This window comes from Mauremys mutica, chromosome 1, assembly GCF_020497125.1.
Source record: "Mauremys mutica isolate MM-2020 ecotype Southern chromosome 1, ASM2049712v1, whole genome shotgun sequence".
In the NCBI taxonomy this organism is placed as follows: domain Eukaryota; kingdom Metazoa; phylum Chordata; order Testudines; family Geoemydidae; genus Mauremys; species Mauremys mutica.
Window position 1 is genome coordinate 294,909,887 of NC_059072.1, and position 576,716 is coordinate 295,486,602.

The following is a 576,716-nucleotide window of genomic DNA, read 5'->3' on the forward strand; positions in this document are numbered from 1 at the left end:
TAATGGTACAAACAACATTTGGAAAGATCATAAAGTGATCCGCCGAGACAAGTGGTCCATGAAAATTTGTTTTTGAGAACCACTGCCTTAGAGGTTGGTTGGATCTTTTACACTGGATGATTAGACTTCTTTCTTAGGCCCCAATTTTGAAAGTTACTTACTTTAAGCACATGCTTAAGTACCTTCCTGGAATAGGACACCCCCGCAAAAGCTTATCACCTATGTTAAGGCAAGATACAATATGTGTAACAACCAAGCAGAGAGGGGAGGATAGAGAGATGATAAGATTAACAGTGGCAGGAAGGCATGAATATATGGGCTGACTACATGTATAATTTTCAGGTTTGAGGGAGATTAGGGATTTTTAAGATATAAATAACAAGATGAAACATTTATTTATTGGCATGAGATGTGGAAAGCCCCTTTGATTGGGTATAGTGGAGCTATTTGATGTAAGTCTTGGGACAGTATAATGGGTGAAAACTTTCTTAGAAAAAGACATTGTATTCACAGCCTATTGCTGCAGTAAGGAATAATGGATATAACTCAGAATGTATGTACTTTGTCTATAAGAAATAGGCAAGGGTCCCCCTTTCTGCCCTTACTTTTTGCCTTAACCATAGAACCAAATGTTCAAAAACTTGAGCATAGTGTTGAAGGCATAAAAATACTGGCCATCCAACACAGAATTGCATTATATACTGATGATGTAATTCTTTTCTTATCCTATTCCTAGGCATCTCTTGGGGAAGCAACCAATGAATTCAAAAGTTGTGAGGAAGTATCACTGTAAAATGTTAATCAAAGGAAAATCAAGACCCTACACATCAAACCTACAGCATCAGGAAGACAAGTGCTACCTATTAAATATGGGCTCATTTGAGCGAAAGATTCAATTAGATATTTCTGAGTCCAATCATCAGATAATATAGAACAGCAATATGATCTCATTTTCACTTCACTAATAGAAATAGATCTACAACATTTGAATGACATTACTATATAATGGACAGGTAACTTAGCAGCTATTAACATGAATACTCTTTCCACCTTTGCTTCTCTGTTCCAGACACTACCAATTATATCTAACAAAGTGCTCTAGGAAATGCAAAAAGATATCCCATTTAAAAATATATATAGAGAGAAATGAGCGCGAGAGAGATTCAGCTATGGCTTAGGAATGCCCAGTGCAAACTGGGAGGTGGTGGGGTATAAAGATGGCATTAAGCCACTTTTTTGGTCCCACATTCCTGAGGCTGCTGTTTGCCAGGCCAGTACTAAAGAGTGAGTTCAAGCAGCTTTTAGGCTACTCTGGGATGATCATCACACAAACTGAGCAGTTTCCTTTCCCCATGAACTCCCATAAACTACAACATGTAAGTACAATCTTCAGTAAAAGTTGTGGAATTTAGCAACATACACACATTAGGACTGTGTACCATGGAGGTACAATAATAAGCTCACAAGAAATTAAGGTCACTTGTTTTTAATCAAGATTTGCCCTCTTACAGTATTTACAAATTAGACAGTACGGATGAAATCCTGACTCCACTGAGGTCAATGGCCATTTATTTTAATGGAGGCAAGGATTTCATCGTATGGCCCTAATTCACTATTGTGTTTCTCTAGTTGCATTCCATTTGTAACTTGTAGAAGAACTAGGCAATAAGGTTACAGTTTCACAAGTATGTAAAGAAGTGATAAACCAAGATACAAAGGAGAATGCAATGTTTTTTATAGTGATGAGAGAAAAAAACATATCAATAGAGTATATCCACTAAGGACTGGCATTTAGTATGGTCTGTAAGATATTATATCAGGGGTCGGCAACCTCTGGCAGCTGCTCACCAGGGTAAGCACCCTGGCGGGCCAGGCCAGTTTGTTTACCTGCCGTGTCAGCAGGTTCGGCCAATCGCGGCTCCCACTGGCCATGGTTCACCGTCCCAGGCCAATGGGGGTGGCAGGAAGCCATGGCCAGCACATCCCTTGCCCGCACTGCTTCCCACCATCCCCTTTGGCCTGGGGCGGCGAACCGCGGCCAGTGGGAACCGCGGTCCGCCGAACCTGCCGACGCAGCAGGTTAACAAACTGGCCCGGACCACCAGGGTGCTTACCCTGGCGAGCTGCGTGCCAGAGGTTGCTGACCCCGTATTATATCAATGTTACCTTACTCCAGCAAAGCGCTGAAAAAATTATGAAATGACCAGTCACCTGCAGGATTAGAAGTAGGAAAACAGGAAGCTTATTTTATATCTAGTGGGTGTTGGGATTTTGTGGTTCCCAAATGAGTCAAATGCCTCTTGGCCTTTTCTAGAATGTTCCTAGGGTGGTGAGCCACAGCATGCTTCTTTATGCATAAATACTTTGTAAATCACATTTTATCCAAAATGAAGACAAACATACCCTTCACAGGATAACCCAGAGGAACAAGTTTGCTGAGGCAGGATCATGGATGTGATTAAATGAATGACTGGATATAGACTTCCCAGGGATTTGTTTTGGTTTATTAATTAATTATCTGACCTTGCAGGAAGATAAATCATTAATAACACATTTACTAGAGTGTTATATGTGCTTCATTTTAGTTAGGAAATAAAAAAAAAGACATTTCTTTCCGTTAGTAGTTAATATAACAGACTTTGGGATATAGTGGTAATGAAGAAACTAACATAATTCAACAAGGGAGAGAAAATACCCTCCAATATTTAAATATCTGACTTCTTTATATTGAATGTTTAAAGGTAAGGTAAAGGTAATAATTGGAGATATACCAATCTCCTAGAACTGGAAGGGACCTTAAAAGGTCATCGAGTCCAGCCCCCTGCCTTCACTAGCAGGACCAATTTTTGCCTGGGTTTAGCAGGCCAATGCTCAAACCACTGAGCTATCCCTCCCCACCATATGAGGTATCTTCACTACCTGTAAAACAAACACATCAGCAATATTTTTTTGAATATTGAAAAGGAAGTTGTCAGGACCTGCTGTGAAAGTGAAACATATAGTAGATCTACATTATATGTTTCTCCTTTTAAAAAGAAGACTGTATATAAATAAAACACTGTAATAAATGGCAACAATTATTATTTGTATTGTGATAGTGTCTATGAGGTCTAGTCAAGGACCAGGACCCTGTTGTGCTAGGTGCTGTACAGACACAGAGCCAAAAAAAAATAAAAAGTGCCAGTCCCAAAGAGATTACAAAAGTAATATCTGATAACATCAAGGAAACATAACATAGAAAAAAATAATTATGCCCTCTCTTGAAATGGAAAATATTATATTGACTCGTGTATTGTAGTATTTACTGTAAAAATCTATTTTATTTTCATTCTTTTTTTTTTAATTAATGCATGTTTAAATGATTAGCCATTTGTATTACAGGCATATTGGGAAGGCAAAGTCCCTTACAGTAACTATTTTCTCAATGAGTGATTAACAGGAAAATCTAATGCAAATTTTAAAACAGAATAACCAGGAATCTTCAATTCAAATAAAATCCTACAATGTCCTGTATTTTGTAGTGTGAAACTGGAACATTTTGGCCTACATTTTAAGAAGCATCAGAGGGGTAGCTGTGTTAGTCTGGATCTATAAAAGCAGCAAAGAATCCTGTGGCACCTTATAGACTAACAGACGTTTTGCAGCATGAGCTTTTGTGGGTGAATACCCACGACGAAGTGGGTATTCACCCACGAAAGCTCATGCTGCAAAACGTCTGTTAGTCTATAAGGTGCCACAGGATTCTTTGCTGCATTTTAAGAAGCGAACTTTGATTTTGTACAGACAAAATCAGTATCTGCATTTAGGCCAATTGTGTATCCATTTTGCTTGCACTAAGTTTATGTACACAAATGAGTCCACTGGCAATATTTGTTTGAGAAAAGTAGAGGAATGTCTTAGGCCAGCATTGAATATTACCTTTTGTGATATGTGATTGTACCCACAAAATCACTGTCACAGGTCATTACCAATCCCACCCAAATGTTTAAATGTTATTAATATAAATCTCCTTAAATTGTGGAAAGAAAGAAGTATTCCAGATCATAAATCATTGAACCAAGTGGTTAAAAAAAAAGAATCAGAGGCACCCAAGGGAGAGTTTGCTACTCAGTCTGAAATTGGCCCTATTAACTGTTTTTACTCCCCATGAACATTGCATGCAACCTTAATATAGAATTCCACTATCAATACTTGTATTGTTTCTAAGGCCAGTAAAGAATTACTATCTGAAATTTAAAAAAATCAAAGTTTTTCATCTTGCTCTCATTCCACGTGTCATTAAAATCCCACCATAGGATGTAATATGCACAATCGTTTCAAGATCAGGATCAATTGAATCCTGTTTATCAGGTGGCAAGCCCTCCTTTATTTCTTAAAGTCAGTGTACAAGGTCCTGTTAGCTTTAAGACTCTAATCATTCCATCCTTTCTTTTCTGTCATTCTTCCTGAAAGGTATTGCCCTCAGATAATACAACTATAATCCTAAAATACCCAGTTACTTCTTCCATGAACCACTGGTTTCCCACAAAAAGTACCCATTGGACGCCAGACACAGTCTCATTCCCTTCCCTTCCCAGTTCCTACTATAACTTCCCAGGACTTCACTTTTCGTCAATCATTCTACTTTTTCTTCTTGAGTTTATTTATTTATTCATTTTAATTCAGACTTTCTTTTTAAGACGGATCCTTCATCACTGTTTACTGTCCAACGGGAATTAATTTTTGCTACCCGATTTAGTCCACTGATAAGGAGTAAAAAGGGAGGCTGTGATCTAACCTATCTCAAGGAAAATTTAGATTGAATTGCATCAGGTCAGCAAGACATCCCACCTCTAGGTTCAATTATCCAGACTGTGTATTGTCCAATATCCAGCACTCTGGTAAACATATATCCATACACCTGAAATATAATATAGTCCCCTATTCTCTTTAAAGCAGTGATACTCAGAATGAGGCACAGGGGCCACAAGTGGCTCTTTAATATGCCTCCTGGGGCTCTTTACAGCACATAATATAAGAATAAAATATGGAGATATACCTGTATCTCATAGAACTGGAATGGATGCTGAAGCATCATTGAGTCCAGCCCCCTGCCTTCACTAGCAGGACCAAGTACTGATTTTTGCCCCAGGTCCCTAAGTGGTCCCCTCAATGACTGAACTCACAATGCTGGGTTTAGCAGGCCAATGCTCAAACCACTGAGCTAAGCTATGGCCATACTAGGTTAGACCAAAAGTCCATCCAGCCCAGTATCCTGTCTTATGACAGTGGCCAATGCCAGGTGCCTCAGAGGGAATGAACAGAACAGGTAATCATCACATGATCCATCCCCTGTTATCCATTCCCAGCCTCTGGCAAACAGATGCTAGGGACACCATCCCTGCCCATCATGGTTAATAGCATTCATAGATCTATCCTTCATGAACTTATATAGTCCTTTTTTGAACCCTGTTATAGTCTTGGACTTCACAAAATCCTCTGGCAAAGAGTTCCACAGACTGACTGTGCTGTGTGAAAAAATACTTCCTTTTGTTTGTTTTAAACCTGCTGCCTATTAATTTCATTTGGTGAGCCCTAGTTCTTCTATTATGAGAAGGAGCAAATAACACTTCCTTATTTACTTTCTCCACACTAGTCATGATTTTATAGACCTCTATCATATCCTCCCTTAGTCATCTATCTTTCAAACTGAAAAGTCCCAGTCTTATTAATCACTTCTCATAAGGAAACTGTTCCATACCCTAATAATTTTTGTTGCCCTTTTCTGAACCTTTTCCAATTACAATATATATACAATATTATATATTAATATCCTCATTTAATAGAAGGCACTCTAGTTCACCCATTTTATTATTTAGAATTCTAGCATTTGTATATAAGCACTTTACAAACTTGTCACTTTTTAGCTGTCTGCCATTACATGGAACTCCTTCATTTGTTTCTCATCAGAAACAATTAAACCTTATCAGCAAAACAGGCTCAGATTTTCAATATTTGTCCCTTCCCTATTCTATTAAGTTTAAAACAATTAGCTCTAAATGGTTACTTTGAAGCAGTGATACTGAGACCTCAGTGGTTCAGGAGCCAAATTAGTGATGAATATTATCCAAAAGAGCCACAGTAGTGCAAATTCAGTTTAGCTTACTATTTGTGTGTGTATATATATATATATAGAGAGAGAGAGAGAGAAATTTCTATTGCTCTAATTTTGTGTAACAATAAACAGTCACTTTTACATTACTGTTTAAACTAAGTACTTTTAAAAAATATAAATGCCATTTGCTTTCAATTGCTGTGTTTTAAATTTCAAACTTCAAGGATGGTCTAAAGGTGCACATGCTTTTTGAACCCCTAGTAATTTGTGACCACAATTTTACAAGTGTGATCACTTGAATATCTAAGTGCCTGATTGTAATGGGTTGGACCCACTTCTGGGATGCCACCTGATGTACTGGGATTTCACTGAGACTCCATTGCTCAATCAGCCTGGGTTCCCTCCCCCCTGCTTTGATGAATTAGGCTCTCTGGCCTCCTGCAGCACACAGACACAGGTAGGGCCACACCCTTGTCAGCTCTGTGTGAGAGGACTTCTCCAGCACTCACGTGCACAATCCTTTTTGGGAGATAAACCCAAAATAATACTGTCTTGTGCTGTATAGAAAAATCTGCACAGCGCAAGTTCATAAAAATCCGCCCTCTTCCTCAATGTGAAGAGAGATGTGCACACTTATGCCCCCTCAATTAGAAATTGCATAAACTGGGTTTTATTACAAACAAGAAATAAGTTTATTAACTACCAAAGATGGATTTTAAGTGAATATATGAGATAACAGACAGAACAAAGCAGATTACTAACCAAACATGCAAACTAATCTAGTTTCACTAAAGAAATTGGTTACAAATAGTATTTCTCACCTCAGAGATTGTTGCAGGCCAATTACAGAAAGTCTTGAAAGGCAGCTGTACTGGTATCCCTCTTGAGACTTCGGGTATTATTACTCACAAGCTAGACGTCCTTCCAGCTTGGGATCAACCCTTCTCCCCGAGTTCAGTTCTTCCTTCCTGGTATTTTTCAGTGTCTCTTTGGTAACTTCAGTGATGTCACTGTCTTATACAGCTCTTGTGTAAGGTGGGAACCCTTTGTCTTCTAGTGGAAAACCACTAGCATTACAAAAGGGAAGAGGGGCATCCAGTCCAGGTGACTCAACCATGTCTCTGCATGGCTGTGGCAGCCATTGCTTATAAGCTGTCTCCAGAGTCCACAAGAAGATTAAGCTCTTTCATAGTCCTTTGTCTCTGCTAATGGCCCATTAGCCCTGTCTGGCTTTTCCATTGTCGTACCTGAAGCACTGGTTGGGGGTGACACCCAAATTAACATATTTGAAATTCAGATACATAGTTAATATTCCTAACTTCAAATACAGAAATGATACAGGAATACAAACTGGACAATCACATTCAGTAAATAATAACCTTTGTAATGATATCTCACATGAGCCATCTTGCATGAAGTATATCTCAGTTATATCATATTCATATCATAAGCATGTTTTCATAAAGATTATGGAGTGAAACGTCACACTGATTACCCTAGTAAATTGGTCAGACAGACAGCTGCATTCTACTTCCATTTATACATAATTTGCATTTGCAATGTGACTACCAAATTTCACTTGCATTTATACAGTCAAGGTAAAGCCAACCTGCAAATTTTGCCCTTAGAAAAAAATTGCTTGAGAAATTAAGCCCTAAATCTGAAAACAAAATGTTCCCACATGATTTCATGCACAATTACACAACCATCAGAGAAACAACATGACTGGAGGTGATAGAAATCTTTATAACAAAATGTATTTTTTTCAAAAATGGGCTTTTAAAAAACAGAATATTTTCCATGTAAAAGTATTAATTTTTATCAAAATTTTAAATTGGAATATTATTCAATATAATTCATAAATACTATTGAAATAGTTATAAATATGGTTATCAAAGTTTTCAGTATACTGAAACTTCTGATTTCAGTAAAAAAAACTTTTAGAAATCATTATAATAACTAATTTGATAACATTTTTCATAAACATTTAATTTTAAAAAAGTGAAATATTTAGGAAACCCTAGAAATGGGTTTATGTGGAAACCCGTGAAATGGTTTCAACATCAATTTTTTTTTCACATTTGCTTTTGGGACCAACTCCTGTCATAGCTGCATGTACAATCAAACATGAAAACATGCAAATGTGTACTGTGTGTGCCTGGACCTTTAAATCTTGAAACTTTAACAAGAATGAACAATCTTACCATTTTTCACTTCATCGGGGTTGCTTGGTTCATTTCAAGAACTGTCAATTTGCAATAAAATACAGTTGTGGAGTTGAATTGACTGACACCCAGTAATTTAAACATAAATACACAAATTTTTCCATAATTAGAAGTAAAATAAATATTAGCTAAAGGTTTGTTCAGCACCTCTCCCATATAAGAAATAATGTATCAAATTCCTAAAACATTAGTCAAGGAAGACATATACGCCTGCGTTTTTCTCTTGTCCTTGTAACTCAATAACTGGTTTGATATTTTTCATAATCATTTAGAAAGCTCAATACATTAAACTCAGCTTTATAGAAACATGTTTTAGTCAGAATTCCCCAAGGCAACCCAGTAAAGCTAGATGTTTCATTCACAGCTGCTTTAATAACAAGATGAAAAACTACAGTTTTTTTTCAAAAAAAAATCTTAAAATGCATTATGGTGCCGTAGGGAAAAATAAGATCAGAGTTTTAAGTTCTTCTTAGGCAATTTGAAAAGTCAGTGTCCCACTAGTATAGCTTCCTCTATATTAAGATTATGTTTCATTAGGTCTCATAAGACACAATGAAGACACAACTGGCAATGAGTCAGTTTCTAAAATAACAGTGTACAAGAAAGCAATTGTGTTTGTGACGGGTTTGGTCACAGAGACCCCCTGGGACTGTCTCCTGACGTGATGGAATTACCACTGAGCCTATTTTCACTGCCAGCTTGGGACTCCAGAACCCTACCTTGTTGAGCCAGACACACTAGCCTGGTGCAACACAGACCCAGGTCTGGTCCACGCCCCCAGAGCTGCAGACTTGAACCAAAAACTGCTCAGCAAGTCACTTATCTCCAGCACCCAGACACCGAGTTCCCAATGGGATCCAAACCCCAAATAAATCTGTTTTACTCTGCATAAAGCTTATACAGGGTAAACTCTTAAATTGTCCACCCTCTATAACACTGATAGAGAGATATGCACAGCTGTTTGCTCCCGAAGGTATTAATTACTTAACCTGGGTTAATTAATAAACAAAAGTGATTTTATTAAGCATAAAGAGTAGGATTTAAGTGGTTTCAAGTAATAACGGACTGAACAAAGTAAGCTATCAAGCAAAATAAAACAAAACACGCAAGTCTAAGCCTAATACATTTAGAAACTGAATAAAGATGAAGCTCATCCTCATAGATGTTCCAATAAGCTTGAGCCCAGTCCTTGTCAGCAGACATTTTAGGTGGAAACCCCCTTTTATGGCTTTGGCACAAGGTGGAATCTTTTGTCTCTTGTCCCCATCCCTCCTTCTAAACAGAAAAGCACCAGGTTTAGGATGGATTCCAGTACCAGGTGACATTATCACATGTCACTGTAAGACCTCATTCTCCATTCTATCAGCATATACTCAGGAAGGTTTGTGAGTAAACAGAGCCATTCACAACCAATTGTCCTAGGTGATGGGAGCCATCAAGATCAAAAGCCACCAGTAATGGCCCACACTTTGCATAATTACAGTAAGACCTTAGAGTAACACTTCATATTTCTAGTTTTAGATATAAGAATGATACATTCATACAAATAGGATGAACATAGTAGATTATAAGCTTTTTAATGATACCTTACAAGAGACCTTTTGCATGAAGTATATTCCAGTTACATCATATTCACACTTATAAACATATTTCCATAAAATATATGGAGTGCAATGTCACAGTGTTGATATATTTTCACACACTATTTCAGAGGTTTGGGCAGAGATTCACCAATAAGCTTTGGCTGCTTTGTACCACTCCACTGAAGCAAAGCAAGACATAAGTCTGGTTTAACTAGCCAGCTAAGCCTAGCTTATGGTTGCTTTGCATTGCTAGAGTATCTGAAGGGTACCAGCAAATGTGGCCCTTTTGAGTGTTGCTTTCTAACAACAGCATTACCCTTTCACTTAGCAGAGTCAGAATATAAAAGGCTATTAGGTAAGGTGTTTAAAACATCAATTTACTCAAGCAAGTACAAACAATACAGCATATAAAATACAGAACTGAGGCACATTAGTTGGGTATGTTTTTACTATTGCTACTGTACATTCAATTTTTATTTCGGTAGACTGAGTGCATCAGCGTCTAATGGTCCTGTAAACCTCCCAGCTGCAGTGTAGGGGCAACGGTCCTGTAAACCTCTAGAATTTGAAAGAGGCAGTGGCCTTGTCTGACAGACTCCTGAATATATCAGAAGTGAGAATTAACCAAAGATGCCTGAAGGACACTGGGTTTATTCCATCCAAGGATAACATCAGGTCATAAGGGGTGGTTGAGAGAGGACCTGTTGTAGATTCTTCTAGGTAAGGCATGATTGTATAGTTACCAAAGTAAAGTTGTAAAGTAACTTTGACTTAGTGGGGTCCTCCATAAGTTCAGACAAACCTTTGGACGTTCTTCTACCACAAAATTTGTGTGTTGGGTTGCTATATGTGGTGGCTGACTTACACTCTTACAAATCTCTAACAATGTTGTTTTTTTCCCCTTTTCTCTTTTGCTTCCTACATATTTATATTTGGTTTTTCTCTCAATTAATTTAAAGAACTTTTGTCACACATTTTCTGTCTCAAACACAAGGATTCAAGAGTCTGCAGTTACTAAAAACCCATTGTGTAGGTTCCCATCTCAGATCTTTATTTCAATAAACACTGGCTCTAAAACTAACTTTGTATAGTAATACACACTCCAAATGAACCCAAATCCACTTCTTAAAACTCCAGCCAATTTTCTTTCGACTAAACATTGCTAATTTATTTCACTAATACTAGAGAGAACCAAAGATGCAAAAATTCAGATTCAGATATTTATCTGTACTTCCCCAAGTTTAAAGGGGCTGAGATTAGATCTATTACAGAGATGTGGGTCAGTCACAAGGTCTTGACCTGGATCCAAATCTGAATTTCTTCAGAGTTCAAAGATATTCATATAAGAGGTTTTTGTCCAGGTGAATCTCTAATATCCATGTTGTTGGTTTTTTTTAATTGAAATGTGGCTTTTTATAAGGTTATCTGTATTCACAGCCAATATACTTTCAGTGGTTTAAACTGGGAAACTTATTAAATTCTGACCAAAAGTTCCAGAACTATCTTTTTTTTTAATTGGAGATATACCTAGCTCCTAGAACTGAAAGGGACCTTGAAAGGTTGTTGAGTCCAGCCCCCTGCCTTCACTAGCAGGACCAAGTATTGATTTTTGCCCCAGATCCCTAAGTGACCTTCTCAAAGATTGAACTTACAATGCTGAGTTTAGCAGGCCAATGCTCAAACCACTGAGCTATCCCTCCCCCCAAAATGTTAATTAATTATTATTATTATCCTTAATAATCACTTGGAGAGCCATGCTTCCCTCTGTGGTGTGGATATCTGAGCACTCATTTGTGTTCACGTTCCAGGGAACCTTATTTAGTGCACTGCTCACACTATCCAGGTCACCTATTCTCCACATAGTCATGGAGAGGACCCAGCTCTCTAAAACCAATGGTTTTGGAGTAGAAAAGAGAACTAAAAACAGCATCCTCCAGTGAAAAGGAAATGTTTTTCCCTTAAGTTTTGAGGAAGGCAGTCAAAGTATAAATGTCCATGGACCCCTAGCAGTCAGCTCTGCTGCAGTAAAAATATGATGAAGCCTTGGCTGGGATGATTTAGTTAGGAATTGGTCCTGCTTTGAGCAGGGGTTGGACTAGATGACCTCCTGAGGTCCCTTCTAACCCTGATATTCCAAGATTCTATGATAATATCTACTGAATAGGGCACCCAGTTATTTGAAAATAGCTCTCACTGAACCCAATATCTACCTTTTTGTTAGATATTAAATGTGATCTGAGATTGAAATAAACTGCTGATATTTGAGATGCCTGCCCTGAGAATCAAAAATATTTTTGCTCACAACATGTGGATGAAATCATTTAAACTAACCATTCACTCCTGTTCTCAGTTCTTGTGACCCATGCTGTGCAGATATTCCCCCTTTGGGCTGTTCAAATAAATGGCAGCTGGGGCCAGGACTAAGTCATGGCTGGCCCTGGGTTGCCATGCAGGGATGCGGGGAAGGAAGTAAGAAGCTTCCCACATTGTGCGACCCTACATAAATATTCCCCAGAATTGTAGCCCCTGAGAGTGCAGGGGTAGCTACCAACTTACTCCCCACAGGAGCAGCTCATTGAAAAGAATGCGGTCAGAGAGGAGTGAGGAGTAAGCAGAATAGAGGGGGAGTGTGCAGAGCTGTTTACTCTCTGTTGCAAATTAATCCCTATGTAACCAGGGAGCACTGAAGCAGAAAACCTCGGTGTTCTTTGTGGTTCTGCACCAGCCCCAACACAGGGTGTTAATGACATAGTCCAGAGTACAAGCAGACAGATAATGGCTATCTCCTATATGGTACAGCGTGAGCAAAAGTGTTCCCTCCATCTTGTTTCTTACCACATTCATAAGCATGGCAACTATAAATGGGCCTCTCAGATTGTAATCTCTTCAAGTCAGGGCATTAGCTTTTTTATGTTGACACTAATGAGCCTCTGAGCATCTGAAGAATGAAAAACAGTCATGGGGTTTGTTGCAACAAAGTAAAATGTTATGTAATCAGGCTCTAAAGCTGCAAACATTTGACTAAGGGTTGATCTGTCCACTTATTATACTAATCACAATAGTTTCATTGGTATCTTGTGCTTTCCCAGTCTGTTTGTAGTATCCACCTATTGTCTCGTCTTATAATTATAGTGAAAGTTCTTTGGAAGAGAGGCTGTGTTTTGGTTATATGTATTTACAGTACCTAGCACAAAGGACACCTAATCCCGGATTGAGTTTTCTAAGTGCTTCCATACTATAAATAATTATCATCATCATTAATAATATAACGATAATGAAATGATAATAATAATGATAACCCGACAAAACCAGGAATGGATTTTTACCTGGACTTAGGTTCCCCATTCAACCATCTGAAACACAAGTGAAATGCCATTAAAAAACTTTAGGTTGCAAAACATTTCCGTCTAATTCTATTTTCTTTTCACATATGGCAACATTTTAGAAGTTTCCATTGAGGTAATTAATCAGCTTTCTACTACAAATGCATCTCGGAGAAAACTTCTTTTGTTCCCCATTTTGTAATGAGTCACTGCCAGAGCCTGAATAATTAAATTGCCAAATTTTAAGCTGAAGTGAAACTGGAGCTGTCAGTCAAGTTCAGACATTCTTGTCATTTATCTTGCTTACTGGTCTGTTTGTAAGCAGAACTGACATGTAAAAATAGCACCAGCAGTAAACCATTGGTGCTGAAGTGCCTGCTATTCCCCATGAGTGCCTTCATAATTCCAATTTTCTTTGTAGTGAAGTTGTAATGACAGCTGTCATCAATGGGCTTTCATGAAACATACACTGACCTTTAGATGCTATATATTACAATTACTGTTGTAAAGCCTGTAGGGCCTTGCACTGGGATTTCACACTTCAACATAGCTGCAAATTGTTAACCCTTAATGAATTCTTACAAGCACTGGTGAAACAGAGCTTTGCTTTATGGTATTTCATTCAGGATACCCCTCTCCTGAACATGGGGATCCTCACAAGGGGATGCTTATTTAGAAAGATGCAAAATGTGGGCTCAGAGAGAACTATTTTGTGTACACATTTTAAAGAGAATTTCTTCAGTTATCAAAATGATACAGAAAAAAATAAAAAAAAACCCAGGATATCCCAGGGGTCGGCAACCTCTGGCACGTGGCTCGCCAGGGTAAGCACCCTGGCAGGCCGGGCTAGTTTGTTTACCTGCCGCATCAGCAGGTTCAGCCAATCGCAGCTCCCACTGGCCACTGTTCGCTGTCCCAGTCCTATGGGGGTGGCGGAAAGCGGCGTGGGTGAAGGATATGCTGGCCACGGCTTCCTGCTGCCCCCATTGGCCTTGGACAGTGAACTGCGGGCAGTGGGAGCCGCGATCGGCCAAACCTGCCGACGCCGTAGGTAAACAAACTGGCCCGGCCCGCCAGGATACTTACCCTAGTGAGCTGCGTGCCAGAGGTTGCCGACCCCTGGAATATACCATCTGTTCATCAAAAATAGTGCACAGACGAGACACACATAGTGGACAACTCCTAGAAGACTGGTACATCCCTCTCAGAGACTACATCTTCATAAATGTGAATGAGGACCTGGCAGGACAAATCAAAGTGACCTGAAAAGTGTAACTGAAGGAGCCCCCATAGAGACAAAGAGGGAAAGGGTGACAGGAGAAACCTGATACCAAAGGCTGCATCTTTGACTGACCTGTCAAAAAGATAAGGAAAAGAAATAATGAGTCAGAAGTCTACCTTTAGACACATACTTTTGAAAATGTGGGCTTGGACCTGTTTTCTATGACTATTCTTTTCTGGTTGTTGAAATCAATCAAAGAAAGCTATGTAAACTGTACACTTTTCTTGGAGTTGCTGATAGCTTAATTATTCTCATTTGATGTCTACAGAAAAAACCTAGAAAGTCTAATATTTGAGGAACTAGACTATATAATGTAAATATTTCAGTTATGAAGCAGTTATGCACATGCATGCAGGTTTGCAGGATCAGGACCACAATGTGTAATGAACATAGCAAGCAGTGACGGGGTTCTTGGGGTGCAACCTGAACTGGGCGATCTCTGAGCCCTCTGTCCCACCAACTGGGATATCCCTCTCATGCTGTGATGGTGTTGGCAAGCTACAAACCTCTGGCAGGTACTGCAATTACACAGACCTCCAAAGGCAGGGACACACCCAACAAAGTTACAAGAATGCTTCTCCCATCTACTCATGAACCAACTATAGAAAGGCTCCAGCCAATTCCCCTCAGCTCCCTAGCCTTGAACCCCAGGACTGTACTGTCTTATCCTGGTCAGAAGCCTGACCAGTGTAAATTCATTACTAGAGCCCTACCAAATTCATGGTCCATTTTGATCAATGTCATGGCCAGATGGTTTTAAAATTGGTCAATTTCACAATTTCACATTTTGCATCTGAAATTTCACAGTGTTGTAACTGAGGAGGCCTCAATTCAAAAGGTACCCAGAGGTGGGTCTGATCTCCCCTTGAGAGCAACACTGCAGGGGAAGGAAAAGTTCTGTCCCTCTCCAGACTGGCAAGGACTCATAGCTAGAAGTCCCCAGCTAGGGCACTCCCAGTGGTACGTGGAAGATCAGATTTCACAGGGAAGAGCTTATTTCACAATCTGTGACATGTTTTTCAGGGCCATGAAATTGGTAGAGCCCTATTCATTACCCAATCCACCCCGCCCCCTCGATGGGAAAGGGATGTACACTAGGCTTTGTAAACTGAGCTGAGATTTCCCAAGCACTTCAACCAAAACACACCATTTTAGGTAAAAAACGAAACAGGTTTATTAAGTACAAAAAGGTAGATTTTTAGTGATTATAAGTAGTAAGTGCAGGGATTAAAGTTGGCTACCTGCAAAATAAAAGTAAATATGCAATCTGAGTTCTAAAAACTAAATAGCATTTGAATCATGCAGTGTCTCACCCTGACAGACAATACAAAGAGGTCACAGATCTTCATTACACAGGTTGGAAATTTCCTCCAGCTTGGGACCCCCTTCTCAGTTCAAAGTCTTTGTCCTTCCAGGTGTTGAGTTGTGGGGGAGTGAGGCCAAACCATGCAGTCACTACATCAGGGATTTGGATAATGGCATAGAGAGTACATTTATAAAGTTTACAGACAATACCAAGCTGGGAGGGGTTGCAAGTGCTTTGGAGGATAGGATTAAAATTCAAAATGATCTGGACAAACTGGAGAAATGGTCTGAAGTAAATAGGATGAAATTCAAAAAGGACAAATGCAAAGTATTCCATATAGTAAGGAACAATCAGTTGCACACACAAAAAATGGGAAATGACTGCCTAGGAAGGAGTACTGAGGAAAGGGATCTGGAGGTCATAGTGGACCACAAGCTAAATAAGAGTCAACAGTGTAACACTGTTGCAAATAAAGCGAACATCATTCTGGGATGTAACAAGCAGGAGTGTTGTAAGCAAGACACAAGAAGTAATTCTTCCGATATACTCCACGATAATTAGGCCTCAGCTGGAGCATTGTGTCCAGTTCTGGGTGCCACATTTCAGGAAACCTGGTGACAAATTGGAGAAAGTCCAGAGAAGAGCAACAAAAATGATTAAAGATCCTGAAAACATGACCTATGAGGGAAGATTGAAAAAAATTGGGTTTGTTTAGTCTGGAAAAGAGAAGACTGAGAGGGGATACGATAACAATTTTCAAGTACATAAAAGGTTGTTACAAGGAGGGGGGATAAGAATTGTTCTTCTTAACCTCTGAGGATAGGACAAGAAGCAATGGGCTTAAATTGCAGCAAGGGACGTTTAGATTGGACATTAGGAAAAACTTCTTAACTATCAGGGTGGTTAAGCACTGGACTAAATTGCCTGGGAGGTTGTGGAATCTCCATCACTGGAAAGATCTATGCTTGGGATGTGGGGGGTGGGGGAGCACCCTCATTGGTCAAGCATTCTCCATTGTCTATGTGCTCTCCCTGAGAAATCTTCTGGGATGACAGTTGGGAAATTGGATTTCCTTTAATGGGCTATCAGCACATTTGGCTACTCCATTGTTGTATATGAAAGGCTGGTTGTGGGTGTTCCCTACCTCACAACATATTTCAGTAACACACACATAGCAAAACTTCATAACTTCACATAGAATTATAGCACATACAATCCAACAGGATATCAATGTTCAACAGGTCAAGACTTTTAAAATGTTACTTCACAAGGCATACTTTGTACAAACACATCATAATTATATGGCAGTGGTGAATATGGGAGTTCTTGGGTGTTGCTTTGAGGTACAGAGTGTTACACAAGCATTTAGTCACACTGGGCACTGCATACACTTTAACTATAACATTATTTTCAATATTTATGACATTGGTTTATATTATCTTGCCATTTGATCAGTGAAATTTGTTTAAACGTTGTCAGAAATTGAAGAATCTTAAGAATCTGCTGCAGTATCAGCACTTTGTACCATTAACTATCCCAGCTAGATGGAAAGTGCAGAAAAAAACCATCAAATACCTTGTTCAGTTTCCTGTAGATTGAAAAGTTTCAATATTTTTTTTTCATTTTACTAGAACATACTTTGTATCAGACCACATTCACCTTTACCCATAACATAAGGCTAGTTTGTGATTTTTTAATATATATGATGCTTTGCTTTGGAGTTTCTCTGTAGGTGTCTGAAACATCCTCAGTAGAAGTACAAGTTTATAACAGCATTATACAAAATTGCTATATTATTGAAGGCTTTATTGTGGGTTAAACATATAACTAATAATTAAACATATCATTTGTTTTCTTATAATATATGTATGCGGCTATGTGTGTGTATAAATTCAAAAAATATAGCATCCAGTACTTCTTAGGATATAGAAACATTCTGTATGTCCTTGAATCTTCAAGCCTTTTCCTTTGGGATCTCACTGCTACATCAGCACGCTAACCACTAATGTTGTGGCAATTCTGTCTAGTAAATGTGGTGAGACTAGTCTTGATTTTTTTTCTAACTCTAAAAAGTTATTTCTTTTTACCTGTCAGTGAGATTTCAGTGTTACAAACTCCACAGCAAAGAGAAAATAGCCTTTTAGTATATTCTTTCCACAAAGTAAGCTGTGGTTATTTTATCTTCCAAACTTTGAAGTAAATATTCAGTTGTAATTTTTCACAGGTAGATAATTAATTACCACAGATTAAATACGTTAGTGGGAAATGAATGCAAAACTATAGATGTGCAACATTTGGTATGCAAAATTCTGCAGGGACTACTTTTCAATATTACATAGATGTTTTCAAATCAGGCACATCCAAATGATTCCAATTTATAAAAATCTCTTAAAGATAACAGCTGCATCATTTTTGGAATGAGTCTCCCTAGGCTCATCAGTCTGAATAAAAAATTCAGATGACCATTCTTTATCTTGAACAGAAACCTGGCAGCTCCCATTTTAACTAAGTAAGTGAGGTAGGGAGAGAGAGAAAATGGGTATGATTATGAATAGGCTACTAATCCAAAGTAACTTTGCATAATAGCAAAAACTCTTTTTGTTTGTTTTGGCTTTAATTACATTTCCATATATTTCTTAGCTATTTATACAGCCCTAAATTTTTAAAAAAATTACTAGGGAATTGAGTCACAATTTTTGGCTGTCCAACCTGACAGACATTAAAGGGGCCCGATTTTCGGAATTGGCACTGAGGATCCTGCTTCTGAAAATTAGGTCTCATTACGATCTCTCAAATCTCTCACCCAAATATGAATCACTTAGGCACTTTTGAAAATTAAGACTGCAAAGTCTTGCTCTGCATCACCACTCTACAATGTGAAACTATAGATACTATATTATGTAGTACTATACAAACCACATTACTGATTTCACCTCAAGATGATTTCTCTTTCTTGTGTAGAGCAGGACCAATCACCTAGGTTACAGAGATAATCTCATGCTCTCCACTGGAAGTTCTTAATCTGGCACCCAGCTGTAACTGTTGTCCACTGAAATAGAGACATTTGTGTGGTCATGTGAGTGAGGAATGCTGCAGTGAGTTGTGGATAAGGAAGTCCAGTATGGCGATCAATTGAAGAGGTTGGGAGACGGTTGGGAGAGGTCCAGGTGCTCTCCACGCCAAATTTATACATTGGGAGTGAGAACAACAGGATAACAACAGATATAGCCAGAGGGGGACAGTTAGGTGTAAGGAAGAGGGGGGGGACGGATACTAGATCGACAGGTCATACTGGTAGTACTGTGTCCCTACCAAGTTGGGTGAAAAGGGTGAGAGGAGCCAAACAGCAAAAATTAGGATGTTTGTTCACCAATGCGAGAAGCTTAGGTAACAAAATGGAGGAACTGGAGCTCCTGGTCCAGGAATTGAAACCGGATATCGTAGGAATAACCGAAACATAGTGGAACGGTAGCCATGACTGGAGTACAGGTATGGAAGGGTATGTGCTGTTTAGGAAAGACCGATGCAAAGGTAAAGGTGGGGGAGTAGCATTGTATGTCAATAATGAGGTGAAATGTAACGAAATAACTAGCAATGCAATGAATAATATGGAGTCTGTTTGGGCAATGGTCACATTGGGGAAGAAAACTACTAGAGCCTCCCCTGGGATAGTGATTGGGGTGTGCTATAGACCGCCGGGATCTAGCCTGGATATGGATAGAGAGCTCTTTAATGTTTTTAAGGAGGTAAATACTAATAGGAACTGTTTGATCATGGGGGACTTTAATTTCCCGGATATAGATTGGGAAACAAATGCTAGTAATAATAGTAGGGCTCAGCTATTCCTAGACGTGATAGCTGATGAATTCCTTCATCAAGTAGTTGCTGAACCGACGAGGGGGGATGCCATTTTAGATCTGATTTTGGCAAGTAACGAGGACCTTGTTGAGGAAATAGTTGTAGGGGACAACCTTGGCTCGAGTGATCATGAGCTAATTCATTTCAAAATAAATGGGAGGATAATCAAAATTGCATCTGAGACTAAGGTATACGATTTCAAAAGGGCTAACTTTACTAAATTAAGGCGACTAGTTAGGGAAGTGGATTGGACTAACATATTTAGGGATCTAAAGGCAGATGACGCCTGGGGTTACTTCAGGTTGAAGTTGCAGGAGTTGTCAGAGGCATGTATCCCGAGAAAGGGAAAACGGCTCGTAGGTAGCAGTTTTAGACCGAGCTGGATGAGCAAGCGTCTTAGAGGGGTGATTAAGAAAAAACAGAAAGCGTACAAGGAGTGGAAAATGGGATGGATCAGCAAAGAAACCTACCTTATTGAGGTCAGAGGGTGTAGGGAAGCAGTGAGAAAGGCAAAGAGCCGGATGGAGATGGACCTAGCGAAGGGGATTAAAACCAATAGCAAAAGATTTTTATGCCATATAAATAGGAGGAAAACCAAGAAGGAAGAAGTGGGACCGCTTAAAACTTTAAACGGAGTGGAGATTAGGGATAATCTTGGAATGGCACAATATCTGAACGAATATTTTGCCTCGGTCTTTAATGAGGCTAATGAAGGTCTAAGGAATAGTGATAGAGGGACTGATGGGAATGAAGATATGGGGGTAGACATTACGGTATCTGAGGTGGAAGCCAAACTTGAACAGCTAAACGGAAGTAAATCGGGGGGCCCGGATAATCTTCATCCTAGAATATTAAGGGAATCGGCGAGTGAAATTGCAAGCCCGTTAGCGATGATTTTTAATAAATCTCTAAACTCGGGGGTTGTACCATTTGACTGGAGATTAGCTAATATAGTTCCTATATTCAAGAAGGGGGAAAAAAGTGACCCGGGTAACTACAGGCCTGTTAGATTAACATCTGTAGTATGCAAAATCATGGACAAAATTTTAAAGGAGAGAGTGGTTACGGAGCATGAGGCCGATGGCAACTGGGACAAATTACAGCATGGATTTACAAAAGGTAGATCGTGCCAAACCAACCTGATCTCCTTCTTTGAGAAAATAACAGATTTTTTAGACAAGGGAAATGCAGTGGATCTAATATATCTTGATTTCAGTAAGGCGTTTGATACGGTACCGCATGAGGAATTACTGCTTAAATTGGAAAAGATGGGGATCGAAATGAAAATCCAGAGGTGGATAAGGAGCTGGTTAAAGGGGAGACTGCAGAGGGTCGTATTGAAGGGGGAAATGTCAGGTTGGAGGGGGGTTACCAGTGGAGTTCCTCAAGGTTCGGTTTTGGGTCCGATTTTATTCAATCTATTTATCGCTGACCTGGGAACCAAGAGTAGGAGTGGGCTGATAAAGTTTGCAGATGACACCAAGTTGGGAGGTATTGCAAATTCGGAAAAGGAAAGGGATATCCTCCAGGGAGATTTGGATGACCTTGTAAACTGGAGTATTAGTAACAAGATGAAATTCAATAGTGAGAAGTGTAAGGTTATGCATTTAGGGATGACTAACAAGAATTTTAGCTATAAGCTGGGGACACACCAGTTGGAAGTAACGGAGGAGGAGAAGGACCTAGGAGTCCTGGTTGATCGTAGGATGACTATGAGTAGGCAATGTGATGTGGCCGTTAGAAAAGCTAATGCGGTCTTGGGATGCATTAGGCGAGGTATTTCTAGTAGGGATAAGGAGGTGCTAGTCCCGTTATATAAGGCGTTGGTAAGACCTCATTTGGAGTATTGTGTGCAGTTTTGGTCATCCTCATAAGAAGGATGAATTCAAACTGAAACCGGTACAGAGAAGGGCCACTAGAATGATCCGAGGAATGGAAAGCCTGTCGTATGAAAGGAGACTTGAGGAGCTCGGTTTGTTTTCCTTAACCAAAAGAAGGATAAGAGGAGATATGATTGCACTCTTTAAATATATCAGAGGGATAAATACCAGGGAAGGAGAGGAATTATTTCAGCTCAGTGCTAATGTGGACATGAGGACAAACGGATATAAATTGTCAGTCAGGAAATTTAGGCTTGAAATTAGACGAAGGTTTCTAACCATCAGAGGAGTGCAATTCTGGAACAGCCTACCGAAGGAAACAGTGGGGGCGAAGGACCTCCATGACTTTAAGATTAAGCTAGATAAGTTTATGGAGGAGATGGTATGATAGGATAACGGGCTTAGTCAATAGGTCAATTAAGTGCCACACTGGTAATTAGTACGATGGGTCAATGATAGGATATTGTTAGCCTTTTCCAGAGGGTATGGCTGGAGAGTCTTGCCCGCATGCTCGGGGTTCAGCTGATCGCCATATTTGGGGTCGGGAAGGAATTTTCCTCCAGGGTAGATTGGCAGTGGCCCTGGAGGTTTTTCGCCTTCCTCCGAAGCATGGGGCAGGGGTCGCCTGCTTAAGGAGTGGGTGGATCGGCTTATGTGGCCTGCATCTTGCAGGAGGTCAGACTAGATGATCATAATGGTCCCTTCTGATCTTGAATTCTATGATTCTATGATTCTATGATAGGTTTGATTTCTCCAGTGTGACAGGTAGGATTAGACAAGTTGAAACATTTATCTGAAGTAGACTTATGTTGTGAACTTTGTTCTTTCTCCTAATGGTCTTGTTTGGAGTTCCATTTTAGGAACACAAGACTTTAGCCTATATTTCAATTCATTTATATAGCTGGTCAACAAATAGATATAAGTTATTGTGATTCCTTCCCTTCACCTTTTGAAAAAAAAACCTTACAAAATGTGTTCACCATCTCCATTCATGTAGTTGGGGATTGGTCCTGCTTTGAGCAGGGGGTTGGACTAGATGACCTCCTGAGGTCCCTTCCGACCTTGATATTCTATGATTCTATGATTCTATGATAATTAAGTCACACCTTAATCTTCTCCTTGTTAAACTAAATAGATAGTCGTCCTTGAGTCTGTCATTATAAGGCATATTTTTTAATCATGTAATCATTATTGTGGCTCTTGTCTAAACCCTCTCTAATTTAACGACATCCTTCTTGAATTGTGTGTACCTGAACTGGACACAGTATTCCAGCAGCTGTCACAGGAAATACAAAAGTAAAATAACTTCTTAACTCCTACATGAGATTCCCCTGCTTATACAGCCCAGGATTGCATTAGCTCTTTTGGCCACAGCATCACACTGAGAGCTCATGTTCAGGTGATTATCCACCACAACCCTCAAATTTTTTGAGGAGTCGCTACTTCCCAGAATACATTCCTGCATCCTGTAAATACGACCTATGTTCTTTGTTCATAGATGCATACATTTACATTTAGCCATATTAAAGTACATATTGTTAGCTTGTTCCAAGTTTACCAAGCAATCCAGATCGCTCTGACACAATGATATGTCCTCTTCATTATTTACCATGCCCATAATTTTTGTCATCTTCAAACTTTATTGATGGTGATTTTATGTTTTCTTCCAGATCATTGATAAAAATGTTAAATAGTGTAGGGCCCAGAACCTCACAGAAAACATACCCACGATGATGATACCTCATTTACAGTTACATTCTGAGACCTACTAGTTAGCCAGTTTTTAATGCATTTAATGTGTGCCAAGTTAATTTTCTATTGTTCTAGCTTTGTAATCAAAATATCATGTGGTACCAAGTCAAAGGCCTTACAGATGTCTAGTACAGAGATCGGAAACCTTTGGCACATAGTCCACAGGTTCAGCTGATCACAGCTCCCACTGGCGGCAGTTTGATGTTCCAGGACAATGGGGGCTGCGGGAAGCGACACGGGCAAAGGGATGTGCTGCCTACCACTTCCCGCAGTCCCTATTGGCCTGGAACATCAAACTGCAGCCAGGGGGAGCTGTGATCAGCTGAACCTGCAGATGATGCAGGTAAACAAACCATCCCATCCCACCAGTGGATTTCCCTGACGGACCACGTGCTGATCCCTGGTTTAGTATATTACATAAACACTATTACCTTTATAAACCAACTTGTAAACTCATCAATAATAGGTATCAAGTTAGTCTGACAGGACCTATTTTCAGTAAATCCCAGTTGATATGCATGACTTACATTACTCTCCTTTAATTCTTTATTTATTGAGTCCTAAATCAGCCACTCCATTCTTTTATCTGGAATCAGGGTCAGACTGACAGGCTTATAATGGGTCGTCCCATTTAGCTTTTTAAAAAATTGGCACAACATTATCTTTCTGAAACTTCCTCAGAATTCTCGGACTTATTGAAAATCAACAGTAATGGTCCATCAAGCTCCTCAGACAGCTCTTTAAAAACTTTTAGATGCAAGTTTTCTGGTCCTTCCAATTTATAAATGTCTAACTTTAGTAGTTTCTGTTAAACATCCTCCAGAGGTACTAGTGGAGTTATAAAATCACAAAACACTTTTCCTGGACTATATATTTCTTTCCAATTAAATTAAAGATCCTGGAGGGCCAGAACCCATCTGATAAAATTTGGGGTACAGCTTCATTGAAGTTACAACAATTTACCATCAGGAAGGGAAGATTTGGTGGTAATGTCAGAATTGTTGTTTTTTTCCCCCCAAAAAAGGTTGGGTACTGTTACTCTTAGAGAAAGAAGATGAGAAAACAAAGAATCCCAGGCCTTATCATAACTTACAAAAAAAATTCCCTATTCTGTAATTTGTAATTTAGCTGCATTGAAAATTGCAACACCCCCATGACACACCTTTCAAGATCACTGGGTCCTACACACATGTGGTGTACATCATCCAGTGCACTAACTGCCCCAATAGAAATTTTGTGGGTGTAACCAGACAATCCTCAAATGAACTCCCACAGGAAAATGGTAAAAAATAAAAACACATCATCTGTGGGTGAACACTTTCACAACCTGGATCTATGGCTTATTACAACAATCTATAACCCACTTAACCCCCCACACCCAGCTTCTCTCACCCCCACCCCGCTTCCTTTCCTCCTCATGAGCAGAGGAGTGTTAACCTTGAATGGTCCCTTGAAATATCTGTTAACTACTTATACTAAACAATCAGCACCACCTTGTGGTTAGCAGTGACACCCAGAGTTAGGCTATAACTCGACTGCCAAATGTGATGTGCTGGAGAGATTCGTCAGCATATTCCTCAGCAGTTCAGGCTCCATTCCTGCAGACCAAAAGGGAAGACAGAGCACTCAGTACAAAAAACATTGAAAGATGGTGCCCATTGTGGATGGAGGCAGAGGGATTGCTGGGATGCGAACCAATGCATCACGGGGACAGGACCCAGAATGCCCCGCACTCCCCACCCCCTTCCCACAAGCCACAGTGCCAGAATGGGAAGAGGTGCTCTGTGGGATAGCTGCCCACAATGCACTGCTCCGAATGCCGCTGCAAGTGCCGTAAATGTGGACACACCAGTGTGCTTGCAGCTGTCAGTGTGGACAGACTGCAGCGCTTTCCCTACTGCGCTCTATGAAGACTGGTTTAATTCAAAGCGCTCTACATCTGCAAGTGTAGCCATGCCCATAGTGACTTATCCAATGTAACAAAACCAAATGAGTAATATATCTGGGACTAGGCCCTGGGCAATATCCACCGAACCATAGTGGATGGTCATATAGTCACCATAGACAGTTCCCAAATAAAAATGCAAATAGAACTAGTTCAGAGGAGATTTGAGGAGTATGTTCACCAGCAATAATAACTCAGTTATGAGGAACTGCAGCTAAATCTTCTGGCTGTTCTGACTCCTGCAGCACAAGAAACTACTGAACACTTTAAGGGCCAGCTTTTCAGAAATAAAGGTTTTCAGTTGCATGATCAGAAACAACAAGCAGTTGCACATACAAAATGGAAATCTGCATGTATGTGTATTCCAGATGAGTCAGGAGTTAGTTTTTGGTCAATTGGATAAAATGTTATGAAGCTGCTGTAACTCTTATCACTTTGGCAGCTCCTTTCTATTTAACAACACAAACTAAGCAACAAGCCTGCAAAGTGGAACTGCAAACTCCTCTGTGGCACTTGAGAGTGTCTGCCTTTAATCTGATCTGAAAGATGATGTCCTTGCAAAGTGTTTGTTGATAGTCACTTCTGAAGAGCAAAAGAAAGACAGAATAGCCAAGGATGATTGAGGACTGTCAAACAGAGGAACAAAGGGATTTGCTTCAGGTAAACCTGAAGCAACCAAGTCAAGTAAACATTAATTTAGCTACCAGAGAACTTGAAACTTGAGAGACAGGCTAAGAGAAGCATAACCCTTTTTGTATTGCTTGTTTGCTATAACTGTGGTTTGATCTCTAGTGGTTTGCCAAATAGGTCAACAAAAGCATTTGCAGTAATTGGCAAGGAGTTTCTAGAACTCAGTGTCAGAAAACACAGTGTAACTCTTGAAGAGTAGTTGATCCTGAGGGGGAACATCGAGAGAGAATGTATTACAGTAATTTTGTACTGCTCAGTGAGCCAATGTTTAGATCAGTGGTTAGATCAGTGGTTTGCTTTACTGTGGTTGTATTACTTACTGAATTACCTTACTGCATTTTTACAATGAGTGACATTAGAAACTCTGCTGAGTTGGGGACATATAGAAAATAAATTATAGGTGAATGTTACAATAGCTTGTTATAAAGGGAATATTTTTAATTGTTTTTGTATGCTGAATACAAAATCATAAACTATTTTATATACTATTATTATTAGGAAGCTGCTAGTAATCCCTATATTTATTAGGTTGCCTAACACTTTCTATTATAAAGGATTCTTGACTTTGCAACCTTAATTCAGCTCCTTTGTACATAATTTAGCCCCTGCAGGCTCCTTATCACAATCTACTCTCTCCACCCCCAACCCCCAACTCAAGTCTTGCTTTTGTCCCTTCTGCATTCCAATCAGACTATCTTCCTCCACATGGCCTAGGCACTATCAGGGGACTATTGAGAGTACAGGAGACACAGTCTCCTTCCTCTCAGTTCCTGTGTCTGGTGCCACAGCAGCCTGCAGCACCCAGGAGCAACAATGTCAGGAAAAGTCCTGCTCGTCTCACAGTCCTGGGATGGAACATGTTCAGTGAAGATGGAAGCTCTGGAGAATTTAGCTGCCTATAAGATTTCTATTGAGATTGTACAATCTGAGATTTTTTGGAGGCTTATATCTTGCTAGTGTTTTTCAACAGAATTCAGTCTGAGGCACACACCAGGCATGAAAAATTTCAGCCTGAATGGTTAAAGTTTGGCAAAGTTATAAGAAACAAAAAATAGGGTCTTATAATAGGTAGGGTTACCAACTTTCTAATTGCACAAACCCAAACACCCTTGCCCTGCCTCCTGTCCCGCCCCTTTCCTGGAGGCCACGCCCTTGCCCTGCCATGCCTCCTGCCCCGCACCTTTCTCTGAGGCCACGCCCCCACTCACTCCATCCACCCTCCTACAGTCGCTCACTCCTCCACCCTAACTCACTTTCACCAGGCTGGGGTAGGCAGTTGCGTGGTGGGAGGAGGAGAGGTTTGCAGCTGGGTGTGCAGGCTCTGGGGTGGGGCCAGAAATGAGGGGTTTAGGGTTCTCTGTGCTGGGAAAGGGGGTTGGGGTGTGGGAAGGGGTGAGGGCTCTGGCTGGAGGTGTGGGCTCTGGGGTGGGGCCAGGGATAAGAGGGATGAGAGACCCCCTGGCTACCCCTGCGCCTAGGAGCTGGATGTGCCGGGAGCCATGTGGAGCCAGGGTAGTAAGGGGGCCTGCCTTAGCCCTGCTGCACTGCCAACCAGACATTTCACAACCTATTAAAATCTACTGGATTGCTTTCAAAAGCCACTGGGAGATCAAAGCCAATTCTGGTAGACTCCTGGCCAATCTGGGAGGGTTGGCAACTCTAATAATATGGTGTGTTGGGAAACCTTTTGTAGATCAAGAACAGGTCATCTATGCAATCAACCACTGAAGTCCACGGTACCTGAAATATGTGCATGTAAGCATAAAAAATGCAACCATTTTAACAATGAACATACTGTATATATGTAACCCACACACCTTCTGGGTGTGGTGTTCTGTTCGGTCTAGTGGCAACAAGATCACTTTGGCTTTGGCTACACTTACACTTCAAAGCGCTAAGTGTAGTCAAAGCGCCAGCGCTGGGAGAAAGCTCTCCCAGCGCTGTCCGTACTCCACTTCCCTGTGGGGAATAACGGACAGCGCTGGGAGCCGCGCTCCCAGCGCTGGGGCTTTGACTACACTGGCGCTTTGCAGCGCCGCAATTTGCAGCGCTGGAGAGGGTGTGTTTTCACACCCTGCTGCAGTGCTGCAAATTTGTAAGTGTAGCCAAGCCCTTAGAGACTGATGAGTCTGCAACAGTCTTAGCTAAGGGCCATGTGGCTTTTAGCTAATGCAGTACAGGCTTATATACTAACCACCAGAGGTCCCAGGTTTAAGCCTACCTGGTGATGAGTGGTGTCTGTCAGGGTTACAGATGCATGTGCCAAAACTAAATACAAATGTTCTATTTGAAATCCTTTGGTTCAATAGAAAAGAAAATGTTTTCCAGAAAATCAAGGGTAACTTCAGAACTGAGAGATTGAGGAATAAAGTCTGCTTTCGGTTACAGAGATGTTAATCTGGGATATCTCTGTGGACCAGATTGTGGTAGTTTTGCTCAAAAGTAGTACCCTGCTCTGCAAGTAATCCCATTAACATCATTGAGACTACTCATATAGTAAAGTAGTGTCCAGATGTGAATAGGAGTATCATCAGCTGGCCTGTTTGAAATGAATAGAGTGATAATGAATTTACGTTATTATAACATATGAAAGCCACATCTGGTATTTAATCACATTAGCATCATAATTGTATAATACTTGAAAATGTTTCAGTCAATTTGTTTTAAAACTAGGTCTGAGCCACAACATTTTGATCTAAATTCTTACTCCAACTTCCTCAAAACGTAGGGATGTTTGGAGTATGGGTTTGGATCCCTCCTTATTCTTTTCCTTTTTTATTAGCTTACCACAAAACAAGACAAAATTGCTAATCATAGCTTCCAATAGAAACACTAAAATAAATGGTACAAATTTACAGTTATATAATTTGTTGCACTGAGGCAAGGCTGATGTGTTTTCCTCCACTGGTTGCTGCCGTCTTTATCTTCTTGTCTATGCCAGACAGCTGCTACAGATGGGCCTTACCAAGAATAGTACCAGCCTGATTATATCAAATTGAATTTATGAAAATTTCTCCCTACTTGCAATGCAGTGCATATGAGTATTCTACACTGAACATACTAGCTAGATGTTACTGTTTGGGGATTCTCTTCACACATCTGCCATTGTTCTAAAATGGTGTTTAATATGAAACTAAATCACAGGGTAAAACTAGAAGGTAATTCTATTAGCTATTTATTCTATTAGGCTATTGACATTTCAGTCCTTTGTCACTAATATATAGGAAATTAATTGTCTCCAGAATGCCAGCGCATGTGCATACTCTTTTATTGTTAAAAGTTGTATTTTCAATTACATGACTCACCACTTTTCTATGGTCCTTCTCATCTGCCCAAACCGTGTGATATACATTTATAGTCTGACTTAAATTGCTGATTGCACAGATAACCTAATAGATGGCTCATTCTTGATCCATAAGAGGAGGACATAGTTCAAACTGATTGAAATTTTTTTTTGAATTGCTAGATGCAGAACAATAAAATGAAATGTTTGTTTCTTCTAATAAAATGATAGTAAAATGCCTAATTAGTGCGCACAGGAACCTAAATAGCAGAATGGATTCATGATGCCAACTTCTTATCAACTTCAACTTTTTTAAGGTATAGCTTTATAATTAAAAGAAATATGTATGAGTGTTTATAAAAACACACACACACTGCATAGAGTATGCAGATTGCTGGCATGTAAAATTAAAAAGTCACAGAAGTGTTTTTAAACTAAGCATTGAGAGAAAGGCGACAAGTGCAGAGGAGCACATGGTTTGGACAGAGACATCCTTTAAGGAAGAACAACGAGGAGTCCGGTGGCACCTTAAAGACTAACAGATTTGACTGGGCATAAGCTTTCATGGCACCTTAAAGACTAACAGATTTATTTGGGCCACGAAAGCTTATGTCCAATTAAATCTGTTAGTCTTTAAGGTGTCACTGAACTCCTTGTTGTTTTTGTGGATACAGACTAACATGGCTACCCCTCTGATCCTTTAGGGAAGATCTATGAACAGGATTCTTGATATCCTAGTAAAGATGAGAGGATAGAAGTTAATAAAGTTCAGGTAGGAATTGAAGAGAAATAGTCACATAAAAAGAGTCCCATTTGATTACATCATATGAAGGCAAAGAACTAAATATATTGACAAATTTTATAAGTGCTTGTATACAAATGTTAGAAGTCTAAATACTTCTTCTTCTTCTTTTGTATGACTCAGGTAGATAGCAATGACTACAAATGAATATCTATGTTTGACAGCCAGAACATTGCTGCAGCAGTGAGCTGGTGAATGTCCTTCAATAATAATAGGGGATTTCAACTATCCCATATTAATTGGGTACATGTCACCTCAGAACAAAATGCAGAGATAAAATTTCTAAGTACAATTAATGACTGCATAACCCACACACCTCCTGTGTGTGGTGTTCTGTCCCGTTTAGTGGCACCAAGACCACTTAGAGAGAGAGAGAGAGAGAGAGAAAATGAGTCTGCTCCAGTTGCCTTTTAGCTCATGCAGTAGAGGCTCATGCACTAAGCTCTAGAATTCTCGGTTCGATCCCACCTGCTGACGACCGGGGTCTGTCAGTGTTACAACTGCATCTTGGAACAGCTAGTCCTGGAACCCACAAGGGGAGAGGCAATTCTTGATTTATTCCTAAATTGAGCACAGGATCTGGTCCATGAGGTGAATATAGTTGAACCGCTTGGTAGTAGCAAAAACAATGTAATTAAATTTAACATCCTTGCACGGGGGGGGGGGGGGTTACTAAAGAAACCTATCACAGATGCATTTAACTTCAAAAAGGGGAACTACAAAATAAAAAAAGGAAGCTAGTTAAATGCAAAATAAAAGGAACAGTCAGAAGAATGGCACCATAACAGAAGCTCAAATTTAATGTACACCTCAAATTAAGAAAAAGAAAACAGTAAAAGGACCAAAAAAAAAAAAGAAGTCCAAGAATCTGTTTTTTCCCTTAAACAATCTTTTCCCCTGCCTTAAATAATTTACTTCGATAAAACACTGGCCTTATTGGGAACTGTGAGTTTTCCTCACATCTGAAACTCAGTCAACTTTTTAGGTGTGGTGAACATTTTATATATCAAATGCCATCTACATTTGGATAATTTCCTTTATGATAGTTCAGAGTATATTCATTTGGGGGTAAAAGATGTAAAAGCTTATATTTTATCCACTACTGAGAAGGGTCTTAAAGAAGGCAAAGAATATTTGCTATAGCTACGTAAAGACAGGCTTACATTGTAGTCAATGCCATAATAATGTTTTGTGAGTCTATCAACCAGATCATTGTTCAGTTTTGGTACAATTAAGATGTGTATTTTTTGAGGACAGGATATTCATCTGGGTAAAATCCTAGCCCTACTGAAGTCAGTGGGACCAGGCTTTCCCCTTAGTTTTTGATTGTTACATTTACGGTCATATAAGAATGAGTTAAGGTTGTTTAATGAGAAAGATGCTCAGTAATGAGCATACTATATGGAAAGATACGATAGAATTGTGTATATATGGATTATTGATTATTAATACTAGTAATAGCATAAAGTTAACTTTGAATTTCCATGCTAGTGCTTGTATTCTTTTTGTAAATGGAAGATTTTTTTCAGAAAGATTTTTCCCTTAAGGAGTTAGCATTAACAACCCTAATTCCAGCATCTGTGTGTGTGTGTGTGCGTGTGTGTGTGTGTGTGTGTGTGTGAATTTCCTTAATTAATGTTTTTAGAAAGTCTAAGTGGAAAGCATCATTAGGAGCTATTTTATAAACATAGCCACATTTCCTTTATTTACCAAAAGGCATCTCACTAGGGAAAACTGACTAAATTCCTTTTGTTTAGTCTTTTCTCTACACTATTCTCCAGTCATCAGAGTATACTCCATTTTCTCCTAGATAGGAATCTGTGATAATATATAGAATTTGATAAAATTATATAATGCTTAAACTTTCCGTAGTGTCTTATAACACTTTTATCTAGCATGAAATAAAATAAAATGGATTTCTGTCCAAACAGGTAATAACTTGTCCTTGAAAAGTATGTAGGGTTATACTTGAAAGGACAATAGCTTTAATAGTTGAGAAAATGAAAGCTAGCAAGAGTGATGACGCTTAATGGGCCATGATAGTAGAATAAAGGTTAGCAAGAGAGAGTTTTTCACAGTATCTATCAGTAAATACTTGTTTTAATTCTATAGAATTTGTAGATTGTGCAATGTGCCCTTTTTACATTCTAGTTTCTCGGATTGGCGAAAGATATATGTAACTGAATGCTCTCTATTTCCTAAGGTTATTTTCTGAAAGAAGTAGTAATCACCAAGGAAGTATTCCTGAGAGGTGAGACTAGATCAAGGGATAAATGGGATAAATATTTGCCTCATGTGAAATCCAGGATGATCAATAAATAAAAGTGGAATTTATGTGAACTGGGACTCAGAGAAGCTGGCACCAGGATAAGGCTGGCAATGAGATCACAGTTCATATTTGAGTTTTAGAAATGTCTTGTACATGTTTCTCCTACATAACAAATTTTCTAATAGCAAAACTAAGACCTTATTCCCATGTGTTTCTAAATTGGTTTACTGGAATGTTATTTTACTTTTCTCTTCATCTTTTGTACTGTTTATCTTGGTAATGTTTTATTTTATGCATTTGTGCAGTGCTGGACGTGCTGTATCTTGGGAGTCAGTTTGGGGCAGTTTGTTCTAACTCCATCCAGTGACTGAAGTGGAGCAATGACACTTTTCACCAGTGGAGAATCTGACCCTGTAAGTGCAGATTGGACACAGAAAAAGAGGCAATAGAACCAGAGCATGGGGTGAGATCACAGCACTGCAAGACAGAGCTCTTTTGAGAAAATCAGTCATAAGATAACTAGAAAAATGAGAAGGATTTGAAAGAAAGGCATAGTTACAACTCTTGCACCAGTTCTGTTGAATTTGACCCTATACATTTGGTGACCATTTTGGGTTTCTTTTGATTGCGCTTTGAGTTGGTGGATTTTATTTAATTTTATATTCTTATTTAAAAGATATTTTAAAAGGGCTAGATGGTAACTTTAGGCACAGCCATGAGCCAGGGGTGCTTTTTTTAAGACATATCACTCCATGAGTGGCTGCAGGAAACATTGTGTCTCAGATTGTAGAATTTGCAGACTGAGGCCCCCTATCCTGCGATTGGATTCACATGGGCACAGGGTTCCATCCACATGGATCCAGTTCCTGGAGCAAGGACCAGGAAGACAAGTGACATACAAAAGCATGAGGGAGATAATTAAAGTTGGAAATTCTGCAATTTAGAAATTTGTTTCATTCTGAATCGAAACAATAAAAATAATTTTGAAATTCCCCACCAAAAAAATAAGAAAAAAAATATCGGGTCAATCAAAATGTTGATTATTTTTATAATATAAAATAAAAGTTTATTTAACAAAATGTCATTGTGAAACAAATGTCAAAAAACAGCATGTTTTTACCATATCAAAATTGTTTGGGGTTTTTTCAATCTTTTTTTTCCCCCCTGAAACTAAATTTTGCCAAACCCAATATGTTCCTATACGAAGTTTTGATCGTGACAAAACTGCATTTTTTGATAGAAAAAAGTTTCCATTGAAAAATGTTCAACTACTCTAGATAAAATCGAATATAGATACGATTTATAGTCTCTTGCAATGTTTTAATTTATTTTTTTATTATTATAAATAGATGAAGCAAGTTCCAAATATCCCCACCTGCCCCTCAAAGCAACTATCATTATTAATTAGCTTTTTTTTCCTTATAGGTGTGTCTTTTTTAAATTGAGATAGATGTACACAGATGGGGCTAATGTATCAGTGATGGCACAAATGATAAGTAATTAACCTTAAATTAGAAGGAGGTTTTTAAAAAGTTAATGAGGTGATTGCTAGATTAATTAGGGCTCAACAGAAATTTGTAGCATAGATTATATAAACATCATACATGACAAATGGCACAGCACATGGTCTTTTAATGCACTATTAAATTGCAACTGTCCTGGGTAAAAGAAATATACATAAAGACTATCAGGAGAACTTAAAGTAATATATCATCGTTTCATACATAATAGTTACCTGTCACAACAAAGCTTCATTCACAGCAATAATTCAAATTAAACAGTAGTTTTCAATTGTCTGTGCATCTGTACTGCTTCGACTGTATGTCTTTTATGCGTTCTCTAGAAAGGTTACCTATAATCAAGTTACATGAAATAAACCACGTACAGTAGTACATTTCATGAAGCATGTGGTAAATGTTTTTAAAGCTATTTAACCATAAAAGACAAATAAGGTTGATGAAAATTTAGGTATTTGCAAGTTTAAATGCTTTCATGGAAATTTACCATTACAATTTATGACAGTACAAAGTTGTATATTTTTACAGGAGGCAGAGTAGATCAATAGATAGGGATTTAGATTCCATGGTGTTCCTGATTATATATTGACTGTTTCAATAACTCATTGTATGGCCTTGTGCCAGACATTTGAACACTGCAGTGCCTCAGCTTCTCCATTTGTAAAATGAATAGAGAAACAAATCTCACTCTCATAAAACTCTTTGAAAAGCACTGAATAATCTCTGAACATTAATATTATTGTGCTGTTTTGTGAAAGAAGAAACACAGAACAAATGTAAAGGACAAATCGTGAACAAGATACAAATAAATAAAAAATAAACAGTCCACCACATTCTAAGTCACTAGTTAGAAAGGTATCAGAACAGCTTGATAATATTTAATTAGTGCTTAGGAATTTATGCAAGTTGAAGAGTTCTAATATGTTAACAAGAGACATTTTATTTCCAAGTCTTATCTATATGCATCTTTCATGTTTTGAGAACCCTAAATTATACATCAATGGGAGCTAAAAATGCTTTGCAGCTTGCATTTTGCAGATTGTTCTCTTTCTTCTTATGGCCTAGATGAGAAAATCCATTCGTGTGTGCTAAATTTAATGATATGTGCATCTCTGTCTACCATATACCTGGTTTTTGTTTGTTTGCTTGTTTTTTGGCATTCTAAGATTAAAATGATAAAAGTTATATTTCAATATCTAGGTAAAGTAAAATAAATTAAAAGCAGTTTCTTCCATTCTTTCATCTTATACATCTGTCTTTAAATCTTTCTGAAAGGCAGCAATGATAAAACATATAAAAGGAATTACTTTTAATGCAACACACAACTAGACTCTGGAATTCACTGCTTCAAGATATTAGTGAGGGAGGAGCTTAGCAGGATTCAAAAAAGGACTGGTCATCTCTATGGATATTTAAACCAGGGTTGAAGGCAGGAATACTGAACTAGGAGAAACAATGGTCTGACATAATGTAACAATTTCTGTGTTCCTAAGCTCCATCACAACCTGATTTAGGGTTGGATACAGCAAAATCATGAGGCCCCTCCTGTGCCATGCTGAGTGTCTTCAACTTCCATTAATTTCAATGGGATTGTAGATGCCTAACAACTTGCAAAAAGGTCTTCAGGATCTTACAGGATTGGGCCTAAAGAAGGCAGCTAGCAAATTAAATCCTGGTGACCATTGTATTTAATTTTAGTTGTAGCCTTGGAAAGTTATAGCTTTGTCTGCAGTTAGTGTTTTATTTTATTTTTTTCCCTATAAATAGGCTGGTTCCTGATCACCACTTAGTTGCTGTTGTTATTGTTATTGTTTATTGATTTATTTCTATTAGTGTACTGTCTAGTAACGGATCAGGACTTCATATGCTATGTACTAATCAAACACAGAACAAAAAGGCAGTCTAAGTACAAGCACACTCACATCCTGGCACTGAGTGTAGGTATGGGAATAATTAACTCGTCTCATTTTTCAATACAGTCTTAGCACTCAACCTGCAATGAGCTTCTCATTTTGCACCTGCACAAAGCTTATTACATGATAAAAGCCCTAGACCCCAGATAAGAGGAGACTGGGGACGTTTGCTCTATATCTCTATGACACTTTCACTACTGATCTCCATTCTGATACAGGGTGAATGACAAATTCAGTGAGAGTAACTCTAGATGGAACCTACCAAGGATTCTTTTCCTCTACTAATTCCTTGGACCCCAAGCCAAAGAAGGAGGATCCAAACCCCAAAGCACACTTCCTGTTGCTTGGAGTTCTCCTTGTATAGGTCTACTCTTGACATCATCTAACAGCTCCCATATCTAGAGCCCCTTTAAGTGTCTATTCTGTTAACAGGAGGAAATGTATGTGGCATTAGGTTACTGGGAGAAAACCTTTCATTTGCAAGTGAAACCAAATCAAAACAGAACATGACAGGGTGGAGGAGGGGAGGGAAGGACTCTTAAATTCTTTGGACTTATAAACGTAGTTAGAAGAACTATCAGATACAAAGAGACTTTTAAAAATATATTGAAAAACATAAGCTAGAAAAGAAAAGAGGAGGCAAGTAAAAATTAACCATGAAATGAGTAGTTGGCACAGGATAAGACCATCAACTGTTGGATTCAGAGCAGATTTTGTTTTGAGAACTTTACCAGCTTGCAACTTTCTATTAAACAAATCACTATCTGTATTTTCAATCAATCAGTTCTGAAAAAGTGTCAAGTTTTTACACTATTTTTTTAAATAAAGCTAGATGTTATAGACTATTTTATTTAGAGCTACGAGCACTCAATATAATGGGTCTTGTTTTAACGTTCTTTAGTAATTGCTTGAAATTTCAGTGTTCTGCATTAACTTGTACTTTACTGATCATTTTAGGGGCATATTTTTGGACATGACCTATTCATGAAACTTCTACAGACTTCAAGAAAAATGCTTTCTATAGCCCAACACCAATATGTAGGCTGTGTGGCCATCCCTCCCTGTCAATCTCTGAGGGAAGACATGCCTCCTTGCTGTCATATACCTGTAAAGGTGAGCTCAAAGGGGAGAATTAGCTGCAACTCTGGCCAGTCCTCAGGTGGCAGGCCCAGCATTTCCTCGGCATCTCGATCAGCTGGCAGCCTGGGGAGATCTGGCTAGTCCTCAGCACAGTGGGGTTCCTCTGCAAGTTCCAGTAGTTGCTGGGATGCGTCTGTCTCCCTTGGTGGCTCCAGCCCAACTGAAATGCAGGGCTTGCCTTTTGTACTTCCGCTTCCTATCCCGTGTTTCCACTTCTGGCAGGGTGGGCATGGTTTCCTCGTTCTGCACACCAGGGGGTGTGTTGTGGTCCCTACCTGGCAACCTCTGAGGGAGGCCACGCCTCCTCATTATAATTACTATTATCAATATCATTATTTTGTATTACTGTAGCACCTAGGGGCTCAAGTCATGGACCAGGACCTCACTGTGGTAGAAACTATACAAACAGAACAAAAAAAATGGTTTGTACCCCCAAAGAAATTACAATTTAAGTATAAAACAAGAGAAAACAAATGATTCAGACAGACAGGAAGAAAACAATAGAAGAAAACAATGAGACAATATTGTTCAGTATGTAGGCAGTGGTCTTTGCTATAGAGTAAGTCCTCCAGGGAGTGTAGAGATGCTACATTTCCTATACACTCTTTCTGCAATCTTTGGTTTCCCTTCTTGCTGGGGGCCTAAATAGAGAAGCCCAGGACAGGGCAGTCACAGGCTGCAGCTACACAAAAGAGTTACAAGTTTTGTTACCTCATTGCTATACATAGTTCATAATAAAGGGTTTATCCTGACACCAGTTTGATCATCAATAAGATGCTACATGGTACCAGGAGTGGCAGGTACAGCATGCTGGAAGAGAGAGAAGTAACAATGGAATGGCTGCTGCAGAACCTGAGCAACTGCCCGTAACTTACCCACCAAACCTGAAAATCAGGAGAAATGCTGAATATGCCTGGAAAATGTTCAGACTGAAATTAAAGCTGTACATGAAAGCCATTGGGGCAAATAAACTGGAGGATGAGCAAAACATTGCTCTGTTCTTAACAGTGGCAGGAATAAAAGCCCTAGACGTGTACAGTGCATTCCATGCAGATGGTGATGGAGAGAGAGAAGAAATCTTTGCAGAAATAATGAAAATGTTTGAGGATCATTTTCTGGTATATGTTCAGGATGAGTGAACAGGAGCAGTAAATGGGAGTTTTAAGAGGGAGTTTTCCAGGTAACAGAGGAATGACTACATGACCCTGGGGGTGTGTATGTTGTCTCTTCGTTTGTTGTATGCCTGTTGATTGAGGTTTATAGAATGGTCTGTTTGGGTGGGCTGTGTGCTGAGCCAACTGGCCTTCTAGGCAAGGCTGAGAGCTTCCTGATGAAGCTCTAGCCTGCCACCTTTTCATCTGTCACTCCTCTAGGATACCTTGAAAAGAAGGCAGGGCTAACTCATGGAGAATAGGGGTTCACAATGCCTGCTCATAAATGACTTGAGGAGCTAGCAAACAGGAGCAGCAAACGGGAGTTTTGAGAGCCAAATATACCTAATAAACATTCTCTAAAATTAGGCCAATAAACACACACACACACAAAATAAAATAAAACAAAACACAAAGAAAAAACAGAAAAAAAAAACAAAAACCCTGCAAGAGTAACAATAATGTAGGCAGGAGTCCAGAAGCAGAGTGCGGGCTATCCAGTTTATTTTACTGAATGCAGCAGGTATGATTATCTGCCTTATGGGGAGGTAGCATATGTGTGCATTCGGGGGAAGCAGCTCATGGCCTTCAGAGCCAGAGTAGAGTCTTTTGAGACCAGAGTGGCTGAACTGGGGGAGCTAAGAGAGACAGATAGGTACACAGTTATTAGAAATATAAATATTGGGTTTGTGATGGCCACAGAACCTCATGGTAAATTGCTTGCTGAGTGCAAAGGTTGCAGATCTCTTGAGACATCTAGACAGACATATATACAGTGCTGGGAGGAGCTGATGGCCATGGTATATGCACATTCTAATGACATAGTGAAAGGTACGAGAAAGATCCTGAAGGCGAAATTTAAGCTACTAAAGTCTAGGAAATCCATGATATGGAAATCTCTGAAATGCTTCTAGTTCCACATTCAGAGCCAGTTTGACAGGCAGAACTGCAATGTCTCAATGCATGGATTAGACAATGGCGTAGGGAGGAGGGATTTAGGTTTACGAAGAACTAGGGAACCCTTTGGAAAAGGAGGAGCATATATAAAAAGGATGGGATCCACCTAAACCAAAACAGAACCAGATTGCTGCCATGTAAAACTAAAAGGTCATCGAAGGGTTTTTAAACTAAGGGCTGGTGGAAAGCCAACAGATGTGAAGGATCACAGGGTCCAGACAAGACACATCACTTAGGGGAGGATTTATTAAAGGATATACTCTGTATCCTAATAAAGAGGAGAGGATAGAAGTTGATAAAGTACAGGTAGGAACTGAAGAGAAACAATCAGATAAAAGAGAGACCTGTTCAATTACGACACATGAAGGGAGACAAATTTGACAAATTAAATATTGACAAATTTTATAAGTTCTTGTACAGAAATGCTAGAAGTCTAAACACTAAGATGGGTGAATTTGAATGTCTGGTATTAAATGAGGGTATTGGTACAATAGGCATCACTGAAACTTGGTGAAATTATGATAATCAATGGGACACAGTTATATCAGGGAACAAAATACATAGGACTGATAGAGGTCATGCTGGTGGGGGTGTGGAACTATATGTGAAAGAAAATATACTGCCAAATATAGTAACAATCTGAAATAAAGCAAACAGTACCATGCTGTTTCTATCCATTCCTATGAATAGAAATTCCATGCTTGAATAATAAGAGTATAGCAGTAGGTATATATTATCAACCACCTGACCAGCATGGTGACAGTGATTATAAAAAGCTCACGGAGATTATAACAATGGGGTATTTTAATTATACCAATAGTCACCGGGAGCTTGTCATCTCAGAATGGAATCCAAAGATAAAATTTCTAGACATCATTAATGACTGCTTCTTGGAACAGCTAGTTCTGGAACCCACAATGGGAGAGGCAATTTTTTATTTAGTCCTAAGCAGAACACAGGATCTGGTCCAAAAGGTGAATACAACTGAAAGGTAACAGTAATAGCAAACATAATATAATTAAGTTTAACATTGTTGTAGAGGGGAAAATACCCACCACAGTATGATTTAACTTCAAAAAGGGGAACTACACAAAAATGAGAAGGCTAGTTAAATGGAAATTAAAAAGAACAGTCAGAACAGCCTGTAAGCTGCATGGAAACATTTTCAAAACACCATAATAGACACTCAAATTGTATGTATAACCCCTCCAGCCTCCATCCCCAAAAAGAAACAGTAAGAGAAGCAAATAAATGCCATTGTGTCTAAACAATTAAGTAAAAGAGGTGGTTAGAGAGAAAAATACATCTTTTAAAAATTAGAAGTCAAATCCCACTGAAGAAAATAGAAAGGAACATAAACTCTGACAACTCAAATGTAAAAGTATAATTAGTCAGGGCCAAAAAGAATCTGAAGGGCAACAGCAATTTTTTTAAAGTATCAGAGGGGTAGCCATATTATTCCGGATCTGTAAAAGCAGCAAAGAGTCCTGTGGCACCTTATATATTATAAGGTGCCACAGGACTCTTTGCTTATATATTATAAGGTGTCACAGGACTCTTTGCTTATATATTATAAGGTGTCACAGGACACTTTGCTATTGTTTTTAAAGTACATCAGAAGCAGGAAGCCTGCCAAACAACCAGTGGGGCCACTGGATGATTGAAGTGCTAAAGGAACTCTCAAGGAAAACAAGGCAGTTCAGAGAAGCTATATATATATATATATATATATATTGCATTGGTCTTCACTGCAGAGGAAATGAGGGATGTTCCCAGACCTGAGCCAGTCTTTTTAGATGACCAGTCTGAGAAACTGACTAAGGGGGGATATGATAGAGATCTATAAAAGCATGAATGGTGTGGAGAAAGTGAATAAGGAATTGTTATTAGCCCTTTCACATAATACAAACAAAAAGAAGTACTTCTTCACACAACACACAGTCAACCTGTGGAAATCATTGTCAGGGGAGGTTGTGAAGGCCAAAAATATAACTGGATTCAAAAAAAGAATTAGTAAATTCATGGAAAATTGGTCCATCAATGGCTATTGGCCAAGATAGTCAGGGACACAGCCCCATGCTCTAAGTGTCCCTAAACCTCTAACTGCCAGAAGCTGGGATTAGATGACAAAGGGGGGTTACTTGATAATTGTCCTGTTCTGTTCATTCCCTCTGAAGCATCTGGCACCGGCCACTGTTGGAAGACATAATACAGAACGAGATGGACCATTGGTCTGACCCAGTATGGCCATGGGAGAACACAGAACACAGCATGAAAAGAAAACAACAGAAGAGTTAGTCACAGACTTAAAACTAAAAAGTCAGTCCTGCAATTATAAAATATTAAAAGGCTTTATCATTAAAGACCAGATTGTCCCAGGATGTAACAATAAATAACTATGTGAACGGTTACTAACTCAGATAGATTTGATGCTAGAAAGGGTAATATTTGTGTGCCAATCAGCAGAACAAAGAAAAATACAAATAAAAATCCTAGAGAAAGGCACAGAATATTGCCGCTGAATACCGTAGGTAAACCACCACAGAAAAAGTTCATAGAAATTAAATTGGCCAGGGACAGAAAAAAATGGAAAGCGGGAACCAATGCCAGTGATATGGCAACCAGCATGAGGATAGGAAATGCTCAGCATTCAATCAAATATGTATAAACTATAACCCTAACCCTAAGCCCAACCATTATGTGAAAATGTGCAGAGAAAACAGGCAAATACATATATCAAGTTCAAAAATGGAGTCCTTAGCTAAAGAAGAAGAGTTGTTCTTAAGCACAGTAACTGAGGAGGCTAAAGACTCAAAAGATTAGCTAATTAAAATGAGCACAAATGGCAAGTATCTGCACAAGTAAATGTAAGAACAGAAACTGAAATAGAGAGATGTAAGAAGCACCTAAAATTTGGCAAGTCAAAATTATCTGTTAAAACCTATAAGGGAAGAACAATTCTAATGTTGGAAGAGTGTACACTGACACATAAACAAAGGGAAAATAATAAAATAATTGTGGTGGTAGACAGAGACAAGCAACTAGTCTTGGGCCTATATATGTGTCATTAAGAGGATGTATGCCACAGAGACACAGAAAGATGACATAGAATCAGATGTGGAAGTATTAATAACACCATGGGAAGATGTATTCACAGGAAATGGGTGCTTCACAGTAAGATACAAGATACACTTAAGCAAAGAAGCAGAACCCGTGGTACATGCTACACAGAAAGTCCCATAAACCTTAAGAAGGAGACTAGAAGAAGACCTACAAAACATGATAGCAAATGGTATCATTCAGAGAATAGAAGAACCAACGGATTGGGTTCACCCATTAGTAATAGTAGAGAAAAAAGGAGGCGGAATATAACAGTATACGAATCCTAAGAACCAGAATTAAAACATAAAAAAGAACACTTTCACTGGTCCACAAGAAGTGAACTATTGTCAGTGAAACCAAGAGCCAAATTCTCCAGCAAATTAGATCAATCAGCAGGACTTTGACAGATCCCCTTGAAGACTGAGAGCTCTAAGAGCTTCACTTTCAAGATACTATTAGGCAAATACTGCTTCCTAAGACTGCTTTTCTGAATATGTTTGGCTTCAGAAGTATTTAATTGTATAATGAGCCAGATGCTAGAGGATCTAGAACAGTGGTTCTCAAAGCCAGTCCACTGCTTGTTCAGGGAAAGCCCCTGGCAGGCTGGGGCAGTTTGTTTACCTGCCACATCCACAGGTTTGGCGGATCACGGCTCCCACTGGGGGCTGCAGGAAGGGCGACCAGCACATCCCTTGGCCCGGGCCACTTCCCACAGCCCCCATTGGCCTGGATCGGCCAAACCTGCAGATGTGGCAGGTAAACAAACTGGCCTGGCCTGTCAGGGGCATTCCCTGAACAAGCGGCGGACCGGCTTTGAGAACCACTGGTCTAGAAGGCATGAAAGTGTACATTGATGACATAATAATTTGATAATTATGTCCACAATAATGTTTGGAACTCTTTTTGGTCATTATATCAGCCCAAAATGATGGGTGATAGGATTTATAAGAAAGGCTGAGGAGGTCTGTAAGGGGCCCTGAAGAGGAAGAATGGAGGGATTCTGGCCATGAGAGACTATTCAGAAGGTGGCAGCCCTGGTGTATTTTAAGTGGTGGTAGGCAAAAAGATTTAGAGAGATCCTGGATGTGAGGATATAGAGAGAGGTCCAAGTTGAAGATGATACCTGACTTATGGTCCCAAGTGACAGGCAAGATGGTGGTGTTGCCCACTGTGATTAAGAAAGGAGGTGGGTGGGAAATCTCGAGGAGAAATATGGAGCACTCTCTTTTAGCCATATTGAGCTTGATCTGATGACTAGGCAATCACAAGATTGCAGAGAGAGACCAATATTTTAGTTTGCGCAGAAGGAGAGAGGGCTGGAGTAAGGAAATAGATCTATGAGTCATCAGCCTAGAGGTGGTAGTTGAATTTGTGTTTGTGGATGAGATTACACTCATGTATTCCCTACTCATAATAAACATGTCAAATGTTTTGTTATCTTTTATTATTTATATTCTGGTAGTGCCTAGAAGCCCCAGTCACGGACCAAGACCCCAGTGCGTATGTATTGGTAACACCCACCTAATAAATTGTGGAACCCTGGGATAACTGGCATGCATTTATTTTGCATCATTGACTATACACTGCCCACTAATCCCTCTCAGCTAGGATGGCTTCTGGCATTTTAAACTGAGAGTTATCTGGCTTGTAGGATTGGTAATGAGAGGTTTTCAGTTCTAGGGCACCAGTTCAATGTACAGCCTAAATGAAGGTGTGCTGAAGGTATCAATCCCATTCTACTCAGGTGTCCACATCACCACCATCCTAACTAGCATTTATTGGCACCCTGCTTGACAATCTCTGATGAAAGGTTAAGGACTGCATAGACGTAGCTTTATTCTTTATTAGCTGTACTAATGATGGGCCCTGTGAGCCATATTTGAGCCATGAAAACAGTGTGAGAGCAATTGTTTACACTGTACCTGTTTTGGAGGTGGAGGGCTTTGGGATCCAGGGCTGCCAAGCCTGCACATTCCATGATGGCTAAACTGAATGTTTTATTTTTAACTCTAGGCTTTTACACATAACCTACTATTACACTGTCCTTTTCCTGTACATAATCTTCATTCTTTCCACTGTTTTATTCCCTTTGATGGCAGCATTTCAATATAGTTTACATTTTGATTGCATGAAAAATGGAGATGCTCCTTTCTTTATTCAGCTTTCATGAATGTAAGATGATACACGTTCTTGTTGAGAACACTGTCATCAGCAATATCAGTTACAGAAATGAAGGTAGAAAATGCCTAAAGATATTGTTGTTCTGTAAAGAAAAGTCTTTTGGCTGAGTAGCTTTGCTGGTGAAACTGTGAGGTGGTAGCCAGGGGCCCTGGGATTAATTCCTTTTAAGTAATCTCTATTTCGTTCTTATAGGTTTTATCTGAGTAGTGCAGCTTGCTGACTCCATAGAGTGCTGTCACCTATAAAAAAAGTGTCAGTTAAGAAAGCATTTTAATTATTATTTTTTTTGGTTACTTACACAATATCAAAAACTGTCCTTTAGACAATGGTGATTCTATCACCCATGCATGATCAAAGATCACAACAACTGTTCTATTGCTATAACGCCGACATCTGGAAAATATTTATTTTCTTGTATTTGCAATCAAGAATATTAGGGGTTGTTTTTAAATATTTTAAAAGAAAATATCAATATTTTGAGGTAAGAGAGATAATTATCTGCACAAGTTTATACACCTCTACCTCGATATAATGCTGTCCGTGGGAGCCAAAAAATCTTACCGCGTTATGCGTGAAACCGCATTATATCGAACTTGCTTTGATCCACCGGAGTGCGCAGCCCTCCCCCGCCCCCCCCCGAGCACTGCTTTATGGCGTTATATCCAAATTCATGTTATATCGGGTCGCATTATATTGAGGTAGAAGTGTATTTACTGTCAGGTAAGGATTCCTGTGTGGATGGGCCTACTTCCACCATCTTTACTCATATCAAGGAATATCTTGCTGTGTAAGTAAACTTGCTGTTGAGTAGAGTATTACTCAGTGTGAATAAGGGAGCAGATTCAGGCCCTTTGAAAAATGCTTTGTGATCCTTCTGGGTGAAAGGTGGTATATAAAGGTAAATTATTGTTATTCAGGATCAGAGTTGAAATCCCTTACTCATGATGGGTAGCACCTTAATTCGGAAGTAGCCCCATTGAGTGAAATCATGATCCCTCTGATGTCAGTGGCGATGCCATTTATTTCAATGAGACAATCCATTGAGCAAGGCGCTAACCCAATGTGAGAAACCTGTTGTGATCCTAAAAATACCCCTGTTTATGCATAATAAGTGCAAAAATATATATTCTCAGTGCAAGTGCTATGAGAAGCTACTACCTTATATAACAATATCTTTAGGAAGAACAAAAACTATTAACTTACAAAAATTGTAGCATGCTAGACCTTGGGGGTGGAGGAATGGGGGGTTCCCACATCACCACTACGGTCAGAAAATTCCTTACTGATCACTCCACAGGATGAAGCCTTTCCTAGTATAAGGACCTTGTAAATTTGTGTTACTCATCTAATTGTAAGACTGTCTGAGTCAGATCAGTAACATTAATCAGTGGGAGAAACCACCGGATTTCACAATAACTCTCACAAGGTTTGTCTAATTATCATAAGAACTATAGAATATAAAACACATTGTGTTTATGCTTCTAGGTACATAGAACATTTTGAGTGTCTCCCCACCTTTTATGTGCTTTGGGCCATTCTAATAATTTTACTATTTTTTTTCTAAAGCCATAATGCAGTACAGATGTATTTGTAGTGTTATTATTATTGGCTATTTGTAATATGGTAATACCTAGTGGTCATAGTCAAGGCCCCATTGTGCGCTTTACCAACACAGAGTGTGAGATGTTCCCTGCCCCCCAGAATGTTTTCATTCTAAATTCAGAATTCCCCCCCCTCCCCCTGGCAGCAGCGAAACTGGCAGTGGGCCCCTTGGGGCATCCCCCCCGGTGGCGGCCGGATCAGCAGCAGGCCCGCCAGGGCTTCCCTCCCTCCCAGTGGCAGTCGGAGCAGCAGAGGGGCCCCCAAGACATCCCCCTGGATTCCACCCAGCAACAGGCCCCCCACAGCTGGTGCCGTGGCCCCGGGGCTCCCCCCTCACAGCACCCCTCCCCACCTAAGATTCAATCAGGGGTATTTATAGTATAAGTCATGGACAGGTCACAGGCCCATGATTTTTTGTTTCTTACCCCTGACCAGTCCATGACTTTTACTAAAAATACCCATGATTAAATCATAGCTTTAATTATTATCAACCTCCACCCACCTCTCTCAACAAGTGCTATAGTAAAACTGCACCACTGTTGCTGATCCAAAAGCTTCAACCTGCATATCCTGTCACAGAGAACTACCTGCTTTCCCAGACAAAATGTGCAAAGAAACACCCATATCCTGCAAAAAGTAGAAACAAAACCCTCTTTCAAGAGGTTTGAATCTCCAATGTCCCTACACAACTTAAGTTGCAGCCTGTTGTAAGACCATGCCATCTCAGCTATGAAATAACACATTTTAAGGGCAATTGAACAGCCTGATAAATTCCCCAGTGGATAAACAGCACCAAATTATTTAGAACAGGTGTTTCTTATAATGATGCTACCCTGGGGAAATGCCATGCTCAATAGGCTTCAAAATCACATTGTTTTCTGTTTGCATGTAGATGTGAATGGGAAACGGGTGAAGTGTCTGTATGTTTGAGCAGAGGGAAGTGTGTATTATGTGCATATGTGCGTAATGTGAAGTGTGTGTGTTTGTGCATAGGCTTGCAGAGTTTTGCTGGACAGCTCTTGAGGAAAAATCCTTTCCTTACATCATTTCTGTTCTTTATGTGGATTTTTTTTCTGCATTACAATATATATAAAGTAAAAATGTGTATGCTACAAAAATAATTTGGAGGGCATTTGACAGCTATGCAAAAGATGTGGTAAATGTAGTGATACTAAGGAAATGGGAGCAATTGCCAAAAAAAAGCCTTGATGGACAATTAGCTTCCTAGTTTTAAAGAGAGGCTATGAGGTGATACAAGAAGGGTGGTGAATTGTATTGATCACTTGCTGACAATCTACCTTTCAGACCATTGAAACAGTCATTGGGCATGTGTACACTGAATCTGGGACTGAGTCTCCCAGTCCAGATCCATAGATTTGTGGTAGAGGGGCCCATGAGAGTGCTCTAAAAATAGCTGTGTAGACAGTGCTTTGAAGTTGCAGTTCGGCTGGAGCCTAGGCTCTTAAACCCTCCTACTCTGCCCCCACCCTCACACTTCAGAGCCCAAGCCACAATGTCTACACAGCTATTTTTAGAGTACTAGCATGAGCCCCACTAGCATGAGTATTTGGACCTGGGCTGGGGGGTCTTGTTCCTGGATGCACTGTAGATATGTCCAAAGTGTGTCCAAACTTGCTGCTATTGAAGTCAGTGAGAACTTTCCATTGCAGACCAGTCAAAAGAATGACTATTAAGAGTAACCGATTATTTTCACTGTATGAGTACAAGACATAGAATGTCTTTGAAAAAGACAATTTCCATCAGTTCAAAAAAAAGTTCCTTCAAACTCTAAAGCCCCAGGATAATAAATTACAAGCCATAAACACCAACCAGTTAGAATTATCATCTAGCTATAGTTGTTGAAAAATTCAGGAATAAAACATGTAGAATTTCTCAACATGGCTGTAGGCTGCCTCTTCATAGCACATGGACTGGCAATGGACAATTTATTGGACCAGAGCTGTAGGTGTTCCTCACTCTGCACTCCCATTAAGTGCTTGTTGCTAATCAACCACAAATTCATTTAAAAAAATGTCCTGGACCATAAAACAAGTCAGTCCTAATCCCACTGATCATGCAGAAAAGAATGTTCCATTTGCTGACCATTTTAATCTTGTACACTATTCAAATAATCACTGAGGGTCCAATCCTTCTCCCTTTGATTTTCATGCCTCTCCACTTTTATCCTCTCCCCGCTGTTCTTTTCTGGAAGCAGAAACACTGTCAGAGAGTCTAATCTTGAAGTTATTCCAACCCACCTGGTCCCTGAAAGTGTATCTTGTGATAGCTCATTCTCATAAATTTTTCAGTCCAGTTCTCAGACCATAGTGGAATGGGTATGAGCCATACTAAAGATTCAAATTCTTTGATGTTTTCCAAACTTCAGAGTCCTCTGTGGTTTGCCCAGCAATATTACATCTGGGATTTTCAAAAGCACTCATGCTGATTACACTTTGATCCCACTGAATTAAATGGAAGTTTTACAAATCACTTAACTATGGGCAAAGGTAGGGCAAAGCTGAGCTTTATTGAAGATCCCACCTGTATCTTTTCACCCATGCTTTCCAAGACTTTTGCTTTTGTAACTTAAGACCACTAGATTGTTAAGACTCCCCAAAATACTCCTTGACTGAATAAAGAATAAGCAAGTAGAACATTTTTGCAAACATTTCTTAATTTTTTTGTTATTTTTTTCAGATAATGTTGACTAGTCTATAAACTTGCTGAAGACCACAAGAAAGAAAGAAAGAAAGAAAGAAAGAAAGAAAGAAAGAAAGAAAGTGAAAATCTTTTAAAAAATGTTTACTACAACTTTTTCTCACCATTTTGAAAATTTTTGACTAGCTGTATTTACAAGCTATTCTTCTGATGGGTAAAAGGCTATCTATAAATACAGAGGAAACAAACAAACTTTCATTTAGCCTGGCACCCATTTATTAATTGTTTGTAATGCAAAGGAGTTTAATACATAAGCTTTTTCAATATTCTGTATTGCATGCAGGATCAAGAGTATAACTAACTTTTACTGATGGAAACTAAATATTAATCTTTTTGCAATTTTCACAATGTCATATTTATTTGGATGTACTTGAATATTGTCAGTGGGTAGTTTACTTGTGTGGGCTCATCATTGCACAAGAAGAAGGACGGCTGTATGGTTAAGTCACTGAACTGGGACTCAGGAGTACTCAATTCAATTCCTACCTCTTCTTCCACAGACTGTCCAAGCCATTTCACCTCTAGGACTCAGTTTTCTTCTCCCCAGAATAGACCATTGTCTCACAGGGGTGTACTGAGGATAAACTAAATAATGTGGGGCAATAAAAGGGACGATGGGGGCTATAAGAGAAGATAGACTTATATGTGTTCTTCTATTTTCTTTGTCTTCTATTTAGCCACTCTCCACTTCCTTTCAGTAATTTATCCTGAAATACAGGTATGGTATGACAAAATGTAGTTATTGGCTAATTTAAACTACCATTACAATACCTATACTACTTGGCAACCTGTATATTGCACAATGTATTAGTCTGATTGTAAAAGAGAACATATATAAACATTTGGATATATCTAGCATCAGTCATATGCTGAAATTGTCAGAACTGCTATCTAATTTACCATCCTGTGCCCCATCTTTTACAACTTCTGTTTGGAGGTGGATAATTCCACTGTCATTTCAGTAGCTCAGCAATAACTTGCATTCTGGTTTTTAGACACCAATGCACTGACAAATCGTTCATCACTACCTATCAGATGTACTCATAGATTTCCCACTAGTATCTGAATGCCTCACGATCTTTATGTTTTTTTTATCCTCACAACACTTCTGTGAGGTAGGGAAGTGCTATTATTCCCATTTAGCATGTGTATAGAAGAGAAGGAATTGAATGCAGGTCATTTATAACCAAGGCCATTTATAGTCCTGGCTAGTGCATGAACCACTGGACTATCTTTCCCCTCCCTCTGGAGCATCCTTCCTCATTTATTTACAGAGGGATGAATGGAGAAAAACAACAGGGGAAAAGATAAGGGGAGTGGTAAAACAGAGTTACATCCAACACAAGGACCCATGGGCCCAATGGTACCACAATATAAAGGACAGGCACTGAGCATTGTGTCTAAATCCAGAGTTCAGGAATCCTGGGCTGAGTTCCAGTCCAATAGTGAGTCTTGGGTGCTTCTGGTCATCTTTGGTGCCAGTAAACCTTCCCCAACAAACCCCTCCGATGACTTCTGCCACTCTCTGCAAACCCACACAGAGTGACAACCTCCCCACTTAGCTAGCTACAGCCACCCTCCCTATTCCCAATGCAAACTCACAAGCGCCACTACTCATGGCCCCACACAGCTCTGGTCAACAGGGATACTGGGTCCAGCTGTGGTTTGTCCTTCTCAGGTGATTTCTCCCTGTCACAGTGCTCCTCCTGGCTCCTGTCCTGGGGTGTCCCTGGTCAACTGCTCGGTCCCTTTCAGGCTTTGTGCTGGTTCTCAGCTGCTTACTCTGTGAGGACCTGCTCGCTGTAGCCCTCTGACACACGCACCCTGTCAGTCTCCCTCTCTCCATCCCCCTCTCAAACAACCAGCACTTCCTCTCCCTGGAACCATCAGCACTTCCTCTGCCTCAGGACAAGGTTTTAAAGGGTCCATGCTCTCTAAATCACAAGGCAGTTACATATTCCTCTCTACTATATTCTATCATGAGAGGGGGAGAGAGAGAGAGAGAGAGAGAGAGAGAGAGAGAGTATATTAATCAAAAATACATCCATGAAAGCATACAGAAACATTACTTTGCATTGGAGAACAAAAACTACCACTGGACAGGCAGCAGGAAAATTAACATATGTCTGTCTCTTCTTAATTGTTGTAAAATGGCATTCATGGTAGTGTATCCTAGTTGTGGTGATTTACTGACTCTATGGTATCTAACATAGAGTGGAAATTATTGCTACTCTCCTAAAATGAGAGTGAAATTGTTCCACTCCAAATGGAAGCTGTAGAACATGGGACATCAGATATTAAATCATCTAGCAACACTGAAAATTTTAGGCATATGATTGATGCCAGATTTCTGTTGGGGATCAAAATCCATCAACCAATGTAGCTATTGTTATCAATCACATCTCTGTAATGAACTGCGTTTCTACGATGACTTACCAGTGTGCAACAGTCCCAGTGGCAACAGGACGTAAAAAATTAGCAGGAGGCTTGTAATTCCTTAAATGGTGATCCTGAAAACCTTTCTAGTATTACAACAACTGTGAAATCAAAGTGGGGAAGAATGAGAAGTCCAACTGTGTGATTATGTTTTAATCAAGATTATTCCCAGGCCAGCATGGCCACAGAAGGCAAGGGGGGGAGGGAGGAATAGCTCTGTGGTTTGAGCATTAGCCTGCTTAAACCCAGGGATATAAGTTCAATCCTTGAAGGGGCCACTTAGGGATCTGGGGCAAAAATCAGTACTTGGTCCTGCTAGTGAAGGTAGGGGGCTGGACTCAATAACCTTTCAGGGCCCCTTCCAGTAATAGGTATATCTCCAATTATACTTATACTATACTAAGGAAGCATGCAAGGAGCCATCCCTGCTTTGTACACTTCCATAGTGGCCAGGCATAATATGGTCCTAATAATAAACCCTGAGCCCAAGGACTATGCAGTGCTAGTACAGCTGTTGGATAGTCAGGAAAGGACATGGCTATGCACAAATGGAAACAGATGCCACTCTCTGAACGAATGCTGCCTTTGCCATTCTGCCTCTACACCCTAAGGCCCATTCTGACTTGTGCTGGGAACATGCCTGCTACAGATTGGTTCTAGGATTGCAATGGCGGCTTAAAGCTACCTTTCTACCCTTTCTCCCAGGTCTTGTGCTGGCCCATAGAATACATTAACAGAAATTGTGAATGGTTCAGACAAACAAGAAAACAAAAAAGTCTACATTTGTGAAATGTTTGGTTTGCTTCATTCTATGCATATTTTACATAGATTAGCTCTCCTGGCAAGTGTGGATTGAACAGGAGTAACAGGGTCTTATTAAGATAATGAGAAATAAGAAAGTAAATCAAGAAAGTGCCCACTTGTAAATTAACTGCCCCAAAATTTCATTTGCACAGAGTTAAGGTTGCCCAGTGGTGCTTCATGTCCTTCCAGAGCATTGAGTTCAACTACACTCAAACCTCAGAAACCCAAGAAATACAAAGGTAATACAAGACCCAAGGTAATACAAAATTATACTTCTGAATACCGGGAAATATAAAGTAAAGATCAATGCCAACCTTGCATCATAACTTTTCCCCTGGATTTAGCAATAGCCACTGGGAATGGTTGTGGTGACATAATAAGTAGATATGAAGAACAACTAAGAATATGCCGTTGTTTGTATTATGCACTCACTACAGAGGAACACATGATGGGCAGTGCAGTGCAGAGTATTCTGTCTGGGGTCCCCTCTCCAGCTAGCTGAAACAGGAACACCAAGGAGCTGGCCAACCTTTGGACACTTTCACCCACTCTTCTCTAGATGGACTGCCTGAATTCAGGGCCATGGTGCAGCTACTGGGTCTCTGCAGGTCCTTGCCTAGTACCCATCTGGGAAGGTGATTTTATGCCCACTAAGGAAGTATATGAACTAGAGGTATGGATAAATTACAAATTGGAAAATACACAATTTTAGAATAGTACCAGGTAAAAGAGCGCCCGTTATTGGGTTAAAAGTGTGTCAAGTTCCATGCAGTTTGCTATCAGAGCAACAAGGCAGGAAGATGAATATCGAACAGTCACTAGACATAAGAGGTGAAATCCTGGCCAAATTGAAGCCAATGCTATTTTGGCCATTGATTTCAGTGGGGCCAGGATTTCTCCCGACATAAGAGAAACAAAATATGCCATTCTATTTAACTTTATATTTCTAAAAATTGATTGCCAAGGTTGCCCATAGCTTGAGACCTGTGCTATATTGTGCTAGCTATAGTACAAATCAAAATAAATACATATTTACTCTCTTGGGCTTGATCCTGCCTACTCTAACTCATGAACAATTCTTAAACACACATTTTAACACATTAAAATCAATGGGACCACTTATTTAATAAGGACTATTCATGTAAATTAAATTTTGCCTCATTGAGACCCTAAAACAAAGAGTATTTAAAATTTCTTTTTGCTTTAACAACACATACATTTTAAGGTTGGTTCACATTCGTGTCCGGAACCACTCATTTCAACTCTCATTCTATGTTATGTAGATATGTACCAAAAAAAAAAAAAGAGAGAGAGAGAGACAGAATTTTATCTTCACAATGGAGCTAAAGTTTGCCTTTCATTTTACAAAATGCTAAACAAATAAAACAATTAGTTAGACTTGCCCTCGGTTACATTTTCCCTTTATTTCAAATGTATTTCTAATGAAAACAATGGCAACATATCAGTGGAAATCCATATAGACATAACACACTATCCTTGTTCTCTTTCAGCTGTTGCTTTAATATCAATTATATGTGAGCCAAAGAAGCCTGAAGGTAGCAACTGAGTCAACACTGTTTTATTGATACTGGACTGTCTTTACAACCAAAACATATTTTAACCACATGTCAATCACATGCTAACAGCAGAGTCTTTTATTAGTTTTCTCTAAATTATTACTTTCTTCGCAGTTTAAATGGAATGGAAAATTGAAATACTGTTTTACATTTTTATATTCTTCACCAGAAAATGTAGAACTAATCTAAAATAAAGCAACAAGCAATATATCAGCTTTGTCAATCAATATTGACATACTCTTCAGTTCCATCTGTATGGTAATATCAAGATTCATTTCTGCAAATGTATTCTTCAAATTAAAGACAACCAAAAATGCAATTTTGATTTAATTCCAGTGAATAAATATATATAATTCCCAGCCACATGAAGATGTTCCTTATATTTTGGTAAGATTTTGGATTAAAAAGGAATAGTGACCATATGCTAAAGGCTTGCATTTTTTATAAGCATAGACTGAAGACTGAATTTTGATAGATTTTTATTCTAGTTGAAATTTTAATAATAAAGACAGATGTTGTGTTCAATATTCACCTGAGGTTCAGTAGGTTATTGAGCAGCTACATCCTAATTTTTAAAATTAATTTATAGTAAATATCTGTGTCTAGAACACAGAGATCTGAGGGTGGGGGGAGGAGGGGATTTCTTCATGCTCACCAGGAAGACCAGAACCACAAAGGAAGACAGTCAATCTGTTTAATTTCCCTCCCTCCATTGACTTTCCTAATAAGGGTATGTCTGCACTATAAACCTAAGTCAATCTATATTAGGTTAATTTACAACCATAGCAGTAATTACTGCATATCCACTCTACGGAGCGCTTTCACTGGTCTAAGAGGGGCAATGTGGGGAGCTAAGAGCCTGGTCTTTCAGCTCTGCTGTCAGCTCCCTACACGGCTGGCTGCCCCACAGGCTCCCAGCTGGCTGTCCCACCTCTGCTCCCCATTCCTCCCAGGAGTAAGGGGCTGCTCTAGGCACCAGCACACCAAACGCATGCCTGGGGTGGCAAGCCACAGGGGGCGCTCTGTCAGTCGCTGCGAGGGCGGCTGGCAGGTTGCCTTCGGCGGCATGCCTGCAGAGGATCCGCTGGGCCCGCGGCTTCGGCGGACCTCCCGCAGGTGTGCCGCCGAATCCGCGGGACCAGGGACCTCTCGCAGGCAAGCTGCCGAAGGCAGCCTGCCTGCTGTGCTTGGGGCGGCAAAATACCTAGAGCCACCCCTGCTAGGAGTGGAGGGAAGCTGCCTGTGTCTCCCCCACCCTTCGTTCCCTTCTGGAAGCAGGGGAAGCTGCTTGGGGCTTCTCACCCTGGCTCCCAGCTGGGAGCAGGGTCCAAGCTGGGAGCCTACACAGAGATTGCATAACCCTAACTACACCGACATAAGACTTACACCTCTTGTGGACGTGAAGTTATGTTGGTGTAGTAAAGCACTTACATCGGCAGGAGGAAGGCTGTAGTGTAGACACTAACATAATTAAGTCGACATAAAATGCTTTATGTCGACCTAACTGTGTAGTGTGGACCAGCCCTAAGAAAGCTAATCTCACACAAATACATAAAGGTAGAGAAGCATTATAAGGGATCAAGACCACCCTGCTTAGTCTGTCTAGCTATATATCTGAGGGGTTTGTACCAGGACCCATCAATGCAGTATTTAAGCACTGTCCACATAAAATATATCTGTCATAGTAAAGTCCATAATGGACTTAATGGAATTTCTGGCTTTTCTGTCTTTCTGGTTTATAAAAAGCTCTGCTTGAGGTGGGAGAAAAAGGAGAATGCCATTCTTTTTAGGGTGGGGAAACTTTATCAAATAGAAATGTTTTGCAGTAGATCTAAAGGTGATCCAAATTTAGATTAATCTAATCTCCTCCTTCATTCCATGGCAGGATCTCAATTGAGACTGCTTTGTCCTCAACTTCCATATGCGTAGTTCAGGGATTTGGTGATCTGCATTGTCCGAGAGAACCATAACAGTTTTGTAATGGAGATGTGGTCTTGAATGTAACTGGGACTTGATCCATTAGTCTACCCTGGATTTACCATATAGAAAACAGTAAATCTAAAACAAAATCCTCAGATGTCTTTTACAATATATATAATTTTTACAAATGTTTAAAAGTAAAAAAAAAATACTCTGTGATCTTTAGTTATGTTTGGACTTCTAAAAAGCCTGACTTTGTTTTAGTTTTCATAATGCAGAGTCCAGTTCTGAAAATACTTACAAATACAATATAGATAATTTTACTGACATGAGTAATCTTGTGGCCTGAGGCTAGATATTCAGAGGTGACAAATGACGTTTGAACTCCTCGGTTCTCATTAATGCTTTGGAAGCTGTGTGATTAGATCATCTTTATATTATGCAAAAAAAAAAAGTATCCCTCTGATTTTAGCCACAATGAGTACTATATATGACCTTCATAAAAGGCCTGATCCAATGTCCACCAAAGTCTATCTTTCTTTCTGTTGATATTCGTGGGCATTAGATAAGGCTCAAATTGCTGAAGGTTTCAGTGTTAGCTGCTGTTTACCTTTGCTTATTTACTTCAGCTCTCCATTCAGTGATTGTGAACATACAGAATTTCCACATTCCCTATTGTATGCTCTCCACCACTACACACATGCCATGACTTCCCTTTTCACAAACAAAACTAGAAAAAAGTATACTTTTTTTTTTCTAACAAGCTTGATGTTGTAGTAAATTAAACCTGAGACAATACTCTAAACTTCTCCAGAAGTTGGGCCTTTGAGGGAAGTTTTAGTGTCAGAGTCAGCAAGCTCCAAGAATTGATGAATGTAGTAAATGTTGCTAGTTTTCTAGTTAAAAGTTTATAGAAAGAAAAAATGAGCAACTTCACTTTCACTATCCAGATTAAAAAGGTTACAAAGTCTGGAGTATTCAACAAAGCTAGACCTTATGGCTAATGTCTCCTTTACATTAAAAAAAAAGGTTAATGAAAAAGTTTGTATGTCTTCATTTTGAGTTCATATTGTTTTGTCTCTTTAGTTAGAAACATTTATTACTTCGGAGTAAAGGTGCTGGTGGAAGGGCAGAGGAATAGCATATAGCACTGTCAAACAGATAGTCAGAAAGCACAGAGCAGAACTCTGAACAACAAAAAGAAGATATTTTACAACTCAGTGGTTCTGAAAAGGTTTACACAGGGTTGAGGTGATTATAGAGGCATTAAATGAGCAAGAAACTGATGAACATGATCCAGATCATCAATAAGCAATCCAGATGTGCAGTACAAGTGAATGGCGAGATTGATGAATCCTTTGAATCAGGTAGGAGAAGCAGTAGGAGTTTGACAGGTTATTTACTGGCTGCCATAACCTTTAATGTTGCTCCATGAATCAGCTAGCACAGAGTCACAGCAATGGCATGCTCAGTCTTAGGGCACCTGGCTCCACTGCTCCTACAACGCCCCCATCAGCTTATCACCAGATATGCACTACACTCTCTTTTTTCAATATAGCTATTTGCTGATGCTTCTAGCGACAATAGAGATTCTGTAACTGTAACTAAGTAAAACAAGGGAGAAAAAAGGGTACACACTTGTGTCTAGATAAGGACAAACATCACCAGTGCAGAGAATATTTAAAAGGAATGCAACCATTATGTGTCCTCTGATGGGATGTATACACAGCCTCTGAAAGGGTTAATGTGGGCCAAGGAGGCCAATTAACATACCTGGCAGCACCTGTGAGAGATTAAAATCCAGACTCAATTGATAATGAAGCCCTGATGTGGAGAGGCTGCATGGTGATGATAAAGCTGGAAAGTTTATAGCGAGATTCTGCAGAAAGTTTATAGTGGAAAGGTGCTGTAGGGAGAAATTTGGCAGTTGCATTCGGGGGCACAGGAAAAGGTAGAAAGCAGTCCAGGAAGTCTGAGGAAGTAGACTGTGGCTGCTAGATATAGGGTTCCTTGGCTGGAACTCAGAATAGAGGGAGATCTTGGGTTCTCCTACCAGCTCCTGAGGAAGGTGGGGTGAAACTCTCTGAGGTAAGGGGTGTAAGGACCACAGAACCCAGAGATGGATAGAAGAATTTCTGTAAGGTCATTGGACTCTACAACAATGAAAGGGGTGGACTAATATGCAGCCTGGTTAATGGGCCAAGTTATGGGAAGAGAGAACACTACAGCAACGGAGAGACCATCAGTAAGGGGCACCCATGTGGGAAGACAGATGCCATGCCATGCCTGGCTACAAGAAGGTGATCCTGAAGTCAGTGAACCTCTTTACAGGTCTAAAGAACAGTTACTAAGGGTTTGTCTACACTGCCGCATGGGGTCGATCTAAGATACGCAACTTAAGTCAACATACTAACACACTTACCATGGTGTCTTCACTGAGGTACATCGACAGCTGATGCTCTCCCATCGACTCCACTTGCACTCCTCATTCTGGTGGAGTACCGGAGTCGACAGGAGACCACTCAGCGGTCGATTTATCATGTCCATACTAGACACAATAAATTGACCCCCGCTGGATCGATCGCTGCCCACTGATCTGGTGAGTAGTGTAGACAAGCCCTAAGTTTTGTATCCTAGCAGTACCTCGAGGGCTTAATAAGGATTGGGACTCCATTGTCCTAGGTGGTGTACACTACCCTCACACCAAAGAGCTAACTATCTTAATATGGAGGATAGTTGTAGCCATGTCAGTCCCAGAATACTAGCGAGACAAGGTGAGTGAGGCAATATGTTATTACCTTATCTTAACTTGGTCCAGTAAAAGATATTACCTCACCTATCTTGTCTCTCTAACAATCTAAATAGACCAGACAGACCAATAGCGATAGACAAACAACTTAAATGCAAAAAGTTAAAAGGGCAAATATTGTTAGTCAATTTTTGTTTGAAAATGTCAAAATAAATGTATTGACAATTTCTAAACTTTTTCAATTTTTTTTTCAAGTTTTGGTTTCCTTGAATCCACATTTTCTAACATAAAAATATTTTGTTGAAAAAAGCTTGACCATTTTTAACTACAACATATCTAAAAAAGATAAGAGAAAGGAGCTGAAAAATATTTGGGAAATGGTGTTCATCATGATTATTATTAGTAGTGGAAGCTTGGTTAGGAATAGACAAAAAAATCCTTTAGCAAAACCTGCAAAAGATGAGCAAAGATATCAGAGAGTGATACATGGTCTGGGATCACACCAGAAGTATATAGGCTCAATTCAGTACAGCATTTGGGTATATGCTTTAAGTTAAGTATGTGCTCAAGTGCTTCCTTGTATAAGAATATTGTCTTGAATTGGGGCAATAAACAGCAAATGAGCAGGAGAATGGTTGTTGTTGTTGTTGTTGTTTTTAAATCCAAGTAGAAATTTAAAACAACAACAACAAAAGGTAAAGAAAATATTTTAAAAAGTGGCTGCAGAACATATGCTGTATTTTTAACTAAAATGTTCCTGTGCAATCAATGTGAGCACTTACATATAGCAGAAACTAGAATGTGCCTACAAGGGCCAGTTTCTCCACTGCACCTCCAGTGCTAAGGGTGCTTAACACCAGGATAACTGGCTACAGCAGAGGTGGGCAAACTATGGTCACTGAGCTCCTGCCCTGGGAGGCCAGCCCCCAGCCCCTCCCCTGCTGTTCCCCCTCCCCCACAGCCTCAGCTCACTGCACTGCTGGCACAATGCTCTTCTTGGCGGTGGGGCTGTGAGCTCCTGGGGCAGCGCAGCTGCAGAGCTGCAGCCTGACCCTGTGCTCTGTGCTGTGTGGTGATGTGGCTGGCTCCAGAGGGGTGGTGCGGCTGCCTGTCCTGGTGCTCGGCCATGGTGCTCCAGGCAGCGCGGTAAGGGGGCAGGGAGCGGGGGGATGGATAGAGGGCAGGGGAGTTAGGGGGGCTGGTCGGGGGGCAGGGGTGTGGATAGGGGTTGGGGCGGTCAGAGAGTGGGGGGGTTGGATAGAGGGCAGGGGAGTTAGGGGGGCTGGTCAGGGGGCGGGGGTGTGGATAGTGGTCAAGGCGGTCAGAGGGCGGGGAAAAGGGGAGTTGAATGGGGGCAGGGGTCTCGGGGGGGCAGGAAGGAGAGGGGGGTTGGATGGGGTGGCGGGGGCAGTCAAGGGTGGGGGTTCTGGCGGCAGTCAGGGGACAGGGAGCGGGGGGGGTGGATGGGAGTGGGGGGTGGATGGGTCAGGAGTCCCCGGGGGGCCATCAGGGGGTAAGAACCGGGGGGTGTCAGATAGGGGAAAGGGGCCAAGCCACGCCTGGCTGTTTGGGGAGGCACAGCCTCCCCTAACTGGCCCTCCATACAATTTCCGAAACCCAATGCAGCCCAAGTTTGCCCGCCCCTGGGCTACAGGATGATCATCCTGTTACAGAAGAATCCTCAGGTGTTGCAACTCCTATTCCACTCTCCCTCACTCTGGCTGTGAGATTAGGCCATGGCTGGGATAAAGGGGGCATGAGTGGGCAGAGCCTACCCATGCCCTGATGATCCAAAACTGACTGAAATATCAGTCCTTTGAAGTCACTGGCAGCTGGTACAAGCTGGAGTACTTACTTATTTCAGGAGACCAGGTGAGAACAAAGTGGCCCCAGGACCAGGGGCATGTAAAGATGGTTTTAAGTCTACTTCCTCAATGATGCTGTACCCTCTTTGGCCATAGTCAAGGCTCAGACAAAATTACCATTTAAAAAAAAAAGCAGATATCTGGATAAAATAGTGCTCTCTTCAATAAATGTATGGTTCTTCAGCTACTATTTTAATGGTTACCAGATAAATATACAAATAAATAATGTATCACCAGTAAGTGTGGCTAAAATTCTGCACTAAAGGGACATCCAAGAGTAGGTAACATACATTGCGGTTCATATATTTTCCCAGATTGCAGTGTGAAAGTTTAATGCAGTATAGGCACATTGGACCCTGTCCTACAGTCCATTCCCATTGACTTCAATAGCTCATCCTATATGAGGATTGCAGAAAAATCCCCAATGATTTAGGCTTAGATACTGTCCATCTCTACAATTTAGAGTTAGCAGAAAGAATTAATTCAGGCATAAACATAAACAATGTCTACCTCAACGTTTTGAAGAAAAAAATCTTTGTAAAATTGATCATATAAAGACTTAGAGATAAGCATTTGTAAATGAACAATGGAAACAGCTTCCCATTTTTAAGATTGATGAGAGAATATTAGTATTCAATTACCTTACAAGCTCTCTGAAGCAAATTGTTTCTAGCAAACAAACAAAAAATAAAAAGATTTCATAATCCACCTGATAAAATATAGTGTTAGAATAAAGAGGTAAACACTGCAGGTATCCATAAAAGGAACAACCTCCTGTTTGATCTGTTAACACTGAGCTCTGGAGACACCCCCCACCCCCACAAAAAAAAATCTGATAAAATGCAAGAGAGAATGAGTTTTAGTAATAGTTGATAAAAATGATTAAGTAAAGAAAATAAAGTATGAAATGCATTGAGTGTCAGGGGAAAGTGCAGCTGAGAAAAACATTCTAAAGATGACAAAGAGAGCACTTAAATCCTGGATATTTTGTGTGTTCAAAAGGTTGTACATTAGGGATTATTCTTACATGGTGCTGAGTGCCTTTACCTCTCACTGACTTCAGTTGGAGTTTATGGTGCTGTGCTCCATACCTCACAGGATCAAGCTCGTACAGAAGACCAAAAAAAAAAAAAAGAATATGGAGAGCCTTAAAAGGGATATTTCCCTTTTCAAATAGCTTTAGATGCAGCCCAGTTCTCAAGAGGAGCTACAGGAAAAGAGAAAAGATGAAAATATAGAACAAAGCCTAAGGGTATTGACAAATGGATCACTCCCTTGATCCATGCAAGCACCTGCTGCAATTCCTGACAAGAGCAAAGGACTTGTTTATAATCTATTGAGTTACTTTGCAAAGCGTAGAAGCTGGTTGAACAGCAATGTGACGGCTCTTTGTGGCAGCAAATTGGAATAAGTAGACTGATGTTCCTAACCAAATAAGTGTGCGGAGAGGGAGTGGAGGGAATCAACCTCTCCCATGGGAAGGAGGAGTCCTAGAAAAACAAAATGCTGAGATTTCCCCCACAAAGCTTCCTACAGATCATATATCCAAGGAAGAATTGGGAGAAGGATGTAGAGAGGTTGAAAGATTATACAAAAATTGTAGGTATGGTAAATAATTAAGAGGACAGGTGACCATAGGCTCTGTAACTAGGAGTGTGTTTGGGGGGGGGTGCTGCAGCACCCCCAGGTTTCACTGTGAGAAGTTGGCTGGTACTGGTGCTTTCAGGTGCTGAGTATCAGCTGCAGGACCCGTGCCCAAGGCTCCAGTCCCGGCTGCCACCAAGGTTTTACTTCTGTCCCTGCGCCCGGATCCTGGCTGCAGCCGGTCCAGTGCACAGGGCTCTGCTTCCAGCCCTGCATCCAGAGCGTGGCTGCAGTCAGCCCAGCACCTAGGGTTCCACTCCCAGCCCTGCGCTCAGGCCCACGCTGAGGGACCCATGACCGAGGCTCTACTGCCATCCCCACACATGAAGTCCTGGCTTCTGCTGGCTCCGCTCCCCAGGGCTCTGCTCCCGCTCCCAGCTATGGTCCCAGCCGAGCGCCCCTGTCCACGTCCCTCCCTCCTGGAGCCAAAGTCCCACTCCTGGCCCCAGATCAGGGAGGGCGTGCACAGGGGTAAGGAGGGGGCATGAGGTAATTGGGGACCATTGGCTTTCACCATCCCACTGTAAAAAGTGTTCCAACGCCACTGCAGATGACTGATTCAGAGCAATTTGCATCACTTGTTAAACAGAGCACAGGCAGGCTGAGGCCTTGGGGTGGGAGATGGGACTGGGGTGAGAGGTACTGATGCCCCAGGCTGGTGCCGGGGGGTGGGGTGGCGAGCTGGGCAGCTGCTTGCCGCCCCCAGGTGAGTCTGGGGCACAATGATTAGGTACCATTTAAATCCCTGCATTGGGAACCTGTTCTCTAATGTGTCCTGCATCACAAGCAAACAATATGTCCCTAATATGGCTAGGAGCAAACAATTGGGGGCTTACTTACAGGATGGGGAACACTATCCTGGGAAGCAGTGACTCTGAAGAAGGTATGGTGATCATGGTAGATAATCAACTGAACATGAGCTCCCAGTGTGATGCTGGTTCCAAAAGAGCTAATGAGATCCTGGGATAAATAAACAGGGAAATCTCAAGGAGGAGTAGAGAGGTTATTTTACCTCTATATTGTGACTACTGCTGGAATGCTGTGACCAGTTCTGGTGCCCATGATTCAAGAAGGAAGCTGATAGATAGTTCGGAAAAGAGCCACAAGAATGATTAAAGGGTTAAAAAATATGCCTTATAGTGATAGACTGCTAGAGCTGAATCTATTTAGCTTAACAAAGAAGGTTAAGGGGTGACTTGATTACAACCTACTAGTATCTACATGGGAACAAATATTTAATAAGGGACTCTTCAGTCTAACAGAGGAAAGTTTGACAATCCAATGGCTAGACGCTCAACCTAAACAAATTCAGAATGGAAATAAAGCACATTTTTAACTGTGAGAGCAATTAACCATTGGAACAACTTACCCAGGGTGTCAGCTAGTCAACAGGAGCAGAAAATGTGAGTTTTGTGAGGGAGTTCTCCAGGTGAAGGAGGAGTGACTACATAACCCTTGGGGGTGAGTTTGTTTGTCGAACTGTCTCTCTGTCTCTTTGTTTGGGTGGGTGCTTGCTGCTTAGCTGTAGTACAGGGATCGGCAACCTTTGGCATGCGGCTCACCGGGGTAATCACTTTGTTTACATGCCATATCAGCAAGTTCGGCCGACCGCAGCTCCCACTGGCCGTGGTTCATTGTCCCAGGCTAATGGGGGCTGCGAGAAGTGGCGCGGGCCCAGGGATGTACTGGCCACGGCTTCTCAAAGCCCCCATTGGCCTGGAGCGGCAAACCATGGCCAGTGGGAGCCACGATCAGCCGAACCTGTGGACACGGCAGGTAAACAAACTGGCCCAGCCTGCCAGGGTGCTTACCCTGGTGGGCCGCGTGCCAAAGGTTGCTGATCCCTGCTGTAGTATATAGTGTGGTCTGTTTCGGGGGAGGGGCCGTGTGCTGAGTCTAGCTGCCTTCTAGTCAACATTACAGTTAATTTCATAGTTTGTAGATCAGGACAATAGTAGTGATGTTAAATCTGCCAGTTTGTAATAAGCTTCTCTGGTTCATCCCAAATAATGGGGCCCTCAATCCATTGCTCAAGGCTTCCTTTGTTAGAAATCAGAGTCCAGAGATGTGGAGCAGGAAAGAGGCAAGGAGGTGGTGTCACAGTCTCCAATTTATACCCCCAGTCCATATGTATGGGAAGTTACTGTCTCAAACCTGAAGTCAGGGATCTACGTGCTGCTGAGCCACTGGACATCCATTGTCCATATGTTCTCTGAGGCGTCCTCCGGAGAGATCCATTGGAGGAGCTGATTTTCCTTAATGGCCTGTCAACAAATGGCTGGCTAGTCTTGAAGTAAATCTGTCTTGTGGGTGTTATCCACAAATACAACATGTTTAGTAACAAGCATACAGCAAAAATTCATATCTTCATACACAAAGGTGATACACACATCTAAACAGGATAATAATTCTTAGCAGATAATAACTTCTTCAATGATCTCTAACAAGGCATACTTTGTATAAGCTCTATCTCAACTGGGAAACAGTGGTGATACATTAATGTGAACATGGTCATCTTTCTTTTTTTACAACATCACAATGGAATTTCAGTTTATTAAATGCTCTGGGTATCTGATATGGTCTGGTATTGCTCAGTAGAGGAGACTGTTGTGAGAAGAAGAGACAAAGGTATGGTTTCAGAAGAGGTTCTAGAACAGGGGTCGGCGACCTTTCAGAAGTGGTGTGCCGAGTCTTCATTTATTCACTCTAATTTAAGGTTTCTTGTGCCAGTAATACATTTTAACGTTTTTAGAAGGTGTCTTTCTATAAGTCTATAATATATAACTAAACTATTGTTGTATGTAAAGTAAATAAGGTTTTTAAATGTTTAAGAAGCTTCATTTAAAATTAAGTTAAAATGCAAAGCCCTCTGGCCAAGGACCCAGGCAGTGTGAGTGCTACTGAAATTCAGCTCGCGTGCCACCTTCGGCACACATGCCATAGGTTGCCTACCCCTGTTCTAGAAGGTAAAAGAGAAACCAAACAAATTCAAGTTAATTATGAAAATTGTGTAGGTCACTGGAAAGAGACAATAAAATTGTGAAGTCACTTTGAGTTTGTTGCTGAAATATTTACTAACAAACATGTTACATTTCAGAGGCCATGGCTACATTACAAAGTTTTGCCAACTCAAGTTACAGCAGCATACAGCTGCTGCAGTTAGTATATCTTTTGTGCATGTGCATACTTAGCTGCTTGTGTCAGCACTACTCATATTCACCAGAAGTGCTTGTGTCAATGCACAGTGCAGTGCACCTTGGGTAGTTATCCCAGTATACAATCTGCCACCATTCAGAGCATTGTCTTTTGGATAGTTTTGGCAATGCATGGTGGGGCAGAATTGAGTTGCATAGGGATGACTGGGAGCAAGGGGTCAACTTCCCATATCAGTATTCTCCATCCCATAATATCATCTCTATCCTGTAATTTTTGCACATATTTTCAATTTCCCATGAACTTGTTTGGGACTTGTTGCTTTGACAGAACATGAAGCCTACGCAGCTCTGCACTATTGTCCTGAGTGTTGGACGCATGATCCTCTGGTATTTGCAGACCTGCAAGAAAAACTGTGGGGAATATGATTTCAAGGTGGCCAATTTTCTCTGGAACATAGGAAAACCAATTGTTGCTGGCATTCATGAAGAAGCTACTGACAGTGGATTGCCACTTTTGAGCCTGAGAAACAAGAACTGATTTGAGGGATTGCATAGTAATGCAGGCTTAGGATAACATGCTGTGACTGCAGAACTGGTGTAAGTGCAGACAGGAGAGAGGCCCAGGAAAAGGAGGGGGATATGGACCAGGACATAATGGAGCTTCTCCCTCAGCAAACTTAGATGCTGCAGACTCCTGTGGACCTCCAGGTTCAACAATCCCAGACTTGACTGCAATTGCAGTAGATGGAGAACTGCAGCAAAGCATCTCCCTACACGACCTTTTAGCATTCCACATGGCCTCAGGGCCCACATGCCTACCCCTAGTACTCCACACCAGAGAAAAGTATGGATACACTGACCTGTGAGAGCCATATTTATGTATGTATAGCTACACTGGGACATCAGTGTTCCTTCCTCTTGCGTATTTATTACGGTTCCTATTTTTTTTTAAGTTAACATGTATTTAAAGTTCTTCATACCTTTTGTTTGGAACTGTTTTTGTAAGTGAATCAAACTCTTTTGTTTTGAAAATTATTCATCTTTATTAGTTTACAACACATGATATATAACCCCTGCTGGCAACGAAGGTAGTGATTTTGTACACTCACATCCCATAGGATTAGTGAAAAACAGGGTAGTCATCAGAAATGTACAGCAAGCACCCCAACATTGTTAGCTGCACTGTCAGTGATACTTACACAGATGTGCAGCAAGCACCATACAATTCCTCAGAGGATCCCAAACTGCAGCACCAGGCTGAGCACAATACACCACAAAACATTACTATGGCTTGCTGTTAAATTGCTCTTTCAAAGACTCCCTAAACCCCATAGCTCCTCATTCAGCTTGTTTGATAGCTCCTGTGTGCCTGGCTGTTCAAACTCAGTAGATAGCCGTTCTGCCTCTATCTGTGTGGCAAGTTTTCTTCCTTTCCTTCACAAATATTATTCAGGACAAAACAGGAAGCTATAACCATTGAGATATGTTTTTCCACTGAGATCCAATCTGGTGAGTAAACAATGCCGGTGCCCTTTCAATCTACCAAAAGAACATTCAACTGTCAGTCTGCACCTGTTGAGTCTGTAGTTGAGTAAAGGTGGCCACTGTATGGCTTCATGAGCTGGGGAATAAGTGGTAGGCTGGTTACCCAGGTTCAGGCATTTCAATATCACCTATAGCAGTGATCGGCAACCTTTGGCCCACGGCCCGCCAGGGTAAGCACCCTGGCGGGCCGGTTTGTTTACCTGCCGTGTCCACAGGTTCGGCCGATTGCAGCTCCCACTGGCCGTGATTCGCCGTCCCAGGCCAATGAGGGCTGCGAGAAGTGGTGCGGGACGAGGGATGTACTGTCCGCCACTTCCCGCCACCCCCAGTGGCCGGGAGCGGTGAACCTGCCAACCTGGCAGGTAAACAAACTGGCCCAGCCCGCCAGGGTGCTTACCCTGGCAAGCCGCATGCCGAAGGTTGCCGATCCCTGACCTATAGTAATCCACTGGTCAGGAAAGAAGGTCCCTTCTTGTAGCTTTCTGAACAGTCTTGTGCATCTTCCCTAACCAGCTAACAATGACATCAATAAAGCATCCCCGGTGATCCACCAGAGCTTTCATAATCATGGCAAACTAGCCCTTTCTGTTTATGTACTCTGTGGCAAGTCACTCTGAGGATAAAATAGGGATGTGTGTGTGACGTCTACTGCTCCACTGCAGTTCAGGAACCCCATAGCTGCAAAGACATCCACTGTGTACTGCACATTGCTGAGAGTCACTGTCCTGCATGACAGGAGATGATTAACGGCCCTGCACACTTGCATGGCAACGGCCCCCACAGTGAATTTTCCTATTCCAAAATGACTTCTCACTGTCTGGTAGCAATCTGGTAGTGCAAGTTTCCACACCATGATTACCACTTGCTTCTCTACTGTCAGTGCACCTCTTAGTTTGGTGTCCCTGCGTTGGATGGCTGGGGCAAGCTTGGCACACAGATCCAGAAATATGGCTGTTAGCTTGCAAAAGTTCTCCTAAGGGTAACAAAGGCAGAGAGAGAGCACAGCAGCTGCAGGCATCCCAAAGCCGTCCAGGCCTGTATGCCACTAGCCCATTTAAGGAAATGGTGCCTATCAAATTTATCATCGAATGGTGTGGGAAAGTGTCGTACCAGTGCTTAACCACCCTGACAGTTAGAAAGTTTTCCCTAATGTCCAACCTAAACCTCCTTTGCTACAATTTAAGCCCATTGCTTCTTGTCCTATCCTTAGAGATTAAGAAGAACAATTCTTCTCCCTCCTCCTTGTAACAATGAATTGATGCTTCTCCCTGTCATATACTTTCTCCTGCATCTCCAAGCAGCCTGCACTTGGATGTTGATGTTTCTATTGTTGGTTCAGAGCTGTGCCTCTTCTTCCCACAGTCCAAGCAGATCCAATATCTCCTGTGTACTCCAGGCCAAAGTGTGTCTGGAGGAACATATCTGGCATGATCAGCTGGGCAGTTGAGCACAACAAAGGAGAGCAGAGAGAGGTGTGCTCACAAAGCTGGATAACCAGGAAAAGATATTTCAAACATTTGTGGCGACTTTAAATGGGGATGGGGGCTTCCAATCTACATGTCTGCTGAGCAGTGGAGTTCACAATTGTTACTAGAGCAGTTTGTTTTGAGCATTGTGTGACAGCTGCTGGAGAACTGTTAGAGTCAACATAGGAAATGCAGTGTCTACACTTGCCCTGTGTTGACCTCTGTACATCAGTCTTGGTTCAATGCCACTTGGGGAGCTGGTGGTATTATGTTGGTGTACTGGGGCAGTTACATTTGTGGGAAACAAATTTAAGTGTAGACGTGAACAACTAGGTAAGCACAAGACGGCTTATGTTTCTAACTTTGTAGTCTAGACCAGACCAGGAAAGCTGAATAGTGTGGCAATATCCTTATGCTACAAAAGTCATCATATAATAGAATAAAATGTGGAGTTTTTTTTAATTCAGTCAAATGCACTTTTTCAGGATCATTGTAGTTATTCTTTCAATACATTACCTGAACTATGCCCCTATCTTTTCATTCATACAGTATATAAGAGTAAAGTAGGTTATAAACAAGAAAAAGTACATTCCCAAAAAAGAAGTATGACTTGCAGCAGAGCCTGTCACTACCCCTTCCTCCCTTCCTCCCCCCCCCAACTTGAAGCCACTATCAGGGACTGTTTTTTATTACGTATGTAAGCAGAGTCAGGATGAGCTCTATCCTGACATCTGGTGGTGAATTGTGGTGAGTTGTGGAAAAGAACTTCAGGGGCTGATCTTGTTTGCATAGGCACACCCACCCCACCTAGCATGAGCCCAAATGGTCACTTTGGCTGCTGTGAGATCCCCAGTTTCTCTGTTACTGGGGCAGGAAAAATAAAGTGTTGTTACCCTGATAATGTGAATCAAGGACAATGAAACTGTTTTATGACAGAGGGACTCATCATCAACTAAGTAGCACTCACTGAACAAGGGACATGGGTTCCAAAACACAGTGAATTGAAAGAGGCTGAGGACAAGTATTTGTACTTGATACTATGGGCCCTCTTTTGAGGGCCTGAAATACCAATTGCACCTTCTCCTTCTCTCTCTACTGTGAGCTAATTTTAATTCCATTAGGAGTCTAGTTACAGGCTGCTGATCTGAATTCACCAGCATTGAGGCTCCCCTAATACAAGCTGAAATCACTAAAGAGCTAAAATCACTAAGAGCTGAAATCACTGAGTGCTGTGTGGGGGCCTGAAGATATGAGCAGCCTGGCCAAGCAGTTTGCGGGATGACTGGCTGAGCGGAACAGAGCAGTTTGACGGACAGCTGGTGGAGTGGAGTGGCTGGTGGAGTGGCTCATGGTGAAGGCTGCAGCAGAACCCCATGGAGAGGTGTGGCAGTAGGCCTTGGACCATGTAAGGTGCCCCTTAACACTTCTGTGCCCCCGCTCCCCCAGGCTGGGAGGTAAAACTCTGGGGCTGCACTGACTAGGAACAGAGACTTTTGGGTTGTTGGACTTTTGGGTGATTTTTGGGTTGCTGGACTAAAGAGACTTTTGGGGTGTTGGACTTTTGGGACTTTAAGTGATTTTTTGCGTTGCTGTACTTAAGACCCTGAGGGGAAAAGGATACTGTCAAACTTACTTGGGAGGGGGTGGTCATTTGCTCATAATTTGTGTTATGAATCCTGTTTGTGGTGTTTCCCCAACATAATGCCACATTGTTTCCCTCCTTTATTAAAAGGATTTTGCTACACTCAGACTCCATGCTTGCGAGAGGGGAAGTATTGCCTCTTAGAGGCACCCGGGGGGTGATATGTAATTGTCCCAGGTCACTGGGTGAGGGCTCAAGTCGGTTTTACATTGTATTATTGAAACAGAACCCCTAGATATTGAACCCAGCCCTTGTTGCTGCCAACTCAGATGGGCAGAAGGGTTACATGTATTTGCACAAAAAGAAAAGGAGTACTTGTGGCACCTTAGAGACTAACAAATTTATTTGAGCATAAGCTTTTATGGGCTACAGCCAACTTCATCGGATGCACCCACGAAAGCTTATGCTCAAATAAATTTGTTAGTCTCTAAGGTGCCACAAGTACTCCTGTTCTTTTTGCGGATACAGACTAACATGGCTCCTACTCTGAACCATGTATTTGTACAGTGCCTAGCACCATGGGGACCTGGCACATGACTGAGTCTCCTAGGCACTGCTGCAATTTGAATGCTAAATAATAATAAGAAATTAGACTGAATATCTGGTATAGCAGTAAAAGTGCAATCTAGATACTGTGGTGATGGGAGCCTGCACAGCATAAAAGCCTAAGACAGAGTTTGGATGTATAGAATTTGGCCATTCCACTCATCATGTCAATATTCCTGCCTGAATATTTTATTTAAATTCCTTCTACCTGTATACCTAGGCCGCCAGCAAATTGAAACTTCTATCTCAAGCTTTGGATTGAAATTGCTCCGTACCTTGTAAGATGAGAGCCATTAAGAAGGAATATAATTTTTAACAGAATGAAACATCTAGTGCTATTTGAGTTTAAAAGGTACCAGTCAGGAACTTGACTTCAAAAAAGGGTCTGTGGATAACCACTCATGATGTATTTGTTTTCAAATGCATATAAAATATACACATATATAATTTTTGTATATTTAATACAGAAGGCCATATTCTGCTCTCATTTACACTGATAAAAACATGGATTAACTCCATTCTCTTCAGTGGAGCTCCAGATGTATGCTGGTGTAGCTGAGAGCAAAATTTGGTTCAGAGTGCCTCTTGTTTTTGAATGCACATCCACACTCCAGTATAAAAATGATTCTTCTTACTTACATCTAGTATTTAATAATGAAGTTGCAGACCAACTTTCTGTGGTGCTCAGTTATTTGGAGAAGGGGAGGGGGCTTACTCTTGGGACCATATATTTATTGTCATGTCTGAAGCAGTTCCCCTTAACCAGTGCTGTCAAAACAAATGCATCAGTTCACACAGCAGGTGGATTTATCTCAGTGAAAAGCTTAGGCATTAAAATAGAGAAAGCTGTGGTCTTGGAGATAGACTAGTAATTAGGTATTGATTGCTTTATCTTACACATTGTGTACAATTCTAAACAAATGCAAGATCATTTTTGACTCCTTTCTTTTAAACCCAGAAATTTGTCAGTGCATTCATTTTAAAGATTACAAAATATGAAGTGCAATTTTTACAGCTGATTCACTGATCTCACTTGGACTCAATCAATACTTCTTATAAAAATAGTCCATTCAAAGGGAATGTCAAAGAGATCAGCAGCACCTCAGCTCATGTGTAGAATTGAGACCTTTACTTTAGATTATAGAGAAACATAGGGCCAGACTCTGTTAGCACTGTGGAGGGAAGAAAGAACAAATTCTTACTCATGTTCCAGCCATGGCTAGGAGTCGGCCAAAGTAAAAACTGGATGTATACAGATAGACATCTTGAGTTCTCATCCCAGCTTTGACTCGTATAGCCTAGGACAAGTCATGTTTACCGTCTGCCTCACTTTCCCCATCTGTGGATAATGCTTATGTACCTTCATCATAGGGGTGTTGATGGAGGGTGTTGTTCCTCATCAAATAGGGATGTTGTAATGATTAGTTAGCTAATGTTTGTACATTGCTTTGAACATGTAATGTGCTTTGTAAGTGCTCTACATAGAGTCACAGGCTGTACACATGACACTCAATAAATACTGCTGAGCTGAGGCAGAGCATGGACACCATATGCAACATCTTGGAAGAGAAGGGCAGTGCTCCTACATTTGAGCTCCAGATGAGTCAGTCAGATTGCTCCAGGGGACGATTACAGTGGTGTGGCCCCAGTCCACACACATTGGTCCGAAGAAAGGATGTGGCTTACTATAACCCATACATCGCCAACTATCAGCTTTGATCTCCCTTTTTATAAAAAGAGGCACACAAAATTTTATGTCAGAGTTGTGGACCATGACAAACAAGCCCCTTGAAACTCCTCAGCCATCTGCTTTTCTACCTGGTAGGCTGTCTCCTGATAGTCCAAATGTGCCTATTAGTCCAGCAATGAAGTGTAAGGCTATAAAAAGTGGTGGATATTGGACTATTTTCCACCTCAAGCCCCACCTACTCCCAGCTGGAGGCTGAAACAAGCTTTTGCTAAATGCTGGAGCTAATGAAGCTGGTGGAATGTACGCTAATGTATGTGCACTCTGAGACAAATGGATTTCTTCAAGAATTACATTTAGTGAGCGGGAGATTGAGAGAGATAATGAGAACAGGGGAGGGGAGAAAAAAGCGGCAGAAAATCAGCTTGTAATACTAAAAGCATGAAACAAGCCAAGAGAGGAAGGGTGGAGGGAGAGGGAAGCAGAAACTCAAGTTCCCCTAAATAATTTGAAGCTCAAAACACAAATTTTAGTTATTCATTCACGCAAGGTACTAAGGGTTCAGTGCTGCATGCTGCTGACTGTAGATGAAAGAAGTTAGAGTGTTTGGGTATCATTAAAACTCATTTGGGAGGGCAGAGTTGCCTAGTGGTTAGAGAATGATCCTTGGGTTCTATTCTGAGCTCTGGTAGGGACTGGAAGTTGCTTGGGTGAATGATGCTGCACATGTGCAAAGTATTGTAATTTCAATAAAGGAATTAGACATTTATATGACTAAGAAGAATATCCAGAAATATAATATAATAAAAACTATCCAAGAATTTTGAAAGAGATCCTCATGCTTTAGGTCTTATGACAACTATTGGGCTGTAGGAGGAAATTTTCTCTTGGGACAGATTATCCCATAACTGTCTAGCGCAGAGTTTCTCCCACCTTCCTCTGAAGCTTTTGCTACTGGCCAGGCCAATGGGAGCCACGATCGGCCGGACCTGTGGACGGGGCAGGTAAACACACTGGCCCGGCCCGCCAGGGGCTTTCCCTACAGAAGCAGCGACCCCTGTTTGAGAAACCCTGTGCTGCATATTGTTTCCATGCCTGGCACTGTGATTCCACAGTGCACGGCTGCTCAATACAACTCTTCTCAAAGATGTGGACACCCACCCTTATGGCATGGCATCATCCAATGTGATCAATTGCCAGTCACTCAAAGCTAGAGACAGAAATGTTCCTTTTGCACAGATTGTGTTTCAGTGTGTCTTTGAAGTATTACAGCTCCCCTCCTTATGATTGCTAGATTCTGAATATAATATTTGCTTTGATAAACATGTCTCAGGCATATGAGGCTGTGGATTACATAGCCAGTTCACCTCAATTTGGCACAGATCAAATAAGTCTCAATGTCAACTGAACCAGCTTTTGCCAGGACTTCTGTGTTGGAAACCCTGTCCTGCTAATTCAGGGTTTTTCAAACAGGGATTGCCGCTTCTGTACAGAAAGCCCCTGGTGGGCCGAGCCGATGTGTTTACCTGCCCTGTCTGCAGATCCAGCCAATCGTGGCTCCCATTGGCCGTGGATCGCTGCTCCAGACCAATGGGAGCTGCTGGAAGCAGTGTGAGCCGAGGGACGTACTGGCCGCTGCTTCCAGCAACTAAACATGAGTTAGCAGGTCAAGGTACCTCCTATCCTCCACCCCTAGTTTCTACCACTCTATATCCCACTTCCTTGCCTTTTGAAGTACCATTCCCCCTTGACATGAGGGTGGTAGGGGTGAGGGTTGAAGGAAAATGCTGAAGATCTGTACTTGGACTGGTTAGAGTATACAGAATTGGGACAGAGGAGCCAATAGGAGGAGGGAGGCAGGAAGTAACATTTATTTTATATGTATATTTCTAGTGGAAATGGAGATAGACAGGCACAGAAGGAGCTGATAGAAACATAGCTATCTGCTGTGGAGACTTTCTTGTTCTGGCAGCAAAACTGAAACCAAAACCAAAGTGAGGTTTTTCATTGGGGAAGGGAGACTGCAGAGCACCCAAAAAATGTATAGAGCTACGACATCACATTCCTCCATTCTGGTTTAAAAAAAAATTCCTAAATATATATTATTGTTTACATGGCTAACAAATAACACAACGTAACCTAAAAAGTTGTGGGTGGACAACCACAAATTCTTAAACTGCAAAGTATTATACTGTCATGAATAGCAACTCAATAACTAAATTATTCATAAATTCAGGCATATCACTAGTTTTCACACTCTCTTGGGATAACAAAGTGATGGTGATGGGGCCATGTCCTGAATATGGTAGCAGTCTGTGGTAAGGAATCAACTGAATGTGATACAAAGGTTCTTCCACTAAGTCATCAAAATTAGAAGTTGTAATGGAAGGAGGTTTAATCAGAGGAACAGAAAGTCCTTCTAGAATATCCCTGGACTAATAGGCACTGGAACTACGGGGGTAGAGGGTGCTGCAGCATCCCCTGGCTTGAAGTGATTTCCATTCGATACAGGGTTTACAGTTTTGTTCAGCACCCCCAATATAAAAATGGTGCCAGCACCTCTACCTGAACGCCAGTACTTGATGAGGTTGCAACTGGTCCATATATCATTTCCATAAAATGTTATTAGATTACCATGAATGAAACAAGTCCTCTGTGTTTGACAAGTTTGCCAGATACCCATTTCACTCAGCAAGGTAAAATGTTTACCATGCAGATAGGTGACTTCCAAATTCTGAAGATAATGCTGAGTGTTTTGCTCTATTTGCACATAATTCTTCTTATGAGTGGTGAATGTTTGTCAATCAAAGGCAATTGCACCCACTCCATATGGGAAGAATCGCAAGCTAATCAAAATGATATTGAGGCACCAACATAGGTAAGAACTTTAGCTGAGGTCAACAGTTTCATTGAGGTCAACAGTTTCCTTAAATGCACCCTCACATTCTTTAGTCGATTTCCATTTTTTCTTCACTTGTAACAGTTCATGGTGACAATACTGTCACTAGATTAGGTAGAAGTTTACCATAGTAGTTAAGCAGTCCTAAGAATAACACAACTGTGACCCATTCTCTGGCAGTGGCACTTGAAGAACCATCTTCTCTTTCTCTGGTGATTTCCTTAAGTCCCTGGCATCAATGACATGTCCAAAGTATTCAACTGAAGGTTTGAAAAACTTAAATTTGTCTTGATGAATTCTCATATAGTTCTTAGTGTAGCACAGGAGAAGCGTAAAGGTGCCCTTTGTACTTCCTCTATCCCAGGCCATCTAGGCATTGATTTGGTCCCCTGGTGCATGTTAGAGAAGCCTCAGGGTTTATCTCATTTTTGCTGGTTGTCAATGAACAGAAGGGGCTGTTATGGTGGTTAGGGATGGCTGGGGCACTAGGATACCCTGGCATCTTCTCATGCACCAGCTGCAGGAAGGCAGTTGGCATAAGAGCTTCTACAGAAGCTCTACACCACCTATGGATCCTAACATGCTGTGGTGACCCTCCTGTGGTTGGCTTTAGGGCCACTGTGCACTGGGGGTGCAGTGCAAAGCTGTCCCAATACAGCTGAGGATTGGGGCTTTCATTTTTAATTTTTTGCTTAAAAATTAGTCATATGACCAAAACTCTGTTTGTTCTGTCACTTTCCTAATAGTGCAAAAATCGATGTCTGATGTCTGATACGGGCACCGTTGAAGAGGCAGATCAGTATGGTGACCAGCACTTTTGAAATTCCCATGAGGGGGAAGCATGATGCGTCTCAATGTCACCTGCTAAAAAGAGCAACTGGCTTTCTCCCCAGGGTTGGAAAAAAATCAGAAAACTACCCCAACATCTCATACAAACCAGGGTGCTGCCCAACAAGTCATGATTTGAGGGAATTGTTTTTATGTGCCAAAGTCCTTGCATGTATTAGGGATTCAGTGAATCAGAGATTCTGTACAGAAAACGGTGTGGATGAAATTCAACTATGGTCAGTGAAAGGCCCCCACTGCAGTAGAACTTGGGAGGTCAGCTAGAAATGTATCAATTTCATTACACTTTAAATCAGAAATTATCAAAACACTTCATATCTACTTTATTGTTTCACCTCTTATGTAACAGAATAGAATATAAGTAGTTGAAACAATAAAGCTGAAATGAAACATTTCAATATGTTTGAAACAAAATATTCCTTAATATTTGATTTTGTGATAAATTCTGCAATTTTTGACTGTCTCAATTTGGGACAAAACCAAATATTTGTATTCTCAGATTTTCAAGTGGGATGTAAACTATGGCTTTAGGCCAGACCTAAAAATAGCTTTTGGAAAAGTACTACAGCCGTCCTAGCTTTACTCACTGGTTATATGCTATGCTACTTCCATGGTTCTATGAGCTAATTCATATTTGTAAATATATAAAAAGAGACTAAACCAAATTTTGATTAATCACTGAGGATTTTTTCTTAGCTTCTTGTAAATTGGGGGGCTAGCAATTGGTAGCGTGCAATAATTTCTCCTTGAACTCTTCTGAGTTTTGTAGACTGAAAAGTTGATATAAAAAAGTTTTAGTTTGTGCATCATAAAAATGTATGCTATAAATAGCTCACTTTAAGCAACTTTTGGACAAGATAAAGGCAACCAAAAATACTTTGTGTTGTATAAATACATAGTGATGGATTCATAAAAAGCTCCCTAATTACACCAAATAAAAGTGTTCAAGTTCATGGAAGTTGCATGAGGCCTTTTGCTGGACTCATACTATTACACTCTCACAATGTTTCAGAGGCGTTTAATGAAGCCCTAAAATTCTGCTAGAATTCTGCTGGAATAGGGAACTTTGGAAGCTGTAACTTGAGCCCTGTAACTTCAGGGAGTTTTAAGATGGAGTACAGTAGACCAGAGAGCTTTCTACTAAAGGAGCACTGTATTTCTTTTAGGACTTTTCAGTGCAGAAATATTTTACATCACTGTATATGTGCTTTACAGAATGCTTGGGGCTTTGCAATATGTTTTTGTATTTTGTGTAACTAAAAGGAAATCTTTAATCTGTGGCATCTCAGGAGAGCTGTGTTTACCTACTTAAGGCCAGACAGATAACTCTGTATGAGCTGGGGCAGTGGGGAGAGATTTGTGATTTTTTTTCTCCTTTCTGTAATCTTTCTGCTGCAGAAGTTATTTTTGATTCAATAATGACATTTGGTGGTAATCCCACAGGAGTAATACATTTGCCTGAGGACTTGACTGAAGCAGTGGTGATCTTCCTGCTGTCAATGACCTATAGATGACATTTTGTTCCTAATTAATTAGACGTCTTTTTCTGAAGGAAATGGTGCATCATGCATAATTAGAAGAGGCATCAAAGTTGGAGTTATTGGCTCATTTAATCTAATGAAGCTAGTCTATTGCACTTAAAGACGATTTGTATTGTTCACAATGTGTGTGGTATTTTATGTGCAGTTAATACTACTATATGTAGCACTAATTCTCCAGATAGGTTACATTTTTTTTCTGGAATAAAACTATAGCCACCGTCTCTGATCCTGCCAATCACTGGAGATATTAAGGATGTAGACTGCAGCTTGAAAATCAGGTGGACACTAGCATTGATTTTTTGTTAACTAGAAAACAATAATGGCAGAATCTCAGATAATTACAAAGCTCATCGTCCATACAAACGAAGTGTTGCTACATTAGAAAGAAATGGAAAGCTGTTTGCTGCAGTTTATTGATCTTTTTAACAGAAAAAGGGATGATCATCACAATGTCCTGAACAATGTATATTTGTATGTAAAGGATTGCTCATCTGCAGAGGGGTATTGTGCATATTGGTTTTGCTGCTCCTTTCCCCGGTGATACATTTCTTCTTTGTATTTTATCAAGATTTTCCAATTTACCATGTAGAAAGAAAGAGAGAGAGTAAGCATGAATGAGTGTAAGTAACTCAGGCAGTCGAACATGAAACTCTTAACCTCAAGCCTGGGGGTTTGTGCCCCACATTGGGCACATTGCTTTCCTACCAAACACCTCCGATGAGGTAGCCGATTGGTTGAGGCAATGGACAGCAAATATATTTTGGAATTGAAGCTACACAAATTCAGACTGGAAATATGGTTTTATTCTTCATGATAAAAGTAATTAACCATTGGAACACTTTACTAAGGTCATAGTGGATTCTCCATCACTGGCAATTTTTATATTCAAGTTGGACGTGTTTTTTCTGAAATATGTGCTCCAGGAATTCATTTGGGGAAGTTCTATGGCCTGTGTTATACAGGAAGTCTGAGTAGATCATCACAATGGTTCTTTCTGGCCTTGGAATCTATGAATCTACTGTTTCAATTGTAGTGGAACAAATCATTTATAGAGCATTGATCAGTGATCTCTAGTCAAACAAAAGAAAAAGATCCTATTAATTGAAAAATGAACAATATTTCCAAAAGTTAAACCATATCTAAAATACCTTAAATAACTCCCTAGTGTTTCCATTCCTTGTTATGTTTAAAGTTCACATGCAAAGTGTAGTTGGTATCAGCAATCATCATTTCTACCCTGGATGGTTATGTATACTGTGTAAAAAAGTAGGAATTTTCTTGCCAAAATACTATATGAGCACATCAAATTGCCAACTTTACGTCCTTGTGGTTTTTTCCAACAAAATTTGCCATAATTCTTTTTCAGTAGAAGAATAATCCTAATAAATTTTATTCACTACAATCCCTTTACACAAGTAGATAGACCATTATTTCCTTTTTACAGATGGGGCAATTAAGGTGTACAAGAAGTGAAGTGACTTTCCCCCAGGTCACGCAGTCAGTCATTATGAACCAGTCTCTAATTACACGATCACATATGATTTTTTCCACTGGGTCCCTGCCTCATTCAGTGAACAGGATGGATGGTGATCACTTAATTAGTCATGTGAAAAGTGGGAAATTTTGGTAATACTTTTTTATTAATCCTAAGTGTGCATCAGTTTGCCTCTGTACTTTGCACTGCTACCCAGTGGAGGAAAAAGGGTTAAGATTGCTTCTGGGGACAGCAGGACATGAGGTGTGGGTGTCGCCTTGCTGTCTGGACCTCAATGAATAAAGTCATTAAAGAACTGGTTGAAAGTGATCAACAGAGGGTTCAGAGGTACATAGGAAGCCCCAACAACTGAACAACTGGCACTTAACGGTGGGAATTTCTGGCAGTTGGGATTGTGAACTCAGCATGACCCTGCCTGAAGACAAAGGACTGGGAAGTGACCATCAGGGGATAAAGAGTGGGCTTCTGGAGGATGCTAGCTGCTCTCACCTTGGATTGAGGAAGGAATGAGAGAGAGAGAGATCCTGAAATGGAATTCACTAGAGTTTGGCTGGTGGATTGCTCTGGCTTGGCAACATGGATTACGTTTCACCTTCCTTCCTTTTTGCTGACCTAAGGGCTTCCAGTGCTGTGGTCTAGTTGACTGATAAATCCAGATGTTTTGAAAATGGTGCTTTGTGTCTCTGCAAATACTTGTTGGGGTGCTTTAATCCCCGAAGAGCGTACAAGTCTTCAACCAGGAGTCTGTCTCAATCTGGATCGCTGGGCAGAGCTTACCACCGTGCTGAAGCCCAGAGGCCCAGTATTGGAGGTGGTGGCCTACCCTGAAGGAAGATGAGATCCTTTGGGGGTCTGGCTCACTGAAGGAGTTCCTCCAAGAGACTGTGTAAAGGCTGGGGCACAGCACCGATCCTGTGGATCCATGACAAGCAGTCATTCAATATTTTCTTTTCCCCTCATTGCTAAATATAAAACTCCATGGCTTAGTTAGTACACCCTATTCAAACCCTGCTCTAAAACCAGAATTATGAATCTGATGGAGATTAATGCTCTCCAAAATTTTATTGTGGGGAAGTTCCATGGCCCGTAGTATACAGGAGGTCAGACTAGATGATCCAAGTGGTCCCTTCTGGCCTTGGAATCTATGAGCTTTTCTGTGTCACTCATCACTGCAGTATCTAACTGCTTCACAGACATTAATTAATTTATTTTTACAACACCCATGGCAGGTAAGAAGGTGATATTAACCTCATTTTATATGTGGGGAACTGAGGGACAGATTAAGGACAAAAATATCCATTAACAGGATGCCCAATTTCAGATGCCTACAACCTGATCTTTCAGTGTACTTAGCATTATATAACACTTTATATGGTCAATGTAGAGCTCCCACTGACTTTGATTGCACCTATGAATGCTCAGCACATCCTCAAATCAGATCCCAAGGGTCTTAAGTCTGGCACCCAGAAAATGTGGAACACGTCTGTGTGACCACCTGTGAAATATCAGGTTTAAATGACTTAATTTGTATTGAATAGGAACTCTGTGGCAGTGGCAGGGTAAAATCCAGTTCTCCAGGCCAGCATTCAACTGCCATGACCAAGATTCTGGAACCATCTTTTTCTTTCTACAGTCCCCATGGCTTCTTCCCTGCACACCTGTGACTCTGTGGGTGGGGTTTTCTGCTGCTGCTCCTAGTGAGCTACCCTTGCTTTTCTGTTGCTGCTGCTGGGGAGGGGCCATGTGGCATGGAGCCCTCTCCCCATTCCATCTGTAAGCAGAGTCAGGATGAGCTCTACCCTGACATCTGGTGGTAGATTATGGGGAGTGCAGAAAGAAGTTTCAAGTATTCGCATTAGCATTTCAGTTATTTGCATTGGCACTCCCACCCCACTTAGCATACCACACAGCAGCCTGGGATGGTTATTTTCACAGCTATGGGAGCCCCAATTTCGTTGTTATTGGGGCAGGAGCAATAAAATGTTGTGACCCCAATTAAGTAAATGAGGAACTACAAGACTGTCTTATGATAGAAGGTTTCATTATCAACTAAATAGCGCTTGCTAGACAAGGGACATGGGTTCCAAAACCCAGTCAAGGGAGAGAGGCTGGGGACAGATATCTGTACTTGGTGGTGCAGGCTCCTTGTGTGAGCCAGAAGCACCAGTTCCACCTATGCCTCTCTCCACTGTGGAATGTCAGAGTTAATTTTTTGATTCCCTTAAGAATCTAGATACAAGTTACTGAGCTGAACTCACTTTGGGCTAGTGGGGCACTGGCACTGGGATCCCCTACTGTGAGCTGAAATCACTGAAGAGCTGGACTTGCTGAGCTGAGAGCACTGAGTACTGTGCTAACGAGTGGGGGAGCCTGAAGCAATACCGTGGAGCAGAGCAGCTGGCAGAGCGGAGTGGAGCAGTTTGTGCAGCCACTGGGTGAGTGGAGCCAAGCAGCTCGCGAGGACGGCTGAAGTGGCTCACAGGACAGCTGGTGGACCAGAGCAGCTGGCAGAGCGGAGCAGCCCACAGAGCAAGCGGAGCTGAGCTGTTTGCGGGGACGACTAGTGGAAGCAGAACCCCATGAAGAGGCAGGGCAGTTGGCCCCAAAACCACGTAAGGTGCCCCTTTCTACCCAGGCTGGGGAGGGGGACCTCTGCAGAGAGACTCTTGAACTCTGGGGCTGCACTGACCCAGGACAGAGACTTTTGGATTGTGGGACTTTTGTGGGACTTTTGTGGGTGATTTGGGGGTTGCTGGACTCAAGGGCCCAGAGAGAAGGACACGGCCCAATTTGCTGGGGTGGGTCTTTGCTCACGGTTTGACCTATGAACTCTAGATGAGGTATTTTCCCAATTTAATGCTTGTTGTTTATCATGTAATTAAACCTTTTCTGCTACACCAAGACTCTGTGCTTGCGAGAGGGGACGTATTGCCTCCTCGAGGCGCCCAGGGGTGTGTGTAAGATTTTCCCAGGTCACTGGGTAGGGGCTCGAGCTGGTTTTGAATTATGTTGTGGGGAAGGGACCCCTATGTATTGAACCCGGCCCTTGCTGCTATCGTTTCGGCCCGGCAGAAGGGTTACACAGCTATTCTCCCACAGCTGTTCCTGCAGACTATCTACCTGCTGGACTGCTAGCCAGCCTGCCTGCCTCCACCCACTCACCTTCCCTGGTACCACTGTTGCAGCAGAGATTTTTGTTCCAAGCACACATGTGTATATGTCTCCTCCTTGGACTACCCCCTCCTCACCACTGAGTTTGCATTGGGCTGGTGGGCCTCCTCCTCCACCCGCTCCCCTGCTTGCCTACCAGCCCCTCCCCCGTTTATGGTTTGCAACTCACCCCAGTGTTGCATGGCTGCCCTTTCTTTGCAGTTTGCTACCCCCGCATTTGCTATCTGCCTCCCAGTGTCCCCTTTGCTGTTTGTTTGCCTGCCTCCCATCCCCTGCTCTGCCTAGGGCCCCCCTTGCTATTTTCTTACCTGTCCTGCCCATACATCCCCCTCCCTTTGCTGTTTGATACTTGCCTCACCAGGTAGACCTCCTCCCTTTGTTGTCTGATACCTTCCATGTGCAGATCCTCACAATGTGGTTTGATACTCACCTTCACAGGCCAGAGCTGGCCTCGCTGCTTCACTGTTTGTTCCCTGCCCCAAGCAGGGCCCTTCCTCTTGGTGTCTGGCACCTGCCCTCTCCAGCTTCCCCCCTTCATTGTTCAGTGCTCACTTTCCCAGCCCAGTGCCCCCTTTATCTGTTTATTCCCTGCACTGCCAAGGCACCATTCTACTTGCCAATTGTTTCCCTACTTGTCCTGCTCTGCCCAGCCCTCCTTACCCCATGGACCTGTGTTTCCCCAGTGCCAGTGATTGCCCCCCACCATTTTGTTTTTTTTCCTACTCACTGGTCCCCATAGACTAACCATGCCTGCTGACAGTAGGGAGCACAACCACTGTCAGCCATGCCCCCCCCCTCCTGGCAGCTCTCTCCCCTTCTGGAAAGCAGCCCCCGCTCCAGAAAAGCAGTGGCCCCTCCATGCAGTGCTCAGCTATTCCTTTGCCTCTTCTGGCAGAGTTAAAGCAGCAGAACTTCCAAGTAGCTCCCAACTTGTCTTCTGCTCGTGCTTCCACCTCCCCCTGCTTGGCATAGCTCCCTGGTTCAGCTGCTCTGCAGGGAGGGGGCCCTGCAGGCCACACCATGTGACCAAGCAATCTGGGGGGGGGTCATGTGACCCTGCATGCCCCCCCAGGCATCGCCTTTGCACCCTTCACACAGTTGTCCGTCACTCAATGCAGCCAGAGGAGCCAGTGCCCCTGCTCCAGCACTACCTATGGTGCCCCACACCTTCCTTGCTTTTATTTCATTAATCCCTCCAGGTTTGTGTGCATCTTCATTCCCTACATGTAGCTTGGTGACCTGCTGCCCCATTGCCATCTGCTCCAGCCTCTCCACCCACTGCCGCCTCTACTGCTGCTGCCACCTCCTCTTCAACATCAACAGTGACCAGGGTCACTCTCCCTCCCTGACCAGAAGGCACAGCATCCATTGCCTTCTAACGACTGCCTCACCCCATGTTAAAACCTACCTATGGAAGGTGATCTTCTTCCTGACATCATGTAGGTTTTGACTCCAGGACGCAGTGGAAAAAGCCATCTTGGGGTGTGTGGGGGGAGGGTCTTTGTCCCCTAAGGCCCCTGGAGAACCAGGGCATATGGGTGGACCTCACCTTCATCTCACCCTTCCACTCCAATGCAGCCCTTCTGCTCCCTTTTCAAATGAGGGGAAGCTGATAACTATCATCATTTCCTGCTGGGCTGTAAGGACCCCACCCTCTATCATGTCCAATCGTTCCTCCAGCAAGTTACCATCCAGCTGATAGTCATGTTGCATAGTGGAGAGAAGTTAGTGGGGTCCTTCCTGGTGGGTCCACCCTGTACCAGGTCCATTATTCATCAGGGGATGCTCGGTGCTTCCTCTGCCAGGCTTTGGGGCACATCTAGAGGTACCGTCTTGGCCCAGCAAGGAGGGATTACAGGCACCCCAGTAGTGGCAGGGCTAGCACCCTGCCAAGCACTGGTGAGCCTACCAGCTTGGTTCCCCCTCCTCCTCCTCCTCCACCAGCCAATAATTCCACTTGGATGCCAGGGTGCCCCCCATCACAGCCAGGTGAGTGGACGGGCCCCACTGCTGATAATAGCCATCAGGAGGGGTCCGTGGAGAAGATGGTGGCAGTGATGTCAGAGAGCTTGTGAGAGTCCCATCTCTGGAGACCACCATTACCTGTATTGCTCCATCCCTGCCTAACCAAACCCTGATCCCATCGCCCTTATCCCTTGAACCTACCCCTGCTGCCAGCCCTCTAATCACGCCATAGAGGGAGTATCTATGGGGGAAAGCACAGCAATTCCTTGGGATCGACCATTGGTTGTTGTGTGGTTCCATGGGACTGGGAGCTGCTCCAGGACATGAGGATCTTCAAGCCCTGCAATGAGATCAACCACATTCACCTCTCGTAACACAAGAGGCTGTAGGGGGAATCTCCACAGGTCCCAGGTACTCTTCTTTCTTCAGGCAAGGGGGTACTCTGTGATCTTCCTGCAGGAAACTCACACCAATAGGATTGCTAAAGCCAGCTGGCAGCTGGAGTTGGAGGATGGGGTGTACTGGGGAGAACAGGGTGGCCACCCTACCCAAGAGCACAGTGAGGTGACTAAAGTACATCTGAGTTGCTGGGCGTTGCCAAGGTTGTAATGCTTCCCTCTGGCTCTGTGTGGAGGGTGATTCTCACCCTAGTTAGCATCTATGTCTCGATACCAGGGCCACAGTGGGTGCATTTCTATTGGCAGGTGTCTGCGTTCCTCAGCACCCTGGATCCTCATGAGTGCCTGCTCCCAGCAGGGATTTTAATGCCACCCCGGATGGGCAGGACTATTACAGGGTAAAGAAGTGTCAGGCAGCCAGAGACATCCCCAGGAAAATTGTCAGTCATCACTCCTGCTGGACATCTGGTGCAACCACCACCTGGACAACTCTACCACCTTCACTTTTGCCTGGGAGCAGGACACTCAGTCGTGCCACTCCCAGTTGGATCACATTTACCTGACTCAATTTCACATCTTGCAGGCCTACTCCTCCAGCATCAGGCCAGCCCCATTCTCGGACCACTACCTGGTGGCCATGGTGGCCTCGCTGAGTCTCGCCTACTAACATTTAAATAACAGTCTGCTGGAGGATGTGAGCTTTGCAGAGTCCTTCCAGGAGTTCTGGCTGGCCTGGAGGAGGCAGGGGAACACCTTTCCCACAGCAAAGAGGTGGTGGAATGTGGGGAATGTGGCCACAGCCAGGGAGCCGATCAGAGGAGGAATGCAGTGCTAGAGCAGCTAGAGAAGGAGGTTTTGGAGCTGGAGAGGCATGTGGGCAATCACCCCAGGGATAGGTCCTTCTTCAGAGAGTGTCAGAAGAACCAAGATGAGCTCCAGTCCCTCAATGACCAGTGGGCCCAGGGTGCTTTTGTTAGATCCCACATCCAGCTCCTTTGGGAGATGGATCATTGCTCCCAGTTCTTCTACACCTTGGAGAAAAAGAGAGGTTCCAAAAAGCATATTGCCTATTTCTTGGTGGAGGATGTACCTCCTCATAGATCCTATACAGATTCAGGGAAGGACCAGGGTCTCCTACACCAGTTTCTTCTCTCCAGATCTGACCAATCTCAATGTCTGTGGGATTCTGTGGGATGAACTCTTTACAGTCACTAAGGGTGACTGAGACTGGCTAGAGCATCGTCTCATTCTGGCTGAGTTCCCATAAGCCATCCTTCTGATTCCCACCCACAAATCTCTGGGCACAAACAGGCTGATTATGGAGTTCTATTGTGTGTTCTGGGACATTCTCGGCACAGATCTCACCACCATCTGGGACAAGAACCTAGGGAGTGATGCGCTCCTCACATTAAGCAGGCAAGCCATGCTCGTTCTGCTGTCTAAGAAGGGTGGCCTCCATGACCTAAGTTTCGTTCCTCAGTACAAACTAAAAGGTCATAGTAAAAGCCACCTTGCTCAGCTTGGGTCTGTGCTGGCAGATATTATCCACCTCGACTAGACCTACACCATCCTGGCCAGACCACCTTCGATACCTTCTATCTGGTCCAGAATCTACTCCATCTAGCATGTAGGGATGGTCTCACACTCACTCTCCTGTCCCTGGATCAGGAAAAGGCTTTTGACAAAATGGATCATGGATATCTCATGGGTACTCTGCAGGCATTCGGTTTTGGGCTTTCCTTTGTGGGCTTTCTCCCATTTCTATGGAGTTTCTGGTCAAGCTCAACTGGGCCTTGACCAAACCTATCACCTTTGGTCAAAGGACGCATCACAGTTGCCTGCTGTTCAGCTATCTCTACACCATCACTATTGAGCCCTTCCTCCATCTCCTCCAAAAAAGAATAATGGTGTTGGTGCTTTGAGTGCTGAACTTGTGGGTAGTCCTGTCAGCATGTGCCGATGACATGCTCTTCATGGGCCAGGACCTGGGAGATCTGGTGCAGGTGGAGGCTTGTCAAGCCATCTAGTCAGTGGCCTCCTCTGCCTGGGTCAACTGGGTCAAGAGCTCTGGCCTGATGGTTGAAGATGGGTGGCAGCTGAGCTCCCTCCCACCTGTGCTCCATGCCATCTGGTGGGGCGTGGGTCTGCTGCTCTATCTGGGCATCTAATTTTCTGCCCCAGATCCCTTTGCACTGGAGAATTGAGCATTCTAGAGGCCAGTGTGGCTGACAAATTGCAGAGATGAATGGAGATGCTCTTGTGCCTTTGGGGGAGGACACAGATGATCAGCTAACTGGTCCTGTCTATGCTCTGGCATTGGTTCAACACCCTGAGCGCAATCGTGGTGGATGGAGGGTGGGCTATCCAGTCTCCAGAAAAAGGTCCTGAAGTTGGGGCTGCACTGGGTATCTGCAGGTGTACTGAGACTTGCCTTGGGGGAAGGCAGACAGTCTTGGTCTGTATCTGCAGCCAGGTGCACACCTTCCACCTCTCAAGACTAAGTATGCAGAGTTCTTTTAAACTTTCTTCATAGGTCAGGTTTTCTAAAGCTTTTATCATTTTTATTTCTATCATCTGGAATCTCTCTAATATGGCTTAAAGTGTGGCACCCAATTCTGGACACAGCTGAGGCCTCACCAGTGCTGAAAGAGTAGGACATTTACCTCCCATGTCTTACATATGATACTCCTGTTAATAGATCTCAGAATATTAGCCTTTTTTGCAGCTGCCTCAGTTCTTTTAGTGTAGTTTGTGTGTGTATGATTTCCTAGATTTTTTTTAAAGAAAGCAAACTGAAAAAACAAATTTCAGGATGTCACGTTATATTGACATCCACATGGTTCATCGACGGGGTTGGTACCTTTAAATCAACCACAAAGATCTCTGCCACTTGAACAATGGAATAACTGATGGAGGATAACAAGGCAGAACTGCTATGTCGACCAGCTGTATAAGGGGATGAGACACTTTGCCAGTAGATTTCACAGGGGTTTTGCTGACAGCAGAGGAATGGGGATACTTGGGGATCTTGGGTTCCATTCCAGGCTCTGAAGGGGAGGGAACTCTATTAGGTACAGATTCTCCTGCCTGTTTCCCCCAAGTATATGCCCTTTTGCACAATTCCTGTCCCAGTCCAATTCCTGCCTCTTCCCCACACCTGGTTCCTCATCCTATTCCCATTCTTCTCACCTAGCCATTCCATGTTTCTGTTCCTCAGGCATCTCATCTCAATTCCAGGCCCCTAATCCGGGGGTCTTAGTCTTAGTCTCACTTCTCTAGACTCCCAGTCCCAGTTTCTTTGCCCAGCCCACTCCTGTGCCCACCCTCTCCCTGTTCTTATCTCATCTGTCTCTCTCCCCAATCTGGTCCTTAGTCACCCCCTTCTACTTCCGTATGCATTCCTCATCCCTACTGGCTGCCAATCGTAATCTCCTTCTCTGGGCTTCTCAGCCAATCTCTGCCCCCACAGGCTCCTTTCCCCAGTCTCCTTGTCCAGCAAGGCTCTTTATGACTCCAGTCTTTCCCCTGCCCCCTTTTTCCTACCCTGGCCTGATATTTCAAAAGTACTGAGCATGCAGCAGTACCCATTAACTCTCACTGGTAATGAGTGAGAGGACAACAATCTCAGCTATATATTTGAAGGGTTTTCGAAACAATAGTAAAGTGGAGCTCTCCTAGGTATTTTGTTGACTACCTATTTTGATGTAGTTGTAATATAAATAGGTATATAAATTGCATATGTAGTTACCTGCTGGCACTATCTGTTTCCTTGAGGCTGTAATAACTTATGTATGAATAGTCTTTTCCCAAAGTCTCTCTCTTCAGCTGAATTTGGACCCCTTTGGAGCATCCACTCTCTTGTGAATGTAAATAAATGATGACTCCTTAATGGATTGGTGTGAACAAGTGTAGTTTGCAGTGTTGAAAACTCCAGTCCTCGCTCCTGACATGTACATTTGGCAAGAATATTGTTGAAATAGGCCAAGGTATTTTTGGAATGAATAAATCTTTGTCATTTCATTTTGATTGTATTTATGTTGTAAACTCATGAAATGCACATTCACCAGTGTCTACAGTGACATCTCCTGGAGAAAGGAAACCTCTCATACACTAATTGCTAGTGAACTCTGACAACAATGTTGTTGAAGACTGCACTCCTCCTGCAATTTTGTTCTTGGCTTTCACGGGACAATGGGAGATTTATGCAGCAGTTTTGTTTCCTTTCCAAATCCCTACATTATCAAGGTACTGTTTTGTTTTGTTTTCTCACAATAGTACTAGCTGAGTTGACTCAAAGCCCTTGACTGATGATACAGTAACAGACATAAACACTGTATCCATTCAGCTCTATTATTTCACCTCATTCCTAGATGTCCCATATGAGCTATACAGCCTTATCTATTTCTCAGTGACATTGGTGTAAATCAAGTGAAACTTCACTGAAGCCCATGGATTTAAACCCACATAAAAGTGGTGTAACTGAGAAGAGAATCAGGCCAATACCTTTAAAAATGAACAAATTAATAAAACACAGTGAAGACAGGATACCTTTCCCTTGTTTGTCCCTCAGTACCTCCCTTACAATACTCCCAGAACTATCCTCAGGGTCAATTAACTGTGTCTCAGAATTATTCCCTCATTCAGACCTAAAGGAATGATGTGATAAAGGAAGGCCCATGCTAATAGGTTTGATTCAATCCAAATGTTTTTAATTCTGTTTCACCCACCACTTCCTAACAAAACAAAACAAAATCCACAATCCATCCTACCATCAAAATCATGCTTTCTTTGTTTTATATTTCCCCAAAGCATGTATCTATTACTCCCAGGGCCTTGCTGAGTACAGTACTATATACAGAGTGGAATAAGGTCCAAAACAGAGGTCTTAACAAATGAGCTGTAGCCACAATATCAGATCTGACACGAGGAGAGGAAGGAGAAGATACTACTAGCATACGAGCATAACAGCCTTTAACATGTTCCTGGTGCTTTAACACCTTAGGGTTAGTTTTAGGGCCATCCCATTTATTTTTGGAAGTGGAGGTTTCCTTTCCTGGCTATAGCAAAGAAAGACACAATGGACCTGTGACTTGAAACTTGTGTAGTCATTTACACCTAAGCAAAGCTGGGTGCAAAATGCTCCACATATGAACAGTAGCACAGGTGTAAATGACTGTTCTTGGAATCAAGCCCAATCTGAAACTTGATCCTCTCCCTGCTTCCTTGACTTGTCCCTTAGATATAAAGTTTCAGTTATTATTTAAAATTGTGTTTATCGGGAAACTGCTATAAGTTTTAGAGCTAGTGGAGGACAGTAATTCTGTTTGTGGGAAACTTCTGAAAGTTTGAAATTTATTTTTGCTCTGCATTAGAACAATACCAAAAATGTTTGTGAAAACAAGAGAGTGTATGTATGTTGTCAGTGACTTGAAATATAGGGGACCCAGGGTCAAATCCCTGCTCTGCTTGATTCAGAGCAGAGGTTTTTATTATTTATTTTGGATCACTCTGATTCAGGCAGGAGCAGGGACTTAATTCGGGGACTCCTGCATGCTAGGGTCCTGCTCTCACCACCAGGCCTCCCAGACTCTCTCTTTCTCAACCCAAAAAAGTTTAGATGAAAGAACATAATATAACAACAATGTTCTGATTGGCTCTAATAATTCTACCAAATGGCATCTAATCATTAAAATTATAGTTCTAATTATCCAGACAGCATTACATATAGAAATTGTGGTTGAAAAATGCTCAGGCTGGATTTGTTGATGCAAATGGTAAAAAACAACCTATTTTTATTTTTTGTTGGCTCCATCAGCATTTACAGAAGAACAGTAGCCATTTCAGAAAATGGGACTTGCTCACAGAAACATACTTTTTTTTATATATATAAAATTCTTACCCCTCGTAGTAAAAATTTGTAGAATGCAACATAGGCGATGAACTAGATAATTTTTGCTAATTATTAGGACAATGTCAGCTAAATTTTGTATTTTAAAATAGTATAGGCCTGAGTCACCACTGCAACATGCTTTTTTTTAATTGCAGTGTAACATCAAGCTGCAACAGGCAACTCCACCTGAAGTGTGATGCGTAGGAGTGCTCCTTGGGAGCCCGGGCTGCACTGCTGCTACCTATAAGGGTTCCCCAAGTGGCCAACAGCAGCTGCTCTTGAGAGATCTTTGGAGGGCAAAGAGACCTTTAAGTGTGAAGTATTCTTCTACTGAGGTGTTAGGAGGAAAGGACCAAAGACAGGAGCTCTATTCCCTTGTAAGGGAGGAGAGAAAAACCAAACACCTAGTGAACTGCTGGAGAACCCTCCCCTGCCAAACTCTATGTGGCTGGTGGGCAGTATAGATCCACCCAGATGCCACTGTGCCCTCTTCCTTAAAAAGGTTACTGTGGGGGAGGGAAGCTTCAAAAAGCTGTTTAAAAAAAACAATGTATGCAGCAAACTGTATCCTTCTCCTGAGGCATAGCACTAGTTAAGATTTATCCCAAAGACTGCAATATAGTGCTTGATTTCATTATTATTATTTTTAATTAATTATCACTGAGGACCTTAAATTTTAATTCCAGGCTTTGCCAGTCTAGTTTAGTCTCCTCTTCCCCAGCGTACTGGTCCCACTTTCCAGGCCACTGCAGGCTGGAGAAAACCATTGCCTTCCCTCCTCCCTGACCCCTTTGGGGCACCAGATGCCTCTAGGGAAGAAGAGATGGAGCAGTCCCTGTGTTCCTCTGAATGTAGGGACTGAAATTCAGCCTGGCCCTTTCATATATCACATAAGAGTAAGGAATGTTTCTTGCATTTACCCCTCCAACATTCCACTCATAAGGGCCAAACGTAATTTGGCCTTCAATCTGCTGTTTATGGCCATTTTAGCGACCCAGCCACATCTAAGTCTATGCCAGCAATCAAGCTGTTATTACCGTCCTAGCCCCAGTACATGATGTGATATTTAGGGAATCATGAACCAGTTTGGATAAAAACTGATCCAATATTTTCCCTTAAAACACAAATTGACCTGAATCCAAACCTCTTTTGAAGTTCAATAAAAACTGGTTAACTTATTTGTTTATTTCTTTTCATTTTCATACACCTCTAGATGCGCACTCTGATTTAATGTTCTGAAATACCATGAACACCTCTTTTCTTCCACTATTTCGAGACCAAAGATATCCAGAAAACTCTGGATAAAAGGCCAGCTTGTGTGTGGTTACCTGAACTTTATAGATCCTCTTAACTTTTGATGGTTTAATCATCTTTTAAAGTAGATTCCTTTTTACAAAGAAGTTCTAACAATATTGATGATTCTGCATGAAGGGCACCTATGAGGAAGTTATGTAGTAATCCTCTAATTAGAAGAAGTATCTTCATCGTTGCAACTACATTCACATATAAAATCTAGGAGATTAAACTTTCAAATCATTTCAGGTAGCAGTTTGAATCCTATACCTATTGTGTTTCTTGTTATGTTAAACTTTTTTTCAGAAGATACACTTGTTGCCTGGCAACTTAGATCTTTGAGACTAAACAGTAAGAAGCATATCAGGTTCACATTCACACACACACACACACACACACCCCTCCCCCGGCACATGGGCTACTTGAAATAGCTACAAGTAGCTCATCCAGCCAGCAGTACATCTTTGCAGCCACTGATTGCTCATTATGTTTCAGGGTTGGTTCAGAAAAAATATGTGAAAGATTTCTCCAAGGTGTTAAGGTTTCCAATTTGGAAATCTAGAGTGACAGGGCTTCTGCTGTGATCCATTGTAAGAGCTGAGTAGGAAATATAGCCTGCCACAAAACATCCTGTTATGCTACTTGTTCTAAAGGAATATTTCCCTGCTGTGACAGCAGTTGTACCTTGCATGCATGGATGAACTTTCAGAATGACCATGTTATTATGTGTGCCTAGAGATAAGATAGGTAGGGGGGCTATCATCCAGTATATACTTTAAATATAGACATGTTTCAAGGCCTGTGAATAGATCAAATATTGTGCATATTTGTAGAGGAAAAAGAAGGCACTTTAAAAAAAATAATTGTTCCCCATATAATTGATAAACCCACAGATAAGGAAGTATAACAACAGCCAGCTAAACTGAAGGGAAAATTGAAATTCCAGCTATCTCTGGTGCTAGTAAGACAAAAATCAAAATATGTTTTTTGACAATAAGATAGGATTAAATTGGTAAATTGCTAGACTAGTTGTTTCCAGATAAGACTTCAATCCATTCAATGTATTATGATTAGGAAACATGTTACGAACTGATCTTTAAATAATTTTATATCCAGTGCACAAGGATAATGATAAATCAGATCAACTGAAATTTATCCAAATCTGTTTTCCAAAACTCCCTGTTATCGGAAAGAGGCTCATGATCCCAGTGTTTATAGATATATTAAAAATGCCTCTGATTATAACCAAGCTTAGACAATGACTTTGGGACAATCATGATAGTTAAAGTGCTAATAATGACATTCATGAAGGTTTAAATAGTTTAAGACGAGAATCCCACAGTTACTGTACATGGGTATAGGGATTCACCAGGAACAAGGCATTCAAAATTGTTAACTGACAACTTGACCCCAGCACAATAAACAGACAAATCAGGATTGGTGATATACAAAGCAGTGTGGGATAGCAGTTGGAAAACTGCCAAAAAAGTACAAATGAGCTATGTGCACATAAACATCAGTCCTTACTAACTCCGTATGCAGTGAATTTGCTACATTTCAAAACTCAGTATAGATTACTCTTTAATTGTGGAGTTACTATGCTTTAAGGGTTTGTGTCATGTATACACAGGACTCTTCAGTGTGCACAAACTCTGGTTAGCATGCAGTAGAGACAAGCCCTATGATATTTTGATAAGAGTGAACAGATTGAACTTTATTATCTTTTTTTTTTCCAAAATCCAATATTCTCTCATCTTTGCTAGAGAGTTGTAGCTCTTCTTGATAGCAGACATAGGAAACTCTTATGACGTAAGATTCAAATGTCCTCTCAGACTTTACAAGAAGGAAGTTGTCTCTGTGGCTCCCATTTCCATAGTATCTGACCTGTTAGGAAGGAACAAATAGTAAAAATTTCTTTGGGATTTTTAACTTGCTGATTAGCTTTACATAATTAACTGTCAATACTAAATAATAGTGAAAACGTAACTTTATAAGTCAAATGACACCTACCAACATGATAGGGGGCAACTGGGCCACTTCTGTTGGACTAGGACTTTGAAGAGGGGGCCAGCATGTTGATATTTTGCATGGGGTAGCAGATTGTCTTCCATGGCTTGTGGCAGAAATGAATGGTGCAGAGTCCTTTACAATGGTTTTCTGCTACCCACGAATTACCTTAATACATCAAGAAATCCCCAGTTACTCCAGTACAGCAGCTTTCCAGTTGCTTTGCAGTGCTGAGATGGATGACAGAGGTTGCAGGGAACTTTTTAAAATGTTCGTCAAAGTAATATCTGTGATGACTGGATTGCATAGAAGATGGAGACCTGTGATCTCTTTAGACAAGAAATTTAGTATAATTTCGTAAAATCACCATAAGTGGATAAAAGTAATAGAATTGTTAAATTGTCCAGCATTTATCTGAAAAGTTATAATATATTTTATGCAATTTTTCACATGTCCTATAAGATCTCAAACCTGTCTGATCTGAGTATTTTTCATCATCATAATGAGAATTTGGTCATATGCTTCCAAATGATTTTACATTCCTTGTATGTGATATTCAAATGTTCATCATATTTTCATTCTTGTGTATGTCAATGATTGTTTTGAAAACAATTTTTGCAATGAATTATTCTAAAGGTTTGCTATCAAATGTATGTAAGTATTAAGAAATATGAGACTTTCTATTGATTTGGGCAGGTTCTAGCAAACTGATGTTAGCAACATTTATACGTTAGGTTTGTCTATACCAGGGGTCGGCAACCGGTGGCTCGCGGCTCGCCAGGGTAAGCACCCTGGCGGGCCGGCCCGGTTTGTTTATCTGCCGCATCGGCAAGTTCGGCCGATCGCGGCTCCCACTGGCCACGGTTCGCGGTCCCAGGCCAATGCGGGAGGCAGGAAGCCACAGCCAGAACATCCCTCGGCTCGCGCCGCTTCCTGCCTCCCGCATTGGCCTGGGACCGCGAACCGCGGCCAGTGGGAGCCGCGATCGGCCGAACTTGCCGACGTGGCAGATAAACAAACCGGGCCGGCCCGCCAGGGTGCTTACCCTGGCGAGCCGCGAGCCACCGGTTGCCGACCCCTGGTCTATACCATATTATATGAATGCCTGACAATTATGAGAGCTGAACTGGCCTATGTTTTTCTCAGAGTTTTGCTCATTCATGCTAAGCTATATCCCACAACACTCTGCAATAGTAGAGTTTGGCATTTGACGTAAGCAGGTAGGAAACTTGTAAAAATCAAGATGCCTACATTCTAAGTCTCAGTAGAAACTAGGGAGGTAACATCATGGACCAGTACCTGGAATGCTAGTATCCAAAACAAAGATAAGGACAGTAAAGATAAAGAACAACAAATTAAGGAACTGTCACAAACTGAAGGGCTTTTTTTAGTGATGTGTAAAGAGTTTTGTAACTTGTAAAATCATCTTATGAATTCTTCTAGCTGAAATGTGTAACTTTGGGAGCACCCCTTCTGTCTAAGGTGAATTTAGCACAAGATAGCTTCTCGGAAATTGGTATAATATTGAGCTTTCCTATACTATATTATTATTGACTTTTAGCAATAAACTTGACTGATATGGGTTATTTGGTCTCTTGCGTATATAATGAACCAAAATGTGGTCAAGCAACTGATTATACAATTTATCAACACTGTGGTTTCCTCATACATTTTGTTTACTTACTGCTTGACGCAGCAAGGTTCCCAGACCCCTCTCAGGGCACTAGCACAGAGAAATTCAAAGGAGTCAGGCAAGTTTATGTTCACACACTTCACTGTTAGGCTTTGCATTAATAACTGTGACGATGAGAGAAAATTATAGATCAATACTTCTTATGTGGCAAGACACATGGTGTCAGGTTTCCCATAACCCATGTCTACAGCCTTGCTATACAGAGATAAACAATCAGACATGAATTTTCCCTTAGCCTTTGTGGTTAGCACCCCACAATTACTTTGTGTAAATCTAATAAGAGCAACATATCATTTATTGTACAGGGACCTAGTTTTTTCTAGAAATACTGCTGAATGGCTATGTTGTCCTGTAAGGAGAAATTTAAACATTTTTAAATTTCCCTAATCTTAATCTCTTACCCCCTGTAAACTACTGTCTCTACCTGAGAGATTTAAAGCCTCAATGGCTTCTTCAGCCAACATTCTGATTATGAGAAGAAGAATGGTCTAGCAGTTAGGACATTAGTCTGGAACAGAAAAAAACTTGTTTAATTCCCTATTTTGTGTGATGGGGTGTAGCAGACCTTTGTGGACCCTTATTGGAGGCCCCGATGCTCTGCTGTACCCCACCTCAGGAATCAGCTCTCTGAGGAGAAGAAAAGAGTAGCCATCTTGCTAACTGGTGAGATCTGGACCTCCAGCAGCCAGAAGGGCTAGGGACCAGCAACTGCCAACTAAGGCCCAGCAGACCCAAATAAAAGAAGCTGCCTGCTGTCAGAAAGACAGTTCCTGGGCCAGGGCCCACTGCTGGACACTAGCAGTGGCAGGAGTTCAGAAGGAATTCTGATGATTCAATTCCCTGGAGGGAATTTAGCCCAGAAGGGTTAGGAACTACTTTCTTTACAAATATCTTAGTACTAGATCTAGAAAGGAATTTAAGCATTGCAATGCCTAACTTTTAGGCACTTTGACACCCAGAGTCCTGAGTTAGGCATCCAGAGTCCCTGTGCATTCTATGGAGAGAGTTAGTAGACTCACAGCCATGAACCCTATCCTAGACTGCTCTGAGCATGCCTATTGCATTGGATCCTGCAAGGGAATGCCTACTTTGAGAATCCTGCCAGAGTGTATGCATCAGGGAGGGTACCAAGCAGCTCAGCAACATCCACACTTAGGTGAGTATGCACATGCCTGCCAGAGGAAACTTATATACCTATGGGACTTTGCCAGCTAAAACTAAAGGACCATTAGATGGCAGCTGAGCAGGGGTTTTGAGGATCTCAGTGGCACCTGAATGTTGGATTTACCTGTCTAAAGTGGCAGTTAGGTACTCAATTCCCTTTGTGGATCTAGTCCTTAGGTCTAGATTTGTAGCAAGTTGTAGCCGTGTTGGTCTCAGGATAAAAGAGAGACAAGATAGGTGAGGGTAATATCTTTTATTGGGCCAACTTCTGTTGATGGAAAGGGTCAAACTTCTGGCCAATACAGAGCTCTTCCTCTGGTCCAGGGAAGAAAGCAGAGTGTCTGAGCTAAATACAAGTTAGGACAGATCATTAAGCAGAAAGGGTAATGCATGTTGGAGACTCCCACTTGAAATGAAGCGGGCTTGCCCACTTTATGTGTAACAATCTGGCCCCCAATTATCCACTTCATCTCTCTCAGATTTTTAGATATTTATGTGTCTATAATGGGATTTTTGAACACACCCAGGCATCTAGTTGCCATTGAAATCAATAGGAGATAGGTGTCCAAGTGCTTTTGAAAATGCCACTACAGTCTACTCCCCAATGGGAGACAGGTGCACAGGCCCAGCTCCTTAAAGGAATTTAGGTGTTACTCTGTTCAGCATTGCAATGCCTAACTCTTAGGTGGCCTGCTGCCCAGTGGAATTGTCAGCCCCAAATTATTCACCCAGGCTCCCCACACAATGCATGGGAGAGTTAGGTGTCTAAGGAAAGAATTTTCAGAAGCTGGCAAGCTGAGCAGGGAGCCACTAGCCAGAAGTGAAATTCAGATGAGGGGGGCAGGGAGAAAGGAGAAAGGCTAAGGTGTGTGAGTAGCTGAACTGGTGCTCCTTCCACTCATGGTCCTCAGCCATGAACCTTCTCCTGGAGTAAGGCATCTAAGCCAGGTCAGCAGGGCCGATGAGAGTGGGGGGAAGCCGGTACAAATTACTGGGGCCCAGCGGTCTGGAAGGGGGCCCGGGGCCTGGATTCCCCAGCTTCGTCTGCCCTGTTTAGCTGGTCTGCCCTGGCTGGGGGCCCCGAAAAAAATGTTTCACCCAGGCCCAAACCCGCTCTTGGCAGCCCTGCAGCTCAGCCCCTTAGGTAGCCCATACTCTAGCAGCTGAAACCCTCTCTCTCTCTCTCTGGCCTTGTCTACATGGTGTGGCAGTGTGCACCAGTGGGGTGTGAATTCTAATGCCCACCAACATATTGCTCACTAACTGGCCCATGCAGACACTGCTGGTATGCACCAAAAGCTCCCTAGTGTCCTATGTTACAAGGGAACTTCCAAGTGCATGCCAACAGGGTCTATGCAGGCCAGTTAGTGAGCAACAGATTGATGCGCACTAGAATTTACACCCCACTGATGCTTGCTGCTGCACCATAGAGACACACTGTTTGTGTGCTGATCATGCTTGATGCTACTTATGCACACCCTACATTTCTTTGTGCCCTCAGCTGTCTTATATGTGGGTACTGTGCTGCCCTTTCCATCTATTGGTGGTCTGAATCTCACCCTCCTACTGTAGGGTTTGACAGGTATCCGCTCTTTGGTGTGCTCTATGGAACTGGACCCCACTGATGAAATGATGTTTCTCAGCATTGCCTTGGGCTGGGGCTCAGAGCTTCTCATTAGCTGTGGGGCAGCATCAGCACTTTGGAGGGCTTTGTGAATGCCGGCTGGTGTCTACATTTATGGCAGTGTATAGACTATATGTACTGCATGCCCCTATCATGGGTATAAGTAGCAACACAGATGGTGAGGCACTGCTTAGGGGAGTACAGACATGCCAGAACCTAAGGATATGTACCCTACATGGCTCTCTGCATGCCCAAGCAGTACCTCCCATATCTACTCTGTTTTTTTAGCATCCCTGCTGCGCATCCCCACTGATGAAGTCTTTCCTCGCCACAGAAAACTGCTGGAGCCTCTCCCTGCCACAGTGAAAGACTCCAATAGGGGAGACAAAGCGAAGGAAGGCTCCGTTGCCTCTCCCCAGCCACATGTAGATATACACCAGAGTGTGGACACAGCCTGTTTTCCATTGTGGTGTATAGCTACATGTACCCTACACACCATCACCAGTGTATACAAGCTGTTAGGAATTCACAGGGTTCAGTGGCAAATGAGAAATGGTTTTGAAAAAGGCAGTGCAACCTAAATGGTAGACTTAGTGACTTAACAGGCAGATATGTGCCTAAGTATCTTTGAGGATTTGGTCTTCAGGCCATGCAAAGCTGAGCAGCTCATCAAAGATCAGAAATAATACTTATGTAACCAACAGAGATCAAATTTTGACCATTGTGCATCATATATTTACAGTGAACTGCTCCCAATTACTTTAGTAATTACCCTAGTATAAAGCTTGAGTAATCTGAATAATGAATTAATCTGAGGAAGCAATGATCTTCTCATGGACATTTTGCAAGCAGAAAAAGAGGCTAAATTCATAAAATTATTCACTCAGGTCTGGTTGCTTGGAATTTAGGATTTTTGAATGTGTAACCCAGAGATTCCAACTGAGATTTGGTAAAATATTTTTTAAAAAAAATCATTTTTCTTAAATCAGGTGCAGGTACAAAATAATTTAAAAAATTGTATACTGTATAAATTGTCAGAAGATGTTACATACAATATAAAAGAAATAGGTGTAGGATATTATTACTATTAAAGATAATATGATCAAACAGAAAATAAAAAAAGAAATACCTTATAATTAAACCAGTAAGGTTGGGGGTGTGGGAAAGAGGACTAAATAGCTTATATACAGTTTTATGCCTTCCATGTTGTCATAAATATAAGGGTAACAATCTTTATGTAAGCCATAACATAAAATCCCTCCTGGGCAGAAGTACAGAATCACTTACCTGTAAGGGGTTAATCAGTTCAATTAACCTAGTTAGCACCTGACCAGAAGGACCAATGGGGAAAGAAGATATTTTCAAATCTGTGGGGGGTGGGAAGGTTTTGTTTGTGCTCTTTTTGTTTGTTCCCTCTCAGGACAGAAAGAGAGACCAAGCAGGTAAATCAGCTCCTAAAAAGATACCTGAAATGATACATATAAAATTACAGAAATTGTAAGTAAAGGCAAGAAAATGCGATAGATTATCTTTTGTTTTAGCTTGTGACTTTTCCCTATGCTAAGAGGTAGTTTTATTCCTGTTTTTTGTAACTGTGAATTTGAGTCCAGAGGGGATTCCTCTGTGTTTTAAATATTTTTTTACCCTGTAAAGTTACCTTCCATCCTGATTTTGCAGGTGTGATTCTTTTACTTTCTTCTTTGTAATAAAGTTCTGCTTTTAAGAACCTGAATGATTTTTAGTGTCATAAAAACCAAAGGGTTTGATCTGTGTTCACTTTGTTAACCTATCGGTTAGTATATTATTCTCAAGCCTCCCCAGGAAAGGGGGTGAAGGGGCTTGAGGGATATTTGGGGGAAATAGGGATTCCAAGTGATCCTTTTCCTGAATCTTTGTCTAAATCACTTGGTGGTGGCAGCAACACCATCCAAGGACAAGGAAAGGATTTGTGCCTTGGGGAAGTTTGTAATCTAAGCTTGTACCTACAAGCTTAGGGGGTCTTTCATGCAGGTCACAACATCTGTACCCCAGAGTTCAGAGTGGGGAGAAAACCCTGACACATGTATTAAATGATTAACAATTGTCAAGACATTTTTCAAAATTGAATTTAAAGACTGTGTGTGTGTAAAATAATTAAACACGTGCAAATCTGTTCCTTATGACTAGAGTGCCCCACACATATGCATAAGTGGGACATACAATATATATGAGTCAAGCTTTTACTGATATATCTCATGCAAACTGGTTATTTTCTCTGTTCCCATTAGCAAATAGTTCTTATATAAAGCACAGAGCTAGATAATTTATTATCTACAAACATTTAAATACTCAGGCCATAGTGCTCATTTTCATGCACATAGTCTGATCCAGGCATAATAAAGCCTGAGCATTTGCTATCTGTGAGGATGGTGCATGGATGAGATGGGGAGGTGAAATCCACCACTCTCAACTTGAGAACAAGGTGCAGACTTTTGTGAACTCCTCCCATCTCCCATCTGCTATTACAGCCTCCATGAGCAGGCTCTTTCATATCCCAGATATGGACTGGTTAGAGTTTCCACCCCAGAGATATACATGAGATGTGTTCCCCTTAAAATATCTTTAATCCAATGCTGGTTCACATTATTACCAGTTCAGATAATTTATGTTACACATGGTACCACCTAATGGCTACACATTACAATACAGTTTTACATTACATACCACAGGGGTGGGCAAACTTTTTGGCCTGAAGGCCACATCGGGATTCCAAAACTGTATGGAGGACCGGGTAGGGAAGGCTGTGCCTCCCCAAACAGCCTGTCCCTTGCCTCCTATCCGCCCCCTCTCACTTCCAGCCCCCTGACTGCCCCCCTCAGAACCCCTGACCCATCCAAATCCCCCTGCTCCTTGTCCCCTCGCCAATCTCTCCCAGGACCCACCCTGACCCTAACCGCCCCCCCAGAACCCCACCCTATATCCAACCCACCTTGCTTCCAATCCCCTGACTGCCCCGACCCCTATCCACACCCCTCCACCCTGACTGCCCCCCGGGACCCTTTGCCCCTTATCCAACCCCCCTCTCCCCGCCCCCTTACCATGCCGCTCAGAGCACCAGGACTGGCAGCCACGCCGCCTGGCCAGAGCCAGCCACGTCACCACACAGTCTAGAGCACGGGGGCAGGCTGGCAGCTATCACAGCCATGCTCCTCGCAGGAGCTTGCAGTCCTGCCACCCAGAGCGCAGGCAGCACGGTGAGCTGAGGGTGCAGGGAATGGGGGACAGCAGGGGAGGGCTGGGGGCTCCCTGGCTGCGAGCTCAAGGGCCGGGCAGGATGGTCCCGCAGGATGGATGTGGCCCGTGGCCTGTAGTTTTCCCACCTCTGCCATTACATCTCCCCCTTTTAAGTTTTACATTCCTAACATTTACAAAATTTCACTATCACAATATCTTTAAAATTCAGTATGGATCAATCTGTTATGTGTCTCTGAATAGTACTGTTTTTTCTTATTACACTATCCAAATGCATAACAATGTCATCTAGCTGTCCATTAGTTGCAACGACTGGCTTTCATCTGAAATTTTTCAGTCTTCTTTTTGTTCTTCTTGTTCTGTAGAGTTTGCTTTGTTGATTATTCTTCAAGAGGAACAAACTGCAGATGTCAATGGTTTCTGTCACTCTTGATCACATATGACCTGGCAATGAATTGTTTTTGTTTGACAGCAGCAATTCTCTACTCTTTTTCTCCATCCAGTTTGACACAAACACGGTCACCATGTTCTAGGCCTGGCAGTTCTCTGAGTGACATCTGTTGTCAAAGTGTTCATAAGCTTTCTTTGCCTCTTCATCTAACTTGGCTACTCTCTTCATGTTTGGTCACTTCGGCGATAGGTTCTTTTCCAAAGTTGGAACAGTAGAAGTGTTATCTTCCCATCAGGAGTTGTGCTGGACTATATGCAATAGTTGTTATCGATCTTGATCTGTAACTCAGAAAAGCAAGAAATGGATCTTCCTCTGTAGGATTTTCTTGGTTGTCTGTATAACTCTCTCACCCCCTCCATTTCATTATGGGTAATGTGAACTGCTGGTAACATGATCCAAATCATATTTTATTTGGAAATACTTAAATTCTGCTACTCTGAATTGTGGTCTGTTGTCCATCATCAGTTGTTCTGGATACTGAAAGGAGCAAAAGTGTATTTCATTTTCTCTGTAACACTTCAACAGGTTATGTCTTTTGAGTACCTTATTTCTATATGCATAGAAAAACAGTCCACTATGACCAGGTGAGGATGTTCTTTGAATTCTGATAAATGTGTAGCTAGTCTCTTCCAAGGTCTGTCTGGTAGAGGTGTTGTTCTATATCTGGGGTAAGCAACATCTGGCACGCGGCTCGCCAGGGTAAGCACCCTGGCATGCCGGGCCAGTTTGTTTACCTGCCGTGTCCACAGTTTGGCTGACTCCCACTGGCCGCAGTTCACCGTCCCAGGCCAATGGGGCGGGGGCTGCGGGAAGTGGTGCAGGCCGAGGCATGTGCTGGCCGCAACTTCCTGCCACCCCCATTGGCCTGGGATGGCAAACTGCGGCCAGTGAGAGCTGCGATTGGCTGAACCTGCTGACGCAACAGGTAAACAAACTGGCCTGGCCCACCAGGGTGCCTACCCTGGCAAGCCGCATGCCAGAGATTGCCAACCCCTGTTCTATATGATTCAGCATTGTCGCTTAAGGTTATTTGTACGGTCTCTCATTTCAAAAGTCCAATGTCGTCAAATACTCTGAACTCTTCCACCTTTCTCTCTAGGCCCATTATGGCTGCCACACTGTGGCTGAGAAGGTTATTGGCCTTCAAACGTTTGATCACACGCCCATTTAATGCAAAGCTCTTGTCTTTGTAAGTTATTTCTGTGGGGAACTGTGTGTTCAGAATACCTCCAGAGTTAGTCAGGCTGTGTCAAGTAATTTCAGGTATCAGAGAGGTTGAAGGTGATTATAAGTCTCTTCTGATATTGTCATGTCTGCTCCTGTGTCAATTTTAAATTTTATAGTCTTTCCACTAATATTCAGTTTCACTATCCAGGTAGACTCTGTGTCATCATATACAATAGATCACCAAAACAAAGGCTCTAGATTGTCTGTCTGACTGTAAGACCCTGATTGCTCTGGTATGACAAACAGCTGCAAAATGTCCATATTTTGTGCATTTGATATCTCTTCTAGCTTTTTCAGGACAAACATCACTTGGGCTATGAAATTCCCCATATCTTATGCATATAGTCAGAAATGTTTTGTAGTTAGCCTGGAATTTGTCCCTCTTAGTCTGTGGGATCTCATGATTACTTATAGCACTCGTGTTACATCTGTTTACAGTTTCTAAGCTAGTCTCTTGTTTTTCAAGTTTGGTAAGTTGTTTTGGTTTTTATGTTTCACTAGCTCATACTGCTTTGATATTTGAATAGCTATGAAAGAATATAAGAAAGGCCACCTGGGTCAGACCAATGGTTCATCTAGCCCAGTATCCTGTCTTCCAACTGTGGCCAATGCCAGCTGCATCAGAGAAAATGAACAGAACAGCTAATCATCAAGTGATCGATCCCATGTCACCCATTCCCAGCTTCTGGCAAACAGAGGCTAGGGACACCATCCCTGACCGTCCAGCTAATAACCACTGATCAGGGTTTCTCTCTCAAACAGGGGTCGCCGCTTGTTTGGGGAAAGCCCCTGGTGGGCCAGGCTGGTGTGTTTACCTGCCCCGTCCGCAGGTCCGTCCGATCGCGGCTCTCACTGGCCACGGATCACTGCTCTGGACCATTGGTGATCCACGGCCTGTGGACAGAGCAAGTAAACACACTGGTCCGGCCTGCCAGGGGCTTTCCCTATACAAGTGGCGACACCTGTTTGAGAAACCCTGCCATTGATGGATCTATCCTCCAGGAATTTACCTACTTATGATTTGAGCCCAGTTATAGTCTTGGCCTTCACAACATCCTCTGTCAAAGAGTTCCACAGGTTGACTGTGCATTGTATTAATAAATGCTTCTTTTTGTTTGTTTTAAACCTGCTGCCTATTAATTTCATATGGTGACCCCTAGCTCTTGTGTTATGAGAAGGAGTAAATTAACACTTACTTATTTACTTTCTCCACACCAGTCATGGTTTTATAGACCTCTATCATATTCCTCCCTCTAGTCGTCTCTTTTCCAAGCTGAAAAATCCCAGTCTAATTAATCTCTCTTCATAAGGAAGCTGTTCCAGACCTCTGATAATTTTTTTTGCCCTTCTCTGTATTTTTTTCCAATTCTAATATATCTTTTTTGAGATTGAGCAACCAGATCTGCACGAGTATTCAAGATGTTGGCATACCTTATTATCTTTCACTTTCCTAATGATTCCCAACAATCTGTTTGCTTTTTTGACTGTCGCTGCACATTGAGTAGATGTTTTCGGAGAACTATCCACAATGACGTCAAGATATTTTTTCTTTTTGAGTAGTGACAGCTAATTTAGACCCCTACCATTTTATAAGTATGGTTCGGATTATGTTTTCCAGTGTGCATTACTTTGCATTTATCAACATTGAATTTCATCTGCCATTTTGTTGCCCAGTCACCCAGTTTTGTGAGATCCCTTTGCAACTCTGCAGTCTGCTTTGGACTTAACTATCTTGAGTAGTTTTGTATCATCTGCAAATTTTGCCACCTCACTTTTGACCCCTTTTTCCAGATATTCATTTATGAATATCTTGAACAGTACTGGTGTTGGGATATACAGTAGTATACATTGTAATATGTTACAGGCCAATGAGGTCTAGTATGAATGCAGTGTTCTTGACATGAGTATGTGAGTTGCATGTTGGCAATTGAAGGTTTTGAGTGGTCAAGGACTGTTTGTGCAAAACAACTTAGTTGTGTCCATGGGAAACATAGAGAATCAGCAGAAAAGGGAATAACATTGGTGGTGTTATCATGACAATATATCTATTACTGCTGTGGACAAAAATTGGGGGAATTGGAACATCTGGGATTATGGCAGCCTGTCCAGAGCTGTTTTCCTGAAGTTATGGGTGAAAGGCCTAGCAAACAGAGACAAAGACCCAATGACACGATGGACTGGTCTATAAATAGTTGCCTGACATATCTGAAATTTGGAGTCAGACATCAATCCCGAGCCCTGATTTTGAAGAGGTGTGCAGTGCTGACTCCTCATGCTTATGATTGGAGCCAACCTCGACTGGCCATTGGGACTTTGTTCTAATCTTCAGACTCTGGTGCCGCATGTTTGGGGTGTGAATGTAGAGTGAGTGGGGTTTATATTGTAATCAATAAAAGTATTTGGAGAATTCTATACCAACACTGTGTCCAGTGTCCGGTAGTGAGGCCTCTAGGATTGTCTGTTTTTATTTGAAGATGCTGTGAAAGATATTTGCCTGCAGGTCCTATCTGATATTTTCATATTTTAAAGTCCCAGAATCAGTTTTCCACCAATGTATGTAAAGCTCTGATGAAAGATTCAACAAATTCCCTAGTTTGTTGAATTCCCTAGTGAAAACATGCCCTTTCATAAACCACATTTATTTGAGGTATAAAGTATGCCTCAAACATAGCCAGATTCCTTTTATAATCATCTTTGTGACTGTCTCTAGTAAAGGTAAAATACTTAAAGATATGGTCTGTGTGTTTCCCCATAGTATCAATTAAAGAGCAAACCTGGATGTCTCCAGTTTCCTTGTGGAGTTTGGTTGCAGTGCAAAATTGAGCAAAATGTTGCTTCCCGTATGTTCACTCTGAAAGTCTGTGAAAGCTGAAGTTCTCTGGGACATTGAAAAGTAGCTTGTTGATGAGCTCCTGCAACCCTTGGTGGTTTTTTTGTTTTTGTTTTCCTGCTTACAACCTTTGCTGTTCCTTTCCTTCTGTTTCTGTTCTCCTCTGGCACTAGTTAGGCTGCCTTCACTTCTGACTCCATGACATGTATGAAGTATGCACGGTTTGTGCAGCTTCCACCTCAGAGAGATACATAAGATATGTATGTTTCTTATCCTTAATGCACTGCTGACTCTGGTTACTACCAGAACAAATAAGATATGTTACACCTGGCACCACCTACTGGCTAAATATTATAATATAGTGTTACATTCCCTTACAGGCTCCCTGGCTCTGCCTGCACAGCACCTACGCAGGGATCAATTATTGTGGAGGGCATTGACTGGACCCTACGCACCCTCAGACAGGGAATTGTTAAGGGCAGCAAAGTGTTGTTGGTAAATTTTTATTCTGAGACTTCCCAGTTTAGGGGAGCAAGGGATCAATCAGATGTCCACTGAAGACAGTGGGAGTCTTTCCACTGACTTCTGTGGTTGTTGAATCAAGTGCTATATTCTTCAGAGCTGAGGTTGTAAAGAATGATGAGATTTTATTAATATGCTACTTCATTTTTCTTTACCTTAAAACTCTTTGGAGAACAGAATGTGCAATAAGGCATTGTAGACAGTTTGCTGAAATTAACTACAGATAATATAACCAATCTAATTATTGTGGAGTTGTGCTAGTTAAGAAATGTGACACATTAGGAGATTATATAACCACTAGTAAATAATACAATGTAATTAAACCATGGACTTCCAATAATAGGTAAAAGCAATTTTGAAGATAAACTAGTACAAAAAGATGCATGGTATAAAAAAATCATGAATACATAAGTTAATATTACACTAGAAGATGCAGAGTATTGAATAATTGCCTAATTAGGAGTTGAGAAAATATAGCAAAATGCCATTTGCACTACAGCTTTCACCACAATTTCTTCGGTTTCTTGCTAAATTGAGTTCAAAACTATTTTCCATTAATCCATTTCAACAGCAATTATGAATTATTTTTTCTGTCTTTTTTGTCAAGGAAAGGTCATATTCACATATCAATTGTTGTCCATACTTATCTCCCTTTCTTTCTATTTTAGTATTTATGAAACCCTTTCTGTTTAGTTCATTGCATATATGAGGGACAATTTCATATAATAAATCAGAGGTGTTTGATTTCCCTGACATGCTAGGATTACAAACATTTTACCTGATCTGACAAATGCTGATATTCTTCTGTACTTTCAATAAAGGTGGCCAAAAAAAGAAATAAAAATGTAAATACAATTATTATTTTTAAATGCCAACTTTTGTAAAACGTATTCACAACAAATAATTCAACCAACACTGCCTATTATACCTCATTTTATCAGTCCAGCGTTAATGAGCTAAAACAAATCTAGTTTGGGCCATGTTCCACTTAACTGTAAAGTAATAATTGTAACTCACAAAAAAGAGTATTTGTTACTAATGGATAGCCTTCTCGAAAATGACAAACTGGCTTTGCACTATGGTACTCTATAAAGCATGACAATTTATTATTTTTAATTTGCAAGGCTGATAGAAATTTCTCCAAAATAATGGAATATTCACATTTCTTGAATTTGCACTTCTTGTCATCTATACTTTACTGTAGCATGAATGAGGTCCCAGAGGACTGGAGAAATGTACCATGGTTGCCTATCTTTAAAAAGGGGAACAAAGAGGACACAGAATAATCAATCAGTCAGCCTAATCTTGATACCTGGAAAGATACTGGAACAAATTACTAAACAATCAATTTGTAAACAACTAGAAGATAATAGAGTTATTAGGAATAGCCAGCATAGATTTGTCAAAAAAAATTATGCTAAATCAATCTAACTTCCTCCTTTTACATGGTTACTGGGTTAGTGGGTAGGAGGAAAGCAGAAAACTTGATATATATTCACTTTTAATAAGGCTTTGCCACTGTGATAGAATGTACCTCTTTGTCCACATCCTACACACTACTGTAATAATCTTTATACATAGTACACTTTGTGAGCTATCATTTGAAAACTAATAATTTGCTGGTCAGTATTGTCCTGATAAAATATGTGTGGCAACAGTTTATGTGAAATTATGAGATCCTCTGTATGGTGTTCTTAACACACATTCCAAACTGAGGTTGGCAAACAGATGTCTCAAGCAAAGAAAAGTGTTCTCTGCTTAATTTGCATTTAAGCAGTAAACAGAGTCATCAGACAGGAAGGGAAAAAAGGGCGTTCAAACAGGTGAGGAAAAAGCAGCAGGGAACAGCCTTCCCTATCCACTCTTTGTCTCCTAGATCTCAACTGGCAATGTTTTCAAGAGGGGGACTGACACTATAAAAAGGAGGGGCAAACACCCCACCCCATCCCTCGACCCTCTCCCTGCCCATTGCATTCACAGCACTTGAAGTGACAAGACAAAATAAGCATTCTCTGGATTCCGGGGAAAAGGAGATCTGACCTAAGAAGTTTGGTGAGTTAGACTGCTGAAAGCATATGGTGAGAAATTTGCTGGGTTATGATTTAGTTTGTTAAGTTAGGCAACAGCAGTGTTTTAACTTTATTTTCTTGTAACCATTTCTGAATTTTAAGCCTCATTACTTGTACTCATTTAAAAATCTATCCTTTTGTAGTTCATAAACTTGTTTTACTGTTTTATGTAATCTAGTTTGTTTAAATTGAAGTATCTGGGAAACTCCACGTGGGATAGCAAGTTATGTGCATATTATTTCTATTAAAGCAATAATGTTTTTTTATATAAAACTTGTATTGTCCAGGAAAGGACTGAGCAGTACAGGGCATACATTTCTGGGGGGAAATCTAAGACTGAGAGTGTATTGGAGTCACCCTGCAACATAAACAAGGTTGGTAATAGCCAAGATGTGGCTGGCTGGCTGCAGCGCACACACAAGCATAGCTGGGAGTGACTTACATGCTGGAGGCTGTTTGTGAGTAGTCCAGACTGAAGGTTACAGCAGCAAAGCATTGTAAAGGGCACCCCAGGTTAGAGGGCAGGGGTGACACAGCTGGGTCATTAGTCTGGATTGTACCCGGTATGTCACAGTCAAACATGACATTCTCATAGGCAACCAGGAAAAAGTGCTGTAGATGAAATTACTTTATAAGCTGGATGCACAACTGGTTGAAAGACCATACTCAAAGAGTAGCTATCAATGGTTTCCTGTCAAACTGGGAGGGTTCTCACAGGGATCAGTCCTAGTCTGATAATAGTAAATATTTTCATCGATGATTTGAATAATGGAGAGACCCTGGGGTCCAGTTGATGTAAAGAGATGGCTGTAAAAGTGGCATAATACTCTAGGCAGAGCTTGTCCCTGTGTGCTGGGTTAGAGCAGCATGAAGGCTGCTTTAACTTATACCAGCAGCAAAATTCCCTTCAGCCAAGGATCACCAATGCAGAGGGGGTTGATTCTCAACTCTGTTCACAGTGTGACCCCATGGTACAACAGAAAAGACTTAAGACCTCCCCCTTCCCATATTTTTTCAAGAGCCCCTCCCTGCAATCTAACAAAAGAGTATTTCCAACCCTCCTCCTCCCATGATCATTTTGCCACATCCACAGGGGTCACACCCCCAATCTTGAAAACTCATGGCAAGGGCATCCCAGCTATTTCCCTTTTCTCTGGCTATGCTGCCTTTTCCCAGCAATGTTGTCAACAAGGATGGATGGTGTAAGAGTCTCAGTTCATTGCTACCTCAGGATCACCTCTACAGCGGGTTGACCTTCCTAGGACATTTATATCAACTTCAGGGCTTTTCATCAGCCATCTCAAAGTACTTTCTAAAGGATTATTATCCCTATTTTATAGACAGGGGGAAATGTGGCACTGAGCGTGGAAGTGAGTTGCCAGGGTCATCCAGTGGGCCAGTCGCAGAGTTGGGAATAGAAACCAAATCACTTGAGTCCCAGTCTTTAGCTCTATCTCCTAGATCAGGGGTGGGCAAACCACGGCCCACGGGCCGGATCCGGCCCCTCAGGGCTTTGGATCCGGCCCGTGGGATTGTCCCCCGTGGTGCTGCAGGCCCCACACCAGTCTTAGAAGCGGCCGGCACCACTTCTCTGCAGCCCCCCAGGGGCGGGGGGGCAGAGGGCTCCATGTGTTGCCCTTGCCGCCAGGCACTGCCTCCCGCAGCTCCCATTGGTTGGGAACGGGGAACCATGGCCAATGGGAGCTTTGGAGGAGGTACCTGGAGGCATGGCAAGGGCAGCGCATGCGGAGCCCTCCACCCCCCCTTCCCCCAGGGGCCACAGTGCTTTCCGGAACGGCGCAGCGTGGGGCCAGGGCAGGCATGCAGGGAGCCTGCCCTGGCCCTGGTTCACACCACTGCCATCCCAGAGCCGCTTTAGGTAAGTGGCAGGCGCCGGTGTTCTCTGTCCTCGCAGCTTCTCTCCAGCTTCTCTATTCTCTCTGGATTTATATATTATGTTATATTAAATATGATGTTTTTCATATTATTTAATGTACAAATACAAAATAAGCCTTGAAAAATTGTTGGCGCCCGCCACACTCTTCTGAAAACATGAATGTGCTACTGGCCACAAAAAGGTTGGGGACCACTGGCTTACTGCTTTGCACACTATCCTGGGGATGAATATCTCAATATTTCACACAAAGTGGGACAGTTTCAACAGGAGAAAAACCTAACCCTATAGCCCAGTTGTTGGGTACTCATTTAGGTGATGGGAGACAAGTCCCAGACCCTATTCCATGTCAGGCAAAATTTGAACTTGGGATTCCTACATCCTAGGTAAGTACTCTAACATGGACTACTGACACCACCGCCGCCTCCTCCTCTGGCTCAAGTTTGAATTAGGTGCCCACCAGCTCGACAGTGTCAGAACTTAGGTGGCTTGGTGCATGCCAGCCCACCAACACAAATATAGGTACCTCGGAGACTTAGGTTCCTATGGACTTCAATTGCCTACAGGGTTACGCGGCAGCTGAGTAGGGAATCTTACAAATACCAATGCCATTTAAATGTCAGACTTAGGTGCCTAACTGCCATGCTAGGTACCCAAGTCCCCCTTGTGAATCTAGCCCTATACTGCCATCTTACTCACCAAGAACTCAGACTTCGCTAACCCTGATGAAAGACTTAACATAATAATGATTGGTGATAATTTAAGGAACTTCTGCAAACTGGCTGAAACACTGTTTTTCATATAAACTAGCAATTCTATAATTATTCTCTACTCTGTGTTGTTTAAAATGTACAGTTGAATACTTTGTCCAGGCACTAAATGCACCCCCCACCCCGCCATCTACAGCTGACCTTCGTGTTGTACAGTTTTAGAGAGATAGGGCTCCCTAGAACTCCGGTGCTCCTAGACACTGTGCCTAATTGGAAATCCGGCATGCCTTGTTGAAATCTGTTAATACCTCAAACAGTAAGTAGAACCCATTGCCAAACAAATAAGAGAAATTGTTTATAGATATGGTACAGCATACCTTTAAAAAGAGAACATTTCTCAAAACAGATTACAAACAGGTTATAGACAATGGAAAGCAGAGTTCTCAGCCTGAAGTTCAATATCACAATGTTATATTGATCAGTGTAATTTGAATAGGTACTCAAATTTGTTCAAGCACATACTGTTTAATCCTATGAAAACAAGGTTTTTGGCTCAATCATATACTTATTCTAATAGAAAATATGGTATTGAATCATCCAGTGATCTCAATGTTCACATTAGCATATGAAAGATTTTAAAAAATGGGTAATATAATTTGTGCTGAAAGTTGACAGTAAATGATGTAAAAGCAGCAATTTTCTATCCCACAACTGGGCAATTTGAAAATGAAAATAATAGCCTCATTAACTTATTCTTCAGAGGCATGAAATCTGTGTTAAAGATCTGTGCACTCTGCACTAGTTATCAAAAATCCAAGCTATCAGGAATTACCATTCTGCCTAATTTAAAACCATTGTGTCAAAAGAAGAAATGAAAGATTGGATATGACAGAGGTGAATGAAGCCATCCTTCTTTTAATTGTATTTAACTCACCACAACAATCGTCCTCATCATGTGTTTCTGTGGATCTTTGTTTTCCTTATCCAACAGCACCACCAAGTGGGAGTGAAGGATTTTTTTTATTTTTTTAGCTTATTCAAACTCTTTTTTTAAAAAAAAAATTATAAGGAGAGAACTAAGATTTAAGGCTCATTAAAGGCTTCAAAACTGCCTACTACATCAGTTTGTGATCCATAGAGTTTCAATCAACAAGACTTTGGAAGGATTTTATATTTGTGAGATAAAAATCTAAAACTGGCTTGGTGAATGGTTCTTATTTTCTGATGATTTCATTTGAAAAAGTCCATTGCCTCAGTGTTTGTTACTCAATTTTATATCTGTTTTTTTTCTTGCAAAATGTAATCTTCCATAAACAATACATCTCCTGCAACCTCAAAATCAGGAGAGCTTTATCTGGACTGGTGTGGGGGGAAGGAGAACAGAGTACTGGCTCCATTAGGGGTCCTCTCTTTTGGGTTGATAGTGGGGGTGGCCAGGCAGGAGACAAAGACATTGCCTGAGTTGGGAAGCCTGGTGGGGCTCACATTTGCCTTTAGTCCCTGCACATCTTAGTTATATAAAATCTGTCCCTCCAGCCTGAGCACTCTCATGCCAGGATTAGCAGCTACTATTCTCTGACCGTGGGTTTAGAGTAGGACCAGCTTTGGTGGTGGGGTCCGCTGTGGGCTTATGCTAGTTGCCTGGTTGGGGACTGGGAAGCAATTTTTCCCTCATGAACAGATTAGTGATGAGGGGGTGCATTTTTTTGTATTCCCCACAACAGCTCAGGGATCTGTGGACAGGTCAGGAGGTTAGGTTTGTCATAACTCAGCAGGTGGCAGGTGTCCAGTGCAGGTACTTGTTCCATAAGGGGGTCAGGTTCAGTGATAAACTACAACTGGAAATGGACTTACGGAAAGGCATCTCCTGATGAAACTGGGAATCAGGGCTGGGGCTCCTAATGTCTGGTACAGAGAGGTCACAACTCCCTTTCCCTATCCCTTAGTTAACCCTCATAAAATGGGAGGGTAGTGTGGTCCCAGCAATGGGCTAGGACCAGCAATGAAGAGGTGAGGACTGAAGACAGCACTCCACCAGGTGGAAATAAGTGAGAAAGGAATGATGACCTGCACTGTATGAGTCAGTGATGGAAAATTGCCAGATGAGTTAAGTAAATTACGTGGCCTAATTAAACCAAATCCGTTGTATCTCACCTTTCTTCCCATGTGTCTGGGACACTGAAATCCTGATAGAAGATATAACCACACTGCATGTGATCTGGCCACAGGCAATTACTAATTAGTATTACTAGATATTGTGCCTTTTAAATAACTCAGACTTGTAGAAGAGTTCTGTGAAGCTCAAAAGCTTGTCCCTTCCACCAACAAAAGTTGCTCCAATAAAAGATATTACTTCACCCACTCTGGTCCAAGTGTATGAGAGACAACATTGCTACAACACTGCAAACTCTGAATTCAGTCATCAGTTTATATATTTCATGAAGGAGAATAAAATAGAATCAAATTTATCCGAAGTCTCTGGCCCTAATTCAAAAAAGCATGTAAGCACATGTTTGGGTCTCTTCCTATTCAGCAAAGCACTTAAGCAGATGCTTAAATCCCTTTAAAATCATCAGAATTTAACTAACTGCCTTAAGTTAAGCACATGCTTAAGTGCTTTACTAAATAGAGATAGACTGCTGATTAAGAGCCTCATTCTCTCTTTTTTTTATATGATATCTTGTCCCCATAGTTTGAATTGCTTCCTTCTCCATCCCTTGACCACCTTCTCTGGCCCCTTGCACCTAGGCATTAGGATGGAGCCTTTCAGTGCATGGTCACAAAAACTGGTTAATAGGACTTAGATAGCGGCTTAAAGTCTCAGCTCTCTTCTCTGTATAATAGTAATAATATTACCTTCCTCGTGGTGTGTGCTGAGTCTTTCACTAATTCATATCTGTAAAACATTTTGAAATCCTCTTGGAAGATGATGTTCAGTGACTACTTACAAATCATATATAAATCTGCAGCAATGAGGATTGGTATCTGATTGATTCACAGGTGAAGGTTGTAATATACAGTCCAACTAGCTCTGCCATAAATAACAAAGGGTTTAATGTTCTATCCACTGTGATAATGGGAACCAAACTCTTTCCCTCTCTCCAGTACTGGTAGAGATTATGTCAGGAATGTGTCAAAGAACATTCCTTGTAGGCTTTCTACAGTGTAACAGGAGAAACTTTCTTTTCTTTCTTTGTCCTGGGCATTTGCGTAATCTCTCTTTTTCTTTTTTTTTTCCCTTCTCTACTTCATCTGTCAGAAAGATTGCCATTACCCAGTGTACCTTTAATTTGTTTTCCTTCTTTCTGAGTGGTTCTGCACAGAGGAACTTTATTAAGGAAATGAGTGAATGCCCTTTAAGAATGAAGCATGATAGGATCCCTCTCCAGAGTATAAAATACCAGTTTTTGTTGTTTGGTTACTGTTAACAAATAGATCTTTTAAAAACTGCATAGCTCAGGTCAGTACATTTTGTGTCAAGAACTCTGGGGAACTTGACAGCTCTACCATATCCAGTCTTATTTAACATTTTCATTAGTGATCTTGAGAGGGAATAAACAGCCTACTAATGTAATTTGCAGATGGTATTCATGTGGGAGACCTTGCAAACTCTAGTGAGGGCAGCCAAATAATATAAAGAGATCTACAGAGGTTGGGAATATGAGCAGGCACAATGGAATGAGATTCAGCCTGGGAAAATATAAGCTAGTGCAGCTGAGGAAAAATGAACAGAAATACAGATACTACAATCAAGATGAGGGAGAAAGCAGGAAAGTCAGAAAGAGATCTAAGGGTGATAGCAGACAAAAAGATACACATTAACTTGAATGCCATATGACAGCAAGAAAGCACAATGCAATTTTGGGCTGTGTACATTAGAAGCATCAAGTCACAGATCAGAGAAGTGGCAGTCCGCTTCTGTATGCCACTCTTCCTGGATTGTATTTTGTTTGGGACACCTCAGCACCAATATAGATATAATATAAGATTCTCAGCCCTGCTCCAGCCCCTTTACCCAACTGCTAATGGGCATAAAGAGGTTCTAAGGGTATGTCTACACTTACTCGGGATCGACACTGTGGCAATTGATGCACCAGGGGTTGAATTAAGAACCGCTAAATCAACCACAGATCGCTCTCTTGGTCAACTCTGACTCATTGGAATGAGAAGCATAAGGTAAGTTGATGGGAGAGTTTCTCCCATCGACCCAGTGTGGTGTAGTCACCGCAGTAAGTCGACTTAAGCTACGTCGATTCTAGCTATGTTATTCACATAGGTGGAATTGCGTAACTTAGGTTGACTTAACTCCAAACTGTAGACCTGCCCTAAAAGTCCCAGATCCACTATGGGAGAATTAATCTGGTGCAGGACCCACTAGCAAGTCCTGGTTTAGGGTGGCAGGGGCGGCTCTAGGCACCGGCAAAGCAAGCAGGTGCTTGGGGCAGCCCATTTGCAGGGATGGCAGCCAGCAGGGATCCAGCCTGGGAGCTGAGACCCAATAGGGGGCCCTGGGAGCTGTAGTTCCTTGGTTAGCTCCCTGCCTATAGAGCCAGCCCTGGAGCAGGGAAAGAACTACATTTCCCAGCATTCCCTTGGGAGCTATCAACAGGAAAGGGAGCGGGAGGGAGTATGGTAGCTGAAACCTCATGCTGCAGCTTGCTGTGAATAGAGAGCTCACTGCTAGAGCGGGGTGACTCTGTGAACAGGGGAACAAGTGTGTCCAAGGAGTAGAAGGCTTTGACCCAGATATCTCCTTCAGAAGACATCCCCCGACTGGATTAGGGATACTGGTGTGACCTCACCTTGCAGCCCCCAAAGAAGGAATTGGGTGGACTAAATGGACAGTGCCCCTCTCTATCTGAAACCTAGCAAGGGAGGTATGTGGATCCCACTAGAATTTAAAATGAAAAGTAAGGGAGGGGAGGCTCTACTGGACCTGGGCAGCTTTAGATACAGTATCAGGCACGTAGGAGGATTTCTACTTCTGATCCATGGAAGCAGAAATTGACTTTTCCTTTCCAGATTTAGCTAATATTCAGAAAGGAAATCTAGCACCTGCCTTCCAGATTTGAACACCTCAAAAATCAGGAGTGCTCAAGCTCAATTTGGGCAGCTGTTACTTCATTTCTCCCAAATCAAATATACTGATCCACTGTAATTTGTTGTAGAAAAAGTAGGATAAAATTGAGCAAGAAATGATTCCCAGTGGTTTTTAGGACTGGAATTGCTATTTTCAACAGCCATTGCCCTTTTTTTTTTTTTAGTTTTATTTGTTTAAAAGAAGACAGTGATATTGCATTAGCAAATTCCCCATAGAAACAAAGAGTGGAACAAAAGAATAATAACGGCACCTAAACGTTTCCTCATTTATGCAGGACAGTCTTATAATATGCATTCAGATATCCTCCAATCACACAAGCTGAAAATTGTTCCACTTTACTGCAGTTCTGTAACCATATGGGAACCAATCCTGTCTGTGTTCTGTGCACATCCAACATTCCTGCTGAATGACCCGCCCTGGGAGTGAGTTACCAGTGACCGAGGGCTGGAGCAGAAGGAGGGTGCAGGTGGGTGTGTGGGGGGGAGAGCTCAGGGCTGGGGCAGCAGGGGAGGCGGGTGGAGGGGGCAGAGCCCAGGGCTGGGGCAGCAGTGGGTGTGTGGGGGGGCACTGGTGGGGGGAAGGAGGGAGCCCAGAGCTGGGGCAGCACAGGGTGTGGGATGGGGGAGAGCCCAAAGCTGTGGTGGCAGGGGATGCGGGTGGAGGGGAGAGCTCAGGGCTGGGATGGTGGGGGTGGGTGGGTAGGGGGAGAGCTCAGGGATGGGGCAGCAGGGGGTGCGGGGGGGAGCCCAGGGCTGGGGTGGGGGCAGCCAAAAATTTTTTTGCTTGGGGGGGCAAAAAACCTAGAGCCGGCCCTGGAGGGTGGGAAGGTATGCTGGCTACAGGGCTGCTGCTTATAGCATTGCTGAGATGCCAGCAGTACTGCTGCCCATAGGGTAGCCCAGAAGGCTGCCAGAACTTAGTCAGTTCCCCAGGGCTGTCTAAATTATACCAAGGGCCACTGCAGTCCCTGGCACAGTCCAGAATCAGAGAGTGCTAAGGTGATTTAAAACCATTTTAGCCCTTTCTCCTCCTGGACTGCAAGATCTATGCCAGGGGTCTCAAACATGCGGCCCGCGGGCCGCATGCGGCCCTTGGAGCTCTTCCCTGCGGCCCGCGGAGCTCCCCCAGTTACTTCCTGTCGCCGCCAAACTCCCCTCACCCCCGCCCCCCTCCCCAAGTTATTTTCTGTGCCTAAGCTCCCCGCGCGCTGCTCCCCAATGTTTGGGGCCGGGTCTCTCCCCTGGCCCCACCTGCCGCCCCCACGCGCCTCCCCCCAGTGTCTCCCGGCCCCCACTTGCTGCCCCTTCACCGCCCGGTACCCTGCCCAGGAGCTCACGCTGACTCCACTCCTCCTCCGCTATGCCGGCTTCTGGCATCACCTGCTGCCGCAGGGTCCTAGTGCCCCCCTGCACTAGGGCCAGGGCAGACTGCCCTTCCCCTAGTCCTGAGACTCTCCAATGCCCCGAGCCTCTCCAATGCCTCAAACCCCTCACCCTCAGCCCCACAGCCCTCACCCCTGCACCCCCTCCTATCCCCAAACTCCTTCCCAAAGCCTGCACCCCCACCCCCTGCCGCAGCCTGGAGCCTGCACCGAGCACAGAGCCTGCACTCCAGACCCCTCCCCCACCCAAACTCCCTCCCAGAGCCTTAGGCAGTAAATCTAAGTGCGTGTTTTGTCCTTTGAGTGAGGTGCATTACTGAGTGTATATATTTATTAAAACTGCTTGGAAATGACTTCGTCAAAAAAAAGAACACTCATGGAAGAAAATAGAGTTTTCCAAGACAAATGGGAGAATTTATATTTTTTCACAGAGGTAAAAGATAAAATTCAATGCCTTATTTGTCAGCAAACGATTGCTGTTCCCAAGGAGTATAACGTGCGTCGGCACTATGACACGATGCACCGTGAAAAATATGATGCATTCACCGGAAAAATCCGAGAGGAAAAAGTTCAGCAACTTAAAGCAGCATTTGCCAAGCAAAGAAATTTATTTTCAGGGATTAACAAGTCTAGCGAAGATTCAGTAAAAGCAAGTTTTGTGATAAGCGAAATGATAGCTAAATCATCGCGACCTTTTACAGAAGGCTTATTCATAAAAGAATGTCTTATGAAGGCCAGTGAAATTTTATGTCCTGATAGGAAGAAAGTTTTTGAAGGCATTAGCTTGTCTGCAAATACAGTTGCCTGCAGGATAACGGATTTAGCTGATAATGTGCAAAAACAATTGATTCAAATGGCAAAAGACTTTGAAGTATTTTCAATTGCTCTTGATGAGAGTACAGATGTATCAGATACCGCACAGTGTGCAGTGTTCATTAGAGGTGTGGACTGCAATTTGAATATAACTGAAGAATTGCTAGACTTAATGCCACTGAAGGGTATCACAACGGGACGTGACATATTTCAAGGATTGGAAGAGTGCATTGAAAAAGCTGTTGGTGGCGCTTAGCACTTTCCAGGAGGGAGGGGGGAGGAGCGGGGAGCCGCGCGCTTAGGGGAGGAGGTGGAGAAGAGACAGGGTAGGGGTGGGGCCAGGGGCAGCAAGGGGGCGTGTCAGTGATGCGGCCCTCGGGCCAATGCACTAGTCCTCATGCGGCCCTCGGGGTCATTTGAGTTTGAGACCCCTGATCTATGCTGTACTTCTTAAAGGTACAGCATAGAATCTTATCCCCCCCTCCCACACACACATACACACACCTACCTACCTTCTGTTAGTCTTTATGGGAATTATATCTGTTTATAAGTATTTCAAAGAATCACCAAAGATGGAGAGGAATTATTTACAGTGCTCTGATGGGGTGTAACTAAGAGTAAAAGGATGAAATTTTATGAGAAAATATATAGGCTGTATGTCCCTGACACTGAGACCTATTAAACTGTGAAATAATGGGAAGTGGTAGAAGCTACATAACCTGGGACTTTTAAAAGAGGACTAGCTACAAGAGCCGAATAATATCTTTTTGTTGAACGTTTTTTAAAAATATGAAACGTGGCTTTTTGATCAAGAAATTGTTTAGAGAAGGTTTTCATTTTGGTTGCAATGTTCCAATTTTTCATCAAAAATAAATAAATAAATAAATAAATAAATGCATCATGTTTGTGACTTTTTAAAAATAAAATTGTTTTCAAATTTTTCTGCAAAAAGTAATCTAATTTTTCAATCAGCTCTACTAGAAACAATACTATGAAAATGAACTGTTTGGTTAAGATCTAGCAGAGGGAAGACTATATTAACATAATATTTTTAACTGGAAAGTATAATAAAAATATATCCATAGTAATATTGTTGTAAGATCCTTGGAAACAAAATTAAACAATGGATCGGAATCACATAATGCCTGTATCATCTGTCATTTTTAAAGACAAAACAACTAGATGCTTTCACTAATTTAGCTTTCTTGTATAATTATGGTAGCATTCAAAAATGTGGCAGTGGAAAATTACAAACATGCTAATGAAGCTTTTCATGAACAGGAAAACTACAGCTGAAGATTTCTTTTGTACTACAAACTGTTGTTTTGTGCACAGAATGCTGAATATGGCACTCCATGACTGCTCAGTTTCTAGGTAGGCAACTGCTTTTCTTTTTCTCTGTGCAACTTAACTGCAATTAATGAGTATAATTTTATCTATTATCAAACAGCTGTTTAATTCGCTTGCCATATGGAGATATTTAAGAACCAGTTCTACTACTGAATGTCACCTTTTCTTCCTCAATATAGATAATGTGTAAGTATAATATTTTCTTCCAAGCTTCACATATTGATTACAATATAGTAGTTACATACTGTAGGGAAAGAATCTACGCAATATAAAATGAAAAAGACATGAATAATGTGTTTCAAAAGATGTTGGAAAGAGCAAAAATGCAGTGTTAAAAACACAAAAGGTGTCTGTGAAGTCCCTTTTTGTAAAATGGTTCTTAATTTACTTTTTGCTATTTGTAACAGGTTGGAAATATTTTCCCTACCAACTTTTGCTTTCCATTTGTCTAATGTGTGATTTCAATTCACCGTTAACCCCCACCATTTAAAATTGAGGTGGAAAAAAACAAGGGATTATTTATTTTATGCAGCACCTTGTTATACCAAAACATATTAGGACAAGATGCCAGTAGCAGAAACTGGCATCAGCACAGATCTGAGAATTGTTTATTAGTTAAGTGCCATCACACAGAGCCAGTCTGTTATTGTTTTATTGAGTAGGTCAGAGTAAGCACCCTGGCGAGACGGGCCAGTTTGTTTACCTGCCGCGTCGGTAGGTTCGGCTGATCATGACTCCCACTGGCCGCGGTTCGCCATCACAGGCCAATGGGGGCTGCGGGAAGCGGTGCAGGCGAGGGATATGCTGGCTGCAGCTTCCCGCCTCCCCCATTGGCCTGGGATGGCGAACCGCAGCCAGTGGGAGCCACGATTGGCCAAACCTGCCAACGCGCAGATAAACAAACTGGCCCGGCCCGCCAGGGTGCTTACCCTGGCAAGCCGTGTGCCAGAGGTTGCCAACCCCTGGAGTAGGTGCTAAACAAAGGAAGGGCAGATTTTCTTACAAGAATATTTGCCTTTAGAGAAGTTTATGAGAGTATAACACTTTCAATGTAAGTCTGAATTTTGGCCTAAACACTTCAACATTGATCCCTCTTGTGTGTTCAAACTGTTTTTATTAGAAACTGGGGAAGGTTAAATACATAATAATATTAATAAAATCACACAAATACATGCAAAACAGAGAAACACTTCTGAGACTGAAAAAAACAAACATATAGATTAAAGAGAAATAGTGTAAAAGAGAAGAGAAACAAATAAAGTATAGAGATATAGATATATATCATGCAAGACACTGGCCAAACATATTTTGTCCCCTAAAAATTTTGACCACACAAAAGGATACTAGCCTGTTACTGCTTATAGCTAGTGAAGTCAGTCTTCTAGCTCTGGTGCTAGAGGCCTGAGCTGGAGATCTAAAGTTCATTCTCTACTGATGATCTAGCCAGGTGCTCATTTAATAAGTTCTGCTACAAAAAGGAGAATACCTTATGTCATCTTCCTTTTCACTACGGATATGCAAGATTTTCAGTGTACAGGGATGACCTTGCTTCCTGTGCAACTTACAGGCTGCTCAGAACCCTTTATCTTCCACCCACTCACACTTCATCCAGGACAGTCTTGAAACCATCATCCTTTACCCCACATCACAGCCTTCATTGTCACACTGCCTTCAGTGTGTTGGACAATTGGACCCTTTCCACTTCTGGACTTTTGTGGTGATCCGGTGTGTTCCCTATCCCCAAAAACTCTGAAAATATTTATTTCCCACTAATTGTCCATGGCAAAACTCAATAGATGCTGGTCATCAAAATGCTCCACTTATTTTGCTAAAGCTGCTTGAAAGGAATGTCACCTGTTGTGTCCCAGAATGTGCAACATGCTAACAGGAAATCATGTAATGGGGTTCAGTTAGGGGATTCCTATTACCATCCACTACATTTGAGGTCACATCAAAACAAAACTCCGGATAAACTGCTTTTGGTTTCACTTTGAGCCATCACTGCACAATCACAGAATTTTAAATGGTTGCAACTTGAGACATAAACCGACACAGGTTTCCTCAAAAATGAGCCAAGCTCAGCAAACCTTTCTGTGAATTTGGCTCTCGTGTCAGGTTTGTCATTAAACCCCAAACAGGGATGTTTGGTAAGCAATGAAGACACAGGTAGGTTGGCAGGAGGTACAGCACTTTTATGAACCACATGAACAGCCAGATCAGTGGGAAACTGTTAGCGCTTCTGGAGAACATGAAGTTCACACAGGGCATGTTCTGAGGCTTTATATATAGTATATAAAATTAACAAAGCCAAACCTATATTAGCATTCTGTCATTAATTAAAATAAGCACTCACTGACTGATAATGGGACCCCGACCCTTACAACAAATGGGTGAGTTTTGTTACAAAAACTGTCTGGCCTGGTGCCAAGACAAAGAGCCATGGGAAGGCAGCTACAAATCCCAGAGAGAGGCTGGGTGAAGGCAATGAAAAAGAACTGCTGTGCAAGTGGGGCAGGGGAGAGGACAATCATTCTATAAAAGAGATGGAGAGGTTCAGTTGATGTTGGTGTTGGTCCTGCTTTGAGCAGGGGATTGGACTAGATGACCTCCTGATAGTCTATGATTCTAAAGATAGGGCAGAAATAAACAAATCAAAGGAGAGAAAAGAATAAAGATGGGGGTGGGTCAGAGGGAAAGAAATATATTAAACCCAACTTTAAGATAACTGCAGTTTATTTAATTGAGTCAAATAATTTCCATTATTTGTGTTTCCCTAGCAGAAAAGGGGACTGGAAAGGAGTAGTAAAATCATGGTTGCGGGAAGAGCAGGAGACGGAGAATCTTCCAGCCAATCATTACCATTGAGATGTAGGGGAAAGGAGAGCAAAACAACTTTTGTTTTCCTCCAGTTCATTCACTGCTAGATAATGTGGTAGTTAGAAAATTGGTATAACCCAGTGGTGAACTAAGCACAGAACTCAGGCCTTCTAGATTTACAGCCCAATTTACTGGTACACTCCAGATGTTTTGAGCTATTATTGCAATGCAAAGCAGCTGTAAACCCAGTTTTAGCTGTCTGTTTTGCCAGGTTCACATCAGAAAAGCAGGAGTGTACTGGTGAATCTGGATCTTGATCTTTAGTTCCTGAATTGATTTTGAGGGGCAGAAATAAAACAGCAAACTCTTAGTCTAAAGGTCTTTATTTTTCGGTGAACAGGCCCATTGAAATGGACCACACTGGGAATAAGGCACTACTCAGTGTGCATAAGGGCAACAAAATCTGGCCCTATGAAAACTAAGCAAGAAAATCTGATAGCTGCCCAGATATTTTATCCAGTGAACTGATCCATGTGAACTTGCCGTAGGGAAAACCATGAGGGAATAAGATACAAAAATAAGTCTATTTCTGTAAAGCTTTGATGTTTATTATTAGTAGCATTTATTTATTTATTTATATTATCGTAGTGCCTAGGAACCCTTGTCATGGAACAGGACCCCATAGTGCTAGGTGCTGTACACAGAACCAATCTCAAGCCCCAAACATCATACGCATCAGCCATAACTGTATGGCTGTTGCCATGTGTCAAGCCAGTGTACAGTTAAGGGTGTCTATATCTCCATAAATTAACATTTAGGGAAACCCATTTGTGCAAAGCCATCCACAATGTCCTGCACGTTCCCCAGAGTCACGGTCTTTCTTAGCAGGATGCGATTAATTGCCTTGCAAACTTGCATCAACACGATTCCAACGGTCGACTTTCCCACTCCAAACTGGTTCCCGACCGACCGGTAGCTGTCTGGAGTTGCCAGCTTCCAGATTGCAATAGCCACCTGCTTTTCCACCGTCAGGGCAGCTCTCAATCTTGTGTCCTTGTGCCGCAAAGTGAGGGCGAGCTCAGCACACAGTCCCATGAAAGTGGCTTTTCTCATACGAAAGTTCTGTAGCCACTGCTCGTCATCCCAGACTTCCATGACGATGTGATCCCACCAGTCAGTGCTTGTTTCCCGAGCCCAAAAGCGGCGTTCAACAGTGCTGAGCATTTCTGTGAATGCCACAAGCACTGTAGTGTCACACACGGCAGGCAAATCCATATCGATATCATCGTTGGACTCCTCACTGTCACTTTGGAGCTGAAGGAATAGCTCGACTGCCAAACGTGTTGTGCTGGCGACACTCATCAGCACAGTCCTCAGCAGCTCGGGCTCCATTTCCCACAGAAATCGCGATTCACACACAGAGCAGAAAGACGCTCACAATGGCGCCAAACGTTGCCGGAAAGACAGACTGCTGGGATGTGAAGCGATGCACCACGGGGCGTTGGAACAGGAAGCGGAATGACCCACACACTTCCTTCCCCTTCCCACAATACTCAGCGCCAAAACGGCGCCAAAACGGGACGAGGTGCTCTGTGGGATAGCTGCCCACAATGCACCTCTCAATACAGCGCTGGAAAGTGCTGCAAGTGTGGCCACACTGCAGCGCTGATAGCTGTCAGTGTGGCCACACTCCAGCGCTGGCCCTACACAGCTGCATGACCAGCGCTGTAACTCCCAGCGCTGCAACTTGTAAGTGTAGCCAAGGCCTCAGCTGCTGATTGCAGTGTAGAAGTACCTGTAGGTAGGTTGAGAATTATGAAGTAGCATGGATACACTGTGTAAAGTAGCTGAGACATGTAGGAAATACAGTTAAAATGGACTATAAATTGTATTTATTCAATGGATAAGTCTATTTCCTGGGGATTTTTTTTCTTAAGGCCAACGGCCCTGTGTGGTATTGCAAGATTTACCCTGTTTTACACAAAACAACAGTAGGTAGTCAGAACACACCAGACGGCTATTGTTAGCTCAAATTGATTATATTTCATTTCACAGTAAGTTAGATTTTCAAGGTGCCTACGGTACATTGTTATCACAGCTTGCTGTAAAAGGCTGCCTTTGGTATGTTCCTGGATTTATAACCTCTTCCTAAAGTTAAATGGTATTCGCCAATAGTAACAAAGAGAATGTGACATGAACAGCTGGGAAATTAAGTTTTAGAGAATCAGTAGATAGCTTTTGATATATATTGCTGATACTTTAACCTTTCACAAAACAAGTTTTCATTTTCAGTATAAGTTGAGACTGTCCTTGGGGTACACAGATGGTTCTAAAACCATATGGCACCAAAACCTTTTTACTGTACATAGTTGACATGGAAACAGCCAGTCATCAAAGAATGAGAAGTATTGTGGGTAAATCATCTGTTCCTAACGTTCCACTTAGAACATTTTATTTACATTCGAGGAGCATGTTTAACAAAAATTAGACAACAATTTACAGTATCTCGTTAGACTAATTTGTCCACAGAACTAAACCAAATTAAAATCCTTGGGCTGTTTTTGTACTGGGCTGAATGGCAGTAACTGACAAAGCATTCATGAATAAATAAGCAGTCATCAACATCTGGGTGACATTTTTTTTCATATGTTCAGCTTCATTCTCATTGTATATCATTACATTGTTCTAAATTGTTGAAGTTGAAGGTGAAAACTAATTCAAATTTTAAAAAGTTGACTGAAATGGCAGAATCTGCTTTGCTTCCTTGGAATTAATAAATAAATAAATAAATAAATAAATAAAAATAACAACAAGAAATCAGTGTGAATACCCAGGCCATTTAAAAAAAAATGGGCGTGTATGACGGTAGGTTTCTATTTCTATCAAGCTATTATTCGGGTGCCTAAATATGGATTTAAGAACTTTGTCCCAGGCACACATTTTTGACAAGTTTTGGTCCTAAGCTCTTATTTGGGTACATAAGTAATTGGCTTTAGTTGCAAAAATGCTTATGTCTCACTAAATTCAATACTGGGAAGGTGTGGGGTTCTTGTGGAAAAATAGCTTTTGATAATGTAATTAAAGACTGTATCCTAATGTATTTGGAGGAAGGGGCTGAGGTAAGGTTACATGGCCAATCTCAAATCTGGCATTTTCTAACTTTTGAGTACTTTAAGACTTTATAGTCTTAGTTTTCTTTAACATAGTTTTTTGTATGTAACAAAATAAGAAGAGTAACGAAGCTACTGTAATCTAACCTAGCAGTATTTCAGTCCATGCCAACGGTGTGCGTGCGCGCATGTCTCTCAGCAAGGAAATGTAGCAATGCACAGTGCGCTAAAATGTATAGCAACCTGAAGATTTCCCTTTATCTGACTGGGATAAACTGTAATGACACAATACTTCTGCACAAGCCACAATCAAAACAGTATATATTTGTTCTCATTTTCCATATTATCTGCTCCTCTGACTTTCACATACAGGTCAAATTGACTTCAGTGGAGCCAGGATTTCACCTCAGCTCTCCTCAATATTCTCCATATTTTTGACAGTGGATTTTCTCATTGCAGTGACACAGAAATAACTTTCTCCTTGCTGTAATCAGCATCATTTTCTCAAATAGTTGCAGTTTGCTGTGGTGTATTGAGGGTTGTGTTGGAATTGCAAGTAGGGCTGTCAAGCGGTTAAAAAAATGAATCACAGTTAATCACACTGTTAAACAATAATAGAATACCATATATTTCAATATGTTGGTTGTTTTCTACATTTCCAAATATATTGATTTAAATTACAACACAGAACATGAACGGTACAGTACTCACTTGATATTTATTTTTATTACAAATATTTGCACTGTAAAAAACAAAAGAAATAATATTTTTCAATTCACCTCGTACAAGTGCTGTACTGCAATCCCTTTATCATGAAAGTTAAACTTACAAATGTACAAAAAAATTGCATTAAAAACAAAACAATGTAAAACTTTAGAGCCTACAAGTCCACTCAATCCTACTTTTTGTTCATCCAATCGCTCAGTCAAACAAGTTTTACATTTGCAGGAGATAATGCTGTCCACTTAATTACGTCACCTGAAAGTGAACAGGCATTCGTATGGAACTATTATAGCCAGTGTCACAAGATATTTACATGTCAGATGAGCTAAAGATTCACAGATCACTTCATGCTTCAACCACCATTCAGGACCTGTGTCTATGCTGATGGTTCTGCTCGATAACTACCCAAAGCAGTGCCGACCAACATGTTAATTTTACTCATCTGAGTCAGATGCCACCAGCAAAAGACTGATTTTCTTTTTTGGTGGTTCGGGTTCTATAGTTTCTGCATCAGAGTGTTGTTCTTTTAAGACTTCTGAAAACATGCTCCACACCTCATCCCTCTCAGATTTTGGAAGGCACTTCAGATTCTTAAACCTTGGGTTGAGTGCTGTAGCTATCTTTAGAAATTTCACATTGGTACCTTCTTTGTATTTTGTCAAATCTGCAGTGAACGTGTTCTTAAAACGAACAACATGTGCTGGGTCATCAGACAAGACTGCTATAACATGAAATATATAGCAGAATGCAGGTTAAACAGAGCAGGAGACATATAATTCTTCCCCAAAGAGTTCAGTCACAAATGTAATTAATGCATTATTTTTTAACGAGCGTCATCAACATGGAAGCATGTCCTCTGGAATGGTGGCTGAAGCATGCAGGGGCATATGAATGTTTAGCATACCTGGCACATAAATGCCTTTCAAAGCCAAGTACATAAGTGCCATGCGATAGTCCGTTCTCACTTTCAGCTGACATTTTAAATAAGAAGCGAGCATCATTATCAACTGTAAATGTAAACAAACTTGTTTCTCTTAGCGATTAGCTGAACAAGAAGTAGGACTGAGTGGACTTGTAGACACTAATGTTTTACGTTATTTTGTTTTTGAGTGCAGTTATGTAACAAAAAAAATCTACATTTGTAAGTTGCACTTTCACAATAGAGATCGCACTACAGTATTTATATAAGGTGAATTGAAAAATACTATTTCTTTTGTTTATCATTTTTACAGGGCAAATATTTTGTAATAAAAATAAAGTATAAAGTGAGCACTGTACACTTTATATTCTGTCTTGTAACTGAAATCAACTTATTTGAAAATGTAGAAAAAATCCAAAATATTTAATGTTTCAATTGGTATTCTATTGTTTAATAATAACATTATAACTGTGATTAATCGAGATTAATTTTTGAGTTAATCATATGAGTTAACTGCAATTAATCTACAGCCCTCATTTAAAATATTCTTCTTTTCCAACAAGGGACAATTTCAAAATACCAAACCCTTTGGAAAGTCACACAGTATATATTTTAAAGTTAAATTCATGGCTAAAAAAATAATCTCAATTTCAAGATAAATATTTCTGTAATTGATCAATCTGACTGTGGAAGGGCTCGGCTGAGGCTCATCCCTCCGCAGGGCTGTAGGGTATCCCACCGCCTCGCACTAGTTCGCTCTGGGCCCAAGCCCTGAGTCAGGGTGGGCCAGTAAACAAAAAGTCAGGAGCTCAGGCCCTTAAGCAGTGGCTGAGCCAATAGTCCAATATGAGCCCTGGCCCTAGGTCAGGGCGGGGCAGCAAATACACAGTCAGGAGCTCAGGCGTCTGAGGGCAGGTCTACACTGTGGGGGGGGTGTCGATCTAAGATACGCAACTTCAGATACGTGAATAGCGTAGCTGAAATCGAAGTACCTTAGATCGAATTACTTACCATCCTCACAGCGCGGGATCGACGTCCACGGCTCCCCATGTCGACTCTGCTACCGCCATTCGCGTTGGTGGAGTTCCGGAGTCGACAGGAGCACATTTGGGGATCGATATATCACGTCTAGATGAGATGTGATATATCGGACCCCGAGAAATCGATTGCTACCCGCCGATCCGGCGGGTAGTGAAGACGTACCCTGAGTGTCTGGTGCGAGAGGGAGACTGCCACCCGTGAGTGGGGTGGAAGCGGGGATGCAGGCCCACCCACTCCACTGCATCCCAGCCCAGGGCCCTAGCAGCGGCAGAAGACTCGCTGCTGCGTCAGTGGGGATCCTGACCGCAACACACTGACATTGGTTCTGACCCTGCTGCAGCCAGGCCAGGGTCGACTGCCCCCGGGCTACTTCCAGACTCCCCCTCGTAAGGTACCTGAGTTTGGCCGGTGTCCTCGGCGGTTCCCAGCACCATCAGTTCCTCTGGGTAACTAGCAAAGGATAGGCTCGGCGCCTCCTCGGGGTGGCTGGCGAGGGGTAGGCTCAGCTGCCCCAGCCAGTAATTGGGTCAGCTGTGGCCTGCCGGCGTCCCCCAACCCGGAGCTAGGCCACAGGCATCTGGCCTCTCTGGTGGCTGGCTTCCAACTGAGCTTTGCAGTGGGGCTTTTCTACTTCCTGTCCTGTGCCCTGCCCTCTGGCGGGCGGGCGCAGGATCCACTGGCTCCGCCCATGTTGGTGCTAGGGGAGGCTCGTCCCTCAGCGGGGCTGTGGGGTATCCCATCGCCTTGCTACACTAACCTTAAATAGATTTTAACATCTTCTTTTTCTTAATTGCTGTGTATTCCTAGTCCCACACCTATATCACAGTAGAAAGTCATCTCACCAGATATCATTGCAACTAACAATATATGCCAAGTGGTCTGTCCCCTACTTTAGAAAATTATTTAGGATATTATAGGGGGCATATATGTTTTCCTTTTCCTTTTTTTCTGAATGGCTATTTCCCTCCCTATTTTACATCTGTTGCACCCTATTACATATCAACTACAACTTCAAACAGAATGCAAACCTGCCAAATGAGAGGAAGAATGATACCTCTGAGGTATTATTCTGCAACACTTTGTTATTGGGATCTTGAGGTCAATGGAGCAGAGGAGCAGCTTGCTTGGTCTTGCTCTCTTTTTTTGGTTACTGAGGGTCCTTGTTTTTTTTTTTAATGAATAAAAGTAGTTTTACACTGCAACCTTCCAGCAAGAGTGTTTTATGTATTTTATCTAACTTCTCTGTTATGCTATGAACATAACAGTTGCTCTATCCTATTCCCCAAAGGAGGCAGAGAGTTGTTGGGGATATGCTGCATCCATCCATCTTTCCTTCCTTCCGAGTACACTGGTATGGATTTATGTATCCTGATCCATGGCACTTTGCACCTCCTGAATCTCCATCCGTGCATAACCTATAGTGTATATGGTATGCCACAGATGGTGTACAGCATTACTTGTGTATTGCACATCCCTCCATTTATACTCTAAAAGCCAAGTTTGGTGGAAAAATACTTCTACCTAACTACTGTGAGTGGAATATGGCAGACAATCTCTGTAGAAAAAAAATATTCCAAATGGTGCTAGGGGTGAAGAAAAGTTTTGAGGTGACAAAACTCTAGCTGGTGAAAATTGCCCTATCTCCATTGGCTTGAGATACACACTCAGAAACTATGAAGTTGCAGCACCTCGATAGAAAGTTACCTCGTTAGGTATAAAACCAGAAGTCTGCCTCTGTGTGCAGTATGGAATGCATTTACTTTAATGTCACAATTTGATGTAAATAAACTAAGTGGGAGGTAGGAAACTAGACAAAGCAATTGCAGATGTAAAAATCACTTTATTTTAGGGCTACATTAATAATAGAAGATCACTGCCTCAAACTAAAGCAAAATACCAAATTCATAGACTCCAGAAAATAACAGAATAGCAAATATATTTTCTTCTGATCTCTTCACTCTTGGGTATGAGTGGGTATTAACTTTAATACAGTAGACCTTTTCATCCATGAAAGCCAAATACGTTTCCTCTGTATTTTGGTGATCCACAGCACATATGCTCTACATTCAGAACTGAGACACCAAATAAAGTTCCCACAATCACTAGCTTTAAATTAATACAATACCAAGGAAAGACTACAGCAGAAGTGAAATTTCTATCGAGAAATGGATAGTAATGTATATATGTGGGAGTGGGGAGAGTTCTGGGGGTGTGGGCTCTGGGGTGGGGATGGGGATGAGGGGTTTGGGGCGCAGGAGGGGGCTGGGGCAGAAGATTGGGGTGTTGGGGGGAGTGCAGGCTCCGGGAGGGAGTTTGGGTGTGGGAGGTTACTCCAGGCAGGGGCAGGGGGTTGGGGTGCAGCAAGGAGTTCAGGGTGCAAGGTCCCAGCAGTGCTTACCGCAGCTCCCAGGAAGCAGCTGCCAGGTCCATGCAGCCCCTAGGTCAATGGGAGCAGCGGAGCCTGTCCTTGGGGTGGGGACAGCGCACAGAGCCTTCCTGGCAGCCCAGGCATCTAGGGGCTGCAGGGACCTGGCGGCCGCTTCCGGGAACTGCACAGAGTTAGGGCAGGTAGGGAGCCTGTCTTAGCCCTGGGCCTCCATTGCACTGCTGACTGGACTTTTAAGAGTCCGGTTGGCAGTACCAACCGCAGCTGCCAGGGTCCCTTTTAAATGGGGCATTCCAGTCAAAAACTGGATGCCTACCAACCCTACGTCTGACCCTGCTCTCATACAATTCTATAGCAAATATCTCATTAACTTTACTGATGCAGGATTGAGTCCATGATGCCTTCCTTATATAGGGCTCAGTCCTCCAAGGCCCTGAGCACTATACCTGATTCAGAAAAGCTCTTTAGCAAACTATGTAAGTAGTCCTGTTAAAGTCAATGGGAGTGCTCACATGCTTAACATTAATCACATACTTAAGTGCTTTGCTGGATCAGGGCCAGAAAGTTGAGCACCTTGCAGAATGGGGTCCATAAAGAACAGAGACATGGCTACTTCTGCATAGTCAGCCTTAAATTGATTACTCTGGTGTTCAATTGCCCAAGTTTTTCTTCCTGTATACTGTTCTTCCACCCACTATTGGTTACTGAGACAAAGAAAGAAATTACCTTAATGCAGAGATGGCTGTTCCAACACTTTGCTCATCCAAATAAATTCCATAATACACATATTTTTTCCTCCCATTCCCCCAAAAGAAAACCTTGAATTCTCACAAGTTACTAGACATTGTCATAAACACTTCTGTCATATTCCAGGGTGCAATCCAGACCTGTGAAGGTTTGTGAAACCACCTGCCCCACAACCTTGGGTGCCACAAAATGCTTTGCTGTTGTAGCTCCCAACCAGGGCAATTCACAAACAGCCTAACAACATGCAGGTCATACCCTGAGTGTCTGTGTACTGTTGCAGCCCTGGCCCAGCAATTCTGACCCTCCAGCAGCCTGTCAGCAATGTTCTAGTCAGACTGGCTTCCACTAGCCCTTGTTACTATTTGTAGCGTGACTCCAACACACTTCCAGTCCTGAGTTTTCCCCTAAACTTGTGTTCTGAACTGTTCAGCCTTTTCCTGGACAATTCAGATATTAAACGTTTGTTGCCCCATTAGGGTGGGGTCAGTATTCAGCAGTTTGCTGCTTTAACTGGAGTTACCAAACAGTTCAATTTAAATACAACACTGGATTAGTTTTGATTAAAAAATAAAACAAGTTTACCTTACTACAAAGAGAGATTCTGTGAGTACAAGTATAAAGTATTAAAATCAGAAATTGTTGCAAGCCAAATCTAAAACGCTTTCTAGTAGCTAAGCCAAGCCAGACTTGGTTGAAGTTAAAATTCTTACTGCATGTTCCCAGCAACAAGGCTTACCAAATTTTGAGGTCAGGATCTCCCCCTAAAGTCAAAGGATTGGTTTCTTTGTCTTCTAAGGTGAAAGAGAGAGAGGGAGGGAGATGCCTTGGTGTGTTTTTGTCCCTCATCTTTATACTTCAGTCACTCTTAGAACTGAGGATTACTCCTCAAAGCAAAGTTTATTCAAACAGTAAAGAAGGCCACAGGGAGTCTGATGGTTAAGGTGGCTTCATGCTTTCTCCTGTCCCTCCTCTACCCCCGCTGAAATGCAAATTTGCCTTGTCTCCTGCCATTTCCCCCTCTTGCTGTCTCAAGGACCCTGTCTACTACTTATATGTAAATTGAAGTAAACACACATTCCTTTGTTTAGGATAGACCTAAGTTTAACAACTTTTGCCTAGCCAGTTCTGTGTGGGTTTGAAAATCTGCTAACAACATCATGCAGGGAGAATTCAAAACTTTACATATGTACATTTTACCATGATATTATTGACCAGGAAGTCATTTGTTTTCAAACGATAACTCACAAGGCATATTTTGTACAATGATTATTACAACAATGTGTAGGATGTGAATACAGGGGTATTTTCAGTCACATTAGTTAATGAGACAAAAAAGAAATTACCTTTCCACAGGAATGACTGCTCTTAACGTTTTGTACATTTAAAAAAATCCCATGATACACATCTTCTTCCTTCCCTCTCCCAAAAGAAACCTCTGAAGACCTCCATTCTCACAAATTACTAGACATTGTCATAAACACTTCCATTTTCCACTCTTAAAATAATTGACTTTAATGCTTCTGGAGACCTATTCTGCCACTGTAGATCAAATTACATTGGACCCTTATAACTTCATTTTGGGTTCATTAATCCAGTCTACAAGGTTAATTTCTGTAATTTTGACCTACTCTTATTTCAATTTATTCTAAAATATAGGGTTCCATCAAAATAATCCTCTCCTAGACATTGTATACACATCTTTCCTACATTTCCAAGTATTCAATCAATTTTATTGAGAATAATATAATTTAATTTGATTCTATCTCTTTCATTTCAAGAAATAGTTTGACTAAACGTTTATGAACCAGCTATTACATTACTAACATTATCTAATGGCAAAGTTCTTTCACAACACAATCAGTAAGAAAGTGGTCTGGGAAGTTTTTCCCCTCTCATACAACATTTGCTGTTTAGCCAACTAATCACACTACTCACCTGCATGTTTTTTAAATAAAATGCAAACAAAATAAATGGTAGTGAATTATGCTGAAAATTGATTTCACTTTAAAAATATACAGTTTTTAATTAATAAAAAATAGAGCCTTTCTCTGAAACATAGAAACAGATTCACCTCCTTAATACTTACCTCTCCTTTGAGGCTTACATAAAATTGCCATTTTCAATCCTGCCATCTTCTTGTGGCAAAAAAGTAGACTTTCATTTGCATAAAATTACATATAATTTTGCATAATATCACACAAATGTGCACAAAATGCAGCTTGATGGTGCAGAGGGATTTCAGATTCTCCCAGAATGCCAATTAATTCCATATCCCTCCAAACCCATACTGCCTATTTCCTAGCCCTACATCAATTAATTATACACCCCTCAACCCAATATCAATTAATGTAGTGCTTCCCTCACTCTGATGGGATTATCCCACATGCCCATAGATGGGTCTGAAAACTCATTCTAAGGGAAAACCTGTATAGAGTTGTCAGGCCTGCTTTTGACAACAACTAGACAAGTGGTGAGTTTTGAATACTTAGACTGATTTCTGCTGATTACATCTGTGAATTGTGCATAGGGATAATTTATGCTAAAGCATTCTATTGCTCCTCTTAGACAGTCCCCCCTCCCCATTACCCACTTATTTGCTTCATCTGTAGACTGTAAAATAAGGGCTGTCACTTACTATACTATATGTGGGTACAATGTTGGGGGGGGCAACCTGTTTGAAGTCTCTGGCTGCTACTGCAATGATAATAATAATTTACATTTATATATAAAATGTTTCCTCCCGAAGCACTTTGTAGAGTGTGGGAAACAGTGCAGCTTCTGCATAATAAATAAATAAAAAGTGCCTACTCACAACAGCATGTCTGACTCTTTTTAGTCATTTTCTGTAAACATTCATAAAAGATACATTGATATCTTCCTCAAGGATCTTGACAGAAAGCAAAAATCTTGTAATTTGCTTGGAGGTTTGTATCAGAAAGGTTAGCACGGCCATCTTGAAGTCAATCTGATTCTTCCCAACCCCCCCGCCCCATTTATTTTCCCCCCAATCATTAAGACAACTCCTTGAAATCAATGAGAGCTTCTCTGGATCGGGGAGGGGAGGTAAAAGAAATACCATGGATTTAACAGATGAAGCACACACTATGAATAATGACTAATAAAAGACATAATAGAAGTAACTGCTTTGTGAAGAATCCATAGGGCAAAATATGTGTGCCTATAATGACTGAACAATCTTAAATAAACATTTTCTTAAAGGACAACAAAAAAACCCATCCCCCAAATTTTGATCTCAGATATTTCATTCACAGAGAAAAGGTCTAAATTAATTGAATATATCATTCTCAAGGAATCATAGATTCTAAGGCCAGAGGGGATCATTAATCATCTAGTCCAGGGGTTGGCAATCTCTGGCCCGCGGCCCGCTAGGGTAAGCACCCTGGTGGGCTGGGCCGAGTCCGCAGGTTCGGACGATCGCAGCTCCCACTGGTATTTGCTTCTTTCCCTGGTGCACTGTGATAATATCCGACTTTAAAATCATTACATTAGCTGTGGAAAATTACCATTTTGTCCAAATCACAAATTAAGGGAGTATGAACTTGTATAATAGTGAAGATATTTGAGTGAAAATCTGTGACAACAAATTGTAAATTTCAGAGCTCTCTAGCATTAATGGTAGCTTCAGCAAAAAGAGTTACCTCTAAACTACTCAATGATTGTGTTATTTTGTTCTACTGGCTAAAAAGCTTCCATTTCCTTTTCCAAAAGATCTTCTGGGATTTTGTTGACCAATTGTGAATGTACCTGCTGGATAAGCCAGTGTTTCAGCTTTTAAGATGCAATCTCCAGGCACACTACAGGGTAAAATAAAAAAATAGAGCATGACAAAATACTACTTAGCATCTGTTGAATGTATTTTACACTGATTTTATCTACTATTTTGCTTCTGCAGTTAGCAAACAATACAATGAAAATGAATAAAACTGGTTATTAAAGCAGCCTTTATTTTCATATTGTACTCAGATTATCTGCCAACATCCTGTGCTACAGGTCAACAAGAGAATATATTATTATGATGTGAGTAATATTTGAACATGGTGCAGTAAATTTTCCATCAATACACTCATTCCATGATGCACTTATAAATGCTTATATATTTCTTTCATTTACAATCTAAGGTACACTTAGCTATATTTAATGATTAATGGTTCATTTAATGATTAAATGACCCTGGGAGGAAAAAAAAATTAATGGGCCAAATTCAGACCTGGTATAAGTGGGTACAACTTCACTGATATCAATCCACTCTTGAAGTCAGTGAAATTGGATCCACTTACAAAAGTCCCCAACTTGGTTCAATTAGAGGCAACAAGTGTGATGTTCTCTGGGCCTAAGGGTCCAGCTACACAGACTCAGTTGCAGGATCAGGGCTTTAAGCATTATAATGTGAATGGACAGACTGCTCCTGCTAACAGATGGCTTGCCATGGATTGAATCCATAACTGAAGGACTCTTGTGTCTTCAAAGACCTAGTTGCAGGATCAGAGCTTACCTCTCTCCTACCCTTTTGTAATTTTTTTTTCTTTTACTCACATTTTATATAAGAAAATTGTTCTTCTTCCTTCCACCCCACAAGTGTTTTGGGAACATTTTAACAGCTGTCTAGTAACTATGATCATATTCTTTTTTCCCCATTTATATTAAAGTTTGATGCATAATCATCTAAATAAATGGTTCAACAAATTGTCCCTTTGCAATGCAGACTAGCAAAATAGCTCTCTCTAGTACCATAGAGTTATATTGCGAAACACTATAATCTGACATGTTGTAGATGCATACCTGTAGCGAGTCAGTGTGGCTCCCCTCCTGCCCAGCAGAGGGCGCTCCCTCCCAGAAGCCCAGCTGGGCTGAGCCACCACTTCCTGTCCCCGCCCCCCGGAAGTCAAGGGGCGGGACAGGAAGTAGAAAAGGAGAACGCCAGAGCTCAGTCAGGAGCCAGCCACCGCCGCGAACAGACGTGCCGGCGGGAGCTCCAGACTGGGAACCCTCCAGGACCCGAGGCGGCGATCCGGACTGGCCCCCACTGCCCCGCGCCCGGTACGATGAGGAACCCGCGGAACTTCCCCGGGATCGGAACCCGGAGCAGCCGCTAGGACTTCCTCCCGCCCGGTACGAGGAGGAGCCGCCGCCGCCGCTTCCACCCTGCTGTTATCCGGAGGAGCCATCGGAGGCAGCCGGGCCGGACTTCCGACAGGAGTTGCCGGACCTGCCCCCAAGCCCTGGTCCTGCGGACCCCATGCCGATGGACTGGTCCGAACTCCCGGCGACCGAGGAGCAGGTACCCGTAGAGGGGGACATGGACTGTAGCCCGGGGATAGCCAACCCCTGTCAGGCTATAGGCACCGAGGTGCCCATGTCGGTGTGTTTCGGTCAGGACCCCACTGACCAGCGGCCGTGCTAGCAGCTAATAGGGCCCCGGGCTGGGACACAGTGGAGTGGGTGGGCCTGTGTCCCCCCTGCCACCCCACTCACAGGTGGCAGTCTCCCCCTCACCCCAACGCAGACAGACGCCTGTACTGACCTGAGTGGCTGTCGTTGCTCAGCTCCTGACGTCAGGAGCTGAGCCCTAAACTGAACTGCTGTAGTAAACTGTTGGTATCCCACCCCCTGATCCAGAGGGCCTGGGTTTTATATTGAACTGGTGTTGCCCAGCTCCTGCTGTAAGGATCTGGGCGTAGAACGCTTACCCTGATAGACTGTGTGCCTTGTGTTCGTCCCCTGCCTGAGGGTCTGAACCCGGACCTTATTGGGACTGATTGCTGTTGCCCAGCCCCCTGCTCCAGAGGGCCTGGGCTTATTGGGACTGATTGCTGTTACCCAAGCCCCTGCTCCAGAGGGCCTGGGCTTAGTGGGACTGATTGCTGTTGCCCAGCCCCCTGCTCCAGAGGGCCTGGGCTTATTGGGACTGATTGCTGTTACCCAAGCCCCTGCTCCAGAGGGCCTGGGCTTATTGGGACTGATTGCTGTTACCCAAGCCCCTGCTCCAGAGGGCCTGGGCTTAGTGGGACTGATTGCTGTTGCCCAGCCCCCTGCTCCAGAGGGCCTGGGCTTATTGAGACTGATTGCGGTCACCCAGCCCCCCTGCTCCAGAAGGCCTGGGCTTATATTGAACTATCGTTATTCAGCCCCCCCGATCCAGAGGGCCTGAGTACGTGAGACGGTGCTAACCCTGATTTCGTGCCGTCCCACCAGTTAGAGGGGACAAGAAGCAAGTCGGTGTGGCTCCCCTCCCGCCAGCTGGAGAGTTGAGCCCCGACCAACAGATTACAATACCTCTATTCTGCAAACAAGCCTATAAAACAATTTTACTCTGATAATTTTCACCACACTGAGATCACTTGTTTAAAACGTAAGTCAATGACAAGTTTCAAATGATACTGACCTCCCAAAACAGTATTTCGTATAAAAAAGGAGATCCATCCTGAAAGTGGCATTGTTTATGAGGAAAATAAAAACAAGGGTTGGGTTTGTTTGTATGGTGTTAGAACAGGACTTCTTGCTTATGAGGCACAACACACATGTGAGTCTCAAGTAGCTTCCTTCTGGGATTGACCTCAGGAGCTGAAAAGAAGAAAGCCACCTAATCCCATGGATGGTAGGACCCAAAGGGAGGAAGTGCTGTAGATGAAAAGAAGCAACCCACTCTTTCCCTCCCTCCACTGCTTCTGACTGCTAATTCTTTCCTTCCCAGCACCACCCAGAATCCTCTTCCTGCCACTTCTACCTCCCAACAATATCCTCAGCCATTGACACTCAAAGAGATATGCATTCCTGCCATTATTCCATTCCTGCAATCCTCTTCAGCCATAAGATGGCATGGCATGTGAGTAGGTTGCAACAAGAAATCATAGCTGGCTTTAGGGTGCAGGTGAAAAAGGTTTTAGAGCCATTAACTACAATGATTGTGTTTTGCTTTGTATTAATAACAGGTATTGGGATGTGGATTTTATATTGTACATGATCATGGAAGCAGAATACTATATTACTAATAATGAAACATACAGATTTAACATAGATAAATGAATGGTAATATATTGTCCAGTATAGCTTCACAACAAGTGAATGCTAATTACTGTAGAAAGCAGTATTAGGGAAAATGATAATGGGTTGTAATGAATAAGAAATATTATCTATTATTTGTACTGGAGTAGTATCTAAAAGCCCTTGTCAAGAATGGGGTCCTATTGTGTTAGGGGCTGTACACACACAATAAGATAAGCCCCTTCCCATAGAACTTGCAATCTAAGGGCCTCATTGAAGATAGTGGAGTGACTCATTGATTTCAGTTGGTGTTATATCAGGCCCTGTATCTCAGTCCTGCAAGTAATGCTGTGAGGGCTAAGCTTCATATTGTCAGTGCTACTCCTTCTAGGTACACGTGTCAGTTAAGACATTTGCAGGCACTAATTTAAGACAAGACACAGCAATTGAGAGTAACAAACAATAGGAGGCAATGAGGTAGATATCATAGTGATATCAGCAATAAGAGCTAATGGTTACATAGGAGGCGTTTTGTTTGGTGCTGAAGTATGTGATGTGTAGTTAACCTTGTGGTATGAGAGGATGGAATTTCCTCATACAAGTTTAGTATGTTGGATCAACAAGTATTTATGCATTTGCTTAGGTTATCCAGGTTTTTGTTTAATTAAAATGCCAGCAATATTGTTTATTTTAATTACTCTTTAATGTGATATAAAGAAAGTCTACATCTCCTTAAAAGAGAACTCTTTCACACAGACCTCTTTCTGACACATACCTACATCTTGAAAGATTTGGCCAGATCCTTAATGTGTGTACATTAACAAAGTTCAATTGACTTAAATGGAGCTATGGTGATTTACCCTACTTAAGGATCTGATTCAGTACAAGGGCCAAATTCAGCATTGGCATAAGTGGATGTAACTGCTGAATATTTGAAAAAACACACCAGTACAAAGTGACTTCAGCGGTCACACACACGCATGCTTGAGTTTTGCCAGAATTGGCCATTGCATAGATTATTCATGACTTTATTAATTGGGAAATGCAGTAGAAAAGTTGCAAGCCAAGCTTTTTCTTTATTAAATAAAATCAATTATTATTTAAATGACAATTTCATTTAATCCAAAAGGTGCAAAATGTCCACATTTCCCTGATGCTGTTGCTAAGGTAACAAACTGGGTCACAGACATACAGACACCATGATTGTCAGTGAAGGTTGAATCCATCACCTTTACAACCAAATACCAGCTTGTATCTCCTGAAGTGAATTAGGCTTACTGGGGAAACCCATTAGAGGAAGACAATCACAAGAACTAAGACAGTGTTTTATACTCACACAATTCATTAACACTTCTTGTTTCTCCTTGATCTCTGACTCTAGATTTATCAAATAAGAACCACGGCTGTGGGACATCACTAATCATATTTGCTTAACTAGCAGAATAGGAGAAAAAATATAATCTGATTGCTGTTTGTAGGTAATACCGTCTATGGGCCAGATTCTCCTACACTTACCAATATTGAGTAGCACCTTAATCAAGGGCCAGGTCAGTGAGAGTATTCACAGAGTAAGTGGTTATCAGAGCCCATTCCTTAGAAAGGATTCAACATTGTATTAAATTCTTACTGTGGTATTATTGCAAGAAATCTTAATGTTAGAGAAATAATAAAGTACAAAATTATCTACAATGAAAGGTCTGCAATGATTACACATCAAACTCTATACATCATAATATTGAGTAAAATGACAGCCACTTAATAGAATATTATCACACTAACTGCAGTATACAGCACTGTGACAAACATACATTAATAACAGACACAAAGATTAACATGAAGTCAGTGATTAGAAGTGTTAGTCCTCTTTAGGTTTTCCTTTATAAATCTTTGCTTGAAGAAAAGACAATTACCAGATTAACTGTGAACAACATCTTTAATTTCCAACTAGTGGAGCGTGGATATGTTTATATGAACCTCTCCCTGTTCCATTTAAACTACTGATGTCAGTGTTTTCACAGTAGAAAAAGATTTAATTATAATTCAACTAATTTTCTCTTCCCAAGCTAATCTTAATTATTTGAGTTTCTAAGGGATTTTCAAAAGCCATAGAAATTCACATACTTCAGAAAAATGATAATTTAGTTTTAGAAAGCTATAATCCCAATCCAGATTTTCCTCAGTAAAATTAGTTCAGTAAAACTACTCTTCAATTTTACTCATATTCAGTGAATCGCCACCATTAGCATAGCTTTAGCCCCAATTTAGCAAAGTACTTAAACATGTGGGTAATTTTAAACACAGGAGTAATGCCTCTGAGGTCAAAGGGACTACTTAAGTGCTTACAGTTTCATTCACATTTAAGTGCTTTGCTTGACCTCTATTTCCAACTATGGCAGATTCATTTAGCTCTTACCTTTCAGGGTCCTGTGTTTTTAAAACCCCAAATTTATGTTGACCTCACTGGTGTCTGCAAATAATTTGTGGCTGCAAAAGTGAAAGTAAAAAAGGAAGTTTGACGTTACTCAGGCCCACAATACCTAAATTGTGCCCCTATTTGTGCCTCCACACACACTTCCAGTTTAGGGATGCTGAAGTGTTGAAATCTGCTTACAAATTGGAGGATTTCTTCATTCATGTCATCATGAGTATATTCTTAGCTGGGTTCTTGCATGCTATTCCAAATTCTAAGAAATAAGATAGTGTTATGTTGGAACCTTCCAGCAAGAGTATTTCTGTATTTTGATCTTATTTATCTGTGTATATGCCATGAACATAGCAGAGACATGATTGAGAGACCATGTCTTTTTCTACCTTATTCCACCTCCCTTATTGGCCCTCTAAAGTCCATCCCCTTAAAAGAGAAGAAAGAAACTCTGCAAACTCAACCCTGCTAAAACTTCTGGAGACCCTCTTCCTTTCCTTTGAGTCAATCAATGGGAGGGGACAATTTGGCTTCTGATTCTTTGTTTTTTAAAAGTATAGAAAACACAATAATTGTCAGTTTTCATTTAGAAAAAAATATATCTTTTATCAAGAGGTAAGGCCATTTTGTGCGAAGCTTCCAATATTTTAATGGTCTGAATATTAAAAATTCCTCTACTGTTATTATTTAACATTTATATTTCAGTACCATCTAAAGACCAGCTAGGTTAGGGCCCCATTGTGCCAGGTACTGAACAGACATAGCTAGTCCAATGTATCACTAAAGGTATATTATTAGATGGAATCCCCCCAAAAGCATGACAGAGTTAGGCATAATTTTCTTTTTACTTCATGTGTGATTTGCCTACAGCTTTAAGAAAATCTATTACACAAATGTTTGTGAAAGAGCCAGGCAGAGGGTTGCCAGGCGTCTGGTTTTCGACCGGAATGCCTGGTCAAAAAGGGAGCTCGGTGACTCTGGTTAGCACCGGTGACCGGACCGTTAAAAGTCCAGTCAGCAGCGCAGTGGGGCTAAGGCAGGCTTCCTGCCTGCCCTGGCTCTGTGCAGCTCCCTGGAAGTGGCCGGCATCTCTGGCACCTAGGCACAGGAGCAATCAGGGAAGCTCCATATGCTGCCCATGCCCCCAGTGCCAGCTCCACAGCTCCCATTGGCCAGGAACTGCAACCAATGGGAGTTGCGGTGGTGGCGCATGCCCTGATTCGCCTGGCCATGCCTCCACCTAGGTGCTGGACATGGCGGCTGTTTCCAGGAGCAGTACAGGACCAGGGCAGGCAGGGAACCTACCTTGCACCACTGACTGGGAGCTGCCTGAGGTAAGCACTGCCCAGCCAGACCCTGCACCTCAAAAACCCTGCCCCAGGTCGGAACCCCATCCTGCACCCAGACCCTGCACCCCCACTCGCACTCCAAACCCTGCTCCAGCCCTGAGCCCCTTCCCACACTCCAAACCCCTCAGCTCCAGCCCAGAGCCCCTCCTGCACCTCAAACTCCTCATCACTGTCCCCACCCCAGAGCCCACACCCCCAGCAGGAGCCTGCACCCCCTCCCACACCCCAATCCCTTGCCCCAGCCCACTTACACTGAGTGAGGGTGGGGGAGAATGAGCAACAGAGGGAGCGGGGGCTGGAGTGAGTGAGGGCAGGGCCTCAGAGAAGGAGCGGGGCAGTGTGCTTGGTTTTGTGCCGTTAGAAAGTTGGCAACCCTAGCCAGGCAGTGCCGGCTTTAGGGAAAGTGGCACCCTGGGTAAACTTGTATTTTGGTGCCCCTGGCCCCTGCTGACTCCCTGGACTCCTCCCAACTTTCTCATTACTCCTGGCCTCCACTGCCTCCCCAGGCTCCCCACCCCCATTGTCCCTGGACCTCGCTGTCTCTCCTCACCCCATTGCCCTGAGTTCCCTTCTGTTGCCTCGCACCCCAGGCCCACCCCACTCCTTGTCTCTTGATCACAGAACACCCCTCCCCCCGACCATGGCACCCTGGGCTCACCAGTAAGGCTGGCCCTGGGCCAGGCATGTTCCCTACAGGTTTTGTAGAAATAACGTGCCTTATGATATGCCTCTTCTGATCATAATTTTAAAAAATTGGTGCAAAGTGTGGGAGACGGGGGGAGCAGAATGCAGAGAATTTGGGGAAAAGAACTGAGTTTCATAATTCAGGAATGTAAATCACAGAGCAGTGATATTTTCTCAGAAACTACTTAATGATCACTTACTAAAATAGCTGAACCAAGAATGCCAGCCATACAGCTGCAGTTTCTCAAAACAAAAAAAAATCACAACTAAAGCATGTTTTCCTTTTGTTCAATACTGTACATCCAATGTAATTTCTCCTGGTTCTCTATGCACGGCAGCCTTAGATCATTCACTTAGAAGAGAAATTAAATGTCTCATTTTTATATATTAATATAGTTAAAAAAGCATAAATTCATTTACTATTTCAAATGGGGCAAATTCTGTAGTCCATATTTAAGAAAAATTCTCCGTGGCAACAGATAGCCGTTGAATAATACGAATGTATTTATGTATTTGTAATGCAGTAACACATAGGGTTCCTAATAGTCCCTGCCTCAAATGCTTGAATTTTAATATATTCACATGCATCCTACAGTGCTTTGCACTTTTATTTTCAATTATAGAAGCTGAAACCAGTTGCTGAGAGCCAAATCTTTGTAGTTCTCCCTGCTCGTAAAAGACACTTGAAGTAGGAACTTGAAAATGTCTTTAACTATAGTTCGTCCTTGATACTTTTATCTCTCCGGAGCTTATTTAAACTTCAAAGTCTTGACCCATTCAAATGACTTAAATGGATACTCTGAACTTGAACAAGATATACGACAACTAATAAAATTGCTCATAATATGAGCTCTCTTTGCTGTGATATTTCCTAGATGGCAGCAATAGAGAAAACTTCAAATATCTGAAAGGAGGAAGTAAGTTAGATTAATTATATAAAATACTGTAGTGGACCTTAAACATGAAACACTCTGAGGACATATTCATTCCAGCCTAATAAGCAGACACTTTGTTGACCATTTTTGATGCAGGGAATTGTTCCATATACTTATAAACTGAAATCACAATCTCTCTCCGAGTGTCAAATCTGCACAAACCCACTGAAGAGGAAAATAGTGACAAGATTGATCATGTTTGAATAAATAGATTCTGGTTTATCTCCTCATTTAAGGAAACAGGACCACATTAATCTTTTTAATCAGGTTGAGAACTATTTCATTTAGATTTTTTGTGGGGTTAAATCCACTAATTGATCCTTTTTATTATTTTTTTTTAAAAAACTGTCTAGTGTAAACAAATCCTTTTCCTTGACTCTTCCATGATCACCCCCAAAATTACATCCACCAACCCCAACATACATGAAAAATTGCATGACAGCAATCTAAAAATACTTTGATATAGCCAGGAATAACGTATATTTAGGTTTTATAGTATTCATTAATTTGGTAATGCAAATACTGTAGGCCTGTAAGATAGCTACCTTAGCAAAACAAATCAAGGCCTAACACCTTAATAAGGTTGACACAAGTAACTAACTGATAAGTAACCCTGAAGTCCCCCAATCAAGTGTTGCAGTAAAGAGCTTTGCTAAATGCTGGTGACTATGGAATAAGAAACTGCAAAATGCTAGTTATCGGTATTTTGAGCAATTCCTAAGAAATAAGGGTAAGCAAAACCTGCAGATGTTGAACCCCATTGCTATAGTGACTGATTGGTGTAAATGCTAATGAGTATGAGGTGAATAGCTAATAAGCCTATAGGAGTTAGGAACCACAATATTAGTATGATGGAAAAGCACAGATGACGGAGTTGTACACATTATGAATACTCATAGAATACAGTGGGCATCAACGTATCCCATCATGAAAGGTGCCACTCAGAACAGGGCAATTTATTGAGTGATCCATCCCCAGTTGTCCAGTCCCAGCTTCTGGCAATGACAAGTAATGCAAGTGCTATACATTCTGTATCTTGCTTCTCTCCCTTGTTATAGTACAGTGTTTGTGGGTATGGTTGTGTTTGGTATAAGAATATTAATAAAGAAAAACTTAATTAGTTTAAACTGTGTCTCAAGTGCTCATCAGGTCTCTCACTCTGATATTAATCCTGATACTGTAGCTGACCTGGATGCCAAATCCCCTCAAACCACTGCTGTCTAAATTGTCACTCCATAATTAATCTCTAAACCTATCTATTGGGCAACAGTGATACCATCGGTGTTGCTAACTCCTGCAATTTTATCCCAAGTCTTGTGACTTATGGGGTTTTTCTTAAAGCCCCAGCTCCTGGAGTTATGTGGATGTGAAAATCTCCACTTTCTTTTCTTTTCTTTTCTTTTCAACAAACAATTTACTAGCCTTTATAGCTGGGGTGAAAAGCTTGAAAACCTGGCTCAAAGGCATCCCTAAAAGGTTTTTTTTAATTATATATATATATTTAAATCTCATGATTTTTGGATTCACAGGTTTTAAAAATTGGGGTTGACAATACTGTAACAGAGCTAGACGGTAAGCCCTGCCTCCCACCATTATGTGGCTTCTGAGACTACATGTACACTACTGCCTAGGGGTGTGATTTCCCTGCTCATGTACATATACTTGTGCTAGCTCAATGAGAGATAGCACAGATATAAGTAGCAATAGCACAGGGAGCAGCAGCAGAGGCCTGGCTGAGCCATGCCAAGTACAAACTCACATGAAACTGGTGGGTATGTACTCAACATGGCTCAGCCATGCTTCTGCTGTTGCTACCCATGCTTGCCTGGCTACCAGTACTATTTGTACTTATGCCTGCTTAATGAAAGCTAGTGTGAGTATGTGTACCTGAGAGGGGGACTCACACTCCTAGCTCATAGTATAGACCTAGCCTCTGTGATGGTTGGAAGGAGTAAGAAGCTTCCCCCTTCTTTTCATGGCCTGCATAAGGGCTGTTCAGAATAGTAGCCCATGTATTTGGAGAGTGCAGAGGTTTTTCTGAGTAATTCCCTGAATCCCTGGAGGAACTCACTGGAAAAAACGTACGGTGAGGGATGTGGAGTAGATGGTACCTTACCAGAGACCCTCCCACAAAAACCCACTTCACTATGTACTGGCCAACAGAACTAGCCAATCATGGCATCACTTTTTAAAGTGATGTTGTAAATTACTGTGCCCTTAATATAACTTGGATGCTTCAGGAGACATTATGCCTCTCCTGCAGAACAATATTTTTATGTTGATCCAGCATTTTATTGGAATCAAGAGGTTGATAAAATAAAAATTAAAAAAAAATCTGATTACATATTAAGTCAGATCTGTAACTCCCACATAGTTACCAGAACTTTACAGTTCTTAAAAGAACCTTCCTTAAAAATCTGACAAAAAAAACTTTAAATCACAATTTCCTCTACATCACAGAACTGGAAAGTTGAATCATAGACATGGATATAATAGTTTAAAACTGCGTTCAGCTTTGTTTAAATTTTTCTTCCTCTAATGGCGTACTCATGCTCTCATTAGCTTAAATGGGAGCAAGCTCAACCCCTGTTATTTTATCCGAACCATAACAGGTCAAATTGTGGTATTCCGACTACTGTTGAAAAGTGTGTTACACTGAGAGTAGCTCTATTAGAATCAATAAAAATTTTGTTACAGGCTTCAGTAAAAACAGGATAAGGCTGGAGGATGCAGAGGAATTTCAATAAAATGTATTATCTGTCAGGCTCTTCTGTTTCTCTCTGTGCCACAGTGGTGGAATCAACAGGACTACTCAAGGAGTAAGTACAACTCAATGTGAGTAAGTCTCACTGAATCTAGTCATACGTTTGACAGCATTATCCCCTCAATGGCAGTGCTGCTGCAGTCTTCAATATAACAAAAATAAACTACCAAGGCAAAGATCTGAGGCCATTTTCTCCGCAAACTATATTTCAATCGCCTTTCAACTAATTCATTAGATCAAAAGTGCAATCACAGAACTCCAGCTGTCCTTTGCAGACACCAGTGATGAGATCAGAGAAGCAAACAATCATTTTAGACACAGCCTTCTTCATGAGCATCACTATTTAATACAACGATTTCCACCACTGAAATATTTAGATACTGTAGTCCTGAGAATCTGGGATGAATTTTACAGTTTTATTTTCTAATACTCTGCTGACATCTTCTGGAATACTACCCTTTGGTAACTTTAAAGCAGGCTCGTTTTTCTGATAATGATGGATTCTTGTATTTGTCAACACTGTTCACCATACTGCTGTTTACAATACAAGGAAACATTTTGGTGTTGCTGCATCTCCTGAGCATACTAACTTTAAGCCTCCTGATGTATTTCACATTCTTATTTTCTAATCTTCATTGATTTTACAGTATTAGAATTACAGATCATAAAGATGAATGAGGAACAGAACTGGTGGTAGAGGATCAAGTTTCAGGAGAGTCGAATATTAGAAGCATTGCTGACTCTTGAAAGATTTTTTTTAAAGGCCCATCTTCTGGAGCCAAGTGATTATGTGACAATCTCAGCCTTCATTTTTTAAAAAAAAAGAAACATAAGAACGGCTAAAGGTCTATGTAGCCCAGTAGCCTGTCTTCCGACAGTGGCCAATGCCAGGTCTCCCAGAAGGAATGAAAAGAACAGGTATTTGTCAAGTGATCCATCCCCGTCACCCATTCCCAGCTTCTGGCAAAAAGAGGCTAGGTACTCCATCCCTACCCATCCTGGCTAATAGCCATTGATGGACCTATCCTCCATGAAATTATCTAGTTCTTTTTTTAATCTAGTTCTTTTTTGAAAAAAGTAAGTGTCTGGCCCTTATGAATGCAGAGAAAACCTTGAAAATGTGACTTGAGTGAACTCTAGTGGCTCATAAAACAGAATTCAAAGAAAAATAAGCCAACCTTTATTTATACTATCGTCTTTAAATTTTCCTAAAGATGCAAAAAAAAAAAAAAGTAATTGTAAAAAAAATTAAGTATATCAGAAGTGGGAAGCTTGCCAAAAAAGGTAGTGAGGCTACTAGATGACAAGGTGTTAAAGGAGCACTCAGAGAAGGCATGGCCATGGCAGAAAAGCTAAATGAATTCTTTGTACGGGTCTTCACTTCAGAGGATGTGATAGAGGTACTCACATCAGACCTATTCTTTTTGGGTGACAAATCTGGAGTGCTGTCCCAAATTGATATGTGAATAGAAGAGGTTTTAGAATAAATTGATAAACTAAATAAGACACCAGGACCAGATGGTATTCACCCAACAGTTTATATGCATCTTATCTAGGAAATCACAGAGCTACTAACTGTGGTATGTAACCTATCACTGCAATCAGACTCTTATCAGATGGTTGGAAGGTAGCTTACATGTAACACCAATTTTTTAAAAAGTGTTCCAAAGGAGATCCTGGTGACCCTAACTATTATGGTAGAAATTATATTAAAGAGCAGAATTTTCAGACACTTAGATAAACACAATTTAGTGGAGAAGAGTCAACTTGGCTTTTGAAAAGGAAAATCATGCCACACTAATATATTAGAATTCTTTGAGAAAGTCAATAAGCATGTAGATCAAGCTGATCCAGCCTATATAGTGTGCTTAGATTTTCAGAAAGCCTTTGACAAGGTCCACACCAAAGGGTCTTATGGGAACTAAGTAGCCATGAGATAAGAGGGAAGGTCCGTTCATGGATCAGTAACTAGTTGAAAGAGAGAAAAGAAAGGGTAGTAAAAAATAATCAGTTTTCACAATGGAGGGAGGTGAACAGTGGGCTCCCCTAGGAATATGTACTGGGACCAGTGCTATTCAATATATTCATTAATTATCTGGAAAATGGGGTGAATATTGACGTGGCAAAGTATGGAGAGGGTACAAAATTATTCAAGATTGTTATATCCAAAGCAGACTGCAAGGCATTACAGAGTGATATCACACAATTGGGTGACTGGGCAACAAAATGGCAGATGAAATTCAATGTTGATAAGTATAAAATAATGCACCCTGGAAAAAGTATAAAGTCATACACATTGGAAAAGATAATCCCAACTGTACATATACAATGATGGGTTCTAAATTAGCTGTTGCCACCGAACAAAGAGATCTTGGAGTCACCAAGATAGTTTTATGAAAACTTACACTCAGTGTGCAGCAGCGGTCAAAAGACTAATGGTATTTAGGAACTATTAGGAAATGAATAAAAAAACTGTCAAAATATTATAAGGCCACTATATAAATCCATGGCACATCCACACCCTTAATATTGTCTCCAGTTCTGGTCACCCTTATCTCAAAAAGATGGTAGTGGAATTGGAAAATATTCAGAGAAGGGCAACAGAGATGATCAAGAGTGGCTATAGTGGACCTGGAAAAGGCAAAAAAAGATGATAAAGGGTACATAAAGGCTTCTGTAAGAGGAGATAGTAAAAAGATTAGGCTGGCCATTTAGAAAAAAAAAGACTACTAAAAGGGGATATGATATGGGTCTATAAAATCATGAATGGTATAAAAAAGTAAATAGAGAAGTGTTATTTACCCTTTCACACAATACAAAAACCCGGAGTCACGCAATGAAATTAATAGGTAGCAGTTTTAATACAAATACTTTTTTCACACAACACACAACTAACCTGTGGACCTCATTTCCATGAGATGTTGTGATGGCCAAAAATATAACTGGCTTCTAAAAAAGAACTGGATAGGTTCATGGAGGATAGGTCCATCAGTGGCTATTAGCCAAGATGGTTAGGGACACAACCCCATGCTCAGGGTGAACCTAAACTTCTGACTAACAGAAGCTAGGAGTGGAAGACAGGAGTGGATCACTCCATAATTGCCCTATTCTATACATTCCTCCTGAAGCTCTGGTATGGGCCACTGTTGGAGACAGGGTCCTGGGTAATGTGAACCCAATGTGGCAGCTCTTACATTCTTATAAAACTCATGATTTTAAGCCATTTTCATATTTTGGGAAGGTTTGGACTCAAGATGTTTGAAGACTTGAAGTTGGCAATACTACATTGGTGAGGGATTACAGACTGCTAGTCGTTAACCTTTTGGGTTCTTCCTGATAGTGAGATGGAGAAAAACACTGTGAACAAGTGATACTGACATCACAGAATGTTACTAATACTCAGTTTCTTAAAACTCTGCCTACTTGTTATAGCAAATATTCCTAATTAAACATTGGTAAAATCTTCATAGATAACCTCCTCCATCCCCCTTTCAGTTCAGGATTATTCCCTATTGCACAATTTCTAGAGCTCTTCCAAGACTCCTTGTGATGAGACTTCCTCTACTTTCCTTGAAAATCTGGATCTTTCTTGTACTGAGTTGCCCAGAACTTTTCCAGAAGTGGTCATCTGAGAGCCAGATAGAGAGAGACTTACTCTTTCTCATTGTCATCCCCCCCAACAGAGATGTTAGGACTTAATAAGGTTTTGGTAATTTATTTCAGTTCATTCCACTGAATTAGATGTCAGACAATCTAATGTAACACTTGTTCAATTTATTTCTGAAATGTGTGAATAGTTTTACTAGAGCTGGTTGAAACAATTTTCAGTTGGAAAGTGCTGATTTGACAAAATTGGAAGATTTTGTGGGAACATACAGCTTCTCTGAAATTTTTTATGGAAATTTTCACATTTTTTATTTTTTTTAAGTTGTTACCTGGCAATAATTACATTGCTGCTTGACCTAATGGCTTGTGAGGACCATAATATCCCTACACAGATGTCATGACACATTCAGGCACCTACAAGTGTCCTCATTATAGCTAATTTGTACTGGTAAGACTGAACACTTCCCACTGGTAAGCAGTTACTCACAGGAATAGTCTGCTATTAACTGTGAGTAACTGTTCACCAGTGGGAGTATGGGGCTCACACATCTGACCTTGAATTATACTGATGGAGATCACCACAGTGCTATAATGTTAACCAGAAGTTTTGTTTTTTTTCTTTTCTTTAACACGAAAGGGCAAACAATTAGGTCAGATAGGGGAAAATAAAAAGAAACTTTTAGACCAATCTACTGGGCAAAGTGTGTATCTGAGCAGGGGAGGGGATGGAGGAAGACCACAATCAATGCATGTGGGAAAAGGGGGGTGATCCAGGCAACCAAACATATTGAAATACTTTGGAATTTTCTTAACAGTGTGAAATGAAAAGCCATAAAACTCAATTTATATAATACCATGATAGTGTAGTTTCAAACAGAGTGGGGACATTACATACATACTAACATAAAATTGTCAATAGATATTGCGTGCCTGTACTCCTCTATTTCTAAATCCATTTTAAGAGCATTTCTATTTTTCAGAGACGTCGTAATTTAAACAATGAGATATTCTAGAGGGGATTTGTCTTTTGCTGTTATCGTGATTTTGTGTTTTGTAAACATGTTTTATAGCTTTCCTCTTCCTGGGTGAAGATTTGCTATCTGCTAAAGAACACTTCTGATGGGATTTAGTGACAAAACCACCACAAAAAAGCCTTTAGCCTAAGGTTTCTGCAGGCAGATAAGAACTCCTGTGGGGGGATGGCACTTAAATATAGAACCACTTCTCTTGTAATATTGTTGTGTTTCTTGGAATTGTAATGTGCCTATGTGGTCCAGCAATTTTTAAAATCATATTGTATTGGAGCTTGATCATGCAGTATGCTGAGGGAAGCTAAGAGGAGGACTGAATGCCAAAGTGCTCAATCTTCTTAGCACCTGTTGCAGACAAGCTGCCACAGAGCTAGCTCTGGAGGTATCAGACAGGAGTCACCACAACTGAAGTCAGCAGAACCAGGTATGTGAATACTCCATCTCAAAGAGGAAGCCAGAAGCAGCCAGAGGGCGGCAGATAGAGATTGGATGGCTTGTGCAGCTGCTTTTGAGAGAAGGAGGGCAGGACTTAAAAATTGCCAACAGTTCCTCTCCCCTGGGTTTGGCGTGAGAAAGTGAAGATCCATCCTAGTGGCTCTCCACGCAGCAGCATGGGAGAGAGCCTATGAAGGGGAGCCAGCCAGGAATGTGTAGTGTGTATAGGGAAGAGGTGTGTATGGGGAGGGGTAGGAGTCAATGGTACATGAGAGTGAAATAAGAATATATTATAGGGGGGATGCACAAAATCACAAACACAAAGGAAGTGATGTCTCCTCACACTGAGCAATTCTGAAGTGTCCTAGTTGCTGGACTTGCACAGGATGCAGAGAATTGCTCACAGTGCTTAGGAATAAAAAAGTCTATTCTCACCACTAAGCTGAGCACATGACAATGGAGGTACATGAGTGATAGAGCATGAGTGGGGTATGGGAATTTAGTGTGAGCCAGTGACTGAAAATAATATGGAAACAGCCACTTTCCGCTATTCCTAACAGCAGCCATGGTAGTAGCTACTCCAGTGTGTTTAAGAGCTGCACTAAGTAGCTCCCTGTTTATTCAGGGAAATATGGCTTGGCTGTGGATTCTAAGCAAACAAGATTTCTCACAGCCAGCTTCTCAGGTCCTCAAGTCATATGCCAGGCACAGCTCCCTCCTCTTACCTCAGCTAAGAAAGTACCAAGCCCATCTGCTCCAGAAGAGGCTCAGTATTACTCTCTGCCAATTTGCATCCACAACCCTGTGCAACTGAGCCCTCTGTGCATGATATCTGGCCCTGAGGTGGAAGAGAACAGAACAATGTTTACAGGATATAGCAGCATGCAATGCATTTATCAATAAAGCAGTATGGAAACATTATACAAATATGCCAATTTGAATATGTACTTCCTTGGGTCAAATATTAATGTGCCTTCCTATTATTTATAGGTGCAAATATAACATCCAGCACTAAAAATCACTCCCAAGAAATGTATTGGCCAGTTGGTGGTGGTGGTTTTTTTTACAAGCACACATTTATGTGTTTTATCAATTACCAGGCAAGAGGTTTGTTGAAGTTAATCTGTTCTTGAACTGAACAGCAGCAATAGCTAGCAAAAGCTATTCCACTCAGGGTATGTCTACACTACAAAATTAGGTCAAATTTATAGAAGTTGATTTTTTAGAAATTGATTTCATACAGTCGATTGTGTGTGTCCCCACTTACGACCATTAAGACCATTAACTTGGCGGAGTGCATCCACAGTACTGAGGCTAGCATCGACTTCCGGAGCATTGCACTGTGGGTAGCTATCCCACAGTTCCTGCAGTCTCCACCACCCATTGGAATTCTGGGTTGAGATCCCAATGCCTGATGGGTCAAAAACATTGTCGCGGGTGGTTCTGGGTACATGTTGTCAGCCCCCCCTCCGTGAAAGCAACGGCAAACAATCATTTCTAGCCTTTTTTTCTTGGGTTACCCATGCAGATGACATGCCATGGAGCCCGCTCAGCTCACCATCACCGTACGTCTTCTGGGTGCTGGCAGATGTGGGACTGCATTGCTACACAGCAGCAGCTCATTGCCTTTTGGCAGAAGATGGTGCATTACAATTGGTAGCCATTGTCGTCGTTTCCTGGGTTCTCTTTTAGCTGACCTCGGTGAGGTTTGTCAGGGGCGCCTGGACATAAACGGGAGTGACTTCAGGTCATTCCCTTTTTAAGTTTTGTCTCCTGAAGATAGAGACCTTCTTGCAGTTGTACTGCACCGTCTTCTGTCGAGCAGCCAGGAGACAACGATGGCTAGCAGTCGTACTGCACCGTCTGCTGCCAGCCTAAGATGTATAAGAGAGATGGAGTAGATCAAAACAAGAAAGAGACCAGATTTGTTTTGTATTCATTTGCTCCCCCTCCCTCCCTCCGTGAAATCAACAACCGACAATCACTTCAGTGAGGTCTGTCAGAGGCACCTTGAAACTTTTAATGGAGGTTCAGTCCTACCTGCATTAGCAGGCAGAGGGGTAGCTCAGTGGTTTGAGCATTGGTTTGTTAACCCAAGGGTTTTGAGTTCAATCCTTGAGGGGGCCATTCTGTATGATAGTTGTGTGTTTTTCTCCCTGATGCAACTCCCTCCCCCCTTTGTTGATTTTAATTCCCTGTAAGCCATGTCATCAGTCAACTGCTGCAGGTCCCTGTTATAGCCTTTGTCCTTCATGCCCTTGGAGATTTTTTCAAATGTTTGGGCATTTCGTCTTTTGGAACAGAGTTCTGATAGCACGGATTTGTCTCCCCATACAGCGATCAGATCCCGTACCTCCCGTTCGGTCCATGCTGGAGCTCTTTTGCGATTCTGGGACTCTATCAGGGTCACCTCTGCTGATGAGATCTGCACTCACCTGCAGATTGCCACGCTGGCCAAACAGGAAATGAGATTCAAAAGTTCATGGGCCTTTTCCTGTCTACCTGGCCAGTGCATCTGAGTTGAGAGCGCTGTCCAGAGCGGTCACAATGGAGCACTCTGGGGTAGCTCCCGCAGGCCAATACTGTCGAATTGCAACCACACTACCCCAAATTTGACCTGGCAAGGTCGATTTCAGCACTAATCTCCTCATTGGGGAGGTGTACAGAAATTGATTTTAAGAGCCCTTTAAGTAAAAAAAAAAAAGGCTTCGTCGTGTGAACGGGTGCAGGGTTAAATTGTTATAACGCTGCTAAATTCGACCTAAACTCGTAGTGTAGACGAGGGCTCAGTTTTGGTCATATGACTTGTTTTTCTAGATTTCATGCACAAGTATACTTACAATGAATGCCATTTTTAAGTTGTGTCAGTGTTCTTCAGTGTTTCTTCCCTTCCACTCCATGTCAAATTCAGTTTTCTTAATCTTCTCCTTAGTTAATCCCATCCACATCACCACAGCTGGCCTCCTTAATGATTATGCATTATTTCTCTCTTCCCAGTCATCTTCAGGGGGTTGCTGGCAGAGCTTACTGTTCACCACATATGCCAAGTACTGCTATGAGCCAAGTTGAAGAGCCAATTTCTTTGTTAACAAGTCAGTAAGGGGGTGGGGAAGGAAATGCAGTGAAGCACCAGAGCACTTGATGGAGCCATTATCAAGATGTCAGCTATCCTGCACTTCATACAATCGCAGAAGTGCAGGAATGGAAGGGACCTCAATGGGTCATCTAGTCCAGTGCCCTGCACTCAACATTGATGAGCTGTCATGGGAAGATTGAATCTACTCAATTTTCTAGAAATCCAGTAACTAGTAAATCTGGTTTACTTAATAGTGGGTAACATCAGGCTGTCAGCCTTGTTAATAAATTTTTATTCAACCATCATTGTAAACTACAGTTTAATTCCTTTGCAGTGATGCTTTTGGAACAGCTCCTAACCACTAATGCATTTTATGTCCATTGATCATATTCTGCCTATAACTTAAGGAACCAGATAACTTCTTGTTGGCAGATATCTAACCAAGTGAGATGGGGGACTGGCTGCTTACCATCTTTTCTGGAATCTATAAGGATGTTTAAGAACATATATTCTCCTGGGGAAAACAAAGAAACATGCTAATCTTTATATCAGAACAGTTTGTGAGCTTAGCTGATAGCTCTAAGGGAACCAGCAATGCCTTTGGATGCCCTTGTCAAAAACTCTTATCTTGTTTTTTACAAACTACTTCAACATCTTAAAACTTAGAAATATCCTATTTTTAAATTTAATTTGTAAACAGGATGTTCCAAAGTTTTACCCACTTCCGAGGCTGGATATTTAAAGCAACATCAAATGTTGCACCTCATTTGATTAATATTGCCAGTGTACCAGTACATTCTTAGAAGTCACTTTCAGGAAGGTGACCTAATGGATGTAAAGGGAATATAAGTAATTAAAAATAAATGGAAAATTCCCCAACTGCTTCAGCCTATTCACATACTAATGAATAGGAAAAACATTGAAGGACTCATTGCAATTTTTAGTATGCTTATGAACTTAATTTCTCACCTTCTTCCCTCCAAGGGAATTGCTGATTGAAAGTGCTCCTGTTTGCAGTTGAAAGGTAGTGTGGTGGTTTATCTACTGCTGATGTTAATGGACATTTTAAACAATGCATACTCCTTGAGGAAACGGTTGATCAGTGTATTGATTTTTTTTAGTACTCTGCTGTGCTAAATGTGGGTGGGGGACCGTGAGTTCTGTCTTGCACACTGAGTAATCATTTTATCTAGGCAAAGTGGGTGGGTGGGGAGGACACCAAATCAGAAAAGCTGCCTTTTACATCCACTTCACCTTCTCTTTTCTCAGGTGTAAATGACCACACTGAATGATCAAGGTACTTAAGGAGCACTCAAGGAAGATAAGGACATTGGGGAGAAACTAAATGAATTCTTTGCATCAGGCTTCACTGCAGAAGATATAAAGGAGAATCCCACACTTCTGCCATTCCTTTCAAGTTACAAAGCTGAAGTAAATGTCCCAGATTGAGGTATCATTAGAGGAGGCTTTGGAACACTCACAAAGTAATTGTGTGACTCATGAAAAGAAAGGGTTGAGCAGAATAAATTACTCAAACTTAACCCTTAAAAACATTGGTAGAGGTCAACAATGTCGTCAGACAGTCCCTGTCTATCCTGTATTCTGTTAATTCAGAGATCAAAAGCACATCCTAACATTGAAATGAACTGTAGACATAGGATATTGCTGTATTCATCTCTCTTTGAAATGTATAGCAAATCATCTGCTAAAAAACAGGCAATTGTCTTGTATTAATCTGTGTGAATAATTACCAGTGATGCTTAGGAAATGGGTCCACTTCAACGTCCCCATGAGTGCCTACTGTTTGCCAAGGGACTCCAAGCTGTCACAAGAAGGCCTGAAATTGTATAAAAAATGGCTTGGGTCCTGATCCTGTTTATCTCAGATGTACTTGAGGCCTCATGCAGGGGAAGCCTAAACCACAAGGACTGAGATCCCAGTTCTGACTGGACCTCCCTGAATACAAATATTGGACTATAACCTATGGACTATTTCTGAAAGAACTCTTTACATCTACAAAGCTCACCATCTCGGCCATGAATCTGAATCTCAAGGTTGTACTCAAGTCTGTATCTATACTGATATTTTAACCAATTTTCTCTCTTTTCTTTTAAAATAAATTGTATTTTAGTTAATAAGAATTGGCTTTAAGCATGTACTTGGGTAAGATCTGGAATGTTCATTAACCTGGGATGTAATATGTATGATCCGGGATTGGTAGAACTTTTTTATATGATGAATAAGATTTTCAGTGAACCTCATATTTGACTTGGGTGTCTAGGTGGAGGCCTGGAGCTGTGTTACTTTAAGGGAACTGTGTTGTTGACTTCTGGGTAACCAGTGAGGTATTATAGAAGCTGTTTTGTGCTGGTTTGGTAAATCTAAGTATTGGAATATCCACCAGCTTTGGGGATTGTCTTCTCCATTTTTGATAGTTCACCCTAATTGAATGACCTCAGATGGTTCCCCTGGGACTCTGGTCATACATGCACTCAAAGGCTTGGTCCTCAGCTAGTGTAAATCCATTGACGCCACGTTGACTTACACCGTTGGAGGATGGCAGTATCGAACTGTTGGAGGAGGCTGATTGATTGATGAGTATGTGCTTTATAAAGATCAGTGACATCATTTTTAAAATAGCCTTTTACATATCCTTCCCACTTTCCATTATTTGTAACATCTTAAAAGCTGTTTAGTAGTTAGGGCCTGGTTAGATGAGATCCTGGCCAGCTGTAGTTCCCACTCACTTCAAGAAGATTTGTGAGGGTGACAGACTGACAATTTCCTGAATGAATATTATTGAATTAGGTTAATACCTTTGGGGTACTGTGCATTACCAATGTAATTGGATATATGTTATTGTGGAATTGTATGTATTTCCATGGAAATTGTAAATAGGAGAACAACATGGGGTTATTAGACACATTCACTCAGGTTGTGACATATCCAGAGAAGCCACCCCACAGGAAAGGTGTGTGTATACTGGATTCCTTCGAGGACTTCTTTTCTGTTCCCTTCTGGGATGGGGTGTGGCAGGACTGAAGGGCCTTCTAGAGGGCCTCAAAGAGTCTGGTACACCCTGCCACATTGGTATAGGAATTTCTGTGCAGTACCATAGGCAACCTGTCTGTGCTAGGAATAACATAGTGAAGGCAGGGAACAGTGCAGCCTGGAAATACTCCAGTGAGAGGGGAGCAAAGTTTGCCCAGAAAGGCAATGGCTGGGGAGCTGTGAGCCTGAGAGTGGGTGTCCTTGCTGGACCACTAACTGAAAATATAGGTGCAACCCTAATTGTTTTGGTTTTCAGGAAGGCCTGTAAGGGAAAAGCTATCCCTAAAAGAGAAGATGGGCAAAGAAGAGTAGGAGATACAGGGCCTGGTCCTCTGACATTCTGAGTACCCTTCACTCCCATTGAAGTTAAAGATTGCTGACAGTGCTTGGCCTATCACAGGAGGAGACCCTAATGACAGGAAAGCCCAAGAGAATGGAGACATGGTCATCCTTTCCCTCACCCCAAGAAAGGAGAGGTGCTTCCAGCATACAACACTGGACTGCTGCATAGCCACACTGAAAATTATTGTTATTTGTTTCAATCAGCTCTCACCGTAATAAGTCAGCAACAAAAGTTCCCCTTTTTAAAATATACCGTTCTAAGCCATCAGGATGATACTCTTTCCAGGGCTGCCAGAACTCAAAGTTAATCATACTAGACATCGACATTGAGAGACATTTTGATTTACTCTGTGAGTGTGAGGTCCACGCAGGCCAACCTGAGTTAGACCTTGGTTGGACTATTGATAACTAGGTGAGCTCACTGTGTGAGACACCCACTGGCTCAGGCAAGCCAGTGACAGGCTCCCATTACTATAGTATTTGATCACTTCTCAGTTTTCCTTCCTCAACAACAGAGCCAGGTTAACTGGCTTTATACAGGTGCACAGAGAGTGGAAGAAACCTCTCCCTCTTCAGTTGAGTGCCCTGTGTTAGGGCCAGGGATAACTGTACTTATCAGGGGCTCAGTGCTTGCTCTCTGAGCATGACTACAAGGGCACATGTTGCTTCCTAGACAATTGGCAGACAGCGGGCCATAACCAGTCCCTGACCTCAGCGCACAGGTGAGAAAATTGCAATAACCTAAAACAGGGGTCGGCAACCTCTGGCATGCGGCTCGCCAGGGAAGTGGTGCGGGTGAGGGATGTGCTGGCCACAGCTTCCTGCCACCCCCATTGGCCTGGGAGGGCGAACCCTGGGGAGCCGTGTGCCAGAGGTTGCTGACCCCTGACCTAAAAGATCAATGTGATCAGCAGGCATGAGGGTGCTGTGGGATTCTCGACTGTAACCCCTCTTTTTGTGTGAGGTATCTATTGTTTTAGCAAGAAGCTGGGTTGGGAGAGGGAATGAAGGAGGACAATTTCCCTCAACTTTTATCTCAGTGGCTAGGATACTCACCTGGGATCTGGGAGACTGCTGGTTTAAGTACCCACTCTGCCTGAAGGAGAAACAGGATTTGCCATCTTAGGCAAGTGCCCAAACAGTGAGATACTCTGATTTAGGTGACCCTTCATCTCTCCTGTTCAAGCTGGTTCAATCATTAAAAATCTAATTATTTTTAAAAGTCATTAGAGCAGGGGAACTGGATCTTGGGTCTCTCACCTCTCAGATGAGTGCTCTAACCACCGAGCTACCGAATCATTCTCATTCTTGTGCGAACTTAATCTCTTTTGCTGTCTCTTGTTCCCCCGCCCCCACCCACATGACATCTGGTCACCGTAGTTATGAGAGCAGTTCCTCTCCTCACCCTATGTTTTGTATAACCTCACCTACAGGTGCCCAGGTGAGCTCTGAGCACTCTTCCCGGATTGGGCCCTGCAGGTGAGTCTGGAAGGCAAATGCCTGTCTTTCCTTGGTTCCTGCACCAATCTGAGGTTTAGGCACACAGGTGCCTGGCATGAAGATGCAATGAACATACTTGGAAGCAGAAACATAGGCACCTAGGAAACTTACAGTGAAAATTTAGGCACCTACAGTTTTCAGGGGCAGCTGAGTGGGGTTTTGTGAATTCCAGTGGAGTCTAATTCTGGATTTAGGTGCCTAACATGGCAGTTAGGCACTTTAATTCTTTTGTGAATACAACTCTTTTACACACCAACAAATCAAATAGGCAGCTATATTATGAGATTTTTCAAGTTGCATTGTGAAGCATACAAAAGTCATGAAATGCCAAAAGGCAAGATGGCACGTACACTCTTAACTCTGTCCTTTATACATATGCATTGCAATATAATATTTAGTTACAGGATTGCACACTGCGTCTCATTCAGTATAATGGCATGCCATGTTTTTTTTTCCTCACCATTTTAGAACTGTGCAACTTCTTTATTAGCAACTTCCATTAAAAAAAAAAAAATAAGGGAGAATGTTAAGGTTGCAAGGTTAAGCTGCATAGTCAGTTGCTGTCCCTCTGATGGTTTCATATTCAATCTTCATTCTGCCTTTGGTACAGATGCAGTATACTGATATAAGCTCCAGTCCTGCAGTGTGATATTCATGTGTTGCCCCCTGTACCCTACCTCTGTGGCAGGAATCTGTAAAGATGTAAGGGGCTGAGCTAATGGATCCTGGTGCAGGATCAGTCTATATAGTCCTTCATTACACAATCACATATTTGGCCACATTCTCAGTTGGTGTAAATTTCTGTAGACTTATTCCAGCTGAGGCTCAAGCTGATGTTTTTTTTAAATAATACAGTGCAATAGCACATGGTGTTTTTTGTTTGTTTGTTTTTTTCCAATAACCTGGTCACATGCATCTTGTAAGGTTAGTGGAACCCTTGTTTTGGCTTTATTTGCCCAACACCTGACAACAAGGCAGTTTGTACAGCTTGATTACAGGAGTTCTTCATTGCAATTCTATGATCTTTGCTTTAACCTATGGTATCTTTTGGCTTGGTGGGGTAAAAGGGGAGTGTAGCAGGGTGGTCGCCCCGCTTCCGCCTAAAAGGGCTTAAAACAGCCCAGGAGAGGCCTGTGATTGGGGAAGCAGCCTCAGCTGGGCCACGCCCCAAACAGAACACAGCTGGCCCTTATAAAAGGGCTGTGAGCCAGGTGCTCTGAGGCTCTCTCTCTAGCCTTTGGAGAGGGAGAGACCAGGCTGCCTGAGGAGCTGAGGAAGGTACAGAGGGTAGAGCAGCACTGGGGAAGGGCCAGGGAGCTGGGGAGCTCCAGCCTAGCAGAGCTGCAGGCTGAAGTAAGGGCCCACTAGAGGGTATTAGGGCTACAGAGGGGCAGCTCCGCTATAGGTAGAGGCAGCAGGTCCAAGCCTAACCTTGCTTGTGATGAGTGGCTTATACTGCAGTCTTCCTCAGGGAACAGGGGCTAGTTGGTGACTGGAAGTAGCCTACAACTGAGGTGAGGTGGGAATAGGAGGTGCAGGTTCCTTGGGGTTTACTGCCAGTGCAAGGGGCACCGGGTCTGGGAGGGACATGGGGGCCTGGCGAAAGCGGGGCAGTGGCCTGCAGAGGGCGCTCTGACAGCTGGAGAGCTAATTCCCAGGAGGTGCTGCAGGGGTTAGTCCCGTGCAGTTACAGGGAGGCACAAAGGACAATGAGGATGTCCTCTCCCACTGAAAGTTAATAAGAGTTGGACACCTAATTTTCCTCTGTGCCACTGAAAATCTCCCCAACATGAATCTCCATTCCCATTTTGGCCTTACAATGACTGGATGTATCTTGACTTTCCCCTCCCCCTCTTTATCCTTTGGCAGGCCACAATTTTTCTACCATCTTCCAGAGACATAAGGATCAAACCTAATGAAGGCCAAAGAGTAAATGATGCATCCTCACTACCACTTAACTTGAGTAATTGGCTGCCACTGCTTATTTTGCAGATTTCTGAGTGAAACCTTACAAGCAGAAACGTTAAATGAGGTTGAACAAAAGACTGCTAAGCTTTTCTTGTCATTAGGTGGCAAGTAACCTACACAATATTAACCTTCTGAAGCTAACTATCCCCTCAACATAGAACCAGAGCTAAGGTGTAATTATAATCAGAGCTGTGGATCCACAGTTCTACTGCAATAAAATCCTCCCAATGACTGAAATTTTAGCTGGATAATAATTGCAAATGGAAGTTCTTCTATATAGAGCAACTGTGGTAGCAGATCTTCCTTGAATAACTGCAGAGAGCATAAAGATTTTTGAACTGCCCTGAAAGAAGAGCAGTGCAGAAGTGAGGCTGAAAGCTCTTTTGCAGGGAAACCTGAGACCATAGCTTTTGCATGTTTCTGTAGACTCACCTGGTTTGCAGAGTGAGTAAAAAAAATAAAAATAAAAATCAAATAAAAAATCTAATAAACAAATGCACAAATTTATGGCAAAATTGTTTTCTGTTAATTTTCTGTATATCCTGGTGTAGAAATGTGATAAGTACTGGATTGGCAGGTATAAAGATAAAAGTCCTCTATCTGAAACAAGTGTCACAAAGCTGGTGTCATTGCAAGCCCCCTCACATCTACATTTTTGCACATGCTTCATAATTTGCTGAGGTAAAACCAAGTAATCATTGAAGAACTGCCCTTCTAACTCCCAGATTTTTGGCTACACTCAGGTAGGAAGAAACTGTGGAACTACTCAGATTTGGGTGGCAGCCAAACTGCAGGTGCAAAAATACCAGCATAAGTGTCATTCACTCTGATCCAGGCCACAAAAGATAGGGCTGCAAATATAGGCATTAAGTCACTCTATGGGCATAAATACCCATTAATTTAGCTTTATGACAATGAAAATTTGAGGAGTTGAAATCCAACCTCATAACGCAAGATTAGGGGGCTGCACTGAAGTGCAATCCCACTTCCTATTCCAGTTTATAGGCTGGCATAGTAACCCTGTCTAGGACCTAGGGAATATAGAGTAACCTCTGCATAGTTGCTCCACCAGTGTCATCCTCTGCTCCTCCATCTTACCGCACCTACTGCAAAGAAATGTTAACAAGAGGTACAAGAAGCCCTTCACTCCTACTTGTTGTGTGGCTGTGCACTAGCCCTGAATACATGGGTGGAAGTCACCCTACAAACTTGACCTTTTTATTAAGATACCTAACAAAGTTGGCTTTTAGTACCAGTTGTGATGATGGTTTTTTTATGTGGATACTCTTGGAACTGAATGAAGAACACAAAACTCTTCTAAATCCACAGTAACAAAATGTTATGCTTTCAAGTTGGTGAGATGGTGGTGAAAGAGGATAAGATATTGGACTAGATGACCTCCTGAGATCTCTTCCAACCGTAATCTTCTATGATTAGAAAGAGGAAACAAAGTCTGGGCATTCAGTCTTTTTCCTTTTTAGATTACATCCACAAGTAGCTGGTGTAGCCACATCACAACCCTGAGGAAATCTCCAGTGTTAAACTTTCTTCCTTTCATTCCAACATGTCAACCACCATTTTTCTGACTTAAGAGGGCTACATGGGATGCCTTTTGGATCTCATCAATACTGCTCCTTAATATTCCAGAGGTATTGACGTTGAGGTATATGCAATACATCCTAATCCTCCTTAGGAAGTCATTATGTTGCTGCAATCACTAAGTACTATACTTTAATTTAAACACAAGATTAATACCGTTACAATTTGTAGTTTTGCATAACCTCCTGATCAACTTGTATATGAGTTGACAATGTTAGATATAATTCCTGAAAAGATAAAATAAAAATAATCTGAAACAAAACAACATAGTCACTAATGTCCCAGTATAACAATGAAGCTAATATGTCTGTCTCTTGACAAAGCATAAACAAGACTGCTGCAGCAAATACACCTAGGATTCATAGACTCCAATGCCAGAAGGGACCAGTGTGAATAGCTAGTCTGACTTCTTGTATAAGAACTTCCCCAAAATAATTAGGGTGGAGGCATAGCTCAGTGGTTTGAGCATGGGCCTGCTGAAGCCTAGGTTGTGAGGTCAATCCTTAAGAGGGCCACTTAGGAATCAAGGGCAAAAATCAGTATTTGGTCCTGCTAGTGAAGGCAGGGGCTGGACTTGATGATCTTTCAAGGTCCCTTTGAGTTCTAGGCAATAGGTATATCTCCAATTATTATTATTTTTTTAATTCCTACAATATATGTTTTATTATTTTAATAAGATGAATTTTTCAAAAGCAGTAAATGATATACACCTTTGAAAATGTTACTTCTGGAGAATAATTCCTGAGGCTGAGGGGAAAAAAATCTTAGTCAAAATAATCCAGCCTTACTACCAACCTCAATTGTTCAACAATCATGAGTGATGGCCTAACATTCATGACACTTAAATACATTGTGGGTTCTTTTTATTTGCTTTCTGGCTTTTGAGCCTTTAAAGATCACATTTTCAAACTTTTCTCTGCAACTATGAGGTCTTGAAACTCTCTCTTTTTTTTTAAGATGCTAAGATTCTGACAAAATCACATGACTCCAGAAGATGGGGCTTTAAGAAAAAATGCCAGAAATTATGAGATGTATGAGAGTTGGCACTAATATAGGACTCATCCAGTCAGCTCAGTAAGAGCCTAAACCAGTGAGGTGTTGAACATTTTGATTCTGGCAGTCATCAATGCTTAAATCGGTCTGAAAAAAAGTGAGGTGGAGCTATCATAATCTGGAAACAGCAGCTTTGCAAAGAATGTTCTTAATGTGTGCCCTTGAGGACCTGGCTTGATTTTAATGTTTCCTTGGGATTTTTTGGTCTGTCACCCTCCCACACAAACATACTTTATGCACGGGCATCATGCAGCACTGTGCCCTAAAACACCAATTATCAAGTTTAACCTAAGGGGCAGGGAGTAAACCAGGTTAGTTCAACTGTACATACTGGCACTAAATTATATTTTAAATTAAGTATTTTGAATATTTAATAGAGTCCTCATATTAAAGGGGGACAAATACATGGGGGAAAGAAGGCAGAAAGGAAGGAAGGAAATACACTAGGCCAACTCTTCAAAAGTGACTAATGCTTTTTAGGTGCCCTGTGGCAGGGCAGGGGTAAAACCCTCTTTAAAGCCCTGCCAAAATGCTGGCTGCAGTCTGCTCTCTGGCCAGGAGGCCAGGGTAGAGACACAGGTATTCAGCAGTGGGCCCAGCTGCAAGCCCTAATCAGGGCTGGCTCAGAGGAACATGCTGAGCTGAGTGCTGACAGCTGGGCTGAGGCACAGGAGGGCTATAAAAATCCTGAACAAACCTCAGTGAGGAGGCTAGACTGGGAGGAGATGGGAGGGTAGTATTGCTGTCTCTTTACTAAAGAGGGAAGCCTCAAAGGCAGAAGACCCTAGCGCTGTTGGGAGACCAGGGAACTGCACAAATGCTGTAAATAAAGACACTTGGGTGATCCAGCAAAAGAAGGCATGGAAGACTCTTTATTATACCAGCCTAAACATGGGGTGCAGGTGCAAAAGTGGGAGAGCCTGCACTCACTCTGTGACATGCCCAACTTGAAACACCTTAAAGAGACTTGATTTCCACTAAGAGTGGGGTCCACAAAGAGACTTAGAATTGCAATGCTGAGTGTCACAGCACCTAACTTTTAGTCATAAAAAAATCACAGGAACAACACTGTGATCCACAAAGCTGTGTTAGGCTCCTGTCACAGGGTCTACTCAACACAAGGGATGCCTCCTTCTGGCCGCTCTGGGGATTAGCTCTTGCCAGGCATTGCCCTCCTCTGGCTGTGTCTCTTCCCATTATCTCTTTCACACTATGGTCCCTCTCATTCCCAGAGCTGCAGCTTCCTGTTCGTGGCTTGGCCTGCAGCCAGGTCACTAAGGTCCTCCTCTTCCAGGGAAATCAAACTCCTTCCAGACCAGTTGTCTGGTTGCCATCTCTAATGCCCTGTACCACTTCCCAGTGGCTGTTAGGAGAACCCAGGCCCTCCTGCTACACTGGACCCTACAGACAAAGGGACCCTACAGCCCGGGGACCCTACAGACAAAGTCTGTACGGTCCTACCACTTGCTGCTGTTTCCCTGGGTTTCTACATACTTATCTGGCTTCCTCCTCCGTCTGGATTTGCCAGACCAAGCTCCCTCCTCCCAGGGACTGTAGACTACTTCCTTGCAACCTCTCACTGATCACAGCTTCTGGGCTTTAAACAAGCTCCTAGGGTTACCACCTCTGAAATGCAAAACAAACAGTATCCCAACACACAACTGAAGAAGTGGTTTTTTACCCATGAAAGCTTATGCTTTCTGTTAGTCTTTGAGGTGCACTGGACTCCTTGTTGTTTTTCCAACACACAACAAGGCAAGCCCACCTCAATCCCAACCACAAGGCAATTCCACAGCCCACACCCCTTAAATAGTCACTTACAGTATCTAGAGAGATAACACATATATAAGTAAGATTGATTAAAATCATTGATAAGAAACAGGCATTTGTTTTATCAGCACATTTTGCTAGCCAGCCTTTGTAGTCTGCTTCATTTAGTCACTTGTCATTGAATGTGCAGTTTCTGATGTGAGCTTTTTTTCCCGTGAGTGTATTAGGATCAGTTCCACCATCACCCTGATCTTCCATTATGTAATATGCCTCGCATGTCTTGTCACTCTCGCATGACTCAAACCATCTCTCCCCCCTGCCCCAATACACACATACATGATGCACTTGATTGTTGGTGAGCAGACAGCTACTGTATTTTCAACAGTTTTTATCTGTTATTGCTTAAACTGCAGAAATGGGAACACTGCAGCATCTTGAGCTGGACACAGAAACTTTTAACTTTAGAGATCCCAGTGTATTGTGATAATAATGTAAATCTTTAGACCCACATGAAAAAAACCCAGCAGATTACATTATTTTTCTGGCAACTGGCAAATCCATAAAAAAAACTCAGCCAGGCCAGTGAAACACCGTTAGGTGGTAACCCCACAGGCCGCTCCTCCTCCTCCCTACTGAGCTTATTTCCAATTCATAGCTGGCTCCCTGGCTCCTTCTTCAGGTGCAGCCTGGGCAGCTAATAGGCCTGCCTAGGCACTTCAACCCCTCCAGGCCTTTTGTAGGGTGAGCACCCTGTCACAGTTCCCTATACCATGAATGGAGAAAGACAGCTACCTTCAAATGCAATCTACAAAAGCCAACGAGGTAGGTGGGGAAATGCTGAAGCTAGCTAGTGGAAGCAGCCAGTGAAAAGGGTTCGTGCTAAACCATGCCCCTCTCAGAGAGATTGGTGTCTAAATCTGGGCTGCAGAGAAGTACCTATATCTGCTTAGCAAGCTATGGACAGGAGCCAGCTGTCTGAAATCAGTCAGTATAGGTGCCTAAGGCATTTCTTGAACTAATAAGTTAGACACTTGCCTCATTACACACAAAGTGGCAATACCAGAAGGAGGAAGAGGTGGTGGTGCAGTTGCCTCTGTCTATTTTATAACTTTAAGCCCATTGATTACAGCACTCACATGGTATGTGGGAGACCCAGATTCAATTCCCGTCTCTCTGCCAGAAGGGGAGAAAAGATTTGAAGAGGGGGCCTCCCTCATCTCAGGAGAGTGCTGTAACTATTGGATTATGAGATACTCTGATGATACTCCCTCAGTCTCTCCTGTGGAAGCTGTTGCACTCTGCATAAGAAATGAAAGTGGTGCAGAGAACTGGGGTTTCCCAGGTGAGTACCCTGACCACTGGGCTACAGAGTCATTCTCCTTCTCTGGCTGAATGACTGTTTAAGTATTCATCCACAGTGGAACAGCTTCAACAGGAAAGATTGACAGAGCCATACATCAGAATATCCCATAGTCCAGTGATTAGAGCATTCACCGTCAAATCCTTTCTCCCCCTCCAGCAGAGAGGGTGGAATTGAACCTGGTTCTCCCACATCCCATGTGAGTACTGTAATCACTGGGCTCAAAATTATAAGCAGTACCACCACCTCCACCTATAGCCAGATTATGAATGGAGCCTAATCCCATAGGCAGCCTCTGAGCATGCCTACCATATTGGTCCCCACACATGACTTAGGCAGCCACCTATCTTCCCCTGGTGTGTGAATCACTCTGAGGCTGAGGCAGGAAATAGACATCTGGCTGTCTAGAAGAAGGTAGCAGTGCACATGCCCAGAGACAGAAACATAGGCACCTACGGAACTCTTACCCTGAAAATTTAGGTGCCAAGTGAGTGAAGTCACCTACAGGGCTTGGCAGGAGTTTTGTGCTTCATAATGGAATCAAAACTGAAACTTAAGTGCCAAGTATCCAGTTTAAGAACTTAAATATGGGTTTTAGGCATCTGAGTACCTTTGTGAATCTGGACATTAATACTTTCTGAAAATCAAGTCCCTTTAAGGTACGTCAGGTTGGGCACCCAAAAAACTTGGAATTCAAAATCACCATTCCTCTGTGGTCTTTATATTTTAATGACTTCAGAGTTGATTGATAAACAACTGGTCACAGGATAAGGCTCTTATTAAGTTGACTGGATGAGTGATACTTCCATGTTGTCAACTCTAACGAGTCTCTCAATATTTGCCTATGAACTTTAGAGTCATGTGATTATGTGAGAATCTCAAGTTTCATTTAAAAAGTTTCTAGACCTCATAGTTGCAGAAAAAAAGCTTGGAAATATGACCTTTTAATATAATATACTTTAAAATATTTCAGAGAATCATTACCATATTCTATCTCATATGTAATGATTTAGTATACGATCACCCTTTCTTATTACTATATAAATCATTGCTCTTTCTAATGAGATTTGCAAATGTCTGAAACAGTGACCATTTTGAATGAGATATCTGCAACCTACAGTAGCCATGCATTTCTGATAATTTCCTACAGCTGTCTTTATTTCCCCAATGGAAGAATGTCATATCTCTGTTGCTAAATAATTAAAACTTTGTAATATTGTTATACTTTATTAAAAAAGAGAAAGTAGAAGCATACCCTAATAATTCTGAATTTTGCCACGCAAAAATATGTTTTGTAATTGATGTGCTTTGATAATGACTTGACTTGATCTTTAGCTGATCACAGCTGAGAATAATTTATCTTCCTAATTAAACAGACTTTATTCCTGATAAAACTGCATTAGTAAATTATACTGAGCACTTGAAATGTTGCCTTTGAATGTTGTAAATGACCTAACTCTAATTAGATGTACTTAAGTCTGAATTGATTTGCTTACTATGTCATTCAGAATAAATACTTTTTTTCCAAAGAATCAGGTTTCTAAGCTGAATGCTTTTACTAGAATGAACGCCAATCTCTATTGGAAGCAGTAGACTGGATTTTTGGTTTTCACTTTTGCTTTCTTTAATAATCCCTCAACTTCCTTTTGTTTTTCTGTCAGCTTTTGGTGTGGCAAAAACAATTTGGTTAGAACGGAAGGAAGAAGTAGTAAGGTCCAGATTTTTAAGAGTATTTAAATTCCTAACTTCTATGGGTGTCAATGGATGTTTTAGGATCTGGACCTAAATACTCAGGAATCATAGTGATACACATTATTGCTTCAAACAAGACTATTCATCAGTTTTTCCCTGTCTGAGTAGTCCCATAGAAACATCCTTAACTTAATTATCCCAGAGATAAACTCCTTATTCCCTTATTAATACCATCAGAAATCAACCCAAACCAGTTTTAATAGGATACCAGTTTAACTTCACAAGCTATAATAATAGCTGCAGTTGCCATATTGCTAATATAAGACTACTTTATACTAAAAAGCTTTTGAGGAGTAAATTTATATAAAGGTTTGGGTATAGTCTCTTTTTGCAGGCACAAGAAGGGTAGATAATCAAGTGCAAGGTCTCTGGTACCTGTGACTGAACTGGGAAAATTTGGTTGCAATGCCATAGGGATGATACGAATGATATAGAAATGTTCTCAGATAGGCCCTTATTCAACAAAGCACTTAAGCATATGTTTACGTTTAAGCATGTGAGAATATTTTTATTGTAGTCCTTACTCGGTGCCAAACTCTCATTAACTATTGTTGAAAGTTTAATTCCCTATCAGTTCACCTATTTAGGCATATTTATCCTGTACTCATTATCTTGTTGCTTGAGCTGCTGTTATCTGAGTCCTGAAAAGTCAGTGAAGGATTGGGCCAAGATTTGGTAACAATGTTATTTTGTTTTTATTTGCAGGGTCATTTTGTGTATCACAGTGTTCGTTACTAGAAAAGCTGTTTTACACCAGGAAGAATGGGACAGAAAACATGCACAGTGATTACAATTAAAGAGTTGACATATTCCCACAGTTATCACAGCATGGTAACTGAGCTACTGGACTTTATCACAAATTAAAAAGATTGATCTCTTAAATTACATGATTGTTTTTTGTTTTTTTTTCTATATATATACAGCTTGATAGTGTTACAAAAATGCAGCCTAGGCTGTTAAGTCACTGTTTGTCACACCTGTGATTCATGCAACATTTCTAGTCAAGAGTCCAGACTGAGAAATTGCTGAAGAGGACAGTAATAAGGACTGATTGATAATTAAGGTGCAAGGTACTGGATGCCTCCTGCAGGATGAAGAACACTCTCCATTCCCAATGACTTCAAAAGCTGTGGATGCTTAGTACTGGCAGGTGTTCAGCACCTTCTATATTAGTCCTAAAAGACGAGAAGAGCAGAGATCATAGAATCATGGAATATCAGGGCTGGAAGGGACCTCAGGAGGTCATCTAGTCCAACCCCCTGCTCAAAGCAGGACCAATCCCCAACTAAATCATCCCAGCCAGGGCTTCATCAAGCCTGATCTTAAAAACCTCTAAGGAAGAAGATTGCACCACCTCCCTAGGTAACCCATTCCAGTGCTTCACCACCCTCCTAGTGAAAAAGTTTTTCCTAATATACAACCTAAACCTCCCTCACTGCAACTTGAGACCATTACTTCTTGTTCTGTCATCTGGTACCACTGAGAACAGTCTAGATCCATTCTCTTTGGAACCCCCTTTCAGGTAGTTGAAAGCAACTATCAAATCCCCCCTCATTCTTCTCTTCTGCAGACTAAACAATCCCAGTTCCCTCAGCCTCTCCTCATAAGTCATGTGTTCCAGTCCCCTAATCATTTTTGTTGCTCTCCGCCAGACTCTTTTCTATTTTTTCACATCCTTCTTGTAATGTGGGGCCCAAAACTGGACACAGTACTCCAGATGAGGCCTCACCAATGTTGAATAGAGGGGAATGATCACGTCCCTCGATCTGCTGGCAATGCCCCTACTTATATCGCCCAAAATGCCGTTAGCCTTCTTGGCAAAAAGGGCACACTGTCAACTCATATCCAGCTTCTTATCCACTGTAACCTCTAGGTCCTTTTCTGCAGAACTGCTGCCTAGCCATTCGGTCTCTAGTCTGTAGCAGTGCATGGGGTTCTTCCATCCTAAGTGCAGGACTCTGTGCTTGTCCTTGTTGAACCTCATCAGGTTTCTTTTAGCTCAATCCTCTAATTTGTCTAGGTCCCTCTGTATCCTATCCTTACCCACCAGAGTATCTATCACTCCTCCCAGTTTAGTGTCAGCTGAAAAATTGCTGAGAGTGCAGTCCACGCCATCCTCGAGATCATTAATGAAGATATTGAACAAAACTGGCCCCAGGACTGACCTTTGGGGCACTCTGCTTGATACCGGCTGCCAACTAGACATGGAGCCATTGATCACTACCCGTTGAGCCTGATGATCTAGCCAGCTTTCTATCCACCTTATAGTCCATTCATCCAGCCCATACTTCTTTAACTTGCTGGCAAGAATACTGTGGGAGACCATATCAAAAGCTTTGCTAAAGTCAAGGAATAACACTTCCACTGCTTTTCCCTCATCCACAGACCCAGTTATCTCCTCATAGAAGGCAATTAGATTAGTCAGGCATGACCTGACATTGGTTAATCCATGCTGACTGTTCCTGATCACTTTTCTCTCCTCTAAGTCCTTGTCTACACTACAAGACTATTTCGAATCAACTTAGTTCGAATTTGTGGATTCGACCTTATGAAGTCGAATTTGTGTATCCATACTAAATACACTAATTCGAATTTCTGAGTCCACATTCACGGGGCCAGCGTCGACTTTGGAAGCGGTGCACTGTGGGAAGCTATCCCACAGTTCCCGCAGTCCCCGCTGCCCATTGGAATGCTGGGTAGAGCCCCCAATGCCTGCTGGGGGGAGAAATGTGTCGAGGGTGGTTTTGGGTAAGTGTCGTCATTGAACCGTCAATCACAACCTTCCTCCCTCCCTCCTTGAAAGCGCCTGCGGGCAATCTGTTCGTGCACTTTTCTGGTCAGTGACAGCGCGGACGCCACAGCACTGCAAGCATGGAGCCCGCTGCGATCATCGCCGTTTTCTCCTCCTCGCACTTTATCGTCCACCTCTTCCACAGTCAGCTGATGAGAAATTGGGCTACTTTTCAATGGTGCTGCAAGCACTGGGGGACCATAGGGGACGTTTTGCAAACATCAACGTCGGGTGGCCGGGCAAGGTTCATGATGCGTGTGTTTTCAGGAACTGTGGGCTGCTCAGACGCCTGCAGGAAGGTAGTTTCTTCCCGGACCACGAAATAACTGTTGTGGATGAGCAGATTCCTAAAAAATCATCCTCGGGGACCCAGCCTGCCCGCTAATGCACTTGCTCATGAAGCCCTATACAGGTGCCTGGGACAGCGACAAGGAACTCTTCAAATACCAGCGAGCAGCGTGACCTGTGACTGTTCATTTTCTTTACAGAGAAGCTGAACCTGCCCCTGTTTCTTTACCCACTGACTGTTGACTCTCCTCTTCGGCTACATACCCCGTTCACCCCGTTTCCCCCACTTCCAACACACGTGTAAAAATAAAATACATGTCCCATTGTTACTGAAGAAAGGTTTCTTTATTCATGACTTTGCGTTAAAGGGTTGAAACTGGGAGGCAGACTGTGCTGGGTAGGGTGTGCGGTGATGTAAAGACCGCCTCTAAACTCAACGAATGACAGGCTCCTGCTCCTAGAGCGGTCCGCAGTGCCGGAAGGCTTCTTTCAACGGAACCTGCCATCCCTCTTTTTCGAATTCTGTGTGCGGGGGGATATGTGACCTTGTGGCGGAGGAGTACGGATACAGATTCCTCTGCTGCGTGACTCAGCGGTCCAGGACAAGGACCCCTGTATAAGATCTGTAACTGCCCTCCCCTGCTACAAAGTCATATCCCCCCCGCCCACACAGAACCTGGAAACCACCTCCCATACTGACCATGGTGCCTACTGACTGCACTGTGTGTGTGACCCACTGCTGATCCTGCCCCCGTGTCTGTACCCTGGGAAAGGTGACTGTCCTATGCAATTAACAACCCCCTTCCCCACGCCCCACATTCAAACACAGTCTTCTTTGAAAAAACATGACGGAAACAGTAATTAACAGCAAAGTATTTTTATTACTTAAGTAGACACTTAGGGGATGGAACTGGGATTGGGACTTGTGTGAGTCCGGAAGGGAACAACTTCTGCAAATGTAGGGTATGAGAGCTTTTGGGTACTTGAGCACTCTGCTGGGGTGCAGTGACAGTTTACACGGCCTCTGGCGCCCCTCCTTCTGGTTATTTTGGGTGAGGGGGGTATGGGACTTTGTGGTGGGGGAGGGCGGTTGCAGATACACTGCAGGGGGGCTCTGTCCTCCTGCGGTCCTGCAGAACATCCACAAGGCGCCTGAGCGTGTCCATTTGCTCCCTCACTAGTCCAAACATTGTTTGAGTCGCCTGCTTGTCTTCCTCACGCCACCTCTCCTCCCGTTCGCTGTGTGAGCGCTGGTACAGAGAGATGGTCTCCCTCCACTGGCTCTGCTGGTCCGCCTCAGCTAGGTAGCAGCCCATACGTTCATCGAACATCTTGTCCCTTGTCTTTTTCTTTCTCCGCCCAATCTTTGCCAGCCTCTGCGAGGGGGATGCTGTGGCAGGTCTGGAGACAGTGGAAGCTGTGAGATGGGAAACAGGGAGTGAATTCCTTGCAAAGATACATTTTTGCGAACAATTAACTGAGTCTAGGCTGTCTCTGTGAATTCTGGGTTGAGACCCCTGTGCCTGCTGGGGCACAAATAATTTTCGCGGTGGATTCTGGGTAAATGTCGCCAGTCATTCCTTCCTCCAGGAAAGCAACGGCAGACAATCATTTCAAGCCCGTTTTCCCAGAATTGCCCTGGCATACGCCATAGCGTGGCAACCATGGACACTGTTTTGCCTTTTGTGTATGTCACCGTATGTGTACTAGATGCCGCTGACAGAGGCGGTCCAGCAGCGCTACACAGCAGCATGCTTTTGCTTTTGCATGACAGCAGAGATGGTTACCAGCCATATTGTACCATCTACCATACCATAAATTGGTAATAAGATGGTAATAAGATGGGCATGGTTACCTGTCCTTTTGCACTGCCCCATTTGGTGCTGTCATAAGTGCCCCTGGCCAAGCAGCCAGGGGCGCAAAAGCAAAATTTGGGAATGACTCCCTGAGTCAATCCCTCCTTTTTGGTATCTAAAAATAGAATCAGTCCTGCCTAGATTATGGGCAAGTGTACTAGAGAACCACTGTATCATAGAACCAGAGAGCACAGCTGCTCTGTGTCCGATCCTGCATAAATTTGGAGCTGTATGCTATTCACAGGGGGTGCTCCTGCAACAACACCACCTGTTCATTCCGGCCTTCCCACAGCCTTCCTGGGCTACCATACCATTGTCCCACCACTTGTGTGATGAAGTAATAAAGAATGCAGGAATAAGACACAGTGACTTGTTTGTGAGAAATGAGTGGAAGGAAGCCTCCAGCTGCAATGATAGTCCAGGCAGGACATTAATTACTGTGGATGAAAGAGCCCATCATCCCTCTGCTAGTCCAGGGGCAATTCAATCTTTTCTTTACACAGGAAGGGTGGGGGCTGATGGAGCTCAGCCCCCTGTTGCAATGATGAGGACGGTTACCAGCCATACTGCACCATCTACCATGAAAAATTAGGGCCAGGCGCCCTTGATCGACCTCACAGATGCTAGTACGCATGGTTACCAGTCCTTTTGCACTGCCCCATGTGCCAATAGGCTGATGATGAGGACGGATACCAGCCATATTGCACCATCAGCCATCCATAGCGTGGGGGGAGCAAGGATGTTGGTGTTGAGTGCTGCACCATCGCGTCTATCTGCAGCATTCAGTAAAGATAGGGTGACATGTAAAAGAGTCAAGAGAGGATTGTTTTCCCTTTCACTTCTGGTGGTGGGTGGGGTGTGTGCGCAAATTGCCGAACTATGCCCTGACCCACCGCAGACACTGTGTTTGACCCTAGAAGCATTTGGAGCTCATCCAAGAATGCAAATACTTTTCGGAGACAGCAGGAACTGTGGGATACCTTGCGTCCTCATTCCCCCCTCCCTCCATGAGCGTCCATTATATTCTTTGGCTTTCCGTTACGCTCGTCACACAGCTGCGTGCTGAGTCTGTGCTATGCCGTCTGTCCGTGGATTTATTAAAAATACTTTGGACCAGGCGCACCATAACAGTAATTCCACTACTTAGATGCATGAGTCTCCTAGCGAGATCACCGTGAGGATGGGCACTGAAGGAGATAGAGAGCGCATGCTGCGTGAAATCTATCACGAACCACGGACCGATGCAGCCGTGCTCGGGGAGGCAATGCTCCCTGAATACCGCATGAAAGCCTCGCGCGGAAAAGGGTGCTATCACGGAGCACCCAATAAGGCAGCTCTCCCCAGGAACCTCCTGCTGATGCTTATCGATTAACGGAAGGAGAGCTTCGTGGAGATCTCCCAGGAGGATTTCTGTTCTATCACCATATATAGAGAGACCTCCTTCTCACACACTTCAGATTCCTGTTATATTAAGAATAAAAGTTAACATGGTTAAAGCACTTACCGACTGCTCCTTCCCCTGATTCAGGATCCGGGTTCATGGCCGGGGAGGGTTGGTAGGGGATCTCCGTGACGGTGATGAATAGATCCTGGCTGTCGGGGAAACCAGCGTTGTAAGCGCTCTCGCCTGCCTCGTCCTCCACAAACACTTCCTCATCTTCCCCGTCCGCGAACATCGTCGAGGAACTGTCCGTCGACACTGTCCCATCATCAGAGTCCATGGTCACTGGTGGGGCAGTGGTGGCAGGCTCCGTAGCGTCCGTTTGCCGCTTTGATTTTTTGGTAGCCTTGTCTGGGGTCCTTGGTTTTCATGCGGCGATGCGTTGCATGACGGCTGTATCCTCTGTCTGGATCATGGCTTTGGAGACCTCCTCGTAGGTCTTTGCATTCCGTTTGTTGGAGCGCAGCTCCGAAAGCACAGACTCCTCGCCCCACACACCGATCAGATCCAAGAGTTCCCGGTCAGTCTATGCCGGGTCCCTCTTTCTATTCAGAGATTACATGAACTCCTCTGCTGAAGAGCTCTGCATTGCTGCCGGTGCTGCTGAGCTCGCCCCGATGTCCAACCAGGACGTCAGATTCAAAGTGCCCAGACAGGAAAAGGAATTCAAATTTTCCCGGGTCGTTTCCTGTGTGGCTGCTCAGAGCATCGAAGCTCGGACTGCTGTCCAGAGCGTCAACAGAGTGGTGCACTGTGGGATAGCTCCCGGAGCTAAGTTCGATTTGCATCCACACCTAGCCTAATTCGAGCTAGCCATGTCGAATTTAGCGTTACTCCACCTGTCGGGGTGGAGTACCAAATTCGAACTAAAGAGCCCTCTAGTTCGAATTAAATGGCTTCCTGGTGTGGACGGTTGAACGGTTAGTTCGAATTAATGCTGCTAAATTCGATTTAAAGTCCTAGTGTAGACCAGGCCTTAGTGCTTCAGAATTGATTCCTTGAGGACTTGCTTCATGATTTTTCCAGGGACTGAGGTGAGGCTGACTGACCTGTAGCTCCCTGGATCCTCCTTCTACCCTTTTTTAAAGATGGGCACTACATTAGCCTTTTTCCAGTCATCCGGGACCTCCCCCGATCACCACTTCTAAACTTAATCCAGAGACTCTCAGGTTTTTCTGCAGTTCCATACCGGAGCTCTGAGCAGTAATACTACTCTCTTACATACAATGCAACTCCCCCACCTTTTTGCCCTGCCTGTCCTTCCTGAACAGTTTATATCCATCCATGACAGTACTCCAGTCATGTGAGTTATCCCACCAAATCTCTGTTATTCCAATCACATCATAGTTCCTTGACTGTGCCAGGACTTCCAGTTCTCCCTCCTTGTTTCCCAGGCTTCTTGCATTTGTGTATAGGCACTTAAGATAACTCGCTGATCATCCCGTTTTCTCAGTATGAGACAGGAGTCTTCCTCTCTTGCACTCTCCTGCTCATGCTTCCTCCCGATATCTCATTTCCCAGTTACCTCAGGGCTTTGGTCTCCTTCCCCCGGTGAACCTAGTTTAAAGCCCTTCTCACTAGGTTAGCCAACCTGCTTGCAAAGATGCTCTTCCCTCTCTTCATTAGGTGGAGCCCATCTCTGCGTAGCACTCCTCCTTCCTGGAACACCATCCCATGGTCAAAGAATCCAAAGCCTTCTCTCCGACACCACCTGCATAGCCATTCGTTGACTTCCACGATTCGACGGTCTCTACCCAGGCCTTTTCCTTGCACAGGGAGATAACTGAAGAGCTAGGTCAGGACACTTTGCAGAGGCCCAGAATCACTACATGGGGATGGCAGGGGGGGAGGGAACATAGATTAAAACAAATATAGATATTCTTCTGTAGAGCAAAGGGGATCTTGAGCAATATGAAGATGACATGGAACATAGAGATATTTCTATCAAAAGTTAATTTAGAATTAATTTATGTGAAGCAGCAAAGCCTAAAGAAGAGTTTGCAGGTTTCCAGCATTAGAAAAGGAGGACAATTAACAAAAACTGAAAGGGGGGTAGAGTTGGGACATGATAGTCTGACTGGACAAAAACTAGGGCCTGTTGAATTAAATTTCAACCTGAAAAGATGTTATGTTAAGATAAAAATGGGCAATAACAGCAGAGGGGAACAGTGCTCTCTTTAAAAAACAAGATTTGCATGAAGTTATTGGCATGGACATCTGTAGTCATGTGAAATGAATACAGAGCAGCCTGAAATAGCTCCTTTAACTGTTTGGAAATAGAGTAGGAGCTGATCTGGATCATAAACCAGAAAAGGGAGGCAAGACTCCATCAGAGTCTCCTCAGGCAAGAGCCCAGAAGAAAAACAGCATCCATTGCTGGAAGTGGGATTTTTTTTTTTTTTTGCTTTTATTGCCAATTCATTTTGGCAATAAAATATCTAATTTAGATATTTAGAGTCTGATATCTAAAATATGACTGTAATTCACTAAGCCTGAGTTAGGCACCTAATCTCCTATATAATGAATGGGGAAAGATAGCACCTCCCACCCACCGGCAGCCCTGCCGATCAGTGCCTCCCTCTCCCTCCTCCAGATTAGCTGTTTCTTGGCATGCAGGAAGCTCAGGAGGGTGGGAGGAGCGAGGGCATAGCAAACTCAGGGGAGGGGATGGGAAGGGTTGGAGTGGGGGCAGGGCCTATGGCAGAGCCAGGAGTTGAGCAGTGAGCACCCCCCGGCACATTGGAAAATCGGTGCCTGTAGCTCCAGCCCTGGAGTCGGTGCCTATACAAGGAGCTGCATATTAACTTCTCCAGAGCCACAGGTTGGACACCCCTGGATTACATGTTCATAAGCATGAATACAATTAGTAATATACAGCTTTAAGAAGCATCTAACATCACTGGTGAGTTTCCGCTGCTGCTTGTGGTTTTGTAACAGCATAATAGAAACTATGCAGACTGCACTCAAAAGAGCAAATGGGGGTGGGGGGTTAGAGCACTCACCAGGGAGGTGGAAGACCCAGGATCCTGCTCCCCTGAATTTTTGATTATTTATCCAGGGTGCAACAGCCAGGGGCGGCTCCAGGCCCCAGCACGCCAAGCGCGTGCTTGGGGCAGCAAGTCGCGGGGGGCGCTCTGCCAGCGCCACGAGGGCGGCAGGCAGGCTGCCCTCGGCGGCTTGCCTGTGGAGGGTCCGCTGGTTCCACGGCTTCAGGAGGTCCACCGACGCCGCGGGACCAGCGGACCCTCCACAGGCAAACCGCCGAAGGCAGCCTGGTTGGGGTGGCAAAAACCCTAGAGCCGCCCCTGGCAACAGCATCAACAGGAGAGACAGAGGGAGCCCCACATCAGCATATTAGTTCAGGCACCACTGAGTTTGGCAGAGTTTTATGTGTCACAGTGGTTCCTAAAACTGGGATATTACTGCATTATGCATCTATGCCTCCCCAGCAACCCATGCCCCCATCTTAAATCTCATGAGGTGCCTTATGGTGAAGACAACATCTACAATAAACAAATTGGTAACCACTGCAGGTTTCTCCCCCATGACCTTGAACTAATATCAAATGTAGATCAACAGCGTGTACAGGGTTAATGGTAAGAGAAGAACATTAATTCATTGTGTCTTCTCCTTGGGGAATGCATCAAGAATGACTTAGCTACATAACCAACCTATTTAGAGGACATACCCTACAGCAATGCCTAGAGCAGCATTTTCTTAAGGGAAGTGGGTCCTTGCATTTATCAGAATTCATGGATTAAAAGAATGCAAATAGAAGCTGGAAGGTGAAGGAATGCATTTTTCCTCAAAAGACTAGGTAAGGTGCACTGATGGAAAGTAAATCAAACATGACTATGTGCAATACTTACAAATGTCCTTTTTACATAATCAGATATTAGAAAAGCACAATAAGTCTTTGTACTTGGGTGTAAAATACTTTAAATCTATAGACAATGATTTTAACTACATAAACAGAACTCTTTACTTTGCTGTTTTGTTCGAGAGAAAAAAGGTGCTTTTTGTCCTTCTTTCACTTTTTCACAAAAAGAAAAAAACCCTCTCTTCTCCGAGTTCTCACTATAGAACTTTTTCCAACCTTTGTTCTTACCCTGCCAGCCAACCTGTCACACTTAATTTGCTGTTTCAGTTAAATTTTCAGTACACAAGGAAATGGGCTATTGGTAATAGTTGTGCACTGTTCTGTTCTATTGTTTGAAAGGAACAGCGAACCACAGCTACTGGGAGCTGCGAGTGGACGTACCTATGGACGCTCAGATAAACAAAGCATCTTGCGGCCCACGAGGGGCTTACCCTGAACAAGCCACAAACCAAGTTTGGGAACCTCTGGTTTAGAGGAACCGTTCCTGCTATCTGGGTGGAAGCAATTGAAGACAAGAAACTCATTAACAAGCTCCAGTTTATTCCACTTTTTCTCACTTCCTTTGCTTCAATGGCAGCAGTAGTTTCTAAGCCTTAGGACTGTATTACATCCAGCATGGGGAGAGGAAGGGATCAGGAAAACCAAAATGTTAATGAGGGAAGGGTCTCCCTCCCCTCGGATTGCTTGAGGAGAGTATCATCATCATCATGGTCTCCCCTGTGTCTTCTCCCAGACAGAGCTCCATATTGTAGGTACCATACTATAGGCTTTTGACTAGGTGGCTATTTTCAGTCTCTCCATGGATTCACTCAGTGAGGACAGAGCCTGCCCCCACGAGAATTAACTTAGTACCTGCCGTCTTCTCTGATGTAAGGACCTGGCTGTATTTTATGACAGTTAAACTGGACAGAGTTTTGGACTCAGCCTCAAGGAGGGAGATTTAGATGGCACAGAAATTGTATGCCACTGTCATTCAGGATACCAACTGGTCTGAAGTTCTTGATGATTCTTGGTGTGCCACAGAACTCTTCTATACTGAAGACATATACATACCCGGGATTGTTCTCACTGGAAATATAAGTGGCATTAAAAATAGAGATGGGCCCTAAACAAAACTCTGGATCTGAGCACCTCCACATTTTGTTGAGGTGGGAGAGAAGGGAAGGGATTAAGACATCATCTTGATCCCAACTCTAATAAAAAGAAAGTGAACCCTTACAAAAGGTATTTAGAGAGAAGGAGATGTAAATATTTGTCAAGCAAATATAAAAACAATAGAATAAGTACGTGTGTAGTGGATTCGAGTGGTTCCTTCCTGTTAATGTCAGAGGAAGGCCACTCCACTTCACTATGCCACTCAACAGGGGATTAGCACAGTAAATCAGTAAAGAGTCTAGGGCCCTAGCCCCTCTAGACAGGGCAATTGGCAGTCTTTAACCCAATTCCAGGCTGGGGCAGACAACCACCACAATCAGGCTCAGCCCTCTGGGCAGGGCAGAGCAATAGCAGTCTGTAGCCAGTTCTCTGGCTGGGGCAGACAACATCCAAACACAGGCCATCCCGCCTAAGGTGGGTAAACTCCCGCACAAGGGTGGAGTTGGCAGCAGGGGGTAGGAGGACCCAAGCCCACCCTACTCTACTGGGTCCCAGCCCAGGGCCCTAACAGTGGTGGGGATCCTATCAAAACATGATGACAGTTGTTTCAGCAACACAACCGGACTAATATCTGGTTTCCCTGGGCTACTTCCTACCCATACCTGTTTGTAGGATTTTGTTGCTCATGATCCCTCAGGCTTCTTGGAATACTCAACAGCCAGCAGTTCCTGCACCTCCTTGGGGTATTTGCCAGGCGGCAGCTCCTCTGGGTATTTCTCAAGAGGCAGGGGCTTGGGACAACTCAGTCCCTGGTTCAGCAGCAAGGCAGAGGCATCCAACTCCTTCCATGGCTCTCCCTCAACTGAGCTGGAGGTCCTGCCTCTTATACTTCCTGTTCTGTCTCTCTGCTTCTGGCACAAGGGGCAGGCCAAGCCTGGCTCCACTCACCGGGGGGCGGGGAGTGGTTCCTCCCTGTCAGCATCAAATGGAGGCCACTCCACCTCCTTACAATACAGGAGATAGCTAAGCAACAACTACCACCAAAGGACATTAATTATAAGAAAGAGTAACACTAAACTGAAAAGGCAAAAGCACAGGCACTTCTTTGCTTATAGAGGAGGTACGATTTTTCTTCTAAATGTGAAAACTAAAAAGCCCTTCTCTTGTATGCTATTATTTTACGGTAAAGGTATACCTCTTAGCATATACTGGGCAAGCTAATAGAATTTGGCAGACACTATAGATTCCTGACGTCTTGTGGTGCCTGCTGGCAATGTTCAGACACTCTGCTCAAAGAATGGGCCCATAAAATCAGCCTCTTGACAGTCAACAGTGGAAAGAAGTCAAAAGGCCACATCCTCTCAGCTGTTATCTCTATTGCTCAGTGAGGAGGTTAGGCTAGTTTGATGTGAACCACATATCAGGCATATATTTAAGTAGTGAAGCTTAGCACTGCCTTTCAGCTAAAAAAATACAACCTCTTTAGCACTGTAAGCAGCCAAGAAGGGAGAAAGCAAGGGAGATTGATTTTAGGGCAGATGTTCCCATGAAAGGTTAATAAATCAAGAGTGAAAGTTTTCATTCATTATGGACCCCTTGCAGCTGTAACAGATATACTTAACTCAGCCTCACAGCCCATTACTGCTAGTGTCTTTCTGAATAAAAGAATGGAATAATAAAGGGAAGTTTCGGTATTAAAATGCTACCAATAATTCAGTCTAAAAGTCAGCTACTTATTTCAGGATCTACTGTTCTACCTTTGTATTTTTGTCACCTAACAACAGTAAGCACTCAAGTATTTTCCAAGCTGATGAGTCTACATAAATTCCGCATATTTTCCTATTCCTATATAGGGGAACTACTTCTACAGCTCATTTTCAAAATACTACCCCTCAGTGACTCATCTGTCCTGCTAGCTTGGCCTGGCAGCAAATTGAACAGAACCTCTTTCAACAAATCCCAGAAAGACAGAATAATGCAGGCTTACAATGTTTGATTACAGAGGCTGAGCAATATTTAGGGCTGAATTTCCTGAGGGGAATCAGGCTATGTATTTAACAGAGCCCAGAAGAGATACTTTAAATTTTTAAGGCTACATTTTTAAAACTGGTCCAAATGTAATCTAACTTGTTCTAATAAAATGTGCTTATGCACCCACCCTGGCTTCAAAATAAGCATTTGTGTAAGGAAAATGAGCTATTGTGACATTTGTTAGTTCCCATTGTTTAATTTACAGTTGTGTGTACAACTGCATATTGCACTCGTATAATATTTTAGAAAAAAAGAGCCTTTACTTAAACCCTGAGGAGACAAAAATTGAAACACAAAACAGGTTTTGGACCAGTTTTAAGGTTTCGTGCCCAAAGCTTTGAGAAACTTATAGTAATCTTATATAGCTATACACAGTTGAGCAATATAAAGGTTTCCAAAGAAAAGCCAGCTCATTCCTGTACAGAAACATAGGGTGAAATCTTGGCTGCAATGAAGTCAATGCCAAAACAATAAAAATAAAGTAAACTTCCTTGAATTCAGTGCAGCTAGAATTTCATCCATAGTCTTTGCTGCTTTAAAAAAAAAAAAAAAGTTTATAGTTTTTCAGGGTGAAGTAACACAACAGACCACAAGATGGCGCCAGAGACCCTTGATATAGGCTGTTTATTAATTAATCTGTTTTTCCTGAGAACTCATTTTCAAGAGGCATTTGAGAATAAACTACAAACCCAGCATCTTAAACAAGTAGTTAAAATAATTAGAAGTAGAATCTAGATATTATTGTCTATGCTTTAATCATAAGGAAGCTCATACATTTTAATCACAGAAAAATTAAATGCACTTGGACCATTTTTTTTAAATGGCACATTATCCTTTTATAAAATTGTTTTTTTCTCTAAAGTTCATAGATGAATCAAAATGTAAATTCTCTGCATTCAGTGGATGTCTCTTTAAGTTAAGGGTATTGCTATCGCCATGGTTTCCACAACTTTGCTCCATAGGTGCTCCTGTAGTCTCATACTGCTTTCTAACTTTAGCTTTCTCCTGTATATGCAAGAAACCTGAAATATATTCTGTTTACTCAAACTCAGCTTCCTTGTTGCCACTAAAATTGTTTACAGGACCAAAAAACAAAGAAAAGAAATTAAAGCTCCTTTCACTCCAATGTGAAATGATTGATCTTTAATCCCCTGATTTGGGGTTCATTGGAATTAGTGCAGCAGCATGGTGAAATATACTTTGTTATCTGCACCCTGTGGTTTCAACAGATTACAGGACAAATTAATCTGCATCCCATGCTGCTGTGGGTTCTTGAATAATAAGTTTTTTATCACCTTACATTTCAGGGATAAAATGACTGATAACCTTTCAAGGTGGTTATCTAATTCAACCAAAATGTATTTGTTGTATTAAGAGAAGTATATTATCCATGCAAGGGACTTTAGAAATTCAGATCCTGATCCCAATGGAAATTTGGCCACCAGCTTCAGTAGAAGCAAGATTGGACCATTATTAACCATGCTGGAAATGACACTGATGACATATTTCCTGCCATGGTGTTTGTTATCTTTGCAACAACTTCTGGAATGGTACTGTAAGGAGATGCTGCTGCTCAGAATAACAATCTTATCTAATTAGTTGCAATAGCAATCATGATTAATATTATTAGGAAGAATAACATGAATTAATGTGAATGGTCTATCTTTAAAAAAAATAAATTGCTGTCTGAATATGATTTGTATGTTTGACTAGACAGAGATATTCAGACTTGTGTGGACACATTACAAAACAGACTGTTAAAGAAATGTTGAATTTTTCTATGCTTAAAGAAAGAAAGTGAGACAGAAAGACAGCATGCCCAGGGCAAGCACTGTCAGGGAACAGAATAGTGAAGTCTTCCTTTCTATCACTGCCATTATATACTTGCTCAGTGATGAATGAGAGTGTCTATCTGAGTGTCTGAAAGTGTCTTTGAGCTGCTTAGGAAAATCATGTATAAGTGACAAACAACTTAGAAACAATTACAAAAAAATCTTGTTGCATGCCATTCCATCTTGCTGTTCCAATAATATTTCTATCTCCCTATCATCATCTCTCTAGTCTTAAAAAATATATATTTCAGAGCGTTCTGTTATCCAGAATATTACTATATGCAAATAACAGTGATAGCTGAATATAGAAATGTAAAAGCAACAATATAAATGATGGAAGGAACTGGAAATTTGCATGTCCCCCGCTTTTTTTTAATTTATTTTTAATTTATCAGTGTAAAACTGAACTCCTTGACTGATACAGCTTAAGAGCTGGGCAATAGTTCTAAGCATAAAAAAGAGAACATGCTGAAATATAACCAGCTTAAATAACCTGAACTGGAACATTCAGATTCCAAGCCTGCAAAATATCAAATGTGTTCAGAACTGGCTTTTTTTAAGGGGAGCAACAACATGAAAGCAGAATATTTTGACACACATACATAAAAATGCTGCAACAAATAGTTGGAGAGAAAATAAATGTCTTATTAGCCACATTCAAAGTCAGACTGCTAAGGAATTTTGGAGGGAGCACACAGTCAAGGAACTGCCAAATACAGTAGGCTAAAGCAGATCAAGTGTTATAACCCATTTACAGAGATATGGATACATCCCATCTGCACTACAACTTTAACCTTGTTGTAACTGGATACCTTTATGGGCTAATAAGTTTAATGTAGCAGGTGGCTTAAAATTTGTCAGAGAGCGAGAGAGAGAGTCTTTCTGAAAAAATTTTTTTTTTTTTTGGACCAACAAGAACTGGCAGCAGACAGTTGTCACTGAAGTGGAGTCTGAAAAATAGCTTTGAGTGGGCTTACAATGAGGTGAAAGCAAGCTGGAAATGTAAAATAAGAACTAACCCAATCTTTGGTCATCCCTTATGTCCAACCAGTTTTGGTTAACTATTTTAATGGTACGTTCCATCTTTACTTCCTACTCTAGTTGACACTGGAAGTGGAGATCCACTCAAAATATCACCAGAAACACTGTTCTCACATTACTTCTGAGTCCCATCTAGAACAGGAAATACACAATGTTTTGTGAGAGAGACTAGTCTCCCTTTATCTCTAGCCCAGTTTCACAGGACAACGAGATTGAAGTACATGGGCAGCGCATGACCCCCACATTTGGGGAGGTTGAGGGTGAGTGCCGGAAATTCCCTAGAAGTGTTGGGGGGGCCCCAGCGGCACCCAGACCCTGGTCCTGCCCCTTGCTCCACTCTGAGGCCCACTCTTGCTCAGCCTCCTACCCCCGAGACCCCACCCCACTTCACTCCCACTCTGCCCCGGGCCCTGCTTTCGCAAGGCCCCTTTCCCTGTGGCCATCCCTAGCCCACCACTTGTGCCTCTCTGCCCCCCGGGCCTGCTGCTCACTCAACTTGGACCCCCTCCCCTGAGGCCCCCTGCGACTCATGCTTCTTCCCTCCCTCCACCAAGCTCCTGCCACTCAGTGGAAGACATGGAGCATAGGCGGGACCATGGGGGTAAGAGGACGAGTGGGAGCAGAGGCTTGGGGCAGAACATGGGTGGGACTACAACCCAGGTGCCCTTCCAGCAATGGCACTCCAAAGGTGACAGGCCTGAACGCCTCCAGAGGGAGGTGCACCACTTCCTGTTTGGGAAGGCTTAGCCTCCCCTAGCCTCTTATACCTGCTGCCCATGTTGAAATAGTTAGTATAAGGCTTGAATGTGCATCGCAATGTTCAGATGCTTATCCATCAAAGAAATCCCCAAGCTGCTGAGATTTGCCTTACAATTACAAAATGTAGGGAAGTCAAAACTATCAATCCTTGTAAACACTAAATCAAATTATCCACTGGCTTCTTCTTAAGGGAATATCAGTGAGTGAGATTTTATACCATGTGAGGGCATACCAATTTCTCTCTTTTCCTTCCCAGAAAAATCATAACCACGGTGACACAGAACTGTCTAGGTTCTTATATTGGTACCCATCACCAGAGGAAGCTGAGTGGTGAAGAGTACGTGTGAGATTCAGGCCATTTGTGTAGGTGCCTAAATATGGACTTAGGAACCTAACTTTAGACCCTCATTTTTCAAAATTGTGGCCTTGGTTTTTCTAATGTTTCAATCTCCTGTAGCCAGAACTACAGGGGGAAAAAAACCAACATGTTAAAATCAGAGTCCTCCAGCAAATTGAGACTATAATAACAAGCGTGAGGGCAAGGTGATATTATACATACTCTATGGTTTATTACACCAACAGTAACGGCCTTCTTTTGCTACTAGAAGGACCCCCACCTGAATGCCATTGGTAGCTGAAAAATGATCGATCAGCACTACTGAAAGAACTATTAGCACAGAGCAGCCTTCCATGCAGACCTGGCACTTCATGTAACCTGTGACCCATGATCTGCATTTCTCCATACAAGGGGCACACCTGGCAGCAGCCTTGCACTGATGTGAGTGTGGGCCACAGGAGTAGTAGGTACATAGCCAGTGACTGGCCTAAGGTGTTGGGATGAGAGCATTATGGCTACAGATAAAGCTTACAAGTTGTAACAGCCACAGAAAGGCTACAGCTCCTGTTCCAAGCTCTGCTGCCAAGTTGAAAAGAATCCATCTCCCCAGTCCTCAGGTAGGTCCCCTGGGCAATTTGTTCACTCTGCACAAAGCCAAGACTAGAGACAAACATAAACATACAAATAAGTTTGTATTCAAATTTTATTTCTACTAAAGCAGGAAGGAGTCACAGGACTAATATAGCATCTAACTCTCTAAACACGTTGGCCAGCAGATAAGTCAGCCCTAAAGAGACCGAGGAGAACCTGTGCATACAATGCCAGATGGGAACTTGCAGACAAGCAGTGCTCTGTAGAACTGCTTTATTAAAAAGAGGGTGGGATAAATGAGGAGCACCAGTGGAAACCACAATGAGGAAAAATATCTTAATAGCGTCTTGAGAAAGTGGCTGAGGCAGAGCGAGAGCAGCATTGGAAACCGCAATTCCTGTTTTAGAAGTGCAGGAAGCAGCAAGCAGAGGGTGGCCCAGGGTGTGCTTCAAGGAGGAACTTGAAGGGATAACCAGACCTCATTTGACTATAAAAGTCTGAATAAATCATGGAAACACAGAAAAACAGAGATGCCAAAACGGAAGGTCTAGATTATGGCACTGCACCGCCACAGGAGCTGTGCTGGGAAGCAGGGGCGGCTCTAGGAATTTGGCCGCCCCAAGCAGTCATGCCAGCGGGAGGTGCACCGGAGCCGCGGGACCAGCGAACCGTCCGCAGTCATGCCTGCAGGAGGTCGACTGGAGCCGCGGGACCAGCGGACACTCCGCAGTCATGCCTGTGGGAGCTCCGCTGGATCCGCGGCTCCGGTGGACCTCCCGCAGGCATGACTGCGGAAGGTCCACCGGACCCGCCTGCCGCCCTGCCGGCAAAATGCCGCCCCAAGCGCGCTCTTGGCACGCTGGGGTCTGGAGCCGGCCCTGCTGGGAAGGGTTGTGTCTCAGTGACACCTCTCTGAGGTGCATTTCTCCAGAACTGCTCTTGCCTGAACAGGCAGCTGCAGGGGGTCTGTGTCAGGCCTTTCTAAGACACAGCATGCTCCCTCTGGTCAGCAGAGGGGGAAGAGGGCATGTCTTCCTTACTCCTCTCCCTTCCAACTTCATCCTGGGCTGCACAGGGGCTCTGCAGTGCTGTGGATCCCACCTCAAGCTCTGGGAAGCCTTAAGGTGGCCCTGCTGAGGATGGAGAATCAGCCACGTTAGTGCCAAGCACAATCTAGCCCTAAGTGAATAGCCAAACCTGAAGGGAGCCCATCCCCCCTACAATAGAAAAGAAAAGTTAGGGCCAGAGGGGGCTGATGCTTTGCTGCTTCTCAAGCTTGCTTGACTGAAGCAATTGCCTGAGTGATTTAGAACATCTCACTTGCACCCTGAAAACAAAGTAAATGGATTTTTTATTGGAAAAGAAAAGGGAAATTGTTTCAGTTTCAAAGGAAATGTATGTGCACTCTCACATTCCTCTGCCCCTCCCCCCCCCCCCCCAAAACACTGCCTCTGACTCTGAAGCAAATTGTACATGTGAGCTAAAATACTTCTTTCAACTAATGAAATATGTCTGGTAATTTAGTGAAAATTGACAAGATTCTGATTTGCTTTTTCTGAGAAAGTGTGTGTATCTTAAAGTCCTTGTTCAGGGCCAGGTTTCGGCTGAAAGCCACAGCCCACATGGAGTGGCAGCATTGCACTGAATTCTGACTCATACAGCACTCCTGGGCCCTCAGGGAGCACAGGGTGGAAAAGTAAGTCTCCCATTTGTAAAGGGTGTATATACAGCATGTTCTCACCACCTTCCTATGGTGGCTGATCTCTGCTGGGTGGTGCTGAGGAGTCATGGTTCTACCCTTACCCTCGCCCCTTTTGTGATTGCTAATACCACTGGGGCATAAGCTTTGAGCAGCTCTCACACTCAGGGAACAAAAGGACAGTCCTTTTCATGGCATAGTGAAAGGGGAGGGATCTCTTTGTGTGCCTGTTGTTCATCCCCTGCCCACTTTCATGCCTGTCAAGGGCCAGCAACAAGCAGGACCTCAGTTATTACTTATGCAAACCTCTCTTTGACATCAATTGTCCTTACCCATTTCAATATTCAGGATATTTAAAAAAATAGTAATAATAATAAAAAAATTAAACTCCCAAGCACTTAAAAGGCAGCTTTTCTTGAATAAAGCATATGGACCTGGGGATTTGCCCCTAAGAGAGATGTGTTGGAAGAAGGATAGAGTAAAAAAACTTCAGAATTTTCTTCATTGACTTCAGTGGGAGTTGCAGATGCTGAGTAGTTATCAAGACTTAGTTCAGTACTAAGTCGGAGAGAAGTTTTACAAAATAATTACCGATCTTTGAGTTTTTGACTGACATATAGTGACAAAAATCAGTCTTTGCCTGCCCCTAATTAATTAGCTGGAGTATAGAGGTGTTTAGAGCCAGTATTTTCCTTCAGCACATTGTATAGAAAAGGAACAACCATAACTTTCTGATCTAGATCTGGGTTCAGAGTCCTTTAACATTCAGGCGGTTTCTCATAACCAGGGTTTGGTTTAGGCTCAGGACCAGCATCCCCAAAATGAAAATGAGACATTAGAGAAAGTGTAGTCCATGTAACTCTACAGCCCACCTCTCATTTCTTACTTCTCTTTCTCCCATTGCTTTCCCTTCTCCCCTCTCATGAAAGCTCAGCACAGCACAACTTCTTCAGTGATCTATAAGCAGCAGTTCTGTGTAAATATATACAGAACATTTATACTAGCAGATATCATTTATACTGGGTCTAGTGGACAGGGCACTGAACTGAGAGTGAGGGTCCTATTCCTGGCTATGCCACTGACTTGCTGTGTGATCTTGGGCACCTCCCTTCTCACCCTTTGTCTGTCTTGACTATTTATACAGTAAAAGCTTTAGAGCATGGAAGGTCTCTCACTATGTGTTTGTACAGTGCATAGCACAGAGGGGTCCATTTAAGGTTGTGACCTATAGGTGCCACTGTAGTATGCATCATAATATGTTGTAATATCGGTATAGCTATCTTCCTATAATAAAGATTATCTTTGGCAAAGCCACAAATGGTTAATGAGGATATCTATTTTTAGGGCAGATCAACTCCAACTGTTTGATGTAAAAATTTCACATTCAGTTTGTGTAACTCTTGGCTTTTAAACACTCTTCCTTAAAAGCACTCATTGGACCTGCTTGTCCCCGGTAGGTGTTTTGTTGTGTGGTGCTTTGCTAAATCGTCGGATGGCCCTTTCTGACAGTGAGTGGGAGAAAGTAGATGAGAAAGAAAAAAAAAGAAGACAAGACAAAGGACAAATAAGGGAGATGGACTGCAATTTGTGGAGTCCTAAAATTCTTCCTGTCTTGCAGAACATTTTCTGTCATGCAAGGTGAATTACACTGAAGAATACTGAGTTCCTATTATTAAAAATATTTCCTTTCTGCGGGAAAGTTGGAATGTGAAGACACCAGAACTGTATGTCCCACAATGAACTCTGCTTTCACTGACTAACATTCCCACATTTATCTCTTCCACACTGTGAAAATATACCATTTTTTTTCTACTTCATCAGGGTTAAGCAACTACAGCTTTGACATTTTTTTTTATTATTCATTATTATTGAGCTCCATTATTGTGCTTAGCACAGTATAAAACACAGAGGAAGATTCATGCCTAGGAGCTTATATTCCAAACTTAATAAACAAAATGTTCAGGCACATTTTATTTCTGACATCCAGTTGAAGACAATCTCAACTTGTTGCAATTTTATTTGTAAAGGTTATCCAAGAGGTCATGTTAATAGACAGTATATATAGTTACTTGCAGTATATATAGACAGTGTATATAGAAGGTGGTCAAAATTTTCAGAAATGACGAGTGATTTTGGATGCCACAAATTTGCGTGCCAAATGGAGACATGTTAAAGGAGCCTGATTTTCAGAAGGTGGTGCTCAACACTTCTTGAGAAACAGAGCCCTTTAAGCTGTCTCATGTTGGACATCCAAAAAACTGGGGCACCAAAAATGATTTTGAAAACCCTGGCCTGTGTATACAGATACAGATATAGCTATAGCAACCTCACTTACCTGAATCTTGGCTATCCAATGCTAGGGCCTAACTTGCAAATGCACGCACCTATAAGTAACTTTACTCATGTGAGTAGCTCCTATGGATTTGGAGGACCCTGTTTTTTTATTGTTTGTTTGTTGCTTTGTTTTGTTTATCAGAAATGAGTTAATGTCCTCAATTTTGGATCAATATATCAATAGGTTCCCTTATCTGAAATCTATTTATCAATATTGATTTTATATGTCATCACACCCATCACATCCCATTTTATTTGGATACATGAAGTTACTCTACGTATACTAAGCTCTTGACTTCATTGTATTTTGTGGTGATGAGTTGTAAAAATAGTATTTCTTTTAATTAGTTTTAAACTTGTTCCCTTTCAGTTTCACTTAACAGCCCTCAGTTTTGCATTTCAGGAGAGCAAATAGGAATGCCTAATTTATCTTTTGTACACTTATTTGGTATCCCTCTGTCCTGTTGTTCCTTATTCATTTCCTCTCTAAACTGAACAATATTAACCTATTCAGAGGTTCTTTATAAGGAAGCCTTTCCATGTCTTTAACAATTGTGGTAACTCACCTTGGAACTCCACTATTTCTATCCCACCCTCTTTGAGATAATATTAAGGTAAGTTATAATATGTTGGTCTCTTACTGCAGAATCCCCCAGTAAATTCACAAGTGTTGTTCCTTTAAAACTAGAAGCATTGTGGAAAGTCTTAGAAGCATTATGGAAAGTTAGCAATCATGACACAGCCAATTCTAATGAACTTTCTTAAAGAATGCTGAAAATTCTTCACCCTTCATTAATAAACCAAAGCATTTTCTAGAAGGTACACACAAGAGAGTATTAGTATGCAAAGTGATTCTTCTTTGCTCAGGAAAGAGCATATCAATCACTTTGTTTAGACAATTTAATAGTAATCAACTGGTGGGTAGCACAACATCAAAGAGAATTGGCTTCTTTATTTGTTAGGGCCAGATTGTGAATCCTTTATTGCACTGATGAGCATTTATTCACATAGGGCAGTTCCACTGTAGTCAGCCAGATGAATTACATGAATAATTGCCTACCAGTGTGAGGAAGAAGTTATAATCTGGTCCAAGACAAGAGTCCTCATAACATCCAGTTTCAAAATTCTCATCTCCCCCTGTAACATGGTATGGCCTGCGGAACACAGATTTAAGGCTCTCTTTTTACAGCAGCTGCAGGACATGAGTAGGAGAGAAAATTGCCACACCAACAATAAATTTTATGGAACACCCTTCAGTCAGCTGAACACATGAGCCTGTTGAAAAAGAATATTTGATTAGACATTTGTGAGATTTATGAGTTCATCCCCCAGCCGTTGTCAGTTGCCGCCTTGTCAGATTGCTCATAAATTATAACAAATTAGAAATATCGCATGCGGTGCTAGTCTCATGCAGTGGGCTGGGGCATAAAGACTAAGGGACATATTCTCATCTCAGTTACACTGGTGTAAATTGGAAGTAACTCCACTGACTGCAGTGAGAGTTATGTTTACATGACTGAAACAATGTCTGATCTGTTTACGTTGCCACCTCCTCTGGATGAAACTCCTTTGCATTTTTAATCCATTAATTGCAACTTCAGCTTTCAGAGATAATAGCTAGGTTCTCCTTTAAAGCAGTGACACTGAAAATTGTATACAGGAAAACTTTATTGCCTTTAGAAAATAAATAATATTTTATGAAATTATTGAATTAAGGCATTGGGAAGATAGACTAGCAAGTAACAACTCCTTTTATTGCTTAAATGCATTTATAAAATGGTTTTTATGCAAGGAAAACAAAATAATAATAGCTTTATTTTAAGAGATCATCCTGATTATTCAGCACTCTGCCAACATAATATTGCCTGGGAATTTATTCAAAGGAGCCTAAGGAAGTTGAAATTCAATGGGAATTTTGCCCCCAGTTTCTACAGGCTTCTTTGGAAATAGCAGCCATTATACATATCACACAATAAATATATATACAGAATAATGAAGTCTCAGACAAATGTAGAGCATGTATGTTGTTTCTTCATGTATTTAGCATAAACTATATGAATCTTTGTTATTGTGGAGGTGGGGATTACCCTTGCTGGAATTATGTTCTCCAACATTGTTCCAGTGGTGTCTCCTCTGGAAATGGATTAGAGGATGGACACCTCCTACTCTATCTGCCTTCGACCATATGCCAGCCCACTGGCTCTGTACTTGTGTCTCTTAGATATTGCTTTTTTACATTCTTACCTGTCTTCATTCCTGTGCATTTTTTCTTCCCAATTTTGTTTTTGTTTCCACTTTCATTTTGTGACTCCCCATTCCAGGCCCCAGTCATGAGATGGTAGCTACATGGAATCTGCCCCGTACCCCGTCTCAGAGTCCACTACCAAAACATGAAACACTCTCCTATTGGAACATTCCATCAAAGAGAAACTCTATTCCTCAGACCTCTTGAATACCCAGCATTGTGAAAGCAGCACACGGAGACATGAAGTAAAATAAGATAGCTTCAAACAGGGAAATCATATATGCTGATTGACAGCAGAAACCTGTCATTTCTGTGGAATGCTGGTTACATCTTGGCACACCTTTATCTTCTATGCTTGACTATAGGTGTTGCCAGAGGCAGCAGTCCAATATCCATGCCTAGGAAAAAAAGAATTTCCTTTCCTGAATGGCTGAAACTGGCTCCAGGGATCTTACTTAGCAGAATTCAGAACTGTAGACAAATGGAGTCTGCATTTGTTAATCTGGCTGTGGCAAATCCCAATAATTATATTTTAAATGAACTTTTAAAAGATATTATGACCCAGAACCTTTTGTTCTTACTCAGGCTAAACTCCCACTGACCTTAAACCTTGTCTAGAAAGAATAAAGTCTACCAGTTTATATGGCCACATAAGGGACAGTGTACAGACACATCACCAGACGGGGAGGCCCAGGAGGAATTTGGCTTCCCTGAACAACTCGAGCATGCCAAGGGGATATACCCACTGTTGCATCCTTTTGGGAAGGACATTGTAGTTCTCCTATTGCACATTACCCATCCTCCTTGAGGTGCCAGGGACCCATGCTTAATACTGATGGATCAAAATTCCTCCACTCATTTGAGTGTAGTTCAACTTGGCCTTTACACAGGGCATGCAAAGTGGGGGCAGAAGACTCTTTAAACCCACTCCCACCACTATATGCCTGTGTTAGCAATCTGACCTGTTATTAGTAATGGCCGAATTCTGTTCTCACTGACACTGGTATTAATCTGGAATAATGCCACTGACTTCAGTCAGTTTTCTCCAGATTTACCAGTCTCATTGACAGCAGAAGTTAGCCATAATTTAGTTACTGAAAGCTCAGAGGGAGAAGTTTTGACCATTGGCAGGCAGGTGCCTGGTTCAGTCCTGGAAAAGGGGTGGCTTCTCAGTATAAAAAACTGGGCCTGGAGGCCACGGCCCATTGGCAGGCAGTTGCAGATGGTTGTCCTTTAACCTCTGAGTACTGCAACCTGTGACTCCCTCTGTAGCTACTATGCTGTCAGGCTGCACCTGGTGTTGGAGAAAGTGGCCTGAGCCAAACTGCAGCAGCAGCTGCTTTAAGCTGAAGGAGAGCTAGTGGTGGAGAAGAGATGAGCAGGGTGGCAGGATCAGGCTGGTATTAATAGTGGCTGGAGAGGCAGTTGCAGCAGCAGTGAGTGAAACCTAAGGATTCAGAAGCAGGATGTGAATGGAGGAGCCTTAGAGGTGCTGCTAGAAAAGGAGTCCCTCCCTTCCCATGTCATGCTGCATGATACAGCTGGAGACGAGAGCAAGAGGCAATTCTTCCAGCTGAATTCTGGCTGTTATTAGAAAATTAACCAATGGGGTTAATTTACAAAGGCCAATAAGAGAAGATGCAGGGTCTTGAGACTTAACTGCCATGTGCTGGTAGAGGTGAGCAAGTCATTAGCTGAGCTTGATCTTTGTGTATGTGTGAGACACTCACACATCAGCCTCTAGGCCAGGGATCAGCAACCTTTGGCACGCAGCCAGTCAGGGAAATCCGCTGACGGGCCTGGACGGTTTGTTTACCTGCAGCATCTGCAGGTTCGGCCGATTGCAGCTCCCACTGGCCATGGTTCACCCTTCCAGGCCAATAGGGGCTGAGAGAAGTGGCGGACAGCACATCCCTCCATCGGCCAAACCTGCGGATGCTGCAGGTAAACAATCTGTCCCGACCGGCCAGCGGATTTCCCTGATGGACCGCATGCCAAAGGTTGCCAATCCCTGCTCTAGATAGTGGAGGGTCCCTTTACACTGAGGATAACTTATTGTGAAGTTTCAGGTGCTATTTCTCCCCATCCTGTCCCACCAAACCAACATCATAGTTATTAAAAGTACAAGGACTACACAAAACTCACTTCACTCTGTTAAGGGCTTTTTATTATAATAGTCCCTGATATATTTATGATGTAGCTTGGATTCTAATTTCACTGAATCCTGTGATATAAATGAGTGAATTTTAGTTTATGGTCCCATCAGCATTAGTCACACACAAGCGTTGAGAAGACAAGACTCTGCAGTGCTTAGTTCCCAAGGATGTGCAGTATTATATACATTAAATGCGCTAATATGTATTTATACTGAACATATTTTGAAGTTAATGTTTAGGTATTAACCATGCAGTTTTAGTTCATTAGTATATTAGTTCACTAAACATTACTACTTAATGAGATAGAACAGGGGTTGGCAACCTCTGGCACACGGCTCGCCAGGGTAAGCACCCTGGCGAGCCGGGCCAGTCTGTTTACCTGCCACGTCAGCAGGTTCGGCAGACTGCGGCTCCCACTGGCTGCGGTTCACCATCCCAGGCTAATGGGAGCTGCAGGAAGCGGTGCAGGCAAGCGATGTGCTGGCTGCAGCTTCCCGCCACCCCCATTGGCCTGGGACGGCAAACCACGGCCAGTGGGAGCCAGGATCAGCCAAACCTGCTGATGCGGCAGGTAAACAAACTGGCCCGGCCCACCAGGGTGCTTACTCTGGCGAGCCGCGTGCCAGAAGTTGCCGACCCCTGAGATAGAATATGTTAATTAATATATTAACAAATTACTAACTGTTCATAATGTAAAGCAGATGCACAAATCACAAATGGATAGCTTACAATTTTATAATCTGCCCAGAGCAAAGGCTGACTCATAGCTGCAATGCTCCAAAAGCAGCTCAGACAATGAACTGGGACTCAGAATCACAATTTCTTTCCTTTTCCAGCTTCGATCTGAGGAGAAGCAAAATTATTTCACCCCCTTTTTTGGAACCGCTTGCTGCATGCTCCGTTGGCTATAATGGCTTGGGAATGGCAGGATGGAGCCAGAGCCCTACCAAATTCACCATTGATTTTGGTCAGTTTCACGGTCATAAAATTTTTAAAATCTTCAATGTCATGGTTTCAGATACGTAAATCTGAAATTTCATGGCATTGTAACCTCGGGGTCCCAACCCAAAAGTGGGTCTGTCGGGAGGGGGATCACAAGGCTACTGTGTGTGTTGGGGGGTCAGAGTATTGCCATCCCTACTTCTGCGCTGTTGCTGGCAGCAGTGCTGCCTTCAGAGCTGGATGTCCGGCAAGCTACCGCCACCAGCAGCAGCATAGATGTGAAGGTGGCATTGTATGAAGAGGTCCTCACTTTTTTTGGAAGGGAGCAGGGCCAGCCTTACAGCTGGGCGACGTGGGTGACCACCCAGAGTGCTATGTTTGGGGATGGGGTCCATGGTAATCCTACACACACACACACACACACCAAGGCCCTCTTAACCCCCAAGTACCAGCGTGCTGGGCCTGGAGCTGGTCTGGGGGTGCCATGGCTAAGGGCTCCTACCATATGCCAGGCTCCAGCTGCTGCTCCTTGGTAGGCTGGTGAGGGATGGGACTTCCTCTTTCCCTGCAGGGGCCACTCCTGGGGCCTGGTCAGACCCACCTCCAGGAACCTCTCCTGTCTGCAGGAAGCTCTGCAGCTCCTGTCTGGGAGTCCAGCTCTGAAGGCAGCACTGCCACCAGCAGCAGTGCAGAAATAAGGGTGTCATGGTATGGTATTGCCACGTTTACTTCTGTACTGATGCTGGCTGTGGCACTGCCTTCAAAGCTGGGCTCCCACCAGGATATGTCACTTTCCAGTGCTGAAAGCAGCGCAGAAATAAAGGTGGCAATACCCATCCCCCCTACAATTGCCTTGAACCCCGTCCCCATAACCATCTTTGGGTTGGGACCTCCAGTTTGACAAATGCTGGTCCCCCCCATGAAATCTGGATCGTATAGGATAAAAGTAAACAAAAGACCAGATATCATGGTCTGTGATGTGTTTTTCATGGCCACGGATTTGGTAGGGCCCTACTCATTACCCATCCCCTTTCATCTCCTTCCTATGCAATCGATTGCAGTGTCAAGTACTGGGCAAACAGCCCATACCTTCCCCACATGGCTAGAGTCACATTTTGCAATATTCTTTTTACCTGAGCCTATCTCGGAAAGCCTTTTGGAAACTATAGCCAATGGGAACCTGCCTGTTTAGAGGTGTGAGCTACAGAAAGCATACAGTTCCAAGTGTTCAAAGACTGCTTTGGTTTCATTTGTGCTTCTTTGAACACTTAAGAGTGTTAAGTCTAACGTATAAAGCCCTACACAGTTTAGGATGGCTACATGCTACACTACTTCTTTTCCTCCTTGTAGCAGTGATCCTAGCAGATCGCAGACCTAGCAAAAATCAGGATGTTTTTACTGATAATCCTGAGATTTGAAAGTTTGGAGTTAGGGCCTTTCTGGTGGAGAGTTTAGGAATTTCTCTCTTCTACTGCTTTGATAGCATCCAAGTCTGCTAGCTTTCCTGGCATGGTATAGGACCCCATGGCATGGAATATGAACTCACTGCAGGTGGCACGTCTTCCTGTCTGTTCTGGGATTATCTCTCTTCCAGGTCCAACACCTCCCCTTGCAGTGTCTCCACTCATTGTCCTCTCTCTCACTCGGCAGACTGTCTCACTCCAGGAGCTTCAACTTCCTCTTCGTGATTCAGCCAGGTCGCTATGTGGTTTCCACTTCTAGGGTATAGTGTCTCACTGCATCCGCTGTCCTATCAATGCCACTCCATAAGTAGTTGGTAGGGGAACCTGGGCCCACCCATACTCCAGGTTCCAGCCCAGGGACTCTACTACATGTAGTCAAGGTCTGCTCCATCCTCCCTGGTCTGCTTCCTGCTCCACCTCCCACAGGCTTTCTTCCCCACCCTTCTGTCTTCTGCCGTACCTTTCCCTCAGGGCCTGGCTCCTACTCTTTTGCTCAGTTCCATCCTTCTCTCTCTACTGCATAGAGAGTGACTGCAAACTTCTCACTGCAGCCAATTTTTTGTTGCCAGCTTCCTGGCTTTATATTAGCCCAGACCACACCTGCTCAGCTGGGTTCCATCTACTAATCAAGGGTTGCTTCTCCAGCTTAAACCCCTCCTGTGGCCTATCTCACTAATTGGCCCTTTCCTCAGCTTCCTTAACCCTTTCAGGGCTGGTGTGGGGTGAACGCTGCATCACACCCCATATCCAGGCTTTCATCTGAAGGAATGTTTATAAAGATGATGTCGTTTGATGATGGGTTAGAGTAGGTGAGTCTTCAGATGTTGACATTAGTCAAAAAGTGTTCTACACTCAAAATTTATGTTAAATTGAGTTACATCAGTTATTTGCCTCTGTGTAAGTGAGACCATTGCTTCTTCACAAATTATTTCTTTTTTTCATAAAGTGAACTATGACATTTTCTTCCCAACAGACTTTTCTCTGAAATGAATTACAGTTATTTGTATAGACTATAGCTCATGTTTGCTGGGCTACATTTAAAGGCAGGCATGCAGCTGATAAAGCACTTGGTGGAGTTTTTCATCCATCAATCTTTTCACGGCTTGTGAAGCATATAGTATTATCTGTAAACAGCATAATTTAATGTAAAAAAGTTAGAGAAGGAAGGACTGTGGTGGCTTTTTTTTTTAATGATAGCAGCCTTAGATGTGATTTGTTTTTAGATCAAATAATAATGTTTACAAATGCAATGGGTACCCTTAAACCAATACTTATGTTTTCCCATCTGGTGAAGAAGACTTTCATCCTCCCGAAAGCTGATTTTCATATCTTAATGAGGAAATGAAAATATGTTTGTGTTAATAATGCATCTATTTTTAATATTTTCTTCCTGATCCGCCAATGGCTATGAACACAATTATATGCTAATGCAGATGATCACTTTGAGAGCTTCACTTCTGTATATGCTTAGAGAAGATCCCTCTCTTGAAAGGCAGACTGATTTCAATGCCATGGTAAGAATAGCAAACAATAGTAGCTCTATAGACCTATGAGAGGCACCTTCTCAAGGCATACCTTTATGAAAAATGATATAATACCTTTTATATGATACAAGGGCCTCATTTATTCTATGGCCACATAATTTACCTGCAGAATTTGCTACAGAATTTTGGTACCTTACATTGGTAAATAGCTCTAGCTCAATGTAATAGAAAGAATGCCTGAGACATGAGGCCTTGTATAAGAGGCCCGGTATGAGGCCTGAGGCCTGAACTAAAGTAGTTAAGCCTTGTGTGATGCGTTGGATCACAGAAACCCCCTTGGGAACTGCCAACCGATGTGCCAAGACTATTTCTGCCCCTGCTTTCCTGCCCTGGCAGCTTGGGACTTCAGTGTCCTGTCTGTTTTGAGCCAGACTCACTAGCCTGCTGCAAACCCAGACCAAAGTCTGAACCTGGTCCCCTAACAGCTGTAGGCTTAATTGAAAGCCGCTTAAGAAGTGTTCCTGTCTCGAACACTCAGATGCCCAACTCCCAGTGGGGTCCAAACCCCAAATAAATCCGTTTTACCATGTATAAAGCTTATACAGGGTAAACTCATACATCGTTTGCCCTCTATAACACTGATAGAGAGATATGCACAGCTGCCCCCCCCAGGTATTAATACATACTCTGGGTTAATTAATAAGTAAAAAGTGATTTTATTCAATACAGAAAGCAGGATTTAAGTGGTTCCAAGTAATAACAGACAGAGCAAAGTGAATTACCAAGTAAAATAAAATAAAATATGCAAATCCAAGCCTAATACAGTAATAAAACTGAATACAGATAAAATCTCACCCTGAGAGGAGTTCCAGTAAGCTTCCTTTTACAGACTCGTCTTCTTCTAGTCTTGGTCCAGCAATCACTCACACCCCCTGCAGTCACTGTCCTTTGTTCCACTTTCTTTCAGGTTTCCTTGGGAGTGGAGAGCCAGCTGAAGACCAAATAGAAGGGTCTCACAGGAGTTTAAATAGACTTTCTCTTGTGAGTGAAGACCCCCTCCTCTCTCCTATGCAAAGTCCAGCTCCAAGATGGAGTTTTGGAGTCACATGGGCAAGTCACATGTCCATGCATGACTCAGTTTTTACAAAAAAAACAGGAGTACTTGTGGCACCTTAAAGACTAACAAATTTATTTTAGCATGAGCTTTTGTGAGCTAAGGCTTTGGCTACACTTACACTTCAAAGCGCTGTCCGTACTCCACCTCCCTGTGGGGAATAACAGACAGCGCTGGGAGCCCGGCTCCCAGCGCTGGGGCTTTGACTACACTGGCGCTTTGTAGCGCCGCAATTTGCAGCGCTGCAGAGGGTGTGTTTTCACACCCTGCTGCAGTGCTGCCAATTTGTAAGTGTAGCCAAGCCCTTTAGCTCACTTCTTCGGATGCATAGAATGGAACTCACAGACAGGAGATATTTATACATACAGAGAACATGAAAAGGTGGAAGTATGCATACCAACAGGCAGAGTCTAATCAATTGAGATGAGCTATCATTAGCAGGAGGAAAAAAAACTTTTTGAAGTGATAATTAAGATGGCCCATAGAAGGTGTGAGGAGAACTTAACATAGGGAAATAGATTCAATTGGTGTAATGACCCAACCATTCCCAGTCTTTGTTTAGACCACAGTTAATAGTATCTAGTTTGCATATTAATTCAAGTTCAGCAGTTTCTCTTTGGAGTCTGTTTTTGAAGTTTTTTGTTGCAAAATTGCCACCTTCAAGTCTGTCACTGAGTGGTTAGAGAGGCTGAAGTGTTCTCCCACTGGTTTTTGAATGTTATGATTCCTGATGTCAGATTTGTGTCCATTTATTCTTTTGTGTAGAGACTGTCCGGTTTGGCCAATGTACATGGCAGAGGGGCATTGCTGGCACATGATGGCATATATCAGTTTTACAGGCAGCATGATGGCATATATCAGTTTTTACAGGCAGCAGCCATTGTTTGCATGCTACCCTGAACGTCCTCGGGTAGACTTATGTGATTGGATCCTTCCAAGATTCATTGTCCTTTAAGTGTTTCTTGATTGGGCACTTAATTTGCACATTCCTTTCTCAAGAAGCTGACCAAATGCTTTACTAAGGCTACTTAGAAATCAAGCAAGTACACAGCCAATATTCATAACTTTGAATCCAACAATGACACATGCATACAAATAGGATGAATAGATTCAATAGATCATAACCTTTACAGAGATATGTTACATGGTATATGTAGCATAAAACATATTCCAGTTATGTCAGATATATATATTCATAAGCATATTTCCATAAAGTCTTATGGGATGCACCATAACACCTGGCTAATATAAAGCAAAGATAGCAAACATCAGGCTGTGAGCAGAAGTCAGACCCTGTTATAAAACATGTCTGCTTGATCCCACCAACTGGCAAGAATGGGGCTGGTATTGCAAAAACACACATATTCCTGAGAAGTAGTAGGCAAACACATTCTAGAAGGGTGCTACCAGAACACCCTGATAACAAGTATGGTATGAACACACTCCCCAAAGATGATACAAGGACATACTGACCCCTTCTTAAAGATCAAATTACAGTGTGGTGGACAGAGGTGTTTTGATTGAACCAACACATACAGGGCAAAGGGTGGTAACTAGCCATGTCAGAGAGGCAATACAAAACTTGTTTGTATTGGTGTATAAAGAGGGGTCTCAGAGGGCGTGTCTTTGGCCAGCCAAGGAGGGAATGGAAAGTCCTGCCATTCAATGACCTGAGTCCATTGCAGTAGGCATACATGTGCTATTGTAACCATAGACATTGATCTGGGGAACTAGGACTGTTCTTTGTTGACAATAAACTTGACCTGATGCCTTCACTACTAAACCAAGTCTTGTGTTCTTATTGGGCAGGTCAATTGGAGCCTGCTGAATGGCCTATCTGGCCAGAGCTAGTGCAGCACAGAGAGAGAACACACACGCAGCCAACGACTAACTACACCAGGGGTCGGCAACGTCTGGCACGCGGCTCACCAGGGTAAGCACTCTGGTGGACCGGGCCAGTTTGTTTACCTGCCACGTCAGCCGGTTCGACCAATCGGGGCTCCCACTGGCCGCAGTTCATTGTCCCAGGCCAATGGGGGTGGTGGGAAGCCACGGCCAGCACATCCCTCGCCCATGCCGCTTTCTGCTGCCCCCATTGACCTGGGACGGCGAACCGTGGCCAGTGGGAGCTGCGATCAGCTGAACTTGCCGACGTGGCAGGTAAACAAACTGGCTCAGCCCGCCAGTGTACTTACCCTGGAAAGCCAAGTGCCAGAGGTTGCCAACCTCTGAACTACACCCACATAGCTGTGGAGATACACTGGAAAATGTGGTGCAAGTATAACAGATGAATGCAGAGAGTTCTGCCTGAGTTTGATGACATCTTGAAATAATATCTTAGGGGTGTGAGCAATCTAATGCAGCTTAGTAGATTTTTGACTCTGAAACCCAAATCTGAAAGCTAAAATTATGAAAATAGTGTACAGCAGGGGTCGACAACTTCTGGCACACAGCTCACCAGGGTAAGTACCTTGGCAGGCCGGGTCAGTTTGTTTACCTCCCATGGCCACGGTTCGCCATCCCAGTCCAATGGGGGCGGTAGAAACCGTGACGGGTGAGGGATGTGCTGGCCGTGGCTTCCCGTCACCGCCATTGGCCTGGGACAGGGAACTGTGGCCAGTGGGAGCCGCGATCGGCCAAACCTGCTGACATGGCAGGTAAACAAACTGGCCCAGCCTGCCAGGGTGCTTACCCTGGCGAGCCGCGTGCCAGAGGTTGCCGACCCCTGCTCTACTAGCTGCAATCTACTACTGTTATTACTTATTTTGTAAACCCTACAGATATACTACTAAGAATAACATGAATGTTACTGATATTATTACTGGTTATACTGAATCAGTGGACAATGAAGTAACAATAAGTAATCTGAAGTCTTTGACATTATTACAGCATACTGTACTGTTTTAATGGTTTTGTGCATCTCTATTATTCATCGGCAAATTCATAGAGCAAATAAACTGTGGATAATGAGTCGCCTGATTTTGCCTAAGTGCAGTCCTGGGGTTGATAGTGGTTAGAAAGCCAAATGACCAAAATCCCAAGTGAGCTATTCGATTTCTTAGATCACATCTTTCTTAATAAAATGGACACTTCTTCTTTTTATCCTTTGACTAATTAAACTTCCTATTGTGTATATTTTTGTGAGTGTATTGCTTAAATTTATATTAACACATTTAGTTTCTAGTACCCATAACTACTGTCATAAAAGCAGAATCACTGAAGTGATGATATAAGATTTATTGACTCTGTTATGGAGCAAGCAAACTCTGGTTTGTATGAGCAATCACTACAGTCTGATTAGTATGTGGTGTTACAGCCCCAGTAATGCTTGCTGTGAGAATATTTTATTATTAGGATGAGTTATATACACATAGAACAGTGATAATATGCAGAGGACCATGTCTTATATTCATTTAGTAACATGTAGTTGTTAATACTTATATTCATGCCAGTATATCCAGGACAGAGAGGAAAATTCATCCAGAAAACCATAAAAATCTAGTAGTCTTGTCCAACATTGTCAGAAAAACCTATTAATAAGCAGCAAATACACACTGAAAATGCCTCATATGCAGCACACCCACCATATTTTATTCAATGCAGTACATCCCAATATTATACTGACAATTTAGCAGAGGTTTTGTGCTGAATTCTAGTAGGTTGCTTTAATCCACTAACACACATCACTGTAGCTAGCTAAGCTAAACTGACCCTTTTCACAAAATCAGTCATTCTTGAGTTTGCTCTTCTGTTCTGCTGTATAAATGGGTGCATGACAGTGTGGGGGTGATAATTTTTGCATCATAACTCCGAGAGGATAGTAGAGCAGCTCCACATTCACTTCTAGTGTCCATGCCAATTTCATCTGGAAAAAAATAGCAATGTCCTGCACAGATCAGTTGATAGTTAGAAAAATGAAGAAAGGTTTTGTCCCATAAATTTCAAAATATTATAATTTAGAAGTGGCAATACCGTTTATACACACTTCCCTGCTGTAAGGTATAAGAAGTTCCCATGGGTAAATTAGTCAATCCTTCATGAATTACACTCTATTTCTGTTCCTAGACCTCTTTGTCCTTCTGACCCAAAGTGTGAGTTAGCATCTGAATGCTCATATTCCCTAACTCCACAAGGCATGCTAGGGCCTGATTCAAAGCTCACTGATAACAAAGAGTATTTCTATTCATTTCAAAGGGTTTTGGATCAGGTCCTACTTCTGTTAGCACTGAGAACCGTCAGACTTGCTTTCTTGCAATTATTAAAGTTGTAAATGTAAGAACCACCACATAAGGTATTTAAAGAAATAATTGGCCAGATTTAGAAAAGGCATTAATCAGCATGGTTTAATTGATTTAACTAATTTACACCACCTGAGAATTTGACCCAGTGTATGTTGGTATATAAATACCACAATACAATAACAGTGGTTACCTCAGTTGTCAACTTTACCAACCATTACAACAGACTGATATTTGAGATACTGCAATTATTTCTTATTATAGATATGGCTACCGCTATATGATAACTGTAAATGAATATTCACCTTTTAACGCCACCCACTTTACTTCAGAGGGCTTTGGATCAGACTTATAACCAGGAAAAATGAATTACACTGAAATGTCTTGTATTTATGGTGTTTGTGACTTCCCCATCAGCTACTTTACTGCAGCAATTAGTAAAGTATGCAAAACATGGTTCAGTGAGTAGCGCGCTAGCCATGGACTTGGGAGACCTGGGGTTCAACTCCCTGGTCTGTGACAGACTTCATATGTGGCTTTCGGCAAATCACTCAGTCTCCCTGTGCCTCAATTCCCCATCTGTAAAATAGGAAGAAGAGCACTTCCCTACCTCCCAAGAGGGCTGTGAGGTACATAAATTAAACATTGTGAAGTGCTTTCAGATCTACCGATGAAAAGTACTGTGTAAGAGCTAGGTATTATAAACTTAATATAATTTACATTTTTTCTTTTAAACAGGATGTTGGCCACAATTTGTCACAATGACTATTTAAGTTAGTCTCTTGCTCCAAAAATCAGGTGAATTGTTTATCTTTTAAAGCTAGGTGCTTTGAGCTTGAACTGAGTCAGTGGGCTCCATGTACTGTATTTGTCTTCTGCCACAATGATTTAGAAGGCAACAACCTAACAGTGCAAGATGAGGTATTTCAGTTGTACATCCAGCAAACAGCATTGCAGTTTCTTGTGGTTTATGTAAGTCTGTGATTCAAGCACTTTCAGCTACGGATTTATTTAATACAGCATATGATTGCTGGATTTCCATGAGATTACATAGGGGATCCAAGTGTTTTAACAAGTCTCTCTCATTAAAATAGCCAAGATTTACTTTCTGACTAAGCCAGAGTGCATTACGTAGTGATAAGCTAACTGTACTGGCAAACTGGAAAGTAGGAAATATCCTAGGTATAGAATGGGGAATGAACAATAACGAGAGAGAAGAGAGAAAGCAAGCTGATGATTCAGTGGGCATGCTGTTAACTTTAAACTAGACCTGCTTCAAATACAGCCCATGTCCAAGTGATTAAACAGGGCACCAGGACCTACATGGTACCCCTTCACTTCCAGTGCAATCCACAAAAAAACAGCATGCTGGTGGGGAGCTGCCTAAACTATCTAATGGGAGATGCTGATGACAAAGGTGTGGCCTAAGCCCCACCTGCTCTCGGATATAGGCCTTTCTGATCTGGCTTCATGGAGGCACCTATCTCTGCATGTGTTCCATGAACAGGAACCAGCTGCCTACAGTCAGGTGTCTCAGATGCCTTAGGAATTTCTTGTAGAATTGAATTATGTGCCTTCCTCTGTCCATGCCAAATAGGTGGAAGAGGGGTGGTGGTGGTGATAGTGATTTTCACTTTATAATTTTAAGTCTAGTGGTTAGAATACTCACTTGGCATGTGGGAGATCCAGGTTCGATTCTCACCTCTTCCAGAGGTAGGGGGAAAGATATTAATAGGGGTCTCTCACCTCTCAGAAATGCTCTAACCACTTAGCTATGGGATGTGGGACTCCTTCAATCTCTCCTGTTGAAGCTATTGCTTTGAGGCTATGTCTATACTTGGAGTTAGGGATGTGGTTCCCAGGTCACTCAGACATACTCATGCTAGCTCTCAAGAAGCTAGTATGCTAAAAATAATAGTGTAACTGCCACAGCACAGGCAGTGGTGAGTGGCAGCATGGGTTAACTGCTTGAGTACATACCCATGAGGCCCAGTAGAGTTTCTACCAGGTCAGCTAGTCCATGCCACCACTGCCTGTGCTACTGCGGCTACACGACCATTTATGGTGAGCTAGCTCAAGAAGTGCTAGTGTGAGTATGTGTACGTGAGCTGGGAATCACACACCCCAGCTCTAAATGTACACATAGCCACAGAGCAACCACTTCAATAAGAGAGATTGAGGGATTCTACCCATCAGTATATCACATAGCTCATTCTTCTCTCTGTTGTGTAATAAAAGAGCTGATTAAGACTCAGCAGAGTATCTAGTTGCAGACCAACAGAGCTGAAATCACTGAGAGCTGTGTAAAGTGGTGAGACCTCAAGCCATCCCAGATGGTGCAGAGTGGTGCGTGGCTGGTGGAGCTGTGCACAGCACGGCCGATGTCAAAACAAGCTACTGGACAGTGGAGTGAACAAGGTGCCTTTCTTCCTCTCCCTCCCTCCTGCAGACGGATTGGGATGTGAACTCATCAAATAAATCTCTGAACTCTTGGTCTTCACTGACCAAGGACAACTACTGTGAGTGGGGTGTGGTAGAGGGAGAAGGGAAGGGCACATTAAAGAAACTTTTGGTTGCTGGACTTAAAAACTTGAGGCAAAAGGACACTCTCCAAAGTATGTTTATGAATCCTGCTTGTGGTGTTTTCCCAAGTTAATGCTGGGTAACTTTCTCCCTTTTTATTAAAAATGTATTTTTACACATTGACTCTGTGCTTGTGAGAATGGAAGTATTGCCTCTTACAGACGCCCAAGGGATGGTGTATAATTATTCCAGGTTACTGGGTGGGAGCTCTAGCCTGTTCTGTGTTGTAGTGTTGAAAAGGAACCCGACTCTTGTTGCTGCCAACTCCAGCTGGCAGAAGGGTTATATGCAGCGCACAAAACAATGGCTGTAGAGCCTCCAGGCACCAAATACTATCCTATTTAGAGTCTGGGAAGGGAGGAGAACAAAAGGACTGGAAACTCCTGCTGAAACTAATACTGAGGTTTCTGATGGAGATGGGGTGATTTATATCAACAGTATGCGAGGCCAATGAAGAGCCAGGATTGCTCAATCCCTCAGTGGGATGAAAAAGCCTGACTCGGAGACAAAAGGACTAGTTTTAGTTTCATTTTTAGAGCTTTTGAGTTTGGAGCTGTGAGAAAAGGAAGGCAGCTCAGGAAGTCTCTGCTTAACTCCCACTCCCCACAGAGGGAGATTTCAAACTGCTGTGGTATCTAATGCATGGTTAGACAATTCCAGTCCTTCAGAGAGCAGTGTCCAGAGTGGCAGAGATCTAACCCAACACTAGCTACCAAGAGCCACCTGAGACCACCACAGGGCTTCAGGGAGCCAAGGGAGAACTCTACCCCACTCAGGGGTGAAAATGCTGCAAGAGGGCCCTTTTGTTTTCTTTAACCGGCCAAATTTTGCAGCACTGCTACACCCATCCCCAGGCTCATCCTAGGTATTCCATCTGCCTGGGAAGGTGCCAGGGAGGGAGCTGGGGTTTATGGTATTGTTATGAATGTCGGGAGGTGGGGAATCTGTTACATCTGTCTTTTAGTTAATCTTGTCCCTTTCCTTCCCTAAAGTTAGAGCCTCTCTTTTTTCCTGACCCCAATAAAGTTATACAGATATGTTATACAGATATATTTTTATATATATTTCTGTTATTGGGGTTTGTATTAATGTATGTTGTTGTTTATATACTGGGTTATACTCCTTGTTAAGAGTAATAACATTAGTTATCTTCCTGAGGGATAGCACCCCTTGTGTCCCAGGCACAATGAGGGGGGTTACCTTGGGTGGAGGCATAAAGCATCAGAACAAAGAACCCAAGACCCAGCCCCCTATAAGGAGAAGAGAAGTCTCTGACATTAACAGACACCAGGGAGTAAGCTTGTGTTAACCCTCAGGGAAGGGATTACATAAACATGACCCAAACCTCGCTCTACTTGCACCAGGAAGTACATATGTTGAAACCCATGATAAGATTATTGTGATTTACAATTTTGTTATTTAATAGTCCCAGTGGGGGGGGAAATCAGCTATCCAAAAGAAATTCTAGTTATGAATGAAGGTGACAGTAAAAAATAAAATGTCTGATGGCTGTCAGTTCATTTAAAAAAGAAAAATAAGCTGATTTAGACATCTAAATCTTGCCTTGTAATTATCCACACTAGACTGCTCCTGTATCCATTTTACTTAGGTTAGGGTTACCATCTGTTATACTACCTTAAGTGAATGGATTGGGGAGAACCAGGAAAATGTCTGTCATTGTGAATATAGTTTCCTACAGCATTTTCGATGTTTGTTTCCCTGTGATAGCAGGGCAAGGTCTATGGATTTTTCAGTGTCCAGGAAAAGATCTCCACTAACATGCTTACACTGAGCTTAGATTGGAGAGTTTGTATTCAGGAATTCTGTCACACAGTAGAGACAGTAAGACTGGCAAGTAGTCCTGAATGGGGAAATCCTATTAATCATCTTTACTCCACAACCTGAGAATAAAATCATTCAAAGGAGTATTGTTTTTTCCTTCTTTTTTTGCAATGTATTACACTAAGACATCATGAAACTGATAGCACACAGGTAATGTATTAGTGTAATATAAGCATCAGATCAACCAAACTCTACTGACATCTGACTCACAGCATAGTCCAGGGATAATGGATCCAGGGCTGGGCGCTTTTTTTCTTGTTGTGTATTTTTTTTAGTTAGAAGTCATCTGATATTTCCTGATGCCAGTCTGATGGATTAACACTTAATAGGCTCTCTGGCATTATTTTTGGCACAATAGTGCTGGATTTATTACTCTGCAGTTCAACCACACTAAGGGCCTGCCAACTGCAAAGCCACATTTCACAGTCAAGCTCGGATTAGCCCATGTGATGAGAAAAACATTAATAATGTGTGACTGGGGCTTGAAATACTACTTTATTTTTTCTAGGTAAGGAAAGGATGAAACTCCAGGATTTAAGAGACACAATCTGTTGTCTATGTAATACAGTGATATTTTACTATATATATATATTTAATATAAGACAATGAGTTTTCAAGTTCATGTTAGAGGAAATTGCTTTCTAATTTCCACTTCAAATAAAAAATCCAAAACAAGTTATAACAAGTTCTCCCAGTCTTGCCAGTGCTCCTGCATAGTCTACCTAGACTTACCTTGAGGCAATCAGGGGTACTGCATGGCCACTTATACTTTCCACCTCTTCAAGCAAGTGGCCAGGCCAGGGAGTGGCAAGGAATGGGCAGAGATTTAGTTCCATTCCCAGCTCAACATAGCAGTTCCCAGAGCTGAGTTGGTTCAGAGGAGGTAATAATTTAACGTTTATTTAAGCCAACAACAAATTATTTTCCCTGGAGTAAAGAGGAAATTATGTCTCTGGATTCCTTCCCTGGGAGACTCCTGTGGTGACACAGCAGTGCAACACAGCACTCTCGGCCCAATGGAAATGGGCAGCTAAGGTGGCTTTGCTTCCTTCTCCTATGCTGCTCTAGAGTGGCCCCTCAAGTAACTTAGACAGTTTTGGGGCCTAAATTATAGCAGCTTGTTGTAGCTGCCCGATGGGACACCGTGCTGCCCAGAATCTCTACAGCACTCCATGTTTCAGCCCCTCCCACAGCACATCCTCTACACAAGGGCTGATGGAGGGGTCATCAAAGACAGGCTTACAGCTGTCTTCTACCATGCCTTTGCCAAGGGAGCCCTCCCTCTACTAATACCAGGAAATTTAGAGCTCCTTATTTTAATTCCCAGCCCTTTTATGCAGCCAAAAGGGCCAGAGTAGGGGTGAGGGTCTCACTCTTAATTTAAATAAGTATGAAGTTATAAAGTATTTCATCTCAGGCATACAATAAGTACTGGTCTAGTGACAGACTTGTTCCTACTGAGTTCAGAAACTTTACATTCAACTCCTTAATAATTGCCTTGTTTTTATATTTAATGCTGATTGCTTGATGGAAATCACAACTTTCTTGTTAGTCTTGGAATCAGTTCAGATTGGAATTCTTTTGCATGCTTATGAGAAGTTAGACAAAGAACCTAGTGTAACTTTAGTGCTTAAAGCCTTTAAAGTAAATAAAACCCTTTAGTTGTTGGATATCTGTGCAGTGTAAATATATTGGAAACAGGTCAATGAATTAGCACACAGTTCCAGAGTCAGTAGATTTTTTTTCCCATTAACCAGCTAAAATTGAGACCTATTTTCACTCAATAGTTATACACACACAGGCTGAAAGAAACCCTTAATATGGACTATTCCATTATCACATGGACTGATTCCATTCCTCACATGGACTTGCTTCTTTATATGGACCGAACTCTCTTTATTGACACCACACCATTATCTACTAGACATCCATTAGAGAGGAATTGTCACACAGTCTGTAATAATGCAATCATACAAGTTAAAGGGTCAAAATTGTACTGATGATGCCATTATAGTTAAAGAGAAAGAGCACTCAATTTGGGTACTGCTATTTTTTTAATGAAATATATTTTAATAGCTTTGAAATTTAGGTCTAGGAGAACCAAAAAAGAATTGATATTAGAACACATTCATATAAAACATGACACGTGTATTTTCTGAAATGAATTAAATATATGCCAATGTGGAGGAGTGGGGGTAATTGTTGTTTGTTTATTTTGCCTTTGACTTCCTTTATATCCACATGTGAGGTTTGGATGAACATGTTTTATCATAAAAATTAATCAGTCTAAGGGTTAAATGTTAATGCTCATGCTTATCACGAATATCATCTTCCTCCACAAATGGACCACCCGGGGAGTATTCAGTGGGATTAAGGGTGCCAGAATCTGGCTTTGAGTGAATCAAATAGACACTCAGATCTGAAAATGATTGGAAATAATCTTGTGCTTAATGTTAACATCCTTATAAGTAATGCTTGAAAAGGTGATATTAAATTAAAAGCTTGTACCTAAAGTCTATGGCACAATTCCCCTTTGCAACTATAGGGGCCAAATCAAGAAAGCAATTAAGCACATCCTAACATTTGGATCTGAACTGGGATGCTTTCCTAGATCAGGGCCTAAAAATGGCCACTCTTGTGACTTAATGAAAAAGAATAAGTTATCTGATGTGGTTTTGTAATGTGAATTTAGGTACCCAACATTAGGTACCTACATCTGAAAATGTTAATCTGAAGCCTTCACTGAAAACCCAGCTGTGGCAGTTACAAACTACCTAGATTATGATCTTGTTAGCTGTTGCCTTGTGTCACATTGCATTGCAGTGCCTTATAACCAGCTTATCAGGTGACAGAATGTAATAACACAGTGTGTGATACTATGATACAACAGCTATAATGAAAGGTGAAAAGATGTTCCTTTGCTACCAAAACCTGAATGCAGAGCTCCATGTATCTGCATCAACTGATGACAGCACTGATTTAGCACAATGTTAGGCGCTGCATCCTCTATATCCTTTACTACAATTTCAGTTGCAGTCATATTACATCATCAACTGCAGCACAAAAAAAAAAGGCAAACCAAAAAAAATACAGAGAATCCTGAACTTGGATCCTGGAAGATAAATGATAATTATAGAAATCATCATAATGTCATGTCATTCCCATCTTTGATTTTCTACATGCACGTCGCCTATTCTGTTAGGGACTGTGTATTTTACACCGTGTGCAGAATCAAGTACATTGCTGGCACTTCATCTTCATCAAAGTTGATTTTCAAGTATTTTCATTTTTAAAGTGTGTTTATTTGAGATAAAATATATGCATTCTGATAATGGATTTGTATATGGAATAATTTTATATTCACTTATTTAAAAAGAAATCATAGCAGCTCAGCTTTGGACAAGTGAATTAGTACATTTGAATGAAAAGGAGAAAGCTACTATCAGTTTGGCTATACAGTGGATACCTGATAAGAATATTTACTAATGGACAGCAGCAAAATGGATGACGTGTTCACAGAGAGGCAAGAAATACTAGGTCAAATTTGGGTCTGTATTGTGCATGTTATACACTGTATTAGCACTATATCTTTACTTACAATATTTATATTCTTCCTGCAGTCCTCATGGTAAAAAAGCTGCTGCCAACTTTTGCCTCCATTTTTAGAGTGACTTTAAGATAGCTCATTCCATTTGTACTATATCATTTGCTAACTGTCCACATTGGAAATGCTGGATTCACTCATGCAAATCTGTAACGTTATAATTATTTACAGACATAGACCCTAAATTTAAGCACATTGAGTGAACACTAAAAATAGAATGTCTTTGTTCTAATGGGATATGCAATTAGAGCTAGATCAGAAACTCACTACTTATGATGGATTTAATGATATTTGTACTAAACCTTAAGAAAGTATTTGGTGTATTTTAAGATACCATATCTTAGGGCTCAATTCTTTTAGATGTTGAGAGTCTCTCTTCAATAAGAGATTTGATTTCAGTGGGACTTTAGGTTACTCAGCACCTTCCAAGGGGCATACAGCACCTCACAAGCTGATGTCTTGAATTTCTTAAAAGAAACTATAGGCAAATTCTATTGTTTTCTAATGGTAATTAACCCAAAGCTGCTCTGAGGAAGTTTCAGAACAACTTTCCAATAGATGACATCAATAAACATGCTTTTATAAAAGATAATTTACATTGTCACATACTTAGCAGTTCCATGTTGCTCCTGGCAAGAGGTAATGATACTTACCACCGTGACATGACCTTGAAAATTTTCCAAGAAACAAGGCAAAATGGGAGTTGGGTGGCTAAAATCCAGTTCAACTCTCTGCAAATATAAATGTTCAGTGGAACCCAGCTGAATTCTCAACTCTACATTGGTACATGTTCACTTCAGCTGTACTTCTGCCAACATCAGCTTTAGAGACCCGGGGGGGGGGAGGGGTGGTCTGGGGGGAGAAGGGAGAGTATTAGAAAAAAACGCTCCTGTTTTTCTTCTGTGACAAGGCAAAGTGCTTTGTTACCAGGTGAACACTAAAATTTTATTTCTATTGCATGTATTGTATGTTTGGAGAAGCACTAGTTTCATTGATCTGAAAGTGTAACTGTGACTGAGATTCAGTGAGTTAATAAAAACTGTTAGTATGACATATTGGGATATTCTAACTGAAAGTATTCATTTAAATAGGCCCACAGCATAAATAGGGTTGCCATGTGTCCAGTTTTTGACTGGAACACCCGATCGAAAAGGGACTCTGGCAGCTCTGGTGTGGTCAGCAGTAAAGCGGGGGTAAGGCAGGCTTCCTACCTGGCTCCATGCAGTTCCTCGGAAGCAGCGACGTGTTCCTCAGCTCCGAGGCAGAGGTGCCGCCAGGAGAGCTCCACGCACTGTCTCCGCCCCAAGCACAGGCTCTACAGCTCCCATTGGCCAGGAACCATGGCCAATGGGAGCTCTGGAGGCAGTGCCTGTGGGTAGAGGCAGCGCACACCATGCAGAGCTGCCTTGCTTCACCTACACCTCGCAGCCAAGGGACATGTCGCTGCTTCCAGGAGTCGCCCAAGGTAAGCACCACCCAGAGCCCTCACTCCAACCCCCTATCCCATACCATAACATTGAAAAGTTCCGTAAAATCAAACTGCAAGTTCTCAGATGATTTCTTTTTTCTGTCAATGAAAACTGTAAATATAACACTGAATTTGGTGAATAAACAGTATAATGAGATTTAGGTCTGAGATTGTACCTGCTGCCACACACTATATGAAATGTTAACTCCAGCAGTAAACAAGGTAAAATTATGCCCTAACTGGCATCATAGGGCTATTTAAATATTAGTTGCTAAGGTTAAGTTAAAATAGTTAGCATCATTTGATTATAAAAGTAATTTCAGTCAGGCAAGGCATTTAGGATGACAAAGCATTCCTAAAAAGCCCCAGTGGATTATTTAACCACAAATGTGGTAAATCTTTTCTTCATTAATTAAGCTCGTAAGTATTTTAAATGTAATTCCCACTAGTTCAGTTAATCTCTTCTCAGTGAACCAGAATTAAAGCACTTATAAGAGGATCAAGACTTGAACTGTGTATAACAACCTATGTTTCACAATTGATTTTTATCTCTTAACAGGAACTCCTTTTTGATAAGCATTAGTTTGCATTACATAGAGGCAAGATTTCAAAATGTGCATGAGGTACAGGATGTACCATAATACAGACACTGTGCCAGAAATAAATTTGTACTGTACATCTAACAATGAGATTCCAAATGTCAAAAAGTATAGAAATATCTCCTAAGCTAAAAAAAAAGAATATAAAATGTGACCATAGACAGGAAAAGAGAATCAGATCTGTCTGAGGCAAAAGATCTGATTATAATAACTAGTTGTATGTATCTGTCTGTCTGTTTTAGGGTTTTATATTACCACTCATTACCGTAGTATTTGAGTGCCTTCCATGTAAAATGGATTAACAATAGCAAAGTCCCTACCATACGTCTTAGAGTCTCTGGTTCTTGTACTTTTTTGGAGAGAAATAACTGCAAGAACAAACTACATTCAAAATTACATACAAACTAGAGCTGTATAGAACATTTTTGACTATTTTGTTTTGGTCAAAATATGCTGTTTCATCAAAGGTGAAGCAATTCACGGAGGCATATCCAAGAAACTGCTGTGGAAGGGTAGGGGGCTGGCGGGGCAGAGATTGAATCAGTCTAGGGAGTATCTGATGAGCTATCCTAGGCCAGCTTTATTTTGAGACCAGAGGGTTAGTATACTGCTGGAGCACCACTCCCCTCTGTTTACTCCTCTGACAGGCAAGAGGGCCCAATTGCATTTTTCAACCAGGCTGCCCACTAAAATCTGCCACTGCTATAAAACAAACAAGCAATTAAAAAGCAACTGTGGCTTCAAAGTAGCAAATAAAATGTATTGAGAAAAAGCAAAATCATGAAGATGTGTGCAAAAAATGCTAAACAATCACATGATTTTACTGCAGCCTTAAATCCATTTCCTTTTGTCCCCCATTTTCTTCCTATCTTTCTTTTTCTCTTCTCTTTTTGTGAGTTTGTTTGTTGCTTTAAAGTTATTTCTCTGTAAAGCATCATAGGACCATATACTTCATAATGATACTTAATATTGCTCCTACTAATGATATAACTGATCAGCTCTCAAATACCCTTGTGAACTAGGTAAGAATGTGCTATGATTTCCATTTCACAGATGGGGGGACTGAGACAAAAAGAAGTGCAAAAACTGGCTTGAAGCCACACAGAAAGTCAGTGGCTGTGCCATGAGTAGAACTCAGGAGCATCTGGATCCATGCTTAGTCTACTAGATCTCCTGTGACTTCAGCATGTGTCTAATGGACAGAACCTAGAGGTGCTTCTGGCAGTGAAAACATTGTAAACTGTAAAAAACCAACAGCAGAACGCTCCAAAGAAGCTTTAATGTTGGTAAAAGGCCAAGTCACATTGTAACAAATGGAAGCCATCATGAAAACCAAAGATAGGGCATTCCAAATCGCCCAGCTGCATAGGCTTGAAGATTCCAGACTTCAAAATGTAAGTGGGCTCACATCGGTGGTTTCCAGAAAAACTTTAATCACATTCATGGTTGCAGCTAACCCAGTATTCTGTGTTCCTACTCAGTTATTTGTCCCAGCTTTTTATATTGCTGAGCAGCTTTATGTTCGCTTAGGATCACTCTGAGAAACATTTTAATCTGGAAGCTTGGCTCTAAATCTGGTATTATTAGAACAAATGTACTTGTGCATTCAAAGGTTGGGAAAAGCTCAGATATTGATTAATGTAGTGCAGCACTTGCAGTGTGGGTTAGCCCCAATTTTCTGAGAAAATCTGATAGTATGAAATGATAAAGTCGAGAAGTAGTACCGGTAATAATGGCGAGCAGCTACATGGGTGCATTTTACCATTCTTTGCACACTGCTTCATGTCATCCTAACCCAAATGCCTACATGGCTCATTGTAGACGCCCTTCTTCACAGTCAACTATTCAAATTCAATAATTCTTTCACTGCAGTCACCACATGTACAAGCAACAAAACCAAATATATTTGATTATGAAGAAGTTATAATGATGCTTTTTTTTACTATATTATGTCATCATAACACACACACTGCTTTGCAGACATTCTATATGAAAAAAGAAGTAAAATCCTGGCCCCATTAAAGTCAATGAGAATTTTTTCAGTAACTTCAGGGGGCCAGGATTTCACCCAAGAATTTTAAAAGTAAGTGGAACCACATCAAGTAAATCCAACAAACCATAAGGGCTAGGGGAGATAGAGGGTTCACAGAAGAGGAGGATATGCCTTCGGAAGAGTATTATTTACATTTGCAGATTGGAGCTGCCATCATTTGAAGTGACTTGCTCTCTTTTTGTTTTGGTGTTTTAGTTACTTTGCCGTTTGTATTATTTTTTTTTCTACCCAGCCCCATGACTGGGTGCAGGCATGGCAATGGGAGGTGAAGATGAGTGGTGGGATGCTAGCTGTCAAAGGTGGGTTTTAAAGAGGGGTGGTAAGAGCTGTTTGCTCAGTTGGCACAGGAGAGGAGAAAGGCTGAGCCAGCTATAGGGGAAAGGGTAGGCAAAAGCATAGAGTGGTGACTTAGGCCTGGTCTACACTAGGAGGTTATGTCAAATTTAGCAGCGTTAAATTGAATTAACCCTGCACCCGTCCACACAACGAAGCTATTTAGTTCGACATACAGGTCTCTTTAGTTCGATTTCTGTACTCCTCCCCGACGAGGGGAGTAGCGCTAAATTCGACATGGCCATGTCGAATTAGGGTAGGTGTGGATGGAATTCAATGCTAATAGCTCCGGGAGCTATCCCACAGTGCACCACTCTGTTGACGCTCTGGACAGCAGTCCGAGCTCGGATGCTCTGACCAGCCACACAGGAAAAGCCCCGGGAAAATTTGAATTCCTTTTCCTGTCTGGCCAGTTTGAACCTCATTTCCTGTTTGGACATCTTGGCGAGCTCAGCAGCACTGGCAACGATGCAGAGCTCTCCAGCAGAGGTGTCCATGCAATCTCAGAATAGAAAGAGGGCCCCAGCGTGGACTGATTGGGAAGTCTTGTATCTGATCACTGTGTGGGGCGATGAGTCTGTGCTTTCGGAGCTGCGCTCCAAAAAACGGAATGCGAAGATCTACGAGAAGATCTCCAAAGCCATGACAGAGAGAGGATACAGCCGGGATGCAACGCAGTGCCGTGTGAAAATCAAGGAGCTCAGACAAGGCTACCAGAAGACCAAAGCGGCAAACGGACGCTCCGGATCCCAGCCCCAGACATGCCGCTTCTACGAGGCACTGCATTCCATTCTAGGTGCGGCCGCCACCACTACCCCACCACTGACTGTGGACTCTGAGGATGGGATAGTGTCGACGGCCAGTTGCTCGGAGATGTTCGCGGACGGGGAAGATGAGGAAGGAGATGAGGAGGAGAGGCAGTCGACAGCGCTTACAACGCTGATTTCCCCGACAGCCAGGATCTCTTCATCACCTCACGGAGATCCCCTACCAACCCTCCCCAGCCGTTAACCCGGACCCTGAATCAGGGGAAGGATCAGTCGGTAAGTGCTTTAAACATGTAAACATTTATTTTGAACAGAACAGGAATATTAACAATGGAAAAGAAGGTCAATATGAATGGGGATAGAACAGAAATCCTCTTGGGAGATCTCCACGAAGCTCTCCTGGAGGTAATCGAAAAGCCTCCGCATGAGGTTCCTGGGGAGAGCAGCCTTATTGCGTCCTCCGTGGTAGCACACTTTTCCGCGCCAGGCTATCCTCAGGTACTCTGGTATCATTGCCTCGCAGAGCATGGCGGCATAGGGCCCTGGTTTTTGCTGGCTTTCATGCAGCATGCGGTCTTTATCTGTGTCACTGATCCTCAGCAGGGTGATGTCGCTCATGGTGACCTGCTTTGAATTAGGGGAATGTTAGTATTGGGACTGCTTGCCTGTTCCTTTACATAACTGTAACCGGCGGTTTACAGCCACGCGGTGGAGGCGGGACAGGGGCAGAGTTCATGCTTTCCGGATTGCCGCAGCTGGAACTGGCCAATGGTAGGAGCATTGCTTTGACCGTGAAAGGAGGGCACTGCTATAAATTAAGTTTTAAGCAGCCAAAAGTCTACGGCTTACCATGTCTGCCTGCTACACGAATTCTGCTGTCCTGCCCCGCTTGTCTGATCTCCACTGCAAGACCCCAGGCACTGAATGCAAAGGCCGAAAATTCGAACTTGTCCTGAGTGCACATGAGATAGGTGCTGTGCATGGTCTTGTTCACAGAGACAGACTAGGCTATATTCATTGTTCGCAAAAATGTATCTTTGTAAGGAATTCACTCCCTTTTTCCCATCACACAGCTGCGACTGTCTCCCGACCTACCCCGGCATCCCCCTCACAGAGGCTGGCGCAGATTAGGTGGCGAAAGAAAAGGACACGGGACAAGATGTTCTCAGAACTTATGGGCTGCTCCCGAGCCGAGGCGGCCCAGCAGACCCAGTGGAGGGAGAACATGTCGCGGTACCAGTGCTCACACAGCAAACGGGAGGACAGCAGGCGACTCAAATGCTGCTTGGACTAATGAGGGAGCAAACGAACACGCTCCGGCACCTTGTGGATGTTCTGCAGGACCGGAGGCAGGAGGACAGAGCCCCACTGCAGTCTATCTCTAACCGCCCTCCCCCGCCACAAAGTCCCATACCCCCCTCACCCAAAGTATCAAGAAGGAGGGGCGGCAGGGGCCGTGAAAACGGTCACTCCACCCCTGCAGAGTGCTCAAGTACAAGAAGGCTCTCCTTCCCAAAACTTTGATAAGTCCTTTCCTTCCCGCCTCACCCAAGCCCCCATCCCAGTTTCATCCCCTAACTGTCTAGTTGATAATAAAAAATACTTTTCTGTTAATTACTGTTTCCGTCATGTTATTTTAGAGGAGACTGTGTTTGAAGCGGGGGAAAGGGGTTGGTAATTGGACAGGACAGTCACCTTTACCAGGGTAGAGACACGGGGGCAGGTTCAGCAGCACACAGTGCAGTCACTAGGCACCCTGGTCAGTCTGGGAGGTGGTTTTCATGTTCTGTGTTGGGGGGGCTATGTGACTTTGTGGCGGGGGACGGCGGTTAGAGATCTTATGCAGCGGTCCTTATCCTGGATCACAGAGCCACGCAGCAGGGGATCTGTAACTGTCCTCCCCCGCTACAAAGTCACATAGCCCCCACACACAGAGTCCAGCAAAGGAGGGGTGGCAGGCTCCGTTGAAACAACCAGTCCGCCACTGTGGACCGCTCTAGGAGCAGGAGCGTGTCATTCCTCGAGTTTAGAAGCGGTCTTTACATCACTACACACCCTACCCACCACAGTCTGCATCCCAGTTTCAACCCTTTACCGCAAAATCAATAATAAAGAAAATGTTGTTAATTAACAAAGTTCCATGTATTTTATTTTTAAGCATGCGTTGGAAGGAGGGAACGGGGTGAACGGGGTATGTAACTGCGGAGGATAGTCAACATTAGCTGGGTAAAGAAACGGGGGCAGGTTCAGCTTCTCTGTAAACAAACTTAATAGTCACAGGTTACCCTGCTCACTGAGGAACCTAGCTTTCAAAGCCTCCCGGATGCACAGCGCTTCCCGCTGGGCTCTTCTAATCGCACGGCTGTCTGGCTGAGCGTAATCAGCAGCCAGGCTATTTGCCTCAACCTCCCATCCCGCCATAAAGGTCTCCCCCTTGCTCTCACAGAGATTGTGGAGCACACAGCAAGCTGCAATAACAATGGAGATATTGGTTTCGCTGAGATCTGAGCGAGTCAGTAAGCTTCTCCATCTCCCCTTGAGACGTCCGAAAGCACACTCCACCACCATTCTGCACTTGCTCAGACGGTAGTTGAAGAGTTCTTTGTCACTGTCTAGGGCGCCTGTATAGGGCTTCATGAGCCAGGGCATTAGCGGGTAGGCTGGGTATAGCTAGGATCACTATAGGTATCTCCACATCCCCAACAGTTATTTTGTGGTCCGGGAAGAAAATACCTTCCTGCAGGCATCTAAACAGACCAGAGTTCCTGAAAACACGCGCGTCGTGAACCTTGCCCGGCCATCTGACATTGATGTTGGTAAAATGTCCCCTATGGTCCACCAGTGCTTGCAGCACCATTGAAAAGTAGCCCTTTCGGTTAATATACTGGCAGGCCTGGTGGTCCGGTCCCAGGATAGGGATGTGAGTTCCATCTATAGCCCCACCGCAGTTTGGGAATCCCATCGCGGCGAAGCCATCTATGATGACCTGAATGTTTCCCAGGGTCACTACCTTTGAGAGCAGTAGCTCAACGATTGCGTTGGCTACTTGCATCACAGCAACCCCCACGGTAGATTTGCCCACGCCAAAGTGGTTCGCTACTGACCGGTAGCTGTCTGGCGTTGCAAGTTTCCAGATGGCTATGGCCACTCGCTTCTGCACAGTCAGGGCTGCTCGCATCCGGGTGTCCTTGCGCTTCAGGGCAGGGGACAGCAACTCACACAGTTCAAGGAAAGTTCCCTTACACATCCTAAAGTTTCACAGCCACTGTGATTCATCCCAGACCTGCAGCACTATGCGGTCCCACCAGTCCGTGCTTGTTTCCCGGGCCCAGAATCGCCGTTCCACAGCATGAACATGACCCATTGCCACCATGATGTCCACGGCGCGGGGTCCCATGCTTTGTGAGAGGTCTGTGCCACTCTCAGACTTCATGTCCTCACCGCGCTGCCGTAGCCTCCTCGCCCGATTTCTCAGCATCTGACTGTGAAAAAGGTGGACGATAAGGTGCGAGGAGTTGACAACGGCCATAACTGCAGCGATGATCGCAGCGGGCTCCATGCTCGCAGTGCTGTGGCGTCCGCGCTGTCACTCACCAGAAAAGTGCACGAACTGATTGCCTGCCGGCGCTTTCAGGCAGGGAGGGCGGGAGTGACGGTTGAATGAGGACAGTTACCCAAAACCACCCTCAACACATTTTTCCCCCAACAGGCATTGGGGGCTCGACCCAGAATTCCAATGGGCAGCGGGGACTGCGGGAACTGTGGGATAGCTGCCCACAGTGCACCGCTTCCAATGTCGACGCTTGCCCCGTTAGTGTGGACTCACAAAGTCGAATTACTGTCCTTAGTGTGGATACACACGTTTGACTTTGTAATATCGGTTCCACAAATTCGATTTAAGTAGAATCGAACTACTCTGGTAGTGTAGACATACCCTTAGAGAAGGCATCCTTGATCAATTGGTCTAGAAAACACATTATTTGGATACATTTGGCAGTGAATCTAGCATTGAACTCTCTGCTCTACTCATTGAACAGTAGCCAGTGCATTTGATTTCATGATTCCAAAATAGCATACCATAGATCAGTCTGCCCAATACTTTGGAAATGTATACAATTATCCTTACCCAGAAAGTCTGGACAATGTACAGTAGTCGATTAATCTTTTCTTTTATCATTATTTATTTATTTATTTATTTATTTTCCTTACAGTAAAATCTGCTATAATATACAGATTTAGTGAGTAGGAGCATTTTAATGGAACATTAGTCCATTTCCCCCTTTATTTGTGTTATTAAAGGTGTCTCTTGAATAGCTTTTTTGACATATGTAACTAGCAAAATATATTGTAGTTCACAAAAGCTACATAGGAAGAATGAAACTGCTAGCAAATGGTTCTGATTGAAATTGTCAGGACCTTTATTAACTGACTTAACTCTTGGGATTGTGCTTGTTTGGGTTTGTTATATTGCTTTTTAGACAATATGCTAACATTCCCTACCATAGACTTCCTTCAGTTGAAGAGAACTGGAACATTTGGAAAATAATTTTGTATTCTATTTTGAATCATACTACAGCTCAGTTAATTCACTACTGAAAATGTGTAAATCTGTCTTTAACATTTAGGAAAGGTGTTCCCCACATTCCTTTTTCCTTCTTGGGGCTAGCCCACGTGGAGATTAGTGGTAACTCTTGTTGTCCTAATGCTATAGTTCAATGTTTCCCAAACTTGGGACGTTGCTTGTGTAGGGAAAGCCCCTAGCGGACCGGGCCAGTTTGTTTACCTGCCGCGTCCGCAGGTCCAGCTGATTGTGGCTCCCACTGGCCGCGGTTCACTGCTCCAGGCCAATGGGAACTACGGGAAGCGGCGTCCAGTACGTCCCTCGGCTGTGTTGCTTTCAGAAGCTCCCATTGGCCTAGAGTGGCGAACCGCGGCCAGTGTGCACCGTGATCAGCCGAACCTGCGGACGCAGCAGGTAAACAAACCGGCCCAGCCCGCCAGGGGCTTTCCTTACGCAAGCAGCATCCCACGTTTGGGAAACAATGCTATAGTCAATCACTCTAGGCAGGCATGTCACCATATTGCATCTAATCTACTCTCTGTAAACTCTGTTCTTGTTTCTGTTCTGATCTAATAAATGTCTTTAAGATTATACTTCATTTTTATGGCATATGTGTATCCTCAGTGACACTCTTCCACTGACCTAGCTACTGCATGAGTGCAAGACTAAGTAACTCCTTCCCTCTCTTACATTGTCCTTATATAATGCTAATCATGCCAGCTTTGATGTCCCAGTGGCCCTCTTCTCTGAAACCTCTACTTGTTGAATACCTTTCCTCAAGCAGGTCTGCGAAGCCACTACTCTCTCTTCCTCTGAATCCCTACTCAGGCTATTTTCTCTCTGCAATTCCTACTACAAGTTAGTTGGCTATGTCATCGACTTATTTATTCCCTTTCTCTATCCAGGGTCATATTCTGCCAGGTTTATTCATGTTGAGTCATCCCATTGAAATGAATATAACTTCTTGCAGAGTCAGTTTTGATTCAACTTGAGAAAACAATAACAGAATAATACCCCTCTGTGAATTACGTTCTCATTTATGTAGAGAGAAGGGTTGAATGTCATGAGGGAAGGGTACAAGGAGACTGATATTAACCATCCATCTGTCAATTTATAATGCAACTTTACCATGGTATCTGACCAGTAGGACATGAGCTAGAAAAGGGATATGAATTCAGTAAAATGTAAGGCAGTTTCGGATTGTATAAACAAAATGCATTAAAAAATATAAGCATGGAACAGGAATAGATGCGAAAGTAGCATTTCCTAGCATCAGCTCCCATATGTATGGGGGGAGGGATAGCTCAGTGGTTTGAGCATTGGCCTGCTAAACCCAGGGTTGTGAGTTTTTTTTTTATCTACAAACCTTTCTCATTTGTTAAACATAGAAATGATCACCTATAATATAGCCAAGTTTTTAAAAAAGACGCAGCACATATGGAAAATATTTTATAAAGGCTTACAGCAAAATTAGTATCTTTTTTATTAAATTAGGCATGGAAGCAAGTTAAAATGAAACACTGATAACAGTTACAGAGTATCACAATTTTATTACTTTCAAATTAAAGAAGAACATAATCCACAGTGGTTTTGTTCTTGTCCTGATTCAGTTTCAATAAAATTCATATTTAATTGATGTTATACAGCAGGATTTTGTAGCATAGAATTTATCTATTTATAATGAAACTTAAACTACATAAGGTAATAATGTGACCTTAGAAAAAAAAACAATCCCAGAAATGCTGTATCTTTGCTTTCGTATAACCCTGTAACAAAACGGCACCGGATTATAGTGACATTGCTTCAATACAATGTGAATGTAGATATGTAGTTCCGATGCCCAACCCAGCATTGCAATGCCAGTGATGAGTCATAGCTTAGTTTATGCCCAAAGTCTATGGCTACCAATTTAACATTCTCCGTTCTGTGCTAGAATCTGAGCTGAATCTCACTGAAGTTAATAGCAAGACTCCCATTGGCTCCAGTGGGCTTTAGATCAGGCCCTTATTGAGTAGGAAGACGTTATCTGTCAGTCAGAACTCTTATGTAATAAACATGCCTTTGTTCAATATAAAGCAATTCATCTATTCCCCAAGGCCTATGTGGCAGCCATCCATCACCATAACTTTGTCTAATTGCAAAAGGAAAATTGGACATTTCTTTTACGGATAGCTACTTTTGGCAAGCATGCAGACAAACAGAAAGATAGATAGGTCCAATGCTGTCACTCACTACCCACTCATTTAGCCTCTCTGTTTCCCCAGTGGCAGAGTGGAGCCAGGGTGAAAGTAACTGAAAGGACTTACTGATACGCCAGAGTCCTGAGTGGGAGCATGACCTCAACTGGAAGAGGTGTGGTCTCAACTGGAAGAGGCGGGGTCTTGGCTGTGGCTGAGGCTGTGGCTGTGGCTGGTCCCTTTAAATCACCCCAGAGCTACTAGCTGCAGAGGCGGCTGGGAGCCCCGGGGCTAAGGGGCAAAATAAAGGTCCTGGGACTTTGGCCGCCGTGGAGCTCCAGGCCCTTTAAAGTGCCACCCGAGCCCTGCTGCTGGAGCTCCGGCAGTGATTTAAAGGGCCTGGGGCTCCCCGCAGCAGCAGGAGCACCGGGCCTTTTAAATCCCTGCTCGAGCCTGGCTGCCAGGCTCCAGTGGTGATTTAAAGGGCCAGAGGCTCCAGCCACTGTGGGGAGCTCCAGGCCTTTTAAAGCGCCACCTGAGCCCCGCTGCCGGAGCTCAGGCGGCGGCGCTTTAAAGGGTCCGGGGCTTCCCGCACTGGCTGGAGCTCCAAGCCCTTTAAATCCCCACCTGAGCACAGCTGCCAGTGCTCCGGCGGTGATTTAAAGGGCCTGGAGCGCCTCGCAGTGGCTGGAGCCCTGGGCCCTTTAAATCACCGCTGGGGAAGCCGGTCCAGTCAGGCACGGCATACCAGCTCTTGCCGGTACGCCATACCAGACCATACCGGCTTACTTTCACCTCTGAGTGGAGCATAACACTGTATCAACTTGCTTTACAAAGGCAAGTTCAGTAAAAAAGTGTTTCTAAACTTCTTGTGATCCTCTTATAAACTCTCCATATCATTATTAATTCTTCTTATTATGTTAATATATTGTTGTTCTTCAAGATCCCTGAATCTACACCCACACTTTTGTTCATGTGGTTAAAACTGAGCTGTGAGGTAATGTATCTAGAACTGCAAGCTGTGTTTGGTCACTATGAGTAAAAAGTAGTGAACATTCTAGGAGCTCTAGAATAGGATAGGTTTGGAACCCGTAGTTACAGGATCTAGGTGCGTGTGTCAATCTTGCAAATACTACATATGGATTTTAAACCAGAGATTTTGAGTTGAGTTCAGCTCCTGCACATCTCTAACTACTTCAGGAGGGATGGATAGTTACAGGGGTGAAGAATTTGCAATTGCACACATATAAGCATACTGGTACAAACTAGCAAATTATGTTTTTGACAAATTAGACATACAAAACATCTGGAATGAAAGTGATAGATACTCATATATGAAAGAGCTATCATCACCTTCCTTGGCAGAGACTTCTCTATTTAGGTAATGGTGTTGACATAATACACTTCTCTAAGGCACTTTACTTGGTACTGCAAGACATTTTGATTAAAATATTAGAACCAGGGGCGGCTCCAGGCACAAGCACGCCAAGCACGTGCCTGGGGCGGCAAGCCATGGGGGGGGCGCTCTGCCAGTCACTACAAGGGCGGCAGGCAGGTTGCCTTTGGCGGGCATGCCTGCGGAGGGTCCGCTGGTCCCGCGGCTTTGGCGGACCTCCTGCAGGCATGCTGCCGTATCCGCGGGACCGGGGACCTCCTGCAGGCAAGCCGCCGAAGGCAGCCTGCCTGCCGTGCTTGGGGCAGCAAAATACCTAGAGCCACCCCTGATTAGAACTATATAAAATTACCATGTCACACATTAAATGGATCCAAAACTAGCTAATTAATAGGACTCAAAATGTAATCGTGAATGAGGAATTGTCACCAAGCAGATGTGTTTTAAGAGAGGTCCTGCAGGAAACAGTTTTGGCCCTAGTCCTATTTAACATTTTTATCAACGATCAGGAAGAAAACAAAATCATCACTGGAAGTTTACAGATGACACAAAAATTGGGAGAGCTGTAACTAATGAAGAGGACAGGTCACTGTTTCAGAGTTGTCTGGATCACTTGGTAAAATGGGCACAAGCAAACAGTATGTGTTTTAATACAACTAAATGTAAATGTGTACATCTAGGAACGAAGAAGGTCGGCCATACTTATAGTGACAAGTGAAAAGTGACAGTGGAAATGGATGCATGGGGCTAAGTGTTTAGTCTCTCAGTGATGCCTATATAAAATATAAAATGATGTTTTTCTTACTTCCAGTCCCACAGATTCATCTCTGCTCATCAAAGTGAGTTCTTTCAGTCTTTTATATTATCACGAGTTCTACCGGGCAAATTTTGCTCTTAGTGAAAACTGTGCAAACCCTCTTGTTTTCAAATTAAGCTCTCAGTAACACCTGTATAAACCAATGGCAGAAAGTGGATTTACACAGGTGACACTGAATGGAAGCTAGCTGATGATGCATAATAAAAGCACTCACTCTCTCAGCTGAGTTGGCTCACCAGGGCTAAAAGGAGTAAAAAGCAGTAACACCTTTTGTCACTAACGTGAACAGTTATGATTCTGAATGCACACAGGGGACAGACTTGTTGAATATGCAGCTACAACTTTCTAGACTAGAAGTACCCATGAGGAGAAAATTGGAATATTGGGTTATGTTATTTTAAAAGTGGCCTTCAGCTGGCCTAGTTACAAGATTCTGCCCCACTATGTGGAGTGAGATGTGATTACAGATCTGGCCCTGAATAGTCTCTACTGTGAGGGAGGAAACTTTACTGTGTGTCAGGGACATGACCAGGATGTGAGCAGTTGGGTCTAATGGTTAGAACCTTGGGGATAGCCAGGCCTAAAGGTTAGAGCAGAGTCAAGGATCATGACCAGAAGACATCTGGAAGTGTAGCTGAGAGCAGGTCAGAGCCAGGAAGCAGAGGCTGAATGCCAGAGCCAATGGGTGAGATGGACACATGGTCAGGAAGCAAAGCCAGGATCACAGCCAGGAATGTTAAGATATAAAAAGGCAGGGGCTAAAGCAGGCATGAGAACAAGCGGGGCAGGAGCCCAAGGCAGGTGCAGGAAGCAGGACCAAACACAGCTGCAAGCATGGAATGTGTTGAGCAGTCAGTGAGCTCTGCCTGTTTCTGAGTTAAGTAGTAGCATGCCCTCAATCAATCCGGAAGTGAAATCAATCAGTAAGCCCATGCTAGGATCAGCTGTTTCCAATGTGTTGTTATGAGACTGGCCCTACTGCAGCTGGCTTTCTGACATTGTGATGTGGTAACAAGTGCCATCCCTGGAGTATCAGTCTTTAGTTGGGTTGGGCCTGTTAACCCCAAATAGGCTCGGAATCCAGGAACAAGCAGACCCAAAGCCTGCAGATGAGACCTATGGAGCAGGAGACTGTCCACTTTCCTCACTAATAGCACACCTTGCTCTTACTATGCTGCTATTGGGTTCTCCACCATGAATGTGCGTTCCTATCCCATGCTGAATCCCATGCATTAACATCCACAACAATTTAATGTCATCTTCATTCCCTTTCCCACTGAATGATGCTGAGTACAGCAATGCTCCTTGGCTCTGTCTGCACCCCAACCAGTTTCTCTCTCAACCACAGTGTTCATACAGAGGGGTTTGCACCATATGCATGATGTGGCTAAACATTTACAAAGCCAACACTCTCCTCCATGTATCCTTCACATATAGTAATGAATATAAATCAGAAGTTTGGAATTATAGGAAAATGATAAGGGAAGCAAAGGAACACAAGGAGAAATCTATGACCAGGAGATTAAGAACAATAAGAAGATTTTTTTTCTTTTTCCCTGGGAAGCAGGGATTCTGAAAAGATTTGGGGTTGTGGTGGATAAGCAGCTGAATATGAACTCTCACTGTGACACAGTGGCCAAAAGAGCTAATGAGATCCTGGAATGCATAAACAGGGGTGTCATAAGTAGTTAGTTAAGGGTTAAGGTCTACCTGTAAAGGGTTAACACAGACCTGGTGAAACACCTGACCAAAGGACCAATCAGGGAAGAGAATTTGAAAATCCCAGAGAGCGGGAACTTGGGTCTCTGTGTTCTTTGTTCTGAGTTCTTAGCCGTCTGAAACTACACCAGCACAGACGCTTAACCAAGTCTGCTCATCTTTCTGAACTAATTTCTTCTATTCAAGCTAGTGAGTATTAGAAGTACTGGGTAATTTCATATAAGAATCCTGTGTCTGCAATTCTGTGTGTTTGCATTGATTATTCGTAATTTTGCCTGTATTGTTTGTACTGAGGAAAAGGGAGAAATTTCTCCAGGGATTAATAAGATTAGACCCTATGAATGTCTATCTTGGATTCATAGAGATTGTGTATTTTTTTTTCTCTTCTTTCTTTTATTCTTTTAATAAACTCTTTTAAGTTCAGGACTTGGTTAAGTTCCTTACCTGTGGATTCAGGGGAAGGAAGCTAGGCGCCACTCGGTGGAGACAAGGGTTGTCTCCAAGCAGAGAGAGAGCAGGAGAGGGAGGGGGGAAGTGGGCTGCTTCCCTGTGTGTAGAGATTCAAGGGGTTTGAATCTGGGTTCCCCAGGGGAAGCTTGGGGGACAGGCAGTGTGTCAGACACTTTAACCTGACTGGTGGCAGCGCAAAGGAGACCTACCCTAAGGGTTAGGGTGGGGGAAGAATACCTGCGGGTCCCCATCTTTGAACCCAAAAGCTCAAAGTGGGGGTGAGATCCCATGACATGGTGGCAGCGGAGTTTCGAACCCATTGTTAGAAGGAGTTTTTTCAGCTGGGCTACGCTGAAGGAAGCTATTCTCTTCTTCTAGAGCAGGAAAGCAACCTGAGAGAAGAGGTAGTTTACTAGTCTTCTGTTTCTAAGTGGTATTGTTAGAAGCAGTTTCAGCAGTTTGGCTGGAGGGAATTAAGTTTCCAGCAGGCTTTGTTGAAAGCAGTTTCTTTCGGGTGGCATAGAAAGCACCTTGGAGGAAAAGAAAGTGTGTGCATTCCTTAGGTGGGGGGAAGTGCCCTCACAGGTTGCAAGGAGGTGTGTCCCTCCTTTGTGTGATCAGGATTCCTTGGGTGGGGGGAGTGCTCCTCCGAGCTCATCCCGTCCAACAGGGAAAACAGGTTTGGTGAGGAGAGAGAGCTCCTGAAGCCAGTTTTTTTGTCCTGTGACTTTTGAAATGCAGAAGCCAGGAAGCCGAGATTTTCACTAGTCTTTTCTCACAGAGAGACAGAGAGTTTTTTAGATTTTCCCTGTTGCTCAGTACAGAACAATAGAGAGTTGCAACACACAATTTGCTATACACAGAATTAATTACCCTTTCTCTACTCAAGTTATCATAAACAGGGAGGGGGTGTCCAGCACCCCAAGGCACAGATATGACGGAAACAAGTGACCAACTAGAGCTTGCTCGATTGCAAATAAAAATCCTGGAAGCCAAAGAGAGAGAACACCAGATGGCCATGGCGGCCATGGAGGCAGACCAGAAAGCCAGAGAGGCAGACCACATCAGACAAATGGAATTAAGAGAGAAAGATCTGGAAATCCAGAGGCAGGCTCTGGAAGTAGAACAGGCTAAGCAGCATAACCCACCACCCCATCCACCTACTGATCACACTTTTCGGAAAAAATTTCCCGCCTACAAGGCAGGGGATGATGTTGAGGCCTTTTTAGAAAACTTTGAGAGGGCCTGTATTGGATACCATCTTCCTAAAGACCAATACATGATGGAGCTGAGGTCACAGCTCAGCGGACAATTATCCCTTGTGGCAGCTGAAATGCCTAAAGACCAGATGGACGACTTTCCACTGTTCCTAACCAAGGCCAGACTCAGAATGGGCATCACCCCTGATCACGCCCGTCAGCGTTTCAGAGCCCATAAATGGAAACCAGATATGTCATTTCCACAGCACGCTGCTTACCTGGAAAGACACTATTTCTCCTGGATATCAGGATCCAAGGTTGAGGAGCTAGACGACCTACACCTCCTGATATTGATGGAGCAGTTCCTAGATGGTGTTCCTGAGAACATTAGACGCTACATCCAAGATGGTAAACCTAAAACTCTCACTGAGGCAGGAGAGATTGGAGCCAGATGGATGGCATCGGTAGACAACACGAAAGCTACTGCCAAAGGGAGCGAATCACACAAGGTACCCACCGAGACTAAACCTTACCATCGAGGGCCAATCAAGCCCACACCTACAACCCAAGCACAGTCACACCCTACCTCTTCTTCTACCTCACCAGTTTCCAGTAAACCAACACAACCCCGTGACCCATCAAGTGGGCGATGTTTTGGATGCAATGAACTGGGGCATATCAAAGCCAAATGCCCAAAGAACCTGAACCGGGTCCAACTCCTTGCACCTGCACACCAAGGAAACCCGGAAGTAGATATCTCTCAAATACCCATATGCTTTAGGGAAACTTTGAGAGTGGACGGAAAGGAAGTTATCGCATGGAGAGACACTGCAGCACATGTGTCAGCTATCCACCGAACCTTCGTGGACCCCAAATTCATCAACCCGAAAACCAAAGTGACAGTTCGCCCCTTCATGTCAAAACCTGTAACATTACCTACAGTGCGTTTACCTGTCCAGTACAAGGGCTGGTCAGGGACGTGGACTTTTGCTGTCTATGACAATTATTCTGTCCCCATGATACTGGGCAACCACTTGGCCCATCACGTTGAGCCGCCAGAAACAGAGGGAGTGGTTACACGCAGCCAAGCCAGACGAGCTGCTGCACCCATACCTGTTCCTGAGCCATCCACCAAGACCCCGTCTGTGTTACCAGAGACCCAGACAGAGGTGGTGGAACCGGATCCCATGCCAACACCTACAGCAGCCATACTACATCCAGTCCCAGAACCGGAACTGGAAGAGCAACCAGCGCCAGCACCGGCGCCAGCGATTACAACTCCACCGCCAGAGGGCGACAACGGGCCTGAACTGGAAAAACCAGCACACAAGCCTACCCTAGAGGCTCAGCCGGAGCCTGAAATAACACCTCGTGGACCAGCGGAGAGCGGTTCACAGTCAACAGAAACAATCTCATCACCTACATCACTTCCACAGGAACTGGTGTCTCCCGCCTCAAGGGAACAGTTCCAGACAGAGCAGGAAGCTGATGACAGCCTCAAGAAAGCATGGGCGGCGGCACGCAGCAACCCACCGCCTCTCAGCTCCACTAACCGATCCCGGTTCGTTGTGGACCAAGGACTTTTATACAAGGAAAGTCTTTCTGGGGGACACCAAGAGGGCTGGCATCCTCAAAAAAGGTTGCTAGTTCCGACAAAGTACCGGGAAAAGCTCTTAAGCTTAGCCCATGATCATCCCAGTGGCCATGCTGGGGTGAACCGAAGCAAAGACAGGTTGGGAAGGTCCTTCGACTGGGAGGGGATGGGCAAGGACGTTGCCAAGTATGTCCGGTCTTGTGAGGTATGCCAAAAGGTAGGAAAACCTCAAGACCAGGTCAAGGCCCCTCTCCAGCCACTTCCCATAATTGAGGTCCCATTCCAGCGAGTAGCTGTGGATATTATGGGTCCTTTCCCAAAAAAGACCCCCAGAGGAAAGCAGTACATACTGACTTTTGTGGACTTTGCTACCAGATGGCCGGAAGCAGTAGCTCTAGGCAACACCAGGGCTCAAACTGTGTGCCAGGCCTTAGCTGACATTTTTACCAGGGTGGGTTGGCCCTCTGAAATTCTTACAGATTCGGGAACAAATTTCCTATCAGGGACCATGAAAGACCTGTGGGAAACTCATGGGGTGCATCATTTGGTTGCCACCCCGTACCACCACCACCTGACCAAAGGACCAATCAGGGAAGAGAATTTGAAAATCCCAGAGAGCGGGAACTTGGGTCTCTGTGTTCTTTGTTCTGAGTTCTTAGCCGTCTGAAACTACACCAGCACAGACGCTTAACCAAGTCTGCTCATCTTTCTGAACTAATTTCTTCTATTCAAGCTAGTGAGTATTAGAAGTACTGGGTAATTTCATATAAGAATCCTGTGTCTGCAATTCTGTGTGTTTGCATTGATTATTCGTAATTTTGCCTGTATTGTTTGTACTGAGGAAAAGGGAGAAATTTCTCCAGGGATTAATAAGATTAGACCCTATGAATGTCTATCTTGGATTCATAGAGATTGTGTATTTTTTTTTCTCTTCTTTCTTTTATTCTTTTAATAAACTCTTTTAAGTTCAGGACTTGGTTAAGTTCCTTACCTGTGGATTCAGGGGAAGGAAGCTAGGCGCCACTCGGTGGAGACAAGGGTTGTCTCCAAGCAGAGAGAGAGCAGGAGAGGGTGGGGGAAGTGGGCTGCTTCCCTGTGTGTAGAGATTCAAGGGGTTTGAATCTGGGTTCCCCAGGGGAAGCTTGGGGGACAGGCAGTGTGTCAGACACTTTAACCTGACTGGTGGCAGCGCAAAGGAGACCTACCCTAAGGGTTAGGGTGGGGGAAGAATACCTGCGGGTCCCCATCTTTGAACCCAAAAGCTCAAAGTGGGGGTGAGATCCCATGACAAGGGGAATCTAGAGTAGAAATAAAAAGGTTATTTTTCTTTTTTACTTGGCACTGGTGTGTCTGCTTCTGGAATACAAGGTCCAGTTGTGGTGCCCACAATTCAAGAAGGAGGTTGATAAATTGGAGAGGGATCAGAGAAGAGCCATGAGGTTTACTAAAGGATTAGAAAACATGCCTTACATTGATAAACTCATGAGCTTAATCTATTTATTTTAACAAAGAGAAGATTAAAGGGTGACTTGATTACAGACTATAAGTATCTACATAGGAAACAAATATTTAATAATGGGCTCTTCAATCTAGCAGAGAAAGGTATGCTATGATCCAATGGCTGGAAGTTGAAACTAGACAAATTCAGACTGATAATAAGGCATATTTTTTTAACTGTGAAAGAATTAACCATTGGAATAATTTACCAAGGGTTGTAGAGGCATATCTATCACTGACAGCTTCTAAATCAAGATTGGATGATTTTCTGGGGAGTTCTACAGTACATGTTGTACGGGAGGTCGGACTAGATGATCGCAATAGTCCCTTTTGGCCTTTGAATCTATGAATGCAGAAGACCTCTGGATTAACAGAAAAGGTCAGAAGCACAATTACTGGTCACTAGCCAAGCATAAAATTATTATGAAACCTCTTATTACCTAGCAAAGAAGTTAAAAACACAATTAATCAGCAACATACTCTAATTATTAAACCTGAGGAAACATATACAATATATTTTAGGTAAATCAGCATTGATTTTAGTATCTAGTGATCTCCCTAAAGCATCTATTCCCAGAAAACAGGGAAAGAGAAATCAAAGCAAATATTTCATTTAGTTCCTTTACCTTCCACCTATTTGTAAATACATTCTTCAAGATTTTGTTCACAATAACTAATTAAAAAAAAAAGGAAATGGCATCCTTCTTTTGAGATGACTTCATTAATTGAGAAGAGGAATAGGTCAATGGATCACTCTTAACTAGAAAGATTTTAAATCTTGTAATGGGATTGTAAAACTGTGATTCTCATACATTCTGCATAGCTAGAATCTCGACCCTTTTCTTATTGGCTTACGCAGGAATATGAGTAGGGATATATATGTTTCTGCAGTAAAGGATGAAGGTAGATCCAAACTAATTTGTCCTGTGTTATTTGAATAACATGAAATCAACAGGCTCAATCTTTCCTTTTCACATAACATAGATCAGTGTTTCTCAAACTGGGGTCGCCGCTTGTGTAGGGAAAGCCCCTGGCGGGCCAGGCCGGTTTGTTTACCTGCCCCATCTGCAGGTCCGGCTGATTCGCGGTTCGCTGCTCCAGGCCAATGGGAGCTGCTGAAAGCGGTGCGGGCCGAGAGACTTACTGGCCGCCGCTTCCAGCAGCCCTCATTGGCCTGCAGCGGTGAACGCGGCCAGTGGGAGCCGCGATCAGCCGGACCTGTGGACAGGGCAGGTAAACAAATCGGCCCTGCCTGCCAAGGGCTTTCCCTACACAAGTGGTGACCCCAGTTTGAGAAACACTGACAGATAAAATAGACTGCTACTATGGAGGTGAATTAATCCCTTATCTGGAAGCCTAAATTTGGCCTCCGGGACCTCTTTCCTAACTTTCCTTATGTTATTGGTACCTACATATACCATGACCATCTGCTTCTCCCCAGCACTGCGTATAAGTTCTGTCTAGCTGTCTTGGAAGATCTGCAACCTTTACACCAGACAAACAGTTCACTATGCAGTTCTCCCCATTGTCAGAAGCCCGGCTATCTATATTTCTAATGATTTAATCCTGCATTATAATTATCTGTCTCTTCCCAATAACTGGTATCCCCAAGAAAGCAATCCTCAGTGCAAGAGGATACCATGACATCATCTAGAAGAAGGGTCTCAACTACAGGATTGTTTCCCTCAGCTCCAATTTAATCTACTTCCCCAAATCTTTCATCATCCCCAACAGTACAGAGGCTTTCAGACTGGAAGTGTCCCAGAAAGTATCATCTGTGACTGCTCTGTCTCCCTTAGTTTCTCTAGTTCAGCCACTCTGGTCTCAAGAGCCCATACTCAACCTCAGAGGGCCATGAGCTCTTTACACTGAACACATGCCACATGCTCACAAGGCAGGTAATCATACATGCTGCATGCAGTGCAATAAACTAGATAGTTCCCACTCTGCTGATGGACTTCTGCCTGTATTTTTTTACTCTTGCAGCTTTTTGGTGGGGTGAGAAGAATATTGTTTGTTTTTGGGGGTATGGTTATTGACCTAAGTTTAGAGAATGTTAGGTGTATTGTATCAGAGGGGTAGCCGTGTTAGTCTGGATCTGTAAAAGCAGCAAAGAGTCTTGTGGCACCTTATAGACTAACAGACATTTTGGAGCATGAGCTTTCGTGGGTGAATACCCACTTCGTCGGATGCATGTAGTGGAAATCTCCAGGGGCAGGTATATATAAGCAAGCAAGAAGCAGGCTAGAGATAACGAGGTTAGTTCATCTCTAGTCTATAAGGTGCCACAAGATACTTTGCTGCTGTTAGGTGTATTGGCTCTCATGCTTCCTGTCTCAACTCCCTTGCAAGTCTCCCATTTGCTGCTCCTGTTCACTAGCTCAGGTTTTATTTGTTGTCATTATTACCATTAATTTTGCTTTCCTCTGCATTTTCTGGTTCTATATAGGAAAGGAAGCGGAAGTACTAAAATACTATAAGAAAACCCGTTTTCACTCTATTTCTAGTCCATCTGGCACCAGGAAGAAAATCTGCTCTCATAAGCTTTCCAGACCCAATTTTTGCAGACCTCAGGGATTCAAAGTTCAGATAAGCCTGCAAAGATTTGTGTACTTATCAGAATTGAACCAAACTTCTGAACCTTTCAAAGTTTGCCCATTACTAACTGCCATTACTTTTGAGTACCCATATTACATATTCACATACAAGCAAGCAGGTATCTCTCAGATCTTCGTTTAAATGTACTGTAACTGTTATAAAAAAATCAATGACTCTTTTGAAAACATGAAACCAGTTAGCAGCACAGGTCCTGTAGGTAGAGTATGCTAAAAACATAAGTCAACTATAAATTAAATGCTGAACTCAGGTCATAGAAAGAAAGAAAAAATATACTCGCACACACAGGAGCAAATGCAATTTAATTAAGGGATATGGATAAATTAGTAGGATCCCAAACGATCACCCCTTTCAAAGCAAGTAGATGTTAATAAACTAAATCCAGCTTTTTAAAGAGATAAAATATATGAAAATATACACTGATTAATTGATAAAAAGCAATTCATAAATTGTTTGAGAGCCTGCAGCAATTAATAGCAGTAAGCTCACTACCATACTTTTTTTTACCAAACTTTTCAACAGCTGACCTTGTGACTAAAAATGGATCATGCAAGGAGGTTCTCTTGAAGGAAGTAGTGCAATATTAAAATGATATTTAAAGGACTAGTCCAAAAGCCTAACAATTACAATCTAACAACTTTGGAGATGCACTGGTTCAGACCCTGGGCCAAGTATCTCATTCTCTGGTTCGGAAGATCCTGTGCAAATCTTTCAAGTAAATGTACTTCTCTCTTGGAAACCAAGCACAGGAGACAACTGTAATTGCTAAGACTAGATGACAGGTTCAGGTTCAAAATAAGGGCGAGTTAAGACTCCTTTTACTTTAATCTCAGTCCAGGTTGATGTAGGGGATAGGCCTCCAAACTGATGCAAAATGGTTATTAATAAAATTATAATAATTTAGATTTTATGTTATTATAAACCTATCTTTGCCTTTTCTGAATTTTAGGAAATATTTGTAATTATTTGAATACATATGATGACTGCAGAATAATAGATTACATGCTTATATTTTCATTGCTTATTTTATTAAATGAAATGTTCAGACTAGTTAAAGGAATTCCTAGCAAATATCTGTTTTCTCCCAGCAAGTGACAGGCACAAAAAGCTTCAGGGGGAATGCCTCTCCTTGGCCATAAATCTGTACTTATCACCTCTAGGTCTGATTGCACAGGCTGGAATGCAGCTTTAGAATTTCATTTTTGCTTTAATAGTCTATATAGTTTTATGCCATATTAGAAAGATATATTTCAATATTAGTTATTGTGAATGTTGCCTTGCACAGAATGTCTGGGAGAAATTTTAATTGAGAATTGTGAGTGAAGCTCTTATAGATTGTAATCTAGGGAACTGTTTGATTAAAAGTCAAACAGGAGTGTCTTCTCAAAAAGTAGGACACCTCTCTCTTTTTAGAAGTTGTGAAGATAATCAGTTTGGTGTATATCCTGGTCTTGCTCATCAGAGCATATTCTGTGGTATCTGAGTGCCTGGCAGAATATGCTCGGAAGAGAAAGTCTGGGATATACACCTTAACACACACAAAACTCCCTTCATCAAACAATGACACTCCACCAGAGAAACAGATTTCTTCATTGAATGGACCACCCAGATACCCAGAGAGAACCTGCTTCATAGAATCATAGAATCTCAGGGTTGGAAGGGACCTCAGGAGGTCATCTAGTCCAACCCCCTGCTCAAAGCAGGACCAAACCCAACTAAATCATCCCAGCCAGGGCTTTGTCAAGCCTAACCTTAAAAACCTCTAAGGAAGGAGATTCCACTACCTCCCTAGGTAACGCATTCCAGTTCTTCACCACCCTACTAGTGAAAAAGTTTTTCCTAATATCCAGCCTAAACCTCCCCCTCTGCAACTTGAGACCATTACTCCTTGTTCTGTCATCTTCTACCACTGAGAACAGTCTAGATCTATCCTCTTTGGAACCCCCTTTCAGGTAGTTGAAAGCAGCTATCAAATCCCCCCTCATTCTTCTCTTCTGCAGACTAAACAATCCCAGTTCCCTCAGCCTCTCCTCATAAGTCATGTGCTCCAGCCCCCTAATCATTTTTGTTGCCCTCCGCTGGACTCTCTCCAATTTATCCACATCCTTCTTGTAGTGTGGGGCCCAAAACTGGACACAGTACTCCAAATGAGGCCTCACCAGTGCTGAGTAGAGGGGAATGATCACATCCCTTGATCTGCTGGAAATGCCCCTACTTATACAACCCAAAATGCCATTAGCCTTCTTGGCAACAAGGGCACACTGTTGACTCATATTCAGCTTTTCGTCCACCGTAACCCCTAGGTCCTTTTCTGCAGAACTGCTGCCCAGCCATTCGGTCCCTAGTCTGTAGCAGTGCATGGGATTCTTCCGTCCTAAGTGCAGGACTCTGCACTTGTCCTTGTTGAACCTCATCATATTTCTTTTGGCCCAATCCTCTAATTTGTCTAAGTCCCTCTGTATCCTAGCCCTACCCTCCAGCGTATCAACCACTCCTCCCAGTTTAGTGTCATCTGCAAACTTGCTACGGGTGCAGTCCACACCATCCTCGAGATCATTAATGAAGATATTGAATAAAACCGGCCCCAGCACCGACCCTTGGGGCACTCCACTTGATACCGGCTGCCAACTAGACATGGAACCATTGATCACTACCCGTTGAGCCCGACCATCTAGCCAGTTTTCTATCCACCTTACCGTCCATTCATCCAGCCCATACTTCTTTAACTTGCTGGCAAGAATACTGTGGGAGACTGTATCAAAAGCTTTGCTAAAGTCCAGAAATAGTACATCCACTGCTTTCCCCTCATCCTCAGTACAGATATAAAACCCCCTCTTGACTGCACACTTGTAGTTGTTACCTACCATGCCACATTGGAACCCATACAGGGTATCATCAAACAACTACAACCCATTCTTGATGGGGACTGCATCCTGAAAGAAGTGTTTCCTGAATCCCATCTTCTGACCTTCAAAAAAACCCCAACCTCTTCAAGCTCAATGCCAGAAGCAACTTCCCCACAGACAAGAACACACCAACTCAGACCCTGCCACAATAACAGATGCAAAACCTACAGACATATCTCCACTGCTATAATGATCAATCCCTGCACCCCGCCCCATAACACACCTTTCAAGATCCATGGATACTAGACATGCCTATAACAACATGGAGTATACCTCATCCAGTGCACTAAATGTCCCAACGAATAGCAATTATGTGGGTTAAACCAGACAATCTCTATGCCGTTGAACGAACTCACACAGAAAAATGATAAAAGACAAAAAACACCCCATCACCTGTGGGTAAACGCTTTTCACAAAGCTGTCTCTCAATATCTGACCTATCAGTCCTCATCCTCAAAGGAAACGTGTACAACACTTTCAAAAGACAAGACTGGGAGCTTAAATTCATAACTTTTCTACACATTAAAAATCATGCACTGAATAGAGACACTGGATTTATGGCTCTTTACAGCAATCTATAACCCATTAACAAACTCCCCCAACAGCTGACTTTTCCTGCTCTTCCTTCCTCCTCCCGCCCCCCGCCGCCATGAGTGGAAGGATGTTAACGGGTCACTTCATCTTGACTGGTCCCTTGAAATATGTGTTAACTACTTATGCTAAACAATCTGTTCTGCCTTGTAGTTATCTGTGACAGTACATTTCAGCTGTGAAGAAGAACTTTGTAAGCTCATGTCTTTTACCAACAGAAGTTAGTCAAATAAAAGATATTACCTCACCCACCTTGTATCTTTTCTTGTAAAGATTTAAGTCAGAGGTGGGCAAACTATGGCCTGCGGGCCACATCTGGCCCACCGGACCCTCCTTCCCAGCCCCTGAGCTTCTGGCCCGAGAGGCTGGGCCCCATCCCATCCCCTGCTGTCCCCTCTCTCCCGCAGCCTCAGCTCACTGCACCGCCGACACAATGCTCTCGGTGGCAGGGCTGTGAGCTCCTGGGGCAGCGCAGCTGCAGAGCTGCAGCCTGACCCGGTGCTCTGTGCTGCATGGTGCATGGCTGGCTCCAGCTGGGCGGCGCTGTTACAGTGCCACCAGCCACCGGTGCTCCAAGCAGGGTGCAGGGAGCGGGGGGCAGGGGATAGTGGTGGTTGGATAGAGGGCAGGGAAGTTTGGGGTGGTGGTCAGGGGGTGGGGGTGTGGATAGGGGGTCAGGCCAGTCAGAGGGTGGGGAACAGGGGTTGAATGGGGGCAGGGTTCCAGGGGGGGCAGTCAGGAAGAGGGGGGCTTGGATGGGGTGGCGGTGGGCAGTCATGGAAAGGGGTCCCGAGGGAGTCGGGGACAGGGAGCGGGGTGTGTGTGGATGGGGCAGGGGTCCCAGGGGAGCAGTGAGGAATGAGAAGAGGGATTGGATGGGGTGGCGCGAAGTCAGGGGCAGGGGTGCCAGGGGTAGTCAGGAGACAGGGAGAAAAGGTGGTTGGATGGGGCAGGGGTCCTGGGGGGGGCAGTCAGGAAGGAGAGGAGGAGTTGCATGGGGTGGCAGGGGTCAGTCAGGGGCAGGGGTCCCAGCGGGGTTGGGGACTGGGAGCAGGGGGATGGATGGGGCAGGGGTTCCAGGAGGGCCATCAGGGAACAGGGGTGTTTGGATGGGCCAGGAGTCCGGGGGGGGGCAATCAGGGGGCCAGAAGTGTGTGTGGGGATGGATAGGGGGTCAGGCCACACATCCCTCCCCTAACCAGCCCTCCATACAATTTCCAAAACCCAATGCAGCCCTCAGGCTAAAAAGTTTGCCCACCCCTGATTTAAGTCTTCATTCATTTAACTTTAAGGAAAATATTATAGTTGGAAATGTTTACTTCTAACTTCATGCTTCCATTTTAAGGTCAAAATCCGTTTATCTCTTAAATGCTTGAAATGCTAGAAGCTTCTGTGACACTGAGCCAGAGAAGGTTAAACGGCCAGCAGGCTGAATGACCCAAAATCGACCTTTAAGGACATATTCAAGAAGTATTGAAATGGCAAACAATGCCATTTCTTGTAGCTACATATCAAAGCCATGTTAAGTTGACTAAATTCTTTTAAATGTAAACTTGTATTGTTATAGAATTAGAGGTAGATACTAATTGTATTTGTCTGTGTTTACCTATGTCTTGTTAGAAGTTAACAATGTAACCAGATTAGCTGGTAGATACTAATTCACTTTTGTGTCTTAGCTACATTATATTATGCATGCCAATGGTTCAGTTAACCTTAAAATCAAAGATGTAAGATATTGCAGGAAATAGTATTACCTACCGTACTTTGTCTTCATCTTAAAATGTCTGTGCCATAATGGAATACCTCGATCATTTGAATGCATAATTGCCTTGTGTTAAATACCACTAGTTTACCTGTGTATACATAGGAAATAGAAGTTTAGCTTCAAAGCAACAATATACACTCCCTATTCTTCAACCAGGAAGGCCCCTGCTGTGATGTTTGATGTCAAGATGCTCTCAGCTTGCTAGAGAACTGTAAAATGAGCTTTGGACTATCCCTCCAAATTCTCATAGAAGAATTTGAACAAACTCTACACATGGACTGTCTATTGGACTATAACCTATTGAACTGATTCTAGAAGGACTTTTACAAACCAGCACCCTCACCATCTCTGCTGTGATACTGACTGAATAACTTTATTCATATCTGTATGTATATTGATCTTTTAACCAAAGTAACTCTCTTTCTTTTCTTTTCTTTTTTAAATAAATCTTAGATTAGTTAATAAAATTGGCTGTAAGTATGTATTTGGGTAAGATCTGAAATATTCATTGACCCGGTAAGTAATGTGTCTGATCTCTTGGGATTGGAAGAACTTTAAATATGGTGAATAAGGTTTTGAATAACCCTCACCATATAGACTTGGCTGTCTGGATGAGAGCCAAAGGCTGTATTGCTTAGAGGGAACTGTATTTTAGCTTCCTGGTCATCAGTAAGGTATTACAGAAGCTGTTTTGTTACTGGCTTGGTAAATCTAATTAGTAGACTAAACCAGTTTTGGAGATCATCTGCCCTATTCTTTGCAGTTTGCCCAAATTGAGAATTCTCAGTGTGGACTCTCAGTCACAGCTTCTTTTGTGATATTAATTTGCAAATATTTTGCATCTAAGGTAATAACTTACTGATACCATTCCTATGTGAATAGTAAGGTGTTTTATGTACCATTCTGGAATCAAATGATCTTGCTACAATTTTTACTACTATAAGAAGTCATTTGAGTATCAAATATTTATATTAACTGGGGAACTAATTAAATATTTGGCAAAGTTTCAGTAACCTCCTTACCCAGCTCAGAAAGACTAGAATCAAGGATTGTTAAAAAGAGGAGACTGCCTTCTTTGATGACTATTCATGCTTAAAGACTGTCCTTCAAAATCATTTAAGTTTAAAAATACTATTTTGAAAGCTCAAAGACTTTTATATTGAAAATAGGAGTGCTTGGACTCATGTAGAAGAGAATTTCATCTACTAAATCCTGATGGATTTAAAGGGATAGCTCAGAAAATTAACTGAATAAAAGAGAGAGTTAATCTTTAAAGATGTCCTGAGAATGTCCTACCACTAAGACAAAAGCAATATGCAAAAGCGTAAGTTTAAGATTTACAGTCCTCTGCATGAGCATTAGCAGATTCTGTGTTCATGAAATTACTTCCAAGAAAATCCCATGAAGCCAATGAAATGGTGACTGATTTGTATTTGGATTCAGCCAAGTCCCTAAAAGAGGTGTAACTTCCACCTTTAGTAAGAGTATGGACAGAGAAGGGTGTCCAGGTGTGACAGATGATAATTTCCTTCAATATTCTGAATAAATTTTTATTGAATTAAGTTAAACCTTATTGAATTAGGTTTAATACTTTAGAGCGGGGATTGGCAACCTTTGGCACGTGGCTCGCCAGGCGGGCCGGGCCAGTTTGTTTACCTGCCTCATCTGCAGGTTCGGCTGATCACTGCTCCCACTGGCCACGGTTCACTGCTCCAGGCTAATGGGAGCAGCAGGAAGCAGCAGCCAGCACATCCCTCGGCCTGCGCCGCTTCCTGCCCCCCCCCCATTGGCCTGGAGTGGCAAACCGCGACCAGCGGGAGCCACAATCAGCCAAACCTGCAGATGCAGCAGGTAAAAAAACCAGCCCAGCCCACCAGGGTGTTTACCCTGGCGAGCCGCATGCCAAAGTTTTCTGACCCCTGCCTTAGAGATCCATTGTATGGAAAATGAAAGAATGTATTATTGTAGGATTGTATGTAACTTTTCTAGAGGCATGACTAATATAAATGTTAGGAACTTCAAAGAATTGTTTGGAACAATACATGTGAAATGGGTTTCCTAGGAGATACTTGCGAGGCCTTTTGAAGTTAGGACCTGTCTACTGACTACTTGCTCCTGGAAACTCCAAATCAAAGATCCCTTGAACTTAGGGTTGCCAACTTTCCAATTTCTTAAAACCAGACACTACAGGCCCCTCACCCCCATCGCTTGCTCCCTCTCCGCAGTTGCTCACTCGCCCCGTCACTCACTCGCTCCCCTTCCTTCATGACTCACCTGCCACCTGCAGAGCCGGATTGGGAGCTGATGTGGAGTCTACCTGCCTGCCTGCTCACAAGATCCAGGTAGGCGGCAGCCCCGGCTTAGAAGGGGATGGTGCAGATTGATGGCCCACTGCCCCTCCCCCCACATGTTCCTCTGCCCCCTGGTCTGGCCCTTCCTGGTCACCATGTCACCAGCTAGGATGGCAGGAGATCAGGCAGGCTGATGGTGGTGTTTTCAGGCAGCAAGCCCCTTGTTCTGGCAGTTCTGCAGGTGGTAACCAGACTTCTGGTATCCGGTCAGTACTTCTTACTGGACATCCTATAGGCCCCCCTTTAACTGGACTTTCCAGTCAAAAACTGGGCAACCCTACTTAAACTATATGAAGGATGGTCTAAACTTTTCATGAGGATGCTAATTCTGAGCTGAGGCACTTGTGACCATAGACAAGACCCCTTTGTATGGTTTGAAGGATTACTCCTGCCAGAGTCCATGTCGGAGTAGGGGTGATCTCTGGTAAGCTTATTATTATGTATGCAGATTCTTTAATTGTTTTTAATATGTTTTCTCTATGGTGCATTCATTATAAGAATAAATAAGCTTGCGTAAAAAAGAGATGTGTGATAGCTTAACTGCATGTAGTTACACTGTTAGTGTCTCAGAAGGAAGCAAAAAGACTGTATTTTGCTGAGAATAACACAGTGAAGGCAGGAAACTGTTCAACCTGGAGATACCCCGTCAGAAGGGAGAGAGACACATGTCTCCACCTAAGAGAGGTGGGTATGGATGCTCTTGCTGCTCCATAGAGGACTACACATGTATTTTCCCTGAACTCTGACAACAGCTACAGAGCTAGCTGCACCTCTGGCCCCTTTCTGGCATCTCTCGTGCACCCCCTCAAGTGTCAGGTCTCATGATTTTATCTATCTAGAATTAGAATTTAGCTAATCTATTTCTAGACTGGGTGTAAGGCTACGGTATCTGGGTTTTTTTCCCTGAAGGTCCTGAAGTTCTTCTCTTCAGAAGACTGTGACCAGTTGTGTACATTGAACAGACAACCTTCTTAAACCAAAGTAGGATTACCTCAGGGTTTCTCAAACAGGGTTTCTCAAACAGGGGTCACCGCTTCTGTAGGGAAAGCCCCTGACGGGCCGGGTCGGTGTGTTTACCTGCCCCGTCTGCAGGTCCTCCCGATCGTCAATGGATTTTGGATCAAGCTCTTAGATGGAAAATTCAAGAGCTGACTTTGAATATCCAAACAATAAAGCTTTTTTTTTCCCTCTGAAGTGAGACAGTCATTATATATGTGACAACAGTGAGGCCTGACAGTAGCATTGATGACATCTTGGGGTTGGCATCAACTTAATTTGAAATAAAAATAATTGATTTCTCTAATCTTCATTTAGAATAGTGCCTTTCTATTGATTACTTCATTGTTGCTTAATAACAAACTCAGCACTTAGACAATAAAAAGTATATTCAGCTGATTTTAGATAAGTATTGCACCATGTTAGCCTTAATTTCTTTATTCCACAACATCATGGGTAGTCATTTGTAAAAATTATCATTTGCACTGACTGTCATCCTTATAGATAGTCAATTATACTCTGTGGCACAATTTTCTCTGATTAAATCTCCTTGGTATAAAGAATACACTCGTGGCATTTTAGAAAATGGAAAATAACATAGATCAGTGAACTAGTAGCAACCTGCCAACAGAAGAGAAAGTTAACACACTCAGAATGGTAGTAATATTCCAGTCTAATTACACTGAATGGTCCCACTCTCCACTCTCTAGGCATGGTACATTTGTTGTTGTTTGTTTAAGAACTTGATTGTACACTGTTTAATAGGCTTCAGAGGATGGTCAAAGGGGGTTGATTATAAGGAACAAATAACTGAAAAAATAGAGATAATTTTATTACGATGAGATTTCTTAGCCATGAAAAATGTTTCTGAGTGTTCAAATGCTAAAGCATCTGACTACATTGCATCTACGGCTATTTATTGTACCTCTTTTTATTTTTATTTATTTTAACTTCAGCCAAAGTCCATCCTGTGGTGAACACTGTAGAATCTCAACAGCAGATAATTATATCATGAATATGTTTATTTTACTACGTATAAGAGATTATGCTACTTTCATGATTATTTTTGTCCAGAAATAAAAGGACACATTTTACACCCAGTGGGAGGAAGATCAGACCCTAAGTTCTTTAATAGCAATATACCTAAAAAGGAGCTTGAGGATGACACATAAGAGAAAATATTAAAGACAAACTGAACAATAAAAAAGCACTTTACAGTACGCAATAAAAATTGCAATTTTTTTTTTAAATTTACTCTCCCTTTCTTCTCAAATGTACTTGTTTGAATTTATTCAGCATGGTTTTTATTCATTTTTCATAATGAATTAATCAGTTTTCTATGAGCATTCAGTACATTAATTAAAATATTAAGTATAATAATAAGTAATCAGTATTTTGTTAAGTACTGTGCACCTCCATGGTACTTAACAAAATACTACTAATACTAATAACCAAAATGACTAATTTTAGTAATGCATTTTGCCTATTCAATAACCTTGAGAATTGGTTGATGCCTTTGATATCATTGCTCCCAGCAATGTTGTAACCTTCCTGAATGATAATGAAACTTACATGACTGACTCATGCTATGAAACCACTGTTACCAGTCTTTGTGACTCGTGAAACTGGCAGTTTCAAGAATGGCTTAAAAACCCCTTCATAAACATCACTAAAAGGAGAGAGACAGAAAAGGCAACTCCAAAAGGAGAGACAAAATGTTGGGTGAAATTAATCCTTTTAGTACCTGCAGGTATCCCTTACACTGAACTTCACACTGCTTGGCATTATGGGAAATTTTGAGTCATTCCTGAAAGTGCCAGCTCTAGAAGGCACTTGTCTGGTAACAGTGTTGTCATAGCATAAGTCAGACACATTTTCAGGGATAATGCGTTATTTCTGGGATCAACAATATCCAAAATAGCATGGTCACCAGTTAACTAGGGGGTTGGACAGGCAAAAATAAATGAGTGGCCTTTGATCCATCTCTTACAAGATAATTTGACAGTTAACATCAGACCAAGATGAATTTGTAACAAGGGAAGACACAACGTAGGAAATTGCATAGGACCACCATTAGATGCAGATACCACCTGAAATAACAGAGAAATGGACCTAGATCTTGGAATGCCTTCATAAATCAAGAAAATACAATAATACAGGATTAAGATGATGTATATGAATGAGGGGAGGAGGCTTGTGTAGGAGCTGTCAGTTCCCACGGAGATTATTCAATTGTGCTTTGACAGATAAATTATGAAAGCTGATAAATATGCCTGTATTCAGTAGCTCTGAGCATAATCAAATACTTCAGCACTTGCAAATCTTTACCTGTCCCTTTTGTCAGCAAGAGAATACAGAAATGGTGGAGTAACTTTAGAAAATGCTCTCACTTGTGGTTTTGGCTCTCTTTAAACAAGTGTCCCAGCTCTGAAATTTTAAATTTTGTTGCTAAATATGGCCCTGGAATGAGGACGCTGCTTGTAAAACAAAAAAATCAGTTATTATTTTTTGTTTAACACTCTTTAGATTTCACAAAGGGCAAAAGACCCTTTCAAGTTGTTTTTAAGAGTAATTTAGAACTGAGCATTTTGGAGAATGATAGATACAAATGGCCTTGAACAATGTGTGGCTGTTCCTTGTCTGTTTTTCACTGTAACTTCCATTCACAAAGTAGTGAGTCCTCAGGCATCCAAATGCCTTGCAGTAATTATCCCCAAATATTTGGTATTTATGAAAATGCAATTTGCTATGGAACATACTTCCCTAGCTCCACTATAAAGGCATGTTACAACAGCACATTCTAGCACTGCTATAATTATTAGGCTGTCACTGGTTCCATTTTTTCTGGGGCTATTTCTTCTGTTGTAAAAAATTGCTACTGGCTAAAACTTAGCATTAGAACTGATGTGGGAAAAAATCTTCTTGTCTAGGAAACCTGGAACTATTTGAAAATCTGAGGATTGGGTCAGAATTGCCTTTATAAATGGAAATGTGAGGCCAGACTCAAAGCCAAGCAGCCATAAATTGGTTGTCAGGTTTGCTGGCCAAATCGGAGCACTGCTGAAAAGCCAGCTAATGCCAATGCATCTGACCCATGTTGTAGCTGATAACACATTCAGATGGCAATTCAAAATAATGTCCAACAGTAACAGGTAAAGTGGTAGTGCTGCTGCACTAGAAAATAGCACTGGTAGTGAGCCATATTGACAAAGCAGGGTTCAACAGTGGCTAGGCCTTATGTGGTCACACAGAGAAAGAGGGACTCTTCCACCTGACACTCATTACCAAGTCTGCATAAGAGCCACACAAAATTGCACCCCCTGCTCCAGGAGAAGCAAGGAGTATAGGCAGAACCAAGTCTCTGTACCCCTGTGCAACCAGTAATAGTGAGGATAATATGCTATGCTCTTTAAATTGCTATCATCCCATTGCCATCTGGAACTCTAGGAGACATTGTACAGTGTCTTCTGAGGCTTCTTTTGGGAGCCAAAAATGAAGGGCTGCGAATAAATGCCACAATATTTAGATCCCGACAGGCTATTTTACAAAGAAAATTACTCTTAACGACTCTCTTAAGGAGATAATCTATAAACTGTCACCTGTCCTAAGCAATAAGGGTCCAATTCTGCTGTAAAAATGGCAGAATTTGCTCTATAGAGAGCTTGACACTAGAGATTATTTTTTTTTACTGATTGAGGGTTTTTGTTTTGTTTTGTTTTGTTTTGTTTTGTTTCGGAAGGTGGATGTAGGGAGAGTTGTTTTAATGATACCATAGTTAATAATTGTCTTATAGAGTAATTTAGTTTTACACTTTAGAATTTAATGGATAATAGTTGGGTACCAATAGCTGGAATCTAAACATCTAAAGACCTAGAAAAAGTTGCTGCTTTTGAAGAACAATTCCATTTTTTATTTCTTCTTAGCAAGCTATCACGTGGAACCAGAGCCTGAGAGATGCTGAGCATCCATGACTCCAGTACCTCTCACTGGCACTGAAAGGCCTGCACTTCTCAGGCACATAGGCTTGAATAGCAAGTGCACTGTGCATTCCAGGATTACATGCTTAGAATGCACGTAGGTAAATTTCAGCCAAGATATGACTTGCTGCTACAAGGCGTACAGCTGCCATAAGTGAATGCCTTGTGCACTGAAGGGATTCATTTGGAGTTTAGTTATCAAAAACTGTTGGAAAGAAATGTGGCTTATGGGTGGGAGCATGGGACTGGGAGTGACACACTGCTGAATTCTACTTTATAAACACAGGGCTAGAAGTCAGGATATCTGTTCTATTCCTTGTTCTATTACTAACTCACTGGTCGATAGTGGAAAAATTACTTAAGTGAGTATTAAGACAGAGAGAGATTAAGGCCAAATTTTTCAAGATCAGGTACTTAAAATTAGGTACCTACGTCTAACTGTAGGTTCCTAAATGAATAAGCTAGCTTCCAGCAGATCTTTTGAAATCAATATGATCTGCAGTCTTTCTTCACTTTTGAAAATTAGGCCATTTATGCCAAATTGCTAACTAAATGTAGTTAACCATATTTGAACCTTTTATCTTAACCTCTTTCTCTCTCTCTTTTTTTTACCCATTTGTAAAATGGAAATAACATATCCGTACTTTATAGGTCTACTGAGAGGCAAAATTCATTAATGTTTATAAAAAACTTTTGTCAACCTTTGATAGAAGGTGTTATAGAAGTGCAGTGTTATTATATAATCAGGAAGCAGCGTAGAGTGAAAATTGTTAGGGTTTGCTATCCTCTGAACCTTTAATCTGAGAACTGACACACAGTCCTTAACTCACCCCAGTCTTTGCTGTATACTTGAAATGCAGAGTCATATGATGCAGATCCCACCCTAAATGTCTATTCACATTCTATGCCAGGGGTCAGCAACCTCTGGCACGCGGCTCGCCAAGGTAAGCACCCTGGCAGGCCGGGCCAGTTTGTTTACCTACCACGTTGGCAGGTTCGGCAGACCGCGGCTCCCACTGGCCGTGGTTCACCGTCCCAGGCCAATGGGGGCGGCGGGAAGCGGCGTGGGTGAGGGATGTGCTGGACGCAGCTTCCCACCACCCCCATTGGCGTGGGACGGCGAACTGCAGCCAGTGGGAGCCACGGTCCGCCAAACCTGCTGACACGGCAGATAAACAAACTGGCCCGTCCCGTCAGGGTGCTTACCCTGGCGAGCCACGTGCCAGAGGTTGCCGACTCCTGATCTATGCTCTTAGTAAGGTCTCATCTACACTACAGACCTATATTAGTAAAACTACTTTGCTCATGGGTGTGGATTTTTCACACCCCTCAGCAACCTAGTTATACCAACTTAACCCGCCATGTAAGCAACACTATGTCGTCAGGAGAGCAACTCCCATCAACACTGCTACTGCCTTTTGGCAAGGTGATTAATTATGCCAATGGGAGAGTTGTCTCCCATTGGCATTGAGCATCTTCATTAAAGCTCTACAGTTGGGCAGCTGTGCTGATGCAGCATTTTAAGTGTAGACCTGCCCTAAAGAAGAACTTCTCCAGGAAAGATTCATGGATTCTTAGCCCTGCTTTTGACTGAGGTTGTGATCGGCTGAACTTTGTGATTAATTGACAATACTGCAGAAGTGCAAGTGTTTGTGCATTTCCTTCTGTACACTCAATTTCCAATCATTCTATAGCCTGAAGTTGAGCAGAAGGGAATTATGTGATTTTATTTTATTCTTGAATTGCAGCTTCACTGGTATCGGAATATTTTACAACAATTGTGCTGTAGTGTTGACTACATCAATAATATCATGTCTAGGGGCCTGTCTATACTGCAGAAACTGCCATGCTTGACATAATTGTTTCAACGCTAACTAGGGTCAGCAGCAGAGGGGCAGTTCCATATTTGACACCTGGTGCCTATTGAATGGCAAAGCTCCCATTCCCTTCACTGATTTTTGTGGTGCAGGACTAGGACCCTGATGTCAGTAGTGGTCAGTTTCTGTATTATAAACAACACCCACAGTGTTTGAGGTACAACTTGAACATTTAAAAAAAGAGAGTCAAAAACCTGAATCTACTTTCCCTATGTAACAGCTCATGCAGGCAGTGCCTACAAACTAAAAAGTGCTGTAAAAGTAGATGAATGTGGTGGAGATGTGTTCAGTTTTTCTTCTGAAGCCACAAGGAAAGTGAAACTCAAACAAGAATGTGAAAATATCATGAACACTGAGAATCAGAATCAAAATCCCCAATGTGAATGTGACAACAACAGTTTTAATAAGAATGAAGAAAAGCTAAACTTACTCATAACTCATAGCAGTGGTTCTCAACCTTTCCAGACTACTGTACCCTTTTCAGGAGACTGATTTGTCTCACATACCCCAAGTTTCATCTTGCTTTAAAAACTACTTGCTTACAAAATCAGACATAAAAATGCAAAAGCGTCACAGCACACTATTACTGAGTAATTGTATGAAATTTTAGTTTGTACGGACGTCGCTAGTGATTTTTATAAAACTAGGCAAAAATCTAGATGAGTTATTGTATGCCCTGGAAGACCTCTGCATACCAATAGGGGTACAGCGTACCCCTGGTTGAGAACCACTGACTCATGGCATCTAGATATCTGACCTGGCCATTGTAGGACTTCATAAAGTAGCCAGTTATATTTCATCTTAAAATATACCATTGACTGGATAAATTTCCTATTTCTCACAGAAAAAGATTATTTGCAATGTTGTTGTACTTGTGTTGGTCCCAGTATATTAGAGGGACAAGGTAGGTGACATAATATCTTTTATTTGAGCAACTTGTGTTGTTCACCAACAGAAGCTTGTGAATTTACACAGCGCTCTTCTTCATGTCTGGGAAAGGTACCTAGGAAATGTACATTTCCCAGAGCTGTAGACAAGCTCTGTATAGCTCACAAACTTCTCTTTCGCCAACAGAAGTTAATCCAATAAAAGATATTACCTAATTTACCTTGACTCCATGAAAAGATTGCCATTTGTGCAAACCTAGGGGACCTTCCCCATGAGTCAATGGATGGGCTTGTGCATGAGGATCTAGAGTGGGGTGCAGTAAAGCTGGGTTCAATTCTCAGCTCTATCACAGACTTCCTTGGGTGTGTCAATCAGGCTCCCTTAGCACCCGCTGAAATGGGTGTAATGATGGTATGGACTTTATCTATCTTGTTTGTTTAGATTGTTAGTCCTTTGGAGCAAGGTCTTTAAGTTGGTGTGGTTTTGTACAGTGCCCCAAGGAATGGGTCTCCAATCACAGTGAGCCTCTAAGTGCTACTGTAAAACCAATATAAATCATAATGGGACACAGAATAAAGTCTGAGATGCTTCTCACACTTACTAACAAAAGTGGGAGTACCTTGAACTAGGATGTTCAACTCTCACTCAAACGTGACTGCTCCTTTTCTGATCCATTATTGTTGTTTGCTCATTGTAAAAAAAATCATGCTGTGTGGTGTGCTATATGAGACAGGAAGCACTTAATAGAAAATGTAATGTTTGATTAGTGCTTTTTACATGCAACTCTTGTTGTAGGGTCACCGTAATATTGTCCTTTTTTTTCTCCCCAAATGCCAGCTAATATGCTTCAGCTCGTTGTGCTTCATTTATACATCTTTATTTTATTGTATACTGTATGCAATGCTGTATTTACTGCAAGAAGAAACAGAGAGGTGATAAACTGCTAATGAAAAAAACCACCTCATTTTGATATGCTACATGTACATAAATTTAGATGAAACTCTACTTAGAACTCACAAGAGGAGAAACCACTATGAACAATTCTGCTGGAATATCCATGCGGGCTCTTGTATTATGTGAAACTATAGGGATTTATTTTATTTTGAAATCTGGAGAGTACACAACAGGCAACTCAATTCCAAATTATTCTCTGAAATTAATAGCTGTACCAAATGAAGCAAAACTGCTGATTTGTTCTAGGGAGGAAAAACGAGGTAAAAATAGTATTGTCCAAATGGCACAGAAAAGAGAAAAATACCAGAACAAGCAGAGGAGTCAACAAGACTAGTGGCTAAAGTAAATGCTGCAGCCTTGCAAAACTGCCATGATGACTTACCAGCCAAAGCACAAAATCTATTTATCTGGCTTTTTCCATGATCATTGATGACACTGAAAAAATGATATTTTACTTATCCATCAAAAACAATTTCTTGCCCTGTGTAGAATTTTGCAAGGATGAAAGGGAAAAAAAAGTATCTAGAATAAGACAGAGCAAACAAAAATGAGTCAGAAAAAAAAAATCTGGAGAAAGTAGCAAACATCCAATCTTGAAACAGTAAGCGGAAGCTATGAGATGTAAAATGAAAACTAGACTCCAAAATAAAATGTCATGAACAAGTTTTATTTTGTTGTCTCTTCTTTTTAAACTGTTTCACAGGGCTAGTGAGCCTTTAAGCCCCATTTAAGCAAAAATTAGGGTTTTCCATTTCCCCACACCAACAATACCCTGCAGACTCTGTTTGCAGCAAATGGCAGTTGGTGAAGTTTTATAGGTTTGCTTGGAGATTCTAAATCTATAGAACCAAAATCTCCAATAATCACCACCCTCCATCCATAAACTCTCTTGAAGAGAGAGCTGTTAGGCTATGGATTGAAGAGCATCTATGTCCTTGGGTTAAGCGTAGCAGCACTTGCTGTCAGATGCAGGAGCATTTCCCAGCTCTGACTGCTGATTTAGGAGGTGGGGTTTCCTGCTCTGACCCTCCAAAAGGTGCTTTAGGATTTGCTTGCAATTACTGTTCCCTGGTGACCCTCACCAAAGACCCTGAGAAGTACAGCCACCCTGTGCCACCTAAACACTCTGGAAAGAAATCATTCAACCTCAGAAGAGAATGGTCAGGCTTCAGGCCTTTGCCCCAGACTCCTCAGAAGATATTTAAAACAAAGTTGCCTGTCCCTCAGAGCCTGGCATGTTGGCCATTTCATGGGGGAGCCTGTCTGTGGAGAGAGTGAGGGATTAGTGAGCCTAGGAATGTGTAAACATCACTTCATGCCATGAATATTCATAGCCAGAGGCTGTTGTTTTTTTCCCCCACACTTCACAGCAGAATCCAAGTTCACCTGATTTCAGGGATCTTAATTAATTCCTCACACAACCCTGATGAAAATGTCCCCCTACTGTGTGACTTTCAGCAAGTCATTTCAACTGCCTCCGCCTCTGCTTCTCCTCCCACCCTTTGTCTGAATTGTCACTTTAGATCATCAACTCTTTGGGGCTGGGACTGTCTCTCACTATGTTTTGGGCAGTCCTAGCATGAAGAGGGCCTCAATATTGGTTTGGGCCTCTAGATACAAATGTGATACAAATGAAAATGATGGTAATACATTGCAGGTCTGTCTCTTCTTAGGAAATTCACACCAAGAAGTTCTTGGCAAGAACTCAGCCCAACAGGAAGTAGAGGCTGTAATGATTTTAAGCCATTATTGTGGCCTCCCCATAATGGGCTCTGATTTAGGAATGGGGATGGCCCCTGACAAATATCAAACAACCTTGGGGGTATCTTGAAATTACAGCAGTTTCCTGGTTAGCCCTATAGGTCACAGTGCTGTCAAGGATCTCCACAGCAGTGGGTACTGTGGCCCTGTCCCCAATATGCTCTTACTCACACCCTGATTTGCCCCTTACGCTAGGCTTGGTAAGAGGTGTAATAATCTTGGGGTTCATTAAATGACAAACCAGTCAATGAGAAAGGAATAAATTTTTAATAAAACAAACTGGAGAACTTCTGTAGTGAGCCATGCTGTGTCCCCAACCCCCGCCTCCAAATTTCCACACCCACAAAACTATCCCTTATAAGGGAGCTTCTCCAAATCACAATCTTTCATAAATGTATCTTACAAGAGGATCCTCAGAGAAAAGCCTTCCTCAGCTCATGTGATAGGAGAATTCTGCCCCAGACAGATCTTGGGTCTTTAGCAGCCCCCTTAAACAACTCCTACCTTTTTACCTAGTGTAAAAGGGCCAGAGTGGTGGTAAGGATCTCACCCTCTAGCTTTACCAATACATTCAGGTACAGTGTTCAACCTGGCCCTCATTTCACTAGTGTCAATGCAAACTCTGTATTGAATATTTCTCAGTCTTCAGTCTACACCTACTCTCTAATTAGGGATGGGTGAATCAGTTCACTTTAAATATGAAATCTATCCTTATCGCAACTCAAAAGCTTTTAAGAAGTTCAAGTTAGCAAACTTCCCAATTCTTTTTTCCTCTTGGTGCACCACTGCAGCTTTAGGATGTGTTGGAACTAGAACTGGAAGTGCTGAAATAGGAAAGCAGAACCTATTCCGACAAGAGTTCCAATGCAACTTTGCAGACCACAGAGAGCATTGGATAGTTCAGATGGAGTTTGGAGAAATGGTCAAATTCTGGGGTGTTTCTGCAAAATGAATCTGAAGTCTGAACCTTCTGAAGTTTCCCCTTATCCCCAGTGCTATGTTTACTGTATTGTGTATGGGATTGTTCTCTTTATTGCACCGTTTACATTTATTTTTCCTTTGGGACATTTAACATAAGCCACTCCCTTTTAGTCTCTGACTCATACTGTGTCCTCTGGGTATCCATGCTGAAAAGTATGATTATATTCAAAACAAACTTGCAAACTGAGGGCACTATCCTTTAGAACAAGGGCAGGAAAACTTTTTGGCCTGAGGGCTGCATCGGGTTTTGGAAATTGTATGGAGGGCCAGTTGGGGAGGGGGGCGTGGCCTGACCCCCACCCCCTATCCACCCGCCCCCCGCTTCTGGCTCCCTGACGGCCCCCCCGGACTCCGGGCCCATCCAACCCTCCCTGTTCCCTGATGGCCCCCTGGAGACAGCCACACACCGCGCAGCAAAGAGCACTGGGTCAGACCGGGCTCTGCAGCTGCGCTGCCCCAGGAGCTCGCTGCCCAGAGCATTGCGCTTGAAGCGCAGTGAGCTGAGGCTGTGGGGGAGGGGAAGCAGTGGGGGAGGGGTCAAGCCTCCTGGGCCAGGAGTTCAGGGGCTGGGCAGGAATGTCATAGTTAAGCAAACTCTCAATGTTCTTTCCAGACTCTTATTCATGTATCTTAAGTCTAACTACTCTATATTATTTCAAGAGTTATTCTTGAGTTTACTAGTATCTTTTTTGAAGATTCCCCCAATGGCACTGTACAGTGTACATTGAAATTAACTGTACAGGAATGGCCACGAGAGGTAATATTGTGTTTGAATATCCACAGGTAGAGCTGTGTGAATAACTGATGTTTCAGTTTGGTGGTAGTTCTGAAAAATTGAAAGAAAATTTCTGTTTGGGTTATACTAAATGTGAAAATGTGGTGAAATAAGAAAGTCAATTTTGAATTTGCTACAGAGAGGGGATTCAAACATTGGTTTTGTATATGTTAGATGACTACCCAAACCACTAGATTAAACACTAGCAGGGTAAAAGGTAACACTAGCAGCCCCACCTATTCTCCTCTAGCCATTTTGTGACTGGCCAAAACTATTTGTGTCAAATTAATGAGTCAACCAAAATTTCAATTTTGGGTCAAAATAAATTATTTCTCTAAAAAAAATATAATTGCAGCTCTAGTCACACCCCCTCAGTATCTCTCAGCTTTGCTCTGTGGTGCAGCAGTCTGTCAGGAGTGTAATTCATTTTTTAGTGACTGTTACTTGTCCCTTGCTGTGCTTGATTCAAGCTGACATTATACCGTTGCCAGCTAAAGGACTTAGTAGGTGATAGAAACACACAAAGATTTCCAAAGAAGAGTGTAGGCTCACTGATATCGGAACTTATCATGAATTATATATATCTGTATTGCGCACAGATGCATCTTTACAGGTCACTCTATAATTTGGAGTTGGGTGAATAATTCTAAGAAAACCAGAACACAATGCATTTGACTACAAAACTAAACCTATGGAAGAATATTCAGTGTTCTAGTATTGTAAGGCTGCATTTCTTAATAGTCATGCAAACTGCTTGAAATGTAACCCTACGGACTGTATCCTGCTCTTAATACTTTACATGGAGCTCACATTTACTTCAAAGTCTTCACGTGCACAACCCTGGGCAGAATTTAGGCTTTGGTTTGTCTGCCTGCTTGCCTGTCCTTCCTCATTGTCTTCCCTGACTGTTCTGCTTCTACACAGAAAAAGAGTGATCATATAGTTTCAGTTTGAATTACTTTTTCCTTTAGAGAAAGCCAGGAAGAATAGAAGTATAGTCCCCATGAAAGAGTGTGGTGTGTGACTTCAGCTTTGCCACATCTAATGGCAACTGTCCCATAAGTCAAACTCTTCAGAAACTTAAATGTGTGGTATAGAGAAACCAAAGGCATAATAGCTCTGTAGCTATATAAACCATCTTTTTGTGCTCCACAGTATAAAGCTGGCTGAGCTATTTAAACGTCTCTCAAATTCATCCTTTTAGGGTGAGACGCTAGCTGCTTTGGCTTATCATATGTTCCAAAATCCCTTTCCACACATGTCATATGGATATTCCAATAATCTTCAGGGCTATGGTACATTTTTGAAAGAGGGCCAAATTTACGGTGCACAAGTCCATGTAGTTTTGTAATAGAGAAGTTGGTATACTTTATTTTCTCACGTGTAGATTTTTTTTTCTGGTAAGGTGCTGATTTGACTGGATGCTGTACAGTTTGCTGCGGTGAGGCTGATTCATAATTAGTAATAATAATTAATACCTATCATTTATACAGCACTTTCCATCAGACATGCCAAACCCGTGGGAAAAAACCACAGAAATTAGGCTTGTTTTTGGCTTAATTGGCTTGTGAGTTGCTTGTTTGGCTTGTAGCTTGTTGCTTGTTGTAGCTTGTTGCTTCTTTTTTTTTTGATTGGCTCCCGGCAAGCAGGTGCAAGAGAGAAGGGAGGCAAGCAGGGACAAGAGGCAAGAGCAGGAGAGAGTCGGGTTGCACAACGGGCCCACCACAGTCCCACCACAGTCCCAGACTGCATGCCAGGGGGATCTAATCACATAGAGTGTTGGGATTCTTAAGGATTGGCTTGTTTTGGCCTTGTTTTGAAATGGGATTAGCTTGATTTTTGGCTTATTGTGAAAGTCGGGGTGCTTATTTACTCTGTGAAAGTTGGTAACTGTGCTTTCCATCCATAGAGCTCATGACTGAATTATTACAGTGTGTTCTTTTGTACCATATGGAGGAGTAATTCTGGACCATATTCTCTCATTCTTATTTGGTTGAAATCAGTGGGACAATTTGGACAGTAAGGGCCAAATTTACAAAGGTGTTTAGGTGCCTAATGGTGCAGATAGATACCTAATAAGCTTTACAAATGCACCTAAGCACAGGAGTTACTACCTAATATACTTAGGCCTGCTTGTGAATCCCACTGGGTGCTAATTTACGTTTTTAGTCCCCTAAACACCTTTGTAATCTGGCTCTAGGATTAGAGATGGCTGGGAATTTTCTAGTGAAATATTTTTGTCAGAAAATGGTTATTCATCAAAACCAAATCTTTGCTGGAAAGGTCTGGTTTTGAAGAATCTCCTGATTTGAAAAGTTTCAAAATTGTCAATGTCTTGTGAATATTTTCGAAATGAAAAGTTGTGTTTTCTAGTTCAAAATGACTTTTAGTTTTTGAAACTTCTTTTGTTAATTAATAGTTTTAAAAAAAGGAGGGGTTAAAAAATTTTCAAAGATCAAAATCAAAATGAAACACTGTGAAATTATTGACATGAAACCTTTTGATTGGCCTGATCTGGATTTTCTTTGCTTTTTTTATTTGGATTATTGATTCACAAAAATGTTAAAGATTTTTTTATTATTATTATTTTGTCCTGATTTGGGATAGGGAAAATTTTCTAAATCTTGAAAACCCTTGTGAGACAAGTCAGACAGGAAATCCATTTCCTATCTACCTCTTCTTAATACACTATTCAACATGAGCAAGCATGTGAGGATCTGGCCCCATAGAGTTTGCATGTTTTTTTTAATTTCATAGTGGATTGTTAAAACAGGATAATGTTTATGTAAACTAGGAAAACAGTTTTATTATTATTTTAATTTGGGAAGCAGGAGAATTTTAGCCAATACTGACAAAGCTGGCTTCATGGAGTATCTATGCATCACAAGTATTTGCTCAGATAATGTGTTTATTGAAGCTTGTGACTTTGAGAGAACAGGACAGACTGATTAATGCTTTGGCAAATAGAGTGAGGTAATGAATAAGTTTAAGAATATTTAGGTCCAGTAGTTGAGCATTCCCCCTTTAAAGGCTTAAAAAGGCAAACATGGTTTGACACCTAGTAACATTTTCAAACATCTCCATGTTTCCCTTAGAATTTTTGGAACTACCAGTATATGTATAAATAAGCCATCATGCTGGTATCTTGAGGCTTACAGTAGCTATTTGAACCAAACATATTCTCTGCAGTGTGTTGAGTACCAGTCAATCTATTAGGCATGGACACATTGGATACTTGCAGTTACTAAAGCAGGATACTTACTTCAATACCCATCTATTCCTACTAAAAATTAAAAACAAAAAATAAACAAACAAAACCCCAAATCCTGACAGCCCCAAAGCTACTAAACAGAGGAATAAAGGCTCAATATAATCCTGACTGTGTGCTTTTCACAGCCTGTTGTTGCAGCATCAATAAATATTATAGTCTTAAATTTAAGACTCAAACCATTTATAGCACACTGCAAGCAAGATAAAATATTTAGTGCCACTTTGTTTTGGACTTCATCTTTCTAGAGTGTTTTGTGCCTCATGTCCCGTAAGTAATTTGATTTGTTTTCACCTGTGTCCAGTTGCTTAAATAGATCTCTTTATTAAGATGCAGCCAGATATGGGTCCATTCCATCCGGCTATTCAGCACCACATAATACTGTATATTGCATGGAAGCATTTGCTGATCACAGAAAAAATGAAAAACTATAACATGTCCCTTTAAGTTTAGAGCTGTTCTGTAAAGTAAGATTTCTTAGTGTTTTGCTGGAACACTCCTAATTCATCTTCATAGTTATTCACATCACATCCAGAAAGCAGGTACTTTTAGGTAGGCTATAAAATGTCTGATATTATGTCTGAGGTTCAAACAAGAACTCTGAACACAATTACATTAACAGAAAAACACACACACAAAAGTGACCATATACTATATGCCATTAGACATCCACCCTAGGATAATAAATACCATTTAATCTACATATTTTAATGGTAAGAGTACTTAATAACAGACCTTGACCCAAGGACATAGAAACTTGTGTGATATAGACTGGCATTATATTTTTCTAAGATTAGAACCTATTTTATATCCTAAATGACCTTTTTCCTTCCCTTATGTTAACCATAGTCTGTACAGCATATAAATACATTCCTAATTTTAACAGTACATATTGTATTATTATGATTATTATTAATACCCACTTTGGATATAAGTTCCCATACACTGCAGTGGAAATGTGCTCGCCATAAATCCATCTAACTTTTTATAGCTATGAAAAGTATTTCTAACTGTTACTAATGGGGTTTCAATAATATTTAAATCCCATCCAAAACAACAAATCACAGCCTGACTGCGTAGCTGCAAAAAACCCCAAATGTATTGGAAAAATGAATAGCTAAAGATACATTGTGTCCCTTCCTATCAATTTGCCCTGTCCTGTTATATCATCTTAGTTCTAAATGATGATAATCTGGAGCATTGAGACAAAATATTAGTATCTGCCATACTAGGGGAAAAACACTTTCTGTCAAGAGTTTCTACTTAAAATGTGAAGGTTTGAGCATCACATTTTCCAGAACTGACCTCTGTTCTATTTAAAGGAGAATGTCTATTGAGCTGAAGCAGACAAAGCAATCCCTGGCCCCTTTTTTTGGAGCAGAGGTATTTAATCAACTGCAAAAGTTGTTCCCTGCAACTATACTCCAGTGCCACGCACATTATTGCTACCACAAAGGCAGCTTCAGGCAATGCCACTTTCAAAAAATGCATTTTTTCCTTCTTTTCTGAGGCTTTAGAAGCAATGTGATGTATTTCTGTCACTATCTTCCTGAGACTATTAAATGGTACTGACATCAGGGACATGGTTTTCTTTGGATACAGGAGCATGAGGGCAGTCTAAAACTAACAGCTGTGACGAAGCTTTTCCCCTCTGGTTATTAAGAGCAAGGGGACTTTTGGGGCAGCATGGTACAGAGAACAGGGCACTGGATTAAAACTTGGGAGACATGGATCCTATTCCCAGATCTGCCACTGATCTTCTCGGTGACCTTAAGTGAGTCATTTCCCCTCTCTGTGCCTTTTTTCCCTCATAATGTTGGTCAGCCTTGTCCATTTAGGTTATAAGCTCTTATGTGTATGTTTGTGCAGTGCCTAGCACAATAGGGCCAAAATATGAGGGGTCTCTAGGCACTAGTGCAACCCTAATAATGAATAAGAAGTGGGATTATTATTAATAGTGAGTGGAACTATCCAATATGGTTCAAAGTGGGGAGGATGTCTCCTCCCTGGTCAGGGCCGGCTCTAGGTTTTTTGCCGCCCCAAGCAAAAAAATTTTTGGCTGCCCCCCCTACCCCCAGACATGAGCCCCCCCCGCCCACCAGTACCCCCCACTCACACCCCCTGTTCCCCCAGCACTGGCCTCCCCCCCAAATGTGGGATCCGCTACCAGCACACTGCAGCCGAGCCCTGGCCCAGCTGCGACTCTGTCCCCATGCGGGTGGAGCTGCTGGGCAGCACGGAGCGGGAGTACTTCCAGGTGGCGGCACGGCTACGGGGTGGCGCAAAGAACACGGCCCCCTCCCTGGGCTTCACAGCACTGCTGGTGGCCAAGGTGGATCAGTTCGTGCTCACCGCCCTCACCCTCGACATGCTGGCGGCCAAAGACCTGGAGAGCCCCCTGGACCTGCTGCTCTTCAGCCTCACGGTGCCCTGGCCCAGCCCTGGCAGGAGGGAAGGCGAGGATCTCCGGCTGCGGGGCTACCTGCTCAGCACCGACAAACCCAGTCGGCCGCTCACCTCCTCGCACACTCCAGGAGCCCCTCGCCACCATCGCAGCCCGGGCTCGGCTCCAGGGGACCCCGTTTCCCTCCCTCCCCGGCTCCTCACACACACTGGGTAGGGCTGGCCAGAGGATTCAGGGCAAAGCAATTTTGGGGGCCCTTCCATAAAAAAAAGTTGCAATACTATAGTAACATGTATTTGGAAATGGAAAAAATAACTAGTGAAAATTAATTTGTAATAATTTGAAAATACACCAAATACATTATTTAAAAACATTAAATGCTTTACTGGTCTGTATACATTTGCAATTACAAAATGAGCTGTCGCTGGGTGATGGTGATGGTTGGTGCCAATGGGCTGTCACTGCCTGGAGGTGGTGCTGCTGTTGCCCAGGGCTGGGTGGGGAGCTGGGCTCTGGGGGGTGCCCGGCTCACAGGGGCTGGGCTCAGGACTGTGAGGAGATGGGGTCGGAGGTTGTCTGGCTCAGAGGGGCTCGCCTCAGAGCTGGGGGTCTGGGGTGGGGGGATGGGGTCGGAGGGTGCCCACCTCAGAGCAGCTGGGCTCAGAGCTGGGGGTCAGGGCAGTGGGGGATGGGGTCGGGGGTGTCCGGATCAGAGGGGCTGGGCTCAGAGCTAGGGGTCAGGGCTGTGGGGGGGAATGGGGTCAGGGAGGTGTCCGCATCAGAAGGGCTGGGCTCGGAGCTGGGGGTCAGGGCTGTGGGGGGAATGGGGTGAGGGGGGTGTCTGGATCAGAGGGGCTGGGCTCGGAGCTGGGGGTCAGGGCTGTGGGGGGAATGGGGTGAGGGGGGTGTCTGGATCAGAGGGGCTGGGCTCGGAGCCGGGGGTCAGGGCTGTGGGGGGAATGGGGTCAGGGGGGTGCCCAGCTCAGAGGGGCTGGGCTCAGAGCTGGGGGTCAGGGTAGTGGGGGATGGGGTCGGGGGTGCCCAGCTCAGAGGGGCTGGGCTCAGAGCTGGGGGTCAGGGCTGTGGGGGGAATGGGGTCAGGGAGGAGTCCAGATCAGAAGGGCTGGGCTCGGAGCTGGGGGTCAGGGCTGTGGGGGGAATGGGGTGAGGAGGGTGTCCGGATCAGAGGGGCTGGGCTCAGAGCTGGGGGTCAGGGCTGTGGGGGGAATGGGGTCAGGGGGGTGCCCAGCTCAGAGGGGCTGGGCTCAGAGCTGGGGGTCAGGGCTGTGGGGGGAATGGGGTCAGGGGGATGTCCGGATCAGAGGGCTGGGCTCAGAGCTGGGAGTCAGGGCTGTGGGGGGAATGGGGTGAGGGGGGGTGTCTGGATCAGAGGGGCTGGGCTCGGAGCTGGGGGTCAGGGCTGTGATGGGGATGGGGCCGGGGGGTGTCCACCTCAGAGGGGCTGGGCTTGGAGCTGGGTGTCAGGGCTGGGCCTGGGGGGTAATGGGGTCGGGGGGTGCCTGACAAACACCTCCCTGAGACCCCCCCAATCCAACCCCCCTTCCCTGGCCCCTGACCACCCCCCCACAGAACCTGTGCCCCCCGAGTGTCCCCGGGACTCCCTGCCCCTTAGCCACCCTCCCTGCCCCGGCTGCTTACCCCAGGTTCACCGCGCGGCAGCCGCATGGCTCCGGAGGGGGCTGAGCTCTTCCCCGCTCAGAGCCACGTGGGGAGGGGGTGGGGCCGCAAGCTCCAGGCTGAGCTCAGCTGCCTCTGCTCGGCCCGGAGCTCGCAGCCCCGCCCCCTGACCACACGGCTCTGAGCGGGGCGGAGCTCAGCCCCGCCCCCCCCAGCCAAGCTGCTGCCAGGCTATTTAGGCCCCGGGGAACAAGCGGCGGAGGAGCGGCCCGTCTTCTGCAGCCAGGCGGGGCCGCGCTACCGGTAAGGGGCCCCTCCTCTCCCCCAAGCGGAGCCGGTAGCGCGGCCCTGCCCGGCTGCAGGGGACGGGCCACTCCTCGGCTCGCAGCGGCAGGATGAGCTGGGGCCCCAGCCCCAGCCTTTTGCCGCCCCCTATATTTTGCCGCCCTAGGCAGCAGCTTGTTTTGCTGGTGCCTAGAGCCGCCCCTGTCCCTGGTACTGCACAAAGCCCTTCCTCAATTGCTGCCTGTGGAAAGAACTCTACAAGTTAATGCAGTAGGGCCAGGGGCTGGAGACTCTCCAGGCCATGATCGGGTGCACTTTTTTTTTACTTTATCACAAAATAAAGCATATGTATTGTCTTTGTATGTATTTGTTTCTATGTATAATCATGCGGCAGCAAGAAGTTCCCCTTCAGCATGCTCTGGGCCTCCTTACAATATTCAAAAGCCTTCAAATTGACAAGAATTCCAGGTGGAATTCCCTATTTACTGCCATACTCATAATCCCTATCCCTATACCTGACCCACCTCCTCAAAATCCTCTAGAGGGTCCAGGCCCTGTCTCAGGAGTATCTTCCTATCCCCTTCCTAAATCCCCAGGCTTATGAGTGTGTCTGGAAGGTTAACAGATCCAGGCTCTGGTGGTCCAAAGACAGAAGTAAGTCCTAAAAGTCAAGGAGCCGAAGAATGCCCTGCCAGCAACTCCCTCACATTTAAGCCAAGCTCGGGCAACTTTGTTGATCTTCCCTGTAGCTTAAGCCCCACATTCAAAGAGAATATCTACATGTAATGAGAGATCTTCAGCATGGCTGTGGCTGGCCCAGGTCAGCTCACTTAGACTCAATGAGAGTGGGCTGCTAAAAATTGCTATGTAGAAAGTTGGGCTCAGGCTGGAACTAGGGCTCTCCTCCCTCATGGGGTCCCAGAGCTAAGGCTCCAGCCTGAGCCCAAAGCCCGAGCAATTTTACAGCCCTGCATCCCAAGCCCCATGAGCCCAAATGTGCTGACCCAGCCACAAATATTTAATTGCTCTGTAGATGTACCCAGAGTGAGTTAGGTGCCTAGCTCTGGGTTGGAGGGAAGATCCTATCTTTCCTCAGGATTCACAACCAGTAAGGGCCAAGCCATATTAGTTCTTTTTTTTTGTATTGAACTTAATTCCTTCCCCTTTCAAGTATGCAGTAAGATGCAGACTTTAATTTTATGAACACATCTTATTCCACCTTCCGCCTTACAAGTCTGCTTTTGCATTCTCCTGGAAAAGCTTGAATCTAATAGTCCCTTCTCCCAACACATGTGAGAAGCAATACTGGAAAATCAGAACATATTGGGAATATCAAAATCAAGATCTGACCCTGGAACTGAAAAGGAGAATTTTGCCCTTACTAATCAAGGGTTGATATTTGAAAGGAATAACCAACTGAGGGAGAAACCTGGGTGGAAAAGGACTGATCTGACTGGATTCATGTAATGTCATTTTAATGAGAATTTTAGAGGCAAAATTTCAGTAGTGTGTGTCCCATATAACACAAGGACCATATGTACCTAAATCAAGCACACATCCCTTGGAAAATGTGGCTTTCATTGTTGTTTGTGAGAGGATGTTGTTAGATTTTTATGGCCTCTTAGTGTCTGAAATTATTTTTTTTCATGTATTTCAAAGTGCTTCTTTATTCTGGGCCATTTGAAAATGGATGACAAGTAGTAATTGTTAGGATAGGGAACTGTCTGAGGGGTATGGAGTTCTGTGGTTGTTTCTTTTAAGTTGCTAGACATAGGATGATATACTTTTAAATTATATCATGGGCTCCTATGGCACATGGATAGGTACACTATTAGCACTTTTATAAACTGAAATCAATAAATATATTCAGTCAGAGCAGCTGAATCTCATGTGCCAATGTTTCCCTTGAATACAGTGAAACACAATTGCTTTAGTGGAACAAATTGCTGTGGTTTAATATGGTAAGTATTATTATGTTAATGACCCATGGAGCAGGGTGTTTACTGTAACTTAGAGCAACACGATGCAAGCACAGAAAATGCTTTCAAACTCAGCAAAGGTGAAAGCAACAGAGAATTATATCTTTAATTTACCAAGATACTGTTCCAGGACAATTTTCCATGGGTCGTAAACATATGTTAAATTATGTTCAAGTGGTAGTGAACTTTATTTAGATGAACTACTGGCCTACAACAAGCTTCAGGCACACAAAAGAATCTTCCTATGAGATAAAACCACAACACATACCACACTAAAGGACCTAGGTAGTGGAGATTAGATTTCACTAAATGAAAACATATTTCCTATCCTGAACATTATAATTTGATCATACCTTGATAGGATTTTCAGTATCGGTAAGTATGTTGTGGCATAGCCTAATGATTAGGTTGTAATATTTAGGTTTCTTGTATGTAAGATGTCAACCGAAGCTAGAATTAAAATCTCATTTTAGCAGATCCAGCATCTGTATTAAAGTGTCATTTTTATTGAAGTTTATTGTTGCAGATGGAAGCATCTACTCTCTGTTCAGAATTAGAATTACATGTGCTTTGAAATTAATGAGCTAGAGTGAAACTCACACCTCACAAGGTTAATTTAAGCCTGTCCTACTCCATGTTTTACTGGAGTTTTACATTATGCAAATTGCAGGCAGCGATGTGAAAACGCAGGAAAACCCTCAAGTCACTAAAACAGGTCACAGAGATGGAACAGGAATTAGAATAGCTGGGGATCAAAGGGAATGTCCACACCTTGTCATTCCTTGCAACTCTTCCTTCTTCTGCAAGATTTTTCAGAACTGCTGCTTTATCTCTTCTATGAGATTATCTGAGATGTGAGCTCCTTCAGAGCCAAAAAAAAAGAAAGAAAAAAAAAAGAAAGAAAGAAAACCTTGGAATTTAGACTTCTAAAAATAAATAAGCAAACAAACAAACAAAAAAGAAACTTCATGGTGCTTAAAATTCTTAAACCTGATTCAAATGGACTGAAGTCCCCTAATAGATATTCATTCTTTTCTCTATAGAGTTTTCAGTTCAGAATTGCATTTCACTTAAAAAAATCATAAACAGTAATTATTCTGTCACTTGTCATTAGTATTAGATTTCAGGACAAAAGATCAATATGGAAAAAAAATAATCTAGGCCTGTAGTGGTGTAAATCAGTGTATTTCCATTGACTTCACTGGAGTGACACCTATTTATTACAGATGAGTGTCTGGAGGCATGTTTTCAATGCAGCTGTTATGTATTTCACAGCATATGTTCCAGGTGTATTTACCTTTAAGGTATAGATTTCATGGCATGAATATGATTATTTAAAACATGATTTTAAATGACCACATTCATGATATTTAAAATACAAAACATGCCAATGTCATTTTATACAATGCGCATGTTAAAATATTGTGAAGGGTTTTATTTATATATTTGTCCCTGTCTGGGAAAGATTCTGTATCTCAATTTCAAAAGGAAAAGTAAAGAAAGTAAAGAAAAGCCAACAATTATTTTGACATGTGCAGGCACATGGCAGATTATAATAATGCTGTTTTGGATGCAGATTCTTTGAGTTACTCATAAGGACTAAATTGTGGTTTTTAAGACCCAGACCTGCATAGAGAGCACTGTGGAGCCTCCTGACCCAAGAAGAAGCACCAATGAAAGTGTTTCTCTGGCGGTCTCTCCCAGAGCTGCCCCTTATGCATGGGAAATTCACAGTTTGCATCCTCCATTCAATGGGGAAAGATTGCTCTCTGGGGTGCTGCTCTCACGCCACTGACCCCTGTGGTAGATGGTGGAGGCACTGGTGCATGTCTCGTCTCACACTCTTTTTAACAACCTGCTCCTGGATCCCTGCACTCCCCAGAGCTCAGGGATTGTCCTTGTGTGCTGGAGGAAAGCTGCATGTGTGCCTTTCCACCCTTTTACAGCCACACTAAATGGTGGTCCCGTATGCAGAGACCAGGTAAACAAGCCATATATAAGGGGATAGAGAGAGATGGAATCTACCCCGTCACCCATTGGCAAGTGGTTCAGGATATTGCTAGACACTATAGAAGTCCATGAGCTGTATCATGGCTGCAGTTCTCGCATATACATTGGGACTTTTGACTAGTGGATCAGCATGCTTCAGACCCACAGACTACACCTTCACTCTCCCCTCTGGGCTGGTGCGTCCAATGGCCAAGGTGCATACTCTTTGTGAGTCCCTTCTCTGCAGTCTGGCTTCCTACACAGAGTACATTGAACTTGCACCTCTCCAGCTGAGCCCACGAGCTCAGCTCAGCCTCTGCAGTTGAGAAGCCCAGCTCTCCGCTCTGAATGGATAAAAGCCATTTTCCATTATGACCCCAATTGTGCTTATTGGATGTGCACTAGAAACAAATCCTCTATTCCCTCTCTGGAGCCCTTCCCTGTGCTGGGAACTGCGACTCTGATCATGAGTACAATGCCTGGGGTAGGAGCCATAAAATAGTAAGACTAGACGTGCTCTTGTTTCTCCCACTGGAGTCTCAAGAGGATTGTTACAGTCCTTAGCCCTGTAAAAATGTCTGCAGCTGCCCAGCCACTGGAACACTGAGAGACAGACTCATCATAGGGATCTGTGGAAATGGGAAGGAACACAGCTTTGTTAAATGAACTCCCTGCCTGCCCAGCAACTCTCTGCACTGTCACCCACAGACTGACCTGTGCCTGCAGAAACTACTCGGTGCATAGGTAAAGCATGTGCCCCAAAAGACTCCTCATCCTTTAGCCCTATGTACAGTGCTGTGCTAATTTTTGGTTTTGATGGTTTTCTATTCTCAGCCCACAAGAGATTTTCCCGCCAGGGCATGAGGAGCACTTGGAAACCAGCTCCCATCTCCTTGATAGCTCTGCTACTCGTGCCCATGGAGCAAATGGGTTAATTTTAGGCAGTGACTATTTTGTGGTTGCTGATGTTCCCTGGAGTTCTGCACTGACCTCCTCTTGGATAGGTCACCAGTTGCATAGTGATGACATGGGGCTTCCAAGTCCCTGAAGGCCTCATATCATTTATCTGATTAAGGCCCTTTTGCAGTGCACTGATGTCTGTTGTTTAGTTTTGTATTCCCACAAACACACTAGAGATTTTCTTGCCCAACGCCCTTTGCAAAATGAAATAGGGATTTTTTTTTTCCAGACGGGAACTGTTTTTCATTTTAAAGATGTCATACCAACATAAAATTGATATATTTATGCCAAAAGACATTATACGTCCTGTGAGCAATTATGGAAGCAATAAAACATAAGACAAAGAGCTGTGAGAGCTTGGGAAAACTCACCTGGCAAGCCAGTTTGCTTTTTCAAAAACAAAAATAAATAAAATGATGAAAGCTCCATGAGTTTATGATCCTGGGGTTTAATTAAAATCAACAGAGAAAAATCTCCAAGACAAATAGCACACTTGGCTTGGAATGATCATATCCTGGGCGGACTAAGGGCCAGATCCAACCATGCACTGTGACCACTTTGTACCACACTGCCAGCCAGAATCAGCCTTAAAGGAGATTCTCTTGTGGCAGGTGTCAATGCAGCAGCTCTCACATGCAGCTGCCTGTGTAAGTGGAGCAGTTTGGTAAAGGGAGCAAAGCTGGAGCATGTCTGTATTCTAACATACTCCCCATTCTAGCCCCTTTGAGCCTTTGGCACCTGGCATGTGCCAGAGGAGTAGACCAGAACACAGGCAGTCTGGGATCATGTGAATGCCGTTTTTGAGTGTGGCCCTCAACCACAACTGAAGTCTGGACCCAAGTCTTCCTTATTGACACCCTGACTGACCGAACTATATAAATATTTAGCCAAATTCTGCCCTCACACATTTTCGGAAGCCATGGACAACCATTGGTCCAAAACTGCTTTTGAACCATTTTTTTTTCAGTTGAGTTACTCGTGACTCACCAGAAGTAAATGAAAGGATAATCATGTTTATCATACACATTAATTTTATCTGAAACCATGGACTGGATTCTGCACTGCCCTTCACCTCATGTAGTCACTTATTTCTGTTCAAGGTTCACAGTGTGTGACCTGCTAGAGTTTCACTCTCCTTTGTACAGCTATAAATGTCTACACAAGCTGCAAGGCAGTGAGGAGTTAGATTCCTCATGTGTGCATCTGAAGGTAGAATTTACTACTTACCACGTCTTTTAAAATTCTCCCAGAAATACAGCACTTCTGCTTCTTCTTTGGGCTCTGTCCATGTTTTTCCGTTCTCCTCTTTCTCAGCCATTGTGATTCTACAAAGAACTTCACAAATTGCACTTTTCACTTGTTTTTCATACTGATTCTAATGGACAATTGACTTTGAGCTTGGGCTTATACACCAGCTTTTTAATGCACTGTTTCCGGATTTACTGTTCAGAAGGAATGCATGAAACATTTCAGCATGCTGAATTGTTACAAGCTATATCACACCCAACATGAATTAATTTGTCCCTATTTTTTGTTTTCAACCTTATTTATCTTTTCCTCAAGCTTTATCTCTTTCATTAAGATATTTATGGAAGAGATTGAATAAAAACAGAACTCTTAAAAAGGGAATATTTTAATTTTTCTACTATTTAGGCTTTAGAAACATGATTATTTTAAATTTAATTAATAACACTATGATTTGTTATGGTAGTAACAACAAACAAGCAAACATTTATTTCTAAGGGCCTTCTTTAAATTTGTCATAATAAATAACCATCACAGTGTGTTAGCTTTTATTCTACATTTTTTCATGGTGATTTGTACTTTGCACATTATACAGGGCCCAGGTCTGCTGATCATAATACCCACATTGACTTCATTAGCAGTGTCAGATGAGTGAGTACTACAGAATGTGCAAAGAATGGCTGAATCAGAGAGGGACTCATCTCCATTCACTTTGTGCTCCTTGAGTAGCACAAAAGAAGCTAACGCTTCATTAGGGTGACCAGACGTCCCATTTTTAAATGGACAGTTCCGTATGTAAGCCCTCCTGCAAGTGTTCTGACTTTTTCTTTAAAACGGGCAAGTTGTCCCATATTTTCTGTCTCCCCACCCCGCAACAGTAGGGGCAGTTCCTGCTGCTGGCCAGATCCCTGCTCTCCAGACAAATATGTTTGTGCAGCATATTTCTGATTGATTGCAGTTGAAGTCACTTGAATATGAGTAATTTTACCAGGTGTTCCGTATTCAGCATAGCAAAGTGTGCAAAGTGGATGTCATGCTAGTATTCTCACTTGGTAGCATTTTACATTCACTTTGCACAGGTATGAATTACTATACATGATACAAGGTGAAGGAGAATGGGGCCTGCTGACTTCAGGAGAGTTTTATTCCAGCTATTCAGTAGGAGGGATGTGTGCACCATTCTTTCTTTCTTTCTTTCTTTCTTTCTTTCTTTCTTTCTTTCTTTCTTTCTAAAGCTAATATTTCATTCAGATGCACAGTGATAGGTTCACTGTGAGTTGTTTTAATAAACAAGTTAAAGCATACAATGGCAAGAAAACTATTTCACATCCCCTGGGTACAAGCTGCAGCTAAATTTTCACCCTGCTGCTGAACTCTGGCAAAAAGGCCAAACAGGCTCCTCAGAACTCATAAGCTGACTGCTGTTTGCCTCATAAATTCACTTTCCATTACAAACTTGATTGTGCTCATTAGGCTTGCACAAAAGAATCATCTAAACAAATTTGGAAACATTGCTCCAGAAAACTGATTGAAAATGTAAACTTAATGTCACCGAGGGAGCTATAAGAGCTGCTGAAATGAAGAGTAATATCAGTATTAGAGCACCATGTCCTCCTCATATTCCGAAAGGGTGTATGGAAGTGGGTAAGGAGTGAGGCATGCCTCAATTCATGCTGCGTGAAAGGGAATGTGAGGGAAAAGAACTGAGCAGCAGGCCATACACTAGCTATAATTAAGAGTACCATCCTCTGAAGTGAATCGAGTAGCCCAGAACCCATATTCTAGCAGCTCATGAGTCAGTGCACAAAAAGAACAGTGAGGGCAAAACTTCTTCCTCCCTGAATTCCTGCGACGGAGAGGATAGTCTAAGCCCCTCGCCCCCTTCACATGATGGGGAGTACGTAACCCACTAGAGCAGGCAGTGAAGGAGTTAATTCCTTACAGTGGAGGTCAGTGTACTGATTGGAACATTCACCTGGGTTCAGCAAAGCAGGTATTTAAATAAAAAGAGGTCTCTTGAAGGGAAAGATTCTTTTTCCAGTCCAAGGTAGAGTTGAGACAACCCGTCTGAGCAGCCAGGAGAATGGACTGCAGTCAGCTGGGGGAGGCTCTTAGGATAGACTGTGATTTTTTATTTCTGTTTTGATTTATAATGAGTGAAAGGCAGCTGTAAAAAGTTCAGTGGTAGTAATGGCCTCCATAAGCCAAACACTGAGTGAAAACAAGGTCTATTTCTCTGAAAATTGGCTGGAGCAGGGTTGGGTGGGCACTGTGAACTGAAGCCAGAGTCTTAGAAATATAGTATTAACAATAAGGCCAAAGCCTTAAAAAGAGAATGTGAAACTCTTCTTATGTCATGTTTTCCTGTATTTTTGGAGCAGTTTAGTGCTAGCCTTGCACGCTCACTCTACAAAAGGAAGATCCACACAGATGCCAGTGGCACAAGACACCAGGCTCTTGGTCCCCTTCATCAATGGTTGGCTGGTCAAGGTGGATGTTAAAAGGCAGATTTGCTGTGCCCTGTGGAAGGCAGCACTGCAACCCTAAACTGTCAAAAATCATGAGATTGCCTTTAAAAATCATAACTTTAAAAAACAAAGTTTGGTTCTTTCTACTTTGTCTTCTGACATTTGAACCTTCAGGATACACTTGGGTCACATTTTCCAGTTTTTTCTCTGCAGCTATGATGGATAGAAACTTCTGATTTGGGGATTTTTTATAATTAAAAAAATGGAGGAGGGAAGTGCTGAGGTTTTCATGTAATCACTTGCCTCCAGGAACTGGGAGTTTGAGTCAATCATCAAATATCATGAGATCTGTGATAAAATCACAAACAGTTGGTGTGACAGTTAATGGGTAAATCACACCTCTGACTTCTCCTGGTCTTGTCAAGTGCACCCTCGCCCAGGTCTCAGACCTTTACCATAACCTGCGTAGGGTGACCATCCATCCTGAATTGGGTGGGACAGTCCCAAAATGCAGAGTACAAGTCCCAGAATAAATGACTCCGAGACAGCATTTGTCCCAGATTTCCTGCAGCACCACTCCACACCTGCCTGAAGCTCAAGGGTGGTGCCCAGACTCTTCCCGGTAGGAGGGGGGCTGAGGTGGGCATTAGCCCCTGGCGTTGCCACGAAGCCTGGTCCCCTGCTCTTCCTCTTCCCCCTGAGGCCTGGTCCCTTGGCCAGGCCAGAAGGTGGATTTAGGGAGTAGTAACATCTACTCAGGGTGCCCGGGCCACTGTGGGGAGCCCTGGACTCAGGCACCCCGGTTTCCTGCCCAGGGCAGCTGAAGTGTCCAGGGCTCCCCACAGCACCCTGGGCTCTCTGGGCAGCCCTTACCATGGCCCATCTCCAGTTTCCAGCCTGGCCAGGTGGTGGGGCCTCAGGGGGAAGAGGAGGAGTAGGAGATGGGGGCTCAGCGGGAAAGGGGGGGTAGGGGGTGGGGGATCAGGGGAAGAGGAGGAACAGAGGTTGGGCCATGGAGGTGAGCAGGTCTCCTGCATGTGTCCTGCTTTTGCCTTTTGAAAAGGTGGTCACCCTACACCTGAGTTTGTATGGAATCACATGATTCTCTCACTCTCAGATCAGCCCTGGGTTACAGTTCCCCAGTATTAACCATGGTTTACCTTAGTTTGTCTGACTTAGGCTATTCTACACTACAGCTTATATCAGCATAATTTATGTCCCTTGGGGAAGGGTGAATAATCCAGAGCCATGAGTGACATAAATTACATAGACATAAGTGCCAGTGCAGACAGCACCATGTTGGCGGAATAGCTTCTCCCACCAACATGGCTGCTGCCTCTCGAGGAGGTGGCTTTATTATGCCGGCAAGAGAGCTCTCTCTTGTCAGCATAGAGCATCTTCACCAGACAGACTCTGCAGCTCTGTTCTCTCTGGGGCAATGGCAGTGGTAAGAGGTAACCAGACAGCCTCCTTTAAACAAAGTATCATTTACTTAGAACAACAGCATTGCAGAGAAAACATATCTTGAAATCAATAAACGGCTGTCTGCATGCCTGCTTACCATGTACCTAGCTGTCTGCCACATGGGGACCCTGGCAAGGCTAGTTCCTTTATAGACTCCCTCTGCAGAGTCTGTCTCCGTGCTGGCTTGTCTCCCTGCCAGCACTCACTGACAACACCTTGGACCTCCCTGCAACTCACCTCCATTCTCTTCCTCAGAAGGCTTTTTAATATTTTAGTGGCTGGTCTGGTTACATTTTTGTTTTAATCCTTAGCCTCACAGCCTGGCAGAATAGCTGCGTCACTTTGGCCCAGAGCACAGAAGCATTGTCTTGTAATTGGTCTCAATGTTTCCTAGGCACCCTTACCTGGTTCCTTACCAGGGACAATTATGCTGCTTTCCTCTTTGTTCTTTCCTGCGCCCCCTGTTGAACTAGATCAATGCACTCACATGGGGAAGTATTATAATCCCAATATACAGTAACTTCCCCTCACTGACCAGGTCACATATCATGTTCATTAAATGGTTACACCTCAGTGTTCATATTATTACGTAACAGTTCCATGTCTGTCCCAGGTGTTACTCCATATGTGAACTTGCAGAAACCTCAGTCATTCCACCTTCCAGTCCCCAGCAGATAGAATGCCTCCAGCTATATACTGCCATACATCCTAGCATAGCAGTGGTTACAAAACAGAATCCAGTCCTAAGAGAAGAAAAAGGGATGTGTCAAATAAAAGACCCCGAAGAGCACATCTAAATGTTTTCTGCATTTTGTAAAAAACATGAGATTGATCAAGGAAGAGAATGGGAAGCCGCATACATTTAGGATTGTGGGAAATGGCTTGACAGCCTGAGAGGAGGCAAAACTATCACTTTTACAGTGCTTTCAAAAGGTTATCTATGTTGCTATTTAATTTAACAGGCACTGGTTTCCCAAGAAGAAAATGCAAAGATCCACAAGTGTATTCAGCGATGGGGAACATGATAAGTTGACAAATAGATCCATGGGTCAAAACTTTCAGAAGTGGCTAGAGATTTGGGTGCCTCCATTTCTGGGCACCCACACTGAGACAATATAAAAGGGAATAACTTTCAGAAAGTGTTGTATCTATGCTCTGCTGCAGAGCAAAGTCCACTATGATGCCTTCACTTAGGCACCTCAAATCACTAGTCACACTAGAAAATCTTTGGCATATTATGCAGTCTTACTTAAACTGTAAACTTTGTAGGACTGGAACTATTAGTTTGTCTGTATGATACTCTGAACAATGGGATTCCTGTCTGAGGTCTCAGTGTTTCTGCAGTACAAAGAATGAATAATGAGAGGTGGTGAGAGAGCTTATAAATACAAAAGAATATTTGTTGTGCACACTTATTTTGGTTCTAGGGAAGTAGGGGTTTACCTTGGGGACCAAAAGACTTGTGGTATAGAAGAAAAAGGTCAAGAGTGGAATCCCTGCCCCACTGAAGTCAATGACAAAACTCCCAGGATTTCACCTCAACAGTTTAAATATATATATACATGGTTTAACCTGAAGACTTATTTTCTGGTTTGATCTCTGTCAAACAGAGCATACTATCAGGAGAGTGTCTATTATAATGCAGTACAGCTTAGAATTTTTTTGTTGTTGGGTTGTTGTTTTTTTGTGTTTTTTGTGGGGTTATTTTGTATGCTTGTGTGGGTTTAATGTGTGTGTGTGTGTTTTATTTTATTTTTTTTACCATCTCAAAGCTTGAACTTGGCCAAGAAAAGGAAGCTCTTGTGACCTGACTAAGGGCTCAGTTTGCATCTCTAGGAAGAGCTATGTCATTAGTGGAGAGTTTTGAGTGTTTGTTCTTTTTGTGTTATTGATTTTTCTTTCAGCCACTCTGCTGTGAATCTAGCTCTGACTGAGTCATAACCAGACCAAACATAATATAAAAGAACAAACTGCAAACCAGTAAGTCAGGCAAAAAGCCATTGCTCTCTCCAAATGCCCAAACCCCAATTCTTGACAATCTCCCCAGGTTATTTTGGTTCATTAACCAACTTTTGTTAGCAGAGCATAAAATCATGTCAAATTGGATTCCACTAGAACTTCTGTTCTAGCCAGTGGCAGCACTTTTCATCTAAGGAAAAGAGCTGCTATAAAAATAACAGGAACAGAATGTGCAAGCTAAAGTTCCACAACTGTCATTTTAAAGGTGTTTGCAGTGTTGTAAGAGTTGTTTTGGTTCCAGGATATTAGGTAGACAAGGTAGGTCAAGTAACATTTTTTTATTGAACCAACTTCTGTTGGTGAAAGAGACAAGCTTTTGAGCTTAAACAGAGATCTTCACAAGCCCACAGCTTGACTCTTGGAAGCTGCAAAACCTTCTTGGAGTTCTTAAATATTCAATCAAAAATAAATCTTCAAAAGCAGCAACTGTAGAGACTTGCTCACAACTGCCATCTTTTCTCCATTCCATCCAATAAAGGAGTCCCTGGGGTTGAATGTAATTTTTTTATTTTTTTAAAATAAAAACCACCTCTTATTTGAATTGATTTTGGCCTATTGTCAAACGTGGCATGTTTGTGGTGTGTATGCTTTTTCAGTAAAGGATTACATTGCCAAAGGAAACTGCAGGGACTTAGTCTACACTAGTGATACCCCAAAGTAGACAGATTTCAGAAATAACTCATGTGCTCGTAAGGTTGTGGGGGATAAGGGGCCATTTTGTAACTTCCTCTGGAAAGTTCTAGAGGAAAGGATACAGAGGGCCCTAGAAATTTTGAGATTGACTCCGGAGTTTCCTCCACATGGTCTCCTTAGAAAAGTGGCCATTAAGAGATGATAGTTGAGGCAAGGGATTTAGGGAACTCTGGCCTTACCCCCCCCCATGCATCCTATGGGCTCCATGCATCTCTTGACAATCCACACTGCCCCAATTACTTCTCTTCCCTACTGGCAGAAGAGTATTTGTCATTATCATGTTCTTGGTCAGATATCCACAGGAATTTTAATGGAGTAGTGATGCACACTGCAGTCAAGATCCATCCCATCCTAACCCTATACCAGCTCCCAAACGCCAATGGAGATCATTCACCTGTGTTGCTGTGGGATTTCAGAGAGGAATCCATAGGACATGGTGATAGGACTACCCTGCTTCTGAACTCCAATAGCAAATTCTGCTGGGTGTGGTTACTCTCCACTTGCCGTAATAAGAAGGGAAATGTGACCCTCAGAATCTGAAAAAGAAGAGTTAATATGCTGTACTGTTAATAGGCATTCAAAAACATTGTTTATTGCTTTCTATGTACTTAAAAATGAAGAGTTGATGGCTTATATACATTTAAATATCATGTACGTTGATTGAAGATGGTATTATTTATAGCCCAGTAGAGAATTAAAAAAAAAATAGAAAATAAAGATACCAAAAGAAGAACGTCTGGTTAAATAAAGTCTAAAGATGGTGTGCTAATTATGTTTGTTATGGGAGGGGTGGGGAATTGCTTGAGAAAGTTCTTTGCTAGCTTCACAAAATAAAGAACACCTCAGACATAAAAGAATAACTAACAAAATGGAACAAATCTTTAAATTGGAATATAATTAACTCACATTATTCTAAGATTATAAACTAACTGCTGAATGTAACAATATCAGAAACTCTCTAAATAAAATGTCTGCTGCTCAAGTTTAAGAAAGCCTTTAAGAATCCCTTTATAAATTAGATTTGGATTCTTAGATTCCAATCATATTCATGCGCTCATGTCCATGTGCTCCTTTGACTCTCTATTCATGGCCAACCTGAGATGAACTATTAATTTTATCAGGAAGCATAGGCATAAAAAATTATATGTGTGAGACTGAACCAGTGGAAAATTCCAGCTGCTCCAAGCCTGGTATCAGTGGAGCTCCTGAAATGTAGGATAACATTCACATCAAGACAATGAAGTCATGAACTCATTTTTAAATTGAATAACAATTTTCTTTTTGTCTTTGTTTGGGTTTTGATTAGAGACTGTGCTGGAAAGTGGTCAAAGTAGAAGTAGGAAGAATACAGAGATTGCTTTAAATGATTGGGGCCCAGTTAGTTTTATGTACTCTTTATTTAGTTCAGTCATAAATGGCACTTATACATAGAGGCACTGTCCCTGCCCAAAAGTTTAATAAATAATAAATAATATAATAAAAATAAGGAAAACATATTGGATAATATTTCACTGAGGATGAAACAAAATGAACTGGAATTGCTTGAAAATTAGGGTTTAAGGAGGAGTTTGAAGGACAGAGGTGTTGTGTGATGGCCAAAAATCGACCCTTCCAGGAATAAGGGAAGCATGGAAGTAGTCATGAAGCTGAAAGAGGTGAAAGGATATGAAAACAGCAATAAAGAAGAAGGGCAAGTTGATGAGAGAAATAGTGGAGGGCAGGTGGCAATTTAAGGAGATGCGGATAGTCAAGGAAGTGAAGTGGCAAATGCCTGGCTAGCTTCAGAGGTATGGGCTGTAATGACAGGAGCAGACAATTATGTCTGTTAGCGGGAGCAATTTAAGTGAAACAGAATACTTTACTGCCAAAAATAGATAAATAAATAAATCATGCAGGGGAAAGAAGCTGATCAGGCACAATAGCTCTTACTAGTGCCTTATTGTAAGATAGGATAGCAAATGCAGGCCAAATTCATCTCTAGTATGACTCCATTGTTTTCAATGAAATTCCATCTGTGATTAATGTTATTAGCTCCTAAAAATTTTAGAGGCTGGCTTTCTTACCCTTGTTCACATTGATTAATATCTTACTGCATGAGTTAGTCTTAATGATCTCAGTGGGATACCTGTGGAGTAATGAACTATTCTACACAAGTAAGAGTGGCAAAATTGGGCTTTCATTTAAGCTGTTAATTACCATGGACTGCATGACATGAAAGCACAAGTTCTATGTTGTTTTTAAAGAATATTTATGTATTTTAATGTTCACTTTTATTGATCTCTTTGCCTGCTTTACTCATGAATAAAGCTACCATTTGACCTACATGTCTTCTCTGATGTTCTTGATTACTGCAATTTGGAGATTTTATTGCAGGAATTGAGACATTTTGCTGCTATTATAACACAGCACAGAATTCAATTTACTCAGCTCACATTTTGTTGCTAAGGAATCTGTTTGTTTTTACTCCCTTGGGGACCCTTATAGGAAGATGGATAAACTATCAGATATAATTAAGGAAAAAGGTTCTGCATCATGCAGTGTATGAAATATAGTTCTCCCTGCTAAACTAAGCCCACTGAAAGTTAATCAGACAAGATGCTTAGGATATGAAAATGCAGGAGGACTTTTTTATTTTGCGTGTACTTGTGGGGATCCTCCAAATGCACTAAAAAGCTTTTTCGGTAGCTCTTTTTAGATCCACCTGCTGAATAACTCTGCCTGAAAGTTTAAGAGGAACTTACAAAGTGTGTAGGCCTTTTGCTGGCTCTCTGTACAGGAGTGAAATTTACCCTTAATCTCTGGAAAAATACATATAGGGTAAGATTCATTCCTAGAGTAACCCTATTGACTTCAGCAAACCCCTATGGCTCTAAATCAGGGTTTCTCAAACAGGGGTCATCGCTTGTGTAGGGAAAGCCCCTGGAGGGCTGGGTCGATGTGTTTACCTGCCCCGTCCACAGGTCCAGCCGATCGTGACTCCCACTGGTCACGGATCGCAGCTCCGGGCCAATGGGAGCTGCTGGAAGCGGCATGGGCACACCGACCCAGCCCACCAGGGGCTTTTCCTACACAAGCCGTGACCCCTGTTTGAGAAACCCTGCTCTAAATAAAGGTGTTAAACACATAATTATAATGGAGGGAGGTTGTTTATACCATGAGTGAATTTTGTGCATGGCATACTAAAATTGGTGGAAACTCCATACTGCCAGCTTAATATATTTGTGTTAAGAGAGAGCTCTTAATCATTTGCAAATGTTTAAATAATGTTGTGCAAAACCTCCAGATGATACTAACATTTGGCAGACAGACAAATGTTAGTACCGTTCCTGTTTGAGCCTATAGTAGGATAAATCCAAAGTTCTGTGGCTGCAGAGGCCTCGAGAGCTCCTATTTCCATATAACCCTCTTTCTGGAACTGAAATATTCTTTTTTCCATGCCCCTTTGAAAATATGTACATGTGCAGTTGGCTACATTCTCTGAAGCTGTCATGGAAGAAGAAAGAGGAGGAAAAGAGTTACCCTCATATTTTGTTTTTTTCTGAGATATTGTGGTCACATGTCTTCTTTTCCTTCCTCTTATAACTTACTAGAGACCCAAGGTCTGTAGGCCTACTACAATTGGGCCAGAAGAAATGAAAAAGTTGACTCTGATGCTGGAACTGGTTTTTAAGCCTTGGCTGGGATGATTTAATTGGTGTTGGTCCTGCTTTGAATAGGGAATTGGACTAGATGACATCCTGAGGTCTCTTCCAACCCTAATATTCTATGATTCCATAATTCTATGACTCCCATATTACTCCAGTGATTCTAATAGGGTTTCACTGGGTATAGTACCTAATGTGATGAAAAAACAGGTTGAGGCTATGAAAAGTATTATTTTTCCATGAGGAAACATCGTGAGCATTTTTTAAATTAAAAATGTGACACAATAAAACATGCCCCACTATAAAATTGATACCAGAGCTGGGCAAATGACTGATTTGGGGATTACTGGCAGTTTTGAAAAATTGCAAATAAAAGATTTAGTTCAGGTTGAACCAAACTTCAAAACTTCATCAAATCAAAAAAGTCAGTTTGGGATAAAAAAAAATGTTGTTCAATCAGAACCATTTTGTTTCTGTAAAAAGCAACAAAGAGTCCGGTGGCACCTTATAGACTAACAGACGTATTGGAGCATAAGCTTTCATGGGTGAATACTCACTTCACCAGACGCATTTTGTTTCTGGGCATCTTTAAAGGTCTAGAGTCACAAAAGACCTGGAGAAAGAAGAGGTGGTGGTGGTGCTCCTCTTATAGCTTTTCACCCATTGGTTGGGGCACTCACTTGGGATGGGGGATACTGGGTTCATATCCCTGCTTCACAGTGGGAATTTGAACTGGGTTTGCCACATCTCAGGTGAATGCTTTAATCACTGGGCTAAAAGTTATAAGCCCGAGGGAAGGGTGGACAAGGGGGACAGGCACCATCATTACCTGCGGCTCTGGCTGTTTTGTGAATCTAGCCAGATTTCTATTTATGTTTATTTTTATTGTTACTGAAACTATAAGGAAAATTCATGTCAAATTTGCACATAGTTTGTGTTGACCAAACATGCATTTTTCAGCAAACAAACTATTTGTCAAAAAATAATTGCCTCGCTCTCATTGATTCTAGTCAGCCTTCAGAAACAGTTCTCATAGTAACACCCAAGGAACCAGTCAGCCTGGAAGAGGAACACAAAGTCTACAACACATTTCTATCAGGTCCCTGCTAGGCAAAATGCTCAGGCTGCCTCTGCCATATAAACCCATAGTCCAGGGTTTTTCAAACAGGGGCCGCCGCTTGTGTAGGGAAAGCCCCTGGCGGGCCAGGCCAGTGTGTTTACCTGCCCCGTCCGCAGATTAAGCTAGAATACACAATATGACCCTGGGAAAGCTGGGGTAGAAAACTATATAAATTGTGTTTGGAAAACAACCACCAAACACACCCTAAGTCTTTAAAGACTCTCTCAGAGCTAATGTGGAAAAAAATAATAATCTGAGAGTTATCTGCCAGATGGTTTTATTATATTCAATAAAAGGGCTCAAAATAGTTCCCACACCTGTGATGTTCAGCAGGTCAGTATGAATGAGCAAGCTAATTTAAAGGCTCTTCCTGTATTATTCTGTAGTTTTTTCAGCAGAAATGTCAAGAATTTTCATTTCTACTGAATAAAACAATGGAAGCTCTTTAATATTCATATTTAACTGATTTCTATTGTCTCTAATTCTTTATTTCAAGTCAATGAAACATCAATAAAGGCTTCATGTAAATGAATTCTTTCTGTTAGAGCTCCCATCAAGCAAGGAATTTAATAGTCCCATTTTCCAGGAACATTTTATTTCTTCATCATTTGATGTTGCCTTGGAGGTAGAAAAAAAAATGATTTTATATATGAACAGATAAAGTTGAAAAATGAAAAGTGCCAACAGTTATGTAAATAGATGAGGACACTATGCTGATCTTGTTTGTTTGTTTTAGCCCTCAGGATATCTTTACCAACAAAATTCAAATCATACTTCTTAAAGCTGTTTTACATAGGAGAGCAGAGAACTACACACTCCATTAATGGTTATCTATCCACTGTGTTTAATGGCTTCAGGATTAGTAAAGAAAAAAAATAGCTAGCAATCAAGTTAGACTACAGGAATTCAAATTTAAAATTCAGCTTATCATGGGTATCAGGAGGCTTGGGAAGAAATTGGCTGGTAATAGTACTGTTAAAGAGATGTTCATCTTTTTTTTTGTGAACTACCAAAAAACGATCAGAAAATGGCATAGAGGGAGAATAAACCCTGGAAATGAGATCCCATCATTGTAGCCACTTTGTCTTTATCTCTCATTAGCACTTAAATACATCAATGCTAGAAATAAAATTAGCTACTAAATTATGATGCAATACCAAGCAGTATTTCCAAGTTACTACATACATGATCATTCCGTTGCACTCAATAAATGCATGGTAGAGATGACACTGAACTAACCAGTGGTGAGCTCCAGCTGGTTCACGCCGGTTCGCAGGAACCGGTTGTTAAATTTAGAAGCCTTTTTAGAACCAGTTGTTCCAGGACAACCGGTTCTAAATTTTTTTTTAAATTTAACAAAGGCTCGGGCAGCTGTCCACCCTGCCCCCGGCTCCAGCTCACCTCCCCCTCTCCCCTGAAGGCTCCGCCCTCCTTCTTCTCCCCATCCCCTGCTTCCTGCGAATCAAATGTTTGTGGGAAGCCTGAAACAAGGAGCAGGCAGGTAAGCCGGGCGGGGGGAGCGGACACGTGGAGGGCTCCAGGGAGGCACGGCGCGTGCAGCCCAGTCCGGCTCCCCCTGGCCCCGGCCGAGCGCTCCCGGATCGGGCTGGTCCCGGCCGCGTGGCTCCAGCCCGGCTCGGGGGGTTGGGCCCTGCGGCGCCGGTCCTGGTGCCGGCCGAGCGGCTCCGGCCCGGCCGGCCCGGCTCGAGGAGTCTGGCCCCGCGGCGCCAGTCATGGTCCCGGCGGAGTGGACCCGGTCCGGGCCCCAGGCAGTGTGGTAAGGGGGCAGGGAGCAGGGAGGGAGTGTTCGGTGGGTTGTGGGGGGTGGATAGGGGTCAGGGCGGTCAGAGGGCAGGGAACAGGGGGATTGAATGGGGGCAAGGGTCCTGGGGGGCAGTCAGGAAGGAGCAGGGGTTGGATGAGGTGGTCGGGGGCAGTCAGGGACAGAGAGAAGGGGTGGTTGGATGGGGCAGGTGTCCCGAGGGGGCATCAGGAATAAGAGGAGGGGCTAGATGGGGCGGCAGGGGGCAGTTAGGGGACAGGGAAGGGGGGTGAATGGGGCAGGGGTCCTGGGGGTGGGGGTGTCAAGAAACATGGGGGGTTGGATGGGGCAGGAGTCCCGGGGGGTGGGAGGGCATGACCCCCTCGTGGGGTGAGGAGGAGGGAACTGGTTGTTAATATTTTGGCAGCTCATCACTGGAACTAACCCCCCAGATTAGCACATCCTGAACACTGGCATAATACAGATCTGGAGCCATGATTTGTGTCTCTGATCTGTCTTTGTGCTTGATAACACATGGTGTCAGAAACCGATCCCCTGAGTCATGCAGAGAAGTACCTTTCTTCACAGGTAGTCTCAGTGAAATCAGTGGATAAGGTGCTAGTCAGTGTGACCAAGGAACTCAGATTCCAGTCTTTGGTGATCTTGTATTATTATAAGTGTGAATATTTTGCAACAGCATTGGAGAAATTCAGTTATTACATTTCACTACACATGTGTTTGAAATTACACTTTTTAAATGTAAATATACACCTCTACCCCAATATAATGCGACCCGATATAACACAGGTTCGCATACAATGTAGTAACACTCTGACATGCTGCTCAGAGCAGCGTGTTACGGGTGCCAGGCCAGGCCAGGGCCGAGGGGTTCGATAAGGGGCAGAGGGTCTCGGGGGCAGTCAGAGGCTCCCCCCCCCAAGGCCTGGGGGACAGAAGCTGAGGGAGGGCACTTTTGGGGGCCCCGCAGTCCCAGAGTGGCGCTGGGGATTAGCTGGGGGCCAGGAGCAGCCCGCTCTGCTTCCCTCTCCCCAGCCCCAGCCATGTAGCTCTGGGGAGGGAGCTTGGGGGAAGGGATCCCCCTGCACTCACCAGCAGCGGTGGAAGTGGAGCAGCCTGGCCCCAGCTCCACTTCCCATCACCGGTGAGTACAGGGGGCATCCTTTCCTCAACCTCCCCACACTCATAGACGGCAGGAAGCGGAGCGCTGCGACCGGGAGCTGGCAGAGTGGAGTGGACTGGGGCCAGGCTGCTCCGCTTCCCGCTGCTGCCGATGAGTGCCTGTCAGGGGGCATGTGTGTGGGGGGGTGGATAGGGGTCGGAGCAGTCAGAGGACGGGGGGGTTGGGTAGGGGGTGGGGTCCTGGGGGTGATTAGGGACAGGGGTCTCTGGAGGGGGCGGTCAGGGAACAAGGAACGGTTGGAGAGGAAGCAAGTTTGATATAACGTGGTCTCACCTATAACGCAGTGAGATTTTTTTGTCTCCCGAGGACCGCGGTATATCGGGGTAGAGTTGTACTCCCATATACTAAATGAGAACCCTTTGAATTTTGGAAAAATATTCTGATTTTTGTCCAGTCTATAGAAAACATTTGTCAAATTCCCAATTGTGTTAACCTGAAATGTCCTTTTTGGCACAAGTAAGGAAAAGAAGAGGCAGAAAAATATATTTCCCTTTCCTTGAATGATCATGATACTCTGACCATCTCATTTCTCAGGACTATCACCTTGGGGCCAATGGAGCTGTGCCAATCTACACTGGCAGATACTATGATCCTTAATCATAACTTTCCCTGAGCCAGCAAAACTGGGTTTATTACTACAAGCAGAAATACAATCAAAGGAACAAAGAGGAGCTGTAAGGATAGTGGTGATGTTAGCAGCAATATTGCTTAAAAGAGTGACTTTTATTGTTAGTTAGCAATGTGAATGTTGTAAGATATCACAGGAGCCCCTCGTGGGATGACATCTTTTCCAGTAACACAGAGGAAAAAATAACCATACATTAGCAGAGTAACAGTGGCATACCATGTAACAGATGAAATCACGGAGGTTCCTTACAGCACACCATTGGTCAAGTAAGGAGACAGTGGTGAAACTAGTGGCACTTCTGGGGATCCATAATAGCAGGGAACTCCACAAAACTCCTTTTCAGCAAATTTTCTCAGCACATATCCCATCTCTGTCACCAGTAAATTCTTCTCTAGATGTGGATCGTCAAACCTGTATGGAGCTTCTCTGTGGGGTTCAGGGAGGGAAGGAACATTACTCTGGGATCAGATGTTACTTTCCAAACATATTGCAAGAACAGAGTGAGGCTTGGTCCTTATTGTCTGCATAAGAGCGAGAAAAGAAGATGTATAATTAGGCTTCTTCTACTGTTTGGTTTTAAGCATGTTGTTCTGTTCTGTTACCCCAATGTAACCTCACTGATGTCATGGGAGTTACTCTGGATTTACACTATGGAAAGTGAGAGCAGAGTCTGGCCTTGTGTTTTCAGGAAGTCAGTGGAAATAAATCCAGAATTGTCCTCACTGGTTTTAAGAGAGCACCTGAATACCCTTGAACCTTGAACAGAAGAAAAGATAGGGTGGTAAAAATTTGGATTCTGAATTTTTCATCTTGGTCTCAGGTACAATATGTGCATAATATGGAGCAAATCACAGAAGTCCATGAATGCATAGCAATTGTTGAAGTTCCAGTATGTTGCCGGGGATAGGACAGAGGATGGGCATAACGTCTGAACCTGCATATAAGTGGTTCACATCACTGGCAAAGACCATGAATCCTGCAATGAGATTTGTGGAAGTGGACTCCCACTTCTGTGCACAGAAATGTTGAAGTCAATGGAGGCACAGAGGACCTCCAGCATGCATTTCATTTCAGAACTAGGACCTAAGTAGGGATCCATCCGCACACATTGGCTAGGGTGGGTGGGAATCACACAGCAATGCCAAGGCAATTAAAACCCTGCAGCTGCTGGTATGATGCAGCTCTTTCCTCAGCCTCACTTACTTCAATATTCAGGCTGTTTGCTGGGTCCAGAGGCCTCTCAAGACAATCTGCTGCCCTAGGTAAAACTTCAGTGTGACACCCAACTCCAACTGTGTAGAACAGAGGTTTTCAATTGGGCAGTAGCAAGCCTTCTGATGGTTCGTGGGTATGGTAGAAGTAGGTGGACCAAGCGCCAGGTCCCAGCACCATTCACTCCGGTTTGAGCCAGCCACCCCTGCTGCTCTTTGCAGAATCTGCTGTGCTATAGCTGGAGCAATCTCTGGCTGGATCTAGGATTTTGGACTTTGGGACAGTTAATCTAGAGATGTGTTTAAATGTACAACTTGAATGTCGCATCAATGTAGCCTTTTGCTCTGAATTTCTATGTTTTGTTGCAGGTTAGTTAAAGTGGGGGCGAGGGATGGCAGGAATCTAACTGCAGTGCTATGAAGTTACACAGCTCATATTTGGGCAATGCTATAGAAATTAAATTCCATAGATAACACAAATAGTGTAGCTAGTTCCAACTCTACTCAGTTCTGCAACTTATTTCACAGTTCTTACAATGCTGGAACCAGTAGTGCAACTTAAAACTTAATAAAAATATTTAGGCCAAATCTTTTCATCTTAAATGCCAGCTCTCATGATTTTATTCTGTCTCGTGATTATCTGATACTTTGTTACAGCTCCAGCTTCTGGAAACAAGTGATTACCTGATAATCTAGGCTTCCATTTTAAAATAGTAAGTTTCTAGACCCCATGTTTGCAGAGAAAAGCTTGACAATGTTTCCTGAGTGTGACCTAAAGGTTCAAAAACCAGAAGGCAAATGAAAAGAAGCCAAAGTTGTATTTTAGAGCTCATGAATTTTAAGTCAATCTCATAATCTTGTTGGAGATGAACTCCTGTTTTTTAAACATTTAGCACTAGCAATATTGTAGAGTCAATCACCTAAGCTATATTTAGGCCTCTGCATAACAGCAGCCTTATTTTCAGTGTTGCTGAACCCCCACAAGTCCTGTCAACACAAGTGGGAGAGATGAGTTCTTGGGGCATCTGAATGAGCTTATTTTTATGTAAGTGTTTAAAGCTAGGTATTCCATCTGTGAAAGGCAGGCTTTTCAAAAGCACTCAGGGTTGGCCTAATTCTGCTGTTATTGAACTTAACAGGAGTGCTGCTACTAGCTTCTGTGGGAGCCAAGTTAGACCAATGCTGAGCACTTTGAAAATCCCACCCTTACGCCTTACTATACATTTTAAAACAATTATGACCTCATAAGTCAAGGATAAGATTTTGAAAAAAGGAAGCCTAAAGTTAGATTCTTATGCACTGACTTTAATAAGAGGGTCAAAGTCTCATAGGCCATGGAACCAGCGGAGGGGACGGGGGGAGTTACAAACCCACAGGAATCTTGTACCAAAGCAGTATAGCTGTTTCTGGAGTCTTGCTCCAGCTGTGTGGTACAACACTACTGAAATTTGACCCAGCTGCCCAGGGCCGGTGCAACCCATTAGGCGACCTAGGTGGTCGCATAGGGTGCTAGCATTTGGGGGGCAGCATTTCAGGTCCTTCGGTGGCGACCGCGGCGGCCGGATCTTCGGCCACCCCGGTTGTCGTCAGTATTTAGGTGGAGGGAGCTGGGGCAGGGGGGCGTGGGGAGGGCTGCCTGCAGCAAGTAAGGGGAGGTGCAGCACGCAGGGGAACCACTCCCTGCCCCAGCTGACCTCTGCTCCGCCTCCTCTCCTGAGCACGCCACCCTGCTCTGCTTCTCTCCCTCCCAGGCTTGCGGCGCCAAACAGCTGATTGGTGCCGCAAGCCTGGGAGGCGGGAGAAGTGGAACGGCGACAGTGTGCTCGGGGAGGAGGTGGAGCAGAGGTGAGCTGGGGCGGGGAGCTGCCGCATGACTCCCCGGGCTAGGGGGAGCTGCTACGGGGGAGGGGGCACCTCAGAGTGGGGGGGCGCGAAACATCCTTGCGCCTGCCCTGTAGTTGCCCCTCCATACAGACAGAAGGGCAGTGGGCCAATTTTCAGTGAGTGATGTATGTGCAACCTACTGCACAGGGTCACGACACCACTAAAATTTGATCATTTTTATATGGATGGAGAGGTTGCCAGGTCAAATTTCAGTGTGTGGTGCGCAACGTAGTGTGGGGTTACAATGTCTCTGAAATTTGACCCAGCCACCCCTCTCTACACACAGCGGGGCAGCTGGGCCAAATTTCAGTGAGTGGTGTTGTCACCTGGCACACAAGGAGGTTGTTCCTGTACGGTAGAGTGCAGGGTAGTCTGCTGAGAACTCAGCTCTGGGCGGCCCCAGCTCATGGAGAGAAGGAAGTCTCCCTGTCCAAGAGAGACCTGGGGTCCCTGCTGGGGGATAGGTATAATGAGTAGGGACTTGAATGGGATCCCTGCCAGGATGGGGAGCAGAGACTGCCCTGACGCTAAGAAATACGTGAATTGACACTACTGCTCCCATGTCCAGATTTAGACACCTCTATAAGTGGGCTGATTTTCATAGAAGTTGGTGGGTGCTCAGCAGTCTACAAAATCAAGCCACTTTTTACATAATTAGAAACAGACACAGGAGCCTGACTTTCTTTAAAACTCTGGACCTAGATTTTTTTTCCTTCTCCTTAGTGAGAATTATGAGACCTATGAAGTCTGAAGTCTAAAAGCTCAACCATCTTTGATTTATCCAAGTATCAAAAAGCTCTTAGATTTCCTTCTAATGCAAACAAGGTATCTCTTCCACTAGAAAAAAAATCTAAATTTCTTAAAACTTTTAAAACATCATATTTCTGTTGGGACCAAGCATACAAACTTTCTACCCAAAAGCTGAATTTTTCAGAAAGTAATCTGTGGAAACCAAGAGTGGGGGGATTTATAACGAAAGGAATCTTAGCTATACTGTTTGCTTGCTACCACAAATGTGATATTTGCAAATGGATTAAAAACAACTCTAGCAAAAATAAAACTTTTCTACAAATATAAATTGAATTGAAAGAATGAAGCATGAAAACTCAGTAAAGGACCTTGAGGTAAAAATGGATTTCTCTCTAAAGCTGTCTAGACAGTTCCAAGAAGCACTGAAAAAGTCAACAGAATGTTTGGATATATGGCAATAATAACAGAGTATAATTCTAAAGGAACTATAATGAGATTCTACTTTTCTCCAGTGAGCCTCATTCAGAATTTTAAACTCCTGGTCATTACATTATTATAAAGATATAGCACTTGAAACGGTCCAGAGGAAGGGGATGCCAGACTTTTAAAAGATGAGCTATTATTTAAGCCATGCTAAAAAGAGCCTAAATTGGCTTTAAAAGGTTTAAGATATAATAAGAAGTATATTAACATTTGAAACAACCTCAGCCTGAGCCATTTTTATTAGTGCTGTATAGATGATAAGGAAAGGAAGCAGGTAGAAACTCAACAACTTAAACTGTATGAGTCTGGATAAAGAGGTACTGCAGGTTTCCCAAGGTAGTCTAGCAACTATGTAGACTGGCCAATGAAATACCATGGCTGCATGACATGAAATTTGACTTTGGAGGAGAAAGGGAGAGATATAAGAATACCAAAAATCATTTTTAGAAGGTATTTGTTTCCTGGGTTTTTGACTGATACTTCTGGCTTTGGAAGCCACAGAAGTTTTATGCCAGGTAGTAGGCCAGCTCAGAGCAGATCTAGCAATGGCAGGGGCGGCAGCGGGGGGAGATACATAGATGGCTTTTATCTACTTTTGTGCTTCCTCTGGCCCAATAGCTCTAAATGCTCCTTTGTCACAGTTAATGGTCTGCCCCGGCAAATCACATAAAGGCAATGCTTACATTCTATGGAGATGGGCTCTACAAAGAGTCCTAAAATGTATATCATTTGTGTTATAGTACCATCTAAAAGACCAACTAAGATCAGGGATGCATTGTGTGAGATGCTATACATATACATAGTGAAAGACAGTTCCTGCTTTGAAATGCTTACATTCCAAATAGAAAAGACAAAGGGTCTCAGGTTTAAAAAAAAAAATAGATAAAGCCACAACTGAGCCATATGTGAATTATTTTCATATAACAAAAAATAAGCCCAGCCAGACATGGGAGAGTGCAGGGAAAGGGTATGCCTTTGGAGAACCAGCAGAATGCGGAAAATGTTTCTGAATTAGCAGAAGTAATAATTGCTAAAGATACTTCTTAGAGTTGAAATCATGGCTCAAGTTCATTCCTGGTTTAATTGCACTGATGCCAGTTGAAGAAAATGCAATTACACTAGGGATACATCTGGTCCCATGTGTTTCTTGTGATTTTTGGTGATGAAGCAATTGACAACTAAGGGCCAAACTCTGCCCCTGGCTGTGCATGTCAATAAAAATTGTGTATATTCAATGAGAGGTACATATGCACATCTGAGTTCAGTATTTGGCCTTAAAGGAATATGTTGTTGCAGCTGCTCTTCAGAGAAATCATTTAGCTGTAAGTGAATAAAGAAGAAATAAAAGAATGGAAAACAAATAAAAATAATAATAAACAAATGGAAATTAATGTAACAATGCTATGCACTAATTTTCCTTCCCTTTATATAAATCAAAACAAAAACAAACACACTTGGATTTTTTTCCTGATTAACTTGAAAAGGAAGATGCAAATATTTGTCAGACGTGGACAGCTATATAAGTACAACATCTCATCCATTTGCTGAATGTGTCACTTGCCTCTGTTAAAATACACGGAGACTGAGGCCACATGGGTAGTAAGGACACAAAAAGTGAGTCTCACAGATAAAGTGAGTCTCACATAGATGTTGTTTCTTTGTTTTCTGCATATATTTCTTTCCCAGGAGCAAAGGTGCTGAATGCTACCCGGTCAAACTTCAAAAGAGTCCCTGGTTGTAAATTTTTACTGAGTTTGGAGGCATAACTCCCTTTTGTAGGAAAGAGGTGAGGGAAGTTTCCTGGCTATGAGTCTTTCATAAACAAAGGTAAGTTGGGTATTGTAGTAGTTAACCATCTTTTGGAGTCTTTTGAGTATCCATGGGCTTGCTCCAAACCCATAAAAATCAATGGGAGACTTCAATTAGACCTCATACGCCTTAATATGTGCATTATTAATGACAGACATTCTTCAGATCCTTCAATCCCTGAGCACGGGTTACAGTGGGAGTGGTACTTGCATAAAGACTGTAGGATCTGGCCCATAATGCATTTATAAAACAAAATGTCAATCTAAACATTCATAAAGTCAAGAATGCTAGGTGAATTTGTCCCATGGTACTCTGACATTGTACTGTAAGATCAAATATACACAATGCTTCTCAAGCATAAGGATTTTTAAAAAAAAACCCATCTCCCTCCTCATTGAGATACTCATTTCATCACTTACACTCATTATAACATTACTTTCAGCTATTTGGTCTACCAAATGACTGACAGAAGATGAGACTGAATGACAGGGTAGATCACTCGAAAGTGTTCTGTTCTATTCATTCCCTCTGAAGTATCTGGCACTGGCCACTGTCAAAGACAGGATACTGGGCAAGATGTACCATTGGTCTGACCCAGTATGGCCTTTCTTATGTTCTTATGTCTATGGATGAAATGCTGAGAGCAGACCCACTGCAATCACCCTCCTTTAAGACTGTTCTCCTAACTCTTTGGGAAATTCTTTGGCTAATAGAGCCATCTTTAAGAATGAACTGCGCCTTTTCATGATGCTCTGGCTTTTCAAAAAACACTGCATAGAGATTAAAGTAAGGCTCTTTACAACTTTAAAACTATAACATTTTTATTCCTCCCTTGGCATTCTACAATAGCTGCTCTTTGCTGTTTGGCTGATGCTATGTCTTGCCAAGATACTACTGGTTACAAAATCTAACTTTCTTAAAGTGCAGACAACTAAACTTTTGCTAAAAATAATCATTACGATGTCTCTTTTTTGCTTCTTGCATCAGTTCTTTTGGGGATATGGAACTCTTTGGGGAGATTGATATATTCTTCTTTGTATGTAAGAAATAAAAATATTTTATCCTGATTTTTTAATAAGTTTATCTAAATATGGTGTGCCAGCTCAAAAGTTCCTTCAGCAAACAGACTTCTCTGCCAAACAAAGACTCTGGGTAATATGACATAAATAGACTCATTATTCACTCTGCAGTCATTACAATAAACTCCTAAGAACCAATATCTAAGTATCTCATTTTGTGGTTATAAATGGCTCTGTGCTGCTTTAGTCATCAAAGCAATCTTCCCTCCCCTAGCCTTAGCTTTTTTGAACGTGGAGACATTTTTGTTTTGTCGGCACTGCAATTTTCTTATAATAGTCTTTAAAAATGCATGAGAAATTATTCATTGTTCCAAGACTACTGAATCAGGCACTTTTATTGGTAGCTAGTATTCCTTATTCTGGTGACTTCTGAAGTTTTAAGATACATTTTTAGATATTTATTTTTATTTCAAAATCTTTATTTCAAAACCACTTAAGGCTGCTAAGTGACAACAATGTACTTGCCTATCAAATCACATACCACGCCTTCGCATTTATAAGCAAGGAAAAGAAAAATTAAGCCCATCAGAAATCTGACACTTTACACATGATAAACAAATATATTTTTCGTATCAAATACAAAGACTGGCATATTTCATCACAACATATCAACCTTAACTCTGACCTAGTTAAGTATTATCTGGCTTCTGATATCTCAGTGTCTCTTAATTGTTACTGTTAAATATGTGTGTGTGCGCACAAACTGCATTGAAAGGCCATTGTTAAGACTGCAAAGTCAAGCACTTAGGAAATGCCAGCATTAAGGTTGTCCCCATAGTGCACTGAGTTCTCAGCATTTCTGCAAATCAGATCCTAGGGTCTCAAGTTGGACTCCCAATCAATATGTAAAGTTCGGTTTAAGTGACTCGACTAGCAACACACAGGAACTTTTTGGCAGATGCTGGTATAGAATCCTATTCTCCAGGTTCAACTGACTTAACCCTGAAACTATTCTTTCTTTTCCCGCTATCCCCTGCCTCAACCACTGCACGCTATCCAACTTCCTCTATGAATGAGACAGTGTCCTGCAGTCTACAGTCTCCTTCACAACGCTGATTTGTTTCCAGAGCAGCTCCATCATGTGAGCTGAATGAGGCAGGATTCCTGTGGAAAAAATAAATGACCATGCAATTAAAGATTGTATCCTAGTGCGTATGCACAAGGCAAGCAGATTAAAGTTGCACAATCAACCTTCATTCTGGTATTCCGTAAATTGTGAGTGCTTGACTTTGTTAAAAGAATATTATTAAGGCTGTATAGTTTTGTGTGTGTAAATCTTTATGTATTATATATAACACAATCAACTGAGAATAGGACATTCTGTTGATTAAGCACTTGGTGGAGACATCTAGCTGGGACATCCCTGATACATCCCCATAGACAGAATTACATGAGGACACCACTTCCATGGCACTAGGTACAAGAAGTCCCTTCTTCCCAAGCCAGATATGATCGAGGAGGAAGAACAGGGTTCATGGTGGGAAAAGCCAGATACCAAAAGTCACAAACTCCCCTGTGAAGGAATCAGGGCATCAGCACTAGGACTCCTTTCAATCTCTGGCAACTGCAGTACAACTAGAGCTAGTTGGAAAAAATGGAATTTTTTATGCAAAAAAATGATGAAAATGAAAATTTATAGTTTTGTCAACTTTTAGCAGAAAAATAATCTGATTGCCAAACATCTGGAAACTTTTTGGTTTTCAGACCAAATGTTGTGCTTTATGAAAAATTAACATTTTTTGAAGAAAATAGACACTGTCACAGTAATAAACCCCTAATTTAGTAAAATAAACTCCTCATTTATTAAAAAAAAAAAACCTCTCTAATTTTTTATGGAAAATTTTCAACCAGCCTTAATGACAACCCATCAGTGATGGTTGCTAGCCAGGTATATCATCAGATAAAAGAAGGTTAGAGGGGACAGCTTCCACCTGTAAACAGCTAAGATTGCAGAGAAGAAACTGAGACACAGAGGGGTTAGCTGTCTGTCATAAGGACATATAGTCATTGGTAGAGTTAGAAATATAACCTGGATCATGTAATTTCCAGGCCTTTTCTAAATCCACTAGACAATGTTCCTTATAAGTTACTGCATCTTGCTCCATCTCTCTTGCTATTCATTATAAAGTCCCTTTTTGTAACACATAACTAGCTAAAATATTCAAAGTACTTTGCCCAAATAACAACTGAAAGGAGTTAACTTTAAAATGTTCACTTAACACATTTATAAGGACTTGACTGACTGCAAACATTCTTCTGTTTAGCAGAGGCAAAGACTTTGGTTACCAAGCTAGGGATAGAAAAGGATGATAGTATCATGGAGATGATCTGCAGGTTACTCCTGGGGGAATTCTGCACTACTGCATGCATGCATAATTATTGAGCCTCACAGATTTCTAATTTTTTGTGCAGAAAAAAGCTTCTGCCAAAATGTTGCTGCCATTCGCCTTTTGCCCATGAAGAGGGTGCTGTGGGGATAGACCAAAGCTACAGCTTATGGCCAGCAAGGGAAGAGAGAGAGCTGCCTACTTCGCAGAGCTTGTCAGGCCAGGTCAGGAGATGGGCTATGGGGACACAGACAGTGTGAGGTGCTGGGGAGGGGAGTCAGACAGGGACTCATAAGGGCTAGTGGACAGACTGGGGCAGGGGCTGAATGGGTGGAGGCACAGGGCCACGAGGGGAGGGAGGTGCAGAGACACATGGGGACAGAGGGGGGCTTGGTGGGAGCACAGAGACATGAGAACAGGGGGAGGGGAGACAGAGAGACATAAGGACAGGGGCGTGTCTGGGTGAGGGCACAGAGACACATGGGGACATGAGCAGATGTGCCTGACTGAATGGAAGAGGCTAGGGGTCAGGCAGGGTCTGCATGGGGAAAGCTCCCTAACAATCCCTTCCTGCCGCCCCCCCCCCCAAAAAAAAGTTCCATACCTTTCCCACCCATACCCAACAACCCTCCAAGTTCACACTCTTTTTGGTTGTCTGTATTGTTACAGACATAATTGCTGACAGGTATTTTTAAATAAATGACCAAAAATCATTGAAACTGGTGTGATTATATTGTGTTATTTTGACAAATAAAATATGCAGAATTTTGCAGAATTTTAAAATATTGTGTGCAGAATTTTTTATTTTTTTAATGTAGAATTCCACCAGGAGTAGCACATTCTTCTGGAGATATGTTGCCAATGCTTATACTACACCACACATGGCAAATGTATTATTGTGGTGTCATCTTTGACATAACTGTTAATTTGCCATTCTCAATACAATCAAATATCCTCAAGCAGCAAAGGGATATGAAAAAATCAAATGGAGAGAAATTGATTGTATCTCCAGCCCACAAGCTATACTATACATTAATAGGGGACAGGTGGGGTCCCAGCACTTATCTAAATAAATTACCATGAGCTAAAGAGCAAGATATTGATTTGTGGTTTTTTTAACATCAACAGTTAAATCGCTTTCACAAATCATAGGATAAGATTTAGGAGCGTAGAGATGCAATAGACAAACTTCAAAAGGTTTGGCGTTTTGGATTCATGTAAGCTATAAAAAATTCAGATGCTTATTCAAAGTTTATCATGTCTCATCCTTCCTCCTCCTTTCCCTAAACCAGGGGTCGGCAATCTCTGGCACGCGGCTCGCCAGGGTAAGCACCCTGGCAGGCCGGGCCAGTTTGTTTACCTGCTGCGTCGGCAGGTTTGGCCGATCGCGGCTCCCACTAGCCGTGGTTCACCATCCCAGGCCAATGGGGATGGCAGGAAGCCGCGGCTAGCAGGTTGCCAACCCCTGCCCTAAACCAACCTTCTCCCAACCCTCAATTTTTCTTCTTGTCTCATCAACTTTCTTTTCCCACCCCTTAAATTCTCCAAAGAGTCCCTTGTTCATTCCATTCCCCACAGCCCCAATAAGCCTTTTATCCTTGTGGTAAGGGGGTCTTAGGAGCACTATCTTTATATCTGAGATGGATGCTATATTCAAGATCTTGTGTGCTCTGGGCTTCCACATCATGGGTTCCTCAATTAATCTGGCACCTCTGAATTCAGGGAAGGCCTGAATGTTGAGATTGAGGAACTGCAGAAAGCTGACCAGAGGAACCTATGTGATTGGTTCACATGGACTTGTCGGGGTATCAGGAAAGACTTTTGGTTCTTGTATTTAAGAACTGACTCAAAATAAACAACTTAATCTATTACTGGAAATCAAATGAGTATGACACAGTGAATCTTCTTCTGTGGTTTTGACAAGAAGCTATTGATAGTCTTTTTGGAGAAAGATGAGAGAATTTCCAAAATAATCCCAACAATCTTCCACACATCCATACACTTCTAATATTGCAAAAAGTTGTTTGTTCTTCTCCATGCCCAAAATTTCCAGCAGGTGAATCCTGAGTTTCATATTTGACTAAAAGGAATAATTCCCAATGCATTAGTGAGTTACATGAGGTACCCAGCCAGGGAAGAGACACAATGAATCTGACTGATAGAAGTAACCAATACAGCATGAATTGCAAATGGTATTTTGTAACAAGTTGTTATAAACAACCTGCAGACCAAGGATTATTACCTGAAGAAATTCACAAATCATTTCTAAACATGAGCAATTCTGAGAATATTTGTGAATAGGAATAAAGAGAACTCACTGAATAACTTACATGTTATGGATTATTCTCTCAGCTCTGCTTTGGAGCTGATATACTCTAGAGTGCACTGCGGGATTTCTCAATCTCTAATGTTGCTTATTGTTCAACATGACAGCTTGGAAAACCCCAATAAGTTCAGGGAGAGAGACAACTTCAAACTATCTCTCACACTTAAGAGGTGGAGTAATGAGACTTGAAGCATAATGGGTCAGATAGTCTCCCACAGAAACAGTCAAAGGGAGAAGTCAACTTATTTGGATTGGCTAATGGCAAAGGAAACACCACCTCAGTTTCACAGACTTCAGGAGGAGGAAAAGCTGAACATCAAGGTGGAAATTCCATTTTCTGTGACATGTTCTCACCAGGTGAGTTTTAATCTTGTGGTTGGTACTAGTCACAAGTCCAGGAAGAGTTGACAGAGCGAGTGTTCGTATGGGTATTTCAGAACTATTAGCAACCCATGTAAGTGATGCTAATCCTAATATATATCCTTGCTTATTTGTTTACTTAATGACAACATGGTCAAGTATTTTTATCCAATTTCTAGCACCAGGAAAATGGAAACTGGAATTTTAGGGGTTTTTTTTCTTTATAAAAGAAGTAAATATACAATAAAAAGCAGATGAAGGAAGGAATGTGGTGAACATTTTAGGCTTTCTCCTGTGAAAGAAAACAAAAGATAGCCTTTATCAAAGCCAGTGACATGAGAAAAAATGGCACAAACAGCCCTTGCCTATATGTCTTCCTTAGATTTTTATTACTGCTAACAAAAAGCAGCACCATTCTCACAGGGCCTCACCACTCAATGTCCTGGAGTTGGTTTAGATCAGACCATTGTGGGTCTGATACTGGGACATAGGCTCTTTCAAACTAGATGCAAAATTTACGCCTTGGGCTGTGGATAGATGAAAACTGTTTTTGTTTTGTTTTGCAAACAAGCCTATATTCATGAGGGGAAACATGGGCAATAATGAAACCTCGTGATTATGCCAAGAATCACCTGGACACAAAGCAGCATATAGGACAAAGCCAGATTCACAGGCCCTTATTAAAGAAGTGTTACTATACGGCCTGAATTTGTTGCCTACCTACTGTTTGCAATTTCCTGGAAGAATAACAATGCTGAGAAATAATTTAAAGCCCATGGTAACCACACAACAAAGTATTTTGTGCAGCTTTCATGCATGAAACAGCAGAAAATTTCCCCAGTGCCTTTTGTTACAGTTTGTGGAGGATGAATCATGGTAGCTACAGTACATACAGTCTTTCTATATCAGGGATCAGCAACCTTTGGCACGCGGCCCACAAGGGTAAGTACCCTGGTGGGCCAGGCCAGTTTGTTTACCTGCCACATCCGCAGGTTCGGCCGATCGCGGCTCCCACTGGCCGCGGTTCGCCATTACAGTCCAATGGGGGCTGCGGGAAGCCACGGCCAGCACATCCCTCGGTCAGCACCGCTTCCCGCAGCCCCCATTGGCCTGGAGCTGCGAACCATGGCCAGCGGGAGCCGTGATGGCCGAACCTGGGGATGCGGCAGGTAAACAAATCGGCCCGGCCCACCAGGGTGCTTACCCTGGTGGGCCACATTCTGAAGGTTGCCGATCCCTGGTCTATATGTAAGTGGGAATGGAGGATTGAGGACTATAAAGTCTGAGGATTTTAGGCCCATTTCTCCATCACCCTGTCCTTAATGTGGGACTGTTTCATACTTTGATTAGAATCATTCTGCACTGGGCAAAATGACTACACAAGGTATGAGGCTGTGGAGAAGAATCATGTCCAGAATTTTTGTTTCAGATATAGACTCTACCCCTGATATAAACTGACTTAACTGCATTGAAATCAATACAGCTGGGTCGATTTACACTAGCTGAGGGTCTTGCCCTGCGTAGTTTATACTGATGTAAAATGATGTAAGCAAGAGCAAAACCAGCCCCCAAAGGTGAGAATTGTATGTGTAATCTCCTAAATAGGAAATGACCTGCAAGTGAATAATGCCCTCACTACAATCTTAGCCAGCCCCCACTCCCTGATGCAAACAGCTAGGCACTTGCATAACTGTACCCACATATGTTGCCCCATTGAAGCCAATGGGATTTTTGCAAAAGAGTAACGTTATGCATGTGCATATCTGTTTGCAGGACTGGGGCTAAAGAAGTTACAGAAAAGTAACGTCTAAAAAATAAATAAATAAAGATATATCAATCTCCTAGAACTGGAAAGGACCTTGAAAGGTCATCAAGTCCAGCCCCCTGCCTTCACTAGCAGGATCAATTTTTTGCCCCAGATCCCTAAGTGGCCTCCTCAAGAATTGAACTCACAACTCTGGGTTTAGCAGGCCAATGCACAAATGACTGAGCTATCCCTCCCCCCATTAAGCATATCTTCTACAAATGGTGGAACCTAGAGTTTTCCTCCACATTTTCTTTTCTTAGAAGCCCTGGTGGCTTCAGAACAAATCTTTGATTTGTTTCTGCATTCCTAAAAAAGTGTCTGCTGAGAAAGAGTTTGATCTTGCCATTTTGAGAATGTGAGTTTGCCTTCGGCTTGACAGGCACCTCAGTTAAAAGCATTCGGGCAAATCTTACATCTCTGGTGCTGTACATGGTACTCTCGCTGCTGGTGCTGCTTTTCTGTTCCATTAATTGTATGAAAGACAGACTTTGTTTGATGGTAACAGACAATGAAAGGAAAGAAGTAAGGAAACAACCTGACCAGCTGTGCCTGTGTAAGTGGATTATGAAGGGCAGGCAATTTTCTACGAATACCGTTCATTCAAACTGGAACTGATTATTAAACATCCTTATAACTTTACTCTAAAAGTCTGATTATTATTCCAAATGTTCATTCAAACAGTAAATGGTGGTACTGTGACGTGTCATTCCATATTCTTATGAAAATATGCTTAGGATATGAATGTGACATAACTGAGATATACTTCATGCAAGATGGTTCATGTGAGATATAATTGGAAAGGCTAGGATTTACTGAATTTGATTTCTCAGTTTGATGCCTGTATTATTTCTGTATCTGAAGTTAGGAATATTGACTATGGGTATGGCTACACTTGCAGCTGTACAGCGCTGGGAGTTAAACCTGTCTTCGTACAGCTGAGTAGGGAAAGTGCAGCAGTCTGGCCACACTGACAGCTATCAGCGCATTGTCGTGGCCACATTTGCAGCACCTGAAGTGGCATTGGCAGCTATCCCAGCGTTCAAGTGGCTGCAACGTGCTTTTCAAAAGGGGGATGGGGTGGAGTGTGACAGGAAGCGTGGAGGAGAGATAGAGTAGATTTTTGGAGCCGACACTGTGTCAGCAGCTGCCTTGCAAGTTCCGACCCCCTCCCCGACCCGTCTCTCACTCACTGAAAGCAAACAGACCAGATAAGCAGCCGCTCCCCGAAACAGACCCCCCGCCACCCGCTGCGCTGCTTCTCTCCTCAAGCCCGCTCCCTCCTCCTCTCTTCAAGCAAACACTAGCTGTGGGCGTTCCAAAGGGAGCCCCCTGCCTCTGCTCATTCACAGCAAACACTAGCTGTGTTTGTTTTTTTGATAAGCAGCTCCTGGAGCCCGGAGTTCACAACAAAACAAAGAGCGGGACCTTCACTTAAAATGATTATGGGAAGCTTCTGGAGGTCAGTCACAGCGTACTAAGATTATTCCCTGTTTACACTGGCACCCCAGCGCTGCAGCAGCAGCGCTATACTCTTTATTCCTCTCGGGGAGGTGGAGTACAAGCAGCGCTGTAGCCAGGGAGATACAGCGCTGTATGTGCCTTGCCAGTGTAGACGGGGAGTGAGTTACAGCGCTATAAAGCCACCAACAGTGCTGTAATTCTCAAGTGTAGCCAAGGCCTATGTATCTGTATTTCAACTATGCTACTTTGGGTGACGCCCACTGCTAACAATTCAGGTACAACAATGGAAAAGACAGACAGGGCCGATGGCCCATCAGTGAGGACAATGAACTGTGAAAAGCTTGGACTTCCTATGGACACTTTATACTGCCACTGACTCAGGGACGCTGTGATAATACGGTCAGGTGGTCTTGTCACATGATACTAAAACATTACGTGGAACTTCTTGTAACTTTCCACTTTAAGGGCGGGTGGGGGGAGGTGTCAAGTTTAGGAAACAAAGGCTTCCTGCCTTATGTAAATCTTATTTAAGGGCAGGGAGGAAGGCAAACAAGACTCTTCCTCTCCATGACCTGTCTGCCCAAGAAGAAAAACTGAAGGCAAGTGGGGAAGTCCAGGCTGAGACAGGGGTCTAGTCTGAAAAAAGAATAAACTGGAATTCTGAACCACAGAATCTTTGCAAACTGCCTGCAACAATATCTAGGGTGAGAAATACTATTTGTAACCAATTTCTTTAGTGAAACTAGTTTAGTTTGCGTGTTTGATTTCATTTGCTTAGTAATCTGCTTTGTTCTGTTTCCTACCCCTTTTCCCCATTTAAAATCTGCCTTTTGTAGTTAATAAAATTTGTTTTGTTTATAATATAACCCAGATTCTATAATTTTAACGGGGAGGGAGAGAAGTATGCACACCTCTCCCCACATTGAGGGAGGGGGCATATTTCATAATATATCTTTGGGTCTGCACTACAAGGGAGGTGGACATCTGAGTGCTGGAGCAAGTCCTTTAAGATGAGTCTTCCCAGAGCTGATCTGCAGCTGGGTGTGGCCTTGCCTGTGTGTGTGTTAGAGGAGGTTTTAAGAGCCTGGCTCAGCAAGACAGGTTAAAGAGGGCCCATGCTGGCAGAAGAAGTAGACTCAGTGATATCTCAACACATCAGGTGGCTTCCTAGAGGATCCAACCCATCACAGGTATATCTTTTGATACTTCTATAACAGGGGATGGCAACCTCTGGCTCGCGGCTCACCAGGGTAAGCTCCCTGGCAGGCCGGACCAGTTTGTTTATCTGCCATGTCGGCAGATTCAGCCGATTGCGGCTCCCACTGGCCGCGGTTCTCCATCCCAGGCCAATGGGGGCTGTGGGAAGCCATGGCCAGCACATCCCTCAGCCCTCGATGCTTCCCGCTGCCCCCATTGGCCTGGGACCGCAAACCGCGGCCAGTGGGAGCCACAATCGGCCTAACCTGCCGACATAGCAGATAAACAAACTGGCCCGGCCCTCCAGGGTGCTCACCCTGGCAAGCTGCATGCCAGAGGTTGCTGACCTCTGTTCTATAATAATTACGTCTAGCTTTTCAGCTGTAGATCTGTAAGCACTCTATGAAGGAGAGAGGTATACTTCATCCCCATTTTATAGATTAGTAAACTGTGGCAAAGAGACAGAAACCAATGGTAGAGCTGAGAACAGAACCCACATGTCCTGAGTCACAACCAAGTAACCTGACCACATGGCTTCTATACCTTATGTCAACCATGTTATGCAGTATAATGTATTGTATATTTGATTTCCCTCTTTGGTTTTGCCATACTGCTCAGGAGCCCTTCTGAACTGATTCTGAATGAGCCAGGATCAATTTTTAGCCAGCCTTTTCACGTGGGGCCAGCAAGAGGCTCCCTCATGAGGCTTTGGCCAAAGACAGACAATGTCACACATCCCTGAGGCCCACCTTCCAACTAGATTTGATTGTGGACTGAGGACACTTCCCTTCGCTGATGAGGCTGCCGCAAATAGGCTTGGCAAGCTCCGTATCTGAAAAGAAGAAGGTGTATTGTACATGAAAGATTCAAGACCATTGAGAATTTTATTTTTTATGATATTTTTATGTTCAATGTTTAAAAGTCTTTCCAAGTATTTGGAAAAAAATGAGCCATATAAGAGGTGCTTAAAATGAATGGGAACTTAGCTCTCTTAGTTAAAATAATTAATATTAAAAAAAATAAATGAAGGGGAGAAATGTTGACTATAACCAATTCTCAAGGTTGGCCTTCGGCATCTGCCAGTAATATGACCATATAAGAGCCATCACTTCGGGAGGTATTCTGACATAGGCACTCTGTTTTAACACAACCTACAACTTTTCCTTTTCTTCTGTTGTTTTCATTCCCCACACTTTGAGGAGCATCCTAAACCACAAGAGCCTTCAGCTTTTCATGGCCCCCTCCTGCCCCAAACATCTGGTGACAAGTGTCTGATACTAGGCCTGAGTGATAATTTCCCTGTGATAATTTACTCAGAGAATTTACTATTGCTCTGCACCCCCTTTGCCTCAGGAGAGGGGTCTCTATGTTTGGCACAGAGAGCAGAAAAGGAAAGGGGCAGGCCAGGTCAGAGCAAGCATGGGTCAAAACATGAGGGAAGGTAAATCAGAAGGGAGGCAGCATAGCCAGGGGGTCCTGGGCTCTGGCCTGCTTCCAAAAGTTTTAGGGGGTTATAGGAGCAGCCCTTGCACAAGCAAAGGTGCTAGCTGCTTCCCCACTTCTATCATGGGAAAGAATCTGCCCTTATGTACATCTGAGACTCCATATACCTTGCTTCTCACAGGGCCCTGCCAAATGTAGGCTAAGATCTGTCAGTGTTACTGCCATAATCCATTCCGAAGGAGCAGTACACGTCAGTCTTGGAGTTGCCTGCAACTGTTCCAGGTGAAAAATGCTCACTAATAGAGTCTTTACCAGTGAAAGGCACCCAAAGTGCTCCCTCCATCTATTAGTGCTCCAGAAGCAATTTACTAGCTAACTCTTCGTGACTGTGACGGTCCCAGGTGGGAGTTCTTTTCTCCTTCCTTCCACAGCTATAAAAATACAACTAATCAAAGTAAGGTTAGGAAACATTTTTAGGAGGCCTTAAAACATCTTGTGAGGCCCTCCTTACTGCCTGTGTCACCAGCAAACCATACACCTATTAAAATTCCCATTGTCAAACTCAAGCCAAAATTTGACAGTGTAATCTGCTTCTCTAAATGCAAAATCCCAACTATTCTACCATGGCTCTCTGGTACTTACTCTGAATGATAAAATGCTATTTTTATGCTCTCCTCTCACTATTATACTCCCAAGAACTAAGGTCTTGTCAATTTTATGTAGATCTTAAAGCAATTTTAAGAGCCAGTATATTTTAAGCAATAGGGCAAAGAAATACCAACAGATGTGTAGTGTGTTTTCCTCTAGCCTCAGTTATTAAAATGTAGAATAAATGTAGTGCTTCTTCTGCTAATTTAAGGGGAGAGACTATTGAGCATATCCACACTGCAATGAAACACCCACAGCTGGCCCATGTCAGCTGTCTCTGGCTCACAGGGCCTGGCTGCAAGGCTAAAAACTGCAAAATCAACATCCAGGCTCAGGCTGGAGCCCAGGCTCTGAGACCCTGCAAGTGAGGAGGGTCCCAGAGCCCAGGCTGCAGCCCAAGCCCAGATGTCTATATTGCAGTTTTATAGCCGCACAGCCCAAGCCTTGTGAGCTAGAATCAGCTGACACTGACCAGCTGTGACTATTTCATTGCAATGTAGACATTCCTGGTGTGTATTACTACTAGTTGAAGGAGGGACAGAGTCAAAACCCTGAGTCTGAACTCTTTCAAAGTAAAGGCTATATGTGTGCTTCAGAATCAAAATTCCAGATATGAATCCTGCCCCACAGTTTTCATCTCAGACTGGACATAAAATTAGAAGGGACCCAGTCCCAGTTCCTGCTTATGAGATTTTAGCTCAAGCTGGAGGAAATCTTCAAAAAAAGAGTTATGAGTTTTTCACTGGCAGCTTTTTTCTTTTTCTTTTTCAGTGCCATTGAATCAGACCTCAGTTCATAATCTATTACCTGAATCCCCAAATGTGGGCCCAAACTAATCTGGATCTAGACATTGCCTCTTCTACTTATCATTAATATTGGTGAAAAACATCATGTTTATGAAGGATACATTGTAATATCCTAATCAGAACACCATCCTCTGCTGTAAATGAATTCTCAAACCTCTCTTTGAATAAGCACAGTGAGCCAGATGCCAGCTGGTGTTTATCTGTGTCATTCTATAGGAGTCAAAGGATCTGGACTAGCTGTTTCGATTGTCACTATGCTTGTGAATTTGCTCTAAGAACTGATGAAAAAATGTGAAATCTAAAAGGGATATATACAATAGTAATGAATTGTCTTCAGCAGGGCTCTGCATATACCCCAGTGTCTCCCTGCCTGGCTCTGATTAAAAGATTGGGCTCTACAAGGGTCTGATCCTGATCTCACTTGAAATGGTTTTACACTGACATCAAGGAAGTTACTCCTAATTTGCAGCAGTGTATGTGAGAGCAAAATTTGTCCCAGAGAGCCTGGAGGATTGGCCATCTCAGATCTGTTGATGAGAAACAGAGCCTTTTACCTCCAGGTTATTGGTTCAAAACTGTCTGCTTGTGCTAGCATTAGAATCCCAATGTAAATAGTGAGGTTTTTACAATGCTCAATACCTAGAGCAGGAGGCAAATTTTCAAAAGGGCAAATTAAAAATGGACAGCAAAACATCCATACAAAAGGTGCATGTCCAAATGGCCAACTGCATGCGCAAACAAGCACTTGCTGTGCAATTAATCATTTGCACTAGCTAAGGTAGGTTTTTAATTGCAGACACTGACACATTTGTGGGCCCAATTTAAGTAACTTTAAAAAAAAACAGGTTAGTCCTAGTCATCACCCTTCTTAACAAAGAGACCAAGGAATTAAATAAGCATCGAGAACAAAGGACTCTAGCCATCCAGATTAGGAATGAAACATATCAGTGAGGCAGTGTGGAGGATCTTTCACTGCTGTGCTACACCTATTATGTGAATAAAATGAATATGTTAGTTTCTAGTGCTGTCATACTTACACCTTTCTTACACACCAAGTTCACAACAAGATGTATAAGACACCATCCTGCTGAAGTTGGTGCTTCCAGAGAGCTAGACTGCTGAGTATCAGACCACAGGAGAGACTAGACAGCTGTTGAGGTTTGTCATAAAATATGGAAGGGTTAAGTAGTTTTGTCTAAATCTATTCATGTATTCTAACATTAGAAAGAAAACGATTTGACTATATTATAAATATACTGCACGGGTATGATTTTTAAAGCCTTCCATTCAAGCGAGACTTCAGCTTAAATGTAAGTTTTTTTAATAATGGCTTGATGTTTTTTCTTTCCTCTTTCACATTAGTAACCACAATAAAAGCACTTCATATTTTTACACCTAGCTCTTTTCCAGTTTTATTAACAGCTAAAAGTGCTATGTTAAACACAACTAGATTTCAACTCAGTTTCTAGAAAACAGACCTAACAACATGTGAAAGCTTTGCCAGAGAATTTTATGAAGGTCAAGACTATAACAGGGTTCAAAAAAGAGCTAGATAAGTCCATGGAGGGTAGGTCCATCATTGGCTGTTAGTCAGGGTTGGTAGGGATGGTGTCCCTAGCCTCGGTTTGCCAGAAGCTGGGAATGGGTGACAGGACATAGATCACTTGATGGTTACTTGTTCATTCCCTCAGAAGCACCTTGCATTGGCCACTGTGAGAAGATAGGATATTGGGCTAGATTGACCTTTGGTTTGACCCAGTATGGTCATTCTTACAGGGTTGCCAACTTTCTAATCGCACAAAACTAAACACCCTTGCCCTGCCCCCTTCCCCACCCCTTGCCCGAGGCCCCATCCCCCACTCACTCCCTCCTCCCTCCTTCTATCGCTCACTCTCCCCACCCTCACTCACTTGTTCATTTTTACCAGGCTGGAGCAGGTTGGGGTGCAGGAAGTGGGGGGAGGCTCCAGCTGGGGGTGTGGGCTCTGGGATGGAGCCAGAAGTGAGGGGTTCAGGATATGGGAGGAGGTTCCGGGCTGGGGCAGGGTTTTGGCACGTGGGAGGAGTGAAGGCTCTCAGCTGGGGGGTGCAGGCTATCTCTGCAGGTGGGGTCATCAAAGAGGGGTTCAGGGTGCAGGAAGGGGGCTCTGGATTGGGCAGGGGGATGGAGTGCAGGGGGGTGAGGGCTATGGCTGGGGGTGTGGGCTCTGGGGAGGGGCCATGGATGAGGGGTTAAGGGTGCTCCGGGCTGGGGCCAAGGGGTTCAGTGTGCAGGAGGGGGTTCTGACCTGGGGCAGGGGGTTAGGGAACAGGAGGGGGTTTGGGGTGTGTGCTCCGGGTGGCACTTACCTCAGGCATCTCTCCAGAAGTGATGACTTATCCCTTGGCTCCAAACCAGAGGTGCTGCCGGGTTACTCCGCACGGTGCGCGTTTCCTCTGCCCACAGGCACCGACCCAGCAGAACTGGTGCTCGGAGCAGGGGCAGCGTGCGGAGTTGACCAGAGCCACCAGGGTCGCTTTTTGACCAGTTGTTCCAGTTGAAAACCAGACACCTGGCAACCAGGAATCAAAACGCAGCCTCTTAATATGTATTAAATGATTTGTCAATATAGTTACAATAACAGGAAAAGGAAAGAGGGGCACATTCTGCTTTCATTTACACTCAATGTAAATCTGGAGTAACTCCAACCTATGAGATGTAGATCTAGCCACTGTGATCTAGGTTCCGTGACCTCCTTACTCAAATATTGCAACTCATTATATCTGGGAATGAAGCCAAGCAGGCACTTAAAGAAAAGTTTCAAAATGCAGCAGCACAGGTCTCTGGACATGTCACCCAGTAGTCTGCTCTGTGCAATGGCATCCCACTGAATACAGAATCCAATTTATGGTTTCAGTCTTAATATTCAAATCCTTCAGTGGAAAAGGTCCAAGTCTCTCTCTTCACAAATCATGACTTCCTGCAACAGCTATTACAGTCCACTAGAACTAGAAAGCACTCAACCAAAAGGAGGGCTGAGAAGATAACTTGTGTTGTAAAAATGAGTTTCATAGTCTCAATCAAAGCAATAAGAATGAACATGGATTTTATAACTTTTAAATCTAAATTCAAAACCCGTTTCTTCAACTTACCTTTCTTTAAATAATTCCCTTGCACAGTATTGGGTTTTTTTAAATTTTATTTTATTTTTAATTGGGAGGCTAAAGGAGATTGCTGTAAATGAAAGCAAGATCTGGCCCTACCTATCTCCCCCACTCACACATAAGCATCCAGTCTTTGTGAGCTAGTACTCAGAAACTACGGCTACTGTTTTTTCCAGGTTCTCTTGCCTACACTATTAAGCCACTCAATATACAATTCTACTCTGAAAATTGACTGTTAAAAAAGCTATCACAGAGTTTCATGTCTTTTAATGACTCCAGATCAAGGACCAGATCCTTAGCAGTTGTGAACTGGTATAGCTCCATTGCCGACTAACAGCCAAATCCATTCTGTTTATAAGTCAAAATCCTTTTTCTTACTGCCATCCTTAAAAAACTTTAAAAAGGATCTGGAAATTGAGCTTTTCTTCTTTTCATGCAGCTTCTACAGAATCTTAACTACTGATGGTCACATTATGCTCTCAGTTACAACTGTACAACCCCATTGTCTCCAATGGAGTTACACCCAGGAGTAACTGTTTAGAACAGGGGTCAGCAACCTCTGGCATGTGGCTCAACGGGGTAAGCACCATGGCGGGCCCGGCCAGTTTGTTTACCTGCCATGTCGGCAGGTTCAGCCAATCGTGGCTGCCACTGGCCGCGGTTTGCTGTCCCAGGCCAATGGGGACGGCGGGAAGCAGCAGCCAGCACATCCCTCGTCCACGCTGCTTCCCGCCGCCCCCATTGGCCTGGGACGGCGAATCGCAGCCAGTGGGATCCACGATCGGCCAAACCTGCCGATGCAGCAGGTAAACAAACTGGCCTGGCCCGCCAGGGTGCTTACTCTGGTGAGCTGCGTGCCAGAGGTTGCCGACCCCTGGTTTAGAACTTGGTAAACAATTCTGTTGGAGCACAACAAGAAGGAACAGAATCCCACTTACACTCTTTTAGCACTATGAAGTCAAAATGGCTAACAGGAATAGTGAAATAATTTGTTGTTGTCGCTAAAGAAAATAGGATTTTGAATGTGTCCAAGGAATAATTCTGTTGAGCAGGACAGTGATTTTTTTACATAGCTGCTTTTCAGAAGAGAACTGCAGTCTAATAGAACATGACACTAATTTTGAAACTGATGTCACTCCATCAGCTCCTGATTTACCCTGGTGCAAGAGAGGGGATTTTGTATGTACTTGATCTTTGATGTAAGTGAAATATTTTATAATACTTCAGTTTGATTGATGGTGCTTGGAGTGATATAATATTTATAGTTCTTTTAGCGGACAATCTTGCACAACTTCAGACAATGCAAGAAGAAACATACCTTTAATGATCGAGAGTGGCCTGTGAACAGTTTTAAGCCTGATTCCTTTTTATAACATGGAAAGGCACTGGAATACAGATTTTGAAATGTTCTCAATTTTTGTGAGCTAGAATGAGGCATTTTCTTCTTATAATCTGGTACTAAGGGAAGGCTGGCGAAGGCCATTGGGGAATATGGAGGAAAAACCTCAATCCTGAAAACACTTGAGCAGTTGTGTAACTTACTTACATGAAATGGTCTATTAGCCCAGATTCTCATCTGGTGTAAATTGACATATCTACATAGATCCCTATGTGGCGATACTGATTTTACATCAGCTCAGGACCTGGCCCACATAACACAGAGAATCAGTTCGTCTGTGTTAATAAATAACTGACAATATTATTCATACAGCTACTCTGCCAAGGAAGACAAGCTCAAAATAATAGATTTATATTAAAAGTTAGATTGTTCAGAATTGGGAGGACAATAAAATGTTATCTACGTTCCCAAAACAGAGGCAGCAAATCTTATAAAATGATAACCACTGCAAGCGTGGAGCCAACCGAAAACTTAGAGTGGCTCTTATGATCTGCTTGTCTCTTCTGTTCTCATGAGGAAGCAGGATATTGAAAGATATATTAATACTGCTCTCAGAAGCCTTTGTATGTTTGAGTATCATACCTCTTCATACGAATGAAGTAGACTGCAGAGTGAAGGGAAGGTGTTAAGTACATTTGAATAGGTACCTAGTTAGTAAATCTTACTTTGTCTTCCAGTATTGCCAGTCTTCAAGTATGAGGCATTTGTAACTAGCAATTGATCATCTTGGCTAAATTTTGACAAGAGGAATCAGCACAACTGCCTCTCCCTTTCCTCTTTTCCTTAAATGCTGATAAAGGCTTTAATACACTCACTATGGAGTTTAGTTTTAGTTTTAGATACAGAACTAAATTGATTGCATAGAGAAGAGAACTCATTTTTTAGATCATGTTGGTCATCAAACTCAGTTAAATTTCTGTTTTAAAAGGGGGGAGGGCAATATGCTAACCTCATACATACAATGAGCTAATTTATGTCAAGGAAGCTGCTAGTTTAGACAGCTCCCCCGCCCGCGTCCAAAAGTCCTGTATATGGCCTACTGAACCATTTTGTCCCTATGTAAACACTTAATTCAGGAATTAAGTAGTATGGAAGCCCTGTGCAGGTCTATACAATTAGGTGAATTCAACCTTAAGTGACCAGGTACATTTATCTCAATAACTAATTTAATAGTTTACATTTGCATTTATGCCAATAATAAGTAATACCGTCTTCTGTTAAGGCAAAAATCAAGATTTACTTTCCTGTGAGCTAATAGTTAATGAGACAAAGCTGATGTAACTATTTATCTCAAGGGACACTTTTGATGTCCACTAAATTATAAGAGCCTGACTCTCACTTACACTATTAGCATAAGAATGACCATACTGTGTCAGATACCCCAGTATCCAGTTTTCTGACAGTGGAGAGTGCCAGATACTTCAAAGGCAATGAACAAAACAAGGCAATTTTGAATGATCCATCCTCTGTCAAGACTCAGCTTTTGATAGTCAGAGGATTAGGAACACCCAGAGTATGGGGTTGCATCCCTGATCCTCTTGGCTAATAGCCACTGATAGACCTATCTACCACAAACTTATCTAATTCTTTTTTGAAGCCTGTTATACCTTTGGTGTTAACAACATCCCATGGCAACAAGTTCCACAGGTCGACCTAATGGTTCCTAACATTCTGTTAGCTTTTTTTACTGGTGCTTCACATTGATCAGATATTATCAGAGAACTATCCACAATGACTCCAAGATCTTTCATGAGTGATAACAGCTAATTTAGATACCATCATTTTGTGTATAATGGAGATTGTTTTCCAACATGCATAACTTTGCACTTATCTGCATTGAATATCATCTTCCATTTTGTTGCCCAGTCACAGAATGTAGTGAGGTCCTCCTTTAACTCTTCGCAGTAAATAATTTTTATTGTCTGCAAATTTTGCCACCTCACTGTTTCCCTTCCTTTTCCAAATAATTTATTAAATAGATTGAATAGCATAGATCCTTGGGAGACCCTGCTATTTACCTCTCTCCATTGTAAAAACTGACCATTTATTCCTTTCCTTTGTTTCCTATCTTTTAACTAGTTACTGATCCATGAGAGGACCTTCTCTCTTATCCTATGACAGCTTCCTTTGCTTAAGAGTCTTTGGTGAAAGAACTTATCACAGGTTTTCAGAAAGTCCATGTACACTGTATCAACTGCATCATTCTTGTCCACATGCTCGTTGACTCCTTCAAAGAAGTCTAATAAATTGGTGAGGCATGATTTCCCTTTACAAAAAACATGTTGACTCTTCCCCAACAAATCATGTTCATCTATGTGTCTTATAATTCTGTTCTTTACTATAGTTTCAGTCAATTTGCCTGGAACTGAAATTAGGTTTGCTGGCCTATAATTGATAGGACTGGCTCTGAAGCCTTGTTAAAAAATTGGAATTACATTAGCTACCCTCCAGTCATCTGATACAGAAGCTGATTTAAGTAATAAGTTATATATCACAGTTAATAGCCTAGCAATTTCATATCTGAGTTCCTTTGGAACTCTTGGATGAATACCATCTGGTCCTAGTGACTTATTGCTGTTAAATGTATCAGTTTGTTCAAAAACACCTCACTCTGGGACAGTTCCTCAGATTTGTCAGCTAAAAAGAATGGCTTCAGTGTGGGGATCTCCCCCTGCATCCTCTGCAGTAAAGGCTAATGAAAATAATTCATTTAGTTTTCCCACAATGTCTTTGTCTTCCTTTAGCACCTTGGTCATCTAGTAGCCCCACTCACGGTTTGGCAGGCTTCCTGTTTCTGATGTGATTAAATAATTCTCTTAGGCCTGGTCTACACTAGGACTTTAATTCGAATTTAGCAACATTAATTCGAATTAACCACGCACCCGTCCACACCATGAAGCCATTTAATTCGACATAGAGGGCTCTTTAGTTCGAATTCTGTACTCCTCCCCGATGAGGGGAGTAGCGCTAAATTCGACATGGCTATGTCGAATTAGGCTAGGTGTGGATGCAAATCGAACTTAGTAGCTCTGGGAGCTATCCCACAGTGCACCACTCTGTTGACGCTCTGGACAGCAGTCCGAGCTTGGATGCTCTGACCAGCCACACAGGAAACGACCCGGGAAAATTTGAATTCCTTTTCCTGTCTGGGCACTTTGAATCTCATGTCCTGGTTGGATATCGGGGCGAGCTCAGCAGCACCGGCAACGATGAAGAGCTCTCCAGCAGAGGAGTCCAGGCAATCCCAGAATAGAAAGAGGTCCCCAGCATGGACTGACCGGGAAGTCTTGGATCTGATCGGTGTGTGGGGCGATGAGTCTGTGCTTTCGGAGCTGCGCTCCAACAAATGGAATGCGAAGACCTACGAGAAGGTGTCCAAAGCCATGACAGACAGAGGCTACAGCCGGGATGCAATGCAGTGCCGCGTGAAAGTCAAGGAGCTGAAACAAGGCTACCATAAACAAGGCAAATGGACACTCCAGAGCCCAGCCCCAGACATGCCGCTTCTACGAGGCACTGCATGCCATTCTCGGTGGGTCTGCCACCACTGCCCCACCAGTGTGCGTGGACTCTGACGAAGGGATAGTGTTGACGGCCAGTTCCTCGTCGATGTTCGCAGATGGGGAAGATGAGGAAGGAGATGAGGAGGGGGAGGCAGTCGACAGCGCTTACAACGCCGATTTCCCCGACAGCCAGGATCTCTTCATCACCCTCACTGAGATCCCCTACCAACCCTCCCCAGCCGTTACCACGGACCCTGAATCAGGAGAAGGATCAGTGGGTAAGTGCTTTAAACGTGTTAACATTTATTTCTTAAAAGAACAGGAACATAGACTAGGCGAACAGAAGGTCTATATACAGGGGAATGGAACAGGCATCTTCCGCGGAGATCTCCAGGAAGCTCTCCTGGAGGTAGTCGAAAAGCCTATGGAGGAGGTTCCTGGGGAGAGCTGGCTTATTGGGTGCTTCGAGGTAGCACACTTTTCCGCGCCACGCTCTCAGCTGGTACTCCGGGACCATGCCTTGACGAGCATCGCAGCATAGGGCCCTGGCTTGTGCTGGCTTTCATTCAGCATGCGCTCTCTCTCTGTCTGTGACACCCTCCTCAGGGTGATCTCGCACGCAGACTCCTGCATGTAAGTAGAGTAATTTGTGTACTATTAGTATTCGTAGTGCTTCACTGTTCCTTAGAACAACAAGAAGCGTCACTTTAGAGCCACGTGCTGGAGGCTACAGAGTGGCAGCATACAGGGATCTTTTCCAAGGGAAAACCACGAGGTGGTGGAACAGGGGCAGAGTTTATGCTTTCAGGATTGCCTGCAGCAAGAGGACAGAGCTGGACATTGACTTTTAAGCAGCCAAAAGCCTTTGGCTTACCATGCCTGGCTGCTCCACGGATTCAGCTTTCCTGCCCCGCTTGTCTGGTCTGCAGTGCAATACCCCAGGCAATGAAAGTGAATGCAGAGAAATAGAACTTTCCCTGAGTGAGTGCGCATGAGATAGGTGCCGTCCATGGTCTGGTTCACAGACAATGAGTAGACTATGTTTCATTTTTGAGAAAATGTATCTTTGTAAGCAATTCACTCCCTTTTCCCCATCACACAGCTGCAACAGTATCCTGACCTGCTCCACCATGCCCCTCACAGAGGCTGGTGCAGATTAGGCGGCGTAAGAAAAGGACACGGGACAAGATGTTTGCTGAACTTATGGGCTGCTCCAGAGCAGAGGCGGACCAGCAGAGCCAGTGGAGGGAGAACCTCACACAGCAGCAGCGCTCACAAAGCGAACGGGAGGACAGATGGCGTCAGGAGGATCAGCAGGCAACTCAAACACTGCTTGGACTACTGAGGGAGCAAACGGACATGCTCAGGTGCCTTGTCGATGTTCTGCAGGACCGCAGGCAGGAAGACAGAGCCCCCCTGCACTGTGTCTGCAACCGCCCTTCCCCGCCACACCCTCCAATACCCACCTCACCCAGAATAACAAGAAGGAGGGGCACCAAGGGCCGTGGAAACTGTCACTGCACCACAGCGGACTGCTAAATTACCCAAAAGTTCACAGTCCCTAGATTTTGAAAAGTTCTTACCTTTACTGTGTTGTCAAGTATTAAAAGTAGTTTGCTGTTAATTACTGTTTCTGTCATGTTTGTTTGCTGAAGACTTTCTGTGAAGGGGGGAGAGGGGTTTGGTAATTGCATAGGACATTCACCATGAACAGGGTACAGACATGGGGGCAGGATCAACAGCAGGTTACTCACTCATTGCAGTCACTAGGCACCCTGGTCAGTCTGTGAGGTGTTTTTAATGTTCTGTTCATAGGCAGCAGGTGCCCTGCTCCTGGTATACTTGGAGGTGGGTCTCTCCACCGGCCCTGCCTGGATCGGGCCCTGGCCCACGCAGGTCTCCCCCCACCCCGTCAATTCCCTGCCTGGAGCAGGTCCCAGCGCCCACCTGCCACCCCTCCCCAGGCGTGTTGTCCCCCCCCCCCCCGCGCTGCGTCCCTACCTGACAGTAGAGCGGCTACCGGCAGAAATGCTGTCTGCTGCCCCAGGGTCCGAGCGCCTGCCATCCACAAATGGCAAGGCAGGTTGCCCTCACCCTGCCCTTCTACCGTAGCCCTGAGCCTCTACAATGCCCCAAACCCTCAGCCCCAGCCACAGCTCGCAACCCCCTACGCCTCCTCCCCCTTCCCACACACCCCTCACCCCTTCCTACGCCCCCACCCCCAGCCCAGAGGCTGCACCCAAACTCCGTCCCAAAGCCTACACCCCTCACCCCTTCCTGCACACCCACCTGTAACCGTCCTCCCCCCAGAGACCGCTGTAGGAGCAGTAGCCTATCATTCCTAGAGTCTAGAAGCAGTCTCTACATCACTGCACACCCTACCCACCACAGTCCGCGTCCCTGTTTCAACCCTTTAACGCGAAATCATTATTAAAGAAAAGGTTTTTAAATAACAATGCTTCATTAATTTTATTTTTACACGTGTGTTGGAAGGGGGCAAACGGGGTCAGCGGGGTATGAAACTGCAGAGGAGAGTCAACAGTAAGTGGGTAAAGAAACAGGGGCAGGTTCAGCTTCTCTGTAAAGCAACTGGACAGTCATAGGTTACCCTGCTCTCTGAGGAACCTAGCTTTCAAAGCCTCCCGGATGCACAGCGCTTCCCGCTGGGATCTTCTAATGGCACGGGTATCTGGCTGAGCGTAATCAGCAGCCAGGCGATTTGCCTCAACCTCCCATCCCGCCATAAAGGTCTCCCCCTTGCTCTCACAGAGATTGTGGAGCACACAGCAAGCTGCAATAACAATGGGGATATTGTTTTCGCTGAGATCCGAGCGAGTCAGTAAGCTCCGCCATCTCCCCTTGAGACGTCCGAAAGCACACTCCACCACCATTCTGCACTTGCTCAGCCGGTAGTTGAAGAGTTCCTTCTCACTGTCCAAGGCGCCTGTATAGGGCTTCATGAGCCAGGGCATTAGCGGGTAGGCTGGGTCCCCGAGGATCACTGTAGGCATCTGCACATCCCCAACAGTTATTTTGTGGTCCGGGAAGAAAATACCTTCCTGCAGGCATCTAAACAGACCAGAGTTCCTGAAAACACGTGCGTCATGAACCTTGCCCGGCCATCCGACATTGATGTTGGTAAAATGTCCCCTATGGTCCACCAGTGCTTGCAGCACCATTGAAAAGTAGCCCTTTCGGTTAATGTACTGGCTGGCATGGTGGTCCGGTCCCAGGATAGGGATGTGAGTCCCATCTATAGCCCCACCGCAGTTTGGGAATCCCATCGCGGCGAAGCCAGCTATGACGACCTGGACGTTTCCCAGGGTCACTACCTTCGAGAGCAGGAGTTCAACGATTGCGTTGGCTACTTGCATCACAGCAACCCCCACGGTAGATTTGCCCACGCCAAAGTGGTTCGCTACTGACCGGTAGCTGTCTGGCGTGGCAAGTTTCCAGAGGGCTATGGCCACTCGCTTCTGCACAGTCAGGGCTGCTCGCATCCGGGTGTCCTTGCGCTTCAGGGCAGGGGACAACAAGTCACACAGTTCAAGGAAAGTGCCCTTACGCATCCTGAAGTTTAGCAGCCACTGTGATTCATCCCAGACCTGCAGCACTATGCGGTCCCACCAGTCCGTGCTTGTTTCCCGGGCCCAGAATCGCCGTCCCATAGCATGAACATGACCCAGTGCCACCATGATCTCCACGGCGTGGCGTACCATGCTTTCTGAGGTCTGTGCCAGTCTGAGACTTCATGTCCTCACCGCGCTGCCGTTGCCTCCTCGCCCGATTTCTCAGCATCTGACTGTTGAAGAGGTGTACGATAAGGTGCGAGGAGTTGACAATGGCCATAAGTGCAGCGATGATCGCAGCGGGCTCCATGATAGCAGTGGAGTGCTGTGGCGTCCGCGCTGTCACTTATAACAGGAAAAGTGCGCGAACTGATTTCCTGCCGGCGGGAGTGACGGTTGAATGCTGACAGTTACCAAGGACCACCCTCGACACAGTTTTCCCCCCAGCAGGCATTGGGGGCTATACCCAGAATTCCAATGGGCAGCGGGGAGTGCGGGGACTGTGGGATAGCTTCCCACAGTGCACCGCTGCCAAAGTCGACGCTTGCCCCGTTAATGTGGACTCACAAAGTCGAATTAGTGTCCTTAGTGTGGATACACAAATTCGACTTCGTAAGGTCGATTCCACAAATTCGACTTAAGTTGATTCGAAATAGTCTTGTAGTGTAGACATACCCTTAGTCTGTGTCTTTAGCTAGTTGTTCTTCAATTCTTTCTTGGCCTGCCTTATTATACTTTTATTCTTGACTTGCCAGAGTTTATACTCCCTTCTATTTTCCTCAGTAGGATTTGACCTCCAATATTTAAAGGATTCTTTTTTGCCTCAAACCTCCTATTTTACTCTGCAGTTTAGCTATGGTTTTATTTTTTGGTCTTCTTTTACTGTTTCTTTTTACTTGAGGTATACATTTAAATTGAACCTCTATTATGATATATTTAAATAGTTCCCGTGCAATTTCCAGACCTTTCACCCTTGGTTATTACTTTTAATTGCCATTTAACTAGCTTTCTCATTTTTGTGTAGTTCTCCTTTTTGAAGTTAAATGATACTATGGTGGGTTTCTTTGTCATTTTTCCACCAACAAATATGTTACATTTAATTACATCATGATCTCTATTGCCAAGCAGTTCAGTGATATTCACCTGTTGGACCAGATCCTGTGCTTCAGCTAAATCAAGAATTGCCTTTCCCCTGGTAGTTTCCAGGACAAGCTACTCCAAGAAGCAGTCATTTATGAAATCTAGAAATGTTGTCTCTGAATCCTTTCCTGAGGTGTCATACACTCAGTCACTATACAGATAGTTGAAAACCACTGCTATTATTGGGTTTTCTCCCTTTGCAGACTCTCTTATCTCCCTGAGATTTTCACTCTCACCATCCTGATCAGAAAGTCAGTAGTAATGCCAGGCACTCATCCATCTTAGTATTTAGACTTCCAGCATTTGTATATAAGCGCTTGTACATTTTGTCAATATTCAGTTGCTTCCCTTCATGTGTGATATTATATTTCACTGTTCCTCACTAGCTACTATCTGTGCTTTACCAACTTATTTACCATCTTTACCAGGCTATATAGCTCTCCCTTTAATAAATGCATCCCTAAGGGATGTCTCCACCTGAACCTCTGCATCTGTCAGCTTTCCCCTAGCTCTTACTTTAAAAATTCCTCTACAACCATGTTAAGTTTACATGCCAGCAGCCTGGTTCTGTTTTGGTTTAGGTAGAGTCCTCCTTCCTGTATAGGCTCGTCCTTTCCCAAAACATTCTACAGTTTCTAATAAACCTAAAACCTTCCACCCTACACCATCATTGTATCCATCCTTTGAGACACGACAGTTCTGGCTGTATTTCTTGCCCTGCACGTGGAACTGGAGGAATTTCAGAGAATGCTACCATGGAGATCCTGGACTTACCTAGCAGCCTAAATTTGGCATCCATGACTTCTGTCCTACCTTTTCCTATGTCATTGGTACCTACATGTATTGTGACCACTGGTCTCTCCCCATCCCCTCCCCCCCCCCCCGCCCCTCAGCACTGAGTATAAGTCTGTATAGATGTTTCTTGAGAACCTAAATCTTCATACCTGACAGGGAATTTATCATGCAGTTCTTCCAATCATTCCAAATCCAACTCTCTATATTTCTAATAATCAAATCCCCCATTACTATAACCTGTCTCTTCCTAGTAACTGGGTTTCCAGGAGGGGCACAAGAGGATACCATGACTTCATGTGGAGGGAGAGTCTCACCTATGATATTGTTTCGCTCTACTCCAGCTTGATATTCTCCTTCCCCAAGACTTTCATTCTCCTTAACAGGATAGAGTCTGCCAGAGGGGATGTTGGGCCACTCTATTGTGTCCCTGAAAATCTTCTCTATCTGTGTATCTCCCTTACGTCCTCCAGTTCAGCCACTCTGATCTTAAGAGCCCATACTTTGTCTCTGAGGGCCATGAGCTGCTTGTACCAAATGCACACATATGCCACCTGCCCACAAGGCAGGTAATCATACATGCTGCATTCAGTGCAATGAACTGGACAGCCCCCATTCTGCTGCTGTCTGCATTCTTTTTACTCTTTAATTTTTTTTTTTTTTTTGAGGGGCAAGGGAGTGGTTATTGACCTAAATTTAGAGTATGTTTGTTAGGTGCACTGTTTCTCCCCCCTCTTGCTCTCCTCCCCAAGTTTATTTTCTATGGGACTTTTCTGTTGCTAGGTTATAGTTCCTTGGGCTCCTCCACCTGCCACTGAACTCTCACTGCAGCCAAACTCTCCTTACTCACCTTGGTAGCTCATTCTGTCTTGTTCTCTCTCTGTGTCAAGAGCTGGATCTACAAGCAGTGCCTCTTACTCCCTCTCTAAACACCTCTGTTCGCTAACTCCTTTGGTCACCTAGGAGCTGGCTTTTTAAACTTCTGTTCTCCCTCAGTTAGCCCCACCCCTTTGTCATGGGCTCCTAATGGAGTTATGGATCAAGGGATTGCAGGCCACAGTCTCGTTAGTAAGCTCTCAGCCTTGCCTAGTAGGGTGCTTGGCTCAGCAAACAGTCCCCAAAACAGACCACACTATAATCTGTAATCTCACAAAAATCATTTTGAATCACTCTGTGGGTATGCCTATGCTTAAAACTAGGGCTGTGATTTTCACTTCAAGCAGATTTATTCATGCTAGCTCTCATTAAAACTCTCCCAGACCCCATGGGTGCATCCTCAAGGAGGCTAGCACATGCTGCCACTACCACTGCCATTGCCTGTGTGACTGTGACTACACCACTATGTTTCACAAGCTAGCATGATGAGAGCTAGCACAAGTATGTCTATTCAAAGTGGGAATCACATCCCTAGCTCCAAGTGTAGATGTGGACTATCAGTGCAAAGGGGCCACAAAATAAGTGAAAGTATAGTTTACTCCCATTCTGAGAACATCAGAGCAGTGTAAAGTGGCCTTAATGTAAATGAGAATCAGGTATGAAATCTAGAAGGTACTTGCTCCATAGTTACAGCTGCAGCTGAGAGTCCTGCTCCCTTTTCTCTCTCTAATCCAGTAAAAATGTGATAAGAGCATTAAAACTGATAGACTTGATACGTTACCAAAATAGAATTTTTCTACCAAATTTGAAGTAAAATTGTAAATAGGTTTCAAAATGTTGCACCCTAAAACCATAAAATAAAATAAAAAATAAAATGAATGAACCCTCATGACGTTTAGGAGGCTTGTTAGAAGTCACTGCAACTCCTGAGCCCTAGGTTAATTGGGAGCCCACCGTTACCTCGGAGATTCACATGGGGTGGGACTGCAAAGATCTTCGTAAGTTTTAGCTGGCAAGTCTCTTAAAGATGACTGTAGCTCAGGGGTCATCAACCGCTGGCACGCAACTCATCAGGGTAAGCACCCTGGCGGGCCGGGCCAGTTTGTTTACATGCTGTATCGGCAGTTTCAGACGATACCATCTCCTACAGGCCGTGGTTCGCTGTCCTAGGACAATGAGGGTGGCGGGAAGCTGCGGCCAGCACATCTCTTGCCTGCGCCGCTTCCCGACGCCCCCATTGGCCTGGAACGGTGAACCATGGCCAGTGGGAGCCGCTGTCGGCTGAACCTGCCAACATGGCAGATAAACAAACTAGCCCGGCCCGCCAGGGTGCTTACCTTGGCGAGCTGTGCGCCGGAGGTTGCTGACCCCTGCTGTAGCTTTTCCCCTTTTGCAGACCTCAGGACATCCAGATGAAGGGGGTACATTCTCATTCCAACGTGTCCCCTTTACTCATTTGGTCCCCATTCCCTGAAAATCTCCTGACTACAGCTTGTCAGAAAGATTTTGTCCAAACAGTTTTCCATCAGAAAATGCTATTTTGTCAAAACTCATGCAATCATATTGGTTTCAACGAAATTTCATTCAGAAAAAAAAAATTGAAAAAGAAACACTTCAGAAATGTCAGATTTTTTCTCTTGAAATCTTAGAATTTTTCACTGGATAGAAAATGTTTTCTGACCAGCTCTACTCTTGAGATCTCTAGGAAGGGAAAGAGTCCAGCTCCTCCAGCCATTAAGTGATCTGCAAGGTAGAGCAGGCTAAGGAAAGCAAAGGAAACCCCCCCTTTCTACACTGAGATTTTCAAGAAGAGAGAACCCCCAGTGACACTTGAGAGGTCTACGTTAATTTAGGGCTTGTCACCTCAAACCCACACAAACTTTAGTAGGTTTGCTACTCTTCAAAGAGACTGTCTTGGCCAGTGTCAAGAGCCAAGACTTTCTCTATGTATCATCATCATCATCATCATCATCGTGATCTTCCTATTATGCCTCTGGCGTTTAGGGCAGTGACAAAGCACCTCCACTCCTGTCTGTTTCTGTCAAGTCTTTCAATGGTTCCGCATCTGTGCCACAGGTTTTTCAGCTCGGCTTCCATAGTTCTTCACCATGTTGTTTTTGGGTGGCATAATTTTCACTTGCCTTCAGGTGTCCATCTTGTTGCACCTCTGATGATGGAATCAGTTTCCATCTGAAGCACATGACCAATCCATCTCCAACACCTCCTGCAACGATGGTGCTCATATCCTCTTGGCTGCACTGTGTTAATAGATCTTGGTTTGAGATTGTTCTGGGCCAAAAGATAGGGAGGATTTTTCTGAGCAGGGCTGGCTCCAGGAACCAGCATTCCAAGCTGGTGCTTGGGGCGGCAATCTGCAAGGGGCGGCAGTCTGTGTGTTTGTTGCCCCCAAGCAGCGTGCTGAATTGCCACCGCGGACAGCGGGGGCAGTCCCTGTGCCCTTAGGGCGGCATGGGCATTTCCGCGGTGGCAGCAATTCGGCAGCAGCTTCTATGTTTAGCTGTCCGCGGTGGCTTCAGCTAAACATAGAAGCTGCCGCCGAATTGCCGCCGTCACAGAAACGCGCCTGCCGCCCTAAGGGCACATGGACTGCCCCCGCCGCAGCGGCAATTCGGTGCACTGCTTGGGGCGGCGAAAACTGTAGAGCCGGCCCTGTTTCTGAAGTAGGTTGTATGGAATGAAGACAGTTTGTATATGTCATACTTTCTCATTCCCCAGCATTCTTCACTATAAAGTAGTGTTCATAGAATCATAGAATATCAGGGTTGCAAGGGACTTTAGGAGGTCATCTATTCCAACCCCCTGCTCAAAGCAGGACCAATCCCCAACTAAATCATCCCAGCCAGGGCTTTGTCAAGCCTGACCTTAAAAACCTCTAAGGAAGGAGATTCCACCACCTCTCTAGATAACCCATTCCAGTGCTTCACCACCCTCCTAATATCCAACCTAAACTCCCACTGCAACTTGTGACCATTACTCCTTGTTCTGTCACCTGGTATCACTGAGAACAATCTAGATCCATCCTCTTTGGAACTCCTTTTCAGGTAGTTGAAAGCAGCTATCAAATCCCTCCTCATTCTTCTCTTCTGCAGACTAAATAATCCCAGTTCCCTCAGCCTCTCCTCATAAATTATGTGCTCCAGCCCCCTAATCATTTTTGTTGCCCCCCACTGGATTCTTTGTTGAAAGTGTTGAAAGTACGCAGCTCTGATAAATTTTGAGTTTGGTTTTGGTGTTGTATTTTGATGATTTCCAGATTGTATTTAAGCTCCTGAAGGTGTTCCTAGTTTTATTGATTTTGTTCCAGATGTCCTAGCTTATTCCACCATCCTGGCTGATGGTGCTGCCCAAGTATGTGAATGTTTCCATATTGGTGAGAACATAATCCTCTATCCGTACTGGTGATGGTGAGGAAATATTAAAGGTCATGATATCTGTCTTATTGTAGTTGATTTTCAGTCCAATTTGCTGCCTGGATGCATTGAGTCAAGTTATTTTTCTTGTATATGGTGTATATGATAGGAGAGTGATATCCTCTGTGAAGTCCAGGTCTTCAAGGGATGAGAAGAGTGTCCATTTAATGCCTCTTGGCATATTTTCTGTTGTATACTGCATTACCCAGTTGATGGCAATGTTGAAGAGGATTGCAGACATGACACACCCCTGGTGTACTGCTGGTTTGTCTTCAAAACTGAGCTCACTGTGATCAACACTGCATGTAAAGTTGAAATAGAAGCTTTTGATGACGTTGATTATACAGAAAGGAATTTTATATGCCTGCAGAATGTGCCATAGGCTGGTTCTGTGAATTCTATCAAAAGCCTTCTCAAAGTCTGTGAAATTTATGTAGAGTTGCCATTGCCATTCTAAGCACTGTTCTATTATGTTTCATAGAGTGGAGATCTGGTCTGTACATCCATGCCCTTTCTGAAAACCAGCTTGTTCTTTTCTGAGAATGCTTTCAACTGCTTCTGATATACTCTGGACTATGATCTTACACAATACTTTCCTTGGCACAGATAAAATTGTGATACCACGCCAGTTATTTCAATCACTGAGAGTTTCTTTCTTTGATATCTTCACTATAACCACATTGGTCCTCTCTTCTGGCACTTTTTCCCTTTTCCAGACTGATGTAAATAGCGGGGCAAGGATAAATGCTGCTAATTTAGGATTTACCTTGAACTATTCTGCATTCAAGTTAACCTTGCCAGGAGCTTTCCCATTTTTTAAGGATTTGATGGCTTGAATGATCTCTTCCTTAATTGAGGTGTCTGTGTTGATATCAAGATTTTCTTCTGCCTCCTGGATGTTTGCTTCCTGTTTAGGTGGCTCCCTGTTCAGCAATTCTTTGAAATGCTCTGTCCAGTGCATTTCTTGTTCTTTCTCGGTTGTTAGTAGGTGTCCTTGTTTGTTCCTGATGAAAGTGTTTGTTGGTGTCTGCCATTTACCACTGATAAGCCACGTCATTTTGTAAACGGTTCCTTGTTCACCATGATCAGCTGTATCCTCTGCTTGTGTTTCCAGATTATCAATATAATGCTGTTTGTCCGCTCTCACAAGGCATTTGACCTCCCAGTATACCTTGCTATACTGCTCATGGTATTTGTCCTTTAGCTTGTGGGATTTTGTGTCTAAATTTTTTTCTTCAGCGCTCGTCTGGTTTCTATGGCATTCCATGTGCGAGGTATAATCCACTCCTTCCTTCTCTTCTGCCTGTAGCCTAGACAGGCTTCACTGCTCTGTTTATAAATTGCTGTTACTTTGTCCCACTTCTTGTTGATCTCCTCATCGTTCCCCTCCTTTTCATCAAGGTCTGCAAGTGCTTGAAACCTGTTCTTTAACTGCAGAACAAAGGCTTTCTGTATTTCAAGTGACTTTAGATTATCAATATCACAATGTTTATGTCCCTTGTTTGGTGAACCCACTCTTCTCAGTTTTAGTTTGATGGAGGCTGTCACAAGGTGGTGATCACTGCACCCCTTCTCACTTTCACATCTGTCAGTGAGCATCATCATTTGCCATTGATCATTATATGGTCAATCTGGTTCTTACCTCTGTCATTTGGAGAACACAAGGTTATTCATATCACAGAAATCAACAAGCCTTTTTCCATTTTCATTCATGGCACCACACCCATATCTTCCCATTGCTCTGTCATTGTTTGTGTTATCCTTACTGACCTTGGCATTCAGGTCTCCCATGACGATACTTAGGTTGTGGCGTGGTACTCTCTCTAACTCCGCCTGTAGTGTAAGGTAGAATTTGTCCTTTACTTCTTCATCACTATGTATATTATGCCTTAATTCATTAAGACTAGATAATGCAACCCTAATACCTGTTGGTGGGCTACTCATCCAGAGTAGTCATCTCATTGACTTCTGTATACAGATTGTACTTTTTACAGAGACTTGTTATGTTGGTGAAGAGTTGCTAGACAACATCTACTTATTAGCTCATTTCATCTGAGTTGTGTGTTATTCAGGATGCAATAGTAATTACCCTCGATCCTAACCCCTTTATAATGTAAAAGCCTTTCTGATTGTTGAATAGCCAAAGCTGATATTAATCAAAATCAATAATGTCAGCCGGGGTAGGAATATAAAGAAATAATTTTATCATTCCTAATTCTGATTTATAAAATAACAGACTAAACATTTTGGAAATATTTTCCAACACAAGAAACAGGGCAGTGGTAGCTGAATGTATCTAGCAGCACACTATTGCAATGTTTTCCATATGCCCCATAGATAAGAAGGGATGATTGTCCAATGAAGGAGCTCTTTCCAAAGTAAAACAGGGGACAAAAATATATATTCTTATGCACATTAAATTGGCTCAGTTTTAAAATAGTTTTAATTTGATTGATCAGTTCCTGCTTGAAGTACATAATAGTTACAAATTAAAAATGTTCCTTTTGAACTCATATTATTAGAAATCTCTTTTTCTTGTAAGAATTAAAAGTAAGATGGGTTGGTTTTTTTAATGTACAAAGAAGAAAAAAAGATACTGGTTCTCATTGATAATGCAGCTTTATAAGTCCTAAGAAGATCCTCCTTGAAATTCTCTCTTTCACAACCATGGACCAAGAAAAAAAGGAATGTCAGGAGAGAAAACAAACTTGCTCCAATATGTATTGTTCTGGAAATTGCTGCCTCCGAACTGACTGTGGCAATGCACCTCCTTCATCTCGTCGGGCTCAGTGTTTTCCCCTCTTGCACTGAAGGGGCCCTAGAATAAGTTAGTCCCACCCCAGAGAGTTGCTATTCCTCACTTCAGTTTCTTTTTTCAATATTTACAAGATGGACCTCAGGCTAAGGCTCAAGCAGTACTCTTCAGCCAAACCAAAGAAATAAATTCCTAACACAAAAAAAGGAATATTTTTCCATTCCTTCTCTCTGGGGTGTTGCCTTGTTAGGCTAGCTTCATGGTGCCAGTCCTTCTCCAAATGGTCAGTTAGCTTACTTGTGTCCCCTATAAGGAGGAGAGCAGCTTTCCACCCAGGAGAAACCTTGTGTCCTTGGTGCCACTAACCCTGATGCAGCTTGTCTCTCATCTCTTCTTTCGCTCTCTCACCAGATTAAGGGTTATTTTAAAGATATCATGATGGAGGCTCAACTTAAATTTATACCGCAAATTTAAAAAAAGAAAAGTAAGAGAACCAAAAGAGGTGCTACCGTGGCTAAACAACAAAGTAAAAGAAGCAGTGAGAGGCAAAAAGTCATTCTTTAAAAAGTGGAAGTTAAATCCTAGAGAGGAAAATAGAAAGAAGCATAAACTCTGGCAAGTGAGATGAAAAAAATGTAATTAGGAAGGCCAAAAAAGAATATGAAGAATAGGAAACAAAGGGTAGGAATAAATGGTCAGTTTTCAGAATGGAGAGAGGAAAATGGTGGTGTCCCCTAGGGATCTGTACTGAGACCAGTATTATTCATCATATTCATAAATGATCTGGAAAAAGGGGTAAAAAGGGGTAAAATTTGAAGATGATACAAAACTACTCAAGATAGTTAAGTCCAAAGCAGACTGAAAAGAACTACAAAGGGATCTCACAAAACTGGGTGACTGGGCAACAAAATGGCAGATGAACTTCACTGTTAATAAATGCAAAATAATGCACACTGGAAAACATAATCACAACTATATATATAAAATTATGGGGGTCTCAATTAGCTGTTACTACTCAAGAAAGAGATCTTGGAGTCATTGTGGATAGTTCTCTGAAAATTTCCACTCAATGTGCAATGGCAGTCAGAAAAGACAGCAGAATGTTGGTAATAATTAAGAAAGGGATTGATAATAAGACAGAATATATCTTATTGCCTATATAAAAATCCATGGTATGCCCACACCTTGAATATTGTGTGCAGATGTGGTCACCCTATCTCAAAAAAAAGATATATTGGAATTTGAAAAGTTTCAGAAAAGCACGGCAAAAATGATGAGGGATATAGAATAGCTTCCATATGAGGAGACACTAATACAACTGGGACTTTTCAGCTTGGAAAAGTGATGACTAAGGGGGGATAAGATAGAGGTCTATACAATTATGGCCGGTGTGGCGAAAGTAAATAAAGAGTTATTTACTCCTTCTCATAATACAAGAACTAGAGATCACCAAATAAAATGAATAGTCAGCAGGAGTAAAATAAACAAAAGGAAGTATTTCTTCACACAACACACAGTCAACCTGTGGAACTCCTTGCCAGAGGATGTTGTGAAGGCCAAAACTATAACAGGGTTAAAAAAGAACTAGATAAGTTCATGGAGAATAAGTCCATCAATGGCTATTAGACAGGATGGACAGGGATGGTGTCCCTAGCCACTGTTTGCCAGAAGCTGGGAATGGGTGATGGATGGATCACTTGATGATTACCTGTTCTGTTCATTCCCTCTGGGTCCCTGGCATTGGACACTGTCAGAAGACAGGATACTGGGCTAGATGGACCTTTGGTCTGACCCAGTATGGCCCTTGTTATGTTCTTATGAGATCATGTAAAAGTTCTCCTCATACAAAGCCAAGACAGACAATCTGGTAAACAGTATTACTTTGAGATGAAGATAGATATTGTGATAAGGAAGGAATTTGTTATGTTTACAGGGCCAATGACAATTAGACTTCTAGATTCAGGGCCACGTCACTGCTGCTCCAGACTGGATGCCCTGGGCTGGGAAAGTCATACTAGACTCCAGCCTAGTACTCCTGTGCTGGAATTAGCAATATTGGGTATATCTACACTGCAATTAGACACCTGTGGCTGGCCTGTGCCAGCTGACTCAAGCTCACGGGGCTCAGGCTTGTGGGGCTGTTTAAATGCAGTGTAGACTTCTGGGCTTGGGCCAGAGCCCTGGCTCTAGGACCCTGCGATTTGGGGAGGTCCCAGAGCTCGGGCAGCACCCCAAGCCCAGAAGTCTACACTGCAATTAAACTGTCCCACTAGCTCAAGTCAGCTGGCATGAGCCAGCTGTGGGTTTGTATTTGCAGCGTAGTTATACTCATTTTTACAGCAAGCAGTCCCTCAGTGCAGATGGGGATGGTTATTAGCACAATCTGGATATTCAAATAGGCTGGGAGCAGGGCCATTGTCCATTTCCTCTGAGCACTGGCAAGCTGTTGAACTTTCTGTGGCAGGTTGTCAATAGAGCATGTGTCCACCAGAACCCCTGAAGGTCATAAAGATGCTCTGAATCTGTAAAGTTGCAGTGCCCTCAGACACTCTGGTTCAGTCAGTATATTCCCACTACTCTTTGTGCACCTCTTTCTTGGAGGCAGAAAGAAACTCACAGACATCTTTACAATTGTTCTAAGATGTGTATATTTAGTTAAAAAAATCTCTTAAAATAGATCCCTTACAGTTTCTGTAAAAAGAAAACCAAAGCAGAATATTTTAAAGGAGGCTTCACCTGGAAAATGTTGTCATAGGTTTGTTCCTCACTTTGAACTTTAGCCTCCAAAAGTGGGGACCTGCATGTACCCTTCTAAGCTTAAATTCTAGCTTAGATCTGATAGCGCTGCCACCAGCCAGAAATTCCAGTGTCTGGCACACTTCCTGTTCCCCCAAAACTTTCCCTAGGGAACACAGATCCAAACTCCTTGGATCTTAACACAAGGAGAAATTAACCATCCTCCCTCCTTTCCCCCCCCCCCTCCACCAATCCCTGGTGAGTCCAGACCCAATTTCCTGGATCTTAAAACAAAGAAAAATCAATCAGGTTCTTAAAAAGAAAGCTTTTAATTAAAGAAAAAGAAAAGGTAAAAATTATCTCTGTAAAATCAGGATGGAAATGCTTACAGGGTATTCAGTTTATATAGACTAGAGGGACTCCCTCCCCCCTAGCATAAGTACAAGTTACAGCAAACAGAGGTAACATATCCTTCCAGCAAAATACACATTTGCAATAAAGAAAACAAACAAAAGACTAATCTGCCTTCTAGCTAGTACTTACTATCTGGCAAATAAGAAACTGTTTCAGAAAGATTGGAGAAACCTGATTGCATGTCTGGCCCTTCTTAGATCCAAGAGAGAACGGACAACAACACAAAAAGCACAAACAAAGACTTCCCTCCACTGAGATTTGAAAGTATCTTGTCCCCTGATTGGTCCTTTGGTCAGATGTCAGCCAGGTTCACTGAGCTTGTTAACCCTTTACAGGTAAAAGAGATATTAACCCTTAACTATCTGTTTATGACAAATGTTTATCCTCATGTACATGCATGTAACCTTAGTGATGTCAATGGAGTTGTACAAAGGTAAAGGAGATAAAGAATATGCCATGGAATATTTTTTGTCATAAGGACAAAGCCTATACTAAGGGCCAGTGTGTATCTGCACCACCCCATAAAACACAATTCCTTCTCTGCTCACCCCTTGCTCCCAGGGATTAGTAATATACTGTCAGTCTAAACCAAGAGCATATCACAACCCTTCCTTAACACTGGCTGACATGTACAGACCAGGAACTAAGGAAGTGGAGTCAAAACTCCACTCATGAAGTAAATAGGCACAAGGAATCACTCTGCAGGTCCATGTAGAACCACATAATGGTGAGTATGTGTGTGGGGGAAAGAAGTTCTACCCTTTTACTCCCCTATATTCAAAGTCACAATCTAGCCCTAAATAGATTTCTACTACTGTACCTATAGGTAGCATGCTTTTATGTTCTAATTTTGAATTTTAATCTCATAAATATTGGGTTTTTTTAATATTGCAAATGGTTAAATACATTAATAAAGTGGGTAAAATACTGTATGCTCTGTGGTTGGCACTTGGTAATTATTATGGCTTAGCGCACCCAAATAATCATTTCACGTATTAAAAAAAAAACAGTATTACATAATTGCAAACAGACTATTTATACTAGCCACACTGACATTTAGCAGGTTCCTTTGAATAAACGCAACAGAGGCCAGGACCTGAAATAAGAGATTTAATGGCTGCTGACATCATTGTATTTATGTGATTGGCATGATGAGATGAGGCTGAGCTTGGCCAAAAGCGTTTAATCATCTGTGTCTTGGCAATGTATTTGGTCTGCTTTGATAGGAAGAACAAGAAAGGGAGGTGAGGGACAGGTCTTGAATCTCTGTCATTGCAAAGTTGGGGAGTAAATTCCTTACATAGTGTTGCCGCAAAGGTTTTACATTACAGTGGGATGAAATTGAAAAAAATGACTTCTGTACTTAATTAGTGCTTAATATCATATTGTGTTCTGTTATTTATGTGCCAAGCACCGAGATACACCAACATCAATTAACAGTTTAACTGGAATTGTACAGATATTGGGTTTAATTCTCCTCCAGTTTACACAAGTGTAATTCACATGCTAGAGTTACAGCATTGGCATAAATCCAAATCATCAGAGGAAGTGCAGATAGGTAGGAGGGCAAAGTGCTAGGGTATCAAACAGTGGGCCCACGCCCTCTGCACGTTGTATTGCTGTGTCCTGTGAGGTTCTCTGTAAATCTGTTCATTCTAGAGCAGCGTTTCTCAAATGTGGTTTCCAGAGGATTTTTTTTGCAAAAGCAAAAGCATGGGAGGAGATTGGGAGGAACTGGGAGGAACATTGTCCCACATACTGTATATGTTGATAATGGAGGGCACAATTTAAAGGTTCGTCCATCCTCCAAACAGCTCGAGTCACAGCTCCCCCAGGCAGGACAGCCCCCCTTACCCTCAGTCTCCCCTCCCAGAAAGCAGCGGCCCGTCCCTGCAGCGCACAGCTGTTGCTCCTAAATAGTTTTTACCAAGGGCAGCAAGATGCACCACCTTGGTGTTTTTGCTGGCACCTCCAGCAGGGCTTAACACCCTGCACCATGCAGCCTGTTCAGGGGCTCTGGGCAGCACCTCTGGAGAACCGTGGGACCAATGTGCTTAGAGCCGGAGGTGGCTCTTGTCAGTGGAGGCAGCTCTGATGTTCATTCTCCAGGGTGCTCCCCTGGACAGCTCTCGCACTCCTGCTCCCGCTCACACCCAGATGGGGCATGGAGAGCCTGAGACTCCGCAGGAGGCTGGTGAGTTCCCAACACACCTTCCCTAAGTCAGGCTCTTGCTGAAGGGCCATCAGAGGCAGAAACAGAGAGGCGGGCAGGCACTTCAACGTGTGTATGTGCATATTTATTTGTTTTTCCTAAAGTTAAGTACATCCTTTAGGAAAAATTATCAGAGCATCCACCCGCAAGAGTTGGTGGCCACACTCTGAGGCTACCAAAAAATTTGTTGTGAGAACCTCTGTTCTATTGTGCAGGCTGATAAGGGAGGAGCTAGGTTGGGGATCAGGAGGATAGTGGATCCACCAGTACTCAAACCCTACTCCTACCCCCACCCTGGTCTCCCTGATGTAGGGAATCCGGAACCATGCAAGCTACAACAGCTATGGGATTTAGGAGCAGCCTTGGACGAGCTTTGCTGCCACTCTGCAGCTTTAGAATAAAGATTCCTCTTCTCTGACCCTGTAGAGATTCCCAGTGCACAGCCAAGTGAACTGGGCTCTGTTTTCAAACCAGAAGTTAGTCATAAATGTGGAGTTTCACAGTATCAGGAGCAAGCTATGTGCAATTCTGGGGGCCTCTTCTGCAGCCTTGAAAGTGCTACGGAGCTGTCAGCTTCATTCCTCTCAGAGGGGAAGCAGTGAGGAAAACTAAACCCAGCAGTCTTTTTCCGAAGGTCTGATTGTCGACTGCCTTGTACCTTGTGTAGTAATTTCCATTTGTGGAAAGTGGGTGTAAATTGCCACCATTCTGATTCAGTAGAATTTTCCTGTCATTTTGCACAGATGCAATTGACAACTCATGGTAAGACACTATGGAGAATGTGGCTCAGGCTTTTCACAGACAAAACACCTGTTGATTTCCAAGGGAGTTTTGCCTGTGTGATTTTTCACTAACATTTTTACACTAAATCTGAGTTAACTACAAGAGCAAGTTCCAGTGTAGTAAGTCTCCTGACTTTAATGATTTGCCAGAGTTACCAGCTGTTTCCTTCCTTCTGCAGTTTTGGGTGTACTGGCAGTCCTCTCTCTGGCACGAGGAAGAAAGATGGAGTCCTCTTGTATGATATGACACTAAGAGACAATTTATTTCCAAGAGAATTTGGCCAAGTGCAGTGATTTAGTTAGATTTGTTTGGTGTTTAATGATTTTAACTTTGTTTGTTGATAGTTGCCTAACATGCTGTGGCAGATAGGCCAATAAATTAAATTTATTGTTATCATTATGCCAATGACTGGGTGGGGCATCTTGGAACTGAAGCTACTTTCAAACTGCTTCAGTGCCTCTGGCAAAAATAATTAAAAAGTAATAAATAAAAGAAGAATTTAGATTGTAATCTCTGAGGTGCAGAGACCATTTCCTCCTCTGTATTTTATATAACTTCAAAGACATGCTGTTAGAGCCAAATAAGAAGTGCAATAGTTCTTGTAGCTTAGAACATCAGGGGTCTGGTTCTTCTCTCACGTACATGAATGAATAGTGGGAGGAAATCCACAGACTTCACTAGTCATATGTGTGTAGAATTCCTATAAGTAGGGAGTCAGGCTCTAAAGCAAATGCATAACTGACACTTAAACAATGCCAAAAGGGCTGCTGCCATTTTGGCTGCTTATTTGGTTTATTAAGTTACAAATTATTGGTAAAGGTGTGACATCCACATTTGGTGTCAGTCAGCTTTGTTGTCATCATAGTGAAACTGATTCTAGATAAAACCAGAAATTCCTGTTTAAAAGCAGTGTAAAATGATAGCATGGGAAAAATTCTGTGCTGACTTCAGCAGAGCGCCAAAAAGTTGCTCTAATGGTGGCAATTGCCAGATCTGCAGCACCACTTTCCAACCTCCCTTCCCCAACCTCCAGTATTCAGTATATGTCAGTGGTAAGAAGAAGCAAGGCCAGACTGCACTGTCCTCCTATATTATCTGACTGTGAAACAGCCTCTTGAATGCTTGATTGCAAAAAGGCAGAATTTAGAGCAGCCCCGAGGCTGCTCTAAGTTATGTATGGTTCAGAACCTACAGCAGCCTACAGCAGCCCCAGAGTTAGGGGAACACAAAGGTGCTTAAAGTCAACTCTGCCATGTGTCTTTCACAGCTATGCTGAACAGAGGTCTGCTGTAGCTGAGGATCTGCCCAGCATCTGATGCCGCTGAATTCAATGCAGTTGGAGAGGAGAAGCAGAAAGCAGAATCTGGCCCTAGCTCTTTCAGGCATTACCTTTTTCCAGGTCTCTCCTTCCCAGGTACTGTCAAACATAAATCAGGGGTCAGCAACCTCTGGCACGCAGCCTAGTTTGTTTACCTGCCGCATCGGCAGGTTCGGCCGATCGTGGCTCCCACTGGCCGCAGTTCACCGCTCCAGGCCAATGTGGGAGGCAGGAGGCTGTGGCCAGCATATCCCTCAGCCCGCACTGCTTCCCGCCGCCCCCAGTGGGAGCCCTGGTCCACCGAACCTGCCGACGCAGCAGATAAACAAACTGGCCCAGCCTGCCAGGGTGCTTACCCTGGCGAGCCGTGTGCCAGAGGTTGCTGACCCCTGGTCTAAATTATCTTCCATATTAAGCTCCTCTTCACTCTCCCTCAGTGTGTGGGTACCACATAGGGATGAGCCCAAGTCAAAAAAGGCAGAATGCAGATCTCAAACACCCCTAATATAAGGCATTTTTTACCCGTGGAGGAAAAATCTTTTCAACCAGATTTTTATAATAAAGCAAAATAAGAACACCGCATCACACTTTCTTTTTTTATTGTTAGTGAATCAGTGCAGTGCTTTTCACATAGTTTTTCCTATGTCATTATTCTCAAATACAGTACAGACCACACAAGGTCATTCTTGTCAGGAATGAGAGCAAATGGCACAATTCAGAAGACAGTACCAGCTAGTGAGGACTGTTAGTGAACCCTGATCAGGACTGATAAATATCTGATGATTTTGTCAGTCAATTTAGGGAAAAGCTTGTCTGAGGTGTGGGGGAATTTTGTTTCTTTGGAACTTTATGGGTTCTTTAGAGCATTGTATGATTGAGACATTTTTGACAGGATAAGCAGTTTATTATTTATTACTACGAGACTGATGACACTGAAACTTTAAAGCCACCCAGAGAATATGTGGGTATGTGTTGAATTGCCGACACCTCTGATAACTCTATTTAAATAAATAGACCACTCAGACAGAGAGACACTTCCTGTGGTACTAAATTCCCATTAAGTTTTAATCCTTTTATTCATTAGACCCCATTTTGTCTACAATTGTGTCAGTTCTCCCCAACCACAAGCATTTGCCCCCTCATTTGTGGAAAATGTGAAGGATTTTGGGGGTGTTCACTGGACCTTTTGTGATGGGGCCAATGAGAGGTTACCAAAACAATGGGAAAAAACAAGTGGTTTCAGGATGGCAAGACAAGGGATGGAAAGGAAAACAGGCTTGGTACAATCCTAATATTGCCACAAATAGATTAAATAAACGTAATCTAGCTAATCTTCATCAAGCAGCAAGGCACAGATATTATCAAACAGCACAGTTAATTCACCTTCATGATATAGTACAAGTATTTTTCACAGTATAGCAGTTTAATCAATAGAACAGTTACGTAAGACAGCACAAGTGTGTGTGCAGATAATAAACAAGGGAAGACATGAAGTCTTAGAACAGCAATTGCACCAGTGTAAAGAACTAAGGACATAAGTGTACAACAGTAATATACAGGAGAGAGAAGCCAGCACTGAGCTATTTTAATAAAGGCTGTGGAATTAGAGAAACAGAGGGAGGCAGAAATATGCCACTACAACAGCTTGCTACACCTAAAGGATCCAAGAAAAGGTGGGAGAGTATGACCAAGAGGAGGCCAAGGAGTGAATGAGAATAGGGTCAGGTGAGCTAGATGTGGGCATTAAAGATGCCTAGAGGTGAATGAAGCAATTTGGGAATGAAGCATAGCTCTCTGCAGTGAACAGCATCATGTTATTACATACTGGACCAAGTGTGCATCACCAGATAAATAGTCTTTTGAGAAAAATATGCAGTGTTCTTGAGAATCCATATTCGCATATTGTCATTCAGTTGTTATTAGTTTCAAAAGGTAATGTGGCCAACAATGCACTCAAGGTGATATAGTGCTCAGGCAACTGTTTCGATTTTCCTTTTGATGTCTTTAGCATTTTTTCAGTGTATTCTCTGAATTGAATTCATTTAATGACACAAGGAAATTATATATATATATATATATATATTCATATATATAAAAAACAACATCATATAAACCTGTGTATCATTAGCCATGACAGATTGGATACTGTCATTCGGGAAATCATATGTGAAAGGAATGGGGTTACTGAGAAATAAGCGATATTGGAAGATAAGGGCAATTACTTCACAGCAATAATGGGATGAAACTTACCTACCACCTAACAATTAAGCAAGGGATGCCCAGGGCTGTGAGGGTGGGAAAGATGTTGATTTAGGTTAGGGTACAAAAAACTATCTGCACAATAATGGGCCTCTGGGGGAGAAAAAACATTGTGTGGGGAAAGGTGGTTAATTGTATATGCAAGTTCAAAGAATCTTCTGAAACAATATTGAAGTAGCAGATGAATTCACTTCCCAAGATTGTGCACCTGTATAAACATTAATTGTCCCTGTGTGTCCTGGACTCCACCTCTAAAATGCTAATGCAAAGGGCTTGAATGCTGACTTTAAAGGCTCTGAGAAGCACAGATGCCACCCTCACTTTATAAGTGAGGGGGAATTGTGCACATGCATATTCTTCTCACATTTTCTGTTGAGAGAGAGAGAGAGTCAGTCCACAGAAATGGGAGTGGGGAGAAATGGAGCATAAATGAGGAATTAAGATCTCCAATACAAGATAGCAGGAGTGCTGAGATATTGACATTCAAAAAGGCTTGAGAGGTGGAAACCCAGGTTCCCTACATATGTGTCAGCCTTGTGGCCTGAAGCTTTAGAGCAGTGGTTCTCAACCTGCAGCCCATGGGCCACTTGTTGCCCAATCAGCACACAGCTGCGGCCCATGTGACAACCTCAGGGCCACACAGGTAGTATATGTGTTGTGTGGATACGGCCCACGTAACACATAAAGAGCTTCATATGCGGCTCACAATGGTAAATAGGTTAAGAACCATTGCTATAGAGCAGGGGTTCTCAGACTGTGGGTTGGGACCCCAAAGTGGGTTTGAATGGGGTTGAAAAGGCTGGTGTTAGATTTGCTTGGGCCCAGGGCCGAAGCACAAGCCCAAGCCACACCACCTGGGGCTGAAGCTGACGCCCGAGCACCACCACCCAGGTTACATGCCCCCTGCCCAGGGAAGAAGCCCTTAGGCTTGTTTGCCAGCCCAGGGGAGGCAGAGCTTGGGCGGGCTCGGTCTTCGGTCCCCCTCCTGGGCTATGTAGTCATTTTTCTTATCAGAAGGGAGTCACAGTGCAATGAGAACCGCTGCTATAGAGAATAAAAGAGCTCTCTATTGCCACCTGTTGGTGAAAAGAGAGAAGAGCGGCCCAGGGATGATTCAGGACTGCAGCTGGGGCAGGGGCTCCATAGGAGAATGAGCTCGCTGCTGGCATCTGTTGGAGAGTAAAGGGAATTGACTGAATTTTCTTTATGGTTAGATGACAGTTTGGGGCATTTGGGTTAAAAAAGAGTTAAATTTTGAATTTAGGGGAAATAAAATTGATCCTGTTGGGAAATATAAGAACAAGACACTGATATCAAATGCGCCTGAGTTTGCCCTGACATACACTGATGTCAGGCTCCATGGCGCCTGGGAGCCTGGACAGAGTTAAAGGATGGAAAGAGAGGTGGGGCAGAGAGGGGAAGTTTCCTACTGCCTATGAGGAATCCCTCGGTGAGGACTCTGTAAAAGAGTGCTAGATATAACTCTTCCCTTTCCAAAAAGCTGAGCTGTGGCTGCTGCAGAACAGTGGACTCTGCAGAGCAGAGGGGGGCTTTGAGGTAATGGAAGGTGCAGAGTAGCAGTGGCAGCCTTGAGGTGATGGCTGGTCACAGTGCAGGTGGCAGCACCTTCAAGGTGATGGATGGCACAGAGAAAGGCTGTGGTTTTCAGGCAGTGGGTGTTGTAAAGCAGAGGCAGCTTGGGCAGAATGGAGGTGGCTTGGGCTAAAGCCACAGAGAGTAGCAGCCTAATGCAAGGACTCTGGTGTGGGCCTCCCTACCCAGCAATTGAAGCTAAATCACCCCAGCTGGCTCAGGCAGTAAAGCCCCCAGGTAGCACTGCCCTGCCTGTAGATTTCTCCAACCTAGGACAGCTAACTCTGAGTAGGAAGCTGGGGAAGAGGGAAGTGGCTGCAATTCACCACAAGTGCTTGGTGGGACAAGGTTGGGACTATGGTTAATGCACACTGAGGGGTGGAAGTCTTACCTCATAACATTTATTGATCTATTAATTGCTGGTTTTCCCAAAGTCTTTCTGTTCTCTCCACCATCCCTTTTCCACTCCTAATAAAGTTCTCTCTGTTTTAACCCCTGGACGCAGTGTTTGTCAGTGGGGAAGCACTGCCCATCAGGGATGTCCAGAATGGTGTATATAGTTCCCCATGTTTCTGGGAGGGGGTTGAGACAGTTTTAAGGAAACCTGTAAGAAAATTAATCCCAGCCCTTTTTGCTGCCATTGACACCTTGCAGAAGGGTTATATATGTTAGACTTTTCTAATTTGACTTTGTCCGCATAACTAGAGTCTGGCTGCAGGACAAGGTCTAGTGTTTTTTGGGTACCATCTGGTTTGGATTTAATTTGATCTTGACTTAGGGTGACCAGATGTCCCAATTTTATAGGGACAGTCCTGATATTTGGGGCTTTTTCTTATATACGCTCTTATTACCCCGCACCCCCATCCCGATTTTTCACACTTGTTATCTGGTCAGCCAATCTTGACTTTTCTGATGTATTTAAGTGAGTTCTAAGTCACTTTGGGGTTCTTAGATGGTCTCAGATAATTCCTTACAGTCTGTCCTGGGTAGAAATGAGGAATCTTCCACCTCTGAGGGGAGGTAGAAGGAGGATCAACACTTAACCTCAGCTAGGAGCCTCAGTCAAAGGGATGAAACAGGAGTTAGGTGCTTTCAAGCTATGGTTGACCCAAAGTATGAGATAAGTCTAAACACAGCAGCCTAGGGAAGCTTAAGGGGCTAAAGGTGATATTAGTATAAAATACATATCCAAGGATCTAACACATTTCTTAGTCAGAGGGAGTAAATAAAGCACTAAAGGATATGGGACACAACACAGAGTCTCAGGACATCGTGAAAAAAACATGTATTTTCATTATAGCAAAAGCTTGCTCAGTGCAGCTTTTCTAGCACAGGTTGCCCTGTGCATTATTCTTCAGAGAAAAGAGTTATCATGCCACATTATATTCATCCCTCAGGATTACAGTATTCTTCTGTTGGAAGGAGGAAGTCTAGATTAGGTTCGTGACTTGAACTTGGAGGGTGTTCTGCAATTACCTGCTAGATGATTAACAGCAATTTCATGCAACATGCTACATTGGCAAACCTGAGAATATTAAAATCACTGAGGTAAATAAATAAGCCATATGTTTAGTTATCTATCAGCCAGCCTGTATATTGGGGGGAATGTGGTGACAGAGCATTTGCTGTATAAATGTACTGATTTAAGATTAGGACCTCCATGTTTGACTATCACTTGTGCTTAACTTACATGTTCATGGTGAGAGAGAAACTCCTTTTATTTCTTATTCTCTGATATAAATTTCCCCAGTAGAAGATATAAATTTCCTATATCAGTAGAAGTATAGAAAATGTAGCTGGAGAGAAAAAAAATCTCCCTCTTAATATTGGATGGTTTTGTGAAGCTGTGGAAAAGTGCATTCGTGTACTGACTTGTGTGTCATCATGGGTTTCAAGTATATGTTGTAAATTGCAATGAAATGAAATGAAATAAAAGGTTTCCTGTCTGTCTGATTTTTAGACATTTCCATTTGAAACAAGCAGCAACTGAAAAAAACTCATGTTTTCACAGTAGAATATCTGCCTCATGTTGTTCTACAGAATTAGGAAAACAGTTGGAAAAATTATTTCTGTTCATCAAATCTGAGAAGCAATTTGATTTAACAATGATTGTACTGCCGTATTTTGAGGGGTGGGGGGCTGTTTGTTTGTTGTGAACAGGCTTGGGACTGAGCTTTGTCTGCCCAATTGTTTGGAGAGATGCTTTTATTCATGTAAATACAACTATACATGCACAGACATACATACTTTCACATGGATGAGAATTTGTACATGAACAGGCATATTCGTTCTGGAATAGGTCACCCAACCATCAGAAATATACTCATTTCACAGGTTTAAGAATGAGGGTATTTGAAATGTAAGGAATGAATAGGAGAGTTGTAAAATCGCAGCAAGTACAAGCAAAAAGTGAATACAAAATTAGCTTAAGTAGCAGTAAGAAGGATAAAAAAAGATAGAAGGTAGGTGGGGGGATACATTAGTATCAGAAAAGTCTTCTCTCTGGGGACACTTGGCACATATCTCAATCTTGGTATATATATAAAATATTGTTGTATGGGCACTTAATATGGCAGTTCCCTAACCCCACCCACCCTAGCACTGAGCCCTGGTATACACTGGGGGGGGGGCAGAAATCAATCTAAGTTACACAACTTCTAACATCGCTGAAGTCAACGTACTTAGATTGACTTACTGTGGTGTCTTCACCGCGGTAAGTCGACTGCTGCCGCTCCCCCTTCGACTCTGCCTGTGCCTCTCATGGCGATGGAGTACAGGAGTTGAAGGGAGAGTGCTCGGGGCTCGATTTATCGCATCTAGACTAGACATGATAAATCAACCCCCGCTGGATCGATCACTACCCGCCGATCCGGGGAGTAATGTAGACATACCCTGAGTTAATTAATCACGTAAAATGGATAGGGGTAAATGAACACACCCTTCACTAATAACACTACACAAATACATATGATTAACTGTGGTGAATGGTTGATGACACTAGGAAATAAAATTGAGGCAGGTAGATTCAATTAATGCACTTGGCATTTATATAAAACAATGGGTAGTGCTGTGTATATGAAGGCAGAAAACAGCAGTTCTCACTTCTCTGGCCAAAGCCAAAGCAGTCAGGATATTAAATGATCCAGACAAGGAACACCCTACATCCCATTACTTGCATGAATAAGACCAGAAAAAAACTGAATGTAAATTCTTCTATGAAGATGACAAAATAACTTTTTCTAGAAAAAAATATTATGGGAAGCTTAAGATTTCATAGCATAAGAACATAAGAACAGCCACACTGGGTCAGATCAGTGTTCCAGCTAGCTCAGTATCCTGTCTTCTGAAAATGGTCAATACCAGTTGCTTCAGAAGGAATGAACAGAGCAGGTAATTATCAAGTGATCCATCCCCTGTTGCCCATTCCCATCTTCTGGCAAACAGAGGCTAGGGACACTTCAGAGTATGATTTTGCATCCATGCTCATCCTAATGGCTCATCCTCCTTGAATATATCCAGTTCTTTTTTTAACTCTGTTATAGTCTCGGTCTTCACAACATCCTCTGGCAAATGGTTCCACAGGTTGACTGTGTTGTGTGAAGAAATACTTCCTTATCTTTATTTTAAATCTGCTGTATATTAATTTCATTTGGTGACCCCTAGTTCTTGTATTAATAGGAGTAAATATCACTTCCTTATATACTTTCTCCAGACCAGCCATGATTTTATGACCTCTATTTTATCCCATTTTAGTCATCTCTTTTCCAAGTCCCAGTTTTATTAATCTCTCCTCGTATGGAAGCTGTTCTATATCCCTACCCATTTTTTCCCTTTTCTGAACCTTTTCCAATTCCAATATATCTTTTTGAGATGGGGGACCACGTCTGTATGCAGTATTCAAGATATGGGCATACCATGGATTTATATGGAGGCAATATGATATATTCTGTCTTATCTATCCCTTTCCTAATGATTCCCAACCTTCTGTTGGCATTTTTGACTGCTGCTGCATATTGAGTGGATGTTTTCAGAGAATTATCCACAGTGACTCCAAGATCTCTTTCTTGCTAATTTTGACCTATCATTTTATATCTATAGTTGGGATTATGTTTTTTCAGTGTGCATTACTTTGCATTTATCAACATTGAATTTCATTTGCCATTTTGTTGCCCAGTCACCCAGTTTTGTGAGATCTCCTTGTAACTTTTCACAAACTGCTTTGCACATATCCAAACACTAATTATCTGAAAGTTTAAGTTACTTTCAAATACTGTAAATGTCCTTGTGGCATGAAAGGATATCAGGGAAGTCCTTAAGACTTTGTATAATTAAATATCGATGAACAAAGGTTTACTAATTTCTGGTCTGCTTTTCCTTCCATTTGGTTAAGGGACTTGAGAGTGGAGCTCATAGGTTCGATAGGGGAGAGGGCTTGGGGGAGGGGGGTGTTGCTTGTTTTTTTGCAGGGAAGGGTTGTTTTTTTTTACATTTCAGAACATTTGTGATTGTCTTTTTGTTTTCCAGTTGTCTTGCGTACACCTAATTGGATTTTGAATATACAAAAATATTAGAGCTGGATGAATTTTTTCAGACAACCTTTTTTCCCCCCTGAAATATGCAGATTCAGGTTAATGAAAGCATTTTGTGAATTTGTGTTGAATTCCTGGAATTTTGGTAGAAACAAACAAAGAAGCAAAACATTCTGAAAAATGTCAAAACATTTTGTTTTAACACCTTTTTAAAATGAAACATTTTGACTTTTCATTTTGAAGTAACATTTTGTTTTGGATTTTATATCAATTCTATTTTTTTTTAAATTAAAGGTTAAAAAAAAACCTCAGAAATGAAATGTTTAGGTTCAGGTAGAATGAAACATTTCCAAATATGAAAAAGTTCAATATTTTTTCCTGGTTAGGCCAACCAGCTGAAAATCAGTTATTCACACAGCTCTAAAAAGGATGAGAGGTCAGGTATTAGTGGAAAGCAATTCCACCATGATGAAGTCCTTCCCTGTGAATGCTGTATAAGTAAACCATTACATTAGGAAAAGGGAGGGGAGTATTTGAGATGGGTCCTAATGTGGCAAAAGTTCTTTCCTTTCTTCTGTCTGTCCTCCACCTGTCCCTTTATTGTGTTTGTTTCACGACTTTTTTACTTACCTTTTTGGGGAAGTATGAAACAGGAACCCTGAAAAGGATAGTATGCCCCTGTAATGGAAGTGTGTGATTTGATAACTGAAAAAAACCAATGTAGCACTTTGTCAATGTATTTTGATTGTATTGCCGTATTTGTAGTTCATGTTTTGTTGGTTAGTTACAGGTCATACATCACATAGGGTGAAATTCTATGTTGTGCCCCTAAAAGGTGCAGCCCATAGCTCACACTTGAATGTGGTAGGGAGGGCAAAGGCCAGGTGACTGTAAGCCAGCATTGCACCCTTTAATTCTTGTTTTCTCTGCTACCCCTGGTGTAATAATGGGTATATCTACAATGCACACTCCTTATGGCAGTGTGTAGAGTACATACACTGCACACCTCCTAGCAGGGTACATGGTGAGGCACTCCTTAGGTGAGTAGATTACAGACATGGCTCCCCTGTCTACACTATTTTAACAGTGTAGAGTCCCACTGCCTCCCTGCTGCTGAAGTTTTTCTCTGCCTCAGGGAAAGGCTGTGGCAGGTGGAAGGCAGCAGGAAATGGCTCCACTGCTGAAGCTTTTCCCCACTAGAGGGAGCCTTTCACACCATTCTCTGACACAACCATTCCCCCCTGGCATGGCCCCTACATCGAAAGGGTTTCTGGGACAACAGACATATGGCTTCTTGCTGCAGTTCTTGTGCCAGGGAAATCATGTGCTGGCCATTATTGTCCCTTTATGGTCTCTGGCCCTATAGCCACCATAAAGGGAGCACAGGGGAGTTCCCATGGTATTGTTTCTGTTCCATGCCAAAATTTGTCTTAAATAAACCTTTCAAAATTAATATTATGTTTGTTAGTTAAACTCATTATTTAAGTTACAGTGTGAAGTGCATATTTGATAATATTCACATTTCTAAAGACCGTCAGACAAAGAATTATTTGGTAAAGAAATTAATAATGAAAAAAAATTGCATTCTGTTCACAGAGTACATGAGGGAAAGAAAAACGGTGACATTTCGCAAATAAGATATTAAATTTACTTAGTTCTAATCCCTGTTCCTTTTTTTTTTTTTGCACACCGATAATATTCACGATTTTTATGCTTACATATATGATATGTGGCAAAGAGTTCTGTGGCACCTTATAAACTAACAAACGTATTGGAGCATGAGCTTTCATGGGTGAATACCCACTTCGTCAGATGCATATATGATATGATTGCTACCCATGTTGTTTTCAATTCAGATACAGGTAGTACAATTCAGACCATAATGCACTAGCTGATAGCATAAATGTTGAAGTGTTTTGGATGGCTTGGAGACATCATCACTTGGAGGCTTTGTGAAATATGTGCTTTTCAGGAGGGATTTGAGAGAGGAGGGAAACTATTTAGTGAGAGCTGCTGCTCCCATCACACAAATGACCACTGTTTTCTATTGTTTTAATATGAAAAGGAGGCATCTGGTAATTACTTGTGTGTGTATATATTCACACACAGAGAAAATGCCTACATTTTTCTAAAGAATATGAGAGCAGAAAGGCTACACAAGTGTTGTTCCAAGATAAGCTGATTGAGAAAAGTGTAAGGTCCCCTGAGGCACAATGATTGCTTTGGCTTAATATAACTGTGACCTTTGATCTTTAAGGTATTAATTTTGTTTTTACAAATCAGGTGGCCTATACCCATGTCCAGCTCTTTGTCACTCAGCTTCTTGGAACCTCTGCAGGTTTGTGCTCATATACGGTCTCTCTCTTTCTCTCTCTTTCTCTTTCTCTCTCTCATTCCCTAATTATCTCTCCTTAATGTCTAATAGTCCCTTTTAGATGTGTCACAGTGCATTAGAGAATTGCTGCATTTCTGAGAAGCCAATAATGCATTAATAACTCCTACAAGTGAAATGTCCTTTTAGTTATTAGCTCACACACTAATGTAGTTAAATTGTGTATAGTTAAGATTATGTTTGACATTGTTAAGGTTAATGACCTAATGATGAACAACAGTAGACATACTTGCCAATAAATGAAGTAATTATTTTTGTGAGCAATTTTTTCTCTACCTAGATAGATCTACCATCTTCTAGTTGTGTATTCCTAATTCAGTGATTAAGCACCTGTGTTCATAGACTCTGAGCCAATTCCTGCTTAGCTTACTCATGCAAACAGTCCCATTGACATCAGTGGTAGTATTTACAAGAATAAATTGAGCGGGATTTGGCTCTTTAAGTAATTTCAGAGTGTTCTGGATTCAACTGTATGACTTCAATATTTAATTAAACTGAAATTAATACCAATAAAGAAAACCAAACACAAAAATCCAGTGCTAGGTGGTACCACTTACTGGACTCACTAAAAGTAAAATCTGTATGTTTGCAGATGTTCAGCTGCATGCTGTGATCTCATCTGATCTCAGAAGTGACAAAGAGGAGATGCGTGACCTTTAAGGAATACCTACAGTATTTGAGGACACAGCGCTGGGGATTCAGTGGGTAAATCAGAACTGAAACTAAATTGTCAAAAACAAAAGGTCATTTAAAATTCTGACAGAAGAAATCTGCCAGCAAAGCAACATAACAGCAGTGTTCCTCAAAGCCCTCTTACATCCAGCAGCCTCCATTAGCCTGATGACCATCCAAACAAGTCTTTTCCTTCAGTAAGAAAGTTGCATGGAGTTTCAAATTGGCAAAGGTAATAGGCTGTCTATGACAAGGGAATGAATTTCATCCCCTTTCCTTCAAAACCAGACCTGATTAAAAATCTGTTGTGGCCAGCTGTAAGAAGCTAAACTAAAAACAACCTGGCACCAGCCCTTGTCATATTGGCCAGAAATTCTGAAATAGTCTTCAAAAGTTATCTCCATGTGCATTGAAATCACCCAACATAATTGATCTGGGTGAGTTGGATGGAGTCGAGAGGCTCCATAACACTAAGAAGGAGTTAAGGAGGCTGACAGGCTCCCCACTGGCAATGAAAGGGTTAGGGGAAGCCTGTGGACCCAGTTAGCCCTGACCCCAGTCCACCTGCAGCCAATATCAGGGGTGAAGAGGGAAGATAAAAGGAAAGGGACTAGGTCATATCAGAGCTCACCAGGAAGGAGAACAAAGCTCTGTGTATCCTGGTGGGGGAGAAGCTTGGTTGCAGCTCTGAGATGGAGATTGCTTGCCAGTTGCAGGGGCGGCTCTAGAAAATCCGCCACCCCAAGCAGGGCGGCGCGCCGCGCCGCTCGCGTCGCCCTTCCCCGGTCCCGCGGCCGGGGCAGAAGTGCCTGCGGACCGTCCCGTGGTCCCGCGGCTCCGGTGGAGCATCCGCAGGCATGCCTGCGGGAGCTCCGTCCGAGCCGCGGGAGCATGACTGCGGAAGGTCAGCCAGAGCCAAATGCTGCCCTGCCGGCAAAATGCCGCCCCACGCGCCTGCTTGGCGCGCTGGGGTCTGGAGCCGGCCCTGCCAGTTGGATCAACCCTCCTGGAAGAGATGACCGAATCCTGGGAAGAGAATCCACAGAAGCTCACACTGGAAATAAGCCCTGAACACAAAGGTGGAGCCCCACTGAAGGTTTGTGGGATGACCCTAGCTTTGAGTTCTATATTTTCCTTCCTGACTACCTTTGAACTTCAATGCCCCAAGAGAGGTAGAACTGAAGGATGATTTGGATAGAAGACCAAAGCACCACTACCTGGACCTCTAAGGGTATGTCTACACTGCAAATAAAAACCTGTGGCTGGCCTGTGCCAGCTGACTCGAGCTCCTGGGGCTCGGGCTGCGGGGCTGTTTAATTGCGGTGTAGACTTCTGGGCTTGGGCTACAACCAGAGCTCTGGGACCCTCCCACCTCTCATGGTCCTAGAGCCTGGGCTCCAGCCCAAGCCCAGAGGTCTACATTGCAATTAAGCAGCCCTAGAGCCTGAGTCATCTGGCATGGGCCAGCCACAGGTCTTTAAATGCAGTGTTGTTGTACCCTAAGAGACAAAACAGACCAATGGAGACCTGCAGCATAGTGACTTGTGCCCTGGAGGGCCACAAGGGGGCTCTGCCCCAGCAACAAAGTTATAAGAGTCTTATCTCTATGGAGTGCTGCATGTTTGGTTCAGTAGGGATTCTATTTAATACATTAGTACTTGCTATTTAGATCCAAAAAGGGACACATTAAACTTTATGATAATATGGGTAGGATACTTTGCTGCTGTAAATCATACTAGTTCCATATAGTATCTTCATCCTACTATATTTAAATAGCATGGTTCACTTCAGTGGAGCTCCTCTGAAATACACCAGCTGAAGATCTCACCCTGTGCGTACAGTTTTGTGGGTTGTGGGGTTTTTTTTGTTTTGCTTTATAGAACAACACATTTTAAAATAATACCAATTTTTACATAAGCATATAACAAGAAAACAGAATACACGGAGACACTAGCAATTTGCTTACAGTAGCACCATAATGAGATCAGCAGCATGGAGGAGTATACAACTACAATACCATGTGATCAACATTATCAACATAGTGATAAATATTGCCCATATATAAATCCATATTATAATATCTATTGCATTCAAAGGTAATATATCTGTGATTTTTTCATCCTGTTAGAATTCTATATATCTTTTTGTCTTAACTAACATGGAACTTCCCAAATAATAATGGATGGATTGTACCTTCAAGCTGTTTTCATTTAAAGAAAAAGGCCATTAATTGTCCAAGATTTGCTCCTTTTGTCAGAACTAATACAGAGGTGCTGGTACTGGGAGTGCTAGAGCACCCCCGGCTTGAAGTGGTTCCATTATATACAGGGTTTACAATTTGGTTCAATGGTTCTCAGCACCTCCTCTATAAAAATTGTTCCAGCAGCCTTGAAAAAATAATGAAGTCATCATTGGGAAACCCTCCAACAGGTTGGCTGTTCACACAAAGTTATAGGACTGAACTGTTTTCATTTGTACCTGTCTAACCGTAGATATGTTCTGTAGGTTTTAAAGGGGCTGCAGTTAACATTGTTTGCATTTCTGATATAGAGTCAACCCTGATATTCACGATTTCCTAGTGAATTGGGATGACTTTTAAAATGGCTTGTGTAGGAGGGAGATATTTATAGTTTCATTTATTAAAATGATTTAGCCCCTTTAAGTCACACTTGTCTTTTTTCTTCCAAAAAGTCATACACTGGGTTTGTCTTCAGTATTTAATGAAAAGTAGTTTATATATAACTTAACTGATAGACATACCGGGCCAGATTCTACAAAGGTGCTGAAAGTAGTATTTTCAATTTCCACTGAAGTAAATGGAAGCAAAGGGAACTCAGCACATCCCAGGACTGGATTTAAAGTAGAATAAGCCCTTTTGGTATTTTGGAAATAGAAGTGTTGTTTGGAAGTGAATGAGATGTGCACCTATTAAAAAATGCTACTGTCAATGTGCAAGACACTTTTCGTAATGCTTTCTGAAACTGACACTAGTTTGCTATTTACAGCACTTTAACAGGATTCAGTGTCAACATGCAGATCTCAAAATGATGTAAATGCACATATATGGAGATGATTTTGCATGGTCAAATGGAACATGTCAGAATATGCCTGTGGAGAATATTAGTAAATCAAGAGGGGTAAAATTAACCCATGACAGTACAAGTATAGGGAGGCAATGTTACAATGTCAGAATAAAATGAAACAAATGCATGTCTAATGCTAATAATTTTACCATGATGAGTCAATATCAAAATAACCTTTTTCCTGTTTCTGTTATTACCCTTTCATGCCAGACAACGTCCAGTCCAGCATCTCTGGATTAAGCCCACTGACACCTGTGAATATCTGTCTGCCTCTCTTTCAAGTTAGAAGATGGGGAAGGGAAAACAGTTGGACCTTCTACATTTTCCCAAAGGCTTTGAGAGAGGAGGGATAGGTACTAAGCTACCTTCCAGGAAACAGCTCAAACAGAGGGATGGGAAGGGGAAAAAGGGGCATTGGGCAAAGATTGCCTAAGGGTTTTGCTGGACCCGAGCACCTCTCTCTTCCAGCCATACTGCAACATTTGGGATCAGCTGAAGCACTTGTGTTCAGTGTCTCCTGGTTTAAATGAGAGGGGGTGATAGTGACCCAGCAGGCACATTGAAAGATGCATCTGTTTTCACAGGCATCTCTTGGGGGCAGGAGATTGATTTGACAGCAGAGCATATAAAATGTTTTCCATGAATATTCATTTGAATTGTTAATTGAACTTGCTTGTCTACATTTGCATCCCTGAGTTTTCTTTCCTCACGTATTCTGGTTTGCTGGCAAGACTTTCAGACACAATGAATTTTAAGTTAATATCACAGGAATGTTCCTGGAAAGTGAATTTCAGACTTGTAATCTCAAGTATTCAAACAGGAAAGCTGACCCAAAACCAGCCATATGCCTTACGGGTCTAATTAAAACCTCTTGAATTCAGAATATGAAATGCTTGCAATTAAATGCTCATAAATGAGCTACAGCCCAAAGAAATGTTTTGCAATAACTAAAGTTTAAGAAACTTTGACATCTGTTCATGGGCAACTTGCAAACAGAAAAATGCAAAATTACTTAGTATGATCTATTTGCCCAGTTTTCGAGAACCAATTGCCCTTTTAGGCAAGTAATATGTTGTGGGGCTGAGAAACTTCTGTTCTTTATTTGATTTAGAATAAAGTTTTTCCACTGGGTAGATCATTGCAAAGGTAATTACAAAAGGAGAACAAATAAATAATATATTTTAAATGCAGGTAAGTCACACAACAGGATGAGTCGAGGGTGGATCTGCAGCAAATGTATTTGCTTTTGTGGGTTTAATTCATAACAGCAATGGTGAAGATTAATTAATCTTAATGATGAATTTGCTACATATTCAAGCTTTATAATATTTTGATGGTTTCTCCAAAGTACTAAAATGTCTTGGCTCACAATAAGTACAAAATCTTTTATTTGAGCTAGGTATGTTTTTTTGTTTTGTTTTTAATTAAACTGCTCAATATACATCTGAATCTCCAGCATCCAAATGGATTATTTTTCACAACTCTTTAACTTTATAAAATGTAAGCCAATTAAATAAACAGCTATGTCCAAGCATACAACTTGCATGTCAAGACTCAGCTTGCTTTGATATTGTTTCAAATATTGAAAGTACAATACAGAATGGAAATGCTGACATTTTAGATCTAGCTTTATATCCTATAGTACTTTAATAAAGCCTTCAGTTTCTGTAATAGTTTGCTCATTATAATTAAAAATTATTCAAGCAAGAAACCTTTTCCCAAAGAAAGGAAATTAACTGAAGCTGGTTTTTACTACATTGATAAATCGAGCATGAAGAGCTATTGTTTTAATTAGTGTACAGAAAAAAGCAGAAATTAGCCTAGAAGATATGATCAAGTAGACCCTTAGAAATATAATGTGTTTTCTGCTTTTTCAGGCTCAAGAACTCACTGAATGGTGAAAGAGACAAGAGTCACCACTTGCTCCTAAAGGTTGTCACACTTTTTATTAACTTAATGATTTACACTGTTTCCAGGGTGGTAACAATGGTTGGGTTTTGCCAAACACTAAGATAAACTAGTTCACATCGCAACCTGAAAGAGGGAACTGCCATGGGAATAGAAAATCAAATAAAAACAACTATTACTCATAGGGAAGGCCCAAAAAAATGAATCATAGAATCATAGAATCTCAGGGTTGGAAGGGACCTCAGGAGGTCATCTAGTCCAACCCCCTGCTGAAAGCAGGACCAAACCCAACTAAATCATCCCAGCCAGGGCTTTGTCAAGCCTGACCTTAAAAACCTCTAAGGAAGGAGATTCCACCACCTCCCTAGGTAACCCATTCCAGTGCTTCACCACCCTACTAGTGAAAAAGTTTTTCCTAATATCCAACCTAAACCTCCCCCTCTTCAACTTGAGACCATTACTCCTTGTTCTGTCATCTTCTACCACTGAGAACAGTCTAGATCCATCCTCTTTGGAACCCCCTTTCAGGTAGTTGAAAGCAACTATCAAATCCCCCCTCATTCTTCTCTTCTACAGGCTAAATAATCCCAGTTCCCTCAGCCTCTCCTCATAAGTCATGTGTTCCAGCCCCCTAATCATTTTTGTTGCCCTCCGCTGGACTCTCTCCAATTTATCCACATCCTTCTTGTAGTGTGGGGCCCAAAACTGGACACAGTACTCCAAATGAGGCCTCACCAGTGCTGAGTAGAGGGGAATGATCACATCCCTCGATCTGCTGGAAATGCCCCTACTTATACAACCCAAAATACCATTAGCCTTCTTGGCAACAAGGGCACACTGTTGACTCATATTCAGCTTTTCGTCCACCATAACCCCTAGGTCCTTTTCTGTAGAACTGCTGCCCAGCCATTCGGTCTCTAGTCTGTAGCAGTGCATGGGATTCTTCCGTCCTAAGTGCAGGACTCTGTACTTGTCCTTGTTGAACCTCATCATATTTCTTTTGGCCCAATCCTCTAATTTGTCTAGGTCCCTCTGTATCCTATCCTTACCCTCCAGCGTATCAAACACTCATCCCAGTTTAGTGTCATCTGCAAACTTGCTAAGGGTGCAGTCCACACCATCCTCCAGATCGTTAATGAAGATATTGAACAAAACCGGCCCCAGCACTGACCCTTGGGGCACCCCACTTGATACCGGCTGCCAACTAGACATGGAACCATTGATCACTACCCGTTGAGCCCGACCATCTAGCCAGTTTTCTATCCACCTTACCGTCCATTCATCCAGCCCAGACTTCTTTAACTTGCTGGCAAGAATACTGTGGGAGACTGTATCAAAAGCTTTGCTAAAGTCCTGAAATAGCACATCCACTGTTTTCCCCTCATCCACAGAGCCGGTTATCTCGTCATAGAAGGCAATTAGGTTAGTCAGGCATGACTTGCCCTTGGTGAATCAATGCTGACTGTTCCTGATCACTTTCCCCTCCTTTAAGTGGTTCAGAATTGATTCCTTGAGGACCTGTTCCATGATTTTTCCAGGGACTGAGGTGAGACTGACTGGCCTGTAGTTCCCTAGATCTTCCTTCTTCCCTTTTTTAAAGATGGGCACTACATTAGCCTTTTTCCAGTCATCCGGGACCTCCCCCGATCGCTATGATTTTTCAAAGATAATGGCCAATGGCTCTGCAATCTCATCAGCCAACTCCTTTAGCACCCTCGGATGCAGCGCATCCGGCCCCATGGACTTGTGCTCGTCCAGCTTTTCTAAATAGTCCCGAACTACTTCTTTACCCACAGAGAGCTGGTCACCTCCTCCCCATACCGTGCTGCAGAGTGCAGCTGTCTGGGAGCTGACCTTGTCTGTGAAGACAGAGGCAAAAAAAGCATTGAGTACACTAGCTTTCTCCACATCCTCTCTCACTAGGTTCCCTCCCTCATTCAGCAAGGGGCCCACACTTTCCTTGACTTTCTTCTTGTTGCTAACATACCTGAAGAAACCCTTCTTGTTACTCCTAACATCTCCGGCTAGCTGCAACTCCAAGTGTGATTTGGCCTTCCTAATTTCACTCCTGCATGCCTGAGCAATACTTTTATACTCCTCCCTGGTTATTTGTCCAATCTTCCACTTCTTGTAAGCTGTTTTTTTGTGTTTAAGACGAGCAAGGATTTCACTGTTGAGCCAAGCTGGTCGCCTGCCATATTTACTTTTCTTCCTACACATCGGGATGGTTTGTTCCTGCAACCTCAATAAGGATTCTTTAAAATACAGCCAGCTTCCCTCGACTCCTTTCCCCTTCATGTTATTCTCCCAGGGAACCTTGCCTATCAGTTCCCTGAGGGAGTCGAAGTCTGCTTTTCTGAAGTCCAGGGTCTCTGTTCTACTGCTCTCCTTTCTTCCTTGTGTCAGGATCCTGAACTCGGCCATCTCATGGTCACTGCCTCCCAGGTTCCCATCCATTATTGCTTCCTCTACTATTTCTTCCCTGTTTGTGAGCAACAGGTCAAGAAGAGCTTTTCCCCTAGTTGGTTTCTCCAGCACTTGCACCAGGAAATTGTCCCCTACACTTTCCAGAAACTTCCTGGATTGCCTGTGCACTGCTGTATTGGTCTCCCAGCAGATATCGGGGTGATTAAAGTCACCTATGAGAACCAGGGCCTGCGATCTAGCAACTTCTGTTAGTTGCTGGAAGAAAGCCTCGTCCACCTCATCCCCCTGGTCCGGTGGTCTGTAGCAGACTCCAACGACGACATTACCCTTGTTCATACTTCTAAATTTAATCCAGAGACTCTCAGGTTTTTCTGCAGTTTCATACTGGAGCTCTGAGCAGTCATACTGCTCTCTCACATACAACGCAACTCCCCCACCTTTTCTGCCCTGCCTATCCTTCCTGAACAGTTTATATCCAATGGCTTTAAGGGGAGTCTTCCCTGAAAAATCCCTAAAGGATCAGGCATAAGGTACTATTGAGGAGGCACATGTCTAACTAATGCTTTTAATACTCTATATTTTTGCTACAAGGAAAAGAGTTTACAGAACACTACAGTACAATGCACCTAACATATCCCAGTCTGCAAACCCGAGAAGTACTGTCCCTCTGCTCTGGTTGCTTTATGCTGTTCTGGCCAAGGAAAAGTAATTAGGAGAGCTGTATGATGGATCTGCTAAGCAAGGTATCACAATTCCTATCAGCCCCTACCCACTTCACATCCCCTTTCTCCTGACCAGGTAAGGGAGAAGGTCCTGAACCAAGAAGTGGTGAGGTTCTGTTTGGAAGGCAGTGGGGGTGGGTGCATAGCAAGCGAGGAGCTGCAAGGAAGCCAAAGTAGGGCATAGTGCAGGGCAAGCAGGGAACTGGACAGAATCAGAATTCTGAGTGGAATCCCCAAGAACTGAATGCAGAGCTGCAACTGCCAGACATTACAGCAGGATGCAGTGATCTACAGATTTAGGGGGGGAGCAGGAGCGGCTGTCCAGACAGCCAGTGCAACAGGGCCCCAAGGAGAGACAATAACTGTCCTGGAAACCTGCATGTGCCTCTTTGCTTGTAATAGAGACCGGACTGGAGAGGTCAACCAAGGCATTAGGCCTCAAGAGCCATGACTCTTGATTGGACTTCCCCAGGGGCCCAAACAAGAACTATTGCTCTCTTTGAACTGTTTAAGGCTCTGTACCTAGGGTATCTGCAACCTTTCCACAAAAACAACAAGGAGTCCAATGGCACCTTAAAGACTAATAGATTTATTTGGGCATAAGCTTTCATGGGTAAAAAACCTCACTTCTTCAGATGCATGGAGTGAAAGTTACAGATGCAAGCATTATATAATGACACATGAAGAGAAGGGAGTACCTCACAAGTGGAAAACCAGTGTTGACAGGGCCAATTCGATCAGGGTGGATGTAGTCCACTCCCAATAATAGATGAGGAGGTGTCAATTCCAGGAGAGGCAGAGCTGCTTTTGTAATGAGCCAGCCACTCCCAGTCCCTATTCAAGCCCAAATTAATGGTGTTAAATTTGCAAATGAATTTACTGTTTCCCTTTAAGTCTGTTTCTGAAGTTTTTTTGTTCAAAAATTTTTTGTGCAACCTTTCCTGTTCCTGCCAGCCCTAGTAAAATGCCCTGTCACTTAGCTATGTGTCTGAGTGGTTATTGGGACTGACTAGGGTTACAAGGCCTAGCTGCTGAATCACCTACTGTGTTTGACTAGCGTCACGGTACATCTGGCATGCTAATGGAACCCTAGGGTTTGGTGTACTGAGCAGCCCCAATAACTACAGGTGGCTTACTGGACGGGTGAATTTCCCCTACACCAGCTCCTACACCATTTCCCTCCTAAATCCCAACAGAGCTGTATAACCAGGAGGAAAGGGATATGGCTGGAGCAATACAGTTCTTCTTCGAGTGATTGCTCCTATGCATTCCAGTTAGGTGTGCGCGCCGCGCATGCACGGCTCTTCGGAACATTTTTACCCTAGCAACACTCGGTGGGTCGGCTGGGCGCCCCCTGGAGTGGCGCCACTATGGCGCAGGATATATACCCCTGCCGACCCATCCGCTCCTCAGTTCCTCCTGGATTTTTGGCCCATGTTCCATGGAGCCATCTTACTGCACATTCCACCAGGGCTCAGGCTTCTCTGCTGCCTTCCTGGCTCACATACCCTTTCAGGGGATGTGTCGTGCAGCTCCCTGGTCCTCGATCCACACTTTTGACTCATTGGTCCAAGAGTCCATAGCTGATGCAGCCTTTGGCTTAGCAGTTTGCATTCTGCAACATCTAACTCCGACCCCACCGCCTACGTAAGGCTTGGGAATCACCTAACTGGAATGCATAGGAGCAATCACTCGAAGAAGAAAAGACGGTTACTCACCTGTAGTAACTGTTGTTCTTCGAGATGTGTTGCTCCTATCCATTCCAGACCCGCCCTCCTTCCCCACTGTCGGAGTAGCCGGCAAGAAGGAACTGAGGAGCGGATGGGTCGGCAGGGGTATATATCCTGCGCCATAGTGGCGCCACTCCAGGGGGCGCCCAGCCGACCCACCGAGTGTTGCTAGGGTAAAAATGTTCCGAAGAGCCGTGCACGCGCGGCGCGCACACCTAACTGGAATGGATAGGAGCAACACATCTCGAAGAACAACAGTTACTACAGGTGAGTAACCTCTTTTCTCAGAAATTTTCTAGCTGAAATATTGGTCCTTGAGAGCACAGCTAGCTGGTATAGACTAGAGCAGCTCTGAGTCAGCTCTGAACTATGCTGGTGATCAGGCCACCATTGTACGAATCCCAGTATCTGGAAGCTGCAAACAGCTCCTTTGCAGCAACCTTCTCCTCTGTGTCCACCACATACTGGACACAGATGAGAATCTGCACACACATCTATTTAGGAATTATAATATTTTCACCCAGAAGCTTGTCCTGGGCAGTTGTTTCTCTACCTCCACAGCTGTCACCAATAGAATCCAACAAGGCTTAGTCCTCTACTTCAAATTATTGAACGTTTATATGGAGCTGGTGAAACAAGGGGGGTTGAAGTGCCCATAGTATGCAGATAACACTCAGCTCTGCAGTTCCTTTACATCAGACATAAATGGAACTCTCACTCAGCATTCTCAGTGTTTAGTTAAGATAACACCAGATTGAAAAGAGGAACCAGGCAAGACTGAGGTGATGATGGTCAGGAGGGAGAACAATTTACCTGATCTATAATATCCTATTTAGGTTATCTGCTCCTAGACACTTAAGTCTTCCTGCAGTCCACATCCAGCCAATGCATCCAGTACAAATAGACATACAAAGCAAATTTTTCACTTCCATCTGCAACTGGCCAGATGATTTCACTTTGTGCTTTCAGACACATGCCTGTTCATTATGGCTATGTCCACATGGGGATAAAAAACCTGTGGCTGGCGCAGGTCAGCTAACTCAGGCTATGAGGCTAAAAAATAACTATGTAGATATTCGGGCTCAAGCTGAAGCCTAACCTCTGGGACCCTGCAAAGGTGGAGTGTCCCAGAGCTTGGGCTCCAGCTAAAGCCTGAACATCTACACAGCGATTTTAGCCCCTCCAAGCCCTCCCACCCCTACACAGCGCGAGCCCTCCAAGCCCAAGTCAACTGACCCTGTTGAGCACTGGATGTGTTATGGGGCTTTTATCCTCAGGTAGACATACCCTATGTCTCATACAGTCATGACCTCTGGGCATGATTACTGCACCTTATACCTAGGAATGAATTCATGCATCTTGAAAGGGCTCCCACTGATACAAACACTGCCACCCATTTGTGTTGCCAGGGAGACTGGTAGAAGGTAGCTCAGCTGAGTGCTTAATTCTCTGTACTGGCTTGCCATTGAATGCAGTCCAGTTCAAAGTCTCCATCCTAATCTTCAAAGCCATTCCTGGCCCTAATTACCTGAGATTACCTCTCCATCTATAAGTATGGCCTCCCATGACAGCTATTTTTATGTGGAATAATGAAATATTTGACTAATAGTGGAGACACGTACAGGAGACATAACTTTCACAGAAGCTGGAACTAGACGTGAAACTTACTACCTAAATAGATTGGAATGACCAGCTTTCAGAACTAAATGCAAATCTCATCAGCTTGACTTAGCTTACCCTCAATAAATTCTTCACATATAGCTGCCACTCACAGATAAAAACCCCAAACCCATAACTTTTAAACTAATTCTACCACTTCTTCAGGGCTGGGAAGAGCGAGTGAGATTGTTTCTCTTTTCAGAAAGGAGAAAAGGAATAAATTTAATAACATTTATAAGTTCCCATCTTTAGAACACTTAGCTTCTGTCACTTGGAACTGTGTGCCCATTCCACTGCTGTATATTTTTAAATGGACATCTGTAAGTTTTGCTAAACTTATCCCCTTCTTTCCTGCAGAACATGTATTCTCCTCTAGCCTTACCAACCTAGTGTGCTTATTAGTTTTGCACATTAGAAAAGAAACCACAGTATAGGTTTTGTTTTTGTTTTAAGCTCCCATTTATCTCCAACTTCACTCCTCCCACCTTCTTCTTGGGCAATTTGGAAAATGCTAGGTTTCGTGTCTGTCATGCTTCCTCCACTGGTTATTTTGAATCTATCTCAAGTCATTGTTTTTACCCTACAAACTTCCCAGTGTGCTTTCCAGAAGACTTTGGCTTGAGGTAATAAAAGTACTGATTTGTATTTCAACTTCAGTTTATCCAAGCCCTTATCCTATTCAGTCCTTATTCAACTTTCTTGGGCACTCAGAAAAATTTATCCCTTTTTTCTCAACTTCATATGCAGGTTTCCAGTCCCATAAGAAATAATAAAATACAAATCGTAGACCTACTGAACAGCATACTCTCCCCTGCTACTGTTCATCTCTCCACAAATGTTTGACATTTTGTTAAGATGAAAGATCAAGACTTTTTTTACTTGTCTTCCTGTAATCATAGCTGTAGCTTCAACTATTATGAATATTTGTTTCAGATTAAGCAATTCACAGCCAATTCTTTCATCTGTCAAAAAAGACTTTTATTATACTAAGCCAGACTCTCTAGTGAGAAAACTCAAATACTTTTCTACGAGCTGAGTTTTCATTACTTCCATTGGCTCACTTCCTAAACCATTAAAGAAAGATCTAATTTACAATTAAGCACCATTTGTGATGAAATCAAAAGCTTCTTCTGTAATATCCACTAATTCTACTACCTATGGCATGCTTCTATTGCCTAAATGGTCTCAAAAATAATTAAGATGGATGGAAGCTGCTATTCAATCTCAAAAAGTCAGTGATTAAATTGTTCCAGATATGTCCTTTTTCCCCGATTTAACTTCCACTGCAGGCTTTTTTCATATTCAAATAGATCTGATATTATTGCAAAACAGCAATAATATATATGATACTACTCTGCTAAACTCCTGTTTGTTATAAATGGAGATGGACCTGTGCAACAAAATTAGTTCCAGGTTTTGAGGCCATCCCTCCTGCCCCATATAAGTACCTAACACAGAGTAAGCCTGATGCTCAGAGGGCAGGTTGAGTTTGAGGCTGGTTGACAGAAAATGTACTTTTATTTATAAAATAAACAAGTTTGATCATCTGGAGTACATGCCTCACATATGTCTGACATATCCTTCTGATTCCAGTGGAAACAAACAACAGAGAGTTCTGTGGCACCTTTAAGACTAACAGATGTATTGGAACATAAGCTTTCGTGGGTGAATACGTCATGCATCTGATGAAGTAGGTATTCACCCACGAAAGCTTATGCTCTAATACATCTGTTAGTCTTAAAGGTGCCACAGGACTCTCTGTTGCTTTTTACAGATCCAGACTAACATGGCTACCCCTCTGATACTTGACAGTGGAAACAAGTTACTGGTTGGTGATTTCTCATATCACTTCATTGGTGGTAAAGTCTTTTCAACAATGCCCAGAATCTTTAGGAGGAACTTATTTTTGAAGCTGTCTAGTTTTCTGTCTAAAATATTGGTACAGCTCCAACTCTGGCAACAATATGTTATCACTTAGATTATGTTTGAATTTAAAATTGTCAGTTTTGTTCTGGCGCTGTATATCTTTGATTTCCATATGTTAAGTTCAGTAAATGCTGTGAATGCCTTTTTGATCCTTAATGTCAATTCCTTTTTGAGGTCTTTGTTGGCCAATATAGTGCTGCAAATGTAGATGAACTGTTCTATTTTCTTGATATTTTCATCTTCTTATGTGATGTAACTATTTGATGTCTGAATTGCAAAGATATTTGTTTAAGCATAACTAAATCTGACCTGCTTGCCTGCTATTTTTGCCAGGTAGTCTCTTTGTAACTTTTCAGGGGTGCTGCTCAGTAGCATAATATTGTCAGTAAAGTCTAGGTCTTCTAGGCACTTGCCATCTACCTATGTTATACTAGAGTTCATGTTGCTCATACTTCTTCAGTACCCAGTCTATGGCAACACCAAATGACAGTGGAGATAAAATGCAGTCCTGTTTTACGCTGAACCACTATGTCTGGTTGTTCACCTTTACACAGCATTTCACACCTCTGTACAATGCCTTAATGATGTTAACAACTGTAGCTGGGATTCTCTAGGACTGAAGAATATTCCACAATGTATGTCTGTGCAGATTGTCAAAGGCTTTTTGAATATCAATGAAGTTGATGATAAGGGAAGCATGCCATTCTATACAGGCTTCTATGATGGTCCGTGGTGGGAATATCTGATCTACAGAGGATCTGTTGGGCCTGAATCCAGTCTCTTCTTCTCTAAGCTTTGCATCCACTGCTTCACCTTGTGTAGTATCACACAGCAGAAATATTTCTCTACAACATAGAATAAGTTGACTCCTCTTCAGTCAAAATACCCGAAGATCACCTCCTCTTTGGGTATTCTGACAATGAATCCGTGTTTCCACTAGTCTTTTTCCCAAACTTCACTGAATAGCCCTGTCAGTTTCATAAAGATAAATGGTATCAAGTGCTTTTTAGAATTTCTGCTGTAATTTGATGATCTTCCACTGCTTTCTTATTTTTCAGCTTCTTGATTGCAGCCTGTACTTCTGACACCTGTATTGAACTGATGTGACAATCAAATTGATCAGGTTTGCATGTTTATTGACGTCTGGTGCTGAAGTGGGGCTGGTTCTGTTGGGGACTATCTGAGATGCTCTGCCTATCTATTTTTCTGTTCTACCTCAGTTATAAGCATTTTCCCGTCTTTTTTTTTTTATTGATCCACATCCTATTTTGAAATTTCCACACAGGGTTTTAGACACTTAGTAAATCATAGAATCATAGAATATTAGGGTTGGAAGAGATCTCAGGAGGTCATCTAGTCCAATCCCCTGCTCAAAGCAGGACCAATACCAGCTAAATCATCCCAGGCAGGGCTTTGTCAAGCCTGACCTTAAAAACCTCTAAGGATGGCGATTCCACCACCTCCCTAGGTAACCAATTCCAGTGCTTCACCACCTTCCTAGTGAAAAAGTTTTTCCTAATATCCAACCTAGACCTCCCGCACTGCAAATTGAGACCATTGCTTCTTGTTCTGTCATCTGCCACCACTGACAACAGCCTAGCTCCATCCTCTTTGGAAACCTCCTTCAGGTAGTTGAAGGCTGCTATCAAATCCCACCTCACTCTTTTCTTCTGCAGACTAAATAACTGCAGTTCTCTCAGCCTTTCCTTGTAAGTCATGTTCCCCAGTCCCTTAATCATTTTTGTTGCCCTCTGCTGGACTGTCTCCAATTTGTCCACATCCCTTCTGTAGTGAGAGGACCAAAACTGGACACAATACTCCTGGTGTGGCCTCACCAGTGCCAAATAGAGGGGAATAATCACTTCCTTCGATCTGCTGGCAATGTTTTTACTAATACAGCCCAATATACCATTGGCCTTCTTGGCAATGAGGGCACACTGCTGACTCATATCCAGCTTCTCATCCACTGTAATCCAAATAAAACAGGAGTATTTGTGGCACCTTAAAGACTAACAAATTTATTTTAGCATGAGCTTTCGTGAGCTGCAGCTCACTTCTTCGGATGCATAGAATGGAACACACAGACAGGAGAAATTTATACATACAGAGAACATGAAAAGGTGGAAGTATGCATACCAACAGGAAGAGTCTAATCAATTGAGATGAGCTATCATCAGCAGGAGGAAAAAAAACTTTTTGAAGTGATAATTAAGATGGCCCATAGAAGGTGTGAGGAGAGCTTAACATAGGGAAATAGATTCAATTAGTGTAATGACCCAACCATTCCCAGTCTCTGTTTAGGCCACAGTTAATTGTGTCTAGTTTGCATATCAATTCAAGTTCAGCAGTTTCTCTTTGGAGTCTGTTTTTGAATGTTTTTTGTTGCAAAATTGCCACCTTCAAGTCATTTGGTGTTGCACATCTACCAACGTGATATATGCCATCATGTGCCAGCAATGCCCCTCTGCCATGTACATTGGCCAAACCGGACAGTCTCTACGCAAAAGAATAAATGGACACAAATCTGACATCAGGAATCATAACATTCAAAAACCAGTGGGAGAACACTTCAACCTCTCTAACCACTCAGTGACAGACTTGAAGGTGGCAATTTTGCAACAAAAAAACTTCAAAAACAGACTCCAAAGAGAAACTGCTGAACTTGAATTGATATGCAAACTAGACACAATTAACTGTGGCCTAAACAGAGACTGGGAATGGTTGGGTCATTACACTAATTGAATCTATTTCCCTATGTTAAGTTCTCCTCACACCTTCTATGGGCCATCTTAATTATCACTTCAAAAAGTTTTTTTTCCTCCTGCTGACGATAGCTCATCTCAATTGATTAGACTCTTCCTGTTGGTATGCATACTTCCACCTTTTCATGTTCTCTGTATGTATAAATTTCTCCTGTCTGTGTGTTCCATTCTATGCATCCGAAGAAGTGAGCTGCAGCTCACGAAAGCTCATGCTAAAATAAATTTGTTAGTCTTTAAGGTGCCACAAATACTCCTGTTCTTTTTGCGGATACAGACTAACACGGCTGCTACTCTGAAACCTGTAATCCAAATATCTCCAAGGTTTCCTATTGTAGCAGTAGCTTCATCTTCAGATGCTAGAACTTTAAACATAGCTTCATTGATCTTTCCTTGCATTTTTTCCCACTGCTTTGTCTGCTTTCTCATACTCCTCCTTTCCTTTCTCCAATAATTTGTTGATCTTAGATTCAAGAGTTCAGTACCTTTTTCTTTCCTTGGTGAGACATCATGTCTCTTGGCTTACTCAGTTCTTGCTGTGTCTGTGCTGATATCCAGCTGTCACTGCTGCAGCCTGAATCATATTGTCTCTGAGCACTGCTTCAGGTCCAATCATCATCCTCTGCCTCTGGCAGTGCCTCACATCTCTTCCTTAGTTCTAGTTGGAATTTCTCACAGCACTGTTTTGTTTTCAGTTTTATACTGTTGATTTTCTGTACCATTTTCTCTTTAAAAGTGAAAAAAAAAATTTTAATTTCAGTTTAGCAAGGTAAAGATTGTGATCACTGTTGATATCTGTTGCTTGGTATGGCCTTGCGTCTTGGACAGAACACCTAAATCTTGAGCTCATCCAGATATGGCATCTGGCAAATTCCACGTTTCTTTGTGAGGAAATTAGATCAGACACCAAGCAAAATTCAATGACTCTTTCATTATTTTGGTTGATGACCAACACAGGGTTACCCATTGCTCTTTTCATTCCTTTGTTGTTACATCCTACTTCAGCATTAAAGTCACCCATCCCCAGGAGTAAGTCATGTTTTGGTATTCTGTCAGTCACATTCTGGAGGCAATTATAGAACTAATCTTTATTCTTATTGCTGTGTTCCTGTGCCAGAGAATAGCACTGAATGATTGACATCTTTAGGAATCTGGTTTGGAGTCTGACATATATGATAGGCTCCCAATTGATGACTGATTTTATTTCCACACAATTTGTCAGAATGAGGGCAACTTCTTCTGAATATTTGTTGTCACCAGGACCTGAATACATTAGATGTTTTTAATTTAGCTTGAAGACCTTCTTATCCCTATCTGTCAATCTGATCTGAAAACTGATGCCCAGTTTTCAAGTCAATAGTTATGATCTGCCAGATCTTTGATGGTTGAAACATTGATCTGTGTGACATTCTTTCAGGACACCCAAAACTGTAACCTACTCTGTTTCCCCTCTGCCTCAGCAAGAGCAAACTTTGCTGGAGATTAGACTGTGTCAGGTCCCTGCCACACCAGTCTGTCCACTTCACCAGTAAACTCCTTGAGACTCTGCCAGTCTAAACATTGTCTGGCAGGTAACAATCAGTGAACCCAAGTTCCAGAGATGTCTCCTGGCAGTGTCCAGTACCTCGCACTGGACATTCACATAAATTACGTTTGCTGCCTCCAAAGAGACAGAGCACAAACCAGCCTGCCTGAGGACTCACACTTTACTTCAATATAACAGCACTGAGATTCTTTACAGTAAAACTAAGAATAAGTTTATTAACAAAGAACAGAGATTTAAATGACACCAAGCTAGAGAAAAAGATATACATATGGTTAAAAAACAAAACAAAACATGCTTTCTACTGACCAAAACTTAATTTTAGCAAGTTACAATCTTTGCCTAAGCTTTTTTCTCACTTACATCAAATTAATAGCATCTGTAATCCTCTAGGCCAACTTTCACAGGTTCAGAGGGCGCTGTTCCCTATGTCCTCTAAGTGATGAGTAACTAGAATGTCTTTTGCTTCCCCTTGTATTTTCCGAAGACCATTGTCTCTGTTTCTATAGCCAGGAAGATTTCCTGGGGGTGCAGACTTATCCCCTGGTGTGCTCACTAAGCTGCTGCTTTTTAGCTTGGTTGATTTTTTTACCTTATATGTAAATGTACTTGCATTGTCGTCTGCCTATAATCCAGCCAAGTAGACAGGTAATTCCACATTCCTTTGTCTAGAGGAGGCTTGATCCATTCACTGCCTCCAAACCATCTTTTAAGAACATACTTCCAGCACACAAACATAATGCTTTATACACGACCACTGATTTTCAGGACCAGCGTGTCACCAGTTTAAATGATACCTTATATGACACCTTTTTGATACATATTATGACAAACAGTATGCTGGGGGTACTGAGTATGTCAGTAGTGAGTATGTTACAGTAAAGTAGACCCTTTGCTAGCTGGCATTGAGGGGCGCTTAGAGTCACAATCTCCTATTTCAATAACCAACTTTAAAATGTTTTCTTCTTGTCAGCATCAAATATTTTGGGGTGTGTCTTACAGAGACTGCTTTTTACCAGGAACTTTCCCTATTTTATTAGGGTTTGGAACCATCAGCCACACCAAGGTGCAGTTGGTGGTGTTCAATGGAGTTATGTCAGCAGAAAATGTGTCACTAGTTCAACACTTTGGCTGAAATGCCTCCATGGTGTGAAGGATCCACACATGTTCTATGTCCTGCTTAAATCTCACATGAGTCCTATTTGGGGGAGTTAAGTAGGATCCAGGTGATGCTGACCTTCAATACAGGGGTGAATTTCACTCAGTAATAGCAGTAGCATCGTCCAAAAGATGCTTTCAGATCATGTTCAGAATGTGGATAATTATTAGACAATTTAAAGCATTTCAGATAGTTCAGCAGCCTCCTGCCTTTACCTTTTCTTCATCAAGTGGTCTACACCAATGCTTTAACACACCAGTATTGTCAGCATTTAATGGTATGCTCTCCTATAGTATTAGCTTTTGTGACCCTTGATATATCTGTGAGTTTAAGAACTTCTAACTTGTGAATTTTCATTTTCTGAATTGAGCATACTATTCATTTCAGTTGAAATTCTGAGACATTTAAGCACTGTTTTAAAGTTTCCTGGCAGAAATGTCCATTCCAGCCCAACTTTACCAGCAATTTGTTGCTCTACAGAGAGAAATAGAGATGCTGGGTCATTTTCTTTCACAGTATTAATTTCTGCTTGACCTACAATGAGCAAATGTCTTTTTGGACATATTGCAATTAAAGAAATGGGCAAGTGATTTTCATTAGTTTTAATACATTGAACATGTATTTTGTTAACCAAAGCAACTCATGTCCTTCTCTGTATAATTATGTTCTGTCATTTAATGAAAATGTTCAATTCACGCCAGAGCACAGCTAATCACTTTTCAATGTGTCACAAAAAAACATCAAAACACCTGATTCCAAAGTGTAAAGCATGCACCAAATTTTATGTATGGAAGAAGAACTTGATCAGACACATCTAGTCACCAAAATATTCATTCTCTATTATACTGTGCGTTTCCCTGTAAAGTATTTTGTGATACTTCCCAGAACACTAAAAATAAGGTTATATTTTACTATATGTGCCTATATTAAGCCTCATTCTTTTTCCGCTTTACCTTAGTTAATAGTAGAAGTTCTCATCTACTGAAATTTCAGTTGATTTGAGTGCTTGGAGTATCCAAGCCCACTCCTAACTGGTACCCACCTGTAAATCAAAATAGCGTGGATTGGGTGTCTTCCCAAATTACTAGTACGCTTTAATGAATTACTCTTTAAATTACTATCCAACAGCTACAGTCTAGAATCATTATTTTTTTCTTAACATTCAACTCCAGCACCACGAAGAAATCAAGAATTTGCCATCTATGATATGCTCTCCATACAAAGATCATGAGTTGCACACACCTGTCTACATCTGTCTGTTGCAGTGTCTACACCCTCTCTGGAGGTTTTGTGTTTGTATTTACAAGTGAGTTTGCAATCAGTTGCCAGATGTAATGGGAGCAACAAGGCAGGAGATACTTAATTATCCAAATTACTTCACAGAAGGATATCATGTTGTTATGTCCACAGGCACTTACTCTAATAATGCTCCTCCATAAATGGATCAGTATTTGAATCAGAGCCAACTCTCTCAACTTCTCTCCTTTCCCGCTCAAATTATTTGATTCTTCAACCATTGCTATAAATGCTGATAGCTAGTTTTGGTTGAGTGCAGATTACTGGCATACAATATGTTGTACTAGTGGCTGCCAGTTCTTTCATTTATGATGCTATTTCAAATTATATGAGTCTAATCCCTTTCATAGCACATGCCAGCAAAGAGGGAGAAAAAAGCACTTACTGCCCACTGGAAGTTTTCAGTAGCTGAGTAGCTGAGCAAGTTACTAGTAGAATAAGCAATAGAAGAAGAGTGATCAGACAGGAAGTTCATTCACTTTTGGAATGTTTTACCACCTTGAAAGATATCCCCTATACCTAAAATGGGGAGTAATTCTGGGCCAGTACTACCTCCAATGACAGAATGAATATTATCAAAGTTGTGGCTGTACTATGTGTGCCCTACACTAACTGAAAATTGGCAGATGAATCAAAAGAAATGGAAGCATTTGCGAGAAAAAGGTCCACAGATGTGTCTGTCCCAACTTCTTCTTTTGTGGGGGGTTCCTCCCTTTTTTATTTGTTTGGCATTTCAAACATAAACTTTGTTACAGACAATTAGCCTACTTCACGGGGCTCACATGTTAAAGCTTAAACAAGCAATAAGGCAAGTGTAACCCACATACCTCTGGGATGTGGTGTTCTGTCCATCTAGTGGCACCGAGACCACTTAGAGAGAGATAAAATGAGTCTGCTCTACAGCGTTAGCTAACAGATAGTTGCTTTTAGCTCATACAGTAGAGGCTCATGCACTAAGTTGCAGAGGTCCCCAGTTCTATCCCACCTGTCGACCACCTGGTTCTGTCAGCATTATAAGTGGGGGCTCCTCCAGGATTTCAGCTGGGAAGTCTCTGAAGCTCTGGATGCACTTCCTCAGCTAAGGGAAATATCTAACCCACACACCCCCTGGGTGTGGTGTTCTGTCCCAGCTTGTGGCACTGAGACCACTTAGAGAGAGAGATAAAATGAGTCTGCTCTACAGTCTTAGCTAACAAGCAGATGGCTTTTAGCTCATGCACTAAGCTCCAGTGGTCCCCAGTTCAATCCCAACAACCAGGGTCTGTCAGCATTACATAAGCACTACCCGAAAATGTGTGGGGAAAATAAAAATGACAAGCTAATGTGAGGTAACTTTCTTTAAGTTTGGTTACATGCTAAGATATAGCACTTTGCAGAATCTGAATAAAGCATTTTGATATAGTTATTGACCGAAAGGACTCATCATTGGCGAATTGCTTAAAGTCCTGAATTCTACAAAATGCACAACTTTTAAACAAAAACAGATTTGATCTTTTTCTTATTAGCCACCTAAGTATTGCCTCATATATACTGTCAGGTGTATGATGCAAAAGGCCCACCTCATGTGCAGATTAATAGAGCATAGCTCCAATGAAGAATAATCATCTTTTGTGTCAGAACAATGTACTGGTAAGAATCTGGCTTCTGTACTAATGGAAAATCTTGCATGCTCTATTTAACATGCATGTGTTCATTCCTTCGGTACTACTTTGGCAGGTAGTGGTGGAGGTGCTAAGTGCCTCAATGTTCAGAAGCACTTCACATTTTCTGAGCAGTTTATGGCCATCTCTCGTTAAAAGACACTTTTAGGCCAAAATCCTAGATCAAGCCCACTGAGCACAGTGGAGTTCCACTAGATTTGAAATTGGCTCCTGGTATGCTACTGCATCCTGTTATTTTGCACAGAAACATACAGTTTATTACTACTGGTCCAAATCCCAAAGTACCCAAATCCTCCATTTTCATGCAGGCCTGACTCAGGTAAAACCCCCTTTAGCTTACATAGTTTGCTTCTGTAAGAAATCAGTAAAAGACTGAGATTTGACCCATTATTTTTAATAATAACAGTATGGTGTGTATGAAGGAAAAAAGAAAGCAAGAAGAACAGAACGTGTTCCTTGCAATTACAGGGAATTAGGATACCTTTTACAAGAGGTAACAATCCAAATAAATCGGCAGTACTGAAATTGATAACCCTATTCGCTATATCTAGGGAATGATATTTCATTGTTACTGTATCTTTACTATAGCTGGGAATGGAACATGCTGCTCCATTCTTCAATACATTGAGTACGCAACTGAAACAATTTACAGAAACCTGTGACCTCCATACAATTGAAATAAATGTTCCCTCATTGAGAATATGAAAAGTGACCTTTTTTTCCTTTAGGCTGCTGACATTCTTTGGGATTGCACTGTATTGTTCAGCTACTTAAGAAAGGAGACCTTCAGGTACTATTTCAAAGGACAGCAATGGAATCACCCATTTGTCTCACAGCAATGTGTTGCACTTTCCTGTGGGGGACTGAGGTTAGTGCCCTGGCTCTCAGAGTAGGGGACATCCAAAAATGGGTAGGTAAAAAATTACAAATCAGAATGAATTTACAGCAGCAGATCAAAAGCCTCAGAATACATCGGATTAAAAATATGGTAAGCACTGACTGCCCAGTGACTTCATGTGTACAGTAACAGTGCTTTAGTGAGGGATAGCTCAGTGGTTTGAGTAGTGGCCTGCTAAACTCAGGGTTGTGAGCCCAGTCCTCGAGGGGGGCATCTGGGGCAAAATCAGTACTTGTTCCTGCTAGTGAAGGCAGGGGGCTGGACTTGATGACCTTTTGGGGTCCCTTCCAGTTCTAGGAGATAGGAATATCTCCACTTACTATTTAGTGAGAACTTTGCAGTGGATATTAAAACAAGAATTCTTCCTGTTTTAAACACCTTAAGCAAACAAGAAGTATCAATTTCCCCATCTGGAGTCTGAAATTTCCTAAATTTCTCTGAAGGAAGACCTCCAAAATTTAATTTTGTCCAGGACATGGGGATTGGTCCTGCTTTGAGCAGGGGGTTGGACTAGATGACCTCCTGAGGTCCTTTCCAATCCTGATATTCTATGATTCTATGCCTATTAATATTCCTGATTCCCTTGAAGCCAAGTAAGCTTTGATATATTTTGACTGCCTTAACAAGACTCAGGTGAGTACTAGTTGCTCAGACTCAGTCAGTTTGATATTAAACATAACAGTACACGTTTCATTACACCCACTTCAGCTAATCATTATGGCATAATTACAGATATAATAATTTAATTCAATAAAAAATCAAATGTAGGCATTTATTAGTGACTCATCTCTATTCCGTATGAATGGGCCTACTGCAGTAATGTTGAATTACCATTTACTGTGTAGTGACATTGTTATTAGGGGAATGAAAAATAATGCTACATGGCCTTCTGCACTGTAAATTGTCCATGATTGGCACCGATTGATTTTCTGCACTTTTTCCATTAGGATTTCATGCAATGAATTGACTTATATACAATATTTTACATTGTTGTTTCGTATTGAAGATCTCAGAATAATTGGATAATTTCTATTTTAGTTTACCAGTAAGACTGACAAGAGTTTGTAATTGATTTCCTAACTGTCATTAAGCATATTTTCTCTAATGGAAAGAAAAAGCTATTAATCCTTTCTAGATAGAAGACTCTTCCCCTTTCTGAAACTTGAAGAATTAAGTCCCACAAAATAAAAGTATGAACCTTTAATATCTAATATCCTTTAGTATCTAACCTTTGTTAGATTCAGTAAATGCCTACTGTCCCAGTAATGTTATAAGACCATAAAAATGGTTTAGGCAAACTATGCTAAAGAAGACACATTCTTTTCCTACCTATGGAGCAGAAGTGAACCCCTTTATTTCATTTAGAAGTAGCTGCACCTGTCCAAGTCCAACACCTACTCACGCCACTGATTTCATTGGTATTTAATTATGGCTCCATGCCTCAATACTCTGATAGGAAGGAAATGTGGAACTGTTTTATCCTATGATGAATGAGAAAGGGGAAAGATGTTCCACTCAGTAGGTAAAATAAAAATGAGATCTTGTCAAGTATACAGTCACACCCACTTTGACTTGAACATAATTATCACTGGTGCTTGTTCTTTTCCATTTCTATGCCCTGTATGGATGCTGGGATATTTATTTTCTGGTAAAGTTTGAGAGGTCTTAATAATTCTTAAATACTTTGATAACTGGATGTAAGATTTTCAGAAGATTCTAGTAGCTAAATCAGTCTGTTTTGGCATCTGTACTGCATAAGTTATTAAGCAGGAATTCACCCTTGTGCAGAGGGGTCCAGAACAAGTGTCTATACACCATATGAATCCCACATAAGCCCTATTTTGGGACCTTAAAGTGGTGTGCAGGCCCTTGTGCTGGTTCTCTGCACACAGATGAATTTCACCATATATGAATAAAGAAACCAATGATTCATTTTGTCCTGAGCTTCGGCAAGTATCACATGCTTCAGAGGAAGCAACAATATGCCTACATTTCAGATAGTTGTACAAAATTACAAAGACCACATGGAAAAATTTATTCCTGCTCCCTCATTTGTTGATCAGCTTATCATATATATATATGATATGTGTGTGTGTGTGTGTGTGTGTGTGTGTGTGTGTGTGTGTGTGTGTGTAAAAATGAGCTTAAGCTGGAAAATTCAGATATAGATTCTGATTCTTCTTCAGTCTCCTCTCCAAACTGGGATATGCAAATCTGGCTTTTGGGTTTGAACATCTCAAATAACAAATGAGTATTTGGAATGGCTACCTAATGCTGTTGACTGGTGATATGGTAAAGAGCGTTTCCACTCTGTGTCAATGGCTCAAATCAAAGACAGACTGAAAATCATTTCAGTATATATGGTTGGTTTGGTAGCCTACTGTCCACAAAATAAATTAGTGGTCATAGTCCATTCTTTAAAGGATAGATAGATATTTATATTTAAAGACCATCGGGGCCATTGGTATTCATAGGCAAATGTCCTGGCAATCTCCAAAGAGAAAACAGGGACTAAACAGACATGGAGAGAGAATTAATTTCTCGTTCCCAAAGCAGAACTTTTCAGAGCACTTTGGCAGGACAGGGTGAGACACTTGTTTGGTAAATATAAACATAAGTCTATAGTCTTCTGAGCTGTCAAACTGGTACCTTCCCTGACTGCTAAAAATTGATTTAGAACGTAATAAATGTATATTATAATATACAAGAAGGAGAGCTATTACACACATAACTTGATTGCACATTGCTCTGTATGCCAACAGATGCCAGTGCATCCACTAGGATTTCCTGAACAAAGTCCTCATATGCCATCATGTGCCAGCAATGCCACTCTGCCATGTACATTGGCCAAACCGGACAGTCTCTACGCAAAAGAATAAATGGACACAAATCTGACATCAGGAATCATAACATTCAAAAACCAGTGGGAGAACACTTCAACCTTTCTAACCACTCAGTGACAGACTTGAAGGTGGCAATTTTGTAACAAAAAAACTTCAAAAACAGACTCCAAAGAGAGACTGCTGAACTTGAATTAATATGCAAACTAGATACTATTAACTGTGGTCTAAACAAAGACTGGGAATGGTTGTGTCATTACACCAATTAAATCTATTTCCCTATGTTAAGTTCTCCTCACACCTTCTATGGGCCATCTTAATTATCACTTCAAAAAGTTTTTTTTCCTCCTGCTAACGATAGCTCATCTCAATTGATTAGACTCTGCCTGTTGGTATGCATACTTTCACCTTTTCATGTTCTCTGTATGTATAAATATCTCCTGTCTGTGTGTTCCATTCTATGCATCCGAAGAAGTGAGCTTTAGCTCACGAAAGCTCATGCTAAAATAAATTTGTTAGTCTTTAAGGTGCCACAAGTACTCCTGTTTTTTTTGCGGATACAGACTAACACGGCTGCTACTCTGAATCCTCCTAGTTAGTTAAACAAAAAAAAAATGGTTTCCAAGGAGTTCTAGAGATTAAAATAGCAAGCTAATCAGCTTCAAGAGATTTTTCAAGAACAACTTATTTTCAACATTCAGATTCCTTTCAGCATCTCTAAGCTGTTACTAGACTAAATAATAAAAAGTTCTGTAAGATACATCTGCATTCTCATTTACAAAGCCCTGTACATCATTCTGCCAAAGTAAAGATGTCTTAAAGTCAGTATAACTATAATTTATACCCACAGTCTTTTACACTGCCAGAGCAGTGTTAAGGGATCTTAATATGAATGAATAAAACCAGCAAACGATTTACTTCCAAGGAGCAGTTTTTCATGAATGCATAAAGCCTTTATTAACATATACCAGTATCGGCAACCTTTGGCACGCAGCCCATCATTGAAATCCGCTGACAGGCTGGGACAGTTTGTTTATCTGCAGTGTCCAAAGGTTCATCCAATCGCAGCTTCAACTGGCCGTGATTCACTGTTCCAGGCCAATGGTGGCAGTGGGAAGTGGTGCAGACCAAAGGGATGTGCTGACCACCACTTCCTGCAGCCCCCCATTGGCCTGGAATGGCAAAATGCGGCCAGTGGGAGCTGCAATCAGCCAAACCTGCAGACACTGAAGGTAAACAAACCATCTCAGCTCACCAGCGGATTTCCCTGACAGGCCGCTTGCCAAAGGTTGCTGATCCCTGACATATACCATTGCCAGGAATAAAACTATGTCCAGTGTATCATTGTGGGATTACCCATGAAAGTAGGTACCATTCAGCAGGAGTCAGGATGGCAGAATTGGGTCTTATTTAAACAAACATAGGTGCAAACTGCTGCTCAGGTTGCCACCCACTTCTACTTCCCCTACCAATTCTTCCCTGCTTTTGAGCAGCAGGTCAAGAGGAGCACCTGCACCAGGAAGTTGTCCCCAACACTCTCCAAAAACTTCCTTGCTCTCCCAGCAGATGTCAGGGTGATTGAAGTCCCCCATGAGAACCAGGGCCTGTGATCTGGAAACGTCTGTTAATTGTCCGAAGAAAGTCTCATCTACCTCATCTTCCTGGTTTGGTGGTCTATAGCAGACACCCACCACGACATCACCCTTGTTGCTCTCGCCACTAAAGTTAACTCAAAGACTTTCAACAGGCTTTTCTCCAGTTTTATGCTGGAGCTCTGAGCAATCATATTGCTCTCTTACAAATAGTGCAACTCTACCTTTTCTCCCCCACCTGTCCTTCCTGAACAGTTTATATCCATCCATGACAATGTTCCAGTAATGTGAGTTACCCCACCAAGTCTCTGTTATTCCAATCACATCATAGTTCCTTGACTGGGATGGAGTTGGTCCTGCTTTGAGCAGGGGATTGTACTAGATGACCTCCTGAGGTCTCTTCCAACCCTAATCCTCTGTTATTCTATGATTCTATGACTGTCAGGACTTCCAATTCTTTCTGCTTGTTTCCCAGCCTTCATGTACAGGCACCTAAGATAACTAGCTGATTGCCCTACTTTCTCAGTATGAATCAGGAGGCCTCCCCTGTTGCACCCTCCTCCTTGTGTTTCCTCCCAGTATCCCACTTCTTCACTTACCTCAGGGCTTAAGTCTCCATCTGCGGGAAAACCTAGTTTAAAGCCCTCCTCACTAGGTTCGCAAGCCTGCCTACAAAGATGCTTTTCCCTCTCTTTATTAGGTGAATCCCATCTCTTCCTAGCAATCTTTTTTCCGGGAACAACATCCCATGATCAAAGAATCCAAAGCCCTCTCTCTGACACCACCGACGCAACCATGCATTTATTTGCACAATTCGATGGTCCCTACCTTGGCCTTTTCCTTGAACAGCGGGGATGGACAAGAACACAACTTGTGCCTCAAACTCCTTTATCCTTCTTTTCAGAGCTGCATAGTCTGCAGGCCATTAAGGTCATCCTTGGCAGTATCATTGGTGCCCACGTGAAGAAGTAGGAAGGAGTAATGAACCGAGGACTTGATCAGTCTCGGCAGGCACTCCGTCATATCCTGAATTCTAGCTCCAGGCAAGCAGCACACTTCTCAAGTTTCTGAACAGCAGATGGATGACTCTGTCCCCTTTAGGAGGGAGTTCCTGACCACCACCACCCATCTCCTCCTCTTGGGAGTGGTGGTCGTGTAACCCCCATCCCTAGGACAATACATCCCATGCCTTCTTGTTGATGGGGTCTCCTTCTGATTCCTTCCCTCAGATGACTCTTCCAAACCATTCTTCGCTGTAGTACCTAAGCAGAGAGCCTGAAAATGGTATCTACAGTGGGAGTATATGGGTTCTCCTCTTTCTTCTCCTGGAGGTCACATGCTGCCAATTTTCTTCCCCATTCTGAACTGCCCTCTCTGATTCTTCAACATGCTGTGCCTGCAATACCAAATGGTGACTTCTATCCAGAAAGTCTTCATTTTCTCTGATGCAACATAAGGTTGATACATAGGTCTCTAATCTTTTAACCTTCTCTTCCAATATGGAGACCAGCTTGCATTTCATACAGATGAAGAATTGGTAGGGGAAGTAGAAGTGGGTGGCAACCTGGGCAGCAGTGACTATGAGATGGTCGAGTTCAGGAGCCTGACAAAAGGAAGAAAGGAGAGCAGCAGAATATAGACCCTGGACTTCAGAAAAGCAGACTTTGACTCCCTCAGAGAATTGATGGGCAGGATCCCCTGGGAGGCTAATATGAGGGGGAAAGGAGTCCAGGAGAGCTGGCTGTACTTTAAAGAAGCCTTATTGAGGGCACAGGAACAAACCATCCCAGTGTGAAGAAAGAATAGCAAATATGGCAGGCGACTACCTTGGCTTAACAGAGAAATCTTTGGTGAGCTTAAACACAAAAAGGAAGCTTACAAGAAGTGGAAACTTGGACAGATGACTAGGGAGGAGTATAAAAATATTGCTCAAGCATGCAGGGGTTTAATTAGGAGGGCCAAAGCATGAGTGGAGTTGCAGCTAGCAAGGGATTTGAAGGGTAACAAGAAGGGTTTCTACAGGTATGTTGGCAACAAGAAGGTCAAGGAAAGTGTGGGATTCTTACTGAATTGGAGAGGCAACCTTGTGACAGATGATGTGGAAAAAGCTGAAGTTCTCAATGCTTTTTTGCCTCGGTCTTCATAAACAAGGTCAGCTGCCAGACTGCTGCACTCGGCAGCACAGTATGGGGTGGAGGTGAGCATTCCTCAGTGTTGAAAGAACAGATTAAGGACTATTTAGAAAAGCTGGACATGCACAAGTCTAAGGGGCCAGACGCAATGTATCCGAGGGTGCTGAGGGACTGGGGGAAGTCCCAGATGACTGGAAAAAGGCAAATATAGTGCCAATCATTAAAAAGGGAAGAAGGAGAATTCGGGGAACATAGACCTGTCAGTCTCACCTCAGTCCCTGGAAAAATCATGAAGCAGATCCTCAAGGAATCCATTTTGAAGCACTCGGAGGAGAGGAAGGTGTTCGGGAACAGTCAACATGGATTCACCAAGGACAAGTCATGCCTGACCAACATGATTGTCTTCTATGATGAGATAACTGGCTCTGTGGATATGGGGAAAGCAGTGGATGTGATATACCAGGGATTGGCAACCTTTGGCACGTGACCCCGGTTTGTTTATCTGCCGCATCCGCAGGTTCGGCCAATCGCGGCTCCCACTGGCTGCGGTTCGTCACTCCAGGCCAATGGGGGCAGCGGGAAGCAGCGTGGGCTGAGGAATGTGCTGGCCACTGCTTCCTGCTGTCCCCATTGGCCTGGAGTGGTGAACCATAGCCAGTGAGAGCCACGACCAGCCGAACCTGCGGATGAGGCAGGCAAACAAACTGGCCTGGCCCGCCAGGGTGCTTACCCTGGCAGGCCACATGCCAAAGGTTGCCAATCCCTGTGATATACCGTGACTTTAGCAATGCTTTTGATATGGTCTCCTACAGTATTCTTGCCAGCAAGTTAAAGAAATATGTATTGGATGAATGGACTATAAGGTGGATAGAAAGCTGGCTAGATCGTTGGGCTCAAGGAGTAGTGATCAATGGCTCAGTGTGCCGGTTTTGTTCAACATCTTCATTAATGATCTGGAAGATGGGATGGATTGCACTCTTAGCAAATTTGCGGATGACATTAAGCTGGGGTGGGAGAGGTAGATATGCTGCAGGGTAAGGATAGGGTCCAGTGTGACGTAGACAAATTGGAGGATTGGGCCAAAATAAACCTGATAAGGTTCAACAAGGACAAGTGCAGCGTCCTGCACTTAGGATGGAAGAATCCTATGCACTGCTACAGACTAGGGACCAACTGGCTAAGCAGCAGTTCTGCAGAAAAGGACCTGGGGGTTACAGTGGCTGAGAAGCTGGATATCAGTCAATATTGTTCCCCTATTGACAAGAAGACTAATAGCATATTGGGCTGCATTAGTAAGAGCATTGCAAGCAGATTGAGGGAAGTGATTATTCCCCTCTATTCGGCACTGGTGAGGAAACATCTGTAATATTGCATCCAGTTTTGGGCCCCTCCCACTACAGAAAGGATGTGGAAAAGTTGGAGAAAGTCCAGCGGAGGGCAATGAAAATGATTAGGGGGCTGGAGCACATGACTTATGAGGAGAGGCTGAGGGAACTGGGCTTCTTTAGTCTGCAGAAGAGAAGAATGAGGGGGGATTTGATAGCAGCCTTCAACTATCTGAAGGGGTGTTCCAAAGAGGATGGAGCTATGCCATTCTCAGTGGTGGCAGATGACAGAACAAGGAGCAATGGTCTCACGTTGCAGTGAGGGAAGTCTAGGTTGGATATTAGGAAAAACTATTTTACTAGGAGGGTCGTGAAGTACTGGAATAGGTTACCTCCATCATTAGAGGTTTTTAAGGCCCAACTTGACAAAGCCCTGGCTGGGATGATTTAGTTGGGATTGATCCTGCTTTGAGCGGGGGGTTGGACTAGATGACCTCCTGAGGTCTCTTCCAACCCTAATATTCTATGTATATTATGTTACAACATAATATACTATATGTTATTTATTCCCAGACACTTTTATCTTATAGGATTAGCACACACATTTCTGAAACAAGTAGACATTACAAAAGATTTTACTCTTTAATGGGTAACTGATATTTGCAAATGGCTTGCTTTTGGAAAAGGCTAACACACATTTATCTTACGGCACTATGATTGAAAATTAGCTTCTTGTTGTCTTGCACTATTTGGAGCATTGTAATTATGTTCTTTTAACTTGATTATCCTTCCCTTGTTGTTCTTTTCAGATGGCTTCATTTTGTTATTAGCATTCGCTGGCAGTGAAAATTTGCAAGATGTATTCCATTAGAACCTTCTGCTTTCAGGAAATCATAAGTTCCTCAAAATTATCCTTTTCAGTTGCATGCTTGCTTTCATCCCAAATGGTTGATTTGGTCTGAGGGTTTTTTTTGTTTTGTTTTTAAAGAACGGGCACTTTTGTTTTAATAATAGAGGGAAAATATACATATTTGCTATTTAAAAGGAATCTAAACGTGTTTGGTTTTGTTTGTTTTTTGACATAGCTCTGAATGCCATGAAACCTAAAACATTGCACGTAATGTGTAGTATCAGAGAAATTATAGATGGAAAGTGTAGTCCACCAAGACAAGCTTACGCCCCTACCCTATATTTAAAGGGGTTTTGTCAAGTTCAATTTTAACAAAAGAGATGGATGATCTATTTGCAGCAAATAAATGCATCCCTTTTTTCTGTTTTGAATTTTCTGTATACAGGCGTCAATTTGTATAAAGCTGTTCATTAGCTGAGATTGTTGGATGAATGTTTTTATATGTATTATTTGGTTTTATTGTGATAGTCTCTACACGCCACCAAATCAAGGATGAAGAACCCACTGTACAAACATATTACAAAAAGTTAGTTCCTGGCCCACACACCTTGCAATCAAAATGTGAGTCAAGAGACAACAGGTAGTGTCTACAAACAGATGTGGGGAGTACATGGTAAGAGTGAGACAGATATGTGTATAGCCTTTGTCTTGAAGACCTTAATTTTCTGTTACTTGACAGACTTTTGTATTTAGGCATGAATTTGTGATTCATTTTATTGTTCTGCACAACTCTCTCCAAGATTCTGCATATCCACAACACTAAATCTCCTGGAGGTCATGGTTAGCCCTACAAGAAGAGCTCTATCTCTGTCTTGCAGTCTGCGAAGCTCCTGGCATCAGTGGCTGGGGCTGGAAGCATTGTGTCTGCAGAGGACTGAGGGAAGCAGAATGTCTCAGCGCACTGAGAATAGAAGTTTGTGGTGACCTATTTTCCTACATCCTCTGCAGCAAAGGTTGGTGATGTTTGCATTCGTTTTGGTGGTAAGCATTAGGGAAAAGAAGTGCTTACTTTCCATAAGGATTCTTCCCAATATGGTGAGAAGTTGTCAATGGGGATATTCAAAGGATTACTGCACAGTAACCAACAACACTCTGAAATTCTGCTTCTCATTTTTTTTTCTGTGACCTATTTCAACGCTGCATAGAGATTGTCACTTATCTCTTTAGCTTTTCCTGCTTTTCTGCGGGTGTGCAATTCATATGCAAACTTGGACATGGGCTGCTGCTGTCTGTTTCGGTGTGGGAAGTAATGTCGTAGATGATGATAAGATAACTCCATTTTGAAAGAGAGGATTTAAATTACTCTTTTTTTCCCTTTCACATCCCACCTATAGTCTTAAGCAAAGCTGGGGCAAAATCTAGAATGTCAGAAATGTTTACTAAATGGGACAGAGTTTTGGTGTTTCCTAAAACAGAGCCTGCCCTTAAAAAATAATCTGCTTTAAAAGAATCCATTGTCCTGAGTGAAACTCTCTCTACAGAAAACAGGGAACACCAATGGGACCAGTAAAATATATAAAAATGAAATGAACTCTTTCAGTGCAGCCTCCATAGTGAAGGTAATTTTGATCTGTATAGTATGTGAATCTGGATTTATGTTTTGATTAGGGCTATCAATTAATCACAGTTAACACAAGCGATTAACTCAAAACAAATTAACTCGATTAAAGAAATTAACTGTGATTAATCACAGTTTTAATCACATGTCTAAACAATAATAGAATATCAATTTAAATGTATTATAAATATATTTGAATATTTTTCTACATTTTCAAATATCTTTATTTTATTTACAGCACAGAATACAAAGTCTAGAGTGCTCACTTTATATTATTATTTTTATTACAAATATTTGCACTGTAAAAAAGATAAAATAAATAGTATTTTTCAATTCTCCTCATAAAAGTACTGTAGTGCAATTTCTTTATCGTGAAAGTGCAACTTACAAATGTAGAATTCTTTTTTTTTACATAACGGCGCTCAAAACAAAATAATGTAACACCTTAGAGCCTACAAGCCCACTCAGTCCTTCTTCTTGTTCAGCCAGTCACTAAGACAAACAAGTTTGTTTACATTGACAGGAGATAGTGCTGTAAGTGAAAATGAAACCACTTGTTCGTATGGCACAGGTAGCCTGCGGGGCAAGGTATTTACGTGCCAGTTATGCTAAACATCTTTTGTTTATAATTTTTTACAGTGCAAAAATGTGTAATTAAAAATAATAATATAAAGCGAACACTCTACACTTTGTATTCTGCATTATAATTGAAATAAATATATTTGAAAATGTAGAAAAACACCGAGAAATATTTATATTAATTTAAATAATATTCTATTATTGTTTAACAGTGTGGTTAAAACTGCAATTAGTCACAATTAATTTTATTTAGTCTAATGATTAATAGTGATTATTTTTTTTAATCTGTTGACAGTCCTAGTTTTTATATTTATTTGGTGCTGATTTCAGTTGTATAACCGGAAGAACTGTTTTTTCCCACTGCTATCCAAGTTATGTGCGTTATACATGATATATAGTATAATACATGTGAGCTCTCTGATTATGTGTGGAAACCTATGATCTCACTTAGCACCACTATATATCATAAATATAGTATAAAAGAGAACAGACTCAGGCCCAGAGAACACGACTCTCCAACATTTGTTTGGTATCTGGAAAAAAGTTTGTGTTTGATTCTGCTTTTATCCCTCCCCCAAATGAACTGGAAAAGCATGTTCAAAGATTGGAACACGCTTATTTGAAACATCAAGGGTAAGCACTGTATATAATATCATCTTCTGCATATTCCAATGAACGATAACCTATTTTGTGATATCTTGGTAGGACATATATTTTAATGATTCATGCACTAACCACTTGGATTAGTGATAGAAGGGATTTTTGGTTTAAATCTTTATTATATTATTATTGTTGTTATTATTATTGTGTTATTATTTAATATTTATTCTGTTTAAATAGTTTGATGTAGTCTTTCTCAGTTAGATTCTTAATAAAAGTAAACTTAGTATTATTCCAAGACACTAGAAACCCTCTTTACTGCATTTCATGACAGCAAGAGAGAAAATGTTTTCAGACAAAAGTGCCCAATTCTGAAACAAGCTGTTGAAGGGAGAAGATAGAGCCAAAGCGTCTGTCTTCGTAACATTCTGCAAAACCCATCTGTCTACCATAGCTTTCCCATCATAACCAAAGACAAGGGATTTCACTACAATAAGATAAGAATACAGCAGTTGCCATACCAATGTCTCATTCTTAACATTGTCTTGTCTAGTGCCTTGACTCTGACAGTGATCAGTACCAAGTGCTTCATAGGAACAGCAAAAAGACAATAGTGGACAACTCTGGTTTGCTCAACCCATTGGGTAAATTTCTTCATAGTTACCATGAGTTAGTGTTTGTCTTATTCCTGACTTACCATTTTTCCTTGACTAATATAAATGTGAATATTATCATTATCCATTTACATGTTCAATCCTTTTTTGAATTCTATTGAGCTCTTAGCCTCCATGATATTTTGTTGCAATGAGTTCCACAGGTCAATCATATATTATAATTAAAATATACTTCTTTTTATCTTTCTAAATTTATTGCCATCTAGTTTCACCAAGTGTCCCTTCTTTATGTATTTTGTAGAATGATAAATGAAGAAGCCGATCTCTCTCTTGTATATATCTGTTGTGTCCCTCTTATTCATTGCCTCTTCAACAAGACAGTCCCAGGGTTTTCAATCTCTGATCCTACAGCACTCTAATAATTTTCATTGCCTCTTTCTGCAACCCATAGATTGCTAATAAAAAAAAATTCACGCAAATTTAATTTTTGAAACTACACACACCAATTCCCAGTGAAATGTTACCAGAAAATTAGGTAATCTAATCTTCATTCATGGGAAAACATATTTTAAGACCTTTGCTGAGCTCTTCTTCAAATGTGCTAGGAATTGTGCCAAATCAAACTGATACCTTATGGAAGGTTCAGATAATTTCAGATAAGTATTCCATTCTTGTGTAGGTTCCCTTCTGCTTGCCCTTCCCCTCTGCTTGTTTCTAATATTTCACATTCTCCATACTGGGGAGTCACAGCAGGTCTGATAACTTCTTCTGGGCTCATTGCCATCTTGAGAACTTGTGTATTTAGGGCTTCCAGAGGGTCAGAATCATGCAATACATTATTTATCTCCTTTAACCCAGGCAAAACGTGGAGTATGCAAGATGTGAAACTCCAGATGGCCTAGCAGATCATGCCAGACTTGTTGAGTTACCACCAGAGATTTCATAGAATATCAATAAAGACAGCAGCAGAATAAACCTTGCATAAGGAATGGAGAGAGTGAATGCTGGTTAGAATGGGGGAGAAAGAGAAGCAACAGAGTAAGACGAGAATGTTAGTGACTTAGCACCTTTACACTCATCCCTCTGAAATCTGAGTATTGTCTTGACACTGTGTGAACACTTAGGTCCAGGGTAGGGGGATTTTCCAGAGGAAATCTACAGGCTTTCTAAGGTTTGCCAGTCACAAGTAAAAGAGAACAGTAAAAATAACCAGATATCTTTAATATAAAGAAAATAACTTTTAATCAGTCTCTGTTAAAATAGCTGTTTCATGTGTGTTATCACATGTATCAGAGATATGTTTTAATATACATAGGCTCTGGTCCCACAAACACTGTTTTAACTCTAATGGCATTATGCACATTCTTAAAATTACACACATGTGTTAGCAGGTTTTAGGGCATGTTTTGTAGTGTTTGGAACCTAATTTTGTTTCCAATAGAACAAAACAGAAGTACAGTATATTAAGATAAAGCATCACAACAAAATCACTGTGTCTGCACTACAAACTAGGGGTGTGATTTTCCTGCTTGTGAACACATACCTGTGCTAACTCTCATCAAACTAGTGCGAGTATAAATAGCAGTGTAGCTGCGGCAGCATAAGTAGCAGCATCTGAGGAATGGCTAAGCCGTGCTGAGTACGTACTGTTTTCAGAGAGGTTTGTAAGCCACATAGCTCAGCCGAACCTCTGCTGCTGCTACCAATGCTGTTATGGCTACGCAACTATTCATGCTCACACTAGCATGATGACAGCTAGCACAAGTATGTGTACACGAGCAGAGGAATCACACCCCTAACTTGTAATGTAAACATAGCCTAAAAGTGGGGAATGGTGTTCCAGCCTAGATTGTAAAGACAAGTGAAATGTGCTTGAAGGCAAGAGGTGGAGGAGTTAGTGAAAGCAGGCTCTTGCTAGCATGCCAAGAACTGTTTCTTCTGTGCCCTCCTCCTAATGGTATTTCCTCCCAGGGGATATGGGGCAATAGATACAGACAATCTCCAGTACTACGAGGACTGTTTCACTAGGAAACTTGTCACCAGGTGAGGCAAGCAAAAGGAGGCTTTCCCCGAGGGTTGCAACTCTGAAGGTTTCACCACAGTCCTATGACCTGGAACTTCCAGCTTCATCCTGGCGATGGGAAAATAAAAGCAGGCTTCTCCCTACCAGAGCTAGGAACACCTCTTTTGAGGCCTTCATTCTTAGCCTGGTTTAAATCAGGTGAGATGGGAAGACAATGAAATCAGTGTACCCAGCACACACCAAGGTTTGCTTATTTCCACCCAATCCTTTTTAGGTGGATTTGTTGTTCTGAGCCTCATTATGTCCCTTGCATGTAGCCTTGACCAGACTGAGATATTGCCTGAATGTCAAGTCTAGTAGGGATGGGTAACAACTAGTACCCGACTCAGGCAATGCATATTAGAAAAGTTAGTCTGGTTGAGTTGAGTTCCAGAGTTTGGGATCCAAACTGAAAGACTGGGTGAGAAAAGGGCTTTCTTTCTGATGAGAAGGTGGGCATGACCAATTTGGAAGGCAGATTACACAACTGTCCTGTTGTCTGATGGCCTGAACTCTGAGATAGGACAAGAGACAGGGCAATTTCTACATAGGCAGAAATAAGAGATGTTCTGTTTGTGCAGCGCTTGCAGGAGAAGGAATTTATATGAGTCCTCCTTTGGGTTGGAACTGAGGAAGGGAAGGATGGAGAAAGGCCTTTGTAGAAGACTAAACAGAGGGGAATTTGAGTTTTACAAGGAAATGGTTTGGTTTGGTTTTACCTGCCCCAGAATAAGAATTTATCTGATTTCTATCGTCAGATTTTAAGGATTAGTTACGAGGACAGACAATATTGTCACTGACTGATTTCCAGACCAGTGAATGTTTTTTTCTATCACTGACATCAGTGGCAGATGAGCCACAACTCTACCTCAAGCCAGGACAGGTAAGAAGTGTCCCTTCCTGAAGGAGGGATGCTGATGTTTGTGGTGAGAAATCAGATGAGAAGAACCCAGCCCTGCATGTGAGAGGTAACAGATGCCATGCCTAAATCAGTTGCATCTGGAGATATATTTAATTGTGTATAGATTTTACCTTTGGAGTCTAGGTGCAAGGAGAGGGTAGCCAGGATAATACCAACACCAAGTTAATCACAAACATTATCTCAAATATTATTAGGAAATTTAAAAACAACAACCCATTTCCTGTGTTCTATTCATTGGTTCAATATTCAGGATCCTGGTTCCTACAATTTGGGCAGTTTAAGGGCTGCAATACCAGTGCCAGAATAAATATACATAATTTGAATTCCACAACACAAATTCGGAGCTGATCCTCCTTTGCAGTAGGCCTGAGTTTGTCCCTCTCTCTTTATGATTCATCGCAAGCTGCAAAGTGCATTTACTTTCACAGATAGGTAATAAAGGTAATAATTGGAGATATACCAATCTCCTAGAACTGGAAGGGACCTTGAAAGGTCATCGAGTCCAGCCCCCTGCCTTCACTAGCAGGACCAATTTTTGCCCCAGATCACACTGTCAGACAAGTAAACTGAGGATGAAACTGAAACAGAATTTTATAGTGCTTCTAAACATGTCTGGACCATTCAATCAGTATCAAGTACAACAGTATGAAGCTTAAGAGTAATACAGGAAAAACAAACAAAAACCTGTGAAAGGGACTCTCTGAGTTGAAACCAGAACAAATATCAGATGAGAGAATAATGATTAAATAATTAGAAAAAAACTGCATCATGCAAATATTAATGACTTGAAATTTATCACAAGTAGTCATTTATGGTTCTTGTGGCACTCTGCTTGTGACTCTTACAACTTATTTAAGCATAAGAATTCTCAAATAGCAGTGTATATCCAGTGATTTTCCTTCTGCTTTCTTTGGAGCCTATGGTGTTTGAAAACATGTGTGCAAAAAGTGAGACTGGATTATGGCTATTTTAACAATTAACTTTGTTGTTACATATAATTTACATTTTGGTGGTAGTAGAAATATAATTTTATATATTTTACAGGGACCGACAGGATACACTTCATTTTTCATTCACTTCTATTTTATTATTTTATCATAACCAGTGAATATGTACATCATAGCAACAGCAAATACTTTTGGAGTGTATGGAGTTAAATTAATATTACAAAGGGCATCTCAGAAGACGATGGTGTAAACTTCAAAGCAGTTCAGTTACTGAACTGAAGCATCATGAGTCGTAAAACGTCCAGTTCTCCAGTGACAGTTATTGCCACAAATAATGCAGGCATAGAGGCAGGGCCAAAAGATGAAACCAGAATACTACTAGCACTTGAGGCCTTCTGTGCTTTCCTTTTCCCTCTCTTCATTTTCATCTTGCAGTGTCAATTCCCTTTTGCAAACATCCTTAAATCTGAGCCTAGGTTGGCTCACTGGCATTGGAGTTATCCACAAGTTTTCCGTACAGGAGATCCATTGCATGTGTCCATTGTCCATCCGGTGCAGATGACCAACACAGAGATGTCTGTTTTTGAGAATAGTGATTATATTTAGAAATTTTGCTTTCTTGAGTACTTCAGTTTCAGGAAACTGGGGTTTCCCACTTGTTTAGAATATGGCAAAGACAGCAGGTGTGAAAGGAAATTAACCTCTTCTCAGACCTGCTGTTGGTAGTTCAAGACTCACTACCATAAGCAGAATGCTCAAAACTCATGTCTGGTTAAATGTCATTTTCCTGTTATCACACACACACTTGGTCAGTTGGCTGAATCATAGAATCGTAGGACTGGAAAGGACTTTGAGAGGTCATCTAATTCAGTCCCCTGCACTCATGACAGAACTAAGTATTACCTAGACTGTCCCCTACGGGTGTTTATCTAACTTGTTCTTAAAAATCTCAGTGACAGAGTTTCCACAACCTCCCTAGGCAATTTATTCCAGTGCTTAACCAGTTAGGAAGTTTTACCTAATAACCAACCAAATCCACCTTTGCTGCAATTTAAGCCAATTGCTTCTTGCCCTATCCTCAGTGGTTAAGGAAAACAATTTTTCTCCCTCCTCTTTGTTACAACCTTTTGTGAACTTGAAAACTGTCATCATGTCCCCTCTCAAACTCCTCTTCCTCAGACTAAACAAACCCACACTTTTCAGTCTTCCCTCATAGGTCATGTCTTCTAGACCTTTAATCATTTTTGTTTTTCTTCTCTGGATTTCTCCAATTTGTCCACATCTTTCCTGAAATGTGGCACCCAGAACTGGACACAATACTCCAGTTGAGGCCTAATCAGCATGTAGTAGAGTGGAAGAATTACTTCTCGTGTCTTGCTTACAACACTCCTGCTAATACATCCCAGAAGATGTTTGCTTTTTTAGCAAGAGTGTTACACTTGTGAAAGTAGAATAAATTATATTGTAAAAATAAGAATGGATTAAAGAAATGTTGTATGTACCTTTAAGCAGAAATAAGAAATGTTGAAATACAGGTGCCAGGAAAAGAAACATTAGGCATAAACAATGGTGCTAATGGCAAAACATTAACAGAAGATGGGTAGTAGTTAGTAAGGGAATAAAATATGCATGCCTAACCCAGGTAAACTTATCTGATTCTGCTTCCTTTGTTATCTTGTTAAGTTTCTCATCCTTTTATCTGTATAAATAAGATAGTTTGTGTCTTGCATGGGGCTCACATTATCTGGGTGTTATTAGCAGAAGCGCTGTGCTAATAAAACAGAGTGGTCTGACAAACTGTGAGTCCTGAGTCTAACTTTGACAATTTGGAGGTTCCACCGAGATGGCAACCGTCTTCACTGGGGCTGTGTGATTCCTGACTGTTTTTGTAGGACGACCGTGGAAGCCGGCACCTGGGCATTTGGCCCGAGCGGTCCTCCACCAGAATGGAAAGGTGCACGACCACAGTGAAGTCTACGCCATTGAACCTGTTGGTTCCCACTCTGTTCTGGTAGGGATCCCGGGATCTGACATCAGGAATCTGGTCAGGTAATTATTTCTGTGTTTTGTCCGGACTGAGGACTGTTCTGTCTCTGTGTCTATCCGTCTTCCTGTGGAGTGTTTGAGTCTGGGTGCCATCTCCGTCCGGGGATCGGCCAACCAAGGGGTTCCTGTCCCTGCGGTCTGAGTGAGTGGAATCTGCACAATTGCAGCCGCACCACACTTTGGGTAAATCCCTGGGTGTGAAAGCAAGGGCAATTGAGGCAGTAGCCTGTGGGCTCCTTTTGTGTGTTGCACTGGGCATTGCTCTGACAAACCCGAATTTCCTTCTTGTGCGATTGATGTGTGAAGTCCTCCTGTATGGGTAACCAGACGTCTAAGTAGGGACAGTTCCCTAAACGAACGCCGGCTCATTTTATGTATTTAGGATGGGTCCAGACTCCTGTAAGAAGGGTCCGGACTCCTGTAAATTTCTGGAAAAATGGTCTAGGCTAACTCAGGGGGATCCCAAAACTCAGTGGCCACTGTTAAAATCTTGGAACAAAGACCGAGTGGACGTCTTAAAGGACAAACTCGGCCAACCTAAAACTAAATTGGCTAAAGAAGAGGTTAATTGTTTCATTCAGTGGTGGGAAGAGGCAAATCGTAGCTGGACAAAATCAAAAACTCGCCTCTCTCAAATATTCAAATAATAAGTTGAAAGCTTTATTAAAAGCCTCCTCTCCCACCACCAGACCGAGCGCTCCCCTTTACCCCGTTCTCAAAAAACCCACCCCGGATCGATCCAACCCCCTTAATACTCCCATCTCATTGTAAAAAGGACAAAAAGCAGGATCGGGCCCAGAAAAGCAGGCAAGCAACAGATAAAAAAAAAAACTGAAAAACAGGTTGGAAGCCCTAAGGGCATAGTGTAAGGAGTAAGAAAAGCAGTAAGTGCAGGCATGAACCCCTGGAACAATACTTAAAATGGTGAAATCTGAGGTGATAAAGGTGTTATTTTGGGAGATAAACGAGTGATTTAAGGAAAGAGAGTGAAAAGTTAACTCTACAAGGGCTGGAGAGAATTAAGCAGTTAAACTTTGTGAAAATGTTAAAAAGGACCACGTTAAAGAGAGAGAATTCTTGGTTTCTTTGCAGCCATTCTGAAGGGAAAATGGGCCCTTTTCCAAAAGAATGCCTGTAAATAATCCAAATATATATAGAGCTATGTAAAAACAAAGCAGTGCAAAGGAATGTTAAGGAAAAGAAAATGTGTATGTATCTAGTTGTCTGTGAAAATATGTAAAGTTCTAAGAATCTAAACCAGCACATCTGGTTTGTAAAACTCCTGTTTTGTAGGTGTAAGATAAATTAGTTTTGTTTTTGTTTTTAATGCCACTAAAAATTCATTTGACTCTTAATTCAAAGTTGCAAAACCGACAGACCTTTTTGCAAGACACAGGTAATTAGTGTTGTTTGGCTTTGGGATTTAGCATTTAACCCTTAAGGGGTAACTTGATTCTTTATAAAATTTAAAATGTTTTTTAAATAAAAACCAAGTCATGGCTGCAATAGGGCAGTCAAAATCAGGAGAATAGGGAGAGATTCTGGAGTCTTTTTGTTTGGTTGGTTGTTTTTGGGTTTTTTTTGGTAACAATAGCAGATAAGAGCTGTAGTGAAAGAATTAAAAAAAAATATTTTAACAGTGCCCCTCTGAAGCAACAGCAGAGGTGAGGTGCACAAAACAAAAAGAAGCAATGTTAAAAACACTGAGCCTTAAAATGGCTCTGTGTAATCAGACTGTCACTTTTGATAAGGGTACATGAAAACTCTGTAAGAAAAAAAAAACAGTTACATCGTATGTAAAAATTGATATGGCTAATGTTTAAAAAAAAAAAGTTGTAATATAGAAGGAATGTGCTTTTTCCCTAGGACATGTGCAGTGTATATTGTAAAAAGGGGTAAAAGAAATACAAATGAAATATGCTACTGAATTAAAATCCTATTAGGGCTCCAAAAAGAGCCGCAATAGACTGTTTTCTTTTTCAGATCTCTGTGTGTTTTGTAAGCAGGAGTTGAAAGTGGAAAGAAATTAAAACTCTGGTGGAAGTTAATTGTGTCCCTTTTAAGACAAAGTCTCTGAGCTCTGCTAATGGCTTTGAATCCACAAGCCAAGCCTGTGTTAATGCAAATTACCTAACTGATAAAGGAAGGTAAAAACTGCCAGCACAGAAGAAATTGCCTAAATAAAAGACATGGTATAACAAGATCCCTTTAAGAGATTTGATGCTAAATGTTATTGTTAATATTAAACATTGAAATAAATTTAATGTTAGTAAGTACCCCTGTAACAACGTATAGTGTGTATGATTTTTGAAAAAAACCTTGAAGGTAATATGGTAATAATGCTTCTCAGCTATTACCTGTGAATAAACTTAAAGCTTAACACAGCAGGAAAAACATTACAAACTTGGTCTGCTATATAAGAAGAAAAACTTTAGTTATTAAATTCATGAGGTGGTATACCTCAACAGTGGAATAATTTCCCCATAACTCTTAAAAAGTAGAACCCATTAAAACCTGGCCTGCCTATAGAAAAAAAAAACCACAGGAAAATATGGGGGTAATTCCTCTGTTTTGCCTGCAATCAGCAAGGGTATTTGTAAAAGAAAGGAATATTTTAAGCAACAATCAATGCCACCCTGAAAGGGGTAGAAAAATGTTATTTTTGTCTTTCAGAAAATCAGAAAAAGCTAATACCAGCTACAGAACAACCTATTACAAAAACAAATAAGTTAAAAAAAAAAACATACTGCAATAGCTATGAAATGTACTAAAATGCAGATATTTAGAACATAAGATGTTTTGGGTAATATCAGAAAATATTAAGGTTTTGATGCATCTGTTAAATCAAAGGAAAAGATTATTGTTTAATACCTATCAATATAACTGGATGCAGTATGTCTCCAGTACGGTAAGACAAAATTTGTTAAGTGAAGAAATTGTTGTTAAAATTGCACACCAACAGGCTCTGGAAGCAAAAAAAATGAAAAGTTAGCCCACTCCACAGATTGCACCTGGGATCCTTCTGGCTACCTCAAACCTCAAGCCAGTGGGCTGGGGAGGAAGGGAAACTATTGGACACTAGAGGTTGTACCAAGTGAACTCCTCAAAAGTGGGTATGCTTATCCATGCCTGTTGCTCCAAAGCCCTGTAGTAAAGGCATCTCACTAGGATCCTGTATGTGGGATACAATTAATAATTAGGCCAAAGTATTGTATAACGGGCAATGTGTGTGTTAATTCTTGGAAAGAAGTGTTTTAAAAGAATAAAAGTGTTAGCAACCCACCAGTAGACAAATGTACATGTAATGTAAGTACTGTGTTTACCAATAATCACATTTACTATTTGCCACAACCAAAAAGTCTCAGCTTACTGTAAGCACTGATTTAGCTGAGTTCTCTATCAGTCTTGGCATTAAATGGCAAACAGTTACCCATTATCTGTTTAAAAAGGTAACATAGTTCCTAAAAACAAACAAACAAAACAATGTGGGAAACAGAACCATTCATATTATCTGGATGGTCTCCCACAACTACTGGCATACTAATGTTACTACCCCTAATTGTTTTTGGTTTTAAATTGTATGTGTTTAATTAAAATGTTTAAAATATGCTGGTAAATAAAACAAATGTATGCAAAGCTAAAGCCACAGGCCCAAATCACCTCCCAGTATTTTACTACATAAGAAGTGACACTGGCGATTGATAATCTTAGTGTCAAAAGGGGGATATGTAGGAGCTGGACTTTATAATGTATAATTTGATTTCATCCTACCAGCCACCCTTTTTGAATAGCAGAAAGAAATGACCCTCTGGGACTATAAGATTCTGTTTTCCCATATGCATTACAAATTGGGCCCTCTCTAACTCTTTGTTTTAAGATTTAGGTAGTAAGAGACAGGATTCTCTATTGTGTCTATGTTAAGTAAATTAGAGAAACATTGAAGGCCTGGGTCTCAATGTAAATTGTCTTGGTTAATTGTAAAACTTAGCAAGGTTTAATTTGCAATGCCTTTTTGCTCAATATAAAATACTACTGTTTGTATTCTCAATCTGTTTGTGTGAATGAGGAATGAATGCATCAGGAAAAGATAAGGTGTGAAGGCCATTGTTATAGCCAGAGTCAAGAAAAGAAGCAAAAAGACTTAAAGAGTATCAAAGAATCATCAGGCACTGCTTACTACCCAAACTGCTGTTAAACTGTCTGGCATCCGCAGCATGAATACATGCTTTGCCGTGTAAGAATGCACCACCCCAGCGAACCAATCATCACCTCAGGACCACGCAGAGTCAATTTTGACTCCAGAAGATGACGTAGAGGAACAGCCTGCAATACCTTACAATCTACGTTCTCGTAAGGGTTGCCAGAAGCAGACGACTACCTAAAGCAAGGCCCGAGAAAAAGCAGTAGTGAGCCTAGCGCCTGCTGCCTGGTGGACATAAAACTGACTACAGTTCCCTCAGTTGAGGTTGTCAGAACCAGAAGGGCCCTGCCTCCAACATGTGGTGCCTGTTCCTCGGCTGTTGGTGTCTGAAGGTCGGGGGAGTCCACAATGACAATTCTTTTATCCAGCAGCAAGTGTGGATAGCTCAGACCCTTAATATTTCTAAATGCTGGGTCTGCAGCCACATCCCAGCCCACTGTCAAACTGATGTTCCTGTCCTGGCTATCCCACTCAATTCCCCAGACTTCACTGGAGGACCTCGTCCGTTTAATACAATATGGAACAGTAATGACACCTGGGAAGAGACTATTGGCAGTTCCTTTAACCCACTTGGGGGAGTAATACACCGGGCAAAAAGGCTCCTGAGGTTAAAAGAAGTAGTTAAAATAATGGCAAATAAAACTGGAGAAAGTTTTAAGAGCCCTGGCCAAAGAAACAGGGGCGGTCCGACAGGTGGCCCTCCAAAAACGTCAGGCATTGTACATAGTGCTGGCGGCCAAAGGAGGGACCTGTGCTCTCATTAAAAAAAAAAAACAATGTTGTGTGTTTATACCTGACGATACCAATAAGGTAATAGATCACGCTAGCCTCTTAGAACAAATCGCATATATTCCCCATAAAAAGCCAAGTTCTTTATGGAAGTGGCTAAGTATTCTGTGGTATAGGAAACTGGTTGTTTCAGGAAGCCCTAACTATCCTGTTTGAAATCCTAATAATTTTTGTATGTTTTCAGTTAGTCTCCTGTTGTACCCAAAATTGTGTAAGGCATGCTACTCAGGTAACTGCCCCAGAACAGAGTGCTAATACAATAATTTTAAATATTGCTAATGAACAAAGAGATAAAAAAAAAAACGGTTAATATGTAAAACCCAGTAAAATTTTGGTCATGGCGTAAGCTTGACCAAAAGGAGGGATTGTGAAAGTAGAATAAATTATATTGTAAAAATAAGAATGGATTAAAGAAATGTTGTATGTACCTTTAAGCAGAAATAAGAAATGTTGAAATACAGGTGCCAGGAAAAGAAACATTAGGCATAAACAATGGTGCTAATGGCAAAACATTAACAGAAGATGGGTAGTAGTTAGTAAGGGAATAAAATATGCATGCCTAACCCAGGTAAACTTATCTGATTCTGCTTCCTTTGTTATCTTGTTAAGTTTCTCATCCTTTTATCTGTATAAATAAGATAGTTTGTGTCTTGCATGGGGCTCACATTATCTGGGTGTTATTAGCAGAAGCGCTGTGCTAATAAAACAGAGTGGTCTGACAAACTGTGAGTCCTGAGTCTAACTTTGACACACTGTTGACTCATATTTAGCTTGTGATCCACTATGACCCCCAGATCCCTTTCTGCAGTACTCCTTCCTAGGCAGTCATTTCCCATTTTCTCTGTATGCAACTGATTATTCCTTCCTAAGTGGGGTACTTTGTATTTGTACTTATTGAATTTCATCCTATTTATTTCAGACCATTTCTCCAGTTTGTCCAGATCATTTTGAATTTTAATCCTTTCCTCCAAAGCATTTGCAACTGATCTCAGCTTGTTATCATCCACAAACTTTATAATTGTATTCTCTGTGCCAATGTGGTGGTTGTCTTTCCGATGTGAGAATTAAGATTGTCATCCAAAGATAAGCTGTCCGATATATTTGATCCTAGATAGCAGAATTTGTGCACAGTTTCTAGTAAAATGCTTGTTGATAAAACTTCTGGTACAGTCAACACACTCTGAGCCATAATCATTGTCTTCTTTAGGCTGATGGTTAGTCCAAATTGTTCACAAGCTAACACAAAGCTATTGCAAAATTACTGGAGCTTCTTTTCATTGTGTGTGTTGAGCACTGAGTCATCAGTGAAAAGAAGTTGCTTTTTGCTCTTAAATCTGCATTGCTGAAAAGTTTTCCATCTGATCTTGTATGAAGATGCTCAGCCTCAGTGACAGATGAGAAAGCATGATGAGGCAGCAGAGGGAAGAATATAACAAAGAGTGCCAAAACTCCTCCACTGTTTGACAGCACTGTGGTTTTCTAACCTGTCAGATTGATCATAATCATACTAAACTGTAGCCTTCATTCCATCATAGAAGGATCACATCATAGTGAGGAGGATGAGAGGGCAGCCAATTTTCTCTAGCAACTGGAAAAAACTGCGATTTCTGCAGACCAAGTAAAAAGCCTCTGTAAAATCTTTGTAAGCTATGTAGAGAGCTTTTCCTTGTTCTTGACACTTTTCTTGAAGCTGCCTTAGTGCAGAGTCCATATTGATAGTTGATTCAAAAGCATAGAAGTTATGCTGACTCTAATCTGGATATACACATTGTGTCTTGCAGTCTTTTAAGATGACCTATGTGAATGTCTTGCCTGCAGCACTAATACAGAGACCTCTGGAGTTCTCTTTTGCTTTTACAAAACATTATTATGATGACATCCTTCATGTCTTCTGGTATCTCTCCTTCCCTCCAGGAGACCAGCAAGACATTGTGCAGATTCTTAAGCACAACCTGTCCTCCTTGTTTTAGTCCTTCGGCTGGAATTCCATTTTTTTATATAGCTTTTCCTAGTGCTTGGGAGGTGATTGTCTTTGCCTTTTCAAGCTCATTTTATAGACTGGTGTATATCAATCTCTTTGATAGTCTGGAACCTGGGAATCCCATGTAGTGCTGCTTCAGAAACAGTGGTTTCACCTGAACAGAGCTGGTGTTACAATCAGAGTTACATCTGTTTGCTCGTGTTGATGATGTCTCCATTAAGAGATTTGAGGGCAGTCTTCTTGGCTGAAGGTCCTATTGCACTCTTGATTCCATCATACATCTTTTATATCTCCATTCTCAAAGGATATTTGTGTCTTCTCGTACAGATCCAGCCAGTATAATTGGGCACCTTGCCTTGCTGTTCATTGCAATGAACTGTTGGCCAATATGAAGGTAACATACGTCTTAGGAGAAGGTTTCATGATGTGGTGGAGATAGGCCAGGGATCGGCAACCTTTGGCATGTGGCCCACCAAGGTAAGCACCCTGGTGGACCGGGCCAGTTTGTTTACCTGTCACATCCACATGTTCAGCCGATTGCAGTTCCCACTGGCCGCAGTTCGCCGCTCCAGGCCAATGGGGCCTGTGGGAAGTGGCTCGGGCCGAGGGATGTGCTGGCTGCCACTTCCTGCAGCCCCCATTGGCCTGGAATGGCGAACTGCGGCCAGTGGGAACTGCAATCGGCGGAACCTATAGACATGGCAGGTAAACAAACTGGCCCAGCCCACCAGGGTGCTTACCTTGGCGAACCGCGTGCCAGTGGTTGCTGATCCCTGAGATAGGCTGTGTGTTTTGCTGCAATAACTGTAAGCATTTCTTCAGAATATGCTGCAAACCCAGTCTCTCTTGTAGTTATTTTTACCAAAAGCTAAGGTTGCAACTACACTTATATTCATTCTGAGTGTATTCCATGTTGTGTCAGCATTCAGGAGAGATGCAATCAAAAGCATAATTTCCCTGAAAGTCACAGTGAATTGGAGACCGCTTTGTTGGTCTCTGTGTTGTTGATGTTAATTTGTAAGTAACAGCTTTGTTTTATATGATGGAATTTCATAGGGAAAGCCTTATTTTGCAGCATATAAGTGCATGGTCTGTGTCACAGTCTGCACTGTGGAAATGGCCGGCAGGGAGAACATCCTGTAGGTGTTATCTATGTGAGTGTCATGGGGTGCCTTACTCATTCCTGGAGCACCTCCTTCTGGCCACATCTAGCTCTGCCAGGTCTACACCCCTTCCTGCGGTTGCACTCCATCATTCTCTCTATGTCTCACTCCCTTGGAACTCGGTAGCTCTCGTTTCATGGTGTGGCCCTCCAGCCAAGCCATGATAGTCCTCCCCTTCCAGGATATCCAAGTGTCTTGGGACCTATTGTCTTGGCAGTCTTCCCATTCACTACCCCTTAACAGTGTCACTTCCCCAATAGTTGGTGTCTTGAGGCCTGCTCTCCAAACTGGGTTTCAGCCCAGAGACCCAACAATAAGGAGTCACGGTCTGCACAGTCCTGAACCTCAAAGCTGTAACCCTGGGCTATTTCCTACTTTGCCTTCTCTCACCCTGAGAGGGACTGCAGCCTCGCTCTCTGCAGCGCCCAGCAACTGAGCTTTCTACAGTCCCGTCCTGTTCCTGTCCAGCTGAGCCTTGCCGCTAATTAGTCTTTGCTCCCAGGCTCCTTCTTCAGGTGATGGCTAGGTGGCTAATTGGTCCACCTGGCCACCTGAATCAGGCCTTATGTGGGGTGTATGCCTCATCACAAGATGACAGTTAAATGCAGTTGGTGCCAGTGTCCAGATCTGTGTTGTCTTTGGAGATTTTTCAGCGATGATGGCCTTGGAAGTAGGTGTTGATAATACCCAATCTTCAGTGGGTCCAGGGCTTTAGTAGTCTTTGCCCACTACCTTTTATTTCTCCACTCCATGGTGGCCAGTTTGTTTGCTTTTTCTATGCCAGAAAGAGGTGTCATGCAGCTCAGATAGAGAGCCTGTGTCTGGTGCCAGAGACAGTGGCTATGTTGATGTTAACAGCTCTCAGTCAATAATGACAGATTTTCTAGGGGCCTTGACATCCTCCAGATTGTTAGCTATACCAGTGCACATTGTCCTCACATTCCAACAAGCAAGTTTGAAGAGAGCGACTGTGGTACCTGAATCTTTAGCATGTACATCTAGGCAGGAAAAAAAATGGTGGCAGAGGCTTGCCTTAGGACCAAAGCCCCCCTTTCAGCATTATCAATTAGGCCCAAAGGCTTAGTGACCAAGATGATTGGAAATCAGCACAGCAAAGGGGCAGAGCTGAGCAGCAGAGACAACCGCCTACTGTTTCCTTCAAGCAGATTTGGGTTAGGATTTGCTCCCCTAGTCTTTGTTCAGCTGAGAACTAGATGGAAGGGAGCAGTGCCAGATGGAGTCTCTCCTTTGTGGACATTGTTTTTTTCAATCCATTGAGGATCTGGCATACCCCCTTACCACTCCGTGTGTGGTGGGGTTTCCGATTTAGCCACCAAGCACCCAACCTCCACTGGGTTATGTGGTACCAATGGCAGGTCTTACCTGCCTGACCTGACCATAAATTAATATTAATAATAATAAAGATAGATGTAAATAATTTCACAAATGAAAAGTACTAACCAATTAATTCTTATCATCTCCCTATGTGGACAGCACAGTGACTCCTATTGTTTTTAGCTTATAGATAGTGAAATTGAGGCAGACAGGGTATGTGGCCAGAGGGAATCCGTATCAGAGCCAAGACTAGAACTCATGAATTCATTGTTCCCGCTCCAGTATTTGGGGTCTTTAAATTATGCTTTGTGACAATTCTTTAGATGAAGTGACTTTTTGAGTCACAATTTGAAAATAAATGTATAGTGTTTTATCCCATTTAAAATAATTAACCCAAGTTTTACCGTATTGTTCTCTGAGAGCAATTCAAAATGAGAAAATATGTAGAAGGCAATATTCTCCTGAGGCAAACTGTGCAAAATGAAAAGGAGAGTGGATTATAAATTACATTGGTATCATTTTGATAAATGATTTGATTATGAGGAATGATCATTTGAACTAGATTATATATTAGAATGTTAGAACTAGTGACTGCTCTCAGATATATGGATGCAAATGTCACTGCTGTGAGTGGGAAATTTGGCTGCGGGAAGCCAGAGTGTGGCTGGTCTGCTGCTAGGGTCAGAGTTGCTGGACCAGAGCTGTAGCTATACACAGTCACTGGCCAGCTGATTGTGCACGACCCAAGTTGGAAGCTACAACAGCAAAGCATTGTAAGGCATCCAAGGTGGCAGGGCAGGTGGTGACACAGCCCCTTGCTAGTCCAGATTGCACCCTGGAACGTCATAATGGGTCAGGACGGTTTCAGTGAGTTCATGAGTTATGCAGAACCATTGATCAAAACCACTATGTAAAGGCAGGGTGCAGCCACCTCTATAGCCTAAAGGTGACAATAGTGCTTATGGAATGGCTGGGGGAGGATTACATCTGACTAATTGCCATGTAGGTATCCCTTACAAAGCCTGTATACTTGGTGTATACATAGAAAACAATAAATTTTCACCTTCCATCCTGAATTCAATGGGAGTTTTGCTTGAGTAAGGACTGCAGGATTTGGCCTGATATATTTTGAAGCATACTGACTACAAATGTTTAAAATATAAGCTAAAAGGGTAATATTTATCTTTGTGATTTCCATATATTTTTGGTATCCTTTATCATTTGTATTACTGAAGAGCCAAGTGGACCTAACCCAATCAAAGCTCTTGTATGCTGAGCACTGTACAAATTAATGCATACGGTTATTATGATTATAATACTATTCACAACTCCCTTGTACATTATTTTCTAGCTTTGATTTTTTTTATATAATTATCCTTCCATTCTCACTTGTTCTGGGTACACATGCAATTGAGTGATATCAGGATTAGGAGGTAATCACTCCTTCCTTGTCTCTATTATTCTTTTTACTGTGTGTTAGTTTGTTTGGTTGTCTTTTGAATTCATGACACTGTGCATTTTTGCTTAATCTTGTATTCTCTGTTAGGTTGTTAGAGTGGTTATAAATGTCTTTAATGTTGTTTCCCTGTGCTATGGTTCATATCTCCTTGGTATGATGCATGTCTGATATTGCTCTGTGTACCCTTTTTTGTGTTTGTTTCAACAAATTATTTACTGTAACACATAAGTCCTCCATCCTCTCTATAGAAGTAATATTTTTAAATGTCCTTACCAAAATCCTCTCTGCTTTGATTCTGCTTTCTTAGGAGGGAAAGACCTTGAGATCATGAAGGTTAAGGCAAGACATTTTTGGACCTTAAGCCTAGGGAAGAAACTAGGTGGTACGTGACTAATTTTTTTTGCACTTATGAAGCCACAGACAATGATAGTCAATCTCTTCCACTTGCAATTAATATGCCAGCACAAAAATAAGCTGAAAACATCAGTTGCGGTGGACAGTGTTTGTGTTAGCAAACTCAGAAAGATTAAAGACAATATAGACAAGAATGGATTTTACAAGTTTGTAAGTTAGAAAGATACTTTCCCTAAACATCAAATCCACTTTTCAAAATACAAAGTGAAATCCATGAAAACACCTTGATTATTCATTTCTGCCTTTAGGGATCAACAAATATCTCCTGCTGCAAGCGGTGACAATAAATCTTTAAGGCAATAAAAGTGACGAAAATTACTATGAAAATCATATTACGGTTTTACAAAGATAACCAATAGACTCATATTGCTGTATCTGAGCCAAGAAATATGCTACAAAGATAAAGAGTCGTCATCAGTAATAGGTTATTTCTAGGGGACTTGTTAATTCAGGGGATTGGTAATGGGATATCGATTTTCTCATATTGAGGTCATTAGTTTTCCTCCCCCAGATCTCTCTCCTGCAGGTATATCCATGGGAGGGAGAAACCTAGCACCTCCCAACTCCCCAACCTTTTCAAAATTTATTTTTATTGAGAAAAGAAATTCACTAGTGTCTATGTAAGGAAAGAAATAAGAGGTTGATCCTGCACCCACTGAAGACAATGAGATTTTGCTATTTATTTTCAGTGTCTACAAGATGAGACGCTAAATGGTCCCAATTAGGTTATGTGGGTCACACCATAAATCCAGTGGATTTTATTCCCTTGGTTATGGCTGCCTCACATCATCCTCTTTAAATTGGGATCCCTATCATGTGAGGGAGAGGCACAGAAAAATAATGCAGTCTGATCACTTCACATCTCCCTCCAACTCACCCTCTTCTCCCTTAGCCTGCTACTTCACTTGCATAGATGAACTCATGGAGCACAATCCATAGGTTGAGGAGAATGGGACATAGGTTTAAAGGCACCTGAATCTCTTTTCTGCACTGGAGAGGGAGAACCATATATGGAGAGGCACTTCCATGATCAGAACTCCAGGGCCCTTTCACTTCCATTGGAAGAATGGTCCTCTGGTTAGGGCAAGAAGTTGAGAGACCAGGGTTCAATTACCACCTCTGCTAAAGACTTCCAGTGTGGCCTCGGGCAAGTCATTTAGCCTCTCTATTTCTCAGTTCCTAATCTGAAAAAAGAGGGTATTAGTACTCCATTACTTCCCAGGAGTGTTTTGAAGATAAATATGTTAAATATTGTGAGGCATTCCGATATTATGATGATGACGAACATATAAGTACCTTAGAGCAGGGGTTCTCAAACTGGGGGTTGGGACTCCTCAGAGGGTCACGAGGTTATTAAATGGGGGAGGAGTCGCAAGATGTCAGCCTCCACCCTAAACCCCGCTTTGCCTCCAGCATTTATAATGGTGTTAAATATATTAAAAAGTGTTTTTAATTTATAAGGGGGGTCACACTCAGAGGCTTGCTATGTGAAAGGGGTCACCAGTACAAAAGTTTGAGAACCACTGCCTTAGAGTCATCCAAGAACCATTCCTGAAGTTAATGAGGTCACAGTGCAGAGAGTAGAACCATTACCTTTCCCTGACAGGTTTTTTTGGGGGAATGGGGGGTGTACATTCTTCATCTATTTTTAAATTGTTCCATTTGGAATTACTACTATAGCAAATTATAGGATACTTATTATGGTAGTATCTAGAAACACCAGTCAAGGATCAGGGCCAGATTATATTAGATACTGTAGAGCAGAGAAGCCACAGCCAGCACATCCCTCACCCGCGCTGCTTTCCACCACCTCCATTGGCCTGGGACGGCAAGTAAACAAACTGGCCCAGCCTGCCTGGGTACTTACCCTGGCGAGCCGTATGCTAAAGGTTGCCGATCCCTGAACTAAGTATTAAATATATATATATTTTTTAAAAATCAGTATAGAAGTGTTTCTTTGGGATAAAATGTTCCGTAAACCAATTTATATCAAACGAACATGGAGGGAAGTAGGTACCTCATCCCAAATCCTGGTCAGACACTAGGAAAAATAGTTACACATACAACACACAGGAGAAGAGGATAACATTGAGCATGGAAGGAGACACGTTCCATATTATTTCTTCAGGTTATCCCTTTTGCTATAAAATGACATTTCTGCTAGATACCACACCACAGAGACTATATAAACTGGACACAATTAGTGTTATTTAAAAGGACTATGGAGCAGAGGGAGACTTCCTGGGGTATGATTTTAGTCAGACACAGTAGATAAAATTGTTCTGACTGCAATAGAAGCTAGTGTGAAAGCACAGTTTAGATGGCTAATATTCCTCCTTATCATTTTACAGACTTTCTGGGAGAGAATAAATTGGCAAGCAAAATAGCTTTTTGCAATTCAATAGGAAAATGAGGAGAAAATGAGACTTCATTTTGTGCTTTACAAACTGAGATTAACAGGTATATGAGTATTAAGCAATGTACTACTAAATATAAAAATCAATGTATGACTTTTCTGATGCTTCAAATTAGGGAAATTACATGTGACAGTCTGGGGTGAGCATTAATGGTGAATTTCATGAAGGGCAAAGCACTCAGACAAAGTACTTTGCCAGCTGAGAAGGCAGTGGTTGCACTGGAGCTGGGTGCAGCACAGGGGAGCTTACTGCAAGCCAAAGGAAGTTTTTGACGAAGCAGGTGGTCAGCAAGCTGCTGCAGGAACTGGAGAACCTTGTGCAGAGAGCAGGCTATGAATGTCAGATTCTGTAACTAGATTCAGATATGTGAAGAACTCTTGGGGAAGTAGCAGAGAGTGGGCAGGGGCCCTGCAGCCAGAAGGCTGGGCAGAGAGGGCCCCAAAGAGAACTCTTGTGACATAATGCCAGTGACTGGCTCAGAAGCTTAAAGGGATAAAAACCAAGATGAAGGCTATTGCAGCCAAAGTGCCCTAGTCACTGGGGATTATTATGGGAAGTTATCAGTGTGCTCAGACTGGGTGTTGGGCCCACGAGAATGGGCTATGGTCTTTGTAAAGGACACTATATATAGCCAGGGACTATATAGATAGATAGATAGATAGATAGATAGATAGATAGATAGGTATAGCCAGGGAGAGGGGGCTAGTTACCTAGCTACCATTTCAGTTGGAGCAGTGAGCTGGAGCAGCATAGCAAGTGCCATCACAGTAGCAGGGGGAATAGCCTCCAATGAGACAAATCACAGACTGGTCCTGGCCAGGAAACTTCCTATTTGCCTTTAATACAGGACTGGATGGACAGGGCACCGAGCCCTCTGTTGGCTGGCTTTCTGGGGGGCAGGCTAAGAACCACTGTTTTCTCTGGAATTGTAACCTTTTAAGCCATATACTTAGGGTGTTTTCAAACTTTCCTTTAGCCCTGTGACAGACAGCTTATTGGGAGACCCAGCAGGGATAGAGCCTTCGGCCCTTGCCTCTGAGTTGTGGTAATCCTGGCACACTACGGACTATCATTAGGGTCACCATATTTCCGAAAGGGAAAATGGCGCACCCACAGATGCTCCCCCAAGCCCCCTTCTTCCTCCCCCCCTCCCCCGTACACACACACACTCACAAGGCTATTGCCCGGGTGCTGGAACCCAGAGCAGTTTATGCACGTGCACGGGGATGGCATCTCTGATCACCCCCTGCACATTCTTCTGCACCCCACTTTTTTGACAAAAGTGGACATTTGTTCCGTCTGCTCTTGCCAACTGATCAAGTCAGCAAAAAAAATTGCAAAAAACGTTGGGACTGATGGGTCAGGGCATAAAAAGGGGACTGTCCTGGCCAAAACGGGACATATGTCATGCTAACTTTCATAGGATGCTTGGCATACTACAGTAATGTGCAACCATAATATTTATACGTTACGTAGAATACTGAACCACACAGTGCCCATTGAAGTCAATAGAAATACTCCCATTGACTTGGGTCAGGTCGAGTTTCACTAGAGTCTGTGAAAAAAAATAATTTGCCCTTTTGTTTTGGCTTGTACTTGATTCAGAGAGGAAGGTAGTATACATCTGTGATGGGAGATCTGCCAGTAGCATGGCTGTTGAGGGAACCTTGCTGCCAGGTTAGCTGAGAACAGAACAGATGGGCTGATGCACTGCACTGATGACCTGGGACCTTTTCAAACTCTTTTTGACTTTGGATGGTTCGTCTCCATGGAACTTAGGGACCTACATTCTCCTTCTGACCCCAAAATTCCACCCCACCCACCTAAGGGATGGGAGTATCTGTCTTGCTTGTGGAAACTTAAAAGTCTTCTGATTCTTTTTTTCTACAGGGCAAGGAAATAGAGGCCCAGCTTTGTAGAGTTATTTTGTGTTTGTACAGCACCAAGCATAATGTGGTCCTGATCCATTACTAGGGCTACAATAACATTACCATTAATAATAGTAATAAAGATAGGTGCCTAAAGATGCAGTGGAATTTTCGTAAAGCACCTAAGTACCTAATTTCCACTGAAAGCAATGGAAGTCATACATCTACGGTCTTGTCTACGCTACTGGAGTAAGTTGACCTAAGTTACATTACTCCAGCTATGCAAATAATGTAACTGGAGTCGACGTAGCTTAGGTCAACTTACTGCAGTTTTCACACTGTGCTGCATCAACGGGAGACACTCTCCAGTCAACTTACCTTATGCCTCTCATTCCGGTGGAGTACCAGAGTTGACCAGAGAGTGCTCTGTGTTTGATTTAGCAGATCTTCACTAGCCTCGCTGCATCGATCGCAGCAACATCAATTCCCAGTAAGTGTAGACAAGGACTAGATCGGGGTCGGCAACCTCTGGCATGCAGCTCACCAGGGTAAGCACCCTGGCGGGCCGGGCCAGTTTGTTTACCTGCCGTGTCGGCAGGTTCGGCCGATCGCGGCTCCCACTGGCAGCGGTTCACCATCTCAGGCCAACGGGGGTGGCAGGAAGCCCTGGCCAGCACATCCCTCGCCTGTGCCAGAGGTTGCCGACCCCTGGACTAGATTATTCTGAAAATCCCATTAAGCCTTTCTGCATCTTTAGGTGCCAAATACCTTTAAGAATCTGATTGACAGGCTCCAGTATCTGGTTAATATTCATCAAGCACTGGGAAACTAGTATAATGACTAAGGAGCCCCATTGGCTTAGAGCCTGTAAACAGTCCTACATTTCAGTTGCCTTAATTATTTGATCCATCTTTGTTGTTTAAGCAGCAGCACCTCAGGTTTCATAAGTTAGATGGGTAAAGTTATGTGAATGAAAGAAATCACCTTTAACGTCCCTATTTACTGCATGGGCTGCATGAGTTCTCAATTCAGATGCAGAATGTTTCAATGAGTCACTGAGTTCTTTCATTTTCTCTCTCTCTCTCTGAGGCTGTGGGTCAGAGCCTCAGATGGTGTACATTAGTGTTGTCCAACCTTATTACACAGGAGGGCCACATAAACCTAAGCACAAATTGTGTGGGCCAAATAGATTCTACGTATTTTAATAAGATTTAAAGCAGGGGTCAGCAACCTCTGGCACGCTGCTCACTAGGGTAAGCACCCTGGCGGGCCGGACCAGTTTGTTTACCTGCCGTGGCAGCAGGTTCGGCGGATCACGGCTCCCCTGGCTTTGGTTCGCCATCCCAGGCCAATGGGGGCAGCAGGAAGCGCCACGGGACAAGGGATGTGCTGGCCGCTGTTTCCCGCCTCCCACATTGGCCTCGGATGGCGAACCGCAGCCAGTGAGAGCTACGGTCTGCCGAACCTGCCGACGCGGCAGATAAACAAACTGGCCCGGCCCGCCAGGGTGCTTACCCTGGTGAGCCGCATGCCAGAGGTTGCCGACCCCTGATTTAAAGTCACCTGTATTGATTTATATTTTAAGTTCAGCTTTTTTTGTATGATTTAGATAGGTTGTTTCTATGTATAGTATTGTCTATTTACACACTTGTGTAAACTAAAATGATGTAAACATGATGACAAAATACTAATGAATCAGCCATTAGTATATTGTGTTGATGCAGGCATAGGCCTTATGAAATGCTCTGGTGGGCCGTGCATGGACCATAGGTTAGGCACTTAGCTGTATTGATGTCAGCATAACTGTGCTGATGTACAGTGAAGTTACACCAGCTGAGGAACTGGGCTTTTATACTTGTCTTTCCTTATTGTTTTTTCTTAACCTGATATAAATTGCTGACAAAAACAAAAACATTTTTTTTTATATGCAAAGTATTAGTGTCCTATATGCTACCTCTGCATCACATGTAGAGGCACTTCAAGTTCATTTCCTGAGCAAACGACATTAGCTTTAATTAAATATCAACAGCACAAAATATATTATCGCAACGCCTTCACAGAAGATAATAGTAAGCCGTGTTTATTTTCTTTTTAAAGGTACATTTACATTAATCAGATAGCAACAGCGTGTTGCTACCTAAGCACTAATCAACAATGTCTTGGAGTATATGAGGCAAATAATGGCTGCAGTGTTCTCACTAATGTCAAGTACTGCGCTGAGTGTCTCTGATTTTATTGAGTACCAAAGTGCTTGACATTAATTGTCACTATCAGAGTCAGAGTCAGAGGTAATAATTGTTACAATGGATTTGTGTCTTGTTTTGTCTTTTGGCTAAAAATGTTGAAAAGAAGAAAACTTAGTGAAGAAGAACCCAATTATTTTTAGCAGCTCACATTCATGTCTGACAACATTGCATGATGTATGATGTGGATAATGTTCTGGAAAGTGAGCATGCTATGTTGAGCAGAATGAACTCTGATTAACTCAGTAGTTAGTTCCAAAGCTGTATATTTGTTTTTCTAAAAATATTAATACAGGATCATGAGTTTCTTTTGTTATTTTTATTCACTTTTTACTGTAAGATAGAAGACCAACTTATACATATTTCTGGACTGGATCTGATGGCTTTGCCAATGAACTGTTATCCTGTCAGTTTGAAATTCATCAGCACATAATCTCCAAAATTGAAAGCTGAATGCAATAGCAGTTGTGTTGTGACATGTGTTCATTGGCTGAGTCAGTTCATAAAGTGTCTGTTTCATTTGTCACATGTTGATTTTTGCCCTTATCCAATCCAAATACAGCAACACCAAGTAAGTTGCTACAAATCTGTTCACTTAGTCATTCAGACCCTTATGTCTCCCTATCATACCGTTTAGGGTGGAAGTGAAGAAAATCACAGAAAAAGCCATGAAAGGAAAACTCTGAGAGGAATGGCAACTATACTGGATATTCTTCCTAACCCCATTTATACCGCCACTCTGCCACTTCTGCAAAACATGCACATGACAAAAGAGGTGTGACCAGGGGATGGAATCAGGAAATAGCTGTTCTCTGTATTATTATTTCATACAAATAGAGGCTAAAGTCCATGTAAATTTTTCAAATTAATTAGTGCTGTTTGCAACATTCCATGTTCCCTTGTGACTTCTGTCAGGGAGATCACAAAACAGAAGTACTAGACAGCAGCCAATAGCTGTACAGCTGTGCCTGATATTGCTGAAGGACGGAACCTGGAAAGAAGGTAGAGGAAGGGGAGTCTCTCCACATATCTGCCTGGAGTACCAAAAGACTCAGCCAAGGAGCTTCTGCAGATTTCTGGCCTCGACCCTCAGTCCAACCTGCATCTGTGCATAGCAAGAGGGTGAATGTGTCTCAACAGCTGCACTTCAAATTCTGCGTAGCTTTTTGATTAGCTTGTTCCCCACCCCTTGATGTTACAAAATAGAGAAACATATGGCTCTTATTTATGTGAGATGTTGATCAGGCTTATGTAGTTGGGAGCAGTGCACAAACTCACATAGAAAAATAGCTGTTCACCAATGAAATGATTGAACAATGACTGCTGCTTCCTGACAACATTATCTGAGCAGGTGAAATACTTTTGCATATATCTAATCTTAATTCCCTACATCAGTAGCATGCAGTGTGACTTAATTCATGAACATTTGCAAAGTGCTTTGAGATCCTCAGATGGAAATTGCTATAGAAGTGAACAGTCTTATTGTATCTTAATAAAACCTGACATTTACTGTAGGCAACAATTGTTCACTGGCTTGGTCATGAACTTGATGATTTAGTATTAAAGTAGACATGGTGTCTGAATCCTACTCTACACACAGTCTTGCACCAGTTTATATAAAAATATTCAAAACCAATGTGGACTTAACCATTATGGACTTAAACTAATCTATATGAAGCATTTTTATACCAATATTTGTGTGTTTTTACTGCTTTAACTAAATGGTTTAAAACATACCTTAAATTAAACCAGTGCAAATTAGCGTGTAGACAAGATCTGAAATGTTGAATTTTCCCCTATAAGAAGCAACTGAGAATTTTTGCATCTCTGATACCATTGTGTTATAATTTTGATCAAATGTTTCCTTTTTAATGGTGATTACTGTAGCTATTTCCATCTACAACGTATATGATATTCTGAGTCTGTGATAAGTTTTCAGCATATTATGGAAAAACTATTGGAGACCATACTTTAATTTTGTGTGAATGTTTCCGTATATTAAAAGTGGATTTTCATTTATTTTCAGCTTTATTTGGGTATCATTTATTGTAGTAACCTTTTATTATGAACATTAGTCTGAAGACTGTTCTGAACAAAAAAAAATCTGCAACCGTTTTATTAATTGGCTTCTGGGTCTATATTTTGGAACTGTTTTCAGTGAAAAAGGTGGGACTGCTATGGAGTAATTCAGCACATAATCAAAAATCTATAAAGAACTATAAAGGCATAGAATTTAAAATGCATAATTACAGACAGAAAGATTAGCCCAAACAATAAATATTTTAAATATGACACTGCAAAAGCATATGACATAAGGCTCATCAGGACTCAAATCCACAGCTCTAAGGCTACCATATAAACATTTCCCTCACTACCACCTGCTGTAAACTGACTGTTTCCTGCAATCCACACTAACTACACAACAGATGAAGTTCCATCTGAAGTGACACAACTGATAGTTGTCTTAGTGATCCCTGATTGACTCCTTGGTCCTATATGAGCCCATGGGGTGTTCCAGGAAGTATCCAAGCAAAAATATTGGCTCTCTAGCTAGATGTCACTCATGGCTGCCCTGCCTCTGAACTCCTGATATTAACTTTGGATCATGAGCCTCCCTGGAACCCCAACACTGACCCTGATACCTGATGGTGACTAATTCCTGACCTGGCTCAGATTCCTGGTTTGACTTAGGTCTCTGGCTTTGACTGTCCTCATGGCTCTGACCACTGGCTTTGCTGCCTGACTCACTCGCCCACTTTTGCCCAGAATCCTGACGCATCCTGATTTACAAGTAACACCTTATGTTGGACCAATCACCAGCATCCAGAATCTCTGGATAAATAACGATGGTTCTTCCTGGAATCCCAATTCAACAAAACACTCCAGCGTGTGCTTAACCTTAGATACATGAGTATTCCCATTGACTTTAACATTAGCTGTATTTTCTGGACTTCAGTGGGGCTATTCCCTGGGACTTAAGCTAAGCAAGTGTTTAAGCATAACTTTCAGATAAGTTAAACTTATGCAAGCCTTGCAGATTCAGGACCTCATTTTCCAAGTTTTGCCCCACTGTAAATGAGTGACGAAGTGTGATCTGGCAGCATTCTTGGGATGTTTTCCAGAAATTACTACATAAGGTGGAAGATAGTGGTGAAATAGGCCCTCAGAATTTGAGTTTAGTTTAGATTAGAACCCAAAAACGTGGATCCTTAGCCACCTGATCTAAAGCTCTTGAGCCTATACAATTTGACATGAAAATTTGGAAATGCCTCTTAGTATTTAGGGTGCTGCTTCTTTCTGGTTGGGCAGATCTGTAAGTGGCTTTTCCTCTAAGTGGTATTTTTGGGTTTGTTTGTTTGTTAGGTTTCATTTTTTGTCTGTTTTTTGTACTTCCAATTGCAACAAGAAGCTGGAAAAGCAAATGCAACAATCAAAAAATAATTGTGTGAATCATAGAATCATAGAATTCAAGATCAGAAGGGACCATTATGATCATCTAGTCTGACCTCCTGCAAGATGCAGGCCACATAAGCCGATCCACCCACTCCTTTAGCAAGGGACCCCTGCTCCATGCTTCGGAGGAAGGCGAAAAACCTCCAGGGCCACTGCCAATCTGCCCTGGAGGAAAATTCCTTCCCGACCCCAAATATGGCGGTCAGCTGAACCCCGAGCATGCGGGCTAGACTCTCCAGCCATACCCTCTGGAAAAAGATTAAGAATATCATATCATTGACCCATTGTAGTATTTACCAGTGTGGCACCTAATTGACCTATTGACTAAGCCCGTTATCCTATTATACCATCTCCTCCATAAACTTATCTAGCTTAATCTTAAAGTGATGGAGGTCCTTCGCCCCCACTGTTTCCCTCGGTAGGCTGTTCCAGTATTGCAGTGTGGGGGGGTAGCTGTCTATTTGTGAACCTTAAATAGGGATGGCTTGAGTTTGATTCTAGAAATAGATTAAAGTTTGTAGGAGAGAGGATGGCTTATCTTCTCTGAAGCAGTTCGCCATTCTTCATTTTGACAATCTTGGCGCATATCGTCAGATAGAACTCTTGAGCAGCTTTGGTCATTTCAAAACAATAATTTCTAACACAGTTCTTCAGAATATTTGTACTGCTGTGACCCTGTTGCTTGAAATTGGCCAGAGGACAAAACTTGTAGAACTGATTACTCTTTGAATACCTTGATATTAAGTCAAGCCCGGAGGTCCATTAATGAAGCAGTAAAGCAGTTGCAGTACTTTCATCATATTAACCCATTTGTAAATAAGGATTCTGGATGCCAATTTAAAGATTCCTTCTTCCCCATTGAATTTACCAAACTTTCATGTACGCTTTTTCTTTCACAACTGTATTTTAAGATGTATTTTAACCTACAGCCAAGATGTAACTGATGATGTCCTTTAGAAAGGATTATCCTACAGTATCAAAAAAGAATTAGTCAATATTATCTCATTGATACACGTGCACACAAAGTAGAAAGGAACATTTCTTTACCACCTTATTCCTTTTTATAGTTATAGCAATATGTTTTACTCTCAAACTGCAAATAGTTTCATCTGCAGAAGCACACAAAAATGTGAAATAGAGTAATATTATTTTATAGGTCAAGATTTATAAGAAGTATTTTAACAGGAATGCTATAGGAAGAGCAGAAAAATATAGCTGAGGTTGTAAAAAGGAAGTGTTCTCTGAGTCAATGGGGGAAGGGTGAGTTAATACATGTTGTATCTTAGGGCTGGTGTACACTGGGAATGTACACTGGGAATTTCAGCATAACTACGTTTCTCAGGGGTGTTAAAAATCCACGCTCCTAAGAGTCACAGCTACACTGACCTAACCCATGGTGTAGACAGTGCAAGGACCTAGCTACCTCCTCTCAGAGAGGTGGATTATCTACTCCAATGGGAGAACCCCCTCTCATGGGCATAGGTAGTGTCTACACTGAAGTGGTGCTGGGGTGCTGCTGCTGTGTTTCTGTAGTGTTTTAAGTGTAGACAAACCGTCAGAAAAAATCAATCTGTTTGTTTCTGGAGGGCAGGAATGCCCTTAAAGGTCTGAATTCTAATGCAAATGCCACCAGAGAAGACTTACCATGTTCCCTTGAAGTTATTGATAGTCTAATAAACACTATAGTAAATCTTGATGGTTAATGATTATTAACATCAATACTATAAAAGGCTACAGAATACTAATGAGCATGTCTTTCCAATGAGCTGGCAATCTGAGGGAAAATGAGCATCTCTTTTGAGATGTTGTAACATGGAGCCTTTTACAGTACCATTGTAATAAACAGGACATGCTGATTCATTTTTTTTGGCTCATTTTGCCTGAGATTCACTAGTCTTAATATATGGAGATATACCTATCTCATAGAACTGGAAGGGACCCTGAAAGCTCATTGAATCCAGCCCCCTGCCTTCACTAGCAGGACCAAGTACTGTTTTTGCCCCAGATCTGTAAGTGGCCCCCTCAAGGATTAAACTCACAATCCTGAGTTTAGCAGGCCAATGCTCAAACCACTCGAGCTATCCCTGCCCCCTTTAACAGATTGGCATTAATATATATGGAGATATACCTACCTCATAGAACTGGAATAGGAACACTATAGGTATCTTATCACTATAGATACTGTCTGTGTTGAATTGGAGTGGAAAATGATCATGATGAAATTATACAAATAAAAATTAAATTTCCATTACACTTACAATTAATAGTTAGAAAAGGGACATAAATTCATCTTTGGAGATAGAAGATAGATAAATGACCCAAAATTAAGTTTTTTTTTTAAAGGGTGAGATTATATTTCCGATCTCAGAATGCCTTCCATCACTACGAAAAGGTAGGTAATATTATATCCATTTGACTGAAACATAGAATTAGGGCCTGGTTTTCCCATAGTTCTCACTGACTTTGATTGGAGCTGCAATTACTCAGCACCTCTGAAAAATTTAACTTTAGGCCTCTTTAGGGTAAGTGTCCTCAAGTTAAGCAACAAAACTATGAAGTACACAACATTATAGGCCACTCTTGAAAAATTTGCTGTAGGTGAGTTTCCCAAGCTTGTACAGCCAATTGGTGGTAGAGTCAACCGTAGAACCCATGTCCAATGGGCTAGATTTTTCAGTAGGTTCTGATTGGTTTTTTTTGATCTGTTGATGCAAAACAGGCATAAACCTAGTTTAACCAGCTAGTTACACTAGGTTTATGGTTGTTTTGCCTGACTGGAGCAGCACAAAGCAGAAAGAATGAATGGTGAATCTGGTCCATAGATTAGGATTTTTTTAGTTTTTCTGATCAAGAAACTTTCTTTGGGCAGCCAAAAAACCAAGAACATTTTCAAATTTCCTCTCTATCAGAAAACTGGTATCAGATGAGGTGGAATTCTATATTTCATCATATTTCTTCAAATCACTTGAAAAAAAAAGTACAAATATGTCAAAACATACCAATTGATCTAAGTGCTAAGAATTAGACAAATGCCAAAATGTGAATAACCAGCTTTTTTTTTTAAGATGGGCTTTTATTAATAGTATAGCATCATAATACAATATATTAATGACCTTTAATAATGTACTGACCATAAAATTTTATGATTATCCAGTGCCATTTCAGAATAAGAATTTTAAAAAATATATCATATCCAAAAAACCTCAAGAAAAAAAATATTTCTAAACAAAGCTTACATTCATGTAAGCATGAAACTTCACTTCACAGATCAAAAACAAGTAGATCCTTTACAAAAATTAAAGCTCTTTTGACATGATCCACTGATACAAAAAGTATCACACAATGAGAGGGAAGGCCAGACAGCAGATCTAAAACAAATCAAAGATGTGAATGAAAACAGCCCTATGAATCAAATGAGAAGCTATCAAATGGCTAAACTACTAACAGTTGGAATGAAAGGTACACCCAGATTTATACAACTGAGCAAATAGGGCCCAATTTTGTGTGGGGCCAAGCACCTCATAAAAGATGCCGAAGGACCTCAACTCCCATTAAAATCAACGGGAGTGGATGATGCTGAACTCCTTGCAATTTTTGGCCCCAAGTTAAGGGTAGAAAAGGAAGAGAGAATGTAAGACATTGAAAGTCATAATCCTAGTATCACCTTTTTTCTTATCTCTTCCCATAGAATCACACGTCCAGTCCATGTCCACATTTTGCTGCTGTTTTCTGTAGAATATCTGTACAATTCAACCTGTCTTCTGAATTCTCCAACAAAAACTCCTGACTATATGGGTCTTTCATTGGAAAATGCCAATTTGTTGATATCAACTTGTTTTGTGGAAATGTTTCAGGTTCAAAGAACTTTTGAGGAACCACAGAGAGGGTTTTAATGGCAAACCAGCCTGGTTTCCTGCCAGCTTGCTGGGCAGGCTGCTAAGTAGCCTGAGCTTCCACATTCTATGGCTCCAGTCCACGTCTACTACACGAACTTAACCTAGGGTCTGATATTCCAGGGCTTACATCTTCCTCCCACAGACCTAGGAGCCTGGAAGCCCTGGCTTTAGCCTCACAGATCCAAACCAACAAACCTAGAAGCCCTGTGACCCCTAGCTTGAGACAAGGCTTCTATGCTCCCCACTATGCAGAATGGACCCTGGCAGCCATGTAAGTATCCACGTGAGCTGGAGTTCTTTGGGCTTTTAGACTCTCCCTGGGAAAGGTTGTTACAGCCACCATCTTAATGTCCTTCAAATCCTTCCTTAGGAGTCAGGACGGCTGCCAAACCTACAAAGCACCACAAATGGTAATGGGTAGGTGGGTGGTGTGCTGAGGACTCTACTTAATGTAAAAATAACCTGCTTGTCTTCCTGTTACCTCAGCCACCCCCACACATTCACCCCCGCAACACACACACACACATCTTGGCTCTTATCATAAGCCAGATTGTGAGCAATTGGAGCAGCAACTTCCTTTTTATTAGATGTCTGTACAGTGACTAGCACAATAGGGCTCTATTTCTTGATTTGGTCCTGTAGATGTTACTGTAATACAAGTTTTATCAATAATAATAAAGTATGTCAATATAAAGGTTCTGAAGAGGGTGTATTGTTTAAAGACAGACAATTTAATGCTTTCAGTCTAGGAGTCTATGAAAATCTGTAAAGCGGTGACCATCATAGCAGCAGATTACAACCCGCAGATGTCCAATAACAGCAGATGGAGTCCAGCAATGATCTATATCTGCTACTAATCTATAGGCACCAGGCTGCCACTGAAACTAAAGCACATTTTCTGATAGTCTTTTTAAAAATCATATTTTAGAACTCATCAAAACTAGTTGCTATTTCACTTCTGATTGGCTAAAAGTGTTTAAAAAATTCTCTTATTGCCACTCAAGTTACCATTTATTAATTTTCATGGGCATTTAAGTTATTTTATAATTGATTGAAATGTATTATAGAATACAATTCAGAAGCCAGTTCATAAAGCTTTGCCCACTTTTAATAAACACAGAGGCAGACAGCTGAAGCAAAGTTCTGGAATGAATGAACTACTGTAGATTCTCAGCTAGTGTTAATCAGCGTACATCTAGGATCCGGCCCAATATTTCTTATTGTATGTTTGTCTTCAGTAAATGCCATACCTTAACTGAATAGAGACTTTTGTAGACTTTTCCTTCCAATTTATTTGCAAGGGAAAAATAAACTAGCCAGTGAAAAATCATCACTGCCTAAGCTAAGTGGTGGTGGTGGTGGGGGGGTATTTTTCAATCTATGCAAACAGAAGGCAGTACTCATTCTTAATCATTTATATTAAACAACATTTTGTTCCATTTCCCCTAAAAAGAGAGCTTCACTGTATCCAAGACAAAACTGCTGAAATTAAAATGCCAAAAAAAAAAATTAAGAATTGCTTTGTAATTACTTGTACATCAGCATTTTAACAGACATTAATAGGCATCAATTTAAAAAAAAATCACTCTACAACTGAAGAATGTCCCTACATCAAAATAAAAACTGCACGCTGCTGGTGGCTGAAATATTATTTGAACCATAACACTCTCTGATTAAATGTGACATATTTTCACTTACACAAAATTTGACCTGAAAATGAGAGCCACTCTTCTTAAAAGTTAATATATTATAGCACACAATACCCTCTTCATTTATTCAACACAGTTCATTGCCTAAGTGATTGTGACTGTTGATTAAACCTAACTATAGAAAACTGGTAACAGATTCAACACAGTGGCTATAATGACTAATCAAATGTGGTTCTTCAGAAGACCAAACATCTTCCTGATAAAGTTGTCATAAAGAATAGTAAGGGCAAAATCCTGCCCCCACTCAGCAACAGTAAATAAATAAGCTCTACACAAGCAAGGTCTACATGGACTGATAAGGTAAACAATTCCACCCTCAGCCATCCCATACAGTGCCAGCAGAATGACTCCACAGCCACAGAAAGGCTGCAGTGTATTCTGCTGCTGCTGCCACTCTTCTGCAAAGCCGAGGGGTTTTCCAGTACATCTGCAGAGGATCAGATCCACCTGGCTCACTCCCCCCACCATGGTCCCCAAACCTCCATGCTCATCAGGTTGAAAAAAGTGTTTACTTACATTTATTACAACAGTGGCTAGGAGCTCCTGATATAGCCCAGGATATCAATATGCGAGGCACTACCCTAAAGAGCTTACAATCTAAGACAAGAGACAATAGATGGATACAGACAGACTGGGGGAGTATGAGGAAACAATGAATCAGTATCGGTCAGCATGATAGGCAGTGATTCAGCATACCAGTAGCTTAGCTCTTGCTAAGATTATTATAGGCATCATGGCAGAGAAGGTTTCTGAAGGAGAATAATGTGTCAATTTTGCAGAGGTTTATGGAGAGCTATTCCCAGTCATGAGAGTTAGCATGGGAGAAAGCACAAAGATGTTTGTTTGAAAGTGCAACAAGTGCATGATTGAGGCTGGCATCGTGAGCTGATTGGAGTTGGTAGTCAACATCTCTTTAGTGAATGAGAGATGACAGGTAAGGTGAGGATAGGCTGTGAAAGGCCTTGAAGGTGAAGACAGCAGCTTATGTTTGATGTGATAGAAAAGAGGGATCCAGTGGAATGATGCAAAGAGAAAAGTGACATAGTCAAAGCAAAGCACTATCGGGTTTACAGTGTCACCAATGGTGCCAGGGTGCCGAGTCCATTCTCAGAAGGGGCCCCAGCAGGAGGACTGTGGCTCCACCCCATTGCTCCACCCCAAGTCCCCATCCCCGCTTGATTTCTTCCTCCTGAGCCCTCGCTTGCCACTCACTCCTCTTTGCCCCCCTCCGCTCCTTCCCCTGTTCGCTCCTCTCTGCCCACCCACCTCTTTCTCAGTCTCCTCCACTCTCTACACCCTGTACAAGCAGTTGGCAGGGCCTTGGGGGAAAGAGGTTGAGTGGGGGGTGGGGCCTCGGGGAGGAGCATGGGTGAGACCACAGTTTGGGCGCCAGGGCCCACAAAAGATTAATCTGGTCCTGAAGCAAAGAGCTAGGAATATGATCTTTGCAGCAGCATTCTGACTGGATCTGAGCAGGACAAAATTGCATTTTTCATCACCGGAGAAAAGGATGTTGCAGTAATCGTAATGTGAGATGATTAGAGCCTGGACAAGAGTTTTAGCTGTGTGGATGATAAGAAAAGCCATATCTTTGACATGTTATGGAGAAAGAATCGGCAAGATTTAGATATAGCCTGGATGTGAGATATCTGAGTTAAAGATGATGTCCATGTTGTGACACTGCACCCCATATTCTTCATAGCGATATTATTATAATCAGGGGCGGCTCTAGGATTTGCGCCGCCCCAAGCAGGGCGGCACGCCGTGGGGGGCGCTCTGGCGGTCGCCGGTCCCGCGGCTCCGGTGGACCTCCTGCAGACGTGCCTGTGGGGGGTCCGCTGGTCCCGCGGCTCCGGTGGACCTCCTGCAGGCACGCCTGCGGATGCTCCACCAGAGCCGCGGGACCAGCAGACCCTCCGCAAGCACGTCTGCGGGAGGTCCACCGGAGCCGGGACCAGCGGACCCTCCGCAGGCAGGCCTGCAGGAGGTCCACCGGAGCCGCCTGCTGCCCTCCCGTGGGACGCCGCCCCAAGCGCGTGCGTGGCGCACTGGGGTCTGGAGCCGGCCTTCATTATAATACGATTATGACATAGTTATGATCATAGTTGCCAACCACCCCAACTTTCACAATAAGCCAGAAATCAAGCTAATCCCATTTCAAAACAAGGCCAAAACAAGCCAATCCCTAACAACACCAACACTCTAGAGCCCCCCGGCGTGCAGTCTGGGACTGTGGTGGGACCCCTGTGCACCCCTGACTCTCTCCCTCCCTTGCCCCTGCTTGCCTCTTGCCCCTGCTTGCCGGGAGCCAATCAAAAAAAAAAAAAGAAGAAGCAACAAGCTACAACAAGCAACAAGCTACAAGCCAAGCAAGTAACAAGCTGCAAGTAAAAAACTAGCCAACAAGTTAATTAAGCGAAAACCAAGCCCAATTTCTGCATTTTTTCATGGGTTTGGCATGTCTGGTTATGATGTATTTTATGTAAGATAAGTCATGTGAGATGTCATTGGAAAGGTTAGGATTTGCTGAATATGATTATCCTATTTGTATGCATCTATCACTTTTGTATCTGAGGTTGTGAATATTGACTATGTATCTGTATTTCATATGTAGTTATGCCTGGGTAACAAGATGTTTTCATTCAAGACAGTGGGTGTGGAATGGGCCATTAGGAAAATAATAGGCCTTAGAAGCAGCGTATCTCCCACCTGGGGAGCCTTCCTGAGGAGGCTACAGACAGCATCCGAGTAATAGTTGCTATGACTCTACAAAGACATGTGATGTGACCACGTGTCTCTGGACTCCATCTTGGGATGTCAGTGTTTTTCCACAGACCGGTCTGGGAACTACACTTTGAAATAAAGGGTTTCTGCCATATGTAAAATCTATCTAAAGAGGGGAGTGACATCATCTGATGCTCTTCACTCCCCACACAAGAAGACTCCTGGAAACATCTGAGGAACAAAGACAGAACTGGGGGAAGTGCTGGACCCAGGCTAAAGGGATTTTTAGCCTGTGAATGGAACACTTGGGGATTCCAAGCTGTAAGCACATGCAGCTTGCCCCTTAAGAATCTGCAGCCTGCTTGTTTAATCACTTAGGGTGAGAATCTGATATTCATATCCAATCTATTTAGTATATAAAGTTTAGTTTGCATTTTATGTTTATTTGCTAGGTAATCTGCTTTGATCTGTTTTCTATCACTTACAATCACTTAAAATCTATCTTTTTGTAGCTAATAAACTTGTTATGCTTGAGAAGGGAGGTAGCAGGATGGGCTTGGGAAAAGATCAAGAGCTCTGTTTTAGCTATATTCAACTTGACCGGATGGTTAGACATCCATGAGGAGATTCAGAGAGAGGTTGACGTTTACAGTTTGGACAGAAGAATACAGGTCTGAAGTCCCACTCACTCACAGCGAAATACAGAGTGTATAGACTCACTGTGCAGGCTTCCCAAATGCCAAACTGCATTTTCTGGTGCATTGACTGTTTGACTCAAGTACAGATAGAAAGAAAAGGAAGCACTGAGTTTCAGATGATGGATCCTTAATGCAACCATCAGAGAAGTAGGTTTATATGAGAGAACAAGGGATAGATAGATTTGTCCATCCTGCTGCCATTCTGAGATCTGGAGGGAAAGTCCACAGATCTTGGGATACCCATGGAGTGCAATGTAGGAACAGTCTACAACTGTAGAGTGATATATTTTTGTTTTGTTTTTAAAGTGGTGCCTTTCAGTGTCTGTTAAAATGCTGATGTACAAGTGAATACAAAGCAATTCTTAAAAAAAATCATGGCATTTTAATTTCATCAGTTCTTTCTTGGATACAGTGAAGATCTGTTTTTCAGGGGAAGCGGAATGAAACATTGTTTAATATAAATGATTAAGAATGAGTACTGCCTTCAGTTTGCATAGATTGAAAAATACCCCCACCACCACCACTTAGCTTAGGCAGTGATGATTTTTCACTGGCTAGTTTATTTTTCCCTTGCAAATAAATTGGAAGGAAAAGTCTACAAAAGTCTCTGTTCAGTTAAGGTATGGCATTTACTAAAGACAAACATACAATAAGAAATATTGGGCCGGATGCTAGACGTATGCTGAGTAACCCCAGCTGAGAATCTAGTTAATTCATTCCAGAACTTTGTGTCAGCTTTTTACCATTGTGTTTATTAAAAGTGGGCAAAGTTTTGTTAACTGGATTCTGAAATGTATTATATAATACATTTCAATCAATTATTAAAATAACTTAAATGTCCTTGAAAATTAACAAATAGTAATTTGAGTGGCAAAAGGGGATTTTTTTCAAACATTTTTAGCCAATCAGAAGTGAAATAGCAACTAGTTTTGATCAGTTCTAAAATATGATAGAGAAAATGACCATCAGAAAATGTGAAGTGCAAAGGCCCAGTATCTTGCACTACTCCCAGGGGACCGCACTTTCTCTGTGACAGCACAGAATCTCAAGAGGGAATGCTCATACCCCAGTGTGTCTGATTCAACATTCCCTTACAGTGCTATACCCTGTTTGTGGGAGGAACATCTTGCAATGCTGATGTACTAATGTAACATCATTCTCAGAAGTACTACATTGCAGCGCTTTTGTGTTACTTGTGATAGAGACAGAAGCACTGTTTGGGTTGCCTACAGTTATACACCTATTCCAGATGACCTAGAAATACTAGTGGCAAAAGGATTTCTAAATGGTTTAAAACATCTTTATTGTAAAAATAAAGGATAGTTATTTGGCATTTATCCTAATTTCCTGTCCATCTAACATTAATTAAAATATTGTATCCTCTGTGACCCCCGGGATAGTCCTTTCCCTCCCTGCAATGAAGTGCACCCTGCTCTTTGGAAAAATTTGTTTTAGACTTTCCAAGGAGGTATATACCAATGATTGGTACAGCTGCACTCTTTAAGCCTGAAGGAGGCACCAGAAATTGTCTGTGCAGCTAGATGAATTCCTGGCTGGCTGATATGTTGGACCCTGCCTTCTTCTCTGATTCCTTCTTTCCTGACTTGTCCCTGGTATGTATTTCACTGTCTTGCTCCTGGCTCCTGCTCTCTTGACCTATTCTTGATCCCTGCCTATCATCTCCAACTCCAGCTCTGAACCTTGATTTGACTCCCCATGCCAGTTCTGACCCTTGGTTCAACTCCTGACCCGACTCCTGCCCTGATCACTAGATCTGAGTGCCCATGCCCTGGCTGTGATGCTGGCACTAACTAAAAGGTACCTAGTTCATATTAACAAAGATTTCTTTAAAACAGGACCAGGCTATCATAGGTACCTCTTAGAGTTTGTCTTCACTACTGGGGAGATCAACACTGCTGCAATTGATGCAGTGGGTGTCAATTTAGTGGGTCTAGTAAAGACCTGCTAAATCGACGGCAGAGTATCTCTGGTTGACTCTGGTACTCCAGCTCCCCGAGAAGAGTGAGTTAAGTTGACCGGAGAGCATCTCTCATTGATGCAGTGCAGTGAAGACACCGGTAAGTCAACCTAAGCTACGTCGACTTCAGCTATGTTATTCATGTAGCTGGAGTAGCGTAATATTGGTCGACTTACCCCGTTAGTGAAGACAAGTCCTTAGTTTGTGTCAGCAGCATCCACATAGGGGAATTACAGTGCACTTATTGCGTGCTGCAATTTACACCCCAAAAAGTCCAAACTAGTGTCAATTTTTAAAAATCTTAACCTAAGGATAGAATTACTGGACATTTTAGATTCAGCATCCAACAGTTACTGTTTTGCCACTTGTATGTTTGCCTGCCCAAGGTTATTACGAAAGCAAGAAATCTTGCTGTTTAGTTTTAGCTGTAACTAAAAAATATAGTAGTTCACTGTGGTCTTTGGTTATTACAATTCCTGTATCTCAGTTGTTGCTTCAGGGCATTTTGCTATGAAAAACATTGTGTAAGTTGAAGATATCTTGTTACCATGGAATCCCAAAGGTAGACCAGGGATATGCAAGCTAGTCTACCAAAATAGTCTCAAAGCAATTGATTTTAAGTAAAGTAACATGAAAGTAGGACATTTGTCAAACTGTTATAGACTGAATACGGTTAAATCTTCATGCAGTTCTCCTAATTATACTGGTAGGCAAACACAACTTTCAGATGAGGGTGGTATGATGTGAATATGCCTACTATGTTCCAGCAGTGTGTGGGAAATGAAGTATTCAACTCCTACGTTAAATGGAAATTATCCAGATAGAAATCTGAGAATATAACAAATTGTCCCTTAAAACATAGATTGCACAGAAAATACAAGGCAAATATTTTCAAAAATGGGTGCCTACACCTTTATTTACACAGCTATGTAAGTCATCTGCTTTTCAAAAGGTTTGAGCACCCAGCATCTTGCAACAAAGACAAAAATGCAAGCAGCACAATAAGAATTGGATTTTGGATCCAATGCAGCCAGAGGGAGATTTTCAAAGCACAAAGGCCAGTTAGGCACCCAACTCCCATTTAAAGTTGCTATGGACACATAATTCCTGTTTGGTGACTTTGAAAATGTCCCCTCCTTCCCCCCCAGCCACGGCCCACAGTGACTTTATTAGAAGCTCCTGGGTGTTCAGCACTTTTGAAAGTAAATACAATTATTTTGCTGCCAAGTTATAGACTTCAGAGTCAAACTTCAGGCTCCTATTTCTTTAAAACTTTGGCCTTAGTGAATAAGTTGCTGGCATTTATTTTGCTCAACTATATTTTTTAAAATTCAGTAACTGTAATTGTCATGCAATCATGAATATTTCACTGCTGTCCAGATTCTCATATGCTCATGTCTCTTTACATTAAAAAAAAATGGAAAAATGCAAGTAATAAAAATAAAAAGCTAATTGATTAAGTTATTACATCTGGGAGCTGAGTACTCCCCAGTTCTACTCTGTCCCAGTCCCAACATCAGTTATAGCAACCTAGAAACTAATCTGACTTACTCCACTGGAAGCCAGTCTAACAGAGTTCCTTTTGACCATGCTCTGCTCCTCGCACACACCATTCTTCCCTGGGCCTGCCCCTAAAGATTCACCAGTAACCATTTGCAGTAAAAAAATCAGCCCATTTCTACACCTAAGTAGTACAGAGGAGGCTGACTGTACTGAAGAATCCAGGGCAGTCAATGTAAAGATGTTTCCATCAAACACATTTGCTTGTTGTTTTCCAAGTATTTTGTTCTGATTACTCCCTCCAAGAACATATATTTCCTGACTTATTTTTACTATTTTTTTTACCTTTTTTTCTTTCTTTGTTCATGTATGTTTCTAATTTTTTTTATGTTTAAGCAGAAAGACACAACAGGGTGTGTAGTATGGTATACTAATGACAGTCACTGGTGGTTATTAGATACAAGGCAGAAGACTGAATGCCAGAACTGCCTAGGTTTGTCATTATTAGTTCATAATACACAGCCTGGAATATCTCATTATGACCATAAAATGTTAAACTCTAAAGAAAACAAATGAGATTAAGAGTGGGGGGGGGAATACCTGTAAAATGAAGAAATATTTTTTTCAATCAGACAAAAGATGACATTGGAAGAAAATTGTTTAGACACGCTAATGATAAATCATTAGCGTTTTAAAGAGAAATTTAAAAAACACATGACTGACGTATTCCTTCCAGCTGAACTTGAAATTGGTCATTTTGTGTGTGTTTGTGTGTAAAATAAATAATTAAGTGAAACTAAATTATGAACTAGGGCTAGTTCATATCCCATTAAATATATTTATGCCACAGCTGGGAGCATGCTTCCCAGAGCCAGTAGACAGACGTGCTAGCTCTGCTCCAGCTAGCTTGCTAAAAAAAGCAGCGGAGCCAGTATCCCATGGGTGACAACTTGAGCTAACAGCCCAAGTATCTACCTAGGGGATCCTAGCTGACACCCATTCTACCTATCCTAGCTACACTGCTATTTTTAGTTCACTAGCTCAAGCAGAGCTAGCATGTGTCTGTTCTTCCTGCACTGGGAAGCACACTCCTAGCTGTAGTGTAAGCAAACTTAGGCACAACTCATAGTAAGGGGTACTGCAGAGCTGCACTGCCTCAGAGGGAACACTGGTGGTAGAGTTCCTCCCTAAATAAGACCAAGGACTGCAATTCTGCCTGGTGCTTATATGGCCCATACAAGGAGGTAAGGCTCTTTGGGACCCCCCTCTTCCTCACCTATGAGAGGGCCAGGGAGAAACCAACCCAAAGGAATTCCTTAACTGAAAACAGTTCACAAGGCCCTCGCTTTTGAGACATGCTTATATCTTGTACACTAGTTACATGTATATAGTGGGCACCATTAAAAAGTCACTTTTCTGACTCACTTATCTGTTCCTTGTATTTAGAATAAGAAATACGAATACTACGATAAACTTAAATGACTGCAGGGAGCAAATATCCAGTTTTTAGTGCCATCCATTGCACTTTTCAAACACCTAAAGGCAGGAGTGGAAGATTTTCACAGTCATACATGGCAGTAAGGTGCCCAACTCCTATTGAAAATCAATAGAAGTTAGGCACGGGACTCCATTTGTGTTTTTGAAAATCTCCACTGTATGGCTTTTAGAAGCATATCTTTGTATTTTAAAAGCATTCAGGGTTGTGGGGAGAGATTTGTGCTGATGATTCTGCAGAGTCCTAGATTCATAGATTCTTATGCCAGAAGGGACCATTGTGATCATCTAGTCTGCCTTCCTGCATAACACAGGTCAGAGAATTTCCCCAAAATAATTCCTCTCTAAACTAGAGCATATCTCCTAGGAAAAACATCCAATCTTGATTGATCAGTTGCCAGTGATGGAGAATCCACTACGACACTTGATAAATTATTCCATGATTAATTACCATCACTGTTAAAAACGTATGACTTATTTCCAGTCTGACTTTGTCTAGCTTCAGCCATTGGATCTTGCTATACCTTTGATTAGCCCATACCTTTGCATGGGCAATGGGATGGATCACTTGATGATTACCTGTTCTTTTCATTCTCTCTGGGGTACCTGGCATTGGCCACTCTCAGAAGACAGGATATTGGGCTAGATGGACCTTTGGTCTGACCCAGTATGGCCATTCTTACATTTGTCTGCTAGAATAAAATTCCATTATCAAATATTTGTACCCCATATAGGTATGTATAAACTGTGATCAAGTCACCCCTTAATCTTCTCTTTTTAAGCTAAATAAATTGAGCTTTGAGTCTATCATTATAGGGCATGTTTTCCAACACTTTATTAATTCTTTATTAATTCTAAAATCTTTCTAATTTATCAACATTTTTCTTGAATTGTCAATACCAGAATTGGACACAGTATTCCAGCAGTGATACCAGTATCAAATATAGAAGTGATGTAACCTTCCTATTCTTTGTAGAATTCCTCTTTAAGAGCTCTCAAATGTTCAGGCTACCAATTGATTATTACAACTTCCTTACTTTTTGGATATATTTTCTAACGATTTTCCCCTTTAAAATACAGATCTGAGAAAAAAATTCACATGCCAGGGTAAAATTCAATCCAGTCCTAGGTAGTCACACTGGGATCTAGGAAACCATTGCAAATGTTGACATTTGGTTGAGCAGATACAAGGTTAGACAGTTGCAGTTTGATGACCTTACATGTCTAAATCTTGAAATTGTATTAAAATATTGAGGCTAGGCCAGAAACCCATTCCATTGTTCAGGAAAGAGGAGTAGCTTTTTAGCTATTAGCCTAGAGGAACATGTGTTATTTTTGAGTCTACACCCACAGGTCATTCCTTCATAGAGCCAGGAATAGAGGAGTTAAAGATAACACAATCCCATAGTAACTCAAGTCATTTGCCATCTCAACATCCCTTATTTTTACTATGTTATGGAGTATTCATCAAAAGACTAATCCAGGGGTCGGCAACCTCTGGCACGCGGCTCTGGCAAGTGCCGTGGGCCGAGGGACATACTGGCCATGGCTTCCTGCCGCCCCCATTGGCCTGGGATGGCGAACCGCAGCCAGTGGGAGCCGCGATCAGCCGAACCTGCTGACACGGCAGGTAAACAAACTGGCCTGGCCGCCAAGATGCTTACCCTGGTGAGTCGCGTGTCAGAGGTTGCCAACCCCTGGTCTAGATTTATCCAGGTCTTAACAAAAGACATGTGTCTAGGGGTCCTTTTGTCAGCACTAGCCATATTTACCACTCTCTTTTCAAAGGACATGTGTCAAGGAGACTTTTTAAAAGAAATTGAAAACACGAGACACATTTGAAACTGGGAAATGAAATGTTTTCTTTGTTTTTGTTTAATGTGCTTCACAAGCCAGCTGCATAATGCTTTATTTTTATGTAACTTTCTACACTGTGATATAGCTAGTGATTTCAATCCTTTTATATAGCTTATTTTACTTTGGGGGCTGGATTATTACATGCTAAATATTACCAGGAAATTACAGCTGTGAATATTTGTAGGTTTCAAAATGTTAAAAAAGAAGTCAATAGAATATTTAAATCAATGAAAGTTGTGATGCATAAACCATTAAGCCCTAGCTTATGTTTATCTAAACATTAGCTCGAGCTGCACCTTTGACAATGGAAGAGTATGCTCCTTGGTGGAAGCCACCTATTTATTATTTCAGCTCCTATAGAAAAAATCATGGAACGCAGAAATTAGATCATATCTCTCTGCTGTGGGATTCTTACACCTTTCTATGAAGTATCTGATTCTGGCCACTGTTGGAGACGGATACTGGACTAGACAGTGAGTCTGATCCATTATGGCAACTCAGATTTTTGATTGTAGTGTACACATACTCTTAGTCACTGAGTACACTTAGTACCAGATTCTCTCAGGGAGACAAGTAGCAGGAGATAATAAAACCTAGGGAATTAGGACATTCTAGACCTCTTACTTTCCTGTATTCCACAAGACAGATCACTATGTTTTATATAAGTGGGCTCAGTCTAAAAATATAATAAAACCTACTGGAAATAATACATTCCTGGTAGCTGTTTACAACAGACTTCACAGTCAGTTTTCTCGTTACATTCACGCACAGTAACTGTGTTTGTGCATATGTGTACAGAACAGTTTGTAAAGGGCGTAGTCACATCTGTGACTAATTTGATTACTTGCCTCAATGCCAATGTACCATAGCCAAAAAATTTCAGGAACAAATAAGCATATTCATGTGCAAACAAGTGGATTCATGTGATAATAGCATCCTCCCCAAAGATTCAAGCACACAAAACTTTGTTCATACAAATGTTCATGGAAAGGAGATGAAAGCGAATATGGACATGGTCAAGCCCAGGGTTCCTCAAACAGAGGTTGCCGCTTCTGTAGGGAAAGCCCCTGGCGGGTCAGGCCAGTGTGTTTACCTGCCCCGTATGCAGGTCTGGCCGATTGCGGCTCCCACTGGTTGCGGATCGCTGCTCTGGGCCTTTAATCACCCTGATATCTGCTGGGAGAGCAATACAGATTATAAGTAGTTTAGGCCTTAATATAGGTTGTCAATTTCAAATTTAATTATAGGTTGTTGTTTTTTTTAAAAAACAAACCTGTATTTAATTTAAATTAAATAAAATCCAAGTTAAATCAAAAATCTAATTTAAATACATTGATTTTTTATATCAAATAAAACATCCATTTTTATCCAACCAATTAGCAGATGGCTACAAGGAGAAGGAGGTGAACACAGGACAGGCAGAGGCCTGCAGAAGACTCCAGGTAAGAAGTCCTGAGAGTGCCTGTTTGGAAAAGAGCAGGAAGCAACCCAGAAGAGCCCAGGAGGGGATGATAGGAGCAATGGAAAAGAGCCTGGGAAAGGCTGAGAGCTGAGCCCAGAGGGTGGGCAGGACAATTAGAGGAGAACAGATCGACCCCTTGGGAAGGACTTTGTGTTTTGCACTTGGACTAAGGAACTCTGTTTCCCCAGAAGGGGTAGACTTTTACAAAGGACTTAGTCAGGGGGCCAACTACTGCAGTAAGTCACTGCAGCTGCCAAAGCAGACAGAGAAGGGGAAATGGAGGTATGGTGCTGTAGACTGACCAGTAGACAGTTGCTATTACCACCCTAGCACCCCCTGGCACCAGGTCCCAGCATTGCACACTCTGGTTGCCACTTCCTTGGATCTGCAAGGGCCTAGCCCTCTGGCCAGCTCACTTAAAGTTCAATCCCCTTCTGGTGTAACAACAGGTCCAGTTATAAGTGCAAATAAACATCCACACTAATCATTATTCTGCCCCTCTTGGGCTAGTTGGGCTGCTTTGCCTCTACTCCTAGGACCTGCAGAGTTCCTCCATCACATTCAGCTGGGTTCTCACTAATGATCCCTAATTTGCTAGATCACCAGCAGGGCTGGAGCATAGCTGCTAGGTGACAGGCAGTTTGTCTTAAAGGGCCAGCCAGCCTGTGACACCATCCCAGGGATTGCTCTGGAGGTGGCCATCTGATTACACTGCCCTTCCCGTATGCCTCCACTCTGACCTTTTCTTGTCTCTCTGGACAACTTTCTTGTCAAAACATTTCTGATTACCTGGACTTTTTATCTTGCAGGATTTTGTCAATTGTTAATTTTTATTGAATGGTATAAGAGAGGTGTTGAATGCCCTCAACTCCTATGCAGGAAGTGCTCATCACTGTGGATGACCAAGCCCAATAAGAACAATAGAGTGTTAATGCTATTGTATTGTACACAATGAAGGTTAAGAGCACCATGCCACGTTTCCCTGGTGTTATCTGGATTGGAGATCTGCTAGGTCACTCCAATCCTCAACTCTGGGAGCCAGCCTTACTCTGCTCTGCTGTGAGAACCCCCACTCCTGGGTTGTTCACACACAGCCTCTGGCATGTAAGCTGCTTGAATTATGCAACTGAATCACACTAGCCAATATCCCTGGTCTCAGACACAGTCCGGGGAACCTCCATCTTGCAGTATCCGGTTATGCCCGCTGGACGCTGCAAGCTTATATGAGTTTGTCAATTTAACAAAGAAATTGATATGTACCAGGCTTGTTATTCCAAGGGGAGTCTGTGATACACTTCAGACCAAATGCACTGCTTCAGGTAGAATAAACAAATGAATTTATTAACTACAAAACAGAGATTTTAAGAGATTATAAATCAAAGCACAACAAGTCAGATTTGGTCAAATTAAATAAAAGCAAAAAGCCTTCTAAACTGATCTTAACACTTTCAGTGCCCTTACAAACGAAGGGCATGGCTACACTTGCAGTTGTAGAGCGCTGTGAGTTAAACCCGCCTTCGGAGAGCACAGTAGGGAAAGCACTGCAGTTTTTCCACACTGACAGCTGCTTGCGCATTGGAATGGCCACATTTGTGGCACTTGCAGCGGCATTGGGAATAGTGCATTATGGGCAGCTATCCCAGCATGCAAGTGACTGCAACGTGCTTTTCAAATGGGGATGTGTGTGGAATGTGACAAGGAGTGTGTTGTGTGTATGTTGGGGGAGAGAGTGGGTTTTGCGGGGGCTGAGAGCATGTCAGCATGCTGTCAGCAGACCCTCTTCCCCCCCCCCCCCCCAGCATTCCACACTAATCTGTCTCGGAGCAGATAAGCAGTCGGCTGTCAGAAACAGAGCTTTCAAATGGCATATCCGCATTCCTATACCGAGTTCAAAACAATGAGAAGAGTCGCCACTGAGGGCCGCCCGGGGGGCAGACAAGTGGGGCAATTTGTCCCAGGTCCCGGACTCCGCAGGGGCCCCCAAGAGAACGGCTGAGGCTCCCGCCCCGACCCCAGCTCCGCCCCTCGCCCAGAGCCTCAGTGCATCCAGGAGCATCCCTGAAGAGCGGTGCAGCGTGGCTCCGGCAGGACCCCTGAGCTCCGCTCCGCTCAGAGCCGCATGGTCAGGGGGCGGGGCTGTGAGCTCCAGGCCGAGTGGAGGGAGCTCAGGTCCCGCTGGAGCTCGCAGCACCACCCCCTGACCACGCAGCTCTGAGCGGGGCGGAGCTCAGGAGGCCCGCTGGAGCCACGCTGCCTCTGTCGAGGGATGCTGCTGGATGCGCTGAGGCTCCGGGTGAGGGGGGAGCAGGGGGTAAGGGGCTGGGGCCGGGGGGGTTGGCTAAGGGGCAGGAAGTCCCAGGGACAGTCAGGCTACAGGGAGGGGGCAGAGGTTGGGGGGGCAGTCAGGGGACAGGGAGTCCCGGGGATAGGGAGGGGGCAGAGGTTGGGGGGGCAGTCAGGGGACAGGGAACGGGGGGGTTGGATTGTGGGCATTCTGGGGGTCTGTCAGGACTCAGCGGGGGGTGGATAGGGGTTGGGGCGGTCAGGGGACAGGGAACAGGAGTGGGGTCCTGGGGGGGTGTGGTCTCTGGGGGACGGTGAGGGGACAAGGAGCAGGATGGGTCGGGGATTCTGAGAGGGGGGTGGGCAGTCAGGGGGCAGTAAGTGTGGGGGGGTCAGATAGGGGGCAGGGCCAGGCTGTTTGGGAGGCACAGCCTTCCCTACCCTAAAGCTCATTCAGCAGTTTGAGGCTTGCAGAAGAGCCAAGCTGTTAGCTTTTCCATTAAGGCTACCATCCCTTTCACTTCTCAAATGCCAAATTATAGTCTATATTTAATTTCAGTGCCATAGGGAGATTCATGTCAGGAGAGGGTGGCTTCATTTAAAATTAGCCACTGGGGGAGAGATCACACGAGAAGAGCAATATCCTTCCCAACCCTACCAAGGGAGACCTGCCTCCCTTGCATTCCCTGAGGCTTCAGAGGGGTTAATTCAGTGGTTCTCAAACTTTTGTCCTGGTGACCCTTTTCACATAGCAAACCTCTGAGTGCGACCCCCCCCTTATAAATTGAAAACACTTTTTTATATATTTAACACTATTATAAATGCTGGAGGCAAAGCGGGTTTTGAGGTGGAGGCTGACAGCTTGCGAACCCCAGTAATAACCTTGTGACCTCCTGAGGGGTCCTGACCCCCAGTTTGAGAACCCCTGGGTTAATTTAATTTTAGCACCCTGTGTCCATTCACATGCATGTGCTATTTTGAGCATTTCAGTTTTCATAACATAGGCTCATCCCAGATTCTGGAACAAGCTCAAATGCTCAGTTCGTGGAGTATGTACTATTCTAAAGACAAACCCACAGTAACCGTCTCCAGTTTGTGAGGGACCCCATGGAGCCAGCCTCTAGGAAACAGATAAATGCATGGAGGTTAAGTCCATTAATGGCTATTAGCCAGGATGGATAAGGAATGGTGTCCCTAGCCTCTGTTTGTCAGAGGGTAGAGATGGATGGCAGGAGAGAGATCACTTGATCATTACCTGTTAGGTTCACTCCCTCTGGGGTACTTGGCATTGGCCATTGTCGGTAGACAGGATACTGGGCTGGATGGACCGTTGGTTTGACCCAGTATGGCTGTTCTTATGTTCTAACCTAAATGAACCCAAAGTTATGGAGACAGATACAAGTCAAGGAAGCCAGCAGAGTATCAGAAACCTGGAAAAATCTCTGACTGGATGGGCTCAGGCGTTTGGTCACAAGCTGAGGTGGTTCAAAAGTTTTGGATTTTTTTTAAGCAGAATTTTTTATTCTTTCTTTAAACAATCAAACACAAATATTCAATCAGCAAATATTTGGCCACACACTTCTGAAACCCCAAACCATATTCAGGTTTTGGCAGACTAATTTCAGATTTTCAATTAAAAAAAACACAACAAATTTTGAAGGAAAGCAGACATTGTCCGTGATTGTTTTTTTTTCTGCTTTTTAAAAACCCCTAGTTTTCGATCCAAAAAAAGTTTTGACTGAAAATATTTGTCCAACCCTTTTAATGACCTTTAGTGCCTTTTAGCACTAGTTGATGCTGAGAACCAGTGATACCTTGTAAAGAAGTTTTCTCAAAACTGGGTTTGTGCTGAGATGTGGAAGGTTTATTTTTTCCAGGGCCACCTGTGTGTGTGGGGGGGGAAGCAAGTGGAGCAATTTGCCCGGGCCCCACAGGGCCCCCCACGAGAATATAGTATTGCAATTTTTTTTATGGAAAGGGCCCCTGAAATTGCTTTGCCCCAGGCCCCCTGAATCCTCTGGGTGGCCCTGTGGCCACTTGACTTAAGGGGATTATGGGACGTTTCCGGAGCCTGATCCAAGCACAGTAATGCAACACCTCATCCACACTGGTGATGTGGCACTCCATCGGGGGTGCAGCAAACCTTATTCCACTCACCGAGGTGGAGTACGAGCAGTGCTGTAGCCGTGGAGTCAGAGTGCTTTACGTGCCTTGCCAGTGTGGATGGGTAGTGAGCTAGTGTGCCCAGGGCTCCTTTATTGCACTGTAACTCGCAAGTGTAGCCAAGCCCTGAGATGCTTCTCACCACAGGCTGGCTGGTTGCCCTCCAGCCAGGCTCTCTCCTTTGATCAGCGCTTTCTTCCCCCTTAGCTTTGTGCCCCCTCCCCCCCTCAGAGTCAGTTGAGCATTACCTCATTGTAGTCCTAAATTGACCAAAGGAAGGGGGGTGACTCACTGGAGAGTCCAACAGATCCTTTGTTGCAGCCTAGGACTGTGCCTTTTGTTCCTGTGAGGCTGGGCTGGTTTGTCCCATACATGCCCTGATGAAGTGTGAACTGCCCCTGTGCTCCTGGAGAGTTTTGCCTGGGCTTGTTTTAAACCATGAGGACACATTTTCAGCCTCATAACTATATAATGAAATTACAACTTATATCATTACTATAACACCACTATAATAACAATGCTCAGTGCCTTCGGAAGGCACCTGACATGACAAACTTTGCATTGGATACCACACAATCATATTATAAAGATGAACATGGGGGTGTAGGGTGTTCCCCTGAGGTACAGAGCGTCACACACCATTAACAAAAGAAGGCATTAGGCAACCTGGATATCCCACAATACAAAGCTTCCTCAATCACAGTATGAATGTTAAAGAAGAAAAAACTATATTCAAACAAACATTTATTCATTTGAACTTTAAAGCTTCCACCTTCCACACCACTGACAGATCTATTACACTGAATCACTAATTAATTATCCTAAGCAGTTGTTTTATATTATAATTGTCAAACTGAGCATATATTCCTGTTTATTCATCCAAAAGCAAACATCTGTCAGGCTGGCAGGCCAATCTGTGTTGCTTTCTCAAGCTCTGTGTCTCTAACCAGGTTGCTGCAGGAAATAAGAGGCAAGGTACTCTGCAGTATATGGCTTTAGGCTTTATTCATGACTCATGATCATTTTATTGCTTACATTGCAGAAGCATAGCATGTACTTTACCACACACTGTAGATTACTGTCTTTAGCATTTTGTTAAACCTCACTTATTTGTTATCATAGATAAAATGACCCTCAAACCAGATTATGAGCCATGGACATATGACAGCTCACAAAAGATAAAACTTAGTTAGAGGAAAAGATGGCTTGTCTTATTCCTTGGAACGGGGTGTATGAGTCATGATGGTGGATTCTCCATCATAGACCAATTTTAGATCAAGACTGGATGTTTTTCTAAAAGATCTGCTCTAGGAATTATTGGGGGGGCCTATGTTATACAGGATGTCAGACTTGATGGTCACAGTGACCCCTTCTGGCCTTTGTATATATGAATATGATTATATCTGCTCTCAGCTTACAGGAAGCACTGCAAAATGTATTATACAATTCCGTTCACATTATGAATGTGTCCATTCATTTATCCCTTATATGATGATATATCACTTTTGGCTGGAGGATGCCATCATCAGGAGCATTCCAGTCAAACTTCTTTAATATTTTGCAGCCCTTGTGAACTGGCCACCAACAGGGCTACTTCTGCAGATCTCCCTTTATTAGTCAAAGTTTCATATCTTACATGCTGACATTATGGACAAAGTATGGGAATGGAAAACAGGCCGTCCTCTGCTCAAAGCCTATCTCTGCCATTGACTCATCCTGTGGCCTCACGCAAATCCTGACTTCTCTGCCTCAGTTTTCTCATTTGTAAAATGAACATAAGAATGCTTCCCTAGGGAAGTATTTTACAAAGCTATTGTGAAGTTCAATGAATGAATGCATCTTAAGCACTTTCTATAGTATGTGCTATGAAACATTGTGTTGACCTTTGGACTCTGACCTGATCTTTGGAGGTCAAAACAAGTACGCTGCAGAAGTATGAAATAATGGATTTGAGGAGAATTTTTATTATGTTAATCATGAGGTTATCTGAATAGACTCAAAAAAATATTGGGAAAGAACCCCAAGTATGGTTTCAAACAGCCATACTTGTACTAAAGGTTGGAAAAACAATCTAAATATGGCCCCCAGACATGATTGGGTGCTGCAGAAAAAGGGGTATAAAATAAGGTGTTCGATTAACCTTTAGTTGGGACATCAAGGATGACAGAATGGTGAAAGCCTTAGTACTGTTAAGCCCACTTATGATGTTCTCAATTTATTTTTCTTTCCATCTTCACCTCTAAGAGTATCCATAAGATTGGGATTATGCACTATGCAGAGAGGCATTTTGTCATATTTATCTTGCTTTATTATATTTTTTCTATTTCAACTGTATTTGTCTGTATTAAATACAACTCATAAAGATTTAATGTGTGCCCACCAATCTAATCTTTAATAAAAATTCATATGTAGCTATCTGAGTAAAGAACCTGTTATTTGTGACTGGTGTAATTTGCACCATAAATCAACCAAAGACTACAGTTAATTAAAGTTAAAATAGAGTTTCAGATCTTCCTCTCTGCTGGTCACTGTGTGCCCCTCTGTTCCAGCAAATTTTCATACAATCAGCCCTCTGACTCCTCTCCACATAGATATAAAACCAGATAAATCAATTAATATCTAACTCTCCATTTTCAGGGCTGGCCTGACATTATATAGAGTCTGCATGTGAACAAACTGCAATAGTCCTATGCTCCAAGATCCCTGAAGCCATTGAGGCCTCATGTTTCACATGTATATATAGGGCTAGATTGTTCACCTGGCAAAGGGGTGAAAATAAAAGCCTGAAACAATGAGGACTCCTTTAAAATTGCACTCAGTTCATGGTCCTGATGGGCATATCAAGGTGAGTACAAACATATAGCAAATATTAAAAATGGTCCCCACCATCTGACAGAATAAAATTGAATTCAGTTCCTGGGTACATATTTGGAACATCAAGCATTGATACACACACTTGACTTTATTTAAATGAGCAGACATCCTGCCACCAAATCCCACTCCTGATGGCCTGGTTACCTACAACTGTTTCATCTCCAAACTCCCTCTCCCACTACCACACTAACTGTTACTGTTGTTGTACCTTTTTTAGCCTTTTTCTTAGGGGAAGGGCAGATTGTCAGGATAGGATCTATAGCAAAATCTGCTGGATGCAGAAGGATATTGTGAGGAGATGGAGTTCTTGAGGGCTCCCCGTAGTTCTGGATCAGTTTTGTATTCACCTCAGTGAGGTGATTGGGATCATTTAAATACTAATGAATTCCTCCACTTAGAGCCCTTTCTCCACCTGAGATTGCTTCAGTTCCCCAATTTACTCCACTTTGATGTCTGGCTATTTCTCTCCATTCTACCCACTTGTGCACTCCTCCTGCTAAGCAAGGGCTCTTCTTGCTGCCTGACTCCCTCCTTCCTTCTGAACCCCGATGCCGAAATCTCCTTCTACTGCCCAGTTCCATCCCTCCCTCCCAAGTAATTATTAGTTGAAAATGTACAAACAGTCTGAATCTAATCCTTTTCCAGAGGGTCAGCCTTTTAGTGAACACAGAGAGCTTCCTGTGTTCCTATGTTCCTATGGGGTTTTTATTCTTGGAATGTATTATTTATTTCAGAAGGAGAAAAAGCTACTAGAGGAGAGGCTGTTTTAGATTTGATTTTGACAAACAGGAAGGAACTGGTTGAGAATTTGAAAGTGGAAGGCAGCTTGGGTGGAAGTGATCATGAAATGGTAGAGTTCATGATTCTAAGGAATGGTAGGAGGGAGAACAGCAAAATAAGGACAAGGGATTTCAAGAAGACAGATTTTAGCGAACTCAGGGAGTTGGTAGGTAAGATCCCCTGGAAAGCAAGTCGAAGGGGAAAAACAATTGAAGACAGTTGACATTTTTTTAAAGAGACATTATTAAGAGCACAAAAGCAAACTATCCCATTGTATAGGAAAGATAGGAAGAATGGTAAGAGACCACCCTGGCTTAACCTGGAGATCTTCAATGACCTAAAAATCAAAAAAGAAAAATTAGAAAGGCCAAGGCACAAAATGAGATCAAACTAGCTAGAGACATAAAGGGTAACAAGAAAACATTCTATAAATACATTAGAAGCAAGAGGAAGATCAAGGACAGGGTAGGCGTGTTACTCAATGGTCGGGTGGGGGGCAGGGAACAATAACAGAAAATGTGGAAATAGCAGATGTGCTTAATGACTTCTTTGCTTTGGTCTTCAGCAAGAAAATTAGTGGTGATTGGACGTCTAACATAGTGAATGCCAATGAAAATGAGGAAGGATCAGGGTCTAAAACAGAGAAAGAACAAGTAAAAAATTACTTAGACAAGTTAGATGTCTACAAATCACCAGAACTTGATGAAATGCATCCTAGAATACTCAAGGAGCTGACTGAGGAGATATCTGAGCCATTAGCGACTATCTTTGAAAAATCAGGGAAGACGGGAGAGATTCCAGAAGACTGGAAAAGGGCAAATATAGTGCCCATCTATAAAAAGAGAAATAAGAACAACCCAGTCAGCTTAACTTCTAAATCCAGAAAGATAATGGAACAAATAATTAAGCAATCAATTTGCAAACATCTAGAAGATACTAAGGTGATAAGTAACAGTCAGCATGGATTTGTCAAGAACAAATCATGTCAAACCAACCTGATAGCTTTTTTTGAGAGGATAACAAGCCTTGTGGATAGGGGGGGAGTGATACATGTGGTATATCTTGACTTTAGTAAAGCTTTTGATACTATCTCACATGACCTTCTCATAAACAAACTAGGGAAATTCAACCTAGATGGAGCTACTATAAGGTAGGTGCATAACTGGATGGAAAACCATTCCCAGAGAGTAGTTATCAGTGGTTCACAGTCCTGCAGGAAGGGCATAACAAGTGGGGTCCCACTGAGATCAGTTCTGGGACCAGTTCTGTTCAACATCTTCATTTTAGATTTAGATTTATGATTTAGATAATGCCATAGAGGGTACACTTATAAAATTTGTAGATGGGGTTGCAAGTGCTTTGGAGGAGAGGATTATAATTCAAAATGATCTGTACAAACTGGAGAAATGGTCTGAAGTAAATAGGATGAAATTCAATAAGGACAAATGCAAAGTACTCCACTTGGGAAGGAACAATCAGTTGCACACATACAAAATGGGAAATGGTATCAGAGGGGTAGCCATGTTAGTCTGGATCTGTAAAAGCAGCAAAGAGTCTTGTGGCACCTTATAGCCTAACAGACGTTTTGGAGCATGAGCTTTCGTGGGTGAATACCCACTTCGTCGGATGCATCCTAAAAAATGGGAAATGACTGCAGGGCCGCCCAGAGGATTCCGGGGGCCCGGGGTCTTCGGCGGCGGGGGTCCCCCGCTTCGGCGGTAAGTCGGTGGTGGGGGGGTCCTTCCGTTCCGGGACCCGCCGCCAAAGTGCCCCAAAGACCCACGGCGGGGACCCCCCACCGCCGAATTACCGCCAAAGCGGGACCCGCCGCCGAAGTGCAGCCCCCACCGCGGGTCTTCGGGGCACTTCGGCAGCAGGTCCCAGAATGGAAGGACCCCCCCCCGCCGCCGAATTACTGCCAAAGACCCAGCTGTACTCCGGCGGCGGGTCCCGCTTCGGCGGTAATTCGGCGGCGGGAGGTCCTTCTGTCCCGGAGAGGAAGGACCCCCGGCCAGCGAAGACCGGGAGTGAAGAAGCTCCGGGGGCCCGGGCCCCACAAGAGTTTTCCAGGGCCCCCGGATCGAGTGAAGGACCCCGCTCTAGGGGCCCCGAAAAACTCTCGTGGGGGCCCCTGCTGGGCCCGGGGCCTGGGGCAAATTGCCCCACTTGCCGCCCCTTCTGGGCGGCCCTGAATGACTGCCTAGGAAGGAGTACTGCGGAAAGGGATCTGGGGGTCACAGTGGACCACAAGCTAAATGTGAGTCAACAGTGTAACACTGCTGCAAAAAACCCGAACATCATTCTGGGATGTATTAGCAGGAGTGTTGTAAGCAAGACACGAGAAGTAATTATTTCACTCTACTCTGTGTTGATTAGGGAGTATTGTGTCCAGGAAAGCTGTGGACAACTTGGAGAAAATCCAGAGAAGAACAACAAAAATGATTAAACGTCTAGAAAACATGAACGATGAGGGAAGATTGAAAAATATTGGGTTTGTTTAGTCTGGAAAAGAGAAGATTGAGAGGGGACATGATAGCAGTTTTCAAGTACATAAAAGGTTGTTACAAAAAGGAGGAAAAAGAATTGTTCTTCTTAACTTCTGAGGATAGGACAAGAAGCAATGGGCTTAAATTGCAGCAAAGGAGGTTTAGTTTGGACATTAGGAAAAACTTCCTAACTGTCAGCGTCTTTAAGCACTGGACTAAATTGTCTAGGGAGGTTGTGGAATCTCCATAATTGGAGATTTTTAAGAGCAGGTTAGACAAACACTTGTCAGGGATGGTCTAGATAATACTTAGTCCTACCACTGGTGCAGGGGACTGCACCAATGACCTCTCAAGTTCCCTTCCAGTCCTATGATTCTATGATTCTTTTCCTCTGTTATCTGGATTTCAGAGAAAAATGTCATTTTCAAGATGGATTTTTTAATTTACCTTGGTTGATTGAGTGTTAACTCACAATTCAAGTCACATGACGTTTCTTCAGCGTTTCCAGTTGGCTGGCCCTACCCTATCAGAAGGCTCAGCTGCAAGCATAATTAATAGTTTTCTCATTCCTGTGTTCAAAGAAGAAGGTATGTCCCTAAATGAGATTCTAGGGAGGAGCAGGCCAGCCATTTCCCAAAGCTGAGAGGCAGAAGTAGCACCTCCCTCCTCGAGCAGAGAACTCAATGTAAAGGGATGGGCAGATTGTCAGGATAGGATGTGTAGTAGAATCTGCTGGATGCAGAAGAATACTGTGAGGAGATGATTTTCTTGAGGGCTCTTCATAGTTCTGGATCAGTTTTGTATTCACTCCAGTGAGGTGATTGGGGTCATTTAAATGCTAATGATTTCTTTCACTCAATTTTTTTAAAGCAATTAAATGCACTATTAAAATCACAATGTTAGGAAATGTCAAGATCAAGGTTGTAACAGCAGTGTTCATTTTCCTGTGTTGCAAACATGTCGGCCCTAATTCTTTTGTACCCCACTGAAATCAATGATGTCACTCTTGATGTACATTGGGGTGACCACTGGCCTGAATATTTTTATTTTATTTATTTATTTATTTATTTATTTATTCATTTGTTTGTTTATGGGTTGTTTTTTCTGGTTTATAGCCAGACTGTATCTTGTCCTAGCCTGAATAAGTAGGGAGGAAGAGGGAAAGGCTCAAGGTTGGCCATGCACAGTCCCTGCACTTTGAGGGAGTGCATAGGTTGCTCCTTCCTAGTGCCCCAGGGAGTGCAAAGAGGGCAGGAGGTTAAATCATAGCCACTCATTCTGCCCTCTGTGGAGCTGTCTGGAGCAGAAGCTATGCCTTCCAAAAGGAACCTATTCTCCAAGGCACAATGCAGGGGTGTTGGAAGAATTTTCATAGTGGGAGTGCTGAGAGCCATTGAACCAAACTATATAACCCTGAATATGATGGAAACCACTTTAAGCCAGGGTTTGTCCTCTAATTGTCCTACTAGGCTATTGAAGCTGCATGGGCTGTAGCTAGCAGCCACCAAAATGGCCAATATAAAATAAGAATTAAAACGTTTTACAAATTTGCAGTTAAATAAATAAACTTGTCCCAGTATCTGACAGCATCTGCTTGAGGTGTTCTACTTTTTCAGCTGTTATACTGGTGTCAGAGTGTGACTGTGTGCTACTAACACCATAAGAAGGGCCTTTAGCACATGCATACCGTCACTGCAATTCATTGGACTTACCGGTAATTGGAGCAGGACGGGGCATATTGAAAATAGTAATATTTTTGCTAAAGAATAGAACTGAGCCCTTTTAAGTAGTTACGGGGGGGTATTATAAATTAGAGTAATAAAAACAAGGAGAGAAAATAAATTGTACTGGGCTGGGGCTGATTTTTCTCTCACTTACACTGATGCAAAAAAGGAGCAACTCCGCTCAATTAAATGGAGTTACACTGGTGTCAAACTGGATTAAAAAAGCTCAGAATAATTCACGACTTCAGGAAAGGAGAGGGAAGTGAAGAGGGAAAGTGCTAGTGACTGAAGAGGAATAAATCTCTTTGCTGCTTGAACTCTATCTAGCCTATTCAGTTTGAGTATTACTCCAGTGGAAAAGGAAGAGTGCTTGCCATACAGAGTTTAATCCTCTGGAAAGCCTGAAATCAAAACCCCACTCAGGCATTGGACAATAATGGTTGGTATGTCATATCCTGAATTACAGATGGATATTCAAAATACCTTCCAGCACATCATCCAACACAGTATGTGTTCATTCCTAACAGTTAATTCACTCTAAAAGTCACGCTAATTAATTATCAGTAGCATGTGATATGCTGATAGTGAATGGAATGCAGAACCAAGACTCCATGGGTCTGGTTCTCTTCTCATATACACCAGTATAAACTCTGAACAATATCATGGAAGTCAATGGTGTGAGGTTGCACTCCATATGTTTTATGGAAATATGCTAATGAGTGTGAATATAATGTAACTGGAATATGCTTCATGCAAAAGTTCTCTTGTAAGGTATCATTACAACGTTTATAATCTACTGAGTGTGTTCATCTTATTTGTACATATGTATCATTCTTGTATCTCCCATTGAGTAGACAATTGGTTGTAAATGGCTCTGTTTACTTGCAAGCCTTCCTGTGTTCCTGTGAATCAGACCAGGAAGAATGGAGGATTGGGGGTCTCACAGAACATGTGACCATGTCACCTGGTACTGGAATCCATCTTAAACCTGGTGCATTTCCATTTAGAAGGAGGGGTGGGGATCCAGAGAGACAAAAGATTCCCAACTTGTGCCTAAGCTATAAAAGGGGGAGGAACAGAACAAAGGGGGCTGCCAGTCATGAGAAATCCCCTAGTTACCACCTGAGCTGGAACTAACAAGGACTGTACCAGGGGAAAGGATTGGGCCCAGACTAGGAAGGAGTCTAGTCTATTTAGAAAAGCTGGACGAGCGCAAGTCCATGGGGCTCGATGTGCTGCATTTGAGGTGCTAAAGGAGTTGGCAGATGTGATTGCAGAGCCATTGGCCATTATCTTTGAAAACTCATGGCAATCGGGGGAGGTCCCGGATGATTGGAAAAAGGCTAATGTAGTGCCCATCTTTAAAAAAGGGAAGAAGGAGGATCTGGGGAACTACAGGCCAGTCAGCCTCACTTCTGTCCCTGGAAAAATCATAAAGCAGGTCCCCAAGGAATCAATTCTGAAGCACTTAGAGGAGAGGAAAGTGATCAGGAACCGTGAGCATTGATTCACCAAGGGCAAGTCATGCCTGACTAATCTAATTACCTTCTATGAGGAGATAACTGGGTCTGTGGATGAGGGGAAAGCAGTGGACATGTTATTCCTTGACTTTAGCAAAGCTTTTGATACGGTCTCCCACAGTATTCTTGCCAGCAAGTTAAAGAAGTATGGGCTGGATGAATGGATTATAAGGTGGATAGAAAGCTAGCTAGATCGTCGGGCTCAACGGGTAGTGATCAATAGCTCCATGTTTATTTGGCAGCCGGTATCAAGCAGAATGCCCCAAGGGTCAGTCCTGGGGCGGGTTTTGTTCAATATCTTCCTTAATGATCTGGAGGATGGCGTGGACTGCACCCTCAGCAAGTTTGCAGATGACACTAAACTGAGAGGAGTGGTAGATACACTGGAGGGTAGGGACAGGATACAGAGGGACCTAGACAAATTAGAGGATTGGGCCAAAAGAAATCTGATGAGGTTCAACAAGGACAAGTGCAGATTCCTGCACTTAGGATGGAAGAATCCCATGAACTGCTACAGACTAGGGACCAAATGGCTAGGCAGCAGTTCTGCGGAAAAGGACCTAGGGGTTATGGTGGACAAGAAGCTGGATATGAGTCGACAGTGTGCCCTTTTTGCCAAGAAGGCTAATGACATTTTGGACTGTATAAGTTGGGGCATTGCCAGCAGATCGAGGGACGTGATCATTCCCCTCTATTCGAAATTGGTGAGGCCTCATCTGGAGTACTGAGTCCAGTTTTGGGCCCCACACTACAAGAAGGATGTGGAAAAATTGCAAAGAGTCCGGCGGAGGGCAACAAAAATGATTAGGGGGCTGGGGCATGTGACTTATGAGGTGAGGCTGAGGGAACTGGGATTATTTAGTCTGCAGAAGAGAAGTATGAGGAGGGATTTGATAGCTGCTTTCAACTACCTAAAAGTGGGCTCCAAAGAAGATGGATCTAGACTGGTCTCAGTGGCACCAGATGACAGAACAAGGAGTAATGGTCTCAAGTTGCAGTTGGGGAGGTTTAGTTTGGATATTAGGAAAAACTTTTTCACTAGGAGACTGGTGAAGCACTGGAATGGGTTACCTAGGGAGGTGGTGGAATCTCCTTCCTTAGAGGTTTTTAAGGTCAGGCTTGACAAAGCCCTGGCTGGTATGATTTAGTTGGAGATTGGTCCTACTTTGAGTGGGGGTTGGACTAGATGACCTCAAGAGGTCCCTTCCAACCCTGATATTCTATGATTCTATGATTCTAAAGAAGCTTATTGGAACATCTCTGAGGGTGAGATGTTACTTGTATCAGTTTCTTAATGTATTAGACTTAGACTTGCGTGTTTTGTTTTATTTTGCTTGGTAACTTACTTTGTTCTATCTGTTATTACTTGAAACCACTTAAATCCTACTTTTTTATAATTAATAAAATCAGTTTTGTTTATTAACAAACCCAGACTAAGTGATTGATACCTGGGGGAGCAAACAGCTGTGCATATCTCTCTATCAGTGTTATAGAGGGTGGACAATTCATGAGTTTACCCTGTACAAGCTTTATACAAAGTAAAACAGACTTATTTGGGGTTTGGATCTCATTGGGAACTGGGTGTCTGGATGCTTGAGATAGGTAACCTGTTGAGTGGTTTTCAGTTAAAGCCTTCAGATTTGGGGGCATGGTTCAGATCTGGGTCTGTGTTGAAGCAGGCTAGTATGATTGGCTCAACAAGGCGGGGTTCTGGAGTCCCAAGCCATCAGGGAAAATGGGCTTAGCGGTAATTTCAGTACATCAGGTGACAGTTCCATGGGGGTCTCTGTGACCGAACATGGCACATCACTTGAGGATTCTGCTGGGGTTTAAGTGTGGGATAGACATCCAGGCATCTGCCTGAAGGGGTCTCAGTGACCAAGGGGGTCCCACGTCCCAAGGGGGTCTCTGTGACTGAACACGTCACATCACATGAGGATCCTGCTGACGCTTAAGAATGAGATAGACATCCAGTCATCTGCCTGAGGCAGAAGTGTGCATGGCCAGAAACCTTGGTGCCTAGGGGACTTTTACAGCAGAGATATAAGTGCTTACAGGGCTAAATGGCACCTGAGTAGCGGGGGTGTATAGATCGCAGTAGTCCCTAAATCTGGGGCTTAGGTGCCTATGTCCCTTTGTGCATCTGGACCTTTGGCATTAATTTCATTTTGGTTATACCCACCCAATCCCCTTAAAATCAGTGGGGTGTCTTGGCAGTAACTAATGGCAGAATTTGACATCTTACTACCCTTCTCTTTTTGGCACGGCATACACAACATATTAATGTAGATCTTATCCAATTCTAAATACTGTGTTTCATTGGCCTGATTCTTCACTTCTTCACACTTGGTGCAGTCATTTACACTGTGCAACGAGGGTATACGTGCCAGCAGATCAGAGGTTGTATTTTACAGTTCTGAGTGACTACACATGGTCCAAGACAAAGAAAAATCACCTCCTTAGTATTAGTTTATGAATAACATCCAAAGCACTTGACATGTTTGCTTTTCTTATTAAATAAGATAATGCGGAAGGCTGCTATATCTTTAAGGAGTTGAAAAAAAAATCCAGGCAGCATTCACACGTCTATGGTTAAAAATGTGTATATTTCCTTTATAAAATCAAATTTCCAAGGGCTTATAGCTTGGTGATTAAAATTTTTCTAGGCTGAAATATAACTTGGCATAAAAAAATTCAGCACAGGACCAATTTTGAAACAACAACAACAACGTTGCCCATTTCTAAGTTATATGTGTGTAGACAAAAATAATAATGTACCATTTAGAAAGGGAAGGAAGCATGACACCTATCTATATCTGTGCACCAGAGAAGTTTACCATTTGCTGATACACTTTTGTATCTGTATTGAGCACAAGAGTAGCCTTTTTTCTTCAGCTGAAACTTTGCAGGCCATATTGTGAATGATCACTGCCTTTGGTTATCTGTGGGGTGAAAGTAATAAGAATCAGGTTTATTGATGTACAGATATACTTTACTTGTAAATGTGGCTAATTTTATTCCTTTAAAATGTCACAGGGAGTTTTAGCATGCAGACTAATAGTGACCATATGTGGCAACTGGATTGATAAATATAAACTCTAATAGCTCCATTCTGCCAACAACAAATTAAAAGTGCTGGTCTCTGATCAAGTCTGAATTCATCCAGTGTTTTGGCAGGCTCGAATTTTTAAATACAGCTTATTCCATATGTTCATTTGGTAAACATCTGAGGAAGGCAACTAGCAGAAACCTCAGGTGTAATTTAAAATAGCATTTAAAATAAATATGTAACCTAAGTAGCATTTAAGGCATAATTACTTATCCTTTGTGTGTGGGCACCTCTTAAATAAATTTCATGTTAAACTGGATATTGGAATTGGATTTCTTTTTTGGACAGAAGTCTGTAATCAAATTATTTTACCATCCAGTTTTAATTGAATTTAAACCATGCAAGACAGTGGGTTTTTTTGGTTTGTTTGTTTTTTTTTATTCCCTGGATTTGTTTAAAATTAATATGGAAACCTAACAAGAGCCTCATGAAACTGCCATCGATTTCAATGGGAACAGGAGAAGGTCCAGAATCTGCATGCATGTTAAATGATCTGCAAACTAAGGCCTTGCTCTTGCAAAGGAATCTGTGTGAAAAACTATCTGCAACTTTGAGAAGCCCCATTGACTTCAGTGGCAGGCACATGGCAGGCTTGTCCATGCTGGGCACCTTAAAGGATCAGTGCCTGAAGTACTGATATAAAAATGTATGACAGCATTCTCAGACAGGCATGTTAGAAAAGCAATCATCAGCATCTAAGAAAAAACTTTTTTTCCCTATATTAGCAATTCAGCTCATCCTCTTCTACAGTTTTTAATGAATTATTACTACCAATTGTCAATTAAAATCAATCATTTGTGAAGAAATAATGGTGCTAGATGTTTTTTACTACTAGTATAATTATTATTATTATTTAGTATTAGCATTATCATAGCTTACTTGAAAGCAGGGATCGGCAACCTTTAGCCCGCAGCCTGCCAGGCTGATTTGTTTACCTGCCGCGTCCACAGGTTTGGCTGATCATGGCTCCCATTGGACATGGTTCGCCGCTTCAGGCCAATGGGGGCTGCAGGAAGCGTGGGCTGAGGGATGTGCTGGCCGCCACTTCCTGCCGCCCCCATTGGCCTGGAGCGGCGAACTGCATGCCAGAGGTTGCCCAACCATGCTCTAAAGGTAATTTATCTAGCTGCTGGTAATGACCAGTTTTCAGAAGCCATCATTTAATTGCATCCTTCTTGTTCTTTTCTTTGCATCCACCTGCTTTTAGTGCATACTGCTCTGTAACGAGCCCTCCTGCTCAATGTATAATCAAAACAGGATGACTAACAAAGTGGCTTCAGGGCTTCCAGTAGTTTACTAAACTTGTATTGGGTACTTCTAAGAAAGATCAGGCTATATTCGGAAAACAATTGATGTGGTGTCCTGTTGTGCCTCATCGCTGGTGAATGTATAGTACATTTCTCTCTTAACTGTGCACGTCATCATGTCTGTTAATTTGTACCACAATATAAACATTCCTTTCCAAGCAGAGCTATGTGTCAGCTTTTGTCTGAACTTCAATTATTTCAATAAAAACCCTGCAGGCTTTGTGGCCTGATTCAGTAAAGCATGTGAGCATCTTCTCAAGTCTTATTACTTTCAGTAGGGTTTAAGTACATGCTTATGTGCTTTGCTGAATTGTGTTTTTTGTTGCAATCACATGGTCTCTTTAGAAACTGTTCAAACAGATAGAAATGCTCTTGTTTTCAGGATAACAAGACTATGGCCTGGCCTACACTAGGAAATTAGGTCGGCATAACTATGTCACTTAGGCCTGGTCTACACTACGAGGTTAGGTCGAATTTAGCTGCGTTAGGTCAATTTAAAAATGACTGTGTCCACACAACCAACCCCATTCTGTCGACCTAAAGGGCTCTTAAAATCGACTTCTGTATTCCTCCTCGATGAGGGGAGTAGCGCTAAAATCTACCTTGCTGTGTCAAATTTGGGGTAGTGCAGATGCAAATCAACAGTATTGTCCTCCGGGACCTATCCCAGACTGCTCCATTGTGACCACTCTGGACAGCACTTTGAATTCCAATGCACTAGCCAGGTACACAGGAAAAGCCCTGGGAACTTTTGAATTTCATTTCCTGTTTGGTCAGCGTGGCAAACTCAACAGCACTGGTGACCATGCAGTCCCCCCAGAATTGCAAACGAGCTCCAGCATGGACCGAAAGGGAGACACTGGATCTGATTGCTGTATGGGGAGAAGCATCTGTGCAGGCTGAACTCCGATCAGAAAGAAGAAATGCAAATATATTTGCCAAAATCTCACAGGGCATGTTGGACAGAGACTATACCAGGGAAACACAGCAGTGCTGCGTGAAAGTTAAGGAGCTCAGGCAAGTCTGCCAAAAAACAAAGGAGGCAAAAGGTCACTCTGGGTCAGAGCCCCATACATGCCGCTTCTACGATCAGCTGCATGGCATTCTAGGGGGGAATTCTACCACTATCCCACCACTGTCCGTGGCCACCTGCATGGGAGGAGTCTCACACAACAGGGAGGAGGATTTTGTGGATGAGGAAGAGGAGGAGGAGGAGGAGAATGCGCAGCAGGCAAGCAGTGAATCAGTTCTCCCCAGCAGCCAGGACCTTTTCATCACTATGGAGCGAATACCCTCCCAAAGTGGGATCCTCGACTCTGAAGGTGGAGAAGGCACCTCTGGTGAGTGCACATTTGTAACTACAGTACAGAGTTTAAGAGCAATAGTGTTTAATGTTTGATTTGCCCTGAAGACTTGGGATGCATTCGCGGCCAGTACAGCTACTGGAAAGGTCTGTTCACATATCTGGGGATGGAGCGGGAATCCTCCAGGGACATCTCCATGAAGCTCTCCGGGAGGTACTCTGAAAGACTTTGCACAAGGTTTCTGGGGAGTGCTGCCTTATTTCGTCCTCTACGGTAGGACACTTTACCATGCCAAGCCAGTAGCAAGTAGTCTGGAATCATTGCAGCACAAAGCATGGCAGCCAATGGTCCTGGGTTTTGGTCGTATTCAAGCAACATTCTGTCTATATCTTTCTGTGTTAGTCTCAGGAGAGAGATATCATTCATGGTCACCTGGTTGAAATAAGGGAATTTTTGTAAGGGAACAGTAAAATGACCCTGTTCATGCTGGGCTGTTTGCTCTTGGCTAAAACGAATCATCCCAGAGAATAGCCACGCGGTGGAGAGGATGGGTGAAGGGATCATCCCAGAGAATAGCCATGCAGCGGGTGGAGGGGAGAAGGGATCATCCCGGAGAATAGCCACAGGGTGGGGTGGCGGTAGGTGTGTGCTGCACATCCATCCAAAAACTGCAACCCCTCCTTTTAAATGTGAAACCCAACCCATTGCTTGCTCTGGGGAAGGAGAGCGCTGCAGTTTGAAAACATTCCCACATGTTATGAAGGTGTAAGAAGCCAACCCTGCATACCAAAAGGCTTACCATGGCTGCCTGGAAACCGAATTCTGTTGCCCAGCCATGTGTGATGTGTTACCATACCGGCAGGCGCTCAGTATAAAAGGCAAAATGCGATCTTGTAGCTAAAGCACATGTGCTATCTGCTGTGAATTGCTTGATTCACTGTGAAAGAGTCTCCCTTTTGTTCTCAGAAATGTATCATCTTAAATTTTACTCTCCTTTTTTATCTCCCCCCAGATTTCTACTCTCCCACATCATCTCCGTCCCCGAGGTTATCGCAGATTAGAAGGTGAAAAAAACGCATTCGCGATGACATATTTTCCAAGCTCATGCAGTTCTCCTGCACTGATAGGGCACAGCTTGATGCATGGAGGCATTCAGTGGCAGAGGCTAGGAAAGAATTAAGGGAGTGCTAAGAGCGGAGGCAGGATGCGATGCTGAGGCCAATGGGGGAGCAAACAGACATGAGGAAGCGTCTGTTGGAGCTGCAGGAAATCCAACAAGAACACAGACCCCCCCGCTGCATCCACTGTATGACCGCATGCCCTCCTCCCTGTTGTGTATTTGGTTGTCATGGCGAAAATTTACTCTTCTCACAGACCATCGACCTCTGACATCAATTTTTGGACCCCCATTCAAACACCAAGATAGTGCCCACAAGGAAATCTTCTACTTTGAACAGGTAGAGAATACACCCATCACTGCTACTCAGATAAAGAAGGCAACTCGCGTTGACCCAGTATTGTCCCACGTTATGGACCTGGTGATGCATGGAACATCTCGACAAACCTCTCCGGTCTCATCCGACCTTGTTCCCTACATGTCCAAGTGGACGGAGTTATCGGTCCAATCTGGTTGTTTGTTGTGGAGACGTGTCATTAAACAACTTGTGAGCGACAACACTGCTAGTTCGTTTCTCAGGAGTTTCAAAATTTTATGAAAGCAAATGGGATACACCACATCACGTCAGCACCATATCATCCGTCCACCAACGGATTAGCTGAAAGATTTGTGCAGACAATGAAAAACGCTTTGAAATCAGCAAGGGGACAACACTCCATTCAAAAGCGTCTGGATACCTTTTTACTTTCCTACAGAAACACACCTCATGCTACGACCCACGCATCTGACGACAGCTGCGCACTTGCTTTGATCTGCTGAAACCTTCTGAACCCCGACAAATTGTGCAACATCAGCAGCAATATCAAGTCATCAGACGGGCACCCAGAGCAAAAGACCGAACCTTTAGCCCGGGACAGCCAGTTTTGGCTCGAAATTATACTTCCAGTAATCCACCTAGAGACAGAAGGCCTCCTCATCGGCTGGATCTTTAGCTAGGGCGAACCCACGGTTATGGGGCAAAATAATCCCCAGGGTTTAGCCGGGAATGGAGGCAGTCTACCCTCCTTCTCTAGTTTAGTGTGTGTTTTATTTAGGGGATGTTCTTATTAGGGGGGGAGGAATATGTTGTGTATTTGGTTGTCATGGTTTTGTTGCTATGGCAACTGAGTTAGATTATTATGGGTTAGCTCAACCGGTTTCAACCGGCTGAGAAGCTCTCTGTATATATGTAAATAAAATGGAGGTTTTGGTTAGCTGCCTGCTCTCTGGCCTCAAGTGATTGCTTCCTACACCGGCTGCCCCAAGGATATAACACTCCCCAAGATCCATATCCGCCTCACCCAGACGCCCAAGAATGTGGTAGAGGGAGGCTCCGGGCACCCAGCCACTCCACTCCATAGGATGGCCCAAGCAACAGAAGGCTGTCATTCAAACAGTTTGATTTTTAGTGTGGCTACAATAAGCAATGTGGCCTTGTCCTTCCCTCCTCCCCCACCCCACCAGGGCTACCCTGTCCGTTATCTCATATTTTTTTAATTAATAAAGAAAGAATGCATGGTTTCAAAACAATAGTTACTTTATTTTGAAGGGGGAGGGTGGTTGGCTTACAGGGAATTAAAATCAACAAAAAGGGAGAGTTTGCATCAAGAAGAAGCACACACAACTGTCACACCGAAGCCTGGGCAGTCATGAAACTGGTTTTCAAAGCCTCTGATGTGCAGCATGCCTTGCTGCGTTCTTCTAATTGCCCTGGTGTCTGGCTGCTCAAAATCGGACACCAGGCAATTTGCCTCAACCTCCTACCCCACCATAAACATCTCCCCCTTTCTCTCACAAATATCATGGAGCACAAAGCAAACAGCAATAACAATGGGAATATTGGTTGCACTGAGGTCTGACCTACTCAGCAAACAGCACCAGTGAGCTTTTAAACATCCAAAGGCACATTCTACCACCATTCTGCACTTGCTCACCCTATAGTTGAACTGCTCCTTACTACTGGCAAGGTTGCCTGTGTATGGCTTCATGAGCTATGGGAGCAAGGAGTAGGCTGGGTCCCCAAGGATAACTATTGGCATTTCAACATCCCCAACGGTAATTTTCTGGTCTGGGAAGTAAGTCCCTTCTTGCAGCTGCTCGAACAGCCCAGAGTTCCTAAATATGCAAGCGTCATGCACCTTTCCCGGCCATCCCACATTGATGCCAGTGAAACGTCCCTTGTGATCCACCAGTGCTTACAGCAACATTGAAAAGTACCCTTTGCGGTTTATGTACTGGTTGGCAAGGTGGTCCAGTGCCAAGATAGGGATATGTGTTCTATCGCCCCACCAGTTAGGGAACCCCATTGCAGCAAAGCCATTCAGTATGACCTGCACATTTCCCAGAGTCACTGCCCTTGATAACAGAACGTCAGTGATTGCATTGGCTACTTGAATCACAGCAACCCTCACAGAAGACTTACCCACTGACCGGTAGCAGTCAGGCTTTGCAAGCTTCCACAGGGCTACTGCCACTCACTTCTCAACTGTCAGGACAGCTCTCATCTTGGTATTCCTGCACTTCAGGGCGGGGGAAAGCAACTCACAAAGTTCCAGGAAAGTGGCCTTACGCATGCAAAAGTTTCGAAGCCACTGGGAATCATCCCATACCTGCAACACTATGCGGTCCCACCAGTCTGTGCTTGTTTGCCTGGCCCAGAATCAGCGTTCCATTGTATCAACCAGCCCCACTGCCGCCATGATGTCCCAATTGCCACAGCCCGTGCTTTCAGGAATGTCTGTATCCATGTTCTCATCAAAATCCTCCTCGTGCTGGCATCTCTTAGCCCGGTTCTACATATACTCCAAGATAGGGTGCAAGGTGTTTACAATGCTCACAGCAGCAGCAGTGACAGTGAGCTGAGTGGGCTCCATGCTTGCCATGATATGGCGTCTGCACGGGTAACCTAGGAAAAAAAGGCGCGAAACGATTGTCTGCTATTGCTTTCATGGAGGGATGGGCGACTGATGACATGTACCCGAAACCAACTGCAACAATGTTTTTGCCCCATCAAACATTGGGAGCTTAACCCAGAATTCCAAAGGGCAGCAGACACTGTGGGAACTGTGGGTTAGCTACCCACAGTGCACCGCTCTGTAAGTCGATGGTAGCCATGGTAGTGAGGACGCACGCCGCCAAATTAATGCGCTTAGTGTGGACATATGCAATCAACTGTATAAAATCGATTTCTAAAAATCGACTTCTATAAAATCAACCTAATTTCGTAGTGTAGACATATCCTTAGGCATGTGAAAAATCCACACCCAGGAGTGACACAATTAAACTGACCTAACCTCCAGTGTAGACAGCTCCCCTCGAACTAGTTACCACCTCTTAGAGTGGCGGATTACCTATGCCAAACATCTCCCATTGGCATAGGTAGCATCTTCACTGAAGCACTACAACAGCACAGCTGCAGCAGTGCCACTATGCTGCTGTAGTGGTTTATGTGTAGACAAGTTCTGTTAGCTTATTGCCTATTTTAAGATCCCACATGCTCACACCAAATAAACTGGATGAATCAGTGGTAGCTGGATAACTAACAATCACTAATAAAAAATAAATCAGAAAAGGATCTTAAAACATAAGTTTCACCAACAAAAGCACTGGTGGGGACTGGAGATGCTCTGCCTCCAAGACAGCTACTGCCACTCATTGGGGGTGGTTTCATTATGCTGACAGGAGAGCTCGCATGGTTGCCTAGAAATGTTTGGAATTGCAGGATTGAGATAGATCTGGGAACTTCAGTACATGATACTTGGTGTGACGCCATCAACTGTGGTCACACAGGCTGGCGCAATGGTCCTCAGTAAATTATGCATGTTTGATTATAATTTCTGGTAACATGGTGCCCTGAATTAAAAGCAATATTCCAGGTGTGTTTGTACCAAAGCTAGGTAGAGAGAAACCATTATCTATCTGCTCTGTAATGAGACTCCATTGTGTGTGCAGTTCAAAATTACACTACTGGCCTTTCAGCCTATATTTCCCCTCCAGCCATATCACATTTCAAATTCAATTGTAACTTATTGTCCACTTTCAACCTTAATTTTTTTTCTGCATCAGTACTGCCAGTGTTTTTCCTTCCATTTGGTTATTTTATATGTTGTTTGGATTATCTTTCCTCATATGTACTAGCTTGAATTTCACATTATTGGTTTTGCTCATGTTTGTAATCTATGTCCCATTGTATTCTTTCCCTGCCCTCTCTAGTGTTTGTGGTTCCTCCCAATTTAGTATCACCTGCTATTTCATAGTGTGCTGTTTATTCCTTCTTGCAGATCACGGAGGAAAAATTTAAATAATATCAGTCCTCAGATTGATTCCTGATCCGTCCACTAGACAACTGTCCCCAACTCAACAGATTTCACTTTACTAGTACCCTTTATTTATGGTTTTTTAAACAAGTTTTCAATACACACAAAAATTCCTGTTTTAATTAATATTTTATGAGACAGTGTCCCATGCTTTCCTAAAATCCAAATCTATTTCATCCACCACATTGTCCTCTTCCACTAATCCTGTAAATATCCTTATCCTTCTAGTACTATGACTGAATTTATTTGTAATTGATGATTGCTACTATATCTGTAGTCATTAATTTATTGAAATAAAGTAAAAACACAAACACAAATCCCCAATCAAGTTTTAAAAACTAAGGCTTCTTATTACACACAACTCTGTTGAAGAACATTCAAAGTGTCCAGCTAGTAGAGACTGGCTGCCTATATTTCTATAGGGTAAACCAGGGATCAGCAACCTTTGGCACGCGGCTCACCAGGGTAAGCACCCTGGCAGGCCGGGCCAGTTTGTTTACCTGCCATATCTGCAGGATCAGCCGATCACAGCTCCCACTGGCCACGGTTTGCCATCCCAGGCCAATGGGGGCTGCGGGAAGCGGCACGGGCCTAGGGATGTGCTGGTCGCCCCTTCCTGCCACCCCCATTGGCCTGGAGTGGCAAACCGTGGCCAGTGGGAGCCGTGATCGGCCGAACCTGCCAACACGGCAGGTAAACAAACTGGTCCGGCCTGCCACGGTGCTTACCCTGGTGAGCCACGTGCCAAAGTTTGCCAATCCCTGGGGTAAACAGACATCTGAATGAATCATAATACATATGAATCAGAGTATACATGGCTGCTGATTCTTTGCTGGATGTAATTTAATGTGTTAATTATTAAATATGAAGTCCTAGGTAGTCTAGGTCCCAGTAATCTCACAAATAACCTCTCACCCTATGTGATTTTAACAATAGTTACAATGCAAGGAAATGCTCCAATTATAGTAACCTGGAATTCATGGGGACCAGGAAGAGACCATATTCTGTGCTTTATCCTCAGCTCTGGAATTCAGTCCAACAGAGTCTTATTGGAGGCTGAGATATCACTTTCAGGGTGATATGCATGACGTATCTGGCTTTCTCTTGATGGCGGATCTTGTATCCACTTGAATCATTGGTATTTAATTCTTGGGGACAGTTGACTCCAATTTTCAGATTGAACATAGCATTCCATTTGAGTTTGATAGGCATAACTTGGGGTCTTGAAGCATGTATTGTCATGTCAGCTAATAGTAATGCATACTAAAAGCCAAATTAAGTCTTCAAATGTGCACATCCAAAAGAAGAATTGAGTTCTAATGGTGCAATTCCAAACTTCAGGCCATGACTCCCATTCCTCGACTATCTCTTATAAATGATACCTCATTCCTCATTTACCTGTATCCCATACATCATGATATCAGAAATGCTGACTCATGTTACACAATTATTGTCAAAAAATGGCAGTAATCACAATACATGCTACATAAAAACCTAGGAAAGCCAAGTGGGTTTTCACCATGGAAAACTGATATTGTTCTGACTTTTGATATATTTAAAATTCAGAGCCAGATCATAATTTTGTGGTTTGGTCCTTTCTCTATTGATCTACAAAATTCATTGGGTGCTCAAAACCTAGATTTTGGTTCAGTCTATCAATTTGCAATGGTGGAAAATTTCAGTGCATTCATCTTTAAGGCATCAAACAAAGTCTTTCTGAATATTTAGATATATCAAAAGGTAAAAATCCAGAAATAATACTAATCCATGCTGTTGTTTGGTTTAGTTTTGACTCCAGGGACATTATATTCACATTAAGTCAATGTTCTTACAATGCCAGAATAAATAAACAATTTGAGGAGATAAAATGTTTAATGCTATAGCAATGAGCATCACAGAATTGCCTATAAATAAACATATTAAATTAATGGAAAACAGATTTCCTTTTTACATTATAAAATAAAAACTACAAAAAAGGGGAAACATTTTACAGTCCTTATCTAAAAAACGCCACCTTCAGAAAGGCTTGATATGAAACATAAATACACCCTGCTGCTTACACTCTTATTACAAAATAAACATTGTACCCGCCTTTATGATTTAAGATAATTAGCCGTGTTACAAAATACACATAAAGTGAATAAGTCTAATACCGTATCAGTGTATGTCAACACCTACTTAAAGTACATTATACAGTACTCATGATCATGAAACCCTTTACATAATAAACATGTAGCAATAAATTGTGCTCTATATGCATCAAAGCCCCAAGCACTGTGTGAGGAAAATGAGAGGGATATCTAGCTTTCTACTACTGTAGCAACATTCTCCACCCCCAAAATTCACTTCCTGTACCATCTCTTCTGCTTTGGCCCCTCTCCTGAAGTTACTGCTACTGTGGGCCAGTTTCCGAAGAGACGAACCTTCTAGAACAGAGGTTTTCAAACTGTGGGGTGCATCTCCCTAGGAGGACACAGAGGAATGTTCAGGGCAAGTGGGTAACTCAGGGGGGCAAGTGGTAACAACAGGCAGCTTGTGCCTCAGCCCACCATGATGTGGGTCAGGCTTCAGCCCCGCACAGCAAGGCTCAGGTAGAGCGCCTGACTCACCTCTTTTTGTCTGGGTTGGAAGGGTGCGACCACAAATTGTAGCTCAAAGTGGAGGCTCAAAAAGTTTGAAAACAGCTGTTCTAGAAGGATACAGTTAACACCACCCCTCCTGGCTCCACCTCTTCTATTGCAGTTTTCTTTATTATGCAAATCTACAAGTCTTGCTTTGTGCAGCCCAGAAGGCCACATATGCAAGGGTATGTAATATCCAGTTCTGTCTGTCAAACTCAGAGAATACCAGCAAGCTAAGAAACAAAAAGACAACTTTCCCAGAAATCTATTGTTTTAAGGTTTTATTCAGATACAAATAGCCATGGCCAGCTGTCTGCACGAGCCCAGAAGGGTCATTAATTTTGGCTCCTTACCATGACAGAAACTTCAGCAGAAAAGGTAATATGTCATGGAAACCCATAACACAATAAACCTATTAGCTCTACATCCAAAAGGGTTGCAGCCAAAGAGTTCTCCCACAGTGTAACAAACAATGCCTGATTCCCAGTAATTTTTAAAATCCTGCCTACAGGTGTATTACATCAGTTTACACTCACTTCACATTTGGAAGGGTTTCCTGGCAGCCATAGGGTCTAAGACATAGGGACAAATTTCTATCCTCACACTCCAGGGAATCTCAATGATTGAAGAATTAAGCCTACAGATTTTTTATTTATTTATTTTTTTACTGAAAACTTAGATTCTGCAATTTAGTTCTGTGACAGGGTAAATTTAGTGGCAGATTCCATGACAGTAAAATTCTGAGGGCCCTGCCTATATAAAGTGCCTATATAGTGCCCCATTTTAAGTTCTTCCTTGTCCAGTCCCTATATTCTTCATAGAAGAACCCACTTCTGTTTTAGGGCATCTGGGAGACTCAAGAATGCTCAGTGTCATCTCTATCATTGCCATAACAAGATATCAGATTCTGCACAGGAGAAAGGGGTAGTACCAGAAAGTCTCATGAAGGAACTCAGTCACCGATGAGTGAGAATTCTACCTGATGAAACTGGATAACCTCTACTACTCAAGAGTATAAGGAACTTATATAGGCCAGTAGGCAGGAAAATATTTGTTTTTGTTTGGTTGGTTGTTTTGCTTGCTGACTCAAGTTATGTGCAATGCTACTAATAAAAAAAAGGCAGACAACTGCAGCAACTGAAGCCTACTGCAAAACTTCAATACATTTTTCATGTGAAAAAAATATTTAAGCAGATATCCTCAGGTGCACCAGAGCTCTGAGCAACTCTGAAGGGAGGGGGCAAAGGTAACTTTAAGCCATTTTTGCATTCAAATTATTCCAGATCTGTTTAGGCCCCTGATGTAAATTAGAGCAGCCTAAAGGCTGCTCTAATTTATGCCCTCTATAATGGTCCCTTAGGAGATGTTTCATCAGTTGGAGACTGTTTTAGTACAGCTTGTGCAGCCACAGATACTTCTCCAGCCCCTGGTACAACCCTATGAAGAGCTAAAATTCGGATGTTTGAGCCAACTATGCTGACTTTAAACCATCTGAAAATTCTCTTAAGAAAGGGGAATTCCTAGGTAAGGCAGCTTTACAGCCCATTTGCACACTCCCACAGCACAAAAGGACAGGAGTGTAGGCAGGAATCTGGCTTATATTCTTTACATTCTTAAAAGGAGTCTTTTTTTTTTGTTTAAACTTTGTATTTTAATTATTTCCAGATAAGCTGCTCTTTGCCTGAAGTCAGAGATGTGATGTTCCCTTTCGCACAATCAGAGACAAATTAAGACATTTACCAGGATGTCAGAGTGAGATCAAGCAAAAATGACTTCATCTGGCTTCTGAGCCAAAGGGGAAAAGCCTTTTACTAACAAGCTTTGCCTTCTGTTAAGCCTTTCACAGCAAACAAGTACTAATAATCTGAACTGTCTAACCCTCCCAGTGATGAGTAAGTAGTGTGAATAGTAATAGCACCCAGCTCTGAAAACTCCCAGGTTTGAAGTTGCCCAAAATGCAGTACAACTATTTTAGTTCTCTTTAACATGTACACTGTGGATAAGAGTCTGATCTCAGTTATAGTGGTATATATCTGGAGCACCAACAGAATCTGGCCCTATATCAGTGTTTCTCAAACTGGGGTCGCTGCTTGTGTAGGGAAAGCCCCTGGTGGGCCGGGCCAGTTTGTTTACCTGCCCCGTCCACAGTTCCAGCCAATCGCAGCTCCCACTGGCTGCAGTTTGCTGCTGCAGGCCAATGGGGGCTTCTGGAAGCGGCGACCAGTAAGTCCCTAAGCCAGCGTCGCTTCCAGCAGCTCCCATTGGCCTGGAGCAGCGAACTGCGGCCAGTGGGAGCCACGATCGGCTGAATCTGCGGACAGGGCAGGTAAACAAACTGGCCTGGCCCGCCAGGGGCTTTCCCTACACAAGCGGCAACCCCAGTCTGAGAAACACTGCCCTATTATATATATATAAAATAAGCTCAGATTTAATTTAAGAGATACACTTTTCCTTATGAAATACAGTTGTTCAGATGGATCAGGAACTTGCTGACAGATGACCCACTATAATATGTAAGTGCTTCTGAATAGGCATCATTGAAAACTTCCAGTGCTGAATCCATCTTACATGATGGTGACCTAATGAAAGTCTTTGAATATGATCAAGAGAACTATAAAACTGATTCAAGCAATGCCTTCATCACACTTACAAAGAATGTAAAAATTAAAGGACAGGATCTAAAATTAGGAAACTGGTAGCAAAAAAAGAAGAAGAGTAAGTATATGGAAAGACTGACCTCGTCCAAAAAAAGAGCTATTGAACTAAGGAGCATTAGTGATCTCAAAAAAAAATCTAAACAAAGCCAGCATTGAGAGGTAAGGAAGAACATATGCTAATAGAGATGATGACATTTAAAATGATGAGCCTGATGGTTTTTTCTCTAGATTACTTACATCCACTCTAAAACATCTATACTGTTGTTAGCTACACAGCATTGGAGTCTTTATGGTATCAGACACCTTGATTTCTTTTGAATTCACTCAATATATAACTAGGTCTTTACCATCTCCAAAAGAGAGTCCATGTTTTTAACATAGTCATTATCTGATGAGCACCTTACAGATAAGCCCCGGAATCTTTGTACTGACTGTGGAGGTGCTCCATTGCAGTTGGAACAAAAGATTAAAAAGCACTCATTGTACAAAAATAAACTAAAACTGGGACACACTTTTGGAGGAGTAGGCTGGCTTGGCAGAACATTCCTAGCTAGATCAGAGCAGTTAGGGTGTGTCTGGCTTGTGCATAACCATGGCTGTCTCATGGTACTCCATTATACAACCAGGACTAAAGGTTACTCGAATATATCTCTTTTTAAATTTCAGGATGGGCAGCTTAAGGAAACTACATTTTCTCTAATTTCAGTGATGACAGCATTCCTACAGATGGGCAGCTTGGAACTGTATTTGGAGCATAATACTACAATCTGTTTTTGTTTTGCTTTTTAAAGTAAACTTATTGCTTACAGAAGGTGACAAAATGAAAGACCTGAAGTCCTCTCTAGATCCACATAATAATTATAGCATGAGCATAAGGCTTGGTCTACACTATAGGGTTAGGTCGACATAAGCTGCCTTGCATTGACTTAGCTGTGGAAGTGTCTTCACTTAAATTTGGCTCCCACCAACATAAGTGCTGCTCTACAACTGATTTAGTAACATCACCTCCCCGAGCGACACACAGTGTCTATGTAATTAGGTTCACACAGTGTCAGTGTAGACACTGTGTTACTTATGTTGACTGTTACTGGCCTTCAGGAGCTGTCCCACAATGCCCCATGCTGACAATACAATTGATACAAGGTCTCCTGGTTAGGATGTGCACCGCTGACAGGGAACCAAGTGTGCACGCACACAAGCGATTTAATAATTGCAGTGGCTGTAGGCTGACATAATTAGGTCAACAAACTTTTGTAATGTAGACATGGCCTAAGCAATATAAGTTCATCCAGACTGCCCCACTTGTCATACCTTAACCCTGACCCGAAGGACCGCCTCAGGGATTGGAGAGAGGTTCAATTTCCATGCTCAGGTATTCTTTGGCCTTTTTTCTGATACTCCCTACAATGGTCCTAGTTGATTACAGTTGTATGGATTTTGAGATGTGGACATCTGTACACTTTCTGGGCCCTGCTTTGTGCTGCTTTGTGGCACTCCATTGACACAAAACAGCCACAAGCCAGCTAAACTGGCACCCTGAGGATTCCCCCTGCCTAGGTACTCCTATGCCACTCCTTCCTGGACACTAGCATAGTGTGTAGTCTCAGGGAAAAGCAAGAATAGGATTTCTCTGGGGTGTCCTTATACTTCAACAGTGCCTGGCATTCAAACCAGCCCCTCAGGGCTCTCAACAGGGTATATAAATTAGAGTAGCCCTGAAGCTAATCTAATTCATGCTAGGGACTGGCCTGACACCTGGTGAACCACAGGATCAAAGGAGAATAAAAAGGATTTAAAGGCAGTTTAGCCACTCCCCTTCCCTACACTCTGGTTTTGTGACAAGCACTTGGCTGGACTGAATGATCTGGGATTATTTATTTTAGTTATTATTTATTGTAGTTGTTTTAAAAAGCCCATAGACAAATGCTCTGCAAAGTTGCTGTGTTCCTTACTGAAACAGGAGCTTGCTCATCAAAACATTTTAAAAGTTCTATAGGTTTCAATGGGTTACTCAATTGATATCACAGAATTTTGCATCCTCTTTGATATACTCAACAGACAGGACTTTGCAAATTAAGTTGTAAACCTCAGAATGAGACTCAGAGAAGCATTAACCAGATGATTACTGTGATGGGTGTACCAACCCCACACTGGGCCTGTAGTTGTTCATGAAAGCCTGTGGGCACAATCAGCCTCACCACCCTACAGCTGCACTGCAGTAAGTCTCCCACCTGAAGGGAGGAGTTAAAAGGGCTGAACCTGACTCACTCACGGTTTGACTAGGAAGTAGAGCAGATCTCTGGCTCTCACTTAGTGAGAGAAGCCAGACTGGAGTCAGGGAGCTGAGCTGCCCTGCTGGAAAACACAGCCTCCCTGATGGAAGTTGGGCCTGCAACAGGCAGCCTAAGGCAGCTGGGAACGACTAGCAACAAATAAGCCTGCCCAAGCTGATGAAGGCACCTGCAGGGAACAGGAAGGCACCAGCAAGTCAGGGACTGTGCTACAAGGGGAATGGAGAAAACTCTCCTTCAGCAGAACCAGCTGGACAGTAGAAAGGGCTAAGAAGTTCAGCAGTGAGTTGGTGGAGGAGGCTTAGCAGAAGCAGTGTTGATAAGAGCCCAGGAAGATGTTAAGGACATAAATCCCATACTGGGCCAGGAAGGAAGTGGTCCAGGGGGGCAATCACATATCTGTCTAGCCAGGTCTTAACTTCCTATTCAAGGATCCCTGGACTGGAACCCAGTTAACAGTGAGGGCCAAGTTTTCTCGGAAACCTCCCAACAAGGGGTGAGGACTACTGAACCTTCCTGGGACGAGGGATAAGGACTAGTGCCTCTGGACTCGGGCAAAGGATCCAACGTGAAAGTGAAGGACTACTAGTTGCTAGACTATTGGTCCACTCTGGCAGGTGGTGGGCCTATATGTAGCTCAACCAGAGGGCTGCAAGGCCAGAAAGACTGTCAGCAGCTGGTGGCAAAGAACACTATGATCTGCTACTATGGGGTGTGATGCCCAGAACGTCACATGCTTATATAAAACAATGCTTGTTTTGGAATTGGAGCTTTACAGGATTGAGTGAGGGACAGGTCAGGCCTTTTCACTGAAAGATAAAAGTGAAGCCCTGAAGAAAGAGGACTAATTGGCAAGCCACAGTCTTTCAGCGTCTCCTTGAGGGATTCTGACTTTTATAAAATCATCACTGGGTATTTCTAGGTCTAAAGAAATGAGTCACTAATGAAATGCTATCATTACTTCAGAAGAAGAATCAGCTGTTGACTAAATGAATAGAGGTTTTTTTACAAATGGGCAAGAATCAGGGCCCTTTTAGAAAGAATGAATGTAAATAAAATCTCTGACTATGTTTAAAAGGTTGGGGAAATATAAATATTTTTATGGATGATTTGATCTTTCTTGATATGGCCATTTAATGCCATAATATTTTAGTATTACTGAACACCATCTGTCAAATGAGGAGGCCTGTAAAAAGGTATCAAGGAAACATTGTCCAGTTTAGAAAAAGTGGGTTAAAATTAGTTATCTTAAAAAAATACATCTGGCCTTCTGACTAGCTATTTACTGTTTGGAATTTCAGAAATAGAAAGTCATGAATGCAGTGAATTTGTATGTTATTGTTTGGTTATTGAAGTGTTTGCATGTGAATGTCTGAATTCGCATTGGCAAGATTCTCTCCTTCACCAGAGCTCCACACAGCAAACAGCGTAGAGGTAATAGGGGTGGGGACATCAGGGTGTCACTTACAGATTCTGAGGACCAGCCCTAGATGTGATTAACTTAGGGCTAAATTGCACCACTGACAAGAGGATCCATAATGGACCCTATGTCACTGTAGGATTGATGGAGCAAAGCAGAGCTCTTCCTCTTCCCTACCCACATGATCCCAATATTCATCCTTCATTCTGCGACAGGACAGAGACACAGACAAGGCCATTCCACGCACCAGAGAGGAAGAAAATAAGATGTGAAACTAACAAGATGTATAGGTGCCTGCCATCACTCTTGTCACTCTGCTGCTATGCTGCATTTACACACACACACACACACACACACACATCCATCATTCATATATTTGTTTTGTCTTTCAAGATTGTAATTTTTCAAGGGACTCGGGCCAAGGATCCAACATGAAAGTGAAGGACTACTAGTTGCTAGACTCCACCCTGGCAGGAGGTGGGCCTATTTGTGACTCAACTAGAGGGACTGTCTGTTCTTCAGCATTTGGAAGACATCTAGTGCACTTCTTGCCTTCCCTTCCCTTCCCTTCCCATTCCATTAATTTTTTGTTCTTTCATCTTTCTTTTTCTGTTCTCCCCTTATTAAAAAATCAATAAAATTTAAACTTAAAAAATAGAAAATATATTTTTCTTAAAAATGAAATTTTGTTTTAAAGCAGGTAAAATATTTTCATTTTATTATTTGTTGAGAATCATTCAAATTTATCAAATAAAATACCATTCCCATGTTTTTATATTTCCTTTTTATATGGATGATTATTAAAATCACATTCCACTGAACAGAGGCTTGGAGGGAAAATTCTCAGGAAAATTATCCCTTCCCCATTGCTCTCCAGTATTTTCTTGATCTCATGGTCATGATCCCATATCCATGGAGAATCAAGGTGGTGTCCTTTCCCGAGTGACATAGGCTAATGGGGAAAACAACCCCAGTTCACCTAGTTATTGCCTGAATATTCATTTCTGTGGAGAAGGTGTTTACATTTATCTACACTGCAGGCAAAATTTGACATTAAGTGGTAAATGCCCATGATTCAATAACCTGCTTAATGCAAGTATTCTTATTTGCAGCTGAAATAAAAATCACATTCTAACCAGTATGTGTGCAGTAAGTGTTTGTTGTATATGATATAAATGACAATCATTTTTATACATTTAAGTTTCATGCTTTTTTCCCCTCATTTAGAGCAGGTATTTTGTAAAATAAATAAAATAAAGTTACAAACAACTATGCTTCCCCTGAGAGAGATTTTCCCCACATTTGAATGATAAGAGGTGCAGTAAATCTTTTTTTGAATAGGTGATTGTTTTTCCTTGCCTTTTGAAATTGTGTTTTGTATTTGTCATTTATATACATGAGCACATAACGATGTGGAGAATAAATTTGACTGGTTAGCAATTCCTAGTAGCTTTGATCCATTACAATGTATGTACAAACTGTATATCCTTGCATTATGCCGCTGATATAATAAAGCTGAGAAAGGGATCCCTTCAGACTCTCCCTTCCCCCTCCTCCACCCCCGTGCCCCTCAGCCTTTTATATGCAAAGTCAAGATGTTCAGTTAATATCAGGCACGTGCCTTGGTTGGGCCATATTCCCAATTGTTTTACAGTGAGTGATGCAGAGTGTGTTTCAATGGGTGCAATTTGTTCATTTAAGAGCTGTTGAGTATGGAGCACTTCTGAAAACCAGTCACCATCTACAAGGGCCCCACTTTAGGCTCTTATTAGTGAAAATGTTGGGCTTAGGTTTGGGGGGAACTGCTGTAATTATTTCCCTATTTTTAGTATATGACATGTTTTTAGAGATTTGGAGAAGTTCCTTTAAAATGTTGTGTTGTGGGTTTTTTTTTAAATAAATCTAACTATATCAATAAAAATTACTTTTTGGAATTCTTTTTTTTATTGCTATGAGTGTCACTGAGGATGTTTACTTTGGTGTTTGCCTGATACTTTGTTACTAGCTATTACTCACCTGAACTCTTCCCCTTGTATTTTCTCAAAACTACCTTTCTTAACACTGCCACTATTACTGGCTCTGGGCTCACACTTCTCCCTCATCATGCACAGTAGTCTGACTTGAACAATGGCCTGGATGCTAATTGCCTTTGAGTGCACTGGTGCAACTGCTGGTTGCACATGGACACACATTGCAGACAGTTGCTTATGATGGGTGCCTCATGCTTCCATTCTCTTCCAAAGGCCAGGATCCCTGATCAGATTATATCTCCTATGATGCACAGCAGTGTCCCCACTTGGTATTTGGAGGCAGTGCATCACAAGAGTCACATGGCTGAAGAATGAGGACATTAGGCAATGAAACTACAACTCTCATGAGCCACCCCAGCAGCATCACCAAATCAATATTTTTTTTCATTGAAAACCCAATTTTCTGTTCAAAAACAATATTGAAGGAAAAATTTCAACCAGCCCTAATATCCAGTCACAAAGGGTTGGGGGTTGAGGGCTAAACAGCACTGTGTATAAGCTAAGTGTATCCTTTGTTTTATAGTCTACACTGCTGAGGATACTTACATTCTACACCCTACAACGAAACATACTTTTTCTCACTTCAGAATGAAAATCTGACCTCTGTGTGCCTATATTTTATAAATGCAGTTGGTAAAGGATACTCAAATTTATAAGTACCACCAGGAAAAGAAATTATTTGGCAGATACTGAGGACAAAAGGCAACATGGAAAAATGCCACTGAAAACTATATGTGCATGGTCCAGAAGGCAAGTAGTGGAAGATGAGAGCACTGTATTGAGTAGCAGAAGTAGAGAAAAGGAAATATTAATGGAAAAGATCAACATTCTGTGAACCCCCATGAGAGAAAGGAAAAGGGCACAAACTTTACTTTAACTCCCATCTAATGCAACATCTACTACCAGTCAAATCATGGTGCCAACAATCCAGATTACACCAATCAGTGAACTGAGCTATGGTTTAGTGCTCTGGACAAATGTCCAACAGGGACTAGAATCAGACCATTAGTCTTGTAAAGTAATAGCCCAAACAACTTCTGAACCTCAGTCTGCAGAATGTTACCAAATTATTGTACTGCACCAGCTAGGCCCAAGGTACAGTGACACTAAAATACTATACAATAGCCTTGGGATGGGTGAATACTGGCATGCTGTCTCGTATGACTTACAACTGAGAGGGCCAAACTCTGGTCAGACTGTCAGAAAATAGAGCAGACACCCCAAACTGGTGGTATATTCTATAATTAGGTTTCACCAAACCAGTAACAACTGTGTACTGCTGAATTACTATATTAGTCTTACCGTGGAGCCACAGACAGTCCACTTAAGATCACCAGCCCCTCTTTACTATCCAGTCAAACTGGACTTTGTGATTAAATGTTATTAAAACCCCAAATCACCTCACACTAGGTTACTCCCAACCCCAAGGGGTCAGTCTCTTACCCCAGGTCAATGGTTACTTTGGATTTCACACCAGAGATGGCACTGACAGCCAGTTTCCCTAGTAAAACTAACTAAAGATTTATTAGCTAAGAAAAAGAAATGAGAGTTATTGAGAGGTTAAAGCAGGTAAAATACATAAACAGATGAATCAAAGTCTGTAAGTTCAAAATCATAGCAGAGATGTAGTTATCTGCTAATTTTCCATAAGTCTCTCAGGGTTACCCAAAATAACTTTGAGGATCTCTGTTCAATCGCTCAGTATTCCACCCTGTCAAAATCCATCAGACCAGAGATACAGGATCACTCCTAGGGTTCATTCTTATAGCTCTTTTCCTCAGAAAGCAGTCTGGAACGTATTCCCATCACAGCCTAGGTCTGTAGATTTTCCATTGTTCTACACAACAACCCATGCTTTGAAGTTAGCATGCTTCTCATTTACAGTTCTAAGGCTTCAGTCCCAGTGGTAAGCAATTCAAAAACAGAGACATATATAACGCATTTAGTTACAGCCATCCAGACAATCTTTCATTAGTTTTAATGAACAATGTGATGGCCGGAAACAATCCTTCATTAGTTTTCATGCAGTTTTACACATTAAGTAAATTCTCATCTAAACGCTAATACATCCTCTGATCTAGGATTAATTAAGTACTGGGCTATATATGTAACGTAAATTGCAATGTAATAACATTCAACAGGTTACAGATAAATGAAAACTATGCCAACACACAAGTGAATTGGCCTGATCACATTAAATGCCTTTTGACTCTCCTTTTATTTCTATTTGAATGCAAATGAATTATCCTGCTGCCTTGGTCTGAGCTGGCAATCTGCCAAACTGCTTCAGAAATACTACAAATCATTTTACCCCAATTTTTGAATGATTTTTTTTCAAATGAAGAGGCTTTGACTCTATTCAACTTCCTTTGAGTTTGCTTTCCACTAATAATTAATAATAATAGGAGATATACCTATCTCCTAGAACTGGAAGGGACCTTGAAAAGTTGTTGAGTCCAGCCAGCTGCCTTCACTAGCAGGACCAAGTACTGATTCTTGCCCCAGATCCCTAAATGGCCCCCTCAAGGATTGAGCTCACAACCTTGGGTTAAGGAGGCCAATGCTCAAACCACTAGAGCTATCTCTCCCACCCCAAATATTCAAGCAAATGAATTTATTTGCATGAATCTTTCCCAAAACAATCCATTTTAAGTGAATCTTGCACAGAAAGTTCACAGAAGGTGAACTTCAGAATTCATAATTCCTATTGGAAATGTCATTCTATGAATTATGTCAGTCCAATCAAGTAACAGCTAACTGCTCAGAATTTCTATAGAGAGACAAGGTGAGTGTGGCCTCAGGTCACAGGTGTGCCAGAGGTGAAGAATACAGATGACACTATCATCACTCCGAGAACTAGAACCATGCTGGAGGGGATCTGGAAGGATGCCATCCACTGCCAATATGTGGAAAACCTGAAACAGAAGCCAACTAGGGAAAGGCATTTGAGGTGACATGCAAGTGGGATGCCAGCAACCACTTCCTCCCCAGGGGAAGCTTCACCTGGTTTACCGACTGGAGGTTCATCCACAGGGCCTGGCTCAACTGCATCCCACTGAACGGAGCCATCCGCCACAGGAATCAGGACAAGCAATGCAGGAAGTGCGACTACGCCAATGAGACGCTACCCCACGTCCTGTGTAGCTGCAAGCCCCATTCAGAGTTTGGCAGATGCAACACAATGCCATCCAAGATCGCCTGGCCAGAGACATCCTGCCACCTGTGGGGAAGGGTGCCGTAAACTCCACCATCCCCGGAACCAACAATCAACTGCAACCGGACATCATCATCACCAATGAGGACCGGAAGAAGATCATCATGGTGGATGTCACAGTGCCCTTTGAGAATAGGACCCCGGCCTTTCACGATGCCTGAGCTCGAAAGGTAGAGAAAGATGCCCCTCTGGCCGAAACCAGGGTTACCAGGTTCAGATACATGCACTGATGATCAGAGCCTTAGGTGTATGGGACCCTAGTAATGAGCGAGTGCTGAGAGAATGTGGAATCGGTCAATGCTACGCTCGGCTGATGCGGCAACTCATGGTGTCGGATGCCATCACGTGGTCGAGGGACATCTACATCACTGGACATCAGCAATATCAGGAGGGATGAGCTGGAGTACCAATGAGAAGCGCAGTCAGGAAAGTAACAAATACTTTCCTCATGGATTGTATTTTCTAAATGGACAGCCAACCTAATTCTCAATTACTGAGGGACAACCGCCACTCATTGATATATTTTGCTTTCCACAGCCAAATCTCTGTACGTTTCATGAGTGATGTACCCAAGTATTCGGATTCTAATATCTAAACTATATTGTTAAATCTATTTGTTACCCGGGGTTCTTTCAACCCAAAGCTCTTGGTAACTTTTACTCTGTCTGAGGTGGTGTCAGGAAATAAATCAGGGGAGACACTGTGGGGCAAAATCAGTACTTGGTCCTGCTAGTGAAGGCAGGGGGCTGGACTCAATGACCTTTCGGGGTCCCTTCCAGTTCTATGAGATAGGTAACATCTCCCACCAAACCAGTGACCTATTTTGCTAGCAAGCACTGCTGTTTTATGGAGTGGGTAATTCTGCTGCAGGAAGAAGATTTCAGGTGATTTATTTAGACACCCTTAACTGTGGTATTTTTCTTTCAGTCACATGCTTTTTATATCGCTGCTTTTCTAATCACAGTTTTCAGTCTCACCGTTGCAGTGATACATACAATAGTATATTAAATGTTTCATTACTGGCTGTTGATTTGTTCCTTCCATACAAACTAAGCAGTTGGGGCTGTTATGGTAGATCTCTCACAGTTCCCTCTACTACTGGCACTAGTCAAGTAGCAGGCACAGTCCTTATCCCAATGCAGAGAAAGCCTATTAGAACTCCATGAACCTGTCTAGTAACATAATGGGACTCTGCAGCTTTTCATGTAGCAACAATATAGAATCACAGACATGTAGGGACCTCAGTAGGTCACCAGTCCCCTGCACTGAAGCAGGAATCAATATTATCTAGACCATCCCTGACAAGTGTTTGTCTAACCTGTCCTTAAAAACCTCCAGTGACAGATTCCACAACGTCCCTACATATTTTGTTCCAATTCTTAACTACCCTTACAGTTAGAGGAAGTTTTTCCTAATGTCCAACCTAAATCTCCCTTGCTGCAACTTAAGCCCATTACTTCTTTTCCCGTCTTCAGTGGATAAGGAAAACAATTTATCATCCTCCTCTCTATAACAACCCTTGTCTTATTTGAAGACTGTTATGTCCCCTTAGTCTTTTCTCCTCCAGACTAAACAACCCCAATTTTTTCAATCTTTCCTCATAGGTCTTGTTTTCTAGACTTTTAACCATTTTAGTTGCTCTGCTCTGGATATTCTCCAATTTGTCACATCTTTCCCAAAGTTTGTTGCCCAGAACTGGATGCAGTACTTCAGCTGAGTCCTTATCAATGCTGAGTAGAGCAGAAGAATTACTTTTTGTGTCTTGCTAACAACACTCCTGCTAATACATCCTAGAATGATATTTGCTTTTTTTTGCAACAGGATTACATTGTTGATTCATATTTAGATTGTGATCCACTATTATCACATATCCGTTTCTGCAGTAGTCCTTCCTAGGAAATAATTTCCCATTTTGTATTTATGCAATTGGTCATTCCTTCCTTCGTGTACTTTGCATTTGTCCTTATTGAATTTCATTCTATTTATTACAGACCATTTATCCAGTTTGTCAAGATAATTTTGAATTCTAATCCTGTCCTCTAAAGTGCTTGCAACCTTACCAGCTCGATATCATATGTAAACTTTATAAGTGTATTTTTATGCCATTATCCAAATCATTTATGAAGATATTGAATAGAACCAGATCCAGGACAGATCCTTGTGGGACGCCACTCAATATGCCTTTTCAGCTTGATTGTGAACCATTGATAACTACTCTCTGAGTACAGTTTTCCAACCAGTTGTGCACCCAACTTATCGTAGTTTTGTCTAGGCTATATTTCCCTAGTTAGTTTATGAGGCAGTCATATGGGACAGTATCAAAAGCCTTACTAAAGTCAAGACATATCACATCTACTGCTTCCCCCTTATCCACAAGGCTTGTTACCTTCTCAAAGAAAGCTATCAGGTTGGTTTGACATGATTTGTTCTTGACAAATTTATGTTGATTGTTACTTATCATGTTATTATTTTCTAGGTGTTTACAAATTGATTGATTGATTGCTCCATTATCTTTCCAAGTACCAAAGTTAAGCTTACTGGTCTATAATTCCCTGGGTTGTCCTTATTCTCCTTTTTATAGATAGGTATTATATTTGCCTTTTTCAGTCTTCTGGAATCTCTCCCATCTTCCATGAGTTCTCAAAGACAATTGCTAATGTTTCAGAGATCCTTTCAGACAGTTTCTTAAGTATTATGGGATTTATTTGATCAAGCCCTGCCGACCTGAAGACATCTAACTTATCTAGATAATTCTTAACTGGTTCTTTCCCTATGTTAGCCTTGGATCCTACACCATTTACATTGATGCTCACTATGTTAGATATCCAGGGTACCTTCTATTTAAGAATGTTTTTTATTGGGACATAAAGACATCTGGCAGGACACCCTAAAGAGATGGTTCTGTATTATCTGTCTTACTGTAGGCCATTTCCCTGTCCTCCTAAAAATTCCCATCAAGACCCACTTCTGTCATAATTCCTACAAGAAATCAGTCACCTAATGCTGGCTAGGTTGAAGACAGGTGATGTTGTTCATTTGTTCATTTATTTATTTACATGTTTTAAAAGGACAAACTCTCAAATAATTTGGAACCATCAAACTGTGGAGTAGATAACTTATTTAACTGCCTGATCTAATTAGCATTACCTTCCTTGTCCCTTCCCCTCCCCTCTCTTATTCTTTGTCATTCTCACTTGTTGCACCCTGCTCAACACATAAACTCTAAACTCTGCAGGACAGGGATTGTGTCATTTTATGTGTTTATAAAACACCTAGTATGATGGGGTGCCAATCCTGAGTGGGACCTTTAGGAGCTACTGTAATGCAAATATATGAATAACATCAATTATGGCTGACTTTCATTGGTCAAATGGAGGTTAGGTACTGAAGTCCCCTGCCCATGAAAAGTAGACTAAAATGCTCATACTTTTAAAAATAGTGACAACAGAAAAGATATGTTTATCCTCATTTGGTTTTATCCATCTCCTTAGCATGGAAAGTCTCATGATTAATCGCTGGAACAGATACTAGATACAGTGTGATAGCTTTGCTTTCACCCTTCCAGGGCAAGCAGTCCATTTGTTCCTGTTACATTCAGTTCAGCAGCTAATTTATTTCAGAAAAATCTAAAAATAAGTGTCTAAGTTATGAAAGAGGCTTAGTAAATCCTTTGATGACCAAATGTGGCAGAGAGAATAACATTAAATATTATAATTAAAAATGTTCTAATGTGCCTTTTTATAGCAAAAAAATTGTATGGCTATTAAATATTTAAACTGCAAAGTAGTGTTGAAAAATTGCCCATGATAAATTGGCCCCCCTTGAAGTTTCCATTTTCTAATATTCAGACACATAATCCCGGAAACATTTGGGTTTGATTCTTTCTTTGAGACATTTATGACAGTTATATAAGAAAACCATCGAAAATGAAAAAAATCTCTAAGAATAATCAAGTTTGTTTTTCTGTCTTATTTCAGGATGACTACTATGTTTTTGGCCGTGATGATCTCACCATGATTATTCAGTCAGTCTGTGATGGTTCACAGTGAAGCTTTTTTCTCCATGCTAATCACTGTCTCTTACTTGCAATTAAAAACATGGGCTTCTATCATTTCACAAATATTTGATTGTGATGGTCAGTTCAGAGCCAGCTTTGTCTTCAATTTCTTAGAAGAAATGTAAACCAACAGATTCACAGTTGCAGTTATACTGACACAAAACTACTATTAATGATACTGATTATTAATGAAAGTTATATCATTACAACCATGAATAATCAATTAATAATGTATCATGTGAGCTACAAATTTCAAGGTATTTTGACTCATAGAGTGGCTATAAAGAATATTTTTGTTAATGTGTAATTCCTACTATCTCTTGGCTAAACTCTTTCCTCAAAATGTAATGTCAGGTTAAAAACTATATTATTTTTAAAACAAATAACATCTTAGATCATTCAAATAGAAATAAATTTTAAAATCTAACTTGTTTTCACTATTTATGCTATTTCTTTCATTTTTTAACTTTTCTCAGTTTGGATAATGAAAACAGACACATCACATTAATTTTTAGTCAATTTTTTTTCAAAACTTTTATTACTTATTTATTATACTGCAATGCTTGAGTAGAAAAAGTTACTCTTTGGTGCCTCCATTTTCAAATTTCTCAAATCTCTCACTCTCAGACATTGCTATAAAGAGCTCAGTTCTGTCACACCTTTCTCTTCCATGTATACACAATGCTCTAAGTGATTGCAACTTTTTTTGGATTTCATTGCCACCAATATGTTTTATTTTCATTGGACCTGAACAGTACTGTGTCTCGCCTTTCCCAGAGCCCCACTGAGATACCAGTATGAATAAAAATAAGTTAGCTAATATTTAATCCTGGAACAATAAAGTTGATTCTCTTCAGTATGGGGGGACAGAATCTGGAGTACTAGGAGGGAATTACATCATCCTCATCTTTTAATGGGACTTATCCACCATTTATCAAATTATTTCACGACTAAGTTCTTTTGGATTCTTTTCTGCTCCTGGAATACTTCAGATTCTTCTACAAGTGCTGTTCCCTGTCTACATATACTGTGCAGGGGTATATGCACTTCATGCGCCTGAGACCAGAAGATTCTTACCAGCAGCATCCTTTGGTCTGCATCTACACCCCTTCCCTCCTCTTGCTCCAAACTGAGGGCATAAGGAGTGGCTCAGACTGAGCACGTCTCCAGTTCCTTTGTACTGCTTGTGGTCTGAGAGGGAGTCTCTTCAGTGTTGGCAGTATTAGCTAGCTTCTTCTGTGTCTAACTCTAATTAGCTGTAAATAAATAGTTTTTTTGAAAAGTCAGTTTGTAGCATGGGTCTTGAGGGTTTCTCCCCTTTTCTCCTCATATAGGGTGCTTAGTATGCCCAAGATCTCAGGATTTAAGCATTGCATTTTTCTGACCCTGCGCCTTTCTGCACAATGATGACCACTTCAAGGGCCTCTACTGCCCTAGGGAAACTCACATCCCCTCAAAGTGCAGCATTTGTCAATCCTTCCCAAACCAAACCCATCAAGCCTGTGAGTAAAAGGAAGTTCTTCTTCACACAGCGCACAGTCAACTTGTGGGACTCCTTACCTGAGGAGGTCGTGAAGGCTAGGACTATAACAGTGTTTAAAAGGGAACTGGATAAATTCATGGTGGTTAAGTCCATAAATGGCTATTAGCCAGGATGGGTAAGAATGGTGTCCCTAGCCTCTGTTCGTCAGAGGATGGAAATGGATGGCAGGAGAGTGATCACTTGATCATTGCCTGTTAGGTTCACTCCCTCTGGGGCACTTGGCATTGGCCACTGTCGGTAGACAGATACTGGGCTAGATGGACCTTTGGTCTGACACAGTTCGGGCGTTCTTATGTTCTTATGTACAAGCTTCAGAAAGTCCTACTGGACCTTGCTATGATGCCTCAGTCCCACTCTAGCCTGCCAGACCACCCTGTACCTTCAGAAGAGACATGGAAAAGAGCCCCTCCAACCCCAGTGACCTTCAGCTCTGGGCCTGATAGGAGTAGAGCTAAAGATTTCCCCAAATAGTGGCATGAGGAGGGTAGGAAATACACTCACAAGAACTGAAAGAAATACCCAGTCAAATCCTCTTCCCAAAAGAGGACCGCCTCTCTGACACCTTCCAAGATGGGTGAAACTCCAAGCCCAGTATGGGATTGTCAGAAGTTCACAAGGAGCGTGGTGCCAGTCTCCCAGTTCTAAAGACTAAGAGTAGTGCAATCCTTCATTAGCCACAGAAGCAGGACTGTCCCTAGTGAAAGAGAAACAGTGGATGCCTCCTAGAACAATGATGCCATCATGCCACGATAAGGAGTTGTCAATACCAAAGACCGCGGCAAGAGCACTCCACCCGTGCTACAAAAATGAATCCCTTCCACTCCCTTGAGTCTGGGCATAAATGTACTGCCCATGAGGATATTGCCATTTTATTGGATCCAGAATCCTCAGTCCTGTTGGAATCAGTCCAGGCAAGGTAGGTCCCCACACCACCAGTTCAGAAGATGTAAGGAAGGGAGAGTTGCCTTCTTTACTGATTCCTTCTGCCAGCTGGGGCATAATGAGGCCCCTGATACTGAAGGCACCACCCATGGAGTAAGAAGATGCCTCCTCACTGACAAGTTGGGCATGAGTGGGAGAGCATCACCACTCCCATTGAGACAAAGGCTCAGCCCAGACAGAGTATCTAGAGTTTCTTGTGCACCATCCCACTCTCAGAAGAGAGACTATCCATCTTGGGATTGGTGGTACCCTGCTCCCTGGGGACCACCTCATTTTCCATTGAATCCTTCGTACAGTCCTTTATTGGGGCCCATCTCACCCATACATGGAATATCCTGAGCCTATTCAGTCCCATTGGGAATCCTGAACCTCCTTAGGAGCTCAAGGAGAAAGACGAATCAGATCTGACAGAACCACCAGCTCTGACGGGGTTATCATCATCATCATCATCCCTTTGGCATTCGGAGAACTAAACTCTTCAGGAAATCACCTAGATTATTTGTGTCCTTCTTGTAACATAGGAGGGGTGAAGCAAGCTCATCCCAAAGACTGTCCAAATGGATTTCAGGCTGCATCCTGCTCTGTTATGAGTTAACAGTGACCCCCAAGGTGTGAAAACCCACTCGACTAAAGCTCAGGCTGCCTCAGTACCCTCACTTTGAGAGGTCGCTCTCCTGGAAATATGTAAAGCTGCAACATGGGGATCTGTTCACACTTTTACTTTTCTACAGCTCATGCATCCTTCAATAGAGCAGTCCTCCGATCAGGAGGAAGACGCTGGGGTCCTCATTCCTTTGTCCTCAATGAATATCGCTTGGGAGAATACACATAAGGACCATCACTTAAAGAACTCCAGTTACTGTAAGATGTCATATCAGCATCTTTCTACAGCCAGACTTAGGCCTTGTCTACATTTGTGGCAGTCAGCCTGTAGGGTATGTGTAGATACACACTGCAGTGAAAGGCACGCTGCATCCATACTGGGGTATGTAGGTATATGTGATATTGAAAGACTCTGGCAGGGAGGATGCAGAAGGAAAAGGCTCTGGCAGCGGGGAGGCAGTGGGGCATGACACTCATAAAAATAGCAGTGAAGACATGGTAGTCACTGGTAGGGTACATAGAGAGATGTGTAGGGTACATAGCCCAAGATTCTGACTTGTCTATACTATACTTGCATAAGTAGTGCCTGATCATTTACACTGCTATTTATACCCATACTAGCTGGGTGTGCAGTGTCTGTACTCTACATGCTGCTGTAAGTGTAGACATACCTTTAAATAGGGAACATGGAGCTATAGATAAGTATCATTTGCTGAGCCTGGGCTTACTCAAAATTGGCATGAAAAATACATTGTTCAGCCATGTCTTTGCTCATTGAAGACAGGAACATTTTTTTCATTGTGTTATTCTTCTTTTCTGCACTATCCCAACAGCTTCACAATATCTTCAACAAATGATGTTACCATTTCAGCTGAACATATGATGTGATCAATGCACCCATAAGTATACCCAACACCACTTAAGTGTTGCTATATTGATACTCTAATTATTTGGGAAATTGTGTATCAAACTCTTATATCTCTCTTCTTTTACCTTCAATCATAGGGACTTGCCTTCTCATTCCAGACTCATAACATTGCTGTGTAAGCAAAGGAATGCTGTATTTAATGAGTAAATACAACACACAAAATTATCTGTTGTAAAGTGTTCTTAAAAGAAATAAATATGAAAATATGGATCATTATACAAAAAGAAGTAAGTAGAGAAATGATGAGGTGACTTCACAGAGTTGAATGTTTCTCATAGTTGGGTGTGTCATCTAATTTTGCATTTATATGGTGTGATGTGTCTGCAATGGTTAATACATTTTTTAATTTACAACTGATTGCAATTTCGCAAACATGGGGCTAAGGTAACACAGATGGACTCAGTCCAGAAGAGCAAGTTGATAATAGCGGAGAAAGCTGCTCTTTATACACCTGTTTATAATTATCAATTCTATAAGAGGAAATGCAGAAGAAACACGTGACTGCTTAATGAGTTTTTCATAATTTTATATTTTTAAAAGTCCACAAAGGCATGTGGAAGGCAATCCATTGTAAACTATAGCAATCTGTTAAAATGAATATCCGATCGCCACCAAAATCCCAGTATCCCAGTAATAATTTCCTTCTGTGATACCATCTGAAAACATATTCTGCCTCTAACAAAACTAGAATCTTATTCATTCCCATAACATCTTCAGTTGATGAGCCCTCACGTTATTTGTATAGGTTAAAAAATATAAAGGCAGCTGCTGAGACTTTCTATTTACAAAGCACTCATGTGGTTTGAGGAGTCCATAGTCTCTTACCCATGGATATTTGCAGAGATTCAGCCCATATTTAGTAGTGAGCAGCAGCTGGTAATTACCCACTTTCATCCATCCAACTGATCTCTTGACTTGTCTATTAAACATTGTCAGCTCTTCTTACACCCTGCTGTAGTCCTAGATGAATTGAAGAGGTCTATGGTAATTCCTGTCTCCAACAAAGTATCTGCTGATCTGGTTTTTTCTATAAATCAAGAGCTTATTTTCAATATATCATTCCTGCCAAAAGTGATCAAGTAGCTAGTCATTTTTCAGTGGCTGCCACATAACACCCCTCCTAATGATAATATTATCATCTAGCATTTATGTAGTGCTGTACACAATCAAAGCACCATAGGAACATTAACTAATAAATCTCTGTGAATCATTTCACTCAGGAAGGTGCAGACAAAAAGGAAAGAAGAATGAAAGGAGAGGAAAAGAAAGAAGGGAGAGAGGAAATTGGAGAAGAGTTAATGTGACATACCAGTAATATTGGGCCAAATTGTTGTTGCCCTAGACTGGGCATCAGAGAGGAAAAATGGAGAAAATCACTGCCTACAAAGGGATGAAATTATTTACTCCATTCTACTGATTACCAAGGGGATATCCTACCAAAGAAGTGTCTACAAAGCAAAACATTCTCCGCATCATCAAATCTGTTTGCAGCTTCAGGCGGACTTCTGAAATTTCTCACTGCTGTGAGATCTTCAAATAGAACAAAACCCCTTCTTCCACTGTGTCTGGCTGGATGATTTGATACCATCCTTCAGTTGCTGATTCATGCTTTAATGACCTCCAGATCCAGGATGGATGATTGCAACTAATTTTAGAGGAGCACCAGCTCCATTAAAGTTAAGGTTGTGTAGACCTTTCTGTTTAAAGGATAACCCTTCTTAGTGCCCTAAAATCTGTAAGTTTACTAAGATTGCCTTGAAATGTGGTATGCCACACGAAGGTGTGGGGGGTTTACTGATCTAAACTTGGGATCATTTGAGCATAGGGGTCCCAAGGTATACACCCCTCCCCCCCCCAAAAAAAGAAACCCTGCTTTATTTAAGCTTGACAGATTCTTACTTTTAGAGGGCACACCTGGGGTCAAGCCTAGGGCTCCATTCATCCCCTAAATGACCCTATTTGCTCAGCATTTACCTCAGCTAATGAATGGCACCTGCTGCCCTTTGGGGGAAGCATACTGAAATCATTATTCAAAAAGGAGTTAAGCTCTCTGGAGAGGTATGAGCCCAACTCTGACAGACCCCACAGATTTTACTGTGCATGTGCAGAAACCCTATCCAAGAAACTTGCTACTATTCACAAAAATTGATGGCTCATGGGGCCATGCAGTGGCTATAGAACCTGAGCTACAGCAAAGCATCTCTTGACCCATCAGGGGCTTACTCTGAACAAGCCACGAACCAAGTTTGGGAACCCCTGCTCTAGAGTGATTCTTTCCTCTCTGGCCCAGCGAATATTTAGGAATGCATGCAAAGCGGAACAGCTTCATCAGGTGAGATTGTGAGACCCACTCCAGGGGCTATGGTGCTCCCCTGGGTGATGAGAGACCTAGGTTCCAGTCCCTGCTCTGCATCAGACAGAGTGGGGAAGTGAACCAGGGTCTCACACATCTCAGATGAATGATCTGTGATGATCTCAGATGTTCTAACTACTGGACTATAGGGTATACATATGGGCACCTTTGCTGTTTTTCACATGAGAAATTGCTGAGTTGGCTTAGATGTCTACCTCCAGGACAGGGTTCAATGTGAATCCCTAGTGGAGGGAGGCACCTGACTGCTTTTGAGGGGTGGGGTTTAGGACACATCCCTGTTCTTGGCAGTGCTTATTGGCTAGTTTAGGCACCTCTCCACTCATCTTCCTGCCTTATGTGAATCCTCTTGTTAGGCTCCAACCATGTACCGTATAGCGAGCCTGACTGCCTAACTTGGGGCTGTGGATTCCACTGGGAGGTGGGGTACTTAAAATGTAAGTACTTTTGCAGATCTAGCCCAACACCCAGGTATTTCACAAGGTTCCCATGCATTCTCAATCTCTGGTCATACCCTAATTCTTACATATTTTTTCTCCTTCCCAGTGCGCCACAAAGTACTGGTAAAGATAATGAATGACAGATCAGGGTTCTACTCAATTCTACATTTTCTCTTAGTTATCCTTTGGCATGATGACACAAATGCCAGGTTAACAGAGAGGCAATACTGCAGAGAAATACTCTTAGATTATCCTGTTTGCTCTCCAGGGATCCCTGTAAAAGACAGGATGCTCAGACCAAACTACTATATTTCTGCTCTCAGCTTGGACAAGTTGCAGATAATACATTCTACATCATGATTTAAGGGAGCATTGTTTTATTGTGAAATCAAATGCAGAAATACAAAATTCTCTTTTAGTAGTTAAACGTCTAAGCCTTTACTATTGGATCAGTTAGAAGCGGTTGGTATGTTTCCTGCCACCACTAACATTATGCCTCTGCCACTAGTTTCTATTTTCCCTGGTGTAATCAAAATCAGAGAGTTTGGCAGGCTAGTCAAGATTGCCTTCTTAATCAAATCTGTGACTCCAAAGCAGTCTTCTTTTAGTAAATCTTGTTAAGTCAATAAGCTTTAATTGACAATTCATTTTGCTCTATCAGGAACTTAGTTGCTACATTGGTTTGTCTTTTATCTGTACTTTTATCTAGCAGCATGTCAAAACTAGATTTCTTAATTAACTAGATCTATAATTAATGCTGGATGAAAAAGAAATCAGTAGCAGAAATGTATGTCTGGAAGAACTCAATCTCAATGACATTATAAAGACTAATCTGCACTATTTTGTCACAGAGGTGTAAGATCTGTGTTATCTTCTGCCTCCTGAAATACACTCAAGTGACAGTATATAGAAGGGTTGCCATTTACATACTCAGTTACTACTGCAAGTCACTTCAATCCTATCCTGTCTAGTACAATAAAGACTTGGTTTGAAGCCCACATGGGCAATGAAGGCACCAAATGTGTAAGTATGCGGTTCACTTACAGTCCATACAGGGACAGCTGCAGTTGTAGCAGGGAGTAGAGGCTGTGACATCTGCAGCTCTCTGGTTTGGGATGGAATGTTTATTAAAAATTACTGTAGAACTTCCCCCTTGGATAAATGCAAACTGGCAATTGCAATTTTCAGAAACTAGAAGATGCTGCTTCTCACATATAGTTAAAGATTGTGGCATTATTCCCCAGGGTATTAAAATCAGATGACTTTAATTTTAAGAAAAAAGTAATTCTAGTTGTTTCAGGAGACTACTACTACATTATTTCCCCTCCCCCCATATGTCATATATTCTGATAGTAATGTCTATATTTTCTATCCAGCATTACTAATTAGAAGCATTGGTGAACACACAGCTCAGGAACTTATAATTACTGCTCACATACTTACATCATTAGTAGCCATCCTGCAGCTGCACCAATGCTGAAAAATGGGTGCTCTCTTTCCTACAGAAGACAGGGCCACATAGGCTCTGATCCTGTTCCTATTGACTTCAGTGACTATGATATGGGTCTCTTCTGTACTTTACCAATAATCACGTAGTAAATATTACAGATAATTGTGTGCATGTGTAGCAGATACATTTGCTTTTGCCTGTTCCTACTATGCTACCACATGAAGCTATTTAAAGGAAACAGAAACAGCTTGCCTTATTTAGAAACAGAGAACAGAGCAATTTTCTTCCTTTAAGATGGTTCATAAAACAATAATGTTGAAAGTCATGCAGAATTAACCATCTCTTCTAAACAATTTGCAGGACAAATCCCATAAGCTGTTGACTTTTTGTTTCATTGACATGTTTTCCTTTTGCAAACATAATTGAAACAGTATTAGAATTCAATTGCTTTAAAACTCTGAAACCAACATAAAATATGACTAGCTTCTTGTTTCCCAAATTACGTTTAAAGTTGTATCATTAAAACTGACAAAAGAAGAGAGAGATTCCTACCAGCTGATTCACGAGAAGCCTCAACTTTCTCTTGAAGAACAGATGGGTCTCATTAACTCTTTGTGTATGGTTGGAAATGTAAATGGTTTTGCCCCGGCCTCTTTCTAAATAGAAATGTATAATATGGCTTCCCACATAACCAAGAGACATGATGCAGGCCTGCCTCTAGATATTTTTAGAAATAAACAGTGATAATGTGGACTCCCCCTTCCCTTTGTTTACATGAAAATCACTAAGTGATACATTATGAGCTGGACTACCCTCCCATACTAGGCAGTAATAGATAGTAGAATCTCCCCTGGGATTCTAACACAGGATATCTAGACCTTGGGTCTAGGCACACAGCAGTGAACAACCCTTTGAATCTGCTTAGTCCCCATCCCTTGTGTGTATAGGCCCCAGATAATATTTTCAAAAAGTACCTCAGGGCCACATTTTTAAAGGGATTTAGACATGTAAGCAGGATTTAGACATGTAAGTCCACCATGTAGGCACTACTGACATTTTCAAAGCTGCAGCCCAGGTGCCATCTGACCCATAGCTGCCTACATCCCCATGACACCTAAGTTTCCTCCAGCCAGTATTTTCAAAGCAGCCACAGAGCTGGTTGGAGCCCTAGCTCAGGAAGCCACAAAGCAGATTCTCAAGCTAGGCAGGGGAACAACTGTCCCAGCTGTGGGGCTTCAACCTGTAGGCATGCCCTGAACATATCTAAGACCTCATACCTGTCAGACCTTGCAGCAGACGGGCTGGATGTGGGCCACCAATAGGTGGGAGGGCAGCATAGCAGCTGCACAAAAGACAGGTGGAGGCACAGGGAACTGTAATGTGAGCATGATAGAGGTATTGAGTGTGAGCAGGAGACAGAGATACAGGAAGAGATGGTTTTGGTTGCTGGAGCAAGGGCTACATAAGCAGGTGACTTAGCTTAGGTGCCTAACTCCATGAGAGGGTCCACAGATGAGGGTCCTGAAAGGAGGGATGTGCCTATCTCTGATCTCTCAGCCAGGTGCACCAATTCAGCTGCTTAGGTCCCTAAGGCCTTCTCCTCATCAGACTCCTCTCCCCACCCTTCTCCTCAGCATTTCGCTCCTGACTAACTTAGGCAGCTCCCTGTTCAACTGGCCAGCTTGTAAAACTCCTTTTCTTCGGCACTTAACTTATCCCAAGCGCTCTATAGGGAGCATACGCAGCCTGGAATCACCTACCTGGGGGCTGAAAATCCTACTAGGTGGGCCACCTAGGTAGGGTGACCATATTTCCCTATGCTGAATAAGGGACACCTGGTAAAATTACTGTATTCAAGCAAGTTAAACGGCAATCAGTCAGAACTATGCAGTACAAACGTTCACATTAACATCAAGTTGACTGGGCCCCCATTAAAAAGAAATATTGCATAGTTGGATTATTTTTTTATTTACCTTCTTATCTTTAAGGCTTTAGGATTCACATGGGGAGAAGTGACACACACTCCTACTCCCCCCACACACGCGGGGAGAGGCGACACACACACACTCCCGTACACCTCTCTCACATGGGTGGTGACTGACTGACAGGCCCTCTCTGCCCTATGCTCTCCACCCTCCATGCCTGGCTGAGCCCCCAGGATGGACCTGCCTCTCCTGGTATCTGGCACTGCCTCTTCCTAAGGCAACATGTGGGGGAGCACATAGGGTCACATGCTCCTCTCCCCAGATTTCTGTCAAGATTCACGCCAGAATGTGGCTAGCAGCAGGCTTTCAGCACTATGTGGGAGGGAAGGGATGGGAGCTGTTTCCAGCCAGAGGGGAAGAGGAGGGGGTGGAAGGGATAACTTGGCCCAATTCTTTGCAGAGCTCATCTTCCTCGCCCACTATAACCCAGCTGTCTTCTGTCCCTGGGCTACAGCATGGACATGAAGAGGTTAAACCTTAAGCATGCATTGTGCACCAGGGCCCAGGGAACCTGGCTTCAGTGAATGCAGTCAGAGAGGTGGCTCAGCAGGGGAGGGTGGGGACAGAGCAGCCTCGCGCTTCCTGGGGGCAGGGGCAGCTCTAGAAATTCCGCCGCCCAAAGCAGGGTGGCGCGCTGCGCCGCTCGCGCAACCCTTCCCCGGTCCTGCAGCCGGGGCAGAAGTGCCTGCGGACACTCCCGTGGTCCCGCGGCTCCGGTGGAGCATCCGCAGGCATAACTGTGGAAGGTCCACCGGAGCCAAATGCCGCCCTGCCAGGCCAATGCTGCCCCACGCGCCTGCTTGGCACGCTGGGGTCTGGAGCCGGCCCTGCCTGGGGGCAGGACTCAGGGCAGGTGCCCTAGGCGAAACTTCCACCTTGCCCTCCCCCCCAAGCCCTGTGACAGCTCTCCGCCTCCCCCCACCCTAAGGCACCCCCCCATGGCAGCTCCCGATCCCCCCTCCGCCCTGAGGCGCCCCCCCCTTACTTGCTGCAGGCGGCCCTCCCTGTGCCTCCCGGCCTCAGCTCCCTCCGCCTAAATGCTGACAATGACCAGGGCGGCTGAAGATCCAGCCACCGCAGTCGCCACTGAAGGACCCAAAATGCCGCCCCCCAAATGCTGGTACCCTAGGCGACCGCCTAGGTCGCCTAATGGGTTGCACCGGCCCTGGCTGGTGCTAGAGGGTGCTAAGCCCCTGCCTGGGGGGCTGCTGTGGAGCCTGCAGGATTGGGGCACTAACAAGCTGGAAATTGCTCCCCCACATCACTCCAGAGCTTAGTTGAGGGGTGGAGAGGCTTCCCTGTGCCAGCACTGTGCAGGGCTTTGACACACACAGTGCTCTGTTCCTCCTGGCCAGCGCCCTGATCCAGAGGGTCTTGGACTTCCCTGGTGTGCCTGCCTAGCCAGAGGCAGTGGGGGAAGGAAGGAGCCTTCTGGCCAGGCTGTTGTTGAGCTGAGTGCTCTGACCAGGGGCTTGCTCTCTGCACAGCACTGGGAGTGGGACACGCCTCACCGGGAGGGATATGAAGGAGCAGTACGGCTGGGAGTGGGGGCAAAGGGGCAAAGCAGGGAGAGGACAGAGAGAGGGGGGTGCACATAAAAAGCCAATGGGTGGGCAGCAGAAGTGACACAGAATCATCCTCTGCTTGGCACCTATCCGCACACACCAACCTCTGCAGCTTGCAGCCAGTGCCAGCCGGAAACTGGCCAGGGCCCTGCTGGCCAAGAGCCGGCACACAGTAGGGGCTGCGCTGACAGACCAACAGGGCCCCGCGCACTGCATCTTCGCCCCACCAGCAGCCTTCTACTCCCTTCATCAGCCACTGGACCCCCTACTCACTGCTGGTGGGTGGGCAGCTGGCAACCAGGGATCTGGCCAGCAGCAGAACCTGCCAGTACTGATGGGGTGGGAGAGACAAAAATATGGGACAATTTGCTCATTTTTAAGAAAAAGTCAGGACACTTGCAGGAGGGCTTAAATATGGGACTGTCCCTTTAAAAACGGGACATCTGGTCACCCAACATGTAGGGATTAGGCATTACTCCACTTGGCCAAGCAATGCCTAAATCCTTCTAAATATCTAGGTCTAAGTGATTTTATATATATACAGAGCAAGCAGAATCATCATAGAATCATAGAATCTCAGGGTTGGAAGGGACCTCAGGAGGTCATCTAGTCCAACCCCCTGCTCAAAGCAGGACCAAACCCAACTAAATCATCCCAGCCAGGGCTTTGTCAAGCCTGACTTTAAAAACCTCTAAGGAAGGAGATTCCACTACCTACCTAGGTAACCCATTCCAGTTCTTCACCACCCTACTAGTGAAAAAGTTTTTACTAATGTCCAACCTAAACTTCCCCCTCTGCAACTTGAGACCATTACTCCTTGTTCTGTCATCTTCTACCACTGAGAACAGTCTAGATCCATCCTCTTTGGAACCCCCTTTCAGGTAGTTGAAAGCAGCTATCAAATCCCCCCTCATTCTTCTCTTCTGCAGGCTAAACAATCTCAGTTCCCTCAGCCTCTCCTCATAAGTCATGTGCTCTAGCCCCCTAATCATTTTTGTTGCCCTCCTCTGGACTCTCTCCAATTTATCCACATCCTTCTTGTAGTGTGGGGCCCAAAACTGGACACAGTACTCCAATCTTGTGGCAGCGAGTCTCAGAACCCACGTATACAGACATGGGCTCATGGAACTGATGCTACAGTGCTGAAAACAGCTGCCTCAACTTTGCTCAGGCTCTGAAGATCACACCCATGCTTCTGAGCCAAGCTCCAGTTGAGCCACAACATCTACACAGCTGTTTTTAGTGCCATCACACGAGCCTGAGTTTGTATACCTGGGCTCTGAGACTCACTGGTGTGGGATCCTGCTTGCTGTGTAGAATACCCTTAGGAGCCAAAGTCTCATTTTCAAAAGTGACTTACGCAATGAGGAATCTATGTTTAATTAGCTTTTAATAAGACCTATGCTCCTGAGGGCTAGATTTTCAAAGATATTTAGGGTTCCTGCAGGATTTTTGTAGGCACCTAACTAGGTTAGTCCCCTAATTCCCAGGCAGCTAACCTATGTAAATGCTTTTGAAAATCTCACTAGGCACCTAACTACTTAGAAAATTGGACCCTCACTCCTAACTCATATGAATACTTTTGAAAATGTTACCATCAATCTAGACCTAAATAGCCTTGTTCAATAAAAAATGTCTAGATGCAACATTTTAAAATATGTTATGTCTATTAAATACTTCTCTCTGTGTATTTCTCTTATGGTACCAAAAATGTTATAAAATGCCAACAGTAATGACTAAAATCTTTTAAGGAAAGTTGTATTTAAATATTTTGGGCTTAGCAATACTCACCCTGCCTTCCGGGATGTTTTGAGGTTTAATTAACTGATGTTTGTAAATTTGTTTGAGATCCTCAGATAAAAGGAGCTACAGAAGTGCAAATTATTATCATAATTGGTCTGGGGAGATGTTTGTGCTTTCCTATATAAACTGTATTGCTTTCTAGCAATGCTATTGAAGGAACAGTAATCCACACATGTAGGGTCAAGCACAGGAGTTTATTATGCACAGCACTGGCGGAGTGTCACTTTGCTTATTAGGCTCAGAGACATAACAATTAATTACAATAGATTATATAGGGTGCATACTGGGCAGAGAGAAGCGATGGGGATGGGTTTCCCAAACCCCTGGATAGGTTCTAGCAGCAAGACAAGATAAGCACAATAAGCCAATGATCTAAAAGATTACATAATGGCTCTGCCCATGGGCCAAATTAACATATTGCTGACACACAGGTAATTATCCCCAAACGATGTCTGTTAAAGTGTATAGGTTAAATCCTAATTTTGGGGTCCAGGGGAATGAGGTAGCAGCTCTCCCAGTTGACCAACAGGTACATTCCTGGAGATTTAAAGCAAAAAAGCAGTAATTAGTACTTAACAATAACAATTGTTAATAAGTTTACCCTTGCATTTCTGTGGGCTAGGATTGGCATACATCTGTGAGGGGAGGGTGTCATATCTCATGTCAATCATATTAGGCCTCTCCCCAAACACTGTCTGGGATCTGAGGGGTATTGTACCACTATCTACTCCCTGCATTAGGGAGTAACCGTGAGGCATTTCTCAGCGCTTCATGTGTTTATAACTCACGATAAGAATGGCCAGTTACATTCGGAGTTATGCTGACTCTGCTCATTGACTTGAAACACACACGGTTATCTGTTTACCCCAGCTTTCTCTTAGCTATGTATTGTTCTTTGTCAGCTAGTCCTCATCTGGTCCTATATAAAAAGTTCTTAGCAGAAACTGTAGTTAAGATTTTACATCCACAGCAAATGAATTTTGGCCCTCCACTATTGTGATCAACGCTTAGTGGATCTCAAATGGAATTTCCTCTCACTTGGTAAGTGAAATTTTGGGCTGAAGGTGGATGTGACATTGTGCTCCAAACATTAGAAGTAAGTGCTTCAGGCATGCAAATTACCTCATATATATATTAATTCCTCTGTATTTCTCATTGAGATCATAACAAAAAACTGGATGTATAGTTATCTTTGCGTTGATGAAGATCAGAGACAGGTTACATAAATTGATGTTTTGTTGCCAACATACATTATGTAGTTGACAAAGCACTGTCTGTTTTTTAAATCCCATATATAACTGAACAATTAAACATGTACTATTCATAAACAATAAGGACTAAACTGTGGCTGGGATACACTGCATGGATATGTGGGAAGAGAGAGGGTATAGTGAGACCCTTGGATGTGCCTGTGCAAAGTCAGCTTGAATGCAGACTTCTTTGAGCACCGGGACATTTTGGTGGCTAATGTGGCATAGGTCAGGACATGACCAGGGTTGCCTGTTGGGAAGAAGACAGCTGTGTTATAATTAATATAACAGCAGCACCTAGAGGCCTCAGCTGAAATTTTTCAGTGGTAGCTGTGTTAGTCTGTATCAGCAAAAAAACCGAGGAGTCCTCGTTTCTGTTTTCAACTGATGTTGGATGCCAAGTGTGCAGAGCATTGTATTGTCTCTTACCAAATGTTTGTACCTGTCCTGAACAGGTTACAGGCTAAATAAACTAGACAAACAAAAGGGAAGAGGAGAGAAAATAGAGGTGAAGTAACTTAGGTAAGGTCACACAGCAGGTCAGTGGCAGTGCTAGGAAGAGAATGCAAATCTCCTGACTCCCAGTCTAGTGCCTTATCCATAACACCATGCTGTATCTCAGATAGGGACATGGGGCATTCCATATTTCACTTTTCCTAAAGTGGCATAGCCATTATTCTGTGCACCACCCCTTGAGATATTATCCTAAATTTGCCTTTTGCAGTCAAAATGCTGAAGACCTCCACCACTCAAGTCCACATCACCTCATCTGCCTGGTACACTTCTAGGTACAAAGTCCAGAAACTGCTCCTAGGTGAATGTTTACCTTGTAATTCAGAGATCTGTGAGAAGAGATTCTAAGGGAATGGGGAGAGGAAAGACTTATGTGGGGAGGAAGATGAAAGGAGAAAAAATATACATTGAGCACAAAGGATTCTGCGGTTCGGAGTGCTGGAAGGAACTGCCTGTGTGGGAGTGGGATGAGAAGGGGTTACATGTTGGCAAAAAAGAGACTGGTTAGGCTCTCTCCATCCCTGGTATAAAGAACAGATATTTCCATTTTTTGTCAAGTAAACATCAATATAGGACCCAGTTCATAATCCACTGAAATTAACAGAAACATTCACTGGGATTTGGGACAGGGCCATAAATACTAGTTTAACCAATTCTACTTTTTCAGAAAGCAATGTTTGACATTGTCATATGAATTATCTTTGCCTTTACAGTGTGCTTTGAAAAACATTACAAAGATGTATGTACATTGGAAAATTACAACCCACCATCACCAGATAATGCATAAATAATATCTTGCCCTCATTTTTCATGCTGTTAGTTATATGGGTTGGTTTTAGGTCTCATATGACTTTTTTTTTTAATGTAGAGACTAGTTTTTAAGCTAAACTTGGAAGCCTCCAGCCTCAGAAAGCTGTAGAAAAATGTCACATGAAAACATTCAGAGAACTCTATGTGTCAGCACCCTTGAGAGAGTAGGAATGAGGAGACTGCTAAAGACAGCAGCCAGGAGTTTCTGATAAAGAAATCAGAGGAAGTCAGCAGGTTGCAATTTTACATCACGCCAAATTGGAAAAAGAGATACTAGGATACAGGAATTAATAAAATGTACTGTCCATTTAAATCAGATGGAAAACCACTTTGATTACTAAGATTCAGCATATGAATTATATATACAAGCCCTTAATGGGGTGTAAGACTATAAACATGGAAAGCCATGCTTTAAGCAGCAGCTATAGAATTCCCTAATCAAGAAGTTCCCTCATTTATTAAGATCCCTGCTGCATCACAACTTGGTCCTCTCTGGTAACTGTGGAGGATCAGGAATTCTATAACCACACCACATTTCAGTCTGTAGATCATGGGCATTCCAGAAAATAAAAGAGGAGTTGGATAAGATTGCCTTTGTTAGAGAGCTATGTAATGCAGGCAGCAAAGGAGAATCCACAATCCTAGACACAGAAATCAAAAAGGTGCTGTAATAGGGCATTCATCCCACACTAGTCCTGGAAGCATTAGTATAGGCAAGAGAGGCCAATAGGCTGCACCTGGAGGGAAGCTAGGATGCAATGAAGCTTAATTGGGTATGAAACTCAGCTGGGCAGAAACAGACATGACTCCTATAAAGCCTTGGAGCTGGCAACAAAGAAGGGTGCTTGCAGTGTGGGAGCACTTATGTTCCCTGATACCAGATGTAGGAGACTAGGAATAGATCAGTTTTCAGAAGAGAGAGAGGCAAAGAGTGGAGTCCTCCAAGGATCTGTACTAGGACCAGTGCTGTTCAATATATTCATAAATGATCTGGTAAAAAGGGTAAACAAAGAGGTGTCAAAATTTGCAGACAATACGAAATTACTCAAGATAGTTAAGTCCAAAGCAGACTGCAAAGAGTTACAAAGGGATCTCACAAAACCAGGTGACTCGGCAACAAAATGGCAGATGTAATTCAATATTGATAAATGCAAAGTAGTGTGCATTGGAAAACATAATTCCAACTATATCTACAAAAGGATAGGGTCTAACTTAGCTGTTACCACTCAAGAAAAAGATCTTGGAGTTATTGTGAATAGTTGTCTGAAAACATGCACTCAATGTGCAGTCAAAATAGCTAACAGAATGTTAGGAACCATTTGGAAAGGGATAGATAATAAGACAGAAAATACCATAATGCTACTACATAAATCCCTGATACACCCACACCTTGAATATCGTGTGTAGTTCTGGTCACCCTACTGCAAAAAAAAAAGATATATTAAAATTGAAAAAATATAAAGAAGGGCAACAAAAATGATGAGGTATGGAACAGCTTTCATATGAGGGGAGATTACAAAGATGGGGACTGTTCAGCTGAGAAAAGAGAGAACTAAGGGGGGATATGCTAGAGGTCTATAAAATCACAAATGGTGTGGAGAAAGTGAATAAGGAAGTGTTATTTACTCCTTCATATAACTCAAGAACCAGGGGTTACCAAATGAAATTTATAGGCAGCAGGTTTAAAGTACTCCTTCACACCATGCACCTGTGGAACTTGTTGCCAGAGGATATTGTGAAGGCCAAAAAAATAACTGGGTTCAAAAAGGAGGTAGATGAGTTCATGGAGGATAGGTCAATCAGTGGCTATTAGACAAGACGATCAGAGATGCAGTCCCATGCTCTGGGATGTCCTAAGCCTCTAACTGCCAGAAGCTGGGAGTGGACAATAGGGAATATTGCATCATCAGGGATCTACAACCCATCCTGGACAATGATCCCTCACTTTCACAGGCCAGTCCTCACCCACAGACAACCCGCCAATCTGAAGCATATTCTCACCAGTAACTACACACCGCACCATAGTAACTCTAACTCAGGAACCAATCCATGCAACAGACCTTGATGCCAACTCTGCCCACATATCTACACCAGTGACACCATCACAGGACCTAACCAGATCAGCCATACCATCACCAGTTCATAAACCTGCACGTCCACCAATGTAATATACGCCATCGTATGCCAGCAATGCCCCTCTGCTATGTACATCGGCCAAACTGGGCAGTCCCTACGGAAAAGGATAAATGGACACAAATCAGATATTAGGAATGGCAATATACAAAAACCTGTAGGAGAACACTTCAACCTCCCTGGCCACACAATAGCAGATCTTAAGGTGGCCATCCTGCAGCAAAAAAACTTCAGGACCAGACTTCAAAGAGAAACTGCTGAGCTTCAGTTCATCTGCAAATTTGACACCATAAGCTCAGGATTAAACAAAGACTGTGAATGGCTAGCCAACTACAAAAGCAGTTTCTCCTCCCTTGGTTTTCACACCTCAACTGCTAGAAGAGGGCCTCATCCTCCCTGATTGAACTAACCTTGTTATCTCTAGCCTGCTTCTTGCTTGCATATATATACCTGCCCCTGGAAATTTCCACTACATGCATCCGACGAAGTGGGTATTCACCCACGAAAGCTCATGCTCCAATACGTCTGTTAGTCTATAAGGTGCCACAGGACTCTTTGCTGCTTTTACAGATCCAGACTAACACGGCTACCCCTCTAATAATAGGGAATAGATTACTCAATAATTGCCCAGTGGTTCTCAACCTGGGTACACATACCCCTGGAGGTACACAGAGAGTACATCAGCTCATCTAGATATTTGCCTAGTTTTACAACAGGCTACATAAAAAGCACTAGCGAAGTCTGTACAAACTAACATTTCATACAGACAATGACTTGTGTATTCTGCTCTATATACTATACACTGAAATGTAAGTACAATATTTATATTCCAGTTGATTTATTTTATAATTATATGGGAAAAATGAGAATAAGCAATTTTTCAGTAACGGTGTGCTGTGACTCTTCTGTATTTTTATGTCTGATTTTGTAAGCAAGTAGTTTTTAAGAGAGGTGAAACTTGGGGGTTCGCAAGACAGATAAGACTCCTGAAAAGGGTACAGTAGTCTGGAAAGATTAAGAGCCACTGCTCTGAAGCATCTGGCTTTGGCCACTGTTGGAAGACAAGATACTGGGCTTAATGGACCATTGGTCCGACCCAGTATGGCCTTTCTTATGTTCTTATGTTAAGAGCCTGTAATAGGCAGTGTAGGAAGCAGTCCAGAGAAGGAGCAGTTGGGACTGGGACAGTAAAGACCTGAGTTTCTGAGTTGGGGGTCCTTGGATTGGAACCTGGAATAGAGGCTGGGCCTGGTTTCCCCTATAAGCCCTATAGCATGTGGGAGTGGCATGCTAGGGGCAACCTATTTGGGGACCGCCAGGGACAGTTTGGAAGGAGACTTTGATAATAACCCAAAAGAGTGAGAACTTTACTGTGACTTGGCTGGAGGGCTAAGCCATGAAGAGGAAAGTGTTGCAGCTCTGGGAGCATGAGAGAAGTAAAAGAGTGAGTGAGTGGGACAACAGGCTGAGCAACCCCAAGAGGGGCTTCAGACCATGTTCCAAACTAGTTCCCAAATGCGCCACGATGGGGCACCAGAGCAATAAGATAGTGCATCCAATTACAGTTGCACAGAGACCTGAGTCCGTAGCCCCTGCAACCACTGTGTTAAAAAATGGGTTGTGCAAGAAGCAAAGAGATTGTAACCCATTAAATTTAGACAAAGGCAAACCTTTGGTAATACCTGCAGGGGTGCCGAATCAAACATGGGAAAACTAACTCCACATTAAAAACATAAATAAAACAAAATTGTAATGCCATCCATACCTGGCATCTATACTTTTCATATGCACTAGGTCTGTGTCAACTTGGTTTACAGTCTAGCTCAGAATGTCACCTAAAATACTCTACAGTAATTAAAATACCAGAAAAGCTGAATAAGAGACTGAGAGCTCATGTACTAGTGTACATTATTTCTTGATTCAGTTAAAAGTATCATGTATTATGACTGATCCACTAAACTAGACACTACACTGGTCAATATGGATTGTGGGTTTGCAAGAAGCAGGTGCCATGGAAAACATTATTTTCAGGATTCCTGTATGCTGACTGTTCCATACTGGTGCCCATACTCCATACTGGGGTTTTGTAAAACCCCAGACTTGAAGGAAATAAAAAATAGTGCAGATATTTCACAAAACCCAATGTCCAGCTGGATTCTAGTACACCAGGGGTCGGCAACCTCTGGCATGCAGCTTGCCAGGGTAAGCACCCTGGTGGGCTTGGACAATTTGTTTACCTGCTGCGTCCACAGGTTCAGCCGATCGCGACTCCCACTGGCCGCAATTCACCGCTCCAGGCCAATGGGGGCTGTGGGAAGCAGCATGGGCTGAGGGATGTGCTGGCCGTGGCTTTCTGCCACCCTCATTGGCCTGGAGTAGTGAACCGCGGCCAGTGGGAACCGCAATCAGCCGAACGTGTGGATGCAGCAGATAAACAAACTGGGCCGGCCCGCCAGGGTGCTTATCCTGTCGAGCCGCGTGCCAGAGGTTGCCGACCCCTGTACTACACCATTTCACCACCACTTTAATGCAACCAGCTCTGTCCTGAAACACAGTAACTCTTTGGCAGCTAAATGTACTTTATATAACCTAGAAAAGACAAAGACTTAAGGGGAAATATATTCAGAGTGCAAAAATAGTAATACCTTCTAGGTATTAATATATTTGAAGACAGGGAATTATTCACATATTTAGACAATGGTAGAAGTAGAAGCAGTGGCCTGAAGCTAAGAAAGGTAAAATGTAGGCTAGATATTATGAAAAAGTCCTTACCAGCACGAGCAATTGGACAATGGAATAAACTCCGAAGGTCAAGAACTCCATCACTACAAATATTCAAGAACAGTTTAGATAAGACATCAAAGAAAATGTTTTGAAACCCAGACCCATAACTGAGTCATCTTTACATGTATAAGTAGCCTCCTATCTTATTGTTGTCTTAATGATGTGCATAAAGGTTGCAGGATTCAACACTTAGTGTGCAATCTTGCAAAAAATATAGGATCAGTTTGAATGCCCCAAGTGGTCTGTTCTTGCACTACACAACTACATCCCTGAACCAATTGCTGCACCGACTTCCACTCATCCATCCCATCGAAGGCAATGATTTTGCACAGGTTGTAATCAGTGATTCTATAATGTTGGCAACAGGATATGTCCCATAATGGGACACCATGTCAGAATACGGCACTAATACTTGGCCAATAAGAGGTCATCATAGCATTAAACACAGCCACCAATACAGAAAGAACAAGTTCTCTCAAGCTCAGAATAGTTTGCCAAGGTGTGGGTTCATCTGGCAATGGAAGAGGTTAATCTTTGCACAAAACAATTATGAGAAATATGTAATGTAATCAACTGGTGGACTTTTAAAGATGTCTACAAAATGAAATCAGGAGTGTGGCAAACGGGGCACATCAATCACTTTATTTAACTATGGATATAGTCTAGTCTTTTGGGAAAATGATTGTACAAAAATAAAACCATCATAATATTAGAGATCATAGCTAATTCAGTACATCTAAATTGGGATGGGGCATTTTATTTATTCTTGCCTATCATTTGACTTAGGAGATGGGTGGAAGAAATGATAGATATACTGGAACTTTGATAAAACATGGGTGACATACATAAACCTCAGTTAGTTTGAATATGTGATGTATCATATATATCTCACTTCACAGGGGACTAAATTGACCCCCCATCCATCCTAACTTCAGTTGTAAATATTTCACTGAATGACTCTTTGTTTACTCTAAGACAGTGGTCCCCAAACTGCGTGATGCACCTCCTTTGGGGGTAAAGAGGAACATTTGGAGGGGTGCACAGCGAGGCCCGGGCCAGCCCCCACAGGGGGCAATGAGAAAGCCACCCAGCCCCACTTCATCCCCAGTCACAGCTCCACTTCGCCCCAGACCAGTTCCACCTCTAGCTCCAGTTCCTCCCTCATCTCCAGTTCCACCTTCAGCCCAAGTTCCTCTGCTGAGCCAACCGTGCAGTAATGGAGACGGGTGTGTGGACAGATTCCATAATTGGTAAGGGGGGGCGTGACAGGAAAATCTTGGGCATCACTGCTCTATACATGGGTTTTGGACTGATTTTACTGATTTGGACTGGCTCATCTATACATGGGTTTTGGACTGATTTTACTATATCAGTTTAGGCCAAGTGGAAATAAGCAATATATTTATAGCTTTATACTTGTATAATTGCCTCCATACTTGTACCACTTTAACTTCCTGGAGAGAAGTCTAAGTCAGGGCTAAAACCCTGCTGGACCTGTTGAGGGCACAATTAGTAAACAAGGGTGCCATGACCTGGGGACCCAGATGAGGAATGGTGGTGCACTGTGGGATTCCACACTCAGAGAAGTATCGGCCTGTCACTTGAAAAGGGTGCATATGGGGAGGCTGAGAGAGACCAAAGATACACTCACCCTGGAACTGTAACGTATGCAAAGATTGAAAAAGAATGATCTTGTGACTAAGCATAGGACTGGGACATTAATGATGAAGTTCCATTCCTAATTCTTCCACAGGCTATTCTTATTTGTATTCCACTAGCACCTAGAAGCTTTAAGTTAGATTGGGAGACCATTAAGCAAGCTGTTCTGCATGTGCAAATCCCTGTATCCAAAAAAGTAGAGCCCCACTGACTTCACCATAGCTCCATGAAGGCACAGGGCAAACTTCCCCTCTCTCCCCTTTCTGTTCTCTGAGTATGCTTCCTCAGGTGTCAGACGTCATGCCTTTATCTCTCCGGGAATGGAATTTTGCAATTCTCCTGTTCCTAGACCAGGACCCATGCTATAGTACCCTGTGGATCCACTGTTCTAATCCAGGTCCAACTGAGTTTGGACACCTAAGGTTCTTCCCTATGGTTATCTATGGCCATTGGTGCACCGTGATTAGACAGCCTTCTTAGAACCAAATATTGTTTATTTTAGCAGTAAGAACAAAGCATCTAGAGAAACAGGATTTCAAAACAACTAACAGTCTATTTGCATCTTACCTGAAGTCTTACCATCCCTTAATGGTAACCTAGGCAGGTCTAGCCTCTTCAGAGCCTCCCAGCAGGGTACTGTGTCTCATTCTGGTTCCACTGGACAAATACTGCCGCTCTCTTGAGAGACGATCCCTGTCTTCTTCTGTCTTCACAGGCCTTTTTCTGTCCTGATCTGAACCCATTTTGTAGGTTGTCTGGAAAGGCGGTAAAATCATAATAGTTCTGGCATTGTCCCTTAATAACACTAAAGAGTTTGCTGAACGGTGTCCAAACTTCTCCTGAGCCATTCTTTTCCTTCCTGCCCTTTTCCCCAGACAGTTCTCTATTGGGCTATCCTGCTATATTTATACAGTAGACATCCCAGTAACCAGGCCAACAGTATTCACAGCTTAATTCAGAATAGCTCCAAAACTATCACAAGGCCCTTGCACTGTAATCTCTTCAGGGCAGGGAATGTTTTTTGCATCTCTAAATGTACAAAGGGTGAAAAAATTAGAACATTGAAACCTCAGTTTTATAGATGGGGAACTGAAACACTAGAGAGAGTGACTTGTTCAAAGTCACACAGGAAATCTATGTCAGAGCCAGGAGTTGAATGCAAATCACCTTAGTCCCATTTTAGGGCCATAACCATGGGGCCAGCATTTCTGCCTGTGTGACCTTGGGCAAATCACTTAACCTATATGAGCCTTGTAAAAAGGAATACTATTACTTGCCTATATCACATGAGTGGTAGATGGGTTAATTTATTAATGTGAGTAAAGCATTTTGAAATATAAGGTATTATATAAGTGCAGGGTGTTATTCATTTCTATTATAAACATTAATAAATGCATACCTTTGTTTAGCTTCTCTTCCTCATAGTCCTTTTGTTGTGTCATATACAATATGCACATTCTACGTTAAAATGTGCGTGCTGTTCATAATCAAGGCTGGGAATTGCTAGATGAGTCAGATCTGTGAACTCATAGTTACAAATAGATCATCTAATGGATGAATTATATCTAGAGTATGGTTAAATTGTTGTTCTGCGTGTCAATAAAATAAGTTAAAATAAGCTTCACTGTTGAAATTTCTTATTGATTTTCAGTGACTAGTTAAAAAAATAAATTTACTTATTTCCATCAATGCAGTCACATGGGAAAAGGCAACAGGAAAAAAAAACACAAAAGAAGAAAACCAAAACAAAATACAAAGAGCCTGGAGAATGGTAGCAGGTAAAGTTGTGTAGATATTAAATGCTCACTACGTATGCAGTATTTCCCCACCTGTTGTCCCTTATTACCCACCAGCTTATCATGCTGAACTAGCCTACAGGGTTGCCAAGTTTTGTAATTTTATCATGAGTCTTCTGATATTTGGTGCATTTTCTTAAAGTCCCAGATTTGGAAGTCATGATGTGAGAATCTCAGCTTTCACTGGAAAAGAAAAAGAGGTTTCCTGTTTGTGGATAATAGCTGGAAAATGTGAACCCTAAAGACTCAAAAATGAGAAAGCAAATAAAAATATGCCAACTTTATTTTTTTTTAATTTCCTGATTTTAAAGCCAATCTCTTAATTTTGTGGAGCCTTATTTATGGCTTTTCGAATGTGAGGGACTAGAGGTAGAGGTGGCACTCCTGGGCCTACAGAAGACCATGCATGCAGAACTAACAGTTGGCATATAGAAGGGCATGTTAGGTCAGAGTGAATGGGTGGATGTAGGATGGTGGGTATCCATAGCATCTTCAGTGTGGCATTAGACACTTGGGCCTCTCAGGCCACTGATCCCTAAAGAAGTACAAAGGGGCAGATCATCCACCCAGCAGTCCCAGCAGGGTGGGGGAGGAGAGGCACACTGAAGCAGAACCATGCTTGAGTGGCATGTCCCTGATGTAGATTCAGCTATTGCTTCTGGAGGTGCAAGGGGGGGGGGAAATCCTTACAGAGACAGACCCATCAAAGCTGTCTTGGCATAGTGAGGCAGGAGACTCCCCTGAAAATTAGGTCTCCTAGGCAGCTTCCTTCAGACATCAGCTTTGGGCTTTTTCCCTCCTCTCCCACTTCACACTTTGCTGAAAAGCAATCAGACCTTTGTGACTTTAGATTGAACATCCCTGGGACTAGGTGGCTTCATTTTCTCTCCTAACAAATGTGATTTTTAATCTCCATCATGTTATATCAGAGCCTGAATGAAGCAGGAGGGGGCTGAAGAAAAGTCTTAGCTCTTCAGAGAGAAAGACAGCAGCTTGGGAAACAACAAAGATTTTTTTTTGCAATAGTTTGGGACTTAAATAATAAAAAGATGTTAAAAGGAAATGTCAGTAGCATGTTGTCAGAACACGCTATTGTGTTGAGATATTCTGATTGGATTTCTGGGACTTGCTTTTTCTTTGTCTTAGTGCCAAGTGGACTAGGGTTTCACACTGATTCCTATAACAACTGGAATTCTTCTTTGATTGTAATGCCAGCAAATGCAAGTATTTAGTTAGTGCCTATCCGTCCCTGTCTGCCTGCTGTTCCAGCTCTGAAGTATGTTTATTTGATATTGTTGATTCTTTTTATGAATGATACCTTATTACATTCTATGGCATACAGTAGTTCATTTCCCCCTAACATTGTAGCAGTGTTGTGGGATAAAATCAGATTAAAGTCAAACCAAACCAGACCCCTGGGCAAAATATTCTGATCTGTTTATCCCTAGATCTAGAACTTCAACCTACTTCACAGTAGCCGGACTGCTTCATTGATTGATGCTAAAAACTCTACTAAGGAATTCTTCTGTTGCTGTTGTCAACCCGACTTTTTTTTGAAGGACAATATATGGCAATTACAGATACAACAACCTTGTTAGATGCATACAATATTTTAATGTAATTACCTCTCACTGCTTCCAGTGAGGAATTTTATCCAGCTATTTCCTAACAAATAAAGTTTCCATTTAGCTTTTTATGATGATTTCATCCATTGTCCATGTTGGAATCATTCCTCCTGCCGTTGTCCCACATCACAGCAATCTTTGTTAGCATAAAGAGAACCAGATGAGACCAGAGTCTGAGTTGGGAAGAGTGGAATAGACAGCCATCTTAGGTACTTAATTTCAAATGGGAGCAAAATACTCCCTCAAACATCAACCTGATTATGCTGCATCTCCAGAATGTGAGACAGCAGGAAAGGCTGCAGTGGTGCTTTGCCCCTGCCTCCTCTTGACTGCCTCCCACACTGATTCTTCAACTATAACCCATGTCATGTACACACCCAATGAAGATCAGAGGTGGTTAGGCAAGAAGAGAGAACCATATAGCATGCAAAGAATGCTTTCTGTTGGCAACCTCAAGTCAAATGAGACATCAAGGAAGACTTGGGGAGAGGAGGGAGGGGGCCTTAATGATGAGATAAAGCTTGTGTGGGAATGGGAGTTACGGGGAGGGAAAAGAACTGGGAGAAGAGGATGAAAGGAGAAAATCTAATGTAAGCTTAGAGAGAAGATGGAGAGTGGAAGTGAGCGAGTGAGTGACAGAGTATTTGGGAAAGGAAGCACAGACTGGTGAGAGAGCACTTGAAGAAATATGGCTGAAGGGTGAGGAAGCACTAGAAACCATAGTATTAGGTGCCTTGGAAAAACCGAAGCTTCACCAAGAGGTGGTGAGGAGTTGCAACCGAAGGTGGTGAAATGAACAATGTGGGGCAGAATAATCTAGGGGATAGGTGAGGCAGAGAGGGAATGGGGAAGTGGGAATGGGAGGGGAGGGAAGAGACTGGAGGGGGAAGTGGGAGACTAAAAGGGAGCAGAGAAAGGAAGAACAACGGGGGAAAATATTGCAGAATGAGAGAAAAGACATAGGGAAAGTAAAAGAAAAGGGGATTGAACATAGAGAGTGTTAGGGAATATGGGGAAAGGAGAAGAAGCTGAAAAGACAGAATTATAAAAGTGTTTAAAAGGGAGAGAGGAAAGAAGCAAAAATAAACTGTAATTACTGAGTTAACAGAAAGTAGGATGTTAACCTAAAGAATTGAACTAAGGGGAAATTTATGAGAGTCTCTTAGTTTCTAAGTAAGTAGCACTGCTAGCACTTTTCAGCTTCAAAGTACTGTACCATCTTTAAAGACTGTACATATAATGCATCACTGACAATAAATTGCTTAATGACCATGCAGAGAAATTGCTACATCATTGACACTAGAAAATGTAAACAATGTGTGTTACACATCAACTTAAATACCATGGGCCTAGTTCTCCATGTTTGAATACTAGTTTTATCCTACTGTATGTCTTCTGAAGTCAAAGCAGTATAATGGAGTCGTGAATTAGGCTTCATATTAGCACATTTGGATCATGAGGTATAATTCTGACAGTTGGTTTTCACCCTTCTACATCTATTGATTTACAACTATACTGAATCCCAAATAAAAAAACTTTCTTTGTGCAATGCATCTGACTGTAGTGGACTGGAGATTCGGATGAGTGGGAGGGCTTATGGGAAATTCAAGTGTAATGATGGAGATTTTATGCTCAGTTCTGTCACTACAGCATTTATCCCAGACACCGTGGAGGTCATTGTGATTCATAACTAAACTTTATAACTCTTTAGGAGCTGTAAACATTGATTTGCAATCACCAAATACAGGTACATTGCATCAGAAATACTTTTATTCTGGAGCACATCTATCTGGGGGACAGTGTTATTATTTGAATGAGATGCTGATCTTTATTGAATACTATGTAAAATGGATTTATTTTGGTTTTTATGCTTATTTTATTGTCCTATGAAATTAGGTTTTGCCTGGATATCACACACATTTAGTACGCAGAAAATGTTATCTAGAGTGGGACAAAGCATTTTAAAAAGTTTATCTTTTAATTGAAAAAGAACTGTGAGAACTTCACAGGCTTTCGCAAATTTTTCACCGAGCCCTATAAACTGGGCAAATTACAAAAATAATTTCAAATTATTCATAAAGGTTCTAGCCTGTGACTTTGCAGCATACTCTGAGCCAGATGCAGTGCTTAGCTGTACCATCACAGGATCAGACCAAAGAACAAGCTGTGTTCAGACACACACTATTCCTCTTTGAATACTCTTGCTCTGAGGCAGTGAAGGGGGCAATAACTAACTCACCCTTTTTGTGGAGCTGTTCACCCCCTACTGTGCACCTACCCAGCTACTCTAGCCAATGAGTGGGGGTTGGAGCCACCTGGTGTAGCCCTCCTCACCAGCCACTTCTTCACAGAGTCTTTTTCTCCAACTTCCCTCCTCACGGCAGCCTGTAATCCAAGCAGGGTGCAACAGGTTGCAATCTAGCCTCTCAGGTGAACTATATTCCTGGAACTTTCAAATGTATTCAAGGATTTTTCAATCTGCTGCATAATAAACTCTCCTAGTTGTGTTTGCATAGCTCAGCCACTTTAAAAAGGATCTGGCTACAATACACCATATCACGTCTCATCTTTTCAATGGTCCGTCATACTAAAAATGGCTACACTGGGATTTTGAAACCAGTGGGACTATGTGAGAAGTGCTGGTTAGTGTGAGTAGGAGCCCCAAAGACTGGCCTCAATATGGTCACTAACAATGAAAATTGGCTACTGAGCTCACACTAGATCCCTTTTGCAGAAATTGGAGTGAGGATAAGAATTTATTATTGATTATTTGAACTTTTAGTCTCTGAGCCTGTGAACACTTACACGGGTGTAACTTCACACATGGAGCTAGCCCACTGTGTGTGCTTGGGGCCCCAGAGCTCAAGAAAAGTGCAAAGCTGACAGCCCTGTTGAATGAAGTCCTCATTTTGCTTACAGATCATGCAGTACAGACAGCGTCAGCATAGTACATGATACCTTGCGAATGCGCCTCAAACTTGAACAGAAGACGCCACTAGAAGACTCAAACTCAGCTATTATTGGGCTTCTGCTCCACTTAGACAAGGCGGGGCAAAAAAAAAAAGAGAAGTGATCAATAAATAGGGTGAAAATAAAGTGCAGAGTAGGTAGAGTGAACAACTAGTATAGAAAAGTGGTGAAAAAATAGAGAGGGAGAGAAGAAACCTAATAAAAAAAAAGTAAAAATAGCATATATACCATTCAGTTTTGTCAGCCTAGCTTGTTTATAGTTCTCAATCCCTTATTTAGGCTATATCTTCCCCTTTAGCTGTACGAAACATGTTTGGTTTGGTTTGATTTAAAAAATGACTTCAACCTTGAAAATAAATATGGGTTCAGATTACAGAACAAAAGGTTCATGAATTACTATTGAAAACTCTAAAAATAGCTTGAAAGGTCTGTAAAGCTTCAAATTTAACAAAGTTCATTGACCTGTAATAACTATTATTGTGTTCACTGACCCACTGTTGAAATTGACCTGAGTTTGAACCAGCAAGAGGCTCAATAGCCCATTGTTAATTTTCTAAACATTCCACTTCCCTAACAAAGATTTTGAAGTCAGTGAACTAGGTCAATTTACATCTGCTAAGAATCTGGCCATTACAGAGTTTTTGTGAGAATGAAACCTATAGCCATAAAACTATTATGTAATGAAGTGTCAAACAAATTAGTGCAAATGAATGGAGAACTCGGTCTGAAGAATGCCAAAAGTATGTCATTCCAAGTCTTTTGGAAAATGATGTCAATAAATATATCAATGTATCGTGATGCTATGATAGTTGGAGATATAAAAAAAAACAATGTTAATGCATATATAGAGATAATATTAAGATTTGTGAAAGTGAAAAGCAAAAATATGTTAATGCCAGTTTATGAAGCTCTGAATACTGCAAGATGTATGGAAGCACTACCTTACACTAATGAATACTAATACTTGTACCAGTGCACAGAACATTTTTACTTATTTTTGGATCTGCTTATGGCCCTGGGCTGCAAGGGGGCTTCCATGGTCAAAAAGGTTTTTTCCCATTTGTATTTAGCATAATTGTGACCATTCCTCCCAGATGTTGACTTTGTCACAGTTATCCAGGCTTTTGACTTCCAGATTGCACTACTGCAACACATTCTGCATGGAACTCCCCTTAAAGACCCCCTCAGAAGCTGCAAGCTAGAGCCTGGTCTAACCCTCCACAAAAGTCAAGGAAAAGACTCCCATTGACTTCCGAGGGAGCAGGTCTGGGAGTTTAATGGTAGCACAGTTGCTTTGAGGAGTGGGTCAGAGGGAGCACAGTACACCATTTGGGCTTCGCAGATTACACTAAATTTCTGTCTACTTTCGGATATAGTTCAAAGTGTTGCTTTTATACAGTAATTAGACAGGAAGTAGCCTGTATAATTTGGGCCCAGTCATTAGCGTAATGCAGTGTTTCCATACAACTTGTAGTATCCTATTAATACCTGAGTGACTGGCTCTCACACCTGCCATCTTAACTAATGAGGTCAGTTGATTTGCTCTCATGTTTAAACAACTATTGGCTAGTGGTAGGACAGTCTCAGTGGAGAACCATCTACTTTCTCCATTGGTTAGACAGAGCTTAAGTTTATTAACCTTCAGGGCATAGCGCAAAGCTAATATATTTAGTCAGGCCTTTGCTGGAGACCAGTTAATGCATAATGTTTTTCTGTCTTTAAGGATAACCCATGTTACTTTTTAAGCAAGTTATTTCTTACTAGGCTTTTATTTTGATCATTGTAAATTTGATGATTATCTTTTTTTTCAGTGTAATGTTAACAAAGTGATATGCTGTGTTTTTATTTGTAAATATGCCCAGAGACACATGTGATTTGCCCATGCATATCATAAACAAAAAATGTTTTAAGGCAAAAACTGAAAAAAGGTATAACCTCCCACTAGCTCTAAGCTTCATCTCCTTTTTATGTCCCCTCTGAGCCATCTCCTCCTTCTCAGCCCCTGCTACCTAGCCAGTATCTCTGGTACCCCAGGGTCTGTGTGAGGAAGGGAGCTGAGGAGGCGAGGAGACAGGATGGCTGTGTCAGCAAACTGAAGTTGTAAGGGAAATATCTGGTCTTGTATTTGAGTAAAAGTGAATTTGTGACATGTAGCTGAACTGTTACAAGACTGTGTGTGTTGTAACTTAAAGTTTCTAGGGACTGTAGTTTTTTAGCTATAAGTCCATACTATGTAATCTCAGAGAAAATATCCAATAATACTCCTTTTAAAAGTTTCTTCTGTCAAAGTTGCCAAACAATGTTATGGAAAATTCACTTCTCTGCTAAAGAATGAGTGAATAAAACATGGAGACAAAATTCAATAATTAAGTGTCAATAGAGAGATTTTAGTGCTGCTTTAAGTGCAAACCTGAATATAACCTTAACAAGGCTTCCCCAGAAGCCTCAAGGTCAGATGTGCTTAATTTATGCATGTGCTTAACTTCACATTTGGAGTCACCGGTATTACAAGCTATGTCTGTATGTTTGTAAATAATTAAGGTGTCAGTAGATGATGCTCAGGAATATATTGCATACTTCCTGGGGTTTGGAGACCCAATAAAACTTTGAATTCTGTACTGCAAATGGTTTCCTTTGTGCAGTTCTCAACATCATCTCTTAACAACTGGGGTTGCTCATGTGTGTAAGTGGAGCATGTGCACTTTTGAAGGATTGGGGTCTGCATTAGTACTGAATCTAACCTGAAAAGATGTGCCTCTTGCAGGTTTCAATTAGTAAAGATCCTTTCTCACATACTGGACTATCCTCTTGATTCTGAATTGTTTTTTATTTAAAAATTATATACTTTTGAATGGTATTTCATTAAAAAAACTAATTTAAAATCAGAGTCTTGTTCTGGCAGACTAACTATAGTATTATGCAGAAGATACAACAAAGACTCTTTGTACATCACTTTGTAGCATGATATATACATTTCTAATCATAGTAATTTCAGCTTATGTTACTTCAGGGTTTCTTTTATTGTTCCTTCTTTGCTGCAAGCTCATCTCAGCCAATTTATTTATAATACCGAAACTATACATGGCAGTATGATTTAGGAGTATGTCAGTGGTGCTAAGCTGTGCCAGAAGGGCTATCCACCATGCAAGAGTTATTTTAGCTAGCATTTGTATACACCTGTTCATTGGCTTAACCATTGGAATTGAGCTTTTTACACCTCTAAAAAGTAAGGGAACAGTAACCATGGGTATCTTGTTAACTGTGCCAGGTAGGACAATTTGGCTCAATTTATATGTTTGGAATAGCATTATATATTCATTTCTGTTTCATTTACAATCTTATATTGCAATTAATTTTAGAAAAAATTTCACCTTTATATAGAAGCTGCTCATTTACTGACTGAATTATGCAATTTTAATTTTTTGTAAAGAATATTGTTTTTCCCTGAAGAAAATTGCAATATGAAGAAGTAAAACACTCGATAATTTTACCTGTACTGCAGCAATTCACCCTAGAATGCCTTTTGACTTTTATTCAACTGGTTGCTGAATTTTGGATTTCTTAAATTATTATATAGAGTCCTAGAAATGTACATTGCTAAAAGGTGTTTAAGAAATCAAGCCCTACAAATGCCTTTACCATATTTACCTCAGTTTTGTCAAATCAAAGCACTGTCATATTTGGGGAAAGAAAACAAGCATATTTTTGCTATAAATTGTTATTTCTCTTATCTGAGTTGTCATTTTTGTGTGCAGTGGCTGCTTTGGACTGAATACAGCTATGTTATTAATTCATAAAAAATAATGTATCCAGTGAAATTTGGCTTTTTTGAAAACAGACTGTGGACAGATAACTTTCCAGCCCTAAAACTGAATCACTGCTTGAAATTATTTGCCAAAGAATTTCTGTAAATAATTCTGGTTTGTAGCCCGCTGGTGAGGAGTTTATCTAATATTCATGATTCTTTGACTGAAAATGTAGGTCATAAAGTATGTTGCTGTTCCCTGATTGGATGAACATAACTTTTAAAATCAGGTTTTTAGTGTAAATATTGTGATTACAAATTGAAAATTAACTTTTTGTGCATATTCTGTGAAGTTCATTTATTCTGGCCAATAAACTTGTTTCCTATAATATACATGAAAAGTGAACACAAAAGGGGTATGAATACAGCAAAACAAATTATTTTTAAAAATTCAAGAAAATATTTGTAAAAATATTGTCCCTTAATTGCTCAGCTTTAACAGTGAGATTGGCTCTGTCTGTGCACTGTGCATATGAATGGACACCACTGTTGATTTCTCATCTCAGTAGAGAGTTGGGTTGATAACAATCATTGATAAATCTAAAATAATTCTTCAATAATATAGCCAGTAGCCATTTCATCAGTTCAAAGAGACACTGTGCACCCTTCTTGATATGAGGAACATTTTCATAGACAAGGGTCTTGAGAACCAAGCCTAGGAAGCTTCTGAAACCTGGTCAACTAACCTGTCCAAAGAAAATAGGCAGCTTGGCCCAAATCCTATATATCATCATACTTATTCCTTGCTCAGGAAAATGCTCTTTGGAGTTAATGGGACTTCTGCCTGATTAAAGACTGAGTGGGTGGCAGCATCTGGTCCTAAGAAAATTCAAATTGTCCCATTTTCAATTAAGCAAACCTTAGCACGTTATACTATATAGCCTAATACATGTAGTCCTCCGTATGGGATCACAACACATTCCATGTATTTCAAAGTGAAGCTAAGAACTCAGTCTGAAAAGGTAATATATGCAAAACAATCCAGAGGAAGCAACAGGAGAAGCCGGAAAACTTCTGGAGCTGCAGCTGCCACAGCAACCACAGGAAACTAGGCTGTGCAGCAGCATTATATCCACTATCTAAAAAACATTTCCGTCTCATAGAATTGCAGCCTGTGGCTAGTTGGCCAATAGGAACCGAATGGCACATGGCAAGCTACTTGGAGCCCAGTAGGCACGTACCTCTATGATCTGATAACTACCTGGCATGTCACAGTGATCCTTTAATGTGCTGTGTTCCATTGCTAGTCACAGGATGTTCATTGAAAATCTGATTTCTGGCATGAGAACTCTGCAACTTCAGCTCAGAAGCTGTGGCTTAATGTCAATGAGAACCCTATTCACAAACATTTAAATATTCATGAGTCCCATACTTACAGGCAGTGTGTAGAAAGTAAGCTGGCAGAAGCTGGAATGCTGTCCCTGTGCTAATGTGATAAGCAATATAATGAAAGACTTATGGTATTAACAATTTTCAGCTATATCATATTAGTACTGTATCACAGCCTTTGCTTTGGCTACTATGATATAAAAATCATATCATTATTATTTACAGGCTTCCACAAAACTGAGTGAAATTGACGCTAATATACTCTATAATATGCTGTAAAAACCACTAGTATAAAAGAAGAGTTTGAATACAATCTGAGTCAATCCCTTCCTTCTAATTAGTTTTAGAAACATACATGTACTTAGTTAATAAACTTTTAATTAGTTTTCCTTTTCAGAGAATTATTGTGATCAAGCTGTAAATAAATTGAAGGTAATCTTTTTCACAATGCCACAGCATTTCTGCTTCTACTCCAGGCAGAAGAGAGGAAATCTAAGACATGCACAAATTAAAATAACCAAAGAAAAGAATGTTTTTCAAACTTCAAAAAATGTTTGGGATGGGAATGAAGTACATTAAAGTGCTGTGCAAAGGTTTTGCTCTGTTTCTTTTTCTCTTCACACTGATTCACCAATCAAATTCATGGTGTCTTTCAGTTTCAGGGTTAGCTCAACCCACAACAGATATTGAGCAGACTAGAACGGAATCCACTCTCAACTATGCTTCAAAATAAAGCGGTATGACTGCTCCAGGGATGGGTTCATGAGAGGTTTATGAACTGAATCCTGCAGGTTCATTTTGCAAGAGTTTGTAATGAATCAAGCCCTGCAGGCTTAACTAGACGGTTGGGGTTTACAAACTCTAAAGCAGCTTCTCACAGCCTGGTCCCAGGACTCCTAACTACCTTTGGCATCTTCAGGGGAAGCAGCGGCTTGCTGCCCCTGTCCATTGCTCAATCATGGGGACTGGTTGGTCACTTAGGACCTGATTTACAAAGATTCTGAGCAATCACAGCTCACACTCTAACCAGTGGGAGCACCAGACACTCAGCACTTTTGAAAATCAGACCGTTACCTGTCATACATAGGGCACTAGTCGCAGCTTCCCACCAGTAGACTCTGCCACCCAAAAAGACCCTTTCATGGGGAGGGCAGGATGTGGGTCATTCTCCTTGCCCAGAACCAAAATAATAGGCAGCTTCTACTGCTAATAATAAAAGTGTGGTGGTGTGTATCTACATGCGGCAGTGAAAGGCTCTGGCAGGGAGAGAGCCAACAAGTTCCCCTCTATCAGAGCTTTTCCCTGCAGCTGGTGTCTCTCCCTGAGGTGAGGAAATGCTTTGGCAGTGAGGAGGCAGCTGAACACTACGTGGTTAAAAATAACAGTGTAGACATGAGAGGAACTGCCTGGGTGTGTAGAGAGCCAGAGTTTGGGCACATAGGGTTCTCTGGCATGTTTGTATTTTACTCTCCTAAGCAGTGCCTCACCATTCACACTTCTATTTACACCCAGGCTAGGGATTCTGGGGAATCTGTCAACCCAGCTCTGCAGAGTCATTGGGGAGTCTCAGTAGAACCAGAGGCCGCCAGAAGGAGCTGGCTGTTTGCTGCTGTATTATATGGACTGAGGGGGCTGTAGGTATCCCCTTCATCCAGACGATCCTTTATGGATTGGTAGCATACTGCCCAAGGTGTCTGGTGTGCTGAAAACAATATTGTCAGGGTTCCCTTTCAATAAAGCTGAATAACTGTTATGAATCTCTCACTCGTTTCATCATTTGTATTTCACCGTAGCAGTAACCCAGCTAAAGTCTTTATAGATAATTATTCTGCTTCTTGGGTGGTTTGTCACTTAATCTTCAATCTCGTGTCTCATAACTCACCTGAGGCAAACAATAATCCCACAGAAGGGTACCTACGTGTTCCTTCTTATTGCCTAATTATAACACACCCAGAACTTTGGCTGAGTTACAGCATTCTGGGAGGTGCTATCTTATTGAGAAAAGTGTGTAAACTTAGTATCAGAAGGACTATACATAGCAAAAGGCAAAGTAAAATATATTTTTCTTTAAAATAAATCTCCTACTATTGAAATAGAAAGGACAACTACTAAACATCTTGTTTCCCTGTAGAAAATTTGCCATCAGTCTGGAGGTCTGTAGAAATCAGCCATTAACTTTCTGGGTGCTTTGGAAAAGACTCTGAGAAAACCTCAGCAAAAAAATTGCTTATTTTGAATCTTTTCTGCCCTTCCCATAATAGCGTTTTGACATTCTTTAAACTGGTCATCAGTAGGGACTTGTTGCTAATACAAAGATGCAGATGGCACATGCCTATGTAAAGAGATACTGATTAAGAAGCAGAATAAGGGGAGCAAAATGGATAGCTATTTTACTAGGGTAGAAGTTGTGATAAGGGAGGCTGGAAAGAGAGAATCAGGCGATGGAAGTTCTGTGGAGGCCTCAAACTCATTCTTCATAAAGTTCTAAGACTGCCTCTGAGACCTTTAACCAGTGGACTTTTGGGGTGAAATCCTGACCCCACTGAAATCAGTGGTAAAACTCCTATTGACTTCAGTGGTGCCAACATTCTACCCTTAGTAACCAGTAGAGTTAGATCAGAAGGAGACCCGATGTAGGCCTCATTATGTCCTGCTAGACTAAATTAAAAAGGATTGAGCATCTGAGCACCTTTAATATTGACAGGTCTTCGATATTGTGCAGGTGGATGAAAATTTAGAAAGGCACTTGAGTAATTTTATTTATTCCTTAAATTATACATGTATCCTCTGAACTGTATACACTGTATGTACTGCCTGTTCTATTTTTGCTAGAATAGAATGGTAAAGAGCAAAGCAATTTTATAAGGGAAAAATACTCTGAGTGGTTTCAGAACCCTAGAGATTGGTGAATAATAAATACTACCAGTTCATTTGTTCGTAGCACATTTTACTTTTTGAGGCACATATGATTATTGTGGCACACCTCTACCCCGATATAACACGACCCGATCTAACACAAATTCAGATATAACATGGTAAAGCAGTGCTTTGGGGGGGCAGGCCTGCGCACTCTGGTGGCTCAAAGCAAGTTCGATATAACATGGTTTCACCTATAACGCGGTAAGATTTTTTGGCTCCCGAGGACAGCGTTATATCATGGTAGAGGTGTATTGTAATTTTTTGGTGTAGTGTAGATAATAAATTTGATACTAAGGGTACGTCTACACTACCTGCCAGATCGGCGGGTAGCAATCTATCTATCAAGGGTCGATTTATCGTGTGTAGTGTAGATGGGATAAATCGATCCCCGATCGCTCTCCCGTCGACTGCTGAACTCCAGCTCGACAAGAGGCGGAAGCGGAATCGACGGGGAGTGGCGGCCATTGATCCCGCGTCGTGAGGACGCAAAGTAAGTGATTCTAAGTCAATCTAAGATACATCGACTTCAGCTACGCTATTCTCATAGCTAAAGTTGCCTATCTTAGGTTGTTCCCCCACCTCCAGTATAGACCAGACCTATGTTTCAAAGGGAATTGCTGAACAAATTAGGGTCTGTTCCTCCTCCCATTGACCTCAGTAAAAGCAGGATTGGACTCTAAATCCTAAAAACACTCTTGTTCTTTGTGTATTTTACAGCTGGAAAGAATAAGACAGAGAAGCTAATCTGACTTGCTTGAGGTCTCAGAGGGAGTCAGTGTCAGAGGGTTCTATTCAGATTCTTACAGTTTCTTCACCACTGTAATATCTGAGTGCTTTCCAGAAGTACATCCAACCATGAGACTGATCTTATTTAGTCTGGTTTACTCTTTTTCCCTTTTTTTCTCCTGGGGGTGGGGGGTTGTTTTTGGTTTGTTTATTATTATTATTGATTTATTTTATTTATGTACTGTCTGCTGTGCTGTGTTTTTATTATTCAAGGCAAGGTCCAAGAGCTGCAGCTTGCACCTGGAATGGAAAGCAGAGAAGTATGAGGTGGTTCTTTGATCCTGGGTGAGTGCATTCCACAGTCCTGGGCTGGCCACCAAGGCAGCTCTGTCTGCTATACAATCTAACTTTTATTCGTGTAGTGGACAGCTCCATTGTACCTGAGACATATAGCTGTCAGCCAGAGTCCTCATCATGGAGCATTAGAGAATCCTTCAGTATCTGGGGGCCCAAACCATTCGGCACCTCAGAAATTAAGGCAGAGAGATCTTGAATTTAACCTGATATTCTATGGAGAGCCAATGGAAAAAGCAGATGGCAGATTTACTGTACTTTCAGTAGTCTGTGTTGATATGGAAAAGTATCATTGCATTCTGTACAAGTTTGGGGTTCTTAAAACCTGATGGCTGCATGACTAGATACATTGCATTGCTGTAGTCCAGCTGGGAAATAACCAAAGCATGTATTAATGGATACTTCTACACTGTGATAAAAGACCTGCGGCACAGCTGTGGCTGGCCCGTCAGCTGACTTGGACTTGCGGGGCTTCGGGTTTAGGGTAAAATTGCAGTGTACACATTGGAGCCTGGGCTCTGAAACCCTGCAAGGGCAAGGGTCTCGCAGCCTAGGCTCCATCCTGAGTCTGAAGATCTACATTGCAGTTCTCAGCTCCACAACTGAAGCAAGGTGAGCCCGAGTCAGCTGATCTGGGCTCTAACACTCCATGCTGTAGGTTTTTTAAACTGACAGTGTCAACGTACCCAATGACACCAGGTAGTTTTTTTGTCAGGATGGGACAAAGTCTGCTAGCCAGCTGCCGGGTGTAGAAAGCACTATTAGTAGCTGCTGCTGTGAGGTTTTAGTGAGGAATCCAGGAGTAGTCAGCAGTGGATTAATTTAACTAAATGTGGGTGTGGACCTTCACTCAGTGGAGAGTGCACCCTGACTACAAACTCTTTTTGGCCAAGTTAACTCTTAACGCGGTGAAATGTGGTCCCTAGGAGCAGCTAGATGGCTGGTGCCAGGAGGTCAACAACCTTCTAATTGAAAGGGATGGTATAAAAAGGTAAAATCAGGCCCAGAGTATCTGCTGTGAAGCAGAAAGAGGAGTTGGGAGCAGTGCAGGGATACATCAAACTGCATTGGGAACATTATCAGAGACCTGACATGATAGAAATTGGATTGTTCCAATGAGCCTATTGATTCAGATCCAATTGATTATTCTTTAACTAAAAGGACAAGATTCCAAAGCAAGAAGGGAAAACGCTGTTGCTATTACCCCCATTTTACAGGACACCCGCCCCCCATTCTCCTTGGGCGCTCAGGCTGAAAATATGACTGTATATCCTGCTGCGGCTGGATTAATTTAGACTGAGTTGGCTAGCGCCACAATCCAGCCTGCCTACTAGCTTCAGTCCGGATCGCAGCCGTTTGTCCCGGATTTCTGGGCAGTGTTTCGGGCAGGGTGACACGCATCAGTGGCACTCGCTGCATCCTGGCCTCCCCCAAACTCGAGTCTGCAAAGAGAGCGTCCCCCGAAACGCTGCCCCGAGCCCGAAGGCACAGTGCCAGCTGTCCCCGCGGAATGCACCGGGGAGGGTGGCGCCTGTGGACAGCGTTTTCCTCTGGACGGGTTTGCAGCTGGTGAGAGCGCTCAGCTGGCAGAGCTCCGTGTGTGCACGGTGCTCAGCCTAGCGGTGGGCTGGTGCGTTCCGGCCCCCGGGGCTCTGCGCTCCTCGTGCGCCTCGCCACAGCAGCCGGAGCAGAGAGCGCCGGCGGCCGCGTCTCTCTTTCCCTCGCTCCCCCGTCCGAGCCCTTTGTCAAGTGATGTGCCTGTGACTATTGGCTGAAGTTCTCCCAGCGATTTGCATGAGCAGAGAGGGGAGTGTCTTCTGCTGCCTTCGCGCCGGGAGCTAAATGACTGCAGTTTCAGTGGGAATGAACTACCCAGGGACTGGCAGGCGCTCGCAAGCCCTAGGAACAAGCTGGCTTCCGAGGAGCAGGCACCGGCCGCCGGAGATGGGGCACCTACGCGGCGCTGGGCGCACCACCAGCCCCAGAAACCTGCAGGTAGGGGATGTGTGCGGGGGAGCCCTGCAGGTTGCGAGCTCGTGGCCAGGAGAAGCGGAGGGGTTTTAAAAAAAGCAAATGCTCTAGCTCGATCTAAACTTCATCGTGAGCGATCAGGGGGTCCTGTTGGCTGTAGCACCTCTACCAACAGCCATCAAAGCCGCGGTGGTGGTGGGGGGGTCTGTTTCTGCTAAAGAGCCGTTTAAGCCATTACACTGGAAGGAGAATGGTTTTATATGGAGGGGAGAAGAACTCCCCGAGGCTGGAGACGAAGTTACGCGACTCAGTTTCCAAACGCAGAGGGCTACAGGCTGGCTTGGCAATCAGAAAGGGCCAGTTCTTTTGCATAATCTTTTCCGGCGCTTCTGTTTGCGTTTCGTGTGAGTCCTGCGGAGGGAGAATCGGGCTGGTGAGGGTCAGTACTTACCTGTTAAACGGGAATTGAAACTTGAACACCGAGCTCTGGGCAACATGAACGGGGAGCCCCCTTTGACCCTCTGTGTGAGGTGTTCTTGGTGCTGATGGTAAACTTCGCTACGAGGGCCCTGCATAGTCTGTTTGGTGTACACGGGGCTGCATTGGGAGTTGTGCAACAGGGCCATCGGAGGAGAATGGGCACATTTGTGACATGGTCTATTTGGTTATGATAGTTGGTGTGCATGACCTGTTTGGTGGATGCGGCGGTGTAGACTGTCTATGCGAAGTGGATAATGCATCTGGTGCACCGTGTGTTGTGTATTTGGTGCAGGCGGTTTCTTTGAGGGGGGTGAGTGGTGCACGTGTCCTTTTTGGGTGCAGAGGGTGGCATATCTGATGCTTATGGTTGTGTATCTGATGCAGAAGGTGTATTTGGTGCACACTGTTATGTGGGTTTGTGTGAGGAACAGATATTCCAGATGGCTTGGGTGCATTTGAGGTCAGGAGCTAATGTATTTGGTGGTGTCATTAGGGGGCAAACGTTTGGGTATTTGGAATGCACATAATGGTGAATATGAGTGAAAGATGGTGGTGAAAATGGTGTATTTTGGGTAAGATTATGATATATTTGGGGTGTAGACTGGTGGTTTTGGAATGCAGGTGGTGGTATATTTGGGGTGCAGATGGTTCAGAGAACAGTGTATTTGGGGTGCAAAGTGTGTTGTATTTGTGGTATAAATGATATGGGGTTCAGATGGTGGTGTATTGTGGGCACAGATGGTGTATTGGGGTGTAGGTGGTGGTGTATTTAGGGTGCAGGTGATGGTTCAGAGGATGGGGTATTTGAGGTGCAAAGTATGGTGTGATGGTGGTGTGTTTGGGGCATAGATGGGTGTATATTTGGAGTATGGGTGGTGGTGCAGATGATGGTGTATTTGGGGGGTAGTAGTGGTGTATTTGTGGGTAGTTGGTAGTATATATGGAGAATACATGGGCAGGTGACTGGTTTTTAGCTGGTGTATTTGTGATGCACATGGTGATGTATTTAGAGGGTAGGTGGTGGTATATTTGTGGTGCAGATGGTGATGTAGTTAGGGTCCAGTTGGGGTATATTTGGGCTACAGGTGGTGGTGTATTTGTGGTGCACATGGTGGTATATTTGGGGTGCAGATACGGGTGAATCTGGGGCATAGATGGTGCATTTCATTGCATAGAGGGTGCAGCTTGTGGGCAGGGTGGGCTGGATGGGTGTGTGCCAGGGAAGTCCCTCTCTAATCCCCTGTGCCTTTCTCTCCCTAGCATTTGTTCCTTTTCCTGCTCTTCATCGGCCCTTTCAACTGCTTTGCCAGTTACAGCCGTGCCACCGAGCTCTTCTACAGCCTCAACGAGGGGCTGCCGGCCGGAGTGCTCATCGGGAGCCTGGCACAGGACCTGCGGCTGCATGGGGTGGCTGCGGAGGGGCCGCCGACCCGTCGCGGGGAGCCTGCGCTGTCCTTCAGCCTGGCATCCCAGGGGCTAGGTGGCCAGTACGTGAGCCTGGACAACCGCTCGGGGGAGCTGCACACCTCAGCGCTGCAGATTGACCGCGAGGCACTGTGCCTAGAGACCGGCGCTGGCTCACCTGCCTCTCTGCCGGCGCCATTCTCGGAGCCCTGCCTGCTGCTGCTGGATGTGCTGGTGCTGCCCCAGGAGCACTTCCGCCTAGTGAAGGTGAAGATCGCCATCCGCGATGTCAATGACAATGCGCCACGATTCCCTGTGCCCAACATGCACCTCTGGGTACCCGAGAACGCCCCTGTTGACACCCGCCTGGCCATAGAGCACCCAGCCCTCGACCCTGACCTGGGCACCAATGCAGTCCAGACCTACCGCCTTCAGGACGACTATGGGGTCTTCACCCTAGATGTGGAGGAGAATGAGAGTGGGGAGAGGACCCCCTACCTGATTGTTATGGGGGCCCTGGACAGGGAGGACAGGGAGGAGTATATCACCCTCATCATCGCGGAGGATGGGGGGACCCCATCATTGCTGGGCAGTGCCACCCTCACCATTGGCATCAGTGACATCAATGACAACTGCCCCCAGTTTAGTGATTCTCAACTCAACATCACCGTCTATGGGAATTCCAGTGCAGGGACGCATGTGGCCACCATCCACGCAGTTGACATGGACCTGGGATCCAATGCCCAGATCTCTTACTCTTACAGTCAAAAGGTCCCCCAGCCATCAAGAGACTTGTTCCATCTGGACGAAAGTACAGGAGCCATCAAGCTCTCCAGTAAGATTGATGGTGATGCTCCCCGGCTCCATAGGTTGACTATATTGGCCAACGGTCCTGGTTGTATCCCTGCTGTGATCACTGTGCTGGTGTCCATCATCAAAGTCATGTTGAGACCCCCTGAAGTGGTCCCTCGTTTTATAGCTAATGAAGTAGAAGGCGTGGTTTACTTGAAAGAACTGGAGCCTGTTAACACACCAATAGCATTTTTTACTATAAAAGACCCAGACGAAAAATATAAAGTGGATTGCTTTTTGGATGGCAATGGGCCATTTAAACTGTCACCATACAAACCATACAATAACGAATATTTATTAGAGACTACAATGCCTTTAGACTATGAGGTACAGCAGCTCTATGAAATATCAGTGGTTGCATGGAACTCAGAGGGATTTCATGTAAACAAGATAATTAAAGTGCAGGTTCTGGATGATAACGACAATTCACCAGTTTTCCCTCAACAATTAATAGAATTATCTATTGAAGAAAATAATGCGCCCAATGCTTTTTTGACCAAATTGCATGCAACCGATGCTGACAGTGGAGAGAGAGGGAAAGTGTCCTATTTTCTAGGGCCTGATGCCCCTTCATATTTTTCTTTAGATAAGACTACAGGTGTTCTTACAGTTTCCACTCAGCTGGACAGAGAAGAAAAAGAGAAATACAGATATACTGTTAAAGCAATAGATTCTGGATTGCCTCCCAGAGAATCGATAGCAACTGTCACCATCACAGTGTTGGATAAAAATGACAATAGTCCTAGATTTATCAATAAGGATTTCAGTTTTTTTGTACCAGAAAACTTTCCAGGTTTGGGGGAAATTGGAGTTATCAGTGTTACAGATGCTGATTCAGGGCAAAATGGATGGGTAGCCCTTTCAGTTGTAAATGGAAGTGATATTTTTGTGATAGATACTGGCAAAGGAGTTTTGAGAGCTAAGGTCTCCCTCGACAGGGAGCAGCAAAGTTCCTATGTCTTGTGGGTTGAAGCTGTTGATGGAGGTGACCCTGCCCTTTCTTCTACTGCCAAAATAACTGTCCTTCTTCTGGACATTAATGACAACCCCCCACTGGTCTTGTTTCCTCAGTCTAATACATCTTATTTGTTGGTACTTCCTTCTACTCTTCCTGGCTCTCCCATCACAGAAGTCTATGCTGTAGATAAAGACACTGGCATGAATGCTGTCATAGCTTACAGCATCATAGGTAGAAGAGGTCCACGACCTGAATCATTTAGGATTGACCCTAAAACTGGTAATATCACCTTGGAAGAGTCACTGATGCAGAATGACTATGGTCTCTACCGACTACTGGTAAAAGTTAGTGATCATGGCTATCCAGAGCCCCTCCATTCCACAGTTATGGTGAACCTTTTTGTCAACGACACAGTGAGCAATGAGAGCTATATTGAAAGCTTGTTAAGAAAGGAACCTGACATTAATATAGAGGAAAAAGAGCCACAAATATCTATAGAGCCTACGCATAAAAAAATGGAGTCACCATCTTGCGTGCCTACCTTAGTAGCCCTGTCAATAATAAGCTTGGGGTCAATCACTTTAGTAACTGGGATGGGCATTTACATCTGTTTACGGAAAGGGAAAAAGCATCACAGAGCAGATGAAAATTTGGAAGTACAAATCCCACTAAATGGAAGAATTGACCTTCATATGTTGGAGAAGAAACCAATGGAGATTTCTAATATTTGATGTTTCCATGTGGATAAACCAAACTGCTGGTCTAACAAACCTTGGACAATGCCCAGATTGGGTATGTTGACAGCAGTTACAATGAAGGACCACTAATTTATAACTTAATAATATTATAATTGTAAATAGCTGTTTACAGGTTTTTTAAGTCAAATTCCGATTACAGCTTTTTTAATGAAATCTTCGTACTAACTGCTAGCAAGGAGTCTATAAAAACATAAACACCATTTGCAGCTATCATAAACCCATCATATCACTGATTATACAGAGAGAGGAAGGTAAGATAATGATGCATTAAACTTAAGTTTAAAAAGTTTAAAAAGTCATTTTAACCACAAGAGGGCATCAGATGCTCCTGTGCAGGGAACTGTTTGAGGTACTGTTTATGAGATTAATGCAAAGTATATTTATGGGTTTTAATATAAAACATATCTGGATATACATATATTTACACAAAAGAAATGTGTATTCCACTGGATGTATGATAAAAAGGAGAGGAGGAAACATGCACTAGTAAAACAAACAGAATTTTTACCTCATGCGTAATACTTAGTATGATAGAGAAGGCATTAATAAGAAGTGCAATTCCTGTTGAGCAAAGATGCAAAATATTGTCATGTAATCAGAATTTGAACTGCTGTAACATCTTCATCTTTCACTTATTACAGACTTAATATCTTCACACAAACTACTGTTGCTCTAACAGTTTACTTGCTGTTATTAGGGAAAAACTTGTATTTAATATTTCTTACAACAAACGTAAACACACATACACACGTCCATCTCAGTAAATATGGCCAGATGCAAGGAAGAAAGGGAATGGCTAAATCCTTCGTTGTCCCAGAAGTGTTGATAATTTTATTCTTCCAGCAATCTGTCAGTCGTATTCCATCACTATGGTTGTGTAACAGATATTTTTATGTGATACTTCTGATGCTAATCTGTCAGATGAAAACAAAAAAACACTTCACATTATTAGCAATTCTAGAACTTAGTTTATACTGACTATTTCTCCTCTCTGGGTTGGTATTTCATGTGAAAGATCTGATTTCTGCCTTTTTTGGCTACTATTCCAGGCTCCTTTTCATTGGTTTTGTTTTTTAGATCAACTCCAAAATCGTATTTGTAAGACTGGTGGCATATTTTCTCGATAATTTATTCTTTGCTGCACCCTCTGCAACAAAGCAGCAGGTTTATCAGTGATGCATCATTTTCACTTCATTGTAAGAGCTGGGAACTATCTGTTGTATGATGGTTACATCAAATTTATCTGTGTAAACAAGGTAAATAAGTGTTATGCTTAAAACTAATCATTTTGATTTCTGGCATCATATGTCTGTACTGTACCAAAAGTGTTTATATGTCTGCAAATTAAAGCTATATATTTTCATAATAACTTTTTATCTTGGTGCTAACATTTTAATGATAAAACAGAGTACCACTCGGTTTACAAGCAATTTTTCATCATTATCTAGATATTTACTCTTTTATTTATTTTTAATTTAATTCATAGCACATTATTAAAAAGCATAACACTTCCAAAAATTAATACACTCCAAAATTGTTATTAGGAACCTTATCCTGCACCCATTGGAATCAATGGCAAGGCTCAAATTGACTTAAATGGTGCAGTATCAGGCTCTTGCTTTTTAAAGGTATGCAGTGCAACTATATATAGATTTTGATACATTCACCCACTTTGGGTAGTACCTTACTCCACTGTAGACTCGTTAAAATCTGCAGGCTATTTGCTGAGTAAGGTGCTACTTATCATGAGTGAGAGTATCAGAATCTGGCCCGTATTTTACCAAACCACCTTATTATCAACATTAATTTATTTTCAGAGGATTATTTCAACTAGTTCTTAGTATTAACATTTCTATAATATACTCTCAGAACATTTTTTGTTTACGAGCAGTTTGATGGCTGTGTTCCATGAAAAAATTAATTCTACCTGTCAAATGCTTATGGTTTATCACCTTGTTTTGTTTCTTTTAATACTATTAATATATGAAAATGGCATATATCCATGAAAATTCATATGTTATGAAAAAGACATTGATTATTATCTCAGAAGAAATATGACTAATTCCTTGGAATTGGGTTCTTTATTATACATTTTGATGCTTTGGTGGAAAAGTTAAGTTCTCCATACTACATTATTCAGTCTAACAGCATGTTAAGCAAAAGAAAAATACCATTTCTGCATTATTTCTGCATTATTCAAATTAGAAGCCTGGTCTCATTTCCAGTGAAGTCAATGGCAATTATACCATTGCCTTAAATGGGAGCAGGAACGAGGACCAAAATTTAATAACAAAAAACGAAAATGTAAAATCATGGGCCTGATCCTACAACCCTTACAAACAGGGCACCAGATTATGTGATTCTTACTCAGGCCTTGTCTACATGTGGACTTGCACGGATTGAATTGAACTCGTTGGTTTAAGAATGGCTTATTTTAGTTTATCTTAAACCTGTTCCTAATCAATTTAAGATAAACCAAAATGAGCCTGGTTTAAACTGAAATAAGAGTGTCCACACAGCCATATGCACCTGGTTTAAGTAAATCAGTTTGCAATCACTCCTTCACTTAGACTAGTGCAACTATGTGTGGTGAAGTAAAGGTAAGCCTTTACTTCTTAAATAGTCCCATTGACTTTAATGGGCTATTTGTGGTGACAGGTGCTAGTCAGTGTCAGTAAGGTGTCATAATCCACCCCATGAGTAGTCTTCATGCAGGTAGTCCCACAGAAGAGGATAAAGCATGCAAGATTGGGTCCTTTTGGGGGTTTTTTAACTCAAAACTATGCAATTGGCAGCTGGTAAAAAAGGCTACCAGCAATGCAACAATTTGGTTAATCATATCCACGACAGAACAATCAGGTATTATCTCAAACTCACGGCACAGTAGACTTTTTCATTTAAAAAAAGTTGGCTTCTAATTTCCTGGTGTCAGAATAGTTGATACCAGTAATGAGGCACTTTTCTGTAGACCTTGCTGTTGACAGAATATCCCTTACAGAAATCTCTTTCATGCAAAAGACATTTTTAATGAGTATAGCTAAAGTAAATTAGATTCAAAGATAAAAGGCCCATTTTACTAACACCTTGTGTTAGTGCAATTGCCAAAATGTATGCTAATCTTGTCAATGTTGGTAGCTGAGCTGGCATGAAAACAAATGTCCCATTCATTAAGAATCTCAATATCCATTGAACAATCTGTGAGCAAGTGGGTGCTGTTTTTCCAGTTCAATAAAAAATGAGATGGCCCTAATCTTTGTGCTGCCAAAGGTACTGTATCATTGCAATGCAAAACGTATTTGAATTAGAATTAGCAAATAAAGGACAAGAAATGGGCTGTGAGCCTAGTGGAGGTGAGCATAGAAAATCAGTTTGGGTGCTTCTCTTTTTTTATTCCATTTGATCTTTCTAAAGAGATGGGAGCTCCATGAGTCTTTGAAGTTATTGTTTTGATGCAAAATTAGCTAAACGCTGCCTGTTTTAATATCAGTAAGGGATGAATTCTGAAAGTGTGGCAATGAGAAGGAGAGCATTTTGCTTCCCCCGCCATGTCTAACACTGAAACTCTATTTTATCTGATGGCCTATGCAGGCTTCAAGGCCCTGATTCAGCAAAGCACTTAAACCTGTGCGTTGCTGAATCGAGGCTCAAATGTATGACTGTGCCTACAAAGTCAGATCCAAAACCCATTGAAGTCAATGGTAAAACTGCTTTTGACTTCAGTGCAGCCAGGATTTCACTCTTAATTTTTCAGTTTGGGAAGATTTAATGAAAATACCCTAATTCAAAAATATGAACAGATTAATTCCCTACTAAACTTTCACTTCTGGAGACTCATGTTCAAAGTGGTCAAAAGAGAAATTAATTTTTTGGTCTGAGCTCATCCTAGCTCTCAGTGAACAGTGGCCTGCATTACAAAAACACCCAGCAATTTGGCATAATTTGACATAAATGGCACTTCCAGTTCAAAGAAGGTCAGTGACAGAAACTGCAGGGTGTTTCTTTCCAAGACTCAGGTGCATTGACAGAGCTGTGCAATGGAGCTTGTACAGTTACTGCTACCTGCTCTGTACTGTGCTTGTCACCAGTTTCGTTTCTAGCAATCATTCATTCATTTTCATATGCATTAATATTTATAAAATTAACTTACAGTTAAAAACAATACATCAAAATACACACTGACTCCACTGAAACAGACATTTGCTTCACGCTGGTCTCCAACTAAGCTGGAGTTTGGATCATTGTGTAAATTCATGTCCTTCATTACCCAAAAGTATCTATCTTTAAATGAGATGGCTTGTGAAATTTTAATGGAAGCCACAGGTACTCAGCACCTTTAGGATCAGCCTATCAGTTTAACGGGACTTCTCACAGGATTAAGGATTACTCGTTGATCTTTCTACTTTATTAAAAATTAGTCTTTCATTTAATGGACTGGAAAATGATCTCCGGGAGCCATTTGCACACTTCTAGCATGCTACTTCATAATAAGTCATTCAGAGTTATGAAGTTTCTCATCATTTGTAGCATGTCATAATTTAAAGGTTTCTAGGTTAAAATGTGTCTAAAAATAACTCTGCATGCAGAGTAGCTGCTTCTGTTTCATGCTCTGTACAAGACTGAAGCTGCTGCCAGGGAGATAAACCTGACATCTGCACTGCGATGCAGACAAACTCACAGAATTTGGCAAGTAAGGAAGAACAAATACAAATTTTCAAATGCTAGAAAACAAAGATACTTTCATTCCTACAAAGAAAGGTTACCTGTCTAACACTTTGTAGCCAAAGTTTCAGAATTTGCACCTAGAGTTTTAGACTAGTTTCAACTAAGTGGGTTTTAAAACCCAAATGATACATTTCTGAATATTTCTGAAAAGAAACAAACAGAACACTAAGTATACAACAGGTGCTAAGAAAACAGTGTTCTTAATACAGAGGCTTTTAATAACTTATGATGCATTCAATCATTTATCTCACTGCTTGTGAAAACAAATCCATGCCTAGTGTTTGACTTGCAGGTTTTCACATTGCTATCTTACACACATCAAAAACTAGGCATTTTGAGTAGCAGGCATTTAGGTTCTAACTCAAATATACTATGTGGGATCATTTAATCTATGTCCAAATAGAGCAGATAACTTTGTGCTCAGGCTTAACATTATGTTCCCACAATTGTTGGAACGACCATGGGTTTCAATCCCTGCAGGGTGAACTCAGTTTTCCATCCTTCTGGATATGCTGTATGTTTTACATCTCCAGAGCCCTGCACAGACATTAATCCTCACCACAAGTCAATGGAGTGAGTGTACAGAATGGGGAAACAAACACTCAGAGGGTCAGATCCTGCCCTGATTATGTCTTGTGCAGTTCCATAGAAGGGTGTAAATCAGGGGAGAATTTGGCCCAAAGAGGTTAAGGTTAACAATTTCAAATGTGTATTTAAATAAATAAAAGTGGCTCCCTTCAGGTTAGAAAATATGGGGTCTACATCACTTACCCAACATCCCAGAATCAAAGACGCAGCTGGGATTACAACCCCGTTGCTCCTAGCTCCAGTTCCTCTGCTCTCCTCATTACATTACTGCTCCTCTAAAGTACTTTTGCAAGCCTAGGAGCTTGATCCAGTGTCCTTGGTGCACGCGCGCACACACATACACACACACACGAATGTGTTAGTTAAATGCTGCCAGTTAGCTGAATGTGACTGCATTAGACTAGTGCTATGTATAATGATAGTTAAAGCATTTTGAGGAGCTTCAAGAACCTATGATATGTGAAGTATTCCAGTTATTACTAGTTATCTTATTATAGTGCCCAGAGGCCTCAACCAAGATCTTGGCCCCTTCATGCTAGGTAATGTACAAACATATAATGAGGGACAGTACCTGTCCCCAGAAAATTCACAACTGAGTAGATGAGACAGAGTGGGAGGGAAAACAGATGTCCAGAGAGGTGATGTGTCTTGCCCAACCTCACACAGGAGCGCAGTGCAGAGACAATGGAATTTAAGTCTCAGGCCAGTACGCTGCTTCTGCTATATGAATGATTCTAAAGCAGTGGCAAAAATACTTTGTAGAATTATTTTTTTCAACTGTATCCACCACCTTTCAGTCAAAGCTTGCTGAACACATACAGGAAGTGTGATCCTGTACATTTAGTAATATGGCAAGCCCTTTAAAATTGTAGATTGAATACAAAGTTATGTAGTGCAAGTTAGCCCCCTCCTCCATATCACACCCCGGGCTACATTTTTAGAAGAATCAAGTAATAAAAGAGCTGTGTGATATCCAAAGGACCAGACAAGTGCTGCTTTCGGGGATGTGTTGCACTTCACTAGGCACTGAAGTGGATAATAGCAGAACATAGCAAAGTATAATTAAATGCAGTCAAAATGAAAAAGTCCCTTAAAGAGAGCAGTGGCAGTACCTGTGAGAAATGAAAGGCAGTGGTCATAAGCTAAATAAAGATTCACCTGGTTCTGCTGGAGTTGCTGAGCATCCCCAGCAGTTTTAAGGTCCCCTTTCATCTTTCTTTGACCCTAAGAGTAAGTTGGCACAGTATTGGGGTTTTCTGACATTAAGTGCTAATACAAAATGCAGTAAATGACTCGCATTGTCAGGAGGTCAATGTTGTAAAGAGGATAAAGGATGGAATGTTTTTAAAGGGTCTGTTGCACTATAATAATAGCATTCTTTTATTGGTAACTTTCCATCATGCTATCATGTTGTGCTAGCTCATTTTTGCTAACACAGTATAAAACAGGTCTTATTAGAAACGTTTGAATATTCTCAGCCAAAGTACATGCTGCTACTATGACATGGTGTGTCCACAGGAACAGTGGAATTTTGTTAATGAAATTAGATCCTTATTTATTTTGTATCAGTATACAAATATTATAGCTGACTCTGCACTGACTTTCCAAATAATCTATAACTCTAAGGGTATGTCTACACTATGAAATTAGATCGAATTTATAGAAGTCGTTTTTTTAGAAATTGTTTTTATACAGTCAATTGTGCGTGTCCCCACACAAAATGCTCTAAGTGCATTAAGTCGGTGGACTGTGTCCACAGTACCGAGGCTAGCGTCGACTTCTGGAGCGTTGAACTGTGGGTAGCTGTGGGTAGCTATCCCACAGTTCCTGCAGTCTCCGCTGCCCATTGGAATTCTGGGTTGAGATCCCAATGCCTGATGGGGCAAAAACAGTGTCGCGGGTGGTTCTGGGTACATGTCGTCAGGCCCCCCTTTCCCTCCCTCCCTGCCTCCATGAAAGCAACAGCAGACAATGGTTTCGCGCCTTTTTTCCTGGGTTATCTGAGCAGACGCCATACCACGGCAAGCATGGAGCCCGCTCAGCTCACCATCACCATACCTCTCCTGGGTGCTGGCAGATATGGTATTGCATTGCTACACAGCAGCAGCTCATTGCCTTTTGGCAGCAGACGGTGCATTACGATTGGTAGCCATTGTTGTTGTACTCCTGGGTGCTCTTTTAGCCGACCTTGGTGAGTTCGGTCGGGGCACCTGGGCAGACATGGGAGTGACTCATCCAGGTCATTCCCATTTTCTGCTGAGCACCCAGGAGATGATGATGGCTAGCAGTCGTACTGCACCGTCTGCTTTCAGCCTAAGATGTAAAAGATAGATGGGCTGGATCAAAACAAGAAATTGACCCGATTTGTTTTGTGAAAAAGGGCCAGCTAAACCCAGGATTTTGAATTCAATCCTTGAGGGGGCCATTCTGTGTGACAGTTGTTTGTGTTTCTCCTTGATGCAAAGCCACCCCTTTTGTTGATTTTAGTTCCCTGTAAGCCATGTCGTCAGTCACTCTTCCCTCCATCAGAGCAACAGCAGACAATTGTTTCGCGACTTTTTTCAGCGCAGAACCAGAAGCTGCAAAAGCAAAACCAGGCGAGGAGGCGACGGGCAGTGCGGTGACGAGAGTGATGAGGACATAGACATGGACATAGACTTCTCACAAAGTACGGGCCAGGCAATGTGCCACGGCAATGTGCATATCATGCTGATGAGCTCTGCATGAGCTCTGCATGGTCACCTGTGCTGATCAGCTTGCCACGCTGGCCAAACAGGAAATGAAATTCAAAAGTTCATGGGCCTTTTCCTGTCTACCTGGCCAGTGCATCTGAGTTAAGAGCGCTGTCCAGAGCAGTCACAATGGAGCACTCTGGGATAGCTCCCAGAGGCCAATACCATCGAATTGTACCCAGCAAGGCCGATTTCTGCGCTAATCCCCTCGTCCGAGGTGGAGTAAAGAAATCAATTTAAAGAGCCCTTTAAGTCGAAAAAAAGGGCTTCGTCGTGTGGACAGGTCCAGGCTTAAATCAAGGTAACGCTGCTAAATTCGACCTAAAATCATAGTGTAGACCAGGCCTGAGAGAGCCCTTCTCTCCTATATTTCATTAAATATTTCATTGCACTAATGAGAAAGAGGATGTTTGGTATCCTGCAGATGTTTTCTGTTCAAATGGGAAGCATGTAATACTACCAACAATCTACCTGCATGTTATTTTTTTTTCTGGTTGACTCAGGGGGAGGGGTAAAGTGCATGCAACCTATATTTTTTGGGGGGGTGGGTTGGTGTAACTGTTATTGTTTTTCTCTGACAACAGCTGTACATTCAGCAGAATTAAATAGGTTTGAATTGTTAATCATTAATTTACTTTTCTTTGAAACAGAGGTGTACTGAAAAATTAGAGTCACAGCAAATATGGGGTTACTCACATAAATGTAGCTATTTTATCATTTAACCCGCAGTTTTATACAGCTGAGAATTTATATTACTTTCTCCACTGCTCTAAAAGGAAAAGCCCAAATGTTAGGGCATATTTAAGTCCTGGAAGTTCTGTTAAATATCTACTTAAAATCAACATGAGATATCTAATTACTTAAATGCCTCAACTCCACTCTGAAACAAGTTAATTCAAATAATCCAGTGCTTTAGGCCCCGGGTACTGAGCACCTCCTGTGAGGAGCTGAGCATCCTTCTCTCTCATTTGACCTCTCATGAGTTGAGGGCATTTTCATCAACTCACATTATTCTTTTGTATAAAGAAGACCATAATCACCAGCATTTTCCCATCCAGACTGCAGCAGCTCTGAGGAACTTTAAAGAGAGAGAGGAACTTTAAAGAGTCCAACTGTTATTCTGATACTAGCATCTCACTTTTGATACTAAAAGTGCTTCATTAGTGTCTCTTCAATAACATAATTTTATATGGTAGACTGTAGTGGGTCTAGTGGTTTGACTGATCACATATCTGATAACTCTTTTTTTTAAAAGATACCAAATACCTAACATACATTTCTCCATGTATTTGCCCTCTAAAAAAACCCAAAGTTTACACTAATAAAGTGAAACTATTTGGTTAATGTAATCAAATGTGATGCTTCCCCTTGAAGCTATAAAGTGTTTCTTTTTATATCTTTTCTTTCTCATGAATAAGACACTTTCCATGCCATCCAGTTACATATTCATATGAGTTCTCACCTGAGTGGACATTTAAGGTTTTACACTGAATTTTAATTAAATACAAAACAACTAAACGCTGCGTGTTAATTTCAGGGAAACATCCAGAATAGTCAGTCCACCTTTTACCAGCTCAACTAGACCGAGTATCCAGAAAACCCAGCCCAGATGCGTATCATAAAAGCCTCTGGCTTCTCATATACTATTATAGTGGAGTAACCTACAGTTTAGTGTAAGCATAGGTCCACATTTTGCCCTCAGTGAAAACTTTTCAACCTTAATCCCAGTGACATCAGCGGAGTTGCACAAGTGTAACAAGAAAGAATTTGTCCACCCATGGTTTTATTAATATAGCTTTGCACGTCTACATTTTTTGTACAAATCACAGATGTTTTTAGTGTCTATGAGAGAAACCAATATTGTTTTTTGTTCTAATAAGCCACCTCTCAACTCTGTTTTTGCTTGCTGCCACAGTCAGATACTGTGTCTTGAGATACCCAGTAGCCAGGTACCACCTTTTCTCCTTCCAAACTCCCAACCCATGTAAATAGCTACAAGAGCACGTCTGCTGGGAACACTCACATACACATTTATCTGAGCCAACTGCTTTGTTTTCTCTGAGCATCCTTGTTTCTGAAAACTTTCTCACTGGAATGTTCGCAAATCAGCAAATAACTGGGGGAACAATATCAGTGAAGTGGATTGGAGACCTTATTTGCCAAGAGTCACATTTTTTGTATACCTGCTGTTTATGAGAATGCTGATACCCACAAATCTTCAAGAAAAATGATACATGGTAGATGCACAGAGGCAAAGAATGGAGTCTCATTGCTACTCCATCGTCACTGGTCTAGATAGATTACACTGTGCTAGGGATGCAATTCTTAGAGGAAGAGATTATGATTCCATACAGCACAAGGAACAAAGTGCTATGTTGCAATGCCAACGGACATTTTGGTATGGAAATATGCAAAAGAGGAGCCAGAGAAATCCTTTATCAGCCTGACAGAAACACACAGATTCCTTATATGGTTCTAAAATGTTCTGTGTCAAACATATTGAACACAACAGTTTATAGAATTATTACATCTTCAGCAAATACCAGAAAGATCTTTGTAAAATGTATCAACTTCACTTTTACTTTAAAGGCAAAGACAATTCAGAGGTAATTGACTTGTGCTCAGAGTGTTCTGAGTTGAGTGTTCTACAAGATGACCTGAGTGAAACATTTGAAGACATGAAATTCCTTAGCGAGTGTTTTCAGATAACGGTCTACAAGAAACTAGTGCAAGATTGGAAACTTTTACAAAGCATTAGGTTTCTCTGATCATATTACATCCAGTCCAAAGTACCCAAGGACAAAAGGATCTGCAGAATGAACAGGTCAAACTCAAAAATATTCCAGACATTAAAAGAGAGTTATGAAGATCCTTCTTAACTATAAATACAGAAATATATCCTAGAAGCTAGTCTGGACTCTCCCATCCAGTTATAAATAAATAAATAAATACATACATACATATTTTTTAAAAGATAGTCAATTGCATCTGGCTTTCTTAAGCCAAACAATGGGTACTCCATTGAGAAGAAGCAGATAGCTCATAAACAGATGCATTAAAGCTATTACAACAGGTTAGTAAACCTGAATGTTCCTCAGCAGGTACAAGTATGAGAATAAGGTAAGTGGGACCTGCTGTAATACTGATCAAAGAAAATGCTCCTAGATCTTGTATACTATGCCTGTCAAATGGATCTAAGTTCAAAAAGAATCAGAAAGACACCTTAAAGTCTCTATTAAATTCTGAGAAATATAAAAATATTACCATTTAAAATGTAATATACTGTCATGGATATTACACCCCAAGAGAAAGAGCTGATGTGAAAGATGAGAAGACAAATCAGGAACTCAGTAGTATACCTGAAGCAGGTCCAGGTTTTTGAGTACCATAAAACCTAACTGGTATTAATGACTGCAGACTGATTGTTGCCCTTTACAGCTTTGACTTTCAAAGGGGAGATTTAAGGGTAAAAACAGGAAGCAATGATCTAATATGTAACTACAAGAGCCTTCTATAGTCATGACATTTTGATTTGTCAAGGACCTACTATTGCCAACCCCACATATTCATAAACCATATATTGGGTGCCCAAAATCATGAGTCTGATTTTAAAATCATGAGGTTTTTTTGTCTCCTAATTTTTGAGCTTTGAGAGTACATTTAGGTCACATTTTTTAGTTTTCCCTGCAGCCATAATGGCTTTTATTCAAAATGAAGGCTGAGATTTTAACATAGTAACAAGATTCCAGAAGCTGGGGCTTTAACCAAAATACCAATACAACATGATTCACAAGAGTTGTGTAATTAAAATGCTGAAGAATAAAGAAGAATCCAACATGTTTGCTATGGCATAGTGCCATCCTTTGGAACCATGAGTATGTCAACACAGCAAAACAAGACCCAAGCCAGCAAGTATGTTTGCACTGCAACATAAGACCAGGGTTCAAACTCAGGCTGAAGCTTAACTCTCCTTCCATCTACACTCAAAATGTGCTAACCCAGGCCTTGAACCCAGGATTCCAGGAGTGGAATTGCCAAGCCTGAGTTGAGCTGGGACCCAAAGGTTCAAACCAGATTACTTTGCAATGTAAACAAAGCCCCACTGAACTCATACTCTGAGAGTTCGCCAAAAGTATTCCACAGTCCCACAGGCCGATGTTCTCCTCTGAAGAGTCAAATTTGGTGGACAGTCAAGGTTTCCACACTGCATCGTGAACAAAGGGCTAGAGAGGCCACATTTTGGGAGGTCACTAGGAAGTCTGGGATATGTCTTTTTGGACTCAGGCTCGCATAATGCTGTATAGACTCTGGAGGCCCAGCTTGGGACCCAGGAATCAACAATGCCTAACATGGGGTTACAAATGAGTCTAGATGCTCAAGCCCTAGATCAGGAGTCGGCAACCTCTGGCATTCGGCTTGCCAGGTTAAGCACCCTGGCGGGCCGGGCCAGTTTATTTACCTGCCGCATCAGCAGGTTCGGCTGATCGCAGCTCCCACTGGCCGTGGTTCGATGTCCCAGGCCAATGGGGGTGGCGGGAAGCTGCAGCCAGCACATCCCTTGCCTGCGGCGCTTCCCGATGCCCCCATTGGCCTAGAACGGCAAACTGCGGCCAGTCGGAGCTGTGATCGGACGAACCTGCCAATGCGGCAGGTAAATAAACTGGCCTGGCCTGCCAGGGTGCTTACCCTGGCGAGCCGCGTGCCAGAGGTTGCCAATCCCTGCCCTAGATTAACAAACCCAGGATCTGCTAACTCGAGTGCTACTAACCCTGGGCTTACATTGCAGTGTAGACATATCCTCAGGGCCAAGTCAACTGACTTGGGCTTCCAGGGCTTGTGCTGTAGGGTTAAAAGTAGCAGTGTAAATATTTAGGCTCAGGAAGGAGCCCAGGCTCTGTAACCCTGCAAGACAGGAGGGTCTCAGAGTATGGCTCCATCTCAAGCCCAAATGTCTACCCTACTGTTTCAGTTGACCCAGGCTTTGAGGCTTGCTGCCACAGTTTTTTTGTTTGGTTGTTTTTTTGCTTTTTGTTCTGTGTAGATCTATCTTTAAGTGTCTGTCAAGAAATGCACAGGCAGGAAGAAGAGGGCTACAGAAGGAGAAAGTTTAGGTATTCTCTGAGTACAATACTAAATCTGGTTTCATCTGTTCTTGATGTAACAGTTAAATAAAAAACATTTCCCAGGCTCTTTGAGAGTACAACAGTTGCCTTCTGAATACAACACACTTGGTACTCTGGCTAAAATAGATACATTACATTTGACATAAGAACAATCAATTCTTCCTTATGGTATTGATTATTTCTCTTTTCAGCAAAGTCTTCCTTAAATAGATCCAGGTGTTTCCTCTTCTGGGACTTATTTCCCCATCACAAACACCTTAACTTCAGTAGCAAGTTATCTGTAGCATGTGTGAGGTGAAGGGAGTGATACAGCCTCTGGTCTATAAGGGTATGTCTACACTGCAATTAGATACCCATGGCTGGTCTATGCCATCTGACTCATGCTCGCAGACTCAGGGTAAGAGGCTGCTTAATAGTGGTGCAGACTTTCAGACTCAGGCTGCAGCCCAAGCTCTGGGACCCTCCGACCTCACAGGTTCCTAAAGCCTGGGCTCCAGCCCAAGTCCAAACATCCACATTGCAATTAAACAGCCCCTGAGCCCGAGTCATGCAAGTTCAAGTCAGCTGGCATGAACCAGCCATGGGGTTTTAATTGCAAAGTAGACATACCCTAAGGCTGAAATGTTATGCGGCTAAGTATGTTAATTTCTTTCATCCTTTTTGGTCCCCACTTTACTGCTTCATAACTTTAAAGTATAAGTATATGATCAATGTTGTTCTTCCTATATCTCTGGAGGGCTACAGGATAAGGTCACTGTTTGTGTCCATTCTTTCTTGCCTTCTTGGTAAAACTGATTTCCCTTTCTTGATGCACAGAGACATGGTGTTTCATTATTTTGACTCCAGGGATCTTAATTTTAACCCAGTCCAGGTGATAAATGTAGCTGAAGGTTAAAAGATAAAAATATGTTGCAGTGAAGCATCTGACAGATGTTTGGGAACTGGATAATGATGGGAGAAATGAGATAAACAGATGGGAGAGTTAATACTGGCTCGGAGGTGGGTGATGTAGCCAGTAAAGAAAAAAGATGCTACTATCAGAGTAATCTACATAACCATTCATGCCAATCTTGAAAATAAAACCATGTTCGGGGTCAAATTACAAAAAAGTCAGTGAAGTTACTCTGGATTTACACTGGTATAACAGAGAACACAATTTAATACTACACATTTTACCCAGATCCAGTGGCTGGAAATTAAAGCCAGACAAATTCAAATTAGAAAAAGGGCACAGTTTCTTTACAGTGAGGGTGATTAACCACTGGAATAAACCACCAAGGGAAATGGTGACTTTTCCACCTCTTGATGTCTTCATATTTGAAGACTGTTATCAGGTCATCACTCAGTCTTCGTTGTCAAAGCAAAACTGAACTTTTTCAGACTGTGGGGCTTCATTCCTAAATTTAACAGGTTGCTGTAATTGTCCCTGGAGGTCATGAATGCATGGATGATCATAGCAAGTCCAAGTTTCATGGAATGGGGTACTGGGTTCTGGCAGCTGTGCCTATTGGGGCATTCAATAGCATTTAGAAGTCCAACAGGCCCTTGATGTGGCAACTGATTTAGCAATCTGTGCCCAGATAACCTTAATAAGAGAGGATGTTATAGAAAGAAACCTAAGAGTAGAGTATGTTTAGTGCAGGGATCGACAACCTTTGGCTTGCAGCCTGTCAGGGAAATCCACTGGCAGGCCGGGATGGTTTGTTTACCTGCAGCATCCACAGGTTCAGCTGATCGCAGCTCCCACTGACCACGGTTCACCGTTCCAGGTCAATGGGGGCCGCAGGAAGCGGCATGGGCCAAGGGACGTACTGGCCACCACTTCCTGCAGCCCCCATTTCCCTGGAACGGTGAACCGTGGCCAATGGGAGCTGCTATCGGCCAAACCTGCGGATGCTGCAGGTAAAGAAACCGTCCTGGCCCGTCAGTGTATTTCCCTGCTGGGCCGTGTGCCAAAGGTTGCCAATCTCTGGTTTAGTCATTGCTGATCTGGACTGGTTTTGAATTGGCACTCTAGAGATTAGCAATTCAATATCCTACTGCTGCTGCCAGGAAATATCTAGCACTCTATTGTCTGCAATTATACTCTGGCCCTCCTCTGCATTTTCAGCGTGGATATATTTTTATAATTCCCTGGAGTTTGAAAGGAAATAGATGACTATAGTTATATAGTAAAATTCTGCTCCGACTCACCTCATGCCATATATCATGGATAAATCATCATTTTAAATTGACATCAAACATAACCTAGGACTTTTCATTCAACTATTATAATAATAACCCTTAATATTTTATAAGCTCTTTGTAGAAATACAGTTTTTAATTATTTTATTGTTAGTCACTGCCATACTCACTGGTAGTCTCTGTAACAGGCAATTCACTTTATACTGTGTTATAGGCTACCACTGGCCTTAATTTTGTTAGGAGGCCCAGTATGAGCCCCAGGCAGAGAGACAGGGTAAAGGGGATTACTTTAAAATGGAAAGGGACACAGTCTGAGGTTAGATGAAGGTGCCATGGCGGATGCAGGGCTGATATGTAATTTTTTTTTAATACTATGTTTGTCTGATTGTTGTAAGGCAGGGGTTCCCAAACTTGATTCGTGGTTTGTTCAGGGTAAGCCCCTGGCGGGCCACTCGCAGCTTCCAGTGGCCAGGAATGGTGAGCTGCGAGTGGCCGTACCTGCGGATGCTCAGCTAAACAAAGCGTCTCACAGCCCACCAGGAGCTTGCCCTGAACAAGCCGCAAACCAGGTTTGGGAACCCCTGTTGTAAGGGATGTTTACTGTATGCATATGTTGGTTTAGTTTAACAGCAGGCTGTTGGGGGGGAAAAAGTAGAAAGGCAATACAATGACTTGAGAGAAGACAACTGTCAACAAACATTTGGGGGTTGTTACAATACAATGGAAGGGAAATTGGCCCAGGGAACATTGGCTTGACCTCCCCAGAAGCTCCCCACACTGATTTTGGGCAGCAGGTCGAAGCCTGCAAAACCAAGAAGAACAAAGATTCTGACTTAGATTTAAAAGGACTCTCTCTCTCTCTCTCTCTGGGGGGAGGTAAGGGTCAGGGAGCTGTTTGTGGGGAACAGATTGACAGCCACAGGCACCAACTGGGGTGTCTGAAGAATTGCGGCCTTCCTGAGCTCTCTCACAGGGAGTCAAGGCTTAGGTCAGATAGATATGTGTGCAGATCTTTTTTGGTTTTGATAACGTTTTTTCTCTGATGTTATGCTTTATTCCTACGATTAAGATTAAACCATACTTTGGTTTGAGAAAGCTGCCTGGTCACTGTGTTTACTACTTGTCACCAGATCCTGAAAATGCTGAATGCAGTCAGACCAGCAGGATTAAGTACAGTTGAGCTACAAGGCAGTGTAGCCCAGAGTGCCATCTTAGAGTGGGACAATTGTGGGATTCTGCCCCAAGGAAAGTAAAGGCCCAACGCCTAAGACCTGAGGGGGTGCACTCACAGGAACCAGTGAGAGGAATTAGAGATGAAACTAACCCCATCACCATGACAATTCCTTTCTCTGATGTTGATGGGGAATGTTTCCTTTTCTCTTTCCCTGTTGGGATATATGATGGTGGTTTGCTGGGTACCCAGATCTAGCTAAGAGATACACAGGCGCCAAAGGGGAGAAATGTGGGCTGGCAAAACTCTGAGTTGATGAAGCAATGCAAAGGATACCTACTCCTCCCCATATATATTGTTTCATCCATTTGTGTTCCACTCCTGGGGGAAACCTGATCCCCAAATATGGCACAGTCTACTTGCTTCTCTCTTCTGCATGGCTCTGGGCCCCAGATTTCTTGGGCTGATGACGTGTCATCCTTTAGTTTGCTGGAGCTAATTGGAGAGCGTGTGGGTGGGTGGCAAGGAGTCTTCACCAAGTGGCCAGGTAACTAAATTAATATACAGGTTCTATGGAATTACCAATTAAAAGGAATCAGAGACCAAATTTTAAATTAACTATTTATTAATGGCAAAGATACAGTTAAATTAAAAAAAGAGGAGGAGGACAGGAATTAGGGTAAGGGAAAAGTCCTGGGAATAAAAGGGAATAGATGAATTAATGACTAAATTAGTGGTTGGCAACCTCTGGCAAACAGCTCGCCAGGGTAAGCACTCTGGTGGGCCGGGCCAGTTTGTTTACCTGCCGCGTCTGCAGATTCAGCCAATTGCGGCGCCCACTGGCTGCGGTTCGCCGCTCCAGGCCAATGGGGCTGCGGGAAGTGGCGTGGGCCGAAGAATGTGCTGGTCGCAGCTTCCCGCAGGCCCCATTGGCCTGGAGAGTGAACCACGGCCAGTGGGAGCCGCGACTGGCCGAACCTGTGAATGTGGCAGGTAAACACACTGTCCCGGCCCGCCAGGGTGCTTACCCCGGCGAGCTGCGTGCCAGAGGTTGCCAATCCCTGATCTATCTGTAGCAGTCAGATGGTCAGTGCCCACACTGTCCTTTGTGTTGGAGCTCCTTACGGCAGCTTGAAAACAGGTAATTTGGTAAAGAAAAATGATTAAAGGAGTGTGTGGGCCTGACCACTGTTTCTGTGTGAGGTGGTGCTGCATACCCCTTCCACTCCAGGGAACCCTTCACCTGGCTGTCTACCAACAGACCACAACTTCCTCCTCTTTAAGCACTTGCCCATCTGTTGAACTATTCCCAGTACTCACTTGTAAGGAGGTCCTTTGTAAGATAGATTTCTCATTGGGTGGAGCAGGTCCCAGGTGGCTCAGACTCTGGCCTTCCCTTGACTTCCAAGAGCAAGGGAGTCCTGATGAGTTAGACTGCCAAATATTCCTCTCCCTCTGGAGCCAGCTTGTGTTTGGGTGGGGGACTGGCTTCACTCCCTTCCCAGTGTTTTGAACAGCCAAATAGTTTCAGGGACAGCTATCTGAGGGAGTACCTCCCCATGAAACTAGGTGCTTCTGGTCAGGGGGGCCATGGGGCTGAGAAGAAAAATGGAATTCTCTCCCTACTCTGAAGGATGCAACTAAGAGGCTGTGTTTCCTTCTTCTGCTGGATGCTGGTACTCAACCTTACCCCTTTGCCCCCACACTGTCTCTCCATTCTCAGTATTCGAGTCAGAGTGATATCAGCCATGCACAAGCAGTTGGAGCTTGCAGTTGGTTGCCTTGGATCTCAATCAAGCCTCTGGCCGAGTAACTCCTCCTCCTCTTTTTCTCTGTCCCAGCCCCCACTGCTGGGATGGGTCTTTCAAGCACAAGCTAGGCAGGCAGCTTCTATTCCCAGCCTCGACCTCTGTAGCTTCTCTGAGTTGCTGGGAGAAGCATCTCTCAAGTTCCCCAGATGGCAAGGGGGATTTTTAAAGCATCAGAATGAGGCATTCTCATTGGTGGACTTCTTCCCTGAATGGGGACATTTTGCCCACTGAGGCAAAATGCCCCCTACTGCTCTCCTGGGGGCTGTAAATCTCTGCACCACCCCTTTATGCCGTGTTTAACTCACTTGATCTAACCCGATATTTCCTCTTTGAACTGGAATCAGAAAAATAAGCCTCATCCAGTGTTGGTTCTGGATCAAATCTTTCCCTAGCATGCTCTAAGACCCTAATTGCCTATATATCCCTCTGTGACATTCCCCTCTGGTGTTATCTTGACTGGTGATCTGCTAGATCACACCAGTCCTTGACTCTGGGAACCAATCTTACCCTGCTCTTCTGTGAGAACCTCCACTCCTGGGCTGTTCATGCACAGCCTCTGCCATGTAAGCTGCTCCCAGCTACGTGAGTGAGCACTTTTGGCCAGCTGCTGGTTGGATTATGCAACTGAATGACACTAGCAATATCTCCGGTCCCAGACACAACCCTAGGAACTTTCATCTTGCAGTGTCTAGTTATGCTCGCTGGACGCTGAAAGCTTATATGAATTCATCAATTTAACAAAGAAATTGATATGTACCAGGCTTGTTATTCCAAGGGGAGTCTCTGACATGCTTCAGACCAAACACACTGCTTCAGATAGAATAAACAAACAAATTTATTAACTACAAAAGATAGATTTTAAGTGATTATAAGTCAAAGCACAACAAGTCAGATTTGGTCAAATGAAATAAAAGCAAAACACATTCTAAGGTGATCGTAATACTTTCAGTGCCTTTACAAACTTAGATGCTTCTCACCACAGACTGGCTGGTTGCCCTTCATCCATGCTCTCCCCTTTGATTAGCGCTTCAATCGCTTGGTGTTCATGTCTGTAGATGGAGTGGGAGAGAGCGAGCATGGCAAATGTCTCTCCCTTTTATCATGTTACAATAAACATCCCTCTTGGCTTTGCCCTCCCCCCACTTCAGAGTCAGGTGAGCATTATCTCATCATAGTCCCAAACTGACCAAAGGAAGGGGGGTGACTCACTCGAGAGTCCAACAGATCCTTTGTTGCTGCCTAGGCCAGTGTCCTTTGTTCCTGTAAGGTTGGGCTGGGTTTGTCCCATACATGCCCTGATGAGGTGTGAACTGCCCCTCTGCTCCTGGAGAGTTTTGCCTGGGCTTGTTTTAAGCCTTGAAGACACATTTTCAGTCTCATAACTATATACATGAAATTACAACCTATAACATTACTATAACAGCTATGCTCAGTGCATCGTGAGCCTTCCGAAGATACCCGACATGATAAACTTTGCATTGGATACCACACAATCATATTATAAGGATAAACATGGAGGTGTAGGGTGTTCCCCTGAGGTACAGAGTATCACATCCTCCCTTCCTCTACTTTGCAGCACATCTTCTTGAGTAGGAGACCTACCAGCAGGTACGAAATTGTGCTGGAGGAAGATAATGGAAATATGTAGGGGCTGTTTTGGCATCTTTTCATTGGAGGAAATCTTTATCTGAACATTCCACATCACTACAGAAAAAGCGTTCTGTTCACATATAATTGGGAGAGTTTAGCAGGGAGTGGTTCACATTTTTGTCAGGATCAGTTTATCCATCCCAACTTTACCTTCCTCTCCAAATTAGAATTAGGAATCCAGAAACTCTATTAAAATATTGTAGAGTGTGTTGTCAATTCTGTTATTGAATAATTCATACTAAAGTAGCGGTGGCCTTTAAATGTAGACTCAGTCCTAAAGCAGGCAAACCCCTTCTCCGTTGCTGTCTCTAATAACATTTGCTTATTGAAAGCTTCTCTCAATTTTTCTTGGCAATTTTTCCAATCACTTTAGTAACAGAAAAAAATCTGAACTCTGTCTCCTTCAGTAGCTGATCCCATCTATGCTGATTTTATTGTGGAAATTCCTAGATTTAATGACAAGATAATTTCCTATGGACTGATGCCGTTGCTCATTTATCACATATTGGGTTGCATGCTAAATAATGGATGATCATTAAAGAAAACTGCATTTGTTTTGCAGCTCCCAGTTTGACAAGCCTTTTATTAATGTCATATTAGTTTTCAATCTTATTTTGCAAAGCATAATAGATGAAGTAATTTTCCTTTGACAGATCAGTACTTTTTGCATCTTTTCAACCTAGCTTCTACCCTGCGGATTCCTCTAGAATGGCCCTCACTACAGTGGACTTTTCTTCCTAGCTAAAGCCAGTGGCCTCTACTCTTTCCTCATTCTTATTAGTATCTCTGCAGCAGTTCAGTAGCAGTGGTCTCAGCTCACCACTTGCTTGTTTGTCTCAATACTTGTATATTCTCAGAAGATATGATTCTTCTGCAGTTCGGTTACAGCAGGGATTGGCAACCTTTGGCCCGCGGCCCGCCAGGGTAAGCGTCCTGGTGGGCTGGGCCAGTTTGTTTACCTACCGCATCTGCAGGTTCAGCCAATCACGGCTCCCACTGGCTGTGGTTCGCCATCCCAGGACAATGGAGGCTGTGGGAAGCCGCGCTGGCCGAAGGATGTGCTGGCTGCTTCTTCCCGCCACCCCCATTGGCCTGGGATAGCAAACCACGGCCAGTGGAAGCCACGATCAGCTGAACCTGCGGACGCGGCAGGTAAACAAACCGGGCCAGCGCACCAGGGGGCTTACCCTGGTGAGCCACATGCCAAAGGTTGCCAATCCCTGGGTTACAGGTTCATACCACATGTATCTGTTGTAAGTATGTTGTGGGGCAAGCTATGGCCATTAGCCACTGGTCTGAGCACACTATGGTGCAGAACCATATTGCTGTCTGTGAATTTTAGTGAGGGATTGAGCCTCACTGAAGATACCCCACCCACATAGCTCAGTGAGTTAGAAAACTGGCTTAGCATATGTGAAAATAGATGTGTCTTTATTCTCCTCTAATAATTTGCATTCTCTTACTGTTAGAGGTAATCTGGTTTTATTATATCTATTTCTCTTCTCCACAATAAACCTAAATCAAATATCAAAGAGATACTTATTGTTTTACTCAATATAATTCAAAATATCAAAACTCTTTAAAAAAATCTTTCATAATAGCTATTACCTGTGGAAAAAGTAAAGTTTCAGCTAATCAAATGCCAATAGGGAAGAACATTGGAGAGAGGGTTTTTTGGGGGTCGTAGATGGGGGGAAAAGTGTTGCTTTGGATTTTTTACAGCTTGCTTTCCTTTATTGTATTGGTGGGTGAGAAATCACTTAGCTAGCCTTACCCCAGCTACGGAATAAGACATTAGTGCCCTCTTCATCCAAAGGCAATGTATACAATCTAGGTAATGCTGTATACTGTGGTATCTTTATGCATCCCTGCAGTGGACTTAAAATGGGATTTTCCCTTAGTGAATACTACAGAATTGGACCTTATTAATAACATTAATGACAATACCATCAATGCTAAATTCTGCAGGATCCCAAGTCTCTTCCTACCTTCTATATGGGAATCAGTTACACACCACTGAAGTTCAGCCTCCTCCAAAATAGAACATCGTCTTCCTTCTTTATTTTTATCCTCCCACACTCTGAGGTGCATAGGGCATCCATCAATTTTTCCATTTATTTCAGTCTTGTGCTGGTCTTTTCAGGCTTCTGAGTGTCATGTTGATGGATTTGGCTTCTTTCTCCATTGTTCTGTGTAATATTTCTCTAGGTCACCCTCTTTTTCCTCTTCCCATGTGGTGTCCATATGATCACTTGACATGGAACTCATGTTGATGGCATCTTTAAAGCGTGTCCTAAATATGTCCATTGTTGCCTTCTTACCATATTTGACACTTTAGGTTAGTTTGCTCTACTTTGAATTACTTAGAAAGTAGAGCAGGGGTCAGCAATCTCTGGCATGCAGCTCGTCAGGGTAAGCACCCTGGTGGGCCGGGCCAGTTTGTTTACCTGTAGCGTCCGCAGGTTCGGCCGATCACGGCTCCCACTGGCGTCCACAGGTTCACCATCCCAGGCCAATGGGGGTGGCGGGAAGCTGCGGCCAGCATATCCCTCGCCTGCACTGCTTCCCACTGCCCCCATTGTTCTGGGACGGCAAACAGCGGCCAGTGGGAGCCACGATCAGCCAAACCTGCAGATGCAGCAGGTAAACAAACTGGCCTGGACCGCCAGGGTGCTTACCCTGGTGAGCCGCGTGCCAGAGGTTGCCGACCCCTGAAGTAGAGTGACAGCTGTTTAATAGCACACTGCAAGACTGTACAACATTTTAGAACAGGACGTGATAAGTGCCATGTCCAGCTCCAACTGCTGAGGGAATTTAAATAGGCAGAATTTCTAGTGCTGTCAATCTGTGACTATGTTCAAGCACTATATTCACTTTCAGAAGGGGAAGGAAGGATAAAAAGAAAGGAAAATCTCCCAAACTATGCTAATTTGCAGCCTTGAAAAGAACACAAAAATAATTCAAAACCAAAACTTCTTTGTAATGTTTCCTGCTGTAATAATCCACCATCTCAATCCATTGTCAGCACAATGACATCCTTCAATTACTGCATCAGTAGAAGTAGGTATCTAATGGAGTAGAATGATGGTGAACAATAAAGGATTGCGATGGGAGGTTAAAAACTCAGTTTTAGGGGAAGGAATGGCTATTTTGGAGACTTACTTTATAAAGTTAGTTGCTCTTATACTTTTCTTTTAAAAGTTAGCTAGATGGCCTACAAGCATTGTCTAATTGGCTAAAGACACCTTTCTTTACCCAGTGTCTTTAGCCAGTTAGGAATCCCCGAACCCAAAAAGTTGGGCAGAATTTCTGATGACGCAACCAGCTACAATGTTAGTTAGCCTAGACATCTGCAATTCTGATCCGGAGAGCACATCAACTACAGTAACTCCTCACTTAACGTTGTAGTTATGTTCCTGAAAAATGTGACTAAGTGAAACGATGTTAAGAGAATCCAATTTCCCCATAAGAATTGGATTGTAAATGTAAATAGGAGGGGGTTAGGTTCCAGGGCAGCTTCCCCTATTCTGCAAGAAACAGAGGTGGGGGGTTCAACCTTCAGCCCGCCCACTCCACTTCTTCCCCCAAGCCCACACTCTTGACCCACCTCTTCTCCCCCCACTTCCTCCCCCTTTACTTTACTCGCTGCGTCCTGGCTCCTCCTCTCTCCTTCCCCTCTCTTCTAAATGCCAAGGCAGCTGATTGTCACGTAGGGGAGGGAGAGGGAGGCATGCCGAATCCTCGCTCCTCCTCTCTCCCTTCTACGTGGGGCAATCCGCTGTCTTGCCGCGTTCGGGAGGCCGGGGAGGGAGGAGGAGGCCCCCTCCCTCCTGCCTCCAAAACGCTGCAAGCCAGCTGATTGCCGCTGGCTGGAAAGGGAGTGGAGGTGTGCCGAGTCCTTGCTCCTCCTGCCTCCCTCCTGCCCAGGGCAATCAGCTGGCTCCCCCTTCCTCCCCTGCCTCCCGAACGCCACAAGCCAGCTGATTGCTGCCAGCAGGAGGCAGGAGGGAGGGGGAGGCTGCGCACTGAGTCCTCGCTCCTTCCCCCTCCCTTCTGCCTCCAAAATGCCTCAAGCCAACTGATTGCCCCAGGAAGGAGGTGGGGGGAGGAGGGGGAAGGCGCTGATCCACAGAGTCTGCTGGTGGGCGGGAGGCACTGGGGGAGGGGGCCATAGGGAGGCTGCCAACTGTGGAGAAAGCAGGCAGCCAAACAACATAAGAGTGGAGCATTGCGCAACTTTAAATGAGTATGCTCCCTAATTGATTAGTAACTAACAATGAAACAACGTTAAGCAAGATGACTTTAAGTGAGGAGTTACTGTATTCAGATAGTCTGAACTTTACCCTGATAAAAATTGTGATGACGGTTTGCCAACAATCTGAGGCTGCAGCTGATTTGTATAAAAAGGAGCAGATGACAGCTGCCTCATTTTTAACTTGTCAACATGACCCAGAAAGACTACAGCTCGCCATGCTCTATTTTGCTCTAAGAAGCCAGGGTGCATTGTTTATTGTGATCTGTAGTGTCTGTAGGCCATACCGCTACATTAAATATGATGGTGCCAAGGCCTCCCATAAACACCATTGGATGTTTTTTGGCTTAAGGCCTGCTTATGGGTCTCTCTTATTAGCTGTTTAGACCATATGTTTAGCCAAGTTTATCTAGGATTATCCATTGACTTCAAAGGAGTCAGGGTTTCACTCAAAATTCTAGACCCACTAAAGTCAATAGAAGCTTTGTCATTAACTTCAATGGGACCAGGATCTGTCCCTTTGATACAAATGGAAGACAAATTAATTGTGCAAGAAAGAGATTGAGCAAAAATGTTGTCTTGCCTATGTATGACATACTGGTATTAAAGTCCTAATAAGGTATTATAGAACTAGTTTCTGTAGCACCAAAGTGCATTGTGAGAAGGGTTATTTTCAAATAAAATTATCATCATCATCATTTACATTATTATACTTTTAGTAATCTTGGTATGAATTTATCAATAGTGATGAAAAATAATATAATGGAGTTTTCTATTCACCTAAATTAATCTAGTCTGTGAGGTTCATAAAGACTTGCCAGACAGTTTTACAATTTCCATGACAACAAAATTGCATTTTTATATCTAAAAGAAAATAAGATGTATCTATATAGATAAATGTAACCTTCAATGTGTTTTTACTGGGTAATTTGGAAACTCAGCATTTCTTTCACCCTTTATTACTTATGAATTATAACTAGGCCAAATTGTGAACATATCTATTCTGTAGTACACTTGTGGGCTGTGCAAAAATCCAACGACTTTCTGACAACAAGCACTCTCATTATTTCCGAAGCAAGTCTAATATGTACAGTGCTTCTCAGGTAAATGTGCAACAAGTGAGAAAAGAATTAATACATTTATGACTGGTATATCATCCCTTCAAAGAAAGCAGTCATCTATTTTTGTACAGGGGTTAATATTATCTTATCACTGACCAAAGCATTCTGGAAACTAGAGTATCTGAAATTACATTGAATTATTTAATTGTGTAGACAGCAAGTAGTTAGCATCACTCCTGGACTGATCAGATTTCTAGATTCATTTTATTGTTCTGTCTATGGCATGAGCAGAAACAATTACCAGGCCAATAAAGCAGGAGGTCAGGTTACATGGGTCTGAAATCATGATTAGTGCAGTGACCTGGTTATGATACAAATTAACTTTCCCTCTTGTTGTTGTTCTCTTTAATAATGCAAGCCTGCCTTTCTCTGTGTTTGCATGTTAACAATGTTCTGATATAGAGACTGCAAAGTCCTTTCATAATAAATATTTCTGATTCAGTGATATTATTAATAAGCTCTTTCTGATTCTCATAACCAGTCCTGATATCAACAGCTTGCAAATGTTAATCAGAACAAAACAAAGCGTGTCTCTTTTGAAAAGAAACTGCATTGGGCAAATTGACTTTAAACTTGAAAAGGAGATTATTTGTTTATTCAACTACTGTATTGGCAATGCTAGAGGCTTTGATAAAATGATTAGTTACATAACAGGCAAATGCTGTGAAATGAACTGCTTAATTTTGCTAGTGAAAAAGTATTGGAATTAGCCTAACTCTAGAGTCCAGAAAAAATATATTTTGTCTAGATATGTAGCCAATGTTTACAACAAAGATAAAACTAAAGAAATCTACTACAATTCTAGAGTAACTGGAAAGAAACAAAGCGTTTTTTTTCCTCCCATATTTTGACTCCATACTACTATTAAAAATACTATGGTAATCTCCAATAAAGATCCACTGTATTGTTTTTGGATCACATACCACAGTATATTTTATAAGGGTTATCATTCTCCTTAACTCAGACCTTAAGTTTTCTCTCAAGACTAAATACCTTGTGCTTCCCCTTGACTCTAAGTTTCCATCTCATTCATGTATATGCATATACATCTTACCACTTTCACAGCACTGGGAGAGGGTCCAGAAAGCTACAGCCAGACTAGTTAGCTCTAAGAAATGGAATCATATCACCCTACCTTCCATCATCTTCACTATCAATTTATTACCAGATTCAAAATTGTCTTATTATTTTGAATTATTTCTGTGACAACTTCCATCTGACTATTATTGTTTGCATTACAGTAATGTCTAGTGGCACTACATATCTATAATGGAAGACAGTCCATGTCACAAAGAGTTTACAAGTGGACAAGGCAGACAAAGGGAGGATTAACCTGTGAAAGGAGAGAATAAGGGTTGGATTCTCAGCTAAGACCACTCTGTGCTATAAAAACACAGATCAGATGTGGAGAATTTGGACCCTTGCACAAAAAGTTAGTACCAGATTTAGGAACTGACCCAGATCTCCGTCTAGTGCCATAACCACAAACCATACTTACTCCCTGCACTTCTGTCCCACTGTTTCTAGAACTCTGGTCTTGGGCTTCTTTCAATGCACTTCAAGGGGATGCTCTTTGGCACTGTGTTGCTCTGTTTATGCAGAACTGTTTCCTTTTATACCTTCCTCTGTCTATGGCACTTATATGGCCTCCATCACCCTAGTATCTGAGCACCTCATAATCTTTCATTAAGTTTCCCCCACAACACCCTCATGAGGTGGGGAAGTGTTATTATCCCATTTTATAGATGGGGGACTGAGATACAGAGAAGCTAAGTAACTTGCCCAGAGTAAGTGTGTGGTGGGGCAAGAATTGATCCCTAGGCCACAAGTGCTGGACTAGCGCCCTAACCACTGGATAATCCTTCCTCTCTTAATCCTCTGGATTAAGTTTAGAAGTATGAGCAACAAGGGTTATGTCGTGGTGGGAGTCTGCTATAGACCACCAGACTAGGGGGATGAGGTGGACGAGGCTTTCTTCCAGCAACTAACAGAAACTACTAGATCACAGGCTCTGGTTCTCATGGGAGACTTTAATCACCCTGATATCTGCTGGGAGAGCAATACAGCGGTGCACAGACAATCCAGGAAGTTTTTGGAAAGTGTAGGGGACAATTTCCTGGTGCAAGCACTGGAGGAACCAACCAGGGGCAGAGCTCTTCTTGACCTGCTGCTCACAAACCAGGAACAATTAGTAACCTGGGGGGCAGTGACCATGAGATGGTCGAGTTCAGGATCCTGACACAAGGAAGAAAGGAGAGCAGCAGTATATGGACCCAGGACTTCAGAAAAGCAGACTTTGACTCCCTCAGGGAACTGATGGGCAGGATCCCCTGGGAGAATAACATGAGGGCAAAGAAGTCTAGGAGAGCTGGCTGTATTTTGAAGAATCCTTATTGAGGTTGCAGGAACAAACCATCCCGATGTAGAAAGAATAGTAAATATGGCAGGCAACCAGCTTGTCTTAACAGTGAAATCCTTGCTGATCTTAAACGCAAAAAAGAAGCTTACAAAAAGTGGAAGATTGGACAAATGACCAGGGAGGAGTATAAAAATATTGCTCAGGCATGCAGGAGTGAAATCAGGAAGGCCAAATCACACTTAGAGTTGCAGCTAGCAAGAGATGTTCAGGGTAACAAGAAGGGTTTCTTCAGGTATGTTAGCAAAAAGAAGAAAGTCAAGGAAAGTGTGGTCCCCTTACTGAATGAGGGAGGCAACCTAGTGACAAAGGATGTGGAGAAAGAAGTGGTTCAGGACTATTTAGAAAAGCTGGATGAACACAAATCCATGGGGCCGGAGGCGCTGCATCCGAGGGTGCTAAAGGAGTTGGCGGATGTGATTGCAGAGCCATTGGCCATTATCTTTGAAAACTCATGGCAATTGGGGGAGGTCCCGGATGACTGGAAAAAGGCTAATATAGTGCCCATTGTTAAAAAAGGGAAGAAGGAGGATCCGGGGAACTACAGGCCAGTCAGCCTCACTTCAGTCCCTGGAAAAATCATAGAACAGTTCCTCAAGGAATCAATTCTGAAGCACTTAGAGGAGAGGAAAGTGATCAGGAACATTGAGCATTGATTCACCAAGGGCAAGTCATGCCTGACTAACCTAGTTGCCTTCTATGAGGAGATAATTGGGTCTGTGGACGAGGGGAAAGCAGTGGATGTGTTATTCCTTGACTTTAGCAAAGCTTTTGATACGGTTTCCCACAGTAGTCTTGCTGGCAAGTTAAAGAAGTATGGGCTGGATGAGTGGACTATAAGGTGTATAGAAAACTGGCTAGATCATCGGGCATAACGGGTAGTGATCAATGGCTCCATGTCTGGTTGGCAGCTGGTATCAAGTGGGGTGCCCCAAGGGTCAGTCCTGGGGCCGGTTTTGTTCAATATCTTCCTTAATGATCTGGAGGATGGTGTGGACTGCACTCTCAGCAAGTTTGCAGATGACACTAAACTGGGAGGAGTGGTAGATATGCTGGAGGGTTGGAATAAGATACAGAGGGTCCAAGACAAATTAGAGGATTGGGACAAAAGAAACCTGATGAAGTTCAGCAAGGAAAAGTGCAGAGTCCTGCACTTAGGACAGAAGAATCCCATGCACTGCTATAGACTAGGGACTGTATGGCTAGGCAGCAGTTCTGCAGAAAAGGACCCGGGGTTACAGTGGACGAGAAGCTGGATATGAGTCAACAGTGTTCACTTGTTGCCAAGAAGGCTAACGGCATTTTGGGCTGTATAAGTAGGGGCATTGCCAGCAGATCGAGGGATGTGATCATTCCCCTCTATTCGACATTGGTGAGGCCTCATCTGGAGTACTGTGTCCAGTTTTGGGCCCACACTACAAGAAGGATGTGGAAAAATTGGAAAGAGTCCAGTGGAGGGCAACAAAAATGATTAGGGGGCCGGAGCACATGACTTATGAGGAGAGGCTGAGGGAACTGGGATTGTTTAGTCTGCAGAAGAGAAGAATGAGGGGGGAATTGATAGCTGCTTTCAACTACCTGAAAGTGGTCTCCAAAGAGGATGGATCTAGACTGTTCTCAGTGGCACCAGATGACAGAACAAGTAGTAATGGTCTCAAGTTGCAGTGGGGGAGGTTTAGGCTGGATATTAGGAAAAACTTTTTCATTAGGAGGGTGGTGAAGCACGGGAATGGGTTACATAGGGAAGTGGTGGAATCTCCTTCCTTAGAGGTTTTTAAGGTCAGGCTTGACAAAGCCCTGGCTGCAATGATTTAGTTGGGAATTGGTCCTGCTTTGAGCGGGGGGTTGGACTAGATGACCTACTGAGGTACCTTCCAACCCTGATATTCTATGATTCTCTCAATAAGTTGCTTCCTCTTTTTAAATTTCATTTCTTTTCTGCTTAACTTATCAAAGACACTCAGTATAACATATTGGGACAAAGTGCATTAAGGATACTATATACAGATGAACTTATTGAAGTTATTCCTGCACTACTGTCTCCACTGTGGTTTGTACAAATCAATAGGATGGGCATCATTTTATAATATAGCATGGTCCTGCTCTCCATTTGAAATTATAAGGCCATGCTTAACAAATTTGTATTTTTATGAATTGACTCTAGTGTATCAATTGGTTTTGTTTTTCATCAAAGACTGGAAACACTAAGAGAGATAATTTGGCCAAAATATATTTCAGAAACAGGAGTCAAATTGATATTTTCTAATTAGAAGATAGAAGATATTAAAGGTCTTGAGAACATGACCTACGAAGGAAGGCTGAAAGAATTGGGTTTGTTTAGTTTGGAAAAGAGAAGACTGAGAGGGGACCTGATAGCAGTTTTCAGGTATCCAAAAGGGTGTCTTCAGGAGGAGGGAGAAAATGTGTTCACCTTAGCCTCTAATGATAGAACAAGAAGCAATGGGATTAAACTGCAGCAAGGGAGATTTAGATTGGACATTAGGAAAAAAGTTCCTAACTATCAGGGTAGTTAAACACTGGAATAAATTGCCTAGGGAGGTTGTGGAGTCTCCATTTCTGGAGATATTTAAGAGTAGGTTAGATAAATGTCTATCCGGGATGGTATAGACAGTATTTGGGCCTGCCATGAGGACAGGGGACTGGACTCGATGACCTCTTGAGGTCCCTTCCAGTCCTAGAGTCTATGAATCTATGAAAAGCAGGTTTTTGAGAGAGTAGGGGTCCAAAGAATGTGCTCCACCACACAACTAGAATACACAGCAATTATAAATGTATGGCTGGAAGCCAATGGAGCCATAAGTGTAAAACAAATAATCAAGCACATCTCTTTGTAACCACTTTTGTCAATCCTACTTACAAAGGAATAACACTGAATGCTACAAACTAATGCTGTACATCCATGGAGGGAAATAATTTGAAACACAGATATGCAATGCAGCACTTTTCCGTGCATCTCAGTGTGCTTTATGAAGATGGGTAAGCATTAGAATCCACATTTCACACACTGGAAGCTGAGGGACAGTGAGGTTTTTTTTAAACGGGTAAAATATTCAAATGCACTTAATTGACCTAGAAGCCTAAGTCTCATTTTCAAAAGTAACTTAGCAGTCTAACACTTATTGACTTTCAGTGAGATTTAGGGTAAAACTTCAAAAGCACCTAAGGGGCAGATTAATAATGGTAGTTAGGTACTTAAATCTTATTGACTTCCAATGTAAGTTAGGCACCGAACCTGCTTAGGTGCTTTTGAAAATCCTACTAGGCACCTATCTGCATCTTTAGGAGCCTAAATAACTTTGAAAATCTTGCCGTCACTCACTTAGGTGCTGAAGTCAGTTTTGAAAATGGGACTTAAGCACGTCTGAAATCTTTACCTTAAGTGCCTTGCACCAAATTTCACAGCATGCCAAGGCAGAGCCTGAAATAGAATCCTGAATAGTCTCAGAGCTCTCACTCTGGTGCCCTAGTCTGTAGGTCACACAACCAACTACCCTTAAAAGAATTATTCTGTCCTTTCTTCCCATCAAGACTACCCAATAGCTGTAGATTTCAGTATACCCTTTATTTTCAAGTAATAAATCTTTACTTACACAAATGGCAAAGGCTTTATGTACATGTTACATATTTTCCAGCTCAAAAATGTATGGTTCAGTTGCTTCTACATGCTTTTTTATCTCTCTCATCTGGACATCCAGTTAATTCAAATCCCAGTGACAGTCATTCAAATTTATCCTCAGGAGAGATTATTATTCACCATACTTTGTCTAACTCTCCGTGGAGCATCTGTAGCAACATATTAGGCCCTGAAAGCCTGAGGTAATATTTATGGTGGGGGAAGGAAAAGATGCTCAAGAAAAATAAGAGGAAGAATGAAGTGCAAGGGCTTGTGGGGGGTGGAGGGAGCAGGGGCTGCAAGTTATATGGGCCTGCTCCAGGAATATTCAGAGCCTGGGGGCCCAGCTCCACCAAGGTTCGGGGCCAGGTTTCTCCACCAGCCCCACCTGCTGCCCCCGCGCACCTCCCCCGGAGTGTCTCCTGGCCCCACCTACTGCCCCTGGGCGATTTAAAAGGGCCAGGGACCCCCGGATGCCACCGCCACCACCAGCAGCACAGAGGGGCTAAGGCAGCTTCCTGCCCGGCCTTACTCTGCGCCACTCCCGGAAGCAGCCGGAAAGGCCCTGGGGGGAGTGTGTCTCCGAGCGCTGCTCCAGCCCCAAGCACCAACTCCACAGCTCCCATTGGCTGGGAAATGCGGCCAATGGGAGCTGCGAGGGAGGTGCCTGCTGAGATCCCCCGTTTCCCTCTCCCGGGATAGGAGCTGCTGCTTAGAAGGGTGTGCGGGTCGCTTTTGAGAGCCACCTGAGGTAAGCACCGCACCCCTCGACATCTCCCACACCCCAACCCGCTACCCCAGCCCAGAGCCCGTACCCAGCATCCAAACTCCCACCCCCCGCACCACCTTCTGCACCCCAACCCCCTGCCCCAGCCCAGAGCTCACACCCCATACCCAAACTCCCTCCCAGAGCCTGTACTCCACATCCCCTCCTGCACCCCCACCCCCTGCCCCATCCCAGAGCCCGCACCCAGCACCCAAACTCCCTCCTACAGTCTGCACCCCTCCCACACACAAACTCCCTCCCAGAGCCCACACCCCTCCACACACAAACTCCCTCCCAAAGCCTTAGGCAGGTGTGTGTGTGTGGGGGGGGTGACTTGGCCCCATTCTGGGCACCACCAAAAATTATACAAACCTGCCACCCGTGAGGCTGAGGAGAAGTGTTTGGGCCCTTCAGCATGACAGGGGGACTTTTTCTATATATTGGACAACTGTTGGACAGTCAGAAAAGTCCAGTTTAATGATGGTTCAGGGCAATTCATGGTTTGGGATAGGTCTGTTTGCAAAGGAGAAATCTTGCCCAGAAGTTGAGGATGAATCAGGAGATGTTATTGTGACTGCTTCAGTCTTATTACAATAAAGTTCTTTGCAAGTGAGAGGTATTATGCTGGTATAATCCTCCTATCCTTCCTTCTGTGCAGCATGCTTTGCTTACAGCACAGTTTCTTATTTAGAGAAGTGATAAAAGGGAAGTGGGACAGAGAACAAAATGGTGCCTAATTGTCACTGCCTTTACTAAAGGGTGCATGGCTTAAAAAGTCACAGGGTTTACTTTCCTCACACTGATAGAACTTAAAGTACATTTTGTACTTTATCCATTTTCCCCTATGAACTTTTACCAAAATCTCATTCCCACAAAAAATGTCATAATACAAATACCAGAGTTTGATGCAGTTTGTCACATAGCCATTTTTTTAGGGGCTGGGAGAGCCCATCCTTATTATAGGGAAGTGTTTGTTAATATATGACATGGTTTGAGACAGCAATCTATTTGTTTGTTCAGGGAAAAGGCTTTAGCTTTGTTTTCAGTGAGCTTCTCATATGCTGAGAGCAGGAGTCAGAGGGCAAGATCAGGGAATATTTAAATGTGTTTAATAGAAAATGCTTAGTTTAGATGGTTTGCATAATTTATCTCTTATGCTTTATTCAGTCTGAAAAAGCTCTTGGGCCATGACAAAGTGTTTTGAATTTTCATCTCCATTCAAGAGTAATACTAAACACTTTTTTTTACATGGTGGTGACAAAACAGTGACATTTACCATGGCATTTACCATTTACCATGAGGGGAAAAAAATAAGTGACAATTTGTTACCCAGACATAAATGATAAAGGGATTGCTTCTTGTTTTTGCTTATCTGTGTCTGTTGTGGTTTAGATTTTCACTTTCCCTCCGTTTCTTGTTCAACATTTGAAAGATGTAAATATATGACAGTGGCTATGGCAAGAGGTAGAAATAAGCACCTAACAGTTACATTAATAGTACCAGAAAGAATTTACAAGACAGGATACATGAAAAATACTATCAACCTGGATAAAAAAGTTACATGAATTCACATGAACAGCACTGACATTTTATTCCGGTGTATGACTCAGTATAAGCCTGCAACTACAAATGTCCTTATATTGCAAAAAACAATCAAAACATTTAGGACTTGATTCTGATACCTTTACTCCAGCTTAGTAGCAGCCAATGCCATGAGGCGATCCATTTAATGGACCTACTTGCTGAGTAATCAAGAAGAAGCCCTGATTTCTTTACTCTCCTTTTCTGGATTGTTGATGCTGCCGTTGTACCTGCTCCTGAACATAAGAGATTGTATGTTGTGTATCTGCATATCAATGACAATGGCTTCAGGTGCTGGAAAAGACTCAGCCAATGTCTAATTTGACATCTCACAGTGAAACTGTACTCCTTGCAGCAGCATCACTCATTTACTGGAGCAGAGGTGCTTCCAAGCCTTCCATACCAATGCTTTTTAATTGGATTCTCCAGCAGCAAGAGGCAATGAGAGTGTACATTTAAACCAAGTAAACAAAAACCAAACAAACTTTGGATGTTCTTAACAACAGTTGGGAGAGATTTTAAATGTGATTCAGTGTGACTGAACAGGTGGAGCATAAGATGAGTCATAGCAGAACAGATGAAAGATCTGTCAAATCCAGGATTCTGTCTACAACTGCACCTAAGACCAGATGTTTCAGAAAATTAAACAAACAAACAAACAAAACCCACCATCTAATTGTGCTATAGTATAATTTGGAGAGGGGATGTTTTTTCCTGGGGCCAGGTTGGGCTCAGTTTGCACCCTGAAGCAAATGGGTTGCTGACCTTTGAAATATCACCAAGCAGGTCTATTTCCAGTAGGTCCCCACAGGGATCAGTTCTCAGCCCTACGCTATTTAACATTTGTATCAATGACCTGGAAGAAAACATAAAAGCATAACTGATAAAATTCGCAGATGAGAAAAAAAATGGGAGACAGGTACATAATGAAGGATAGGTCACTGATTCAGAGCAATCTTTATCATTTGGTAAACTGGGCAGAAGCAAATAATATACGTTTTAATATGGCTGAATGTAAATGTCTACAATGTAAATGTCTACATCTGGGAATAAAGAATGCCATACTTACAGGATGGTGGATTCTATTCTGGGAAGCAGTGCCTCTGAAAAAGGTTTGGGACCATGGTGGATAATTAACTTAACATGAGCTCCCAGCATGAAGCTATGTCCAAAACAGCCACTGCGATCCTAGGATGCATAAACGGGAATCTCAAGCAGGAGTAGAGAGGTTATTGTACCTCTGTTTTTAGCACTGGTGCAACTGCTGCTGAAATACTATGTTCAGCTCTGGTACCCACACTCCAAGAAGCATGTTGATAAATTAGAGAGGGATCAGAAAAGAGCCACTGAAATGATTAAAAGATTAGAAAACATGCCTTTAAGGAGCTGAATCTATTTAGTTTAGCAATGAGAGGTTTCAGAGATGACAATTATAATCTATAAGTACCTATATGGTAAACAAATATTTAGTAATGGGCTCTTCAATCTAGCAAAGAAAGGTGTAACATGATCCAATGGCTGGGAATTGAAGCTAGATAAATTCAGACTAGGAAACAAGGTTTAAATTTTTAACAGTGAGAGTAATACATCATTGGAACAATTTATCCAGGATCGTGGTGGATTCTCCATCACTTACAATTTGGTATTCACCCACGAAAGCTTATGCTCCAATACATCTGTTAGTCTTTAAGGTGCCACAGGACTCATTGTTAATTTTTAAATTGAGGATGGCATTTTTTCTAAAAGATCTGCTCTAGGAATTATTGTGGGGATGTTTTAGGGCCTGTGCTATACAGGGGGTCAGATTAGATGATCACAATGGACCCTTCTGGCCTTGGAATCTATTAATCCTTCCCAGAGGGTTAATCCACAGATCCTATTCTTCTTTATATAGCCATCTAGTCCTTTCCTAAGCTATTTGCCTCCCTAAAGTTTGAGAGTTGCTAAGGTTAATTAATTTTTTCATAAAAAATATATTTTAAATGTGTCTCTTTCCCCCAGGACACTTTCATCACTGAAGCCAGGAGGACAGTTTGTTCTCTTCTGGTCCTCTTTCCATGAGCTCCAGACACATATTTAATAACCACCACCAATTTTACAGTTCAGCTACTGTAATCACTGAAAACTAGACACTTACCAGAACCAAAAAAAAAAAAGGAAAAAATTGAATGGTTGATACTTTAATACAAAGAAAATATCTAAAATCCATATTTAGATACTAATGGGTGTGTATTTATTGTAACTCCTAATATATTTACATATATTTGCCACTATATTTACTATAAGCCATGGAACAGCAATAAATGTATAGATTTCTCATATTTGATTCTATAATTATTTATATTTCAACCTATTTCAATAGTGTGTTTAATGTTTTGAAATATTGGGATACAATATTTGGGATAACAGAGGGCCACCATGTGAATACAAAGCTGTAATTCACTAGAGAGACTCAGCTGCTGTCATAAACTAGGCATTACCAGCTTAAGTGGTTTATGAACTGTTGCAGAATTCTGAGTGTGAAATATATTGGTGCATTTAATGGATGAGCAGTTATTGTTATTTATAATATGTAGACATTTTTTTATCAGCTGCTATGTCTTTCAAAGACAGGAGCATCCTCTTTTCTCACTCTTGCTACACTGAACAACTATGCCATGGGCAGTAGCGCTATAAGCTTTTCCTACATCACTATATTAATATTCATGAATCCTGACATGGGGCTGGGAGAGCAAGTACAATGGTTTGCATGTTCATTCAATACATGGTCTCTCTAATAAGGCTGCCAAAAAGGATATGAAGTAGGGTCTGTTGTGGTGGGAACAGGATTGAAACCATCACATTCCAGATAGGCCATTATCTGGTAGTCACTTTTGAACACTTTTAGAAAGAGTGTCTCCAACCAAAGACCCAGAATAAAACAGCCACAAACTTGAGGAGGCTGGGGGAGGAGAATTTAGAATCCAAACTCATAACTGTATGAGGGAAACAGTAACTCTGTGGACATCTATTTATTGTAGTCAACGAGTAGAACAAAGATCTATATGACATAAGCATTCAAAGACAGAAGTTTGAGACTACAGCAGAATTTCTCTAATACAATTGAAAACTAATGTTTATTAGAGTTTTAGCTGTAGAACAATTTTGTTTCTCAAATTCCTGTGTCATTCTACATCACCCGCTGATCTTTATACCTTGCAGGCCAGATTCAGATCTCAGCATCACTGGTATAAATCTCAGATAACTGCAGTGAAGTCAACACAGCTATTCTGGATTGAAACCTATTATAACTGAGATCACAATCTCACTCATAAGATTCCCGCAGCCCCCATTGGCTTGGAACGGCGAACCGCAGCTAGTGGGAATCACGATCAGCCGAACCTGTGGACGCAGCAGGTAAACAAAAAGGCCCGGCCCGCCAGAGGACTTACCCTTGCGGCCCACATGCCAAAGGTTGCCAATCCCTGAGTTAGACCAAAATGGATTGCATTCAGAAAGCCTCTTTGGAATCTGGGTTTTAAAGAAAATGGATTGATGTGCTAGTCTTCTGACTTCTGTACAAATACTTGTCATCCTAACTGACTGTGGATCAGTTCTGCCCGCCCACCTTGAGGAATGTTGGTGTATTGATGAAGTGCCAAAAGAAAATCAGGGAGGGAGGAAAGTTAGTGACACCAGGCTAAGGAGGCTGGCTTCATATCCAATGCTCCATAATAAGTAGGATGCCTCAGTAAACCTAGAGAGTGCCATACAGCCTGATGGGAAAAGTTCTTTCAGAATGGTTGCATAGATATCCAAACATTTGAAATTATATTCAAAATAAATCCAGACAATGAGCCTTTTGAGGTTTGCCAATCATTACCTGGGAGCAGCATAGCATTCTCTCTCCATCACTCCGCCTTCTAATATCTGCCACAGACAGCCCTTTATTTGAATCTTTACATGTAGCTTCTAGAATGTCTTGGGGCACAAAATAGTGCTTAATACCAAGATGACACATGAAAAGCAATACTCTTCTTTTCTGCAGAAGATCAGGATTATAGAAGAATAATCCATTGCTACAAGCATAAAGGAAGAGTTGTCATCACCTTATAATCCTATTATGCACAGTATGTATGTTATTCAACAATATATTCTTTAACATAATAGAAGGACTAAATATAGGAGGTGAGAAGCTTAGTGAAATTCTGTCTCAATGAAAAAATATTCAGTACAAATTCTGCTTTTTTCAGTTCTGACAAACTTATGAGGTTTGCTCTTAAATTCACATAGAAAAATATAATTCTTCACTGTTCAGATGAAAGTGTGTTTTAATTACTCTTGTATTATTTAGTGCCATTGGAGTTCATACTGCGATCTTTATAAATGATGATCCAAATATGTCTGGAAGATTGTTTGGGTGCATAAAAGAAATTCATTCAGCAGAAGTTTCATATGTTTTTAACATGGCTCTGTAGTCTGTTGACCTACTACGCAAGAAGCACATTTTAAAATAATGTGGAAAAATTGGAGGGTGGAAAAAAGCCACAAAAATGATTGGAGGGATAGAGAAAATGCCTTACAGTGAGAGACTTAAAGTTTTCAATCTGTTTTTTTTTATCAACAAGGTGATTCAGAGGTGACTTGAATACAGTGTATAAGTACCTTCACAGGGAGAAAATACTGGGTGCTAAAGGGTTCTTTAATTTATCGGAGAAAGATGTAACAAGAACCAATGGCTGGAAACTAAAGCCAAACAAATTCAAATTAAAAATAAGATATTTTCTAAAGCAGTTTTTCTTAGTCTATGTCTATGTCAGTTGGACTCACTAGACAGAGCTCACAGTGTGAAACAGGAATGCCAGAGGCTCAGACTTTGAGGCATTGATGCTGCATGGCCCACTCTTAAGGAAAAGTGGGATCCCTAAGAGATCTGGCACACTGAAGGGGTTCCTCCAATAGACTGTTTAAAAGCTGCCCATAACACAGATCCTGTGAAGACATGACACAGATGTTGCAATGCCTAACTCTAACATGCCTAAATCCTTTTGTGGACCTGAGCCTAACTTCATTCCCATTAAATGAGGTCTTATATTAGAAATTCTAGTAACACATCTTCTTAACCACAAGTAGGTAACCTCATGGTAGATGTTTCCAACTGGGAACCCTACCACCAATATTCAGTGTTTCTTCATGTTCTTATTTGCCTACACATGTCTTTGTGTTAGGATTGTATTGTTTAGGCTTTCACACATTGGTTAATCCATTTCGTAACAGTTGCCAGTGACTAAGGGCCTTCTAGAAAAAAATCCCCAGGTTTTGCGAAAGCTATTATTCATTTTTTACCAGTTTCCACTCAAATTTTATACCACTCAAGTACATGAAAATACTGATCATGTTAAGCAAATCCAATACATTACATAAGGTAGATGTATTTATGGTAATAAATTAGTTTGCATATAAATGTGAGACTGTCTATTAAAGTAAGGCAATGTAGTGGAAGATACATACACACATGCATGCACATGCATAATGCACTGTTAATGTACAGTTGATGAAATCAGCCAGCATATTAAATTGCTCAGACTTTCAATATTCTTACTTTTCTCTGTTTGTTGTTTTATTTCCTGTCCTGCTGTCTGAGTATTAATCACGATATTTACCCATAAGACTGGTTAGTTATTTTTGCATCTATGTTTTTTATTTTTTAATAGGCACTGATGAAATCCCCGGAAGCTTAAACAAACAAACAAACAAATAAACAAAAAATCAAGTACTTTACTAGTGACACCATACATTTATAGGCAGTCTTTAAAAACGAAACAAAATGGAAAAGCCCATAATTTGTAATGAATAAAGACCATATGTAAAATTGTGTGGGTGATCACATGCTCAGTGTGATGACATCAACCTCAGATTCACATCGTCATCTGCACATTGTCCTTATCCCTTCCCTACTATACAATGTCAGCTAAAATACAGGAGTCTTATGCAGCATCAGTAGTGAAGTCATCAAGGCTGCCCACAGCACTTTTCTTTTCACACAGTAAGTGCAAAAGAAGCAGTTTCACCAAGTTACCCTCCCTCATTTTCTCCCCACAGAAGATTTCTGAAGTGCTGGCACTAGGCCATACTCTCTTTAGGTGTTCCTGGCAGTATGCTGATTGCAAAGAAATACAAATGTTACTCTAAGTCCTCTTCTTTGTCTCCAAGGCAGCCAGTCAAGCCCTCTTTTCTGCCTGATTCCGGAGAGCTCCGTTGAGCTCTTATGCTTCCTCCCTGCTTAACTGCAGCATGCTCAGCTAAATGACCTTCCGTAGTTGGGCATATTCCAACAGTGCATCATCATCTGGACTGACAACTCCAGCAATATAGGGGGTGGGAAGTTCTCCAAGTCTCAGTGCAGGAGATGACTCTGAAGTATTATGGGCCTAATCCAAAGTCAACTGAAGTCAGTGGGGCTGCTTACTGAGTAAGCTACAAGCTACTTCTCAAAGAGAATAAGGGCATCCTTATCTGACCAAAGAAAGGAAACAAATATAGGTACAGTTTTTAAACAAATGGTTTTAGAATTTGGGTCAATTAGAACTTTTTCAGATTGAAATGCTGCCTATGAATTGGGTGGCTGGTATTCAAAAAATTGCATTTTATCCATAATTTTTGTGTGAAAATCAGTGTGAAAGTCTGCAAAATATAGGCTTTAATAAGTAGCTTATGTGAAACTGCAGGTGTCTCACTTCTCAGATGGTTCTACGTGCCTCTAAACTTATTGCGTTGATACATGTGCCCTAAAACATTATTCATAAAGTAAAAAAAAGTAACAGTTATAAGTGCCTGCAAGACAAGCTATATTACCCTTGTGCCTCGGAAACACTCAAACCGTATTCTGTGTAAATGTACAGTATGTAAGATGAAAATACATTTGAGGCTTCTGGGTTTTGGTCCCTTGGTACATTTCCTTGTCATATTCATAGGCCAAGGTAAATAGAAAAGCAGACACAGCTATAAACTGCAAGCCTTATTTAGTGTCTTTACTCAACCTAATAATTCCATTTCACATTACCTATGCCACACAATTCTTCCCTTATTAAATACAGAACACTAAAATCTAGTCTACCTTTGTACACCCTTCATATGACAACATTATGGACCAACCTATATGGCCACACAGAAGCCTTAGGAGGAATAAAAAAACCCTCATGGCCTTGTGTATCCTCTCCACCTCTCTACTGTATGGAGTAAGCAGAGGCTGCACACCCTTACCCCATGTGTAGATAGGAAGGGGGTGGGAAGAAAAGGCTAGGAAATTGGTGGAATCTTGGCTCTGTCCCTCAACATACTGGCCAGCACACCTGCCCTGGTTCATGAGTGGGTGGGAGATAATCTGTTACTGATATGGGCCAGTAATCCATGTGATATAGGACTATTAACCCTCCCCTTAACTCCCAGGAGCAAGTGGTGGAGCAAGGAAGGAATCAGGCCTCTCACAATGTCTTCCTCTGGGGTTCCTGAGGCAGTGCAGCTATACACAGTCCCTTTCAAAGGGCTAACTGAATCAGCACATCCTAGCCCTCAGATTGTTGCCAAACTCAGCTCCTCTTTAGAGGCCAAGCTTTTTGCTACCTCTTCAAAACTCCTATAGGTACCCGGAAGTATTTCCAAAGTGGCTATAGAGTTACTTTAATTGCTTTCTCAGAATATCATTAAGATGTACTGCACACATTTACATTTTTGTTATATAAAGCTTGAGAAAAAAAATTTATTTAAAGTATTTTATGGGATTTTTAATACTAAGCAAAATTTCAAATTGATATGTGAAAAAAAATCTATTTACTGAACACGCATTATTCAGAGTTTTCCTCTCCCTTTTTTCTGGCACAGATATTTTGCTTTTAAGACAAGAGTTTTCCTCCCTCAGAGATTACTCTATTACTGTAAGATCCTGTGGTGAAGTCATAATGCTGAAATTTTGATATAACAATAATTACCATAGTAACACACTGTGGTGTGTTAAATACAAGACTATCAATTGCAAGATCAAGCAAGAGAAACTGGGTATTGAGGTAGAAAGTCCTTGTTCTAAACACAATATCTGCAATAATAGGGAACACAGTGGAGACCATAATGTTTCCCCAGGGAACACAAAATAACTAGTGGCAAATTAAATTGGTTTGTGTATATAAAGTTCTCCTTTACCAATTATGCCCCAGTGAAAAAAATATTCTTCTTTAAAATAAATTAATAATGACTAATGATGGCACCAAGCAGAAGGCACTCTAGTTATAGGCAAACTAGGCAGCAGCCTAAGGTGGCAGATACTGTCTGGGATGGCAGGGGCAGCTGGGCCAATCCTCAGTGGTGCTGTGACCTCACGGTGATAAACCACTAACTCAGATTTGGCCTGGCTACCCCCACTTCCTGACAGAGAGGCAGCTGGGTCAAAACCACCACCACCACCACCACCAAAGCACCAGAAGACTCACTGCACACACACACCAAGAAACTCTAATGGCACACCAATCTAATTGAGAATCTCTATTTTAGGGGATAGGAGCAGGGCTAGCACAGTGAAGTTTTACCAAGAGCAGAAGATTGTCTGGAATGGTCTCTGGCGCCAGAAGTATTGTTTCTGCTGTTGGTAGCCAGATGTCCATATCTAGATCTTAGTCTATCCATCCAGGTGTAGAAGAGTTCATTTGCCACTGGCATGCCTTCTTGTGGCTGGGCATGGCATACAGTCTCGCCTCATCAGGCTGCCAACAGCCACTCCAGCCCTACGATGGTCTGTTTCTTCTCATGACTCAGCCCTCCAGCCAAATCACATTTAGCCTCATCTCTTCTGCAGTATACAAAGAGTCCAATAAACTAAATTAAAACAAACATAACTCTTCACGCCTTCCCAGGCTCTTCAAGGTTGTCCTCCCGCTCCTGTGTGGAGCAACACCTCCCAAGGCTTTTTCCATGGAAGCCCAGCTCCAAACTCAAATAGTCCTTTCCCTTCTTGCATCAGAGTGTTCCCACACCACCCCCGTGGGTGACTTCTTATTCCTTCAGGCCTTTTCCCACAGCTTCCTCTGGGCTTACTGTACATCTGCCTCTCTCCCTCTAGGCCTTTTCTCCACTCCCTAGCAGCCAGAGAGGGACTACAGAGTTCCTCCTCTCTCTCCCTGCAGCCCCCTTCTTATCTGGGCTTCCTCCCTTTAGTCTCACTACCCAGCTCCTCCTTCAGCTGGCCTTCATCTTTAACTAGGTGTGGTCCACTCTGATGGTGCAACCAGGTAATTGAACTGGCCTCTCAGGCCCGCATTAACTCTTTCATTGCCAGTGTGCTGTAATACCCCATTACATACCCCCTCAAAATTTTACCCCTTCTACCATGGGGCTACAGCATCTGCTTATGCTGATTGTCCACCTTCTCATCCCTCATAGAGCATTGAGAGAAGGTAATCCTGTCTTCTCATTGTCCGAAATAGATTGAGGTTCGATCAGCTTTATATTGGGAGAGGAAAATCAGGCAGGACCAGAATAAGGTGCAAAGCCAAGTGGCTGCGTTTATTTGGGGGAAAGCTACATCTTGGGCCAAGGGAGAGAGGCAATTTTTAGCTGGGATGTTGTTAGGCAATATAAACAACCCAAAAATCATTAACAGTACAATTCTATACTGCTCACTGCACCACACTGGATAGGCAGACACACCAATCACACAAGATGGGAATCGGGTTCGTCAGGGCGGTGCCCAGTGCAACACAGGAAAGAGACCCACAGGCCACTGCCTCAACTGCCCTTGCTTTCACACTAAGGGTAAACCCAGAGTGTGGTGCGGCTGCAGTTGGGCAGATTCCACTCACACAGACCGCGGGGACAGGAACCCCTTGGTCAGCTAATCCCCAGGTGGAGACAGCTCCCAGACACAAACACTCCGGACAAAGACAGAGCAGTGACTCACACACTTAAAACAGTTTACAATAAACAATTTATTAAAACCTTAGAACTATACACCTAGGCAATTGTGCAATTATGAGCTTAATACTTTAATCCTTAACACTGTGTACACACTTGGTACACACTGGGTTAGGGAGGGGAAAAATAGGAGGCTAGATAAGCAAACTGCCAGAAATTAGAAAACAAATACCGCACTCCAGCCACAGCTGACCAGCAGAGCAGACACCAGAAGCATGATGAGGTGCCAGGAACAGGTCCAAGGTGACAACGAAGATGACACGACACGAGCTAGCTATACCGGGAGGAGACCCTGGCCGAAAGGTTGATCAGGTCCTTCAGCTGACACGCGGATACTCCACACAGATTTTGGGGGGAAACCTAGTTTTACAGAAAGGGTCTCACTCACTCGTGTCAACATCTGATTGGTCCCTGGCTCCTACACCTTCAGGCTCTGAACTGTTGCCCCCCACGCCAACAGGATCTGCACACGACACCCTGGCACCTCTGCACAAGGCACTAGCCTGACCCCTAGATGACCAGGCAGAAAGAGCGGGAAAATGCACACAGCACTAGAATGTTGCACACTGCACCTCAGGGTTGCACACGACACCACGGTGTTGCTGGGCAGAATTAGGTCTCTGCCCTCTCCTGTGGAACAAGAACCTGGTCCAAGATGGAGGCTGCCTTGTCCTTTTAGCAGAACAAGATGGCCGTGGACCGACAATTGGCCATACAGAACCATAACTATGTATAGGGTTGCGACACTCATCTGGCTGTCAAATGCTCCCCTTTCTTCATCTAGGAGCTCCACTTTAAACTACAGTCCATTCTGTCCTTTGTCTAGAACTCCATTTTCTGAGGGGTCTGCATGGCCTAATCCATCTTCACCAGCTTTTCTACACAAACTTGCTGCTTCTACCACTGCATCCTCAATTCTCATCCCCATAGGAACCTGTGCTCTTAGGGCCTCTGGGTTTTTCACCCAGATTCTCTCTTGGCCCCAGCAGCTTCATGGTGGTCAGTAACAGCCAACTCATCCCCCATCACCTTTTGAGTTGGAGTCTGAGTCTCCACCTAGACTGTTTGAAATTCATATTTGACCCCAGTTCTTCAGCTCCCTACAACCTCCTCTTTTCTTCTTACACTTTTGGGGATCTTGCTATCTTCCTATGAGGGCAGTGTCTCTTTATTGAGTCCGCTTCCCTACAAGAACAATCCAAACAACTCTCATCCGCATCATACCAGTAGGCCACATCTCTGCAGCTTTTTCAGGATTTTGGCCCTGGAGGGCCAATTATCTCACAGGTTATATAGGGACATGTTTTTCTGATGTATTCTGTTTTCCCAAAAGCATAACACACTCTCATCCAGGCCTCTAGCTTCCTAGGCCCCAAAGACCCTGACAATATCTTTACCCAGGATCTCCAGCTGGTTTTGTTGCTACTCCTCTGTCGACAGTCATCTCTGCAGATCCAAGTGTAATTTTTGTTCTTCAGAAGTTGCTGAAAGGCTGCCTGCATTTGCTTTGTTGGCCTGATCATCTCAAACTGGCATAGGAATCTGATGACCATCAGTGACCATCCATACAAGCTTAGGCGGGCAAACCTTTCACCCAAAAAGCTTCTATATACTTAAACTCCATTTTTATTTCTCCCCACCCATCCCCCTTTTTTCTACCTTTGAACCAATTACTCTCCTCACTCTCCCCTTATTTCAAGGTGGTGGTTGTGCCCACCTTCTATACAGTTGCCAATTATGGTTGGATGTATTCCTGGAGATTTAATCACATGACAATCTTTAATTAAAGATTAATCTTAATTCCTGGAGACTCCTGGCCAATCCTGGAAGGTTGACAACCCTATTCTCCATATGTGTAGAAGGGTAAACCTAGAGAGAACGAAAGAAGGCCTGAACAGGAGGTTGCTTGGCTGCTGGTTACAGGGTCCCTGGACTGGAACCCAGTGTCATGGGAGAGCCTGGGTACCTCTACCTGTCACTGGGGAAGGTGGCATGGGTACCTGGGAAGAGGACAAAGACAACTGAAAACCCTGAGAAAAGGGTGTGGGCACCAGAGGGCCCAGAATTGGGATAGAAGACCTTTTGTAAGGATATTGGAATTTGTGTAATTGAGAGGAGGTAGAACTGAAATGTGACCTGGCTGGAAGGCCAAGCCTCAAGAAGAGACAGACTACCACAGTTTCTCAGGTCCCATGCTAGAGGGGAACAAGCAGCTATACCATGCTTGGCCACAGAGGGGTGTTCCAACAGTGAGACTACCCTTGTATACCCAGGTCTCATATTGTCACTCTTCCCCATAGGGTCTGAGTACTATCCAGGGGCTAAAAATTTCCTGCATGCTCATACAATTGAGACCTGAGTCAGGACTTCTGCTCCAAAAGCAGCACTCTGAGCCAAACTAGAGACTCCTGCTGTTATAGCCAGAAGGAGCTGCGCTAAGATTACTTCAGCTGCCAATCAGTATAGAAGTGCAATGTTCTTAGCAGTACAAAAACAGTTATAAAATACTAAACAATGAAAGAATCTTGAACAGCAGAAAAGGAACATCATGCAATCAGATGGGAGGGATCAGATGTGTCCAAACAGAAAGAAAGGTCAAAGAGACAGAAGAAGTAATACGTAATAATAGGCCAAACTGTATATTGAAGATGTGTGGAGAAATAGGCTAATATGGTATTATGTTGCATCATGTGATAAATATGCACAAGAGAGCAAGGAGTCAACGTTGCATAGGTTTGGCAGACCTTGACCTTTGTGACAACCTTAACAACCAATATTAATGTCATGTTTTTTCCCTATGGAATTGCATAAATAACTTTAGATTTTTAAAATGGCACAACCAATTTGCCCACACAACCTCTACGGCTGTTTTCAGACAGAACAGCATAGATCTGGCCTGCTCCTTTGGTCCAAAACAATCTGAGTTTGATAGTCTTCAGGACATGCTGCAAGGCCTATCTGTTCTTCTGTGCCCAGAAGGATGGGCCTTTCAGCAAATCCCAAAGGGTGATGATGGGTAGGGTGGATATTTTGGACAATGTGAATAATGCTTATTATACTGGCATGAGGTTATTTGATTTGATCTTGGGTCAACTGGTGGGTTAGTTATTTTTACATACATTTGTTAAAGACAGTCTAGAAGCATTAGATGGGCAGGCTAAGTGTAGAATAGCAAAAAATCCAAATTAAAAGGCAAACAAAGTATGTCTTATTATGCCTGATCCTCACGGATTGTCAGGGTCACCCCAAGACCACTAGGAGTCGGACACTCCATATAAGAAATTCTGTAGCAGGAGGAGAATGTGGAGATTTATGCTCTTTTCTGGGGTATTCCGTATATGTAAATATCTAATAAGAGTGTCCAGATATTACAGTGCTGGTGCTTTAGAAGTGTGTGTAATATTAATGACAAGTATACAGGAATTCAAGGAAGATTATCACAGTAGTAGATTCCACATTTATGTTTTGTTAAAAAACAAGATTTAAAGTCTAATCCCTCCACCACCAATTTAAGTTTATTTTATTTTAGATTAAATATTTCCCAGCAGTGTTTTCCATCCAAACACTACAGCATTTGCTAGTTCAAGATGGAAGTGAAAATGACCTAAAACAGGACAGCATTGTCAGTAGTGAATAAAGTGCAAACCACTAAAATGCAAAAACTTAACAGCATAAATCATGAAAGATAAATTTAATTCTAAGAAAGCTTTTCATTAAATAATCTAAGGTGTTTTAAGTAATACAGGTAAAGATACTATCAATATTATTTTTAGTTTGACAGGGTGTCTGTAAGCATACTTATAGATATTACAGAAATTAATTTCTTAAATTCTGATTCTGCTTGATGACCCTTTAAGGTCACTTAAGAGGGTTTATGTATGAATATTAATACTCAGGTCAATATGTCCCTGGCCTATCCCTCCATATGGTATTCAGTTACATTAGAGGCTTATCAAATATTCCTTTTTATCAATTTTCCACATTGTGACAGGAGAAACCCTCAGGTCACTCTCTTTTTAAAGTTTTATCATTTTAAAATAGCAACTCACTTTTCATGAGACACAAGCATGTGTACTTTGGGTGTCTGCCAAATCTGAATAAGCACCAGATTACTACAACTAGATGCTTGGTAGAAAAGTCTTATTTCAGAAATAATGTTCTGGAGAAGAAGCACATGAAACAATTAATTTGTTGCATAACAAAAATGATGAGTTTCTGAACCTTCCACTGGCAGATCACCATTTTGATTCTAGCCCCTGGTGAGAATTCAGTACCATCTGAAAACTGTTCAATATCATATGTGAAACAAGTAATCTCACTTTTCTACACTCTTTCATCCTGAAGGATGCAAATGTGGAATGATATACTGTACACAGTGATCAGCTCATTATCCACCCCTGAAATATAGCTCCATGTGGGATGAAACATTACAATTGTTTCACAGAGTACAGTAATAGTGCAGGGCAAGTGACAACTGGCTCATCTAAGATCTACAAAGAGCATTTGTCCATGTTTCACAAAATTTTGAACCAGGTGTTTCATTAATGTTGAAAGCATGTAGAAGCAGATACATACATGACAGTTGGACATGACACCTCTGTTTGATTTGAATAGGAAGCTTACTTTATGACCAAAGTGTGTAATCACCGATCTCAGTATACCACTGTACTGATAAAGTTTTTATTGCTAAAGTATGTTTTCACCATAGTCTGTCTTTGGACTTTTTAACTCCCCTCTATTCCTCTGTGAATGTGTGAGAGATCATTTCAGGTTGAAAAGTCAGCCTTGAATGCACATAAAAAATTCACATCCTCCCTGGCTGCACACTTCACTTACCCTCTCCTCAAATCCAAGACAAGGGAACTACCATCCATTTCCTATTAATGTCTTGACCCACCAGCAACACTTCACTGCCTCCTGCTGCTCCAGAGCATCTCTATCTGGGACCCAGCAGCACCACTTCCCCGACTCCCTACTCTCCTGTCTTTTACTGCCCAGAGGCTTCTCTTCTGCCTGGGTCCCAGCAACACCACTTCCCCAATGCAGGTCTGGATGTAAAACTCCGGCCATAAATAGAGACAGACTCTATGGTCATTAGAGGAGACTGATCTACAGTCTTCATCACTATAAATACAGTCTTCTACCACTCGAGATGAAGATCTCCCTCAGCTGTGAGCAAGTAGCAAAACCATCTACTAGCAGGGTAAATGATCACAAACACTAAAACTCTATTGCGCTGACAGGAGGTAGACAAAGTGAGTTTAGTTCCTAATTAACAGTCATCCACAATAAAAAAAGCCATCACCACAAACAGCTTTAACTGACACCCTTGCTGACATTAGCATCAGAGAGCACCAAAATTGAATGGGCTTGGAGCTGGAGCTACCTCTCACATTTAGATATGGTTCCTCCAAATCAGTAGTGAAACACATTTGTGGAGTGTAGTCACGGTATTTGCACAAGTGTTGTCTGTACTACACCTGTTCTTTGAATATAAAGGACTTTGTTCCCTGGGGCTGTCAATATGACATCTCTTGCAAAAACAAAAGATATACCTTCCATGAAAAATATTTTAAAAGACAAATGTAAAAATAAAAAGAATGGATGATACCATTGTGATTAGCTGAATCCAGTACAATAGTTGTGAACCAAACAAGCATGGTCATAGAAGGTGATGGGAAGATTTTGTAACAATTTGGCATAACCCAACATTAACACAATGTATTTTGTATTGGCAGAGTTGCAATTTCACTGTAAAATATTTCAGAATCATAAAAAGGGCCTTTTTATTGCAACATTCAGGGACCATGCGTAACACAGGTGCCTCGGGCTTCTTGGGGTAGTAATCCCCAGAAAAAAAATTAACACACAATAAAAGTGAAGGATAAGCCACAGGAGAAATAAAATAAAGGAACAGAAACAGACGAAGAGGACAAATAGCATTAGCATAGGAAAGCATCAAAGCACCTCAAAATGAAGAAAACAACCTTTAAAGCAGCAACAGTAAGCAAATTATAACATCTGTTCATAAATATAGAGCCCTATCAAAGGGCTCTGCATATAAACAGTGGCTGAAATGCCTTATTCAAGGTGTCCATGGCTGGTCAAAAATAATTAAAAGAACTGCCATCTGAGACACACAGGCTCTGCTCAAAAGCAATTAATACAAGTGCATCTAAAAACATAGTTGAGCTGCTCACACCATTTATAGTCTTATGTGAATCAGAGGTATAACTTTGGCTATACAATAGGTATCTTACTCTACTAAATTGTATATGACAAAGCTCAAGTAAGATAAAACTCTAAAGACTTTGCAAACCTCAACCCAAAAATGCAGCAACATCAAGGAAGATTCAGTAATATTATTACCTGTGCTTTTACAAAATGCAAAGATACCTAAATAGGAAGGATTCCCTACAGTGCAACGGGTAATTATTAATCAACTTGGGTAACAGGTAACCAACAGAAAACAGTCAGCTAACTAAAAATCTAGTGCTCCAGCTAGCTAATATTTTCCTCACTACAGCTTTTTTTCACAGATGGGTTCATTGATTGTGCAACTTGAGCTCTAACAGCAATAGCTAGACACTGAGATATACATGTGACGTTAGACAAAACAGCAGAGACAATCCCAATAAAATACAAATTATCATTTGGAGTCGGTTCCAAGATTTAGTACAACAGTTGAATTATCTATATCCCAGAATCTAGTTCAAATAAAGTACATATAGGAAAAGCAGTCAAACTTTTGGGCATTCATTCCATCCAGACAAAGTTATACAGAAAAGAAAATAATATGCAACAGTCTCTATTAATGTGACAAATACACACTAATTCCTATGAAAAAAAATCTCTGATGAAAAGTTGAGTAGAAACAATAGGGTCTGAATCATTTCCTGAAAAAGCCTGAAAGAGGGGCTAGGGTTAATGGAGATTGCCACTTAAGTAGAAATTCAACTACTTTTTTATCCTTGGTCTGAGTCTCAACAAGGTCAAGTTCTTTACACTGTATTCATCAGACATTATACTGGGAGAAGAAATAGACACAGACAATCAATTAAACTATTGAGATTATTTTGAAGCACAGCATCATAAGGCTGCATGGATATTTAGGCCCTGATCCACTGAAGTGCTGAGCACCCTTGACTCCCAGGATGAACTCAACTCCTTATAGGATATATCCTGTAGTTAGAAATTAATGTTTGGCCATACAACAACAAGGCTACTGCCTATAAGTGGTTTAAGGAAACACAGGTGAACTAAGTATATGTGAGCTCAGAAGGCAACAGCAGTTATCTCCTAGTGCATTAAATGGCAATTCTGTTCTAAACAGAGACTATCACAATGGTATTGTGGGTTTCCTTCTTTATTATCTATCAGTAATTTCCATATCAAATGTTTGCCGTTAAAAATGTTTTTCTTCTGTCGGCATCTGAAACTCAGCTTGGGCTCTGAAAGTTGAGTCTTTCTATCTCAGGCATCATCACCAATAACACAGTTTCTGCAGGAATAGTTGAGTCCACAGTTGACTTTGGTGGGTTTGCAAATGTGCAAGTAATTGGAGTTTAGCAAACAATTCTGTTGATCAAATACAAGATAGAACAGGGGCGGGCAACCTTTGGCACGTGGCTGGCCAGGGTAAGCACCCTGCCAGACCGGCCTGGTTTGTTTACCTGCCACATCCGCAGGTTCAGCCAATTGCGGCTCCCACTGGCTGTTGTTCGCCATCCCTGGCCAATGGGGGTGGCGGGAAGCGGCGTCCAGCTCATCCCTTGGCCCGTGCCACTTCCCACAGCCCCCATTGGCCTTATTTAGGGTCTGATTCTGCACCGTTAAAATCAATGAGAGTTTTACCATTAACTTGAATGGGAGCAGGGGTAGGAGGACTATACTGCACAGCTTGCTCCTACCTCTGTTAGCTCTGAAGCACTAGCAAAAGTAAAAAGTTGTAAATACTTATTTCTGTCTCTAAAGTGAGAAGTACTAATTTTGAATACAGTGAGTGAGCTGATGTGTTGAGCAGGACAGTTCCAATTTTACAGTCACTTTCAGAGTACAACTGCACTTTAAACTGAAATGACCCTTGATATATTAAAAATAAATTTTGGGGGATGATGTTCAAACTGGGTTCAAACAAATCTTAAAATAAGTGTCCAAAGAGATATTAATTTTATTAACAGTGAAGTGTTACCAGATAGATTAATTGTTTCCTTGAATTGAGGCCATATATATCTGTTAAAAGACTATAGGAGTACAATTATATCACTGCCAAGTAACAACTGGCAATGATGGTGCCATAAAAGCTGAGTTTTGATACTTCTTTGAAGTATCCTTTTGTTCCTGAGTGAATTTCTTAAAAATAAATGAGAATTTACTTCCTCAAGGAGGAAAATTTTATTTATAAAATACTAATTTAAGTCCAACAGTAAATATAACAAGATTAAGAATTCAAGTGGACTTGGAAGATTTAACACATGCAGTGTATTGGAATCAGAAAAAAAATCCCTCAGAACAAATCTATCTTTTACTTGATTGTATTGAAAGATTTATGCCCAATCAATTACTGTTGGAGGGTGATGTACGGGGTTAGGATGCCTAGCTTTCAGATATTATATATATTTTTTTTTCTTAAGGAACTGGCAATTCCATGCTATTTTCCTTCTCACAATAGTGAAAGCCAGTGGAATTTTCTAAGTGTGTAATAAGGAATCTGACAATTTTTTCAGGCTTTGCTTTCAAGTGTTTATCTGGCTCATTTTCCCCATTCTCAGTTTGATGTCTGTGGGATTACAATAACTGTATTCAATTTTTGATACTTTTGGCCAGTGTTTGTTTAGAGAGACTATCTCAGTTCAGCTGCAACATCTGGTTTTCAGTGAGGTCCTGCTTTTATTCAGTTTTCCAGCTGACTTGATTAATGCACAAAATTGACTCAGTGGCCCATCTGTATGCACACAGTCCAGTGGCCAGCCTTTTAACATCTCCAGAAAATTGACTTGTGTACTGGTCACAAAGAGGGAGCCCCATGGAATGTAGGCAACTCTTTGTAATAAAATTCTAGATTGGCATCTGTGTTTTATTAAAAAGTAAAATGTGCTGATAGTTTGTTTTTTTTTAAATATATTTATTCCTCCATGAAACGTGTTCTGCTGATCAAAACATATAACACTCAAAAATTTATAGGCTTACATGGAAAACTAACTCCAAGATGTTGCTGTTCTTTTGCACATGAACAGACTGCTGACAGCTAATCTCCCTGATTATGCAAAGATGGAATTATAGCATGAATTACTGACAGGCTGGTGGGTTTGGATTCCCCACTTCAAAAGTATTGAATTCTTTCTTTTATGTTCTGTGACAAATGACCTACCTAGCTGTTCGGCCATGCAGTGGAAGAAGCATAGAAGCTGATGAGACAGCTGATGCTGGCGAGACAGCTGATGCTGGCAAAGTCTCACTGCAGAAGACACACACCCCTTTAATGAAAGCAGATTATCTCAATAATTAATATTATTTCCTCTGTCTCAGCTTTATACCTTATGAGCGGTTGTGTTTGCCACTGCTGTGCATGAAAGGGCTCTATTCATTAAAAGTTAGGTATGTTTGCATTAAGGAAGAAATAAGCAAGCTCATGTCTCATCAGGGAGCCTGCAAAATTTACATTAAATACACAAAAGAAACATGCTGCCCATACTTAGAAACATCTTCAGTGAAAATATGAGTCATGGGTATCCTTCCCCACCCACCAACCCACATTTCTTCACTTTATGCAAGGTGTTTGCTACACACAGAATGTGCACTGGAATTTTTTAAGAAAAGAACAGCAGGCCAGATTTTCAGAATTGCTCAGGTGCCAGAATTGCTGAAAGGGATCTGCTGGGTGCTAAATAAGTGGCTGGATTTCAAAAGAACTCAAGCCATCCGTTGTGATAGGTAAAAGAAGTGACCACTTTTTCAAAAGTGCTCAGCAATGAGAAACTTCCCTTGCGGAACTGTAGAGAAGTAGTACAGCCTTGCACTGAGTGGATGGATAGCTTAGTGATCTATACATCATGGAATGGGTGACAGGACATGGATCACTTGTTGATTACCCATTCTGTTCATTCCCTCTAGGGCACTGTTGGAAGACAGGATACTGGGCAAGAGGGACCTTTGATCTGATCCACTATGTCCATTCTTATGTTCTTAAAACTCTTACCCTCACTACAATTGAAGGTTTGAATGTTGCAGAATCAACAGTACCCCTAATCCTTCTGTAACCCCCAAGTAAAGTGATCAGATGTCCCTATTTTATAGGAACAGTCCTGATATTCAGGGCTTTGTCTTATATAGGCACCGATTACCCCCCAATCCCATCCTGATTTTTCACATTTAGTATCTGGTCACCCTACCCCAAGAAGCTTACCTACATTCCCGGATCTCTCGGTGCTTGTAACTCAGGGTGAGGCGATGCTCCTGGGAGGAAGGAGAAGCAAGGGCAGACTCAGAGTCCATTAGGCAATCGAGAGGAGAGACACTATTTCGAGGGATAAGGGCCTTGTTGGCTTGCAGGAGGATAGCAGGTGTTCCTGGATGTCCACCATCATGTCTATTCAGAGGAGGAGCAGTGCCTGAGAGAAAGGAAGGGGGCAGAGTCCAATGACTGACAAGTGAAAGTCCACGAAGAAGAGCTAGCCTGATTGATAGGAAGTGAGATGCCCACCCCCCCGGGAGCACTGTGAGAAGGGGGGAAGCCATTTTGGAGTAAGCTAGAGCAGGGGTCTCAAACATGCGGCCCGCGGAGCTCTTCCCTGCGGCCCGCGGAGCTCCCCAGGGCCGCCCAGAGGGGGGGGCAAAGGGGGCAATTTGCCCCGGGCCCCGGGCTCCGCAGGGGCCCCCAAGAGAAAAGCGGAGGCTCCCGCCTCCGCCCCTCTCCTGGAGCCTCAGCGCATAGAGCGCCGAGTCTCCGTCCGAGCGCCTGAGCCCCGCCCCGATCCGAGCCGCGTGGGGAGGGGGCGGGGCTGGGAGCTCTGGGCTGAGCACTGCGCTCAGCGTGGAGCTCACAGCCCCGCCCCCTCACCACGCGGCTCTGAGCGGGACGAAGCTCAGGCCTCGCCGGAGACGCGCTCGGGTAAGGGGGGGGGGAAGCGGGAGCCGCCGGGGCCGGGCCGGGCCGGGGACGGGGTGGGAAGCGGGACCCGCCGGGGCCGGGGCCGGGCCATGGGGGGGGGGAAGGGAAGCGAGACCCGCCGGCCCGGGGGGGGGGAAGGGAAGCGAGACCCGCCGGGCCGGGCCGGGGGGGGGGAAGGGAAGCGAGACCCGCCGGGGCCGGGGGGGGGAAGGGAAGCGAGACCCGCCGGGGCCGGGCCGGGCCGGGGGGTGGGGGAGGGAAGCGAGACCCGCCGGGGCCGGCCGGGCCGGGCCGGAGGGTGGGGGGGGAAGGGAAGCGAGACCCGCCGGGCCGGGGGTGGGGAAGGGAAGCGAGACCCGCCGGGGCCGGGCCGGGCCGGGGGGTGGGGGAGGGAAGCGGGACCGGCCGGGGTGGGGAAAAGAGGGACCCGCCGCCGCCGAAGCGCAGCTCGGTCTTCGGCGGTGGGGGGCCCCTTCTGTTCCGGGACCCGCCGCCTAAGTGCCCCGCCGCCAAGCCACCAAACAGCTGTTGGTGGCGCTTAGCACTTTCCAGGAGGGAGGGGGGAGGAGCGGGGAGCCGCGCGCTTAGGGGAGGAGGTGGAGAAGAGACAGGGCAGGGGCGGGGCCTCATGGAAGGGGTGGATTGGGGGTGGGGCCAGGGGCAGCAAGGGGGCGTGTCAGTGATGCGGCCCTCGGGCCAATGCACTAGTCCTCATGCGGCCCTCGGGGTCATTTGAGTTTGAGACCCCTGAGCTAGAGCCAGCCACAGACAAGGCAGGACTTGCTGTTTGGTGAGCTCCTGACTCCCAAGGTGCATACAGGGTTTCCCCTGAGATCTGGCCTCTGGGTACCTGGAAGCAAGATCCCTCAGCTTGGTCCTTTCCCTCTCCAAGGTGACTCCCACTTTAAAGAGTTTTGCTGGGAGAACTCCCTCCCCAGCCAGGCTGAGTTTGTGCTTTAGCTCTCTATGTAAAATTGGTCACCACATGGCACCACTGCTCTGGCTTTTAGGTCAGGGCCGCCCACTTGCTGTGAGTGTGTCTGAGCACTAGGGTGGGAGATTAGTGTTAGGATTTTTAGTAGAGTTATTGTAATCTGCACCCGAGCTCTGCACCCCTTTGTGGTGAGGAGAAATCCTGGGACGAGAAGCAGCCTGACTCCTGCATGAAGAGGATGCCTATCAGCAGTGATCGTCAGCCCTTCTGCACTGAATGAGGCATCCAGATCAATCTCTGAACCCGAGGATCATTCGCTGAGCTGTGAGTGCACCATCTTTTAGAAAGGACGGGAAATTGTTTGGGGAAACCCCCTACTCCCTTAATTGGGTCCTCACACCAGGGGGTGAAGCGGTTGAGATTTTATTACTGCTGCCTATTAAACCCATCCAGCGATTTACCATCTTATCCCACATGTGAGTCTTTTGAGCTGCACTGAACCAAGTCAACCAAGTTGCTACAGAAGATATGAAGCTACAGAAGATATCATTGTCACGGGTCATCAAGGGCCCTTACAAAGTGCACATACGAACTGGACACCACATTATATGTTTGCTATATCAGGTCACGTGACTGGGGAAATTCATGGGTATTGCTAGCATGGGCATTGGTGACCCTGAGAGTAGTGTTTTACCCTCATGTTATATTTACTTCCTGTTTAATATAATTACTCTGTTGAATATATTGTTTATATATTGGGAGTCTCCAACTATCTGGCAAGTAACTAGGGATTACTCTGTGATTAGAATTTTCCTTGCAAGCTGCCCTGGTGACCCTGCCAGGAAGAAGCGAAGGGGTGGAGGCACCATCAAATAAATTTATATGGGAAGAAATTAAGGAAGTTGCACCCTGATGAGAAGGAGGCAGGATGCAGAAGAACCCAGGCCTGTCCATCAAAACCCATAAGGAGATGGTGCTAAAGGAGGTAAATGGGTGGATAGGGGCACTACACCTCCAAAGGCAGAAAGTGTATTACAGTGAAGTTCTGCTAGCTCCACACACACACAAAATTCAACATATTTAAATAAACAAGTCTAGAAATGAACATTTAACATTTCTAAAAAATTCACCATTGTCACAGACTCACTGGTCATTTGTTATCACCCCACTAAGTTATGCCACCCATAAAGGAAGAATAGTTAGCTGGACTCAACTGAAAACCATTCTCATCTTTAACTTTATGTATATTACTGTCATGGATGTACAAACCTTACACCAGGCAAGCAGCAGTTAAACAGCAGCTTTGGGCAAAGGCAGACCCACCCTGCCAGAGGCAGATACTCCCAGCTACACTTGCAGCGTTATGCCAGTCTTGGAGGAGTTTGAACAGGAGAAGCCCAGGTCAAAAGGGCTCAGTACTGGGAGGTGGACCTATCTCTTTCCACTAGCTACTAAAAGAGAGACCCACATAAGTGAGGGCTGGCTTGCAGAACCCTTTGTAATAATTGGGGAAAAATGGGGTCAGTTGAAGGAGAAGCTGGATGGGGCCCTACAGCTTGCCCGAGTTACAAGTTTAGCTCCACGGAGGAGAAAGACTGAGGGACTGCCCGAACCACCATCACAGTTCCAGGAGGAGTATCGGAAGGACTGTTTGAAATAAGACTAGCTACTGCTAGAGAGGCTGGGAGCAGCTTTGCAGAAGTTTCTCAATAGTCAGGTTGGAAGAAGCTGTGTGGCAGGTCTAGCAGTGTTCACAGACCTGGGGAAAATGCTGAAAGCAGGGGAAAGTAAGAGCAGCCCAGTAAGTGTTGGTGGGGTGCAGAGTTGAAGGAACAATCCATAGTCACCTAAAACAGGGTGGGAATCTAGAGGATGGGGGAGACCTGGTTTCCCCTATGTCTCCCCCAGACCAATGGGAGAAGGGCAGACTGAAATAAGCCAAGAATGACAAGCCCCGGATGCAGGATCTAGGTCTTCCACCCTCCAGGCTCCTTGCTACAATGAGTCTCTAATTCTTTATCCAGAATTCAACAGCTTCAACTGAAGAGACTGAGGGAGCAACTCATCAGAATATCCTGTAGTTCTGGGCACCAATCTGAGAGATGTCAAATCCCAGTTCAAATCCCTTCTCTCACCAGATGGAGGGAGGACTTCAAGCAGAGATCTCCAACATCCCAGGTGAATCCCCTAACCACTGGACTAAAAGTTGTGAGGGAGATCCTCCTTCTTCCCAGGCCCTACCACCCAAAGAGGGGTCACAGCTGAGAATTGCTAGCAGAGATAGCTCCCTGCAAACCAGACTTAGGCACCTAACTTTGGGACACATCCCTCTTATAGGCATCTCCCTTTGTATACCTTAGGTAGCTCCCTGCTTAGCATGCTGGTTTTTGTGAATCACAGTCTAAGATGCCTCTCTCTCTCCGTTCATTGCACAGGGGGCCTAGGTGCCTAATTCAGGCTTTGAGAATCGCAGTGCTTTTTCTAGTGTCCCAACAGGTGCTGTTATGATCAGCAGTACAACACCTAACTCCTTTAGTGCATTCAGGCCAGAGAGATTAGGTGACATGCCCATGGTCACAGGAAGTCTGTGGGACAGCCAGGCTTTGAACTCTGACCTCATGCCTTAATCACAAGACCATAGTAATATTCCTCAGGACAATAGTTCCTAATATAACAAATTCTTGTGTCACATAGAGTATGTCTACACTGCAGTTGGAGGTGTGTTTGCAGTATGGGCAGATATAGCTATGCTAGCTTTAATCGAGCTAACATAGCTAAAAATAGCAGTGTATGGGGAGAGGTGGATTCCTAAGGAAAGGCTCCTGAGAAGCATCACAGGCTGCAGTGCAGGCTGTACATGCTCACTTGTGAACCCTGGGTGTGTACTTGCATTGCTAGCCCATGCTGAAGCCTTTACTGGTATTTTAGCTCTAATAGCAAAATTAAGGCTAGCATGAGTGGGCTTTCTAGAGCTACAGTCATGGATAGCTCAGTGATTTGAGCATTGGCCTACTAAGCCCAGGGCTGTAAGTTTAATCCTTCAGGGGGCCACTTAGTGATCTGGGGCAAAATCAGTACTTGGTCCTGCTAGTGAAGGCAGGGTATTTGACTCTCTGACCTTTCAGGGTCCTTTCCAGTTCTATGAGAGAAGTATATCTCCAATTGCAGTGTAGATATATTCAGAGAGAGATGTATCTCCTGCATATATTTATACATATGTTACTCATATGCATATAGCTTCTCATCTGTGCAAGCCTTAGTTCAAATACACTTCAGGTCTGAATTTAAATTAATTTGCTAATTTCACTTAGAGGAGAAGGAAAAATATATATATTATGCAACCTAAGTTGCAAAGTGAAAACTCAGTTGTAATGATCAAGCTTCACCTGGATTCACGCCAACATATGAAAAAATGACTTGAAACCATAAATCAGTGTTATGGTCCATTCAATGAAAACTCTAAACCATCCTACTTGAAATTTTTTGTCAAGCGTTATATAAGGTTGAGATTTTCAAAGGGGCATAAGGAATTAAGAGTGCCCAACACCAACTGGGAGTCACTAGGAGCTGGACATCCAACTCCCTTAGGGCTTAGCTACACATGGAGTAGTTGCTGATTAATGCCATGTTTGGATACAGTTAATCAGTAACAGTTAAGTGGGTTCAATTAATCAGGAACAACTCCATGGGCACACCTACACATGCAAATCTACATGTGTTCATGCATGAGTTTGTGCTTCAACCCGAGAAGCTCATGTATGAAGGTGAGTAGAGGGCGAGTAAGCTAGCACAACTTAGAGTGTGAATAATTACACACCTTAGGCCAAGGGTCAGCAACCTCTGGCACACAGCTCTCCAGGGTAAGCACCCTGGCAGGTCAGACCAGTTTGTTTACCTGCCGCGTCGGCAGGTTCGGCCGATCGCGGCTCCCACTTGTCGCGGTTCGCTGCTCCAGGCCAATGAGGGAGGTGGGAAGCCGCAGCCAGCACATCCCTTGGCCCGCACCACTTCCCGCAGCCCCATTGGCCTGGGATGGTGAACCGCAGCAGGTAAACAAACTGGCCTGGCCTGCCAGGGTGCTAACCCTGGTGAGCTGCGTGCCAGAGGTTGCCGACCCCTGCCGTTAGGCTGTAGCATGGCCTCCTGACAGTTTGCAATGTGAACAGGAGTCAGGGCACATACCATGTCTTGAGTTTCATTAGCCCTCCATCTACAACGCACTGAATACTTTTCCTCCTGACCTCACATGGTGTCGGTCCCTGTACCTCTATGCATGGGTAGTAGCATGCTGCACTGACTGATGACAGCAGATCAGCTTTTCACTGAACTCTTTACAAATGAAAATTGATTCAATTACAAGATCTGCAGCTTAGCCCACCAAGCAAACCTAGGTGCTGATCAGTGTGGGCAGAGTACACTTCCACCACAACTTCTCCCGGAGTGGCAGGAACACACAGTGTACTAGAATATTTCATGGAGGCTGGAGTAGGCATAAATTCAGTGGACTCCATCCCAGTGCCAGGAATCCATGAAGCACACAAGGCTCCTGTACGGTAAGACCAAAGACTTCAAGAGTCAGTCCGGGGAGGCTCATCGTACATAGCCCTTCTACCAGGAGCCTGACTGGGTGCTGTCAAAGCCCGCATGTACTGAGCATGAAGTAGCTCATGATCCTCTCCTCAACTGTCCCAGCCTCATTGTCCAAGGGCAGGTCTACACTAAGGGCGGGGGTCGAACTAGGGTACGCAAGTTCAGCTACGTGAATAGCGTAGCTGAACTCGAAGTACCCTAGTTCGAACTACTTACCCGTCCAGACGCCGTGGGATCGAAGTCCGCGGCTCCAAGGTCGACTCCGCCACCGCCTTTTGCAGTAGTGGAGTACCGGAGTCGACCGCGGCGCTTCCGGAGTTCGAACTATTGCGTCTAGATCAGACGCGATAGTTCGAACTCCGAGAAGTCGAACTCACCGCGTCAACCCGGACGGTAAGTGTAGACTAGCCCCAAGAGGACACTGATAAGGGCAAGGAGGCAGTAGGGTCCATGGAGGAAGCCCCAGAAGGCCCGCAGGATGAGGAGCATGTGATTCTGCATCTTTATCCAAAGGAGCATGTTGAAGAAGTTCCCTTCCCTGATGAACCTGAGTAGGACACCAAGCCAGAGGAGGAACCAGAAACAAAGCCTGGTAAGTTACAATCCTCCCACCCCCCAAGCATGATCCCTCTTGCTCTGGTGGTAAATTCCCAATTTTAAGATCAAAGGCATTTTAAGTAGTGTGCACTGATGTTTCCTCCTGAATAATATGTCATGAATTGCTATGTCTCTGTGTGTTTCAACTGCAGTGCAGCAGTCACAGCATTGTCACGCCCTATCACTTTACCAAACTCTTCCAACTCCCCCACTCCACCCAGCCCTCCTCTCAGCTCCACTTCTAAATAGTCCTCCAGCGAGACAGAGTTCTAAATCAATGATTCGATTGATTTCTGATGAACTATTATTATGAATTTGGCTTCTAAAGCTATTTTTTCAAACACATTATAAAGGAAAAATCAGCATGCCCCTGTGTGTGTGTGTATTTCTCAGGCAGGATCCAGGCAGTGATGGTACCGGCACCATGCAGGTCAGGGAATGGAGGGTGGGTTTGGAAAGGTCCCAGCTGGGGAAGGGAACAGAACACAGCTGTAAAAAAATTTACAGTTTATTTTCTAAAGAAAAGTTAGTTATAGCAGTCTGTTTTCCCTTGGAAGTTTACAGTGTCTTGATAAGTCTCTATCTCCGGTGTCTTCCCTTTTCCCTTTGTGGAGAAAAGGGTGTCTTCCCTTTTCTCCACAACAGCCGTGCTGCACAAGTCAGGGAGAGTGTGGGTAGAAGAAGGATCTGGACTGGCAGTCAGATAAAAACAATGTAGTGTCTTTTTCTAGTTGTCTGAGGCTGTGGCGCTGAGCTGAATCTTCAGGAAACCTGGTGAAGTTGTAGTTTGTCTTTCTTTCCCTGTCCATTTCACTGTTAGGCAAGCACAGGGCCAGGACTTTCAGGTAAAGCCAGCAGGGGGAGGGGAGGGTTCATGGTTCACATAATTTTTTGCATGAAATCTCCCTGTGCTAGCTAAGAATGTAATCAGTATTCAGTGGAATTGCCTCCTAATCCTGTAAATACGTTTCAGCAATCTTCTGTTGCAGCAGAAACTCCAGCTGGTTCTTCAGGTTCACTGGCAGTGCAAATCTGCTTGGTACACCTTTGAAGCTGACCAAGCCCCTACATTCAGCAATATTAGAAGAAACATCTCTCTGGCACAGATTGCTGGTTCTCCTACACAGACCTGTAAAGCCACTTCTGTTTTCCATTCTGGTACCTTGAAAAGAAGCTGTGTCTCCAAATGTTGGCCAGGCTTAAGGGGAAAACATAGGCCCTGGAACATAGCTCCCACCTCCTCCCAGTCCCATGGAGACAATATGAACATTGTAAATTGTAAAAAACACTGTGGGGGAATTTCTCAGTTTGCTTCAAAGAGCAAAAATATTCTCCTCTTCTCTTTGGCAGAACATTTGGCTCCCCTTTGAATTAGCAGAACCTTTGGATCCTACTAAGAGGGCAGGAACAGCACCCCAGAGATGTTGAGGGAGACAGAGAAGGATCCAGAAGCATCTGCTCATAGGAATGGACAGGAGAAAAAAGGAGCAATTTGAATTCCTCAGAGCACAGGAGGAGTGTTCTCTCCAGCTGGAGGGGACATTTATGACCTGATTCATGGACATGGAGGCATGCCAAAGGGAAGGGAGCATTCCAAAATGGAGAAGCTTATTGAACTGGTGGCTGCAAGAATGCAGTGTCTGCCTGTTGGTAAGGCCCCAGAACCAGTCCATCAGTCACCATTGCTGCCACCACTACACCACTCAGGGTGCAGCTGAGCCAGAGGATCCTGTTGCAGTAACCTCTAACCCTCCCTGATTGACCAGGAGGAGAAGACTGAGCCTGCAGGAGTACTGCAACACCACCATGTATTGACTCCCAAAACCCCTCACAGGAGACATCCCTGTTTTTTTACCAAAGTCACTGACCTCCATCACTCACTGTTTCTGAGGAGGTGGACAAGATTGATGCAATGACATTAAACTGTGGGCAATGTTCTCGGTTGTGAACAGTTACTTTGGTAACAATATTTTGTAGTTCTTATTTCAAAATCTTTCCATTAAACCTTCTACTTCACACTTTTATTAAATACTATGCTTTGTTTAACTGTGTGTTGGTCCTTCTTCCTAATGATGAAAAGAAGGTGTTTTTGGTTTGGTTTTATTTTGCTCTTAAATGGGCCACAAGCTTCCAACTTCATGTAATGGAGGAGCATGTAAAAAAATTGGATGCTATCATAGTACAAATATTCTTGAGTCTTCCCTCACGCCCAAGATTCAGAAATATCTTAAGTCATACAGAGACATAGGAGGTATGGGGAAAGTGCAGTGTATGGTGTTATGTGCTTTAAGAAGCACATACTGTTTTTCTATGTATCAAATACTCAAAACTCACAAAATGGGCTGATAAATGTCTGAAGGCAGTGGTTTTCAACCTGTGGTCCATGGACCCCAAGGGTCTACAGACTATGTCTAAAATTTCCAAAGGAGTCAGAACCTCCATTCGAAATTTTTTAGGGGTCTGAAAATGAAAAAAAGATTGAAAACCACTGTCTTAAGGGCTTTATTGCACACATTGCAAATCAAGCAGTAAAGAGTCCTGTGGAACCTTATAGACTAACAGACGTTTTGGAGCATGAGCTTTCGTGGGTGAATACCCACTTCGTCAGATGCATGTCTGTTAGTCTATAAGGTGCCACAGGACTCTTTGCTGCAGATTAACACGGCTACCCCTCTGATAATTGCAAATCAAAACCCAGTAATAAAGAAAGCGAGAACGTACCAGACGATACTGGTGTCTGCCAGCACATTTCCTCCTCAAAAAGGTAAGCTGTTTCAACTATACCAGGGATTAGTGCTCTCTAAAAGCCATTAGTTGCACTTAGCACGGTTGATAATAAAAAGTCAATAAACAGAATGGGCTGCAGTACTCTCTACCCAAAGCAAACAATCATAAGCATGTTAAAAAATGCAAGTGCTCTTGTTAGAAGAGCTAAAGTTTGAATGGTGCACCTTGCATAATAGCCACTTAACACAGCTGCCACCCTCCACAGCACAAATCCAACCCCAAGGTGATAACCCAATGGAGGTGCCCTGTTACAACTGTCTTTATTTTGGACAATGTCACCCAAATGAGCAGCTATTAATGTTTGGCTACAGAGGAACAAATCCCTCACAGAGGTCCAAAGCCCCATAAGTATGTTCCACTGTTCCCTCATGTGCATGTCTGGCAGCCTACGGGGTATGAAGATGTCCCTCAGCGGGGCACTCTCAGACGTCATCCTCTTTCTTCCTACTTTGCCAAGATGTGAGCACATATGTCATCCCTGATTTCCCTTGACCACTGGGAAGGACCAGTGTGCACATGGGTGGGACCCAGCTAACTGTACAGAGTTTATAAACAAGACTTGTCCTCAGTTCATTTGGGATGGAAGCACTCCCCTTTATCCTCACAAATGTTACATAGTGCACAGCAAGCAACAATTACATAAACAGCATTTGCCACATTGGCATACAAATGTGAGTATAGGCAACGCCAACAACCTTTCAGCCTACATAATGCATACTCCAGGGCCATTCTGCAGCTATGTAGCTTTTAACTGAACTAACTGATGTTGTGGTACAGTTTCATGAGTCAAGATAGGAGTAGGTATACAGGGTCTCTGAAAATAACAGTTGGTACAGACATGCTGTACAGAACTGTATCATTTCTAAGGAACTAAATCCCTTCTTTGCCCCTTCAAGTACAATCCTGATCTACCCAGCACCCTGCTCTCATTAACTTTTCCAGTGTTTCCTGCATTTGTACTCAGGAATCTGCCTGCATGGTCCACTAAGCCTTGCAGAACAACTGAATAGTAACCTTTTTTGGTTCACATACTCACTTGCCCTTTGTGGTGGGCAAAGTATTAGGATGTGGGTGCGAAGTGATAATTTAGTAGTAAGCAAACCACATTACTTATCAGGGTCATTCACTTAAATTGTTTGCATGTGGGTAAATTAAAATCAAATGTTAAGCTAACTGTGCATTTGACATCTTACTTGCCAAATGAAGGTTATATTCTAAATACAGACAGAAAGAATTAAAACTGGCAAAGGTGATACTGTTAATGCAAATACAACCTCTGACATCAACAGTAATATTTTAGTGCCATATTTTCCTCTCTCAATAATTCATTATTTGGATGTGGACACATAGTTGGCTCAGGCTCAGGCTCCTTTCAAGTTAGAGCAGAAATAATGATGATCAACAGTGTGAAGCAGTTTAAGGGTCTAACAGTACCTCATAATTAATTATGAGTATTTAACCAATTCACAGTTGCGACAGTGCACAATTTCAGGTTTCTGATGGAGTCATCTCTGCTCCTGGATTCACAGATAAAGGCATTTCTGACTCCTATCCTTTTCAGCTGTCCAAAGACTATGCCTTTTGCACAGATACATAAAACTAGCCACTCTGGTTTATGCTCTCTCACCTCCAGGATGAATTGTTGTAACACATTCTGCCCCAGACTGACCTTAATAGCTATCTGGAATCTGCAGCTGGAAAATCTTATGCAACCTTAACTATAGTAGTCAAAGCCATTCCAGCTGTGTAACATTTGTAGAAGAGAGAAGTCCTTATATTCTGGAACATAGCCAGTCTCCTTCTTTGTCTCCAGAAGCCCCCATGTCCAGAAGCCCACTCAATTCCTTCTGCATAGAACTCCAGTGGAGCAGACTCCATGGTGTTTCCAAGGGGAAGGTATGACACTGTGGTGATTTCCCTTTTCATCCAGGCAGGGCTGATCCACCTGCATCCAAAGAGGGGACACACTCTGGCCCATTAAGAACATTCCCTTGATTTGCAAGAGGATTTTTCTGTGTGTATTCTTTCAAGAAGAGTTTGTGCATAGTTATCCATTTTGCTTATGTGATCTGAGATATTAGGTGGCAGTACATAAGGATGAAGATCTGCTCGCAGCAGATGGTATTACTTGTGCCTTCTAATTCCATTTCAAGCTGTGGGAAAGAATGACATAGCTGGAGAGTTGTAATATGGTTTCATCTAAAGGCTTGTATAGCAGGTCATCTTTGAC

General features: G+C 42.5%; 1 protein-coding gene and 2 long non-coding RNA genes across 3 annotated transcripts; all 3 read left to right on the forward strand.

Annotated features, from left to right (window-relative positions):
- Positions 1 to 506,226: 506,226 nt before the first annotated feature.
- Positions 506,227 to 512,148, forward strand: PCDH20 (protocadherin 20). Its single transcript, XM_045013440.1, has 2 exons — positions 506,227 to 506,350; positions 508,067 to 512,148. Exons 1-2 carry the CDS (start codon positions 506,300 to 506,302, stop codon positions 510,749 to 510,751), a joined length of 2,736 nt encoding a protein of 911 aa, XP_044869375.1. The 5' UTR covers positions 506,227 to 506,299; the 3' UTR covers positions 510,752 to 512,148.
- Positions 512,149 to 565,526: 53,378 nt separating this feature from the next.
- On the forward strand, positions 565,527 to 567,491 carry LOC123361943. The gene is made up of 3 exons (XR_006576285.1): positions 565,527 to 565,578; positions 566,684 to 566,836; positions 567,319 to 567,491. It is a non-coding gene; the product is annotated as an uncharacterized LOC123361943 (long non-coding RNA).
- Positions 567,492 to 568,542: 1,051 nt separating this feature from the next.
- On the forward strand, positions 568,543 to 572,513 carry LOC123361944. Its single transcript, XR_006576286.1, has 3 exons — positions 568,543 to 568,690; positions 571,616 to 571,694; positions 572,431 to 572,513. It is a non-coding gene; the product is annotated as an uncharacterized LOC123361944 (long non-coding RNA).
- The last annotated feature ends 4,203 nt before the right edge of the window (positions 572,514 to 576,716 follow it).

Coding starts and splice junctions, on each gene's coding strand:
- PCDH20 (XM_045013440.1), top strand. CDS start 506,300: ATGGGGCACCTACGCGGCGCTGGGCGCACCACCAGCCCCAGAAACCTG. Junction 506,351..508,066: donor CCAGCCCCAGAAACCTGCAG/GTAGGGGATGTG, acceptor TTCTCTCCCTAG/CATTTGTTCCTTTTCCTGCT.